Consider the following 576,716-nt stretch of genomic DNA (forward strand, 5'->3'; position numbering starts at 1 on the left):
TATTGAAATAGTCAGAACCGAAGTCTATAAATTTTGAAAACTGAAAAGATTCCACAAGACTTGGAAGTAACATTAGTCCACCCACTACACAAAAAGGGAGACAAACAAAATGTCAGCCATTACAGAGGAGTGTCACTTCTGCCAGTGGCATTCAAAATTTATCAAAAACTCTCCTCGACAGAACTGTAGAAACTTTAGACAAACAACTGGGAAAATATAAGGATGGTTTTCGAAACGGAAGACCCTGCACCGAACAGATTTTTAACTTAAAATCAATAATTTGCCCCACAACTTTAGCCAGAAAACTTTTAATAGTATGATTTATTGATTTCAAGAAAGCGTCTGTTTCGGTAGACAGAGAAACACGAGATAAAATCATTTGAGAATTTGGTGTTAAAGCTAAATTAGGAAACATATTCTTCGGAAGTCTAACAAATACGATTTCTATGGTTAAATTAATGGGAGAAAAATCTGGGCCATTTAAAAAAAAAACTTGTGTTAGACAACGGAATGGTATATTACATTTACAGTTTAATTGCGTTCTAGAAAAAACTGCAAGGATCTGGAATTTGGAGCTAAAAAATCACAAAATGGAACTGGTAATTTTAGGAAGGTAAACTAATGGAATTACGGCAAAATTCCTGTCTTTTGCAGACGATTGTGCAATATTTTCAGAAGATCTGACAGACACAGTTATTCAAATAAATCTTCTGGCAGAAATGGAAATTAGAAGAGGTCTCAAAATTCAGCCAGAAAAACAAAATTCTTGACGATTATAAAATACTCTTCACAATTCATATAGAAACACAAATAAGTAAAATAGAGAGAATAAGTAAATTTAAATATGTTTAAGAAACTTTTAACAAAATGGAATAGAAAAAGTTGCAGTAGATGTAAGAGTTAACAAAATGAAGAATACATATTATTTGACGAAGATTATTTAGAACAAGAAATGAATATCCAGGAAAACAGAGTTAAAACAGTACACGACAGTAGTGCGACAAGGATGTTTGTATGGATGCGAATGACTAACGCTGAACAATGAGCTGGACAGAACAGAGGTATCTGAAATACGGATTATTAAGAAAAAAAAAAAACAGGCACAGTTTAAGCTATAATTAGCTGGAAAGAAAGAAGTAACGAAGGGATCTACAAAAATATGGAGAAAATATCAGAAGTAACGGCTAAAAGAAGATTCATCTTTTCCGCCATCTCTACCGAACCAATGAAACCAAGCTAACAAAAGGAGAGGCCGCCCAGTGTGGCCCTGCGGTTCTAGGCGCTACAGTCTGGAACCGCGTGACCGCTTCGGTCGCAGGTTCGAATCCTGCCTCGGGCATGGATGTGTGTGATGTCCTTAGGTTAGTTAGGTTTAATTAGTTCTAAGTTCTAGGCGACTGATGACCTCAGAAGTTAAGTCGCATAGTGCTCAGAGCCATTTGAACCATTTCTAACAAAAGAGAATTTCCTTTATTTCTGGAGGAAGGAATCGATAATGGCATGGATTACAGAAATCAGGAAAGAACTCGAAAGGAACAACATCCAAGAAACCGAAATAACAGACAGAAATTTTTTAAGAATATAATACTAAATTTAAAAGTTTTCAATGCAGAAGAAATAAGAAATCTGGATCAACGTGGACGGAAGATAGGAAACGGAAACATGGGGAGAAAAAGAGGGAGTACTGGAGGAACAGGAAACAACAACAAGGAAAAAGAGGAACTCAAGTTATAACGTGATGTTAGTTGGTCAATACGAAAATTAAAAAAAGCTCATATCCTCGCGCCACGTACTCCGTCATCAGGGCAATATATTCCTGATCTACTGGGTCGGCTTAGTAAACTTCCACCCTATAGCCATTTAAGTCCCCAGTCGACTACAAAGGATTACGACTGGTTCTGAGTACGATAATTCGCATTATGTACAGTCAGTTCCACAAGAGAGTCTATGGCACAATTTTAAATGTAACGTGCTCAGCGACATCTCTGATAGTGTGTCGAATCTGTACTCAGTGTGCTTTTGCACAGTGTATATATAGGAAGTATGAAAGTTGAATGTGTTACTTTGTCAGTTGGAGTTTAAAATGAGAGCAAAATATCTGAAGCGTCACGAGGCAGTGCAAAAATGTGCAATATTTATCAAAAATGCCTTCTGAGATCCGTTAAGAATCTGTTTGGTTCGAACGAGGCAAACTGGGTGCTTGAAGAGGATAATGATCCGAAACATCGCATGCTTCTCCGCACGGCATGGAAACAAGACAAGGGGCGTCCACGATAGATTGGCCTGCAATGCCTCCGGCTGCAAATCTGATCGAAACGTTTGGTCGTATTATTACGATGAAGCTTAAAGGAAAGCCAATGTATACTTTGAAGCAGCCGTCACATACAATGAGGACGATATGGAGATCGTTACCGAGAGAAAATGCAGAAAATCTCATGAAACATGCCAAAAAGGTGGCAAGCTACCATCGATGATGGCGGCGATTGGATGAACTACTAGGTAATTGAGGAATTTGTAATAGCAATTATTTTCACGTAAACATATGTTTATAATAGTGTCTTTTATTTCATACTGATAACGGCGTACACTTCCTTGTGGAACTGGCTGTATACTACTTGCGAGAGAGGGGGCACATCGTGTACAACACTATCTGTTTGGAAGCTATATTATGCAACTGAACTTAATGTAAGACTCTCTTCACGTTTATACAGCAAGTGGAAGCGGTGTATTCACAGAGTGCGTTATGGTTCCGTTCATCTGTGTAATCGACTCGCTTACTTATTGTCTTGGTTCAAATGGCTCTGAGCACTATGGGACTTAACATCTGAGGTCATCAGTCCCCTAGAACTTAGAACTACTTAAACCTAACTAACCGAAGGACATCACACACATCCATGCCCGAGGCAGGATTCGAACCTACGACCGTAGGGGTCGCGTGGTTCCAGACTGAAGCGACTAGAACCGCTCGGCTACCACGGCCGGTGCTTACTTATTCCAGTGTGAGAATTTGTCATACAGATATGCAATAGATAGTTTCGTCTGCTGCCGGAAGGAGGCACATAAGGGACACGTGCAACACTTGAAGATAGTTTCGTGGCAGAAATTAGCTAGCAGTGACAGAATAATGCTCTTTGCAATAAAGCACTCTGGCTGTCCGCCTCATTAGCTGTGGGTTCAGCGCGACAGGTTGGTAGCCCCTGGCAGGACCGGATAATTTGTCCGGTCGTGGATTACGTGTTGTGTTGTCCTTACCTTCGCACTGTCTTAACTGAACCGAAAATGGCTTGCATGGCGTCACATCATTGGTGTAAGGATATACAACTTCGTACAAAGGTAGGGTTAGCCCTATGAGTAATCTGCAACTGTTGAAACCATTGTCGTACTTCCTAGTGTTGAGATGGCTATAGCGGCACGTCCTGAATGTCAAAATTTTGAAAAGACGAGCAGTTCACCTGGAAGACGAGGTGGTTTTATCATTTGCGTGACACCTTTGGATATAAGAAAGAGGATGGAAATAGACAGTGTAAAAGAGCTTCTGCATTTTGTGAGCAGGCATGTTTTTCAGAGGTAACGAAATTCAGTAAACTAAATACATGCGCACTTAGTTGTGAGCAGAGTGCAATCTGTTGCTTAAAATTATAGCGTTGGTCATGTGACGTCTACCGTAGCAGCTTTAGTCATATAGGGCTAGTTACGGGAGAGCAGCTGTCTGCCATTTCAAGGCGTTGCTACTGGTTACGCAACACTGGAAGTGTTACCAAGCAGACCACGACATGACTGACTTAAGAGTAATTTTGCTAATTACCTGCTTTGGATCATGTTGCTTCGTTTGTGAATACACAAGCTTCGCCTTTTCTGTAACAATTCCGAAATCCTGTTCACTAAATTTAATGTCTTGTACAGAATACGCTTAACTTATCAATGTAGAATGTTGTCGCGATGGACAGATGTGTTTGTATGTCTACTACGTTCCTAAGTAATAACCGTTCTCTTAGCTGAAATTAAATACGACGGAAATCTGGAACTTGTATTTGAACGAGCTGAAATATGTGTCTTGCAGTTTCGCTTCTCAGGTATACTTTTCCCTTTAAGGCTCCAGTGACAAAATACTCTAAAGGAGAAACGCAGGTTGTATACATAAATCTGCTACGAGCACTCTTGTTTATTAGAGAGAGAGAGAGAGAGAGAGAGAGAGAGAGAGAGAGAGAATAGGAGAGGAAATAGGTTTGCTCGTGGCTCAAGGAGGGCGGAAAGAAAGGCAGAGCAAAGCAGATTCAAATTAAAGAGGATTACTTTACGTAAATAGGTGAATCACTGACAGGTTTACGGCACTTCTGTTGATGTTACGGCTACGTGTTAAAGTGGAAGACGAGATTTACGAGAGTTAAAATCGCCACGAGCATTTGTTCGACTAATAGTGGAAGAAAGTCGTAAAAGTAGAACAACGTTTCCAGAAAGGAAAAGAAGAAAAATAGCGAGGCAAATAAAACGCAAGAAATTCCTTTCGCAATGGACTCATAAAAGTGTCACCGAAATAATTTGCTCTAAATATAGCAATCATTTTGAACATTACTCTAATTTATATTTAAGACGTGAAAAAGGCGAAAAAGATATCAATATTATAGCGGAAGCTCAGTATTTGATGCAGTTAGATCTCAGCACTCTCTAACTATACAAGAGACTTCTTTAGTCAAGGCCTCTCCAGGTACCTGGAAACAAATCAGGATATCACTAATCTGATTTCTTTCGTACTTAAATATAGAATATACAGGCGTATTTATCCGTAAAGAAAAAGTAAATTATTCTCGATAATGAAGACTTGTTATTCCCGATACGAAGACCGAAACTGTTCCGTCGCTCATCTGTAAATGTGTCCGAAATTCTACTGAAGATAAGTTTAGGTGAGCTATATTTTACCACTATATTTGGGAGCAATAGCGTTGCCGCCAACATTTCTGCAATGTGCTCCACTAGACGGCAATTTTGCAGCACACCTGAGCAATGTTGCTGATATTTTAGAGCAGTGGTCGTCAAACAGCGCCCCGTGATTCTCAGCCGCATTTTACAATAATAACCATCTAGTTGGTGGGGAGGATTGCGTGCCTCAGCGATACAGATGTCCGTACCGTAGATGCAACCACAACGGAGGGGTATCTGTTGAGAGGCCAGACAAGCGTGTGGTTCCTGAAGAGGGGCAGCAGCCTTTTCAGTAGTTGCAGGGGCAACAGTCTGGATGATTGATTGATCTGGCCTTGTAACACTAACCAAAACGGCCTTGCTGTGCTGGTACTGCGAACGGCTGAAAGTAAGGGGAAACTACAGCCGTAATTTTTCCCGAGGGCATGCAGCTTTACTGTATGGTTAAATGATGATGATGTCCTCTTGGGTAAAATATTCCGGAGGTAAAAATAGTCCTCCATTCGGATCTCCGGGCGGGGACTACTCAAGAGGACGTCGTTATCAGGAGAAAGAAAACTGGCGTTCCGCGGATCGGAGCATGGAATGTCAGATCCCGTAATAGGGCAGGTAGGTTAGAAAACTTAAAAAGGGAAATGGATGGGTTAAAGTTAGATATAGTAGGAATTAGTGAAGTTCGGTGGCAGGAGGAACAAGACTACCGGTCAGGTGAATACAAGGTTATAAATACAAAATCAAATAGAGGTAATGAAGGAATAGGATTAATAATGGATAAAAAAATAAGAGTGCGGGTAAGCTACTACAAACAATATAGTGAACGCATTATTGTACTACTACAGTAGTGCAAGTTTATATGCCAACTAGCTCTGCAGATGATGAAGAAATTGAAGAAATGCATGATGAGATAAAACAAATTATTCTGGTAGTGAAGGGAGACGAAAATTTAATAGTGATGGGTGACTGGAATTCGATAGTAGGATAAGGGAGAGAAGGAAACATAGTAGGTGAATATGATTTGGGGGTAAGAAATGAAAGAGGAAGCCGCCTGGTAGAATTTTGCACAGAGCGTAACTTAATCATAGCTAACACTTGGTTCAAGAATCATAAAAGAAGGTTGTACACATGGAAGAATCCTGGAAATACTAGAAGGTATCAGATAGATTATATAATGGTAAGACAGAGATTTAGGAACCAGGTTTTAAATAGTAAGACATTTCCAGGGGCAGATGTGGACTCTGAGCACAATCTATTGTTTATGGATTATATAATGGTAAGACAGAGATTTAGGAACCAGGTTTTAAATTGTAAGACATTTCCAGGGGCAGATGTGGACTCTGAGCACAATCTATTGTTTATGAACTGTAGATTAAAACTGAAGAAACTGCAAAAAGGTGGGAATTTAAGGAGATGGGACCTGGACAAACTGATTAAACCAGAGGTTGTACAGAGTTTCAGGGAGAGCATAAGGAAACAAATGACACAAATGGGGGAAAGAAATACACTAGAAAAAGAATGGGTAGCTCTGAGGGATGAAGTTGTGAAGGCAGCAGAGGAACAAGTTGGTAAAAAGACGAGGATTAGTAGAAATCCTTGGGTAACAGAAGAAGTATTGAATTTAATTGATGAAAGGAGAAAATATAAAAATGCTGTATGTGTCCCTTTACGTTTCCACTTTACTATCACATTACAAATAGTGCGCCTACGGATGTTTAGGAGCGTGGAAATCTCGCGTGCACACGTATGACACAAGTGACACCCAATCACCTGACCACGTTCGAAGTGTTTTGAGTTCCGCGGAGCGCCCCATTCTGCTTTCTCACGATGTCTAATGACTACTGAGTTCGCTGATATGGAGTACCTGGCAGTGAGTGGTAGCACACTGCATCTAATATGAAAAACATGTTTTTGGAGGTGCCCGGATTGATTTGATCACATAGCGTATTTAGAAACACGTAAAATATCACAGAATCGGTTACTTCCCTGTTGCTGCGGTTTCTCTGGCGGCGGCTGCTGCATTCGCTAAGTCTTTGTTCAGGAATATGAATGTGTATGTAGTCATTCGAAAGTATTATAGCCAGTCCAGTTCGATGAAACTTTGGATCTGACGTATCATCAACAAATGACCATTTCGCTCTTGTATACAACGTTCGTAATATAGGTAAATTAATAAAGTGTAACGGAATGCCAGGGGCACAAGTTGTAGAGGTAAACCAAGGCTTGAATAGAGATGCGGGTTTAAACGTACATAAGTTGCAGCAGCTATGAGAGATCGTGAAACACTCGATCTGTGTGTTTACGATGTAATATCTTGTGAACTATGTGTCCTGCAGTTCAAAAATGGCTCTGAGCACTATGGGACTCAACTGCTGAGGTCATTAGTCCCCTAGAACTTAGAACTAGTTAAACCTAACTAACCTAAGGACATCACAAACATCCATGCCCGAGGCAGGATTCGAACCTGCGACCGTAGCGGTCTTGCGGTTCCAGACTGCAGCGCCTTTAACCGCACGGCTGTCCTGCAGTGATATGATTTTGCAGGTAAACTCACTGGTACAAGAGGGCACTGCCTGCAAAATGTGTTGCGAACAGAGTTAGCGGTAAACAAGTAATTAACTAAAACATCGTTCCTGATGCAGAAGTTTTACTGCACGAACAGCGAAAACTTAGGAAGCGACAAATTTATTTCCTTTCACCATTTTCTCGAGGGGTGTCTGCGAATAATTTTCGCAAAGGTTCGAAATTATATTTATACTTTGTTGAAAATCGCTAAGTGCTCTCATTCTCATATATTGTATGAATATAATCTGGGTATTTGCGCGCAGTGAATCACGCCGCGTCAAGACATATAGGCCGTTTCTTAATTGTAGTACTGGCTTACTGTGTCCAATCTTTAAAATAAGATTGTACCTCTTAACGAATAGATTGTGAAAGCACTCCAAATTCTTAAACTCGCTCAATAAATATGCGAAATACTGATAGTAAAATTTTCGTTGCACCTCGAAACCATTAGCTCATCAACCTACAACAGGGACTGGGCGCTGTTAATCTGTTTACAGATAGCTAGCATGAAACATAAACAGTTTCATGGGTCCACCACCCTTTAGTTTGAAAACAGGGGTGTCGAAAATCCTTCGTGTAGGCCGCCGAGCTGTCGTCACAGCGAAGCGCGGGTCGCTCGTGAGAAACCGTTTGTTCTTTGTTGTGAACTTTGGCTACAATGTGATTGATGAAAGCTTAAAAACCGACAGTCGGCATAGCAGATTCAAACGTAACCGATATCAGTAACAGTACCAGTTACGATAAGGTTAAGGAAACGATAAAATTAATTTCGCTCTGTCGAACTCGAACTATTTTCATTCGGATTTATAACAAAAAGCTCTTCTCTTTCTTCTACAGGGTGAAAAGTATTTAAACCGACAAACTCTGGGAGGTTGTAGGGGACATCAAAACAAATACTTTTCCCTAATGTAATATTTTCCTATTGGGAGTATTTAAATCGGTAGAGGAAGATTTCTCTGGCGACAAATTAATTAAACCAACAAAAAAGTCCAGAGGGGACATATCTGGGGATCGAGCAGGCCATGCTACAGGCCCACCTCTGCCAGTCCACGTTTCTGGGAACTGTCGGTCCAGGAATCGACGCACACGACTGAAATGTACCGGCGCCCCGTCATGTCGGAACCACAAGCGTTGTCTTGTAGGGAGCGGGACGTTTTCCAGCAATTCTGATAATGCTCTGGTGAGAAAATTGTAATAGTACCTGCATTTTAATGGCCTAGGTAGCAGATACGGCCCAGTTAAACAGTCCCCAACAACACCGACCCACACATTAACGAAGAAACGCACTTGATGAGCGCTAGTAACTGTGGCTTGTGGGTTATCCTCACTACAAACATGCGAATTGTGCATGTTGAAGACTCCATCACGCCCGAACGTTGCTTCATCGGTAAACAACACAGAGGATGGAAATGTAGGATGCATTTCACAGTGACCCAGGTACCACTGCGAAAACTGTGCTCTGGGTGGATAATCAACTGGTTCCAGGTTGTGGACACGCTGTAAGTGAAATGGACGTAACAACAGCTCTCGAAGGACTGTTCTTACATTCGTCTGATTCGTCCCCGTGTTACGTGCAATTGCACGAGTGCTGATTGAAGGATCCCGCTCCACATGCTGCAAGACAGCTTCCTCAGGTTGCAGCGTTCTTACCGTAGGACGGCGTCTCTGTCCAGGTAATCTGCTAAATGACCCGGTCTCACGTAGACGTTGGTACACAGCAGCAAAGGTCGTATGATGCGGGATACGGCGATTAGGAGGTTGTTGTTGATAAGCCCGCTGTGCAGCTCGTCCGTTGTGGTGCGCTACGTAGTACGCACGCAACCATACCAGTGTACTCACTCCAGGTGTATCGCTCCATTTGTAAACAGAGACAATGCACTACTATACTGGTGGACAGCAGTTGCCTACAACTGAAGAGCGTAATACGCTCTGAAGATCGTAATACGGCCTTTTAACAACTGAAGAGCGTAATACGGCCTCCACCGGGTTAAATACTCCTCATAGGGAAAAATGACATTAGGGAAAAACATTTGTTTTGATGTCCCCTACAACCTCCCAGAGCTTGCCTTAAACTAATTTGATAGCTTTTAATGCGCAGTGGTACGGAGGATTTGGAAGAACAGTTTTCCCTGCACTTTTAGTCATTTCATCTATTTCATCTCCTGAGTATTCATTGTCTGTCGGTTCGTTTTCTTTAACGTTTTCTAGTAGTTTTTTCTTCAACAAACGCTCTTCAAAAGCGATATTTTTAGATTTCAGCCGTTCCGATATATCTTGCTTATTGGAGTTCGCATTAGCAGCCTTTTCTTTTCGGCGAGAATGGTGCTGCACGTTATAAAGAACAGTAACTGCTTTTCCCTTTTTTCCGGAAGCCGTGGAAGAACATAATTACACCACTTTTCCAACGTATCGGCGCAAATCTCGTCATGATAATCTTCACTGTTTCTTGGATCCCGAAACCCAGAAATAACCTTCGACGAAACTACCGAGCGAGGTGGCGCAGTGGTTAGACACTGGACTCGCATTCGGGAGGACGACGGTTCAATCCCGCGTCCGGCCATCCTGATTTAGGTTTTCCGTGATTTCCCTAAATCACTCCAGGCAAATGCCGGGATGGTTCCTCTGAAAGGGCACGGCCGAGTTCCTTCCCCATCCTTCCCTAATCCGATGAGACCGATGACCACGCTGTCTGGTCTCCTTCCCCAAAAACCAACCAACCAACCTTCGACGAAACCTGCTTTGCTCTCAGCGAGTGAGATTATGACGCGTTTATCTTTGTCCGATGGGACCTTGTTTCCGGTGGATAATCCGAAATGAAACGCTTGTTTAGATGACTTTAAGGCGTTGTCTACCCTGACATTAATTCGGATATGTCCTGCATTCAACCATGTCTGGTCCAAATAGTAAATGGGTCTTCCTTCACCTCTCAACAATTTAATGGTTCATAAATATGCCTTGCGCAGGATACGGTGTCCGATGCGCAGCGAACAGTTTTCGTTCAAAGCGCTGGGCGAGTTCATTCTAGTTCGGAAGACGAGTCCGATAAGTGTTTTCCGCCTTTCGGCCGGTCAGCGATGACAGAATCGAGGAGCGCACCCTGCCATCTTTTTCAAACGATCTTACAGAAACTATTCGGTAAAGGAAAATCATTTTTGCTTTACTATTAGCTTTGTATGTGAGGTTCATGATGATGTGCCCATCATTTCGTTAATGGTCATAGTTACTGTGATACATACGTGAAAATAAGACAGTGCGCGAAATTCGGAAGAGGACGCAATGGAGGTCGCTATTACTTTGCGCTTGGTGCGTACTACATTACATGTTGTTGCGTATGAACTTTAGCTAACATATTGAATTTTTCTTTAGACTTGGGTAGAGGCATGGAACTGTCCATCAATCTCGAGAAAACTGATGTGATGTAGGACACTCATTTGCGATCGCACCGCACCAGCGATAAAGCCAGAGCGAAATATCCACAACATTCCTCAGATTTCAAAAACGCTTTCAGATATCGAAATGGGATTTTGGCAAAAGATAGCACGCAAAAAGGAGAGTATTTTACCATACCGCTATTATGTAAAACCTCATTATCTACTGCTTAATTCCAATAACTACAAACTGTTTTGATAAAAGAATGTAATTTTTAAGGGTCATCGACAACTGATGAAACCAGAAATGCTATAGGTTTCGGAACAACACATATGAATACATTACAAGTTTTTTTGTATCAAGGATGTGTTTTTTCATAAGATACTGATTTTACTTTCCCTCAGTTCCGCACCAAATAAACTTAATAAAGCACTGTTTCACAATTCTCTCGCACCTGTGCCTGCAAAGCATGCTAGTGAGGTGAGACAGTGTAAACGTTGCTGAGTTTTGGCAAAAGAAGCAAATTTTGACATGGCAACCACAACTATGTGTAGGCTTTACTCAAAATTCACCACTCATCACGCTTCTCTGGAAGTTAAAAATTGTTAACAAGGCAGGCGAAAGTAAATCGCTGCATTTTCGGCGGAATTCTCTTTAGATATTAATGAAAGCAGAGGTGACAGTAGAAGTGCTGTATGCATAATACCGTTGTTAAAGGCAAAAATAAGCTTCTGTCCGCGAGAGCAAAGATATGTTTATGTTAGCGGTAATGTTGTGTGATGTATCTCTGACGCTTGCTTGAAATGTATATGCCAATACGGCCCTATACCGACAAAAAGCATTTGAATATAGCAGAGCACTGTAGCCAGTGATGTCGCTGGATAATGTACGTTAATTTTAAATAAATTATTACATAAACATCAATGGCGCAGTAATATTTGAACAGTGAAAACTTTGGAAAAGTAGAATTTTTAATGAGACCGTTGTTTGGTCAAATACGTTGTGTACAGTTTTACAATTGCTTTTGCGGGGAATATATACGTTACGAAACAGATCAAGATAGCGGCTGCTTTCGAAGAACTAGTTTGACTATACAATTTTGGTGTAGTTTCAGCATTAAAAGTAGCTAATTACGTACGCTTATGTATCCTGAAAACTACTTTATACAAAAGACAGTTAGGCCTACCTAAACACATAATGTGATCAAACTTTGTATTGTTCTCTTACAGTAGTTTTTTCCAGATTCAAAGGTTATTCTTATCGAGATCTGTTATCATTTACGTATTACTGACGCCACAAAATGTCTGTACAGTTCAGTATTGTTACAGGTGCTTTAACTTAGCAACTGTCACAACACAAATATGATTGCATGTGATTATTAACAAATGCACGAGATATATTCTTAATAGTAACGCCAAATAAAAAAGCGATTACTAAAGATATGGCGTTGAAGCTTATTACACAGGTAGGAAAACTCCTATCTTCTGATGTGTTACATTGCGCTAAATTGGTCCCAAATATGAATGATTTCACCTGACGAAATAAGATATTGTTACCTTTTTCCAGTAGTTAGGGGACTTAACATTTGCTGCAACGTCGACGTCAGTACAAAGATGGCTCCCAACAATAAATGTCCAACGCAGACGGCTAGAAGCGACGATTTTAAAGTGTCTGCTCCCCGGCAAACGTTCGGCGGTGCTGGGCTCCGATCTACTGCTAACTCCGTCTCGAAAGTAGTAACATGAATAACACAGGCATTGCTGTATCCTTAGCGGCTGCAGTCCAGTTGCGACGCATAAGTCTCCGAGAGAAACAGATATCCATCTAGTCCACATAACAAACAAACAAGTACAGATGGAAGGCCTAGCTGCTGTTCGATATTTTATGCTCATTGACAAACGAAAATCAATTCCTACCACCACAGTGATCCAGAGTATACTCTTTAAAAGCGTATATACAACCTGACAGTTTATCATTACTTTTCACATCCTCATTATTGAATTACTTACAATGACATAGTATAGTAACCGCGTAATCATGTGATGATTTATATATAAGTATTTGTAATATTGACATGTAGAGTGATGGATTACGTCATGTACACTATGTGATCAAAAGTATCCGGACACCCCCAAGAACATACGTTTTTCATATTAGGTGCGTTGTGCTGCCACCTACTGCCAGGTACTCCATATTAGCTACCCCAGTAGTCATTGGACCTCGTGAGAGAGCAGAATGGGGCGCTTCGCGGAATTCACGGACTTCGAACGTGGTCAGATGATTGGGTGTCACTTGGGTCATACGTCTGTACGCGAGATTTCCACACTCCTAAACATCCCTAGGTCCACTGTTTCCGATGTGATAGTGGAATGGAAACGTAAAGCACCACGTACAGCACAAAAGTGTACAGACCGACCTCGTCTGTTGGCTGACAGAGACCGCCGACAGGTGAAGAGTGTCGTGATGTGTAACAGGCAGACATCTATCCAGACCATCACACAGGAATTCCAAACTGCATCAGGATCCACTGCAAGTACTATGACAGTTAGGTGGGAGGTGAGAAAATGGATTTCATAAGACACACATCATGCCGGTAAATGCCAAACGACGCCTCTCCTGGTGTAAGTAGCGTAAACATTGGACGACTGAACCGTGGGAAAACGTTGTGTGGAGTGATGAATCACGGTACAAAATGTGACGATCCGATAGCAGGATGTGGGTATGGCGAATGCCCGGTGAGCGTCATCTGCCAGCATGTGTAGTGCCAACAGGAAATTCGGAGGCGTTGGTGTAATGGTGTGGACGTCTTTTTCATGGAGGGGGCTTGCACCCCCTGTTTTTTTTTTGTTTTTTTTTGCGTGGCACTATCACAGAACTGACCTACCTTCTCTCTTCCCACTGGTGAAGAGCAATTCGGGGATGGCGATTACATCTTTCAACACGATCGAGCACCAGTTCATAATGCACGGCCTGTGGTGTAGTGGTTACACGACAATAACATCCCTGTAATGGACTAGCCTGCACAGAGTCCTGAACTGAATCCTATAGAACACCTTTGAGATATTTTGGAACGCCGACTTCGTGCCAGGCCTCACCGACCGATATCGATACCTCTCCTCCGTGCAGCACTCGTGAAGAATGGGCTACCATTCCCCAAGAAACCTTCCAGCACCTGACTGAACGTATGCCTGCGAGAGTGGAAGCTGTCATCAAAGCTAAGAGTGGCCCAACACCATATTGAATTCCAACATTACCGATGGAGGGCGCCAGAACTTGTCATTATCAGCCAGGTGTCCGGATACTTTTGACCACATAGTGTATATAACGAAGGTTGCAGGCTAGTCTTTCTTGTGACTACGCATTATTTCTACATCTACATGGCATTATTTACTTGGTATAAGTGAGTTTCGAAGTAATAGTACTATCTCTAACCCGCATTCTTTCCCAGTAAGCATTCTTGTTTCTTGCTTCTTGTCACAATTAAATTTGTTTTCACGTTCAACGTCATCAACAGCCTCACAGATTAACCTAAGCTGAGACAAGTATTACCGAGACCTCCGTTCCATTGAAATCGATAACCAGATCACCTTTGGTGCATGTGCAGTTAGGGAGAGCTCACCTGCTTTGAGTGCCTTTTGTGTTCCAAAAAACAAGTCACTACAGAAATTCACTTCATTTTCAGGCACACTTATCTTTTGATACAACGAATGCAACGTATTTTCGATGACATAATTTTCTTACTCATTCATAGCGTATCTCAGATGCGCATTAATTTGAGGGCGCTCCTACTTATTAAATTTATTTGTCGGTTTCTAAACTTCTTTTATAGTATACTTCCTCAAAATGCAAGCGATACTATTATTCTACAGACCTAAGTAAGGGAAGTGTCTTCAGTGAAAAGCCTCATTTAAATTCGATTTTTATGAATATTCTGTTTCCATAGATTTTGCTTTTAAATTTCTATCATAGGTGTAAAAATTCATTCACAGAAGATAAATCATATACACTGTTTTTCCTAGAAGTGCCTCACTTGACTTCACACAACTAATGAATAGTTATTTCATTCGTATCCTAATATTGAAGCTCATGAAAAACGTGGTTGTCAAAGTTGTATTGTTCTGTTTCAGCCGTGAAGTATGCGTGGAGCAGGAGAGACAATTATACTACTGAGGAGCGCATAGTGACGTGCGTGAGTGGGTGCACAAATGACAAAAGACGGGACAAACAGTGACACAGAAAATAAGTGCGTTTAGATGTTGCTTTGGTACGTCGTCCCTGATCGAAAAAGAAAAAACGTACTATTGCTTCAGACTGCGTCAAAGACAGGCTACCTCGTAAGCTAAGGAAATGTGGGCCCGACATCATTCAATAAAGTAAGTAGTCTCTAATGAAATCTATCTTTAAAAAAGTAATTTAACTTGACGTACCGCTGTCAGCATTGAATGACTACATAACAACAAACTAAAATTATGGAGACCAAGGATGCACAGACCGTGGGTCACATGCTGCCCGGCTTTGATCCGATCGCGGCCCACCCGTCACCATTCGTTACTGTATTTTTTTTTTTTTTTTTGTATTGCTCAAATTTCATTCCCTCTCGAAAAAAAGAGAGCGAGGTCTTGAAGAACTTAATTCTTTCGTGCCCAGTCTAGTTAACATTGGGGCAGGGGGATTCTAAAACGGAATAATAAGTTGTGTTTTAACGTGCCGCCATTACATAGTCACAGCGAGAAATTTGCGTCCCAGGTGGTAAGACAGCTGTACACCCCTGACGTAGACCGATTTTGGTGAATATAAATCGTGGGAACGCTGCTTCTCGTGCATTGTGGCAAATGTGCGATGTGTACCGGTTCGTACAGTTTTTTTATCTATCCTCATTATGTGCAGGAGATGCCACCCTGTCATCAGGATATCTGTTCAGGCACATTTTTTGAAGATTTCGTGGATTGTCAGTTCTTATCACAGTACTCTTTTCTTGACCAAGAGCTTCGGGGACTTCCCGGACAGACTCTACAATCTCGCTTTAAAATTACCAAAAAGTGCCATGCCTGGTGAATGATCTGTTGAGCTGAGAGCTGAGGGTGAAGACAATAAAACACTTCGTAAACCTTAAAAACTATGTTTACCATAGCGATTTACATCTTTCGGCGGATTTTTTTTTTACCTGTAACTCTTTGGTAAAAGTCATTGCATGTTGCAAACTTCAAAGTGTAACGAATGTATAATTCTGCTTTTAGCCCTTGTCGACGCCAATTTGTTTCTAGCGTCAGACCATATATAATGATTGTGGCTGAAGACTCTTTGCACAAGGGCATTGCTGCATGGAACTGCTATTATCGTTTTGCTGATTTACGAATCAATAAATAAATTAGTAATATCAATGAAATTCTGGAAATAGGGAACCACTCATATTTCGGTACCGAATTCTGGACTGAAATACCGAACAGTCTAAAAAATCGAACACTTGACACTCGAGATTGGAACACACACACACACACACACACACACACACACACACACACAAGTGTAAGGGCTGATGACCACGCAGTTGAGCGACCTACAAACCGAACACAAGTGTAAAATGTGGAGAGTGCTAATTATAGCTCTTGGCTTGGAGGGACAAATATTTGATAACGATAGATTGTACATGTATTGGTACCTCCTACTCCTCGCCTTACTACATACATTTTTTATCCATACCTTCTGTTCAGCATGTGAGGACGGCGTCAGGAAAGACTATATTTCTGAATCAAAGCTGTATTATGGCATAATCACTTAAGAAAGAACGAGGAAACTATCGCGGATCGGCTCCAAGTAATAATAATTTAGTTAGCAGATCTATACCACACGGTAGGTTTTCCAGGAGTCACAGTCCACTTCGTATGCCCGAAATATCCCATAAAATATTTTGTTTACTTATATCGTTGTGATAGTTTTCTCTTGTTACAGATATTTCAATCGAACTGAAATGAAAGCTTTTTTGTAGAAATGCAAGAAAATTTCATTTATTCAGTAAGGAAAGGTGGTCTGTTTTATCTCTGTTGCTGTTGTTGTGGTCTTCAGTTCAGAGACTGGTTTGATGCAGCTCTCCATGCTACTCTATCTTATGTCAGCTCCTTCATCTCCCAGTACCTACTGCAACCTACATCCTTCTAAATCTGTTAAGTGTATTCGTCTCTTGGTCTCCTTCTACGATTTATACCCTCAACGCAGTCCTCCAATACTAAATTGGTGATACCTTGATGCATCAGAATATGCCCTACCAACCGATCCCTTCTTCTAGTCAAGTTGTGCCTCAAATTTCTCTTCTCTCCAATTAAATACTTCCTCATTAGTTATGTGATCTACCCATCTAATCTTCAGCATTCTTCTGTAGCACTACATTTCGAAAGCTTCTATTCTCTTCTTGTCTAAACTATTTATCGTCTACGTTTCACTTCCATACATGGCTACACTCCATACAAATACTTTAAGAAACGACTTCCTGACACTTTATACTCGGTGTTAACAAATTTCTCTTCTTCAGAAACGCTTTCCTTGCCATTGCCAATCTACATTTTACATCCTCTCTACTTCGACCATCATCAGTTATTTTGCTCTCCATATAGCAATACTGCTTTACTACTTTAAGCGTCTCATTTCCTAATCTAACTTCCTCAGCATCACCCGATTTAATTCGACTACATTCCATTATACTCGTTTTGCTTTTGTTCATGTTCATCTTATATCCTCGTTTGAAGACACTGTCCATTCTGTTCAGCTGCTCTTCCAGGTCCTTTGCTGTCTGACAGAATTACAGTGTCATCGGCGAACTTCAAAGTTTTTATTTCTTCTCCATGGATTTTAATTCCTACTCCGAATTTTTCTTTTGTTTCCTCTACTGCTTGCTCAATATACAGACTGAATAACATCGGGAATAGGCTACAACCATGTCTCACTTCCTTCCCAACCACTGCTTCCCTTTCATGCCCCTCGACTCTTATAACTGCCATCTGGTTTCTGTATAAATTGTAAATAGCCTTTCGCTCCCTGTGTTTTTCCCATGCCACCTTCAGAATTTGAAAGAGAGTATTCCAGTAAACATTGTCTAAAGCTTTCTCTGTCTACAAATGCTAGAAACGTAGATTTGCCTTTCCTTAATCTATTTTCTAAGATAAGTCGTAGGTTCAGTATTGCCTCACGTGTTCCAACATTTCTACGGAATCCAACTGATCTTCCCCGAGGTCGGCTTCTACCAGTTTTTCCATTAGTCTGCAAAGATTTCGTGTTAGTATTTTGCAGTAGTGGCTTATCAAACTGATAGTTCGGTAATTTTCACATCTGTCAACATCTGCTTTCTTTGGGATTGGAATTATTATAGTCTTCTTGAAGTCTGAGGGTATTTCGCCTGTCTCATACATCTTGGTAACCAGATGGTAGAGTTTTGTCAGGGCTTGCTCTCCCAATGCTATCAGTAATTCTATAGGAATGTTGTATACTCCCGGGGCCTTGTTTCGACTTAGGTCTTTCAGTGCTCTGCCAAACTCTTCATGCAGTAACATATCTCCCATTTCATCTTCATCTACATCCTGTTCCATTTCCATAATATTGTCCTCAAGGACATCGCCATTGTATAGACCCTCTATATACTCCTTCCACGCTTCTGCTTTCCCTTCTTTGCTTAGAACTGGGTTTCCATCTGAGCTCTTGATATTCATGCAAGTGGTTCTCTTTTCTCCAAAAGTCTCTTTAATTTTCCTGTATGCAGTATCTATCTTACACCTAGTATTGTACGCCTCTGCAGCCTTACATTTGTACTCTATCCATCCCTGCTTAGCCATTTTGCACTTCCTGTCGATCTCATTTTTGAGAAATTTGTATTCCTTCTTGCCTGCTTCAATTATTGAATTTTTGTATTTTCTCCTTTCATCAATTAAATTAAATACCTCTAATTACCCAAGGATTTCTGTTAGCCTTCGTCTTTTTATCTGTTTGATCCTCTGCTACTTTCACTATTTCATCTTCTTCTATTGTATTTCTTTCCCCCATTCTTGTCAATCGTTCCCTAAAGCTATCCCTGAAACTCTCTAAAACCTCTGGTTCTTCAATTTATCCAGGTCCCATTACCTTAAATTCCCACCTTTTTGCAGTTTCTTCAGTTTTAATCTACAGTTCTTAACCAATAGATTGTGGTCAGAGTCCACATCTGCCCCTGGAAATGTCTTACAATTTAAAACCTAGTTCCTAAATCTCTGTCTTACCATTATATAATCTATCTGATATCTTCCAGTATTTCCAGGCTTCTTTCATGTATACAACCATCTTTCATGATTCTTGAATCAAGTGTTAGCTATGATTTAGTTATGCAATGTGCGAAATTCTACCAGGCGGCTTCCTCTTTCATTCCTTACCAGCATTCCATATTCACCTACTACGTTTCCTTCTCTTCCTTTTCCTACTATCGAATTCCAGTCACCCATGACCATTAAATTTTCGTCTCCCTTCACTTGAATATTTTTTTTATCTCATCATACATTTCATCAATCTCTTCGTCATCTGCGGAGCTAGTTGGCATATAAACATTCGAAAGTGGCTCATAACACATCCTGCAAAAGTTATCACTCTGTAACAAGTAGCATTTTTTTTCTTTTGGTCAGCGTTTCTAAATGCTGCGAGCATGTGATCTGCGGTCACAGCAGTTGAGGCTACAGGAATCTGGCCAGTCAACATGCGTGTCTTCATTGATGCAGATTTCTTACCATCAGCACCATCTGATGAGCCTGCGGAAGACAAGAGGCCAAGTTCACCAACTTCGTCTGACACTGTCATTGAACCAGCGGTGTCTCCTCTCACTGATATTTTCCCAAAACAGACTGCGCCAGAAGACACAAGTAGGTATGTCGAAGAAAGAGCTTCGACTTCGAATGGCCATAATGGCTCTAAGCACTACGGGACTTAACATCTGAGGTCATCAATCCCCTAGACTTAGAACTACTGAAACCTAACTACTTAAACCTAACTAACCTTAGGACATCACACACATCCACGCTCGAGGCAGTATTCGAACCTGCGACTATAGCAGCAGCGCGGTTCCGGATTGAAGCACCTAGAACTGCTCGGCCACAGCTGCCGGCGCTTCCACTTCGAGTTCCACAACATTTCCCCATCTTTCTCCACAGCACGTTGCCGCCGTTACAAAAGTTGATACGAAAGTAAGCAGCTGTGGGAAGTTCTGAGAAAAAGAGGCAAGATCAGGACGAAAAGACGAAAAAGAGACAGAAAGTCATTCCTGAGAAAAGGAAAAGGAACATGCAAATTATAAGTAAGAATAAGGCAAACGCCGAAAGTGGAGGAGACGGGACTCACGCTGAGTATCTTGTGTTTCGTGTCATAAAGGGCCACACAACTCTTGCGCAGGAACTGACAGTGAAGATAAATTTGAAATCGTTTGTGAATTATGTGCCCAAAATGACTAACATTCTACCACTTGCAAACTCACAAGCCTATTGAGAAAGTACTACACCGCATTTTTTTTTTCTTCAGCAATTCTTTACTGAACATAATGAGAATTACACACACGGAAGAATGGTGTTTTATCTACACACCCTATTTTTCAACACGTAATCGCCAAACCGTTTTAAGGCCTTCCTCCAGTGCGAAACAAGGGTTTATATGCCCTGTCGGTACCAATCCTTGTCCTGGTGGCTGAGCCAGTGCTTCACTGTGTGAATCACCTCCTCATCGTCTTCAAAATGTCTTCCGCGAATCGTATCCCTTAATGGCCCAAACAAGTGGAAGACCGAGGGGCTAGGTCAGGGCTGTAGGGTGGATGGGTAACACTGTCCAACCTTGTTTTGCAATGTGTTCAGCAGTTCTCAGACTTGTGTGGGGCCGAGCTTTATCGTGTTGCAGCGAAACTGCTGTGGCGCCGAAGTCGCCGGAAGTGCGACCTCAGTTTTGTTAAAGTGTTGGTAAGTGCTTCTGAATTAATGGTACTGCCTCTTGGCATGACATCAACAAGAATCACACCTTCACAGTCCCAGAACACGGTAATCTTGACCTTACCAGCGGAAGCAGTTGCTTTGAATATTTTCTGCTGTGTGAATGGGAATGGCGCCATTCCATTGACTGTTGTTTTGATACAGGCTCAAAATGTTGAACCCAGGTTTCATCAACTGTCTCAATCCGGAACAAGAAGGCCTCTCCCTCAGCTTCAAAACGTTGCAACAAATCAAGACACATGTTTTCCCTGTGCGAATTGTTATCCACCGTTAGACACCACGGGACCCATCTTGCACACACATTCGAATATCGAAGAGTGTGGATAATTGCATTCAAACTTCCTTTGCTGATCCACAGACGAGGGGCCAACTGCGGAGTCGTAATGCGTCTGTCCTAGCGAATAACATCAGCTCGCTGCAACATGTCAGGTGTGACAGCCGTGGATGATCTACCCGACCGCTGCAAATCGTGGAGCTCCGCCGAACTGCTTTGTGATGACCTGATCCCCCGTGCCCAGCGACTAACTGTACTTCTGTCGACAGCATAAGTGTTTTTTAAAATTCCCCATTGTTTCTTTCTCTGCAGTGAGAAATTCAATGAGGGCATGTTGCTTGTAACGTATACCACCCACAGACGCTATCAAACTGTCCTGCAGCTACGCTCTGTCGGAAGTGACGGAAACTTGGCGCGCCCATTCTGGAGACTTCAGATAATACATACGTAACACGTTTCGCATTCGTAGCGTTGTTTTCGGCTGAGAAAAAAGGTGCGGTGCACTACTTTCTGCGCAGCCCTGGTAGTACGTTTTAGGAAATATGATTAGATAGTAAAGCTAAACTTATAAGGAAATAAAATTAATAATAGCCCTGACACTGTATTATAGTTTTCAATACGATTTCGTTCCGCCCCAGGCCTTGGGCACGACGGATCAATTATCAAACTTCTTAAATTTTTTGTACTGTTCGCCTGTGTGCTTTGACATCAGATTTCACTGATTCACTGTTTAATGTATATGTTATTATTACACTGCAATCGTTGTGCCTTTTTCTTTGCCATTCTAATTGAATTATTGTCATGTTAAGGGTTATCGTTCTACCCCAGGCTGTCCCATATGATCTAAATACGTATTTAGCCTTTGCAATTTGAAACCCGCTCTGGAATTGAGTCATTAGCGAACAACCTCTTTATTTGCTGTAATTTGTTTGCAAATCACGCGCTGCCCATTTGGCGAACGTTGATTGATTGCTGGTTGTTCTCCTCACTCGCCTTAAATACGGAGCACAGGTCGGTTCGTTAGTGATTAATGGCAGCGGATAGACTGGAAAACAGGCATATCGGTCACCACAAGTTCACAGAAAACAATTTGAAAGTGAACAAATAAAAGTAATAATAATTAAACTAGCCAGTTATTCACAGGACCGTCAGTTATGAAACATTCGTTTCTTATACGTATTGCACCTGTATAACAGTCACGTCCTTCTTTTCTGAAGATGATACACAGGTCACGTAGCCCCAGAAACTGTACTACCAAAATCACCCATTTCTTTGTGCACTGCTCGGTTACACCTAATAGTTTGTTCATTGCTAAATACGGTTATGACTTATATTCACTGCTATAAATAAAGCATTTAAAAAACAGGATTAATCGTCAAAAGTACCACCAATTATAATAAATGTTTTATGATAGTTTACACTTTCAGAATGGTACCACTATTGTCATTTTATGTTGTATTAACTTATCTGTGGACTTGTTACTTCTTAAATTACATGACAAAATTTGGTTATTTACAAGTCACAAATTACTGACAAACTACAAAAACATTTACCAAATTATTGGTATCACGGTAACCGATGATTTTTCGTTCTGGTTATTAGCAACCAGTGTTGAAGATAGAAAACAACCAACTTTGCGCTAGATAACCGTAAATCATTATTTACTACTTTAATTCAGTTCCTCCTTTGCGTATCGAAACTCTAATTTCAGCTAATATTGTCAATCATCTCATATATATCTATCCGTCTTTCGTAAAGGATATAAGTTTTTTATGTATCATCACCATACCGAACGTCTAGCTATTGGCAGTCTTTTAAATTTCTTTGCATTCTTTCGAACAGCATACTATTAAAAGATTAAACACATGAGATGTTAAAATGATCGTGCGGCATTCTCCAACTTAAAAATAAACTGATCGAATGACATGGTTATCAAAGCGGTGGTAGACTGAGAAAGGTGTTGGCAGTAAAGACTAATTAGGATAAATCATTCCATGTCATAATATATCGTGTGTCTAATTTTTATTAATTACGGAGATACACCTGGTTGTTTCCATTTTGTGTGTTGGTTCAAAATGTTCAAATGTGTGTGAAATCTTATGGGACTTAATTGCTAAGGTCATCAGTCCCTAAGCTCACACACTACTTAACCTAAATTATCCTAAGGACAAACACACACACCCATGCCCGAGGGAGGACTCGAACCTCTACCGGGACCAGCCGCGGTGTGTTGGTACTCCAGATGCTATGGGTTTATTTATGCCTTGTGCTTTGAGTTTTGAAGCTATTCTTGAGCTCACACAAATGCTTTTTTAAAGTGTGATTGTGAATGATAGGAAAATTCTAAAAAAAAGAAGTTTAAGCATGTGGCACGTATTTACAAAAAATGTGTATGTTGATATTATTACTGAACACGTTTTGTAATGAAAACGCTGCTAGTAAAGCATAAGATATACGATTCCTTCCAGAAGATACGTGAGAAGGATGCAGGGGCCCGCCCTCATACTTCATCTGAACGCAAAAATGAACACAGAATTGAATTAAATAGAAGACATAAATTCAGTCGGTAGAACGAAGTCATTCATCAAGCGTATGCAGAACTTCCATACATATCACGAATATGACGGAAATGAGCGCTCAGTATCTATCCATGTGATTTACGGCGGATTAAACATCTGATGGAAGGAGCTGAAGTTGACGATTGGAATGCTGTCGTTGGCTAATTACCGAGTAATCTCATTTGACGAATCCACCTTCACTTGTGACGGTAGCAATAATTCTTATAACTCACATCGGTGGTCCGACAGAAACCCACATGCTTTTGTGGAGACGCATGTTTAAAAACAATTATCTGGGCCAGTATGATGTGGTATTAGCGACAATAAGCAGATTGGACCTGTTGTGTTCACACATCGTCTTACAGGGCCGCTTTATGCAGACCAGGGTTTCCCTAGCAGTGTTCTGCGGAACACTGGGGTTCCGCAGGAAGTCAATAAGTTCTCTGCGAAAAACTATTAGTAAATTGGCGGGACTTATCGACTTTTTGAAGATAATTGTTATTTTTTAATCTTATTATGATTTTCGTGCTATTAGTTCTGATTTAAAAATTAGTTATGATTTAAAATTGAAGTAATCACTGTATAAAACAAGTATTTCTCATTTTTTAAAATTTTATTGACCTTCAAAATTAACAAGATGCTGCTCCAAATCAGACTACCAATATTCTCAAGCCCACCCGGCTAGCCACGCGGTCTAACGCGCTGCTTCCCGAACGGGAAGGTGTGTCGGTCCCTAGCACGAAACCGTCCGGCGGATTAGTGTCGAGATCCGGTGTGCCGGCCAGCCTGTGGATGGTTTTAAGGCTATTTTTCATCTGCCTCGGCGAATGCGATGTGGTTCCCCTAATTCCACCTCAGTTATACTATGTCGGCGATTGCTGTGCAAACACTGTCTCCACATACGCATACACCATTACTCTACCACGCAAACATTTGGTGTTACACTCGTGTGGTATGAGACGTTCCCAGGGGGCGTCCACTGGGGGCCGAACCGCACAATAACCCTGGGTTCGGTGTGGGACGGCGGTGGGATGAGTGGACTGCTGTAGCCTGTTGTGGGGCTGTGAACCACTGAGGGCTACGGCAGGGACGAAGCCTCTCCGTCTTTTCTATGTCCCCAGTTCAATACCCGTACGCACCAAGATTCTCAAAATGTTTCGTCATACAAAACGTTCGGGAACGACTGATCTAGACCGTCGTGAAAACAAGCTTGCAGCAATGTTCCCTTGGCTACAAGGATGAGTATGTTATTCTAGCACGATGGAGCCAGCGAATAGTTTTGTCGTCAGGTATCACATTATCTAAACCTAACATTTCACGGGAGATGGGTCGGCAGAAATGGTCACTTCACTTGGCCACCAAGCTCCTTGGACCTTACGGTTCTAGACTTTTCCTTGTGAGGATGGTCGGCAGGCGAAGTCTGCGAAGTAAACACAAGGGACGATTTAATCGTATGGATTATGAACTGTGACGAAACACCCTTGATGGACAGCCGAGGATCGTAAACTGAGTAAGATGAGAAGAGTAACTGTTTAGTACATCAGGTGGTGCGAGGTCGTGACGCACGTATTTCTAGGCTGTTACTGTGTGAAATTGACGTAGGAGATGTTACTTTGAAAAACAGTAAAAATTGGCCGATGATGTGCCCACTGTTTCAATTTACGAATGGTTACTAGATTGTTCAAGCCACTCAGAGATGAACAAGTATGTCGACAAAGAATTTTTTGCTCAGCAGACTTGAGAAAGGTGGTGTGCAATGCTGTAGTAGAAGATGTCCAGCAATAACCAGTGACCTAGGCCGTGAAATACACGATTCAAAGCACGAAATGGGGAGACTCCTGGGCGGACCAGCAGTAAGGTCTTGATTGCGTTGCGCATTATACAACAAACAGGTACATTATCTGATCAACGGTATCCGGACATCCCTATGTATTGCGGAATTACGCACGAGATGTAACTAGAGACAGTCCCACCACTATAAAATTAGACAGTAAGTATCGTGGGGTCAGTACAGATACAGTAACGGCAGAATTCGTCGGTCGGCAAAGCTCAGTGGCTGCGAACGTTGCCTGGTCGGTGGATGTCGTCTAAGTAACAAATTGATCAGTGATGTTTTAACCCCATAAAGCTGTACATGTAGCTGGTGATGTGATAGTGAAGTGGAAATGTGAAGGAACAATCACAGCTAAAATAATACCAAGCAGACCACGTGTACTGACGGACAGCAGCCGTCTGGCATTGAGCAACATGCATCGCATGAAATCAGTGGAAGGGTCGCTCGTGAGTTTCAAAGTGCTAGCACGATGTCTGTACCCAGGCAGTTAAAAAGAATGGGGTACAATTGGAGAGCAGCTCCGCACAAACCAGATTTTCTGTAGTCACTACTTAGTGTCACTTGAGGTGTTGTAAGGAGCGACGGCACTGGACAGTGGATTATTGGAAGAAAGAGTGATTCGGAGTGATGAATCACACTGGACCCTGTTCGAGTTCGATGGAAGGTTTTAGGTGTCGCGAATGCCTTTAGGACGTTACCTGCCATCATATGAAGGACCGAGTGTTTTTCGTGGTTAGGATGTGGTCATCTTACTGCACTTAAGAAAACGCTAAATGTCGAAGAACATGAAGACATTTTACAGTGTTGAATACTGCGTACAGTAGAGGAACAATTCGGAGAAAGTGACTGTTTTTGTCAGCATTAAACAGCATCTTGTCATGCAGCAGCATTTGTTGGGCCATTATTTGTGAAACGGACTCGACTGTCCAGAGACCCGATCTGAACCCAATGTAAAGCCTTTGATATGGACTGGAACTCCAGTATCGCCCCAGACCCCAGCGTCCAACTGACACCATCTTCCCTGGTTTCGTCTTTTGAGCAAGAATGGGTTGTCTTTCATCCACAGACATTCAGACATCACATTAAAAGTGTCCCCAGCAGAGCTCAAGAATAAAGCCGAAGTGTGGACACTCCCCATGTTAACGTCCACTAACAGATGTCCAGATACTTTCGATCAAATAGTTTGTATATAAGACAGTGAGACACAGTATTATGAGTTATTGTAATGCAACGATGGGATGACCGGCTTTACTTAGAATCATTGCCATAAGCTAAGTGGTTGCCAAAAGATGTGAGTTCTTGATTTCTGTTAAAAAAGTAAATAATTCCAGATTACCGAGCGAGGTGGCCCAGTGGCTAGCACACTGGACTCGCTTTCGGGAGGACGATGGTTCAATCCGCGTCCAGCAATCCTGATTTAGGTTTCCCGTGCCATCCTTAAATCTCTCCAGGCAAATGTCGGGATGGTTCCTTTGAAAAGGCACGGCCGACTTCCTTCCTCGTCCTTCCCTAATCCGATGAGAACGATGACCTCGCTGTCTGCTCTCCTCCCCCAGACAATCCAAGCCAACCCAATTCCAGATTATTATTACTTACCTCAAAGTATTCAGTTTAGATTCCATAATTTATCAATTTTGGTCCTAACTGTTTGGGACGTACTGCAGTAATCCAAAAAGGCCCGTCATAACCTTTTTTGTTGCTCTGTTACACTCGGAAATGTCGTTTAGTTAGGCATTTTCTAATTGCAGTGTGGACGCACCTAACTGCGCTGACAGCCGGCCGCGGTGGTCTCGCGGTTCTAGGCGCTCAGTCCGGAACCGCGCGACTGCTACGGTCGCAGGTTCGAATCCTGCCTCGGGCATGGATGTTTGTGATGTCCTTAGGTTACTTAGGTTTAAGTAGTTCTAAGTCCTAGGGGACTGATGACCACAGATGTTAAGTCCCATAGTGCTCAGAGCCATTTAACTGCGCTGACAGATTCCCTATCACGGGTATTCGTTACGTGATGTCGTTTCTAAAACTTGCAAAAGCTATGGAACACAGTCAACGAAAAACACTTTGTACGCCAAAGTGTTATTCCAGTGCGCTTCTTCTCATTGAAATTACAGACACGTATCACAAAAGTTAATGTATAAACACATGCTATCTTTTCTAAAGCGGTTATTATGGATCATGTGTGTCCAGTCTGTATTCAGTGTATAGAGTTATTGGAATGTGGTGATTCTTCCTCCATGAATAACATTTTGTAGAGTTAACCTGGCAGTTTCATTCCAGCGACCATACCGTCCGTCAGTTTGTAATTGAAGCACGTCTTCGACACCGATATTCTTCTAAAGCAGTTAAACGAAATCTGTGGGCGTTAATAAAGTACAACATTAAAAATTTTGAGAGACTGCTTGGAAAGTAAAAGCAATGTTGCTGTACTGGACGAAAATGAATGTTCGTAGATACACTCCTGGAAACGGAAAAAAAAACACATTGACACCGGTGTGTCAGACCCACCATACTTGCTCCGGACACTGCGAGAGGGCTGTACAAGCAATGATCACACGCACGGCACAGCGGACACACCAGGAACTGCGGTGTTGGCCGTCGAATGGCGCTAGCTACGCACCATTTGTGCACCGCCACCGTCAGTGTCAGCCAGTTTGCCGTGGCATACGGAGCTCCATCGCAGTCTTTAACACTCGTAGCGTGCCGCGACAGCGTGGACGTGAACCGTATGTGCAGTTGACGGACTTTGAGCGAGGGCGTATAGTAGGCATGCGGGAGGCCGGGTGGACGTACCGCCGAATTGCTCAACACGTGGGGCGTGAGGTCTCCACAGTAAATCGATGTTGTCGCCAGTGGTCGGCGGAAGGTGCACGTGCCCGTCGACCTGGGACCGGACCGCAGCGACGCACAGATGCACGCCAAGACCGTAGGATCCTACGCAGTGCCGTAGGGGACCGCACCGCCACTTCCCAGCAAATTAGGGACACTGTTGCTCCTGGGGTATCGGCGAGGACCATTCGCAACCGTCTCCATGAAGCTGGGCTACGGTCCCGCACACCGTTAGGCCGTCTTCCGCTCACGCCCCAACATCGTGCAGCCCGCCTCCAGTGGTGTCGCGACAGGCGTGAATGGAGGGACGAATGGAGACGTGTCGTCTTCAGCGATGAGAGTCGCTTCTGCCTTGGTGCCAATGATGCGTGTTTGGCGCCGTGCAGGTGAGCGCCACAATCAGGACTGCATACGACCGAGGCACACAGGGCCAACACCCGGCATCATGGTGTGGGGAGCGATCTCCTACACTGGCCGTACACCACTGGTGATCGTCGAGGGGACACTGAATAGTGCACGGTACATCCAAACCGTCATCGAACCCATCGTTCTACCATTCCTAGACCGGCAAGGGAACTTGCTGTTCCAACAGGACAATGCACGTCCGCATGTATCCCGTGCCACCCAACGTGCTCTAGAAGGTGTAAGTCAACTACCCTGGCCAGCAAGATCTCCGGATCTGTCCCCCATTAAGCATGTTTGGGACTGGATGAAGCGTCGTCTCACGCGGTCTGCACGTCCTGCACGAACGCTGGTCCAGCTGAGGCGCCAGGTGGAAATGGCATGGCAAGCCGTTCCACAGGACTACATCCAGCATCTCTACGATCGTCTCCATGGGAGAATAGCAGCCTGCATTGCTGCGAAAGGTGGATATACACTGTACTAGTGCCGACATTGTGCATGCTCTGTTGCCTGTGTCTATGTGCCTGTGGTTCTGTCAGTGTGATCATGTGATGTATCTGACCCCAGGAATGTGTGAATAAAGTTTCCCCTTCCTGGGACAATGAATTCACGGTGTTCTTATTTCAATTTCCAGGAGTGTAATATGGTTGGTGTGCGGAAAAATGTGCTTATTTTGTGAGCTAAGGAGAAGAAGAAATTTGTTGTGGAATCATTTTAACTTATTGCTACCCTCAGAGTACGTCCTGCTAAATTTCTGCATGTTCTTGGCAGTTAAGGATTGCCACCTATCTCGATTTATAGGGAACATCAATAATTTATAGGGAACATCCCTAATTTTCCATAATTCTCCCGTCTCTGTATGAATATGATGGGACAATGTATCAAGGTAAACTCTGTTAACTTTTCCTGTTTTAAGTTTCAAGTATGGTATTCGCAGTTTAGTTTTAAGGTGAGGATAAAAGTTTTGCATATTTATTATGCTAAGCGCCACCTTTTGTTTGAAGGGCCCCCAGTTTTGACTTGTTTAAAGCGCCAAACCAAACCCACTGGCGTTGCTATTACGTGAGTGTAAGTAAACAGTCATTAATTACAATTTGTGATTGGTTTCGATAATGGGCCAATGATCTTTGTGTTCTGAACTAAAATAAATTTAGTAACAGCTTTACTTCAGTACCTTAGTCCTGTTAGGCTGGTATTACACTATCATATTTCTTAGTCAAAGTTGATGTGTCAAATATTTGTATCAAAGAAATTTGATAGTGCAATAGGGAACTTTGTCAAGCCTCGCATGTCGTCAAATAAATATGATCAAATCTAGGGCCTCGCCGTAGATTTGATAATAAAAATCGTTCGTCTCCTGTTCACTGCAATGTGAAATGTTACCATTTGGAGCGCTGGCGTCGCTACAGCTATTTGGCGTCTCTCCAGTGAGTTTGTAAATATGGCTACAAATTTGGTGTGTTACTTGTTACTTCGACTTTTTTTTAATAAACTTGTTTCGACTAAGGTGGTGGATGAGCAAGGGGTACAGTGCATGCTAATAATTGTTTGCTGGTGGGCAGGTGGAATGTGCTGCAGGCGACTTCATGTCCACAATCACAGCTACAGCCATCCAGTTCTACATCGGGAAACATACAGGCACATTTTCAGCAAGCTGGAGTATAGGATGTGGTCACACTCTAAAATAAAAAATTCTTTCTTAGCTTTCCATGCTACTTCGTCTATTTTTTCAACTCTGGGTGCCACAAGTTAAAAAGCGCTTCATCTCTTTCGTACTTTTTATTAATTTTGTAGCTGTTGGAACACTGTTTCCATTAATTAAATTATTCAAAAGTAAAAATAGTTCTTATTGCCCATATAGTGCACTTAACGTTTATGTACCTGCATACATTCCCCCTTTAGAGCTATATAAATCGCTTCACACGTTTCTAAAATTATTTTGGTTAATATGAAATCTGATATTGGAGTGCTGTGCTGTCAACTAGAGTAGCTCTCTCCTTTATCAAGAAATCGCAGTGTCATAGTTTGCCTGTCTTCTGCACAAATAGCATTTCTCAAAAGAGTATTCTGTTCTGTAATACACTTTCATCTATTCGTAAGTTGGCTGGTTGGTTGAATTGGGTAATTTGCATATTAAGAATTGACTTCCTCCACCTGCAGCTCTCCTAACAAATTTTGCTGAACGCTTTTACTATCTCGACGTAATACTTTTGGCTTTACCCAAGTATGTTTCCTTTTTTCCGCCAGTTTTCATCAAAATACACACACAATGCAACTGTGGTACTAGCAACTGAAGAGCATAATAACAAGTTGTTGTCCGCCATCTTGAAATGTGACGAAAGTGTAATACCCTTTTTTAGCGCAACGTCAGAGATCTTTGTTATGTTGAACCTAAGCGACAATGCAGGTTGGTGTTATTTTATAGGCGTTCCGCGAGGGTGGGTCAAGTGGCTTGTCCACAGATCTTTATAGAGCCTACCCAACTAAAAATTCCCATGCTTTTCCGTAGAGCAATCGGCGAGAATAATCTCCAACAGCGGGCAGCACTGTTGCCAGCTTTCAGCTGCGAAGAACAAACAGCTACAGGCGACAACACTAGTCAGCTCTAGTGCTGCAGTAACAATGAGGTGTTGCCACAGACACGTACACAAAACGGTCTTCCGTGACTTGTTGAGATAAACGCGCAAAGCAGCCGCGCTAATCGCACTGCAGCTGTCTGGCATCTGGTCTCGCCGAGTTTACTGTAGCAATTTTTGTCCGATTCTACTAAACTGCTTATGTAACTTTGCCTAACACGGAGGGGAATTTCACTTGGCATGTCTGCACAACAATGTGCCACACTAAAGACACTTAGACCGCACTGGTTCAATCCCAGGCCGTTAAAAATCGATTATAATGGCCACTTTGAGTGTTGTTTACTGTCTTTCCACAACCTCCTAACTGAACGCTGGCTAGCATTTGGTAAATTTTTCCCAAACAATAAGGCATCAAAATAATCCATTAAATCAGTTAACATGGCTAATGAAAAGTTTCGTACGTAAAGTAAACTTTATAAACAGCAGTAAGTTAAACAAACATATTCGAAATTAATTTCCGTTTCTTCACATTGAGATTCATTAATAAGATAATTCTTGCTGATTGATACATTATAGAACGTTCGCAGTCATTCCAAGTTTTTTTCAGTTCCTCGTTTTTAATTTGCAGTGTGAACTTATAATATTGGTTCATAAAAATGAATATTTCTTGTTGATTATTTAGTATACTCGTTAAATGTCCATTATTTAATCATAATCAGGACGAAATTTCATATCACTGAATCAAAAAGGGTGGCATTCATATTCGTTTTAGTAATATAAACAAGAAAAGTACATTGCATAAACAAATAAGACATGCTTCTTGTTAGGTACAAAGTAATCAACATTCACTTAGTGGCTACTTAATCAGTCATTTGAGATATAATACTTTTTTGTGTACTTCCTGTTAAATATGGTTCTTAGGCCTTGATGCTTTCTCAGACTGCCGGAATCAGTTTTTGACAACTGTAGAATCCTGCCCCACTTAGGTAAATTAGGAAACTGATTTGTTAATTAGTGATGCAAGTGATATATGGTAAGACGGGTTACTCTACATTTAGTGGCCGGCCGGTGTGGCTGAGCGGTTCTAGGCACTTCAGTCTGGTACCGCGCGACCGCTACGGTCCCAGGTTCTAATCCTGCCTCGGCCATGGATGTGTGAGATGTCCTTAGGTTAGTTAGGTTTTAGTAGTTCTAAGTTCTAAGGGACTGATGACCTCAGATGTTAAGTCCCATGCTGCTCAGAGCCGTTTCAACCATTTGAACCATATTTAGTCTGATGGGCTCTAACCAGTAGCTTTCTTCATAAACTTCAGTAAGGTATACATAATAACATTTATAGAAGGTGCGAGGCGGTTTACAAGAAAAAATGGTTCAAATGGCTCTGAGCACTATGGTACTTAACATCTGAGGTCATCAGCCCCCTAGAACTTAGAACTACTTAAACCTAACTAACATAAGGACATCACATACATTCATGCCCGGGGCAGGATTCAAACTTGGGACCGTAGCGGTCGCGCGCTTCCAGACTGAAGCGCCTAGAACCACTCGGCCACTACGGCCGGCGGTTTACGAGATACTGATTTCGCTATTACTTATATTGTTTGTTGTTGTTGCTACCCTATCCTCTGCAGGCTTCTTCATCTCCCAGTACTTACTGCAACCCACATCCTTCTGAATCTGCTTAGTGTATTCATCTGCTTAGTGTATTCATCTCTTGGTCTCCCTCTGCGGTTTTTACTCTCGACACTGCCCTCCAATGCTAAATTTGTGATCCCTTGATGCCTCAGAACATGTCCTACTAACCGGTCCCTTCTTTGTGTCAAGTTGTGCCACATACTCCTCTTCTCCCCAATTCTATTCAATACTTCATCATTAGTTATGTGATCTACCCATCTAATCTTCAGCATTCTTCTGTAGCACCACATTTCGAAAGCTTCTATTCTCTTCTTGTCTAAACTATTTATCGTCCATGTTTCACTTCCATACATGGCTACACTCCATACATATACTTTGAGAAACGACTTCTTAACACTTAAATCAATACTCGATGTTAACAAATTTCTCTTCTTCAGAAATGCTTTCCTTCCCATTGCCAGTCTACATTTTATATCCTCTCTACTTCGACCATCATCAGTTATTTTGCTCCCCAAATAGCAAAACTCCTTTACTACTTTAAGTGTCTCATTTCCTAATCTAATACCCTCAACATCACCCGACTTAATTCGACTACATTCCATTATCCTCGTTTTGCTTTTGTTGATGTTCATCTTATATCCTCCCTTCAAGACACCATCCATTCCGTTCAACTGCTCTTCCAAGTGCTTTGCTGTCTCTGACAGAATTACAATCTCATCGGCGAACCTCAAAGTTTTTATTTCTTCTCCATGGATTTTAATACCTACTCCGAATTTTTCTTTTGTTTCCTTTACTGCTTGCTCAATGTACAGTTTGAATAACATCGGGGAGAGGCTACAACCCTGTCTCGCTCCCTTCCCAACTACTACTTCCCTTTCATGCCCCTCGACTCTTATAACTGCCATCTGGTTTCTGTACAAATTGTAAATAGCCTTTCGCTCCCTGTATTTTACCCCTGCCACCTTTAGAATTTCAAAGAGAGTATTCCAGTCAACATTGTCCAAAGCTTTCTCTAAGTCTACAAATGCTAGAAACGTAGGTTTGCCTGTCCTTAATCTTTCTTCTAAGATAAGTCGTAGGGTCAGTATTGCCTCACGTGTTCCAACATTTCTACGGAATCCAAACTGATCTTCCCCGAGGTCGGCTTCTACCAGTTTTTCCATTCGTCTGTAAAGAATTCGCGTTAGTATTTTGCAGTAGTGGCTTATTAAACTGATAGTTCGGTAATTTTCACATTTGTCAACACCTGCTTTCTTTGGGATTGGAATTATTATATTCTTCTTGAAGTCTGAGGGTATTTCGCCTGTGTCATACATCTTACTCACCAGATGGTAGAGTTTTGTCAGGAATGGCTCTCCCAAGGCCGTCACTAGTTCTAATGGAATGTTGTCTACTCCCGGGGCCTTGTTTCGATTCAGGTCTTTCAGTGCTCTGTCAAACTCTTCATGCAGTATCGTATCTTCCATTTCGTCTTCTTCTACATCCTCTTCCATTTCCATAATATTGTCCTCAAGAACATCGCCCTTGTATAGACCCTCTATATACTCATTCCAACTTTCTGCTTTCCCTTCTTTGCTTAGAACTTAGTTTCCATTTGAGCTCTTGATATTCATACAAGTGGTCCTCTTTTTTCCAAAGGTCTCTTTAATTTTCCTGTAGGCAGTATCTATCTTACCCCTAGTGAGATAAGCCTCTATATCCTTACATTTGTCCTCTAGCCATCCCTGCTTATCCATTTTGCACTTCCTGTCGATCTCATATTTGAGACGTCTGTATTCATTTTTGCCTGCTTCTTTTAATGCATTTTTATGTTTTCTCCTTTCATCAATTAACTTCAATATTTCTTCTGTTACTTAAGGATTTCTACTAGCCCACGTCTTTTTACCTACTTGATCCTCTGCTGCCTTCACCACTCCATCCCTCAGAGCTACCCATTCTTCTTCTACTGTACTTCTTTCCCGCATTCCTGTCAATTGTTCCCTTATGCTCTCCCTGAAACTTTGTACAACCTCTGATTCTTTCAGTTTATCCAGGTCCCATCTCCTTAAATTCCCACCTTTTTGCAGTTTCTTCAGTTTTAATCTACAGTTCATAACCAATAGATTGTTGTCACATCTGCCCCTGGAAATGTCTTACAATTTAAAACCTGGTTCCTAAATTTCTGTCTTACTATTATGTAATCTATCTGATACCTTCTAGTATCTGCAGGATTCTTCCATGTATACAACCTTCTTTCATGATTCTTGAACCAAGTGTTAGCTATGATTAAGTTATGCTCTGTGCAAAACTCTACCAGGCGGCTTCATCTTTCATTTCTTAGCCCCTACTATGTTTCCTTCTCTCCCTTTTCCTACTCTCGAATTCCAACCACCCATGACTATTAAATTTTCGTCTCCCTTCACTACAAGAATAATTTCTTTTATCTCATCATATATTTCTTCAATTTCTTCATCATCTGCAAAGCTAGCTGGCATGTAAACTTGTACTACTGTAGTAGGCGTGGGTTTCGTGTCTATCATGGCCACAATATTGCGTTCACTATGCTGTTTGTAGTAGCTTACCCGCATTCCTATTTTCCTATTCATTATTAAACCTACTCCTGCATTACCCCTATTTGATTTTGTGTTTACAACCCTGTATTCACCTGACCAAAAGTCTTGTTCCTCCTGCCACCGAACTTCACTAATTCCCACTATATCTAACTTTAACCTATCCATTTCCCTTTTAAAATTTTCTAATCTACCTGCCCGGTTAAGGGATCTGACATTCCATGCTCCGATCCGTAGAACGCCAGTTTCCTTTTTCCTGATAACGACGTCCTCTTGAGTAGTCTCCGCCCGGAGATCCGAATGGGGGACTATTTTACCTTCGGAATATTTTACCCAAGAGGACGCCATCATCATTTATCCATACAGTAAAGCTGCATGACCACAGGAAAAATTACGGCCGTAGTTTCCCCTTGCTTTCAGCCGTTCGCAGTACCAGCACAGCAAGGCCGTTTTGGTTAATGTTGCAAGGCCAGGTCAGTCAATCATCCAGACTGTTGCCCCTGCAACTACTGAAAAGGCTGCTGCCCCTCTTCAGTAACCACACGTTTGTCTGGCCTCTCAACAGATACCCCTCCGTTGTGGTTGCACCTACGGTACGGCGATCTGTATCGCTGAGGCACGCAAGCCTCCCCACCAACGGCAAGGTGCATGGTTCATATTGTTACCGCCTAGGTATTGTTTGACAGGACACTATGCTACTCACGACGTATCATGTAGATCAGTGGTAGTCAGTCTCGTCCCTACAACCCAACAGTCGTCGTCTCAGCTTTCATGGTGGCCGATAGGCAGTACTAGTTTCAAAGTCATTTACATTAGGTTTATTGTAAAATTTATTTGGTACATAATTGTAATTATTATATGATTTTACTTGTAGTAACTTTACTTTATACATTTCATAAAGTAAACTTACCTCCCTACCTTTTAAATCACCATACTGTGGAGATAAAAAAGTGGCGAGTGGGTAAAAACGACTGACTATCCCCGAGATAGATGACATCAGACATAAAAAGAGCAAGGGAGGTGACACTTTTCAAATTCTGAGAAAATTAAGCTTTTAATGTTTACAAATTAGAATGAATTCTGGGTAAATGCTTCATTCTACAACTTCATATTCCTATCATAACTGAGGTTTTATTTATCTTTGTCCATATACGTAACGTTATGAAACCAATGTCCGCCACGACAGATGAGTGGTCAGCGTGACAGATTGCCGTCCTACGTACCCGGGTTCGATCCCCGTCTGGTCAGAGATTTTCTCCTCTCAGGGACTGGGTGTTGTGTTGTCATTTAACCAATGGTACTGCTATTACCGGCACATTTCTGATAAGGTGCTGCAGCTAGATTTCTCATCAGAGGCTATTTACACTCAAGCTAGTCATGTCCTGTACACACGTGCAGGTGATTAGTGTCGTTGGCAATGGAATCATTGACAAATTTTGGCGTTAACGATCCATCCTGACAATTTCACTCTCGAAATCTCTATGCTGCCTGACGCTGCAATTTTCGCGTACAAGAGTGTAATTTAGCAACGCCACAAGCTGTATGACGCCATGTAGCCGATAATTAGAACAGATGGTTGTTCAGCGTCGCCTCTTTGTGTTTCGTGTTACAGTGTGATCCCGGCGTAGGCGTGGACGCGTTCTTCCACGCCCTGTACACGCAGAACTCGACTCGCACCGTCATGCTGCTGGGCTCCGCCTGCTCTGACGTCACCGAGAGCCTCGCCAAGGTCGTGCCCTACTGGAACATCGTCCAGGTACGGTAAGCGACTGATGTCTGCGCATATGTCCAGTCTCAATGCCGCACGGCTTTCGAATTGCTATCCAACAACAGAATTTGCCACCAAATACAGAGGTCTGTTTTACAAGTGGCTTAACAACTGAAAATGCTATATTCACTTTTCTGTGTGAGGTACTCGATGGATTAAGCAAAAGCAGATATGCCAACTTTCAAAAGTGAAAAATCAGGAGAATTTTAGCGGTGTACTATTGTGAATTACAACACTTCCCTGAAGATTAAAGTTGCAATAATTCAATACCTGTAAAAATTCAACTACATTTTCTTTATTATTTACATGTAAATATAAATAATGGGCATACCTGAGCCTTCGGACTGTATAGTTTATCATTCGACATGCTGAACAACATGAATGATGAGCTCTGCAGGCTTCTTTGGATTCACACACATTCAAGTGCAGCACTCTCAAGAGAACTACGAAATTACGATCCGAGAAAACAAATTAACGTCTATTAGACTTCTATTTTGACATTAGCACAATTTTTGCATGAATGAATCACTGTTAAGTGATCACACATTTTCATTTCATAATGCAGCCCATATTTGCTTGGCATCTTATAGCCGTAACACATCTTTCCCAAATTTAAATCAGCTTTATGCAGGATGTACATGTTAGGCTTATCGAATAATCTGAAAAGTTTATCCGTCTGAATTTGTCTGATTACGGTAGTTATTTATTCAGCACACCCGTAGCTGACTTAGCCTTCTTCAAAAACCCTGGACCAAATTTCTGCTCAAAGCACTTGCCTTTATGAACTGATTTTAAAATTAAAAATTTCTCCAAAGACGTTTCTGGAAGCTTGGACCTGAACTGAGTTTTGCTCTTTGTAACTGTGTTAAAAATTCTCTCACATTCCGCATTACTATGTGGAATTGATATAATAGCCAACATCACCTTTGCCAGTTTATCATACTGAAGAACCCCATCAGCCGATTTCATATGACCTACCAACGCCCAATGAACATCAATTCTCTCTGCTGCCAAGTTGGTCTCTTTCAGCTGAAAGTTACAGAACTGAGAGAGGAGAATATCAACTTCTGTATCTAAGTGTTCACGTTCGCTAGTCAGAATATTAATTAACATAGTCAAGTAGAAGCCATACCTTGTCATCCATCAATACATCGAAGGCGCAGGATTTTCAAATAGTAAGGAAAGTATTGAAACTGCTCTGAAAATCGGGTGATCGGTCTTCACAATCGGGAGATCGGGAGGAAGAAGGGAAAATCGGGAGAAACGGCACGTCTGCAAAAGGTCGCTAGGCACCGTTTTTGATTTAACTAAGGCGTTTGATTATGTTAACATAAAATACTGCTCCAGAAGATGGATTATTATGGAATATGTGGAGTAGCTCATGACTGCAACTACTGACAGCAAAAGTCATTATTCACAGTATTGAAATTGGTTATCATTTGGAGTCTGAGGGGGCACGGTTAAATGAGGGGGGCGGGGGGGGGGGGGGGGAAATGCCCCAGGGGTCAGTGCAGGAGCGACTCCTGTCCCGTATTTATATGAATGATATGCCCTCTAGTATTTCAGGTGATTCTAAAATATTCCTGTTTGCTGATGTCCGTAGCTTGGTAGTGTAGGATGTGTGCAACGTTGGCACCTGTTTCAAATAGTGCAGTTCATGACAGAAGTTCATGGCTTCTAGAAAATAAACTAATGCAAATCACAGTAAGACTCAGTTTTTACATTTTCTAACACACTATTCAACAAAATTTTGATTTCACAGAACGGGCATTTGATTAGTGAAACCGTAAAGTTCAAATTTCTAGGCGTTCAGATTGATAGTAAGCTGTCGTGGGAAGCCCACGTTCAGTATCTTGTTCAAAGACTTAATGCTGCAATTTTTACTGTTCGAACGGTATTCGAAGTAAGTGATAGTTCGACACGAAACGTAGTCTACTTTGCTTAGTTTCATTCATTTATGACGTATGGTATTATATCCTGGGGTAGCTCTTCCCGTTCTAAAAGAATATTTTTTGCTTGGAAACGGGCTGTTCGAGCAATGAGTGATGTAAGTCTTGGCGACCCCTCTTCATTAGTCAGGGTATTCTGCCATTGGCTTCTCAATGTATATATTCTTTACTGTCGTTTCTTGTTAATATTATCGGCTTATTCCCGAGAATTAGCAGTTTTCACTAAGTTAATGCTAGGCAGAAATCCAGTCTGCATTTACATCGCACTACCTTGACTTTTGTGCAGGAAGATGTGCGGTATACTGCTGCATCCATTTTCAACAAGCTACCACAAGAATTCAAAAATCTCAGCAGTAATCCAGGCGCTTTCAAGCCGAAACTGAAGAATTTCCTCAGGGGTCACTCCCTTTCTTCGGTCGAGGAGTTCCTTGAAAAATTAAGCTGAATCCTGTATTATATTGTTGATAACATTTACATAAACTTATGGCTTGTCTTTTTTGGGTTCATAAACATTTTACTTTATCTGTTATGGTACTGACATGCTTCGTTACCTTGGAGATTTGCTCCTCAATTTGGTCCTACGGAACTAGATGTGCTAAAAAAAAACCTCAATCAATAATTGAGGACCGTAGTTTCAAATCGTACTGCACGGATCATAATATTATAATTTTATAGGAAGCGGTAAAACGTTAGCTTCGTAACTAAAGGAGATAGGTCAAAATTCTCAACGGCAGGACATAAGTATTTAGATTATGTTCCAGAATTAGTCATGACTGAAATCATTTACGAATGAATGAAGGCGCCATTTTAATGTCTAAAGTACACTTAAAACGTTTTGAACCAATACGCTGAACAAAATGCGCGATGTGTTACAATCTTGCACTTAGTCCGTCTTCCTCGTGAAAGAGAAGGATCAGGTGCCAAAATCCTATTGTTCAAGAATATTGAGTTACTCAGCTCTTTGCTGCAGAATGATGATGACGTTTCAAAAACAACGTAACGGCTTAACACTTTAGTAACAGTACTACAAACAACACTGTAACCTATCTCATAAGATAGAACTATGGAATTTCGTTTGCGCTTCGCAGCTTTTCATGATTCGGGAGATATAACTTTCATTATATACGTGAGTCAGCAATCGTGCTCCACTTTCTTCGGTGCTCCGTACTCTTTATTTTTTGCTTCCGCCAGATAGAATACTGGGATGCTTGCACACTTGACTCTACCTTCTTTGTGATTACAAGGGGGCAAAACATTACTTAAATGTGGATCTCGGTTGAAGCGAAATAAGTCTTCTCAAGTCATAACTACACACAGTACGCTCAATCACAGCATTAAAACATGCAGTTATGCAATCTTTTCCACTCTAATAACACATCTCTGCGCCGAAATTAGAAATTTGACTGAAAATGGATCATTCGCAAAGTACACCACGTGTTATTAGTTACTGAGCTTCCTTCTCACGCTGTTCTTTAGTTTTCACAGCTCTAATTCTCATTCTACTTCCTTTCGATCGCTCCCATGCTGGCAAACGGCCCCCAACCCCCACTTCTCACCCGCCGCGGTGACCGAATGAGCAGTCATGCAATCAACAACACACTAAGCTGCAAGACCATAACAGTAGGAACAGCCAACAAAAGAGCGGGCTACTAACGCAGACTGGAAATATGTTTTGGACATAATACATTTTGAACTGGAAGACTCTTGAAGACAGACGTAAACTATTCCGAGAATGTCTATTAACTAAGTTTCAAGAACCGACTTTAAATGATTACTCTAGGAATATACTGCAACCCCCTACGTACCGCTCAAATAGGGATCGTGTGGATAAGATTAGAATAATTACTGCGCGCACTGAGGCATTCAGTCATTCTTCGCTCGCTCCATACGTGAATGGGATAGGAAGAAACCCTAGTAACTGGTACAATGGGACGTACCCTCAGCCATGTATGCCACGGTGGTTTGCTGTGAAAATCGTGATACGATTTTACCCGATTCATGTTTTTCAGCAATAAATTACAGTGGCAAAGGATACCCGATCTATCTCAACGGAGTTAAAGAGCATACCAGAAGTGGGGTGAAAAAACATCAAACTGAATTTTGACCTCGGCTGCACTGAATACATTTTGAAACGACGCCCTCCACAGAGGCCGCGACTTTATCTGAAGGGAAAAAGGCTGGTTCTGCAAGCCACTGAGTATTTATTATACCTATTAGCCAGAGAAGTAAGACTATAATTCAAGGCTTCTCTACGGATTACCCGAAGACGCTGGAGTTAACAGCTTAGATTCGAGGCCTTAGAGTTACATCAGGAAATCCCAGATTCTTAAAAAAATCAAAATATCCTGTATAAAACAGCTTCAAACTTCTAATTGTTCTACACACGATTTAATATGTCAAACACATGGTGTAACAGAAAGGTATGACCAACCTTTCAGGGAACATTCATCACACGGGGAAGAAGAAAATACCTATGTTGTATGGACATGGATCCTGAGACGCTTTATTTCCGTGTTAGAGCACAGTTTCTACAACTCTTCTACACATTAATCATGGGAAAGACATAGGAAAAGAGCCTGTCAACACAGTATGGAACACTTTTCTAAACGAAATTTACACCTTGTACCGGGGACCTGTACACAAAGACCTTTCAAATGACCTCACAAATGAAAGTGTATTAAGTTTAGATCGGGGAGCTTGCAGGTGAAGGAGATGGTTCACCTCTACTTATCCATCAGTCACGGAATCCGTTATTTAGAAAGCTACGACCATTACCACTGAAGTGAGGAGGGCTCCATCGAGGATGAATTGCATGTTCAGTCGCTCTAATAGAGCCACCTTTTCTAGCGAAGAGGTGGAGTATTCTCTAAGACAGGGCTTCCCAACGTGTGGTCCGCGGACCCCTTAGGGGTCCACCGGCTCTTTCTAGGGGGTCCGCGGCCACCTTTCACCAAATAGTGTAAAATAATGAGTAAAATCATTGAATAAAATGTGAAAATCAAATTCATCACTATTTTTTTTTCGTGTGAAAAACATGTGTACTTTTACTTCAGGTCGTATTCACAAGCAGCCTTTGTGGTTCGTAGGTGAGAACGCATACACAGTTTAGTGCCGGAGGATGCGGCTTCTCTGATCGACTATTTCGCAACAATACGGGGGTCGTTTGTGCGCCGGCTCACGGCGCTAGATGTGCTGAAACCTTTTACGCATGCGCGGAGCGAGCTTTGTCGACCAATCACAGCGCTCGCTGGCACGTATGCGGCCCCAGGCGTCATTAAATGTTAAATTTGCTTTGTCTGTGCGCTACCTATTTCATAAGTCGATTTTTGACCAGTTTATTTCTTTTAACATGGATCGGTGGTTGAAGTCAGGATCATTGAAGAAGGGTGCAGTTTCTCCATCGCTTTCACAACGAGGGAAGTTTCCAGTTGAAATGATGCGGAGGGAGGACGACCAAAAGAAGAACAATCACAAGAAGCTCCACAGCCGGATTTATTATGTGAAAACGCTGCAAGTACTCCATTGGTTGCAATATCCTGTGGAAGTGGAATAACCAAGAAGAGTAAGTACAACGAAAGCTATTTAGAAATGGGCTTTATGGAGACAAAGGAGAGTAAATCTCAGTGTGTAATTTGTGCGCGAGTCCTGCCGAACAGTTCAATGGTTCCAGTTATATTGCACCGTCATTTTGGAGGTACTCACCCGGATTTCAAGGCTAAAGACATCGATTTTTTCAAAAGGAAGAGTGCTGAACTAGCTGCTTCTCAGCATTGCATGAAAACTCATGCAAAAACAGTTAATGAAAATTCATTAAAAGCTTCTTTCTTGGTTAGTTATCGAGTGGCAAAACAGGCAAAGCTCATACCATTGGAGAAAATCTCATAAAGCCGTGTGTTAATGATATTGCTTCTCGCATGCTAGACGAAAAGGCAGTAAAGCTCTCGCATCCAACGCAATTCATTTTCTCTGTAGATAGATGAATCCACTGATGTTGCAGGATTAGCGACTTTATTGGCTTTTGTCCGTTATGAATATTCTGGATGTTTTGAGGAGGACCTCTTATTGTGCAGACCACTACCTGCCAACACAACAGGTGCTGAAATATTAAGTCTATTGGATGATTTTTTAAGGACTAACGAAGTTTCACGGTCTAATTGCATAGATGTGTGCACAGATGGTGCAAAAGCTATGACAGGTTCTACAGTCGGAGCAATAACGAAAATAAAACAAACCGCCAAGAACTGCAGCAGTAGTCATTGTGCTCTTCACAGATACTCTTTAGCTACGAAACAAGTGCCTGTTTCGGTCAAGAAAGTTTCAGACGAATCCATTCAAATCATTAACTACATAAAATCAAGGCCGTTGAAGTCAAGACTTTTCACAATACAGTATGACGATTTGGGAAGCCTCCATTGTTCCCTGCATCTCCATACAGAAGTGAGGTGGCTCTCACGTGGGAATGCACACTCTCGGTTGTACGAATTAAGATTGGAAGTCCTAGCTTTCCTCTTGGAGTATAACACCAAATTAGCAGACCTTATTAATGACGAAAATTGGCAGTGTATACTTGCCTACTTGTCAGATATTTTCTCCAAAATGAACGAAATGAATATTTCACTCCAAGGGCAAAGTGAAACAAAGGTCACTGCTATCGACATAGTTCGAGCAGAGGAAAATCAATTTTTGGGCAGAGAGTGTCGAGGAGGGGGAGGTCGAGTGTTTTCCTCTTCTCAAGGAGTTGCACTCTATCATTTACAAAACAATTATTAATTGAATTATGTTGGCATTGATATTTTTGTTACGAAAATTAAAATGATCTCTAAAGCTAATTTCTTTTCTTTGTAATATATTCCGTCCTCTCAGTTAAAAATGTGGCCTGCCTATACTTCAATTACAATTACTTGCTATTACTCTGACACTATATTGTGGCAACTGGTTGCGAGCGTAAACAAACGAGGGACTTTTCATGTGCCACCTTGTAAAAGGTAAACCTCCTCTGCCAGAACTGTTTCCTCTGAGAAAAAAAGTCTTACGTTATGTGAAATGCTTCGTCTTCTTATATAGAAATAAGAGAGTCTGCTTGTTTGTTTTCCTAATTTGTTTACAGTCGAGGCTGACTGCCACGATATAGTGTCCAAGTGGTAGTTGAAGTTCGTCAGCTGTGGCTAAACTGTTGCCACGCTGCCTGCCAGTTGCCAGCTACCAACTGACAGTACACTGTTGCAATGCCGCCTGCTAGCTGCCAGCTATGGACTGACAGCTGCCTTGGGACTGATGCCCTCAGCAGTTAAATCCCATAGACTTTACATACATTTGAACATTTTTATTCGGATTTCACTAAAAACCACAGACACACACATACGACTGTTACGAAATATGCATGCTCCTTACACAACAGTATCCAAACAGTGGAAGTGAACAGACCATAAGCGGCAGCTTGTCAACAGCGAACAGTTAGGACGTGATGTTGATTGCTCTTGGAGGAAGGCAGCTCCAACGTGTGAAATGTCAATTACCAAGTAATTTTAATCAGGCTATAGTGTGTTGAACGAAGGGAGTAAATCCACTAGTAAGTATCTGGGTACAGTGGGAATTTAAACTGGATCGTTAATTTCGAGTTGTTTTCATTTATCTCTAAACCAAAGACTATTGATACCTGGAGGGGGGAAGGGGGGGGGGGGGCATTGGGAACATGATACTTGCATTAAGAAGCTTTCAGTTCCCATGGGTTTCGCTCTGAAATTTAAAGTTACTGTGCTCTTGACTGACTAGGGGTCCGCCACGGATTTTCGACTGAAGAAGGGTCCGCCAGCTGAAAGAGTTGGGAATCCCTGCTCTAAGAGAACGTTTGGCCTGGATGGAGGAACGTGGGGGCCTGTCAAACAGTAACCAACAATCGCGGTCCAATAATTGACAAAAAATCTTTGTTGATGACGTGATTGCACGACTTCGTGAGGATTCGCGACTGCCTACACATGATGATTGTGAAAATTTACAGTGTGATCTCGTTGAAACGAAGCATAATCGGTGGGAAGCACATTTGCACCAAAGCGAGGATTGACAAATTGTTGACTGAACCTTTTGCAGAAGTGAAAACGTCCTGGAAAATCACCTGATAATGCCTGCACTCAGTACATGATACGTATGCAGCAGGCTCTTCACGTAGCAGTTTCGAGACAGCCATGTGTTCAACATTACTTGTTATAGTTAATCGTCTTGCGTTAACCCTCGGATTTTCGCCTTTCTAAATCTCCTTCAGTCGCGAGTAGTAATAGTTCAATGCTCCCTAAGACGACGAAGAATTGCTTTAAAAGGGCTCCTGTTCCCTTAGGAGAGCGTTTCATACCATACTGATACATTTTCCCTATGTGTTTCCCATGATAAATGTGCTGGAGACTTACAGAGTCTACTACGCTCTAACATGGAAATGACCATTTCCGGACCCACGTCCATGTAAAACATCTGTTTCCTCTACGTGTGAGGAATGCTTCCCGAAAATATGGCCATACGTTTTGGTTGCAACTTGTTTTTGACCTTGCCGCAGTGGTAGCACCGTTTCCAGCTAGAACGCCGAAGTTAAGCGCTGTCGGACTTCGCTAGCAATTGGATGGATGTCCGTCCAGGTCTGCCAAGCGCTGTTTGCAACCCGCACGCACTCAGCCTTTGTGAGGCCAGTTGAGGAGTTGCTGCTGCTGCGTGGTCTTCAGTCCTGAGACTGGTTTGATGCAGCTCTCCATGCTACTCTATCCTGTGCAAGTTTCTTCATCTCCCAGTACCCACTGCAACCTACATAATTGAGGAGTTACTTGACTGATAAGTAGCGGCTCCGGTCTCGAAATGTGACAACGGCCAGTAGAGCGGTGAGCTGACCACAAGTCCCTCCCTATCCGCATCCCGTGATGCCTATAGGCTGATGATGACACGGTGGTCGGTCGGTACGGTAGGTAATAACAATTTGTCCATTTTATTTGGACTGTAACCTAGGTCCTCCGAGGCCTGTTCGGACGGAGAGTGAGTTTGTGTTGGATCTTACGAATGTATCCGAGAAAAAGTTTGGTAAAGGTTTGAAATTACATTTAAAGTTTCTTGCAAATCGCTCTCACTGTAAAACACTGCATGAATAGTAGTCTAGGGCTATTTGTGCTCCGTTTTAAACAGAAGCTAGTTTTTCATGTATCTCAGTTTATGACGTCGTATCTCCTAAATTACGTGTCGTAGATATCATGCAGGTTTGAGGTACATTCAGTGTTATATATTGACAGTCTCTGGAAAACGTGTCGCGAATAGAGTTGGTAATAAATTAAAACGTCATGCGTGATGCGCAAGCTCTACTGCACGGACAGCGGAAATGTAGCAGTAAGCTTTTTTTCTCTGTAGCGGTTTGTGGGCGGTTCAGCGAGAAAAAGTTTCGTAAAGGCTTTAACTTGTGTGTAATATTTGTTGGAATAGAGGACAAATATAGTCTGGGTAATTTGCACGCCGTGAATTACGCAGCTCCGTGGGCTCCTCTGTCTAAAGAAATGTATACAAATTCTAAATGTAACACATGTATTACAGTGTTAAATTTCTGACACAGGATTATGCTTCTAAATGTGGAGATTATGACTGCATTACAATTTTTTTAATTCGATTAATAACTATATGAAATTTCGAAAATCAGCTTTTGTTGCCCCAGGGAGCCGTTACAAAGAGAACCTGTAAATGTGGCTGTGCACCATGAACTACGAACCAGGAGTTTCTGCTCATCAACGTACGCCAAATACACAAATGACACATAGTAATGGGGCTCTAGCAGTCGCCGATATCTGTAACTAGTTTCCACTTTCGTTGAAAGTTATGTTAGTGCAATGTCATAATAATTTAATTTATCAGAACCTTCAGCACGACTAGTAATTAGTGAAACAGAAGCTAGTCGACTATAAAGCTTATTTCAATCAAAACTCACATAAGCTGCGTATTTACTACCCTGATTAGTCTCAGCCCATAAACAGGTCTTAGTCGATGGCTTCGACAAAGCAGACCAGAAGCCAGTATCTCAATAACGCTCCTACTAGAAGAGTCGAAGCCTTATGGAAATGTTGACCTCCAGCCCGCTTTGACAAAGACATCGGCTATAGTCTGGGAGACGAGTCTTTGGTATTGACAGCTCGGTAGCGTCTTTCCGTTGCCTAGCGACCGCAGGCAGACAGCCAATGACGGCCTGACTTTAAGCGGGTAGCAAGGGCCACGTTGCCGCTCTGGAACCCGGTCGCGCGCGCTTATGAAACTTACCAGTGTCTCGCGTGCAGGCGATGCGGTCGTTCGTCGTTTGTCTGAAGTTGAATTCGCAGTTTATTTCGTTTTTGTTGTTTTTAGTGTTTCTTTGTTTATGTTTCGTTGTAAACAATGTCTACTGCGGCGGGTAGTACCAGCCCAACACAAGAAGTGAAACGGAGGAAGAAAAGTGTGCTACACACCCAGGCCCGTGAATTCGTGTGCTCTGTGAGGGATTACTTTGAGAAAGAAAAGGACAAAGGTGGGCCCTTAATTCCTGTTGTTCAGGTTGTGAAGAGAACTGCAGCAGCATTGAAAATAAGTAAGAACACTGTTGTAAAGATAAGGAAAGAACAGTATAGTGTAGATTGTGACGAGAGTGGCACAACAAAGCTGCACACACCAGGAAAGAAGCGACTGAGAAATAAGCAGGTGACAGCTTTGGACGATTTTCAGAAAGACGCTATTCGTCGTCATATATGCAGCTATTATAAGAGAAGGGAACATCCCACTCTATCTAAATTACAGGTGTCGATCCGAAAGACGACCTTTTTAAAGGGAGCAAATTTTCATTGCGTACAGTGTCGAAAAGACATAGGCTTCAGCTATTCACTGTTTAACGGACACAAAATATTAATGGAAAGGACAGATGTAGTTGCATGGCGGTGCAGATTTCTGCGCAGGATCATGGGTGTGGAATTCGAAAGTATACTGTGGTGCCAGCCATTCTTTACGTAGAGGCTGGAATGATGGAACGCCCGAGGGGGCAATGGCAGTGCCTGTTGGCAAAGGAGGGCGTATTATTGTCTTACATGCAGGAACATCGAAAGGTTTTGTGCCAAACTGCTTGAAAATGTTTCGGTAAAAAAGACGGGAGATTCCCAAGAAGAAATGAACAGTGTAGTATTTCAAGAATGGTTCGAGACATCGCTTATGACGAATCTGACAAGTCCATCAGTGATTGTTATGGGCAATGCGCCTTATCATTCCGTTGTTCACGATAAGGCACCAACCTTGGCAACAAAAAAAGACGATATCATTCAGTGGTTGAAACGGCGAAAAGTAGATTTCAGAGAAGATTTAAGGAAGGCGGAACTGCTCGAAATTGTGGCACAAAAGAAACCCCAATTTCCAACATATGTAACTGACGAAATTGCTAAAAGGCACGGGCATGAAATCGCTCGGCTTCCTCCATACCACTGTCACTTCAAGGCAATTGAAGGAGTGTGGGCGCAGATAAAAAATTACATTGCTGCAAACAATAAAAAATTCACGATCTCTGAAGTGGAAACTCTCCTTCCAGCAGCTATCAATAAAGTGACAAGCGAGACGTGGGCTAAAATTGTAAACAGCACTGCAAGTGCCATCAGACAGGCGGCCAAAACCGAAGGGGTTGTGGAAGAATGCATCGAAAATTTAATTATACATCTGGGAGAGAGCAGTGATAGTTCGAGTAGTGCTGAGGAAGACAATGTCAAATCAGATTCTGACAGTGATGTCAGTGGTGTTTTTCCATTACAGTAACTACAACGTATTCAGGAATGTAAGGAGGGAGTTTGCTATTGATCTACAACCAGATCATCATATTGTGAGTACTTTCTTCAGATTATAACTCTTAATACACTGACCAATTATTCTGTAGCTTGTAGTAGAACAAATTAATAATGCTAATACTTAACAATGGAAACCAAAACTGCTAATGTTCAAAAACTTGCGAAAATAGTTTTCATTTCAGTTGTGAAGTTTAACAAATAACTTTATTATGTTTCAGCATCTTAGATACTTGTACTAAATAGCTCTTATCAGTTTTCGAGTTAATATATTTCAAGCATCAACTTTAAATAAATTCACGCGTACCAATACGACTTGTATTTTGTCTCGCTTTTATTTCTGCTGCTAGAGAATGCGTGTAGCAGACAGGGCGCCGCGTGCTGTGAGCCACGTTCGGCAACAGCGCCGTCTGCCCGCCGGACCTGTCAGTACCAATCACTCGTCTCACGGACTATAAGAACAGTGTATCGATACCGTATGAAACAGTTTATGTAAACACTTATTGAAATCGGACCGTGCACGACACTGCACGGTACTGATACGATCCAAAACTGCTGCGCGCGAATATGGTTCTACTGAACACAGAGATAAGGGACCAAGTATTTTGGATAGCCCTTGGCCTATCGGAAGAATGGGCATGTTGTTGATGTTCTACAGTATACGGTCAAAAATTAAACACACCTCCTTCAGCCCAGGCAAACTGAGTAAATCGGCTGGTTCTTTTGCACTAGGTGCGGTCTACGGTGATATCCAGGCGGCTTGTAAGAGAATCATTTGTTAATGAGCGGTTCCTGAGAAAATCCAGACAACCCATGACTTTTGGTGCGAGAATTACCAATTATGGGGTGGCCACTTCTATAATTTCCTTTCATGGCAGACAGTCGAAAATTTAAGTTACCTCCTTTAAATGGGAGTCTCTGGGAACTTCGACACTTTTCTCTAATCTTTATCCGTTACCGAGATCCAGAGATTAGGTTATCGTGATTATACGGAAAACCACAAAAACCCTTTTTTAGACGTTTTTGCTCCGTGGGTCACAATTATCTACATAGCAAATGGCTAAAATTTTTTCTGTAAGTTCTTTAGACATTCATCTGTAAATGCCGTTTTTGTAAATCTTAATCCATTATCAACATACACCCGAAAAGCCGTGATTTTTGGATACGAAAAGTGCCTGTTGTTGGGATGCCCAACCCTATAACTTCTGTTCATGGCATATCGTCGAACGTTTTGCCACATACTCTGACGATGTTGTACATGGGGAATCTTAAAAACCCATGTGCAGTGGACTGCAAATATTCTAAGCACATTAAGCTTTGGCTTTAGTCACTGTTTCAATGTGGCGACACAAAACTACAGCACAAAATTTTCGTGTGGAGGTGGTGGAAGATATTTCATTTACTAAATGACGCAGCCGGCCGAAGTGGCCGTGCGGTTAAAGGCGCTGCAGTCTGGAACTGCAAGACCGCTGCGGTCGCAGGTTCGAATCCTGCCTCGGGCATGGATGTTTGTGATGTCCTTAGGTTAGTTAGGTTTAACTAGTTCTAAGTTCTAGGGGACTAATGACCTCAGCAGTTGATTCCCATAGTGCTCAGAGCCATTTGAACCATTTGAACTAAATGACGCAGAAGTGACTAGGACTCCAAACTGTATTACGAATAATGAAACTCATTCCTTGACAGTTACAACCATCTTTACAAATATTACTTCTTATTAAAACACTAGTAGTTAATAGAATAACAGAGGGTTGGGGGTCTACAACACCAAGCGCAAGACATATCAACGAATACTCTTAGATGACACTTTTCTATAAAGAGAAAATCATCGAAAACTGACCTTTCACAAACTCGTCACAAATTACGCGTGAGCAAGCAATGCAGCCGCAACGTTACCTGAAAATCTTCAGAGTTCTCAAATCAGTCTTCATTGAATCATTTTTTTCAAAATTCAACATCTTCTGTGTTTGTATCTCTCTGCTGTGCTGGCTGCTTCCAGATCGCTCAGTAGTGTGACCAACGCCAGACTCCTACACTTAGTTCTCGCAGAATGCTACTGGCAACGACAATGCTACTGATCACCAAAGATCACTTTGGTTGTAGTCAGAATCTCTGTGGCGTAGCATATCGACAACTGAGGATTTCTGTTTGAAAAATGTTCAGTATATGAATATGAAGCATGACACATGGAATAAAAATCGAGCTTACATCACTTTCATTGAATACCAAAAGATAAACTAGAAACCTTACTAACGCAAGCATTGTTACATTGGCTGCCGAATCATTATTTAGTGTCTGTAACAACTTTAGAAGGTTTCAACTTACATTAGCATATGAAATATCGGAAGTGACTAGGCACTGACGAAAGTGAAGAGACCTTAACGAAAGTTATTTGACGGACTGATGGCAGAAGTATGAGATCCCTTTTGTTTGTCTTGACGCGTTGTGGTGTTATTTGGTCGTGTTTACATTTTATATGTTGCTGATACCTTTCGACGGCTCCAGAAAATCAATGGGATACTTTGTCCGAAATGGGTACCAGACGTTTAGTTTCAGATACAAAGGACTGAAAAACAACCAGTGGATATAAGGAAAACTGCTGAGAAGTCAACGCTCATTTGTGAGACGTTTATGTGGAACATTGCGACAACAGAATTATACGAAGCAAATTCTCTGTCACTCGTAAGGTTAACGCTGTTCTTGTGCCTCCCTGACCCATGGTTGTCCTAACGAGCATGCAGTGTGATCTCATCTCCTAATGGTGTTTGACATTTGATTTCAAAGAGTGGCTGTTAGCACAAGGTCGTTTTTAGAAGATTGTTAGAGTTATCATGCAACTGTTACAGAAATCAAATTTTAGGTAACATGTTAATACAATTTAAGGTCTAAGCATCCAAAATTAAATACTAATCCACTTAACCTTTCATTCATTCATAATACATTGTATTGGTAAACCCTATCACCTGAGAGAGCCCTTCAGTTTCACTGCAGGTTTAGCAGCAATAAAATTAGATGAATCCCCATCCATTATCAGCTAGTAGCTGTCTAACCAACAGTGGGAAACTTCATGGCAGATTAAAACTGTGTGCCGGACCGAGACTCGGACTCGGGACCTTTGCCTTTCGCAGGGAAGGGCTCTTCCAACTGAGCTACCCAAGTACGACTCACGACCCATCCTCACAGCTTTAATTCCGTCAGTACCTCGTCTCCTAACTTCCAAGGTAGGTTTGGAAAGCAGGAGACGAGGTACTGGCGGAATGAAAGCTGTGAGGACGGGTCGTGAGCCGTGCTTGCGTAGCTCAGTTGGATACCGGCACGGTAGTTCAGCGTGTTCGGTCAGAGGGCTGCTCGTCCTCTGTAATAAAAAAACTGAGTAAAGGAATCAATGATCAACTTCAACGGATGTCTTCTGACGTCCGCCCGACCAAACGCAACGAACAATACCGAATAAAATTGAAAAAAAAAGAAAAAAGTAGGAAGAGCCCTTGCCCGTGAAGGACAAATGTCCCGATTTCGAGTCTCGGTCCAGCATCTGCCAGGAAGTTTCGTATCAGCGCACACTCCGCTGCAGACTGAAAATTTCATTCTGAGAACAGTGGGCAAGTTTGCGGCCTAAGGTTTTTAGGACGCTCACTTAATCGAAAGCTGCTCAGTGTATGTGTCACTTAGTGCTTATAGAAAGATGGATCACTTACAAAGAATATGGACTAGCAGAGATATTATGGAAATAATTAAATACATAATAAATGGATAACTATAATTAAAGGAAACACATTAAGAAATAATCCTCTAGGATAATAATGTAGCCTACAAAAATGGGTTAATCATGACAATATGTTTATACAGTCACACAAATTTGTATTCGAATGGTGGGGTCACATTGATTATTAATACAATATTATTTCAAGATAGCACTAAATAACTAATTCGTACTGAAAGCAAAGCATTCACAGTAGCAAGTGTGGACTACACTGAGGTGATGAAAGTCATGGTACGGGGACATGCACATATAGAGTTGCCTCTAAAATCTCGTACATAAGGTATAAAGGGCAGTGCAGGGGCGGAGCTATCATCTGTACTGTGATTGATATGAAAAGGTGTCCGACGTGATTATGGCCGAAAGACGGGGATTAATATACTTTGATCGATAGACGCCTGTAGCCTTCCGTTTCGGAAATCGTCAGTGAATTCAGTATTCCGAGATCCACAATGTCAAGAGTATGCCGAGAATACCGAATTTCAGGGATTACCTCCCACCACGGGTAATGCTCTTAACGACAGAGAGCAGCAGCGTTGTCGTAGAGTTGTCGGTGCTAACAGTCGACCAATACTGCTTGAAATAACCACAGGAAGAAATGCGGGGCGTTCAACGAACGTATCCGTGAAACTAGTGCGGCGAGATAATGGGTTAATGGGGTATGGCAGCACGACATCACCTGCAGCTCCTCTCCTGGGCTCGTGACCATGTCGATTGGACCATAGACAACTGGAGAACCATGGCCTGATCAGATGAGTCCCAGTTTCAGTTGGTAAGAGCTGATGGCAGGGTTCGTGTGTGGCGCAGACCCCTCGAAGCCACGGATCCAAGTTGTCAACAAGGCACTGTGCGTGGTGGTGGTGGCTCCATAATGGTGTGAGCTGTGTTTACATGGAATGGACTGGATCCTCTGATGCAACTGATCCGACCATTCACTGGAAATGTTTATGTTCGGCTGCTTGGAAACCATTTGCAAACATTCATGGACTTCACGTTCCAAAAGATGTCACTGGGCCACAATTGTTTGCGTTTGTTCGAAGAACATTCTGGACAGTTGGAGCGAATTGTTTGGCCACGCAGACCGCCCATCCCACATTTATGGGACACAAGCGAGAGGTCAATCCGTGCACAAAATCCTGCACCGGCAACACGAAAGCAATTATGAACGGCTATAAATCAGCATTGTTCAATATTTCTGCAGGAGATTTCCAACGACTTGTTGAGTCCATGCCACTTCGAGTTACTGCAATACATGAGGCAAAAGGAGGTCCGACACGCCATTAGGAGCTATCTCATGACTTTTGTCATTTCAGTGTAAATGCTCGGAGGAGGGAAACAAAATTAGTGAAACCTGCAGCGACAATCTCAATGTGCAACCACACCATATATGTCTTCAAAATAGTAACAAAAAAGTGTCACGGTCAGAAATATTCAACCACTGGTTACCAAGCTGTGACTCTAAGTTCACCAAAGTAACACACTTATGCTCAAGCGGCTGTGTAGCCGCACAATACATTCACCTTGCCAATCCAACCCCACAGAACAAAAGATCAAAGACCCCGAGCTATGGCTTACTTGCCTACTTAAAACCCCGGTCATATGAACGCCAAGTGTTCAGCCTTACCACCATTTGTGGTATTGGTTATAACATTTACACAACTTTAAACATGGTGAAGAATGTTGTACCTTTTCCACTTCTCAGATATACTCCTCTTGTCAGGCCTGAAAAGAAGTTTAATACTTTTCTTATTCTATTTAAATGATGACATTTACTCTTCATGTAGCGCAATATCTTTCTGAAATTACAAAAATTACTCTGGAAAATTAAGGTTTTTCCAAATGAGAAGTCATATTGCAAGGATCAACATGATCATATACCTAGGAAATGTAGGGTTGAAACTTAAAACCATTGTAATCAAGAAAATCTTGCATTTAATCGTTTCTGTGTGACTTTGTTACTCTACTACACACCAGTAATCAGTAAGTGAACTCAGATTATTTAGAAGTCCTAACAAAAGCGAGTTACAAGTTAAATATAGTATGAAATAGAAGTTATTGGCAACTAAAACAAATTTTCCAGGCGGGTAAAATGCTTACGGCATTAAAGGAACTCAGTCCACATATAAGTATCACGCGTTACGTAGTAAAAGCTCCTTGTTCAATTTATGTATATTGACAACATTACAGGTTCTCTTATGCTCACTTGGAACTCGTAACATACTACTTTCGCTTGTATTGAGCATTCGCTTTGCAGTAAAACTAAGTTCTAATTACCCAAACTTCATCGAGCAAATAATATGTATGTGAGGTACGTCGCCTGAGAGCGTATATAGGATATTAGCTGAAAAAATAGTACCGGACACACAGTGATCCCGTGATAATAATACAAACTTCCAGGGAAAGTTGTAAATGTATGAACCTGAGGATGGGACATTGGTCAGGAAACGACTGAGTCGGAAGTTATAAGAGCAAATAGGTCTGATACCTGTGAGAGTGGTCCTCCTCTACGGCAAGCTCTTTGCTTTTGATACGTTGGGATTTCCTGTAAACATGGTTTCTAAAGTTCATACCGTAAAAGCTATTTGCACTTGCTCAGTGGATGAGATGTGTTTCACAGTAGAAAAGATGAACAAGTGTTTTTAAGGTATGCTCTTTAAAGCCCATATTTACAGAATATTTTCTTCTTGTTTTGGTCATACTACCCCCTCCAAAAACATGGAAAGCAAAGTGTTTGCAGTAGAAGAGGTCCACTGTCAGAGGTATCCGGACAATTTGCGCTTACAGCTTTCGGCTCGGTCGGTCCTTCTCCATCATCTGTGAATGGATGTAACATCATGACGAAATCACTGTGTAGAGGAGAACGGTATTTAGCACTGAACATGTACCCTAATGTTTGCATGGTTCGTTGTATGAATAAAGAAAGTTGTATTCTAATGAGTGACTTTTTATGAATCTGTGGTGATTAATTTGCTCCGTAACGTCGTGAGTTTTGAACTTGGAACGGAGTGATGTCTACAATGATGGTTTGTAAGTATCTCAACCCGTTCTTTCGTCCTCTTGGTAAAAACGAAGGTCTCGAGTACGTGACACCTGGAAGGTGCGCGCCTCCACAGATCACCAAATGCGACATGGAACAGTGTTTTACACATTGGCGTAAAAAAATAAAATAAAAAAATAAAAATAAAAAAAATCCATTTAAGGCACTAAATCACGGAATAAAACGAAATGCTTCCTTTTGTCTCCTATGGGTGTAATGTTAGTGTCATTACCTGACGAAATCAGGAAAACATGCCATTTGAGTGAAAAATGATTAATTTTTGTCATGTAGACTAGGCACGGGTTCTTCCAGAAGAACTATAACACGAGATGATCGTAGAGTTGTTCGACTGGCTTTAACGGATAGACAGACGAAGAGAGTTGAAATCCAAGCAGAGGATGCAGGCAGAGTGCCACCAATGACCGTCGAGAACTGTTTACTGGAAGCTGGTTTGATATATCGAGTTGCCATACATCATTTACCGTTGTAACCCACCACCGAGATCTACACGGCGTAGGACCAAATTGAACTACGGCAGTATGGCAATAAGTCGCATTCTGTGTGTGTTTCTTCTATAGACGTACCTGTAAATGATTGTGGGTTTGAGATTGACATCACCGTTTTGTAGATAGAGAAAAGTGATGGGAAGGAGGGATTCTCGTGACTTATACGCCTCCTACAATCATGATACCGTGGGGTATTGGGTATGACAACAGGACTCCTTTGGTAATCGATGAAGGGATGATAGTGAAACTCAACTGCGCGGTTATCGGCGCCCGTACAAATTCCCAACCTTGTCTCAGCCCAATCTCGCCACTTTCATGAAGGAAGGTGAAATGATGAGGACAACACAAACACCCAGTCATCTCGAGGCAGGTGAAAATCCCTGACCCTGCCGGAAGTCGAACCCTGGACCCCGTGTAGATGAAGGGAGGCTGAATGTTCGCCAATACAGAGTAATAACGGTAAACACTTTTGTCATACCTTTCTTGTCTAGAGTGCCAAATGCCAAATTCCAGAAGGATACTGCGAGCCCCCAGGCTGCAATTAACACCACAAACTCCTTGAAAAATATTCAGATTCTTAATTCACATGCCCAGTACCCTAATTTCTCACCATAGAGCATTTTGGGGATTTGATGGGACGGCTTATACTTTCATGCTCATCTCCACCTAGAAATCTTGATGAAAAGATGAAGAATGTGTTTCAGACATGACAAGAAATTAGGTATCATGACATTCGTAAGCTAATTACTTCCATGCCACAGTGAGTACAACAATGTATTCACACCCATTGGAATCTCACCTCTTACTGTAGTTAATGATGGACATCGTTTAATACCCGCTATGAAACAAATAATTCCACGAAGTCTGATAAATATCTGACTGGTACTTCATTGTCTAATACTGTCCAACTCTGTTGTACTTGTTCCCGACTCTTCGCAAACTGCAGGGCTGATTAACACGTTTAATCGTTCTAGTGTCACTTCGCTTAGTGCCAAATGCGTATTTGGTACTCCATTACAAATTTACGATTTCAGGTACCTCCCTTTCGTAGACTGGAGCAGTTGTAGTCAACCCGTTCCCTACTGACTACTAATTAGAGCACCACATTCAATGGTGCGTGGTAGGCGGTAGCGATGCCAAAAGCATTTTGATAGATTTCCATAAAATTTTACATAGAGTATTTGGCAAGTAATTATTATGATAGGCTTTAACTTGCTTTATCGGTGCTTCACAAAAAAAAATAAAGTAATTTACTTCCGTACTTTAAATATTACCATTACTGTTTAACCGGTGGGAGGTGAGAAATTTTTACTACTAACAGAGGTACTAAACTGGGAGGTAGGTATAAGAGATTTACACCGCTGTATTAGAGGTTTCCAAACGCTCCCTAAGAAAACTTGAATCGATTAAAGGCTCGATATCTCCCTCATGAACTATGGACCTGCCCACTGGTGGGGAGGCTTGCGTGCCTCTGCGATACAGAGGGCCGTACCGTAGGTGCAACCACAACGGAGGGGTATCTGTTGAGAGGCCAGGCAAACGTGTGGCTCCTGAAGAGGGGCAGCAGTCTTTTCAGTAGTTGCAGGGGCAACAGTCTGGATAATTGACTGACCTGGCCTTGCAACATTAACCAAAATGGCCTTGCTGTGCTGGTACTGCGAATGGCTGAAAGCAAGGGGAAATTACGGCCGTAATTTTTCCCGAGGGCATGCAGCTTTACTGTATGGATAAATGATGATGGCGTCCTCTTGGGTAAAATATTCCGGAGGTAAAATAGTCCCCCATTCGGATCTCCGGGCGGGGACTGCTCAGGAAGACGTCGTTATCACGAAAAAGAAAACTGGCGTTCTACGGATCGGAGCGTGGAATGTCAAGATCCCTTAACCGGGCAGGTAGATTAGAAAATTTAAAATGGGAAATGGATAGGTTAAAGTTAGATAGTGGGAATTAGTGAAGTTCGGTGGCAGGAGGAACAAGACTTTTGGTCAGGTGAATACAGGGATATAAACACAAAATCAAATAGGGGTAATGCAGGACTAGGTTTAATAATGAATAAAAAATAGGAGTGCGGGTAAGCTACTACAAACAGCATAGTGAACACATTATTGTGGCCAAGATAGATACGAAGCCCACACCTACTACAGTAGTACAAGTTTACATGCCAGCTAGCTCTGCAGATGATGAAGAAATTGAAGAAATGTATGATGAGATAAAAGAAATTATTCATGTAGTGAAGGGAGACGAAAATTTAATAGTCATGGGTGATTGGAATTCGAGAGTAGGAAAAGGGAGAGAAGGAAACATAGTAGGGGCTAAGAAATGAAAGAGGAAGCCGCCTGGTAGAGTTTTGCACAGAGCATAACTTAATCATAGCTAACACTTGGTTCAAGAATCATGAACGAAGGTTGTATACATGGAAGAATCCTGCAGATACTAGAAGGTATCAGATAGATTACATAATGGTAAGACAGAAATTTAGGAACCAGGTTTTAAATTGTAAGACGTTTCCAGGGGCAGATGTGACAACAATCTATTGGTTATGAACTGTAGATTAAAACTGAAGAAACTGCAAAAAGGTGGGAATTTAAGGAGATGGGACCTGGATAAACTGAAAGAACCAGAGGTTGTACAGAGTTTCAGAGAGAGCATAAGGGAACAATTGACAGGAATGGGGGAAAGAAGTACTGTAGAAGAAGAATGGGTGGCTCTGAGGGATGAAGTAGTGAAGGCAGCAGAGGATCAAGTAGGTAAAAAGATGAGGGCTAGTAGAAATCCTTGGGTAACAGAAGAAATATTGAACTTAATTGATGAAAGGAGAAAATATGAAAATGCAGTAAATGAAGCAGGCAAAAAGGAATACAGAAATCTCAAAAATCAGATCGACAGGAAGTGCAAAATGGCTAAGCAGCGATGGCTAGAGGACAAATGTAAGGATGTAGAGGCTTATCTCACTAGGGGTAACATAGATACTGCCTACAGGAAAACTAAAGAGACCTTTGGAGAAAAGAGAACCACTTGTATGAATATCAAGAGCTCAGATGGAAACCCAGTTCTAAGCAAAGAAGGGAAGCAGAAAGGTGGAAGGAGTATATAGAGGGTCTATACAAGGGCGATGTACTTGAGGACAATATTATGGAAATGGAAGAGGATGTAGATGAAGATGAAATGGGAGATACGATACTGCGTGAAGTGTTTGACAGAGCACTGAAAGACCTGAGTCGAAACAAGGCCCCGGGAGTAGACAACATTCCAATAGAACTACTGATGGCCTTGGGAGAGACAGTTCCGACAAAACTCTACCATCTGGTGAGCAAGATGTATGAGACAGGCGAAATTCCCTCTGACTTCAAGAAGAATATAATAATTCCAATCCCAAAGAAAGCAGGTGTTGACAGATGAGAAAATTACCGAACTATCAGTTTAATAAGTCACAGCTGCAAAATACTAAAGCAAATTCTTTACAGACGAATGGAAAAACTGGTAGATGCCGACCTCGGGGAGATCAGTTTGGATTCCGTAGAAATATTGGAACACGTGAGGCAATACTGACCTTATGACTTAAGATTAAGGAAAGGCAAACCTCCGTTTCTAGCATTTGTAGACGTAGAGAAAGCTTTTGACAATGTTATTGAGCTAGCAGTAAAGAAAACAAAAGAAAAATTCGGAGTAGGTATTACAATACATGGAAAATAAATAAAAACTTTGAGGTTCGCCGATGACATTGTAATTCTATCAGAGACAGTAAAGGACTTGGAAGAGCAGTTGAACGGTATGGACAGTGTCTTGAAAGGAGGATATAAGATGAACATCAACAAAAGCAAAACGAGGATAATGGAATGTAGTCGAATTAAGTCGGGTGATGCTGAGGGAATTAGATTAGGAAATGAGACACGTAAAGTAGTAAAGAAGTTTTGCTATTTGGGGAGCAAAATAACTGATGATGGTCGAAGTAGAGAGGATATAAAATGTAGACTGGCAATGGCAAGGAAAGCGTTTCTGAAGAAGAGAAATTTGTTAACATCGAGTATAGATTTAAGTGTCAGGTAGTCGATTCTGAAAGTATTTGTATGGAGTGTAGCCATGTGTGGAAGTGAAACATGGACGATAAATAGTTTGTACAAGAAAAGAATAGAAGCTTTCGAAATGTGGTGCTACAGAAGAATGCTGAATATTAGATGGGTAGATCACGTAACTAATGATGAAGTATTGAAAAGAATTTGGGAGAAGAGGAGTATGTGGCACAACTTGACAAAAAGAAGGTACCGGTTAGTAGGACATGTTCTGAGGCATCAAGGGATCACAAATTTAGCATTGGAGGGCAGCGTGAAGGGTAAAAATTGTAGAGGGAGACCAAGAGATGAATACACTAAGCAGATTCAGAAGGATGTAGGTTGCAGTAGGTACTGGGAGATGAAGAAGCTTGCACAGGATAGGGTAGCATGGAGAGCTGCATCAAACCAGTCTCAGGACTGAAGACCACAACAACAACAATCTAAAAGTGGCAGTGAAATGAAGACGACACACACGAAAAAAGGAAATAAACTGTCTATTACTCCTAAAATAATCGCCATAATCGTTAGTAGGTTCATTTCACGGTAAGATAATACTCTCAAAGCCTTCAAGGAAAAATGTTTGCAGTGGTGTACGGAACCATTATTGCACCCAGGCGTGCATCTTTTCGTCCGAAGCAAATCGATGGCCACGAATGTCAGGGTTCCAAAATATGGAAACGACGTGGGGAGAGATCGGGAGTATATGGAGGATGCGTAAGGCCTACCCAGCGACTCTGCAAGCGCGTTGTCGAGATGACAGGCACGGCAGCTCCAGGAAAGTCGAGATCACCTTTTCCTTTGACTGCAACGGCGCGCTGCTCATTGACTGTCTGAAACACGGCGCCGAAATTCAAGCACAACGATACGTGGACACTTCGGAAAAAGTGAGGTGCACTATCAAGTCCATACGCCCACGGAATGTTTATCAGTGACAACACTGTGCTGCAGTAATGCCCGCGCACATATTTCCGAGGTTGTTCCGACGTTGCAGCAGAAGTTTCGCTGGGAAGTCCTTATACACTATGTGATCAAATGTATCCGGACACCCGGCTGAAAATGACTTACAAGTTCGTGGTGCCCTCCATCGGTAATGTTGGAATTCAATATGCTGTTGGTCCACCCTTAGCCTTGATGACACCGTCTACTCTCGCAGGCATACGTTCAATCAGGTGCTGGAAGGTTTCTTGGGGAATGGCAGCCCATTCTTCACTGAGTGCTGCACTGACGAGAGCTATCGATGTCCGTCGGTGTGGCCTGGCACCAAGTCGACGTTCCCAAACATCCTAAAGACGTTCCGTACATTCAGGTCATGACTCTGTGAAGGCAACTCCACTACAAGGATGTTATTGTCGTGTAACCACTCTGCCACAGGCCGTGCGTCATCAGCAGGTGCTCAATCGTGTTGAAAAAAGCTATCGCCATCCACGAATTGCTCTACAACAGTGGGAAGCAAGAGGATGCTTAAAACATAACTGTAGGCCTGTGCTACGCAGAAAAACAAGGGGTACAAGCTCCTTCCATGAAAAACACGACTACACCATAACACCGCCGCCTCCGAATTTTACTGTTGGCACTACACACGCTGGCAGATGACGTTCACCGGGCATTGACCATACCCACACCCTGGCACCGGATCGCCACATTGTGTGCCGTAATTCGTCACTGCACACAACGTTTTTCCACTGTTCAGTCGTCCAATCGCTCCTTACACCAAGCGAGGTGTCGTTTGGCGTTTACCGCCATGATGTGTGGCTTATGAGCAGCCGCTCGACCATGAAATACAACTTTTCTCACCTCCTGCCTAACTGTCATAGTACTTGCAGCAGATCCTGATGCAGTTGGGAATTCCTGTGTGATGGTCTGGATAGATGTCTGTTCATTACACATTACGACCCTCTTCAACTGTTGGTGATCTCTGCCAATCAACAGACGAGGTCGGCCTGTACGCTTTTGTGCTGTACTTCACTATTATATCGGAAACAGTGGACCTACGAATGTTTAGGAGTGTGGAAATCTCGAGTACAGGCGTATGACAAGAGTGACACCCAGTCACCTGACCACGTTCGAGGTCCGTGAGATCCGCGGAGCGCCCCATTCTGCTTTCTCGCGATGTCTAATGACTACCGAGGTCGCTGATACGAAGTGCCTGGCAGCAGGTGGCAGCACAATGCACCAATATGAAAAACGTATGTTTTTGGGGTGCCCGGATACTTTTGATCACAGTCCCTATCTCTCTGCACGCGATTTAGATATTTTTAGAGCACTGAAGAAAGACATTCGTGGCCACCGAATTGCTTCGGATAGGGAGATGCACGCCTGGATACAGTCATGTTTCCGTAAGCAAGCTTGAAATATTTTTCCACGAAGGCACTGACCGTCTTGTCTCACAGTGGGATCTACATCTAGATCAACATCTACATAGATACTCAGCAAGCCACTGTATGGTGCGTGATGGAGAGTACCACTCGCAAAAAGACCGAGGGAAAACGATGGTCTGTGTGTCTCCGTATGAGCCCTAATTTCTTGTATCTCATCTTCGTCGCCTTTGCGCGCAGTGTATGTTTGTGGCAGTTGAATCGTTCGGCAGTCAGCTTCAAATGTCGGTTCTCTAAATTATATCAATAGTGTTGCTCGAAATGAATCTCGCCTTCCGTCCAGGGATTTCCATTTGAGTTTCTGGAGCATCTCCGTAACACTTACGTGTTGTTAGAACCTACCAAGTTAAATCTAGAAGCCAGCCTCTGAACTGCTTCGATGTCTTCTTTCAATCAGACGTGATATGGATCCCAAACACCAGAGCAGTACTCAAGATTACGTAGAACCAGCGTTCTATATGCGGTCTCATTTACAGGTGAACCACTTGTAACGCCGGAAATGCATATCCTCCTATTTCCATCTATTGTACTATAATTTTTTTTCCTTATTTTGTTACCTGAAGATATGACGTTTCTGTGTCTTTGTATATTGTAATTGTTTTACTATTTGTATATACATGCATTTATGTCGATGTATAATTGGTTCGTTTTGTAAATACTATTTGTATTTTTACGCTGGGTCTTGCCTAGGGAAAACTATGCTATCGAACGAATACATCGATAGGTCGTGTGGAGAACCAAAGTGTTTAGGATCTTTGGTAGTGTGGACTCGGCCGCGTGGAGCGCGGGCAGAGGAGAGTCTGGTTGGAGGAGGGCAGTGGAGCAGGTGTGTTGTGTGACGCTCCCGCGAGTTGCCGCGTTTTCAGGATTTGGCAGCATGTAATTGCGCTCGACTTGCTATGTTAATTTCTGACATGGTATCGCGGACGGGAGCGTTAGCTGGCACACATCAAGAGCCCGTTTCGGCTGGAGACCGTGTCGAAAAGGAGACTCGCCAACATCCAGCCTCTGCAACAGTGACGGCCGACAATGTGTGACTGTCGCCACCTCCTCGATCGACGACTTCAAACCTTCAATCAACCAACAAGGAAGACTGGTAGCATGTAAAGTTTTAGAAATGTATGGCAGACCTCAGCTTTTCAAACTGTTAAATTTTTCTCACTAAATTACAGCAACGTAGCATGAACCTTTGTTGCTCATTGTCCCAATTGCATTACCAAGCAGGGTCCCATCCTTTTCCGGAATGCACCCGAGTGTCGTTGAAATTCAAACGCCAGCATTAAAGTAATATCATTCGATTTCACTGCATCAATTTCAAAGTTTCGTTAATGTATTCATAGCTGGCTACAATATTTAGATTACAAAAGCACAAATTAAGAGTGCGAGTTTTGCTACCGTATTTTAGCTTACCTGTGACTGCAGCTCAGCTTGGTACCTACTAAATGTTACTGTTGTTAATTGTCCAGAATCATTTAATTCAAGTTCAAAGTTAAATCTCTTATTTCTAAATTGCGTAGATTCAAGTAGTTTTTGAAATGGTTGTTGAGGTAGCCCAAGACTAACCGTACTTTACTGAATTTCGATGTGCTTCAGAAACAAAGCTCACTATTAATTTCAGTCACTAAATTAACTTTCAATTTTCCGGTTTTATTAATTCTTTTGCTAAATTAAGTCAGAGTGTAGCGAAATTTGTTACTTCTAACAAAGAATCAGTTTTCACACAACACCTGTCAACCTTCAGTTGCCACGTTTTTAGTGCTAATTATATGTGCAATAACCTTTCTTTTTCAGTCATTATAGTAGTTGTCCATAGGACTGGCGACCATAATTTCCCCCAAATCTCAAATATCTCATTAACACCAATTAATTGTTAACCTAACGACCGCACATTTACTTTCTTTATTAACGTTACCCCTTTTCAAAATTAATTTCCCCCAATTTCATTTGGATATTTCCTTTCATTAAGCTGTAACCCTTTCCGCCCTCTTTACCGACAGATTACCTTCGGTGCCGATTGCTTTTCCCAAATTTCCATTAGGTACACGCGGTTTAATTGTTCACTATCATTAAGGTCGATAAGTGAGGGGGAGGTTACACACTCTTTCCTAAAATTCACCCAATAAACCCAAGTCGACCATTTTCCTTCCCTACCACGGTTTTCGCATGCTCGTTTCACCTCATACCGCTTTGCAACCTTATGCCCAGATATTTAAACGACTTGACTGTGTCAAGCTGGACAATATTAATACTGTATCCGAACATTACAGGTATGGTCTTCCTACTCATCCACATTAACTTATAATTTTACACAATTAGAGCTAGCTACCATTCATCAGATCAACTGGAAATTTTGTCTAAATCGTCTTGTATCTTCCCAGAGTCACTCAACTTCGACACCTTACCGTACACCACGGCATCATCAGCAAACAACCACAGTATGCTGCTCACCCTGTCCGCCAAATCAACTACATATATAGAGAGCAAAACTGGTCCTATCACACTTCTCAAAAGCACTCGAGACGATACCCTCGTCTCTGATGAACACTCGTCGTCGAGGACGACATATTGGGTTCTATTATTTAAGAAGTCTTCGAGCCGTTCGCGTATCTTTGAACTTGTTCCATATGCGCGTGTCTTCGTTAACAGCCTGCAATGCGACACCGTACCGAATGCTTCCAGGAAATCTACACAAATAAAAAAAAAGTTTTGCATCACCTCGGTTCCGAGAGTTCCGGAACCTGTACAGAAAATTGGAATAGAGATCAACATAAATCATTTCCGCCCTTTTTATTGCTTATGAAAACCACACATTGCATGTTGTACCACCATACAGCGAGACTTTCAGAGGTGATGGTCCAGATTTATGTACACACCGGTACCTCTAATACCCAGTAGCACGTCCTCTTGCATTGATGCATGCCTGTATTCGTCGAGGCATACTATCCACAAGTTCATCAAGGCACTGCTGGTCCAGATTGTCCCACTCCTGAACGGCGATTCGGCGTAGATCCCTCAGAGTGGTTGGTGTGTTCCGTCGTCCATAAACAGCCCTTTTGAATCTATACCAGGCATATTCGATAGGGTCCAAGTCTGGAGAACTTGCTGGTCACGCTAGTCGAGCGATGTCGTCATCCTGAAGCAAATCATTCACAAGATGTGCAAGATGGGGGTGCGAATTGTCGTCCATGAAGACGAATGCCTTGCCAATATGCTGCTGATATTGTTGCGCTATCGTTCGGAGGATGGTATTCACGTATCATACAGCCGTTACGGCGCCTCCATGACCACAAGCAGCGTACGTCAGCCCCACATAATGCCACCCCAAAACTGCAGGGAACCTCCATCTTGCTTCACTCCCTGGACAGTGTGTCTATTGGCGTTCAGCCTGACCGTGTTGCCTCCAAACACGTCTCCGACGATTGTCTGGCTGAAGCCATATGCGACACTCATTGGTGAAGAGAACGTGATGCCAATCCTGAGCGGTCCACGCTGCATGGTGTCGTGGTTGCAACGATGGACCTCGCCATGGAAATCAGGAGTGAAGTTGCGCATCAGGCAGTTAATTGCGCACAGTTTGAGTCGTAACACGACGTCCTGTGGCTCCACGAAAAGCGTTATTCAACATGGTGGCGTTGATGTCAGGATTCCTCCGAGCGATAATCCGTAGGTAGCGGTCATCCACTGCAGTAGCCTTGGGTGGCCTGAGCAAGACATGTCATCGACAGTTCCTGTCTCTCTGTATCTCCTCCATGTCCCAACAACATCGCTTTGGTTCACTCCAAGATGCCTGGACACTTTCCTTGTTGAGAGTCCTTCCTGGCACAAAGTAACAATGGGGACGCGATTGAACCGCGATATTGACCGTCTAGGCATGGTTGAACTTCAGACAACACGAGCCGTGTACCTCGTTCCTGGTGGAATCATTGGAAATGATCGGCTGTCGGACCGCCTCCTTTTGATAGGCTCTACTCATATATGGTTGTTTACATCTTTGGGTAGGTTTGTTTCAAGTGGTTCAAATGGCTCTGAGCACTATACGACTTAACTTCTGAGGTCGTCAGTCGCCTAGAACTTAGAACTAATTAAACCTAACTAACCTAAGTACATCAGACACATCCATGCCCAAGGCAGGATTCGAACCTGCGACCGTAGCGGTCGCCCGGTTCCACACTGTAGCGCCTAGAACCACACGGCCACTCCGGCCGGCTTTAGGCGGATTTAGTGACATCTCTAAACAGTTAAAGGGACTGTGTCTGTGATACAATATCCATAGTCAGCGTCTATCTTCAGGAGTTCTGGAAACCACGGTGATGCAAAATTTTTCTTGATGTGTGTAAAAATATGAAATCTACCTGTGGTCCTACATTCACAGTTCTCAGCATATCATGTGGTAACAATTATGGCGATAACTTTTGAAATAAGTAACAGTTACTTACTTTTTTTCCAGCTGGCTCGTTTTCACTGTGTCTTATAACTAGAAAAGTCACATGACCTGCACATTCTTTGAAAGAAAAAAAGAAGAGTTGCTCAAGCTATATCGCATTTCGGCGTCTTCCATGAACCACATTTTCGTACGATAGAGCAAAGTATCTTCCTCTATTGACGCCAGTAATGAAACATTCAGGATCAAATATATCGATCCAAGTGATAGCACGTATGACAGTGTGAGATAATGATCGATAACGTCACACCAGACAATGACACAGTACTTTTGTTGCTACCTACGCACCTGTGTGTGTGTGGTGAGGGATTTTTACGTTTTCTTGTGCAGATTATGAAAATAAATTCACTGTACCTTCGCTTATAAAATAGACTGTTCTTTGAATATGCTGATCTTGCTTCAGATGACAAGTTTCACAAGTGCACTCTCTGCTTATGGATTCACAGTAACAACGCATGCGTTATCTGCATGAGAAAGTGATGGAATTGCATCTGTGCAGCGCTCTCACAACAGCGTTTCGCGATGTTCCTAATGCAGTGCTGAATGTTCTGGTGCTTATTCATGGGTCTTCTGTAGCGGTTTCCAAAAATACTTCTGCGCGCTTTATGTTGATGATCAGTCCCTGCCACGAAGTCCTAGGGTTGTCACATGTGTATCCTACTCAATGAAGCACGTTATCTCCTGATCAAAATATTGTCGCACATGGGATAACACCAGACGCACTCAGGTGGGATACACAAATTCCTTCCCGACAGTGGTGACGGGAACAGCATCTCGATATCCTCTAACGCTAACACAGGCAAATCGAGAAATTAACGTGCCAGATGCGGGATAAGGCGAGGAAAAATAAGAAGAAAACGTCCGTAGCAGCTATTGGCGTGGCGTTTAACTATTACAACGAAAAACGCAGTGCAGTTGTAAATAGGACAAGCAGGCCGGATTCTCAACCATGTTAATAAAATATCGATATATCAATGTTTCTCCAAAAAATGTGGATATACATCCGGTTCATCCCCCATACATTTCTTCCCCCGATATATTGACATCACGATCCCAACGTAGAGTGCTAATATTTTTATTTTATATTACATTTTTTTCACAATTTGTTCATCTGAAATTATAGTAGAACATAATTTTACTTTCACTGTGGGATGGAGTCTTACTTCTTTTTGAGCTTTCGTCACGTCCAATCTTTCTCGTTGATTGTGTGAGCAAGTATATGTGGCTCAATAGAAGAAGGCTGATTGCATCGGCGGATGGCGGTGTGAATGGAATAACAAGATTTCCGACGTGAAGAAATAGCACACCAGTTGCGTTAAAAAACAATTTTTAACAGAACTACTGTGCTGTTTCTTCACTTTGTCATTCTTCAAAAACAGTTGGTGAAGATGGCGAACATATATCTGAGTGACAAAATTGGTCTTTGCCGGTGGGCGGAGACGTGTGAGGGGAAATGCTGACGTAATCGACGCTTAGCACTACCAGGAGCCGCTGCAACGTTTAGCTTCGCCGCGCAGTTTCGACACACAACTAAGAGTTTACTGTCGTTGGCAGAAATGAAGAATCAGAAATGTCGACTTTCCGGACAAATCCGATCTGTAACGAAACCGAACGACGGTCCCACCTTTTATTGTGCCACTTACATGCAGTTACCATTCTTAGCAGAGTAGTTATCGTCGAACGTGAACGTGCATCCGTTTCATTTGAACTCTCGCTCTAAGGGGGATAGACAGGTTGCTAGCTTGTTGATGTACAGAAAATCTAATAATAAATCAATACTTACTACACAGCTCTAAAGCCGGCAGTATATTTACAATGTTCAGTCGATTTATCGGATTCCCGATATTTTTAAAAATATCAGCAGTCCTAGTTCGTATCGGCAAAATTAACATCCAACTCTATAGTTCCCTGAATGGCCACATCACAAAATCCTTCCTCCCCCTCAACCCCCTACCCCTCAAAAGGAACTTGCAGGATACGACGGCATTGACCAGTTTTCGTCCAAAGCGCTGGGCGAGCTCTTTCGTTTGTTCGGAACAGGAAGCCGATAACTGTTTTCTACCTTTCCACATTTCAATGGCAGAATCGAGGCCCGCACCTTGCAGTCTTTCTCAAACGATTTTACAGAAACTACTCGATTAAAAAAATCATTTTTGCATTACTTACAGCTTTGAATGTCATATTAATGATGATGTGCCCATCGTTTCGTTAATGGTCATAGTTATTGTGATACTTACCTGAAATTAAAACACTGCAAGAAACTCGGAAAAGTGTGCAATGAAGAATAGAGGTCGCTATGATTCTGCGCTTGGTGCACATTATATAATATGTTGTTGCTCAAGAAATTTAGCTAACATATTGAATTTACCTTTAGACTTGGGTAGAGGTGGCTATCATTCACCAATCTGGAGGAAACTCGTCTGAGGTAGCACACTCATTTGCGATTGCCTGGGGCAAGCGATAACGCCAGAGTGAAATATCCACAACACTCCTCATATTTCATAAAGGCTTTCAGATGTCCAAATGAGATTCTGGCAAATGATAGCAAGCAAAGAGGAGAGTATTTTACCACATCGTTATTATGTAAAACTTCATCATCTATCGCGTTATTCCAATAACTGCAGACCTTTTTGGTGAAAGAATGTAATTTTTAAGAGCCATCGACAACTGATGAAACGAGAAATGCTATGGGTTTTGGAACAACGTATGTGACGACTTAATAGGTTATTTGTATCGAGGATATGTTTTTCATAATACTGATTTTACTTTCCCTCAGTTCCACACCAAATAAACTTAAGAAACCACCGTTTCACAATCCTCTCCCACCTGTGTCAGCACAATACGATAGTGAGATGAGAAAGTGTAAACTCCGCTGTGTTTTGGAAAAAGAAGCAAATTTTGACATGGCAACCAGATAAATGTGTAGGCTTTACTCAAAATTCACCACTCAAGAGGCTTCTCTGGAAGTTACAAACTGTTAATAACACCGGAAGCAGCTACTAGGGTAGCAGAGTACGTGTGGCGTGCACACGGGGGTTTTTTAGGTTAGAGGGACCCCCCCTTGGGCGAAACGATAAAATACCTGACGGCTTACCAGAGAGGACATTATCATCGTTGATAAAGAACGTCCGTCCTCAGAGACCAAAAACAGGAAAAGTTAACGTAATATTGGTAAACTGCAGGAGTATCCAGGGCAAGGTTCCTGAATTAGTATCTCTTATTGAAGGAAATAGTGCGCATATAGTATTGGGAACGGAAAGTTGGTTAAAACCGGAAGTGAACAGTAACGAAATCCTAGACACAGAATGGAATATATACCGCAAGGATAGGATAAACGCCAATGGTGGAGGAGTATTTATAGCAGTAAAGAATTCAATAATATCCAGTGAAGTTATTAGCGAATGCGAATGTGAAATAATCTGGGTTAAGTATCAAAGGTGGGTCAGATATGATAGTCGGATGCTTCTATAGACCACCTGCATCAGCAACCGTAGTAGTTGAGCGCCTCAGAGAGAACCTGCAGAACGTCGTGAAGAAGTTTCGTGATCATCGTGATCATCCCCCCCTATTACAATAGTATGATCACGAAACTTCTTCACGACGTTCTGCAGGTTCTCTCTGAGGCGCTCAACTGCTACGGTTGCTGATGCAGGTGGTCTATAGAAGCATTCGACTATCATATCTGACCCACCTTTGATACTTAACTTAACCCAGAATATTTCACATTCGATACAATGGGATAGTCACACAATCAGAACTGGAGCCAGGGACAGAGACTCTTGTGACATTATCCTGACTGCCTTGTCCGAGAATTACTTCGAGCAGATAGTTAGAGAACCAACTCGTGAAGCTAACGTTTTAGACCTCATAGCAACAAATAGACCGGAACTTTTCGACTCCGTGAATGTAGAAGAGGGTATCAGTGATCATAAGTCAGTGGTTGCATCAATGACTACAAGTGTAATAAGAAATGCCAAGAAAGGAAGGAAAATATATTTGCTTAACAAGAGTGATAGGGCACAAATCGCAGAATATCTGAGTGACCACCATCAAACGTTCATTTCTAAGGAAGAGGATGTGGAACAAAAATGGAAAAAATTCAGAAACATCGTCCAGTACGCCTTAGATAAGTTCGTACCGACTAAGGTCCAAAGCGAGGGGAAAGATCCACCGTGGTATAACAATCATGTACGAAAGGTACTACGGAAACAAAGAAAGCTTCATCATAGGTTTAAGAGTAGTCGAATCATAGCTGATAAGGAAAAGCTGAACGAAGCGAAAAAGAGCGTAAAGAGAGCAATGAGAGAAGCATTCAACGAATTCGAACATAAAACATTGGCAAACAATCTAAACAAGAACCCTAAAAAGTTTTGGTCATATGTAAAATCGGTAAGCGGATCTAAATCCCCTATTCAGTCACTCGTTGACCACGATGGCACCGAAACAGAGGACGACCGAAGAAAGGCAGAAATACTGAATTCAGTGTTCCGAAACTGTTTCACTGCGGAAAATCGTAACACGGTCCCTGACTTCAGCCGTCGCACGGACGCCAAAATGGAAAATATTGAAATAAACGATATCGGAATTGAAAAACAACTGCTATCACTTAGTAGCGGAAAAGCATCCGGACCAGACGAGATACCCTTAAGATTCTACAGTGATTATGCTAAAGAACTTGCCCCCTTTCTATCAGCAATTTATCGTAGATCGCTGGAAGAACGTAAAGTACCTAGCGACTGGAAGAAAGCGCAGGTCGTTCCCATTTTCAAGAAGGGTCATAAATCAGATGCGAATAATTATAGGCCTATTTCGCTTACGTCAATCTGTTGTAGAATAATGGAACATGTTTTGTGTTCTCGTATTATGACGTTCTTAGATAATACAAATCTCCTTCATCATAACCAACATGGATTCCGCAAACAGAGATCATGTGAAACTCAGCTCGCCCTATTTGCCCAAGAAATTCACAGTGCCGTAGACACTGGCGAGCAGATTGATGCCGTATTCCTGGACTTCAGGAAGGCATTTGATACGGTTCCGCACTTACGTTTAGTGAAAAAAATACGAGCTTACGGAATATCGGACCAGGTTTGTGATTGGATTCAGGATTTCCTAGAAGAAAGAACACAACATGTCATTCTTAACGGTTCAAAATCTGCAGATGTAGAGGTAATTTCGGGAGTACCGCAGGGAAGCGTGATACGACCTTTATTGTTTACAATATACATAAATGACTTAGTTGACAACATCGGTAGCTCCGTGAGGCTATTTGCAGATGACACGGTTGTCTACAAGAAAGTAGCAACATCAGAAGACTCGTACGTACTCCAGGAGGACCTGCAGAGGATTAATGCATGGTGCGACAGCTGGCAGCTTTCCCTAAACGTAGATAAATGTAATATAATGCGCATACATAGGGGCAGAAATCCATTCCAGTACGATTATGCCATAGGTGGTAAATCATTGGAAGCGGTAACGACCGTAAAATACTTAGGAGTTACTATCCGGAGCGATCTGAAGTGGAATGATCACATAAAACAAATAGTGGGAAAAGCAGGCGCCAGGTTGAGATTCATAGGAAGAATTCTAAGAAAATGTGACTCATCGACGAAAGAAGTAGCTTACAAAACGCTTGTTCGTCCGATTCTTGAGTATTGCTCATCAGTATGGGACCCTTACCAGGTTGGATTAATAGAAGAGATAGACATGATCCAGCGAAAAGCAGCGCGATTCGTCATGGGGACATTTAGTCAGCGCGAGAGCGTTACGGAGATGCTGAACAAGCTCCAGTGGCGGACACTTCAAGAAAGGCGTTATGCAATACGGAGAGGTTTATTATCGAAATTACGAGAGAGCACATTCCGGGAAGAGATGGGCAACATATTACTACCGCCCACATATATCTCGCGTAATGATCACAACGAAAAGATCCGAGAAATTAGAGCAAATACGGAGACTTACAAGCAGTCGTTCTTCCCACGCACAATTCGTGAATGGAACAGGGAAGGGGGGATCAGATAGTGGTACAATAAGTACCCTCCGCCACACACCGTACGGTGGCTCGCGGAGTATAGATGTAGATGTAGAATAAGCCAGGCGAGAAATAAATCGCTGCATTTTTGGCGGAATTCGTTTTAGATACTAATAAAAACAGAGGTGACAGTAGATCTTTTTGAATGCTCACCATGCAGGTGTGGGTGTGGTAGGTCCCCACTTAATATTTACAAAAAACGTGAGTGTAGGCTCGAGATTGGAACGGCACTTCCCCTCCAGCGCTCAGCATTTCCCCTACAGCGCCTGACCACAGTCCCCACCACTACTGCTCTCCCCAGGTGTGCCCTGCCGTCTGCTCATCTGTCTACCGTAGGCTGTGCGCACTACACTTGCTGCCTCTGTGTTTTTGACGCCTCTCCTCTGGAGTCGCAGTTTTACAAGTAATCTGGCCATTAAGCAATATTTTGCAACTATGTAAAGTGCTGTATGGGCCAGAAATGTGTCATTTTATATAACGGATTTTCAGTGGTCCTTTTTGTTTTGACCCTGAATTATTTCCATGCGTTCTTCCATATGCACGAGTTCAATTTTTAAAACACTGCAGAGGACTGACAGATTGTATCTACTCGTTTTGATGTAACTGTATATCCACATTTGTCTTGTGTACACTCGTATCAGTACATTGCAATGTGTCAAAAATCGAAAGCCTGTGCACAGAAAAATACATTGAAATACTGCAGAACCCAAAACAATAATCACTGAGGATACCATAAATAAAACAAAATCAGTCAGTAACAAGCAAATCTATCTACAATCTCAATATTCATCGCCCTCTGTACGAAGAAAAAACTGGGTGAAGTATTCACTGATGAACTTGAAGGTGTATCACTTGACGTCTGTCCGGCCAGTGTGGCTGAGCGGCTCTAGGCGCTTCAGTCTGGAATCGCGCGACCGCTCTGGTCGCAGATTCGAATCCTGTCTCGGGCATGGATGTGTCTGATGTCCTTAGGTTAGTTAGGTTTAAGTAGTTCTAAGTTCTAGGGGACTGATGACCTCAGATGTTAAGTCCCATAGTGCTCAGAACCATTTGAACCATTTTTTGACGTCTGCCCAGACCAAAGGGCGAGGGAGGTTCAGGACACTCTCTTGCCCTTCAGCTGAGAACGTGCTCCTAACGGTACAAGAATGAGCAATGATCAATGGCATGAGGGTGCAGAAGGCAAATGGAAAGCGATGCATTAAAGACAGATAATGTGTGGTCTGTAATTAGGGCCAGTTCGAGAACATTTTTACAGACAAACAAGTTATCATTTGGCGCTCCTCTCCTCCCCTCCCCCCTCCCATTTCCCTTAGTTTTCACTACGAACAGTGATATGCACTACATATAAACCTTGCACTGGGGCCCCATCTCGTCTTGGCACCTCAAGCAGCAGATTACGTTGCTTGGCCTTTAATCCGGCCCTGCCTTTAATTGAAAATTAAATTCTCCATTGGCAAAAGATTCCGGACTAGTTCCCCATTCGGATCTCCTGGAGCGAACTGTCAAAGGGCAGGTGACCTTGAGAAAAAGACTGAACAACCAATGAAAGGGTAACGTTCTACAGTTTGGGGCGTTGAATATCAGAAGTTTGAACGTTGTAGGGAAACTAGCAAATCTGAAAAGGGAAATACAGAGGGTCAGTTTAGATATGCTGGGGTGAGTGAAGTGGTTTGGGAAGAAGACCATTTCTGCTCAGACGAACATACAGTAATATCAACAGCAATGGGAGTAGGATTCGTTATGAACAGGAAGATATGGCGGAGTGCCACCTACTACAAACAGTTCAGTGATGGCGTTGTTCTCATCAGAATCGACAGAAAACCAACATCAACGATGATATTCCCTATATATATGCCAACGTCGCAAATGGAAGATGAAGTGATAGGAGAAATATATGAGGATAGTGGAACGATAATTAAGTATGTAAAGTAAGCTGAAAATCTAATAGTCATGAGGGACTGGAATGCGGTTGTATGGGAAGGAGTAAAAGGGTTATGGGAGAATATGGGCTTTATACTAGGAATGTGAGAGAAGGAAGACTAATTGACTTCTGTAACAAATTTCAAGTAGTAATGGCGAATACTCTGTTCAAGAATCACAAGAGGAGGAGGTACACTACCAAAAGACTGGGAATATGGGAAGATTTCGATTATATTACATCATGGTCAGCCAGAGATTCCAAAATCACATAGTGGATTGTAAGGTGTACAAGGGGCAGGCGTAGACTCAGATCACAAATTTGTAATAATGAACAGTAAGCAGAAGTCTGAGAGGTAGCCAGGAAAAATCAATGCTCAAAGAAGTGGGATAATGAAGTATTAAAGAATCTAGATATACACTTGAAGTTCTCTGAGGCTATAGATACTGTGATAGAGAATAGCTCGGTAGGCAGTTCACTTTGAGGAGTAATGGACATCCCTAAAATGGCAATCACAGAAGTTGGAGAGAAAAATGTGGGTATAAGGAACGTAACTGTGAAGAAACCATGGATAATGGAAGAAATACTTCAGTTGTTCGACAAAAGAAGGAGATTAAAAAATGTTCAGAGAAATTCAGGAATACAGAAATACAAGTCACTTAGGAATAAAATAAATAGGAAGTGCAGAGGAGCTAAGGCGAAATGGCTGCATGAAAAATGTAAATAAATCGGAAACGAAATGATTGTCAGAAGGACTGACTCAGCATGCAAAAAAGTCAAAACAACTGTCGGTGAAATTAAGAGTGAAATGCGAATTCCACTGTTAAATGCAGAGGAGAGAGTGGATAGGTGGAATGAATACATTGAAGGTCTCTGTGAATGTGAAGACTTGCCTGACAAGGTAATACACTCCTGGAAATTGAAATAAGAACACCGTGAATTCATTGTCCCAGGAAGGGGAAACTTTATTGACACATTCCTGGGGTCAGATACATCGCATGATCACACTGACAGAACCACAGGCACATAGACACAGGCAACAGAGCATGCACAATGTCGGCACTAGTACAGTGTATATCCACCTTTCGCAGCAATGCAGGCTGCTATTCTCCCATGGAGACGATCGTAGAGATGCTGTATGTAGTCCTGTGGAACGGCTTGCCATGCCATTTCCACCTGGCGCCTCAGTTGGACCAGTGTTCGTGCTGGACGTGCAGACCGCGTGAGACGACGCTTCATCCAGTCCCAAACATGCTCAATGGGGGACAGATCCGGAGATCTTGCTGGCCAGGGTAGTTGACTTACACCTTCTAGAGCACGTTGGGTGGCACGGGATACATGCGGACGTGCACTGTCCTGCTGGAACAGCAAGTTCCCTTGCCGGTATAGGAATGGCAGAACGATGGGTTCGATGACGGTTTGGATGTACCGTGCACTATTCAGTGTCCCCTCGACGATCACCAGTGGTGTACGGCCAGTGTAGGAGATCGCTCCCCACACCATGATGCCGGGTGTTGGCACTGTGTGCCTCGGTCGTATGCAGTCCTGATTGTGGCGCTCACCTGCACGGCGCCAAACACGCATACGACCATCATTGGCACCAAAGCAGAAGCGACTCTCATCGCTGAAGACGACACGTCTCCATTCGTCCCTCCATTCACGCCTGTCGCGACACCACTGGAGGCGGGCTGCACGATGTTGGGGCGTCAGCGGAAGACGGCCTAACGGTGTGCGGGACCGTAGCCCAGCTTCATGGAGACGGTTGCGAATGGTCCTCGCCGATACCCCAGGAGCAACAGTGTCCCTAATTTGCTGGGAAGTGGCGGTGCGGTCCCCTACGGCACTGCGTAGGATCCTACGGTCTTGGCGTGCATCCGTGCGTCGCTGCGGTCCGGTTCCAGGTCGACGGGCACGTGCACCTTCCGCCGACCACTGGCGACAACATCGATGTACTGTGGAGACCTCACGCCCCACGTGTTGAGCAATTCGGCGGTACGTCCACCCGGCCTCCCGCATGCCCACTATACGCCCTCGCTCAAAGTCCGTCAACTGCACATACGGTTCACGTCCACGCTGTCGCGGCATGCTACCAGTGTTAAAGACTGCGATGGAGCTCCGTATGCCACGGCAAACTGGCTGACACTGACGGCGGCGGTGCACAAATGCTGCGCAGCTAGCGCCATTCGACGGCCAACACCGCGGTTCCTGGTGTGTCCGCTGTGCCGTGCGTGTGATCATTGCTTGTACAGCCCTCTCGCAGTGTCCGGAGCAAGTATGGTGGGTCTGACACACCGGTGTCAATGTGTTCTTTTTTCCATTTCCAGGAGTGTAGAAGAGGAAACAGGAATCTATATAGAAGAGGTAGGGGATCCAGCATTACAATCAAAATTGTAAGAGTTTGGAAGACTTAAGATCGAATAAGGCGGTAGGGATACATAACGTTATACTAGAATTTATAAAATCATATAGAAAAGTAGCAATAAAACGCCTATTCAAATTGGTGTGTAGAATATATGAGTCTGGCGGTATACCATCTGACTTTCCGAGTAACACCATCCACACAATTCCGAATACTGCAAGAGGTGTGAGAATTATCGCACAATCAGCATAACAGCTCATGCATCCAAGTTGCTGACAACGATAATATACGGAAGAATGGAAAATACAACTGAAGATGTATTAGATGACGATTGGTTTAGCTTTAGGAAAGGAAAGGCACCAGAGAGGCAGTTCTGAAGTTGCGGCTGATAATGGATGCAAGACAAAAGAAATATCAAGACATAATAATACGATTAGTCGACCTGGAAAAAGCGTTCAATAATTTAAAATGGTGCAAGACGTTTGAAATTCGAGGAAAATACAGTAAGCTATTGGGAAAGATGGGTGATATACAATATGTTCATGAGCCAAGAGGGAACAATAAAAGTGAAGACCAAGAAAGAAGTGATCGGATTAAAAAGGGTGTAAGACAAGCATGTAGTGGTTCGCCCCTACTGTTCAACAAACATCGAAGAAGCAGTGACTGAGTGGGATTTAAACTCAAGGTGGAAAGATATCAATGATACGATTTGCTATGACACTGCTATCCTCAGCGGAAGTGAAGAAGAATTACAGGAGCCGGCCGAAGTGGCCGAGCGGTTCTAGGCGCTTCAGTCGGGAACCGCGCGACCGCTACGGTCGCAGGTTCGAATCCTGCTTCGGGCATGGATGTGTGTGATGTCCTTAGGTTAGTTAAGTTTAAGTAGTTCTAAGTTCTAGGGGACTGATGACCTCAGAAGTTAAGTCCCATAGCGCTCAGAGCCATTTGAATTACAGGATCTGCTGAGTGGAATGAACAGTCCAGCGAGCATGGAATAGGAATTTAGAAGAAATGGAAGAAAGACTAAGGTAATGAGAAATAGCAGAAATGAGAATAGCGAACAAGAACGTCCCCATACCTATGGGCAAGAAGGGAGAAGGGAGTGGAGAGGGGGGGGGGGGGCTGCATGCTGTCAGGGAACGGCAAAGATATAGTGTATTCAGGTGTTATTTTTTCAAGAAAACGATTTCAATTTCAGTTTTGCACAGGCTTTTAACTGGTTGGACCTGAAAAGGTTTTATGTGTACTCACAAGTCCCGATTCGTCTTCCAAAATGTTAAAAATACGCAGTACCCCCAGGTCTAGCCCTCCCCCCCCCCCCCCCCTCTGTCCCTAATTAGGGTATAGGCGCCCTTGATAGTGAGAAGATTGAGGTCAAAACTGGGGAGCAAGAAATAGACGTATTTGGACATTGGGCTCATAATTTCATACATCATACCATACGAAAGCATTAAATACGCTAAAAATTCGTTGGACAACGCATATTAAGACAAAATTCGATGGCGAAGTGAAACGTTTTTCAGGCAAATATGTTGTTTACTTTATCTTTATTCCGGATAAATCCGATTCGGTCGTTTCGACTGCATAATGGAAGAACGTAGCAAACGCTCATTGTTTTGCTATACTGGTGAGAGACTGCTGCGAGTGAAAGGTGTTTTCGTTCATGCAAGTCTGGTACGGAACTTGCGCAGCAGTAAATACGAAATCTATGGACTGTGAGAGAAAGGTTTTTCTCCTTTTACATGGACGAATCTCGTGCTTCTTTTCATGTCAGAGGCCCCTCGCTGAGTTCACCGAACAGTGGAAGCAGCTGCACTTGATCCCCGCGTCCACCTGGCCCTGTGAAGCCAGCAACAAAGCACCACACATACGTCACGTGGCCCCCACACGTTTGAATAGTTGTCTGGGGAGCACGTGTCGGCTTATCCCCTTTGTTTCTGCGGCGCTGGGTGTGACGTATGCGATGGCGCCGCTACCTTGCGCAACCCATGTCCCCCTTTGTGTGGTCCGACACACGTCTAGCTCAGCCCTCTAGTGTTGTCATAGGTAGGCAATGAATGGGATCATTTCTCGCTAATATTTGCTCAGTTTACATCGACACAAACTGTCTGCTTGTGTTATGTCTGTTCATCATTAGTGTTAAGGAAACAAGTGCAAAAAAGATGCGAAGTTTTAGGCGGAAACTCTGCAAAACAAGGTATCAGCTTCTAACAACCCTACCACAACAAAGGTCAAAAATTAATTATGACTGTAGTGTTGCTCAAGCTGCTAAATCTTGCATTTTCGGGCAACAAAAAAGTTATATTACGTGGTAGGTGTCATTAGAGGAGAGTTAATAAAGTCATTTCTTGAAATAATGGATAAACTAGGCACTCATCTTTTCGTGTTTCCCGCGCTGGTCTCGTTGTGAACTCATGCCTCAATCGTCGAAAATCTAGGTAGTGATAATTCCAAGCTCGGATGCAAAGACGCCTAGGTGTTATTCTGCGATATTCAAAAGTTTTGTAGATGTGTTTCGTAAACCATTAAACTTTTGCAAGTTAGGACAATGGTGATGTAAAAAAGTAATCAGCACACCGAATTTAAGTTACACTTCTTTTTTATTACTTTTGTTGCATTATCACGTAACTCGTTCCAAAACATCACTTCACAATATAAAACATACTTGAAAGTATCTTCCTCACTGCTAAAGTTCACATTTCATAAACTGACTACAATTTGCGTCTTTTTAACATGACGACCAAAGCTTGACTCTCTAATAACCGCTTACGCGCCCAAAAATCAGAGTTACGAGTACGTCAATGATCATAGTGACAAATGAAAGAATACACATAAGAATAATATCATTGCAATATATACATATCGATGTATCGAAGTACCTCTACATTAATGAAATCAAATCTGAACGTTGTCACATAAATATGTTAACTATTTTACAGAAACACAGTAGAATATTGCTGGTATCGAGAGGTTGAGGTGAGGTGCCGTAATGGTTACGTAATTCAAGTACCATTACAAACTCCAGATGTGAAAATGTGTTACGGAATGCATGCACAGTGTGTTTCAAGAGATGGCCCAGCGGTTCTAGGTGCTACAGTCTGGAACCGCGCGACCGCTATGGTCGCAGGTTCGAATCCTGCCTCGAGCATGGATGTGTGTGTTGTCCTTAGTTTAGCTAGGTTTAAGTAGTTCTAAGCTCTAGGGGACTTATGACCTTAGAAGTTAAGTCCCATAGTGCTCAGAGCCATTTGAACCATTTTTTTGTTTCAAGAGAAATAATCAATATTTGGTTGGGACGTAAGTTCGTAGCTTTTTTCTCTTGCATGGTGGTGTTCTGGTTGCTATGGGTTTATTTATCGATTGCCATTTCCAATTCGTAGTTCACTGTTGCTATTTGAGTTTACATATTGTCATTCTGTCATCAGAGTGGAGCTGTGGATGCTAGAAAATGGAATGCCAAATGGAGAAATCAGAGTTCAATAGAGGGGTACAGCAGTGGAGGCAGCCAGAAACATTTGCGTCGTGTATGGGGATAATTCCACCTCACAGAGCACGGCAAGAAAATGGTGTTTTCGTTTTTTTATGGAGAATCGTTTTGACTTTAGTGACTCTCCACGTTCAGCAAGACCTTCGGGGTCTGATGAAGACTGTTTAAATGTATTAATCCACAATGATCCACGTTGGTATACTCGAGAACTGGCAGACGTGTGAACTGTGATCATTCCACCATCGTCCGACATTTTCATGCAGTGCAAAAGGATCAAAAATCGTGTGTATGGGTACAGCATGATCTAAACCAAAATCACAAAAATCTGCCATTGGTCATATGTACATTTCTGTTTGCTCGTCATCTACTGGCTCCCGATCAACACCAACCATTCCTATCCTGCATCTGTACTGGTGACGAGAAGTGTTGTCTTTATGTTAACATAAGGAGAAGAGAGGGATGGTTGAGTCCAAACAAAGCAACAATTCCCCTAACGAAGACCTACTCGCATCCATAAAAGATAAAGTTACGCATCTGGTGGAGCAGCGACGCTGTGGGGCACTACGACATTTCCTGTCAACAGCTGAGACGTCTTGCAGACGCAGTCCAAGAACAACGACCAAGAAGACTTCGTGAAGTGATTTTACTCAACGGTAATTCTTCTAGGCAGACAAAATAACACTATACGGGAGCTGGACTGGGATATCGCTCTGCACCCACTTTATGTGCCTGATCTTGCTCGCTCATATTTTCTTTTTTTCCACTCTGTATCAAACAACCTTCAAAGAACTTCCTTTCCGGATGAAAATGTGCTCCGACCATGGCTCAACGAGTTCTTCGCCTCAAAACCGTGAGATTTCTACCGTCGCGGGACCGAAAAGTCACCCCAGCGTTGGCGGACTGTTGCAAATAGTGATGGAGAACATATTATTGATGAATTATGTCGCTTGCGTGTGTCTGTTATGTTTATTAAACTTGCGGAAAAGCGTTACGAACTTATAAGCGAACCCAATATTTTAGATAGTGATGGTGTAGACTATTTGAACAAAACATTCCGTATAACACATCAATATTTATTGGTTGAAGACACACAACTGGTTACAGAAATAGGTTTTCAGTTTGCTTGTTTAAACTCCAGTTGCTGTGGGTTATTTATCGATTGCCGTTTTAATAATGAAGCTCAAGTTGTGAAATGGTGCTTGTGTTTTCAAGATTGAAGTTTTCAACTGTGATTGTATTTTGTTGAACAATTCTAAAGGATCATTTAAGCATGCTGCTCATATTTATGAATGATCAGCACGCCAATTTGATACTGTATATGGATTTTGCAGTGGAAACTCTGCCGTTGCCCACGGAGAATAAAGCAGCTGATTTCCTAACCACAGATTGCTGGATTCAAGAGAGCCGTTTCGTGTTTTCATAAAACTGCGTGAGATCGGTGTAGCGCCCAGAAGTCATGTTTCATCTGAACGTGCAGATAAACAGTGTGGATGAAGCAGAAAACTTTACTCAGTTGGCACAGTGTAATTCTCCTACAAGCACATGTAGAATTTCTACACATATTTTTATTCCACACACAAGAATATGAAGAACTTCCAATACGCACGGCCTCCATCCCTATCATTTACAACGGATCTATTACCTAAGAGAAGGAGGTCTAGATAGTTGATTGGATTTTTGTCGTTGGCTAATTGCAAATATCCGAGTAATCCCATTAATCGTTGTGGATGCGACAGCGTGCGTACCTTATATGTTACAAAACGCAGCACAGAAAAACGGGATTTTCAGGTGCTCATACCTCGGGTTCTGTTGGTGATAAAAAGGTAGGGTCAAGTGTTTTGAACAGAAAAAGTTCAAATGTGTGTGAATTCCTAAGCGACCAAACTGCTGAGGTCATCGGTCCATAGACTTACACACTAGTTAAACAAACTTAAACTAACTTGCGCTAAGAACATGAAAGTGTTGTTAATAAATCTTCTCTATTTGAACTAGACTGAACCGCATGTGACTGCTTTAGTCTTTAATAAAACTTGCATCTGACTGCGTATTTAACTGAACTGAACTTTATCTGACTGCATGAAAATATTGTTGGAAAATTAATACTCAAAATAAACATCTGACTGCCTGAAAGTTTAGTGGTAAAAATAAATGAAAGTCACCAACCTGCATCTGACTGCGTCTGTGGACTTAGCTCGTGCACTCCTTCCCGTTTAGCTGATAATAAAACATATATTCAACTCAGCCGTAGTGCAATGGCATAAAATTGTCATTCTAGATAACTTTACTCATTTTGGCCGTGTTTGTTACTTAATAAAAATTCTGTGCTGATCTGAATAATTTGCCAACTGTGCAAAGGCATATAGATTATTTTACTCTGATAAATGAAATTATTAGCTTTACTCATGGGAACTTTACTTTAATGTACCTTTTGGTTCAATGTAAGCACAGAATGCGGAGAACGACATAAGGTGTGAGATGCAACTCTAATTTTATCTAAAAAAATATTTATTGTTCAAACTTTTAAGGCACATGTGAAAAACTAAAAAAAACTTCTATAGCATGGATTTACGAGAAAGTTTCACAAAACGCTTATTGCATCAACAATGGGATTTCTATCTGGCTTTTAGACATTATTTAACCAAAGAAAACCTATTTTATTAATTAATCTTTCTAGTTTCCCCAGGTATGTGCCGAGTTTCGCTCAGTATATAGCTTATTATGTGCGTATCGCCAATTCTTACTTTGATGCTGTCACGACCCGGCTGCCTCCTGCTCCTCCGACTCGAAACACGTCTGCTGTCTCTGCGCATCTCCTCACCACCACTCAAACTTTTACCGCGTGCACCTAGCTCTGTTAGCTGTCAAAGATCTTACTACTCGAAGATGTACTACTCGTCCAACCTTGCGGTTGGGAACTATCGACATTTTTCACTGGCTCTATCCTGATCGAATCTCAGCTCATACCTTTCAAACAGCACTCACACCCACGCCCGAGGGAGGACTCGAACCTCCGGCGGGAGGGCCGCGCAGTCCGTGACACAGCGCCTCAAACCTCGCGACTTTTGTATAGATCTCGGGCTAGGGATCATATGTATATCCAACAGAAGGATCGTCTTAGTATCATAGCCCTACAGTACAGGGTCAAAGTATGAATACTACACGCTTCCTCCTGCTTAGGGAGAAAATCGGTTGTTTCATACTGCATTTGATGTGGTCTACGATGGGCATCATGGGACTTTCGGAGGCACCATTACTTCATGGTGATTTCTGGAAAAACCTCAAAGAGACGGTTTATTCACTATATTTTCGCCGTCACCAACGGACCAAAATCCAGCCCAGGATTCCAAGACAGCTGTGCACAGAAAAGGTTGGAATTTTTACGACATGTTCCTGAGGATCCCAATCCCGAATAACCTTGAAAAATTTCTTGGTATCTTTCTCCGTTTTTGAGGTACAGTCATTAAAAGTTACCCTAATTGTACCCATAAAACATGCACGTAAAATCCGGTGTGGGGCGAAAGCGAAGTTTATGAAGTGACGCAGGACGTAGAAATACGCTAGTAAGTGTCTCCGTTATCATCTGGGAAGCACATGCCAGTCCTTTTCGGATGTAAAATCCGGTCTGAAGTGTAAAATTATTAATGCGTTATTTCAATTTCACATAAGTAATATATTTAAATTTTACTGACCAACAGATTTCTTTTGATAAGATGCGCTGCTGCGGCAGCGAAAAAAAGGGAACCGAAGGAGTAATGCTCCTATTTGAGCACAAAAAATACGAATATGTTCTTGTTTACTTATAAGATTTAGACTAAAGATTGGGGTACCAGCAGAAGAGCTTCTGTAAAGTTTGGAAGGTAGGAGACGAGATACTGGCAGAAGTAAAACTGTGAGTACCGGGCGTGAGTCGTGCTTCGGTAGCTCAGTTGGTAGAGCACTTGCCCGCGAAAGGCAAAGGTCCCGAGTTCGAGTCTCGGTCGGGCACACAGTTTTAATCAGCCAGGAAGTTTCGTATTCCCTCTTTTTTATGGTGGGAGAGAAGAAGACAGTTGCAAAGAAAAGAAAAGTTAGTAAATACTGGAAGGTGGTAGACAGTGGCTGTGTTACATAAAAAGCGAGGGAGAGAACGGCAGTGTGAGAGAAAGAGAGAGGCATAGTGACAGAGGAACGTAGTTGGCAGTGAGAGAACAGTGATAGGAAGAGAGTGTAGGAGACAGTGCCAGGGGTGGAGGAGTAAGGAGAAAGAGGAAGTGAATGAGAGCAAGTGATAATGAGAGACAAAATATAAGACAATGGCAACGAGGAAGAGAAAGGTAGCGACAATGAGAATGGGCAGCAACATTAGGAAGAATGGAATGAGATGTGAACGAGAGCAACGGGTAGGCAGTGAGAGGGAGGGGAGACTGTAGTGGTACGACAGAACAAAGGGGACTATGGCTGTGACACGTGAGGCAATAACAGAGAGACACAAAGAAAAACTGTCAACGAGTTGGGCAGACTGAGTGAATGAGAAAGGGCAATTGGGAGTGGATGTGTATGAGCGACTTATAGCGATGGACTAGTGGGTGTGAGTAAATTGAGGTTACGGGACGTTGTGGGAGTCTGAGGTGAGTTGCATGTTAAAAAAAGTGCGAATATGTTCGCATGCCTAAAGTTTTGGCCAAATTTTTAAAATTGCTGTGGAATGTAGAATGAGGCACCTGACACTCCAGTTTTCAGTCAGAGTCTTTTATATAAATAGGAACATATTCGCATTTTTTGTGATCCCATCGGTGCACTTTTCACTTTTCCTCTCGCACAATAATTACCTGACACTGTCAGTGTTGTAGGAGGTGATCTTTAAATACAATGTTGTAGTCTCATATAGGAAAACATATCATTTACCAATTTTGCAAGGAAGAATACATCGATTACAAGTTACGACCAGTTAAATGGTCTTCTTGTCATCTTCAGCTCATGTGGTAGAAACCAATGTCTACATCGACTACTGAAACAAGACACTTTGTCAGAGTCACGTTTACAATACCAGCCCCACAAAGGGATTAAAAAATCTACGTATTCGATAAGCTGTGCACCATTTCGTTGTGCAACCTAGGATTCCATGGCGGCCATGCATAGCAAATGGATGAAATTTTTACAATATATTCCTTAAGATACCCATCTCGAAAAACCTTGAAAATTGTCTTGATATCTGTATCCTTTTCCAAAATACAGCGGTTAAAATTACCCTACTTGTACACTTAAAATACGGACGTAAAATACGGTGTAAGGCGAAAACGAAGTTTATAAAGTGACGTAGCACGGAGAAATATGCTGTTAACTGTCTCCGTTATCGTCTGGGAATCCCGTGTAGTGATGCTGAAGCACATGCCAAAACCTATTGCATGTAAAATCCAGTTTGAGATGTAAAATTAGTTATCCGTTATTGCAATGTCACATAAGCAAAATATCTAAATTTTACTGACCACGCTACGGTCGCAGGTTCGAATCCTGCCTCGGGCATGGATGTGTGTGACGTCCTTAGGTTAGTTAGGTTTAAGTAGTTCTAGGTTCTAGGGTACTGATGAGCTCAGAAGTTAAGTCCCATAGTGCTCAGAGCCATTTTTTTACTGACCAACACATTTCTTTTCAAATGAATTAGATGTCCTGCTGCAACAGTGAAAAGAAGGGAACTAGCGGAAGAATATTCTTACCAGAGCACAAAAAAATGCGAATTCGTCGTAGTGATGTAACAGGATAACATAAAGAGCTGTCTTGTCTGTTAACAGTATCAAATGAAACCCTTCAGCTGTAGGCAGTAGGTACTCTGCTCAACACGCCCCCAATACTATTTAGCGATGATTTCACTTCTGCTCGTCACGTTATCAATAACACCCGTAACTCATTTTGTTGTCCCAAGGCAAATCCAAATGCCTTTGTGGACACACATTTTCAGGAACACTTCTGTAAATGTTTGGTGTGGTAGGACAGAGAACCAGTTGAGCAATCCTTTTGAGTTTCAGCAACATCTCGCAGCGCCTCGTCATCAAGACTCTCTTGAAACCGAGCTCGGAGCATTATTTGAAGAGATTCTTCTGTTTGCAAGAATGGTTATGTTCTTCCAGCATGACAAGCCACCTGCGCGTGGTGGTGACAGAGAGGGCCTCTGGCCATCCTCTAACAAATGGAACATTTCCTGAACAGCATTAATGCAAACTCTACTACCAAGGTCTCCGCCATGTTATCCATCTTTGGAAAACTGTGTGGCACTGAGGGGTGAATATCACATAATTTCATCGATGCAGCTTGAATGTTTCGAGGTGACGGTCTATATTACTAAAACACTATCCTGGGCCCCGAAAAATATTGAATTTTAAATATTTCGCGTAGTTATTCACTGAGTTGAAAATGTCCGATAATCTACTCATTAAGAGATTCAGGGTGATATTTATTTAATTATATCAAAAAGACGTAAATTAGTTACAAACTGGGGCGTACACACACTTAATTCAACATGTAAATATCACTGTAGATATTCAGATTTAAGTTATGACATGTTTGGTGTGCCTGCCATCCTTGGCGATGATGTGGCACAGACGAATAGCGAATTCACGACCCGCTGAAGTGTCGGAACATCGATGCTGTCGATGGCTTCCTGAATGGCTGTTTTCAGTTCAGCAATGGTTTTGGGGCTATTGCTGTACCTTGTCTTTAACAAGGGTCCATAAAAAGGAGTCGCATGTGTTCAGATCCGGAGAATATGACGGCCCACGGTAGTGGCCTCTGGGTACCCCAGACCCAAAATGCGGTCCCCAAAGGACCCCCAGGACATCACTCTCCTGCTTGTATGGGGTCGAGTTCCGTCTTTCATGAACCACATCAGGGTCACTTTGGATAATGGAGATGAAATCATCTTCAAAACATTCACGTACCATTCGGTAGTCACTGTGTCATCAAGGCACATCGCCCCGATTATTCTCTGACTGAGGGCTGCGTAACACACAGTCACCCGTTGAAGGTGAAGAGACGCCTCGATCGCGAAATGCGGATTCCCAGTCACCCAAAGGCGCCAGTTTTGCTTATTGACGAACCCATTCAAATGAAAGTGGGCTGCGTCGCTAAACCGAACCATACATAACCATACTAATTCCCATCATACACCGCGGCCAGCTGTGCTGTTTGAACGTCCTAATGCAAACCTTGTTGTATTGGCAGAAGAGCCAACACCGTGTTACTAGAGGAGGCCGAAATGCACGCGTTTTAGCTCACGCAGGCTGGCGTGAGGAGGGAAGAACTATACTTACGTGAGGTCTGGAACATGACAAGGAATTAGAATTCAGAAAGCGGACGTATTTAGTTTTATACTTAACTTTAATACATTAATGATGAACGTCGCTCTTGACGGTACATGATTCACAATATTCTCTGTTCAGAATACATTCTTGAATATAGTTATTGAATATGGTGCCCTGCTAGGTCGTAGCGAATGACGTAGCTGAAGACTATGCTAAACTGTCGTCTCTGCAAATGAGAGCGTATGTAGTCAGTGAACCATCGATAGCAAAGTCGGCTGTACAACTGGGCGAGTGCTAGGGAGTCTTTCTAGACCTGCAGTGTGGCGGCGCTCGGTGTGCAATCACTGATAGTGGCGACACGCGGGTCCGACGTATAGTAACGGACCGCGGCCGATTTAAAAGGCTACCACCTAGCAAGTGTGGTGTTTGGCGGTGACACCACAAACTTTTCAGAAGCTATGACGATTTTATTTCATACAGTTGAATAATTGTCTCTCTGTATAATCTTATGTTAAAATGTAATATAGTAAGACAAGTGTTACTCTGAAATCTGTATGTTTATCTTGAGGCAGTGTAATTGACAGCGCGCAAATACACGGACATCATCCATCGAGTGTATGAGATAGAGAGCACTTCTCGACTTCAAAAATGCATAATTTTAAAACTTGTGAAAACATTTTCTCCCTGACAACACCGCCTCCCCAGAAAACTGTGAAAGGAAAAAAGTTTGAGGTTTATTGTTAACTATAGGGGCGGCCAAGATTTTGGCTCGCGGGCAATGCCCGAGCCCCGAGTACCAAAGTGCTCAGCCTCGTTTGACATTCTCCCCACTGCCACGCCGCACTGTCTGAGCGCGTGGAGGGGGAAGAGGGGAAAACAGCGAACGCGCCGCATTTAAATGGCAGTACAGTCGTACTGCACATAACTTGGTTTTGTATTTCATTTTTCTGAACGACATAGGTCACAAATAAAACAAGTTTCCAGTACTGATTAATTATTTTTGGCGCACTGAAGGCATAATACAATTTTTATATGGTATAGACCCCGCACTCAAGTTGCCACGTAATCATGACTTAGTTAGTTTCATAATCAAGAAAAGGCCTTTCACACAAATATATCGATCGAAATAATGTAGAGCTTTTGCATCCTCACTCTGTAGACTTGGAAAATCTACCTGAGAAATTCAGTGTTTACGTCCTGGACAGTTTTAACGTAAAAAGATTTGTAATTAAGGCTGGAATAGCCTCGCAAATTAATCAATTACATTTGCACATGCACAAGTTCGCTTTAGACTGAAAGGGCAACCGGTCTCTAAAACAGCTTGGAAACAGATCTAAGACCGACAGTGTCCTCAAAATCCTTATAAAACTATCGTTGTAATTCTTGCAACACCTCAATGAATTCTTCAAACTCCGCGCTCTCTTTAAAGCCAGTGAGCTTGGGGAACTGACTGTCTTTGTCTGAATGTGTTCCTTCTACAACGCGATTTTATTTTTAAATGCATCTCCATCAAATCAGAAAGAAAGTACCATGCACTGTCTTACTATAGTGAGTGTGCAGTGAAGTCCACTTGAAATGCGATGTGTGCAATACATTCCGGATATTCTAATTTTCGTTACTGCACTCCTTTTTCATTCACAAAGTCAACAATAGCGAGATTTAAATAGAAAAATACATTCAGGCATCCCCCTTAACTTAACCAACGCACTCTGTCGAAAAATTGAAGTCTCCATACCCTTCGTTCATTTTCACTGAAAACTGTTGCAACTGAAAACAGAATAACGGGTTAAACTTCAGAAACGTTACTTTACTATTCGTACTAGTAGTTTCTTCAAGTGCTCCATGCCTGCAAATTTAGCACAAAGTGCTTTTTGATGAACAGAACAATGAATCCAGTCTGGTGATCATTGCAATTCTTTGCTCTCTCACTATCATCTAAAAGTATAAGTTCTTTCTTCGTGGCACTATAATGGCGTTTTTCTTTTCTGTCATTCCCATTCATTTTAAAGGATTGCGATAATATGTCGCTAGACTGTCTCTTTTTGTGCTAACCTGTGAACGTCCATCACAGCACGAACAAATAGCGATGCGTATACAGCGATGACACCACGATTCTGCCAAACTCCGAGGATTGTGCCTACCGCAAAATGCCGCACTGCAACGCTAAATGAAATATCGCGCTGGTGCGGTTATTTCCGAGAAGGACCGAGCAAAGCCGAATGACAGACCCGGCTTTGGCCCTCACGCGCCACACACATGCCGCACGCGTGAAGTATGGCGCGTCATGGACGGGCCTGGCTTACTACATTTTCACTGTTCATGCAATCAAACTTCAAATCAGGAGTGACGTTTTAATTTCTTACTTCTATGCTACTAATTCGACTCGTACAAGACTTTGCACACAATACCTGCAAAATTGTATCATTGCACAATACATATGCTGGAGAGCCAAAGAAACTGATACAGGTGCCTAAAATATTTTAACCCCCCGCGAGCACTCAGAAGTGCCACAACACGATGTGGCATGGGCTCAACTAATGTCCGAAGTAGTCCTGGAAGGAAATTACACTATGAATCGGGGTAGGGCTGTCCATAAATCAATAAGAGTACCAGTGGGTGGATATTGTCTTCTGAACAACACGTTGCAAGGCATGCCAGATATGCTCAATAATGTTCGAGTCTGGGTAGTCTAGTGGACAGCGGAAGAGTTCCTGGACCCACTCTGTAGCAATTCTGGACATATAGAGTGTCGCATTGTCTTGCTGGAATTGCCCAACTCCGTCTGAATGCACAATGGACATGAATGGATGCAGGTGATCAGACAGGATGCTTACTTACGTGTCACCTGTCAGAGTCGTATCTGGACGTATCAGGGGGCCTATATCAGTCCAAATGCACATGCTCCATACCATTACAGAGCCTCCACCAGCTTGAACAGTCTCCTGCAGCGTCCTTGAATTCCTAAGATTGTCTCCATACCCGTACATGTCCATCCGCTCGATACAATTTGAAACGATACTCATCCGACAAGGCATCACGTTGCCAGTCATCAACAGTCCAATGTCGGTTCAGGTGAGGTTAAAGCTTTGAGTCATGCAGTGATCAAGCGTACATGAGTGGGCTTCGCTTCCGAAAGCCCATATCGAGGATGTTTCGTTGAATGGTTCGCACGCTGACGCTTGATGATGGCCCAGCATTGAAATCTGCAGCAATTTGCGGAACGGCTGCAACTTCTGTCACATTGAACGATTCTCTTCAGTCGTCGTTGGACTTGTTCTTGCAGGATCTTTGTATCTTTTACCGAAAGCAGCGCTGTCAGAGATTTGATGTTTTACCGGATTCCTGGTATTCACGGTAGGGGAAAATATCCACTTCCTCGCTGCCTTGGAGATGCTGCGTCCCATCGCTCGAGCGCCGACTGTAACACCACGTTCAAGCTCACTTGAATCTTGATAATGTGCTATTGTAGCAGCAGTAACCAATCTAACAACTGCACCAGACACTTGTTGTCTCTTATAAACGTTGCAGACCGCAGCGCCATATTCTACCTGTTTACATATTTCTGTATTTGAATATGTATCTGTTTCTTTGGTGCTTCACTGTAGTTCAGGATATACGAGGGCTGCTGGGAATTAAGGTTCGATCAGTCGCGAAAATGGAAACCACTGTGAAAACCATTTTTTTTTTTTTTTTTTTTGCAACGCTTAGCCACACCTTCCAGCTACTTCTCTACGTAGTCACATAGTCGCCGCTCCGACTTAGACATCGGTCGTAGTGTTGTACAAACTTTCCAACACCGTCGTCACAGAAGGCAGCCGCCTGTTTTCCGCAAATTCTGTACGCTGATCCAATGCTCGTCGACTGCGTGAAAAAGTTTTCCTGTTAGCTAGCAGTTCATGTGAGCAGAAGTAAATCTCTCAGTGAGCCAATTGCGGTCTGTATTACGGGCGATCAAACACTTCCCAGCGAAAACTCTGCAGGAGCATCTTCATTGCCCCTGCAGAATGCTGTCGATAATTTTCATGAAGAAGGAAACTCATGACAACTATGTCATGCAGGCTGCATGACATCAGGCGAAAGCTCTCACTAAGCCCGCACACGTGATGAGAGGCAATACTTTCCAGGCGTCTTTACGTGTTCACTATGCGCTCAGAACTGAAAAGAGCGACGTGACGTGATCGACGGGCATACTAGAGACACTGCCCAACACATCTATCCAAAGGTCATCGGATTTTGACTGTGGTTTAAATTCCGCGCCCGATCGGACGTTACTTTCCGAACAGCCCACGTATGAAGACTCAACCACTGAGATGTGTGAGACACTAGCTTTTGCATAAACTGTAGCGCAATTTTCTCAGTTTACGTCTACAGGGTGAAAAGTATTTAAACTGACAAACTCTGGGAGGTTGTAGGGGACATCAAAAGAAATATTTTTCCCTAATGTCATTTTTTCCTGTGAGGAATATTACAATCGGTGGAGGCCGTAGTACGCTCTTCAGTTGTTAGAGGTCGTATTACGATCTTCAGTTGTTAGAGGGCGTATTACACTCTTCAGTTGTAGGCTCTTCAGTTGTAGGCAACTGCTGTCCACCAGTGTAGTAGTGCATTGTCTCTGTTTACTAATGGAGCGATACACCTGGAGTCAGTACACTGACATGCTTGGTGCGTACTACGTAGTGCACCACAACGGACGAGCTGCACAGCGGGTTTATCAACAACAATATCCTAATCGCCGTATCCCGCATCATACGACCTTTGCTGCTGTGTGCCAACGTCTGCGTGAGACCAGGTCATTTAGCAGATTACCTGGACAGGGACGCCGTCGCACGGTAAGGACGTTGCAATTTGAGGAAGCTGTCTTGCAGCATGTGGAGCGGGATCCTTCAATCAGCAGTCGTGCAATTGCACGTAACATGGGGACGAATCAGACGAATGCAAGAACAGTCCTTCGAGAGCAATTGTTACGTCCATTTCACTTACAGCGTGACCACAACCTGGAACCAGTTGATTATCCACCCAGACCACATTTTTCGCAGTGGTACCTGGGAGACTGTGAGATGCATCCTATATTTCCATCCTCTGTGTTGTTTACCGATGAAGCAACGTTCGGACGTGATGGAGTCTTCAACATGCACAATTCGCATGTTTGGAGTGAGGGTAACCCACATGCCACAGTTACTAGCGCTCATCAAGTGCATTTCTTCGTTAATGTGTGGGTCGGTGTTGTTGGGGACTGTTTAACTGGGCCGTATCTGCTACCTAGGCCATTAAAATGCAGGTACTATTACAATTTTCTCACCAGAGCATTGTCAGAATTGCTGGAAAACGTCCCGCTCCCTACAAGACAACGCATGTGGTTCCGACATGACAGGGCGCCGGCACATTTCAGTCGTCGTGTGCGTCGATTCCTGGACCGACGGTTCCCAGGAACGTGGACTGGCAGAGGTGGGCCTGTACCATGGCCAGCTCGATCCCCAGATATGTCCCCTCTGGACTTTTTTTGTTGGTTTAATTAATTTGTCGCCGGAGAAATCTTCCTCTACCGGTTTGAGTACTCCTCATAGGAAAAAATGACATTAGGGAAAAAAATTTGTTTTGATGTCCCCTACAACCTCCCAGAGTTTGTCGGTTTAAATACTTTACACCCTGTATATTCGTCCAGCGTTTCATAATACGATCACTTAGCGATATCCATCGATCTTTAAGTATTACTTCGAACCTTTCCTAAAGTTTTCTCGCTGAGGCACGTATGATTAATGGAAAATACTTACAGATTAACTCAATTGTAATCAGATGTTTGAAGCTGTTTTTAACATGGAAGTTCAATTTTTTAAAGACTAGGGCTTTACTGGTTAGAACTATTTCATTAGCTCTCCTGTGTAGTTATCCATGTTGCTAAATAAAGAGAGGTGGAAAGCCGTCGTGGTGCAGCTGGCAGCTGTGCGTTACTCGGGGTGAGAAGCAGGTTGGCGGAACAGCGAAGGGTGGCTAGGCGGTCGCGGGGGGTGTGGGGTCGGGTCGTCCATTCTTAAAGAGGCTGTTAGCGGCGCGGCGGGGCGCGGCTGCTTTCCACCCACGCAGCGGCTGCCACTCAGCGTAGCTGTGTGGCCGCTTCTTGTGCGGCAGGAGAGCTGTGGCGTCCGTGGGGAGAGTCAGCTAAGCTACCGCTCCGAGGGGGACGGTACGTTTACTACGCCCAAACAGCAAGTATTGTAGTGGTTACATACGAGGGGTAATATTAAAGCTCTAACCATCGCTTCGAAGCAAGTTCATACTACCATCAAACTGGGTGACGGTGCTAGTCTTCCTCTGTGTATTCGTCCTTCAGTGCGGCACATTAACCCCAACGATGGATGACATTGCGACCATCTTGTTTGTAAACTGGTGTCCAAAATTAAAGCAGCAAACCGCAATTTCCTCGTCTTGTGTCTAATTCGCGGTCTAATCGAACAAAACATCAATATATGTCCGTAGAATTGTATTCTGCACGGAAAATGGCATACCGGTTAACCGACAACCACGTCAACGATGACCTCGGGGCACTTATCAAAAAGGGCAGCATTTACTTGGTAGTCCCACACCCACAATCGCTGCGCATACAGCCACAGACGATGCAGTACGGCAAAAAGAAGACGTCTACCAGACTCTCTGCGGTGGAGGGCTAAAAAGAGAATAGAAACAGGACAGTCGCAAAAACTGATGGCACCCGAAGGCTTAATGTGAATCATTCTGTCGTTTCTCGGACATGGCAACAATTTATGGAGACCAAAATAGTACCTCGAAGACCAGGGCATGGCCGCCACGTGCGATATCAAGAAGTTATTTGGTCGTAAGAATTTTGCGTATGCATCTGGTACAACATATCTGCGGAAAGCTGCGAAGGAGCTGTCAAATCGTTCCTGTACTGCTTTCCAAAGGTGAGCCAACACGCAGTTAAGAGGATAGTCATAGTGTTGTGTGTCGTAATTTTTACTTTTATATTTTACCTCTTCCAAGGTTCCTGAACTGTTGTCCTGACAGTAAAGAATCTTAGCCAAAGTTCTGTTTTCTCTGTTGTGTACCGAAATTCTTCGTTGACAGATAAAATTAATTTCCATTTTTAGAACGCAGGGTCGGCTTTATTCAGCGCGGGAAGGGAAATGTAATAAGATACGCAGAGTAATTCCGATATGTCTGTCGTCAATAAATGGCTCTGAGCACTAAGGGACGCAACATATGTGGTTATCAGTCCCCTAGAACTTAGAACTCAGTAACCTAAGGACATCACACATATCCATGCCCGAGGCAGGATTCGAACCTGCGACCGTAGCAGTCGCGCGGTTCCGGACTTGTCGTCAATAGCTTGCATTAAATCGCCATTGTGCGGCACAGAACTTCTATATACTGTGCGAAAATACTGAAGGAAATCTTTTAAGTTTGTCTTTATATATCTGGATAATTCACTCACCTTTTGTCATACGGCCAATAAAGTACTCTCGAGACTCCAGCGTACAGCATAAATTAAAATATTTGCTTCCGATAAGAAAATTGTTTTCCGTAAAATTCAATATATTCAAGTACCGAGCAATTATTTCTTTAGCTTTCAATCTTCAATGGTCCGCCCCCGGTGGCTGAGTGGTTAGCGCGACAGAATGTCAATCCTAAGGGCCCGAGTTTATATTACCGGCTGGGTCGGAGATTTTCTCCGCTCAGGGACTGGGTGTTGTGTTGCCATAATCATCATTATTTCATCCCCATGGACGTGCAAGTCACCGAAGTGGTATCAAATCGAAAGACTTGCACCCTGTGAACGGTCTACCCGACTGGAGGCCCAGTTACAAGACATTCATTTAATCTTCAATGAACATTCATCAATGTTATAAGTTTTGTACATTAAAAGCGAGCAAGCCTATTCGATACAGTGGACTCAACTCAATTCAGTTCCATTAAAATAAAATTCCGGATTACGAAAAAAGTCTCACGGAAAAGCAGAGTCAGTGTGAGAGCGTTACTCTGAGAGATGCTGAACTTCAGAGTGATACAACTTAAAAGCAAATGGTTCAAATGGCCCTAAGCGCTGTGAAACTTAACATCTGTGGTCATCAGTCCTCTGGACTTAGAACTACTTAAAGCTAACTAACCTAAGGTCTTCACAGACATCCATGCCCGATTCAGGATTCGATCCTGCGACCGTAGCAGCAGCATGGTTCCGAACTGAAGCGCCTAGAACCGCTCGGCCGCAGCGGCCGGCTGCTTGAGAGCAGATATTCGAAAGCAGCGGTCCTTCTTCAGCAACGCCTTCTCCCCGTGATCTGACCTTGAAAGAAAAGGGAGAAATACAGTTTCTGTGATCACATGACAAAAGCAGATGATACAACGTATAAATCGGCTTGTGTAGACATTGGGTAGGTGTTTACAGGTGGCGAGTGCCACCGCCAATTTTGTGATACTACAGAACATTACACTAAGGTGACAAAAGTCATGGAATACCTTCTAATACCGTGTCGGATCTCCTTCTGCGCGCTTAGTGCAGCAACTCGACGTAACATGGACTCACTAAGCGCCGGAAGTCCCCTGCAGAAATTTTGAGCCATGCTGCGTCTGTAGTCATCCATTAAAGCGAAAGTGTTGGCGCTGCAGGATTTTGTACACGAACTGACTTGTCACATAAGCGTTCCATGAGATTCATATCGGGCGATCTGTGTGGCCAAGCCATTCACTCGAATTGTCCAGAATGTTCTCCAAACCAATCGCGAACAATTGTGGGCTGGTGACATGGCGCATTGTCGTCCATAAAAACTCCAGCGTTGTGTGGCAACAAGACGTCCACGAATAACTGCAAATCGTCTCCCAGCAGCCGAACTCGCAGAGGACCCAGTCCATTCCACGTAACCGGCCGAAGTGGTCGAGCGGATCTAGGCACTTCAGTCGGGACCACGCGACCGCTACGGACGCAGGTTCGAAGCCTGCCTCGGGCATGGATGTGTGTGATGTCCTTAGGTTAGTTAGGTTTAAGTAGTTCTAAGTTCTGGGGGACTGATGACCTCAGAAGTTAAGTCCCGTAGTGCTCAGAGCCATTTGAACCATTCCAAGTAAACACAGCCCGCAGAATTACGGAGCCACCACGAGCTTCCACAGCGCCTTGTTGACAACTTGGGTCCATGGTTCAAATGGTTCAAATGGCTCTGAGCACTATGGGACTTAACTACTGTGGTCATCAGTCCCCTAGAACTTAGAACTACTTAAACTTAACTAACCTAAGGACATCACACACATCCATGCCCGAGGCAGGATTCGAACCTGCGACCGTAGCAGTCTCGCGGTTCCGGACTGCGCGCCTAGAACCGCTACACCACCGTGGCCGGCTTGGGTCCATGGCTTCGTGGGATCTGCGCCACGCTCGAACCATACCATCAGCACCTACCAATTGAAATCTGAACTTATCTGGCCAGGCCAGGGTGTTCAATTCGGCTAGGCTACAACTGGTATGTTCATGAACCCGAGGGAGGCGCTGCACGCGATGTCGTGCTGTTAGCAAAGGCACTCGCTACGGTCGTCTGCTGCCATGGCCCGTTAACGCCAAATTTCGCCGCACTGACCTAACGGATACGTTCCTCGCACATCCAACATTGATTTATGCGGTTATTTCACGCCGCAAAACCGCTGCTCTGGGTCGTTGCCTGAAGGCCGTCGGCAACTGCGTTGTCCGTGGTGACAGGTAATGCCAGAAATGTGGTGTTCTCGGCGCACTCTTCACGCTGTGGATCTCCCTAACGATTTCCGAAATGGAATGTCCCATGCGTCTAGCTCCAACTACGATTCCGTGTTCGAAGTCCGTTGATTCTCACCGTGCGGCTTAATCAGGTTGGAAACCTTTTCAAATGAATCATCTGAGCACAAATGACAGCTCCGCCACTGCCCTGACCTTTTATACCTCGTGTACACGATATTACCGTCCTCTGTATACCTACATATCGCTATACCATGACTTTCGACAATTCAGTGTACGGCGGACCATCAATATCTCCATACGCTTCATGTCCGTCTCGATCGTGTCAGCGGGATATTTGCCCGCGTGGCAAGTCACGGCGGTCTGAGGAGCTTGATATTTAACTCATATCGATGTCTTGAGCACTAAATTTGCCAAATATGAACCCGCTGGAACACATAAATGATGCTGTCTGTCGCCAGCTGCATTCCCACGATCCACCGGCCCGTAATTTAAGAGAATTGCATGAACCTTCCTTTAAAATCCGATGCCACATACCTCCGGAAAACCACTAAGGACTTGAAACTTCCTGGCAGATTAAAACTGTGTGCCTGACTGAGACTCTAACTCGGGAATTTTGCTTTTCGCGAGCAAGCGCTCTACCAACTGAACTACCCAAGCACGACTCACGATCCGCCTTCACAGCTTCAATTCCGCCAGTACCTCGTCTTCTACCTTCCGAACTTCACAGAAGTTCTTCTGCGAACCTTGCAGAACCAGCACTCCTGGAAGAAAGGATATTACGGAGCCATGGCTTAGCCACAGCCTGTGGGATGTTCCCAGAATGATGTTTGGAAGGTAGGAGACGAGGTACTGGCAGAACTGAAGCTGTGAAGGCGGTTAGTGAGTCGTACTTGGGTAGCTCAGTTGGCAGAGCACTTGACCACGAAATGCAAAGGTCCCGAGTTCGAGTCTCGGTCCAACACACAGTTTTAATCTGCCAGGAAGTTTCATAACAGTGCACACTCCGCTGCAGATCTTAAATTTCATTCTGGAAACATCCCCCAGGCTGTGGCTAAGCCATGTCTCCGCTATATCCTTTCTTCCAGGAGTGCTAGTTCTGCAAGGTTCGCAGAAGAGCTTCTGCGAAATTTGGAAGGCAGGAGACGAGATACTTGCAGAAGTAAAGCTGTGAGGACGGGGCGTGAGTCGTGCTTGGGTAGTTCAGTTCGTAGAGCACTTGCCCGTGAATGTCAAAGTTCCCGAGTTCGAGTCTCGCTCCGGCACACAGTTTTAATCTGCCAGGAAGTTTCATAACAGCGCACTCCGCTGCACAGTGAAAATTTCACTCTTCACCAAGGACATGTCGAATGTTGTCATGCAGAATCGCAGTTGTGAGCCAACACGCTATTAACCAGCTGGTCGCAATGTTTTGGCTCATCTTTGCATGTACCAATGCAATGGAAACACTTGTTTGGACTTCAGCGGTGTACGATGTGTAACATAGCAGACAAGACGAGAAGGGAATAGGAGATTTCTAAGTACAGTGTTACAGGAGAACGCGTAAGATTTGGTGCGTAGATTGGCTAACGCGAACCAACGAAGAGGTAGTGAATCCAAATAATAGCATTATGGTTCAACTTGACTAAGAGGAGGGATAGTCTGAAAGGTTCCACCTTGCTCTGGATGAATTAGCATGGAGAGCTGTATGAAACCGCCATGAAGACAACCGCAAGAACAACAATAAGGACTTAAGTTCAGAGTAATAATAATAACAGAAGTGTTAGCATTGGTCGTTCAAGAAGAAATCTTTATTTCCGTTGCAAACTGATCTCAATCACAGGGTGACCATTATCAGTTAGTATTAAAGCCCTGTGGAGTCATAAATGCAAGAAGAAAGACTGCGATATCTGCACATATAAATGAAAAGTACTTGCCAGACCGAAGGCACAATTGCGGCTGATGGCGGAGCACTGATGATGGTCACACAGTGTTTGAAATCGATTTGCGACAGAAATGAAGATTTCTACTTCAACGATCAATGTTAACCCTTCTTTTTTTTATCAACAGTAATAATATAAATGTTGTATCAGGTGCTCTATAATCTCCTTCGTACTTTACAGCTCGCTTTTTCATAGTTTGAAAACGAGCGCCATTATTTTGTGATTTTGATCCCCGAAAATTATTCCACACATAACGACAGAATGTAGACAGTAAGACTAAAATTGTGAATCAGATTAGTGATAATGTTGCTTGTACCCAATGAGTGTAGATGAAAAGATTGGCACACTAATATGGATGGCATGGAACTAGCGTCAGATTGATGGGATAACAAAAAGGTCTAGATAATAGCTACTTGTACACACCAAAACACTTGCTGTTTTGTTCTACATAAGCATTCCGATTTTTTAAATTTTTATGTAATGAGTAAGGTAAACTGTACGTCTACACCGAAGCTGCTCATCCAAAACTTCTTATGACCGTATTTCATAAATACAACATATAATCAGCAGGGTTTCACTGCGATAGACGTTGATATTGTAGACAATTTTCTGTCGAAGTTTCCAGATGGTCAATGTTTAAGCTACTGAGAATGTAATTTTAAAAGCAGTGCATATATGGTGTAGCTACCCTCTATGGAAAATTTTATTCACTTATTTTTAAGTTTAATACTAAAAGTATTCATCACGTATTTATCTGTTGACTTGTACCGAAATATGAAGATCGATCGCTGTAAAATTCTTTCTAAATATCCTTTATAAATTTCTTTGACGTTGGAGGGTAGGAAATGATGAGATTTGGAACGCACAACGGCGGTATTTCCATTTTAAACGGATTGACATGTAAAAACATGTGTTCCACTCTACCATCTCTACGTTCTGACAGAGTAACAATAACCTGCTGCCGCCAGTGTTGAACTATTCTAGATGTTGTTGTGGTCTTCAGTCCAGAGACTGGTTTGATGCAGCTCTCCATGCTACTCTATCCTGTGCAAGGTTCTTCATCTCTCAGTACCTTCTGCAACCTACATCATTCTGAATCTGCTCGGTGTATTCATCTCTTGGTCTCCCTCTACGATTTTTACCCTCCACACTGCCCTACAATACTAAACATACTAAACTGGTGATCCCATGACGCCTCAGAACATGCCCTACCAACCCATCCCTTCTTCTTGTCAAGTTGTGCCACAAATTTCTCTTCTCTCCAATTCTATTCAATACCCCCCATTACTTATGTGATCTACCCATCTAATCTTCAGCATTCTTCTGTAGCACCACATTTCGAAAGCTTCTATTGTCTTCTTGTCTAAACTACTTATCGTCCACGTTTCACTTCCATACATGGCTGCACTCCATACAAATACTTTCAGAAACGACTTCCTGGCACTTAAATCTATACTCGATTTTAACAAATTTCTCTTCTTCAGAAATGCTTTCCTTGCCATTGCCAATCTACATTTTATATCCTCCCTACTTCGACCATAATCAGTTATTTTGCTCCCCAAATAGCAAAACTCCTTTACTACTTTAAGTGTCTCATTTCCTAATCTAATTCCCTCAGCATCACCCAAGTTAACTCGACTACAACCATTATCCTTGTTTTGTTTTTGTTGATGTTCATCTTATATCCTCCTTTCAAGACACTGTCCACTCCGTTCAACTGCTCTTCCAAGTCTTTTGCTGTCTCTGACAGAATTACAATGTCATCGGCGAACCTCAAAGTTTTTATTTCTTCTCCAAGGATTTTAATTCCTACTCCGAATTTTTCTTTTGTTTTCTTTACTGCTTGCTCAATATACAGTTTGAATAACATCGGGGATAGGCTACAACCCTGTCACACTCCCTTCCCAACCAATGCATCCCTTTCATGCCCCTCGAGTCTTATAACTGCCGTCTGGTTTCTCTACCAGGTGTAAATAGCCTATCGCTCCCTTTATTTTACCCCTGCTACCTTCAGAATTCGAAAGAGAGTATTCCAAACATTATCAAAAGCTTTCTCTAAGTCTACAAATGCTAGAGACGTAGGTTTGCTTTTCCTTAATCTATCTTCTAAGATAAGTCGTAGGGTCAGTATTGCCGCACGTGTTCCAAAGTTTCTACGGAATCCAAACTGATCTTCCCCGAGGTCGTCTTCTATCTATTCTAGATATTAAATCCATATTTACTATAGTCCAATCCACCAACTATGGCGGTTCGCGCATGTCTCGGCACGGACGGGATTGCATTGTTGGCGATGGCGATTCCAAGGTAGAGTTGCGATACGCGCATGCGCCTCCTTTCCACTTGAAGAAAGCATGTATCCTGCAAATTATGTCTCTCGCTTGCTTATGCAAAATTTATCACTTACCACCACCATTAGCGATGACAACTCGCAACAGAAGGAATGGAAATTCACAATAAAATCTGCCTATGAACACGTTTAATGCTCGCAATAACTACGGCATTCACAGCAAGGTGCACAAAAACACTTCTGAACGCCCATTGGCTGTCGGAGACTGTGTGACGCAGTTGCGCAGAACAAGCCTGAACTCGACTGCCATCGTTCGTGACTCCAAATATACCTAAACCCTGCTCGAGTTTTCTGTTGCAGTGAACCGTCGACCCAAATGTTAGAATTTACTGGCAACCCCTGAAGACTGATTCGTATTGACTTCTACACTATGTGATCATAAGTATCAGGACACCTGGCTGAAAATGACTTACAAGTTCGTGACGCCCTCCATCGGTAATGCTGGAATTCCATATGGTGTTGGCCCTCCCTTCACCTTGATGACAGCCTCCACTCTCGCAGGCATACATTCAATCAGGTGCTGAACGGTTTCTTGGGGAATGGCAGCCCATTCTTCACAGAGTGCTGCACTGAGGAGAGGTATCGATGTCGGCTGGTGAGTCCTGGCACGACGTCGGCGTTCCGAAACGTCCCAAAGGTATTCTGTAGGATTCAGTTAAGGAGTCTGTGCAGGCTAGTCCATTACAGGGATGTTATTGTCATGTAACCTCTCAGCCACGGGCAGTGGATTATGAACAGGTGCTCGGTCGTGTTGAAGGATCCAATCGCCATCCCCGAATTGCCCTTCAACAATGGGAAGCAAGAAGGTGCTTAAAACACCAATGTAGACCTGTGCTGTGATAGTGCCACGCAAAACGAAAAGGGGTGCAGGCCCCCTTCATGAAAAACACGACCACACCATAACACCGCCACCTCCGAGTTTTACTGTTGGCACTACACACGCTGGTAGATGATTCTCACAGGCCATTCGCCATACCCGCACCCTGACATCGGATCGCCACATTGTGTACCGTGATTCGTCACTCCACACAACGTTTTTCCACTGTTCAGTCGTCCAATGCTTACTCTCCTTACACCAAGCGGGGTGTCGTTTGGCATTTACCGACGTGATGTGTGGCCTATGAGCAGCCGCTCGACCGTGAAATCCAAGTTTTTTTCACCTCCCGCATAATTATCATAGTACTTGCAGTGGATCCTGATGGAGTTTGGAATTCCTGTGATGGACTGGATAGATGCCTGCCTACTACACATTACGACCCCCTTAAGCTGTCGGCGGTCTCTATCAGTCAACAGACGAGGTCGGCACTTCATTATCACATCGGAAACAGTGGACCTAGGGATGTTTAGGAGGTTGGAAATCTCGCATACAGACGTGTGACGCAAGTGACATACAATCTACTATCATGTTTGAAGTCCGTAAGTTCCGTGGAGCGCCCCATTCTGCTCTCTCAAGATGTCTAATGACTACTGAGGTCGCTGATATGGAGTACCTGGCAGTAGGGGACAGCACATTGCATCTAATATGAAAAACGTATTTGTTTGGGGGTGTCCAGACACTTTTGATCACAAAGTGTTCCTCCTTCGTTTGCAAATTCACTACCATTACGCTGGTGCTCGGCGTTACGTTAAACATTGAACTGAAAAGGAGAGTTAACGACGGAGTAAGTATTGCTATGTTACAGTACTTGAGGCTTTATTAGAAGTTCATGTTGTCGAAGGTGTCGAAAAGAGAATCGTTAATAATCGGAAGTGACGGCCGATTCATTTATTCCAGTGGTACAGTTTCGATACTTTCAGCAAGTTTCATTCGGAAGTGACGGCCGATTCATTTATTCCAGTGGTACTGTTTCGATACTTTACAGCTAGTTTCATTCTACGATACAGTAAGGACCACTTCTGCTGACTTCAGAAAAAAATTAATGGTGGATAGTTCCTCGCAGACAACAGCGCGCAGTCAGCATTCGAGTTACTCACTGAACTCCGCTGACGCAGCAAAACAGAGGCAAAGTTTGTACAGGTAGTCTGCATGTAGGTGGAGGATAACCTCTGGTAGAAGCCGCGGCCCAGCATTTCCACCAGTCTTGGCGATGATTCACGGTTGAGAGAGTACAAAATGAGCAACCACAATTTTGCTTCTCTTACACTACAAAAATTTCACTGTCTTCTGTAGCAATATAATAAGTACACGTATTTGCGGGACGGAGTTTAACTATTGAAGTATTTATCTTTCCCAGAACCTCACGGATGTGCCAACACCAGCACTGTATTTTGTCGCAAAATCTGCCACAAATCATAACGTATTTCTACACCTACGTCATTACCCTGCAATTCACAGTTAAGTAGCTTGCAGGTGGTTCATCGAACCTCCTTCAAGGTACTGTATCTCTCTACAGTCTCTTTATTGGACGACGTGCGAGAAAAACTTACGCTTAAATCTTTCTGTGCCAGCTCTGATATCTCTTATTTTATCATGATGATAATTTCTCCCAACAACAACAATCAACATTATTTTCGCAATGGGAGGAGAAAGTTGGTGATTGAAAGTTCACGAGAAGATCCTGCCCTAACGAAACCTACCTTTTTTTAATGATTGCCATCTCAATTCACGTATCATGTCTGTGGCACTTTTTCCCCGTATTTCGCGACAATACAAAACGGGCTACCCTTCTTTGAACTTTTTCAGAGGCCTCCGTCAGTCCCATCTGATGCGAATCCCATACAGCACAGCCATATTACAGGAGAGGGCTGCCAGTCATGGTGTAAGCAGTCTCTTTAGTGGACCTGTTGTGCTTTCTAAGTGTTCTGTCTGTAAATCGCTGTCTTTGGTTGCTTTTTCCACAGTTTCTATGTGATCGTTCCGACTTCAATTATTCGTATGCTGCTCTATAGCCCGTCCAACGTCCCGACCTCCCTGTTTCCCGATAAGGTGTGGACGCCTAAAACTCTGTTCCCTTATCATGATCCCTGTAGATGCTCACAACAGTACCTCGCGAACTGCAGACCGTCTTCTCCGTTTCCACGATAGTCGTTGCAAGGTGCCGGGCAATAACAACCTGCCCTTTGTCAACGTCGCATACGTCGACTGATATCCCCAGCTGCGTCCAGTAACATTACTAGATGATTGCCTATTCGTCTCTTCTCATACATCTACCTTATCGCATGACGAGCCTGCAACGCTATATTGCGCGGCATTTAAACTGGCGATGGGCAGTGGTCAATATATTTTGGCTTGTCAATTTAGCTGCGGAAGGTCTACGTGTACTGCCAGAGAAGCATCCTGAGAGAAAGAAGGGACAAAGGAGGGAGAAAGGACTGGTCAGCGACGAGATCATTAAGGAGAGCATGTGTTGTGAGCATCAAGAGTAAGAAAGATACACTGTATATGCTGTGTAAGGTTTACTGCTAATTTTAGTGTTATAACGAAGTGATATTGTACCGCTTACCGCTGGTTTTTGGAATTTGCGAAGCTGAGCGTGCTTTTTGTCTGGCGCGGCAGTTGTCTTTCTTTTAACGCCGACAATGTCAAGCGCTATTACTGACGCACCGACGTAGTGTGCGGGAGCTGTTGTAATAAATGCTCAGACGAATTTTGCCGAAAATATGAATAAAAGTGGCAACTATTACGTTGCTTCATAGGATAACAGAATTTCAGTGATTCGGTTTATTCGTGAAAAAGCGAACTGAAATATTTGTTAGAGTCTTGGACGAGACACTACAGTGTTTGTTAATCAATGACTCTCATAACAGAAGGTACTGCTGTTAGTGCAGTATTGAAACAGTCTTCCGTGATCAGTGATAAACTGTTAAATTCATGTCAAAATACAATACGGCAATGATGTCTTCATTCTGTATATGAAACGTAACGGTTACAACAAGAGTGGATCTGTTAGGTGTCGTTAGGAAATGTGTTGCTTGGCAGTAGACTAATAGAACATAGCGATATTGTTTTGTCCTGTTACACTACTGGCCATTAAAATTGCTACACCAAGAAGAAATGCAGATGATGAACGGGTATTCATTCGACAAATATATTATACTAGATCTTACATGTGATTACATCTTCACGCAATTTGGGTGCATAGATCCTGAGAAATCAGTACCCAGAACAACCACCTCTGGCCGTAATAACGGCCTTGATATGCCTCGGCACTGAGTCAAAGTGGATAGCGTCTACAGGTACAGCTGCCCATGCAGCTTCAACACGATACCACAGTTCATCAAGAGTAGTGACTGGCGTATTGTGACGAGCCAGTTGCTCGGCCACCATTGACCAGACGTTTTCAAATGGTGAGAGATCTGGAAAATGTGCTGGCCAGGGCAGCAGTCGAACATTTTCTGTATCCAGAAAGGCCCGTACGGGACCTGCAACATGCGGTCGTGCATTACCCTGCTGAAATGTAGGGTTTCGCGGGGATCGAATGAAGGGTAGAACCACGGGTCGTAACACATGTGAAACGTAACGTCCACTGTTCACAGTGCCGTCAATGCGAACGAGAGATGACCGAGACGTGTAACCAATGGCACCCCGTACCATCACGCCGGGTCATACGCCAGTATGGCGATGACGAATACACGCTTCCAATTGCGTTCACCGCGATGTCGCCAAACACGGATGCGACCATCATGATGCTGCAAACAGAACCTCGACTCATCCGAAAAAATGACGTTTTGCCATTCGTGCACCCATGTTCGTCGTTGAGTACACCATCGCATGCACTCCTGTCTGTGATGCAGTGTCAAGGGTAACCGCAGCCATGGTCCGAGCTGGTAGTCCATGCTGCTGCAAACGTCGTCGAACTGTTCGTGCAGATAGTTGTTGTCTTGCAAGCGTCGCCATCTGCTGACTCAGGGATCGCGACGTGGCTGCACGATCCGTTACAGCCGTGCGGATAAGATGCCTGTCATCTCGACTGCTAGTGATACGAGGCCGTTGGGATCCAGCACGGCGTTCCGTATTACCCTCCTGAACCCATCGATTCCATGTTCTGCTAACAGTCATTGGATCTCGACCAACGCGAACAGCAATGTCGCGATACGATACACCGCAATCGCGATAGGCTACAATACGACCTTTATCAAAGTCGGAAACGTGATGGTACACATTTCTCCTCCTTACACGAGGCATCACAACAACGTTTCACCAGGCAACGCCGGTCAACTGCTGTTTGTGTATGAGAAATCGGTTGGAAACTTTCCTCGTATCAGCACGTTGTAGGTGTCGCCACCGGCACCAACCTTGTGTTAATGCTCTGAAAAGCTAACCATTTGCATATCACAGCATCTTCTTCCTGGCGATTGAATTTCGCGTATGTAGTACGTCATCTTCGTGGTGTAGCAATTTTAATGGCCAATAGTCTATTATTTCAAATTAACAGTTTTCGACTTTTAATTGAGAGACTTCAACATTTGAAAAGTACCGTCTAAGAGGCACGTATTCGTATTAGGTACAAGGACAGGTTTATTTCGTAACGATGCGTGTTCTCTGTGTAAAACTCACACACTCGAGTCCAACAGCCAAAAAATAGCTAAAGTAATAAAAAAAATGAGCTTTACATTTGTCGCTGTGACATGTAGTGGCATTTTACAGCTGTTTCTGCAGGAAAGGGATAAATTACGTACCTTGGGAAACTGCCATACTGACCCTACCCGGGCCATACACTCTTTAATGTTTAACGTGTAAGATTACGGGGTGTACAACACCTCGTTGTTTTTTTGACGTAAGAAAGACTGTGCTGCGTTGTTTATCAGGTCGTGGTGGAGGATATGGGTGACTGGGCAACATCGATCCGCATGTATGTACTATCATTCTATCAAATAAGTGTCTCGACCAATTTCATTAGGAGGGTTAATACCTTTAGGCCACACATAATTCAATATCGCCACACAAGGGTTCTCACACACGAGCGTTACAAAGCTGGTTATCCTAATTTAACGAGAGAGAGAGAGAGATAAAATAAATCACTTCTATCCTCGGATGGATGTGCGAAAACTGGTTGCTGGTTTCTATGTGTACAGGTGAATTCGAATGTAGCATGATACAGGATCTGTTCAAAAAATTCCGTAACTTTGTCCACAAAATTTTTCTTCTCTTACCTTTACTTAATCTGCCTGGTCTCCTTCGAAATACTCTCCTCCACAACTGATAACACCGCTCCCAACGCCGTTTCCCCTTCCGCAAGCAGTCTTGGTACGCGTCTTACTACTTGCAAAGCGCTGTCCTCGAATTTTCTTTTTCCTCGTCTATCGTTGCAAATCTTTGTCCTTTCACTGGGGTTTCCAACTTTGGAAATAAAAAAAAGTCCACAGGGGCCAGGTCTGGAGAGTACGGAGGATAAGGCAGCACAGTAATTTCATTTTTTGTGCAGTAGTCACGCACCAACAGGGACGAGTGTGCTCGTGACTCATGAGCCGTGGAACGAACATGACGGCAAAATGATGCATTCCATGGTGCTATTTCAAGATTGCCACGCACAATTTCGTTGATATTCCTGACGTGAGCGTCGTCAGTAGACATCGAAGGGTATCCTGATCGAGGGTCATATTTAACTTCCGTCCGACCATGTTCAAACCGTGTGAACCATTCGCAACAGCGAGTACGGCCTTAAGCACTCGCCATCGCAAGCTTTCTGCACTGTTTCGTGTGTCTCCGTAAGGGTGTACAAGCAAAATTTAATGCAGACGCGTTGCACCTCTAAATCCGCCATCTCGAAATTCGCAAACCGTGTGACACAACGTTCTACTCAAAACAGCACTGAACAATAATTAACAGACATTCAACAATGAAACATCCGGCACTTACACATTAAACACAGGCGTGTGCACGGATGCCAACCGCATTTCGCTCCAACACACAATGGGCGCGAAATTACGAATGGTCGGAAATTTTTTTAAGAGACCTCGTCAACACGAAGTTTCATTCAAAAATTGAATGGAAAACACGATTTGGCAAAGTTCGATCTAACGAAGCTTGAACGATACTTAAAATTCTAGCGACGTAAATGAAACCTTAATGCAGCTATCTCACCAAATCATTTGGAACAACATGCTGAATTCGTTTGTCAAAACACACAGCACAATGGTCTGCCTTAAACCCATTCGGCGGAGAAGCAGCAGCAAATGTCTGGAGTAGAGCTGAAGCAAGTACTTTGTTTCACAGCATGCTGCCCCCCCCCCCCCCCCCTCCAACTGAATTGTGGCGGCCAGTCTCCTGGTTGGCTGTCACATGTCAAAGCAGTGCGAGCGACAAAGAGATGCCCAGGGGTGCCGTGCAAAGACACACCACGCTGGTGGACAAATTTGCCAGCAGCTGAAATTCTATGATGAGATAAGTGACTCGCGTTTGTCGGGCGGGTGCGAGTAACAGGAAGCAGCAGTGTTTCAGTTCATTTAATTATCCTAACTTTGTAACGTGTGATGTCTTGTGGGGGTAGTTCCGTACGTTTCCAGCCAACGTTTACTCTTTCCAGTTTGAACATCAGCATACATACGTCGACTTTATACTTTGCGAGCCAGCATAGTGCATGTGACGGAGGGTCCAACGTATGAGTGTTACTTAATAGTACCACCTACTGTTCTTGTAATGAGATAAATATTCTCCCACGACAGCGAAAGAGCGAGTGACTTGAAATGAGATGCAGTAAAATAAATAATTAAGCATTCTACTTTGCACTTGTCCCTGCAATGCAACAAAACTATCTCGATTCCCTTTTTAGCGGACCTTACTAGTATGATCAGGACAACGCACCAGTATAAGCCAACTGGCAGACGATATTTTGTCTGTTGGTCGTCAAAAGATATAATATTTCATTTATTTACAAGTGGTCGATCTACAGGTGGCAAAATTTCGTACTGTGATGGCTTTTTGTCTAGCACAGTGGGGATATATTTTTGTGAATTGCTCGCCCATACATCTATTGTCAGTTAGCATATGAAGAACTTACACCATCACTCAAATGCTCTTAGTCCTTTTCCCTATTTTAATGTTTCTATCATGTAGATCTCAGTTTTTAGCAGTACACACAGCAGTTTCGACCAAACCATGACTTGGTAATATGTGGCCATCACCGTAGGATTAAGATCAACGTTACACTTCTATTTGTGAGGGTGGCAAAGAAGGTACAGACAGCATTACTTGGAAACATCTGTACCAGTTTCTCCTGAGCTTGATGTTTATGTGTGTCTCTAAATGGAAAATGATTGTTGGAGCTAGATAACCATAGAACACATATGGGTGGGATGGAAGTCTGAAGTAGGTGATACTGAAAGAAATCTAAAACTAAAAATATTAGCAACGAATACACAGCTTTTTGGGTTACTGGGCTGACAGGCGACAGTTTCAATGGAATTTAACCCATAGGTACGGAGGTGACATTAGGAAGTGGTGGGATTTAAACCATAAGCCTTGAAAACTTGTTCCTTTCTTAGCCTAACTTGATGTAGAGGGCGTTTATAAATTAGTTAGGTGGAAGTAAGCTTTAAATGTGAAAAAGGTAAATAACTTAGAGACATGTTGACACAGCATAGAATGCAGTACATTTTTAAGTTTTATTTATAAGTATATTTAAGTGTTCAGTGTGGGTACCGTTTGTAACGTAATAAATTTCCGCTCTGCAGTCAGATTCCTGCTAAATCATATGAAGCAGATCTTGATGTATAGTGGCAACTGCTTGTGTTATCCACCGTCGCAGCTCGTCAACGTTTACCGGATGCGGAGAAACAAACACGCATATTTTAATGTACCACCAGACACAGAAGTCCATTGAGGTTAAATCAGGTGATCGTGGTGGCAAAATATTATTCCATCACGTCCAATGCAAGTCGGCACATTCCTACGGGGATAGATGACAACTACTCGATGGTACTGTCGTGGCGGGGCCATTTTGCTGGAAAATAACTTCTGTGCCCATACCCTGGTGTAACTGTGGCACTACATAATGCTCAAGCTTTTTCAGGTGCAATATGTTCAGCAATTTCTCCACGGAGGTTACTGTAAATCGGCACAATGAGATTTTCTGTAAGCTATTGCCCTTTCTGCTCAACGATTGCTTGTTTAATGAGACATCCTCTTCAGGAATCTGACGCAACAGCTACTGCAAGATGATTTTGTGCAAATTGTACTGTGTTTCGGCAAAAGAAGCAAAATTAAACCTGTCAACAACAGAATTTAGACGTTACTCATAACTGATGGTGCTTCTTCAAATAAGAAAGGTTAACATTTCAGGCAAAAGTAAAACGCCAATTATTTTGAAATTTTGGTGAAATCGTGTAACCCATCATATTTTTAATAGTGAACACCTGCGATTGAAACTTAGCAAAGAATTTTCTCCCTGTTCTTCATTTGAGAAATATGAAATTAATTCACAGCAAACACTGTACCATCTTCCCGTTCGTTAGCCATTAAGAATGAAGTAGTGAACGTTTTCAGCTTTATTATCTTTTGATGTGTCAAAGGTAGATTATATCTATTTATAATTTATTTTAACCTAAATGAACTGTCTCAAGCGGTTTATGAAGGAATGACTGGCTTGTTTTCGTAACATTATTAATGACAGATAAACAGGCATCTAGTGCGTTATTTCTAATAGAACAATTTTGCATTTTTGCTGCAGACTAGAACTAGCCCAAAAAACTCTTTCGTACCTCTGATGCTGTCAGGAAACTGAGAACTTGCAGAAAATTACCAACTATTCGTCAAAGTCGCTTTCACTTACGAACTAAGAGATATTTATTGCCAGAAGATTCACTCCCTCACTGTCTGCAGTAATGGGAACAGAAATATGGTATGCCAATTGCTGTAATTGTTCATTTGTCAAAGATAACTGAACTGTAGAAAGTGTCATTGTGTACGTTTACAGGATCATACGAAATTTCATTTTTTCAAACTAGCAGATCCGCTTTTCACTAGCTGTCCATGACTCTTAAGAAATTGCAGTACTGGTTTAAAATATATAAAAGAAAAACTATAGCTTCTGTCTTATCACCGCAAAAAAAAGTTCTGTAAAATCACCATATGGCAACAGACTCTCCTCTTTTCCTGCTATCATTGACCAAAATCTCGATTCGACATCTCGAACAGTTTCAGAGGTGCGAGGGATGTTAAGAATATATCATTCACCTTCTCGTTCGATCGGAAATGAACATGCTACTGGAAACCCAATTTCTCTAAAATAGTGGCAGTGCAGATCTCCTTCCAGGTCTAAAGAAAAATTTAGTATCTCAGCTAAATTTCATTCGCAGCAACATATCGTGCAATAAGCACCAAACGCAAAACCTTAGCGTCCCTTATTTTTCATTACAACATTTTCCAAGTTGTTATTTATTTAGGAAATATTACTATAACTATGAGCATTATTTAAATGATGGTCATTTCATCATGAAGCTGACTTATAAGCTACAAGTAACGTTGAAACTGGCGTTCTACGGATCGGAACGTGGAGAGTCAGATCCCTTCATCGGGCAGGTAGGTTAGAAAATTTAAAAAGGGAAATGGATAGGTCAAAGTTAGATATAGTGGGAATTAGTGGTGGCAGGAGGAACAAGACTATTGGTCAGGTGAATACAGAGTTATAAATACAAAATCAAATAGGGGTAATGCAGGAGTAGGTTTAATAATGAATAAAAAATAGGAAGGGGGGTAAGCTACTAGAAACAGCATAGTGAACGCATTATTGTGGCCAAGATAAACACGGAGCCCACCCCTACTACAGTAGTACAAGTTTATATGCCAACTAGCTCTGCGGATGATGAAGAAATTGATGAAATGTATGATGAGATAAAAGACATTATTCAGGTAGTGAAGGGAGACGAAAATTTAATAGTCATGGAATTCGAGAGTAGGAAAAGGGAGAGAAGGAATCTTTTTTTTTTTTTTTTTTTGGTCATTAGTCTAATGACTGGTTTGATGCGGCCCGCCACGAATTTCTTTCCTGTGCTAACCTCTTCATCTCAGAGTAGCACTTGCAACCTACGTCCTCAATTATTTGCTTGACGTATTCCAATCTCTGTCTTCCTCTACAGTGTTTACGCTCTACAGCTCCCTTTCGTACCATGGAAGTCATTCTCTCATGTCTTAGCAGATGTCCTATCATCCTGTCCCTTCTCCTTATCAGTGTTTTCCGAATATTCCTTTCCTCTCCGATTCTGCGTAGAACCTCCTCATTCCTTACCTTATCAGTCCACCTAATTTTCAACATTCGTCTATAGCACCACATCTCAAATGCTTCGATTCTCTTCTGTTCCGGTTTTCCCACAGTCCATGTTTCACTACCATACAATGCTGTACTCCAGACGTACATCCTCAGAAATTTCTTCCTCAAATTAAGGCCGGTATTTGATATTAGTACACTTCTCTCGGCCAGAAATGCCTTTTTTTGCCATTGCGAGTCTGCTTTTGATGTCCTCCTTGCTCCGTCCGTCATTGGTTATTTTACTGCGTAGGTAGCAGAATTCCTTAACTTCACTGACTTCGTGACCATCAATCCTGATGTTAAGTTTCTCGCTGTTCTCATTTCTACTACTTGTCATTACCTTCGTCTTTCTCCGATTTACTCTCAAACCATACTGTGTACTCATTTGACTATTCATTCCATTCAGCAGATCATTTAATTCTTCTTCACTTTCACTCAGGATAGCAATGTCATCAGCGAATCGTATCATTGATACCCTTTCACCTTGTATTTTAATTCCACTCCTGAACCTTTCTTTTATTTCCATCATTGCTTCCTCGATGTACAGATTGAAGAGTAGGGGCGAAAGGGTACAGCCTTGTCTTACACCCTTCTTAATACGAGCCCTTCGTTCTTGATCGTCCACTCTTATTATTCCCTCTTGGTTGTTGTACATATTGTATATGACCCGTCTCTCCCTATAGCTTACCCCCACTTTTTTCAGAATCTCGAACAGCTTGCACCATTTTATATTGTCGAACGCTTTTTCCAGGTCGACAAATCCTATGAAAGTGTCTTGATTTTTCTTTAGCCTTGCTTCCATTATTAGCCGTAACGTCAGAATTGTCTCTCTCGTCCCTTTACTTTTCCTAAAGCCAAACTGATCGTCACCTAGCGCATTCTCAATTTTATTTTCCATTCTTCTGTATATTATTCTTGTAAGCAGCTTCGATGCATGAGCTGTTAAGCTGATTGTGCGATAATTCACGCACTTGTCAGCTCTTGCCGTCTTCGGAATTGTGCGGATGATGCTTTTCCGAAAGTCAGATGGTATGTCGCGAGACTCATATACTCTACACACCAACGTGAGTAGTCGTTTTGTTGCCACTTCCCCCAATGATCTTAGAAATTCTGACGGAATGTTATCTATCCCTTCTACCTTATTTGACCGTAAGTCCTCCAAAGCTCTTTTAAATTCCGATTCTAATACTAGATCCCCTATCTCTTCTAAATCGAGTCCTGTTTCTTCTTCTATCACGTCAGACAAGTCTTCACACTCATAGAGGCTTTCAATGTATTCTTTCTGTTGTGGACTGGCAAGACAGCCAATCCACAGTGACGGGTAACCGAAAGGCACGTGCTTATAGTCACGCAGGCTGGCGTGAGGTCTGAAACAGGATACGTAATGAATGCTATAAAGAAAAGTACATAGCTGCTGGAATACTTAACTTTAATCCACAATTGGTGAACATTGGTCTTGTTGATACAGTATATGCGTCATTAGATACATAGCAAAGGATAAATGGCGCCTTGCTAGGTCGTAGCAATTGACTTAGCTGAAGGCTATGCTAACTATCGTCTCGGCAATTGAGAGCGTAATTCTCAGTGAACCATGGCTAGCAACGTCGGCTGTACAACTGGGACGAGTGGTAGTAAGTCTCTCTAGACCTGCCGTGTGGCGGCGCTCGGTCTGCAATTACTGACAGTGGCGAAACGCGGGTCCGACGTATACTAGCGGACCGCGGCCGATTTAAAAGCTACCACCTAGCAAGTGTGGTGTCTGGCGGTGACACCACACTTTCCACCTATCTGCTCTCTCCTCTGCATTTAACAGTGGAATTCCCGTTGCACTCTTAATGTTACCACCGTTGCTTTTAATGTCACCAAAGGTTGTTTTGACTTTCCTGTATGCTGAGTCTGTCCTTCCGACGATCATATCTTTTTCGATGTCTTCACAATTTTCCTGCAGCCATTTCGTCTTAGCTTCCCTGCACTTCCTATTTATTTCATTCCTCAGCGACTTGTATTTCTGTATTCCTGATTTTCCCGGAACATGTTTGTACTTCCTCCTTTCATCAATCAACTTAAGTATTTCTTCTGTTACCCATGGTTTCTTCGCAGCTACCTTCTTTGTACCTATGTTTTCCTTCCCAACTTCTGTGATGGCCCTTTTTAGAGATGTCCATTCCTCTTCAACTGTACTGCCTACTGCGCTATCCCTTATTGCTGTATCTCTAGCGTTTGAGAACTTCAAACGTATCTCGTCATTCCTTAGTACTTCCGTATCCCACTTCTTTGCGTATTGATTCTTCCCGTCTAATGTCTTGAACTTCAGCCTACTCTTCATCACCACTATGTTGTGATCTGCTCCTGGGTACGCCTTAGAATCCACTATCTTATTTCGGAATCTCTGTCTGACCATGATGTAATCTAATTGAAATCTTCCCGTATCTCCCAGCCTTTTCCAAGTATACCTCCTCCTCCTGTGATTCTTGAACAGGGTATTCGCTATTACTAGCTGAAACTTGTTACAGAACTCAATTAGTCTTTCTCCTCTTTCATTCCTTGTCCCAAGCCCATATTCTCCTGTAACCTTTTCTTCTACTCCTTCCCCTACAACTGCATTCCAGTCGCCCATGATTATTAGATTTTCGTCCCCTTTTACATACTGCATTACCCTTTCAATATCCTCATACACTTTCTCTATCTGTTCATCTTCAGCTTGCGACGTCGGCACGTATACCTGAACTATCGTTGTCGGTGTTGGTCTGCTGTCGATTCTGATTAGAACAACCCGGTCACTGAACTGTCCACAGTAACACACCCTCTGCCCTACCTTCCTATTCATAACGAATCCTACACCTGTTATATCATTTTCTGCTGCTGTTGATATTACCCGATACTCATCTGACCAGAAATCCTTGTCTTCCTTCCACTTCACTTCACTGACCCCTACTATACCTAGATTGAGCCTTTGGATTTCCCTTTTCAGATTTTGTTGTTTCCCTACCACGTTCAAGCTTCTGACATTCCACGCCCCGACTCGTAGAACGTTATCCTTTCGTTGATTACTCAATCTTTTTCTCGTGGTAACCTCCCCCTTGACAGTCCCCTCCCGAAGACCCGAATGGGGAATCTTTTGCCAATGGAGAGATCATCATGACACTTCTTCAATTACAGGCCACATGTCCTGTGGATACACGTTACGTGTATTTAATGCAGTGGTTTCCATTGCCTTCTGAATCCTCATGTCGTTGATCATTGCTGATTCTTCCACCTTTAGGAGCAATTTCCCACCCCTAGGACAAGAGAGTGCCCTGAACCTCTATCCGCTCCTCCGGCCTCTTTGACAAGGCCATTGGCAGAATGAGGCTGACTTCTTATGCCGGAAGTCTTCGGCCGCCAATGCTGATTATTTATCAAAATTTAGAAAGTGGCGGGGATAGAACCCGGGACCGAAGACGTTTTAATTATGAATCAAAGACGCTACCCCTAGACCACGGGGTATGGATTGGGGCTAGGGAATGAAAGAGGACGCCACCTGGTAGAGTTTTGCATGGAGCATAACTTAATCATAGCTAACACTTGGTTCAAGAATCATGAAAGAAGGTTGTATACATGGAAGAATTCTGGAGATACTAGAAGGTATCAGATAGATTATATAATGGTAAGACAGAGATTTAGGAACGAGGTTTTAAATTGTAAGACATTTCCAGGGCAGATGTGGACTCTGACCACAATCTATTGGTAATGAACTGTAGATTAAAACTGAAGAAACTGCAAAAAGGTGGGAATGTAAGGAGATGGGACCTGGATAAACTGACTAAACCAGAGGTTGTACAGAGTTTCAGGGAGAGCATAAGGGAACTATTGACAGGAATGGGGGACGGAAGTACAGTAGAAGAAGAATGGGTAGCTTTGAGGGATGATATAGTGAAGGCAGCAGAGGATCAAGTAGGTAAAAAGACGAGGACTAGTACAAATCCGTGGGTAACAGAAGAAATATTGAATTTAATTGATGAAAGGAGAAAATATAAAAATGCAGTAAATGAAGCAGGCAAAAAGGAATACAAACGGTTCAAAAATGGGATCGACAGAAAGTGCAAAATAGCTAAGCAGGGATGGATAGAGGACAAATGTAAGGATGTAGAGGCTTATCTCACTAGGGGTAAGATAGATACTGCCTACAGTAAAATGAAAGAGACCTTTGGAGAAAAGAGCATCACTTGTATGAATATCAAGTGCTCAGATTGAAACCCAGTTCTAAGCAAAGAAGGGAAAGCAGAAAGGTGGAAGGAGTATATAGAGGGTCTATACAAGGGCGATGTACTTGAGGACAATATTATGGAAATGGAAGAAGATGTAGATGAAGATGAAATGGGAGATACGAGACTGCGTATAGAGTTTGACAGAGCACTGAAAGACCTGAGTCGAAACAAGGCCCCGGGAGTAGACAACATTCCATTAGAACTACTGACGGCCTTGGGAGAGCCAGTTCTGACAAAACTCTACCATCTGGTGAGCAAGATGTATGAGTTAAAAAAGTCACAGCTGCAAAATACTAACACGAATTCTTTGCAGAGGAATGGAAAAACTGATAGATGATGACCTCGGGGAAGATCAGTTTAGATTCCCTAGAAATATTGGAACACGTGAGGCAATACTGACCTTACGACTTATCATTGAAGAAAGATTAAGGAAAGGCAAACCTACGCTTCTAGCATTTGTATACTTAGAGAAAGCTTTTGACAATGTTGACTGGAATACTCTCTTTCAAATCCTAAAGGTGGCAGGGATAAAATACAGGGACTGAAAGGCTATTTACAATTTGTACAGAAACCAGATGGCAGATATAAGAGTCGAGGGACATGAAAGGGAAGCAGTGGTTGGGAAGGGAGTGAGACAGGGTTGTAGCCTCTCCCCGATGTTATTCAATCTGTATATTGAGCAAGCAGTAAAGGAAACAAAAGAAAAATTCGGAGTGGGTATTAAGATTCATGGAGAAGAAATAAAAACTTTGTTGATGTTCATATTATATCCTCCTTTCAAGACACTGTCCATTCCGTTAAACTGCTGTTCCAAGTCCTTTGCTGTCTCTGATAGAATTACAATGTCAAAGGCCAGCTTCAAATGAGACACTTAAAAGTAGTAAAGGAGTTTTGCTATTTTGGGAGCAAAATAACTAATGATGGTCGAAGAAGAGAGGATATAAAATGTAGACTGGCAATGGCAAGGAAAGCGTTTCTGAAGAAGAGAAATTTGTTAACATCGAGTACAGATTTAAGTGTCAGGAAGTCGATTCTGAAAGTATTTGTATGGAGTGTAGCCATGTGTGGAAGTGAAACATGGACGATAAATAGTTTGGACAAGAATAGGATAGAAGCTTTCGAAATGTGGTGCTACAAAAGAATGCTGAAGATTAGATGGGTAGATCACGTAACTAATGATGAAGTATTGAATAGAATTGGGGAGAAGAGGAGTTTGTGGCACAACTAGACTAGAAGAAGGGACCGGTTAGTAGGACATATTCTGAGGCATCAAGGGATCACAAATGTAGCATTGGAGGGCAGCGTGGAGGGTAAAAATCGTAGAGGGAGACCAAGAGATGAATACACTAAGCAGATTCAGAAGGATGTAGGTTGCAATAAGTACTGGGAGATGAAGAAGCTTGCACAGGATAGGGTAGCATGGAGAGCTGCATCAAACCACTCTCAGGACTGAAGAGCACAACAACAACAACAACGTTGAAATCAAGTATTTTTACCGAATGATTTCCGTAAAATCGTTTGAGAATGACTGCAGGGCGTGCCCCTGGATTTTGCAAGCGCAACGCCTTGCCAAAGCTGGTCCGCTCTGAGTGACGTCTCACCGGGCGCTTCGCGGCCTTCTCCATATGTGATGGTGCCTTGAGTCGCGATCCTATGTGATACACAGCCGGTTTCCGTAAAACGACTGTACAAATTAATAACAGTTTGTCTTTCAGGTGGTGGCTTACGATATTTAGGCCTGAATTTTCTCGGAACTGAAGTAGCGGATTTGGATTCATTAAACCATAAACAATTCTGTGCAAGCTCTGCGCCACAATACAGCCCCGTGATGACTGTTGGAATAATTCATTCGCGCAAGCCACTTAACGGTAACATCAGGAACTAGCAGTATTAGACGGGAAGAAATACACTCCTGGAAATGGAAAAAAGAACACATTGATACCGGTGTGTCAGACCCACCATACTTGCTCCGGACACTGCGAGAGGGCTGTACAAGCAATGATCACACGCACGGCACAGCGGACACACCAGGAACCGCGGTGTTGGCTGTCGAATGGCGCTAGCTGCGCAGCATTTGTGCACCGCCGCCGTCAGTGTCAGCCAGTTTGCCGTGGCATACGGAGCTCCATCGCAGTCTTTAACACTGGTAGCATGCCGCGACAGCGTGGACGTGAACCGTATGTGCAGTTGACGGACTTTGAGCGAGGGCGTATAGTGGGCATGCGGGAGGCCGGGTGGACGTACCGCCGAATTGCTCAACACGTGGGGCGTGAGGTCTCCACAGTACATCGATGTTGTCGCCAGTGGTCGGCGGAAGGTGCACGTGCCCGTCGACCTGGGACCGGACCGCAGCGACGCACGGATGCACGCCAAGACCGTAGGATCCTACGCAGTGCCGTAGGGGACCGCACCGCCACTTCCCAGCAAATTAGGGACACTGTTGCTCCTGGGGTATCGGAGAGGACCATTCGCAACCGTCTCCATGAAGCTGGGCTACGGTCCCGCACACCGTTAGGCCGTCTTCCGCTCACGCCCCAACATCGTGCATCCCGCCTCCAGTGGTGTCGCGACAGGCGTGAATGGAGGGACGAATGGAGACGTGTCGTCTTCAGCGATGAGAGTCGCTTCTGCCTTGGTGCCAATGATGGTCGTATGCGTGTTTGGCGTCGTGCAGGTGAGCGCCACAATCAGGACTGCATACGACCGAGGCACACAGGGCCAACACCCGGCATCATGGTGTGGGGAGCGATCTCCTACACTGGCCGTACACCACTGGTGATCGTAGAGGGGACACTGAATAGTGCACGGTACATCCAAACCGTCATCGAACCCATCGTACTACCATTCCTAGACCGGCAAGGGAACTTGCTGTTCCAACAGGACAATGCACGTCCGCATGTATTCCGTGCCACCCAACGTGCTCTAGAAGGTGTAAGTCAACTACCCTGGCCAGCAAGATCTCCGGATCTGTCCCCCATTGAGCATGTTTGGTACTGGATGAAGCGTCGTCTCACACGGTCTGCACGTCCAGCACGAACGCTGGTCCAACTGAGGCGCCAGGTGGAAATGGCATGGCAAGCCGTTCCACAGGACTACATCCAGCATCTCTACGATCGTCTCCATGGGAGAATAGCAGCCTGCATTGCTGCGAAAGGTGGATATACACTGTACTAGTGCCGACATTGTGCATGCTCTGTTGCCTGTGTCTATGTGCCTGTGGTTCTGTCAGTGTGATCATGTGATGTATCTGACCCCAGGAATGTGTCAATAAAGTTTCCCCTTTCTGGGACAATGAATTCACGGTGTTCTTATTTCAATTTCCAGGAGTGTATTTCAGTGCTGTATCAAACATTTCTGTAAGTTATATACCATTATCGCAATTAAAGGCTACTTTCTTATAACTAATTTATAAACGCCCAGAACATCAGACAAACTAGGAATAGGGCTGGGACTACGGGAGGGAAGTAGCTAACATGTAAGCAGAACTTTGGTGTACTGAATGTATATATAAGTCTTTCGATACCGTGATAGATCAAGAAAACAGCGTCAGGTTACCATCAGATTTTGTAATGTCTATCCAGCTCAGTTAGTACCACAACTTTTCGTACTTAGCGTGGGAACCGACCCACAAAAACTCTGAAGTGGCCCCAACTGCATGTAAGGAAGATGCTGGGCAAATTCACTGAAGCGTCAGTCTTATTAGGAAAAGGTGAAGCTTACTCATTGTTAACTCACTCTATATTCCACACATCTCAATTTTCGCAATTTGCAGTGAGACTTGGGTTCTCCATCATTACCAGCACATCACTTTAGAACTCTACACTGATCGAAAAAAAATGCAACACCAAGAAGGAATTGAGCGACATAAACGAAAATTGGTAGGTTTGTGTTTACATCTAAGAGATTATGTCAATTCAGATCGCTCGACTACAGTGGTCAGCGTGTTCTGCAGACATGAACCCTATCGAACATGCCTGGGACATAAGAACGTAGGCTTCCGCGGCCGGTGTCATAGTGATTAAAACTCTTCTGGGCATTATGCCGCGTCATTGCTAACAACGATAGTGCAACCATATTGGCAGCATATTCGCGAGGAATTCGTCCTCATGGACGACAATTCGTGCCCTCAAGGTGCACACCTTGTGAATGACTTTCTTCAGGATAACGACATCGCTCGACTAGAGTGGCGAGCATGTTCTCCAAACATGAATCCTATCGAAAATGCCTGGGATAGATTGAAAAGGGCTGTTTATGGACGACGTGACCCACCATCCACTTTGAGGGATCTACGCCGAATCGCCCATGAGGAGTGGGACAATCTGGACCAACAGTGCCTTGATCAACTTGTGGATAGTGTGCCCCAAGTATTTGTGGTTACATCTAAATGGCTCTATGCACTATCGGACTTAACATCTGAGGTCATAAGTCCCCTAGAACTTAGAACTACTGCAACCTAACTAACCTTAGTACATCACACACATCCATGCCCGAGGCAGGATTCGAACCTGCGACCGTAGCAGCAGCGCCTGGAACTTCTCGGCCACCGCGGCCTGCTGTGGTTACATTTAAGAGATGATGTCGCCGCGCGGGATTAGCCGAGCGGTCTGGGGGGGCTGCAGTCATGGACTGTGCGGCTGGCCCCGGCAGACGTTCGAGTCCTCCCTCGCGCCTGGGTGTGTGTGTGTAGTCCTTAGGATAATTTAGGTTAAGTAGTGTGTAAGCTTAGGGACTGATGACCTTAGCAGTTAAGTCCAATAAGATTTCACACACATTTTTAAGAGATGATGTCAATTCAGATTTAACGCCAGTCGCGTAAGTGTGGCGCTAGTAGTGCCACTATGAGGAGGCAAAACAAGTTTTCTTTATTTGCGACTTCTGTGGCGCCAAGCGAAAACTCATTCCTCCGCAGGGTGGAGGTCTGCTGTGTTTTCTGGTGGAAGCTGGTTCTACCTCGGTGCCAGTGACGGATGCATGTTGGTAAGGAGGAGGTCAGTTGAGGGCCTGCAAACAACCTGTTTCTGTGCTGGACACGCTGGACCTACATCTGCAGCTACAGTCTAGGATGCGAATTCGAATCACAGCACGAGCACTCTTGTGGCTGTCCTACGCAGCCTGACTGCAAATTTGTTTGTGAATCCGGTGTTTCGACCGGTAGTGCTGCCATTCGTGAAAAACATTCCACGGGTGCTTTCCAACAGGATAAGGTTCACCCACATATGGCTGCTGTAACTCAGCAGACTACAAAGTGCCGACGTGCTGTCTTTGCCTGATCGATCGCCAGATCTGTCTCCAATCAAACACACATGGGACATCATCGGACAACAACTCCTCTTTCGTCCACAACCAGCATTAACAGTCTCTGTATCGACCAACCTAGGGCAACAGGCATGGAACTCCATGCCACAAACTGACATCCAGAACCTGCACAACACAATGCATGTACGTTTTCATGCTTGCATTCGTCATTCTGGCGGTTACACCGGTTGTAAATGTGCCAGCATTTCAAATCTGCAGTGGCTTATTTCGCTCTTACATTAACCTGTGATCTTGCAATGTCAGTCACTTACATATGCCATATAGACGAATCTGTACTTGAAATTTCGTTACTCTACATTAATTATTTTTTGGTGTTTCGATCTTTTCCGTCAGTGTATTAAATTCTGGAACAGATCTGACATCGCCATACATCTCCTACTTTCAAATGGCTCAAATGGCTCTGAGCACTATGGGACTTAACATCTGGGAGTCATCAGTCCCTTAGAACTACTTAAACCTAACTAATCTAAGGACATCACACACATCCATGCCCGAGGCAGGATTCGAACCTACTACCGTAGCGGTCACACGGTTCCAGGCTGAAGCGCCTAGAACCGCACGGCCACACCGGCCGGCTCTCCTACTTGCAACTTTATGATTCTTACTTAAGATTAGATTCATCGATGAAATTTTTAATCTTACACCTTTAAGATAAATTAAAACTTTTGTTTCTAGCAAGGTTTCGTTTTAAATTGATGTTACAATATAGCAGTGTAGCCGTTCCTTAGCTGGAGTCCATTTCAATAAATCCTTTCAGGTACGTATTACCGCATCATCTGTGACAAAATTTCTAACGCTTCAGCGGATGTTGTAAAAAGCCTTCATTAGTACAATAAAAATGGAAACTTTGATATTTTTATCACATATTATACAGTCACTTATCCACAAATATTTTATTGGAACTACATTATAATTATTTGTAAGAGAATTTGCTTTGTAGTGTACACACAAAAAAAAAAAAATTAGCATTACCTCGGTTCCCACAGTTCCGGAACCTGTACAGAGAACTGGAATAGATGTCAACATAAACATCATTTCCACCCTTTTTATTGTTCCTGAAAAGCACACATTACATGTTGTACCACTATACAGCGAGACCTCTAGAAATGGCGGTCCAGATTGCTGTACACACCGATACCTCTAATACCCAGTAGCACGTTCTCTTGCATTGATGCATGCCTGTATTCGTCGAGGCATACTATCCACAAGTTCATCACCGCACTGTTGGTCCAGATTGTCCCATTACTCAACGGCGATTCGGCGTAGATCCCTCAGAGTGGTTGGTGGGTCATGTCGTCCATAAACAGCCCTTTTTGAATCTATCCCAGGCATGTTCGAAAGGGTTCATGTCTGGAGAACATGCTGGCCACTCTAGTCGAGCGATGCCGTCATCCTGAAGGGAGTCATTCACAAGATGTGCACGACAGGGGCGCGAATTGTCGTCCATGAAGACGAATGTCTCGCCAATATGCTGCTGATATGGTTGCACTATCGGTCGGAGGATGGCATTCACGTATCGTACAGCTGTTACGGCGGCTTGCATGATCACCAGCGGCGTATATCGGCTCCACATAATGCCACACCAGAACAGCAGGGAACCTCCACCTTGCTGCACTCGCTGGTCGGTGTATCTAAGGCGTTCATCCTCGCCGGGTTGCTCCAAACACGTCTCCGATGGTTGTCTGATTGAAGGTATACGCGACACTCATCGGCGAAGAAAACGTGATGCCAATCCTGAGTGGTCCATTCGGCATGTCGTTAGGCCCATCTGCACTGCGGTGCATGGCGTCGTGCTTGCAAAGATGGACCTCCCCATGGACGTCGGTAGTGAATTTGCGCATCACGCAGCGTATTACGCACAGTTTGAGTCGTAACACGACGTCCAGTGGCTGCACGAAAAGCATTATTCAACATGGTGGCGTTGGTGTCAGGTTTTCTCCGAGCCATAATCCGTATGTTGCGGTCATCCACTGCAGTAGTAGCCCTGAGCGAGGCATGTCGTCGACAGTTCCTGTCTCTCTGTATCTCCTCCATGTCCGAACAACATCGCTTTGGTTCACGCCGAGACGCCTGGACACTTCCCTTCCTGAGAGCTCTTACTAGCACAGAGTAACAATGCGGACGCGATTGAACAGCGGTATTGACCGTCTAGGCATGATTGAACTTCAGACAACACGAGCCATGTACCTTCTTCGTGGTGGAATGAATGGAACTGATCGGCTGTCGAACCCCCTCCGTCTAATAGAGCGCTGCTCACGCATGGCTATTTACATCTTTGGGCGGTTTTAGTGACATCTCTGAACAGTCATAGGGACTGTGAGATACAATATCCACAGTCATCGTCTATCTTCAGGAGTCCTGGGAACTGGCGTGATGCAAAACTTTTTTTGATGTATGTATATACTGTGTTTACAACTTTGAACTGCGTTAATGATCAATGTTTATTTTTAAACTGTAAATATATTTCATTCCCGTTACTAATTTAAGGTTGAAATGCAATTTCGTTAAATAAATACGCGATTGGAGAACGTGATACGAATTTTTGATGTGTTCTGCAACATTCAACAACAAACTGGTTTTGATTTACTTCATTAAAAAAGTACCGTTACCAGTTTCGTATTGATGCTGTTAGTCATCAGACAACAGGCACGCTTTCATCAAGACACATGTACTTAGATTCACATTAGAATTTCCCTATAGTCGAGTCAGTGTAAGAAGATTCCTGACAGGAACAGCGCTAATTGTTGAACGCGAAAACAATTGTCAGCTATTCAACGGCGACAGTTCTAAGGTGTTGCCATAGAGAGTTTCCAAAACCGCATTTCATGATTGTTTGAAGTAGGCGCGCAAAGTCGTGGCACGCAGCCCATCTTCTTAGAACTACACGACTGTATGATGAAAATTAATTCCTAGTTATAGAAGAGTAAAAATCATGGTATCGCTGCGGACACTTGTTTGTTCAAATGGCTCTAAGCACTGTGGGACTTAACACCTGAGGTCATCAGTCCCCTACACTTCGAGCTATTTAAACCTAATAAACCTAAGGACATCACACACATCCATGCCCGAGGCAGGATTCGAACCTGCGACCGTAGCACCAACGCGGTTCAGGACTGAAGCGCCTAGAACTGCTCGGCCACAATGGCCGGCATTTGTTTGTACAAGAAGGATTCGTATTAATATGCTTTACATTTTCAGACACACCTACACTTTGGTTTTCATTATTTTAAACATCTGTTGGGTCAAAGGAAGGCACACCAAGTCTCTTGAGTCACTTATAACAGATGTATACAAATATTCAGTGGTTGCAAATTACTAGGTTGTCAAACAGGCTGCACTACACTGATAAATCACAAAGCTGTGGCATTTCGGGAAAAGGAGGCCTGCATTATTATTATATTAAGTTGAAAACGTATTTTACGCTAAATATTGGGGTCATAGATAGAGAAACAAATGGGACTTGGTGAATTATAAGCTTATTTTACAAAACGATAAAGAAATAAATGTGGGTAAGCGAAAATGTACAGAACCTCATCTGCTGTTTCGACAGTCTCGGCACTATTTACCCTTGGGCAACTCACTCTAAACAACGTAGCATGTTTTTTGATGAAGTGATGTAGGCCATATGATGACGAATTTTTCAATTTGACATCAGTGACGTTTCTTTCCAGTAAAGTGACCCAAAACAAGAATTTACTGCATTGATTGATTGTTCCGTTGGTTCTTCGTAAAATATTTTATACATAATGAATGAAACACGCAGAACATATTCTACAATTATTTGTTAGACGAAACGATTTTTCGGCTGTTACGCCATCATTAAGAACAAAGAGAAGAATGTGGAGCACTGAAATATTGTTGGATCAAAGATTCTAAACTAGTACATGTACAGAGTATCTTCATTTCCAGAGACGAAAAATATTGATCCCTGGAAATGGAGATACTCTGTACATGCATTGTTTTAGAATCGTTGATTCAACAAAATTTCAGTGCACCACATACTTCTCTTTGTACTTCGTGATGATGTAACAGCAGAAACCCGATTCGTGTAACAAATAATAAAATTTGTTGAACATTACACCAGTGTTGTGTGTATTTCATTCATCGTACGTATATTTACCTATGGTGAGTGGAAGTGTTTGATCATATTATAAATTTTTGAAATAATTTTTACTACCTCAGTAATTGCTTACAAATATTTGTAATCATATAATGACAAGCTAGGATCTGAAAATGTAAATTTCTTCAAAATTTCTCGTATATGGAATGGTGGTGTTATTCATACAATGAAGTAACTTAAAAGAACTGTCTTAGCTTAAGCGTACAGTCAAGAAATAAGAAATTAACATTCATTTAATATGTGCCATAACATATATTAGTTTATGTATCTATTAGTTTACGGTATCCGATTGTTCTATCTCACAAGGGAAACTCCCCATTGCACCACCCTCAGATTTAGTGGTAGGTTGGCCCATTGGAAAGTCCATCAAAAACTGAACACAGATCAAGCGTGAAAACAGGAAGAAGGTTTACTGAACTGTGGAAAAAAAGAAGAAAAATAGAATCAGTGAACGGTCCAAAGTTAATATGTGCAGAAACGAAACACCAGTAACAACCGTCGTGTGTGGTTGTGTGATCCCGGTGTTGGACTGTGATGGGGGAGGTCCGGCCGGGTCTAAATGTCACTCGGACCCAACTTTTTTTTTTTTTTTTTTTTTTTTGCAAAATTACGAACTTTCCACCTGGTCATCGACGTATCTGTTCGCTGTATTCAAATCTTTGTAAGTGTCGTGGCGTAAAGTCAGTTTGCAACAGCGACGTGTAGCGAAGGGTTCTCCAGAGGTACCTCCTCTTTGTTCCACACAGATACATGGTATGGCTCTTGCGTACCGTTTTGGAAGTTTCGACTCTTGAATTCCTTAATTTTAACATAGTTCACACCCGTATATTTGTTGTTTTCGTTTCTGTGGGAGGTCTACGAGGCATTTCGCTTGCTCTCACTCACCATTCATTACAGAATATGAGTTGCAAGTAAATGTGATGAATAGTGTCAGCAAGCTGGTGCAAACTGCCTTTACGCCACCACAAATACACAAATTTGAATACTGCGAGCAGACACGTCAATGACTGGACGGAATGTTCGTAATTTTGTGAAAAAAAAAGAAAATTTGGGACCGAGTGAAAATTGAAGACGGATCCCCCCGTCACAGCCCAACACCGTGACCACACAAGCAAGAGACGATGGTAATTAATGGTATTAATTTTTGCACATATTACCTGTGGACCGTTCAGTGTTTCTATTTTTCTTCCTTTTTCGCACAGTTCAGTACACCTCCTTTCTGCTTTCGTGTTTGATCTGCGTTCAGTTTTTGACGGGCTATCCAATGGGTCAACTTACCACTAAACCAGAGGGGGATGCGATGGGGAGTTTCCTTGTCAGTATCTGAAAAGAGTATATCTTAACAGTTAAGATTCTCTGGATTCAAAACAGCTGAATTTGAAAGTTTTAAGTAACGGTGATTTATTTCGTACTGTGCTCTCTGTGCAAGGCAAATTTCCATCAAAAATGAAAGCAAATACACTAATGAAATTATTTAAGTGTACAAATCACTCGAGGTACACACTGAAATAACTCTGTCTTTCTCCCCAGAGTCAAATTTTGGTACATAATCTCACTAGCTCATCCATAAACAATACTCTCCCTACTGCAGATTAATGGTCATGTAACTGAAATGCAGCTGGTGGTGACAGCATGCTGCTAATTAATAACAGCAAAAAGTAACTGAAGCAATAAAAATTAATTCATAAGGCATAACAAATTTTTCGTTACTCCTGGGTACGACCAACAAATCTTAACCAAATAATCACGCAGTGATGGCTAATAAATTAACCTATATAGGCTAAATCAAACATTGTACCTCTTTTGTTTCCTGAGTGGCTCGAGATACCGAAGTGTGGTTTTCGGAAAATGGTACTACGCAGAGATGTTCCGGATGGATGCCGGTGTACCGAATGATAACACTTCGCCGCGTGTTGGAAACAGTACATATTACTCTCATCAAACTGATGGCCGCCGCTAATGCAAATTGACTTCTTGTCTTTGTCACAGAGACCATTACTCTGGGTCCGAAGTACAGAAGCGGAGTGTATCTTCACTGAGAGCTCTATGTTGTTACGGAGCATTTCTGCTTGACATACAGAGACGAGCAGCCCGCACCGCGCCGTACATTACGGAGAGCGCTGTGTAGACACTAGAGGCGCCGCCTTTGACGCCCTGCTGGCACGACGTGACGTGGTTGTGGTTACTGTCGCAGGTGTCGTTCGGGTCGACGTCTCCGGCGCTGAGCGACCGCAAGGAGTTTCCGCTCTTCTACCGCACCGTGGCGCCGGACTCTTCACACAACCCGGCCCGGCTGGCGTTCGTGCGCGGCTTCGGCTGGGACACGGTGGCCGCGCTCAGCCAGAACGAGGACGTCTACTCACTGGTGAGTGTGTCCCGCCTGAGGTGAGGTTTCAAGGGAAGTGCCCAGCATCTCACGGTGATTTTAAGGCAGTTTTAAGGGAGTGTGGTCGCAAGAAATTTCAAAAATGGTTCAAATGGCTCTGAGCACTATGGGACTTAACATCTGTGGTCATCAGTCCCCTAGAACTTAGAACTACTTAAACCTAACTAACCTAAGGACATCACACACATCCATGCCCGAGGCAGGATTCGAACCTGCGACCGTAGCAGTCGCGCGGTTCCGGACTGCGCGCCTAGAACCGCTAGAAAGAAATTTCAACTGCATAACTAACATCGAATTTTCTCGGAAATGGTGGCAGTGGAGATATAAATGGCCATTTTGTTGAAACGGCAGCTGTCCATCAATGAACTTACGGGTATTCTCACATTTCGTGAGTTTTCTCCGATTTTTCCATTCTAGACACAGTACTACCACTCTTAATGAGTGCAGTTGCGAATACGAACAACTATCAGCTTCAAAAGGAAATGACAACAGTGAAGATTTGTGCCAGACTAGGACTCTAATCCGGATTTCATGTATTTCATAACAGCTCTGGTCGCCGTAGTACCTATCCATTTGGATGACGGTGACGTTGGTTTGTGGGGTCTACATCTACATCTACATCCATACTCCGCAATCCACCTGACGGTGTGTGGCGGACGGTTCCTTGAGTACCTCTACCGGTTCTCCCTTCTATTCCAGTCTCGTATTGTTCGTGGAAAGAAGGATTGTCGGTATGGATCTATGTGGGCTCTAATCTCTCTGATTTTATCCTCATGGTCTCTTCGCGAGATATACGTAGGAGGGAGCAATATGCTGCTTGACTCCTCGGTGAAGGTATGCTCTCGAAACTTCAACAAAAGCCCGCACCGAGCTACTGAGCGTCTCTCTTGCAGAGTCTTCCACTGGAGTTTATCTGTCATCTCCGTAACGCTTTCACGATTACTAAATGATCCTGTAACGAAGCGCGCTGCTCTCCGTCGTATCTTCTCTATCTCTTCTATCAACCCTATCCGGTACGGATCCCACACTGCTGAGAAGTATTCAAGCAGTGGGCGAACAAGTGTACTGTAACCTACTTCCTTTGTTTTTGGACTGCATTTCCTTAGGATTCTTCCAATGAATCTCAGTCTGGCATCTGCTTTACCGACGATCAACTTTGTATGATCATTCCATTTTAAATCACTCCTAATGCGTACTCCCAGATAATTTATGGAATTGACTGCTTCCAGTTGCTGACCTGCTATATTGTAGCTAAATGATTTGGGATCTTTCTTTCTTCATATTCGCAGCACATTACACTTGTCTACATTGAGATTCAATTTCCATTCCCTACACCATGCGTCAATTCGCTGCAGATCCTCCTGTATTTCAGTACAATTTTCCATTGTTGAAACCTCTCGATATACCACAGCATCATCCGCAAAAAGTCTCAGTGAACTTCCGATGTCATTCACAAGGCCGTTAATGTATATTGTGAATAGCAACGGTCCTACGACACTCCCCTGCGGCACACTTGAAATCACTCTTACTTCGGAAGACTTCTCTCCATTGAGAATGGCATGCTGCATTCTGTTATTTAGGAACTCTTCAATCCAATCACACAATTGGTCTGATAGTCCATATGCTCTTGCTTTGTTCATTAAACGACTGTGGGGAACTGTATCGAACGCCTTGCGGAAGTCAGGAAACACGGCATCTACCTGGGAACCCGTGTCTATGGCCCTCTGAGTCTCGTGTACGAATAGCGTGAGCTGGGTTTCACACAATCGTCTTTTTCGAAACCCATGCTGGTCCCTGCAGAGTAGATTTCTAGCTTCCTGAATAGTCATTATACTCTAACATAATACGTGTTCCAAAATTCTACAACGTATCGACGTTAGAGATATAGGTCTATAGTTCTGCACATCTGTTTGACGTCCCTTCTTGAAAACGGGGTGACCTGTGCCCTTTTCCAATTCTTTGTAACGCTACGCTCTTCCTCAAGATCAAGGTCATCAGCGCCTGTACAAGATCACAATCTTTCCAGTTCCAGTCTCACCACTTCCCGAATGATGATGACGTGAGGAGGACAACACAAACACGCAGTTCCCGGGCGGAGAAAATCCCGAGCCCAGCCGGGAATCGAACCCGGGACCCCGTGATCCAGAGGTTGCAAGGCTAGCCACTAGACCACGAGCTGCGATCTGTCCATTTGGATATGCATGCATCTCCGAAAGAACTTTGCACTGTTCTTATGAGCAACTCAACCACTACAATATCATATTCATCCGGAAATACCAGGCACCGACCTACAATTAAAACGTCCTCGCCTGTGTGGAGATTACATAATGTGTGTACGAGTACAGATTGTGGCGCAGGAGTGACGACACATGGAAGTTTGGGTTTGGTGGAAGTCGTGCACGTATTGCCGAAACGTTTAAGGCGATCGCTCAGTTAAAGCGGGAAATCCGGTTTCGAGTTCCGGTCGGAAAAACGTTTTCATTGTTGTCATTCCCCTATGCACCTGATGGTTGTCTATTACGACAGCAGTCGCCGCAGTGCCTATTCCTTCAGACATGCATGCATGTCAACAGGAGCATTGCATAGTTCTTCTTAACACAGGCTCTGCAATATCGTACTCTTGGTAAGTATGGCTGACCTGAAATCTTTTATATTGAACAGAATGATGATGTTATTACGTTTCGAAAACTCCGGACTTAGGCTCTTTTAACAAATTTTCAAAAACAACAAACATGTAAATTTAAAAAAACCTTTTTATTGGATTTTTAATGCTTGTACATGACCCCACTTTTTATTATTTTCGGAAGAGAAATTAAAAAGAATAGATGTGAAACAAGTTGACTGTAGTTCCCTAATTCAGTGTTTTCTTCCACCAAAGCGTCCTTCAGAATATTCAGATGAAATTCACTGAATGGTTTTTTGAAAATCCTCCATTTATTGGTTTTTTTGTAGGCTCCTTACCGAAAGGATAGCATACGTTTCTAGGTCGTTCAACATGTTGGCTTAGGCCAACATTAAAAGTATGTTTGACATAAAAGTACGAATGGCAGTCCCAAACTATAGCCAGGGTTGTTGGAATAATAAGTAAAGTCATGTAGAGTACTTATACTAAAATGAATTCTCTCATCCCTCTGTTAGAATGACGTTTCTAGGGAGACAACTGTCCTCTTGTAGAACTGATTTAACTTTTTTTCATTTTTTGTGTCATCAGTATTCTGACTGGTTTGATGCGGCCCACCACGAATTCATATCCTGCACCAACCTCTTCATCTCAGAGTAGTACTTGCAACCTATGTCCTCAATTATTTGCTCGGTGTATTCCAACTTCTGTTTTCCTCTACAGCTTTTGCCCTTTACAGCTCCCTCTAGCACTGTGGATCTAATTCCCTGATGTCTTAACAGACGTCCTGAGGGACGAAAACACAAAATAATATGAAAGTACAAGCACTCTCTACCAATTATTTTTGAGTCTATATTCTTTGCAGAGTAGTTCTTATAAGATGCTACCCTGTCATGCTTGCTTTATTATGTTTCTCTTATAGCTGTGGGGGTGTGATTTACTTTTCGCACAAAGAACACATTCACCTTCATCTGAGGAAACCATGGTGAATAATGTTGTTTCAAACAGTAAAATTTATACACAATAATGCAGATTTTATAGTGCATTGTTGAGCATTGAACTAATGTATCGTTGTGCTTTCCACTAACAGGCGCCAAAATGCGTAGAGGACTCAATAACAATATAACATGAGGTATTTCGTTAAAAAGGAAAATATCTAGGTCATTTGACCCTTTCAGCAAAATACGAGTAAAATACAGCATTTTAAAATTCCTTGTAATTAAGATATTACTGTCCTTTTGACGTAGAATGAGAGGCCTGTCTTTAGGGTCTCATATTCACTGAAAAGTGAAAATCATAAAAAATGTGCCATCTGTCCTTTTAACAAATGACTACTCAAATATAAAATAAACTGGCATACTTTGCTTACATTTAGGCTATTATCTGATAGAGTGTTATCTACAGAGAGAGAGTTTTTAAAGTGTGAAAACATGTAATAAGACTAGTTTATGGTGTAAACTGAGAAGTGAGTATTACACATAAATGTTCTAAATATGTTTGATACTCGAGTATTATATTTTCGGACATGTTCCACATTTGCAAAGATCACCACATTTTTAGGCCGATGGAATGAAAAATGAATCTAATCTAAATAAAACAATTTGATTTCTCATGGCACATAATACACAAATCTAATCACAACACAATTTAACGGATTTAGAATTATACGTTATCTGTACCTTGCAGGAAGTTGTTTACATTTACAGATTAGAGTTATGGGAAACGTCATTCAATAACTTATTTCCACTGTTTACACTTCTGTAGCAGATATAGTATTCAGTCACGTTAATGTGGCAACCTGTGTAAAGCCTGAATAATCACCTTTTGCAGCACAGACCGCTGCGAAACACACAGGAAGAGAGTCAGTCAGGTTCTGGAATGCACCAACCGGGATGTGGTGCCGTGTTGACTCGATTGCCGTGGTCAGCTACGCTAGTTTTCGTAGTTGAGGATTCATGATGTGAACAGCGCGATTAAGGTGGTCCCACAGATTCTCAATATGGTTTAAATCCAAGGAGTTCGTGGCCAGGAGAAAACGGTGCACACGTCCTCGCTATCCTCGACACACGCGCATACACTATGAGACGTTGCATTGTCATGCTGGTAGACGCTATCGTGAAGAAGAAAAACAATCGGCATGTATCTGTGAAAATGGTCCCCCAAGGATAGATGCATTACTTTGATTGTTCTATTGTGCCTTTCAGAATGTCGGGACCACCCAAGGAATGCCATGGAAACATTCCCCAGATCATAACTTCTTCTTTTTCTTCTTTTCCTTCTGCTTTTATCCTGCATACCAACGGCCTTGCAGCAGTGGTAACACCAGTTCCCATCAGATAACCGAAGTTAGGCGCTGTCGGGCTGGACTAGCACTTGGATGAGTGACCATCTGGTCTGCCGAGCGCTGTTGGCTAGTGGGGTGCACTCAGCCCTTGTGAGGTAAACTGAGAGCTACTGGACTGAAAAGTAGCGGCTCCGGTCTCGTAATCAGACATACGGCAAGGAGAGCAGTGTGCTGACCACATGCCCCTCCATAACCACATCCAATGACGCCTGTGGACTGAGGATGACACGACGGCCGGTCGGTACCGTTGGGCCTGCCAAGGCCTGTGCACAGGGTCGACAGGGTTCAGTAAGGATTTGGCATGGTTAATCTTAAGGGGTGGCCGGATGACCTTGCTGTGGCCACGCCATAACCCCCCCCCCCCCAGATGGAATAAAGGTACCCCAGCTGTCTGTGTCTAGTGTAAATCATGAAATAATGAGAATGTGTTTCAAATGTCTGCAAGTCATGTAACTGAGGCGGGACTTGGGGACCAGCCCGGTGTTCACCTAGTGGGATGTGGAAAACCGCCTAAAAACCACATCCAGGCTGGCCAGCACACCGGTCCTGGTCGTTAATCCGCCGGGCGGATTCGATCAGGGGCCGGCGCGGCTACCTGTGTCCAGGAAGCAGTGCATTAGCGCGCTCGGCTACCCTGGCGGGTTCCCCAGACCATAACTCATGCAGGATATTTGCTTTCAGACTTCTCACGACGTACACGCCAAGGGCCATCTGACCGCTGGAGCATAAAACGTGATTCGTCTGACAATGAAAAGGCCGCCGATCACCACTCAATGAACATAGAATTTCGGTAGAACCGGGCGCCTGGTGCGGAGTCACATACGCAGCGATGCAGGGGAAGAAAATCCGTGTACATACCGGGGGGAGTCATTCCGGATGTGGAAAGGGTCCTTCCGGATGCCATGAAGGGTACAGGGTGCACCCATCTGCAGCTGGTCGCTCATGTCGGCACCAATGATGTGTGTCGCTATGGATCGGAGGAAATCCTCTCTGGCTTCCGGCGGCTATCTGATTTGGTGAAGACTGCCAGTCTCACTAGCGGGATGAAAGCACAGCTCATCAACTGCAGCATCATCGAAAGGACTGATTGCGGACTTTTCGTACAGAGCCGAGCGAAGGGTCTGAATCAGAGGCTGAGACGGTTTTGCGACCGTGTGGGCTGCAGATTCCTCGACTTGCGCCATAGGATGGTGGGGTTTCGGGTTCCGCTGGATAGGTCAGGGGTCCACTACACACAGCCGGCGGCTACACGGGTAGCAGGGGTTGTGTGGCGTGGACTGGGCGGTTTTTTAGGTTTGATGGCCTCGGGCAAGTGCAGAAAGGGCAACAGCCTCAAATGGTGCGGGGCAAAGTCAAGACATGCGGGGACCAAGCAGTAATCTGTATTGTAATTGTAAACTGTCGAAGCTGCGTTGGTAAAGTAACGGAACTTCAAGCGCTGATAGAAAGCACCGAAGCTGAAATAGTTATAGGTACGGAAAGCTGGCTGCAGCCAGAGATAAATTCTCCCGAAATTTTTACAAAGGCACAGACGGTGTTTAGAAAGGATAGATTGCATGCAACCGGTGGTGGCGTGTTTGTCGCTGTTAGTAGCAGTTTATCCTGTAGTGAAATAGAAGTGGATAGTTCCTGTGAATTATTATGGGTGGAGGTTATACTCAACAGCCGAGCTAGGTTAATAATTGGCTCCTTTTACTGACCTCCCGACTCAGCAGCATTAGTGGCAGACCAACTGAGAGAAAATCTGGAGTATATTTCACATAAATTTCCTCAGCATGTTATAGTCTTAGGTGGAGATTTCAATTTACCAGATATAGAGTGAGACACTCAGATGTTTAGGACGGGTGGTAGGGACAGAGCATCGAGTGACATTATACTGAGTGCACTATCCGAAAATTACCTCGAGCAATTAAACAGAGAACCGACTCGTGGAGATAACATCTTGGACCTACTGATAACAAACAGACCCGAACTTTTCGACTCTGTTAGCGCAGAACAGGGAATCAGTGATCATAAGGCCGTTGCAGCATCCCTGAATATGGTAGTAAATAGGAATATAAAAAAGGGAGGAAGGTTTATCTGTTTAGCAAGAGTAATAGGAGGCAGATTTCAGACTACCTAACAGATCAAAACGATAATTTCTGAAATCACTCAACAGAGGAAAGTCCGCTGGACCTGAAGGGATACCAATTCGATTCTGCACACAGTATGCGAAAGAACTTTCCCCTCTTCTAACAGCCGTGTACCGCAAGTCTCTAGAGGAACGGAAGGTTCCAAATGATTGGAAAAGGGCACAGGTAGTTCCAGTTTTCAAGAAGGGTCGTCGAGCAGATGCGCAAAACTATGGGCCTATACTCTGACATCGATCTGTTGTAGAATCTTAGAACATGTTTTTTGGTCGCGTATCATGTCATTTCTGGAAACCCAGAATCTACTCTGTAGGAATCAACATGGATTCCGGAAACAGCGATCGTGTGAGACCCAACGCGCTTTATTTGTTCATGAGACCCAGAAAATATTAGATACAGGCTCCCAGGTAAATGCCATTTTCCTTGACTTCCGGAAGGCGTTCGATACAGTTCCACACTGTCGCCTGATAAACAAAGTAAGAGCCCACGGAATGTCAGACCAGATGTGTCGCTGGATTGTAGAGTTTTTAGCAAACAGAACACAGCATGTTGTTCTCAATGAAGAGACGTCTACAGACGTTAAAGTAACCTCTGGCTTGCCACAGGGGAGTGTTATGGGACCATTACTTTTCACAATATATATAAATGACCTAGTACATAGTGTCGGATGTCCCAAGCGGCTTTTCGCGGATGATGCTGTAGTATACACAGAAGTTGCAGCATTAGAAAATTGCAGCGAAATGCAGGAAGATCTGCAGCGGATAGGCACTTGGTGCAGGGAGTGGCAACTGACCCTTAACATAGACAAATGTAATGTATTGCGAATACATATAAAGAAGGATCCTATATTGTATGTTTATATGATAGAGGAACAAACACTGGTAGCAGTTACTTCTGTAAAATATCTGGGAGTATGCGTGCGGAACGATTTGAAGTGGAATGATCACATAAAATTAATTGTTGGTAAGGCGGGTGCCAGGTTGAGTTCATTGGGAGAGTCCTTAGAAAATGTAGTCCATCAACAAGGGAGTTGGCTTGCAAAACACTCGTTCGACCTCATCAGTGTGGGATCCGTACCAGGTCGGGTTGACAGAGGAGATACAGAAGATCCGAAGAAGAGCGACGCGTTTCGTCACAGAGTTATTTGGTAAACGTGATAGCGTTACGTAGATGTTTAGCAAACTCAAGTGGCAGACTCTGCAAGAGAGGCGCTCTGTATCGCGTTGTAGCTTGCTGTCCAGGTTTCGAGAGGGTGTGTTTCTGGATGAGGTATCGAATATATTGCTTCGCCCTACTTATACCTCCCGAGGAGATCACGAATGTAAAATTAGAGAGATTCGAGCGCGCACGGAGTCTTTCCGGCAGTTGTTCTTCCCGCGAACCATACGTGACTGGAACAGGAAAGGGAGGTAATGACAGTGGCACGTAAAGTGCCCTCCACCACACACTGTTGGGTGGCTTGTGGAGTATAAATGTAGATGTAGATGTATTGGTAGCCCCTTGGTTCTTCTGGACAGTTGGTTGCTCGACAGTTACCTGTCTATTCGACCATACACACCTCCATAGCCGCCGCTGACACCTGTCGTCTTTGGCCCGTGGTGTGCGACACCTTCCTCGGGACCGGTTTAGGATAGCTCCATCTTGCCATACACGGTATAATTTATGAAGGTGGAAAGCGAACAGTTTACACACTTAGTCGTTTCTTTAGTTCTTCCACCCTTGTACCGAAGGCCAATGATCATGACTTTTGGACGTTAGCTAAGTCACTCCGTTTCCGCATTACGATAACGACTGCATTGTTTTCCGGGTCTCCTCGACACGCCTTATACACTGTCCACTGATAGTGCTGCCAACTGCCGTCTCTGAGTGGTTACTGCACGTTGATGTGAAACATAGGCAGTGGTCACATTAATGTCACTGGGACGTTCATGTTTGACTGTATGAAAAGCTATTTCTAGCTCACCTACTTTTTAATGTCCTTGTTGCCATTACCAAAATATTAATAGTACCTCACGGGAATACTATTTATAACAGTGGTTACTGACGAAATATACTGGAGAAGCAGACGGCCAATAAGGGAGCCGGGAGGATTAAAAAAATTGCTGGAATACGGGTTTCCCCGAAACACGGGAGTGTTGGTTAGCCTGGTCTGCCTTCACGTGCTTTGCGTCGACACACGTTTCTTTTACTGGTTCTGCATCTACATTCGCAGTCCTAAAAACCAGTCTGAAGTAGATGACAGAGCGTATTTATAATGGTAAGGTGTAGTTTAGCCCGATTTTATATTTTAGCGAGGTGACGTTTGACAGTCGTCAAGTACTTAAACAACTGCATTGTTAACCATCAGCTGTATAAATAAAACTTTATTCTCTACCAGTTTCAGTTTCTTAAGCCATCATCACGGGGATAAAAGCAAAAACATCAGTTAGAAAAGTAATCCATAAAGCTCGTAGATAATTCGAAAGTGCATAGCTTTGCTCAACTGAGCAAAGGAACTCAACCTTAGTTCTTCCACATCTGGTCATGTATTATTGTAAGACTAATTTGACACTGACGAAATAAATCTCGGGTGAACAGCCTGGTATGAGTGTGCATAGGACACAATATTTCGGCATTCGACCCCGTTGCCATCATCAGGTGCGCTGATGTACTGACCGGCGGTGGGACGGCGCCAAGTATGTATAGGACAATCCCCCATCAGCGCACCTGATGATGGCAACGTGGTCGATTGCCGAAATATTGTGTCCTATGGACACTCTTACCAGGCTGTTCACCCGAGATTTATTACGTCATAAAATACGCCTGGAGGAATTGAAGAATCACATAATTTGACACTGATTATGGTCCTCTTATGTGATAGATGGTCATGTATGTTTATTATAACATTGTGGACTTTCGAACGATCTAAGAAAAGCTTTTTGTTTGAATCAATTATAACAGTTTAGATCGCAAGGCACGTGTGTTACAAGGTGACAGGCCCCGATCGTCACATGATTGTCTTCAAACCCACAACCATATTGACGGACAGTGGTTGTGCTTGGAGCAGAAACTGCTGAATGACGAGAGTTAACTGATCACCTGACAACTGACTATCATCACTGAGCGATTCCTGCTCCATGTACAGCCATTGTCAGCCAATATGGTTGCAGCTCTGAATATGATCATGTGATGGTCGAAACCGGTCACCTTTTAATAAACGTGTTTTGCGGTCTAGGCTGTTATAATTAATTTCTGAGATTATATTTTGATCGTTGATTCCTCCAATAATGTTTTTAAAAATAACGCCTAAAACAAAGATGAAATGCTTTTCCATCTGATAATGATTTTCTTCCTGTTAAGATCGCCTGAGAGACCGAAACTGGTGTAGAATAAAGGTTTATTTCTGCAGCTGATGGTTAAAAATGCAGTGATTTGATTTAGTCGGAAGCTGACTATTAAATAACGGAAGGTGTCGCCTTTGAGTGATAATAGGAGCTTACAAGACGACTTTAGACAAAATTTCTAGTTGCTATGATCAACGGCAATGTCGAAAAGCGTAAGCAAATGCAGATAGGAGTGAGTAAAAAAACTGATGATGTTCGAGTACACCATTGATACTGTCCAACTTGGCACACTCATGTACATTAAGCATCTTGACGTGAAGTTGCAGTGCGACGTTAAATGTAACGAGAAGATGAAGGCAGTAGTAGGGAAAGCGAATGGTCGACTTTGGGTTATTGGGAGAATTTTTGGAAAGTGTATGTTTTCTGTAAGGGAGACAAAATATAGAACACCAGAACACTAATGCGACAAACTCTTCAGTACTGCTGGAGTATTTGGGATCCACATTAGGTCGACTTAGAGGAAGACATCGACGCAATTCAGACAAGAGCCGCTAGGTTTGTTACTGGTAGGTCAACACGCGAATGTCAGGAAGATGTTTCATGGACTCAGATGGGAATCGCTAGAGGGAGGGTGACGTTTTCTCTGCGATCCTCTATAGAGAAACTTTAGGGAATAGGTATTCGAAGCTGACTGCGGAACCATCCTGCTTTCCCCAACATACGTTTTGCGTAAGGACGACGAAGATAAGAGAAATTATGTCTCTTATGGAAGCTTACTGACTCTCTTTTCCCTCGCTCTATTTGCGAGTGGGACAGGAAAATAAATGACTGGTAGCGGTGCAAGGTATCCTTCGACATGCAACAGAAGGGCACGTGTATAGATGGTGAGTCATAAACGACTTTACAGTTTTGGAATGATACATAAATTTATTGAGATAACTCAGAGAATCGATAGATGTGTAATTTTCTAGCAAACAACCTCAAGTAGATGCACATAGTAGCCCATTCCGCCACCGGGAGCGCCAGCGCAGTGCAAAGTAAAATGGCTACTTTCACTGGTGCGTTTCATGAAACGAACTGTGCAGCAACTGTTAGGCGTAAATATCGACCGAATACGGTAAAGAACCTCCAAGCAGGCCTATGATTTACTCATGGCAGAAGAACTTTGTTGAGTCATGTTGTTCAATACGATATGGTAGGATCATCACGTCGCCAGCGTGTTTATCATTATGTCGCACAGGTTAGAGAGAGCTTTGCCCGAAGTCCACAAAAGTCTAAGCGACGTGCGTCTCGCGAGACTGGCATTCCACAAAAGACTGTTCGGCGTGTACTGCGTATTCGTTTACGCTTGAAGCCATACAGATTCACAATGGCACAGCGCGATAGTGACGCAGGTAAGACTACTCGAGTGGAACCCTCTGCGGAAGTGATGCATGGGATAGAGGAAGCCGAGACATTCCTGAACATAATAATCTTAAGCGACGAGTAAACATTTCATATCAGTGGCATGGTGAACAACACAACTGCAGAATATGGCACAGCGAAAATCCACATGCAACCCTGAAACATTCGTGACAGCCCCAAAGTTAATGTGTTTTGTGCCCTTATCAACTTGAAAGTGTACAGACCTTCCTTCTTCTTGGAGAAAACTGTCACTATTGTGTATTTGGATATGCTCGAAAAGTTTTTAATTCCACATATTGATGAAGATAACCGAGATGAGATAGTTTACTATAGTAGAAGCCATGAACGATGGCGGGCCGCGCACGTTCGCGCAGTCCATAGGCACAGACGGGGATTGCAGTGTTGCCGGTTGCAAACAACAGCTGCGGTACGTGCATAGAGATGTAGACGGCAAACAGTTCGTAAGCTTGCGTTTAAGGGGCAGCGAGCAGCAGGGAAAGTTATTCGGTGAACTTTTATACTGTTTGTTGCGATTTGTCAAAGAGTTAAACTCCCACCACTAAATGACTGCCACTGTGAGATAGTCGGACCGAAAGGAATGAGACATGCAATGTCGCCTGGCACAGCGAGCTGCCATGGTTTTTCCCAAGGGAAGTATGAATGCTTGAGTCCAATGACAAAATTAAAGTTTACAGACAATTATTGCTGTCATATACAGTGTTTAACTACTTCCAACATAGAAACAATCTACAACGAATCATATGTAATACTGTACAATAGTCTGAATGAAATAATTTTAATACCACCAAAATATTGTATGTAATATTAAAACATTTTTCGTCTTTTGCGACTGCGACAGATTTCGCTTTTTCTACAGCACTTCTATTATAAAAAATTTGATCAAGTATACAAAGTCAGTTATGGACTCATAAAAACATAAATACTAAAATTTATTGAGTGCTATATAATGAAGGTCAATGCGCCAAAAAGCAAACTTATTTGAGTGTGTCTGTCATACACAAATAGCAATTATTTGCTAAAATATAGATCAGCCGAGACAAACGTTGGATATGATATTACAAACATCGATGCACAAAACTACAACAGGTAGTAAAATGGCAGTAGAAAACCCAAAACACTGTTCACTGAAGATGCTTCAAAATAAAGCAAAAAGCGGCTGGTGCAAATAAGACTTTTATTATAGGCGCAAAAGGCAGAATGTGTCTAAATATCACTGGTAAAACTGCAGCTGCGGAAGAGAAGCCATAGAAAAAGAAAAGACCACGTGAATATTGGATGCGTGACTCACCTGTGGTTGTTTTGAACCGCTACGACCGTCGACATCTGCATCGCTGCAGTCCGTGTCTGTGTCCGACTCATGTGATCTTAAAGCGATGAGGATTGGATCGAGCATATTGTCAAAATTTCCCTCTCCATGTCCTCCTGTAGCCGTTCTACGTGTCGAACCCATTCAGCCCATGCTGAAGGTGTTATGCTGTCAAGTGTTTCGTGCAAAAGCCTCTCTGTGTCAGCAATTTTAAATGTCATGTTTCGTTCTGCGACATATCCTTTCATTTGTGCCCATGTGAGCTCTGTCGGATTGTACTGGCAATGACATAGTGGCAAAACGCAAAAATTTTTGTCCATATTCCTGTGCAACACAATCGATTTCGTACACTTCCACACAAGACTTATGAAGTCCTACAAGGTTTAACAATTCAGTCCTAGATTGACTGGCAGTGTGCGGAATCTTCTTAATTGTAAATCACTGCGTAATATCGGCTTTTTTTTTGTACTTCTTTTGGGAGCCTTGTCAGCAACTGAGTTTGCAGGCAAGAAAGGGAAAAACTGTTTCCTAAATCATAATTTATATGTCTTTGAGCTCATTTCACAGTGACAATCACCTGAATTGCCCTTTTTTTCCGGAACACTAATTTACTTTCTGGAATGAATTCGGAAGCAGAAACAGCTTGAAGCACAATTATTCGTCCCCCTTTACCAACTGGTACTTTAAAACCACCCGAACTATCACTCAGTTTCCAACACGCGTTTTCTTGTATGATGTTTCGTCCAAGTAAAAAAAAAAATGTTCCGATTGCCAGGTTCTTTTTATTTCAAGAATACTTCTTAAAAACTGTGCCCTTTACGCAGCGATATCACAACGTTCCATCAAAAATATGTGTCCGTCCTTTGTATTTATACGTTTCAACCCAACGTCTTTCAGTATCCTTTGCATTGAGATAACACTGCCTTTGAAATCTATAGTTTGACGCATTTTCAATGTAATTTTTTAACAATAGGAAATTCACCTGTCATATACACATTTAACAAAACTTGCCTTAGAACACCTCTGTTAGAATCGTCTAAATTTGTGACAGGCTTCTCACGACTGTGATGTTTTCCTGGCGAGCTGAAAACTAGGCTTCCACTTGTCTGGACAGATAAATTACCTTTACTAGCAATCCGCTGAACAGTTCTCAAGCTGACGCCACTCTCTTATGCTGTGCTTTACTGAGATCTGGCAACATCTGGGATAGGTCCACTTTTTGAAGAAAGCGTGTATACTGAAAATTGTCTCTCGCTTGCGTATGGAGAATTTGTGGCTTACCACCACCATCAGCCATGACAAGTCGCAACAAACCGAAGAAAACCTCACCGAATAACTACCACTAACGGGCTTAACACTCGCACTGACCAAGACGTTCACAGCGGAGCGCTGAGAAAGCTACTGAAAGTTCATAGGCTCTCGGAGAATGACGTCACGTCAGATGGGCAGAACGAGCCTAAACTCTACCGCCGTCGTCCATGGCTCCAATGTTATCAGCAAGACGGTGCACCACCCCATTTCCTCACGGGAGTTCCGAAGTTTCCTCAATAACCGCATCCCAGGTCGGTGGATTAGTCGTGAAGGGCCAATTGCATGGTCACCTCGCACTCCAGACTTTACACCACTGTATTTCCTTCTCTGTGGTTTCATTAAAGACCGTTTGTATGTTCCTCCTCTATCAAACAACTTGGCCGACCTGAAAATTCGAATCTACTATGCCATTGCACAACTCCCGATTTTCTGCAACGAATGTGGGAAGAAACTGATTACTGATAGGATATTTGCCACGTCACAAATGGTAGTCACATCGAACCAAAATTACACTTGATAGTTTTATGTGAAACTTGAGGTTTTTTTAAAAAAATGACACAAATGCTGATTCGTTAGTTATCTCAATAAATTTCTGTGTCATTGCGAAGTTATAAAGTCCTTTTTGACTCATCCTATAGAAGACGTACCGACGTTGTCGCGATAGCTACTGTCTGCAAGCAGCGGCCGTATAGCTCCTCTCTCAACGACTATCGAAAGTCGCCTTAAAGTCTAAGTCGTTTTTTTTTTCTTTCTGAGTCCGAAGTCCGATTTCTTGCAGCTTGCCTCCCAAGTATATAATGTGCAAGCCTCTTCATCTGCATACAACTACTGCAACCCACATACATTTGGACCTCTTACTCTATCCATCCCTTTGTCCCCTTTCCATTATTTTGAAATCCTCTCGCCTCTCCCGAAAACACACACACACACACACACACACACACACACACACACACATTCTTCCCTGGAGTAAGAAAATAACAATTCCTTGATGCCGCAGAATGTTTTCTATCAGTCGATCCCTTCATTTAGTCAAGTTTCTTTTCTCCCACTTTCCATTCAGTATCTCCGCAATAGTTACATGATATAACGTCTACCCATCTAACCTACAGTATTCTTCTACAGCAAGCGCCACATTTCAGTTGCTTACATTCTCTTACTATTGTCTGTAGCTCTTAGCATCGACGTTTCACTTCTGCACAAGCCCATACTGCACACAAATATCTTCAAAAAAATCTCTTAATACTTCCTTCATTGTTAACAAATTCCTATTTTTCTGAACTGTTTTCAGTGCTGTAACTAATCTAAGTTTTATATTTCCTCTACTTCGGCCATCGTTAGTTATTTTACTACCCAAAGAACAAATCTTACTTCCTACTTCTAGTGACTCATTTCCTAATCTAATTTCCTCAACATTGCCTGATTTAATTCGGCTACATTCCGTTACCTTGCATTAGTTCCGTTGATCTTCGTTCTATAATCTGTTATGAAAGCATTATCGATTCCATTTAGCTTCTCTTCCAAGTCCTTTTCCGTCTCTGACAGTATTACAGTGTCGTCGGCAAACATCGAAGTATTGTTTCTTGTACCTGAATTTTGATTCTCTTTTCAAATTTTTCCTTCGTTTCCCTTAATGTTTGTTCAATGTACATACTGAATAACATCTGGGACATGCTACAACCTTACCTCATTCTCATCTCAACTACTGCTTCCCTTTCATGTTTTTCGACTCTCATATCAACAGTGTGGTGTCTGTACAAGCTGTATATAACCTCTGTCACCCTGTATTTTAACCAAGCTTGATCCAGAAAAGCTCTTTCTGCAACTAAAAATCATATAAAACTCTGAAATCATATACATTATTCACTGATAAGCCCAAACATTATGACCACAGCTCACCGTGACGTTGGATGCCGCCTGGAGGCGTTGTGGACACGTGGCGCGGTAACAAAAGTATGTAAGCGGAGCAGACACGGAAGGGGGAGCAACCGAGCGAAGATATGGGCGGAAAATGGAGAAATCTGTTGAGATAAGCGACTTTGACAAAGGACAGGTTATGAAGGGTCTTTGAACGAATATGTCTAAAACGGAAAGGGGTAGAATGATTGTGGAACGCCGACTAGGCGCTAAATGGTTGGACGTCCACGACTCTTCACAACCTTGTCTGCTCTGTAATGTTGGAGAGATGGTGATCTGTGGCATCTCTGCTGAAAGAGTATACTGCTGGTGCACAGAAAAGTATTTCGAAGCACACCGTTCGTCGTACACTGTTGGACATGGAATTCCGCAGCAGACCACCTTTAAGTGCTCACATGTTGACCCGACGACTTCGTCAAATGCGACTGTAGTGGACACGGGACTATCAGGATGCGACCGTCAATCAGTGGAAACGTGTCGGCTTGTCCAGTGAATACCGTTTTTGCTACCCTAGGCTAATGGTCGTCTCCACAAACGTCGTCATCAATGGGAACCGTGGCTCGAAACGTGTAGCATGCCACAGACGCAGGCTGGTGGAGCACTATTATGCTGTGCGAGACATTATCCTGCGCTTGTATGGAAACAGGGGTAGTAATCAAAGACACAATGACAACTAAGAACCACGTTCTTCACTTCATGCTTGATGTCTTCCCCGACGGCGATGTCATCTTTCAGCAGTAATCTACACTCCTGGAAATTGAAATAAGAACACCGTGAATTCATTGTCCCAGGAAGGGGAAACTTTATTGACACATTCCTGGGGTCAGATACATCACATGATCACACTGACAGAACCACAGGCACATAGACACAGGCAACAGAGCATGCACAATGTCGGCACTAGTACAGTGTATATCCACCTTTCGCAGCAATGCAGGCTGCTATTCTCCCATGGAGACGATCGTAGAGATGCTGGATGTAGTCCTGTGGAACGGCTTGCCATGCCATTTCCACCTGGCTCCTCAGTTGGACCAGCGTTCGTGCTGGACGTGCAGACCGCGTGAGACGACGCTTCATCCAGTCCCAAACATGCTCAATGGGGGACAGATCCGGAGATCTTGCTGGCCAGGGTAGTTGACTTACACCTTCTAGAGCACGTTGGGTGGCACGGGATACATGCGGACGTGCATTGTCCTGTTGGAACAGCAAGTTCCCTTGCCGGTCTAGGAATGGTAGAACGATGGGTTCGATGACGGTTTGGATGTACCGTGCACTATTCAGTGTCCCCTCGACGATCACCAGTGGTGTACGGCCAGTGTAGGAGATCGCTCCCCACACCATGATTGTGTTGTCCTCACTTTCATTTCATCATCATCAGTGGAAGGCACCGGGCCAACACCAATGGAATCACTTCGCTAGACGCTCATGCGATAGACCTTTCTGACGAGGCTTACCCCATGACAAGACACAAAGTTTTTTTATTAATGATGTATACCATGGAATCAATGTACAGGGTGAAGAAAAGAATTCCACAATCGGATGTGGGCATGCGGTATCTCATCTAGATTGAAGACAAAAGTTTATCTGACAAAACCAGATGGGGTGGATTTCGAAAACATGTACGAAAACGAAGATCTGGCAACACCGTCACATCGTGCAGAGCATTAGAATGTACAGGGAACAGGCAAAATAATTTGAACAGTCGATGTAATGGGAAGGTTGCGTTTGACGGTCAACAACGCTGGTAAGGCACGTGTCGCGCTGGACTGTGCGTATTCAGTACGGACTAGGTATCAGTGCAGGCTATTTACGAGTAGTGCACACTTCGTATTTGCATTCAGAGGCCGAGGTCGACGTGCGATGAAGGACCTGTCAGAGATGGCTAAATGGTTCAAATGGCTCTGAGCACTATGGGACTCAACTGCTGTGGTCATAAGTCCCCTAGAACTTAGAACTACTTAAACCTAACTAACCTAAGGACAGCACGCAACACCCAGCCATCACGAGGCAGAGAAAATCCCTGTCCCCGCCGGGAATCGAACCCGGGAACCCGGGCGTGGGAAGCGAGAACGCTACCGCACGACCACGAGATGCGGGCGCCTATCAGAGATCCAAAGAGGACAGATTGTGGGGGCTCGATTAGCTGGGGCATTAGTAACCAAGACAGACAACTTACTGAATGTTTCAAGAGCAACTGTTTCAGCAGTCATGACAGCCTACACAAACCATGGAAAGACATCATCGTGTAAACGTAATAGTGGGCGCAAATCAAAACCAAATGTCAGAGATCGTCGTAATCTAACACGAATTGTGTCGAAACAACAGAAAACTACGGCGGCTGAAGTGACTGCAGAGCTCAATAGCCACCTTAGAGACCACATATTTATCAAAAATGATTCAACTGGCTCTGAGAACTATGGGACTTAACATCTGAGGTCATCAGTCCCCTAGAACTTAGAACTACTTAAACCTAACTAACCTAAGGACATCACACACATCCATGCCCGAGGCAGGATTCGAAGCTGTGACCGTAGCAGCAGTGCGGTTCCGGACTGAAGCGCCTAGAACCCCTCGGCCACAGCGGCCGGCGTCATATCATTGTCAGGGGCATAAATACTGGACGGCTCATCAGTGGAAACTCGTCATATGGTCCAACGAGTCAAAGTTTTCGTCGTTTCTAACATGAGCCTAGTTTATGTCTGGAGAACGCCAAAAGAAGCCTACAATCCCGATTGCTTGATTCGAACGGTGAAGCATGAAGGTGGAAGTGTATGGTATTTTGCTGGTCCCATTATTATTCTCAAAGGCCATCGTACAGCCAAAAATTATGTGAACCTTTTTGGTGATCAGGTGCACCCCATGATTCAAATGTTGTTACCCATCAATGATGCCATATTGCGGGACGATAATGCACCCATTCACACAGCCAGCACAGTACAATCGTGGTGTGAGGAATAAGCAACTGAACTGCAGAGTCTTCCCTGGCCTGCACAGTCCCCAGACTTGAACATGATCGAACCCTTGTGGGTGGCATTGGAACGCAGATTCCGCCTCCCGCGTCATACAGGAGTTAGAAGAGGTTCTGATCGAAGAGTGACATAACATTCCACTGGAGAAATGCAATCCTTATATGCCAGCATTCCAAGAAGAATCGCAGCTATGTTATGGGCAAATAGGGGTCCAACCTTTTAGTAATAAACCATTTCCAATTAAGTACAGGTGTTCACATTATTTTGCCTATCACCTGTACAGAGGAGATTGTATCACCCTGCACTACCATACCAGCCGCCGTAGCTCACTGAGTCGAAAGATCATCGTTTCCCTATGGCTAATTTTACGGTTTGCCAAAACACAAGAACTTGCTTCCATTACAGCGAGTGTGATAGCTACACAGACAAGAGTGCATTTCAGTTTCTGTAAGAAGAAGTACTTGATAAGTCGGGTTTTGTTACGTTTCTTGGACTACACATGGAACTATTGTCTGATCACAGACAGAGTTCATTTTCAGAAATAAATTTAATTAATTCACGAGATTCTGAATACATCTGAACGAAGCTAGCCGATGACGATACATTCTGCCAAAGAAAAAAAAAAAATACTGGTTGAGGCGTTTGATGCTAATCCAATGTGCTCTGTACGCGTGGGTACGAATACCATCCTTTTCGAAGAATTTTACGTTGGACTTCCGTTTCCGATCACTCCTCCTACATACAAAAGCGCCGCGCCACACATGCGCTTGCTACACGGTACCCTCAAAGGTGCCATCCCGATCAGGATGTTTTGCGTCGCCTAGAAAATGGTTCAAATGGCTCTAAGCACTATGGGACTTAACATCTGAGGTCTTCAGTCCCCTAGACTTAGAACTACTTAAACCTAACTAACCTAAGGACATCACACACATCCATTCCCGAGGCTGGATTCGAACCTGCGACCTTAGCTTCAGCGCAATTCCGGACTGAAGCGCCTAGCGTCCGGCTTTCGTCGCCTAGAGCAACATCTTCGGGAAACTAGCAATATTCGCCCACAAGTAAAGGACAGAGATCGTCAAAGGACTAGACTCACTCCACACACAGAAGACGTGAATCTTGAAACCGTTCACCAGTCACCTTGCTGAAGTACCCGTGATATTGCAAGGGAGCTCCAGATATCTCAGACTAGTTTTGACATGTCCCGCGATGGAGAACTGCATCCATACCATGCACGTTAACTCGACATAAGCGGCCAGAAGAATACATTCGATGAGTATAGTTTTGTGAATGGCTGTTGCACCAAGTGGAAGATAGCAAGCGTTTTATAAATAACGTGATGTGGACTGACCATTCCAGCAGCACTCGTGAAGGTATCTTCAGCCTCCACAACAGCCGATATCTTACGGAACACAACCCACATTCGTCCTTAAACGTGGGTTTCAGGCACGCTTTTTAATAAAATAAACATATAGGTTGGAATCTTGGGAGGAGTGCATCCTGTATATGATATTAAAAGGTACCAAAAATGTTCCTTAGGACACTAATGAAGTTTCTTCTACTTCTATGGATCGCTCACCATTCAATATAATGTGCTTTGTCTTCCCTACTAATTTTCTCTTCTCTTCTCTAAACATATAAATTGAAGCTCTCTGTTCGCTTCTGTCGGTACATTCGGGCTAATCTGTAGGGATTTTGGTCCACTTTGGTTAATAGACAAATGGGCTTCTCTAGGACGATAGTGTATAAACTCTAGTGACTCATCGCTGAGAGAACACGGAACAGAATGGGTCTACTGATCTTATGTACAGAAATACATGGTTTCCATGCTAGAGACCATTTATTCAATCAAATATTATTACAGAGACTACGCGTTGTACTACGTTAAAGTAAGTGTTGAAAGTGTTTTCCACGTGCCTTAACGCATGCGTATCCCCTGTAGCTCGTTCTGTCTCACACGTTCACACTGTCCAAGCTGCATCCGAACAGTGTCAACGGCAGCCTGAATACACTGCTCCAGTGTCTCCATATCTGGAATGGGCTCTGCATACACCACACTCTTCAGTTGGACCCACAATCTGAAACTGTGCAGGTCGACATCCGGTGAACGAGCAGCCCATGCAACTGGTGCCTCTCGTCCAATCCAGTGACCAGGGAAGACACGACTGAGATACGTCCGGACGCTAACGACGAAGTGGTATGTAGCACCTACATGACCCTTCGAATCATCTATGGCACTTCTTCCAGCAGGGGAGACAAAGTCATCCACAAGAAATGCCGATAGTTCCAACCTGTTAGGTGACGTTGAAGACATATGGTCGCCGGTTATCCCGGCCTACACATTCCGGCTGCACCGATGCTGATGATTCGCTGTCACAATAGCATGGGGGTTGTGCATACTGTGCCACAGATGACTATTATGAAAGCTGAAGATATCACTCCGCGCAAAGGTGACCTAATCTGTGAATAGGATGGATGACACAAATCCCGGAATCGTCGTTGCTTGGTGAAGAAAGCAAAGAAAAAATAGCTCCAAATGTGGAGAGTCTGTCGTTAGTAAGCCGCGCACACGTCGCAAGTGATAAGGTTAGTAACAACTCTCATGGGGAATGTTCCACACAGTCGTCTGGTTTACACTGTACTGGCGGGCCAACTGCCTGGTACTGACACGGCGGTCGCCTCCCACAGCGTTAACTACGTTTTCCTCCAAGTCTGGTGTCCAAACATTTCGGGTGCGTCCTTCATAATTTCCTGCTTCCTGAAACGACCCTATCTCAGACAAACGGCAAAACACGGTTGTAAACATTGAATGCTGTGGTTGTTGTCGGTGGGGATAGGTCTCCTGATACAATCTTGCTGCCCGCCGCCTGTTGCCATTTGATTTTCCGTAAGCAAACAACATGTCGGCAAGCCCTCGATTTGAATACGGAACCATTGTGTACAGCGCTGTATGAGATCCACTACAAGGTGAGTGAGCAAGAGAAGGAATCGGACACAACATTACCAATGACTATGGCGGGAGAGGGTGCTAGGGCATGACGTATGAGGAACAGTACCACCCTGTATGAGGAAACCATGCGTACTATAACTGTGACTGCCTGGTACAACACTAATTAGACCTGTAACAAAGTTTTTTTTCTTTTCTTTATTGTATTTCAATTCCCCATCGGGGCAGGCTGGCAGCAGCATATGCGCTACTCTTCAGCCGAAAGACATAAAACATGCAATAGAAGACATTTAAAAATAACATAAAGGATAAAACATGGTGTACATAGATATAAAAAATTGGGGAGCATTATGGAAGACAATATACAAAAAGGGGATACTGTAAAATGAAGATAAAAACCGTAAAAATGTAGCGCACACAAAAAAACCACACTGGGACAATTAAAAGAACACAAGGTGAAGTATGACCGGAGCACAAAAGTATCGACGGATGGACGGCGTAGGGAACACTGTGTACAAGTCTAGCATACAATTAAAATCACACCTCTCGAAGCACAGGAGAACAACACTAAACGCAACACTGACGTAGTACACTGATGACGATGAGCAAAACCGAGGATCTGCCTGGTGCAAGGAGATGAGGGAGAAGGGAGGAAGGGAGGGAGGGGTAGAGAGGGGTGAGACAGGTGGGGGCGCGCCGAAGAGAGCCGAGGAGGGAAGGATGTGGGAGGGAAAGAGGCGAGGATGGGGTGCAGGGACTCAGGGGGTCAAGGAGGAAAATCTGTTCTGGGAGAAGGAGGGGAGAGGAAAAGGGGACCCCTGGGGAGGAGGGGAACAAGGCCAGGTTACAGTTGGAAGGAAGGTTATATGTCACAGCGAATTTCAACATCTGCGAAGGGGAGGTGCTGGAAATTGCCCTGATGAAGGAGATGGAGGATGTGGAGGTGGAGAGAGGGAGGGATACAGTAATAGAGGCACGGCAACGGGCGGGGGGCAGAGAGGAAGGAGGCAACCAATGGTGTGGGGGGATGATTCCTGCAGACAGTGTAGAGGATGCGGAGATGTTGGAGGAAAAGGAGGAGGTGGGGGAAGGGGATGAGGTCGTACAGGAGCTGTGTGAGGGAAGAAAGGCAGATACAGAAGAAAAGGTGGAGCACATGGCGTTTAAGGATTTGGAGGGCCTTGTAAAAGCAGGTGGGTGCAGAGATCCAGGGAACGCTGGCATAACAGAGGATAGGATGTATGAGAGATTTGTAGGTGTGGAGGATGTGGGAAGGATGCAATCCCTATGTCTGACCAGACAGGAGTTTCAGGAGGCGGAGGCGGGAATGGGCTTTCTGCTGGATGATCAGGAGGTGATGGGTCCAGGTGAGGTGATGGTCGAGGGTGAGGCCAAGGTATCTCAGGCTGTGGGTGAGGTGGATGGGACGACCTCAAAGGGTGAGGTGGAAAGCATGGATGTGGCCTATGATGATTGCCTGGGTTTTGGAAGGGTTCTGTAACAAAGTATGATTGAATAAATGGTCTCTAGCATGGAAACCATGCATTTCTGGGCATAGGTTCATTAGACCTTTTTTATTCCGTATCCTCTCTTAGATCAATCCCTAGAGTTTGTACACGGCAGAAAAAAGTCACCTTATGTAACTTCTATGAATATTTCGCGGAATTTTGCTGAACTATGATGAATTAAAGTCCCCCGCCGTTGCGAAAACGATGACATTGCCATCTAGCGGTAAGGCTGTCGCAACAACAGTGAAACTCGGGCATAAACCGAATCGGGCCTGGTGGTCTGCCAATAGAGCGTGTGCCGGAAAACCGAAAAGTCGCGCGATCGATTTCCAGCCGCACCACTGATATCTCACTGTCTTTTAGCTAAGCAGTCAGCTCTCAATGATACAGAGATTCGCCAAAAACAAAACGTGTTTCGGATTCTACGTTAAACTGTCGCTCGTCTTTTCCCAGTTGTCTAAGGAGACACAGTTCGCCAAAGTGACGTCCGGTTCAGAAACTTACACCTTGACATTGAGAATCTGTACGCTCATTTTCCTTCTATACACTTTATAAATTAAAGTCTCACCCCTGCTTTTTCGTCTATATGCCTATACCAGCCTAATCCCAGCAACACCTTTAGGGAAGTTGTAAACAGATGCATAGATTCACGAGGAAGGTACTCGCTTTCCTATAATTTGTAAATTTTTGGTGAAAACTTGCTGAGCTACATTGAATACAGATCCCCGCTCCGTTTTTCTGTCTGTATGTGAAGGCTACTCTCAGGAAATAGTATACGGATTTTGATTCTCGCGGTGTCTGGTGCGACCTCCCCGTCCACAAAGGAGCGGCCGTCGAGCCTTTGATGTAACGGTCGCTTTGTTAGCGGATTGCGGTCGGACAGTTCGCTCCCCCCCACTCTCCCACCCCTCACCGACCCCATCCCTTAGACTGCGCCACCAAATGGCGTGTGCTCCTTAAATCATTTGACTTAAATGAAAGTGATGATGCCTCAGTTATCTAATGTATGTAGCGTTTAGTAGTTGTAACACTACGCAGTGACCCGTAAATTAAATTACCGCCACGCCATAAATGTCATATGGCCGCAGATACTTAGTCATAATGTTAAGCCCATAGTGCTCAGAGCCATTTGAACTATTTGACCTTAGTCTTACTCATCATAATCATCCTCCCTTTTTACGAACTTGATTCTAAAGAATAGAATAGGATGAGTAGAACTGAGAAAGAGCGATTATAATTTTTTCACGGGAGTAGAACAGTATCGGCGTGGAGTGTATTGGCGGCCTATCTTTAATACGACGCTATGTGTTATTAAGAATTTGGGTTTCCATATTGACTTTGTGGAAGAATGATTCTTCAAAATAATATCGGGCCTTGTGGGGCTAAAATCTAAGTGATTGCAGGTTCTAACACTGATCGTGCAATATGCAATTAAAGCTGCGACAATGACGGCTGATAAATTATATCATCATACTAAGACGACCGACGTAGAACAATTAATTTTATGAAAAAAAACATTATAAAAAGATTACGGCAAGGAATGAATCAAATGAGAAACGACTGAAGTAAACATTCGTAATATAATAATTTAAGACAATCTTCTCATCACAAAATTACATAGCCTTTTCCAACTCATCCGTTCAGAAGGAGCGCTCCCAAGCTAGAGAAAAGACTACGATTCTGAGGCACCAGTATCTGTCTTTAAAAACAAGCCTCTAACGAAAATACAGTCAGAGAACATACATAAGATTCGGGAAGCTGTGTCGATGATGATAAAATGTGGGATTGTACAGTCGCTACTTCTCCAATAAATTTCGTTTGATAACATACATAATCGTATTCCCGTTAGTAAGCGTTGTTGTGATATTAAGTGAAATGCTCCTCGAAAATCAAGAAATAACAAACTGCTTTGATCCCTGACTTTCAGACTGTCATTGAAAACGGCACAGGGTGAATCCATGCTGCCTTGAAAGAGAAAATCATTCTGTAGAAGATATCTTTAATGTGACTAGACAGCTTAAGCTTGCACTATACAACCAGCTTGCCCCCACAGCTAACATACATTTTCGATGGATTTGTTAAATATTATTACTGTTATAGTACAGTACATCGGCTGCGAAATATTTCTGTTAGATGTATCAAGACAGCACCGTATGATCTGCGATTTTGCATTGTTAACACAGTAGTGTTGGGGGATGACATAACTTCTCTTGAGAGGACAGCCGTAACCGTCTGTGGCACTCAAAGGAAAGGAGACCTTCATCTTTCTCTTTTCCACAAGAACAGATAGATGTGCCTACGATGTACTCTCTGTGCAAATGTTTGTGCAAATGGCCGTGCTGTAATTCGATTCCAGCTATGAAAGACGTCCAGCGGCCAGAGGTTGAGTGGGCGTGGGATTTAACGGACTGAGGAACTGTTTTGGTAATTGTTGTAAAGTTCTCAGCTTTGTGTAATGTTGTCTGCTACAATTCTGATTATCATTCTTCTATCATGTCCGTAAATCTCTCATTTGTTCTCGGAACTTCGGTGCAAATTATGTCCCATGCCACCCTAGTTTTTTTCATTAGTGGGCCAACAACACCAATATCGATAATACCAATACGTGATTGCAATTAAGCGAAGGTAACAGATTTTCTCTCTTCGCTCATCGATTCCAGCACTTCAGTGATCTTGTATGCAACTAGTGTTTCTTCTCAGTAACACAAATTCTTCAGCCTGATCTTAATAACTTCCCACCACTGCTGCACTAGAAACTTTTGCTCGAAGTCAGCATCGCTTTGGTAATTTCCACAGCTTCAGTAATTGACGACAGATTCTATAACTTCTCACAGCTCCGGCTGTATTTATCCTGTCCCGCTGTGGAGGCTGCGTTCAACTATGAACAAAGGAGCGGCCAATTTTGGGTGAAATCCCAGTCCTCTTCGCCTGTCGCTTCTTTATGATTGTCCAGACATGCTTATCTTCCTTTCGCTGTCAGCTTTTCAATTTTCTTTCCTTTTCCAGATGGCGAATTTTCTTTTGCCATTGTATCTTTGGAGTGACTTCTTTTAGCCACCACTCTCTATGGTTGTAGTGGAAACAGCATTTACGTCTGGAGCAGCTGTTCCCTTTGTGTCTTAAACTCTGAGGGACAGTATATCTTTTTTAACACCCTTTTTTTCCTCTTCCGCTATTTGTACATACAATTATGCAGCCTGATTCGTTACATTTCACTATTCTCTGTCTGTACATTACCTAGCTGCCGCCTCGTCACACTGTGTACACAATGTTTTCCGCCAAGACCAGAGCATTTAAGCAGTTATGATAAATCCAAAATAAAAGGCGAATCCGTCATACACTGCAGTTTCAGTAGGAACTGATGGCACAGCTGGTGATAATTTTATAGCACATTGGCTTTTGCACGGTTTGAGCGATTTCTAGCGGTGCTCATCTGGATTTTTCGTCGTCGTACGAGCCTTTTCTTTTCTGCCACGTTTCCCTTTTTAGAATTCACTTCCAATTCACTTTTCGTGTGAGGTATGTGGTGTTAAAATAATTTAGGTTTTGTTCGAAATACAATAATACAGGGTGTATCAAAAAGAACCATCCGAATTGGTATGTCTATATTTCTGAAACTAATAGACATGTACAATGAACTTTGTTTTTTGTTGAACGTTAAAGTCAAAAAGATTTTCTCACACCTTTTCATAGGTGTTCAATCTGACCCCCTTGAGATGCACGGCATAGGTCAATGCAGTATTCAAATTGTTCCTACACTGCAGCGGGTTGAGTTACAGGTTCCTCAGCTGCTGTCGTGCGATATCTCAGTTCACGGAGCTGGTAACGGAAGCACATACACAGAGTCTTTTATAAACCCCCACAAGATATAATCACATACAGTCAGGTCTGGTGACCATGGAGGGCAGTAATGTAGGGCTGAATCATTTGGTCCAATGCGATCGATGCACTGTTCCGTAATCCTTTGATTTAAAAATTCCCGCACTTCTAGATGATAGAGTGGGGGTGCCCTATTCTGTTGGTAAATGAAGTCGTTAGAATCAGCCTCCAACTGTGGCAAAAGAAAGTTCTCAGGAATATCGAGATATGTACTTCCTGTAACAGTGTTCTCGGCAAAGAAAAACGGACCATATACCTTTCCCCGTGAAACTGAATAAAACACATTAAACTTTTTAGAATCCCTCCCATGTTGTACAGCTTCATGTGGTAGTTCCGTACCCCACATTCTCACATTATGACGGTTCACCTTTCCATTTAAATGGAATGTTGCCCCGTCACTAAACACCAAGAAAAGTGTCATCCTACATCTTGCCAAGAACGAAATTACAAAACTCCACACTTTGTTGTTTGTCACCTTCACGGAAAGCTTGCACCAGTTGATTTTTTTTAGTTTTCATGTGTAAACGTCTACGCAACACTTGCCAGACGGACATCGGGGACCTGTTGAGCTGTCGAGCTGCACGGCGAACGAATTTCTGCGGACTCCTTGTGAGATTATGGCGGATGCGTTCTACGTCTGTGTCACACACTCGGGGGCGGCACGGCGATTTGCTTGTACACAAACAATCACGAAATTGTTCATGCCATCGTCTAATGGTCCGCAGCTCGTGGTCGTGCGGTGGCGTTCTCGCTTCCCGCGCCCGGGTTCCCGGGTTCCATTCCCGGCGGGGTCAGGGATTTTCTCTGCCTCGTGATGACTGGGTGTTGTGTGATGTCCTTAGGTTAGTTAGGTTTAAGTAGTTCTAAGTTCTAGGGGACTTATGACCATAGATGTTAAGTCCCATAGTGCTCAGAGCCATTAGAACCATCGTCCAATGCTCTGTGCTGCAGGAGGATCCACGCCATACCTAGTACGAACGTCATGCTGAACAGTTATTACTGACCGGCACTGCGCAAAACGTAGAACACAAAACGCTTTCTGTTGTCCCGACACCATTTGGGCGCACACTGCCGCTACCTAGCGGGAGCCAAGTGATACTCGAGAGTTAGCTCTTTCCGAAAGTACGTTGTTCATGCATATGTCTCAAATAACAGAATAGTTAACGATTTTTTAAAATCGGATGATTCCTTTTGGTACACCCTGTACATAAAACGATTAGCAAAAGAACTGCTCAAAATTGTAACTAAGCTTCTTTTTCTTCTTACGGAATTATAACCCTGTGTAGGTCTTACCAACTTCTACAAATATCCTCCGGCCTGCCCTTTCCAGTGTGGTTTTTCACTATCATCTGATAGTTTTCTCTGCTTCCGCAGCGTTTACACACTGCTTTCGTGGTCTTCCTCCCTGTCTTCTTATACAGTAGTTATCCGCCATTCATAAATTTTGCCCGTTCTTCCAACACACACCCTAAGAACATGCCCAAGCTGGTCTATTCTCCTGCTTGTTATTGGTTTGTAATTTCATCTCTTTGTATAAGACGGTCCAACTCAGCATTTGATCTAGATCTCGACGTACAATTACTGTCCTGAACTGATCCGTAGGTATTGTGCAGCACCTGCGTTGAAACATTCTGAGATGCCTCTCATCAGTATTCCTTAATGCTCATGCGTCACGACTGTACTGATCGTGACCTTGTGGATTTGCAGATTAATTTGTCTGTTTAATACCCAGGAGACCACTATCTTTTCACATGTGTGGACGCAGCAGTTCCCCTTACGAGATACGATTTTATTTCAGTTGACCTGAAATTTCCCCTCTTGATATTAAATCTTAGATATTCAAAGCTCTGCACCCGTTAAATATTGAAGCTTACTTATGATGATCAATTCAGGTTATTATTTTTTTTGTAGGTGAGCATCATGTACTTGTTTTTATTTCCTTGATAGCATGATCTCGAGATTGTTTGTTACACAATGGACATTTGCACTTGCATGATAGACTTAGTGCCTGTTTAATCAGGTATTTGAGGTTTGCGCATAGCTGCTTCAGAGTAAGCCTGGAAAGTATTACAATTAGGGCCTTCCCTTGTCTGGCAGAGTTACTAGCTCTAAGCCTAGTGCCCAGCTCTCCACCCACTTGCTCAACAGCGTTGAAACAATCAAGGGTTGAAACTTCCTGGCAGATTAAAATTGTGTGCCGGATCGAGACTCGAACTCGGGACCTTTGCCTTCGCGGGAAAGTACTCCACCACCTGAGCCACCCAAGCACGACCTACGACCCGTCTTCACAATGTTACTTCTGCCAGTACCTCGTCTCCTTCCTTCCAAACTTCACAGAAGTTCTCCTGCGAAACTTGCAGCACTAGCACTACTGGAAGAAAGGCAAAGGTCCCGAGTTCGAGTCTCGGTCCGGCCCACAGTTTTAATCTTCCAGGAAGTTTCAAATTCAGCACACACTCCGCTACAGAGTGAAAATTTCATTCTGGATCCAGGGTTCCTTGAATGATTGTGTCATAATTCCATGATATATCGAGTCATAACGTTTCATTAGCATTTCCGCCCTGTTAAAACTATCAAAGGTCTCTGCTCAAATCCTCGTGAAGATTGTATTCATGTTGTTGTTGTTGTGGTCTTCAGTCCTGAGACTGGTTTGATGCAGCTCTCCATCCTACTCTATTCTGTGCAAGCTTCTTCATCTCCTATTCATCTCTTGGTCTCCCTCTACGATTTTTACCCTCCACGCTGCCCTCCAATGCTAAATTTGTGATCCCCTTATGACTCAGAACATGTCCTACCAACCGGCCCCTTCTTCTTGTCAAGTTGTGCCGCATACTCCTCTTCTCCCCAATTCTATTCAATACCTCCTCGTTAGTTATGTGATCTACCTATCTAATCTTCAGCATTCCTCTGTAGCGCCGCATTTGGAGAGCTTCTATTCCCTTACTGTCCAACCTATTTATCGTCCATGTTTCACTTCCATACATGGCTACACTCCATACAAATACTTTCAGAAACGACTTCCTGACACTTAAATCTATACTCGATGTTAACAAATTTCTCTTCTTCAGAAACGCTTTCCTTGCCACTGCCAGTATGCATTTTATATCCTCTCTACTTCGACAAACATCAGTTATTTTGCTACCCAAATAGCAAAACTCATTTACTGCTTTAAGTGTCCCATTTCCTAATCTAATTCCCTCCGCATCACCCGACTTAATTCGACTACATTCCATTATCCTCGTTTTGCTTTTGTTGATTTTCATCTTATATCCTCCTTTCAAGGCACTGTCCATTCCATTCAACTGCTCTTCCAAGTCCTTTGCTGTCTCTGACAGAATTACAAAGTCATCGGCGAACCTCGAAGTTTTTATTCCTTCTCCATGGATTTTAACTCCTTCTCCGAATTTGTCTTTTGTTTCCTTTACTGCTTGCTCAATAAACAGATTGAATAACGTCGGGGAGAGCCTACAACCCTGTCTCACTCCCTTCCCAACCACTGCTTTCCTTTCATGTCCCTCGACTCTTATATCTGGCATCTGGTTTCTGTACATATTGTAAATGGCCTTTCGCTCCCTGTATTTTACCCCTGCCACCTTTAGAATTTGGAAGAGAGTATTCCAGTCAACACTGTCAAAAGCTTTCTCCAAGTCTACAAATGCTAGAAACGTAGGTTTGCCTTTCCTTAATCTTTCTTCTAAGGTAAATCGTAAGGTCAGTATTGCCTCACGTGTTCCAACATTTCTACGGAATCCAAACTGATCTTCCCCGAGGTTTCTACCAGTTTTTCCATTCGTCTGCAAAGGATGCGCGTTAGTATTTTGCACCTGTGACTTATTAAACTGATAGTTCGGTAATTTTCGCATCTGTCAACACCTGCTTTCTTTGGGATTGGAATTATTGTATCCATATGCCTTTCCATTTAAGTGCCTCATGACAAATGTATGATCTGTTGTTGATCTATTAGCTCGAAAGCCACACTGAATTCTCCCAAAATCTATTCTGCATATGGTTCTTGACCACTGAAGATAATAATGTACAAAATTTTACAGACTACACGAATGTTTTACAGATCAAGTAATTGCATAGAATCTGTCCCGGCAACGGTCGTCATTTCACAACCACAATGCCAACCTATTTGAGATACCCAATTTTGCTAACTTCTCTCTCTTCTTCCTTCATATCAAGCAACATGTTCTTAAGTTAAAGGCCAGTAAGGGCAACACATACTTCACGTTCTCACCTAGGATATTCCAATGGTTCTTCTTATTATAGTATTCAGGTGACAAATATTATCTCTTACAAGGCGAAGCGATGTAACAGATGACAGACGTAGCAGGGAAACGACCTCTTCCCTTTCCTCTCCTCTATTTAGTTAACAACTGATAAAAGCTGAATATCGCTTACGAAAGATCTGTCACTATGAAGATTGCCAACGAATAAAATGCTGAATTAGCGTGCTTCTTGTCTAGTGCAGTCACTGGCGTCACAAATACAAGGATAAAAAAATTAGGTAAATGAAGAATGAGTTTTCTGTCGTCGTCGTTGTGGGCCACAGCTATCGATGCTTTACTGAGATGGCAATCTTTTCTCCGAATTATTATCTTCTTTAACGATGACTCGCCCTTTCAACCGTGCTGAAATTGCACGAATAGACTTCACGATCAGTCAGTTCTCTGAAATATTTCTTCATTATTGCGATATCTCACGTCTAAACGAAAGATATGTCTACATACTAGAGGAATTTTATTTCGGTTGGGGTAATGACGAAAGGAAAATCTTTAGGATCACATCGTTCTGCGCTAAAAGTGGCGCCCGAGCATCCACGTGTAATGACGCGTTCAGACGGCGGAAGGTTCCCGTGACCGACACGTGGCCCAGAGAAAGGCCTCTGACGTCTGCGTGATGAATGATGAGTTATTAACCCATTTTGTCAGCGCGCTGAAACCATCGCTAATTAATTGAATACTGGGCCCGGCGCTCTGAACGAGGAATGAGGGCAGCAAATAATAAGGCGCAGAGTCTTCCGCGTTCCCGGTGATATGTGACCAAGAAACGTGTGTGCTCGGAGATAAGCCCAGCAGCGTGATCTCTTATAAAAGGGATAGACTTATAGCTTCAGTTATCACCTCGAGGGACAAAGATACGTAATTATTTGTTTGTTTGTTTTCAGCCACATGTCAGCAGCCATGGCACACATTGTATCCCTGTGCCACAGTACCGTAGCCCGCCGTTAGAGGAATAAAAGAATAAGACCCAGCTCAATGATATGGTGGAGATGGGTCACTCAGTTTTGCATTAGGTGGCTGTAGCGGCTTGGTAAGATAAAGTAAAGTGGGGATCTCAGTACGTGCCAGGCCTACTGACGTACCTGCACTAAAACAAAAAATAATGACATAACTCAATTTTTCGAAGTAATGATTACTCCTCTTATTTCTGGAGTAAACAGGTGCAGCCTTACATGTACTCAGAGAAAATACAAAATTTGCCAGTCTGTTTTATTCGTCAGTTCAAAGAAATGTTATGAAAGCGTAAGGAATGAAGAAGCACGAAGTGTAGCAGCCTTCAAGCATTTCCAGAGCAAACCATTTCCTTTCTGAGCAAGCACTTGGCTTTGACAGCCATGTCTCAGGACTCTGTCTCACAAGGGTAGAAAGCTGCTGCGTTACTTTGGGTCAGAGTAGAATAAATGTTGTGCAGGATTTTGTCTTACTCTTTGTGAAAGTTAAAGGCAGTTAGGATAGGCAAGACAAAACAAGACGGAAATTTAAACTAATTTCAATTCCACATATACAGAGTGCTCCGCTCGGAATACTCAATATTCAGGGATATAACAGTAACGACCATTCCAAGCAAAGAAATCCAGTAAACAACGACTCTCAATTGCATACCTTAAAAGCTATGAGAACTAATACTTCGATACTGTGAAAGAAATCTCTTCTCCTGCAAACTCTTTGCTTTCCATATTTTGGGAACGGCAGTATGGACAAAAACAAGAAACAGCAACCCAGTAAAAAGGGCTCTAAAATGAATACCTTAAGGCAGCATTCTCCTGTCAGCATAGGGCGCTGAAGACCTTGCTGTCGTGTGCCCAAAAACCGCTCTACTACTACTACTACTACCCTGTCAGCATATAAAATAAGAGACTTTTACGATTTTTTTCTTGGAAATAATAATAAAGCAATCAACGTAAATCTTTTTCGCATTATTTATTGATTCTTGGACGTAATTTTCTGAATTTTTTAACAAATTCAGCCATCATTAAGCTCCCGATCCGAGGAGTTAAAGTTGCTCTGTCCAAAATGAGATGTGTCCATGACGAAAATCTTACAGTCTGCAAGTCTTATTTGAAATCAAAAAACAAACAATGTTCTTAATCTATTAAATGTTGCGCTCACAGATTTTTCAAATTTAGGAGATTAATATAATGGTGGAAGTTTTAAACAAAGACGTAATTTTGTTGTGTGTTTTCTGTCAGGTTTTTTTTCTGATAACTAATGAATAAATTAAAATAAAATAGAATAAGCACTCCTTGGGAACATGCCCGAGTCGTAATTCAGCCAAATTTCAGGAAGATATCTTTATTGGTGTGTCTGCAATCCATTCCGTCACCTTGAGGTATTTATAGTCAGTATCGTGAATCCATAGAAGTCAATGTCTCCAGTAACAGGCATTTGACAGTTCTGCTTGTATGTAATTACGGCGGTGTTGAAAACCTAAGAACACGTACTCACGTGGTCCATTTCACTATACAGGATGTCCGAAGAGGAATAGTCGGTATTCACAGATATGACAAGAGCGATCATTCGAAGCAAAATCGTCAAATAAACCCGGGCTCTAAGATACACGCCATAACGGCTATGAGCCCATGTTCATCTTCACTAATTTCAGACGCATTTCTACCACCGAATAAGTGCTCATAGCTCTTCAGGTAGGCATTTTACCGCCCAGTTCATTTGACATTTTTTTTCTTGTTTTGGCCCGTACTACCTCCTCCCAAAATATGGAAAGCAAAGATCCTGCAATAGAAGAGTTTATTTCACAGCCTCGAGGACAAAGAAGTGCTCATAACGCTTAAGGTATGCTTTCCAATGGCCATGTTTACTAGACATTTTGGTTTCGAATGATCGTTTCTGCATGTCATTCAATACTGCAATTCCGCCTGGGACACCCAAAATAGTTGATAATTTTTGAACCCTCTAAGGCCTTAAACGTGTGTATTCAAACCAAATTTCCTTGTACTAACACTACTTACAGGTACAGATTTCTCTGGACGACTTTGCCACAAAACGATGTGAATTTTTAACAATATACTTCCTCCATGGAACACCAGTATGCCTTCTCCAGTATCGTTAAAATATTTTGTAGTCTTTCCCAGAATATTGTGGAGAGGGGAGCCTCTTCTTGCTACCTGTTCGTAATCGACATAGCACAATTAATTATCCTTGTCATCATTGTAGTGTTAATTCGGCACATCCTGGACTTCTGCTCATTAAATGCGTCAATACCTTGTCACTACAGCGCGGTGACATCCATTTTAATTCTTCCAAGTTAGCTCGTCACTGTCTCTTCTACACTATGCCACTCCTGTCTGCAGAGCCAATACCCTTAACGTACCACCCGCCATTTAAAAATTATTATCCAGTGTGACTGACGATATTTCAAACTGTCGTTACCAAAGAACTCCAGAACATAATGATTATTCCTACCAAAAAATTGCATAAACATTAAGCGAGGAACAAGTGATCAAGGGTCTTACAATTACGGCTCTGGCAGCTGTAACACCGAAGTTGAACATCTTCATTTCAGGGCAGGTGCATAGAATAATTTCAGTAAATTTCTTGGCTGTATACCAAGATTCCGTTTATGTGATTATTTAGTATTAGAAGAATGGAACGATTGACACTGGAGGAGGAACGATTGTGGTTTCCAAGGAGAACCCAAATATGATGCTGAAAGGTGCAGTTATTTAAATTAAAGATACCTAAAGGTTCATTCTATTTTATATAGATGTAAAACACAAAATCTGTACTCATTTTAAATTTAAAATAAATGTGCTGTACTTAGAGACAACCTGCCGATTAGGTTTTTATTTATGTTAAAGAACGGGGATAATTCAGTGCGAAGGAAATGCAAAATAAACAACAAAAAGCAGAAGTAAATGTTTGTGACTTCTGTGTTCTTCTGCAAAATTATACTATAAGGCCTAGAGTTCAGTAAGAATACGCTGCCGATATAATTAAGAAAGAAGTGATTTAAAACATGCGATTCAAAGAAAAAAGCGTAAGAGCCATGGACATTCCCAATGCACTCTTGCTGTAGCCTCGCTAAGAGTAGTACGTACAGTGCTAAAGCTGTCTTGCATAAAACTATTGAGAGACCTCGCTGTAAGAATAACCAGATTAACTGTGTGGTCTCGATGCTTCTATAATAACTTACTACGTTCAAGATCGCTTAAACGTTACATTGTTTATACACTACTCGCCATTAAAATTGCTACACCACGAAGATGACGTGCTACAGACGCGAAATTTAACCGACAGGAAGACGATGCTGTGATATGCAAATGATTAGCTTTTCAGAGCATTCACTCAAGGTTGGCGCCGGTGGCGACACCTAAAACGTGCTGACATGAGGAAAGTTTCCAACCGATTTCTCATACACAAACAGCAGCTGACCGGCGTTGCCTGCTGAAACGTTGTTGTGATGCCTCGTGTAAGGAGGAGTAATGCGTACCATCACGTTTCCGACTTTGATAGAGGTCGGATTGTAGCCCATCGCGATTGCGGTTTATCGTATCGCGACGTTGCTGTTCGCGTTGGTCGAGATCCAATGACTGTTAGCAGAATATGCAATCGGTGGGTTCAGGAGGGAAATACGGAACGCCGTGCTGGATCCTAACGGCCTCGTATCACTAGCAGTCGAGACGACAGGCATCTTATCCGCATGGCTGTAACGGATCGTGCAGCCACGTCTCGATCCCTGAGTCAACAGATGGGGACGTTTGCAAGACAACAACCATCTGCACGAACAGTTCGACGACGTTTGCAGCAGCATGGATTATCAGCTCGGAGACCATGGCTTCGGTTACCCTTGACGCTGCATCACAGACAGGAGCGCCTGCGATGGTGTACTCAACGACGAACCTGGGTTCACGAATGGCAAAACGTCATTTTTTCGGATGAATCCAGATTCTGTTTACAGCGTCATGATGGTCACATCCGTGTTTGGCGACATCACGGTGAACGCACATTGGAAGCGTGTATTCGTCATCGCCATACTGCCGTATGACCCGGCGTGATGGTATGGGGTGCCATTGATTAGACGCCTTGGTCACCTTCCGTTCGCATTCACGGCACTTTGAACAGTGGACGTTACATTTCAGATGCGTTATGACCCGTGGCTCTACCCTTCATTCGATCCCTACGAAACCTTACGTTTCAGCAAGATAGTGCACGACCGCATGTTGCAGGTCCTATACGGGCCTTTCTGGACACAGAAAATGTTCGACTGCTGCCCTGGCGAGCACATTCTCCAGATCTCTGACCAATTGAAAACGTCTGGTCAATGGTGGCCGAGCAACTGGCTCGTCACAATACGCCGCTCACTACTCTTGATGAACTGTGGTATCGTGTTGAAGCTACATGGGCAGCTGTATCTGCACACGCCATTCAAGCTCTATTTGACTCAATGCCCAGGCGTATCAACGCCGTTATTAGCGCCGGAGGTGGTTGTTCTGGGTACTGATTTCTCAGGATCTATGCACCCAAACTGCGTGAAAATGTAATCACATGTCAGTTCAGGTATAATATATTAGACCAATGAATACCCGTTTATCATCTGCATTTCTCCTTGGTGCAGCAATTTTAATGGCCAGTAGTGTATTAACTGTTTCATCACTTGACTGCCATTTCCGGATGTGCTTAATCCGCTCGTATCTTCTTCAGGATTTATAAAAAAAATCCAATTAAGGATTCTGAGTGGCATTAAATCTGTAAGATACATCAGTGAAGTACAGAAGCTGAACATAATTTCTAAGCTATGTTGCTCACAACAAATTATTACACAAAAATTGAGATGGTCGCGTACTCCCACTTCGGAATATGTAAATTTTTAAAAACTCGTTACCACGCTCCAAGATGCCTCTTCAACATTTCGTATTTAAACGTCCTCTAACCTCTTTTCTGCGTCATTGAAAAGTTTAGTCTCCAGCGATTGTTTTTCAGGTTAAGCATCAAAGTATAGCGTTAAGAGTTGCAATTAAAGTTCCTTATCCTTACACACGTAGTTGTATAGCTGCATTTTCCTGACTGTTAATAGTAGTAGATATATCGCGCTTTAGGGGTAAGAAACTAAACAGCCGTTGACTACTCTTTTATTTTCTGAGTTCACTGTTTACCGTGTTTTCGATGTGATGCGCAAACTCTACGATCTATTGCAAAATTTGATGAAACTTTTTCGGTGGAAACTTTCCCGTTACTAGTTGTTTATACCATCTAACGTGTATATACTATGCAATATTCCAGTCTTAACCACATTCTGATTTGTATAATGGAAACCTGTAAGATCTGTAATTAATTTATGGTCAGAAATAGCTGTTGTTCAAAAAAAAAAAAAAAAGAAATTCTCGTTGTTCTAAGGAAAGCCTGCTTTCAGAGACTATAAATTTTAGAGAAGACCTATAATTTCAGTAGGTAGCTTTCCCAGATTTAGAATCTGAATCGTCCTCCAAACGGTCGAGACGTGTGCAGGCAATCAGGACCAGTTCCAGGCTGCAGGTGTCATAGCGGTTGGCGTAGGCGTCTGCGGCAGCCTTTGATGTCACCAGAGGCAGGAAGTGGGCTCGTTTTAATCACAGCGGCTGGATTTCACCGAAGAGCGCCAATACTGGAACCGCAAAGTGGTTTCCACGTGACCTGCTGCAGCCACAGTACCAGTTCTGGTCGCTGCAGGGCAATACCACGCGTACGTACATTTTTCTGCGTTCTTTACCAGTAGACTGGTTTCCACATTTCTTCAAAAACCAAAATACTAAAATTCACTTCGTTATATGTACCGGAAGGTGAACTGCAGGCTCAGATATGCAACGATTGATTTATCGATAACCATAAGAACCCAATGCTAGGAAAATAATTTATATATTGACGTAGAACACAACTGAAATGTGCGAGGTGAGTGAAGAAGTACGATGTAGCACAGATAACGTGGATAAGGAATATACCCGCTACCAGTGAAGAATGTGCAGTGTAATTATGGTGTATAGAAGGTACATGGGAAATGAATATCACTCTAGTCGTAGATTTCCTGCCTGCCGGTGTGACCGAGCGGTCTGGAACCGCGCGACCGCTACGATCGCAGGTTCGAATCCTGCCTCGGGCATGGATGTGTGTGATGTCCTTAGGTTAGTTATGTTTAAGTAGTTCTAAGTTTTAGGGGACTGATGACCTCAGATGTTAACTCCCATAGCGCTCAGAGACATTTTTTGTAGATTTCCTCCCAATACCTTTCATGTTTGAGAAAGGTGACAGAGTCACCTATAGAAAACGAGACGGCGCTGACAAGATTCATCGATAAAACAAGTCCTCCATTGCTGAGCATTCTTGAGTGAAAGGATACAGTCGTTATACAGGGTGATGCCATGATGATGTTACGAACTTTTAGGGATGATGGAGAAGGGTAAATGTATCAATTGTGGATAAGAGACCTTGCTCCGGAAGCGATGGAGTCGAAAGTCCGATATGTAAATCGTTCTGTGACAGTGTTATACGTGTACCGGTCCTGTTCTTGCCAAGACTGTAAGGTAGGCGCTAGTGTGGACCAAAACAATTCTAGCTTATTTTGCTATCGCTATAGACGATCTGAAGATGCTTCACGAAGGCTAAACGTCTTGTTAATAAAAGACAGTTTTTATTTTAAACGAGAAAAAAATGTGGCATAAGACGGGAAATAGTTCAGTCAGATGCCCGTTCGTTCGCCAGAGATGTATGACATCGTACACAATGGTAAGGAGAGGCTGCTACTCAGTGATATGGCAGCTGCCGTCGTAGGAAAGCTATACAGGAGCAGAAATGATCAGTGAAAAAGTTAACACAACAAACATAAGATTTAAGTAATCTGTATTTCCCCAGGCAAACGAAGACATTAGAATCAATGAGACAATAAGCAGAGTTCGGCTCTCAGTTGCAACAAGGAAGTGTCTCTCTGTGGTGAAGCACAAACGATGTCGGCTTTGCCGTGCGTAGGTGGCGTCTGCATAACTTCCCACAGCGATGTGGCTCTGAGCGCGAGTGTACCGCGTCGTTGCCGCTGGTTGTCGTAAACTGCGGCGAAAGAGGGCACTTGCGGTACCGACCCACTGGAGGTGTGGCTCAGCAAACACGCACCATTGGGTCCACCAGATCGTATGAGGACGGCTATCGGCGTCAGGCGGAAGCTTGCAATTCCATTGCTATGACGTCCATGAATTTATACGCGATAAAACGAAAGAAATAGCAATGAAAGTGTTTCTCCACTACTAATAACCACAACCAAGACTACTGCCAGATCAGCAGAGGAGCCCTCGCTCAGTCCTGAGCACATGAAAAAAGTGAAAAATACGTTGAATTTCACATTACAAAGATCAACGAAAATAAACCATGTATTTTGGTAGTCGTTCTATTCTGCAAGATTGGATGTATTCCGTGCTTCATAATCAATGAATTTTTGTGGACTTTAATTAACACACAGCCGATTGTATCAGCTGTGCACGCAAAGAAAGAACCTGCCTACTCCGCAAAAAATCGACTTAACTTCGAAAATCTGTACAAACAATAATTACGCGCTGAGAGGGCAGATATTTACTGAAGATCAGTGGAAAAATAAACTTGATTCCTGCCATCGGTTGTGTGGAGTTGTGGCTGAACAAAGCCACCAAAGTTACGTCCCACAAATCATGAAAAATAAAGAATTTAACCCATGTTATGCACAATAATGGCGCAAAATCTGGGGCTGATATTTCAATTTTTATTTTTACTTTTGATTTTTATTTACTTTTTATATAATTCACTTTACTAGCCTTACTGAACACCACATGGTTTCAAACCTATGCACACATGAAGTACTTCCTACCAACATACTTATAATCAATACACGCACGAAATTATCCCTACAATAACTAAAGTGATTTCCCCCTAATATCCAAACTGCTGAATTAAATCCACAGACTGTCCGAGGGACACATGTTCTTTCCAAGACACAATGGAAGAATGCCCCAGTTTGAAGGACTAGCCATTCCAGAAACTCATCTGAGTTTACCTGATCAGACACCTGTTCTGCCACAATTAGATGCCTCTGCCTTTCCACCTACGCTACTGCTGGCTGGCAGAACTACGGTACCAGTCTACACCTGCGAGCTAACCTTACTTGACTCACATTCGCCCAATTACGCATACTGCACTAAATTAAAGGAAAACGGTGTAGGAAAGGCACAGGTTCACGAATTTCGGTGTAAAAACGTTGGTTTACTACCTGTTCATACAGATAGTGTGTGGCAAAACAACATGGAATGTATAAGATGAATCTGAGGGACCCGTCTCGACCTTTTTTTTCATTTTCCGGTTGCCTTTAGGAACGACTTGAATTATTCCATATTCCACTGATAAAGAGTCTTCATCAGGCTGTTGAGCATGGTGTGACGTCTCCCCCATGGATGTTTCGTAAATTACAGAAACACAGTGACAACTTTTATCATCACAGACGATTCGATGCCCTACAGTTGTAGGAACAAAAGGTAGGGGATACTTTGCATGAGAATGTCTCAGATTGAGAATTATCGCCAGGTGCTAACAGGAAAATTGAGGCATATGGGGAACCACCGAGATCTGTAGTCTGACAAACGACTTTTGAGTCGATTGTAATGTCGGAACTCCGACTACTTGTGGTGGAACTCGTTGATCAATATTTAATGCTTGAGGGTTATTGGGAGCTTCTATACTCTATGTTGTACGTGTGGTCTGGAGATCAAGAGTCAGAGGAAGAGCTTCCTGTGTTGAGTGTGCAATTTTAAAATTGTTAGATTATAGATGTTGACGTCTTGTTGCATCCTGTCTAACGTTTGCGTTGCACCAAGCTTTTGTCGCACTGGGAGACTTGCACATGTTTTGGCTTTAAGTGCAGGAGCGTCGCAGACGATACTTACTTTATTATAAAAACTGTTTTATTCCATGGTGGCTGACTGATACAGCAACCTCACGATATGTTGATTGTAAAAACAGTAGTAGGTTGCAGATTTGTAATTTGTTTATTACACATTTTGCCTGGCCAAGGCTTCATCAGATAATCCGGTGGGAGGGGGGGGGGGAAGTTATTCCATACTACGAATACTATTTAACAGCATAAATTCGGGAAAGAGATTAAGTATAAAATGCTGGAAACTCACGCTAAAACTGATGCCAATGACATATGTAACATAAAAATTAATACCAACGGTATATGTCACATAGAGAAAAACTCGAGAATGGAAGATTCTAGAAATGAGGAATAAATAAACGTCATTTGAGGGATGCGAAAATAGGACTGCACACGTACATATGAAGTATGAGAAAGACACCATTACTTAGTTGCAAACACAAAAGCAGTCATAGCGGTAGAAAATACGACCATGGCCACCAATACTCAAGTATATTATGATCATATGTTGTCCATTTTTTAATTAGTTGTAGTTATCCCTCTTTCACATTATATGCTTCATGAGCCTTACATATTTATACCTTAATGCTTATTAAGGTGACTTTTTTATGCCTAAACTCCAAGATGTAAGGATCACACCGACATGTAATGTTTTTATATTTAGAAATTTACACTTTTTTTCCCCGCCTTTCCGAGTCTGGTTTTTATCATCAGCGGTTCCCTTTCTTCCGATGCCATTTGTGGTGAACTGTGAATTCTTCTCTGTGCTGTCGTACATGAAATGACGAGTAGATTACTAATGAGACTGCCCCACACTAGGAGCCAACGATTGCTTGATATCAATAATCAAATGAAATCAAACACCAATGGTTCGTATTTAAGGGGTTCATGTATGAATGTACTCGTAAAAGATAGCTTATATGATCGAAACCTGAAAGAAATGTGTTTATTTTCATGTTTACACAAACCAAAACAAAATTATAAATCTCAGGGCTCATTTGACTGGGTGTGGGCACGACTCAGTTATTAAGCGGAAGGAGGAGGGGGTGGACGAATCGTCTCCCCACTGTTCGTTATCGTCCGTCGTGTACTGCTGTCAGCTGCAGGCGCTGCTTCGGTATGGCACGTCGCCTCGGGACTCATCAGCGACCGCGGCTTTGCCGCTAGGCCTGGCTACGATCTCCACGTAGTCTGCCCATTGTCGGTTGCGTGGGCGAAGTTGTGCGATCACGGTGTCGGAAGGCGGATGTTGGTGATGGGTGGAAGAGCGTCCATGTCCTCTAGCTTCCGCGGTGTCCTTACGACTCCCCCTCTCGCTTCTCCACCCATCTCTCAGCTCGTCTTCGAAATATTCTTCCTTTCGGTGTTGTCATTATCGGAAGAAATTTTCAATGCAGCCCAATGACAGATAGCCCTTTCATCACCACGTCTCTCTGTGCGGGGTGGAGATTTCCTATCTGGCGTGGGCTGGCGTGTGCCTCCTGAATTGACATCCTTCTCACGATTTCACATTCTTACGATGTTTTCCTGTATTCCGAGGCTACATAACACCTCTTTGTAACCGCTCTCTCCGCGTGGGGTCTGGACAGACTCAAGTCTGGGCTCCGTCTCAAAATCTTCCGGTGTCCGTGATTTATAAGGAATTTCCCTACTGTCGAGAAAAACATCTGAAGAACGCAGACTTCTTTCACACGCCAATTCAATGCTCTTTGTGTACGCTCCTTCCTGTGCCCATAGGGTGCTAGAATTGGTGGGACATTCTTGCTTTCTAAGGCAGGTATAATAACTGCCGCCGGGACAGAAGAACTCACTTGCTTTCACGCGTACATTCTTGGCGTTCCGTCCTAATGGTTGCAGGTGTCCATCGGTTCTCGGCACGCTTCTCTTTGTCAGACAGGCCCTTCGCTACGTGTCCCTCCTTGGGCGAGGCGAGGATGTCTGCCCGGCTTCTCGCAGCGTGCTTGCAGAATGACTCTCCTGGGGGGTATGCCCTCCTCCTCGACTGCTCGCGGTGAAACACCCCCCCCCCCCTCCCATTAAATTCCTTTTGGATTTTGTGTAATTTTTCGAAGCCGCCAAACAGTTAATTATTATGATTATATGACCGTGTGCTTAATGGATGAAAGGCTATAGGGTTTTCTGCTGTGGTTTCGGGGGTATTTCAACCTAGTGCGGCTGTTCTGAGACGGAATATCTAATGATTGAAAGTTTGTCTATTATTAAGGACCACAAAGGTTGCGATGTACAAAACTGATATATATTTCCTACTAACACACAAATTCTGAGGCAGTTGCTACCTTCGCCTTACACGTCTAATTGTGGTTATCTCTTTTTATTGATTGCTGATTTTCAGTACTTCGTCACACGCAATGCTGATGGTTAACAATCACAACAATCCTCACTGCAATCCATGGATGTTGCTGGCCGATGCGGTTGACGCGAAACACGTAATTCGGCACTTGTCACTTTCTGTTTCATATCACTCGCGAATCGGTATTAGTGAGGGTCAACCCCACGACTATCAGGGGGACGTGCTCACTCGTCATACTCCGGTGAATTTTAACTCGACCGCCATTCTTGCCCGTCTCTCCAACACTACCGCCCGCTAGACACTCTCCAGTACTACTTCGCACTCAACACTGGTCTCACTGCCTACTGCAGCGCTCGACAATCGACTCCTGCCTGCTATCGACCTGGGCGTCGGATACTAGCATCTATGTTCATGGGATCGCGGATCCCTTACAGCGGCATATTGGAGAAAGTGGTGGCGGTCGGACGTGCTGCACCTTACTTGCTTTATACTTCTTGTTCACCTCATTTTAGCGATTTTTTACTTTTTCTTGTTTATAATTTAACTCCACTATTTATTTACGTTTTTTACGTAGGCCAGCATTTACCCTTTTCCAGTTTACTGTATCTGTTCAACTAATTATTTATTTTGTATAGATTTAATACATTCATATATTTTATACACTTAGATACTCCACTTTTCTGATATTTCGATTTACACTAGTTTGATTATGTTCTTTCCCCTCTGTTCAACTTTAATTGTCTACTACGCCATGATGTGTAGCCCCTCTACTTACTTCTACGCTAACTCTCTAGCCCATGCTATATCTACGTTGTGTATGTGTCATTTACCAAAAGGGTAGAGCAGCGGCGCCGCCTGCCAAGCGATACACACATATACAGATGGCGGTAGTATCGCGTACACAAGATATAAAAAGGTTAGTGTATTGGCAGATCTGTCATCCATACTCAAGTGATCCATGTGGAAAGGTTTCGGACGTGATTATGGCCGCACTAGCGGAATTAACGGACTTTGAACGCGGAATGGTAGCTGGAGCTAGACGCATTGGGCACACCATTTCTGAAATTGCTACGGAATTCAGTATTCCGAGATCCACACTGTCAAGAGTTTGCCGAGAATAACAAATTTCAAGCGTTACCTGTCACCACGGACAATGCAGTGGCCGACTGCCTTCACTTGATGACCGAGAGCAGCGGCGTTTTTGTGAAGTTGTTAGTGCTGACAGACAAGTAACACTGCGTGAAAAAACCTCAGAAATCAATGTGGGACGTACGACGGACTACGAGGAACGTACCCATTAGGATAGTGTGGCGAGATTTGGGGTTAGTGGGATATGGCAGCAGACCACCGAAGCGAGTGCCTTTGCTAACAGCACGACATAGCTGGCAACGCCTCTGCTGGGTTGGACCCTGGAAAACCCAGTCAGATGACTCTTGATTTCAGTTTGTAAGAGTGGTGGTACCTGATCAGGTACTGATAGTACAAAGTAGAGAGGACACTAAATTTATGATGAAGACTACCTCTGTCTCCTAGCAGATTGTGAATCCAGCCCTGGCTGGTGATAAACGTTGCCGGTTATTTACGCTTCAAAATACTTTACTTTCGTATAGAGCAACAACACTACTGACTCTATTGGACTTCCAAACGATCTTTTAACAAACAAAGCGGCACGCAAACGCACTATGTGAACAAACAAGAAAGTAAGAATCTTGAAAAAATGGTTCAAATGGTTCTGAGCACTATGGGACTTAACATCTGTGGTCATCAGTCCCCTAGAACTTAGAACTACTTAAACCTAACTAACGTAAGGACATCACACACATCCATGCCCGAGGCAGGATTCGAACCTGCGACCGTAGCAGTCGCGCGGTTCCGGACTGCGCGCCTAGAACCGCTAGACCACCGCGGCCGGCAAGAATCTTGAAGAGGACACGTTCGTTCACTTCCGAATCGCTCGCGCGAAGACTTGGTTAAGACGCAGTAAGAGTGCTTTACAGTAATGTAGAACTGTCAAGAATTATTTTATAACGATTAATTTTTTTTCCAAATGTGAAGTGTCCCCACATGTATGTTGGTCCCAGCCAATGGTTAGTAATGAGGTCCGTATTTCAGGGGTAATACAGGCGAATAATTTGTGTGTGTCGCACGGTCAGCTAGCGGATGAGGTAGTCAGTCATATATTTAGTTAATGCGGTTGGCATCAGTTTCTTGTAATGGACGTCAGATCTGTGCTGGCTGGACTGCAAGAGATTCTAAATGACGGCGCAGTCAACGATGCCTTTTTTTATTATCAGATCCCGTGTGGGTACTGTTACCATTTCCTTGCACGCTATGTGGTTCGTTAGTGGATACAGATGCGAGAGAGAGATGCTGTTCATGAATATGGCTGGTTCAAATGCCTCTGAGCGCTATGGGACTTAACTTCTGAGGTCATCAGTCCAACAGAACTCAGAACGACTTAAACCTAACTAACTGAAGGACATGACACACACCCATGTCCGAGGCAGGATTCGAACCTGCAACCGTAGAGGTCGCGCGGTTCCAGACTGTAGCGCCTAGAACCGCTCGGCCACTCCAGCCGGCGTTCATGAATAGAGAATTCAGATATTAACTGATCTACATCTTATATCAAATACTAAAAATAATACATGCAGCATCAGTTGCCAACAGTAGATGAATGTAGAAGTATATAAAGATAAAAAAGATTTATACGTCTGTCAGTCTTCAATACTTCTTCCAGGCTTGGCCACTACTGAAGTCCGTAAACGTTATTCGACTGTCAAAAGAAATGGGGTCGTTCCATGAACGTTAGAACTTAAGTGCATCTGCCGCTGGAGCTCGGAGAAGGAGTGCTCATATCTTGTTGGCAGCGGCGCAATCATTCGTGGCAGGGCCCTCGTCCCACGGTGGCGGCTGTAGGAAACGCGGCGACGTAAATGGCAGCGCGCGTATTTGGAAGTGCGGCCTATACTGCAGCTACCATATTCTGATGACAGTGCCTGCTACACTTCACCCGCTGCTGCATCGTTCGTGTAACCACCTGTCATAATGCTGAATAACCACCTTCTGCGGCTCAAACCGCTGCGAGACGTGCAGGAAGAGAGTCAGTCAGCTTCTGGAAGGTACCGACAGGGATGTAGAGCCCTTCCGACTCCACTGCTGTACCAGCCGTGCTAGGTTTATCAGTTGATGATCCATAGCGCCAGCAACCCAATCGAGGTGGTCCCACAGATTCGAAATTGGACCTAAACCCGGGAGGTTTGTTGTCTTGAGAGTAATAAACTCATTCTGGTGCCCTTCGAGCCACGCTGATACACTACGAGCTATATAACATATTGCATTGCACTGGTGGTAGATGCCATCGTGCTGGGGAGAAACAAACTGTATGTACATCTACATCTACATTTATACTCTGCAAACCACCCAACGGTGTGTAGAGGAGGGCACTTTATGTGCTACGGTCATTACCTCCCTTTTCTGTTCCAGTCGCGTATGGTTCGCGGGAAGAACGACTGCCGGAAAGCCTGCGTGCACGCTTGAATCTCTCTAATTTTACATTCATGATCTCCTCGGAAGGTATAAGTAGGGGGAAGCAATATATATTCGATACCTCATCCAGAAACGCACCCTCTCGAAACCTGGACAGCAAGCTACACCGCGATGCAGAGCGCCTCTCTTGCAGAGTCTGCCACTTGAGCGTGCTAAACATCTCCGTAACACTATCACGCTTACCAAATAACCCTGTGACGAAACGCGACGCTCTTCTTTGGATCTTCTCTATCTCCTCTGTCAACCCGACCTGGTACGGATCCCACACTGATGAGCAATACTCACGTATAGGTCGAACAAGTGTTTTGTAAGCCCTTCCTTTGTTGATGGACTACATTTTCTAAGGAGTCTACCAATGATCTTAACCTGGCACCCGCCTTGCCAACAATTAATATTATATGATCATTCCACTTCAAATCGTTCCGTACGCATACTCTCAGATATTTTACAGAAGTAACTGCTACCAGTGTTTGTTCCGCTATCATATAATCATACAATAAAGGATCCTTCTTTCTATGTATTCGCAATACATTAGATTTGTCTATGTTAAGGGTCAGTTGCCACTCCCTGCACCAAGTGCCTATCCGCTGCAGATCTTCCTGCATTTCGCTGTAATTTTCTAATGCTGCAACTTCTCTGTATACTACAACATCATCCGCGAAAGCCGCCTGGAACTTCCGACACTATGTACTAGGTCATTTATATAAATTGTGAAAAGCAATGGTCCCATAACACTCCCCTGTGGCACGCCAGAGGTTGCTTTAACGTCTGTAGACCTAGGGATGGGCATGGACGCCACAGATTGATGGACACTTCTCTTGATGCTTTACGCCTTCCAGATTGACGAGATAACCCTGGGATACCACGATTACATTTCCCAGATCATAGCGCTACCTCGTCCTGTGCGCCCCTTCACACGATTATTGTAGGGGCTCTGGAACCACCTGTCGCCACTGGGTGGACGTCCAGTTGGGGTACTTACTAGCAAATTCCAGCCTTCGTCACTGATGAACAGCAGTCAGCATGGGCACCTGAAACGGGACTCTGCTGACGAGGACCATACGTTGAGTAACTGCAACGTTCGCTGAGCTGTCGTTGAGAAGAGGCTGTTGCTCCTTGGTTCATCTGAGTGCCCATTTGCCTACAGTTGCACGTTCATGCACATCTCCGCCTTTCACCCTGTCATCTAAGGCCTGTGCTGCACCACAACTGACTCCGTACCGTGTTTGGATGGCTCCGTTTTGCCACGCACGATATACTTTAATCATGACGGTAAGAAAACGTTTTAGAAACATAGCCGTGTCAGAAATGCTTCCATACTTGTCCAGGGATCGTGCCCTTCTGGACTTCAGATAAATCGCACCGTTTCCGCATTAATACAACGACTACACTGTTTCCCGTGTCCATCCTACACGCATTATTTAACCTCCTCTGCTAGTGCTGCCACCTGCAGTCTATGAGTCTACGTTGATCTATAAGATGGGCGGTGGTCACATGAATATCACTGGAGCGTATAGTCTTCAACACTTTGTTTGGGATTTATCGAGTGAGTCAAGGCACTATATAGTGGGTGTTCTTGAATCCCATTATAACTTACATGCATTTAACCTTGCGACCGCTGCTGTTGACATATTGGAAGATGTAAGTTTTCACACATGCTCGTCATGAAGAGGCAGAAGAAAAGGGAATACTTGCATATCAAGAATGTAGCGAGGTACATCCTGTGTGTGTGTGTGTTTGAGGTTTACGGGCGCTAAACAGCGTGGTCATCAGCGCCCAAACGCATAAAAACAGGAACACATGCAGTGAAGGGACTAAGACGAACAGCGAACAAGGAGAACGGCTAAAAGACACAGACCTGACGCAGTTCCAAATCCTCACATACAGAGGCAAAACAAGAGGAGAAGGAACACACTAAAAAGGAAGGGAAACAAGGAAAAGATAACAGAAACCGAAGGGAAACAAGGAGGTAATCGTGACTGGCTGTCCTCTTACCTAAAACCTGGCTGAGCCAGTCACCAGCAGCACATTAAAACCCTCTCCCTAAAATACGAGGCAACAAATTGGACAGGACACAAAACCGTAAGACCTTAAGTACAGTCGTTGCGTCATCTTGTAAAATAGAGGGCAAATCCGGTGGCAAAGAAACCACCGCCCTCTGGTCAGAGAATAAAAGACAGTCAAGTAAAATGTGGCGGACAGTAATCTGGACGCCACAAGCACTGCAGATTGGGGGGGTCCTCCCGCCGGAGTAAAAAACCATGCGTTAAGGGACTGTGCCCGATGCGGGGGCGAGTGAGGAGAATCTCATCCCGACTGCATGACTGGTAGGACGTGCGCCATGGCCGCGTGGTGGTCTTGACCAGACGCAGCTTATTTTCACTGACTGCCAGCCACTCCTCTTCCCACTGACGCAGAACGCGATAACGCAGGAGGGAGGTAACAGCATGGAGGGGGACGGCACATGCAACAACGTGAGGGCGGGAACATGCATCTTTGGCAGCCACATCCGCCAGTTCGTTTCCCCTAATACCCACGTGCCCCGGCACCCAGCAGAAGGAAACCTCCTTCCCCTGTCGTTGCAGGTGGAGTAGGGCATCATGGATGTCCTGGACGACCGTATCCGCTGGGTACAAGTGATGCATGGTCTGAAGGGCACTCAGGGAGTCAGAACAGATGAGGAACTTACGACTGGGAACACATCGCACTGCTCCAATGCCCGCAAGATCGCAAACAATTCGGCATCAAAGATGGTAAACGCCGCAGGAAGCCATAACTTGACGACTCGATCAGGGAAAACAACAGCACAACCAACAGAGTCCCCCTGTTTAGAGCCATCCGTAAATACTGGTACATGGTCGGGATGCTGGTTTAAAATATCATAAAATAAGGAGGTAAAAACAAACGCAGGAGTGCAGCTCCTCCGGTACTCCGACAAGTCTAAAATGACGCTGGGCCTCTGGAGCAACCAGGGAGGCAGGCGAGTAAAACCTTGTCGTTGGGGGGCCACACGCTCAACACCAAGGGACTGAAGCAAATGCTTGGCACGAATCCCAAATGGTCTCGTTGCCCTGGGACGACTGGAAAAGAGACGTTCCATAGGCGGTCGGGCAACGGTAGGGTACGCAGGGGAGGTAGGACAGGCAAGGAATTGACACACCCGTCGCACCATGAGGAGTTTCCGCCGGATGGCGAGCGGCGGTTCCCGTGCCTCAGCATACAGGCTGGGGATGGGACTGGTACGGAAGGCACCAGTGGCCAGCCTGATACCCTCATGGTGTACTGCGTCAAGAATCTTCAGATTCGAAGGCCTTGCTGACCCATACACGGTGCAACCATAGTCAAGACGCGATCGGACGAAAGCCCTATAAAACTGCAGCAGACGCGCCCGATCTGCTCCCCAGCACCGATGGCTCAGACACTTCAAAAGATTCAGTGCCTTCAGGGCCCGCACCTTGAGGTCTTTAACGTGAGGCAACCACGACAATTTGGAATCAAAAGTGAGGCCCAGGAACGCACAGTGTCGCTAAAAGGAAGAATGGTGTCCCTCAGACGCAGTTCAGGGGAGGTACAAAGACGTCGAGAACGATTAAAATGAACACACACATATTTGTCTGCAGTAAAGGTAAAACCCGTCTTCGCAGTCCATGCCTCTAATCGCTGTATCGTAAGCTGCAACTGCCGACTAGCAGTGACAAGACTGGAGGAAGAACAGAAAACAGCAAAATCGTCCACAAACAAGGATCATTGGGCAGGACTCCGGATAGTGGACGTGATACTGTTAATGGCGACAGCAAAGAGGGTGACACTTAAAACGCTTCCCTGAGGAACACCATTCTCCTGCACATACAAATCAGATAGCACATTACCAACCCGATATCGAATGAGGCGGTGGGAAAGAAAGGACCGAATGAAGATGGGGAGACGGCCACGAAAGCCCCACTCATGGAGTTGATTGAGGATATGGCGGCGCCTAGTAGTGTCATACGCCTTATGAATGTCAAAGAATACACCTAGACAATGCTGGTTACGCAGGAAGGCCTGTTGGATGGCCGCCTCAAGCAAGGTCAAGTTGTCTATAGTTGAACGACATCTCCGAAAGCCACACTGAGAGGGGCTAAGGAGCTGCCTGGTCTCAAGCAGCCAAACCAGGCGACGGTTGACCATGCGTTCCAACGTCTTCCCGACACAGCTCGTCAAAGCAATACTCAGATAACTACTGGGATGCGTTCGGTCCTTCTCCGGTTTGAGGAGGGGAATCAAAATCGCCTCCCACCACGAGTCAGGGTACGTGCCGGATAACCATATCATATTAAAACAATTCAGGAGAACTACTTTGGAAGGCAGTAACAAGTGCTGCAGCATGCTGTACCGGATTTGATCATGACCAGGCGCAGTATCATGAGCCACAGACAGCGCCGAATCCAGTTCCCACATTGTGAAGGGGCAGTTGTAGGGCTCAGAATTTGGAGACCGGAAGTCCAAGTGACCCCTCTCGATGGCAGTGCGGTAGCGGCAGAAATCTGGATCACAGTTAATAGTGGCGGTAGATGCCGCAAAATGCATGGCCAGTGTCTGGTCAATGTCTCTCGGCGCCGTGAGAAGACTTCCCTGATGCAGCAATGCCGTGACAGGTAGTTGGCTGCATTTCCCGGAAATCCTCCTGATGGCTTCCCATACTTTCGTAGAATTAGTGGAGCGGGAGATCGGGTTCAAGAACGATTGCCATGACCGTCGTTTGCTCTCTTTAATCACGCGCCGCGCTTTGGCCCTTGCCACCCGAAAGGCCGCAAGATTCTCAGCTGAGGGACGGCACTTGAAGCGACGCAGAGCTGCACGGCGGGCTCGGATGGCTGAGCGGCACTCAGTGGTCCACCAAGGGACAGGACGCCTCTTGGGATGACCGGATGACCGTGGGATTGACAATTCAGCAGCATGGGAGATCACAGCTGTAACATGGTCTACCCATTCGTGGACGCTGGCACGGTGTTCCAAAACAGCCAGTTGGCTGAAAAGTGTCCAGTCAGCTCGGCAGAGGTGCCACTGGGGCGGTACTGGTAATGCCATAGCCTCATCTAGGAGGCGAATCCAAAGGGGGAAGTGGTCACTAGAATGGAGGTCAGCAGCAACCTCCCACAGAGCAGAATCCGCGAGTGCTGGAGAGCAAAAGGAAAGGTCAATAGCTGTTGACGACCCAGAAGCAGTACAGAAATGAGTGGGAGCACCAGAGTTTAGGATGCACAGTTCTTCAGACATCATGAGACTTTCCAGAATGCGACCCCTGGGGCAAGTAGTCGAAGAGCCCCATAAGACATTTTGAGAATAGAAGTCCCCCAGAAGAAGAAATGGGCGGGGGAGTTGGCTAATAAGGTCTGCGAGAGCCTCAGAGTCTATCGCATCCTGAGGTGGTAAGTAAAGTGAACAGACTGTGAGCTTCCGACCCACAAGAAGGTCAACTGCAACTGCTTGCAAGTCTGTAACGAGAGGGAGCTCAGATGAGGGGTGCATGTCACAGACAAAAACCGCAACACCACCCTTTGCCCTTTCCCCCGTCAGATCATCTTTCCGATAGACGGTATAGCCCCGTAAAGAAGGAGCATCAGTGGCCCGAAAATGTGTCTCTTGGAGACATAAGCACAAAGGGCACTCTCGTACAAGGAGCTGTAATTCGGCCACATGCGTCCTGAACCCATTCAGGTTCCACTGTAATATGGGAGCCAGTGATTAGGGGGGCTGAACTCTCACCCTGCCTCTGTGCTTTGGAGGAGAGCCCGTACTGGCCGGAGATTTATTCCTGGGGCGAGAAGATCGCCCCCGGTCGACGTCAATGTCCATCAGCTCCGATGGCGACCCACGGGAGAAGTCAGACAGTACGATGGCCTCGTCATCGGACCGACCCTGACTAGTCTCAGCAGGTGGCAAAACCTTCAGCTTCGGCGTCTTTGTCTTGGGGGGCTTAGAATGCAGAGCCTTGTCAACAGGTGGAGCATTACTCGCCTCGGCAGAAGGCCCCATATGGGGAGAGGGAGGAAGTACCCCAATGTCAGCAACCACAGTCTTGTCCGACGTTGCGGGGAGAGCTGCAGGTTGCAAAACAACCACAGCAGCAGAAGTGCACTGGCAAACGCAGGTATTAGTGCTAACACTAGCAACCTTCGTTTGCGTAGCAACAGTGGCCATTTGTACTGGTTTTTTTTCAGAGTGGAAGCGAAAGATGTGGTAAACACAGGAGGTTGCATGGCCTTAAAGAGCTTCTTGGCCTCACCATAGGGGATGCGCTTAGATGTTTTAATCTCCTGTATCTTCCGTTCGTCGAGATAGATGGGGCAGACCCGGCTCCAGACAGGGTGACTCCCAGAGCAATTCACGCACTTCACAGGCGATGAACAATCAGCTCCTTCATGGGCAGGCTGACCACATTTACCACAAGTGGCTATCCCATTGCACCCCAACGTAGTATGGCCAAAGCGCTGACATTTAAAGCAGCGCATTGGGTTGGTCGAAGGGTCCATTGCGGTCCCACGAGCAGCTAGGGAACTAAAGGTCCGCTCAGACAGAGCCCCGCGTGCCTGAGTAAGCCTTATACAACTGGGGTGCAGCAGATGCCCCAGAGGTTGCCCACTTGCGACTGTTCCACCTCAACAGCCATGCATCTCATAGGCACGGAGCACACCGGAAGATTGAGGGTTTTTTATAGAGGATGGCCTTCCTCGCAATCCAGGCGGTCAAGCCAAGATTACCATTCCCCGCAGCACACAACAGTCCACCGCCGCGCCATACGGTGGTCACTGAAGCATGTCCGGGGGTTACGGTGACAGGAGACTGGCGGCGCCGACCAGTCCTCAGCTCAGGACCCCGGGGTCGCCAAGCCCGTACTCAGCAAATGAATGCTGAGCCCCTGGGGGCAGGTACATCCTGGCCCACGTCCACGGTAACCTCAATGGGTGTCATGGTATTCACAGAACCTGAACTGCACTTTCTACACACTGTGGATTCGACGTCTTACATTATTTGAAAAGAGACGAAATTGCGACGCTGCCTACACTCAGCTGCTGTCTAGTTTCCGTCCTGCGTGCCACACTGAAGACTTGCAGCATTGTACGCAGCTGTGAGCAATAGCCCTTTGCGATATACATTATGCCAATCATCTTTTGGATGCACTTCCCTTCGCAATGTTCGCTTGTAAAATGGTTCAGATGGACCTGCTAGCAGCATTTTCTGGCGAATGTGAAACCTATTGTCAGCAGAAAGTCACTGCACTCTCTGATTTAAAAAATGCTGACACCGGCATCAGCATTCCTCGAACTGATGGCATCAGCGTCAGCATTCCTGAAATCACTGACGTCAACATCCGGTACTCAGGCAACTGTACTTCCTATATATCACTGACAATGGCATCAGCATTCCTGGAATTCTAATATCGCAGTATCTGTACGATTGTATGAAGGCCACAATGTCGTCATATCACTGCCCTGTGGAGGCCACAACCACCCCCAACCTTTCGCCCCCCACAACCCTGCATGTTGTGGAACTGCTCATGGACATCATCGTTCCGTCTGCAAATCGCTGTGGAACACCGGACCACCGGTGGCTCGCAAGCTCAAACCGCCCCCCCCCCTCCCCACACACACACACACCCTCGTGTCTTTGACCAATTTTAATTTTCAGTCTGCACTTCGAGGATGAAGTTGAGCTTTTGATTTTGGGCAGTATGCTCTCCATTCCAGCTCAGGGCTCAGGTATATGGTATTATGCGAATTCCGTCATTCGCTGTAGTGAGAAGAAGACGGTATGAAACAATGACGTGAAGATTCTATATCGTCAAATATATAGAGATACATTTGCTATCATTTATAACTTTTCAGAATCAGTTTATCGAATTGCTTGATCACAGCCAGCTCTGGTGTGGCCGAAGTAAGTTTTTAACTAATTGCTGCCAGCTGACAGTCTTTTCAATAAAGTCTGATTCTTGTTGGTGGTCGCAAGCGCTGTGCAGGTGTTGGCTGCTGCAGTCTGAAGGCAGAGTTGAGTCATGCGCGGTCAGGTTGAGAGTATGAACGACGCGACACTCCCTGAATAAAATTGCTAACTTGTTTGGTATTTGAGTGTACGTATTTGCGTATCCGCGTCGCGTTATTTCATTTGAGAGTTTCATTGCGAAATGACCGATATCGTATAGTGGCACCCGGAATTTTAATTAATTGTGCATGCTGCAAAGCGTTTGCTGAGAGTCGTGTTTTTGACAATAAATTGTCCTATTCGTGATTCCCTAACAATAACTGTTCTTCGTAATCCCCGTCGTCATCCGCTTCCCGCGATTATCAGTTGTTGGATTATATCAGCCTCTCAATTGATCTTGAATACAACCGCAAACAGCTGTTAGGCGATGATTTATTCACGACTGGTTTCGCTGCGTTAAAGCTTATTCAAGTCCAGTTTACCATAAATTTAAACGTCCGTGGCAGACCATACTATAAAGTTTTGTTAGTCTCTTTATTACAGGAGTTAATAGAGGCAGCAGGATCATCGAAAAATATGGCACACATCCGACGATCGTGTTGTAACGCCCTACCGTGGTCTGCAAAATACACAAAAAAGTTTTCCATCATCCCGTTGCCCAGAACTCCTGAAGATAGACTTTGACTGTGGATATTGTGTCACAGACACAGTCCCATTGACTGGTTAGCGATGTCATTAAACCCGCCCAAAAATGTAAACAACCACGCATGAGCAGCGCCTATTAGACGGAGGGGGTCCGACATCCGATCAGTTCCAGTCATTCAGGAGGGAGGTACACGGCTCGTGTTGACGTATTGTCTGTAGTTTAACCGTGCCTACACGGTCAATACCGCGGTTCGATCCCGTTTGCATTGTTACTTTGTGCCAGGAAGGGCAATCAACAATGGAAATATCCAGGCGTCTCGGAGTGAACCAAATCGATGTTGTTCGGACATGGAGGAGATACAGAGAGTCAGGAACTGTCGATGACATGTCTTGCTCAGGCTGTCCTGGGGCTATGTAGTGTATGACCGCTACCTACAGATTATGGCTCGGAGAAACCCTGACAGCAACGCCACTATGTTGAATAATGCTTTTTGTGCATCCACAAGACGTCTTGTTACGAATCAAACTGTGCGCAATAGGCTGCTTGATGCGCAACTTCACTCCCGACGTCCATGGCGAGGTCCATCTTTGCAACCACGACATCATGCAGCACGGTACAGATGGGCTCAACAACATGCCGAATGGACCGCTCAGGATTGGCATCACGTTCTCTCAATCGATGAGTGTCGCATATGCCTTCAACCAGATAATCCTCAGAGACGTGTTTGGAGGCAACCCGATCAGGCTGAACGCCTTAGACACACTGTCCAGCGAGTGCAGCAAGGTGGAGGTTCCCTGATTTTTTGGGGTGGCATAATGTGGGGCCAACATACGCCACTGGTGGTCATGGAAAGCGCCATAACGGCTGTACGATATGTGAATGCCATCCTCCGACCGATAGTGCAACCATATTGGCAGCATATTCGCGAGGAATTCGTCCTCATGGACGACAATTCGTGCCCTCATCGTGCACATATTATGAATGACTTTCTTCAGGATAACGACATCGCTCGACTAGAGTGGACAGCATGTTCTCCAGACATGAATCCTATCGAAAATGCCTGGGATAGATTGAAAAGGGCTGTTTATGGATGACGTGACCCACCAACCACTCTGAGGGAGACACACCGAATCGCCGTTGAGGAGTGGGACAATCTGGACCAACAGTGTCTTGATAAACTTGTGGATAGTATGCCACGACGAATATAGGCATACATCAGTGCAAGAGGACGTGCTACTGGCTATTAGAGGCAGCAATCTGGACCATCATCTCTGAAGGTATCGCTGTGTGGTGCTACAACATGCAATGTGTGGTTTTCATGAGCAGTAAAAGGGCGGAAGAGATGTTTATGTTGATCTCTATTCCAATTTTCTGTACTGATTCCGGAAGTCTCGGAACCGAGGTGATGCAAAACATTTTTTGATATGTTTATTAGCTGGGGACACCAAGTCCTTGAGAGAACCTGTGACCCAAATTATTCAAAGACTATGAGGGTGTCGTACCTGTGTATACTCTGCGTATGTGGCGTATGTGGCGTAGCATATGTACGGCGTCGCGACAGCGCAACGCTGGCTTTACAGTCGTGTTACACCGGCATTACAATGGAGTCGTAAAGCCATGTTATGCCTGTTCATCATTTGCTGCTGGGACCCATAATTAATTAACATAATATAATGAAACCCCGGCAACCGTCATTTTTACTTTATTTTATTATATTGCCACCAACATTGCTGACTCAATACACCATCTTCAGCCATCGAAACTGCTTGCAGTATAATAAAGTGACATAAAAACGGTGGCTGCAGGTGCTTGAGTTCACTGCGTATGTGAACGGCCGAAGTCCCGCAGATCATCAATCACAAGGATGGATATAGAAAAATGTAATTAATTTAGTACTCAAAAGTACCTGTGTTGTTATTAGAAATGAGCTGTTGCTATCGATTCGAGGCCTGTGCTTTGTGGTGAGACCTACTCACATGGATTAACGTCATTGCTTCTATAAAGACTTGATAGGGTACCGGCGCAACTTTGTGCTGTGCTCCCATAATTGTTTTTGGAAATTAATTTATGGTAAGGACTATGGGACCAAACTTACGCTAAGGACAACACACACACCCATGCCCGAGGGGGGGGGGGGGTGGCGGGGGGGGGGGGGGCGGGGGAGCCGCGTGAACCGTGACAAGGCGCCTGAGACAGCACGTCTACCCCGTGCGTCTTAATTGGTGGTGGTGGTGGTGGTTAGTGTTTAACGTCCCGTCGACCACGAGGTCATTAGAGACGGAGCGCAAATTCGGGTTACGGTAGGATTGGGAAGGAAATCGGCCGTGCCCTTTCAAAGGTACCATCCCGGCATTTGCCTGAAACGATTTAGGGAAATCGCGGAAAACCTAAATCAGGATGGCCGGAGGCGGGACTGAACCGTCGTCCTCCCGAATGCGAGTCCAGTGTGCTAACCACTGCGCCACCTCACTCGGTGCGGCTTAATTGTTTTTGATGTAGATAAATGGTGCTTACTCTCTTTTACATCATGTATAATTTTTTTGATAGTCTTCTTTCAATGACTATGTTAGTGATATTCGTCTTATCGTCTGCACTTAAATCGAATGAGCGTATACAGTTATTTGCTGCCTGATAAAACGTTAGGTTATAGACGGACGACTGCGGCTATTTCTGACTCCGAATTTTTTTATTCTGTTGACAATATCAGTTGAGGTACTGCATGTTTGCATGTTACTCACGCGACTTCCCGCATTTCTGTTTGAAGTTGCAACCCTTTACCGCTAGCGTGCTCCAAATTGTAGCGTGTAACACGACGGTATGTAACGCAACTACTTTGGTGCGTGAGAGACCCTTAGAAATCCGAAAGTACGAATTCAAAGAATTCATTCACGCATGGAGCACCTTATCCTTCTGCGTGAAAACCACAGATCACACACGAGCGCTTCGACACCTGCAACAATTAGGCGCCTTGGGTTCAGTGCCATCAGACATCCTCCATACAGTCCTGACATCGCTTCCTTCGATTTTCATCCGTTCCAAAATTTAAGAAACACCTTCGAGAACTTCACTTTGTTAGCGATTAAGTGGTGGAAGCAGAGCTGCTGTTCTGGTCCCATCAACAAAGTCTGACATTCTGCAGTGACGCTTTCAACAAATTGGTCCCTCACTGAGAGGGAGCCACCAGGGTGACTATGTTGAGAAATTAATATGTAGATATGAAGAACAAAAATGTAGAATATTAATAACTTTTCTTTTATTTTAAAAGAATTAACAGCTTTTACATAAGAAATTCGGAAACATTACTTTTGAGCAAACCCTCGTATTTCAACAATCAGCCAACGTCTGTTTTGTATGCACGCTGCTATTTTGACGAAGCAGCAAACGTCACGGAATTAAATAAAATTAATAAAAATTTTACCAGTAGACGGCGTTGTTAAAGTCTTAACGCAAATGGGCCGCTACAAATCACAGATAAATGCTAATAACACGTCTATGATTTGCGTTGCACATTACATCATTCATACTGTTCAATGTGCATGACTACACAAGTTCGGCAGTTAACAGTTGTAGCCCTGTTGATTAGGCAAGATCGTACTACATCCGATGGGAAAATTGGGTTTTACATTGTCCTGAGGCCAAAAACCATATAAAAAGAAAAATTTTGTAGAATTCACACACATCGTAACGACGAAGTAACTCATACCATACCATTTTGCGGAATATGCTATGACATCACACACACACTGCGTTGTCAAAGTGTCTTATCTCACGAGCTTTTCCTTATCACTGCTTCTCCATAATCTCATATGGACATCAATTTTTCAGTAATCATTAACGCACAGCACTTGGGTATTGAAAATAAAAGTGCATCTGCAAGAATGGATATCTTTACACATCCCGCAGGCCCATCTCCTGGAGGGGGCTACCAAGGAGGAGGTTACCATCAGAAAAAGACCGAATATGCAACGAAAGGGTAACGTTCTACGAGTCGGGACGTGTCAGAAGTTTGAACTTGATAGGGAAGCTAGAAAATCTGGAAAGGAGAATGATAAGACTCAATCTAGATATAGCGGAGAATCACTGAAGTGAAATGGAAGGGAGACAAGAATTTCTGCCCAGATGACTGTAGGGCAACAGTAGCACAAAATGGTATGACGGAAATAGGATTCGTTATGAATCGGTAGGTAGCACAAAGAGTGAACTGTTGTGAACAGTTCAATGATACGGTTGTTCTCATAAGAATCGACAACATATCAACACAGGCAACGATAATTCGGTTATACATGCCGACAACGCAAGCCGAAGATGAAGAGATAGAGATAGTATAAGAGGATAATGAACTGGTAATTCAGTACTTAAACGGAACTGAAAATCAAATAATCTGGGGGACTAGAATTTGGCTGTAGGGAAAGGAGTAGGAGAAAGGTTTAGGGGAGAATTGGTGCTTGGTACTAGGAATAAGAGGGGACAAACATTTATCTAGTTCTGCAATAAACTTCAGATAGTAATAATGAATATTCTGTTCAGGAGTCACAAGAGGAGGAGGTATACTTGGAAAACGTCGGGAGATACGGGAAGCTCTCAGTTAGATACATTATGATCAGGCACAGATTCCGAAATAAGATACTAAATTGTAAGGCTTACCCAGGAGCAGATGTAGACACAGATCAAAATTTAATAGTAGTGAAGACTGGGCTGAAGCTTAATAGTCTCATTAGGAAGCATCAGTGCGCAAATAAATGGGATAGGGAAGTGCTGAGAAATGAAGAGATGCACTTGATGTTCTCTGAGACTGTAGATGCTGTGATAAGGAATAGTTCAGTAGGCAGTTCAATTGAAGAGGAATGGACATCGCTAATAAGAGCAGTCACAGAAGTTGGAAAGAAAACGTAGGAACACAAAAAGCATTGCGAAAAAACCTTGGGTAACGAAGAAATACTTGAGTTGATTTACTAAAGACGGAAGTACAAAAATAAACAAGGAAATTCAGGAATACAGAAATAAGTCACTTAGAAATGAAGTAAATGAGAAGTGCAAGGAAGGTAAGGCGAAATGGCGGCATCAAAACTGTGAAGAAAACTGAAAAGAAATGCTTGTCGAAAGGACTGACTCAACATACTGAAAACTCAAAACAGCCTTCGTTGAAACTAAAAGCAAGGGTAGTAACTTTAAGAGTGCAATGGGAAATCCATTGTTAAATGCAGAGAAGAGAGCAGATAGGTGGAATGAGTACACTGAAGGCGGCTGATGAGTGCTAAAGAAGGAACAGGAATCAGTATAGAAGACGTAGGGGATCCGTTAATATAATCAAAAGACTTAAGATCGAATAAGACATAACATTCCATCAGAAGCTCTAAAATCATTGTGGGCAATGACAACAACACGACTGTTCATCTTGGTATGTGTAGAATGTGTTAGTCTGGCGATATCCCGTCTGACTTTCGGTAAAACATCAACCCACACAATTCCGAAGATTACAAGAACTGATAAGTGTGAAAATTATCTCGCAATTAGCTCAACAGCTCATGCGCCGAAGTTTCTGACAAGAATAATATTCAGTAGAACTGAAACGAAAACTGAGGATGTATTAGATGACCATCAGCTTGGCTTTAGGAAAGGTAAAGGCACCAGAGAGGTAACCCTGACGTTGCGCTTGATAATGGAAGCAAGATTAAAGAAAAACCAAGACACATTCATAAGATTTGTCGACCTGGAAAAAATTCCAAATGATCAAGATGTTCGAAATTGTGAGAGAAATAGGGATAAGCTATTCGGAAAGACGTGGAATGTACAATATGTACAAGAGTCAAGAGGGAACAACAAGAGTGGAAAATGAAGAACGTAGTATTAGGATTAAAAAGGTTGTAAGCCAGGAAAGTAGTATTTCGCCCCTAATGATTAGTTTACACATAGAAGAAGCAAGTCGGAAATAAAAGGGAGGTTCAATGTGGAATTAAAGTTAAAGGCTAAAGGATATTAGTGACAAGATTCGTTGATGATATTGCTATCCTCAATGAAAGGGAATATGAATAACAGAATCTGTTGAATGAATTAAACAGTGTAATGAGTACGAAATATGGATTGAGGGTAAATCGAAGAGAGACAAAAGTCATGGGAAGTAGCAGAAAATAGTAGAGGAAACCAGGGACTAGAATACATTCAACAAATGACTCAGGATGTAGGTTACAACTGCTACTCTGAGATGAAGATGTTGCCACAGGATAGGAATTCATGCGGGCCGCATCAAACCAGTCAAACGATTGACGACTCAAAAACAAAACCATAAAGAGAATATACATTTTCGTTTGTTGTACCAATTCGCTATTTTTCGGATTTGGCTTCCTTTCAAATCATAAAGTTTTAACATATACGATGTTTGACATCCTACCAAATTGCCGGTTTTACAGCCGACTCCACCAGTTTTCGCGTCCGGTGTCACTCTCGTGAAATATGCCATGACACCACACACTGTGAACTGTCAAAGCACGTTACCTCAAAATTTGTTTCTATCTCTGCTTCTCGCTACAGCACATGTTGTCACCAATGGGTCACATGATTGACTGGTATCAGCTGCACACCATTCACGGCCTTCCTAAGCTGTCACTACGCTCTTTGAAGGAGGCGGCCAATATTTTATCTGGTAAGCTTATTTACGTAAGAGTATTATCCGACAGTCCGCCGCCAAACTCGGGTGCGCATTACGTCTACCGTACATTTATACTGCCAGTAAACGCCTATTAACTTCATGCACGGATTCCGGTACTTAACAGACGTATTTAGGGCAATATTATCGCTATTGCATTTCATCAATACCACGTTGTTTCCCAGATGTTGCTCGTGACATTCTGTTCTCTCCTCGCAGGCGGTGAACGACCTCGTGACGGAGCTGGAACAGGCCAACATCACATGCAGCGCCACCATCACCTTCGCAGAGTCCGACTTCGAGGACCAGATGCGCATGCTGCGGGTGAGTGGCTTGCTTACTGGAACTACAGGTAGTGGTAACAAAAGCTGTAAGAAGAGATATGCGTAACACCATGATTTGCGTGAAGTTAACTTCATAACATAGCATTTGGCCATTACGATCAATTTCTGAACTTTCTTCAGGTTTCAGTGGTATGATCCTGTGCATGAATCCTTCATGCCGGATTGTTGGAACTTTAGTTTTCTAAAGAGTTCGCTAGACACCGATTTTGCGGACCATATTGTCAAAAACTGCATTCTCTTGGGACTTTAGCTTGCATTTTCATCTACAACGTGTGTAGAGATACACATAGCCTCTAATTATCTGAAATTCAGTTAGTCATGCTCTAAATAAGCCAACGGCCTTTCCGCAGTGGTAAAACCGGTTCCTGTCAGATCACAGAAGTTAAGCAATGTCGGGCCCGGCTAGTAGTTGGATGGGTGACCATCCAGTTTGTCGAGCGCTCTTGGCAAGCGGGGTGCAAGCAGCCCTTGTGAAGCAAACTGAGGAGCTACTTGAGTGAGAAGTAGCAGCTCCGATCTAGTAAACTGACGGCCGGGAAAGCTGTGTGCTGACCACATGCCCCTCTATATCCGCATCCAGTGACGCCCCATTGAGCGTTCATAGCCTATTCGGGCGAAGCCTAATTTTTTATGCTTTAAGTAATATTCTAGTATCTTGGTTGTGATCGTCATATTTTTCAGTGGCCGCTTTAAGAAGTTCTTCTGCCTCCTGCTCTTTTATGCTACTGCATGGAAATACTCGCATGAAATGTTCGCCTTCTGCACCTCTCATCAAATGAATTTTGACGTCTTTCTGCCTGAGATGAGCTACATTAATACACTATCGGAAAAAATGCAACACTGTTTAGGACACGGCCATTATGTTCACAAGTGATGTGACATGCATTTCATCATTCTAGGATCATATGGTAACAAATTAATATCCATCCGAACAGTCCATGGAAGGCTAAACGGTACTGACCGACAGCCGTGTCATCCTCAGCGGATAGGCCTCACTGGATGCGGGTATGGAGGGGCAGATTGCTCTCCTGGCCATTTTCAGCTTTAGTGACCGTAGCCGCTACTTCTCAATATAATAGCTTCTCTATTGGCCTCACTAGTGCTGAATGCACCCCACTTGCCAACAATGCTGGGCAGACCTGGATGGTCAAACATCCAAGTGCTAGCCAAGCCCGACAGTGCATAACTTCCATGATCTGAGGAGGAACGGTGTTGCCACTGGGGCAAGGCCAATGGCTATATGATAACAAATTCATACCAAATACGATGCACATGTTACAGGAAAGGGTGCCCGAACTGTCGCAGCCATACACAGTATCCCGCACTCTGGTAGCTACTCTTGAGTGTATTCTTGCATGTAAACGATCGTGAAGATACCGAATGGCATCCTGCGGTTGATTGTCCCAAGTACCTTGCACCTTTTGGTTGCAATTCGGCAATGGTTCTCCCAGGCTCTGTAGAAAGAGTAAGTTCCTGTTCCACTATGTCATACACGTGTTCAGATGGAGACAGATATGGTCAGGGCAGTTGTAGTACAACATGAAGGGCACGTTACGTCAGGGCAGCCTTATGTAGATGTGCATTGTTCTGCTGAAAAATCACTTCACATTGCTGTCGAAGAAACGGCAGTAGAACGCGAATACCAACGCGTGAAATGTAGCCGGCACTGGTTACTTTCCGTCTCAGAAGCACCAAATGTGAGCGCGAGTTTTAACTGATATCCCCTCTCATCATGAAGCCGGGAGTGGAACGTTTGTGTCGTGAGCGAATACACTTCGGAATGGGCCACTCATAGGGTCTACACTGTACACTTGTACATCCATCACTCACGTGCTCACTGCTTCAATGAAGACAGAGTGCCATTCCGCTCGTACGTCGACTGTTGTGTGACACCAGTGTAGCTGTGGTCGGCAGTGTTTTGGTGTCAGTGTCAGCCTGGCCAGAGGCACACTAATTTTAGTCCTGCTGTAATCAGGCGGTTGCCTATGGTCGTTGGTGACGTCAGGTGCAACATACGAGGGTTGGAACTTAAATAGTGGCAGCTATTTATTCACAACCGATACAAAAGAGTTACATGTTTGCACCTGTTGCTGTCCAAAATAGTCACCAGCGTTGTGTAGAAAACGTTGCCAGCGATGTGGAAGGCGTAATATACCGTTAGCAGAGCCTGTTCTTTTCATGGTGCGAATGGAGCGGTCTACTGCCTGTCGAATCTCTGAAAAAGTTCTGAAGCGAATGCCACGAAGTGGTTCCTTCATCTTCGGAATCTGAAGTCTGGGGAGTATGGTGGATGGTACAGTACTTCCCAGTCCCATCGACCGAACAGAGCAGCCACAGCTCGCGCTGTATGCACCCGCACATAGTCGTGCAAAATGATGGGTGGATTGCGCAGAAAGTGCCGCCGCTTCTGTTGAAAAGCTGGTCGCAGGTAATGCTCCAAAAACGAACAGTAATATTGTGCACTGACGGTCTGCCCTGGAGGAACGTAATGCGTTAGGATAACACCGTCACAGTCGTACACGAGAAGCACCATAACCTTAGACCGCTCCATTCGCACCATCAACAGAACAGGCTCTGCTAACGGTATACTACGCCTTCCACTTTGATGGCAACGGGTTCTACACAACGATGGTGACTACTTTGAAGGACAGTAACAGGTGCAAACATGTAACTCTTTTGTATCGGTTATGAATAAATAGTTGCCGTTATTTGAGTTCCAACCCTCGTATGTCCATACTTCTTTCCTGGATGGTGTTCGGTCGGCCACTGATTCTCTCACAATGTGTCAATATTGATGTGCGTCTGTACTGTGTGGACGTCCAGAAGCTGGTCCACAGTTGTGGGAGTGTTCTACAAACCACTGCCGAGAGCAGCGCCACACCAAACTTTACGTCCAGCCAGCTTCCCGAAGAACCGTAATGCAAACCTGTTGAAATGGCTGAAGTGGTTCAATAGGAGGACATACCCGTCTTCGGAGCATGTTGTGCCCTGCAAGGAATGTGGCACGCCGTTCACCTCTTAACCCAGCACGATTACTGCAAGCAGAGTCAAATGAGAAGGAACCAGACAGGCCTCCAGAGCGCCATACGATCGCTGATCGCTGACGGCCGTGACAAATGAACCACTAACAGTTCAACCCTTGAGTATGCCCTCGTGCCAATTAAGACAGTCCTTGAGGGTGCTGTGTAGATTTAGGTTCTTTCCGTAAGTTTGTAAGAATGTATAATAAGTATGTTTCTGTAATCGTACATGAACCTCAAAAACGCGTTCTTGAAGTTCTAATCATCCCCGTGCCAACCCGTTGCATACTATCTTGCAATTTATCAAGGATGGAAGTGGCTTGTGATCAGTAACGGCGATAGAATATCTGCCAAGCAAATAGAAGCGAAACTTGTAAACTCCATACCATGGAAGGTGCTTGTCTTTCTGTGGCTGTGTTGGTCAGTGCGCAGCTTGCACAAGCGGTAGTATGGTGTTCGCTGACTCGGTTAACTTGAACCAATTAAGGCACTTCTGAACCAAAAGCATAGTCACTGCAGTCTGTACCAATGTAAAAATTTTACTTCAAATGAGGACGGTGAAATATCTGTGCCTCACGGAGTTTTTTCAACGAATTCAACCGCCTCGTGATGTTCCCGATCCCTTTTCCGTAATACATCTTTCTTTAAAAGTACCATGAGCACAGGCAAAGATAGACAGTATCCTGGAATGAATTGGCGATAGAAACCGCAAAATCGTGGGAAAGGTTTGCATTTTTACGGCAGATTGGAATGGAAAAATTTCTTACTGTTTGGATTTTCATTACATCAAGTTCAGTTCCACGTGGAGATAGTGTTTTGCCAAGAAATTCAGTCTGTGATTTTGTGAATTCTGACTTGTCCAAGCTAAGTGACTGTTGTACTAATTCTCCTAAAGGCTTCTAGCTCTCGCCGTATAAATTCTAAGAGTCTTCGCATGAGGCGGTGATAATTAGAATATTGTCTACATAGAAGCTTACATACTTAATAATTCCTCTCTCAGAACCTCATACAGTGCTCTCACAAAGGCTGCTGATGGTAGCAGCTTCTGTTCTCTAAACAGGCCGTGTACTTTTAGTTTCATCTAACAATAGTTGAGCTGAATTACCCATTAGATCGAGGATGGTTAAATATTTTACCCCTTTAAAAGTTTGTAGCAGACATTCAAAATTTTGGTTGGTCACGTTGCGGGAGAATATCATTCCCTGGGTTGTCGATGTCTACACGCATTGTACCGCCATTGTTTCTTACGGAGTGGATCACGTTAGAATGCTCACTGTCTGATAGTTTAATTAACTGACTGTCAAATTCAACACCTTTTTTTTTATTGACTGCTTCTCTCTTGGCCAGAGGTATTTGATATGATTTACTACAAAATGGTTCGTAATGCTTCAGTTTTGCAGATGAATCCATTGCTCGAATAATTCTATAACTACGTCTCGTTTAGCTTGAGGCAGGTCCACTAACGCTTTAATCTTGTTTTGAATACTAGTCAGAGCATTTTCATCATTGTTACTGTCTCATTGTTCAGTATCTTCCTATGAATTATTTGAAGCTGCAGATTCCTCTCCTCAACAACGCATTAATCTCATTTTGATGCATGAAGCGCCCATGTTAATCTTCGATGATAAATCCTTTAAAATTCACTTTCTTGTCTCTATCATTTAACTTCACATGAATAAAACTCTTTCAGAATTCAATTTATATTTCATCTCTGCAATCAGTCAACAATCAACACGCTCTGACCACACTCACGTCCCTAACTTCGCAATTTTAATAGTGCCTGGTCTTTGATGGGTTTCAAATTGTTCAAATGGCTCTGAGCACTATGGGACTTAACTTCTGAGGTCAACAGTCCCCTAGAACTTAGAACTACTTAAACCTAACTAACCTAAGGACATCACACACACCCATGCCCGAAACAGGATTCGAACCTGCGGCCGTAGCGGTCGCGCGGTTCAAGACTGTAGCGCCTAGAACCGCTCGGCCACCCGGGCCGGCTTTTATAGGTTTATTTCGATTTTCTGTATCACTGATAATATATACACCATTAACAGGAAGTGTAGAGAACGCAACCAGGTGATTCAGTTGAGAAAACAGATTTTCCAGGATAGCATTTCTCTCATTCATTGAATCCACAAAGGTGTCCGTACCTATCCCCCCGATCTCCAGTTCTACAATGGGCATTGAAATGACAGTATCAGTTTCTTGTCCCCTCTGCATAGGTCTTCCTTCACGTCTGTGGTACGTTCGCACTTGATGACACTGACCGTGATGTCCGTCCCATTTTCCATAACATTAGTTTCGGAGCGGGCCGTTTCCAAGACTCTATTTAGTTTACTGATGAATGGCCGTATGGATTACAATCACTGCTCCCTGGAGGTTCCGGCAATTGATTCACTGCTCTGCTTCCTTCATGGATTAGTCGATTTTGTTAATGATTTGGGTTAAATCCTTAGTAGGCTATATTCGTCCCTCCTTCGCAAGCCATCCTGTCATCGATCGGATCTACTTGGTCGTTCGCAATTCTGAAATCCTCTTCAAGGCGGCCAAGTATTCCGATTTTGACCATCGTCACTATTTCTTTCCCGGTTTACTCGTTCCTCTGCGAGGGCCTAAACTCGATCGATTACCTCTTCCATATTCAGATGCGGCGCAAGTGCCATTTTTTCACGTACCTCGAGTATTAACTTTAGTATTAGAATGAACATTAGTTCTTCCTCTTTAAATGGATCGCCATTCCAGTGTTGCTGCACATACTCTCGCACAGTGCCATAAACTCTTGCGTAATAACAATCGCCGCTACAGTCGCTTAGTTGTGGAAAGGCATCACGACCAGATGAGATACCTACTATAAGATTCTGCAGAGGTTGTGCAAATGAACTCATACGCCTACTAGCAGTAGTTTATCGTAGATCGCTGGAGGAATGAGAGAAACCTAGTGAATGAAAAGAAAAAGCGCAGGATATTTCCGTTTTCAAGAAGGGCCGTGGACAGATGCACACAATTAAACACCTATGCAGTTGACGTCAATCTGTTACAGAATTACGGAGCACGTTTCACGTTTAAGAAACATTACGCTGTAGGAGAACGAAAATTTACTCTGTAAAAATCAACACGGGTTCCGCAAACAGAGATCTTGTGAAACTCTGCTCGCTCTTTTCCTCCATAACTTCCATAATACATTGGACAAAGGCGCTCACGATGATGCCGTGTTCCTTGATTTCAGGAAGGCATTTGACATCGTCCCGCTCTGCCCTTAGAGGAAAAATTACGAGCTTACCGAGATTTGCGACTGGATTCAAAACTTCCTATAAGATAGTTATAGCCTAACGGTGTAATAGTCAACCAGATTAACAGACTGAAACGCCTGGTTAAATCCGCAGGACAGAACAGGTAGTTGGAATAAAGTAGTTGGAATATAACTTTATTTAGTTGCCCAAACATTACAGAGCAAATTTCCGAGCTTAACTATCGACTGAGTATGTCACACAATCTTATGGCCTAAGGGCACAACCTCTTTAATTTTTAAAACGGCTGAAGGCCCATGATTTAGAACACAACTACAATAAATTTTCAAAATGCAGAAACCGCAAGGTTTTACCCGGAAATAATATTTCAAATGAGGCCGAAGGCCCTAACAACCTAAGACTTGACAAGTAAGGAACTTTCAATTTTAAAACGGCTGAAGGACCATTATTTAAAACCCAACTAAAAACATATAAATTCAAACCATCGGCTATAAGCCATTAAAATACTCAATCAAACACCAACAAGAAAAGGCAGTACAGCAAGCGGCGCTCAGAAGTTTCTGGGGGTCAGTCTGCACTTGAAATATTAACGTTCGTTTGGGGGAGACAGGTAGTCGGCCCAACTATATGCGATCAGCCGGCAACCCAACCGATAGACCGTCAACAGACCAATGCTCGAGGTGAGTTAGGCTCCACACTTGCACCAAGGGTCCGCTCCGCACTTGCACGAAAATTCCACCGATTCTGACAGCAGAGACTGTGGAACCAAACCAAAACGGATCCCACACAACCCATAATGGCCAGCTGCGGTGGCCGAGCGGTTCTAGGCGCTTCAGTCCGGAACCTCATGACTGCTACGGTCGCACGTTCGAGTCCTGCCTCGGGCATGGATGTGTGTGATGTCCTTGGGTTAGTTAGGTTTCAGTAGTTCTACGTTCTAGGGGACTGATGACCTCCTATGTTAAGTCCCATAGTACTCAGAGCCATTTGAACCATTTGAACAAGCCATAAGGGGTGGACGACCCGAAAACCCACGTCGTTTAATCAAACGAACGACTTGTCAGTGAAAATCACATAACTACACACAGCCTCACGAACATCTGCACGAGGACTAGACGATGCCCACGGCAGTGACTGTGCAATAACAAGGACGAACCACGAGTCGGTGGACACAGCCAACCCACAAGCAATCGCCAGCCAAATACACGTCCTCTAACAGACGACCGACCGACGGTCAACCAATGTCGTCCCCACTCAAAACATGTGTGTCGGCAATCGTCGGGCAAGTGGTGGATATCCGCACCTTCCTTACGCTGCATGCCCCACTGGTGCTACGTCACGACTGCGCCAACCGACCAACTGCTATACATCAGCACGGAAACAGCACTAAAACAACTGGGCAGTCGACATCACAAGCTAGACACAATATCACAAACACTTGGACGAAGAACGCGACGAATGCTAAAAACAGTGACTATGCAGTGACGGGGACGAACCACGAGTTGAGACACACACATCCATGTGTGCGGCAACGGTCGGACGAGTCATGGCTATCCGAACCTCACTGCCACTCCAACACGACCGAGTCCTGCCGCGTCCCAAGTGTCCGACTGCCAGGTGCGAACTCCACTGCTGGCGCGTTGCATCTCACTGCCAGATACGAACGAACTTCCCAACACACGACAACCGGGAAGTAATAGTAGTCCAGCAGATATAATACGGCGGGGCATATATCGATAAGCGCTGCTACTCCCCCTCTTGGGCAGGCAAGACAGCAACTCAATAACACCAGTAACTGAATTAACAAAACGAGATGGCAGTACAGTAAAAACAGAATATAAAAAAAATATTGAGATGGCACGAACACGAGCCACGCACGGCTCACAGACATCATTGCCATTAGATTCTCACTTTCGATCGTACCAATTAATTGGGGATCGGATCGTTACGTTGCAACATTTATTTTCGGCGTATCGATTCCTTAGCGGTTTAGTTTTCCTTCTAAATTGAGGACGAATGTTGGTTCTTCCATATATCCTAAGTGTTGATCATCTTATGACCTGAGATATATGTTCACCTCAAGATGTGGTTCTTAGTCCAATAAAAAGAATTTTCATACAGCTGAAGCGGTTTTCTAGTTTCCAAGATACACTTTTGCAGCTAAGATTGCTCTGACTATATTGTCTTTAGCAGACATTATTAAATTATATGGAGATCTAAACAGATATAGGGAATGTACTGTACTCAACACTTTCTCTTAACTTTCTTGAACAACTACTTGACATTCAACACAGAGTAAGACGTTTACATATTGTTGGCCTCTGAATTTGATTTAAAAAGGAACAATGCCCTGTTTTCGCTTTCGTGTCCCTTTTATAGGGATGTAGACAGGCTGTATCCCTGCCTGATGGTCTGGATTGTGTGTAATTCTGATGATAACTATTTTCCATTGCCTGCGACGATGCTGATATTAGTATAAGGACTTGGAAGCACTCGGGTCAAGTGCCTTAACGTAGAACCATTGCCATTACGGGATCACCCGTTTCGGAAACCAGTTTATTCTTCAACTTAGTTAGAATGAAATTATGCAACGTTACGTACTAGCTGTACTTCTGTCATCGTGACTCTCAAATGATGCCATCGATCTGCCACGTTCATAATCTGAAAAGTTTACTATATCTTAAAAATGAAAACTGTAGGGCAGCCAAAAGTCGTATGTGACATTTTCTTTATTTTTACGTCTATAAGTTTCCCACTTTGTGTCTCTGTATGAAATGCAGCCAGAATTTACCTCCCACTCCATAAAAAGTCTACGTTTTACCAAAACTGTGTACCCACAGACTGTTCTCCAATTAAACTCATATGTTACCCATTGACTAAACAAAACCTAATTTGAATTGAACTGTAACTGGCCTGAGTATAACTTGTCTTCATATCGAACGCGCAACTGAAATAAAACCATTATCTGGCCCCAATAATAATTTCCACTCACCTCGCGTCTTGACAACATTGTTGCAGTTTTCTCGAAAGCACAACAGCAAACAACAAGCAGGTAGCGGCTAAGCTAGGTTTCTATTTTTAAATAAAATATCCAAACAGTATTCAAACTGTTGTTTACCACGTGGTGCAACGTGGTAATGCGTAATAATAAACCTTGTTTAAACAGTGGTATGGGGAGAATAACTACTCCTATGAAATGATATTCCAAGACAACGATTTTAGGATGAAGTATGTATTCAAAGAGACAGAGTAAAAACTTCGTATATTCTTCACACGTAACATTGGTCTGTACAATACTAGCCTTAACAAAGCGAGTAATGATTAGAAAAGGGTACAATGGTAGAGGAGAATTTCTGTAAAAACCAAATTAGGTTGTATGTTAACGCATGAGTCAGGCAAGTGAGGTAGTGTTTCTCTCAGCTCTCAGGGACAACTAGCTGCGTAGTGCTGCAGTATTATCTCTGACTTCATGTCTTTAAAAAAATCAAAATTTATATTTTTTTCGGCTTTCAATATATGCATCATATTTATCTAACGGATACAATCACAAGTTAACATAACGCTACTGAATATGTCCATCACCTACCACACTTCAGCTCTCTCTCTCTCTCTCTCTGACGTACACATCGATAACTCACTAAAATCAAAATGACATGCCCACCGTACACATACCTATTTCACTCGACTTACTCCATTTTATGTATGACTGCGGCGTAATACTCACCCTGATGTTTGTAACTTGTGGCACTAGGCTAGATAATTTCTGAAGATGGTCACGATAGTCGAGTGACACATATACAAATAAAGAAAAAGCTACATATGACTTGTGGCTGTTCTACAGTTTTAATTTCTAACAGTCGCTGTTCCCCTGCCGGTAAATGCCTGCGCCCGCTGAACTTGTCATTCTTATTATGCCTGTGACTCACCAATAACGTATTCTGCACGATTTGATCCTACTCCATAATAATATGCTAAAACCGTTTTGGTCTGAAACTTATTCCTGGTCCAGCTTTCACTATTCCAGGTCTTATACGATCTGTAGTTCCAGCCGCAAATCTTGCAGGATATCGTAAGTTTTTTTGGCATGTCTCTATCTATTACTCTGCAAATTTATTGGCAATTATAATCATTCTTCTGCTTCATCTTGTTTCTGCCACCTCGCCTCCTGCGCCTCTTCCGGTTCCTTCTACAGCGCCTCCCGCACCTCGGTATGTTTCTGCAAGTAGGTTCCCATGCACATACACTCTTTTCTTCACATCTTGCTGGCGTTTCTATTTTGCTGCTTCGTTGAGCTTACAGCTCCCACTTTCGTTCCTGAATTCTAGTTCAAATACTTTCCACAATATTTTTGTCTTTTTCCGAATCGCTCAATAGCTGACTGATAATTTCTTTTCTTTTTGTCACACATTACATTCGCTGCCAGTTAAATACATTAATTTCATTATTTCAGAGCTAATTGTACCAATTACAGTAGGTGATTTCATCAGTGCCACAAAACTTTTGTTGAGTGAAACTGCAAATCTCGTTGCCACTCCCATCTGATTCGAGATACTGTTCTGCCATAATTTGTACTTTGGTATCGTCGTATATTTCCATTGTATTTCTGTAGTGATAGCCATGTATGAGCACTCATAAACGTTCTCGTTACTAGGTTGCAGATGTTCATTGCATCTTCCAAATAAAAGAATAAAAGTTGCTACATCTACATCTACATCTACATCTACATGGATACTCTGCAAACCACATTTAAGTGCCTGTCAGAGGGTTCATCGAACCACCTTATCAATTCTCTATTATCCCAATCTCGTATAACGCACGGAAACAACGAACACCTATATCTTTCCGTACGAGCTCTGACTTCCATTATTTATATGGAAATGATAGCCGCCACTGCGGCTACTCGATCACAAAGTATGTTAACTGACAAAACCACTTTAAATGTTACTTCCCACTCACTTTCGTGCCACTACAACGACCGAACTATTGTTATTTAATTACGCTCATCGTCTCGTAGTCTGCACTGCAAAACAAAATATTCATCGAGCTGGAGAGTTGTTGTTTACAAGAGACGTACGCCGCTCTTTTCTACGCCGAAGTGCTGTATTTCACTCTTATAATATCCATCCTCATTTACACAACAAAATAATACAGGGTTTCGCAAAAGTCACTGGACTGTTGGTTAAAAGAAAACAAAAGTAACAGCAAGGCGTAGTACAGGAGAAAGTTTTAACTCCTTTAGCTGTTATTAGCAAACGGTTGTAATTACGTCTTGCCAAGTTTGTATACAATGTAATGAAACACAATGATGAAATTAGTGACTTGTTGAAAGCGTGATCTGTGAGACGTGGATGCAGCTGTAGTTTTCCGAATTGTCGCGATGTTAACGAAAGAAGAAAGGATTTTCGCGTTAAAAACATTTTAAAAATGTGGTGCTGCTGCAGTTGTTAATGAACGAGGACGACATTTCAGATCAAAACCACCGTCTAGATAAACGGTATGCGGTATACGAGATAGATTTGAAGAACCACTAAATCAACCTGGTGCGAGTGTTTGGGGGGGGGGGGGGGGGCAAGATCATCATTTGGCATACCTGGACCATATATTTTTGAAGAAACAGTGTCAGGAAATAGCTTTTTGGATATGCTTCAGCATTACTTGGTACCAAGACTTGTAACGTGTGCTGAAAACTTTCAAGGAATTTACTTACCACACGATGGTGCTTCGCCGCATTAAGCCCCTGCCGTCCGCTATTATTTAAAAGAAACTTTCCGAAGAAAAATGATTGATTGAAGGGCAGGTATTGACATGCCTCCACGATATCAGGTACATGGATTCCTTTTTCTATTGGGTGTCGTCAAGGACTGTTTATTCTCAAAAGCGTCAGGCCATTGCTATACTAGAAGACTACATACACGATGCATATCATGGTTTGGACAGTGATACCACACTACGCCATAGAATATTTAACAGTGTTCCAGAAAGACTTCAAAGATGTGTTAATGTAGACGGAAAACTGTTTTAAAATAAAAAATAATTTATGTATTATCTGTATTTGTAATGAAACCTAAATTAAATCTCCTGTTTAAATCACTGCCCAGTGTCTACTGACTTTTGCGCCACCCTATACAAATCGCGTAAGCTGTTATTTCACGAAAGATATGACCGTGATCGTGTTACTAATGCGTAGTTTGGGAAATAAGACACAAAGTTAATGATTATTCCCTTAAACACACCATAATTAGTGGATAAAACACTTCGGATAGCAAATAGTTTCTCCTAGGTGACGCAAATCTCTAATGGTGTATTGTACCAAGATAACATTATGGTCGCTATTCCCAAACGCACATACGTTTTAACGAGTATCGAAATTGCAATAATTGAACCAAAAATTTCATTATTAATTGTCTGCATTAAGTATTTCGTGAGAAAACTATTGAACCAATTTTTACGTTAAATACTGATCACGTCATATGTTTTTGGATAGGTTCCGTGGAGACTTTAATCTAGCATCCATTGACTGGGAAAATTACACGTTTATCACAGGTAGTAGAAGCAAAGATTCGTGTGAAGTGATCCTAGGAGAGCTCTCAACATACAACCTTGAGCAATTAATTAGAAAACCAACTCGACATGGGAACATATTAGATATCTTGGCGACAAACAGACCTGATCTTTTTGAGGAAGTTAATCTAGAAGAAGGTATTAGCGACCATAATGTCGTTGTGGCTTCTATGTCAGTGGAAGTTGCAAAAAGAAAAAAAAAAGCAAAGAAACAGCGCAGAGTTTTCATGCTCCAAGCATTTACCGCTGCACACAAAGATATTGAGCATCTCTGGTCGGAATTTAAAGGTATTGTTCACCATGTGCTAGAGAAGTAAGTGCCTAGCAAAAGTATAGGGGAGGGAAAGGATCCACCTTGGTACAACAAACATATTAGGAAGTTGCTGAGAAAGCAGAGTATTTTGCACAGTCGTTTTAAACGTAGTCACTGACAAACAGAAATTATGCGAGATGAAAGCAGTTGTCAGAAGGACAATGAGAGACTCTTTTAACGAATTTGAAAGCAATATTTTATCTGCAGATTCTAAAAATAACCCCAAAAAATTATCAAACAAACGAAAGGATGGCTGACATAGTGTTTAGTGTATCTGGGATTGTAAAACAGTTAAGATCCTTAGACGCCAGAAAGGCATCTGGCCTAGACGGTATCCCCGTAAGATTTTATGTTGAGTATGCTACAAATATAGCACCATTCTCCTCCGTCATCTATCAGAGATCACTGGAACGGCGGAAAGTTCCACGGGACTGGAAGAAGGCCCAGGTCATAGCAATCTATAAAAAGGGTAGAAAATCAGATGCACATAATTACCGGCCAATTTCACTGACATCGATTTGTTGTAGAATCATGGAACGTATTTTGTGTTCAGACATAATGACCTTTCTAGACTCTGAGAAGGTCATCTGCTGAAACCAGCACGGTTTTAGGAAACTGCGGTCATGCAATTCACAGATGGCTCTCTTTGTGCACGATATACATCAGGCTCTAGTTACCAGCTCCCAGGTTGATGCAATATTTCTCGACTTTCGAAAGCCGTTCGACTCAGTTCCGCACTGTCGCTTGCTACATAAAGTGCGCGCTTACTGTCTATCCAATGACATATGCGGTTGGATAGAAAGTTTTCTAACAGACATGGAGCAGTATGTCGTCCTGAACAGGGTAACTTCAACAGAAACAAGCGTAACCTCAGGTATGCCCCAGGGGAGCGTAATAGGTCCTCTGCTTTTTACGATTTACATAAACGATCTGGTTGATGGTATTGACAGCGGACTTACACTGTTTTCCGATGATGCTGTAGTCTACAAGAAAGTAGTATCACAAGGATGTTGTGAACAAATCAATGAGGATTTGCATAAAATAAATGCGTGGTGTAATGACTGGCAGTTATCTCTCAATATTAGTAAGTGTAGCCTACAGCGTATAACAAGGCGAAAATCCCCATTAATGTACGAGTACAAAATAAATGATCAGTCTTTGGAAGCGGTAACATCAGTCAAGTATCTGGGTGTGACTATTCGAAATGATCTCAAATGGAATGATCAGATTAGACAAGTAACGGGTAAAGCGAACTCTAGATTGCGGTTTATTGGTAGAATCCTGAAGCGATGTAGTCCTTCAACAAAGGAAATAGCTTACAATACGTTAGTTCGTCCAGTCTTGGAGTATTGTTCGTCTGTATGGGACCCTTACCGGTTGGGTCTGATTCAAGAGATTGAGAAGGTCCAAAGAAGAGCGGCAAGATTCGTGACTGGTACATTTAGCCATCGCGAGAGCGTTACAAATTTCATAGAAATTTTGAAGTGGGACACACTTCCAGATAGACGACGCGCTAAACAGAAGGGGCTGCTCACTAAATTCCGAAATCCAATCTTCACCGAGGATGTAGAGCATATATTATTACCACCAACCTTCAAATCGCGTAATGATCATCATTCAAAGATAAGGGAAATAAGAGCTCTTTCTGAGGCGTTCAGACAGTTGTTTTTCCCCTGCGCGATCCGCGAGTGGAACAGAGGGGGGGGGGGGGGGGGGGGGGAAATATGACTTTTGTGCGAATTGTGCCCTCCGCCACACACCGCTTGGTGGCTACTAGCTGATTATATTTGTAGATGTAGCAAAACACAATTTTGTTTTTTAACCCAAACATGTTTCACTGCAGTTGCAGCATTTTCAGTGGGCTTTTGTTTTATGGCTGATGCTGCAACTGCAGTGAAACACGTAAACACGGAAAACAGAGCTTCAACCCCAAGATAATTACTGATCGCGTCCTTTGCCGAGAGAAACTATTTAACAAGCAAATCATTCCCTCATATGAACGGTTACGAAAATTTTCTGTATGGTATGGAACAAAGCTACCTGTGAAATAACAAAGGATATTAATAGGGAGCTGTATTTTTTTTCGCGTAGATGTTCCGTAGTCATAAGCACACATAAATGAAGATACACTTGCCACAATTTGCAAACACGGAATTTCAGAATAAAAACTACTCATTTATCTTGAACTTTTGTTGAATAACACCGTCAGACTAGTATTACTTTCAGAGTAATAACTGACGTTTCTTAAAACTAAAATGGTATTACAATACTGCGTAACTGGCTGCACGACTTAACTAGAATTAACTGTTAAAATAATTTTTCAAGACACAAGCAATTTCTGACAGCCCACGTTAAGCATATAACACAGTTTTCTGTCTAAAATTTGAACGCTAATAAATAAGGTAATTTTTAGGGTATATGTCAGGAACCTACCACAAGCAGTGTGACTCGGAATAACGTGTGTGCACCCGTAAACTGAACTATGTTGATAAACGGCCACACTATTTATACTGGCCCACGTGATTTACAATGCTAAAGGAAACGCTACATTGCCTGGAGGTGATGTTGCGAAGCACTACGTCGGCGTCGTAGAATACAGAGTAGTTTCAGCCAGAGCGTTTGCAAGGCTCACACATGACTCTTCTTCTAAGTAACAATTGTTATGGAACACTGCTTAAACATCCCACACCTTTAATATCAGAACCAGCGACCTTCAGTTCGTCGACCACATACATTGACCAGAAATCCACACAGCACTTCCGCAGATGACATTACATGTAAAGAAATTTGGTTCAAAATAAGAAATGAAGACGCACAATGGCAGAATACACGTGAAATATAGGCAAAATTTTATAAATAACTGATAATGATAATGATTTAGTCTTGGTATTCGCTGACTTCGCTTGGCTTCTGTACGGTATAGTTACTTTAAAAGGCTACGTGTTATGAATGGTAACGAATAATTGACAGCTCTGACTAACATTTATCATTTCGATGTACTGCTGTTCATACGGACTTCACCTTTTCTAACCAGAAAAATAGTCGTAGGGACATAAGGAAAAGCGTCTTTATCCACACTGTGGAGTGCAAAGTATCATCACTGTATACGTGACTAATGTTCTCTAAAAACGACAAAAATGTGCGTGCATTTATCTCATAAAAGTGGAGTATGCATTAAAATTTCGGGACACGCGCCACAATAAGGCAAATATTTATTAAGAGTACAAAGGAATGAAATTCTTCGAAACTGTACCTCCGTGGAGTATCAAAGACTTAATGAGCAATTGTACCGTACGGAGGACTATTAGCCGTACCTTTAACAGTTATTTCAAATTATTTTCCAAATTGCCTGGAGAAAAAGCATTTTTTACTTTCAAAACATATTTCAAGATTCAAAAGATTCTCCACTTCACACAATATCAGGCGGCAACTGTCTCACTAGCATTAAAAGTTTCCAAATGTTTCTCTGATTTCCCCGCTAGAAACGAGTTGACATTGAGAATTAAACGTAATCTCGGATTCCTTCCTTGCGCCCTAACGAAATCGTGAATTTCCAGCGCAGACATCAAAGGAAGTCCTGTTCTCTGCAATCGTTCGATGGCGCATGCCTGATTACTGAAGTGTGATTTTATTGTTACAAGCTACAGCCGAAATTTTTCTTTGACAGACGCTTTAATTAAAATCTGCGTGCTGTAAATTCTATGGGCTTAGGGCAAGGAAAACCTTGTGACCAATGTTATAATATGATAACTATGTACTTTCGCAGTTGGTGCTGATTATTGTCGGAAATCGGTCTATATTGTCGTCATCATTACAACGTATCCAGCACAATTTAGCATGCGATTGCTCCTACAGCAGAACATAGTCGAAACCAATATAGTCACAATATTACTTTACAAGTTTCTAACTGCATTATGCTTTATTGATGTTCCAGCTCACGGACGTCTGCATCGATTAGTCAGTTTTCCGAATATCTTCTAACTTTTTTTCGTTATATGGAAAGGGCAGCGAGAGCTATTTATCTAATAACACAAGTTTATCGTCTGTCTTCATCTGACACATTGCTGCACTGTCTGTTGCATGTTTAAGTATGAATTTCTGGTAGCTTATACAAACAATTCGACATCAAAGAATACACCCAGACATCGTTGCAAGTAAAAAATAAGTCGAAAAATTTTAAGATGGGCTCAAGAGGCCATGATGCAATTCAGTTCATAACAGAGGGACGTTACGAGAAATTTAGAAGTTCGTTACGTTCTAATTAACCCAGACATTTCCGAATACGAAGTGGGAAAATCTAATGCTCATAACGCAATGGTTTTTGCCTCCACTGAAGCAGCTGGTGAAACTGTCTTGTACACTGGAAGTGTGCTCCACCTCCTGTATCTTCTACGACGGTCCGGCATGGCTGTGTGCTTCGTGCGGCTGCCTCGAGTCGAATGAACATGCTGCTGCCTCTCGACACAGTTATCAAGCACCATGACGTCAGAACTTCCGGCCCCCACTCGCGCGCACAGAGCCAGCGCGCCTTATCAGTGTTGCGCAATCTTGATTTTCCAGCAACACGGGCCTAGTATATACTAGGGCCCGTGTTGCCCGGCAGCCTGGCTCAGCGGCTAAGTCCGCTTCAAGGACTTAGCCGCTGAGCCAGGCTGCCGGGCAACGGGGGCCCTAGTATTTACTAGGCCCGTGTTGCTGGAAAATCAACTACACCCGTCAAAACTCACGTTGTACCACAATTAGCTGTTATGAAAATCTTTATTATTACTGGTAGATTTGATTGGTAATCATCAGGCACACTAAGTTTTGCAATTGTAGTAACTGCATGGATACACGTATGAAATTTCACCCCACTCTACAAAATGTCAAAAACACGAATTGAAAAGCAGATGCGTTGTACTATTATGTTATTGACACGTTGGAACATTTCAATAATACTTAAATTCTACGTATTGAATTATATTGTCCAGTTCGTGATAGGACACGTCGAGATATTCGAAAGCATGTCCGAGGGTAAAGGCTAGCATCAACTGGATCATCAACAAACATTAAAACAGCAAAAAATCGCAAAATTATAACATTGCAATAATAACATTATTACGTAGGAGTCTTCCATTGTGAACGATACTCGATTCGTTGAGGTGCAGGTGTTGACCGAGATCCACGACATGGACTAACCATGTTAACTGATTAACTTCTCATGGTCGGGGTTGACAGACATGCAGAATTTTGTAACGACATCATATTCGCAGTTGAGTGCAGAAACTATTTGTTACACAACTGCACTTTGGTCTTTGAGCTGTTGTCGATTGGTACTGCAAAATGTTTTGCTTCAGCATATGTGAGACTTTAAAATCTCCCGACGTCTACGTTTTTTTGAGGATGACGTATTTACATGTCGGAGGATTTTAATGTCTAACAAGTGCTGAAGCAAAATATATTACAGTACCACACGAAAATGGCCCAAAGGTCGAAATTGCAATTGTGTAATAAATAATTGCTACAGTCAACGACGAATATGACATCCTTCAGAGAGAAAAAAAGTTAACAGAACTGGGAATTGATCTAGTCACAATATTATTTTCTGAGTTTTTGGATGCAATGAACATTACAGTGCCAATTGTATTCGCGTCTGTTCTAACTTAACATAACACGCATAGACAAATAAGTCTAACTTGTGTCTCTGATTCTTTTCGGAACAGTTCCAACATTTCCTCCTTCAATGTGTGTTCGACATAAAAGTTGAACATCAGTATGGTAACCGCTTTGCTCAATATCTTGCGACGTCCTACCTCCCCCCCCCCCCCCCCCCCCCCCCACTCTCCCCCACTTCTCCCGTCCGGTTGTGTTCTAATTATTCCTAGTACAAATCCGACTTCTTGTAATGAAATGCGAGACGAGCAAAGACAACGTTGCTCTGGCCAATTAGATCCTGTAATTTCCAGAGAGCGCGTTGCGACATAATAGCCGAATGAAATGTCGTGTGATCAATTTGTGCTCACCGTGGTAAAATTCTTTCTCGCTCAGCAAGGCCTGGTGACTAGCGTAGCGCCCTCCTGATCACTGGGGCCTGCCCTGCACCGATACGTAGGCTCCCTGCCGGTGTAACACTTAGCCTAAAGCCATCCTGTCAAGGGACGTAAAAACGCACGTGAAACAGAAGCCGATGACGTCACAGCGTGGAATTCCAAGTAGCACTACACCGCGAAGCGTGAAATAAAGAATCTGGCGTGCTAGATTTTAGCCTCGTGGAGAGAAACGTGGCTAACGAGGACAACAACTAGAATTTTTCTCCCAGTGGCCAAAAATCTTAACATAGCTGCTCGTTTATGTCAGAAAGTAAACACAAGTTAAACACTGAAAGTATTTGCTATTACAAAACTTCATGTAAGTGTACATGATGTTACCTAAAAATTACGACAAAAAACAGTAATTTTCTTCAGAAGTGCATAATCTTGCCAAAAAATTACGAGAATACCAAGTAATTTTTAGCTTCCAATCATGACATACTGTGGAGCGGCGGGTTAATAATAATAATTAATATGTCATAAGAAAATATTAGAATATTTGAAATATAGTTCCCAGTCTTTTACGAGAGCCTAGGAACTATTTCTGTGGTCATCCAGAAAGCGATGGAGGTCATACTGACCATAGTTCTCAGTCTGCCAAGTCCACATTCTTGTCCATCCCACTGAAGGAAATGTTTCGATTCTCTATTTGTTCAGCGGGATCACGACTATGATTATAAATGAAGCTTTTGAGTTGTGATTGATATACATATTTCGTAAAGTTTCACATGCACATCATCGTTATATTCTTTATGTTAATACTAATAACAAATCTCCCAATCCTTAACACCACTATGAGCAGTTCAGAGGCGACGTCTACGGTAAGTTCCTATTAAATTGTCTTTCGCCCTATCTTTTAATAATCAAAATAATTGCTCGCCAAAAAAGTGGAAAATAATTGTCACCACTTGCCACGCGGTTTTGTTAACATTACGGGCAACACACTTATAGTTACTTCCGTGAAATCTAAGCGATCCAAGATGATGTACAGTCCTCGCGATTTCATTTCCTATTTGTTCCGAAAACATGAGTTAAGTTGCGATCTGGCTGTGACGTCATCTGAGGCAGTGCGAAATCCTGTGTTTATCTGACGCGGACAGTACGGCAGCAGGGTGCGAAGTGAAGACTTGTCAAAATCTGAACGATCCAGGACGGTTGTACATTCCTCGCGAGTTCACTTTTTATTATTCCTGAAAATACACGTTTAGTTAACATCCTATCTCTGACGTCATCCGAGGCAGCGCGTACTCCGGCGTTTAACTGGCGCGGATCCTACGGTGGCTGGGTGCGAAGTAAAGACTCTAGTCTTGCCTCTGAGGCTGTATTTATCTACGGGCGCCGCGGACGGCCAAGGGAACATCTACTGTTATCCGCTCTATGCCCACAGTAGCAGCCTCTAAACGGCCGCTTTCGCAGACGCATAACATTTCATAACTCGGTTGTGTATTAATTTTGAATTTTCGTAATTTTTTGTATGAATATAGTTAAGTTGGTTAAAATCAGAGAAAACGTTTTAGCTCGCCTGCATTTAAACTTAGCCGTCTAGAATTTTTAGAACGGAACTGATAGTAGAACACGCCCTCTGAACTACAAGTTTAGGAGACCTCGTTTTGATTGTTAATAACGTCAAGGCCTTGGAACTTGTTATAGATCTATAGGTTTCATCACGTGCTGTAACCAAAACTTTCTAGCATTAAGATAACAAATACTTAATCCACTACTAATAAGGACGTTTTTGTTCCAAATTAAGTTTTCAGCAAATTACTCGGAAACTATTAGAGGTAGCTCCCTGGGGTTACAAAAATTCAGATGTGTGTGAAATCTTATGGGACTTAGCTGCTAAGGTCATCAGTCCCTAAGCTTGCACACTACTTAACCTAAATTATCCTAAGGACAAATACATACACCCATGCCCGAGGGAGGACTCGAACTTCCGCCGGGACCAGCCGCACAGTCCATGACTGCAGCGCCGAAGACCGCTCGGCTAATCCCGTGCGGCACTGGGGTTACATAATTAATACTTTTATACTAAACTGAAGCTTCATACAAATTTTCATATTTCTAAGTCTAATATTTAGCGCCTTCAGTTTTTCTTTAAAATGTGGCTCCTGACCAAAATATTGCTTTAATCATGTTGAGACTTGTACCAGTTAATTTTGACTTACATCTGCGCCTTATGACCAATTTTTGGATTCCTAGCTTTATTATTTAGCACCAGTAATGTTTTTCTTAAAAACATGTATTTAGGGAAAAATATTTATCTGATCAGTCTGAGAATTGACAGTTTAAACATTAATATACTAAAGCACATTCTGACAAAGTTTGGAAAAGCAACTTTAACTCTTAAGTTCATTCTTAAATTGTGGTGCAATACTTGTTTGCTACACACAGACGCGTTATGGTGACACGGCGCTGGTAGCAGTGGACTGGGGTAAGTCCTTGTATAACACTTTTGCCTGCCACTGTTATACCATAACCTCAAAGCTGGAGGTAGTTCGTATAAATGAAATCATTTTTATTAAAGCAATTGCAGTATAAAGAAGCAGAGCAGTGTTACCCTCTCAAAAGAAATTAAGTTGTGTTGACCGTAATATACGTAACGGTTGTGGCTTACCGGAAGTGAAAGTTAGAATTACGTAAATATTTAAACAGTAACAATATTGTACAGAATTTGACTTGAATAGCAAGAGTAATTAAAACGTTCTATAATTAAGTAACTTTGTGCATTTGAACTACTTTCAATGGAGGGGGGGCCCTTAATCCTGACCACTGTAGCAGAGAAAACTAAACACACTTTCAATACACTAAAGAAACAAGCCCTTAACAAACATGAACATGTAACTTTCAACAGTAATAGTTCTCAACTTTTACTGCAGTAGAACACAACTTGATGTGGCTATAAGACAATAGCTCACCTTTGGGTATTTTCGACAGACTGCACTGTAATCATTTAATTTGCAAAGCTCTATAAGCCACAGTTTTGAGAACATTCACTTTAGAAGTTGGCAACAAAATATTAATAAGCAGTTTTAATAGAAAAATTATTTTAAGCAAGCATCATATACTATATTACTCATTTCTGCTACATTAACTTTAACTTAGTTTCTTCTTACTATCTTCAAGTGGCATTAATTAGTAAATCACTGAGCTTTAATGTTCTTTCAATAAAGACACTCGGTAATCACTTTAGCATGGGAAGGATCCTAAGTGGAAATGTGACAGAGGATAAATCAAGGTAAGTTTTCATAAATGTCTTTTGGTTACCTTATTATTGAAAACAACCAAATCATCCACATGAGCTGATCCTTCACTGTACATTATTATAATTCCTTGGTTCCTTTTCAGTGATTGCGCAAAGTGGTGGCGATTGCATGTTGGTAGGTGGATTTGCAGGTGGCGATTATAAATACCAATTTCAGAATAGTTCCAGCTCTTTATCCATCCATCCGAGGCATTGGAAAGCGTCAGGAAAAGCCTCTCTCGGAACCAGCACAATACACAACTTTTACATGATCAGAATGAGATTTTCACTCTGCAGCGGAGTGTGTGCTGATATGAAACTTCCTGGCAGATTAAAACTGTGTGCCGGACCGAAACTCGAACTCGTGGCCATTGCCTCTCGCGGGCAAGTGCTCTACCAACTGAGCTGCCCAAGCACGACTCACGCCCCGTCCTCACAGCTTTACTTCTGCCATTACCTCGTCTCCTACCTTCCAAACTTAACAGAAGCTCTTCTGCGAACCTTGCAGAACTAGCACTCCTGAAAGAAAGGATACTGCGGAAACATGGCTAAGTTACAGCCTGGGGGATGTTTCCAGAATGAGATTTTCACTCTGCAGCGGAGTGTGCGCTGATATGAAACTTCCTGGCAGATTAAAACTATGTGCCGGACCGAGACTCGAACTCGGGACCTTTGCCTTTCGCGGGCAAGTGCATTACCATCTCGGTCCGGCACACAGTTTTAATCTGGCAGGAAGTTTCATTTTACATGAGCTGTTGATAGTTTGGCAGCTCGTCCCCGACTGAATCTTTGTTCCACCTTTCCATACATGCCAACCACATTTTGCGTGCGCTACAAAGTTCCGTTCCCGAGGGGACCCACACCACCTTTTACATACAAAATAATTAAAAACCGTAAGTGAAGGTCAGCAGTTTACATAACAGAAACCAAACATATTAAATAAAACAGAACATTTACACATATTGACATTTCTACAAAAATATTATTCACACAGAAACTACAATTACATCAGTAAGTTTTGTTCCCTCCAAATGACACAAAGAATTGAAATGATAGATACACTACATTGCATAGAATCAAACCATGACATCACAGTTTTTACAAAGAAAGGAATATACAATTTTGTGTTATCGATTCAATCAAACAACATTTAAAGCAGCTCAACGATGGAATGTTGAACAAAACAGAAAGCAAAACGTATCAACAAAAGGTATGTAGTGTCTAATCTACGGTGTTACACTTGCACACTTTCCCGTCTCTGTATCTCTCAAATGATACAGCGCTTGTTTCGCCACAATACGGCTATTAAAATTCCCAGTTGCAAACAGGAGACATTACTTACTAGTTTAGATTAATTAAAACATGTTACGTGAAACACGCGCTAACCAGTTCACGTCACATGTAGTAATTATAATTAAAATGTCCATTAAAACTCTATGAAGGACATGTGTATGGCTGTTAAACAAAGACAAATATCGACCTGGAAGCGTAACTCCAGCAAAGGCTTATGTAATCTACTGCAGAGCACATCAAACATTGCGAGCCGATGCCATAAAAAACAGGTCATTTATGTAATATTTCTCTTTTTCTGCACCCACTTTCCGTTCTCATAAATAGTTACTACTGGTGTTGCTACCAGTATAAAAGACCTCAACAGTAATGAAGTAGCACTGGTAAATTACAATTATTTCTTTACCGTCATACTGTTTTATAGTGGTAGCAACATCGATTATTATTTCTTACAATGGCATGTCAAAGCAGAAAAATATGAGTATTACGTAACTGAGCTTTTTATTACGGCATCAGCTCACAACATATGGAGCTCTCTGCGGTACTTTACGTAAGAACTATAGCTAGACGCTGCGCGACTAGTTCATTTGCCTTTCTTCCTTTTTTCAGTTCTAATGGACATTTTAATTATAAGTACTGCATGTGGCATGAGCTTGTTAGTTCATGATTCATGTAACATGTCTTAATTAATGTGAAGAAGTGATCAATAGTTTCAGTTTGCAATTGTCAGTTTTAATTATTTTAAATTATAATTGGTTGTTGAAATTAGTGGTTTTCTTACAATATCTTAGGTAAGATCATGCACTTCTGAGGAAGATACTTCTAATAGTATCTAAATTTAGGCCATGTTTAAATTAATAGACTTCCGACAGTTGATTGACTGTTTACTTTATTAACTAAATCAAATTTATTCCATTTCACGCATACGAGAGGCAATACGTCGTTTACTCATGGTTTCCAGCTCGCCTCTGATTCAACCCCAGCCTTCCTATCTGCAGTTTTAGTTGTGAATCGTTGGGAATGGTTTTACATACGTGTACTTGTCGTAATTTAACCATATGTTTCTGTATTGCTCATCGGCATTGTTCTTCTAGGCTCCTTTTAAAATTCCTGTAATTTTGTCCTTTTAAAATTTGAATTGTCCTCCTCGCCGCTTCCACGAATCAATGAGCTCCGTCGAAATGCCCTCTACCGCCCCCCCCCCCCTCCATCTCGGTGTCCTACTGTCGGCAGAACAAATGTTGACCTCTGTTTCCTCACATTCTGCAATCTGCTGGCGTTGGAATAAATTTCAGAAAACTTATCATTATCTTCGATTTTTTATGTGAAGCACGGTAGTTACAATCTGACGCAAAACTTCCTACCGACGCCACTTGAGGGGTGGAAGAAATATGACCGTCTCGGATAGCGTGTGTGCGTAGACTTGTATCGTGTTTGTTTTGGTCATGGCAATGATAATGATGAGGAGGAGGAGGAAGACGAGATGGAGGAGAAGGAGGAGGAAGAGAGAGAGAGAAAAAGGAGCGGGAGAAACTTGCTGGCAGCGCACAGGCTGCTCATCTTGAATAGCACAAGCGCGACCTCCAACTTTCGTTCACCCTTGCGATAAATTTAGACCTTTCCTACACCCTTTTATGAGCGCAGAAAAGTACGAGTAAATTGTTGCGGTATTTTCGTTCATTCGCTTGTAGGTTATGTCGCTTTGTCCTATATTCAGATATTCATCTAGCATGTATAGCGTATGCCGAGAGAGGTTTCATTGGCGATGTTCATAAACTTTTACTCTGTCCAACATAGTACTTCCATCTTAGTGCATATCTTCAGATAAATTCGTTCACTTAGATATATCACGTTAGTATGTTCGAAGATCTAAAAAATACAAAATTGTCATTAAATTAACAACATTGATTTATCGATCTTCTGCGACTTGAGGTCATTGTTGAGGATACATTGCATTTTTTGTTACAGGATCTTGACACCAGGATCATCATCGGCAGTTTCTCGCAGCAGGTGGCTCCGAAGATTTTTTGTGAGGTATGAAACATGCTTTTCTTTTCTTTCTTATCTTACCTATCGAAAGAATCGTAAAAAATTTGACTCTCTTTGATGGTTGGTTGGTTGATTTGGGGGAAGGAATGAAACAGCGAGGTCATCGGTCCCATCGGATATGGGAATGAAGCGGACCGTGCCCTTTCAAAGGAACCATCTCGGCATCTTCTTGATGCGATTTAGGGAAATCACAGAAAACCTAGATCTGGATGGCGGGAAGCGGATTTGAACCGTCGTCCTCCCGAATGCGAATCCAGCGTGCTAGCCACTGCACCACCTCACTCGGTCTCTGTTTGTTAATTATAGAGTCATCAATAGGCGTGAATAACACAAACAAGATCCCAGCTGCTGATGGCAGCAGTATTGAAAAATGAAAGCGGCAGTTTCTCCTTCAGTGATTTGAAGGAAAAGTTTTGAGAGAAAAAAATTCAGTTACGTTTCCCAAAGTCCACCCGCCCCCCAAGCCCCCATAAGAAAGACTATGGTGGGACTATCTTATGAAATACCCTCCTGAAGTTCAGTTCGCCGCGCTGGATTAGCCGAGCGGTCTACGGCGCTGCAGTCACGGACTGTGCGGCTGGTCCCGGCGGAGGTTCGAGTCCTCCCTCGGGCATGGGTGTGTGTGTTTGTCCTTAGGATAATTTAGGTTAAGTAGTGTGTAAACTTAGGGACTGATGACCTTAGCAGTTAAGTCCCATAAGATTTCACACACATTTGAACGTTTTTTGAAGTTCAGTTCGTTGGCTGTAGCTGTGCTAAAAACACCATGTCTTTCTATAATTCGTAACTATTTAACCAGTTTATTTATATTCTTCTGTACGTTATTTTGGTGAAAAATTTACAAAAAGCAAGCTGTAAACTGATGTTTGCCTTCTCTCAGTTGCATTACGATTAGGTCTGAATTATAATCTGTTGATGAATCTCCTTTTAGCGGAAACTGGCCTGCATATCAGATTACTAACTTGTAATGATGTTTTATACACGTACAAAAGCTGGCTACGTTTAAGAACTGGAGCATGAGGAAGCCCTTAATTACAACTTAATGAAGATTAAGGGAACCAACTAGGTCATACCCCAATTCCTACTCCATATGTTCACACCACACAGCTGTTAGGATCAGTGACGTAAGAAATTTGACTAGGACCAATTATTCCCAAAAAGCCACACTGCTAACGGCGTTATTAGTTTGCTACCGTCTGAAGTACGTGTATAACGGATGACGTAATTCTTGCCGACTGCTAAATGAAAAAAAAATGATATGAGGTCTCCACTGGAACCTGATCAACATGCGGTCGGGTCGTGTTGATTCCAACCTGAGAGATCTAAAAACAGGCGTAGGCTGACAATGTTGTGACAATGGCTCGGCCGAGTCTTAGCACTTGCTGTTTACATGCTTAGTCGAACCCCTACACCATGGCAGAAAAGCGAACGTGCGAGTAGACTGGCGGATCTTCGGTATTCGCTTCAGACCCGCTAGACCTGTGTTCTCGCTTTACTTCGCGAGTTTCGACTGAGAAGAAAACAATATGGACCATAGGAACCCAGCTGCACCTCTTGACTGATATTTGGAGACAATAAATTAGAGACTTTCAAAATCTAAAGAGAGATTAGTGGATTATTCAGGGAGAAGTATATTTGGAGGAGGATCTGAAATACATTGAATACCATATACAGAAGAGCATTTGTGTGAAACAGGAGATCAAATTAAATTTTCCTTCTCCTTCTCTCCTCCTCCTCCTCCTCCTCCTCCTTCTTCTTCTTCTTCTGCACTTCAAGGCTTAGCCGCTCGTGACTGTGCCGTCTTCACTTTTCACTGCCACCCCATTCTGAGGCTTCCAGCGTCTCTTCTTCCTCTTGCCTGGTATTGCATGGACAAGGCGTGGGATTCTCTCTACACTCATTCCTGTAGGTCATGTTTTCATTATGTTTTATTTCCTTCGATCTTTTCATTAATATTATAAATATCTAGTTCATTCCTAATATCTTCATTTCTTATACAGTATTCCCTGGAAACATCTCTCACTTTCCCAAGATATTTCATTTCTGCTGCTTGTTGTTTGCTTTTACCGTGATTTTTAGGAATTCATTACTTAATTCCCAATAATAATGCAGGTATAGTCATGGTTTTATAAAATTTCAATTTTGTTTCCTTCCATATATTGTTCTGTAATGTTTATCATTCCACGTATTCACTGATTTTTGTTAATGATATTTTCTGTGTCCTTGTCCATGTCATAGCTCACATCACATCCTACAAAATTTAAGTTGGAAAGCTGTTGAACTGGTGTATTATATTATATTGGAACAAATAAGCCCTCGGTCACAAATATTAAGTCAAAATTGACCAGGTTTCGACGCTACTATGAGCGTCGTCTTCAGAATTAGACTAACTGTTCTAAAACATAATAGGTATATAGTACATTAATAAAATTAAAGTTTGTACTGACTGGAAAAGATGCAGCACTTACAAGTCACATATTAAAAAAGATCTAAGCCGTAAAGGCGACGTCACGAATAGTTGTGAGATGGCGAGCCACTAAGGGCTGCTCGTACTGTGAACAAGGGTTGCAACAAGACTGCAAACGTCGTCGAACTGCTCGTGCAGATGGTTGTTGTCTTGCAAACGTCCCCAGCTGTTGACTCAGGGATCGAGACGCGGCTGCACGATCCGTTACAGCCATGCGGATAAGATGCCTGTCATCTCGACTGCTAGTGATAGGAGGCCGTTGGGATCCAGCACGGCGTTCCGTATTACCCTCCTGAACCCACAGATTCCATATTATGCTAACAGTCATTGGATCTCGACCAACGCGAGCAGCAATGTCGCTACACGATAAACCGCAATCGCGGTAGGCTAAAATCCAACCTTTATCAAAGTCGGAAACGTGATGGTACGCATTTCTCCGCCTTACACGAGGCATCACAACAACGCTAGCGGTTCTAGGCGCTCAGTCAGGAGCCGCGCGACTGCTACGGTCGCAGGTTCGAATCCTGCCTCGGGCATGGATGTGTGTGATGTCCTTAGGTTAGTTAGGTTTAAGTAGTTCTAAGTTCTAGGGGACTGATGACCGTAGATGTTAAGTCCCATAGTGCTCAGAGCCATTTGAACCATTTTTTTTGAACCACAACAACGTTTCACCAGGCAACGCCGGTCAACTGTTCTTTGTGTATGAGAAATCGGTTGGAAGCTTTCCTCATGTCAGCACGTTGTAGGTGTCGCCACCGGCGCCATCCTTGTGTGAATGCTCTAAAAAGATAATCATTTGCTTATCACAGCATGTTCTTCCTGTCGGTTAAATGTCGCGTCTGTAGCATGTCATCTTCGTGGTGTAGCAATTTTAATGGCCAGTAGTGTAATTTCCAACATACTAGGTTAGCAAGTAAAGTACACTCAACGAAATTATGGCGCGTCGACCCGATGTGTGTCTTTCAGTGAAAGTGGTTAAAACTGGAGGGATTCGAAGAGAAACAACGACTTTGTATGTAAAATGTCGGCCGAGGGTGATAATTCCCCAAAACTGAAATTATGCTTCAAAAGAAAGGAACCAGACGATATTTAAATAACTTACTGGAGCATATACTGTATTCAGACATTATGAATCACCTCGAAGGGAACGATCTATTGATACGTAATCAGCATGGTTTCAGAAATCATAGTTCTTGTGCAACGCAGCTAGCTCTTTATTCGCACGAAATAATGGCCGCTATCGAAAGGGAATCTCAAGTTGATTTCGTATTTCTAGATTTCCGGAAAGCTTTAGACACCGTTCCTCACAAGCGACTTCTAATGAAGCTGCGGGCCTATGGGGTATCGTCTCAGTTGTGCTACTGGATTCGTGATTTCCTGTCAGGAAGGTCGCAGTTCGCAGTAACAGACGGCAAATCATCGAATGAAAGTGATATCAGGTGTTCTCCTGGGAAGCGTCCTGGGACCTCTGCTGTTCCTGATCTATATAAATGACCTGAGTGACAATCTGAGCAGTTCTATTAGGTTGTTCGCAGATGATGCTGTAATTTACCGTCTAGTAAGGTCATCCGAAGACCAGAATCAGTTGCAAAGCGATTTAGAAAAGATTGCTGTATGGTGTGGCAGGTGGCAGTTGACGCCAAACACCGAAAAGTGTGAGGTGATCCACATGAGTTCCAAAAGAAATCCGTTGGAATTCGATGACTCGATAAATAGTACGATTCTCAAGGCTGTCAATTCAACTAAGTACCTGGGTGTTAAAACTACGAACAACTTCAGCTGGAAAGACCACAAAGATAATATTGTGGGGAAAGCGAGCCAAAGGTTGCGTTTCATCGGCAGGACACTTAGAAGGTGCAACAAGTCCACTAAAGAGACAGCTTACACTACACTCGTTCGTCCTCTGTTAGAATATTGCTGCGCGGTGTGGGATCCTTACCAGGTGGGATTGACGTAGGACATCGAAAGGGTGCAAAAAAGGGCAGCTCGTTTTGTATTATCACGTAATAGGGGAGAGAGTGTGGCAGATATGATACGCGAGTTGGGATGGAAGTCATTAAAGCAAAGACGTTTTTCGCCGCGGCGAGATCTATTTACGAAATTTCAGTCACCAACTTTCTCTTCCGAATGCGAAAATATTTTGTTGAGCCCAACCTACATAGGTAGGAATGATCATCAAAATAAAATAACAGAAATCAGAGCTCGAACAGAAAGGTTTATGTGTTCGTTTTTCCCGCGCGCTGTTCGGGAGTGGAATGGTAGAGAGATAGTATGATTGTGGTTCGATGAACCCTCTGCCAGGCACTTAAATGTGAATTGCAGAGTAATCCTGTAGATATAGATGTACCAGCTTCATCTTTATAATGCAGACTTTTTCACTAAAATAACCATCAATCGCGTAGAAAGTGGCATCAGTTTGCCAGAAGCAAAGCGAAATTCTCGCTTCGGAAGAGGTTGCAGCACAGCCGACTACACTTTACACACAAGACATCGAACCAACATATGGTAATGTAATGCAAGGGATTTACATAAAGGTACCGAATTCATAAACATCACCGAGGATAGCTTAAAATTCGGAACTGAAAGAGTCAGGCAGCTAGTTTCCATATCACTAAATGTGCTGCCCTACAGGAAGTTTAATTGGGAGGAACGAGGAGAAACAGAGGTTAAAGGAACGAACACAGAAACTTCGTTTTACTAACGACGTAATACTGTTTTCTCTGATGTTGAGAATCTTCGGTCGCTAACAGAATAACTGAACAAAGCACTTTTAGAGTAAATTAAAAAAGAAAAAAAAACACTTACAGTGACCCAGAAATAATGAGAAATGGAGACATGCAAAGCAACATAGCACAAATTAATAATGATGTCCAAGATGCCGTTGCTAAGTTCTTCTATTTAGATCAGTAGAAGTCAACAACAGAAATGACAGGCAAATAACTAATCAAAGCCTATTAGTGCCTGGTGTTCTTTTGATATCTTACCGAATGCTTGCAAAACGAATTTTCTAATGTGTCTGAACCGGAAAATTTGTAATTTGTGAATAGCTTTTGCTGATGGATGTGAGACTTGGATCTACGATGGGAAAAATATTCAAGAACTGGTGACTGTTTAGCGTGCAACGAGGAATTACGCATTGGAACCACTAGGAAAGAGAAGGTGAAAAGCAAGTTTATCTGACAACCGAGTGACACATTTCTGACGAAATTAATATTGTAATGAAATTGAAATGGTGGTAGGTGGGATTGCAGCGATTTTTAAGCCTGTCACGTTGGTTGTTTGTTCCAGGAGATTGACTTGTACAACTGAATCTGTCATGCGTTCCGAAAGTGTGGCAATATCATCCCTAAATGCCTGGCAATTTATTGCGGCACCTTTGTTCGTTCTTCCTAGCACGACTGGCGAATTTGAAGTCTTTCAGTTTTTCATTCAGAATTTTTACAATTTTTCCATTACACAGGTAAAAAGAAGAAAATTACCTTGTCTGTGACCTGTAGACTTGGCGTTTAAGATTGCGCCTGTTGGAGTTCCTCGGATTCGTTTTAACAACTTAGTAATAATTCCAAATTCATAGAGTACCTTTTCTAGGGTTTCGTTTATGGACGGTGTCAGAAGCTTTGTTAAAACCAATAAATGTCACAGTGCCTTTAGAGTTTATTAATTTGTGACGAATTATGGTTTTCTGATTGAAAATCTGTTTGAGTAGGATCTTTTTCTTCTACACCCTTCTTGATACTCACCCAGTTAACAATAAAGCGTAGATCGTACTCTGCTATTATTGCTGAGAATATCTTGTAAGCAACTGGTAAAAGGGATACACATTTGTAACTGTAAACACCTTGCTTGTTACCATTCATAACCATTTTTCATTCGACTTGAATCTTTCCCATTTTCAAATTTTATTCAAAGATTATTTGTACATTCTCAATAATTTTTGCTGCAGACTGTTTTACAAGTTCAGCTGCTGTGGCGTCTTCCCCGGTAGATTTCGTTATGTTTAAGGTTACATAACTTAATCAGTAAAAGCGGAATCCTTACAGTATTACTTTGTTGTCGGTCTTTCTGTCTGTCTGGCCGTTAAAAACAGTTTCTCTCAGGAATGGACACACGTATCAAATGGAAATTTACGTCATATTCTGAAGTGTATGGTCACTTGACGGTGTAAAATATTTAAGCTTCTACGTCGATGTAATGAAAAGTTACGGACATTTATGTAACTTATTTTAATACTCGCAAACTCACTTATCAAAACACATAGGGCACTTTTCGTTGACCTAGAATCACGAAATTTTGCGAGAAGTGAAGTTTCACAATACAAATAAAGACAAAAATCCAAATTTTGCCAATTTGATATTATATCACACGAAAATAGAATTTTCATGTCATTTGTTATTCGACTTTGTGTCTGTCAGTCTGTCAAAACCTCTTATTCTCACGAGCAAGTAGACGTATCGCCTTGAAATTAGCCCCCTGATGGTGCAAAAAATTGAAGCTTCATAGTCAGTGCAACCAAAATATATGGCTGTTGGTGTTAGATTTTGATACTTGCAAACCCACTCAGCAAAATCTATAGGGTACTTCCCGTTGACCTACTGTCATTATGTTTGGTAAGAATCTAGGTTTCACAGTAAAAGTAAAGGAAAAATTCCTAAAATATTTGCACTGTAATTATATCACGTAAAAATATCTTTTCACCATTACAACTTACATTCCATTCACTATCGGCCAAAGCGTAATAGAAAAATATTACGGCAATGTGGATGTTAAATGTAAACTGTAATAATGTTTTAATAAATTTTATTTACTCTTTATAAATTTTATTTACTCTTGTCTCTCTACATGTGTAAACATGAGTCCCCGTTCGCTTCTTATTGTAACCCAGGATAGTCTCAGGAACATTGCACAGATTTTGATACAGTCTTAGAATCCCAGGATCGGTATCTTGTCAGTATAGATATCGAAAACAAGCAAAAACTGTCGAGATTCTCTATTTCTGTGATGAGTTTTCCCTTTTACTGTCAATTCATTTACAATGAGAGGAAAAACATGAAAGAGAAAAGCGGGATATTTACAATGAACATAAAACTTTTGAAAGGTAATGGGGAAGTTAAAAAGGTATGATTTCTTGCACTTGTAGTTAAAAACAGTAATAATAAAATGTAAAATGATACACAATAAGACCACATTTAAAAGCGTTTAAAACATGATGCCGGGTTAAAAGGAGCACTTTCCTGGCACTAAAACCGTTTGGGAATCTATTGTTGAAGGGGAGAGGTTCATCTATAAGGACGGTAGGATTGTGGTGTAAGGATGGAGGACTGATACATAGTATCGATGGCGTAGGAGTGAGTGTTGCGACAGAAGATGGGGTGGAATTGAGGGGGGTAGTGGTGAGGCTTGGAAAAGAAAGGCAGACATTGAAAAAAGGGGTTAAGAAAATATGGGGAGTGGAGGGAGAGGGAGCCTTGATAAGGTGGAATAGCTGAGATGGACGTAAAGCTGGTAGGTTAGGTTCAATATTGGGGTGGAGTTCCTGTTCTGGGAGGGGGAGATAGTTGGTGAGTACGTGAAGTGTGTGTATGTATTCAGTCGGTAGGATGTGTTGATAAAGGTGTGGCGGCATACCAGACTTGGAAAGTAGAGGAGAAACTAAGATTAGTGGTGTCGAGTTTCCGGATGGTGCAGGTTGTTAGAAGATAATCAGTGTGGGTGAGAGGGGACGGGAATTTGACGTGTTGCTGAATGATTATTGTGGGGAAAGGTAAACGGATGCGGTAAGCGAGGAAGAATGCGTTAGGTCCGAGGATCTAGAGGGACTTACAGAACTGGGGTGGAGCAGAGATCCATGCTACATTCTCATAGCAAAGGATGGATGAACTGTCAATACACAGAATTAAATTTGTACGGAAACCTCAGTGCACGAGTCGTACTTGCACTTGGTAACTTATTTAAAAAATGATGCTTCATGTTTTTGTCCTCAGCGTGGGACAGTGGCTGTTCACTGAATAGTACTGTACTAGCAGCCGTTATTTCGATATTCTTTTACTACACGACGAGTTTCGACGTTCCAATAACGTCATCTTCAGGCCTGTCACATGAATGGCTCTGAGCACTATGGGACTTAACTGCTGAGGTCATCAGTCCCCTAGAACTTAGAACTACTTAAACCTAACTAACCTAAGGACATCACGCACAGCCATGCCCGTGGCAGGATTCGAACCTGCGACCGTAGCAGTCGCGCGGTTCCAGACTGTAGCGCCTAGAACCGCTCGGCCACCCCGGCCGGCTGTCACATGACTGACACCAGGTATCACTCGTGCATGTCTAAGACAAGGGTTTCATTGGGTAGAGGTATTTGAGCCTCATGTGCGCTCTGTTGACAACGTATTCAACTTCATGAGGATGTGTGCTCTTCACACGTGCGATGGACAGTTGCTTCACATGTACGAAGAACACGCATGTTCATGAACCTCGGGTATCTACGCAACCATATACGATTATTATAACAGGTGGAGCCCCTCCACGCCCACATCGGCCTGATATGCAATACAAAAAGGTCTACTACCACATCTGCATAGGGATAATTTTCACTACAGTGAGGCCTGGCAGGATAGGGGTACTGCGATGTTTGCGTGCGTCTCGTTAAGGTTAATCATTAATACATGCTCATCTGGAGATAGATCAGGTTTAAAATTGAACGAACGGGTAGCGGTTTGAAGAGCACAGGAAAAAATAGTGCCAAAGCAAGAGCCGAAAGAAAAAAAACCGCTGCGATAGTTGGCTCGGGTTGAAAGAGCAGTAGCGGTTTTCTTGCTACCTGCGACAGGACGTGCAAGGAGGCTTTGTTAGTAGTGGATATCATGCTGGTCGATACCTTTGACGTTGTGCGGTGCTGTTACTCGGCGACTGCTCCTGGGTGCCGGTGTTGATTTCTCGGTCAGCGTCAGCATACCTGCAACAGGTTCATCATCGTTTTGTTTCCCAAAGGTCGTATACTAGATTCACAGCTTAGCGTAATTTTCGCGGTTGGTTTGTGCGTCAGTATGCGAGCTCGTCGGTTTCCCTGCTTTAGCCTGTTGGTCGGCCTCAATAGCAGCTGGCATATCGAGTCAACGTTGCTGTTATGCAGAAGCTTGCCGACATCGCCGCTTGCGGGTGTATGTTAGCTTGCCATAGGTAGTTATACCCCAGATAGTATAGTCTTTGGCCGTTTATGCTTTCACCTATGGTTGTATGAAGATAGTAACTGTTCTGAAAGAACAGATACCAATGATGACCATGCAACTTCTGTAGAAAGAAATGATAATTAATCTAAACCCTCAGCTACCAACAGGTGTTGTTGATATACCTCAATGGGGGCAGCTGAAAATGTGTGCCCCGACTGGGACTCGAACATGGCAGACGCTCTATCCATCTGAGCCACCGAGGGCACAGAGGACATCGCGACTGCAGGGACTTAACCCTTGCACGCTTCCCGTGAGACCCACATCCCCAACTGTCCACAACCTACATTCGTAATATCCCTAAAGGATATTTGCCCATTCACTCATTACTCGCGCCAACTAAGGTGACGATTCCCGCAAGAGTTCGGGCAGAAATGGGCAAATATCCTTTAGGAATATTACGAATGTAGGTTGCGGACGGCTGGGAATGTGGGTCTCACGGGAAGCGTGCAAGGGATAAGTCCCTGCAGTCGCGCTGTCCTCTGCGCCCTATGTGGCCCAGAGGGATAGAGCATCTGCCATGTAAGCAAAAGATCCCAGGATCGAATCCCGGTCGGAGCGCACATTGTAAGCTGTCCCCATTGAGGTATATCAATAACACCTGTTGGCAGCTGAGGGCTTCCATTAGTTTTCATTTATTTCTACCTTTGGTTGTGATCATAGTTTCCCAGAGTAAGGATGAACGGACTGTTCGAGTGTCTAGAGTTCCTGTATAGTCGTGTGGCGTCTTTTTTGTATACTTCCTTGAGGCTTTCAAGGCGATATTCATTGTGAAGATCCACAGTGCGTGTGTAGCGCAAGAGCGTTGCTAATGATGCGTCACACTTCGTTCTGTATGATCTGCAGGCGACGCAGGCGTGCAGGAGCTGCGTATCCCCATACGGGAGCTGCATACGTCATCAGAGGTCTAATCAGTGTCACTTATATGGACCTTGACACCCTCCTATTCAGTGTGCTTTCCCTGTTGAGCATTGGGTAGAGCTGTTTGAGCCTCGCGTGCGCTCTGTTGGCAACGTATTCATTGTGGTCCCCTCATGTAAGTTTCCGGTCCAGCCAGAGACCGAGATGCCTGACTTTCTCTCGGAAACGTATTGGGCGTGCATGCAGTGTTACCTGTCGACAGTATTGATGTTTGCGCAGTGGCTTCGGTCTGCGTGTTAACGGAACTGCTTCGTACTTGTCGACGTTTACTTTAATACGCCATCGTCCCAACCAAGGCTCGGCAGTTCTGAGTGCTGTTTGTATTCGTGAATTTATTTTTTATTTACTCGTTAAGTTCCGTAGGACCAAATTGACGAGCAAATCTCCAAGGTCATGGAACGCGTCAGTACATGAAGTTACAACATAAACGTAATAACAGATAAAAATAAATGTTCATGAGCCTTAAAAAAGTCAGTCCATAAGTTTAAGTAAACGCTATCAGCAGTACAATAAAAATCAGCTTAATTTTTCAAGGAACTCCTCGACAGAATAGAAGAGGTGACCCATGAGGAATCTCTTCAGTTTCGATTTAAAAGCGAGTGAATTACTGGTAAGATTTTTCAATTCGAGTGGCAGCTTATTGAAAATGGATGTAGCAGTATATTGCACACCTTTTTGCACAAGTGTTAAGGAAGTCCGATCTAAATGCAGATTTGATTTCCGCCGAGTATTAATCGAGTGAAAGCTGCTTATTCTTAGGAATAAACTAATATTGGTAACAAGAAACGACAATATGGAATATACGTTTTGAGAGGCCAATGTCAAAATACCCAGACTTGTGAACAGAGGTCGACAAGAGGTTCGTGAACTAGCACCACTTACTGACCGAACCGCCAGTTTCTGAGTAAAAAATATCCCTTTAGAATGAGAAGAGTTACCCCAAAATATAATACCATACGGCAATACCGAATGAAAATAAGCAAAGCAGACTAATTTTCGTGTCGTATGATCACTCACTTCTGATACCGTTCGAATAGTAAAAATGGCAGTATTAAGTCTCTGAACAAGATTCTGAAAGTGGGCTATCTGAACACTCAGAAATTTAAACTGTTTAGTTTCACTAATCATATGCCCATTCTGTGAATTTAAAACGTCAAGTTTTGTTGAATTGTGTGTTAGAAACTGTAAAAACTGAGTCTTACTGTGATTTAGCGTTAGTTTATTTTCTACAAGCCATGAACTGATGTCATGTACTGCACTATATGAAACTGAGCCGATGTTGCACACAACATCCTTTACTACCAAGCTAGTGTCATCAGCGAACAGAAATATTTTAGAGTTACCTGTAATAATAGAGGGCATATCATTTATATAAATAAGGAACAGGAGTGGTCCCAACACTGATCCCTGGGGCACCCCCCACTTGACAGTACCCCACTCAGACCCCACATCACAGCCGTTATCACCATTGTGAATAATGACCTTTTGCTGCCTGTTGCTAAAGTAAGAGGTGAACCTACTGTGAGCTACTCCCCGTATTCCGTAATGGTCCAACTTCTGGAGCAATATTTTGTGATCAACACAATCAAATGCCTTAGCTAAATCAAAAAATATGCGAAGTGTTCAAAACCTTTTGTTTAAACCATCCAGTACGTCAGAGAGAAAAGAGAATATAGCATTTTCAGTTGTTAAACGACTTCTAAAGCCGAACTGTACATTTGATAGCAAATCGTGTGATGTAAAATGATCAATTATCCTTACTTACATAGTCTTTTGAATAACTTTTGCAAACACTGATGGCATAGAAATAGGTCTAAAATTATCTACATTATCCCTTTCTCCCTTTTTATAAAGCGGCTTTACTACTGAGTAATCGCCCAGGAAACTGACCATTCCTAAAGGAAAATTTACAAATATGGCTAAATACAGGGCTAACATGTGCAACACAGTACTTTAATATTCTGCTAGACACTCCATCATAGCCACGAGAGTCGTTAGTCTTCAGTGATTTAATTATTGACTCAATCTCCCTCCTGTCTGTATCACAGATGAGTATTTCAGACATCAATCTCGCAAAGGCATTTGCTAAGAAAGTTATATGTTTTCCTGTAGAAGCTAAATTTTTATTTAATTCACCAGCAATGCTCAGAAAATGATTGTTCGACGGTTTCCAGTCTTCCACAAGGACGGCGGTTTCATCCTCATAAATGGCTAACGTCGTGTTTTGTGTTGCAAATAGCTTCGAATATTGGTCGCTTGTCTTACACATGCACAAGTGTGGTACTTCGTGTCATTCATGTGACAGGTCTAATACGATGGGACTGGAACATAGAAACTGGTTGCCTAATAAAACACTGGCAAAATAACGGCTGTTGTTACAGTACCAGTACAATTTATTTAGAGTTTTTATTACTTCCACTATTTCTTCAACATTAAGTGGTGTATCAGCTTTTAATCTGCTGACAGGCTTGACGTGAGTGGTGCGGTGTTGCAGGCCTACCAGCTGGGCATGTTCGGCGGCGACTACGCGTGGATCCTGCAGGGCGGGCCCGACAGCCGCTGGTGGCGCAACGCGTCGGCCCCCTGCCCGCCCACGCAGCTGGCCGCCGCCGTGGAGGGCCTGCTGCTCGTCTCCTCGCACAACCGCCTCGTCGGCAGCGCGCCCGCCATCTCGGGCATGGTGAGCGGCTGCGGTGCTCAGCCGAGCTGTCCTGTCTTCCTGGTGTTAGGGCGAATAATGACTGATCTGCCAATTTTCTTTACAGTTGAATGTGAAACTTTCAACCTTCAGCAGAGGACCAGTTGAAACTATATCATTCCAAAGGCCTTTTCAAGTCTCAAACATCTATGATGTATACATGCAAATATAGCGACTAATGAAATTTTGTATCAGGGCTGTGTTTCAAACCCGGGTCTCCTGCTCACTGGGCAGATATACACTACTGGCCATTAAAATTGCTACACCAAGAAGAAATGCAGATGATAAACGGGTATTCATTGGACAAATACTAGATCTCACATGTGATTACATTTTCACGCAGTTTGGTTGCATAGATCCTGAGAAATCAGTACCCGGAACAACCACCTCTGGCCGTAATAACGGCCTTGATATGCCTCGGCACTGAGTCAAAGTGGATAGCGTCTACAGGTACAGCTGCCCATGCAGCTTCAACACGATACCACAGTTCATCAACAGTAGTGACTGGCGTATTGTGACGAGCCACTTGCTCGGCTATCGTTGACCAGACGTTTTCAATTGGTGAGAGATCTGGAGAATGTGCTGGCCACGGCAGCAGTCGAACATTTTCTGTATCCAGAAAGGCCCGCACAGGACCTGCAACATGCGGTCGTGCATTATACTGCTGAAATATTGGGTATTCGCAGGGATCGAATGAAGGGTAGAGCCACGGGTCGTAACACATCTTAAATCTAACGTCCACTGTTCAAAGTGCCTTCAGTGAGAACAAGAGATGACCGAGACGTGTAACCAACGGCACCCCATACCATCACACCGGGTGATACGCCAGTATGGCGATGACGAATACACGCTTCCAATGTGCGTTCACCGCGATGTCGCCAAACACGGATGCGACCATCATAATGCCGTAAACAGAAACTGGATTCAACGGAAAAATGACGCTTTGCCATTCGTGCACCTATGTTCGTCATTGAGTACACCATCGCAGGCGCTCCTGTCTGCGATGCAGCGTCAAGGGTAACCGCAGCCGTGGTCTCCGAGCTGATAGTCCATGCTGCTGCATACGTCGTCGAACTGTTCGTGCAGGTGGTTGTTGTCTTGCAAACGTCCCCGCCTGTTGACTCAGGTATCGAGACGTGGCTGCACGATCTGTTACAGCCATGCGGATAAGACGCCTGTCATCTTGACTGCTAGTGATACGAGGCCGTTGGGATCCAGCACGGCGTTCCGTATTACCCTCCTGAACCCAACGATTATATATTCTGCTAACAGTCATTGGATCTAGACCAACGCGAGCAGCAATATCGCGATACGATAAACCGCAATCGCGATAGGCTACAATCCGACCTTTATCAAAGTCGGAAACGTGATGATACGCATTTCTCCTCCTTACACGAGGCATCACAACAACGTTTCACCGGGCAACGCCGGTCAACTGCTGTTTGTGTATGAGAAATCGGTTAGAAACTTTCCTTTTGTCAGCACGTTGTAGGTGTCGCCACCGGCGCCAACCTTGTGTGAATACTCTGAAAAGCTAATCATTTGCATATCACAGCATCGTCTTCCTGTCGATTAAATTTCGCGTCTGTAGCACGTCATCTTCGTGGTGTAGTAATTTTAATGGCCAGTAGAGTATTAATCACTACCCACCCTGGTTGAGAGAGACTACACTGTTGCACGGACTACCCTATAACACGCCACTCCGCGATGCAAATTCCCGTCACGCCTCAACCAACTTTGTATCCTCTCTAAACACTAGTAGCATTGCAGAGGATCTCCTAGCCACTGTGTCAGGGAGGTGTTATGGTTAGCACATCTGTCTAGAGAGCAGGAGACACACATTCTAATCCCAGCCTTAGTACAAATCTTCATTCGTTGATTCAGTGTGCATATATATCCCACAAATTTCTGAGACTTGAAACTGTCTCTGGAACCATATGGTATCATTTAATTAAAACAGCTATGACTTGGTTTCAAGCAGGATTCCCCCTTTCGTTCGATACTGAGGTGCTATGGAGGGTCTCTGTAATGCTGTTCAAGATTAGGGGAATACCAAATGAGCTGAGTCGTGAGTTAGAATTTCGACTGAGGAGAGAGTCCGTGCAGCTGTGCAAAGCTACTGTGCCAGGGTGGGGTAGTAGCTGGAGCATCTGCCTACTGAGAAGGAGACTCAGTTTCGAAACCCGGCCTTGGTACAGATTTCCATTTGTTGGTGTCGTCTGCTTATATATTTCATAGACTTTTGAGTCTTAAAAAGGTCCCTTGGAAGGGAGGCGTCCTAAGATAGTCCACGTGCAGTTGTGCAAAGCCACTGTCCAATGGTGCTCTAGTAGCTGGCGCATCTTCCTACTGTCTGACCCAGGTTCGAATCCCAGCCTTGGTATAGGTTTTCATTCCTCGATTCCGTTTGCTTGTATACATCATAGATGATTGAATCTTGGTAAAGTCACAGGAATCATGTAATTTCATTTGATCAAAGGAGGGCTGGGTGTAAGGCAGGATCGCCCATTACGATCGGTGCTGATGTGCTATTCCATTACAGTTGGAGAGCCTCTACAATGCTGTTCGAATTTAGGAGGAATACCAAATAGGGTAAGGCTTGAATGGGAATTTTGATTGACGAGGGAGGGATGCTAGGGTAGCCTGTATAGTTGTGCAAAGCTAACTTGCCAGTGTGGCGTAGTGCTTAGCGCATCTGACTAGTGAGCAGGATACCCAGGTTCGAATCCCGGCCTTTGTACAGATCGTGATTCGTCGCTTCAGTCGTCATATATACATCATACTTGTTTCAGACCTGAAAATTTCTCTGGAACCATGTAGTTTGATTTGGTTAAAGCATCTATGCCTATGTTTCAATCAGGTTCCCCCAGTTTGTTCGATGCTGAGGTGCCATTCCATTACAGCTGGAGAGCGTTTACAATGCCGCTCGAGATTAGGTGGAATATCAAGTGGGGTTAGTCGTGAATGGGTATTTGGACTGAGGAGAGAGACGTACTAGGGTAGTCTGTGTCACGATGCAAAGCCACTCTGGCAGGATGTTAGTGTGGTTAATGCATCTGCCTAGTGAGAAGGAGCATTGGTACAAAGTTTCATAAGTCACTTCATCTGCATGTATACATCATAGACGTTTAAGATTTGGAACCATCCAGTTTCATTTCCTTAGGGAACCTTACGTGAGATTCAAGCGGGAGCCGCCATTTCGATCGAAGCTGAAGTGCTACTGCAGTACAGTTGGAGGGCCTCTGAAATACTTTCGAGATTAGGGTAAATACCAAGTGGGCTGAGTCGGAAATGGAATTTGGGTTGACGAGAGAAGCGTGCTAGGATAGCCTGTGCAGTTGTACAAAGCCGTTGTGCCAGGGTAGCGTAGTGGTTAAGCGCATCTGCCTAGTGAGCTGGAGTCCTGGGTTCGAATCCCGCCCGTGGTATAAATTTTTGTTCGTCCTTTCAGTTTGCATATATAACAACTTCAGCCTAAGTATGGTACAAATGGCACTCCTTGCCAGAATTAAACCGTGGCAGGCGACATAATTTCCATAAGGTGACCAAAAGTCACGGTAGGGCGTTTTGACAGGAGTCGATGGTAGACTCCGGAAGCCTTCATCTCTATGTTCTTCAGTCCAAAAACCGGTTTGATGCAGATCTCCACATTACTTTATTCTGTGCAAGAAACTTCATTTCTGCATAACTATTGCTACCTACATCCATTTGTATCTGTTTACTGCAGTCGTGCGTTGGTCTGTCTCTTCAGTTTTTACCCCCCTCTCATCACGCATCCTCCTCACTTCCCTCCCTTACCAAATTTATGAATGCTTGATAAGTACTTGATGTGAGCTATCAACAGCTCCCTTTTTTTGGTCGTGCCATAAAGCTCATCTATTTCCATTTGATTCAGTACGTCTTCAGTAGCTATCGGTTCTACCCATACAATCCTCATTGCTAATCCAATTTCCTCAACATAAGTTGATTTGATTAGAATACATCCCCATTGCCCTTGTTTTACTTTTTTGGTATTCATGATATAATCGTTTTGAAATTTCTACCCACTCCGTTCAACTGATCTCCCAAGTCTTTTGCCGCGTCTGCCAGAATTTCTATGTAATAGGCAAATGTAAAAGTTTTTATTCCTTCTCCCTGCACTCCAGTTTCAAAAAAAAATGGCTCTGAGCACTATGGGACTTAACATCTATGGTCATCAGTCCCCTAGAACTTAGAACTACTTAAACCTAACTAACCTAAGGACGTCACACAACACCCAGCCATCACGAGGCAGAGAAAATCCCTGACCCCGGCACTCCAGTTTCCTTTCCTAATCTCTCCTGGGGTTCATTTACTGCTTGCGCATTGTGTATATCCATCAGAGATAGGCTACAGACCTGCTTCAATCCCTTTTGAACCACTACTTTCAGTTTGTGTATAAGTTGGACATAAACTTTCTTTCTCTGTACTTCATATCTGCTACCTTCAGAATATGAAAGAGTGGTTTCTCTAAGTCTACAAGTGCTATAAACGCATGTCTGTCGTTGTTCATGCTGTGTTCTGACATAAGTTGTTCAGTCACCTGTGAGCATCATTGGAGGCTGTTTTCACGCGTGGAAACGCTGTCTTTGAGAAAATGAGGAGTCATCTTAAACAATGTTGACTTCGTTAACCAGGTTGCTTGTGCAAATGCGCTAAGAACCCTACGTCTTGTAGTATCATCCCACTTTCGAAGCTGGAAACTCATGACGTACTGTCACGTTCATGCCACATCCACCTGTAAGTGACTGTTCAGATAATGTATCTACCCTCGCGCCGTACGCTGCTTCCAGCTGTAACAATCGGGGGACTCATATGTTATATCTTGAAATCATTAACTTACAGATCATCAAGGGGGACACAACCTTACAAGAATACCCAGCAACGATATTTTAACACGTTTTATGCTGTAACAAGGGAAGTTCGTTACTTCGAACCCTCACAACTGCCTGAAATTATGCTTAGAATATAAATCACTCACCCCAAAAGAACGTGGTATTAGCCATTTGCATGCAACACTGCGCTTCTTATCAAGAGAAGTACTTGCGTAATCAACTATTCATGGTCTAAGAGAGAAGAGCTTTGGTAGCCCGAAGAAAATATATCGATATAAACACCAAAAACATACATACGAATGGCGTTCAATAAGTAATGCAACACATTTATTTCTCAGCGATTTTCGTTTAAAAAATGCGACTTTATTGTGGGACATAGTGGAACATTCCCGCTGCAGCCTCTGTAGTTCCACCAAGTTCCGATACCTGGCGGCGCTGTACGTAGCCTTTAAAATGGCGTCTGTATCTGAGGTGCATCCCAAGCAGAGCACTGCCATTGAGTTTCTTCTGGCCGAAAGCCAGAGCATCGCAGATATTCATAGGCGCCTGCAAATTGACTTCAGAGACCTGGCAGAGAACAAAAGCACGAGGAATCGTTGGGCGAGGAGTCTGTTATCATCGCAACATTATCTTCGCAACAAGGTCGCGCAAACCTGTCCGATCTCCCGCTTAACGGCCGGCCGCACGCGGCTGTGATTCCTGCGACGTTGGAAACGTTTGTGTTCGTCGCCACAAAAATGCAATCGAACTTCTCCATGATAACGCAAGGCCTCGCACAAGTCTGCGCACCCGAGAGGAGCCACAGACTTCATTGGACTGTTCTTCGTCAACCGCCTTACAGCCCGAGTCTCGCACCTTCCGACTTCATCCGTTTGGGCCAGTGAAGAGAGCACTCCGAGGGAAGCAGTACAAGGATAGTAGTGAGGTTACTGATACAGCAGGACGTTGGGTCGAACGTCGACCAGGATAGTGGTACCATGCAGACATTCACGCCCTCTCAATAAAGTGGCTTAAGCCCGTCGCACTGGAAGGAGATTATGTTGAAAAATTGGGTTTTGAGCCAAAAGAGTTGGGAATAATGTGGTGCATTGGAATGCTGACTAAAACCAACCTCCTTTCAGAAGAAAAATGTCTTACGTTACTTGTTGAACGCCCCTTGTATTTCAATGTCGTGCATTATTCCCGTATTTTTCCTATGCTTAAATTAATTACACTATCTGACCAACAAACATTTTCCAGTATCAACGGCACATTATTTACATTTTCAGACGATGATATTGGAACGTCAATAATACTTTTGCGAAAACCTGGGGTATAATAGTTACATTATAAATTTGATTTTATGCTCATAAGCTGCCTTTTACCAAGTAGGTTATAACATAAGCTTATACGTCGCTGTAGAAAGGTGACTGTATAGCAAAAAGTGAAGTCTGATGAAATGTTGAGCGTATAACTTAACAAGTGCTTATTCGTGTCGTAGTCTCACAATATCAACAATTCTTCTCATGAAGAGCTAAAATTTTCTAAAGAAGTAGACATGAAGAGCTTGGAAAACTTTGTTGTCGTCGATGTATGCTAGTCCTATTTTACCGATATTTTGTTTCATTGCGTTGCCTAAGTTCCTCCGTTACACCTTCAATAGGTGATCATGCTAGTGTATCTCGTGGTAAGACGCACAGTTTTACATGCAAACGGTTCATTCCTCTGTTCTAGGGATGGGCGACTTATATCCTAAGCACATTTTCATGAGATTCTGAGCGTTCAAGGTTACGCACTTCCCTTATAAATACGTGAATTTGCGGTGACTGCGAATATTGTTGTACATCGTGCTATTGTTCTCCTGTTGCATTTCCCAGGTGCGTTGCGTTACATGTTTGTAGGCGCCTGAAAGTGACCGAAACTGCGAATCACAAAAAAAAAAAAAAGAAATTTACACCCAAAAGCGGAAAGTGACCTCGTTTATGGAAGTTACGTCGTTCCCTTCAAATACAATAAACGAATTACCACACGATACTCCACTTTATCAGTGGAATGAACTAATTTACTTTGGCTCTTCTCGCGGCGTGCTACGGTATTGTGGTGCGGGGATTACAGTGAGCAACAGGAATGCAGACTTGTACCTACAACAGACAAGTTAATTATGTAAATTTGTTTTTTCGGTGTGATAATTAGTACCTTAGGACTACCCTTCCTACGCCCATAGGCGCTTTAAAAAGTAAATTACGCGTGTCATCCTACAATGAGACCACTGCGCAACAATAGTGGTACATTGTAAGAAGAGACTACATGTTCTAACTTTTCTGCACACACAGTTCTACTGTCCGACGGGTAACAGGTGTATCACACTGTGCGAGTAAAGTGAAGCGACAACTGGAAACACACACCAAAGCCGAAATACGCCGAAGAGTACGATTTTTGTGAGCAAAACGTCTGAATTTTACACAGATTCACCGTGATGTTCTGACGTGGTGTGGACCAAAATCACAGTCGCGTCCAGTTGTAGTGAAACGGTGCCAATAGTTAAAGCAAGGCCGCATGGACTTCGGTGATGCAGAGAGGGAACGAAGGCCAAAGACATCGACCACAGACGGCAATGTCCAGAAAATCGAGAAACTGATTCTCAGCAATCGCAGGGTGACTATCGCTAATACTGCTCACTAGATGCGCATCTCAATAAGCAGCTCATATTCTTTCAAGATCGTCTTAGAACATTAGAAACTACGATTACACTGGGTCCGCAATCACTGCCATCTGCAAACAAAGGCGCAGGGCTTATGGCCATAAAGAAGAATTAAGCAGAGGCGTAGTTCTCCTACACTACACTTCAGCACCTTCGGATCAAAATCAGTAAAGCTTACAAACTGCCTAAAAGTGCTTCAGTTTTCACGGCGGAGACAGTGGCAATTTTTGAAGCAATTATGTTTGTACCTTCAACTTTCTTCTTAAAGCTATTAATCCTGTCCGACACCAACAGTGTTCTTAAAGATATTCAAGACCGAAGATGGAATTAAGGAACGAACTGTTATATTTTGGATGTGATACTGGAATATATTCGCTATAAGCAGGCAATCATTCTGCTCTGGGTGCAGTCCCATGCTGGCATCCGATATAATGAGGAAGTTGACGTTTTAGCGAGGCAAGCTGTATCTACAGGAACTGTTCTCGATTTGAAATTACTTTATACAGATTAACACGTGAAGTCAAGAGCCACAGAGGAGAGCAATGGCAGGCGATGTGGCATGCGTCCCAACAAACGGAAGGTGGATATCATGAGGTATTACAACCTCAAATTACTACAAGGCAGTGGTTTGCGAGGACTCATTCTGACCGATCTACGATCTTCACTATCTTTCTACACCGCTTTATCCCTGCCTCGTTTCCTACACATCTGTAAAGAATCAATATTTACGCTTCCCCTTCATGTGAGGGTGATTCAGATTCAGAAGCTGATATAAACCACGTCTTGCCTTCGTGTTCCAAATTTGACAATGGACGATTGGAATTTATGAAAAGTTTGATGAGTATGGGTTACCTCCTCCATCAGTCAGCGTCTTCTCTTTGGTTTCTAAAGACATTCACCTGTATAAAGTGATTGTCAGTTTTCTTAAGAGTATAGGGAAAATTCTTTAGTACTCATATTTTCGTTTATCTGTATGACTTCTTTATTAAATTTGAGAAGTAGTGTGAACTGATGACGTAAATACGTGTAGTTCACTTACCATTCGATTTGTTAAACATTTGTGGAAAGTTGATGGTTTGAGCTTTCGATTCTGTTAATATGCATTCACGTATTTTTCTGTACAATTATATAGTGTATATACACATGCGTTCCCGATAGCTAAACAAACTGCAAACTTTCGAGGCCAAATGAAACAAACAACAACGATCAGCACCTTCCATCTCAAACAACATACGCTTGGCTTCAACATTTCCGTTGCAAGGTTTGGAATCATTCGCCACAAATTCCAGATCCTGCACCATGCAGTTACCATCATTTCGGTAAGCTGAACGAACTTCTGCGGGGGAGAGATTTTTTCCAACGGAAGTAACGTTCACACAGCTGTTCACAAATGGTTCTGTGACGAACAAGTGATTTCCTATCGACGAGGAATTGCAGGGGCGGTAGAATATTCCGCCATCGTCTATAAGAAGTTGGTAACACTCTGAAAAAGCATGTCGCCTATCTTTGTCACTCTGAAGTGACATTCAATAAAAATTACTTGGCCTGACATAATGATCCGTGTGCGTGCGACAGGATGCGTAGCTAATACACTACTGGCCATTAAAATTGCTACACCAAGAAGAAATGCAGATGATAAACGGGTATTCATTCGGCAAATATATTATACTAGATCTGACATGTGATTACATCTCCACGCAATCTGGGTGCATAGATCCTGAGAAATCAGTACCCAGAACAACCACCTCTGGCCGTAATAACGGCCCTGATACGCCTGGGCATTGAGTCAAACAGAGCTTGAATGACGTGTACAGGTACAGCTGCCCATGCAGCTTCAACACGATACCACAGTTCATCAAGAGTAGTGACTGGCGTATTGTGACGAGCCAGTTGCTCGGCCACCATTGACCAGACGTTTTCAAATGGTGAGAGATCTGGAAAATGTGCTGGCCAGGGCAGCAGTCGAACATTTTCTGTATCCAGAAAGGCCCGTACGGGAACTGCAACATGCGGTCGTGCATTATCCTGCTGAAATGTAGGGTTTCGCAGGGATCGAATGAAGGGTAGAGCCACGGGTCGTAACACATCTTAAATGTAACGTCCACTGTTCAAAGTGCCGTCAATGCGAACAAGAGGTGACTGAGACGTGTAGCCAATGGCACCCCATACCATCACACCGGGTGATACGCCAGTAAGGCAATGACGAATACACGCTTCCAATGTGCGTTCACTGCGAGGTCGCCAAACACGGATGCGACCATCATGATGCTGTAAACAGAACCTGGATTCATCCGAAAAAATGACGTTTTGCTATTTGTGCACCCAGGTTCGTCGTTGAGTACACCATCGCAGGCGCTCCTGTCTGTGATGCAGCGTCAACGGTAACCGCAGCCATGGCCACCGAGCTGATAGCCCATGCTGCTGCAAACGTCGTCGAACTGTTCTTGCAGATGGTTGCCGTCTTGCAAACATTCCCGTCTGTTGACTCAGGCATCGAGACGTGGCTGCACGATCCGTTACAGCCATGCGGATAAGATGCCTGTCATCTCGACTGATAGTGATACGAGGCTGTTGAGATCCAGCACGGCATTCCGTATTACCCTCCCGAATCCACCGATTCCATATTCTGGTAACAGTCATTGGATCTCGACCAACGCGAGCAGCAATGTCGCGATACGATAAACCGCAATCGCGATAGGCTACAATCCGACCTTTATCAAAGTCGGAAACGTGATGGTCCGCATCTCTCCTCCTTACACGAGGCATCACAACAACGCTTCACCAGGCAACGCCGGTCAACTGCTGTTTGTGTAGGAGAAATCTTTTGGAAATTTTCCTCATGTCAGCACATTGTAGGTGTCGCCACCGGCGCAAACCTTGTGTGAAAGCTCTGAAAAGCTAATTATTTGCATATCACAGCACCTTCTTCCTGTCAATTTCTCGTCTGTAGCACGTCAGCTTCGTGGTGTACCAATTTTAATGGCCAGTGGCGTATGTCCCAAAACGCCGTGCGTAAGAACGGGATATTCCGGTGCTCATACCACGAATTCTGTTGGTGATAAAAAGGTAGGGTCAGTGTTTTGGATAGCCCCTGGAATAGGGACGAATTGTGTACCCAACAGAAGTCCATCTGGGTGTCATTACTACAGTACAGGATCAAAGTACGAGTATTAGACGCTTCTTTCTGCTTAGGCAAATGAAGCAAATCGGTTAGTTATATTTGCAATCGATTTTGTGTATGGTGGACTTGATGGGACTTACAGAGCCACTATTAGCTATTGAATAGTTCCTCGGACAATCCCCCCAAAAATTTTTTTGCTATATTTTCACTGTGACCAGCGGACTATATTTGAGCCAGGCATTCGAAGACGGTTGTGCACAGCAACTGGCTGATATTTTTGCGATATATTTCTAAGATCCCGATCTCGAATGAACTTGAAAATTTTCTTGATATCCTTATCCGTTTCCAAGATACAGAGATTCAAAGTTACAATACTTGTACACGTAAAATACTTACGTAAAATCCGCTGTGAGACGAAAACGTAGTTTATCAAGTGACGTAGCACTGAAAAATATGCTCAACAATGTCTCCATTATCGTCTGACATCCCCATGTTGCGGTGCTGCAGCACATGCAGATTTTTTCGCACGTAAAATCCAGTCTGAGGTTTAAAATTAGCTTTGCGTTGTTTCAGTTTCACATAAGCAAACTATCTAAATTTTACTGACCAATACATATTTTCTTTTCAGATGAGTTATATGTCCTGCGACAGCAAGGACAAACAAGCAACCAGCGGAAAAATGCTTCTATCGGAGCACAAAAATGAATATACGTTCCTGTTTATTTAAAAGACTCTGAATTAAAAGGGGGGTACCAGTGCCTCATTCTATCTGCCCCACCCCGTTTAAAATTTTTCCAAAAAATTTAGGTATTACAATACATGCGCGGTTTTTAATGCTTAAAAGAGAAGAAAACAGTGGCAGTGGCAAAGAGACGGAAAAATTAATGAATACTAGAAGGTAGCAGACAATGGTTGCTTTATAGAAATGACGAAGGACGCAGTGACAGTGTGAGAGAATGAGAGGGACACAATGGCGGTGGAACGTAGCTGACAGTGAGAGAACAGTGATAAGAAAACAGTGAAGGAGACAGTGCCAGAGGCGGGGGCGAGGTGGATGAATAAAGACAAAGAGCAAGTGCGTGAGAGCCAGTGACAATGAGAGACAAAATATAAGACAACGACAACGAGGAAGGGAGAGATAGTGATAGTTTTAAGAGATAGCAGCATTAGCAAGGTAGGAATGACATGTTAAGAATAAGAGAGAGCAAAAGATAGACAGTGACAGTTCGAATATAATGAATTTCCTTGAGACAGAAAAGTTGCTGTCCACGCATCAGCACGGCTTTAGAAAGCATCGCTCCTGCGAAACGCAACTCGCCCTTTTTTCACATGATATCTTGCGAAACATGGATGAAGGGTATCAGACGGATGTCATATTCCTTGACTTCCGGAAAGCGTTTGACTCGGTGCCCCACTGCAGATTCCTAACTAAGGTACAAGCATATGGGATTGGTTCTCAAGTATGTGAGTGGCTCGAAGACTTCTTAAGTAATAGAACCCAGTACGTTGTCCTCGATGGTGAGTGTTCATCGGAGGTGAGGGTATCATCTGGAGTGCCCCAGGGAAGTGAGGTAGGTCCGCTGTTGTTTTCTATCTACATAAATGATCTTTTGGATAGGGTGGATAGCAATGTGCGGCTGTTGCTTGATGATGCTGTGGTGTACGGGAAGGTGTCGTCGTTGAGTGCCTCTAGGTGGATACAAGATTACTTGGACAGGATTTGTGATTGGTGTAAAGAATGGCAGCTAACTCTAAATATAGATAAATGTAAATTAATGCAGATGAATAGAAAAAAGATTCCTGTAATGTTTGAATACTCCGTTAGTAGTGTAGCGCTTGACACAGCACGTCGATTAAATATTTGGGCGTAACATTGGAGAGCGATATGAAGTGGGACAAGCATGTAATGGCAGTTGTGTGGAAGGCGGATATTCGTCCTCGGTTCATTGGTAGAATTTTGGGACGATGTGGTTCATCTGTAAAGGGGACCGCTTATAAAACACTAATACGACCTATTCTTGAGTACTGCTCGAGCGTTTGGGATCCCTATGAGGTCGGATTGAGGGAGGACATAGAAGGAATTCATAGGCTGGCCGCTAGATTTGTTACTGGCAGGTTTGATCATCACGCGAGTGTTACGGAAATGCTTCAGGAACTCGGGTGGGAGTCTCTAGAGGAAAGGAGGCGTTCTTTTCGTGAATCGCTACTGAGGAAATTTAGAGAACCAGAATTTGAGGCTGACTGCAGTACAATTTTACTGCCTCCAACTTACATTTCGCGGAAAGACCACAAAGATAAGGTAAGAGAGATTAGGGCTCGTCCCTCGTTCTGTTTGGGAGTGGAACAGGGAGAGAAGATGCTACTTGTGGTACGAGGTACCCTCCGCCATGCTCCGTATGGTGGATTGCGGAGTATGTATGTAGATGTAGATGTAGATGTAGACTGCATTAATAGGGCAATATGAAGGAGATTGTGGCTGTGACAGAAGAGACAATGACAGAGAGTAACAAACAGATAATGACAATGAGTTGGGCTGAATGGCTAAGTGAGAAAGGGGTAGCGGGAATGGATATGTCTGAGGGACTTAAGCGATTGACTAGTGGGTGTGAGTTACAGTTAGGGTTGCTTGTGGGAATTTGAGGTGAGCTGTTTATTGAAAATGCTCTAATTTGTTCGCATCCCCAAATTTTTGGGAAAATTTTGAAAAGGTAGAATGAAGCAGCTGTTGTATTGGGCTCCGTCCCCGCCGCAGCCGCAGTGGTCTACAGCCCCACAACGACCACCGCAGTCCACTTAACCCCTTCACCACCCCACACCGAACCCAGGGTTATTGTGCGGTTCGGCCCCCGATAGACCCCGTAGGGAACGTCTCACACCAGACAAGTGTTACCCCTATGTTTGCGTGGTAGAGCAATGGTGGTGTACGCGTACTTGCAGAACTTGTTCGCGCAGGAATCGCCGACATAGTGTAACTGAGGCGGAATAAGGGGAACCAGCCCGCATTCACTGAGGCAGATGGAAAACCGCCTAAAAACCATCCACAGAGTGGCCGGTTCACCGGACCTCGACACAAATCCTCACGGCGGATTCGTGCCGGGGACCAGGCGCTCCTCCCTGCCCCTAATTTTTGAAAAGGTAGAATGAAGCAGCTGTTCTATTGGGCTCCGTCCGGCCAACCGGACGGGCAAGTAGCTATTACTCCGCTTTTCAGTCAATCTTTTAAATAAACAGGAACATATTCACATTGTTTTGTCCTCCGATAGGAGCACTTTCCCGCTGATGTGTGAGATACTTTTTGAAGTACCCTGACAGGTACAGGAGTTAAAGGGCTAACGGCCAGCGCGTGGTGTCCGCCTGCCGGCAGACGAACGCGCACTTCGTGGAGGAGTTCTCTCGGCGCGCGCTGCCCGTGTCGCCGTACGCGCCGCAGACGTACGACGCGGTGTGGGCCATCGCCCTGACGCTGCGCGCCGCACACCGCCGCTGGGCCGGCGCCACCACGGTGCGCCACTTCGACTACTCGCGCCGCGACATGGCCCAGGAGTTCCTGCGCCAGATGGGCCGCCTCAGCTTCCTCGGAGTCTCGGTAAGCTCGCCGCCCGCATTAGGCAATCGCTGACGTACCGCACCTAGTACCGACTGGCCAAAACAAAACTTGTTCGGAAAGTGCACAACAAATACCGACCTCAAAGTTATGTACGAGGGTCACTCCAAAAGATATGCTCACTATTTTTGTAAAAATACAGTTTTCACTGTGCATGTGTGAAAGTGTTACAGTGTGTAGATACATCCTTCCCGCTTGTTTTCAAACTTAATTCAACCTGTTCCCGTGAGTGGCGCCGTCACAGCATGTCTTGAAGATGTCTGCTACACTTGACGTTCGTCCTTCGATCGTAAATATAATAGACTGTCCCTGACGTAATTTTCGTGGCTCCAACCTCCCTGGGCTGAAGTCACGTGGATGTTGGCAAAACATGGTTGTTTCGTGTTGCGTTTATGGCTGTGCTCAGCGTTTTGTCGGGGGAAATGGCATTACATTTCACGTGTAAGTGTTTCTATGACAGTGCAGATGCGTTTATAGAAATCTGCTGAAGTGACTTTTATATGTTTTTTACACTTGAAATAGAGTGTCACGTAAATTAAAGTGTTGAAAGTGATGCCTGTAAAGTCAGACTCATATTACATTTTGGAAAGTATCTATGGTAATTCGGTTACAGAAGTAAGTATAACTGTTTCTCATTCCTACTGTGTCTTTTAGCCGTTCTCCTTGTTCGCTGTCCGTCTTCGTCCCTTCACCGCATGTGTTCCTGTTTCTATGCGTTTGGGCGCTGATGACCATGCTGTTTAGCGCCCGAAAACCTCAAACCACACACACACTACTCATAGTTTCCCTAATGATGAAAACCGAAGGCAGCTTTGGATACAGGCCCTGAAACAGAACAACTTTAAGCCATCAGCACATACGCGCCTTTGCTCGAAGCACTTCGAGGAGAAGTGTTTTGATAGGTTAGTTATTATTTACAATGTATATTTATAATTTATATTTACAGTGTGTGTCAGTTTTAATCCTGATGTTTTTATAGGGCTAAGACTGGAGGGAATTGGCTAAGTAGTGATGCTATCCCGACACTTTTTGATTTTCCGGAGCATATGAAATCGAAGAGGCCTAAGCTCAATAAATCACACACTAGAAGGCGTTCGTTAGATGATGCCTCGTCTTCTGAAATGTGTGCTTCCAATGCCTGTAAGACTGAATGTTGTTAGAATGTGTGTGATAACTGCGAGTTAGTAAAATATTAGAATAGAACTGTAGCACATTACTTTTTTTAACTGATAGTTATCATGGAACAAGAGATAGCTCAGACAAACACCGTTATCATACATTTTCTTTTCGCTTTCCCGACTGAAGACACGGAATCGTCATCTGTGGCTGCTGAGAATAATTCTTATGGAACCAACTTGCCTGGCTCTTCTTGAAATTCTGAATCTTGCACTAATCTGTCGAATTGTAGTATAACCTGTAGGGTCATATGTGTAACCTTCAGTGTACTAACGTAGACTGAGTCAGTGGGCTGTTTCTCAAGACCTGTTGTCCGCAGATTCTGTTGAAACTACCCAAAACCGTTCACAGCATCTGCAAATTCCCAAGCGCTGGTTAATACAGAGGTCGAAAAATGTTGCATATTACTGAAACTTTAATATTAAACATTTTGGTCCAGAAATACGTAATGATATTAGTACCACGGTTTGTTTGTAACGTAATTCTAGAGGAAACAGTCAATGTATCTATCGTTTGGGGGCATTATGTACACTCCATGGCAACCAGGACACCTCTAAACATTGCAGTATTCATGCTGTGTGTCATTACGAGAACTTCAGGATTTTTGGAACTCCAGTCCTCGTAACGTATGATCAGACACTCCGTAAAGTCATTCTAATTTAGCAGGGAACGAGACAAGTCGACGTGTCAGCGAATGTCGCTTCAAAGTGATGTCTCTGGGATATGGAACAAGTTTCTAGCGACAGGATCAGAAAAAAATATTCAATTATGTGGGAATACCTAAGGGACCAAACTGCTGAGGTCATCGGTCCCTAGACTTTCCCTCTACTTAAACTAACTTATACTAAGAACAATACACACACCCACACCCATGCTCGAGGGAGGACTCGAACCTCCGACGGAAGGGGCCGCGCGATCCGTGACATGGCGCCTCAAACCGCGCGGCCACTCCTTATGGCAACACAGGGTCAGTTGAGGATCGTCACAGAAGTGGCCACAGAAGAAAAACATGTGTGCAGCATTCATATTTGCGTGTAACAACAAGCTGACATCCTCAACACAATGCTACACGTCCACGATGGAAGTTCTAACAGTTACAAGAGTGGAAGTGTCGAAACAAACGACACGAAATGGGTTTCATTAGCAGAGATTACGTGCCAGAAGATCTCTTGAGGCTTTTCCTCTAAATTGGGTTCGGGGAGGGGCTCATGTTGCATGGGCTCGGAGCCACTCTTTGTGGATTAGACAGCAATGGGACACAACGCTCTTTTCTGGTGAGGCCTGAATCAGCATCCATGCTAGAAATACTCCTATTCATGTGTGGAGGTAACTAGGACAATGTTTGCGCTGCAACTGTGTTGCAGGTGGCCACACTTATTAAGGTGGTTCAGTCATGTTTGGGGTACAAGCATGTATGGCCACGTGACATCCCTTATGCCGATAGATGGAAGGATGGTTGGTGTGAAGAATCGGGACGACATCCTTGCACTCATTGTGGCTCCAGTTGGTGAACACATTGGAACGGGTTTCACGCTGATGGACGACAGTACATGCCCGCATTGTCACAAACTTGTGAACATTTTCCTAATGTAGCGTAGAATCCAACAGACAGAGTGGCCTGCATATTCTCCAGATCTCATTTGCTTTGAGGATGCATGGGCCATGCTAAGAAGACAAGCTTTCAATCGCCCTGTTGCGCCAGACACACTGCACAGCATAATGGACGCCCCTCTGGAGGAATGGGACAGTATACGAAAGTCTTATCTGGACAATCTGGTAAGGAGTGTACCTAACCCCACTCAAAGGTGCCTCCTCTCTAACTGAGCAATACGTTACTCTTGTATATAAAAATGCTGCCCCTCTCTCTATGAAGCTCAGACCTCGAATGAAGAGGCCCATATACAGTTTATACATAATGTGTTATGCAAGATGAAAGTGAGAAGAAACTTTAAGGTTTGGGATTAAATCTTAGGTAAAGATTTATTTTGCTGTTCTATATTTTTAAGCTTTTATTTGTGTACGTGACAGAAGAAAGCCAGTGTTGTTTCCTATTCTGTCCAGTACTGATATTAAAGCACTGTGCAACTTTTATTTTGATCGCTGTACTTCCATAGTTTAACCTTTTACCTACCGCTGGGACGTACATGTGCCACTGTAGGTTATTAAAGTATCAGTGGGAATAAGCTACCAATGACGCACGGGTGAAACGAGGCCTGCTGATGGTTTGCAGAATTGTGGTAGTTATAGATTGCATCTATAGGTTGCGCTGTCGTCAAGTCTTATTGTTAACCATCTGCCCACTAGACGTCTCGCCACGAAAACAATGCCGTCGATTGATTTTCTTATACCACTTACAGAGGAAATGATTAAATTAGGAAAGAAAAACGCAATTGTCAAAGGAAAGAGAACTATTAGACGCCTAAGCGCTGCGTCCAAATCTGTGGTGACTGTTGGAGGACTATCAACTAGCTGAAGGTTAAAACAAGAAGAAGGTGCGCGGAATTTGGCAAGGAAAAGAAAGAAACTACCATTGTCATATTGCTTTGTACAAAACTGTCTCACGCAATATCATCAGTAGGAGGAGCAATGTGATTGTCACATGAGACACTCGAATTTGCGCGTCATGGTAAAGAGATTGCCACCTGGAATAATCTACTGATATGTCAAATGTTTATAATCTCTACTACCATGTAAAGACAGGTCATAGTTTAATGTTGTTACCAAAAATCTTGCAAACCTCTTGATAAATATATTTCATATTCTTACACGATAATCTAATAAACCTTGGGACGGACGTACGCTACACATTTTCTTTTAAATATACAAATATGTGGTGTATAAACATGTATCTAGTGCATAAAGGGAAATGTTGTGGCCGAAATTCTCGAAATGTTTTTGACCGATTTACTTTTTAGACACAACACTCCAACAAAAGCTCTGACGGACAAAACCCACACTTTTTAAATGTATATAAAACAAAAAAGTAGAAAGATTGATAACAAAAATTTCGAAAAGTTCTTGACTGATTTATTTCAAGTTTTCATTTTTTGCACGATATTCTAATAAGAATAAGAATAAGAAGCCCACACCTACTACAGTAGTACAAGTTTATATGCCAACTAGCTCTGCAGATGACGAAGAAATTGAAGAAATGTATGATGAAATAAAAGAAATTATTCAGGTAGTGAAGGGAGACGAAAATTTAATAGTCATGGGTGACTGGAATTCGAGTGCAGGAAAAGGGAGAGAAGGAAACATAGTAGGTGAATATGGATTGGGGCTAAGAAATGAAAGAGGAAGCCGCCTGGTAGAATTTTGCACAGAGCACAACATAATCATAACTAACTCTTGGCTTAAGAATCATGAAAGAAGGTTGTATACATGGAAGAACCCTGGAGATACTAAAAGGTATCAGATAGATTATATAATGGTAAGACAGAGATTTAGGAACCAGGTTTTAAATTGTAAGACATTTCCAGGGGCAGATGTGGACTCTGACCACAATCTATTGGTTATGACCTGTAGATTAAAACTGAAGAAACTGCAAAAAGGTGGGAATTTAAGGAGATGGGACCTGGATAAACCGAAAGAACCAGAAGTTGTACAGAGATTCAGGGAGAGCATAAGGGAGCAATTGACAGGATTGGGGGAAATAAATACAGTAGAAGAAGAATGGGTAGCATTGAGGGATGAAGTAGTGAAGGCAGCAGACGATCAAGTAGGTAAAAAGACGAGGGCTAGTAGAAATCCTTGGGTAACAGAAGAAATATTGAATTTAATTGATGAAAGGAGAAAATATAAAAATGCAGTAAGTGAAGCAGGCAAAAAGGAATACAAACGTCTCAAAAATGAGATCGACAGGAAGTGCAAAATGGCTAAGCAGGGATGGCTAGAGGACAAATGTAAGGATGTAGAGGCCTATCTCACTACGGGTAAGGTAGATACCGCCTACAGGAAAATTAAAGAGACCTTTGGAGATAAGAGAACGACTTGTATGAATATCAAGAGCTCAGATGGAAACCCAGTTCTAAGCAAAGAAGGGAAAGCAGAAAGGCGGAAGGAGTATATAGAGGGTCTATACAAGGGCGATGTACTTGAGGACAATATTATGGAAATGGAAGAGGATGTAGATGAAGATGAAATGGGAGATATGATACTGCGTGAAGAGTTTGACAGAGCACTGAAACACCTGAGTCGAAACAAGGCCCCCGGAGTAGACAATATTCCATTGGAACTACTGACGGCCGTGGGAGAGCCAGTCCTGACAAAACTCTACCATCTGGTGAGCAAGATGTATGAAACAGGCGAAATACCCTCAGACTTCAAGAAGAATATAATAATTCCAATCCCAAAGAAAGCAGGTGTTGACAGATGTGAAAATTACCGAACTATCAGTTTAATAAGTCACAGCTGCAAAATGCTAACACGAATTCTTTACAGACGAATGGAAAAACTAGTAGAAGCCAACCTCGGGGAAGATCAGTTTGGATTCCGTAGAAACACTGGAACACGTGAGGCAATACTGACCTTACGACTTATCTTAGAAGAAAGATTAAGGAAAGGCAAACCTACGTTTCTAGCATTTGTAGACCTAGAGAAAGCTTTTGACAATGTTGACTGGAATACTCTCTTTCAAATTCTGAAGGTGGCAGGGGTAAAATACAGGGAGCGAAAGGCTATTTACAATTTGTACAGAAACCAGATGGCAGTTATAAGAGTCGAGGGACATGAATGGGAAGCAGTGGTTGGGAAGGGAGTAAGACAGGGTTGTAGCCGCTCCCCGATGTTGTTCAATCTGTATACTGAGCAAGCAGTAAGGGAAACAAAAGAAAAATTCGGAGTAGGTATTAAAATTCATGGAGAAGAAATAAAAACTTTGAGGTTCGCCGATGACATTGTAATTCTGTCAGAGAGAGCAAAGGACTTGGAAGAGAAGTTGAATGGAATGGACAGTGTCTTGAAAGGAGGATATAAGATGAACATCAACAAAAGCAAAACAAGGATAATGGAATGTAAACTAATTAAGTCGGGTGATGCTGAGGGAATTAGATTAGGAAATGAGGCACTTAAAAGTAGTGAAGGAGTTTTGCTATTTGGGGAGCAGAATAACTGATGATGGTCGAAGTAGAGAGGATATAAAATGTAGGCTGGCAATGGCAAGGAAAGCGTTTCTGAAGAAGAGAAATTTGTTAACATGTAGTATTGATTTAAGTGTCAGGAAGTCATTTCTGAAAGTATTCGTATGGAGTGTAGCCATGTATGGGAGTGAAACATGGACGATAAATAGTTTGGGCAAGAAGAGAATAGAAGCTTTCGAAATGTGGTGCTACAGAAGAATGCTGAAGATTAGATGGGTAGATCACATAACTAATGAGGAAGTAATGAATAGGATTGGGGAGAAGAGAAGTTTGTGGCACAACTTGACCAGAAGAAGGGATCGGTTGGTAGGACATGTTGTGAGGCATCAAGGGATCACCAATTTAGTATTGGAGGGCAGCGTGGAGGGTAAAAATTGTAGAGGGAGACCAAGAGATGAATACACTAAGCAGATTCAGAAGGATGTAGGTTGCAGTAGGTACTGGGAGATGAAAAAACTTGCACGGGATAGAGTAGCATGGAGAGCTGCATCAAACCAGTCTCAGGACTGAAGACCACAACAACAACAACAACATTCTAATAAAGTTTCGGAGGGACACAGGCTACATATACTTTAAAGAATCCCTTCGCGTTCGTACTTTTCAAACATGACATGAAGGACATTGAATGACTTGAAAAACGTTAGGACCAAAAGAGCAATAAAGCCAAACTCAAACAACAAGAAGTTGAATCATTGACAGCCCAGGTTATAAGTACGATCTAGGAGATCGCAAAGCTAAGCCAAAGATCATATAGCTAAAGACAAACTAAGATTATAGTGAAGTACAACGCCACATTATAACAGAATGGTATAGAACAGTTGGAAAATGAGCTATTGATCGAACAAAGATTGTAATTCTGTACAGCTTCTTTATGCAATTTTTTACAGCTTAAAGAAGTACAATAAATATAATTTTTAAAAATAAAATTTTTTGTGCCATAACGACAATAAGAATTACTCAACATAAATCACTGGAAAATAGTGTCAGCCACATCTATTAAAATAAAAAATACTTTTGCATTTAAGCCTACGTAATATCACATCATATTAAAATCTTATCAAAGAATTAAACAATGATTCACGTAGTGTAAAAACTAAATGGTGAAGCATGTATGTTATTATGTCCCTGCATGTAACAGTTAGACTGTACAGAAAAGGTCGTGAAGATTATATAACAAACATGGCACAAATGTCTTGTCTAAGTACAAACCTGAGGATAAGAGGAACCAAGAGAAACAAGGTTTATATCCCGTATGAGTGTAGCGTACAATGATGTGGAACCAGAACCAGATTTTACGTCATGGCTGATAGTAAATATTTCCGTCATTTTTCTTCAGTAAGTCTTACTGATGAAATGTCCTTCACGCCATGTTTGAAAATCATGAATGAAATGGGGTCTTTCCTTTGTAAAAGATATTTTTTGTAAGTATTTAAAATTTTCATTTACTATTTTCCATGTAAATTATATTGCGATTTCAAAGTTCATTATGTTGTGTTGGTTTTATCTGCACAACACTGTGAAAATACTTATGACAGAAACCGATCGTGAATAAATTGACTTAAGACAGCATTATGTTCATCATACATTTTTTGCATGTTAGATGGTTTTCATTCATACCGTTAATTTCTCTCTTTCTCATGGAATTACATTATTTGTGTATAGTCTATGTCATTAAGAATATGTGTTATTTCTTCTTTCAGACTCTTCACAGTAGATTACTTCTCCACCGAACGTAACTGGTATTCCACGATTCATGCATCATTTTACTCTCAAGCCGACCTTCTTTACTCAGTGAATTTCGTGCAGAATATCTTAATTTTTGCCCACTTTCTTCTACTTTAGATACACCAACTCATCATAAAAATTCGAAATTATAATTTTAGTTTTGGTTATTACGCTTTGGTGAGTAAAATACTTGTGTGTCACTGTCAACGTATATACACTCCTGGAAATTGAAATAAGAACACCGTGAATTCATTGTCCCAGGAAGGGGAAACTTTATTGACACATTCCTGGGGTCAGATACATCACATGATCACACTGACAGAACCACAGGCACATAGACACAGGCAACAGAGCATGCACAATGTCGGCACTAGTACAGTGTATATCCACCTTTCGCAGCAATGCAGGCTGCTATTCTCCCATGGAGACGATCGTAGAGATGCTGGATGTAGTCCTGTGGAACGGCTTGCCATGCCATTTCCACCTGGCGCCTCAGTTGGACCAGCGTTCGTGCTGGATGTGCAGACCGCGTGAGACGACGCTTCATCCAGTCCCAAACATGCTCAATGGGGGACAGATCCGGAGATCTTGCTGGCCAGGGTAGTTGACTTACACCTTCTAGAGCACGTTGGGTGGCACGGGATACATGCGGACGTGCATTGTGCTGTTGGAACAGCAAGTTCCCTTGCCGGTCTAGGAATGGTAGAACGATGGGTTCGATGACGGTTTGGATGTACCGTGCACTATTCAGTGTCCCCTCGACGATCACCAGTGGTGTACGGCCAGTGTAGGAGATCGCTCCCCACACCATGATGCCGGGTGTTGGCCCTGTGTGCCTCGGTCGTATGCAGTCCTGATTGTGGCGCTCACCTGCACGGCGCCAAACACGCATACGACCATCTTTGGCACCAAGGCAGAAGCGACTCTCATCGCTGAAGACGACACGTCTCCATTCGTCCCTCCATTCACGCCTGTCGCGACACCACTGGAGGCGGGCTGCACGATGTTGGGGCGTGAGCGGAAGACGGCCTAACGGTGTGCGGGACCGTAGCCCAGCTTCATGGAGACGGTTGCGAATGGTCCTCGCCGATACCCCAGGAGCAACAGTGTCCCTAATTTGCTGGGAAGTGGCGGTGCGGTCCCCTACGGCACTGCGTAGGATCCTACGGTCTTGGCGTGCATCCGTGCGTCGCTGCGGTCCGGTCCCAGGTCGACGGGCACGCGCACCTTCCGCCGACCACTGGAGACAACATCGATGTACTGTGGAGACCTCACGCCTCACGTGTTGAGCAATTCGGCGGTACGTCCACCCGGCCTCCCGCATGCCCACTATACGCCCTCGCTCAAAGTCCGTCAGTTGCACATACGGTTCACGTCCACGCTGTCGCGGCATGCTACCAGTGTTAAAGACTGCGATGGAGCTCCGTATGCCACGGCAAACTGGCTGACACTGACGGCGGCGGTGCACAAATGCTGCGCAGCTAGCGCCATTCGACGGCCAACACCGCGGTTCCTGGTGTGTCCGCTGTGCCGTGCGTGTGATCATTGCTTGTACAGCCCTCTCGCAGTGTCCGGAGCAAGTATGGTGGGTCTGACACACCGGTGTCAATGTGTTCTTTTTTCCATTTCCAGGAGTGTATTTTTATGTCTACTTCACAATATATTATAGTCTAATGTGGTCAGGTTGGAGACACGTAATCTATGAAAATGTTAAACGTTAAAATGTTTTTTCTATACAATACTTTTAGAACTCCAGAAAACTATATTTTTTTTACAGTCATTGTTTACTATTTTCGAGTAAGATATTCACAATCGTCAGATCAATTAATTAAATCAGTGCAGTGCCTTATAACAAGATAGGATGAAGACACATTGTCATCAGAGTAACATAAGTATTGAGATTTACGCTGTTAAAGGATTTTATACAAAAATCTTCAACGTTTAACAGTTTACAGTCAGTGTTGAAGGGTCCTTGTTACTGCAACACACACTTCTTTCTCCACGCAAAAATCGTAATAGTAAGAATAAAATTTGCTTATGTTACTAACCATTTTACTAACTTTATTAGTCTTTTATACTGATGTTATATAATAAATTGATAACGAAGGTGAGAAATACATAGTCTTATTTGTAGACATCTTCTCCGTATATCTACGAGTAAATGACCCATAGATACCTTTCCTGCTACGGATTTTCGTTAAGTACTCATGTTGCAAAATCACGCTAATTCGAGCTGTTCAAATGGTTCAAATGGCTCTGAGCACTATGGGACTTAACATCTGAGGTCATCAGTCCCCTAGAATGTAGAACTACTTAAAACTAACTAACCTAAGGACATCACATACATCCATGCCCGAGGCAGGATTCGAACCTGCGACCGTAGCAGTCGCGCGGTTCCGGACTGAAGCGCCTAGAACCGCTCCTACACCGCGGCCGGCATTCGAGCTGTCCAGCACTGATTGCTACATCTATATCTACATCGATACTCCGCAAGCCACCGTACGATGCGTGGCAGAGGCTACCCTGTACCACTGCTAGTCGTTTCCTATCCAGTTCCGCTCGCAAATAGAGCGAGGGAAAAACAACTGTCTACATGCCACCTTATGAGCTCTAATTTCTCGAATCTTATCTTCGTGGTCCTTACTCGCAATGTACACTACGGGCCATTAAAATTGCTACACCAAGAAGAAATGCAGATGATAAACGGATATTCAGTGGACAAATATATTACACTAGAACTGATATGTGATTACATTTTCACCCAATTTGGGTGCATAGATCCTGAGAAATCAGTACCCAGAACAACCACCTCTGGCTGTAATAACCGCCTTGATACGACTGGGCATTAAGTCAAACAGAGCTTGGATGGCGTGTACAGGTACAGCTGCCCACGCAGCTTCAACACGATACCACAGTTCATCAAGAGTAGTGACTGGCGTATTGTGACAAGCCAGTTGCTCGGCCACCATTGACCAGCCGTATTCCGTTGGTAAGAGATCTGGAGAATGTGCTGGCCAGGGCAGCAGTCGAACATTTTCTTTATCCAGAAAGGCCCGTACAGGACCTGCAATAAGCGATCGTGCATTATCCTGCTGAAATGTAGGGTTTCACAGGGATCCAATGAAGGGTAGAGCCAAGGGTCGTAACACATCTGAAATGTAACGTCTACTGTTCGAAGTGCCGTCAGTGCGAACAAGAGGTGACCGAGACGTGTAACCAGTGTCACCCCATACCACCACGCCGGGTGATACGCCAGTATGGCGATGACGAATAAACGCTTCCAATGTGCGTTCACCGTGATGTCGTCAAACACGGGTGCGGACATCATGATGCTGCAATAGAACCTGGATTCATCCGAAAAATGACGTTTTGCCATCCGCGCACCCCGGTTTGTCGTTAAGTACACCATCGCAGGCACTCCTGTCTGTGATGCAGCGTCAAGGGTAACCGCAGCCATGGTCTCCGAGCTGATATTCCATGCTGCTGCAGACGTTGTCTGACTGTTCGTGCAGATGGTTGTTGTCTTGCAAACGTCCCCATCTTCTGACTCAGGGATCGAGACGTGGTTGCACGATCCGTTACAGCCATGCGGATAAGATGGCTGTCATCTCGACTGCTGGTGATACGAGGCCGTTGCGATGCAGCACGGCGTTCCGTATTACTCTCCTGAACCAACCGATTGCATATTCTGCTAACAGGCATTGGATCTCGACCTACGCGAGCAGCAATGTCGCGATACGATAAACCGCAATCGCGATAGGCTACAATCCGACCTTTATCAAAGTCGGAAACGTGATGGTACGCATTTCTCCTCCTTACACGAGGCATCACAACAACGTTTCACCAGGCAACGCTGGTCAACTGCTGTTTGTGTATGAGAAATCTGTTGGAAACGACCCTACTGGTAATAAATCTAGCAGCTCGCCTCAGAACTGCTTCGGTGTATTCCCTCAATCCGACCTAGTACGGATCCCAAACACTCGAGTAGTGGTCGAGAATAGCCGCACCAGTGTCCTATATGTGGTCTCCTTCACAGGTGAACCACTCTTTCCTAGATTTCTTCCAATAAACCTAAGCCGACCATACGCCTTCCGTTCCACAGTTCTCACATGCTCGTTCCATTTCATATGGCTTTGCAACGTTACGCCCAGATATTTAAACGACATGACTGTGTCAAGCAGGACACCAGTAATACTGCATTCGAACGTTACAGGTTAGTTCTTCCTACTCATCCGCATTAGCTTACATTTTACCTACTACAAATTTTATCTGAGCCGTCTTGTATCTTCCTACAGTCGTTCAACTTCGACACCTTACCGTACTCCAGAGCTGCATCAGCAAACAACAACAGGTAGCGGCCCTCCCTTCCAACAAATTGTTTATGTACACAGAGAGTAACGGCTGTCCTATCACACTTCCGTGGAGCACTCCTGACGATGCCGTTGCCTCTGATGAACATTTGCCATCGAGGACAAACATACTGGCTTCTGTTGCTTAAGAGGTCTCCTACTCATTCAAATTTGTGTGAACGTATTCCATATGCTCGTATCTTCGTTAACAGCCTGCAAGTGGGCACCGCGTCAAATGTTTCCCGGATATCTGTAGATACGGACTCTGCCTGTTGGCATTCATCCATACTTCGCAGTATATTATGTGAGAAGGGGGCGGGCAAGCTTAGTTTCGCGTGAGCCAGGTTTTCTACAACCATGCTGATTCGTGGACTTAAGCTTCTCATCCTCAAGAAAGTTTGCTTTATTCGAGGTGAGAATATGTTCAAGGATTCTGCATCAAACACGAAGTTATGGATACTGGTCTGTAATTTTGCGGCTCCGTCCTCTTACTCTTTTTATATATTGGAATCACTTGCGCTTTTTGCAGTTTCTTGGGAACTTGTACTGGGCCAGAGATTCACGATAAATGCAAGATAGATAAGTGGCTAATACTATGAAGGTACGTTTGTTTCTTGAACGTGAAGTTTAAAACTTTGGCTTTCCGTTTTCCTATCTTCAACTGCCGCACTGTACTGGTCAACAATGGTCTGAATGGGGGCCTTAGACCCGCTTAGCAATTTTACTTATGACCTGAATTTTCTCGGGTTCTCTGCTACATCTTTTGCTAAGACGTGACGGTGGTAGCTGTTTTATGTTTCGCGCAAGCATGAATCTTTTCACAGACGCGCGAATCTCTACTGATCTTTTAGATTGTCGGCATTTGTATGTTCTCTTTTCAACCGAGAGTGCAACAGTCTCTGCATCCTCAGCATCTTCCGAATTTACTTGTTAAATCGTGATGGGTCTTTTCCATCCTTAATCAACTTACTAGGCACATAGCTCTCCAGACCACGATTTGCAGCCTGCTTAAACTTTGCCCACAATTCCTCTATGTTCATCTTACTGGAACTAAGTGATGTCAGTTCACTGTCTAAGTGAGATGCTAACAGACTGCTTATGTGCTTTATCTAGCAGAAACACTTCACCATCCTTCTTGGCTGTTTTATTAATTTTCTTAACCTAGTTGCTGTAATGACATCATGGTCACTAATCCCTATTTCTGTACTAAGGCCCGGCCTATTTGTAGCTACAGGATGTAAGATATTTTCATTGCTTGTGGGCTGCAGAGCTAGCTGCCCAAGACAGTTATCAGAAAACGTTTTCGGATGTATTTGTATGACTGTCTGTCTCTACCCCTCGCAGTCAATCCATAGACATTCCAGTCTATATAGTCGATAGGTTAAAGTTGCCTCCTACTAGCACTGCATGATCTGGGCATTTCCGCGCTACTAACCGTAGACTTCATTTGAATAACTCTGCAACTGTCACAGCGGAGTCGGATACCGGTAAAACAACCAACAGTTAACAAGGTTTTACGTACACCTGTTATACGCTACAAGATAACTTCGCTGTCACACTCAACTTCGATCTCAATAGATAACAATACTTTTGTCAACTGCAATGAACTCTCCCCCTCTTGCAGCCACCAGTCTGTCTTTCCGATATACGTTCCACGGCCCGATAAATATCTCAGAGCTTTCCACAACTTGCCGCTCAGTAGACGCACACCAGCCGAGAGCTGGAGCCTAACTGTTCATTACAGTTTTCTAATAATCTTCTACCGTATTGAGTCATACAGCTTTCTGACGTCACCAGTGGTGGTTAGTCATCGTACAAATATTCCCTAGATCTTGTAAGGCTAATAGCACGTAATATAAATCCTTAATAGTTTTTTCTTTCTTTTTTAGTGAATTACTGGCTATAGACAGCCCTCACTATCTGTAATTTCATGATATTGTGTCTGAATCTCAGACCGTAGACCATGTAACAAGGTAAAACGTTTATGAATATCGCGTAGTTATCGACACGTATGGGTTTTTATTTGCTTCACTAACACAATGTGCGCTATGGGGAACAACGTTTTCGGACACCTTTCTCTTTCGTCCCAAACAGACCACTGAGAATGCTGCTGCATTTTGGTCCACCTATAATTTTTCCCACAGTGATTAATATGCAGTGAAGTTACGAGTTCCTAAAAGGTGGAATCTCTTGTGTCCAATCAGCCACTCATTGTTTTTACGACTGCAGACAAGCTTCAATGGCGTGCGACGTCACGTATTCTTATGCTATTACACGCAAGGTTTTCCGTTACAATCCCTGCTATAAAAGAGCTGCCTGAATAGTGCTTCAATTTTCAACCTGAGCCTTTATAAACATTTTGTGCAAAGTGTTTCCTTAATATTCTAGAGGAAAGATATCTCGTCAAATTTTGTACATTGTGCTTTCTAGTACATATTTTGACGAGATATTTTATGTTGGTTATTTCTCTATTTCCGAATTTGCAGATAGAAGTCCGCCGAAATGCTTTTTAATCATTGACGCGGAAGACTTATGTACTGTGTAAGTAACTGTTAGTTGTGGAACTGTATCATAATCGCTGATTTCTTACAAGGTATTACAAGCATCGTGAAACGAATTACAAAAGCCTGTCGACCAGGAAATGATTTCGAATCTACAGTATACATAATTATAAATAACACTACATAAAACAGTTCACTAACTCAAAACCAATACGCGAAATCCGTTAGGAACTCATCGAGGATGTGATTCGTGCCTTAATTCCAACTGTGGTTCAAATGGCTCTGAACACTATGGGACTTAACATCTAAGGTCATCAGTCCCATAGAACTTAGAACTACTTAAAGCTAATTAACCTAAGGACATCACACACATCCATGCCCGAGGCAGGATTTGAAGCTCCGACCGTAGCAGTCGCGCAGTTCCGGACTGAAGCGCCTAGAACCGCTCGGCCACACCGGCCGGCTCCAACTGTGGTCCTTGGGTCTGACAAGTGTAATCTAACCGGCACAGTACTAGGGTGAGGTATGAAAAACTAGTGAGTAGAGAGCTCTCTTTGACGTAGCACTCATACTCAGAGGTCAACGTCATCTTTTCGTCTGGCAGGGATACAAGATCCCGTTTCCCTTCTAACTGGCTCATAAAGGAGATGACCACCAAGTCTACTAAAGGACTGCCAGAACGGTAGACGTAGTTGGGGATATTCCTGCCAAAGTGACATACTCCAAGTCGTTGTGGACCTGCAGTTGCTGTCTGGGTGTGGAAGCTGCCTGATTACACCGACGACGTGCGGACCTCGGCTGCCGCGCAAGACAGATAGTGTGAGTTTGTGTTTGATGGCAGTAGCTCTTTTTCCATCGGACCTCACCATGCCCTTAGGCCAGGTTGGAATTTCGGCTTAGTTTGGGGATGCATATCGTAGTTTGCTGCGATTCTGTCGGGAATGACTGATCATGCTGATCGGCCATCTCGTGCTGGGGTTTCGGAAGAGGCGACGGAAGGCCACTGTATTTTTGCAGCAGCTATTCCGTTAGTTAAATACGTGTCTGCCCACGATCTAGACGAACACTTGCCAGTCTTAGCATTTAGGTAATGGTGGCAAGTCTCCAGCATAGCGAATGTCTGTCTGAGACCTGCAGCCATGCCGGAACTATGGACGCTGCCGGAAGTCTGGAGCATGTAGCGCTGATCGGAGTTTGGTTGGTCGGTTGGTTAATTCAAATGGCTCTAATCACTATGGGACTTGACGCCTGAGGTCATCAGTCCCCTAGACTTAGAACTACTTAAACCTAACGAACCTAAGGACACCACACGCATCCATGCCCGAGGCAGGATTCGAACTTGCGACTGTAGCAGCAGCGCGGTTCCGGACTGAAGCGCCTAGAGCCGCTCGACCACGGCTGCCGGCGGTGGGTTGATTTGGGTGAGGTGACAAAACAGCATCGGTCCCATCGTATTAGGAAAGGATGGGGAAGGAAGTCGGCAGTGCCCTTTCAGAGGAACCATCCCCACATTTGCGTGCAGCGATTTAGGGAAATCATGGAGGTTTGAACCGTCGTCCACCTGAACGCGAGTCCAGTGTGGTAAAAAAATCGTCACCTAACTCGGTGCTAATAGGAGGAGGCTCAGCAGTGTGTATTCAGTAGTTCCGTCCAAGAAGGACGTCCACTGGGCTGGAGGTAGACCTCAAAACATTCATAAACATCTTCAGTGCGAGTACCTTGGAGGGTGAGGCTAGAGTTTTCTTCCTTTTGAAGGTGAAAATTCGAACCATGAGGTCTACTTCTCAGTTTGTGAAATGTAACGATGAAGACTGCTGGTGGATTATTCTGTTCCTCCGACCAAACTAAATAAAAGCACTTGCAATTGAAAGCGCTTAGTTGAGTGTTACTATCGCTTGTAGTGGTCCTCATTAATAAAATCTTCCCCAAGGTCGGCTTCTACCAGATTTTCCATTCGTCTGTAAGGAATTTGTGTTAGTATTTTGCAGCCATGACTTATTAAAGTGATAGTTCGGTAATTTTCACACCTGTCAACACCTGCTCTCTTTGGAATTGGAATTATTACATCCTTCTTGAAGTCTGAGGGTATTCCGCCTGTCTCACACATCTTACTCACCAGGTGATAGAGGTTTGTCAGGGCTGGCTCTCCCAAGGCTATCAGTAGTTCTAATGGAATGTTGTCTACTCCCGGGGCCTTGTTTCAACTGAGGTCTTTCAGTGCTCTGTCAAACTCTTCACGCAGTATCATATCTCCCATTTCATCTTAATCTATGTCATCTTCCATCTCCATAATATTGCCCTAAAGTACATCGCCCTAGCATAGACCCTCTATATACTCCTTCCATCTTTCTGCTTTCCCTTCCTTGCTTAGTACTGGTTCTCCATTTGAGCTCTTGATATTCATACAAGTGGTTCTCTTTTCTCCAAAGGTCTCTTTAATTTTGATATAGGCAGTATCTATGTTACCACTAGTGATATATGCATCTAAATCCTTCCATTTATCCTCTAGCCATCCCTGCTTAGCCATTTTGCACTTCCTGTATATCTCATTTTTGAGACGTTTATATTTCTTTTTGCCTACTTTATTTGCTGCATTTTTACATTTTCTCCTTTCATGAATTAAATTCAGTATCTCTTCTGTTACCCATGGCTTTCTACTAGCCCTCGTCTTTTTACCTAGTTGATCCTCTGCTGCCTTCACATTGCAGCTCTCAATGCTACCCATCCTTCTTCTACTGTATTTCTTTCCCCCGTTCTTGTCAATCGTTCCCTAAAGTTCACTCTGGTTCTTTCAGTTTATCCAGGACCAATCCTCATAAATTCCCACCTTTTTGCAGTTTCTTCAGTTTTAATTTACAGTTCGTAACCAATAGATTGTGGTCAGTGTCCACATCTGCCCCTGGAAATGTCTTACAATTTAAAACCTGGTTCCTAAATCTCAGTCTTACCATTAAATAATCTGTCTGAAGCCTTCCAGTGTGTTCAGTACTCTTCCATGGACACAACCTTCTTTCTTGATTCATAAGCCATGTGTTAGCTATGACTAAGTTATGCTCAATGCAAAATTCTACCAGGAGGCTTCCTCTTTCATTCCTTATCCCCATTCCATATTAGCCTACTACTTTCCTTCTCTTCCTGTTCCTACTATCGAATTCCAGTTCCCCATGACTCTTCAATTTTACTCTCCCTTCACTATCTGAATAATTTCTTTTATCTCGTCATAAATTTCTTCAATCTCTTCGTCATCTGCGGAGCTAGTTGGCATACATACTTGTACAACAATGGTAGGCATGGGCTTCGTGTCTATCTTGGCTAGAATGATGCGTTCACTATGCTGTTCTTAGTAGCTTACCCGCGCTCCTATTTTTTATTCATTATTAAATCTACTCCTGCATTACTCCTATTTGATTTTGTATTTATAGCCCTGTATACACCTGACCAGAAGTCCTGTTCCTCCTGCCACCGAACTTCACTAATTTACACTGTATCTAACTTTAATCTAACTGTTTCCCTTTTTAAATTTTCTAACCTTCCTACCCGATTAAGGAATCTGACATTCCACGCTGCTATCCGCAGATCGCCAGTTTTGCTTCTACCTACACCTCAGGATACGCTAATGCTGCCGCCTTTCTGCTGGCTCAACACAGCACGTTGTCTTGTTACCTCGTTTCATTTACGCTATAATCTCGCTGCTCGCTGCTGGTCAGGAGTAATTACCCTGCAGCTGTTCACATAGCTAGCACAGTCAAACACGGCGCTGCTGGAGTGACGCTGAAGTATCCAATCACTTTTCAAGTTTCAGGAAATGGGGCAATGATCGCGGCGCGAAACACAAATGAGCTTGTTATCATCGCCTGGTGATCAACTTAGTGAGCAGCGACGTTGCAGCTTAAATGGATCTTTAAGACTCAGTGGGCTTGGCTTGATTCCATCATCACTGTGTCATTCCAGCAAGCAGCAAAGTGACACCATTAATGCACTCTTAGGTACCCGTGGTTCGAATCTCGTCCCGGCGAACAGCTTTAATCCGCCAGGAAGTCTCAGATCAGCGCATACTCCGTTATAGAATCAAAATTCCATCTGAAGCGTGTCAATTGTCCCCTGATCGTGCGGTCACACTGATTCTGCTGGCAAACTTTTCTATTGTTCGGCTCGTGTCTTGACTGAACGATAAGCTACCCTAGCAGACGGAGATGTGCGTTCAGATTTCTTGAGACAGACAAGTGCCTACCGACGTGCGATTGAATACGAGGTATCAAATGTGTCTGACAGCAGATGACTTTCAGTGTGTATGAACGGGTGATATGAACGGGTGATAGGCAGCTGAAAATGTAGCGTAACTGTCGACAAAATAATTTTCTGATGTCCGTAGGTTTTCATATGATATTGCAGTGCCTGAGTTATTCTGATGACAATGAACTGCGGCGACCACAACCGTTACGAAACACATCAGATGAATTCGCAATTGCGAATAATTACGCCCATAGGCTGTAGAATGGAATGACGCCAATCATCAGAATAACACAGGAACTGCAATATCATATTTATGCGACTGATCTGGACGGGAATACACATAATGGATATGTGGCTCTATATCTTAGACGTATGGTTGGCGACTTATGGAACTTTGTGTCTGGCCGTGAGTCGTGCACGGATAGCCAAATGGTCAGTCGGCTTACGGCCGTGATCACGTGCGGACAAGTTCCGCGCGCCGGACAGCGCACCGCAGTTGTTTACTTCCGCGTCCCGGTATTTCGTGTTGTGTTGCGTCTGTTACTATTGCACTTCATGGCGCACTGTTACCGCCGAGCGACTCTTAAAGTAACATTCCAATCCGAACATGCACGACAACGCGCTTATGAAACTGAACAATTCATTTGCGAAGAGCTACGTCTGAACCCGCAGGAAGTGATAGGTAGTCACTCTTCTATCACTGGCAGTATTGTTTATATTAAGATGACGACGGAGCAAGCATGTGCTGAGGTAGTTCGACAACACGCACACGAGCTAGAGTTCAAGCATTCTGACGGGCATATTGGAAAGGTAACGGGAGATCCCGCTGGTTTCGGCCTTCGAACAACTCGGTTCAAAAAATGGTTCAAATGGCTCTGATCACTATGCGACTTAACTTCTGAGGTCATCAGTCGCCTAGGACTTAGAACTAATTAAACCTAACTAACGTAAGGACATCACACACGTCCATGCCCGAGGCAGGATTCGAACCTGCGACCGTAGCGGTCGCTCGGTTCCAGACTGTAGCGCCTAGAACCGCACGGCCACTCCGGCCGGCCGAACAACTCGGGTCTTTGAGCTCTCCTTCGAAGAGCCACAAGACGTGGTCGTCGAAGCTTCCGACCCTACGGCAAAGTTGTGGGACACATTGCAGAAAAATGCAGACGTTCACTACATACCACTTGTTGAATAGTGACCGGCAAATCAAAATAGAACCCTCCAAACATGTACCATCCTATCTGCTGATAGGTGGCGTGCGAGCCATCGTTATGTATGATGGCCAGCCGCGGACGTGTCCGGTTGCGGACAAGAGGGCCATGTTCGGTCAGACTGTCTCCGCCGCCCTTTGCTCCAGGTCCTGATCGGTGACGCAGCTCCCTAAGCAACGGTCATTTCTTTAATAGACAACTACGCCACAGCCGTACTCAGACCAGATGCGTCACTTGAGGAAGCGCATGTTCTCCCCGTGGCACTCTCCACTGGAAATGACGGTGGTGCCACGGCCTCACCAGCACCATCTCCTCCGACGGCAACTCTCCAGAGCTCGATGACCAGCCCGTCCGTCTCGATGGACATTGATGTGAGTGTGGCGCCTACTTCTGCTTTTCTTCAGATGGGCGCAACCTCGGACATTGAACGTTCACTTTCTGATACAGAAAATCACCTCCGAAAGCAGTGGTCGCCTCGAAAACGGTAGAAGTCAAACGCCATCCGACGACACACTTCTTCATGTGGCATCACAGACAGTGGAGCGGATACAAGTCAGTGATCTCCCTTCGAGCGCCCTGGTGACAGGAGTGGCCGCTCCTGATGTACCATCTGAGGAACGATCCCAACAGACAAGGATAGATTCCATGGAGGAGGAAGAGTCCCTGGACCCTGCCACAGCAGCGTCACCACAACACGTCCTCGATGAGTGCGACAGTAGATTATCACCTGTTCCAGTCTGGGCTGATGTCAAGGATGGAGCAGATCGCGATGGTGGCCCCCCCGTCAAGCAGTGCCCCTTGGAGGTGCCTGACCTACCCTCCACCAGCTAATTTCGGCCACAGTGACTGCACCGGATGTTCCACGCCAGCCGGACATCTCTGCCGGAACATCTGTGCCAAAGGCGGGAGCACGCCCACAACAACGATGAATCTGGTCACCACTCGGGCTTCCCACAAACCGGCAATGTTCCGAGAGACCATTTATGCTGCTGATGTCGACATTACCCTGTTCCAAGAAGTGATCGTCGCTGATATCCACGCTCGCACTGGCTACACAGCACATATCTCCCAGTGGTAGTGGAGTCGCCATCCTCCTCCATTCTTGACACCCTGCTGAAGATGTAGTGTACCTTCCTAATGCTAGAGGCATGGCTCCCACTGTTCGGCGTCCGCATCCTCAATGTTTATGGGCCGTCCGGCTTCAGTCGACGTCGTGACCTTCTTTGCTGACCAGGAAACGCCGCTTTTTGAGACTCCCCTGGATGAAATGGTCCTCGGCGCCGATTTTAACTCCACACAATGGCCTGCTGACCAACTTCCACGTCATTCCCCGTGTGCAATCGTCTCTGTCATCATCGACAGACTTCAGTTTGTTGACAGATGGACAAAGGTTCATGGAACCCTTGCAGGTTTCACATACTATACGGCGCATTCGTCAAGTCTCCTCGACTGTATATACCTCACACGTTCCCTTGTTGCCAACACTCGACATGCCGAAGTATGGCCTCTGGCGTTCTCTGACCACGACGCCTACATCTGCGACGTCGTCCTCGCCCGCCAACAGGTGTAGCACAGCCGCGGCCTGAGGTCATTAAACGTTTCCCAACCGACTGTCCCTGATTGCCAACGGATCGTTGAGAATAAGGAGGTGGGGGTCTCTGTCATCGTCGTCGCCCCGCGTACACATACACCTTATCCTGGTGGCTATCCTGCTCTAAACCAACTCTACGCAGGGCACTGATGGGATATGACGAAGGCTTCAAAGCTTGGCAAGCGAGCACCATGGACTTTTTTTATGCGATGCTTCGTGACTGCACTTCGATGGTAATCTCTCTTGTTCGTCAGAGGATAGTGCGTCGTTCTAAAGCGCAGATCACTTCACTCATGCGACTACGCTTTGAAGGGACCCTTGTCAGATCCTGCACGCGGTAGCTTATGCCTCGATGTACCACCTCTTCATGGAGGACGATGCTGAAGATCTAGTCCTCTGCCTCCGCAATGAAGACGATGTTCACGCGGCTCTTATTTGGGTGGTGACATATGGGGAGGCATTGAGCAGCTCAGATTTCCAAATCGAAGGTTCTGCTCATTGGTGGGGGTATACCTGAGAGATATGTCGCTCCTAAGTGTGGCCACCAGCGTCCGCTGTTTGAGCATTGATTTTATGAATGATCTCCGTCGATCTGCGGCAAACAACAGTAGATGTGTCCTCCAAACGATCAAGGCACTCCTTGTGGACCACCGGCTTAGATCCCTCGACATTGTACAGCGTGCGCAATACGTGAATGTTTACCACGCCTCACGCATCCCCCATGTGGCACAAGTGTTCCCGGTTCCGATTACCCTCGCGCGTCGTATATTGATGGCAATGGGATCCTATTTCTGTTATTTAAAATTCAGTACTCCTCCCTTGCCCTGCCACGAGAGCGTGGTAGAGTGGGCTTATTCCATGTGCCAGACAGAGTTACGGCACTCTTTGTTAGCTCCCAGCTGAAAGTCTGACGTCGCTGCCCGACGAGCCTGACCAGACTGCTTTAGCATGAACACTCGCCAGTCTCCATGTCAGCCCCAGTCATGTTGTCAGACATTCCACCCTCCTTTTGCCACTTTCGGCGCTTCTTTCTTGAATCACCAGTATTGTGAAGCCTAATACTGGATTGGCTCAGGTGACTGTTAACATATGGGGGTTATGTAGGGATTTTACTAAAGAGGATCAGATAGTGATTGTGGGTGGGGCTGGTAACAGTATCGATAGGGATGGGGAGTATGACATAGATGGTGACGTGGAAAAGATAGCCACTCAGACTGGCAACACGAATGTGCATTTCGTGGAACTGTTTCAGCGTCACGATCGGCCTCATCTTAATACAGCCGTCAGGTGTAATAACATGAGACTTGGGGGTGCGCTGATGACAGAAAGCGTGGGTCACATTTCAGTGGTGTCGGTGGAGTCTATCAGCAGGACGGGTTTCACTAGACATGGCCTGCACCTCAACAGGTATGGAAGGGGAGGCTGGCAAAGCTTATAGGTGACAGCATAGGTGGGGATGGTGGGATCACTCATGGGAAAATTCCTGCAGTAGTGGATGTTAGAGCTGCACCTTTTTTAGATTGAAGTCAGCTGACAGGTATTCCTGCTTAAGGGAAGTCTCTCTAACAAAGGAACCACTTTTGCAAAGCTTAGGTATCCGAGTAATGAGGGAATTAGTATATTTCATCAAAATATACAAGGCATTAAAGATAAAGTTAGTGAACTGCTTATAGATGTTGACTCTGAAATTATTGGTATATCTGAACACTTCTTAAATAAGTAGATAATTCAGACGCTTTCTTTACCAGGATACAGGTTGTCTGGCAGCTTTTCGAGGAGCTCTTTGCGGTGTGGGGGAGTAGCCATGTATGTGAAAAACGGCATCCCATTTGAGTCAATTGATGTTTTAAAGTACTGCACTGAAAAGGTGTTTGAATGTTGTGCAGGTGTGGTTAAATTTAACGGAGCCAAACTTCTACTGTTGTTATTTATAGATCCCCAGACTCCGATTTCACAACATTTTTGCTAAAGCTAGAGGAGGTTCTTGGTTCACTTTATAGGAAATACAAAAAGTTAGTTATATGTGGTGACTTCAATATTAATTGTATAAGTGATTGTGCAAGGAAGAGGATGCTGGTAGACCTCCTTAATTCATATAATCTTATGCAAACCGTATTCTTTCCAACGAGAGTGCAAGGGAACAGTAGAACAACCATAGACAACATTTTTGTTCATTCCTCATTACTAGAAGGGCATTCTGTTAGCAAAAAGGTGAATGGCCTTTCAGAACATGATGCACAAATTTTAACTCTAAAAGATTTTTGTGCTGCAACACGTGTTAAATATAGTCATCAGCTGTTTAGGAAAGCTGAACCAGTTGCTGTAGAGACCTTTGTAAACCTTATCAAGGAACAAGAGTGGCAAGATGTTTATAGCGCTCATACAGTAGACGATAAATATAATGCTTTTCTCAAGACTTTTCTCGTGCTCTTTGAAAGTTGCTTTCCATTAGAACGTTCAAAACAGGGTACTAGCACAAACAAGAAGCCTGGGTGGCTGATTAGAGGGATAAGAATGTCTTGTAGAACAAAGTGGCAATTATATCAAAACGTTAGAAACAGTCAAAATCTAAATGCAGCAGCCCATTTCAAACAGTATTGTAAGGTGCTTAAAAATGTTATTAGGAAGGCAGAAAGTATGTGGTATGCAGATAGAATAGCTAAGTCTCAGGATAAAATTAAAACCACATGGTCAGTCGTAAAGGAAGTGGCTGGTCTGCAGAGACAGGTCGAGGATGTAGAATCAGTGCGTTGTGGGAATGTCCGTGTTACTGATAAGTCACGTATATGTTCAGTATTTAATAATCACTTTCTGAATATAGCAGGCGAACTAAATAGAAACCTAGTCCCAACAGGGAATCATATAGCGCTCTTAGAAAAAAGTGTTCCGAGACTGTTACCTGAAATGCTCCTCTATGATACTGACAAGGGGAAGACTGAGTTAATAATTAAATCACTAAAGACCAAGAACTCTCATGGATATGACGGGGCATCTAGCAGAATACTGAAGTATTGTTCTATGTATGTTAGCCCAGTACTTAGCCATATCTGTAACTTTTCCTTTAGGAGTGGTCGGTTTCCTGACCGATTAAAGTACTCGGTAGTGAAGCCACTTTATAAAAAGGGAGACAGGGATAATGTTGACAATTTTAGACCTATTTCTATGCCATCGGTGTTTCCTAAAGTTATCGAAAAGGTTGTATATACAAGGTTACTGGAGCATTTAAATTCACATAATTTGCTGTCAAATGTTCAGTTTGGTTTTAGAAATGGTTTAACAACTGAAAATGCTATATTCTCTTTTCTCTGTGAAGTTTTGGACGGATTAAATAAAAGGTTGCGAACGCTATGTGTTTTCTTTGATTTAACGAAGGCTTTTGACTGTGTTGACCACAAAATGTTACTGCAGAAGTTGGACCATTATGGAGTAAGGGGAGTAGCTTACAATTGGTTCGCCTCTTACTTTAAGAATAGAAAGCAGAAGGTAATTCTCCACAATATTGAGAGTGGTAGTGATGTTCAGTCCCAATGGGGCACTGTTAAGTGGGGCGTTCCCCAAGGGTCGGTGCTGGGGCCACTGCTGTTCCTTATTTGTATAAATGATATGCCTTCTAGTATTACAGGTGATTCAAAAATATTTCTGTTTGCTGATGACACCAGCTTGATAGTGAAGGATCTTGTGTGTAATATTGAAACAGTATCAAATAACGTAGTTCATGAAATAAGTTCATGGCTTGTGGAAAATAATTTGATGCTAAATCACAGTAAGACTCATTTTTTACAGTTTCTAACTCACAATTCAACAAGAACCGATATTTTTTTCAGACAGAATGGGCAGATTGTAAGCGAGACGGAACAGTTCAAGTTCGTAGGCGTTCGGATAGATACTAAGCTGTTGTGGAAAGCCCATGTTCAGGACTTTGTTCAGAAACTAAATGCTGCTTTATTTACCATTAGAACAGTATCTGAAATAAGTGACACTTCAACACGAAAAGTAGTCTACTTCGCATATTTTCATACGCTTATGTCGTATGGTATTACTTTTTGGGGTAATTCTTCTGATTCAAAAAGGGTATTTTTGGCTCAAAAACGGGCTGTTCGAGCTATATGTGGTGTAAGTACGAGAACCTCTTGTCGACCCCTATTCAATAGTCTGGGAATTCTGACATTGCCCTCACAGTATATATTTTCTTTAATGTCGTTTATTGTTAGCAATATTAGCCTATTCCCAAGAGTTAGCACCTTTCACTCAGTTAATACTAGGCAGAAATCCAATCTGCATGTGGAATGCACTTCCTTGACTCTTGTGCAGAAAGGAGTGCAGTATTCTGCTGCATCCGTTTTCAATAAGCTACCACAAGAACTCAAAAAATCTTAGCAGTAGCCCAAACTCTTTTAAGTCTAAACTGAAGAGTTTCCTCATGGATCACTCCTTCTATTCTGTCGAGGAGCCCCTGGAAGAGCTAAAAAATTAAGCAAATTCCAGTGTTACATTGTTGATTTTCTTTATTTAAATTTACGACTTGTCACCTGAATATGTTTTTTTATATTTCATTTTATCTGTTTGTAATATCGTGTTATAATTTCATGTATTGACTCGTTCCATGACCATGGAGACTTCTCTTTAATTTGATCCCACGGAACAATAAATAAATAAATAAAATAAATAAATAAAGTTACATCCTGCGTTCCCTACCCCTTCCACGTATACTCCAGACAAAGGCTGTACACGACACATTACAAATGTGTCAAATCCCCAACCCCATCGAACACAAGTTCCCCAGATCATATGGCGTCGTGAGTGGAAAGCTGTGCATGCTGGTTAACTCGAAACCAGCGTTCAGTCAACCTGGTATATCACCGTCAGTGGCAAACAGGTCAACCAGTCTCGTTTGCACCGCATCCGCCTCGCAGACACACCTCTCTGTGTTCACTGTGGTGTAGAGGATACAGACGTTCATCGATTCTCATGTGGTCCGTCGTCTGACGTCTGAAGGCTCGTTCAGTGTATCTTGGCTTTCCTTACCGGACAGACACCTGCTCAGATCACTTTCCTGACGCTTTTATTCCCGGATGTGATTCATTATCCCGCAAGAAAAACTAACGCTTTGAATTGGATACGCCGTCATACGGTGCGCTACCTGTTTGGCCCCGACGAGAAATCAGAACGAAGTTGTTGGATGTACCTTAACGATCGACACTGTGCACTTGTTCGCAACCCCAGATACAACAGTTCTTTTCCAATTTTCTACGGAGCGCCTTTCATGGCCTGCTTTCTAGCTCGAACGTCCAAGCCATGTGATGCTGATGCTTTCTTGCTGACGTGATGTTCTGAACGCACTACAAATAGAAACACCGTTAAAATTTCGAGAAGACACGTTTGTATGTTGCGCCAATCGGAAGGCGCTAGCGACTCCTGAAATTCTGGGACATAGACTAAAATAATGAAATTTTTTTATAAATAAACAGAATAAAAAACAAAAAATATAAAAACAAATTAAAAATGGTAAGGCGACCGCTCGCGATAAGCGGGAAATCCGAGTTCGAGTCCCGGTCCGGCACAAATTTTCATTGTCGTCATTCCATTCTACAGCCGACGGTCGTTATTATTCGCAATTGCAAATTCATCTGATGTGTAGATTTGCGTTGTTCGCGCTTGCGATATGGCTGACTCAGTACTTACTGCGGCTTATTGATAGACTAGTTGCTCTCCTAGCTCTTAAGCTAATGCGTCGTTGTTTTGTTGCAGGGTCCAGTGTCTTTCAGTGGCGCCGACCGCGTCGGCATCTCAGCGTTCTACCAGGTACAAGGTAAAGTAGCAGCGCTCATCACGGCTGCTTACTCTGTTTTTATATCTACTGGTGTTTCGGAATTCGCCGGCCGGGGTGGCCGAGCGGTTCTAGGCGCTACAGTCTGGAGCCGAGCGACCGCTACGGCCGCAGGTTCGAATCCTGCCTCGGGCATGGATGTGTGTGATGTCCTTAGGTTAGTTAGGTCTAAGTAGTTGTAAGTTCTAGGCGACTGATGACCTCAGAAGTTAAGTTGCATAGTGCTCAGAGCCATTTGAACTTTTTTTTCGGAATTCGGCAACTTTGCGTTCGAAGGCCGTACAGCCCAGAGTCTGTATGCCAATCAGGGAAATCGCCGTGAGCATTGGGACAATAATGCCACCAACGCGCCAGATTGAAGATAACTGGTAAAACATCGGCACCTGCTGCGCGAAGAAGGCCGTAACTCCCGACTACAGATCATCCTCCGCCAGGAATCGTCGACCCTTCAAGCCCGTTTTGAAGGGACTAAATGTGTGACAATCATAAGAGAGGGCCGGGGGGGGGGGGGTCCTCAGGACGATAGGACGGGTCCTCGAGTCCCCCTTCAGTTGACATAGCTTTTGCGTTGTAGCATTTGCGATATGTGGACGTGCGTTATCATGAAGCAACAGTATCCAGCACAGAACTTGATGCACCGTTCCACAACATTAAATTTCGACAGACATGGTGCCCCATACACATTCTTGATTTTCTGATGGTTGTCTGCAGGTGTTTGTCCATCGGCAGCAGAGAAAAGAGTAACTGCATGTCTGTTTGGACATGTTTGATGGTAACATCGCCACAGTTCACGTTTCCGCATTTACCGTACGCACGCCAGAAAGACACGAATCTCACACTAATCCCCTGCCTACGTGTCGGCGCTTACAAACCCGCATAGGAGTCGCGCTACGTTGCATATACGCTACAGCAACGCCATCAAACGGGAAATGTTTGATCGCCCCTTATACACTCCTGGAAATGGAAAAAAGAACACATTGAGACCGGTGTGTCAGACCCACCATACTTGCTCCGGACACTGCGAGAGGGCTGTACAAGCAATGATCACACGCACGGCACAGCGGACACACCAGGAACCGCGGTGTTGGCCGTCGAATGGCGCTAGCTGCGCAGCATTTGTGCACCGCCGCCGTCAGTGTCAGCCAGTTTGCCGTGGCATACGGAGCTCCATCGCAGTCTTTAACACTGCTAGCATGCCGCGACAGCGTGGACGTGAACCGTATGTGCAATTGACGAACTTTGAGCGAGGGCGTATAGTGGGCATGCGGGAGGCCGGGTGGACGTACCGCCGAATTGCTCAACACGTGGGGCGTGAGGTCTCCACAGTACATCGATGTTGTCGCCAGTGGTCGGCGGAAGGTGCACGTGCCCGTCGACCTGGGACCGGACCGCAGCTACGCACGGATGCACGCCAAGACCGTAGGATCCTACGCAGTGCCGTAGGGGACCGCACCGCCACTTCCCAGCAAATTAGGGACACTGTTGCTCCTGGGGTATCGGCGAGGACCATTCGCAACCGTCTCCATGAAGCTGGGCTACGGTCCCGCACACCGTTAGGCCGTCTTCCGCTCACGCCCCAACATCGTGCAGCCCGCTTCCAGTGGTGTCGCGACAGGCGTGAATGGAGGGACGAATGGAGACGTGTCGTCTTCAGCGATGAGAGTCGCTTCTGCCTTGGTGCCAATGATGGTCGTATGCGTGTTTGGCGCCGTGCAGGTGAGCGCCACAATCAGGACTGCATACGACCGAGGCACACAGGGCCAACACCCGGCATCATGGTGTGGGGAGCGATCTCCTACACTGGCCGTACACCACTGGTGATCGTCGAGAGGACACTGAATAGTGCACGGTACATCCAAACTGTCATCGAACCCATCGTTCTACCATTCCTAGACCGGCAAGGGAACTTGCTGTTCCAACAGGACAATGCACGTCCGCATGTATCCCGTGCCACCTAACGTGCTCTAGAAGGTGTAAGTCAACTACCCTGGCCAGCAAGATCTCCGGATCTGTCCCCCATTGAGCATGTTTGGGACTGGATGAAGCGTCGTCTCACGCGGTCTGCACGTCCAGCACGAACGCTGGTCCAACTGAGGCGCCAGGTGGAAATGGCATGGCAAGCCGTTCCACAGGACTACATCCAGCATCTCTACGATCGTCTCCATGGGAGAATAGCAGCCTGCATTGCTGCGAAAGGTGGATATACACTGTACTAGTGCCGACATTGTGCATGCTCTGTTGCCTGTGTCTATGTGCCTGTGGTTCTGTCAGTGTGATCATGTGATGTATCTGACCCCAGGAATGTGTCAATAAAGTTTCCCCTTCCTGGGACAATGAATTCACGGTGTTCTTATTTCAATTTCCAGGAGTGTATTTGAGACTTTTCCGAGAAGCGACAGTGTGTTGAGCTCATTTTACGTATCTATCTCATTTTCAGCAAGCAGACAAACTTGCACGTCTAGTCACTTATATTCACTAGGTTTAGGATGGGATGCACGTCACAGAATGTAAGGCAAATAAATAAATAAATGTTAAAAATTTAAAGGCGGAATAAAAGAGAGTACAATACCGCGACTCAGCTGTTCTGGCTCCAATTATCATCTCCTCTTTTGACATTCGCAAGTACTCCTTTTGCTTAATGGCTCTTACATTAAAAAAGGTAAACTGTCAACAAGTCGGAGGTTGTTTTGAACACCACATTGCTTTACTAGGTAGGATTCTGTCAGGGATGGTGTGCCGTTGCCTACGAACTTTGAACTGACTTTCACGGGCAGTTGTAGGAGGAGCTACAGTTTAATTTGGTCTCCGAATCAGGATGTTATTACGGTACATTCGGTACTCTGCGATTTTGCATTCTGTAAACATGCTCGTTCCAGAGTATTTTGAACTTTAGTAGGGCGGAGACTCGATAGCTTGAGTGTCCGTTGATTTAACGACCTTCACCGCTGTTTGTGAAGTTATTTTCATGCAGTAATACTTAGCTGTTTCCAATAATATTATCTTCATCCCACGCTGTAATATATGAGTTCTCAGATTTTACGTCCTACGCTTTTTCAGCTACGCTAATTGCCGCAACAGTTACTGCATTGCTATCTCCGTCCTTGATAATTCAATACTTTCTGTCGCATTCAAGGGACAATACATTACACTAAAGAAAACACGAAACAAATTCTAATAGTTTTCAGTTTTTGTATCGTTCATTTCAGCTGCTCTGTTTTCCATTGCTTTGTAGATTCATGACATTTTTACTTACTTTAGTAATTTCTCAAGCTCACTGCTAAGGCAGCCGTGGGAACGAAACAGCGATTAATTGTTTCCAAATTGAATTTCCTTTCTGCAGCGGAGTGTGCACTGATATAAATCTTCGTGGTAGATTAAAACTGCGTGCCTGGCTGGAATTTGAACCTGAGAGATAAGGTACTGGCGAAAGTAAAGCTGTGAGGACGGTTTATGAGTCGTGCTTGGATAGCTCAGTTGGTAGGGCACTTGCCCGCGAAGGGCAAAGGTCCCAGGTTCGAGTTTTAATCTGCCAGGAAGATCTGAATTATTAATTACAATAGCGAAACTCTGAATAGTAAAAGCTATAAATGACAATAACTGAAGTATTCAGGATGACGAATAAATACTATTACAAAACAGTTTTTTGTATATGGAGTATGTCTCTCGAGGCACTGAATTATGTGTCGAAGTGTATCGAGAGCGTTCGTGGGTTTCGTATTGTCATAAACGTGGCAAGCGCACCTCTCGATCATTCCAAAGTGCGGTTTTATGTGGGAGCGCGTTTCGTTACCTCCATCACGTGCCAAAACTACCGTCTTTGCGACATAGTTACCGTCTTTAGGACGATAGCTTACGTAATAACACACAGGAGTGGTGCACAAAGGGAACGACGGAAAGTACTGTTGCTGGGAACCATCATAAACGCCTTACAGTGGCTGGCTGTTAGGTGGAATTCACATATAATTCGACTGAAATCATGTTCACGCGTTGACATGAGCTGCTGAAATATGAGGCGTGTGTTTGAAGTAAATAGCGTTTTGAAATAAAAACAAAACAAGTAGACTTTTCTCGGTAGTTCCACTTTTACATGAAAGCCTGCACTTTATTCTACTTTTCTGCGAAACTCGCACCAATATTAAGGCATTTATTGTACCGTACAACCAGCTTTGAATATCATCTTCGTATGAATCTGCTGCCTGAGTACAATTTTCGATAATTTAAAGGTTCTGTAACAATTGCATAAAGCACATTTCTTGACTCTTCCGACCGATGAGATGGTACCGAAATGGGTGAGAGCTTTAAAAGGTAACTTATGAATGTGCATGAAGAGGAACGAAGTCAGCCATTTTCAATCATTACTGATGATCTGGTGCAGAAATTTGATGAAAAAATGAGAGAGAACAGATTCTTCACGGTTTCGGCGTTACGTGATGAGTTTCCTCAGGTGCCAAGAATTGTGCTTATCCAGTTGCTACTGAACTTTTAAATTGTCGAAAATTATGCTCAGGCGGAAGATTTCCAAGAGGATTGTATTCAAAGCTGGCTGTACGACACGATAAGTGCCTTAATATTGGTGGGAATTATGTAGAAAAGTAGATTAATGTACAGCCTTTCACGTAAAAGCAAAATTGCTAGGAAAAGTCTACCTGTTTCATTTTTATTTCTAAACGTTACTTCTCAAGAAACACACCTCACATTAACTGGAATATTTATAGTTTATGGACAGCCTAGAAATAGCTTTTTCAGTACAAGTAAATTTAATGTCAGGACTCTGTACAAAAATGTTTCTAACACAACTTGTTCGGAAGCCCATTCTTAATTCACCGTATGCGAAAGTGCATTAATCGCTAGCTCATCTTTTCGATGTCATGATGAAAGGAACTGATCATGACATAGACTTCACGGATTGGCAGCCTGAGACTGCCGTCTACGAACGCCGAAACAGTCACGACCAACGTCGTTCTAAGGCTGCTACTTTTTTACAAATCAGTATGGCAGAGTTTTAGAGGACTTAAGATCAAATGAGACAGAAAGGATAGACCACTTTCCGCCAGAATTTCTAAAATCATTGGGGGAAGTGGCAACAAAACCACCATTCACGTTGGTGTGTAGAATGCGTGAATCTGGCGATGTACTACCTGACTTTCGGAAAAATATCATCCACACATTTCCGAAGACTGCAAGAGTTAAAAAGTGCGACAATTATCGCACAATCAGCTTAACAGGTCATGCATCCTACTTGCCGACGAGAAAAACATACAGCAGAATAGAAAAGAACATTGAGGATGTGTTAGATGACAATCAGTAAAGGCACCAGAGGGGTAGTTCTGACGTTATGGTTGATAATGGTGCAAGATATTCTAAATTCTGAGGAAAATAGGGTTAAGTTATAGGGACAGAATGGTAATATACAACTTGTACAAGAACCAAGAGGGAGTAGTTAGAGTGGAAGACGAAGAACGGTTCAAATGGCTCTGAGCACTATGGGACTCAACTGCTGAGGTCATTAGTCCCCTAGAACTTAGAACTAGTTAAACCTAACTAACCTAAGGACTTTACAAACATCCATGCCCGAGGCAGGATTCGTACCTGCGACCGTAGCGGTCTTGCGGTTCCAGACTGCAGCGCCTTTAACCGCACGGCCACTTCGGCCGGCGAAGACGAAGAATGAAGTGCTCGGATTAAAGGGGTTGTAAGATAGAGATGTAGTCTTTCGTCCCTATTGCTCAATTTATACAGCGAATAAGCAGTGTTGGAAATAAAAGAGAGCTTCAGGAGTAGAATTAAAATTCAAGATGAAAAAATATCAGCGATAAGATTCACCGATGACATTGCTATCTTCAGTGATCTGCTGAACGAAATGTACAGTCTAATGACTACAGAATATGGACCGAGAATAAATCGGAAAAAGACGAAAGTAATGAGAAGTAGCAGAAGTGAGAACTGTGAGAAACTTATCATCAGGATTGATGGTCATGAAGTAGATGAAGTTAAGGAATTCTGCGATCTACGGAGCAAAATAACCCATGACGGACGGAGCAAGGAGGACATAAAAAGCGGGCTAGCACTCGCAAAAAGGGCATTCCAGGTCAAGAGAAGTCCACTGGTATCAGACATGGACCTTAATCTGAGGAATAAATTTCTGAGAATGTACGTTTCTAGCGCAGCATAGTATGGCAGTGAAGCATGGACTGTGGGAAAGCCGCCTGAACTCCCTGCGGGAGTGGAACTTAGTACGGATAATTCCTTAGCGTGTTTGTACCTACGTGTAACTTTGGAAGGAGCTACTTTCCCTTCTGAAATTTTCCCGAAGTCGTCTACTACTAGTAGGACGCTGATCTATCAACCCTCTAATTTTCCTATGATGTACAAAATGGCAGCTTATAGGACACTGTTATGCCGCTTACACAGCGTACCGCTTAGAAAGGAAGCATTTCAACGAGAATAACGCACTATTCACTATACAGGGAGCTTCTTATTAACGCTTAAGAAGTGGCGTAGATGACGCTGAGACAAGTAATTTCGTACCAGACACATGCAGTCGCAAATGTCGGGACATACACCAAAAATGGATGAGAAATGTTGACCGTGTGACGTCACCAAACGATATACCTCACCAACAGTTGTGAAATGGTGTCTCTATTGCTGTTCCAGGCTGTCGCAGATGCAGATGGCAGTCACATTGAATAACGTTTATAAAATGGAACGAAAAAAACATGGCGTGCAATTAACAAAAAAAAAAAAAAATGGCTCTGAGCACTATGGGACTAAACTTCTGAGGTCATCAGTCCCCTAGAACTTAGAACTACTTAAACCTGACTAACCTAATGACATCACACACATCCATGCCCGAGGCAGGATTCGAACCTGCGACCGTAGCGGTCGCGCGGTTCCAGACTTTAGCGCCTAGAACCGCTCGGCCAATGCGGCCGGCCTGCAATAAACAAATGTTCCCTTCTCATGTGGAAATTAAAATGTGTTTCTTTAATGGTTTGTACGTTATTTCTCTTCCTAATGTCCTTAAAAACGTTTCGCCAAAGTTTCAATGTCCTGATATCACTAGTTTTTGATGGATGTCACCTCAACTAGCGAAAGACTAATTATAACCAACCTGTATCTGGCACTAGATGTCTATGCTCGATCAAGCATTTCCCGTAAATTACTGGCCGGTGGTTTACGGAGGTGGTGTTGGAACCCGATGACGTCCTACATGTGTTCCACCGGCTTCATATCAGGTGAAATTTTAGTCAAGATATCAACGTAAGTTCATTATCTTGCTCATGAAACCGATGTACCACGACTCTGGTCTCGTGACACGGACAGTTATACTGCTGGAAGACGACATCATATTTGGGTGGAACATCAACCAAGAAGGGATGCAGCTAGTCCGCAACAATGTTCACGTAGTCCTCAGCTGTTACCGCAAGGTTCATGGAAGACCAAGTGCCATCCCCCACAGTATTAGTATTACAACGATCTGCGTCCATCAGGCCGTGTACGTTTGAAGCATGTGTTCCCCCACGTGCGATCGTCGACCTGGTGTAACAAGAAACGTGATCTATCAGACTAGACTACACGTTTTCATTGATCATCGGTCCACTCTCTGTGATCCCGCGCCCCTTGCTACCGTAGTTGACGATGCCTTTAGGTCAACAAGAGAATACGTTGGCTGAATGCTGTGGAGACACATGTTCGACGCATGGACGACATCGTAATAAGCATCCCTGGCGTAGAGAAACAACTGAAGGAGAAGAAAACCAATAAGTCACCAGGTCCGGACGGAATCCCAGTTCGGTTTCCCAAAGAATGCTCTACAGCACTGGTCCTTTACTTTGCTTGCATTTATCGTGAATATGTTGCTACTGTCCAGTGCAAAGCGCTAAGCGACTGGAACAAAGTGCAGGTGACACTATCTATAAGAAGGGCGAAAGAACGGACCCGCAAAATTACAGACCAATGTCCCTAATATCCGTTTGTTGCGGAATCCGTGAACATATTCTCGGTTCGATTATAATAAATTTTGTTGAGACCGAAATGCTTGTGTCCACGAATCAGCATGGTTTTAGAATGCATCGCTCATGCTAAACTAGGATTGCCTTTTTTCACGTGACAAACAGCAAACTATGGATGAAGGACAAAAGGCAGGTTCTATATTACTAGATTTCCGCAAAACATTAGACGCGGTGCCCAACTACAGGTTGTTAAAGAAGGTACGAGCTTATGGATGACATTCACAGATATGTGAGTGGCTCTGAAGTTATGGGACCCAGTATATTGTCCTTGATGGCATGTGTTCAACAGGGACAACGGTATCATCCGGAGTGCCGCAGGGAAGTGTGATAGCACTGCTATTATTCTCTATATAAGTAAATAATTTGGTCGACAGGGTGGGCAGCAATCTTCGACGGTTTGCGGGTGATGCTGTCGAGTACGGCAAAGTGTCGAAGCTGAATAACTGTAGGGAAGCACAAGATCACTTAGACAAAATTTCTAGTTGGTGTGATGAATGGCAGCTAGCTCTAAATGCAGAAAAGTGTAGGCTAATGTGGATGAGTAGGAAGAACAAACCTGTAATGTTCCGACACAGCGTTAGAAGTGTCGTGTTTGACATAGTCACCTCGTTTAAATATCTGGACGTAACGTTGCAAAGCAATATGAAATGAAACTAGCATGTGGCGACTGTGGGAGGGAAGGCGAATGATCGACTTCGGTTTATTGGGAGAATTATAGGAAAGTGGAGTTCATCTGTAAAGGAGGCCGCATATAGGACGCTAGTGCGACCTATTCTTGAGTACTGCTATAGTGTTTGGGATCCGTATCAGGTCAGGTTAAAGGAAGACATTGGATGCAGTTCAGAGGGAAGGTGCTAGATTGGATACTGGTAGGTTACTGAGATGTTGCAGGAATCGCTGGAGGGAAGGCGACTTTCTCTCCGTGAAACACTATTCAAAAAATTGGAGAACCGGCATTTGATGATGAGTAAAGGGCGATTCTACATCTGCTGAAATACGTTGAGTCGTAAGGTGGATTGCGGAATAGCGATGTAGATGTAGATATTGAGTAAACTGTGTGCTCTGAAACACATGTGCCAGCACCAGCAGTGATCTCTGATGTCAGAGCTCCTGCTGGCATCCGCCCGTGCAGAGCAGGCAAGTCACCGTCTTCCACGTACTGTGATGAGATGTGGACGTCCAACATCTTGTCGCCTACTCACGGCTTCACCGTACTACAGCCGTTTCGCACGGATGCTCACTACAGTAGCACGAGTAGAGTCGACCAGCTTTGCCGTTTCCTGTACGGCCCTTCCCAACACTATCTGCCCCTTTGACAAAAGTCGATTTGTCAATGGATTTCACCATTCGTGTTCTGTATCGTCACTAGAAGGATTCCCCAGTCCTCTACTTATAAACTTTCCTTTCTCGTCAAGTGCCCTCAACGCCGAAATAACGTATGCAGTTAAAACAGTGATGTAGCGATGCAAGCAGAGGTAAGGTTATGACCCATCAACAATGTCAAACATTCTACAGCAATAGTGTCAACAAATGGGTTTCTCGTTGGGACAAATGTCTTTGTCACCAGGGTGACTTACGTTGAGAAACAAATATGTAGAATAAAGATGTACAATGTTAATGAAGTTTGCTTTATTTAAAAAGCTTCAAAAATTTTCATATACAAAGTTCGGAGGCATTACTTTTCAGTACTCCCTCCTATGTCCAAATGCGAGAACGGTTTCTAAATCTTTCCGTAGTGTGTGCCTGCGGCGCGGCGTTGGTAACCATCCAGTATTTATCTACTTTGCGTAAAAAACATTTTCAGACTGGCAAGTTCACCAGCCTTCGTCGTTAATCCACGAGGCGGGTTCTATCCTTGGCAGGCTCACCTCCCCAAAACCCAGAAGCGGTGCATTAACGTGCTCGGCTATATCGGCTGGTCATAACTCTACATATAGGGTCATTCGTTGACGATTTTACAAACCTTTATGGATTAACGGAGAAGGCTAAATGTATCGATTTATAGGTGAAGAACACTGATCCAGAAACGTTTGTGTCGAAAGTTTAGCGAAAATCGTCCTACTATATTCTACAGTGCAATCTATGTACCGCTGCTCCTGTCGCTAAGATCGTAGAGTAGGCAACCTTAGAAGTTGGTAAAACTGAACATAACTCCGGCCGAACAGGCCATGAAGCCCTCACGAACCGACCGGTCGCCGTGTCATCCTCAGCCCACAGGCGTCACTGGATGCAGATATGGAGGGGCATGTTTTCAGCACACCGCTCTCCCCGCCGTATGTCAGTTTAAGAGACCGCAGGCTCTTCTTCTCAATCAAGTAGATCCTCAGTCTGCATCAGATGGGCTGAGTGCACCCCGCTTCCCAGCAGTGATCATTGGACCAGATGGTCACCCATCCAAGTGCTAGCCCAGCCCGACAGCGCTTAACTTCGCTGATCTGACGGAAACTTGTCTTTTAGAAGTTGATAGCATAGACCAAAAAAAGAAAAAAGTCTACTAAACGTAGGCTCTAAAATAAACACATTATGGTCTATGAACACTTGTTCATCTTCGATACGATGAAGCACATCTCCTCTACTGAAAAATCTTTGGTTTCCATAACTCTGGAGGAGGAGATATAGGCCAAACAATATACACCAAATATCCAGTAAATATGAGCTCTAAAATGCATGCCTAAAGAACTAGGGACCTTGTGAATATTCGTAGCACCGGACGAAAATACACTTGAGACATTCGCTTCGACACTGTAGTGCGTTCTTGCAAACCGAAATTTATTTATGGATGCGGTCGAATGGATACCACAACCCGCACAAAATATTGAATCACTTTCTTAAAACATGAACAATCTGAAATACTGAACTTGCAAAGAATCGATGTCCACTGGAACGACATGTGTATTTGTTACTGTCTCTAAACACTGTCACTAAACACTTGGTATAATACTGAATGATAGTCTCATCTCAGTGTTCAGTTGACTATAACCGTCGATATACACTTTTCGATTCTAATGCGACTCGCGTTGCTGGATGTGAAGTAGGACGGTGGTATCCTCGTAGGCGATGATCAGTGAATGGGTGAGCGGGACTGTGCTGTCATGTAAGTAAACTTCCGGCTGTGGCTGCATATGAAATTTCTTGAAGGCATGTCAACGCCGATGTCTCTCAGTCGTTGCTGCCTGAGGAGCGACTCTCCTTAAATGTGGTTCCATCATGAGGTACCAACTTTGACGTGGGACGTCTGTCTTCGGACAAGACAGGCTGAAACACATCTCTTTTATTGAAAGAGGGTCCCACAGCACTTAAAGTATGCGCTTTAGAAGTCTTGTTTACTTGACATTTTGTTTCTGTGGTCCATACTACTTCGTCTATTACCATAGGGTGTCTTAGAATCAAGTTTATATTTGAAGAGCTCTCTGCACATGCACAGCAAATCTGAGGAGAGTGGGAGGGAGAGGAGGGGGAGTTATGTTCATTGCTTGTTTGGTCTTTAGGAATTCGGTCGATATGAAGCACTTCTCGGGAGCGTACCGCTCGTTCTTTATGCAAGAATTTTACACCACTGGCCATTAAAATTCCTACACCAAGAGGAAATGCAGATGATAAACGGATATTCATTGGACAAATATATTATACTAGAACTGACATTGATTAAATTTTCACGCAGTTTGGGTGCACAGATCCTGAGAAATCAGTACCCAGAACAACCACCTCTCGCCGTAATAACGGCCTTGATATGCCTGGGCATTGAGTCAAACAGAGCATGAATGGCGTGTGCAGGTACAGCTACCCGTGCAGCTTCAACACGATACCACAGTTCATCAAGAGTAGTGACTGCCATATTGTGACGAGCCAGTTGCTCGGCCACCATTGACCATAAGTTTTCAATTGGTGAGAGATCTGGAGAAAGTGCTGGCCAGGGCAGCAGTCGAACATTTTCTGTATCCAGAAAGGCCTGTACAGGACCTGCAACATGCGGTCGTGCATTATCCTGCTGAAATGTAGGGTTTCGCAGGGATCGAGTGAAGGGTACAGCCACGGGTCGTAACTCATCGGAAATGTAACGTCTACTGTTCAAAGTGCCGTAAATGCGAACAACAGGTTACCGAGACGTGTAACCAATGGCACCCCATACCATCACGCCGGGTGATACGCCAGTATGGAGATGACGAATACACGCTTCCAATGTGCGTTCACCGCGATGTCGCCAAACACGGATGCGACCATCATGATGCTGTAAACAGAACCTGGATTCATCCGACAAAATGACGTTTTGCCATTCGTGCACCCAGGTTCGTCGTTGAGTACACCATCGCAAGCGCTCCTGTCTGTGATGCAGCGTCAAGGGTAACCGCAGCAATGGTCTCCGAGCTGATAGTCCACGCTGCTGCAAACGTCGTCGAACAGTTCGTGCAGATGGTTGTTGTCTTGCAAACGTCCCCATCTGTTGACTCAGGGATCGGGACGTGGCTGCACGATCCGTTACAGCCATGGGGATAAGATGCCTGTCATCTCGAGTGCTTGTGATACGAGGCCGTTGGGATCCATCACGGCGTTCCGTATTACCCTCTTGAACCCACCCATTCCATATTCTGCTAAAAGTCATTGGATCTCGACCAACGCGAGCAGCAGTGTCGTGATACGGTAAACAGCAATCGCAATAGGCTACAATCCGTCCGTTATCAAAGTCGGAAACTTGATGGTACTCATTTCTCCTCCTTACATGAGGCATCACAACAATGTTTCACCAGGCAACACCGGTCAACCGCTGTTTGTGAATGAGAAATCGGTTGGAAACTTTCCTCATGTCAGCACGTTGTAGGTGTCGCCGCCGGCGCCAACCTTGTGTGACTGCTCTGAAAAGCTAATCATTTTGCATATCACAGCATCTTCTTCCTGTCGGTTAAATTTCGCGTCTGTAGCACGTCATCTTCGTAGTGTAGCAATTTTAATGGCCAGTAGTGTACAAAAACGGTGATTCGGCGACTGTGCGACGGAGGAAGTTTTGCAGTGATCGTGGATTGCGTAATGTAAATGATGCTTCAAGTGTTCCTCTTATCCGGAAATGAATCAAAACGTTTGAGTAGACCGGTTCTACACTGGCCAAACCGAAATCTGCGCGGTCAAGGCCATCGAGAACTGGCGAATCCGTGGAGAGTGTAAATCGGCTTGTTCGTGGTTATCCTAACTTCTCCTTTTGTAAGAGTGCAAGTATTTTAAATGTGCGTAGATCATTACTGCACCGAATTCCACGGAAAAAACTTAAACTGCACCATTACAAAATCCAGTTGGTGCAAGAATTAAATTCTCAAGATGCCGGACATAGGCTGCAGTTCTTTAACAGCATCTTGTTTTCTCATTTTCGCCTGTGTGGTCAGCTCAATAGGTAAAATTAACGCTACTGGAGTGCAACGACATCTATAAAGAATCAAGAGAAACTTTCGCCAAAAGTTACTCTATGGGTTGTTATGTCAGTTCGAGGAATAATTGGTCCGTAGTTTTTCAAGGAGGAGAGCGGTCGTGCAGTTACAGTGAATTTGGACCATTATTTGACGGTATCAAGGAATTTTTTCGTGCCTGAACTGCAAAACTGTCCTGGTTATAACCAAAGAACGTGGTTTGAGCACGACGAGGGTACAGCACACACACTCATGAAATTTTCCCTGGCAAATTGATTTACAGCAGGGGTGACATAAACTGGTCCCAACGCAGTCGACATTTGGGCCCCATGGATTTTTTCTTATGGGGATAAGTCAAATCTAAAGTGTATGTTGATAACCCGACTTCTCTGTAGCAATTGAGAAAGATATTTGTAGTCAAAGTGGCGGCTATGCTACTTCTTCATCGTCTAAATGAGTGTCGTAGGTGTGCTGAATTTCTTTTAACCCCCTAATGCCGAGTGTCGCGAATCCGCATCTTATCAACGCTGCGCTAGTAACTGGTTAACTGTTTTTGAATGCCGTTGCCGGTAGATGCTGATTCTTCATGGAGCTACCAGAACTTCTGACAAGCGCTGCATTCTCCTGAGTATTTCGAGTACATCTAAAGCTCACAAAAATCTCATGACACTGAACGGCATTAACTAGCTTTTATTAGTACTATCAGTTTTGGGCGTAAACCATCACCTGGTACGAAAATATTACTTAAAATATTTCATTTGTCATTAATATTGAAACAGAAAGCATTGAATATTTTATTTCACATGAAACGTGTAATAAGAAACTCATTCGTAGAATTTAGAAGTGCAGCAATTGTCTTAGTCATATGAGATGACAACAACATATCTCGTATGAATAGGACGACTGCGGCACTTGTAAATGCTATGAAAGAGTTCCATGTTACAAGTTTCATTTGGATTAAAATATTCAATGCCAATGCTTTGTGTTTCAGTTCTTATGACAAATGAAATGTTTTAACTGATTTTCATACCAGATGACAGCTTACGGCTGAAACCATTAGTACTAATAAAATTCAGTTGATGCAATTCAGTATCATGAGTTTTTTGAAACATATATCGACTGCTGAAAATTGCCTGAAAAAAAAAACTACCTCTAAAGCAACATGATTTTGGATTTTTATGTTTAATCTAGAAATTTGATGAGGCCTTAAGGGGTCAAATGACACTATTTTAAGAAGTAGGTTCGTAAACTGTATTTCAATAATAAATAAAAATTTTACCGATATACTCCAACCCCTGTTTTCTTTTGAGACACCCTATATTTAAAGCAAAGTGAGACACCCCGCTTAACCAAATGGCTCTGAGCACTATGGGACTTAACATCTATGGCCATCAGTCCCCTAGAACTTAGAACTACTTAAACCTAACTAACCTAAGGACGTCACACAACACCCAGCCATCACGAGGCAGAGAAAATCCCTGACTCCGCCGGGAATCGAACCCGGGAACCCGGGCGTGGAATGCGAGAACGCTACCGCACGACCACGAGATGCGGGCCCGCTTAACCCGCAGGACAGGACAGATAGTATAAGTTGTGGAAAGGGGCCAAAATAATGGGCTGTCAGTTACACTCGAACATACAATTTTATTATTTCATCAAACATTACAAGATCCCAAAACAATTTTTTAAAACACACAGCTTTAAACTTTGGGACATAATTACCGGCTGAAAGCCACCTTGATTTAAAAACGTCTGAAGGGCAATAACTAAAAACGGAAACATAATCAGAAATTTAAAAGGCAAGCCTCATCTTAAAAGAGTTCTTTAGTTAGGCTGAAGTAACAAGTTAAATTCAAATCGGCTGAAGGCCTAACACTTAAACTGATTTTTTAAAATACCAAGGCCTTACGTGAAACTGTTCTCTAAGTTAGGTTGAAGGCCTTAGAGACAAGTGAAACTCAAAATCGGTTGAAAGCCAACAAGCCAGCACTTAAAATTCAACAACATTAAAACCTTTAAAAAGCCAGCGTCTTACGTGATACAGTTCTTTAAACTAGGCTGAAGGCCCTAAGAGCAAAACAATGCTAATTAAAAAAATCGGCTAGAAGCCATACAAGTACAAACAACAAGAAGAAATTTAAAAAAAGGGGAAGTACGCCCAAGGGCGCTCAGATGTTTGAGGGTCGGACTGGAATTCGAGCACTAACGCTCGCTTAGGTGAGACAGGCAGTCGGCCCAAACAGTTTCAATCCGCTGGGAACTCAACCGACAGACAGTCAACAGACCAATGATCAAGATCAGTTCCGCTCCACACTTGCACCAAAACTCAAGCGATGCTAACAGCGGAGATTGCAACTACAACCAGAACGGATCACAGACAACCCATAAGCGGTGGACGACCCAAATGCGCGTGGTCTAATCAGATGACTGACCAAACGGCCAAGCAAGGTCGTTGCCACTCAAGCGTTTGTGTCGGCAGTCGTCGGGCGAGTGATGGTTATCCTGTCCTTCCTCCCTATTCCACCCCAACCGACCAATTCAGAGCCAGTACGCCGACAACCTTAAATAACTTGTCAGTCAAACCAGATAAACTACACACAGTTTCACGAACACCTTCACGAAAAACTAGTCAATGCTGACGGCAGTGACTGAGCAAAAAAGGAAGAAATCATGAGTTGGCAGACACAGCCACCCATAAGCGTTTGCCGGCCAAATATGTCCGACAAGACGACCGACCGACGATCAACCAAAGTCGTCCCCACTCAAATCAAGTGTGTCGAAAATCATCGGCGAGTGGTGGCTGTCCGCGGCTCCCTTGCGCTGCATGCCCCACTAGTGCTACAACGCGACTGCGCCAACCGACCAACTGCTACACATCAGCACGGAGCCAGCACTAAAATAACTGGGCAGTGAATATCAGAGGCTACACAAAATTTGACAAACACTTGGACGAAGAACGCGACCAATGCTAAAACTAGTGAGTGTGCAACCACCAGGACGAACCACGAGTTGAGACACACACTGCCAACCCGTAAGCGATCGGCGAGCAAATACACGTCGTCCAGTAAGACAACCAACCGACGGTCAATCAAGACCGTCCAGAGCCGTGTTTGCCGGCAACGGTCGGGCGAGTCATGGATATCCGAACCTCACTGCCGCTCCAACCCGACCGAACTTCTGCCGAGTCCGAACTGTCCGACTGCCAGGTTCGAACTCCACTGGTGGCGCGTTCCGACTAACTTCATTGCCCGGTCCGAAATGGACTGCTGGTGCGTTCCAACTCGTTGGACGACACACGACGACCAGGAAGTAATAGAACTCCAGCAAAGATAATACGGCGGGGCCTACATCTACATACATACTCCGCAATCCACGATACGGTGCGTGGCGGAGGGTACCTCGTACCGCAACTAGCATCTTCTCTCCCTGTTCCACTCCCAAACAGGACGAGGGAAATGACTGCCTATATGCCTCTGTACGAGCCCTAATCTGTCTTATCTTATATTTGTGCTGTTTCCGCGAAATGTAAGTTGGCGGCAGTAAAACTGTACTGCAGTCAGCCTCAAATGCTGGTTCTCTAAATTTGCTCAGTAACGATTCACGAAAAGAGCGCCTCCATTCCTCCAGAGACTCCCACCCGAGTTCCTGAAGCATTTCCGTAACACTCGCGTGATGATCAAACCTACCAGTAACAAATCTAGCAGCCCGCCTCTGAATTTCTTCTATGTCTTCCCTCAATCTGACCTGATAGGGATACCAAACGCTCGAGCAGTACTCAAGAATAGGTCGTATTAGTGTTTTGTAAGCGGTCTCCTTCACAGATGAACCACATCTTCCCAAACTTCTACCAATGCCTGTTCGTGGCTATCCTTGATGCTTTACTGGATTTGGAAATGGTTTACACCAATGACTCCATGGTCAACAGATGAACCAATGTTGTCAACACACATGCAAGGTGCAGTGAACTATGGTCCCTGCCGAACGGATGCAGTGTATTCACTGCAGAATTAGTGACCTCTCAGTCACTTTAATTCTAGCGTCAGTGAGGTGTTCTTAATTGCCAGGGACTCCCTGATTAGTCTTGAGGCTATTGATCAATGCTAACTTCAACATGTATTAGTTATGACTATCCAGAATCTCCTTCCCCACAACTGCCATTACATGCTTGTCCCACTTCATATCTCTCTGCAATGTTACGCCCAAATATTTGATCGATGTGACTGTGTCAAGCGCTACACTAGTAATGGATTATTCAATATCAATAAGCGCTGCTGCTGCCGCTCACGTGCCGGCAAGGCAGCAACTCAGTGACACCAGTAATAGAAAATTAATAAAACGAGGCGGCAGTACGCTAAAAACAAAGTGTTAATTAAGAGGTGGCACGAACACAAGCCACGCCCGGCTCACAAAGGGCTTACAGTAGAAGAAATGTGTTTCACAGTGTCGCAGATGAACAACAGCCTAAAGCTATTAAGGTATGCAGTTTAGAGCGCAGGTGTACTAGACATTTCTGCGTTATTTTCACCCGTACGGTCTCCCTGACGGTTGCCCGCAATACATACTACAAGTACCAAAATGATTTTCACTTGTAACTTAGGACCTGGTCGTTTCCGGCTCATGATCCCTCATCTCAAATCGATACGTTTATCCCATGTCCATCATCCCTGAGCAGTGACAACACTTGCAAACTTTCTGGCAGATTAAAACTGTGTGCCGGACCGAGACTCGAACTCGGGACCTTTGCCTTCCTGAAAGAAAGGATATTGCTGAGACATGGCTTAGCCACGGCCCAGGGGATGTTTCCAGAATGAAATTTTCACTCTGCAGCGGAGTGTGCGCTGATGTGAAACTTCCTGGCAGATTAAAACAAGTAGAGTCTGGAAGGTAGGAGACGAGGTAGTGGCAGAAGTAAAGCTGTGAGGACGGGGCGTGAGTCGTGCTTGGGTAGCTCAGTCGATGGAGCACTTGCCCGCGAAAGGCAAACAGTTTTAATCTGCCAGGAAGTTTCACATCAGCGCACACTCCTCTGCAGAGTGAATCTCGTTCAGGAGTGACAACACTTGTTCACCCTGTATTACGTGTTACGCCGCACGGCCTCTGGGCTGGCACTGGCAGCGAGTGTTCCGAGGCGCTCTCCTGCGGCAGGTGGCGAGGTGGTGACGGTGGCGCTGTTCGACCCCGCGACGGGCGCGCTCGACTTCGGCTGCCCCGGGTGCGGCGCGCTGGCGTGGCAGGGCGGCCAGGTGCCGGTGGCGCGGCGCGAGTTCCGGCTGCGCGTCGTCACCATCGAGCCGGCCGCCTTCCTCAGCGTCGCCTGCCTCGCCGTCGTCGGCATCTCGCTCGCCGTCGCCTTCCTCGCCTTCAACCTGCACTTCCGCAAACTCAAGTACGCCCCGCCTGCCGTAGCTCTGCCGCAGTCTCCACCAGTAGTGCTGTCGCCTAAATAAACCGTGCCACAACTGTCGAGCCAGCAATGGCAAGAGTTTACTCTAGTAGCCAGACACTGTGTAACAGCTCAAACGTCCCCTTAGAAAAATTATACATGACTGTGCTTAAACTGACACACAATATTTTTTAACGCAACGCAATCTGACTTTCAATAATCCCTACAAGAGAATGGCCCTGACTAAATTAACCTATACGTTTCACAAATCACTTACCTCACAAAAATCTTCATAGCTCGAACTACTGCAATGCAGCAAGCGCCACTACTGCCAGGTAAATAAAAGATTCAAACTACTGAAGGCACTAACTACTGACAGGCATAGTTAGCAAAAGAAAGATTTTGATAGAGAACAAACAATGTATTTACCTTAATAGTGTTCAAAAGTCATAATATATATATACAAGGTGTTACAAAAACGTAGGGCCAAACTTTCAGAAAACATTCCTCACACACATATAAAGAAAAGATGTTATGTGGACATGTGTCCGGAAACGCTTAATTTCTATGTTAGAGCTCATTTTAGTTTCGTCAGTATGTACTGTGCTTCCTCGATTCACCGCCATGATTTCATACGGGATACTCTACCTGTGCTGCTGGAACATGTGCCATTACAAGTACGACACAACATGTGGTTCATGCACGATGGAGCTCCTGCACATTTCAGTCGAAGTGCTCGTACGCTTCTCAACAACAGATTCGGTGACCGATGGATTAGTAGAGGCGGACCAATTCCATGGCCTCCACGCTCTCCTGACCTCAACCCTCTTGACTTTCGTTTATAGGGGCATTTGAAAGCTCTTGTCTGCGCAACCCCGGTATCAAATGTAGAGACTCTTTGTGCTCGTATTGTGGACGGCTGTGATACAATACGCCATTCTCCAGGGCTGCATCAGCGCATCGGGGATTCCATGCGACGGAGGGTGGATGCATGTATCCTCGCTAACGGAGGACATTTTGAACATTTCCTGTAACAAAGTGTTTGAAGTCACGCTGGTACGTTCTGTTGCTGTGTGTTTCCATTCCATGATTAATGTGATTTGAACAGAAGTAATGAAATGAGCTCTAAGATGGAAAGTAAGCGTTTCCGGACACATGTCCACATAACATATTTTCTTTCTTTGTGTGTGAGGTATGTTTCCTGAAAGTTTGGCCGTACCTTTTTGTAACACCCTGTATATATCAGTCCATGATATCCAATATTACAAATTTACTGTCTCTGTCCAAAACTCCGCCATCTCACTCCCCACATCCACCACTGCTGGCGGCTCACCTCCAACTGCGCAACGCTATGCGCTGTTAACAGCCAACTGCCCAATTCTACAATAGCAAATTCCAACAATGCCACCCAGCCACAGACTGCACGCAGCACAGTCAGTGATTTTCATAAAGAGCCCTACGTGGCGTTGGCGTTACCAATATAAGAACCGAAACAGCCTACTTACATAGCACCCATGCTCTCCACACAAAATTTTACAAATTGTTTTGGGCACTGGCCAATACATATTTGTTAAAATTTTTCTCGCAATTACAATAACAAAGAAATCGAATGCACACACTTATTGATACAATGTTGGTCAAAAGCTAAAGTTTTCTCACTGTCCATAAAGACAGTCCTGATCGTTCATCATAGTAAAGTTGCAGTGTTTTTCTCAGAGTCTAGCAGTAAAATAAAATGCACACGGAAGTAGTGGATTTCCACAGCCAACTGCCCAACACTACAATAGCAAATTCCAACAATGCCACCCAGCCACAGACTGCACACAGCACAGCCAGTTATTTTCATACAGAGTGCTACGTGGCGGTGGCGTTACCAATAAAAGACCCTAAACAGCCTGCTTACATATGTCGCCTAAATAAACCATGCCACAACTGTCGAGCCAGCAATGGCAAGAGCTTATTCCAGTAGCAAGAGAGTGTGTAACAGCGTCAAAATGCTCGCTGTTATTTCGTAATCTACGCACAGATAACTTCTCAGTCTACGTTACACAGTTTTTTATTTGCTTCATTCTTCCGTGTCCATAAAGGTGCGAGGGGCGCTAAATAAGTAAAGAAACAAATATTTTCTAGACCTGTTTCGGTTGAGGGACGGCCTGGCATGTTTCCACTTCAGGCCTTATAGTTGAAACGCCCGCTAAACCCGCTGGGCACAACAGGTGATTAGGGTTGTGGAAAGGTCCAAACAAAGTGTCGGTCAGGTTCACATAAAATTGTAATTTATTGTAATTTAATAACACCTTTAAATCAAAACGGCACATAGCGAACCTTTAGAACTATGAGTTTCAAAAGGCAATTACTTCACGGCTGAAGGCGTCCAAACAAGGAATCTTAAAGCAACAACATAAATCTCAAGTGGTAACAACATGCAGTTAAAGCTGCAAATAAAATAATGAACATACATATATACACAGCGAGGCTGAGAGCCTCACGGCAAGGGTGAATTAACAAACATAAACAAGAGGCAATACAAACGGCTGAACGCCCACAATAAAATTTCCAAGATTTTGAAATAAATTATCATAACATTTCAAAGGCAGAAGACCGAAATTTTTACTAGAATAAGGATTTAAGTGGCTGATGGCCCACAATTGATTCTCCAAAATTCAAAAATACATAAAATCCAGGAAAGACAACCATTTTTTAAATCACTGGCTATGATAGATTACTGTCCCGCCGTTGGATGAGCTTAAATCGTTGATCTGTTCGACAGTTTCATTGTTCATTCGCTTTATCCCTCTACTGTGGGCTGTGACCATTTTGAGAGCATTGTGATGTCGTTTCAAAGACTGCTTGCACAGGACGAATTTATTTGTGGATCCTGCAGCATCAGTTCTCAATCGTTTTCGTGACAGAGACATTGTCGGCTATTTTTGAAGCAAGGATCAATGACGAGTGGACATTGTGTTTGTATTCAAATTTTTTTATAGTGCACTAAAATAAACAAAATCTGTTTTTGTGTTCATTCTTCTGTTGTAATCATTTAATGAAAATCATACGAAAATTGGTACATTATATCCGACTGACTTCTACAACAATATCCGTTCTAAAATGATTAAATTATTTACATGTAATGGGAGGTATGGAGTTGTTTCTTATTTTTTACCAACTTTTTAATGTCAGGCTTGACGGAAAAAAAGTTGACAACGCATGTGTGGTGTGCGTACTGTAAGACCTTCGGTACACACACACCATCAGATTATTTGACTTGTCGCTCTAACGAAGTAGACGAGTGTCAGCAATATGTCTCGTGGTCTTATCGTGGCGTGTTTATCTTCTGCCGTTAGGTCAGACGATAGAAATGCCACTTGCACGCTTAGAGTAGCAGATTGACAGTGACCAACATTAAACAGAACTTGATTAATTTTCACACACATTTACTAAAATAATAAAAATCATAAACCTTACTTAACTTGATTCTAGATGCTGTTTACAATTGACAATCTGAAGTTGCTTTGGTCTTGGCACGTTAATCTTATTCTCACATATCTCTGATACTTCACAAAGTGTCTATACATTTCTCTTCATGGCTATGTACAGGAATATGATAATCTTATTAGGTGCAGACTGAAGCTTGACTACAGACTAATGCAGACTGACTAATCGGAGGTCTGTACACACGTTATAATACCTCGAGCGTTCAGGTATCATTGCGCGAGTGTGATCCGTGAGGAGAAAAGGTTCTACGTTAGCAGCAATCTCATTGGCTGCGTTACATATTAATACGCGGATCGGCGGAAGCAGAATTTGGTCCGTCTCTAAGACAGCGCCATCTCGTAGTGCGGAGACGGACGAGCGCTGCGCCTGCGCTGTTGTGTTTAGCAGGGCTCGCTCTAGTGGGAAAGTTTTGTACGCGCTGACTTCGCGGAACTATGTACACAACACTTACAAACAGACAATTAAACACCGGTGAGAAGGACAATAAAGGAAACGGCACTCAGAAGCCACCAGGGAGGTCGGTCTGCCCTCGTTCACTTAGGTGAGACAGGTGGCGAGACCAACTACACTTGATCCGTTGCAACCCAACCAGGGGACAGCCACGGGCCGACCGACAAAACGACGTGCTTGCCACCAATCGATACCTGAGAACTCAAACACCAAAAGTCGCGAACGTGATTATCCACAATGAAATGGGTATTAAGCTGTCAAAACTACACACCATGTTGGACAGCGACAACAGGTGAGGAAAGGACGCTGCCTGATATTACGTTAGTGGCCAGGGCAGATAACCGGAAGACTAACGGCCACACGGCAGAAAACTCCGCTGGTGCACTTGATTTTAGTCAACCAATATAATTAATTGCACCGCATGCCGGCTAAATTTCAGCAATAGAAACACTCGGTGTTGCTCACAGGAAAACCTTCCCAACAGCCACCCACCGAAACGAACCACACAATATGAACGGGCGTGGATTGGGTGGTTGAAACCACTACTCAACTTTGACGTCCTGGGTCGGTGAACCACGAAGCTCGTAGCGATCGTACAGCTCCACACACGGTCCGACACTGTGCAGGGACCGCCAGTGGACCCAGCCGCCTGCAGCGCGCGGAGATAACTTCCCTGGTCCGCAGCAACCGACCGCCTCCTCTCAGAATGCCGACAACTTCTAAAATAGTCGTCAGCTCAGATAACATCAATTACACACACACAACCTGAAAAACACTCGCAAAAAGACCTGAACGATACCCAACAGTGACTAAGCACGTACGAAGACATATCGGGGGTCGATGCACACACACACAGCCGACTCATGAACGATCGTCGAATCAAGACGCGTCGTCCAGTAGGACGACCGACCGACGATCCACCAAGACCGTGGCCCGGCTCAAGTGATGCGTGGCGGCAGTGGTCGGGCGAGCCATTTCGACGGAGACCTCACTGCTGCTCAACCCGACTACACTAGTGCCGCATTGCAACTCCCCGACTGGCATGTCCGGACTACACTCCAGACGCGTTCCAACTGCCTGGCAGCCCGAACTCGCGACCCGAACTCACTTACGACCGAAAACGACCGGGAAGTAATAGCAAAACAATGGTTCAAATGGCTCTGAGCACTATGGGACTAGAACCGCTCGGCCACACTGGCCGGCGAAAGTAATAGCAGTCGAGCAAAGATACTACGAGAGGGGATATATCGATGCGCACTGTTAAAGCCGCTCACGGTCAGGCAAAGCAGCAACTCAGTGACAGTAGTAATTTAAATTAACGTAGTAAGGTGGGAGTACGTTAAAAACAGGGTGTAAAATAATGATGGCAGGAAAACGAACCCCGCACGGCTCAATAGTTTCATGAAGCTCCGATAGGGGGTGGTTCTGTACTTAACCTTCAGAATGGTGTCTGTAAATGAGGTGTGCTCTAAGTGGGGAGCTGTCATTGAGTGTCTTTTGAAAGAAAACCAGAGCAACACAGATATTCTTGGCCACTTGCAGAATGTCTACCGACATGTGGCAATGGAGAATATCACAGTGACTCATAGGGCGAGGCATCTGTTATCATCGCAACAAGGTACTGCAAACCGTCTGATCTCTTGCGTGTCAGTTTGCTATACAGAACTGTGTTTCCAGAAATGCTGGAACGTGCGGACGCTCTCATTCGAGGTGATCGACGGATCGTAATGAAACAACTCACTGCTCAACTGGTCGTCTCTGTTGGTAATGCTGACACACTCCTCCACCAGTTGGAGTAGTCAAATGCGTGCATAACAGAAAATCATAAAAGAAACTTGTGCATTACGGCGCCGCTAGTGACAAGTTTTGTCGTACATCGTCGCAGGTGATGAAAGTGTGGGTTCATCTCTTCCAACTGGAAACAAAACGGCCATCCATGGAGTGGCACCACACTTCCTGTCCTCCTAAGGAAAAATTGAAAGCCACACCCTCACCCATCGATGATGTTCTAGGAGGGGTTATTCTATTAGGTGTCCTCCCTCATAGTGCAATGATCAACTCTGAAGTGCACAGTTCTGTCCTCAGGAAAATGAAGAAACGGCTTCAGCGTGTCCATCACCACAAAAATGCAAATGTACTTCTCCTTCTCCATGACAACGTAAGGACTCACACAATTCTGCTCACACGAGGTGAACTCTCAAACTTCGTTGGACTGTTCTTCCTCATCCGCCCTACAGCTCGAATCTCGCACCTTCCGACTTCCATTTAGTTGGCCTGATGAAGGATGCACTCTGCTGGAAGCAGTATGTGGAAGATGGGAACGTTGTTGATGTAGCAAGATGTCTCCGAAATTGCCCTGTAGAGTGATACCATGCAAGCATACAGGCCATTCCAGTAAGGTGGCGTAAGGCCATCCCATGGAAAGGACATTATGTTGAAAAATAGATTTTTATGCTTAAAATAGTGGGGAATAATATGGTGTATAAGAATTCCGAATACAACCAATCTGCTTTCATAAAAGATGTGTTACATTGCTTATTTTATGCGCATCGTGATTGTTCCCAAAGAATTGCTGCCAATATGACCTGGTTCTTCTTCATTTATCTTGTGCCCCGGTCTCACACCGGAGCAAGATCAGCATGGTTATAGACGGATTTGACGTGGTTTATTTAATGGGTCATAAGATGCCCTTCCGGTCACCACCCCATTACCTCGCCCCCTATTTCAACTGTCTAAATGTAGCGTTATTCCTTTGACAGTGCGGGGAAAGTTTTTCTAAATATTTGCTAATCGCGTAATTGAGGTGGAACTTGAGTAGTGGTTCGGTATTCAGCTAGTGAGATGTAGAGAACAGCCTAAAAATCACATCCAGAGGGCCTAAAAACCGACCCTCGTCGTTAATCCGCCTGGCGGATTCGATCCGCAGCCGGAGCACCTCCCCGTCCTGGAAGCAGCGTTTTAACGTGCACGAATATCCGTGCGGTTGCCGACATGGCTTGATTATTAGCTTTAAAATGATCTTGTGATGTGCAAAGTTTATCCAGCATGCGGAAATGCAGCATGTGGTGTGGATGTTGCAGCTCGTCACACTTGCAAGGAAGACGTGGACAACCAGGTGGAGGTTCCACTTCGGCTCGCTGATCTTGCAGTGCAACAATACCACACCCATCCCATTCAAAGTTGGCCACTCTAGATTGGAAGCTCGTCCTCCTTAATTATTATAACGTTGCAGTTCATAACAGACCATGGCTCTGCGTCATGACCTGAAATGTTATGTCTTCATATGACAGGATGACGTGCACTACGTCAGACGGTCACGTGATATCTCTTCAATGTTGACGCTGACGATGAAGTTGGCGAAAAGGGTATGCGATAGAGTCGGACGTTGTGGATAACGATCTTGATAAAGACGACGAGCAGCTCTTCCATTACAGTAAGCTTCTCCATAAAGAAGGACCATGTCCGTGTATTCTGCAAACGTGTACTCAAGTACGTTGCTTTAACTCTCACAGATGCGTGAATGCTGTTCGAACTAGGTCAGAGAACTAGGCTGCCCATCAAATGCCATTAGCCGATCCGACGTAAACGCCCCCCCCCCCCCTCCCCCAACATGACGACTTGGTTGCATACCTACTTAGCAGACATGTTTTCAGACGACTGTAGGACGCGAAAAGTACGCTCCCGAACATAGGTTCCTATTCAAAATATTGTGTACTAACGTCCCCCTACAAATCCTAGAAGTTTGTAACGGGAATTTCCGAATATCCTGTGTTACTATTTTCTTGTCTTTCCGTTAACGTTTTTATATTTCCTTCTTTCGTCGATCTATTGAACTGTTTCACCTAATACCCAGGGTTTCTTCGGAGTTACCTTCCTTCTACTTATCTTTGTCTTTCTATGATTACCTTTTTCTGGAAATGTCCACTCCTCTTCACCCGAAATGCCTACTGTGTTATTCCTTATCGGAATATCGTCATTTTAGCGAACTTCAAAAATGTTTCATCATTCGTCAGTTCTTTACTGTCCCACTTCTTTCCATACTGGTAGTTCCGTACAATACTCTTAAGCGTGAACAGTGTATATGCTATTACTATTTTTAATTTATTGTAGAACTCAATTGTGCTTTCTCGTCTCCTATTTCTGCTACCATGCCCATATTCTCCAGTAACTCTTTCTTCTATTTCCTCCAATCTGCTATGGTTATTAGATTTTCATTTCCTTTCACATATTGAATTACCCTTTGAATATCGTCAAATACTTTCCTTACCTCTTCATCATCAGCTTTCGAGGTCGGCATGTATTACTGAAATATTGTTGTCGGTATTCGTTTGGTATCATTTCTCAGGAGAAATACCCTGTCTCTGAACTGCTCGCAGTAATTAATACTCATAACGAAAATATGGTTCAAATGGCTCTGAGCACTATGGGACTTAACATCTGAGGTCATCAGTCCCCTAGAACTTAGAACTACTTAAACTTAGCTAACCTTAGGACATCGCACACATCCATGCCCGAGGCAGGATTCGAACCTGCGACCGTAGCAGTCGCGCGTTTCCAGGCTGAAGCGCCTAGAACCGTTCGATCACGCCGGCCGGCAACTCATAACGAATCCTACACAAGTCTTACTGTTTTCAGCCGTGGTTAATATGACCCTATATTCATGAGACCAGGGATCCTTTTCTTCTTTCTGTTCCACTTCACTGACTCTAACATTGTTCAGACTGAGTAACTGAATTTCTTTGCCAGGTTTTCTAGATTCCTTACCACGTTCAAACTTCTGACATTGCATGCTCCAACTCGTAGAATATTACTTATTTATTGTTTATAACTTCTTTTCCTCGTGGTCACATCCCCATTGGCAGCCCCCCCCCCCCCCCCCAGCCCCCGGAGGTCCAAGCTGGGGGACTAATCCGGACTCTTTTTGCCTATGGAGAGATGAACACTTCACTTTTTCAATTACAAGCCACATGTCCTTTCTATTGAACACTAGCTATACCTTGTGGTGGTTCTTCGTATGTTATGTATTTTGGTTTTTATATGTTATGACAAGTTGGATCTAATATTATTCTGCCTGCTTCACAGCTGGAAAATTATTTACATCATTGACTCAGTTATGGTACTTCTCACAGTTAGTTTCCCCGACACGCTGTTTTAATGTTAAAAGACACCACCAGTATACAGTATTCCAGATATGCAGCTGCATTATTAATTACCTTTGAGAGTCTCACTGCTTCCATTAAGCAGGGATCAAAAAACCTTTTGAAATCACGTTATACAAATACGATTGAATATTGGAAAAACTGATTACTTTTACTGTTTCGAAAGAAGAACAGCTAATCAAGAGAAATCTCCTTTATTTACATTTATTTTTTGTCAAAATTAGCAAACATTAAGACATTTATTATGACTATGGCCCGTTATTATTTAGAACAATGGCGTCGACCTCTGCGCCAATGTTCTCCTATAAAATTTGCATAAATCGTTGACAAATATCACTACATGAATATAGGAGTTGATTCTAATTAGTCTAATATGGAAGTTAAACGTTTTCGTGCATCGTCACACAGTGACTTCTTACATTACCAAGAAACAAAAGGAAAGTGTGTGCGGTCGTTTTCCAAAAGGAACAGAAATTACTTCAACATTCGCAGATCATATTAGTTTATTACATAGTATTCGTGATTTTTCTGCGTTTTGTCGTCAGTTTTGGTGTATTTGCGGAATTCAACCTGGCCACTCTTTTCTGTGGCTCTGTGCTTAAATGGAAAAGAAAGAAAACAGAAAACGTATGGGAATTGTATACACGTCGTAATCTGTTTCTCTCCCCTGCTTCTGTCCCCTCCCTCCTCTCTCTGTCCATCTCGTCCTCCATTCCACTCCCTCTGTCCGTCAACTCATCTCCCTCTCTATGTCCATCTTCTCCTCCGCCCTCTCTCCCCATCTTCTCCTGCACATTCTCTCTACCTCTGTCTGTGTCCATCCCTCCTCTCTTCTCCTCCACCTTCGTCTCCATGTCTTCTTATTCCCTCTCTCTGTCCATCTCCTCCTTCCATCTTCAATGTCCATTTCCTTCCACTCCTCTGTCCATTTGCTCTTCCGGCGTCTCTGTGACCTTGAGCCTTGTTTATTGTTATTGAAAATGCATATTCCTTAGCAGTATTCTAATCATAAACCAATAAGTCATAAATACAACTTTCCTGTGTGCTAATAACGTATCACTATTCTAAGAAGGTACCTAAGTACCTAAATACACGCCCGTATTATAATTCAACGTTGTTTCAAAATTTCAAAGCAGTCGGTCAAGTGCTTTTGGAGATACACGATTTTGAACAAACGAACATTTATATTTTTCTTTACATAGATTTAATCAATGGCTAGGTTTCAATTCTGCACACAGGGCGTAGTTTCATTTCTAGTCAAAGACGCTATCCCTGGACCGCGGGTTGCATAAAGCCGTTATTAAAACGGCAAAAATTTATTGTCAACAAAATACATCGACATTCAGGCAGCCAGCGTTGGCTGTGATGTTCTGCCGCGGAATGCGCCGGTCATCAAGCGGCTTGCAGTCGGGCAGCACATTTTGTCAGCTACAGCGAGGGCTATCGCTCAGCTGCGTCCGCACACAGCTTCAGGGAGATGGTAACCACGGATCCCATGACACCATCGTAGATTGCACGCGGGAAGGGTGTGCACCCGTTCTGCTCGGAGTGCATGAAGTGGTGCACAGAATTTCTGTGACGTCCCGATAGTAGAGACTTCGTTATCATCGAAGCTTGCCACAGGAACGGACGTGGGTGGAAGCAGCGGCCCCCCCCCCCCCCCCTTTCACCACTACTACAGCGATCTGCTCCCAGATCCTGCTAGTTTCTTTGACTCATCAGCCTCCTAACTGGTTTGGTGCGGCCTGTCATGCATTTCTCTCCTGTCTGTCCTGCCTCTTCATCTGAGTAGCACTTGCAACCTAAGTCATCAAATATTTTCTGCTTGTATGCAAATCTCTGTCTTCCTCTACAGTTTTTACCGTCTACAACTCCCTCTAGTACCATGGAAGTTATTTTCTAATGTCTTAACAGACGTCCTATCATCCTGTTCCTTCTTCTCATCAGTGTTTTCCCATATATTCCTTTCCTCGCCGATTCTCTGGAGAACCTCCTCAGCCCTTACCTTATGAGTGAGTTGTGCTGCCGCTCGTGTTGTTGCTGTTTGTAGGTTTCCGCCCTCTGTTGGAGGCCAGACGGTATCGTTTAGTTGGCATGGTTGTGGTTGTTTGTCTTCTTCTCGTGTTGACTGGCGCCACTCGGTTTCGCAAGTGTTGCCTGTCCACTAGTGGCAGCAGCGGCGATTATCGATAACTGTTGCCCTGTCTTTGGGGCGACGTCGCTGTTTTTCCGGGTGGTGTGAGTGGGCCAGTTCGGTTGGGGACTCAGGTCAGCTCAGTGCGAGAACACGCTGGGACTGCTGGCGGCACACATGGACTGCCGGATGGAAGGGCTGTGGTCACGTGGGTGCACGACCTCGTCGTAAACCGGATCCAGCAAGCTTTAAGGGGAGTGCATTTCAATCCAAGTAGAGAAACCTCCACCATTGCGATATCTCGCGATTCTCCAGTGACTTGGGTTCGTCTTGCTGCTCGTAGTGTCGCCGAGGCGAAGAACAGGGGTGATTCTTCTACTCTGCTGGTAGTGGTTCCTTTCTCGTTTCGGGTGCTCTAAACACAGTATTCTGGGGACGTAGGGCAGACCACCGATTCCAGATTTGCCTTGTTTTTCCATCGTTGCATTTGGTTCTTGGTTCACCGGACGTCAGGTAGCTTCAGAAATATTATCATTAGTCATTCGTTAGGATATCACTAGTCAGAGTTACCATCTTGTGAAGTGAATGCAACTCTTGGCTGTCTATCTAATTACCCGCGAAAGTGTTTGTTGCCGGACTTTCTCAGTGGTCGATTCCTGGAGCACCGTCTGGATCAGTTGCTTTTTTTTAATTAACTTTTGCTATTGTAATTGCTGTTTTACAATTGATTTGAAATTTTTTTATATTATTGCCGTTTCTGGCCTTCAGCCACGATTGTGGTCATTTGCTTTAAAATTCTAATTTGGTATTTTTATTTTAGCAATAAGCCTTAAAACCTTTTTTAGTGCCATTCCTGGCGTCAGATGCCTTCTGCTGTGATTGTAGTGACTTGCCTTTAATATTTCAATTCCTGTAATTTGTAAGCTGTAGCGAGTTTTAAGCAATTCTTAATTTATTGCCTTTCCGGGCGTGCAAGGCCTTCTGCCCAGATCACAGTGGCTTCCTTTTAAAACGTTATCGGTTGTATCTGTATTTAATGGTGATTTGATAAATTGTAACTCACTGAAAACACTATTATTTACACTGTTGTTTATTCCTTCATTAATGAATTGTGGTATTTTTTATTTATTGCTGAGTCTGGAATTACTGGTTTAAAATAAATTTTGTGTAACTGTAAAAGGCAAACAGTAGTAACTGATTACGGCCCCGTCTACAATCGTAACCGAATCCTGCCTTCCCGTGACTACCTGGTTTCAATCTGTCTACCCAATTTTCAACATTCTTCTGCAGCACCACGTCTCAAACGCTTTGATTTTCTTCTATTCCGATTTTACCACACTCCATGTTTCACTACCGTAGAACGCTCTGCTTCAAACATACATTCTCAGAAATTTCTTCCTCAAATTAAGGGCTATGTTTGATACTAGTAGACTTCTCTTGGACAGGAATGACATTGTTGCCTGTGCTAGCCTGCTTTTTTATGTCTTCCTTTCTCCGTAAGTCATGCGTTATCTTTCTGTCTAGGTAGCAGGATTCGTTAACTTTATTAAATTCGATGTTAAAGTTTCTCGCTCTTCTCATTTCTGCTACTTCTCATACGTTTTGTCTTTCTTCGGTGTATTCTCAACCCGTATTCTTCATTCGGTAGATTGTTCATTCCATTTAACAGATCTTGTAATTCTTTTTCAATTTCACTGAGGATAGCAATGTCATCAGCGAATTTTACTATTGATATCCTTTCACCTTTAATTTTAATTCCACTCCTAAACCTTTCATTTGTTTCCGTCATTGCTTTTTCGACGTATAGAGCGAACAGTCTGACACCCTTTTTTATCCGATCATTTCCTTCTTGATCATACAGTGTTACTGTTCCCTCTTGGCATTTGTACGTTTTCCATGTTACCTGTCTTCCCCTATAGCTTACCTCCGTTTTTCTCATCGTTTCGAACATCTTGCACCATTGGACATTGACGCACGGTTCTTCAAGGTCTACATATCCTATGAACGTGTCATCATTTTTCTTCAGTCCTGCTCCCATTATCAACATCAAAACTGCCTCTGTGGAGCCTTTACCTTTCCTAAATCCAAACTGATCATCATCTATCACATCATCAGTTTTATTTTCCATTCTTGTGTACATTATTCTTCCGAACAATTTGGATGCATGAGCTACTAAGATGACTGCGCGATAATTCTCGTACTTGTCGGCTGTTGTTAGTCAATAATCGAGAAGGCCTGCCGGATGGTGGCGGCCGCAGCTCCCCATCGGTGTTCATTCGGCAGTGGGCAGTGCAGCTCACAGCTTCTTAGTCCTTCCAGACAGGACTTTCTCTTCCATAGGAGATCGACGACGACCAGACAAGTAGAGCCTCAACCAACATTGGCCTCCTCTCCCGGCTGGACGGCTGTAAACTGAAATCAATCCAACCAGAACAGAAGTAGTATTAATACAGAACGGTCTCGGGCAGTTGCTATTTTCAGAGATGGAGAATGTTGACAAACACATCAGAAGCAAAATACGGGATTGGTTCAAATGGCTCTGAGCACTATGGGACTTAACAGCTATGGTCATCAGTGCCCTAGAACTTTGAACTACTTAAACCTAACTAACCTAAGGACAGCACACAACACCCAGTCATCACGAAAATACGGGATTTCATTGTGCTTTCGCGATCACTGACCGACAGTTATTTATATTTTTCAAGTTTCCTATTAAAAACCTTATTCTTGTTGCATCTTTTCATTATGCCGCTGGTAATTGCACATTTTATTTCATTCTATGTCACTCAGGCCCCACTTACAGCAGTTATAATCATCTTTTAAGTCCCATGGCTATAGACGGTGAGGCGGCTCAATATTAGATTTGATAAACTGTTTGCTTCATTTTTTGTGATTCACTAATTTACTTTTTCCGATCGACCTACTTACCTCTGCCTTCCAAAAGCGATATTATATAGTAAGATGCATCCTCCCACTTGCCTGTCAGTGTCTTCCTTGACAAACCACAGCGATTTAATGTAGATTACCACCGGTCAAGTTGCACGTATTAGCACGTAGCTGTAGCAACTTCACGGAAGCTTCAAAACTCTGTGCTGCAACACGCTTCTACTTAATATTTTAGTAACGTAGCATTTTAATCAATATTCAGCGAGTCAGTGACGAAAGACACACGCAAATCAAACGGACTGTTTGATTGACAGTGGGTAAAAAAAAAAAAGTGTGTGAATTCCTAAGGGACCAAACTGCTTAGGTCATCGGTCCCTAGACTTTCACTCTACTTAAACTAACTTACGCTAGCAACAAGACGCATACCCATGCCCGAGGGAGGACTCGAACCTCCGTCGGGAGGGGCCGCGCAGTCCGTGACATGACGCCTCAAACCGCGCGGCTTGAAAGTGGGGTGCTGACGAATCTTTGCACCTGTGTATATGAATAGCTTACTAAAAGTTTTCCAAAATTCTTCTGAGCAACAGCTTTTCTACTCCACGTAAATGATCCAGGATGTCCAATAAAGGAATGCCTGATTTTAAAAATAAATAGATGAAAACAAAGGTCGAAAGAAGAAAATAACAAACGACACATTTACTGTGAAACCTCTGAGAATTTGATACAGGTTTCGAAGTAGTAGTTACAGAAGCTGCTAACAGATGCCGCTCTAAGCGCAATATGAGGTGTCTATAAACAGTTTCCCGAATCCTATAGCGATCAGTTTCAACATTGAGATATGAAAGGAAGTTGACCTTAACGAAGAAGGACATTTAAATAATGTATTCCATTAAAGAGGGTGTGTTTCTCGTTATGGAATTTCATAGTTTAGAGCATAGTTTTGCGGCAGAAAAATGTGTTTTTCAAAAAATGGTTCGAATAGCTCCGAGCACTATGGGACTTAATATCTGAAGTAATCAGTCCCCTAGAACTTAGAACTACTTCAACCGAACTAACCTAAGGACATCACACACATCCACGCCCGAGGCAGGTTTCGAGCCTGCGACCGTAGCAGTCGCGCGGTTCCAGACTAAAGCGCCTAGAACCACTCGGCCACAGCAGCCGTCAATGTGTTTTTCTAACAGTCCCGCGTGACTGCTACGGTCGCAGGTTCGAATCCTGCCTCAGGCATGGATGTGTGTGATGTCCTTAGGTTAGTTAGGTTTAAGTAGTTCTAAGTTCTAGGGGACTGATGACCACAGTAGTTAAGTCCCATAGTGCTCAGAGCCATTTGAACCATTTTTCTAACAGTCTTTAATGTTTCCGATGCGAAAACCATTCGCAAGTTCTTCCCCAAGTTCGGACAGCCAGTGTCGTTGATGATATAGTGAAGAATGTTGACCCCATGACAAGTGTAGGTATCTATAAAAATGTCGCCAGCAATTCTGGTCTTATTCAACAATATACCACGAAATCTGTTCAAGAAATTACTGGGGAGACTGGCTACAGCATTCCAATATGCGTAAACAATGTCAAAGAATCAAGACATGTTTCCGTTCAAAATATGGCACCAGACGATATTGCACTTTCTATGCGACAAAGGGTTGATTTTACGAACTAGATTACCACAGTTCAAAATGTGCAAATGTGTGTGAAATCTTATGGGACTTAACTGTTAAGGTCATCAGTCCCTAAGCTTACACACTACTTAACCTAAATTATCCTAAGGACAAACACACACACCCATGCCCGAGGGAGGACTTGAACCTCCGCCGGGACCAGCCTCACAGTCCATGACTGCAGCGCCCCAGACCGCTCGGCTAATCCCGCGCGATTACCACAGTAACTGACATCGAAGGCTGTGATGTTGGCTGACAAATGAAGCACACTTTCACCTAAATGGGTTCGTGAATATATTCATTCCTCCGAAGTTGCTGTTTGGGTTGCGGTATGCTGCAGAGACTTTGTCGGCCATTTTTCAAGCGAGGATCAGTGACTAGTGAACGTTATGGCAGGAGCTGGAGGATCGATCAGGCACGAGTAGTGTACAGAAGATGTAGCCCGAGCACACGACTCTGAACAGGCATTCGGCGTTCTATATGAATATTTAGGGAGTGGAGGAACTCCGTTGAATTCTCATAAAATAACTGCCACAGTCATGGACTGGCTTCCTTATTCACCCGGACGGATGCGTTAAGACTAATTTCCGTAGGTCGCATTGAAAGACGCTGTCTGCCGTAACTATCCCACCGTTTGATCAGCTAAAATCGTCGATCTGTTCGACAGTTTCGTTGTTCGTTCGCGCAACCCTCTACTGTGGGCTGTGGCCATTTTGAGAGCATTATGATGTCGTTTCAAAGACTGCTTGCACAGGACGAATTCATTTATGGATCCTGATACGAGCTGTATAGCGTACAGCATCAGTTCTCAATCTTTTTCGCTACAGAGACATTGTCGGCTATTTTTCAGGCGAGTATCAATGATTAGTGGACATTGTGTTTGAAATACTAATTTTTTTGTAGTGCACTAAAATAAGCAAAATCTGTTTTTGTGTGCATTCTTCTGTTATAATCATTTAATGAAAATCAAATAGGTACATTGTATCCGACTGACATCTACAACAATATCTGTTCTAAAATTGTTTTCATTTAATGGGAGGTATGGAGTTTTTTTTATTTTTTACCAACTTTTTAATGTCAGGCTTGACAGAAAAAAAGCTGAAAACGTATGTGAGGTTGAGCATACAGTATACTGCGTTATTTTGTCTTTGTAGCGGCATATGCTGAGAACAGCGTTACACACAACTATGTTGTTAGGAACGGGCGGAGAGAAGCCAGTCTCTGTGGCAAGCTGTGGATATTCATCAGGACCGCTGCAACAAATTCGAGTGACATAGTTTCGAACAATAATTCCATGCTTGAATATTGTGGCTTCTGAAAATTCGGTACAAAAGGATTGTGAACCCATGAGTTCATTTTCAGTTTCGTATTCTGCTCTTTAGGAAAATAACTCTCGAAAGAAACGGGCGTCTCATGGAGTCTCTGGACCAATACTTCACATATTTCATTCGGTAATTCTGCCGTCTCATCAACGTCCACGTTCAGTTCTAAAATGCTTTCTATTTCTCTTTTGGCAACATACCCAATGCGAAAATGTAATTTTTTTGAATGCGGTTATTTTGTTATTAGCACTGAAACCCTTTTTATGGGTTCACTGTAAATATAGATTTAGTTCATTAATTTTTCCAAATATATTTGCGAAAAAAAGTCAATCTGAACAACTGAACAACCAAGTCACATAACTCGAACGGTCTTTTAATTTAAAAGAAATGTTACTCATAAAAGCTTTAAGTCAGCTCTTAGTTCGAACAATATTATTAAGTTCTTAACCTGAGGTTACCATCTAACATCAGTGGGGAGCAACGGTGTTTTATGTCTGTCCCTAAATCTTCACACAGTGCTAGAAAGAATTGCCACTGTAGAAGGCGTGATTTAACTTAACTCATTATTTTTATTGCTCCATTAAGAACCAGTTTAGGATTTGGCGGCACATTCTGTATCACTTGTACTTGTGTGTGCAGAACCTAATGGCTGGAACTTCAGTTTGGCGCTTTACTTTTTATTAGTGATGTCCTATTGAATAATCAGTCATTCCCTCTCGGTTCCACCCGTACACATATTGACACAATTACTCCAACCGGGATGGTTTATTTAAGAAAAACTGTTAATCAGTTGGCAGCGATGTGTACATAAGCAAGTCTTGTTTACGTCGATATCGTATAATTATCAGCCACCTAGCCAGTTGACTCATGCTATTGCTGACGTCGACAGACTAGTTCTTGTATGATAAAGCCTGCGATATGGTTAACTGGACACAAAGCAGTGTCGTCCAAAAGCGGCACTGAAGAAAGATGCTTAGCAGGTTTTTCATGGAGCATACGTTGTGTTATGTCTGCCACTCATGTTTCCTTCTTTTAAATTCTCAGCGATAGTGTGCACTTCGCCCGCTTGTGCAGTGCGGTATCTGTCAAAATACGATGTCTCTGTAGCGTTTCCATAAACAGTTTGGGTCTCATCCTTCACAGATTTTTGACTTTTTAATAGTTGTTCTTTCTTACGTATAAAAAATTCTTCGTTCTTTTCTTTGTAAGTAGTGTGTATAGTTTCTAAATGCCAATGCATCTTAGCAGGTAGCATGGAACTATTTGAAGGCATCTTGCTGCATAAAATGCAGAGAGGTGAGTCTTTAGAACCGACAAATCCAAGATTGATGTAAGATTCATCGTACTTTCTTTTTTCACCCTCAGTGAATCATTCCATATCTTACTGCTGGAAGCTATGAAGCGTGAAGTCGTTACGTCACCTTCTTGTATGTCTTAGACTTGATCGGGAATATTTGCTCCTTTCTAGTTTTTAATATTAAGAGCTTAATTTTAGAACGTGACAAACATAGAATAAAATCGCCACATGATACTGAATTTTACATCTGCAATCAATAACACACACCAATGAAATATACTGCAGGCCGAGAGCGGTGCGCGGATTTGCGATGCCATACTGGACTGCGCATTGCATTTCAAACTCAAGTAGGAACTGTGTACTCTGTGTTGCACGGCGCGGTTTTATATAGCGTTGGGCGGTTAAACATAGACTGCAAAGCGACGAAATCCTTCTAGGTGCTTCTAGATGGTTCTGAATGAAAGAGCACGGCGTGTACATACGAGACCAGCGAGCCAGCGAGCGAGCGAGAGAGAGAGAGAGAGAGAGAGGGATAGAGAGAGAGAGAGAGAGAGAGAGAGAGAGAGAGAGCCTGAAGGAGAAAGCGTCAGCACGGCCGCTGCGTGCTTGCGTAGTGACGAGTATCGAGTCGCCACATACCTACTCGTACGAGCCAAATTCTTTTATTTGCGGTTCTTATCGTAGCATTATTGTAGATTTAATTTGGTTTTTGTCACGTCACTTTCGGCAATACGTACTAAGAGGACAAAAGTAACACTTATATCAAACTAACATTGATATGGTATTTTTAGGATTTGTCTTTTTCAGTGTGCGACAAGTTTTCATATTCTTTGTTCTTTAGGATGATATTATTTTGGCGCAGACCTCACAGAGGCCTTGTGATGTCCTGGACCTCCGAGGAGCACGTTTTGAGTATCGCTGGTGTACAATACCATATGTTAGCAGCTTTTGTAAATAGTGTTTCGAAACAATTTCGTATGAAATTCTTACAGATTCCACAATATACATACGATTTGTTGCATTCTTCTAGTGATCTTTGTTTTCCTGTGATTTAATTTTAAGAGACGTGAGTCCTTTTTGGGCACCGTCTAGCAATGTGTAGTGTCTCCAGGAGTACAGTGGTGAAAATGAACGTTGCATATTGCTTTATTGTCGATATTGAACATAGTAGGAAACAAAACTGGTTTCTTTCTGTCACGTACAATCACAAGAAAATAAAAATATAGAAGATGAACACATTTACACTCCATAAATACAAACAAAAACAAAAACAATACCTGACCAAAGGGAACCAACTGGTGACACTTTTGAATGCGGCTAGGCATACTCCTTAGCAAATTATCGAAATAAAACTGTGGGATATTGTTCCATTCCTTCACAGTGACAGCTGTGATGGCCTGTAAGGTCTCTGACAGGACAAGACCATTGCAAATCGGTCGTTTTAGCATGGTCCATCCATTCTCAAAGCAGCTGGGATCTCTAGAATATGGAGGCCGTTTCATCCGATTGAATATGTGCTCCATTAGACAGGTGTTAATAAAATTGTGATAATAGGGACGAGCGTTGTCATCCATTAGCATGAATACCACTCCAATATACTCCAATATATTCACCAAATGCACTCATAGTGCGTGTAGGGATGTCGGCTGGATAGTTCACACCATTCATTATCCCAAGTATGGGCACAAAGGTTGCTCTACCGCAATAAGTGATGCCACCCCAAAACGCTACGTTCTTGTACGTCCATCCTTCTGCTCCGGGGTTCGAGGGACTAGGGCCATTCAATTATGTCATTAAATGGAACATTTACATCCGACCTTACGTCGTTATTTATCATACGGCTATCAGTTTCGGTGCTTCATCGGTGGCCAACATCTGAGAAATGGTTTTCGCAGACTACGTGTAACAACGACGTTGGAGAGACAACAGCACTGTGACACAATATTGTTGTCACACATAGTTTGCGCAAACCAGTTCATAGATGTTGGCCACTGGAGAATGGCGTATACGACTGGAATTATGGCTCTCAACATCAATTAAGACTTGAAGATGGTGTACTGAACCACCGAAACTGGCAGTTATATAATAAATAACATCGTAAGGACGACTGTAGGTGTTCCATTTCAGGTTATTCCATGTTATTGTGTAAAAGTTTTCCTCGTTGCCTCCAGAAACGAATCACGATGAAGACTGAGTGTCAACAGAAAAGAGCGTTGTGTCCCACTGCTGCCTAGTCCACAAAGGGTGGTTTCATGTTCATGTGATATGAGCCCCTCTCTGAACCCGATTTAGAGGAGGAGCCTTGAGTGGTATTCTGACACGTAATCTCTCCCCATGGAGCCTCTTTCATATCGTTTGTGTCGACACCTACACTCCTGTAGCTGTTTGGAACTACCGCTTAGTCGCATAGCATTTTGTTGACGGTTTCTGCTTGCTGTTATACGCAGATACCACTCTTTCACAGCTGTTGGTTTTCTTCTGCGGCCACCTTTATGACGATCCTCAACTTATCCTATCGCTAGAAACTTATTCGAGATTGTAGAGACATCACTTCGACTCACAGCTACATTCGATGCGACGTCCACTCGTCTCATTACCTGCTCCATTAGAGTGACTAACGGAGCCTCTTACTTACTTCCAAAAATCAGCGGCCAATATGGCCTTGTCATTTGCCTCCCGTAAGTCATTCATTGTGCAAGGCTGGTCCAAATATGGACAGATAAGCAGGCGTTGAGGATCCTGGACAGAAACACACAGACAGAGAGTGTTCTCATTCTCTTTTAGGAAACCCCATTGCTGCAGGTTTGTCTTGCTCTTTGGCACTTCTACCCTCATACGGTTTCGGGTTCTCCAGACTGAGTATGGTAGGTCTCCACCAGGCGCCAGTTCTTCTTTTACATCTTTATGGGGGTTTCCCAGGTCGATTTCCCACCTCTTCAGACGATTCTCTACAGCCGACCCTTCCAGGGCTCGGGTACGTGAGAGGAAACTCTTCCTCTAACAAAGCCGTCGGTCAGCAGGCTGGTGTCTATATAAATAGTTTGTAAGTTATTGTTGTCTGAACCATCCTAAAGTAACACAACCTTGGTAATGACACGCTGCATAAGTGTTGCAATGTCTACATAGTCATAGACCGGACAAACTGACCCATCACGGTAGAAATATGGACTCTTTCTGCCAGAATTACAAGAAAACTAATGTATTAATATCATAATGTGGTTCTGGGTCACAATGTTTAATATTAAAGTTTCAGCAATATGCAAAATTTATTTTTACCACTATATGTGTCTTGACAGGTCTTAAGAGCCCGGTGACTCATTTCATGATACATAGGGGCATGATGAAATTAATTTTGTACTTTTTCGAAAGGAATACTATGTACTGTAAGTGCTTACTCTGAAACTGTGGCTTACCATGTATGTATCTGGTTAATGTGCACTGCCCTCTGTGCCTCTGGTAGACACTAGCTAGCACGAAGCATCGCTTTGTCCTCTGTTGTCGTGCACTCGCACTTGACAGCTCGCCCGCCGGCAGGTACATCAAGCTGTCGAGCCCGCGCCTCAACAACATGGCGGTGGTGGGCTGCATCCTGGTGTACACGGCCGTCATCCTGCTGGGCCTGGACCACGCCACGCTGCCCGCCAGCACGCACTTCCCCGCCGTCTGCACGGTAGGCAGCCCGCCGCACGCAGCGCCGCTGCACGCACGCTGACACGTCAGGCGCTGCGCTGGCCGCACTGCGCTTGTAGCAAGTTCAGGCAACACCGACTCAAAGGAAGGCCTCGGCGCTTGTTGGTGACGTCACGGCAGCTAGGCACAGTGAACGCCAGGTCTGTTGCAGGTAGAAACGCCTGGGCGTGCTTATCACTATAAATCTCTTACTTTTGAGAAGATGTTTGGTATTGTTTTGGATTCTGCAGTTTTATTTAGATGAAAGATTTTCTTACTATCGTAAAGCTACAAATGAAGATCATAGTTCTGTATTACTGAATCCTGTCGAAACAAACGTAGATCAACATGAGAAGATGCTTTGCCCCTTTGCAAGCTTCGGAAATTTTACATTTAAGTAACTATATTTACTTAATCCATTTTGTTATCGAAACTTACCCCAACCCCCTTACAATTAACTCGTTTCTTTTATTTATTTATTTATTTCAGTTTGACATCGTCACTGGAAATGTAAACTAATTTACATGTGTAAATGTCCAACTGTTGCCAGTCGTTAGATTACAGTCGTTTTCAACAAAAGGAATTCTAAACAGGAAACAAAATAGCTTCATACATCGAAAATACTGCTGAGCTTAAACTTTTTTAAACATGCACATTAGAAAAGATAAACATTCCCCTCTTGCAACTGAAATGAGAAACTTTATAACATTAAAAAATTTATTTGATAAAACAAGTATCTCTCTTTTGCCTCCTCTTCTGTCCCCCACCCCCTCCCCCAAAGTGTACAATCGCAAGATATTTCATTAACATTCAGTGCCCCTCACCCCATAGTTAAGATACCTACAGAAGAGCACCAATATGTTCACAGTTTCTTGTAAAAGCAACCCAGTACAAATGTAACTTCCTCAGATTTACAAATAACGTGAAGAACCACGAATTTTGTTGTTGCTGGACCATGAAGTTGTTTTTGTATGTCAATCCTTAAAACGGGTGGAAATTTAAGTTCAGGAGTACACTATTTGTTAAGAACTGTAATGAATTGCACAATTAATTTATTGCAGAAATCTCTCAGAACAATGTGTGTTAGTCAACTATCGCCAATAGTTTCACATTTTCCTGTGTCAGAGAGGGAGACACCACCATTAGAGTATCCCTGCAACAGACCTGGCGTTCGCCTAGCTGACGTGGCGTCACGAACAAGCGCCAAGGCCTTCCTTTGAGTCGGTGTTGGTCCAGGGCGGTTATAATTAAAAAGCGGTTACTCACGGAGGTCCATTGTGAGCTTTAATTATCGTACGGCATAGAAACTTGGTAGATGTGTTAATACGTTCATGATAAACCGCTTTACGCTGTAAAAAAATTAGTTCCAATTCTGGCCACCAGGTGCAAATTTGGCTTTGTACAGCATCTCGTCGACGTCATTGGTGCTGATATTGGGGAAAACGCAAAAGTGACATTTAATAATAAAATCACCAATAGGCGTTACTCATTTGTTTGACTGTTTATGACTATGTCCTGTTCGTAAACCATTACATGTGAAAACATTTCTGTACCTCTATATTGCATTTACAGTACCAGATCTGACCCTAGTGTCACAAATTTGGACAAATTTTTTCCATCGTAAATCGGTTCCACATTAATGCATTACAATATCCACCACGTTTCGCTGCAGTACGATGATTACAGCCCACACCAGACGACTATGAGTAGCTATACTTTATAATTATAGCCACCTGGTACAAGTCAGAGCATGTCTCCATAAACTCGTCAACTTCTAGACGCTTTTTCTCAGCACGAGACGCTCGCCTCTTATTTCGCTGCTAGGAGGTATACTGAGAATTAAGATAGTTTTTCATTCCAATCTGTAGGGCAATGGATCCAGTCTGAAACAAACGCTTGGATCTCTATATAGTGCCAATAGCATGTGCACACACTAGTAGAAGGTATGAAACGGCACGCAATGCACTTCATTACAGCCTTGTGGTCGGTTGATGTGAGTAAGAGGATATTTCAGTATTGAACAGTACTTCTGCATCTTGATAGCAACACTGCCTGACACGAAATGTAAAGCACCTATAAATGGAGGAGAAAACGAAATGAAACTTCACCAGCTGAGATGTTCTGTCATGTTACAGCTGTGATTAAAAAATCGGGTCAAACTTACCAAGACCTTGACAGTATGGGTTCTCTTACCAGTAAGACATTGGACACCCTCTGGCGCAGATGCACTCAGTGATTAGGCAGGTTGCCATAAAGCCGTTGTGTCCTCCCCTGAGACAACTCGCCCACAGCTATTGTAACTGAGCCTGAATTTCCTCGATATTGGCGTTGGGGCAGAGTCGACGCCCGAGATGGCCCCAGACATCTATCACGAACAGATATTGGGATCTTGCTTGGCAGAGGAGTACCGCAATATCACGGAGACAGTTCACAGAGACACGTGCCGTGTGAGGACGTGCATTGTCCTGCTGAAAAATGGGACTTCAATGCTGTCGCATGAAGTAACTCATGAAGACCCAAGCTGTCTGTGACGTACCATTGTACCGATTCTCTAATCGAATCAGCCGTCACCTGCAGCTATTACCGGTGACTCCCGACACGACAATGTCAGGAATAGCCGGTCAGAGTGGCCGAGCGGTTCTAGGCGCTATAGTCTGGAACCGCGCGCTCGCTACGGTCGTAGGTTCGAATCCTGCCTCAGGCATGGATGTGTGTGATGTACTTTGGTTAGTTAGGTTTAAGTAGTTCTAAGTTCTAGGGGACTGACGACCTCAGAAATTAAGTCCCATAGTGCTCAGAGCCATTTGTCAGGAATAACACCGCTGTGACTCTCCAAAATACTTGAAGAAAGGGTCTTATCCCAAGGTCGCTGCCACACTAGCTGATGATGGTCATGTGGGGTAGAGCAGAACCGCGATTCAACGCTGATTACAGAGTGAAGCCATTCATCAGCAGTCCATGCAATCTGGGCATGGTACCATTTCAAATACAGTCTTTCGTGTTGTGGTGTTAATGGTAGCTTACGCATGGGGCGGTGATTTTAAAGACCAGCTGCAGTAACTCTCCAACCAATTGCTCGAGATGGCTCAGAATGTTGTAGGGAGTACCTTACTTGTTCTCGGAAGTGAGAGAAAGTTACAGAATTTTTGGTGCACAATATGGCAATCGTGCCTTATGGTGGTCAAACTTGGTAGACCAGAACCTTGACCACGAGTAGGTCTCACGTCACATCATCAGGTACTGTCACAATCGAATGGTCCACAAAGTTTGGTGTTGCACGATTCGATCATCCGGCCAAATGGAGACTCACAATCAGACTCATTTCAAACTAAGTAAGGTACTGACAACGAAGTCTCACATGAATACACAGAACCTCCGTGTCCTTCACTATTCACGACCCTGGCATACCGTACCAGGCCTAGAAACAATATCAATCATGATCAACACTTATGCTCTCTGCTGACATTTTTACATGTGACAAAGGATTGCAACTCTGATTGTTTAGCCTCCTTCCGATGGTGCGCACGAGTGCGCGGATGTGTACTGAAATCCGACCACGTCTTGGATGCTTTACTGACTTTGTCAGGCTGTGTATTTGTACTTTCAACTAATTGCAAAAGCCAAGTATCCGTGCCATATCAAACTGAAACGACTAATCGTTTATTATACCTTACACACCTACATAATTGTGGAGATGTTGATTGCGCCGTTTCACACACGGCTCCAAATTGTCCCAGACATGTTCTATGAGAGTAACAACAGATGGTTTAGTGGGCCAAATGAGGTTCGGTAAGGTTCCAGAGTGGTCGTCAAACCAGAGATAGACGCATGCAGCCCTGTGAGCACGGAGTTTGTCATCTTGGAAAATGGAAGCATTCACAACATGCAAATCATGATGAGAATCGTACAGACATGTCATCATTTGATCATCAGACACATTCCCGTATGTGCTAGACAGTAACAAGCGTAATTGGCGTAGAGAAGGAACTGAAAGACTAGAAAGCAAATAAACCACCAGGTCCAGATGGAATCCCAGTTAGATTTTACAAAGAGTGTTCTGTGGCATTGGCTCCTAACCGAGCTTGCATTCATCGTGAACCTCTCGCCCAGCCCAAAGTCCCAAGCGACTGGAAAAAAGCGCATCCGAGTCCGTATATAAGAAGGGTAAAAGAACGCACCCGCAAAATTATAGACCAATATCGCTAACTTCTGTTTTCTGTAGAATCCTTGAACATATTATCAAAAAAGGTTCAAATGGCTCTAAGCACTATGGGACTTAACTGCTGTGGTCATCAGTCCCCTAGAACTTAGAACTACTTAAACCTAACTAACCTAAGGACATCACACACATCCATGCCCGAGGCAGGATTCGAACCTGCGACCGTAGCGGTCACGCGGCTCCAGACTGTAGCGCCTAGAACCGCACGGCCACTCCGGCCGGCGAACATATTCTCAGTTATGATATAATAAACTACCTTGAGACTGAGAAGCTTATGTCCACGAATCAGCATGGTTTTAGAAAGCATTGCTCATGCGAAAGCTTGCCCTTTTCTCACATAATATACTGAGAAAATTGGATGAGGGGCAACAGGCAAATTCCATATTTTTAGATTTCCAGAAAGAAGTTGACACGGTGCCCCATAGCAGGCTGTTAACACAGGTACGAGCATATGGAATAAGTTCACAGATATGTGATTGTCTCGAAGACTTCTTAAATAATAGAAACCAGTACGCTGTCCTCGACGGCGAGTGTTCATCGGAGACATGGTTATCGTCAGGAGTGCCCGTTGGAAGTGTGATAGGACGGCTATTGTTCTATATATACATAAATGATTTGGCGGACTGAGTGGGCAGCTATCTGTGGTTGTTTGCTGATGATACCGTGGTGTACGGTGAGGTTTCGTAGTTGCGTGACTGTAGGAAGACACAAGATGACTTATACAAAAAAAAGTGATAAATGGCAGCTAGCCGTAAATGTGGAAAAATGTGAGTTATTGCGGATGAGCCGGAACATCAATGTTCAGATACAGTATTACTATTGTCCTGCTTGACACGTCAAGCCGTTTAAATATCTGGGCCTGAAACTGAAAAGCGGTATGAGGTGGAACGAGCATGTGTGAGTCGTGGTATGGAAGGCGAATCGTCGACTTCGGTTTATTTTGAGAATTTTAGGAAAGAGCGGTTCACCTGTAAAGGAGACTGCAAATAGGACGCTGGTGCGATTTATCCTTGAGTACTGTTCGTGTGTTTGGGATCCGTACCAGGTCGTATTGAAGGAAGACATCGAAGCAATTCAGAGGTGGGCTACTAGATTTGTTACCGTTAGGTTCTAACAACACGCAAGTGCTGCGGAGATGCTACGGGAACTCAGATGAGGATTCCGGGAGGGAAGGCGACGTTCGAGAAACACTGTTGAGAGAATGTAGAGAACCGCCATATGAAGCTGAGTGCCAAACGATTCTACTGCCGCCAACATACATTGAGCGTAAGGACCACGAAGATAAGATACAAGAAATTAGGGTCATACGGTGGCTTATACTCAGTCGTTATTTCCTCGCTCTGTTTGCTAGTGGAACACGAAAGGAAATGGCGAACGCAATGTGTGATGGCTAGGGGTGTATCTATGTAGATGTAGCTGTAGAAGTAGAAAAAAGAGTAAGAACTGAAGGATGTTGAAATACATATTCTGGTTCGTGTTCGCGTGGATCTGAATGAGTGAGCCCCACTCCTGCTATGTAAAACTAATGCAAACCATTACAGACTCACCTCCACCTGTACTACGCTGTACGCACACAGCGAGTGAAACGCCTCATTGGATCGTCTGTGCACTGGACACCTCGCGTTATTTCAAAAGAGACAAAAACTCAATTAGTCGGATCACACTACATACCTCCAGTCAGATACTGAGAGGGCTTTGCATTCTTTGGTCAACTGAAGCCGTTCACGGTTATATTCCGCTGTAAGCAATTAGCTTCTGCAAGGTACCCGACTCTAAAACGTCATGGTACACGGTTTCCTTCGTAATGTTCGCTCTGAAACTGGTTGGGATGGATATGCGTTCGTTCACTGTCATCAGGCCTTTTTGTGGGATATTTTTACCATAAATGCTCTCACGCAGTGCTCCACGGCTGCGACCACGGTTTCTTGTAGACATTTTGGGCAATATGTGTCAATATACCAACGAATAGAGAAACTTCATTTACGATGTGGTCATGGGCACGTTCTTATCGCTTAGCTCATTTCAGCCATTCCGTCACGACTCCCTTTCGACTGCACTGATTCGATGCAGCCGACTTGCACATGCACACGATTTCACTGGCATGACGTAGTTAGGCGATCGAGAGTCACGTGACTCCCTTAACATCAGTTCTGTACCACTTACAAAACTTAAAAACTAGCAGTGAGCTCTATTAAGGTGCTGACTTGTAACACGGTTGACCTCCTGTCGGTTATTTTATGAAAATGATTTATCAATTTAACTCTGGTACAGAGAAGTACATCGGTTTACACCAAGAGGAAGAGTCAGTCCAATATTCATTTGTGGAATTTAGACAGCCAACAACTCGCATCTGACGGTTAGCGGATATCTAAAACGTGGCAGGGCTTAATTTCGACATGGACGACATTCTTCCTTGAAGTCCAACTGCAGAATCTCGACCAGTTAAAACCACCTGTCCTGACCTACGATGTAGTTGTGATTACGCTGCACTCCCAGCTATCCTCCTTGCTCAACCATGGATGACTACAATAACACTATGAAATAGGTCAGAACACCATTACAGAAAAAGTAAAGTAATGCGGTAAAATCAACAATATTGTCGAGGCCCTTTGTCCTCCAGTGAAGTTGTTGTACAAAATTTACAACATTTAAGTGAAGTTGACAATAGCACTCATCAGAACCCAGAGAGTTTGCGAGACTGATACTAGTTCCTATGGACAAAACAATTCCACCACACCGAATCTAGCCACTTGCACATAACATTACCATCACTTTCTTGCTCTGCCACGTGGATCTTAGGCACGAGCAGCCAGGACAGTTTCGGAATATGCCGGTAATAACACACACGATTTATTCAGAACACCCAATTCTCGACCATATGGCCATCTTCAACATCCCACAGCAACTGATAATCACTGTCGTCCCAATTATCGACGGTTGGTCGAGTTATGGAGTATGATGCGCCATAAACTGTTTCCGGCTGAGTCTGCAGATTTTGTCTCCAGCAAAAATTTCATTTGAAGCAGCTGTTAAAAGCACTGCGTATGCGACTGTAAGTGTTGTTTGGACTGCCATCTGACATAGGGCCGAACTCAGTCATGCCCTGGTGCGTTCTCCTCAACATTAATGCTCTGCCGGTCCTGTTTATAACTTTTGAGTCTGCTGCGACGACAGGCAAGCCACATTATCAATTATTTTTCTATCAAAATTATAGGGTCCTACATCGGTTCCTCCAGCGGACAATCTTTAGGGACACTCTGTGGAATCACTGTCGCCTCATTCTTGTAAAATACGTTTTTCGGGTGAACTTTTTTTTCTTTTCTCCGTCGTCCCTTCCTTGTACCCATAAGATTTCACATACATTTGAACAATTTTTTGCAACAATGATTAAAGTGTTACTCACACCACACGCGTTTCGCTGTATTTCGAAGCAAACCAAATACTGTGTTTTATTGGCAGGACACTTATAAAATGTAACAGACCTCCTAAGGAGACTGCCTACACTACGCTTGTCCGTCCTCTTTTAGAATACAGCTGCGCGGTGTGGGATCCTTACCAGATAGGACTGGCGGAGTACATCGAAAAAGTTCGAAGAAAGGCAGCACGTTTTGTATTATGGCGAAATATGGGAGAGAGTGTGACAGAAATGATACAGGATTTGGACTGGACATCATTGAAAGAAAGGCGTTTTTCGTTGCGACGGAATCTTCTCACGAAATTCCAATATCCAACTTTCTCCTCCGAATGCGAAAATATTTTGTTGACACCGACCTACATAGGGAGGAACGATCATCACGATAAAATAAGGGAAATCAGAGCTCGTACGGAAAGATATAGGTGTTCATTCTTTCCGCGCGCTATACGAGATTGGAATAACAGAGAATTGAAGGTGGTTCGATGAACCCTGTGCCAGGCACTTAAATATGATTTGCAGAGTATCCATGTAGATGTAGGTCTTCCATGATCACTCTACCTAGGTGGTTCTTTTTAGAAATAGAGTTATTACTCATGATTTGGTACTCCTTTCCTAATGTTCACTTACACACGGGCGTTGAATTTTTAGCACACAAAAATACACCGTATGTGTATAGGGCATGTGTGACGCCAGATACAAGTTTGGACACACATAAACACACACACACACACACACACACACACACACACACACACACACACACACACACTGCATCTGCAGCAGCATCCTGAGCAGCAGTTGGCACCACAATGACACAACGAAGTGCTACATATCGGCTACTTCAAGGACAGCTGCGAGCCAGACGCCATATAGCTTCCGTTCCACCGACCCTAAACCATTGACATTTTCCACTTCATTGGCGTCAAGAGAGAGCTCATTGGACGGCAGGGTGGGATTCTGTTTTTTCTGATGAAAGCTGGTTCTGTCTCGGTGCCAGTGATGGCCGAGTGCTGTTCGGGCGGCCAGTTAAAGGCTTGCAACCAACTAGTATTGGTGCTAGACACACTGGACGCACACCTGGAGATACGGTCTTGGGTACTATTCAGTATGACAGCAGGAACACTCTCATCGTTATCTCGTGCATCTTGCATCGTGCATCGTGCATCTTGCCTGCAAATCTATTGATTAATGAGCAACATTCCAGGGGGTATTTTCCAAAAGAATAACGCATTGTCGACTTGTCGTTTGGCCAACTCGATCGACAGATCTGTCACCAATCGAGCACATATCAAACTTCATCGGAGGACAACTCCAGTGTCATCCACAAACAATATTAACTATCCTTGTATTGACCTACGAGGTGTAACAGGCATTGAACTCCATCCCACGAACTGACGTCCGGCACCTGTACAAGATACATGCACGTTTGCATGCTTGAATTCAACAATCTGGCGTTACACCGATTATTAATGTCACAGCGTTTCACATTTGAAATGGTTTAACTTACTTTTACATTAACCTGCGATCTTGTAGCGTTAATCACTTAAATTGCATTCCTCTACATTAATTATTTTTTGTTGTGGCAACTTTTTCTGTCAGTGTATTACTGATGGAAAACGTACGTAAAAGCAAAAAGACATCATGTGTTATTAAAGCAGTAAAAACATGCACAATGCAGAACAGGATAAAGTGTATTTCTACTTTCTTTTTGAAGCAACTTGTAGCCGGGAATTTACATGTGGAGTAACTTTAGTATAGTAATCTAATATACATGGTGTGGTTTAAATATTCACAGTTCCGTTCTCTTCACGTTACAGGCACGGGTTTACCTGCTGTCAGCTGGATTCTCCTTGGCTTTCGGCTCCATGTTCACGAAGACGTATCGCGTGCACAGGATCTTCACCAGAAGTCGCAGCGGAGTCGTAAAGAATAAGGTAACATATGATCTCTTGACGGACAGCAATAGTTAATCACTAGCTATGATAAAAGAAATATACTTCCGTTAAGTACTGTATAAAACGTAGGAAGTCAAAAAGCTTAATCGACAGATATCATTGAGCATTAATGCTGCTTACTGCGGACATATACGGCGGAACTGCGGCATGTGACGAAACTAATTACTTTGGATTTACAGCTGTTCTAAGTCTCCTCATATCTTCCGATATCCCAATTTTTCGCTGACATTAAGAGAACAGTTAATGTTTTCTCATTACTTTTTAAATGCTATTCGTTGCTGTATAACCAAGTAAGTCGTTAGGTGGAACTATTATTGTTATCATGATTTCACTGTTTTAGTTTGTGGAATTGCAAGGGTCAGATGAAATCTCCTTTGGCTCTAAATTAATTTATTTTTAGATGTAGTCCCATTTTATGCCAATATATGTGGTCCAACATTTTTACAGTGAATAGACAAGCATAAATACGACGGACTACGTAACATTGTAGCTACTGCTACTCTGTTAGTCTCACACGGTTACAATCTCAGTGTAAGTTAGGTCACGCTCTGTCAGGGGGTACACGATAATTCGACGCACACAGTTTTCACAACGGAAAGAGCAACATCTAAGTGAGATGTAGCACTTTTATCGTAACCACTTTCCATAGCTTTCAGCAACGTACTTACGACTATTAGGCCAATCATTACAGCCTGAGATTGTTGAACATATACTTCTCTCTCCTACACGGCACATAGCTCAACATGTAGCTTATAGAGGGGTTCCTCTATCCTAAAAAATTAGCGTTTGCACACCACTTGTCCTCTGTCAACCGAATAGCTGCTTCCTGTAGTACACAGCTGTTCCTATGTGTAGGTGCACTACAAATTTTTGGCAGATAATAGAATTTATAGCGTCCAAGATCCCCACAGAATCGTCTGAGCTCCTGTGTTACCGCCCCTATGGGTTCTAGTCCAAAGGTGCAGGTGATTCTAGGATCGGTGTTGCAAGTAGACAATTTCAAATGAGGGCTTCAATAGTACAATGCGATGAAACTGAAGGCTTGATTATTTTCCAAGGGAGAAACGCTTAAATATGATGAACTGGAGTAGGTGATTAAGTAACTGAAGGTAGTGCACGCTGTGGTCAGCGTTGGTGACCCGTTCTATAGTAATGCGGAAGCTCCTTCTCATACATTATGCTGTAGAGGAAAGTGTTGCACCATGAACATTGTAATCGAACGTTACCAAACTCATCCTTTAGAGGCATGTTGATCAAAATTTCTTCTTTACGGGAGATTATTTTCATTATTCCTACTGCAGAAAAAGTCAGTTGGCACGGGTGAAAAAGGTATGAGTACACGATGTCTACTTAGTGTGTCTAGCGCTACTGGAACTTTTCATCCACTTCGCGTCGCTTCATGCCTAGAGGACGTATTCGTGCAGTTTATGGCGATGTTCCGCAGTTTGAGATAGCTCGAATCATTGACATGAGGGGCGTGGGAACACTGACCTCTCGATTATGTATCATAAATGTTCTACTGAATTCATGTCGGGTGGCAAAATTATTCGATCGAATTGTCCCGAATCTTCTTCAAACCGACCGCGAACAGTTGCGGTCCGGTGACAGGGTGCATTGTCATCCATAAATCATGATTTCGATGACTGGCTGAAAATGGTCTCCATGTAGCCAAACATGACTGAAAATGTCAATGATAGATTCAATTCAACCAGAGGACCCAGCTATTTCATGTAAACACGGCCCACACCATTACGGAGCCACCACCAGGTTGCACAGTGTCTAGTTGGCAACCTGGGTCCTAGGCTTCGCGGGACCTGCGCCACACCCAAACGCTACCACAGCTCTTACGAACTGAAATCAGGACTCATGTGCCCAGATCACTATTTTTCAGTCATCTAGAGTCCAACCGATGTGCTCACGATCCTAGGAGAGGTGCTGCAGGCGATGTCGTGCTGTTAGCAAAGGCACTGGCGTCGGTCGTCTGCTGCCATGACCCACTAACGGGAAATTTCGCCGCACTGCTCTAACGGATACGTTCGTTCCACGTTGATTTCAGTGATTATTTCACGCAGTGCTGCTTGTCTATTACCACTGACAAATCTACGCAAAGGTCGCTGCTCTCGGACATTAAGTGAAGGCCGTAGGTACTGAGTTGCCGTCTCACCAATACCTGAAATTTGGCAGTCTCGATGCACTCTTGACACAATGAATCTCGGAATATTGAAATCCCTAAAAATTTTCGAAATAGAATGTCCCTTGCGTCTAGTTCCAACTACCACTCCGTGTTCAAAGTCCGTTCATTTCCGTCGTGTGGCCATAATCACACCTGAAATCTTTTCGCATGAATCACTTGAGCACAAATGACAGCTCCGGCAATGCACTGCTCTTTTATACCTTGTGTACACAATGCTACTACCGTGTGTATATGTGCATATCGCTATCCCATGACCCGTCACTTCAGTGTAGTGTTGATAACGGACTATATTTACAAAAGGATTAAAAGTTTAATAATACACTACTGGCCATTAAAATTGCTACACCACGAAGAAGTGCAGATGATAAACGGGTATTCAATGGACTAATATATTATACTAGAAATGAAATGTCATTACATTTTCACGCAATTTGGGTCCATAGATACTGAGAAACCAGCACCCATAACAACGACCTCTGGCCGTAATAACGGCCTTGATACGCCTGGGCATTGAGTCAAACAGAGCTTGGATGGCGTGTACAGGTACAACTGCCCATGCAGTTTCAACACGATACCACAGTTCATCAAGAGTAGTAACTGGCGTATTGTGACGAGCCAGTTGCTCGGCCACCATTGATAAGACGTTTCCAATAGGTGAGAGATCTCGAGAATGTGCTGGTCAGGGCAGGAGTCGAACATTTTCTGTATCCAGAAAGGCCCGTACAGGACCTGCAACATGCAGTCGTGCATTATCCTGCTGAAATGTAGGGTTTCGGAGGGATCGAATGAATGGTAGAGCCACGGGTCGTAACACGTCTGAAATGTAACATCCACTGTTCAAAGTGCCGTCAATGCGAAGAGCCACGGGTCGTAACACATCTGAAATGTAACATCCACTGTTCAAAGTGCCGTCAATGTGAACAAGAGGTGACCGAGACGTGTAACCAATGGCACCCCATACCATCACGCCGGGCGATACGCCAGTATAGCGATGACGAATACACGCTTCAAATGTGCGTTCACCGCGATGTCTCCAAAGACGGATGCGACCGTCATGACGCTGTAAACAGAACCTGGATTCATCCGAAAAATTGACCATTCGTGCACCCAGGTTCGTCGTCGAGTTCAACATCGCAGGCGCTGCTGTCTGTGATGCAGCGTCAAGGGCAACCGCAGCCACGGTCTCCGAGGTGATAGTGCATGCTGCTGCAAACGCTGTCGAACTGTTCGTGCAGATGGTTGTTGTCTTGTAAACGTCCCCATCTGTTGACTCAGGAGTCGAGACGTGGCTGCACGATCCGTTACAGCCATGCGGATACGATGCCTGTCATCTCGACTGCTAGTGATACGAGGCCGTTGGGATCCAGCACGGCGTTCCGTATTACCCTCCTGAACCCACAGATTGCATATTCTGCTAACAGTCATTGGATCTCGACCGACGCGAGCAGCAATGTCGTGATACGAAAAACCGCAATCGCGATAGGCTACAAACCGTCCTTTATCAGAGTCGGAAACGTGATGGTACGCATTTCTCCTCCTTACACGAGGCATCACAACAACGTTTCACGAGGCAACGCCGGTCAACTACTGTTTGTGTATGAGAAATCGGTTGGAAACTTTCCTTATGTCAGCACGTTGTAGGTGTCGCCACCGGCGCCAACCTTGTGTGAATGCTCTGAAAAGCTAATCATTTGTATATCACAACATCTTCTTCCTGTCGGTTAAATTTCGCGTCTGTAGCACTTCATCTTCGTAGTGTAGCAATTTTAATAGCCAGTAGTGTGGAATATCGTTACGTGATAAACATTTCAACAAGATAGACAATTATCTGACTCGTCCTGCAGGGCGTAACCGTCTCCGTTTCCATTAGTCCCTTTTAGGAACATATTGCAACGAAATTAAGCTGACAAACTTTTTTTTGCGTATTTTTCCTCGTTATCTGTTAAGTTCCATATCCAATGCACACGTGTAGCTGCTGTGCGTCATTTAGTGGCAGAGCTCCGCTCTGTATGTACCTCTCTGGTGGTGTCAGCACACTAAGCGTACTCTGTGTGTTTTGGCAGCTGCTGCAGGACACGCAGCTAATATCGCTGATCTGTGTGCTGCTGTTGATCGACGGTCTGATCGTGACGCTGTGGGTGATCGTGGACCCCATCCAGCGCCACCTGCGCAACCTCACGCTCGAGATCAGCGCGTCCGACCGCAGCGTCGTGTACCAGCCACAGGTGAGTCTCCCGCTTCCCCCACTCCCGCACGGCACGCACAGTGATCTGGTCGTGGTCTCCCCACCCTCATTAGCTGGCGCTGTAGAATTATTGGAAGGATGTCTCAGGGTTAATCTTCTTTCTACTACAGCTGACTTTGATTGTAAAAGTCTTTTTTTCTCGGAGACTTAGGACTGAAGTTTCGAAGCGATTATTGACACTGCGGGAGAAAGACCTGACGTTCTGTGAGGGACGGGAAAAACCTACCATGGTTCAACAACAAAGTTAGGGTGGTTCAAATGGCTCTGAGCTCGCGTAGAACTTAGATCTAATTAAACCTAACCAACCTAAGGACATCACACACATCCATGCCCGAGGCAGGATTCGAACCTGCGATCGTAGCGGTCACTCAGTTCCAGACTGTAGCGCCTACAACCGCACGGCCACTCCGGCCGGCTCAACAAAGTTAGGACACTACTGCGAAAGCAAAGAGAGCTTCACTGCAAATTTAAACGCAGCCAAACCCTCCCAGACAAACAGAAGTTAAACGATATCAAACTTTGCGTAAGGAGGGCTATGCGTGAAGCGTTCAGTGAATTCGAAAGTAAAATTCTATGTACCGACTTGACAGAAAATCCTAGGAAGTTCTGGTTTTACGTTAAAACAGTTAGTGGATCGAAAAAGCGTATCCAGACACTCTGGGATGATAATGGCATTGAAACATCGGATGACACGCGTAAAGCTGAAATACTAAACACCTTTTTCCAAAGCTGTTCCTTCTCTAAATCCTCGCACGAACAAAAAAATGGCTGACATCGAAATAAGTGTTCAAGGAATAGAAAAGCAACTGAAACCACTCGACAGAGGAAAGTCCACTGGACCTCACGGGATACCAATTAAATTCTACACAGAGTACGCGAAAGAACTTGCCCCCTCCTCTAACAGCCGTGAACCGTAAGTCTCTAGAGGAACGGAAGGTTCCAACTGATCGGAAAACAACACAGGTAGTTCCATTTCTTAAGAAGGGCGGTCGAGCAGATGCGCAAAACTATAGGCCTTTATCTCTGACATCGACCTGTTGTAGAATTTTAGAACATGTTTTTTGCTCGCGTATCATGTCATTTCTGGAAACCGAAAATCTACTCTGTAGGAATCAACATGGATTCCGGAAACAGCGATCGTGTGAGACCCAACTCGCTTCATTTGTTCATGAGACCGAGAAAATTTTAGATACAGGCTCCCAGGTAGATGGCATTTTCCTTGATTTCCGGAAGGCGTTCGATACAGTTCCGCACTGTCGCCTGATAAACAAAGTAAGAGCCTACGGAATAACTGACTAGCTGTATGGCTGGATTGAAGAGTTATTAGCAAACAGATCACAGCATGTTGTTCTCGATGGAGAGACGTCTACAGACGTTAAAGTAACCTCTGGCGTGCCACAGGGGAGTGTTATGGGACCATTGCTTTTCACAATATATATAAAAGACCTAGTAGATAGTGTCGGAAGTCCCATGTGGCTTTTCGCGGATGATGCTGTAGTATACAGAGAAGCTGCGGCATTAGAAAATTGCAGCGAAATGCAGGAAGATCTGCAGCGGATAGGCACTTGGTGCAGGGAGTGGCAACTGACCCTTAACATAGACAAAAGTAATGTATTGCGAATACATAGAAAGAAGGATCCTTTATTGTATGATTACATGTTAGCGGAACAGACACTGGTAGCAGTTACTTCTGTAAAATATCTGGGAGTATGCGTACGGAACGATTTGAAGTGGAATGATCATATAAAATTAATTGTTGGTAAGGCGGGTGCCGGGTTGAGATTCATTGGGAGAGTCCTCAGAAAATGTAATCCATCAACAAAGGAGGTGGCTTACAAAACACTCGTTCGACCTATAATTGAGTATTGCTCATCAGTGTGGGTTCCGTACCAGGTCGGGTTGACTGAGGAGATAGAGAAGATCCTAAGAAGAGCGGCGCGTTTCGTCACAGGGTTATTTGGTAAGCGTGATAGCGTTACGGGGATGTTTAGCAAACTCAAGTGGCAGGCTCTGCAAGAGAGGCGCTCTGCATCGCGATGTAGCTTGCTGTCCAGGTTTCTAGAGGGTGCGTTTCTGGATGAGGTATCGAATATATTGCTTCCCCCTACTTATACCTCCCGAGGAGATCACGAATGTAAAATTAGAGAGATTCGAGCGCGCACGGAGGCTTTCCAGCAGTCGTTCTACCCGCGAACCATATGCGACTGGAACAGGAAAGGGACGTAATGACAGTGGCACTTAAAGTGCCCTCCGCCACACACCATTGGGTGACTTGTGGAGTATAAATGTAGATGTAGATGTAGATGTAGGTTCCGCACTGATTCTTGAGCCATTTGAGGCATGGGTACGACGGTTACTTTAGGCCGCGAGACTTGCCCTAGTAAAGCTCAGAAACCACGTATGTCCTAAGAAACGACATGAAAAGAATGTGCTCGTTTTGCGATTACAGTTTCTTAGGAGAACAGAGTTAATAATCATCTTGGGGTGAGTAATCTAGCTGAAACCTTCCAGTGTCTCCAGGCCTCTTCCACGTGTACAATCTTCTTTCATGATTCTCAAACCAAGTGTTAGCTATGATTAAGTTGTACTCTGTGTAGAATTCTACCAGGCTGCTTCCTCTTTTATTCCTTACCCCAATTCCATATTCACCTACGACTTTTCCTTCTCTTCCTTTTCCTACTATCGAATTACAGTCACCTATGCCTATTAAATTTTCGTCTCCTTTCACTATCTGAATAATTTCATTTACTTCATGATACATTTCTTCAATCTCTTCGTCGTCTGCGGAGCTAGTTGGCATATATACTGTGGTAGGCGTGGGATTCTGTCTATCTTGGCTACAAGCCAGAACAGAGTTAAATGAAGCGACGGACTTATGATGGTGAATGTGGTTTCAGCAGCGAACGTAATGGATGTACAAATTTATTTTGTTGTGCAATATAAGATGACGAGAGTGAAGGAGCCTATGACGGCTGTGAACAGACAATTCAGTGCGTAAATGGAGATGTGAATGTCATAATCATGGGAAGTTCAAATGGCTCAAATGGCTCTGAGCACTATGGGACTCAACTGCTGAGGTCATTAGTCCCCTAGAACTTAGAACTAGTTAAACCTAAGTAACCTAAGGACATCACAAACATCCATGCCCGAGGCAGGATTCGAACCTGCGACCGTAGCGGTCTTGCGGTTCCAGACTGCAGCGCCTTTAACCGCACGGCCACTTCGGCCGGCTAATCATGGGAGGATTCTTGCCGTACAAAGGGGGATGAGTGGCAGGGGGAGGGGGGGGGGGGGAGGAACACAGTGCACGCTTACAAGGGAATACGGGCTCGGGAACAGGAATGAAAGAGAAGATAGACACTCCGCAATTTAAGCTCTTAGAATCAAAGCTACTGCTTGAAAGTAACGAGAGGAGGCAGTATACTTTAAACAGAATAGGAGATACAGGAGAAAAATAACTGTATTACATGATGGTGAAACGGTGAACTAAGTTGCGCTTTCAAATCGAAATTGAAGAGTTTCCTCATGCGTCACTCCTTCTGTTCTGTGGAGGAGTTCCTTGAAAAATTAAGCTGATTCTTGTTGTATAGTTGACTGCGTTTATTTAAACTTACGGCTTGACTTTTTTCGGGTTCATAAACATTTTATTCTTATCTGTTATTACTTTCATGTTGTAATTTCATGTACTGACACGTTCCATGACCTTCTTGATTTGCTCCATAATTAGGTCCTACGAAACTTGGTGTGTCAATAAATAAACAATAAATAAAAGATAGTAATTTGAAGCTTAAGAAACTAGTCAGTAAGAATCATCGTCTAGGAAGTTCGATAGTGAAGTACTGCTGAGAAAACGCGCGATCCACAGAAGCGCGACCACATCCTTTTCCACAAAGCCTCAAGTTCTTGTAGGTAAACTCTCCTTTCCTGATAAGTCTGTAAACCATTTCAGTTACAGAATTAATATTGTTGTTGTGGTCATCAGGCCAAAGACTGGTTTGATACAAGTCCACATGCAATGGTATCCTGCGCAAGCCTCTTCATATCCGCGTTGCTCCTGCGACCTACAGCCTCTTGATGCTGCTTATTGTAGTGAAATTACATTGAATTAACTATTCCTTGATGCCTGAGGATGTGTCCTGTCAGATGATTCATTCTTTCAGTCAATTTGTAGCACGTGACGTCACCGCATACGAATATGGAGCTGCGTGGGGTCGGCACACCGTTCTTCCGGCCCTTCTCAGATTTCGTGTGGTGACCTGGAGTCTCTGCTTCTCAAATCGGTAGTTCCTGAATTCACCTCAGAAAGCTTGAGTGAAACCCGCTCGCCAACAGCGCACGGCAAACACTGACGGCCACCTATGCAGGTGCTGACCACTAAGCGCCGCTTAAATTCGGTGATCTAACGGAATTGGTGTATCCACCGCGACGGGGCTGTTGGCACTACATCAGCTACAAGAACTATTAATCTAATCTCCAGCATTCCTCTGAAGAACCACAGCTCGGAAGCTTCTAATTTCTTGTCTGTAATGCATATCGTCTATGTTTCACTTCCGTATAATACGAGGGTAATCCCAAAAGTAAGGTCTCCTACTTTTTTATAAGTACAGAACACTCTTTGTGTGACAGTTGGTCACACTGTTATGAAGAGTGCTTCACGCGCTGTGTGTAAACATGCGCACGCCGCGCTGAGACGCTCAGTCTTGGCTTGGCAGCCGTTGAGAATGGAGTTCCCGTTGGATACTACCGCCAAGTGCGAATTGCACCCAGTTATTCTGTTTTTGAACGCTAAGGGCACTGCGACGATTGAAATCCGTCGCATATTGACGGAAGTGTATGGTGAGTCGTGCATGGATGTCAGTTTGCAGCTGGTTGGACCGAAATTCACGACGAACAAAGGAACGGGAGACCGTCAATTTCTGAGGAGACAAAGGTTGAGCAAAGCATACGTGAAGGTCCGTGGATCCCCCTGGATGATCTCTGCACGTTGGTTCCTGAGGTTTCCCGAAGCACCGCTCACAGAATTTTAACGGAAACATTGAACTGCCGGAAGGTGTGCGCAAGATGGGTGCCACGCATGCTGAGGACCACATGCGACAACGAGTTGATTCTTCCCGCGCATTTCTTCACCGCCTTGCAGCCGAACAGGACAGCTTTCTGGACTCAATTGTCACGGGTGACGAAACTTGGGCATACCACTTTCCACCTGAGACCATACAACAGCTGGCCGGAGTGGCCGTGCGGTTCTAGGCGCTACAGTCTGGAACCGAGCGACCGTTACGGTCGCAGGTTCGAATCCTGCCTCGGGCATGGATGTGTGTGATGTCCTTAGTTAGGTTTAATTAGTTCTAAGTTCTAGGCGAGTGATGACCTCAGAAGATAAGTCGCATAGTGCTCAGAGCCATTTGAACCATTTTTGAGCCACCAAACAACAATCACGCCAGTGGCGGCATCCTTCTTCGCCAAAGCCGCGGAAATTCAAACAAATATAGTCTGCCGGTAAAGTCATGACAACCGTTTTTTGGGATCTGAAAGGGGTATTGTTTTTCGACTTTATATCCACTGGGACCACAATTAACGCTGACAGGTACTGTGAGACTCAGACGGGCAATTCAGAAACGGAGAAGAGGAATGTTAAGCAAGGGCGTACACATTCTCCATGACAACGGTCGCCCACACATCGCTAGGAAAACCGTTGCTCTCCTGCAACAGTTTCAGTGGAATATAACCACCCACCTACCCTACAGTCTTGACTTGGCGCCCAATGACTAACACCTGTTCCCTAAGTTAAAAATCATTTGGCCGGAAAGCGATTCAGCTCCGACGACGAAGTGAAAGAAGAGGTTCATAACTTTCTAAACTGTATGGCGGCGAGCTGGTATGACATGGGCATACAAAAACTGTGACAGCGCCTACAAAAATGCATCGACAGAAATGATGAGCTAAATGTTCAAGCTGTAAAATGGTGTAAACCATTGTAGAAATAAACAGGTCTATGTACTTATAGAAAAATAGGAGACCTTACTTTTGGGATTACCCACGTACTACAACCTAGACAAATACTTTCAGAAATTACTTCCAAACGCTTAAGTTTATCTTAGATGTTAGCAATCTTTTTCAGAAGTGCTTTTCTTCATACAGAAACCGCGTTTTGTATTCTCTCTACATCAACCCTATGGCCTTGGGGTAGTGGGTAAATCATAGAATCTCACCCTGAAGATCCCGGGTTCAGTCTTCAGTGAGAGTGATGAATTTTCCTCGCTCTAGTTCCGCCAAAGACGGTCCTAGATTCACTCTGCGTGCTGTCAAAATGAGTACTGGGGATCTTTCCCGTGGGTGAAAGTTGACCAGAGCTACCGGATCGCTACGACTCCTGCTCCTAAAGCCGCGGCGAATAAAATGGCTGCACGCTACCTGGAGTCAGGCTGATAAAACGACCATGGGCATGCGCCACAGCCTTTACCTATATATTTCACCTACAACGGCCACCATCAAGCAAAGCTCTTACATTAATATTAATGTTTCATTTCCTAATCTAAATCCCCCACCATCACCTGAATAAATTTTAGCACACTCCACTCCATTAAGCTTATTTTACTTTTGTTGGTGTTCGCTCTGCTACGGTCACTCGGTCACTTAAACGTTCGCCTACATTCACGAAAAATACAGGAGATATATTATTAATTTCACTTTCATATGCAAGTCTGTGGCGCATGCTCGTGGACGGTTTATCAACCTACCTTGTAATCAGTTTCATGGAATTAATCTAGTTTTCTTACTTAAGGTCATTTCGGGAAAATCTTTATCACCTAAAGGACGGTATCTGTGTATTTTCGTAAACAGTCCTACGTACACTACTGGCCATTAAAATTGCTGCACCAAGAAGAAATGCAGACGATAAACGGGTATTCATTGGACAAATATATTATACTAGAACTGACATGTGATTAAATTTTCACGCAATTTGGGTGCATAGATCCTTAGGAATCAGTACCCAGAACAACCAACTCTGGCCGTAATAACGGCCTTGATACGCTTGGGCATTGAGTCAAACAGAGCTAAGATGGCGTGCAACTTCAACGCGATACCACAGTTCATCAAGAGTAGTGACTGGCGTATTGCGACGAGCCAGTTGCTCGGCCACCATTGACCAGACGTTTTCAATTGGTGAGAGATCTGGGGAATGTGCTGGCCAGGGCAGCAGTCGAACATTTTCTGTATCCAGAAAGGCCCGTACAGAACCTGCAACATGCGGTCGTGCATTATCGCAGGGATCGAATGAAGCGTAGAGCCACGGGTCCTAACACATCTGAAATGTAACGTCCACTGGTCAAAGTGCCGTCAATGCGAACAAGAGGTGACCGACACGTGTAACCAATGGCATCCCATACCATCACGCCCGGTGATACGCCAGCATGACGATGACGAATACACGCTTCCAATGTGCGTTCACCGCGATGTCGCCAAACACGGATGCGACCATTACGATGCTGTAAACAGAACCTGGACTAATCCGAAAAAATGACGTTTTGCAATTCGTGCACCCAGGTTCGTCGTTGAGTGCACCATCGCAGGCGCTCCTGCCTGTGATGCAGCGTCAAGGGTATCCGCAGCCATGGTTTCCGAGCTGATCGTCCATGCCGCTGCAAACGTCGTCGAACTGTGCGGGCAGAGGGTTGTTGTCTTGCATACGTCCCCATCTCATGACTCAGGGATCGAGACGTGGCTGCACGATCCGTTACAGCCATGGGGATAAGATGCCTGTCATCTCGACTGCTAGTAATACGAGGCCGTTGAAATCCAGCACGGCGTTCCGTATTACCCTTCTGAACCCGTCGATTCCATATTGTGCTAACGGTCATTGGATCTCTATCAACGCGAGCAGCAGTGTCGCGATACGATAAACCGCAATCGCGATAGGCTACAATCCGACCTTTATCAAAGTCGGAAACGTGATGGTACTCATTTCTCCTTCTTACACGAGGCATCACAACAACGTTTCACCATGTAACGCCGGTCAACTGCTGTTTGTGTACGAGAAATCGGTTGGAAACTTTCCTCATGTCAGCACGTTGTAGGTGTCACCACCGGCAGCAACCTTGTGTGAATGCTCTGAAAAGCTAATCATTTGCGTATAACAGCGTCTTATTCCTGTCGGTTAAATTTCGCGTCTGTAGAACGTCATCTTCGTGGTGTAGCAGTTAACGGCCAGTAGTGTATGTGCATATGAAAGTAACCTCTGCCCCAGCAGGCGATACTATATTCCACTGTACTGAATATAAAGATTCGTTCAGCCGTAGAGCCCTTTACACAGTTCCGACTCTTTGGCTGGTGTTCGCCGCTGTTTCAGGTGGAGGTGTGCCGGTCGCAGTACACGCACTCGTGGCTGGGCGCGCTGTACGCCTACAAGGGCCTGCTGCTCGTCGTGGGGGTCTACATGGCCTGGGAGACGCGGTAAGCCAACGACCTCATCATCACAGTGTTCAGTTCTGCCTCTATATGATCACGGAAACTACGTCTACAGTAGTAATGCAGCTCAATCAGCTTCTGTACCTTGTGTATATATTCGTGAAAATGGGTAAATACTGTTAAAAGAACCATGATATGCACTGTCGCTGTGTGTCACAAGATTACAACCGACCAGTTTCAGTCGGACAACAGCCCGTGTTCAGGTACCTATATACACTCCTGGAAATTGAAATAAGAACACCGTGAATTCATTGTCCCAGGAAGGGGGAACTTTATTGACACATTCCTGGGGTCAGATACATCACATGATCACACTGACAGAACCACATGCACATAGACACAGGCAACAGAGCATGCACAATGTCGGCACTAGTACAGTGTATATCCACCTTTCGCAGCAATGCAGGCTGCTATTCTCCCATGGAGACGATCGTAGAGATGCTGGATGTAGTCCTGTGGAACGGCTTGCCATGCCATTTCCACCTGGCGCCTCAGTTGGACCAGCGTTCGTGCTGGACGTGCAGACCGCGTGAGACGACGCTTCATCCAGTCCCAAACATGCTCAATGGGGGACAGATCCGGAGATCTTGCTGGCCAGGGTAGTTGACTTACACCTTCTAGAGCACGTTGGGTGGCACGGGATACATGCGGACGTGCATTGTCCTGTTGGAACAGCAAGTTCCCTTGCCGGTCTAGGAATGGTAGAACGATGGGTTCGATGACGGTTTGGATGTACCGTGCACTATTCAGTGTCCCCTCGACGATCACCAGTGGTGTACGGCCAGTGTAGGAGATCGCTCCCCACACCATGATGCCGGGTGTTGGCCCTGTGTGCCTCGGTCGTATGCAGTCCTGATTGTGGCGCTCACCTGCACGGCGCCAAACACGCATACGACCATCATTGGCACCAAGGCAGAAGCGACTCTCATCGCTGAAGACGACACGTCTCCATTCGTCCCTGCATTCACGCCTGTCGCGACACCACTGGAGGCGGGCTGCACGATGTTGGGGCGTGAGCGGAAGACGGCCTAACGGTGTGCGGGACCGTAGCTCATCTTCATGGAGACGGTTGCGAATGGTCCTCGCCGATACCCCAGGAGCAACAGTGTCCCTAATTTGCTGGGAAGTGGCGGTGTGGTCCCCTACGGCACTGCGTAGGATCCTACGGTCTTGGCGTGCATCCGTGCGTCGCTGCGGTCCGGTCCCAGGTCGACGGGCACGTGCACCTTCCGCCGACCACTGGCGACAACATCGATGTACTGTGGAGACCTCACGCCCCACGTGTTGAGCAATTGGGCGGTACGTCCACCCGGCCTCCCGCATGCCCACTATACGCCCTCGCTCAAAGTCCGTCAACTGCACATACGGTTCACGTCCACGCTGTCGCGGCATGCTACCAGTGTTAAAGACTGCGATGGAGCTCCGTATGCCACGGCAAATTGGCTGACACTGACGGCGGCGGTGCACAAATGCTGCGCAGCTAGCGCCATTCGACGGCCAACACCGCGGTTCCTGGTGTGTCCGCTGTGCCGTGCGTGTGATCATTGCTTGTACAGCCCTCTCGCAGTGTCCGGAGCAAGTATGGTGGGTCTGACACACCGGTGTCAATGTGTTCTTTTTTCCATTTCCAGGAGTGTATAATGAAAAAACATCATAAGTAGGTACAGTGATCACAAATAAAAACAATTAGCATAAATTTCGAAAATATTCGTTACACGATGCACAGCATGACCACAAAATTAAAGCAACCAGAAGACATAGCCGGATGCCAATTCAGCTTGTACACGTACACACCACTGGCGAGTATACGAGTCTAAATGATTAAGACTCGCAGTTCTCCATAACAGGTAGAAGGCCTAGCAGAGAACATCTGTGCTGCTCGAGTTGAGTGTTGTATGGTATATAAGAGGCGTGAACAACGTCAGATCTTCAGTGATCACTGTGTAGGGCATGGAGAATAGCGCTATTAGCAACTAGCAGAGTTTGAAACGGGCTTTATTGTGGGGTCAACATTCGGCTGGCTGATCGAATAGTGCACTATCAAGGTTATTCCGACATTCACATGTGACTGCTTGGTGGCCGAGCGGTTCTATGCGCTACAGTCTGAAACCCCGCGACCGCTACGGTCGCAGGTTCGAATCCTGCCTCGGGCATGGATGTGTGTGATGTCCATAGGTTCGTTAGGTTTAAGTAGTTCTAAGTTCTAGGGGACTGATGACCTCAGCAGTTAAGTCCCATAGTGCTCAGAGCCATTTGAACAATTTGGGACTGCTTGGGAACTTGGGAGCAACCACAATCGTCAAGTTTCCGGTCGTTCGCATCTGACCACCAAAAGACAGTATCATCATTTTGTCCACCAAGCTCATTGTAACCGGTTCACATTTGCTCCTGCCGCCCGTGAAGAAATAAAGAACTCCTGTGAGGACTGGTAGTAGCTGGAGTAGGGGATTACCGTCCCTTGCGTAGGCTGCCGTTAAAACCACAACACAAACGGCTGAGTTTGGAGGGTGCGCTGACCGAGACGTATGGAATGCCGAAGAATGGCACCACATTATGTGCAGTGTTGAATCGCAGAACTGTACGGCCCAGGATGGCCATCTTCTGCTAGTACGGCGGTGACCTGGATAAAGGCGCCATCTTCCCAACGTTTTGTCTCTGCCGCAGTGGTGTCTCTGTTGACCTCATGATGTGGAGAGCCATGATGTATGCCATTACGTCAGCGCTGGATGTCACGAGGGAACTCTGATGGCACAATGGTACATCATGGACATCCTGTAGCGTCATGTTCCCATCTGATGTGACACTGTAGGAGTGCTATTTTTCAACACCACAAGCACCTAAGATTCTCTCTCTATTAACTGTGTGCGTAATTTTGAGGTGCTCCCGTGTCCAGGAAGAACCAGAAATTTGTTGTAAGTTCCTATGGGACCAAACTGCTGAGGCCATCGGTTCCTACACTTACACACTACTTGATCTAACTTAAACTAACTTACGCTAAGGGCAACACACACACGCAAAAGAGAGGGAGGACTCAAACCTCCGATGGGGTGGGGGGGGGGGGGAGGGGGGGGGGCGCGCGATCCGTGGTGAGGCGCCTAAGACCACGCGGCTTCCCCGCGTGGCGAAGAACCAGAGATCTGTCCCCGATGTCGCATTCGTGGGAAAGCTCGGACAGTCTGAGTATCCAGGAATGAAAGACCAGTTCTGCCTCACAAAAAAATATGTACTTTAAAGAAACAGTAGAAAGAGTAGATTAGATTAGATTAATACTAGTTCCATGGATCATGAATACGATATTTCGTAATGATGTGGAACGAGTCAAATTTTCCAATACATGACATAATTAGGTTAATTTAACAACATACTTAAGTTAATATAACAACTTTATTTTTTGTGTTTTTTGTTTTTCTTTATTTTTTATTTTTATTTTTTTTATTTTTTTAATATATTTTTTCTTTTTTTTCTTAATTTATATCTAAAAATTCCTCCTTCAAATATCGTTTTAAATGACAAAAAACAAGTCCAGCAAGAACCAGGCACTCAAAATTCTAAAACCCGTGGTTTCTCAATTCATGATTTAGTTGAAACCATTCAGAAAAGTGTCTGGGAAAAGATTGCTTACGAAATTCGTTGTCTCAAACTGCAGCCAGCTTTCAGGCGTACAAGACATCTATAGCAAAACGTAGATCTCAGAAGACGCCAAACTGAGACACGACAACACAATCATCAGACCATAGTGTCTTTATAGGTCTGAGACACTCACTTTAAATGGAAACAGCCACAGTAAAGAAATTCGAAGGAGAGAACGTTAAGTAGTTCGGAAAAATTTTAGATAAATTATACTGAAAAAGTAACCTACGGACTAAGAGTAAGAGCAAATAAAGAAGTTGTTAAGTGTTCCAGCATGTATTCGGACACGTAAAAACGCTACCTAAAATTCTGTGGGCATATTAAAACACGGCAACTAACCAGATTAACTAGACAGGTCGTGGAATTGTACGAAACTCTCAGTAAAGGAAAAGTTGCTATAATAGAATGGATCTGTGCCGTTAAGGAATAACTAATAGAAAAAGAAATTAGAAACTATGTATAAACGACAGGGGAATATGTAGGCAGAACATTCCCGACTGAGCAGTTGGCTTGGCAGAAAAACGCAAGCACATAGGAACAGCTCAATCTGACGAGGGGCCGACCCCTTTCTGAGACGATGAAAATAACATGGGCACAATAGAAAGCTAAAATAAAACTCTGAAAATGCCCCGTTTTGTACATCGCGTAGTCAAGGAGGAGCTAAACCTAAAACTTCGTTTCGAACATAGATCACAAATCTGGACTTGGGCAGGGTAAGGTATCTCGCAAATTACCAATGCACTTGCAACACTAATTTAACCAATTCATATTTATTAGAAAATTATCATTTGGATGAAAGAAATTTCCTGTATCGAGTTATTTCGCTCTTGTACATCGACTATGATACTTCAGAATACTATTGAAACAAACTGATGAAACTTAAGCTATGCTCTCATGTCATGCTTTGGAGGATTAGTGCATAGAAGATCCCCTGAAGCAAAAATGTTAATAATGCTGGGCACGTATTCCAAAACAAAGCAAGTACGAAAATATGAATCTCGGAAAGAAAGCTGATAAATTAGATACAAGTAAAAATATCGTTACAGCATGAGACGAATTGTTTCATACAATTTTGTAGTGCATACTTTTATTATGCGAAAATTTAGATTATGATGAAAAAAGCGCGTTTTTTGCAATAACTTGGTCAGGAATAGGTGGAGTGCATGCAACTGGTCCTGATTAACGAAAAGAGCGGGGAATGCAATAGAATGATATCACAGAAGCAGTAGGCCATGTTTACTTACCACCTGTATTGATGGTGTGGCACAGAGATTAAGACACTAGACACGTATCAGGTGAAAAAGAGGGAATCATAATGGCAAGTTCATCACGAGTTTGGATACAATTCACGTGACTTCGTCGAACTGTCCATATATTTTTGTACAATCCTTCTAAGGGTCAGTGATACTGCATTCTAATGATACGCTAAATGCTAACATTCTTCCTCCCTTTCCAGGTCTTCTTCTTCTTCTTCTTCTTCGTCTTCACTTCATGTATAAGAAAAATTGCCTGCTACGCTATTCAATGTCTTGTAAGGCCTTCTCACACTTCTTCTTCCAGTGCATTTATAACTGAGAACCTTTGTCGAGAATCTTTCTCCACTCATGTGGGCTATATGTTCTTTTCATTTTCTCCCATTTTATTTTATTTTTTGTGGTTAGGTTATACAAAGTGATTTGCTGATGATGTTTCAAAGGCGGTAGATAACGGTAAATGAATCAGCAGGAGGTAAGGGACCGTGGTCCAGAAACAACCGAGTCAAAAGTTATAAGCGAAGGTGAGCATGGGCTTTAATGTGCTTACCTTAAGAGCTATGAGTACTTTTTCACCTTTGCTACTGTGAAGAACATTTAGTCCACTAACCAAGTTGTTACTTCCACAGTTTTGTAAAACTTCAGCTGGGTTTCTTTCCTCGTTCTCTTCTTGAGATTATTCACACTAGTTCCACATGAGAAAGTAAATTTATTGAATTTTTGGCCGCCACAAGGTTGTACTCACAGGTGACGTTGCATCTTAGATATTTAGAATATTTGATTTGCTTCAAGATTTTATTATTCAGTACTATTTTTGATCTTATTAGTTGTATGCCCTGAAATGCCACCACTTCCTTTCTGTTGTTGTGGTCTTCAGTCCAGAGACTGGTTTGATGCAGCTCTCCATGCTGCTCTAACTTGTGCAAGCTTCTTCATCTCCCAGTACCTACTGCAACCTACATCCTTCAGAATCTGTTTAGTGTATTCATCTCTTGCTACACTCCATACAAATACTTTCAGAAACGACTTCCTGACACTTAAATCTATACTCGATGTTAACAAATTTCCCTTCTTTAGAAACGCTTTCCTTGCCATTGCCAGTCTACATTTTATATCCTCTCTACTTCGACCATCATCAGTTATTTTTCTCCCCAAGTAGCAAAACTCATTTACTACTTTAAGCGTCTCATTTCCTAATCTAATTCCCGCAGCGTCACCCGATATAATTCGACTACATTCCATTATCCTCGTTTTGCTTTTGTCGATGTTCATCTTATATCCTCCTTTCAAGACACTGCCAGTTCCGTTCAGCTGCTCTTCCAGGTCCTTTGCTGTCTCTGACAGAATTACAATGTCATCGGCGAACCTCAAAGATTTTTTTTTCTTTTCCATGGATTTTAATTCCTACTCCGAAATTTTCTTTTGTTTTCTTTACTGCTTGCTCAATATACATATTGAATAACATCGGGGATAGGCTACAACCCTGTGTCACTCCCTTCCCGACCACTGCTTCCCTTTCATGCCCCTCGACTCTTATAACTGCCATCTGATTTCTGTACAAATGATAAATAGCTTTTCGCTCCCTGAGTATTCCAGTCAAGATTGACGAAAGATTTCTCTAAGTCTACAAATGCTAGAAACGTAGATTTGCCTTTCCTTAATCTATTTTCTAAGATAAGTCGTAGGGTCAGTATTGCCTCGCGTGTTCCAACATTTCTACTGAATCCAAACTGATCTTCCCTGAGATCGGCTTCTACCAGTTTTTCCATTCGTCTGTAAAGAATTCGTGGAAGTATTTTGCAGCCGTGGCTTATTAAACTGATATTTCGGTAATTTTCACATCTTTCAACACCTGCTTTCTTTGGGATTGGAATTATTATGTTCTTCTTGAAGTCTGAGGGTATATCGCCTGTTTCATACATGTTGCTCACTAGATGGTAGTGTTTTGCTAGGCCTGGCTCTCCCAAGGCTGTCAGTAGTTCTAATGGAATGTTGTCTACTCCCGGGACCTTGTTTCGACTTAGGTCTTTCAGTGCTCTGTCAAACTCTTAATGCAGTATCATATCTCCTATTTCATCTTCATCTACATTCTCTTCCATTTCTATAATATTGTCACTTCCTTTCTATCTGTAGAAAATTTTAGGTGTGCTCTTAGGTTACGTGCAACAACTTACACACTCTCATCTATCTAGCTCTCCATCCTCTCTGCACGTGCCATTACCAAGGTACCTGTTCCCACATACTTTCAGCACATCCCCACTAACCGACCCCTTCTTTGGTAGTCATTTTCTACAATTTTTTTCTCGCTTATTCCGAAATAAAATGTAATATTAGGATTCTCCCTTCAGCGATGTGGTTATTAGAATCCGAGTGCAAGGAAGGATGGGAAAGGATGTCAGTCCTTTACAAGACAAATAATTCAGCTTAAGCTGTTTAGAAAACCACAATACACCAACATCCGGATAGTTGGAAGGGATTTCGAACTATGGTCCTCATAATTCAAGGCCTGTGTCTCATCCACTGCACCACATGGCTCGGTAATTTTTCTGCCTGGAAGCTCTGGGCTTTTCTGCCTGTGGTGTGAGGCAGCTGCTTAGCAATTACAGGAGGCGCTTCCCCACGCAGGCACGTGAAGATCCCGGCGCTGAACGACTCGCAGTACATCGGCATGAGCGTGTACAGCGTGGTGATCACCAGCGGCATCGTGGTGGTGCTGGCCAACCTCATCTCGGAGCGCGCGACGCTCGCCTTCGTCACCATCACGGCGCTGATCCTGACGTCGACGACGGCTACGCTGTGCCTGCTCTTCCTTCCCAAGATGCTGGCCATCCTGGGTCGCGCCGCGCACGCCGACCCCATCGTCGAGAGCATGGGCCTCAAGATAGAGTGCAACACCCGCAGGTAATGCCTCCTACACTCTACCCTACTCCAGCCTCTTACCGTCGTGTTGAGCAATACGCGGCTCTAGGTGTTACTGCTGGAGAACGCATCAACGCAGGTTAGACAGTGAGACGAATATTTGGTGTCGACACTTCATGCCGCCTACATTAGATTAGATTCAGATTTCGTTCCATAGACCCAACAAAAGAGATGATTCTCGTGGGTGTGGAACATGTCAGAAACTATAAATATAACACCCACTACCCTGATCATTTTCCAGGAGATTGTCAAAACAGGTGAATATATTACAGTAAACTGGAACTGCTAATATTTACAGAATTAATACGCTGTCAGAATGAAACATAATTACGCACTTTTAATAAATTTATCATACAGAAAATACCTAATCTTGACTGTTGGGACCAAGTGCTGTCAAAGCTGAGATGTAACAGACGTATTTACTTAAGCCGGTGTAACAGTCTCAGTTAAGATATTGATCTATAGAGTGGAAGGAGTCGCCTATCAGAAAGTCTTTCAAACTCTGTTTAAACCGTGCTTTATCTGAAACCACTTCAGTGTCACTGTTACTGAATGCAGTGCACGGTGCACCGGTCACTACTACCCGGGTACTCTACCGGCAAAATCAAAATATACGACAACATGCAGGTGTGGCTGTATCCGTAATTTTATTTATCATTACTAGTTCTGATATAAGAACCTGACAATCTGCACGTAACTGTTTAGTACCTACTATCCTAAATCGTAAACATTATTTAAATAAAAACTGTTTTTGTGTACACGTATTTAAAACGGACTAAAAAGTATAAAATAATTTATTCTCTCCTCAGACGGATTCCTAATTTGAGCTCCTGAATTTTCAATAGCTATGAAAATACTTGTAGAATTTAAAACGATAAACGTGGAAGCGTGCTGTAGATAATAGTGAGAAGGTGAACTATTCATGTATCCTCTTCTTCCTCTTCTTATTGTTCCTTCTCTCCTGGGCCTGCAGTTTACATAAGGTCATAATACATCTTTTTTATACTTTTACAAAATTAGATGGTAATACTTTATTTCTCACTGTTCTTACAAAGACACAAGGCAAACTTGTTTCTGCACCTGTCCAATTTTCAAGAGTTCCTGCTGACTTCACATTTGTAAATGCAGCGTCATAAGGAACGCTGGAAAATGGTACAAATCCCGAGACAAGTTTGTCTAGTACCTTTGTAATAACAGCAAGATATAAAATACTTGCATCCAATTTTGTAAAAGTATAAATAATATATTCGTGTATCAGTTATGTATTCATGGACCCCACGCTTTTCGTTTTAAATTCTAAATCTATTTTCACAGCTGTTAAGTATTCACAATCACAAATTTTCTGGAGTATATGTATAGGGTTAGAAATCTGTATGAGGCTAGAAGAACTCATTTTATACCTTTTAGTGCGTTTTGAAAAAAAAACATGTTATATTAAAAAGTTTTTTGTTTAAATAATTATTTTCTGCTCTTTAAGCATATTTGTCCGTGTCTGTGTGTGTGTGTGTGTGTGTCTGTGTGTGTGTGTGTCTGCTTGTAATTTTTCAATCGACTTTTGATGAGATTAGAACAGAGACATGTGGTAAATCTGAAGACTATTTCAATTTCTCTTGTCCGGAGTCAACCAATAAATTGCTTCCTCCTACTATTATCTCAGGAAAGGATCTTCGAAGGAAAAATTACAGAGGATTGAGCTCACAAGGGAACTTATTATAAACCGCTCTTACCACGAAACTTTCGCAAGCGGAACAGGAAATGTAGTAACGAGCAGTAGTGTTACAAGTACCCTCCGCTACACACCAGACACGAAAGCGGTTTAATATTGCATTGTTATCGAGTTTCAGCTATACTGAAAGTATGAAATATGTAGCTCAGCGGGAAGTTCATTTAAAATTCATTGCAATATTTGCACCGAACAAACAGCCAAAAAAGCGACCTATTAAAAACGTGAAAAAAGCTATTTGCTAACGTTTCGCAATGTAAATACAAACTACTTTCGTAATATAGTAGATTAATAGCAGTTTTTGTTTATGGTGTTAATTATTTTCATTATCAACTATAAACGGGCGACAGAAGAATTTATCCAGCATATTGATAGTTATTGGTTAAGTCTTAAATTTTTAACATAAAAGATATTTCTGGTGTATTTTTGGATGCTGATTTCCAGTAAAGTGCGTAAAACGATCAATCACATGCAGTTTTGACACAAATTGAGTATTTCGCTGAGGTATTCAAAATGTACCCCTGTGATCATCATAAAAGCAATATTGTTTCATGATTTTTGCAGTTTTACCTGCGAGGTGAAGTTGTTTTATTTCATCGTTTGTGCTACAGTTACATCCCTATGTGACAGCCGTGCAAAAGACGAGTAAATCTGGCATAGTAGAACGCATGAAGCTGGAGGGAAAAACGTAGTATTCGATTCTTTGGGGGCACAAGAAGTACCCTGCCTCTACTTCACGTAACATTTGAATTTACGAAGCAATTCATTGAAGTACTAACGAAAGATAGTAATACTTTGAAGTATGTGGGAAGCAGGGTTGCGAGGCTACCAGATGCCAAGCTGAAAAAGGGAATTTTTGTCGGTACTGGCTTTCGGAAACTAAAGAACAATGAAACATTTGAAGATCAAAAGCATTCAAAGATCAGCTTCGATATTTATTAAAGAAGTTATCTAGAAGATTCTCGGTAACTACAAAGACAGTGGTTACAAAAATATAGTATAAAAATGAACTTTCTGTATAACTTCAAAGCATTCCCTCAGTGAGCTGGTACCTGCACTTCTTGCGCTCCCACGCCAGCTATTCTGCAGAAAATCTAGGTGGTGTGAGTGGAAACAGCAAGATACGTTACATCAAGAAATTAATGAAATGGAACGAAGGTGCGATGGTTGCATGATAGCTGACTATCCCTGGACACTTCACAGGGAGTGCACTCGAGAAAAACCCCGAAATGGAGTTCTGAAAGGAAAAAGAGGAGACACTAAGATTTATGCCTTTGTATTCCACTGAAGAGCCAAAGAAACTGGTACACCTGCCTAACATCGCGTAGAGCCCCCGTGGACACGCAGAAGTGCCGCAACACAAAATGGCATGGACTCGACTAATGTCTGAAGTAGTGCTGGGGTAAACTGACACCATGAATCCTGCAGGGCTCACCATAAATCCGTAAGAGTACGGGGGAGGAGATCTCTTCTGAACAGCACCTTGCAAGGCATCCCAGATATGCTCAGTAATGTTCATGCCTGCGGAGTTTGAGGGCCAGCGGAAGTGCTTAAACTCAGAAGAGGGTTCCTGGAGCCACTCTGTAACAATTCTAGATGTGTTGGGTGTCGCATTATCCTGCTGGAATCGCCAGTCCGTTGGAATGCATAGTTGACGTGAATGGATGCAGGTGATCAGACTGGATTCTTACGTACGTGTCACTTGTCAGGGTCGTATCTAGATGTATCAGGAGTCCCACACTACTCCAACTGCACATGCCCCACACCATTACAGAGCCTCCACCAGCCTTAACAGACCCCTACTGACATGCAGGATCTATGAATTCATGAGGCTGTCTCTTTGCCCGTACACGTCAATCCGCTGGATGCAATTTGAAATGAGACTCTTCCGAGCAGCCTACATGTTTCCAGTCCAGTGTCAGTGTTGACGGGCCCAGGTGAGGCCTAAAGCATTGTGTCGTCCAGTCATAAAGGGTGCACGAGTGCGTCTTCATCTGCGAACGCCCTTATCGGTGATATTTCGTTGAATAGTTCGCACGCCGACACTTGTCGATGGCCCAGCATTGAAATCTTCAGCAATTTGCGAAAGGGTTGCACTTCTGTCATGTTGAACGATTCTCTTCAGTCGTCGTTGGTTCCGTTGATGCAGAATCTTTCTCCGGCCGCAACGATGTCGGAGATTTGATGTTTTACCAGATTCCTGATATTCAAGGTACACTCGTGATATGGTCGTACGGGAGAATCCCCACTACATCGCTACCTCGGAGATGCTGTGTCCCATCGTGTGCCGACTATAACACCACGCCCAAACTCACTTAAATCTTGATAACCTGCCATTGCAGCAGCAGTAACCGATCTAATAACAGCGTCAGACATTTGTTGTGTTATATAGGCGGTGCCGACCGCAGTGCTGTACTCTGCCCATTTACATGTCTCTCTATCTGAATACGCGTGCTTATACCAGTTCATTTGGCGCTTCAGAGTAATACTGAAGAGTGTAATACTTCAATATAATGTAAGGACTGCCTTACTTTGCCACATATTTTTCAATAAAGGTATTTTTTTCAATTACACTGATCATCCTAAACATTATGACCTACTAACAGCCGGTACGTCCACCTTTAGCACGGAAAACAGCGGCGACGCGTCATAGAATGGAGGGAATGAGCCCTTGGAAGGTCACTGGAGGGTGTTTGCATCATATTTGCACGCACAAATCACCTAACACCCGTAAACTCTGGGAAGGGGGGCGATGAATTCTTACGCCACGTTCAATCACATCCAAGATAAGTCCGATAGAGTTCAGATTCGGTGAGTTGTGTGTCAGCACATCAAATGGAACTCGCCGCTGTTTTCCTCGAACCACTCCATCACACTCCTGGACTTGTGACACGACGCATTATCTTGTTGAAAAATGCCACTGCCGTCAGTAAACATGATCGTCATGAAGGGATGATGTTAGTACCGCCACAGTTCGCCGTCTGTCCTGTTTTACCAGTCTGCCCAGCCTACGACGTCCGACATCTGTAATGAGCGATCGCCGTTCGTCCCCGCGGCGTCTAGACGTGGTTTCACCACGTGTTGAAGACACTCACCGCAGCACTCCTCCAACATCTGACAAGTCGTGCACTTTGCGAAATGCTCGTGCCGAGCCTCCGGGCCATCACAGTCTGCCCTCGGTAAAACACAAACACAAATAGGTCGCGCATCTACCCATTGTGTACACACGAACAGCTCGCTCGCTGGTATTACATACACCGTGCGTGTGTCTGAGCAGCAGTCATTTCTCGTCAGGTGGCGCTGCCATCGCTTGGACGCGTTTATATCGATAGTAGGTCGGTGCTCGTAATGTTCTGGCTGATTAGTGTATGTGATCAGTATTGATTTTCCGAATTTCATCATTACATTGTCAAAAATCCTTACGTGTTAGACAGAAACTCTTGGCATTTCTCAATTTAGCATACGGAAAACATGAGGATCACCTAAAATGATTAAAAAACTGCAAAGTATAAACGTATAGACGTGCGTAATCTGACAAAAATATTAAAATTTAAAGAAAAATAACAAAGTCTTTTAATGCCTAGATAAAATTGACATGAAACAATGTTTTCAGGTCTAGCTAGCATTTACATCAAACAATAACATACTGACCGCTTACTACATTCTTGACAACGACAGGCGTTACTAAAAATACTTACACTGTGAAGCTCTCGCTGTGATACCATCTCCTTTCAAATTCCTGCCTGTGTCTGCGTTTCTGGTAATGGGAAAACTTCGCTCGCATCGCTGTCGGCATCAGATTGCGTATCGGTTTTTTCTCGTAGGTAGAGCAGGTTGCAGACTACGGTTTATTGGTAGGATACTGGAAAAATGCAGTCAATCTCCAAAGGAGATTACTTGCGAAGCACCCGTGTAAATCACCCTACAATATTGCTCAAGTGTATGGCATCTGTATCACGTAGCGATAACGAAGATATCAGACAAAGGCAGCAAAAATGCAACAAAAGGATCACAGACACGTTCAATAAACTGAACTGGCGGTCGCTTGGAGACACAAACTGGTTACAAAGTTTCAAGAACCAGGCTTTAGTAACGAATCTAGAAATATACTGCACCGCCCTAATATATCTCCTGCAGGGATTGCGGAGGCGTTCAGTCAATCGTTCTCCCCGCACTCCACGCGTGGCTGAAACGAGAAATGGTTGGCTCTGAGCACTATGGGACTTAACATCTGAGGTCATCAGTCCCCTAGAACTTAGAACTACTTAAACCCAACTAACTAAGGACATCACACACATCCATGCGCGAGGCAGGATTCGAACATGCGACCGTAGCGGTCACGCGGTCCCAGACTGAAGCGCCTAGAACCGCTCGGCCACACCGGTCGGCCGAAACGAGAATCAGCTGGAATAACTGGTACAGTAGGAAGTACCCTCTGCCACGCACTTCACAGTGGTGCACAGAGTATGGATTTAGATGTAGAAGTAGATGCACTTTTCTAACTGTCGTCGCTTTGACCCCTCCCTTTATATAGATCGTCCTTCTGAAGCGACACTAGCAGTTTGCTAAGTGTCGGGTGCTCCTTTCTACGTATAATTCTAATTATACAGAGTATATGACGACGAATGGCGTTAATTTGGAAGCGTTACGACGTGACTCTTCCTCGTCCTCTTTATTTCTTGGTGCCTGAAACTAAGAAGTGCGTCTCGTCCCAACCTACTTGGTTTTCAAAGCTGATGTAGTGCTTTTACGGACTGTATTACAGAAAATGAGGACTCACATTTCCACCCTCAACGCATATATTCCTAGCTGGTGTAGCATGCTTTTCTTCCTCCGATTCGTTTCATGTATTGTGACTGCACTCGCTCTTCGTGCTGGACATGGTCTGACTTCGATTAAACATTAGTAATATCAAAAAAAAGTTACTAACGAGATTTCAGTTGAGGCAAAGTGAAACGACAGCATCAGTTACATGGAAAAACCCACTGTTACATTTAAAACCTGCGCGCTTTTGTTTTTCTTGCGGCAACGAAGCTTCTGCTAGCTGTTCAGGCATCGTCCATCATTGGCTGGCTTTTTGTGGTCGCTAGGCAATGAAACAATGTTACCGAGCAGTCATTAGCAGAGACTAGTTTCCCAGACTAAAGGATGATTTTCCCTAGCTGTTAACCACCTCCTCTCTCCAGTTAAGCCTACACACTGCTACATTTAAATGGGAAATTTACCTTACTGAAACTGTGGAATATACGTATATTGTAGCAGGTGTCGAACTCTTTCTGTGTTCTTCGTGCCATGACAACAGACTGCATGAATTGAAACGCCTGTCTCATCATGTTTGTCATATAACTACTTTTGTTCGACAATTGTACACATAACTATCACATTTTACAGAAGCGCATAACTCTTCAATATTCCGACACTGGTGTGAATATAAAGTCACTATGTATCTATTGCTTGATAATTTTTTACCTAACTGCTTTGTCGCTATGCTATAGCAACAGAGCTGACTCTAGGGGCACACAATTGTAAGGAATCACAAAATAAAAGTATGGTAGGCAGCTTAACCTTACATTTTGGGACCAGTTGTTATGTAGATTAGCACAAGGTAGGAAAAGACAGAGAACGGATAAATTTCATTAGTTCTCGTTAAATTCGTGATATGTCATTAATTTACAGACAAAATATTGCAAAACAAATTTGTTTACCAATGTCTTACTCGTGACTATTTATGGGCTATTACCAGATTCTGATCTCGACTATTCTGTTTCTTTGGTGCCCCTGCAACCACTGCCAATGTATTGTTCCCCACTGTTCCTCTAGAAGAAGTTCTTTCATTAAAAATTTACAGATTTTGGTAAACTATTGGTCCCTCAGTTATGTTGTTACATTATTTCTTTCCTGTAGGATTAATCAACTTAAGCAAAGGATGCGTAGGTTTGTGTACGTGGACTTCGATCGACTTTATTTCACAATCTGTTATTGGCATACACTGTCGCCATATTGTTTTGGTGAAATTAAGTCGACATGTGGAAGCCTTGAATACTATGATAACCTACAACTTCTAACTCCGTTTTCTGATTCTTGTGCTTTTGAATACATTAACAATGCATGGGATGTACTTGTAAGGCAAGACACACAAATCAATATAAATTTGTGATTCATGCACAAGATTCACTCAGTGCTTATTTCCATGTGAAAACATTTTTGAACCGTCTACAGTTTCATAATCAGTTTCATAACGCTCTGCCGTATCATAAATTTAAATAATATTTATGCCATCTTTCTGTGTGACAAGTTGTTTCTACGTTTTGTATAGCAAAGCTGTTATAAGGCGTTTGCACTTGCATGAAAACTACATACACGATGGTTATTGTTAAACTTTCGTTACATGAGAGGGCCGCTTTGAAAAACGAGTGGTCGTAAGACAATGAAACTTTGTGGAAACCTTTGTAAGGACGTACGGGTGAGAGATGACGAATAAACCAGTGAAAGGAACACATTTTAATTTCCACGTGAGAGCGACACGTTTGGTAACTTCGTACAATGTTTACTTCCTAGTGACAAAACTTACTAAATGTGACGATCATCTGCATCGACAACAGCATGAAACAGCACTAGAGATACCATTTCGCAACTGATCGCAGCACTTTTCGAACGGTGGATCATAGAATGTTGAGCTGTCGTATACTGCTTGAAGACCGCACACTGCGTCCAGCATTCTCAGCCATGGCAACAGCAACGTCAACAGCTTGTCGTGCAATTGGCAACTGGGCCTCTCCAGGAGAATTTCCCAAATCTCCAGTTATTTTGAACTTCCGAATCCTGTTCTTCAAGGCCGATGCGGAACGAGCAGTTCTCCGTATCCCTTGAATGCATTGAAACTCGTGAAGTGAAACAGAACTGTTACTGTTGTTTTTATAAAACAGCTTTAAGAGTAAAGCCCTGTTCACATTTTACAGAACAATGTTGAATGTCTACAAGTGCAATGCACACTGCTGACGTGTTTCAACCGTGCATTGCCCTATCAGTACCAGCACCATACCCGTCTGCCCATCCGTAAGGAAGTGCGTATTTTTGTCACTAAACCCATTTAGTTGTGTCGATGCAAAACATGGTCAATGACGCGTAATGAAACGAATTTAGAATCTCACTTGCTTTCTATATCTAAAAACATTTCGTCACAAAAGACGTTGATTTTACATATGGTATTTTGCGTCCGATTTTTGCTCACATTACGAAGTGTCGTCTCTTTGCATGTTTTTGAGATATTCCCTCGTTTGGTACTGCTGTGTGTAGGGCTTTGCAGCGGATTAGGTAATGCTTCCTTGCAACCACTGTTGATGTTTTATATCAATAAAATTTGGTGACAAAAGTCCGCACGTCTTATAATTGCTCAGATGATTTTAAAGTACTTTCAATACATTTGCCATGGGAAATGTTTCGTATTTGTATGTTAGAATTAATCAACATCGTTCAGTTAGAGAATGCCGTTTCCAAAATAACTTATAAAACATTCTCGGTATCGTTTCGCAAATGATATTAGCGTCCAATCATTATGCGACCAGTATGTAGAGTAGGCTGGGTTGGGCATCCTTCAGAAACAGTGCTACCTGAGGACTCCCGCGTCGTCTTTCAGCTGTCCATTACATTCTGAGGTATTTGTGATTACTGAACAGCGATAGCTGACACAATTGCTAGCGTGTCGTTAGTACATCCAGCAGCAAAAGCCGTCGAACATTTAATAAAGACACGTCCACGCCTGTAGACGTGCAGTAAGAACGAGCCATTACTGAGTGAGGTTCAGTCAGACCTGGTGGACAATATGGAAGACGCTTGTCGCTGTTCAGGATCCAAATCTGTCCTCTAGTTGCTTGTATATTATCTGATCAAAAGTATCAGGAAACCTTTAGGAAATTAATATGGAATTACTATGAAATGAGTACCCCTAGCTGCATACAGGCGTTGATATAAGTCAACGGGGATAGTTGAAAATGTGTGACTCGCCTAGGCCTCGAACCCGGGATCTCCTGCTTACATGGACACGCTCTATCTTTCGGAAAGAACAGATACCATCTTTATATATATATATATATATATATATATATGTATATGTATAGCTAAGGCTCACCGGCCATTTGACCATCTTCTTCTGTGCGGATGCACAAACAGTACCCGAACTCTTACGGGAATCGACAGTAAAGCCGCGTGTAACGAGTATGATGGGCAGGGGCACTATGAATATAGTGCGGGGCAATAAGTTGCGAATGTGGGTCTCACGGGAGGCGTGCCAGAGATAAGTCACTGCAGTCGCACTATCCTCTGTATCCTCAGTGGCTCAGATGGACAGAGCGTCTACCATGTAAGCAGGAGATCCCGGGTTCGAGTGCCGGTCGGGGTACACATTTTCGACTGTCCCCGTTGACTTATATCAACGCCTGTATGCAGCTAGGGGTATTCATTTCATTGTAATTTCATTCTAATGAGCTGTATGGTCACCGATGGTATCTGTTCTTTCGGACATATCCACAAAGAACAGATACTATCTACACATATAAATTAATATGGTGTGTGTCTCAATCCGCCAACTTCTTCGGGTGTTGAACTTTGATGGGACACTTTCAGTGAGGTATCTGAAAGTCTATGGAGAAACGGCGGCCGGCCGGTGTGGCCGTGCGGTTCTAAGCGCGTCAGTTTGGAACCGCGTGACCGCTAAGGTCGCAGGTTCGAATCCTGCCTCGGGCATGGATGTGTGTGATGTCCCTAGGTTAGTTAGGTTTAAGTAGTTCTAAGTTCTAGGGGACTGATGACCTCAGTAGTTGAGTCCCATAGTGCTCAGAGCCATTTGAGAAACGGCAGCCCATTCGTTCTCAGCTGCTGAAACCAGTGAAGGTAGTGTGATGCTGGACACTGAGGTGTAGACTGAAGTCGACGCTCTGTTCCAGACGGCTTCTGCTGGGTTCGTATACGAAAGTTATTGTCCACAAACCATTGCCTCAAAGATGCAGCTTTATGACTGAGTCCATTGTGGTGTTGCTACGCATAATCATTGTCCCCATCGCCTACGAAATGTTTCCTGCCGTAGACAGTGAACAACATGTGCAAAATGTGTTCATATCCTTGCGTATTTAGTGCTTTCTTATGCTCAATAACGGGACCATACCGTACTCATGAAAAACTCCCCCATGCGGTAACATCACCTCCTCGATACTTCACTGTTGGCACTAGCCATGATTGCAGGTAACGCTCTCCAGGCGTTCGCAGAACCCAAACACTTCAGTCGGATTTCTGCAGGTTATAGCGTGGTTCATCACTCGTTTCCAGTCATTCATTGTCCATTGGTGTCCGTCTTTACACAATATCAAGCGTCGCTTAGCATTCACAACAGAAGTGTTTAACTTGAGAGGATCTGGTCGACTACTGTCTTTCTTAATTCCCTAAACACAGCCATTGAGCTAGTTGGATTGCAGATAGCATTTTGGAACTCACTCTACCGATTTTGTGCGAATTTTTCAACGACCCTCCGTAATATTCCACGGGCTCTATCCATCAGTACATGAGATCTGCTTGGTCTTGGTTGAGCTGTGGCTGTTACTTCTTGATTTCACTTCACAAACACGTCAACAGTCAAACTGGGCCACTTTAGGAGATTTGAAATGTGTCTGGTGGATTTGTTACGAAGGTGATATCCAGTGACGAGTGTAAGTTCGAAGTAACTCAGGACTCCTGACGGGCCTGCGCTGCGGTTACTGCATCACTGCTGACAGCACAGCGCACCCCACCTCCGTTTATGCAGGCGAATCTGCCTCTCGCGACATCTGGTGTGAAACTCCGCTTTACGTCAGATCTGGTAATATACCTATCCCTATCGTATCAGCATGTCCTCGGAAGTCACGATCTGAAAATCTGTTTCCTGGAGACGTGTATGCTCGGCCCCTTGTGAATTCACCCACTCGCTAATATTGAACTCTTTGATGTGAACGTCGCGTACTTCACTTCCTTTGCCGTTTCCACCTCTTGTTACTCGTCGCCAGTGACACTTTGGCTTAGCACTAACCTTCTTAGTTCTGATTCTACAGAGAACGCCTCGGCGTGTCACATAGTTCTCCGCACTTTAAACAATTTAGTCGTTGGTATACTGTTGTACATTTTCTTGAGTATGGATTCAGTAGGGCCAGAAAAATATGTTAAACTCAGTTGAGAAAAAAAGATTTAAGTTGTATACTTTCATCTCAGAAGCCTTGTGCTATTCTGGAAAAGAGTGGTCCATGATAGATACCCAGAACTGATGTTTAATTACTAAGCCATTAAGGTTAACTAGTGAAGGAGACCACAGAAAAGAGGGAAAGACCAGGATCCTTGAAGGGGAAACACATGATGTGAAAGAGTGTTTGTGTTTTTGACCTCGATGGTAAACAGAGTTGGGGAAGAGACTGTGGAGTGGTATTTCCAGCTTGTGAGTTCTTGCTGGTGTGTGGACGTCAGGTTTTCCTTGTGGCAGGTTCGTGACGGACGACCGGCGGGAACTGTACTACCGCGTGGAGGTGCAGAACCGGGTGTACCGGCGGGAGATGGCCGCGCTCGACCTGGAGATCGGCCGCCTCAAGCGGCAGCTGTTCGACTCCCCTGCGGCCTCCTCTGCCGGCTCCACCTCCTCCGTGGGCACCAAGCGGGTGAGTCGCGGCGGCGCTGCCCTCTGCATAAGACCGCTCACTCCCTTAAAACTACCGCCGAAAAATACCCAAAGTACCTTGGTGTCACATGAGAACGCTGACATACCATAAACATAATGTGTTTCTATTTCAGCCAGAAAGGTGTAAACACAAATGAACGTAGTGAGGAAGCTGGCGGGTAGTGCCCAGGGAGCCCATACGTCTGTTATTGAGGAGCATCGTTTACGTTGGTGCACTTTGCAGCAGAATATTTCTCACCAGTTTGACTCCGCAGCGACCATGTGAAAAAACTGACATTCATTTGAATGAAACTGATGGGAACCATTAGTGGTACACTCAGATCTAGACATTCATGCTGGCTACCAATACTATGGAACATTTGTACAGCTCACCTTCGTCGAAAGGCGGCTCCCCACAACACTCGCCAGCAAGTTTCTAAAAATGAATTACTCCCTGTTCACGAAGATTTACCCTTTCTGCCTAGGAAATGTCCCAAATCCGTACGTCAAACAGATGAAGGATGATTCCAGATATTCTCCAGCGGGTTCAACAGGGATGCTGAATGAAAAAGTGAGTGGCAAGCCACAAAGCCCGGGACTATGAATTTATTGACAATGTTTAGCATTTTATCCATTCTTAGCAACTGCAGTCTTATATAATGAATTAATAAGCAACCAGCTGCATAAGAGAGATTTAATTTCTTATCGGTTTCAGGCACTTAGTGTTCTTCTTTAGAAGGCTATTGTTATAGCACTATTTGGAAGTGTCAACGATAAGAAGCATACAGCAAAATCCCAGGGTCCAAAAAATATGCAGGAGCAGTAAGTAATACAATACTGAAACCCTTCTTATTTCTTAGGGCCATGGAATTGTGATGTATGCATCTCACTGTTGACACTTGCAGACAATGCGACAGGTATAATCTTCTGAAGAAGAGTATAAAGTATCCGAAACTGGTAAATAAATTAAATTTCTTTCATGCAACAGGTTGCTTATTGTTTCATTACATTATGGACAACCCATCTTTAACGTTCCTGGCTTCCATATCCTAGAGAGCTGTGGTTACAGCTTAATAGATTCCGGAGTTGGTAACGTATGTGGTGATACACAGTTAACACTTTCCAGCCGCTGTGGCCGCGCGGTTCTAGGCGCTTCAGTCCGGAACCTCGCTACTGCTACGTTCGCAGGTTCGAATCCTGCCTCGGGCATGGTTGTGTGTGATGTCCTTAGGTTAGTTAGGATTAAGTAGTTCTAAGTCTAGGGGACTGATGACCTCAGATGTTAAGTCCCATATTGCTTGAAGTTAACATTTCTCCACTATCAGATTAGATAGTCCAAAAGTTTTTCTGCCTGGATACCAATAAAGTCAGCTTAAATTCTGATGCGTACTTGCGGAGGTGTTGTAAAGGCATGTGGTGAAATGGAAAATCTGTGTCTGAGGTAAGAGATGGGAAAAGCCCCAGAAGAGACCTGTTCCAGTCTCTCTGAGTATTAACGGTGATTCATAAATACGTCACAATTGCCAAGAAGATTGAGGATGTCTTTAAATTAAACATTTACTCTTGAAAATGTCCACCAGCAATTAGCATGCTACTGCGAATTCCATGAAAGTTCATCTAAAAATAATATTCTGATGGAAGGAGAGCGAAAAAAATTATAATTTCACAGTTATACCCACTACGTAAGAGAAGAACGTTAAAATATGAATCTTTTAGGCTGGGGTGTTGTTCGTATGATACCTCGTCTTCCAATCAGTCATATCTATCGCTGTATGCTACACGATCATTTTCCACATTTTATCTATTTTTTTGTTTTTGGGCAATCTAGCTACACAGGTGAGTTACGTAACTACGTGTAGAGTCGCGAGTAACGGCTATGTGTATTACGGGCTGCTGTACTGAGCACACACAAAAATAATTATATCAGTTCTACAAATGTGGCATACACAACTAGTCAGTGATGGTTCTGAGTAAAAGTTGACAACATTTATTACTGAATAAAGTTTATACAGTACTTCACACAGGCATTAAGCACAATAGCCGCGCGTGGTAGCCACGCGGTCTAGGGCGCCTTGTCACGGTCCGCGCGGCTCCCTCCTCGGAGGTTCGAGTCTTCCCTCGGGCATGGGTGTGTGTGTTGTCCTTAGCGTAAGTTAGTTTAAGTTAGGTCAATAAGTGTGTAAGCTTAGGGACCGATGACCTCGGTAGTTTGGTCCCATAAGACCTTACCACAAATTTCCAATTTCCAATAAGCACAATATTTAATCAGTAAAAAAAGCCGTTATCAGGTTAGTTTATACTTCAAAGAAGTCTTAAGGCTGTTCACGGAGCGGTGAATTGGTGGGCGAATGGCACCCATTAAAGGCGGCTGTGGTTCGCTGACGCTCGTCGTACTAGCTGGCATTATGTCGACTCCGGAAGTAGACGCACTGACTCTCCACTTGAACTGCAGTTGACTCTCCACTTCTGTCTCCTGTTGTCATGTCGTGTAGCCCCCTAAATACCCAGTTAGCCGAAGCATACGGAGCAACTCGCGAATTGCGAATACGTGACAGGCGCTAGAAAATAAATGCGGCAAAGGTAACGCCCGACTGGAACTACAGTCTCGTCTCACCGCTTAACGCCTGCTATTCAGGCAACCCTGCTGATTCTGCTGTACCGCGTTGATCGTCTTCGCCCTTTGGGTACAGTGTGGGTGGTCCAGATTCTCACAAAGCTATATAGCCGATAGAGGATCGTAAGTTGACTGTTTCGAGAGCCTCTGTTTGTAAGCCCCTATTACATTTAGTATGGTGACGTTTCCTTGAAAATCACTACATAGTCTTATAAGATTTGTCCAAGAAGGAGTTTAGTAATTAAATGAAATGAGTGTATGGCATCGTTGGCTGGGAGGCCCCACCCAGGGAAGTTCAGCTGCCAAGTGCAAGTCTTATTTCAGTCGATGCCACATTGGGCGACTTGCACGCCGGTGATGAGGATGAAATGATGATGAGGACAACACAACACCCTGTCCCCCAGCGCAGAAAATCTCCAATCCAGCTGGGAATCGAACTCTGGCCCGCTTCCATGGGAGGCTAGCACGTTACCACCCAGCTAAGCAGGCGGACAGTTTACTAATATTTACTGTAAACGGCAGTGGTCAACTCCACAACATTTCAAATCACAGAAACTCGTAATTGTTTAATGCATGTTGTAGCGGGATGAAGTGCCCGGAAAGCTTAAAGAGTGTACATAGAATTGTATCGAAACAAGTGGCACCCTGGAAGACACTTTTCACAATGAAAAGAAACTGGGGCGTTCAGTCTCAGAGCTGAGTAAGATAATAAAAAAGAATAGTTCGAACAGCTGAATTATAGAACATGGTATTTAATCTCTTGGTGGAGGGTTTATCAGTAAGCACCAGTCAAAATTAACTTGCGTTCCCTCGGGGCATGACAGGCTAGCGTGACCAAAATTTTCGTTGACTGCTATTTACCTGAAAAATCCTGGCCGCAAATGCTATGATGCCACAGGCAAGTGTGAAGGCTCACGCTTCATATGAAATATGTTCGATTTTGAGTCATTAGTCTCTGGTATGTCAACAGCATGTTTTGTGATACAATTACGAGAGGATAGCACTCAGTGGTTTCTGGATTTATATTGAGATAACCATTGTTTTATATAAATTTTGGGACAGGGAAAACAAATTCCAGACATTTCACAGAGTGACCTGAGGCTAAATAGTTCAGTCTCCAGAAATTTTGTTTTCGGAAACACTGCCACTCTCACTTCAATATCTAATGCGGATATCAGCTGGCACACTAACCAGCGCTTGATTTGTACACTGGCCACGACCTGCGTTGTAGAATGACCTATCGCCACTGGAGGTGACGGCAAGGCATGGCTGACTATCGAGGAGTTGGTGTCCAACCCAGCAGTCAGCCGGGGTGGGCAATGGCTGCCGCTGCTGCTACGGTTGGCATCCATACCAGCACCTGCGACACATGCTAATGGGCGAGCTGTTGCCACTGAAGGGATGGGACAGGTGCAGCTGAGGATGAAGGAGACGATGCACAATTCAGCAGCAGCGGTGGTCGTTAGGCTGCCAGTAATGTTAGAGTTGGCACACTTGGCAGCACCTGCGACGTTCAATAATTGTTTATGCCCGATGTTGCAGGGAGAATTCCCGATGATGGGGCGACGGCATAATTGAGCATCGACGAGGTGATGATGACAAACCTAGCGGCTGAGGTGTGTGTTGAGCTGCTGATACTATTACAGTTGGTACACCAGCCAGCATCTGTGACACAAACTGTCTACTCCCGATGTTATAGGGCGAGCTGGCACCGCTGGAGGCGACAGTGCTGGCGCAGCTGAGGATCAAGGAGTTGATGCTCAACCCAGCGTATGGGGTGGTCTTAGGGCTGCCGCTGATGCTACAGTTGGAACACTTGCCAGCACCTGTGACACACATGAACTCTTTACTCTCGAAGTTGCAGGCAGAATTGTCGATACAGAAGGAGACAGTGCTGACATGGCTGAACATCAACGAGATGTGATTCTTGAAGTTTTCCCGGCGTACTGAATGTTCTATGAGATTTCGGGTTTGCAGGCGGATCACCTTTACATGTTGCCACGATGCCACTTCTTGTGATCCGGCTGCAATCCCGATATCTCATCGAACATTCAGTACGTCGGGAAAACTTCAAGAATCACATCAGACACCACTTCTGGGAGGTGATGGCATTACAAATCCGGAGGTTGGACAAGCTACGCTATAAGTGAGCGAGACTTAACTTCTCTGTGTTTTTTACTGAAGAATCGGGACAATGGCCTTATCCCGAAGTTTGCCAGTGTGAGACATTTTATCGAGACCGCCGCTGCAAAATTCATTACACGAAAGGCAAGCTTAGAACTAGTGGAGGAGAGGATTCGGTTTACTCGCCGTGAACTGGGCGTCATATAGAAACAGCTGTTTCATCTGCGTATGGAGATTGCATCCAGACTGCCATCACTTTCCTGGGCATGGGTCGAGGGCGTGACCTGGGCAAAATCAGACTGTGTCCATAAAGAGAAATCGGAAGATTGACAAAGACCCCGCAGCGAAAGTGGAAAGGAAACCATCAGCAATGCTGAACTCTTCTTCAAGACAGGTTTCGAAGTTCGCCCAGCCGTCAGCAGCGTTACCGCAAGTTAGATGCCTTTCGACGTTCCGTGGTCAGTTTCACGGATAAAGTTTTGGACAACGTAACAATGTCTGTGCTTGGGAAAGGCTTGACCTTCGTCCCTACACCGAGAACCCTGCCTCTGACTGATTTTTATTAGTGCTGTTGAGGAAGCTGTTAGACCTCCTCCTAGTGATCCTGCAGAAGAAATAAGACGTGAAACTTGCTGTGCACTCACGACAGCTTCACGTCAAAAGAGAAACATTTCTGCCATGGAAAGGGCCGCACTACGAAAGCTACGAGAAGATCCTCACACGGTGGTCTTACCAGCGGATAAGGGAAACGCTATAGATCTGTTACCATGTGAGGTTTATAATCAGAAGATTTATAACTAGCTGAGTGAACCAATGTGTCGGAAGATTGACAAAGACCCCGCAGCGAAAGTGGAAAGGAGAACATCAGCAATGCTGAACTCTTCTTCTATTCCGCAAGAAGTGGCGAAAAGTCTAAGACCTCATAGTTCTGTGCCACCCAGGTTATACGGTCTTCCGAAGATCCATAAAAAGAGGTTACGTTACGGCCGATCGTCTGTAGTATCGACGCGCCCACGAATGATTTGGCGACACATCTCGCCTCTCTACTGAGACCTTTTTTTAGGGACGTGCGCGCATCATGTTCACAACTCGGCTGACTTTATCAATAGACTGAAGTCACTTCACCCAGTGAAACTGACTTACAAGTCAGCTTCGATTCATCTGACTTTTTACTAAGGTTCCTCTCATAGGTTCTTTGTCGCTCATCAGCAATAAGTTCACGGACGACATAACAGCACTTTTCCATCACGTCCTTTCCTCAACCTACTTTTTACTTAAGAACGAATATTTTGAGCAGACTGATGGTGTTGCTATGGGCAGACCTCTCTCGCCTTTGGTAGCAAGCTTTTTCATGGAAGACTTTGAGGAAAGGGCATTAGATTCGACAGAACTTAAACCGAGAGTTTTCTGGCGATACGTAGATGACACTTTTTTTTTTGGCCCCAAGGTGAAGAAGAACTGTCACGTTTCTTGCAAAATCTGAATGCAGTCGACAAGAACATCCAGTTTACGATGGAAATAGAGAAGGATGGTTGCTTGCCACTTTTTGGACTTCTTGGCTACTGGGAGAGTGGATGGGTCATAAGGGCATTCTGTCTACCGTAAGCCAACACATACGGACCTTTACCTGCAAGCGTCGAGTAGTCATCATCCTTCACAAACTACCGACGTCCTTAGAACGGTGGTGCAACTGGCTCGTGCTGTTTCTGGTGAAGACAGCCTTACAAAGGAGCTGGAACATTTAGAGTCTGTGTCAGAGGTAATGGTTACTCTCCACATCAGATTATAACAGCGCTAAGAAGGAAGAAACGTGACCACTCACAACATCAAGAAGATAAGTAGCTATTCAAGTCCAGGGCGTTCCTTCCATACGCCCACAACCTATCATCTAAAATAGGCAGGATCCTAAGGTTACACCAAGTTAAAGTAATCTTCCGGCCACGGCGAGGATTAGTGACCTTCTCGGTTCAGTAAAGGAGGATCTGGTTCTGCAGAAGGCCGGATCTATAAAATTCCTTGCCAGTGTGGCAAAGCTTACATCGGTCAGACGACACGCACAGTACATGAAAGGTGCGTTGAACACGAACGCCACACTCGCCTTTCGCAGCCTATTAAGTCGGCCGTAGCTGAGCACTTTATTACCTCAGGACACGGTATGAGTTTTTCTGCCACGAAAATATTGGCCCCCAGCGAAAACTTTTTGGGATTCAGCAATTAAAGAGTCTGTGGAGATATGCCTAGCCCAAAATCTTACAAATCGTGATAGCGGTTTTCCACTGGACAAGGCTTGCGACTCCGTGATATCTCTAATTTCCTCTGAGAGAAGATAGTTTATTCATAATGACACGTCTGGCGACATCTGATGTCTGCTTTTAGCGACGCGGGCGCGCATTCCGACAGAGGGCGAACATGTAGTTTTCACCTTTATGCATGCACCTGCTCTCCACAGATAGAACAGTAGCCCTAGAGGGCGCGGATTTCGATAGAGGACGTTCCTGTGACGGAGGCCAATGCGCACGCGTTTTCGCGCCAATTTTTTGCTATAAAGTTGACGCCGGGAATTTGCAGTCTCCGCCAAGGCACGCTCCCGCCTTTGCCTCCTCAAGCTCCTTTCTGGCCGTACATGGGGTCTGGGCCCCTCCACCATCCTCCACACCTATAAATCGCTCATCTGCCCTATCCTCTGCAACGCCCACCCTGCATGGGTCTCCGCCCCTCCTACCTTTTACAAATCCCTTCAAATTATAGAACGCCATGCGCTCCTCCTCGCCTATTGCATCCGTCTCCCCTCCCCCACGCGCATACTATATGACCTTATTCCGTTGCCACACCTCCTCCTTTTGCTCGAACAGATACGGATCCTCTACACCTCCTGTAAACTTGATCCCCCTCACCCGCTTGTCTCTCCCATCCTCTCCCACCCCCGTCTGCTGGCGCGCCTGTATTCCCACGTCCCACCTGGTCTCCATCACTCCATCCTCCATACCCTCACCCAAGGTGGCTTCCACCAACTCCCCCTCCCTGATGATGCCCTCATCCCCTCCATATACCCCTCCTATCAACTTTGCTCCTCCCCTTCCATACCCTGTGTTTCCTTAGGGCACCTTCTCTCCTTTCTCTCCCTCCCTCCTCCCCCCAAGCTTACCCCACCCCCATACCTACTTTCCACCCCCTCCCATCTCCACTGCCACTGGCATCTACACTCTCCCCTCTCCCTCCTCCCCCACCTTTTCCCCTTTTGGCAGGTCCCCAGACTCGCAGACATCAAGTGAACATTTGCGCGTCGGAGATCATCGCCATTGGTTCTTTGTGTGTACCGCTGTATTAGTGCTTTAGTGTTTTCACCGCCAACGCTCTATCGTTCACGTGTGTCGTTTCAGTCATCAGTGTCCGTGTGCAAGTGCTGAATGTTATTTTTTTATTATGCTCCACTGTGAACGGCTCCATGTTGTTTACTCAAATGTCTACTGTTTTTTTTCCCACCATTGTGTTTTGTTTTTGTGTGTCTTCCATTTGTCTATTTGTTCTACCTGTGGCCGAAGAGCGGCGTAATATTGCCGCTGCCGGCCCACCTTTTGTGTAAGGTATTGAAATAACAATAAAGAAGAAAAAAAAGCACTTGCAGTCTCCAGTGACAGACACTCACCTGAAGATGTCTGGACGATTGCCAGCCGAAATATCGTGGCAAGAAGTCGACGTGATCTGGCTGCAATCCCGAAATCTCATCGAACATCAACGAGATGATGATGGCCAACCTAGCGGCTGGGTTGTGTGCTGGGCTGCTGCTGCTTTTACAGATGGCACACTTGGCAACACTTACGACAAAAACTATCTGTTTACTCGCGGTGTTACAAGGCAAGTAGGCACCGCTGGAGGCGACAGCGCTGTCACGCCATCAACGATTTGAAAAACAATAAGGCCACTGACCTCGACGATCTGAGATCTGAGCAAATTAAACATTTAGGACCGAGAGTACAAGCATGGATCCTAGAACTAATGAATAGCTGTATTATAACAATGCAAAGTCCTAAACTGTGGAGGAAAGCTTGGTTGTTGCGTTACTAAAACCAGGGAAAGACCCAGCTGAAGCTAAAAATTTCGGGCCTGCCTCACTGCTTTGTCATCTATTTAAAGTTCTGGAGCGTATGATCTTCAAACGCATAGCTGATTATGTGGACAAAGCCCTCATTAACGAGCAAGCTGGATTTCGACCAGGAAAATCATGCTGTGACCAAATCCTTAACCTCACACAGTACATAGAAGACGGCTATCAGAGACGAGAAGTAACTGGGGTCGTATTCCTGGATCTCAGTGCCGCATATGACACAGTTAACCATAAGTTGCTTACCCAGAAAGTGTATAATGTCAGTAACGACTACACCCTTTCTATGTTCGTGCAATGCAGCTACAGAACAGACGCTACTATGTAACCTTACAATCTAAAAACAGCCGATGGAGGACACAGAAAAATGGACTTGCACAGGGTAGTGTCTTGGCTCCAATATTATTTAACATCTTTACGAATGACCTTCCCATTAGACACCAGACACGAATGTTCATTTATGCCGATGATGCAGCAGTGGCCACACAGGATAAAACCTTTGAACAAGTGGAGGAGAATCTCACAGGAGCCTTAACAGAACTTGCTACCTATTACGAAAGCAATAATCTCAAACCAAACCCTAATAAATCTCAAGTATCCGCCTTCCATCTTCAGAACTAACAAGCCAAACGGAAACTCCGAGTCATGTGGCAAGGGGAAGAGCTGAAGCATACAAACAGCCCAAAATACCTGGGAGTAACATTGGACAGAGCACTTACTTTTAAGCAGCACTGTCACAACACTTAAAAAAAGGTCTGTGCCAGGAACAACATACTGCAGAAGCTAACAGGTTCATCGTGGGAGCTCAACCACACGTTTTGCGCAGCACGGGTCTGGCGCTGAGTATCTCAGCAGTGGAATACGTGGCGCCAGTTTGGAGGAACTCTGCTCACACTAAGCAAGTTGACGTCGCCGTTAACGAAACTGTACGTATTGCCACAGGGTGCCTCAAACCAACTCCCAAAGACAAAATTTATCCCATCATAGGCATAGCACCACCCACTATCCGCAGACAAATAGCCGCCGAGATCGAAAGATCAAAACAAAAGAATGATCCTCGATACCCGATGCATATGCATCGAAAACAACGTGTCCGGCTGAAATCCCGCAGGAGTTTCATTGAAACTTCTGAAGAGCTCGCCACCAAGCCCGTCGCAAGGTGGCTATCTCTTTGGGAAGAAATGGTGCCACACTCCACAATGGAACTACTTGAGGAGGGATCTGCATAATTTCAACTACCTTTTACAACTTGGAGGTCATTAAACCGGCTGCGGACTGGAGTAACTGGGTGCAAATCAAACCTATTTAAATCGGGCTGCAGTGACAGCGATAGGTGTGAATGCGGAGCAATACAGGACTTGGACCACCCATTGATTTGCCCAGATATGTCTATAACATGCACAAAAGACGATATTTTGAAAGTCAGTGACAAAGCAACCTACGTTGCTAGTTACTGGGAAGGGAAGATATAATTGGTGCATCCGGATATGGAAGAAGAAGCTGAGGATGAAGGAAGTGATGCTCAACCAGCGGGTAGGATGGGCGTTGAGCTTCCACTGATGGCACAGTTGGCACCTTGCCAGCACCTGCGACAGACACTAGCTATTTACTCTCGATGTTACAGGGAGAACCGTCGCCGTTGGGGGCGCCAGCGCTGACACGTCTGAGCGTCGACCGACGCCCAACTCAGCGGCTGGGGTGTACGTTGGGCTTCTGCTCGTTACAGTAGGCACCTGCGACACACACCAACCGTTTACTCCCGGTGTTACAGGGCGAGCTGTCGCCGCTGGAGGCGACGGCACTGGCGCGGTTGAGCATCGACGAGGCGATGCCCAACCCGGCGGCCGGCGTGGGCGGCGGGCTGCCGCTGCTGCTGCTGTCGGTGCTGCCGCCGGTGATCCCGCGCGCCAGCTGGCCCTCGGCCGACCGCGGCCAGCTGCCCATGCGCCGCCAGGTCACCTTCAGCTCCGAGCCCAAGCTGGACGACAACGTCGCCTCCGCCGTCTGCTCCCAGCCCGCGCCCTCCGCCCACGGCGACTACGACGACGTCGCCAGCTTCGACCACGACGGTGACGTCGACCCGGATGTGGAGGGACTGCACGGCGCCAATCGGAAGCAGGGAGTCTTTGGCCGCATCTGGAGCTTTTTGGGGAGCAGTCGCCCTTCCAGTCGCAAGGTAAGCTACTGGCACAATTAACCACGATATACTGATGTCCTGCTGTCCTGAACTTTCCTCTTGGATCTACCAATTTATCTTTGTAGACATCCAGTGAACAGAAGTAACAGTGAACCGAAGTAACACATAGTTTCTTGATCCTATAGTATGATCATCAACAGAACACGCCGTTACTTGTTTCCAAACGTAAGGCCTCAGTGGTAACCAGGCTCTATCAGACTGATGGTATCTATGCACTCACGTGAAGATTGTAACGTTCAGGATTATAAAACGCACTGATTGCTACATAGTGTGTATTTAAAGAAGATCTTTGTGTTCTCTTGACCAAAGCGTAATTACTGAGTCCACAGAGACCAGAGACATATTCGACAACTAAAGGATGGCAAGTACCACTCACTGTGTTTTATTTGTTTTCTTTGGGTCATTGCGACTCATTTTATGTGGCCCGCCACGAATTTCTCTCATGTGCCAAACGCTCTATCTAAGAGTAAACTTTGCACCGAACGACCCTATTACCTTATGGATATGTTTCAACCTCCGTCTCCTCCTATAGTTTACATCCTCAACAGCTCTCTCAAGCACCACGTAAATTATTCTTTGATGTCTTAAAACATATCCTGTTATCCTCTCCCCTCCTCTTGTCAATATTGTGAGTTAACGAGCATTGCACTCTTATTTAAATATATGGCCGAAAGAGTCAGCCTACAGGACCTGTCGTCGAGGACAGTGTGCCACAAGGGGCGCAGATTCACCACGAGATGGAGACACTCACAGACGTCTATTGAGGCCTAAGCGCTGTAGTGTGCGAGTGAGACAGACAAGAACCTACGTCATAGGGAAACCCAGCAGGAGCCGTTTGTGGCCATCGAGACGTAGCAGTGTTAAATATGGCGGACCTAAGATCGGCCATAAAGGGAAACATTTATGGAAACTATTTAATTCTGTAGTAAAGCAGGGAATGAAGCCACAGTAATTTTATTCTGCCATCCTCAATGAATTTTCATGGTGATCTATGATATCTACAATAGTTTAAGATTTATTGTTAATGTGAAATTAACAAGTTTTGTAACAAAGACCTGAATGCTAAAATCTGAACGCTTTGGTCGATCTTAACGATCGACATTTCATATAAAAGCGCATAATTAAAATGACGAAAGTTGTAAATATCAACTCTGTAACTTTATTTGTTTAAAAGACATAGAAAATTTAAATTATCAGTATTTTCAGTTAAGCATCAGATAATCATTTCCTCCACACAAAACATATTGAACGATGACGGCATGACACCTTATTGAATCATTAGGTAATAGAATATTTGTTGTAAAATTTAGGGCATAATAGTTACTTTTGCTCTTTATTTATTTATCAGAAAGCACATTGGTGCAAGGCTACTGGCTGTGACATTCAGGGTTAGGAAGGAAATTTTATTGGTTTTATGTAAAAGAATTTAACGTTTATTACGTAATGGATGTTCTTGTTGCTTTATTTAGAACGTGAAAGTGGTCAGGCTTTGATTATTTAAATATGTTAAAATGTAAAGTAATGTAGAATAAGCTGTAGCCAATCAGATGGACAGCTTCAAGAAAGGGAACTGCGCTATTCAGTCGAGCCAAGATGTTCGGCGTGCGGGAAACGCGGTCGGAGACGGGCTGAGGGCAGTTCTGATCGAGACACCAAAGGGGACAGTTCGGATGTAGACACGAAAGCGAACAGTTCTGCTGGAGATACCAAAGGGTACAGTTCGAACTAAGACGTGTAAGCGGACAGTCGGTCTTTAGCCAGCTAGGAAGCGAAACAGAAAATTTCGCGTTGTGTGGTATCGCGGGACTTAGTTTCTGAGCTGTGAGCAGCCGCAGCGCCTGGTGTGAATTCTAACTTTTCGCGTGGTTAAGGAGGTGGACTTGAATTTCGCGATGATATTGTAAATGATCGAACTGTGTCAAATGTATATAACCTCGAGTGTAACAGTTACTCTAAATACGGCCAGTTTCGCTTTTAGTTTGCTTTCTGAATAAACATTATTCTAACCAAATCGCAGCTGTGTGGCCTACATCATTTATGGGTCGTTAATTTAGTTCCCGGTATTAGTATTACTGTTATTATACGTCATATTAACTTCAGACAATTTAACCAAAGGGTCAGAAGTGTCAAATTTAGGGCGTGTAATGCGACACGTGCGGTTCAACCCATAGACGAGTTTGAGCCAAGACATTTCTGCTACTAGGAACCGCATGTGAGCCCGAATATCTTTGGGATGTTAGCTCGCAATAGTTTCCAAATATTCCTGCCTTCGCCGCTTCTGGGGAGAACCTAAATTGACAGCTTTCAGTACACGAAATTTTTCAACATCTTTCTGTAATACCACATCTCAAATCCTTGCATTCCAGTCTCTTCCGGCCTGTCTACTGGTACATTAAGAGCAGTTGAAATAGACAGATCTCTGGATGCATGTTGCACTTGATACCAAGCTGATGATGGCGCCAGATTTCATGCTGCGAACCCAGAGAGCAACAAGAGGCGTTCTAAAGCCATCCAGATCCATGGACGTCTAAAAGCTCGCCAAAACTTATTCTGGGACTGACTGGAGTTGAGTGATTCGCTTGTGACACAATTTGGTGCATGTCTTCCTGAGGGTACAGGTCCCTTTGAATTGCTGCTGGAGAAGAAACGGGTACTGATATTTAGACAATAGCTTCCTATATCAAGTCAGGGAGAGAGAGAGAGAGAGAGAGAGGGAGAGAGAGAGAGAGAGAGATAGAGAGAGAGAGAGAGAGAGAGAGAGAGAGAGAGAGAGAGAGAGAGAAGGGGGGGGAGGCAGAGAGATAGACACGATTTCTTTAGCCTGTCCAATTTAACCTCATGAAAATTACCAAACTGATCTGATGGTAAGAGGAGTGCATAGCCTCCTATGATTTCCGTGGTACTCCACGTAGCGTGTACCAATGTGTTCTGCGAGTGGTGTCACTCACTATCCTAAGCGTACTCTACAGCAAATTAGTTACTCCTGGGAGACACCACGTTAATGTCGTGTAACGCCGCATCCACCGTGGATGATGGCCTCAATTTGATGAGGAAGAGAACCTATAAGTTTCTTCAGGTATACCATATCCAGCAAAGACCACTTGTTGATTATTTGATCCTCCAGATATATAACATTAGGCAGATGTTGATTTCTACGAATATGATTCACCTGGTGTTCCAAATAAGTTCAGTCGTTTTGTTTGGAAAATAATTTTGATCATGTTGAGCAACTGAATTGACAGTAATTTTAAGGCGTGAAAAAAGAGAAATTTCGACTTCAGTGGCAATCGGCCATTGAAATGAATCCAATGCCGGCAAGCGAAAATCTGTGCTGGACCGGGACACGAACGCGGCTTTCCTGCATAGCGCGAGCGGTCACCTTAACCACTGGCCCGTCCGAACCAAATTCCCATACGTCGCACACTACATACATTGTGTCCCATGTCTATTAGCCTCATTGCTAGCAGCCTCACTTGATTCCCACAAGAGTTCGAGCGAAGAGTGCTTCCGCTCTGAAGGTATGACTATTTGCCATCAAGATGCATATATTTATACACTCCTGGAAATGGAAAAAAGAACACATTGACACCGGTGTGTCAGACCCACCATACTTGCTCCGGAAACTGCGAGAGGACTGTACAAGCAATGATCACACGCACGGCACAGCGGACACACCAGGAACCGCGGTGTTGGCCGTCGAATGGCGCTAGCTGCGCAGCATTTGTGCACCGCCGCCGTCAGTGTCAGCCAGTTTGCCGTGGCATACGGAGCTCCATCGCAGTCTTTAACACTGGTAGCATGCCGCGACAGCGTGGACGTGAACCGTATGTGCAGTTGACGGACTTTGAGCGACGGCATATAGTGGGCATGCGGGAGGCCGGGTGGACGTACCGCCGAATTGCTCAACACGTGGGGCATGAGGTCTCCACAGTACATCGATGTTGTCGCCAGTTGTCGGCGGAAGGTGCACGTGCCCGTCGACCTGGGACCGGACCGCAGCGACGCACGGATGCACGTAGGATCCTACGCAGTGCCGTAGGGGACCGCACCGCCACTTCCCAGCAAATTAGGGACACTGTTGCTCCTGGGGTATCGGCGAGGACCATTCGCAACCGTCTCCATGAAGCTGGGCTACGGTCCCGCACACCGTTAGGCCGTCTTCCGCTCACGCCCCAACATCGTGCAGCCTGCCTCCAGTGGTGTCGCGACAGGCGTGAATGGAGGGACGAATGGAGACGTGTCGTCTTCAGCGATGAGAGTCGCTTCTGCCTTGGTGCCAATGATGGTCGTATGCGTGTTTGGCGCCGTGCAGGTGAGCGCCACAATCAGGACTGCATACGACCGAGGCACACAGGGCCAACACCCGGCATCATGGTGTGGGGAGCGATCTCCTACACTGGCCGTACACCACTGGTGATCGTCGAGGGGACACTGAATAGTGCACGGTACATCCAAACCGTCATCGAACCCATCGTTCTACCATTCCTAGACCGGCAAGGGAACTTGCTGTTCCAACAGGACAATGCACGTCCGCATGTATCCCGTGCCACCCAACGTGCTCTAGAAGGTGTAAGTCAACTACCCTGGCCAGCAAGATCTCCGGATCTGTCCCCCATTGAGCATGTTTGGGACTGGATGAAGCGTCGTCTCACGCGGTCTGCACGTCCAGCACGAACGCTGGTCCAACTGAGGCGCCAGGTGGAAATGGCATGGCAAGCCGTTCCACAGGACTACATCCAGCATCTCTACGATCGTCTCCATGGGAGAATAGCAGCCTGCATTGCTGCGAAAGGTGGATATACACTGTACTAGTGGCGACATTGTGCATGCTCTGTTGCCTGTGTCTATGTGCCTGTGGTTCTGTCAGTGTGATCATGTGATGTATCTGACCCCATGAATGTGTCAATAAAGTTTCCCCTTCCTGGGACAATGAAATCACGGTGTTCTTATTTCAATTTCCAGGAGTGTATGTGTGGTGTCTGTGCTTTCAGACACGTACAAAAGAACGAACAACACACTTACACCTTCAGTTCAGATGCATTCTTTATTCAACGAACATGTCGGAAGGAAGAGTCCCCACACATATAAACTAATTTTAGTGATTTATGAGAACCACGCCAGCTGTATTATTGTATTGGCTGTATTTACGTGTTACGACCAAATTCCTTCTTAGAACATCTTCAGGTTGCCTGCAGTTAAAAAAAAATTGGCTACAGCTGTAGCATCACAACGAATAAAACAAGTAACTCACACTGTCAACAATCTTATACACTGAAGCGCCAAAGAATCTGGTATAAGCATGCGTATTCAAATACAGAGAGATATAAACAGGCAGAATAGGGCGCTGTGATTGGCAAAGCGTCTGGCGCCTGGCGCAGTTGTTAGATCGATTACTGCTGCTACAATGGCAAATTTGAACGTGGTGTTATGGTCGGCGCTCGAGCGATGGGACACAGCATCTTCCAGGTAGCGTTGAAGTCGGGATTTTTCCGTACGACCATATCACGAGTGTACCGTGAATATCATGAATCCGGTAAAACATCAAAACTCGACATCGCCGCCGCCGGAACAAGATCCTGCAAGAACGGAATCAACAGTGATTGAAGAGAATCGTTCAATGTGACGGAAGTGCAACCCTTCCGTAAATTGCTGCAGATTTCAATGTGCAGATTTCAGTGCGGTGGCGTGATTCCTTTCTGGGATTAAAACAACACCTACTTGTGAACTCGCGTGCGAACCATCCAACGAAACGTTATCGATATGGACTTTCGGAGCTGATGTCCCACTGGTGTGCCCTTGACGACTGCGCGACACAAAGTTTACCTCTGTCACGGAACGGTCCTGTCTTGACAGTCCAGTCCAGTGTACGCAGAATGCCGTGTACGCTCGCCACAGTTCCGCCAGGCGGTCGGCAGAGTCTTTGTGATCATCGTTTCTGGATTTTCTCTTTAACATTACATACTATAACCAGACCATTTATATAGTGACTTAAACTCAACTCGATGAGGGTTTTCTACACTGAAGAGCCAAAGAAACTGGTACACCTGCCTAATATCATGTAGGGCCCCCGCGAGCACGCAGAAGTGCCGCAACACAACATGTATGGACTTGACTAATGTCTGAAGTAGTGCTGGAGGGAACTGATACCATGAAACCTGCCTGGTTGTCCATAAATCCGTAACATTACGAGGGAGTGGATATCTCTTCTGAACAGCACGTTGCAAGGCATTCCACATATCTCAATAATGTTCATGTTTGCGTAGTTTGGTGGCCAGCGGAAGTGTGAACTCGTCGCAGCAGATCGCCAGTAGAAAAGCCGAGCAGAAACCTACCGTACTGCGACTAGCACCAGGCTGCATACAACGTAACTATTCTAAAAATAGTGAAAACGTCTTAATTTTGAACGAAAGGTGGAAATACTGGCAAAAATTCGGTATATTCTGAATTTTACAATTACAAATTCACTGCCAAGCCCGTGCTAATCCTAACACAGTCACTCGCAGACCCTTTCTTTCACGTTGGCAATTTTATGGTAAAGTAGCTCCCGAAATCTGAACAGCTACTAAGCACGGATTGTTCTTAAAGGAAAATGCTCGCCACAATATTAAGTTTATCGGTGTGTAATGCACTCGAGTTTTTGGTCACCGATCTGCTCAATATGCCACGCGGAATTTCTCATACACAAAATTACTTAAAAAATCCGTACTTTCTAAAAAACTCACCAGAATAAATTTGCCTTCACTTTAAAACGCTTTTGAGGCATATAGCATAACTAAAACCGAAAAACTATAACTTCCTTCAGAGCTCGTACTACATACGACCATACCATTGAAAGGCTGGGCTCCGGCTCTTTTGATGGCTGTAAGCATTCTCTATCTCCAGGAGAAAAGACGCGCGAAGAATAATACATTCTGATTGGTCAGTTTTCTTTAAGGCCAATAGAAAAATATTAATCTCCCGATTTTGTTCGCACTTTTCATGATTAACCAATCAACAAACAACACACTTTCGAATTGTACTTTTTCCCAAAATAAATATTTAACATTCTTATATTTTATTTATACTTTACGTTATTAACTATTTTCATTTGCACTCGAATTAGCTTTCCTTTTACCATAAACTCACTTAACATATTATGATACAAAATTCCCAATCGTCTACATCCACACTCTCTTCAAAATTTCTCAGGCTAATTCGTACAGCGTTTGACAATACCAAAAAGATCTACATATTTACTTTAGACCACATTCACGCATCATTCATACCACTAAAACATGTAAAAAACTGTACAAACGCAAATAAACAAAAAAGTCTTCAAGAAATAAACAGAACAATTCACAAAAACATTCTCTTGACCTGTTTCCTGAAAGTCTCTGTCCGCTACTGTGCTCTGGTGGATGAAAATTAGAACTACGTTCTCAACTGAACCCGCTTCAGACCATGTCACTGTGCAGGCATGAGTCTTTCACCCGATACACAGGCTCCAGACAGGAGCGATATAAAGTCGTCACGCCTCAAGAATCATATCTACACGTATCAGGGGTCCCACATCGCTCCAACTGCACACACGCCTCACACAATTACAGAGCTTCCACCGGCTTCAACAGTCCCCTGCTGACATGCAAGGTCCATGGATTCATGAGGTGATCTCCATACCCGTACCCGTCCATCCGCTCGATACAATTTTAAACGAGGCTCGTCCGACAAGGCAACATGATTCCAGTAATCAACATACCAGTGTCAGTGTTGACGGGCCCAGGCGAGGCGTAAAGCTCTGTGTCGTGCAGTCATCAAGTGTACACGAGTGGGCCCGCGGCTCCAAAAACCCTATCGATCTTGTGTCGTTGAATGATTCGCATACTGACACTTGATGATGGCTCAGCTTTGTAATCTGCAGCAATTTGCGGAAGGGTTGCTCTTCTGTTACGTTGAACGATTCTCTTTCGTCGTCTTTGGTCCTGTTCTTGCAGGATCATTTTCGGGCCGCAGTTATGTCGGAGATTTGGTGATTTACCGAATTCATGATATTAACAGTGCACTTGTGGAATGGTCGTACGGGAAATTCCCCACTTCATCGCTGTCTCGGAGATGTTATGTCCCATCGCTTGTGCACCGACTTTAATACGACGTTCAGACTCAGTTAAATCTTGATAACCTGCCATTTTAGCAGCAATAACCGATCTAAGAACTGTGCCAGACACATGTTGTCTTCTATAGGCATTGCCAGCCACAGCGCCGCACTCTGCCTGTTTTCATATCTCTGTATTTGAATACGCTTGCCTATACCAGTTCTTTCGGCGTTTCGGTTACTGGTGATGTCCCTGCTAACATCTTTGCCTCATGGTTGCTACACACAGGGTCCCATAGAGGGCATCATACATATCCTTATTGGTTAACAACTTGCTTTCTTTCCTTTTACTCAATGTTAAGTTTTATATTATGGTTTGATGAAGCTTATCTGTATTTTCGATATGCCTGTGGTCTGGAAGTGCATATTGTAGACAAATAATTGTGTTTAGGCTTTATTTAACATGTCTTATGTGCATTGACCGACAGTGATGTAGTATGGAAGACAATGGGTAGACGGTCCGCAATTTAAGCGATGTAAATTTCATGTCATGCACGGCCATCCTATCAGCCTCACCCCCACTGTTAAGTACTGTGGTGTCACCCTTGACCGTCGCCTCTCCTGGACCCCCATCTCCAGATGATCCAAGCCAAGGCACGCTCCCGACTCCACCTCCTCAAGCTCCTTTCTGGCCGCACATGGGGTGTGGACCCCCTCCACCGTCCTCCACACCTATAAATCCCTCATCCGCCCTATCCTCTGCTATGCCCATCCTGCCTGGATCGCCGCCCCTCCTATCTTCTACAAATCGCATCCACCTCCCCTCCCACACGCGGATCGTCTATGGCTTAATTTCGTTCCCACACCTTTTCCTCGAATGGATACAGATCCTTTACACCTCCCACAAACTTGATCCCCCTCACCCGCTTGTCTCTGCCATCTTTTCCCGCGCCTGAACTCCCACATCCAACCCGTCTCCATCTCTCCACACTCAATAACCTTGCCCAAGGTGGCTTCCGCCAACTCCCCCTCCCTGATGATGCCCTCATCCATTCCATGTACCCCTCCTACCAACTTTGATCCTCCCCTTCCCCCCCCTGTGTTTTTCCTCCAGGGCATCCTCTTTCCCTTCTCTCCCTCCTCTCTTCTTACCTCCCTCCCCTCCCCCCGGGCTTCCACAATCCCCCCTACCCTCTCCCCTCCCCTTCCCTTCTCCCCACCCACTGGCGCCAACACCCTCTCCCTCGCCCTCCTACCCGCACCTCATCCCTTTGGCAGGTTCCTGGCTTTGTGCGTGAGCAGTACATCTTCGTGCACCGGAGGTCGTCGCCAGTGCTCATGTGTGTCTTCGTGTCAGTGCTTCAGAAGCTCTCTGTTTGTGCTCCTCCGTTCACATGTGTAAATTCTGTATTCTGCGCTTGTGTACTGTGATGAACGTTTTTTATCCAATCAAGTGCACCCGTGAATGGCTTAATTTATTTTTACTATGCCTGTCTCCCGTTTTTGTCCACCATGGTGGTTTGTTTTCCTGTCTTTCTCTTTCCTGTGTGTGTTCACTTTGGCTGAAGAGCGGCGTAGATAAGCCGCTGCCATTCTACCTTTGTTGTAAAGGTATTCAAATAACAATAAAGAAAAAAAATTTAATGCAGCAGTGCATATATGTCTCCTAGAGCGGCGCTTGGTCCTCGCCAGTTTCAGCAGACCCCCATGGGTTTCAGCTTTCATTATTTTACGTATTCGTTGATGTTCCACATTTCTTTTTGTGCTTGTAGTTTATTTTCCTCTAATTATTTCCTCGAATTACGTATTAGTACTCTCTTCACAGAGTAAACGGTTGATGACGACAAGAATAGTGGTCGAGACTGGTCACCAGTAAATAAATAAACATCTTTATGAGGTTAAGACTGTTATATTACAAAAAAAATTAACATTTGTTATAACCGCTTATTTTCCTACAGAAACAAGGTGAAATGTTTCAAAAGTTTTGTTTATATGAGAGGCAATCAGAGTTTCAGTTAGAAGGCCGTACATTCCACAATGTGTATGGCAATCAGGTAAAATTAACTTCAGCATTGAGAAAATAATCTCATCGATGGGCCAGGTTGACGATACCCGTTTGGTAAAAGACCGTGTCCCGCTGCGTGAAGAAGTCCGTAATTGCCTGTTGCACATCTTTGTCCGACAGCAATCGTCGATTCTTCAAAGCCTTGTTCAATGGACCGAAGGTGTGATAATCTCATGGCGAAGCATCAGTACTATTGGGCGAGTGTTCCAGTGCCTCCCACTTGAGTTGTAACTTCTACACTACAACACTCGCGACATGGGGACACAGCTGCATCCCCTGTCACAGTTATTCCAGACAACTGTGGTTTTAAAAGGACATACTGCGCCATACATATTGAAAAGATGCCGACTTTTAAAGTGCAAATATAAATCTGACATATTCACAACATAAAACTGATTGTCAGATTCTCATTTATCCAAGTGAAAACTGGTAAAACATTACCCAACTACTGGTATAGGCACGCTAGATGTACACTAGAGGCGGCCTAAATGACGCCCTCTTATAGACGCGATTCGTAAGTGGTAAACGGGCCAGCGGAGTCCGTAAGTGTAAACTAAAGAGCGAGAATGGGACTTCTGTTAAATCAAGCTGCTATCAGAGAAGTTAGAGCCTGCGGAAAAGGAACCCTCAACAAAGGGAAGAGAAAAAAAACAAAAAAAAACATGGAAAAGAGGCATCATAGCGGATCAGAAAATCCTTCGAAACAGGTTCTGTTACGAAAATAGATTTGTTCATTTAACAACTGATGTGGGCAGTGTTTTAATTAGTAAATATTTTGAGCTCTTAAAGTTTATCCAGGTTATATCCTTAAGGAACACCATGGAAAATTATTAAACGTGGTCGGTTATTGTTTAATGCCGCTAAAAATATCAAGATATTGACCTAATTGTACCACTGTCCTACGCATTTATTTTAAAAGGAGCACCAATAGGTGTTTTATTAATTACCACGTTACAGTGGCCCCTAAAGCTCACATCAAAAGATCTATCCATTTGCCGTACGTAAAATTTCAGACAGTCGCCAGATTTTATCTCATACTCGATCACTGTATTCCAGTAAGTCAATGTGCCAAGGTTGTTTATTTATTGTATACTCGTGTTATGAAAGCTTGTGGCTCGTTGCGGTCGTATAAGAATTATAATGAAGTATAATTTGGTTTTATCTCAGTATATGGCCTTCCAGATTTTGTTTCATTCGTTGAAAGTAATCGTCATTGACTTTGAAAGTTAAGATTACTTACATATAAAATCCATTATTACAATTTAGACAATTTAGCCATTTACAGATGGAACACAGTTAAAATTTCGTGCGTAAGTACATTTCAAAATGTTATCTGTCATCGTGTGAAATATAGGCTGATCATTTCACATTATTATTATTTCTGGCACAAGTAAAACGAATGATCGTGTTCACAGTTGGATGGCAAGTGAAGCTATTTTTACCATCAGTTTTTTTTTTTTTTTTTTTTTTTTGTAGGAGTTCCCTTCCAATCCTTACTTTTTTACGATTGTCCCAGAATCCATGTGTTTGTGATGTTTGATATGCATCTAGTTTTTCCTTTTATTGCCCAGCAGTCGCTCTTGTAGTCATTAGAACCAAAAATTTTGTCAGGAGTTCATTTTGTGTTTCTTTCAAATGTTAGGCAAATATTTTTACGTGAGAGCCACTGTAAAGCGTTGCGTGCGTCTCCCTCAGTAAGCAACCGCCATAGCCATCTCCACCATACGCTGAATCACAATAACTTTTAATTAAATTAGAACACGATGGAGTAAGAGGAAACACCGAAAATCTCTTCAGATCGTATCTCTGTTACAGAAAACAAAAGTTGTCAATAGGAAAGTGTCCTGTATCGAACGATCAATCAGTATCCAAGTTCGAAATGACTATTTAGTGTCCCACAAGGTTCCATCCTATGGCCCTTCCATCAGCAACATTACAAAATGCCAAGTTTGTATTGTTTCGAGATCGCACAAACATTGCAATGAATAGAAAATTCTCCTTCGTTGGGAAAGATCTGTTACCGAAATTTTCATGGCTACGTGCATTCCAGAACTTTAAGCAGGTTTTTTTCCAGTATGAGACATCCAGGTAGAAGTGGTTGACATTGCAAAATTCTTGAAAAATTAAGTTCAAAGTATGTCAATTACAAGGCCTGTAGAGGCTAATCAAATATGTACGAACTTCCAGCATGCTGGAGTAACTTGTGTCGGCTACTTCTGTTAATAAATGCAACGAAAAACCAGTACAAGTCGCAAATATTTTATTTTTTAATTCGATGACGAGTGTCCGGCCGCAGTTATCAGTATGCACTGTAAATGTAAATTACACCTTTTTTGACATCTTCGGAAATGCCATTTTCGACTTTGTTATGTTTATTTGAAAACGGGTCTCGGGCCAAAACTAGTCATCGAATGGAAAATTAAATATTTACTGCTTGGACTGGTTTCTTGTTCTATTGATAAGCAAATATGTGTTTCCAATGTTGGTGTTGTCACAGGTAGGTGACACAGAAACCTAAAAGCTAACATACTTTGATACTGTCATTTCATGATGCCAAGTGGATTAATTTTTTTTTTGGGTGATTCGTCAAGACAATCTAAACTTTACCAAGTGCAAAAGTGTTCATTACTTGTGATGTCAACAAAAGGATCTCCTCCAGTGACCCCTTTAGAGTACTGGGATACTGACTAATTCATCTCAATCTACAGGGTGGTCCATTGATCGTGACCGGGCCAAATATCTCACGAAATAAGCGTCAAACGAAAAAACTACAAAGAACGAAACTTGTCTAGCTTGAAGGGGGAAACCAGATGGCGCTATGGTTGCCCCGCTAGATGGCGCTGCCATAGGTCAAACGGATATCAACAGCGATTTTTTAAATAGGAACCCCATTTTTTATTACATATTCGTGTAGTACGTAAAGAAATGTGAATGTTTTAGTTGGACCACTTTTTGCGCTCTGTGATAGATGGTGCTGTAATAGTCGCAAACATATGGCTCACAATTTTAGACGAACAGTTGGTAACAGGAATGTTTTTTAAATGAAAATACAAAACGTAGGTACGTTTGAACATTTTATTTCGGTTGTTCCAATGTGATACATTTACCTTTGTGTACTTATCATTTCTGAGAACGCATGCTGTTACAGCGTGATCGCCTGTAAGTACCACATTAATGCAATAAATGCTCAAAATGATGTCCGTCAACCTCAAAGCAATACGTGTAACGACATGCCTCTCAACTGCGAGTAGTTCGTCTTCCGTAATGTTCGCACATGCATTGACAATGCGCTGACGCATGTTGCCAGGCGTTGTCGGTGTATCACGATAGCAAATATCCTTCAACTTTCCCCACAGAAAGAAATCCGGGGACGTCGGATCCGGTGAACGTGCGGTCCATGGTATGGTGCTTTGACGTCCAATCCACCTGTCACGAAATATGCTATTCAGTAACGCTTCAACTGCACGCGAGCAATGTGCCGGACATCCATCATGTTGGAAGTACATCGCCATTCTGTCATGCAGTGAAACATCTTAGTAACATCGGTAGAGCATTACGTAGGCAATCAGCATACATTGCACCATTTAGATTTCCATTGATAAAATGGGGGCCAATTATCCTTCCTCCCATAATGCCACACCATACATTAACCCGCCAAGGTCGCTGATGTTCCACTTGTCGCAGATATCATGAATTTTCCGTTGCCCAATAGTGCATATTATGCCGTTTTACATTACCGCTGTTGGTGAATGACGCTTCGTCGCTAAATAGAACGCGTGCAGAAAATCTGTCATCGTCCCGTAATTTCTCTTGTGCCCAGTGGCAGAACTGTACACGACGTTCAAAGTCGTCACCATGTAATTACTGGTGCATAGAAATATCGTACGGGTGCAATCGATGTTGATGTAGCATTCTCAACACCGACATTTTTGAGATTCCCGATTCTCCCGCAATTTTCCTGCTAGTGATATGCAGATTAGTCGCGACAGCCGCTGAAACACCTACTTAGGCATCATCATTTGTTGCAGGTCGTATTTGACGTTTCCCATGTGGCTGAACACTCCCTGTTTCCTTAAATAACGTAACTATGCTGCGAACGGTCCGGACACTTGGATGATGTCCAGGGTACCGAGCAGGATACAAAGCACACGCCCATTGGGCATTTTGATCACCATAGCCATACATCAAGACGATATCGACCTTTTACGCAATTCGTAAACGGTCCATTTTAACACGGGTAATGTATCACAAAGCAAATGCCGTCCGCACTGGCAGAATGTTACGTGATGCCACGCACCTATACGTTTGTGACTATTACGGCGCCATCTGTCACAAAGCGAAAAAAGTGGTCCAACTAAAACATTCATATTTCTTTACGTACTACACGAATATGTAATAAAAATAGAGGTTCCTATTTAAAAAACGCAGTTGATATCCGTTTGACCTATGGTAGCGCCATTTAGCGGGCCAACCATAATGCCATCTGGTTTCCCCCTTCAAGCGAGACAAGTTTCGTTCTTTGTAGATTTTTCGTTTGATGCTTATTTCGTGAAATATTTGGCCCGGTCACTATCAATGGACCACTCTGTAGTTATACCTTAATAAATATCTCTTCTTCAGTCCACGAATTCATGTTCATTGTTAGGTGCCAGCTGAGGCACTTGTTTCTTTCAGTGTCCTTTCAGAGCCTGCTTTGATGATTTACTTTTTTGCGATTGCCCTGGAGTCCATCAGTTCATGGTGCCAAATTCATAAACGTTTTATCCGTCGTTGCCCACTATCAGTTTTATCGAGCATGTTATTCGAGGTAGGAAGTTAAAAGCGGTGTTTTTAGTCCGTTAATGTCAGAGCAGATTTCTGTGAGCGTCCGCCGTCAGACCCACTGTGCAAACGTCGTGCGCGCCTCCGTCAGTGGAGTCACAGCCCGCTTGGTTACGCGGCCTGTCGGCGCGGCCTGGCCTCCATGCTTAACAGCCGCGGGTAATTACAGTAATGGGACCCTTTGTGCGTGTTTCTGTCGAGGAAACTCGTGGCTCCCAAATTAATTAAAACCGTTTAATCGTTGCCGGGCCACTGGCTGAAACAGACCTGCGTACAACGCGTAAGTTCACTAAAGGTACAAATTACGAACGGTTTTCTACTCAATGGGGCGGTATGTTCGCTGATTAAACATTCCTCGAGATTGTCGATACGTGAAAAGGGCGACGAGTCTGCAGTTGAAAAAACATTGTTTCTGAATAAACAATTAATGCGTGATCATCGAATGATCAGATAACAGAAATATTAGAAACATCGTTTGTAATTCACAAAAGCCAGTTTTTAATGAAGGACATAGAAAAACATTACCCAATATCAAAAAAGCTACAATATTCCTCGCAACAATACAAGGTGACCTAATGGGCTATATGTTACTGTGATGCATTACTTATTTTATAATTTAGTCCGTGTCAGGCCAGTCTGCGGGTTAAATAAAAGGAATCCAGTGCAAGAGCCTGTTCATGTCCTAATAACGACGACTTATATGAATCTGAAGCTACTTACCGTATTCATCCGTTGGTCTCCCTCTACAATTTTTAGCCCCCACTTCTGGCGTTAGGAACTCGCTTATTCTGTATAAGAAATAATAGTAAACAATAATGGTGATGCTGTAACTGTTGGTTGGTAATATTTACTGACAAAATGCAACCTAACCGTAGATTGCGTACGTACGGATATCCTGTGTGGCCGTTTTTTAGTATGAATTAAAAAGAGACAGAGATTATTAACTGACCTCCGATGCGTCGGTTCTCGATTATGTTCAGGAGACGTACGGATTGATTCCGCGAAGGGGTTTTCTTAATTGACCTTTTGACCCGGATTGCCTTCACGCAATCAGAATCTTCGATGAAAATACCTAAGGGCCTATTTGAATATAAAAATGGAAATGAAAGCAAATTAGTGGAATTTCGTAAGAGAAAGATTAACGGATCGGAAGTTGAACACATTAGTGGTTTCCCAAATATAATCTAGACACCGCGATAAAGAGCGAACCTGTAACAAAGCTAATATACAATTTGAAAATCATTTCTGGTTAGTGACAGAAAAGAATAAGAAGAAAATTACTGCATCGTAAAATATTATATACTTTGAACAAATTGGCTTTAAACTTCTAGAATTTGATAAATACACAATAAACGCATGACTTACAACTGATATTTCTTTTCTACATGGCGCAGTCCAATAATCGCTGCTTTGTCAGTCCGTTCCTTCTAAAAATTAAATGTCCTTGCGTGTGCGTAAGTACATTGCATCCACACCCGAATTACCGAAATGTTTGTTCGTCGTTTCACATAGTTTTTACACAAAATAAAAATACAACTTGTAGGAATGCTATGTAGTACGTCTTAACATGTCAGCGACCAAACGTATAAGGGATAATGAAGTCTGTAGAATAATTCTTAGCAAAAGATAGATTGTTCTTTCTTCTGTTTCGCAGCTCCTTGCCATCAAGCGCTGCGGCAATGATTTTAAATATTGCGCCCAGCGGGTCATAGTGTTTCTTTAGAGTGTTTAAACGCTGGACGCGCGTCTTGGTATCGGCGCACATTAAAAGAAAATATTTCGTATCTTTACTCTCGCGCTGTGATGCTCAGCATGTTTACGAACTACAGCTTGTTGGCTGTCCTTTTCTTTTATGACAAATATGTCATATGCAAAGTATCTGAAATCGAATAATATGACACACTCTTCCCTTCTTCACTAAATCCTTCATACCTCAAATGACTCGTCAAAAGATCCTTCCGTTTAGTCAAATTATGCCACAAATTTATTTTCTCTCCAATTAGTTGCCCGATCTAACCATCTAATCTTCAGCACTCTTCTGTAGCAACGTATTTCGAAAGCTTCTATTCTCCTCTTGTCTGAGCTACTTCTAGTCCACATTTCGCTACCGTTCATGTCTACGTTCCAGAAAAATGCAGGGTGAAACAATCAAACGGTGAGTTGACCGGCTTACAACAGAGTCAAAAGGCTCTGTAAACTGATTTAGATCTGAAGATGATCATTACTGACTGAAACCGGTCGTAGTCGAAGTACTTTATATTGAGATCAAAGACTGTAATGAAAAACATTTGACAGTACCTGGATCTCTGTTCGTATTCATGACTATTTCGCGCCGGCCGAAGTGGCCGTGCGGTTAAAGGCGCTGCAGTCTGGAACCGCAAGACCGCTACGGTCCCAGGTTCGAATCCTGCCTCGGGCATGGATGTTTGTGATGTCCTTAGGTTAGTTAGGTTTAACTAGTTCTAAGTTATAGGGGACTAATGACCTCAGCAGTTGAGTCCCATAGTGCTCAGAGCCATTTTTTTGACTATTTCGCAGCTTGTCAAACGGTAAGTTTATAAAAATTCGACCAAATTGGCCATTGGCCATTTAAACTAATTTTAGTTTTTTAAGACGAATCTAGAGTACGTGAGTACGTGAGTGTAAATTAATAGCTGAACATGAAAATATCTGTTTTTATAGATGGTATCACTGAGATGGCATCCTTGACTTCACACACATTGTCAGACTCTGAGGGTGAAACCGCACATGACATTGCGTAGCGTCTCCAAGGGAATGTTGTTCATTTCTTGGCAAATTCAAGTCCTCAGATCGTCTCTTTTTTCTGGACTGTTTCTTGGCGAATTCATGTATTCAATCCACCTCGGTTTCTTGAATGGTTTTCGTGGAAATATCTAGAGTCTAGGTGGCCCCAAAGGAAAAAGTCTAGAGCCGATAAATCTGATGAACGGGAAGGCCATGAAACATGGCCAATTTGTTGACGAGACGACCAGGCAATGCGAGTCTAAGTAAATCAACTGATGCTAAAGCAATATGGCTTATTGCACCAGCCTGCAAGAGGAATATTTCTTCATCTCGATAATAGGCATCGAGTTTGGCAGAGGAATGATAACATATGACCATAACGTTTAAGCTTTAAGGCCACCATGTTACCATCTTCATCTTTAAAAAGGTCGGGTCCTGTTACTGCCCGAGATGACATTGTGCACCAAACTGTTTCATTTTGTGAATGGAGAGGGGTTTCTTGCAAACGATGTGGATTTCTGTTAGACCAATTGAGAAAGATCTGCTTTTCGACAAAACCTCTAAGGTGAAACTGGGTTTCATCGGTCATCCACTACTGTCAACTTTCTCTTCATTTTCCCTGATAACATTTAACATCGCTTGGCAAAAGCGTATGTGCTTGGTCTAATCTTGAGGTTGGTGGGCTTGCTCACCCTACTCTTGGAGGGATGATGTTGGACATTATTTTTCAAGATCGTTCGTACTGACCCATCATTTTCCGCATTGTACCATTCAGCTTATTTGCGCGGACTTCGTAAAGCTATAAGAACGCTATCAGTATTCTCTTGGGTCCAACTTGTTTTTTCACTGCCACGTCTTTTCTGCCAGCGGCTTCTATGTTTTTCACGCAGAGGGTGATGGCATTGGACGATAACACGGGAGCTGTGGGGGTAAATTAAACTCTAGGCGCATATCGCGTTGAGCTCCAACATAATTATACGAGTTTTTCTATTACCCCTTTACAGCAAACGCACGTTTCGTACTTTATCAAAGATCCACGGCTACTAAAACTTCAAACTGCCTAGACGCCCATAACCCTGTACCACGGCAGTCAAGAAGTCCTTAAACCTCCCCATTTGATTATCTCACCATGTACCCTCAGAAATGACTTTCTAACACTTAAATTTACATTAGATGTTAACAAATTCCCCTTTTTCAGAAATGCTTTTCTTGTTACAGCCAGTCTACATTCTATATCCTCCCCGCTCTCCCCATCCTCAGTTACTTTGCTGCCCAAGCAACAAAACACATCGATTACATTCTCATTTCCTTATCTAATTTTTTCAGCATGACCTGACTCTTGCTTTACTTTTATTAATGTGCATCTTATAACTTCTTTGCAAACGCTATCCAGTACATACGATTGCTCTTCCATGTCCCTTGCTGTCTCTGAGAGAATTCCAGTGTCACCAGTAAACTGAAAAGTTTATATTTCTCCTTCCAGAACTTCAATTCCCCTTTCTAAATTTCTCCTTCTCCTCGGTTTCCTTTACTGCTTGATCAGTGTACAGTATTTAATAACATCGCCAATACCCTACAATCCTTAATCACTCCCTGTTCTACCACGACTTACCTTTCATGTCCTACGACTCTTACAAATGCCATCTGGTTTATGTCCAAGTTGTAAATAACCGTTTGCTCCCTGTATTTTACCACTGCCATCTTCAGAGACTCAAATGGTGTATTCCAGATAACACTATCAGAAGCTGGTTTGCCTTACCTTAACCTGTCTTCTAAGATACACTATGTTATCAAAAGTATCCGGACACCCCAAAACATGCGTTTTTCATATTAGGTGCATTGCTGACACCTACAGCCTGGTACTCCATATCAATGACCTCAGTAGTAATTAGATATCGTGAGAGAGCAGAATGGGGCGCTCCGTGGAAAAAATGGTTCAAATGGCTCTGAGCTCTATGGGACTTAACATCTATGGTCATCAGTCCCCTAGAACTTGGAACTACTTAAACCTAACTAACTTAAGGACATCACACAACACCCAGTCATCACGAAGCAGGGAAAATCCCTGAGCCCCGCCGAGAATCGAACCCGGGAACCCGGGCGCAGGAAGCGAGAACGCTACCGCACGACCACGAGCTGCGGACCGCTCCGTGGAACTCACGGACTTCGAACTTGGTCACGTGATAGGGTGCACTTGTGTCATACGTCTGTACGCGAGGTTTCCATGTTCCTAAACATCCCTAGGTCCACTGTTTCCGATGTGAGAGTAAAATGGAAACGTGAAGGGACATATACAGCACAAAAGCCTACAGGCCGAACTCGTGTGTTGAGTGACAGATACCGCCGACACTTGAACGTGTAATAGGCAGACATCTATCCAGACCATACTTAGGAATTCCAAACTGCATCAGAATCCACTGCAAGTACTATGACAGTTAGGCAGGAGATGAGAAAACTTGTATTTCATGGTCAAGCGGCTGCTCACAAGCCACACATCACGCCGGTAAATGCCAAACGGCGCCTCGCTTTGTGTAAGGAGCGTAAACGTTGCACTACTGAACAGTGGAAAAACGTTGTGTGGAGTGACGAATCACGGTACACAATGTAGCGATCTGATGTCAGGGTGTGGGTATGGCGAATGGCCGGTGAACGTCATCTGCCAGTGTGTGTAGTACCAACAGTAAAATTCGGAGGCGGTGTTGTTACGGTGTTGTCGTGTTTTTCATGGAGGGGCCTTGAGCTCCTTGTTGTTTGGCGTGGCACTATCACAGCACAGGTCTACATCGATGTTTTAAGCACCTTTTTGCTTCTCGCTGTTGAAGAGCAATTGGGGGATGGTGATTGCATCTTTCAAAACGATCGAGCGGCTATGATAATGCACGGCCTGTGGCGTGGTGGTTACACGACAACAACATCCCTGTAATGGACTGGCCTACACAGAGTCCTGACCTGAATCCTGTAGAACACCTTTGGGACGTTTTGGAACACCGACGTCGTGCCAGGCCTCATCGACCGACATCTATACCTCTCCTCAGTGCAGCACTCCGTGAAGAATGGGCTGTCATTCCCCAAGAAACCTTCCAGGACCTGATTAAACGTATGGCTGCGAGAGTGGAAGCTGTCATCAAGGCTGAGGCTGGACACACACCATATTGAATTCCAGCATTACCGATGGTGGTTGCCAGATCTTGTAAGTCATTTTCACCCAAGTGTCGGGATACTTTTGATCACATAGTGTATGTCTTAGGGTTAGTATTGCCTCACGTGTTCCAACATTTCTCCAGAACGCAAACTGATCTTCAGTGTTGGTTTCTGCCAGTTACTCCATTTTACATAAATGACTCGTGTTAGTATTTAGTAACCGTGACTTGTTAAACAGATAGTTCGATAATATTCACACCTGTCAGCAGCTGCTTTCTTTTGAACTCGAATTACTACATTATTCTTGAAGTCTGAGGGTATTAACCTGTGTCACATATTTTACATACCAGATGCAATAGTTTATCATGGTTGGCCCTCCCACGGGTGTCAATAATTGTTGGGGGAATTTCGTTTAATTCAGAAGCCTTGTTTCGACTTAGATCTTTCAGAACTCGTCGAATTCTTCACGCTGTATTATATCCCCTAACTCATAACTTACTTCTTCTTTCACTTCAATAATATTGCCTTCGTATTCATTTCCCTTATACAACCCTCCTAAATATACCTTCGACCAGCCTGATGGCTTCTCTCCCGGGTTCTTCGTCCGACATTCGTCTGATGATTTTTCTGACGTTTCACCAGCACAAGTGGCTGGCATTGTCAAAGCTTCACCTTCCATATCTGGTGATGGAGGGTGAAGCTCTGATAAGCCAGCCACTCGTGCTGGCGAAACGCCAGAATAATCATCAGACGAACGTCGGCCAAAGTACCCGAGACAGAAGCCAATAGGCAGTTTGTCAACAAGTGGCCACAAAAGCCTTAACAGTTTTGTTCTGGACTACCATCTCACCTCTTGATATTCATACAGCTTCTTTTCTTCGGAAGTGTCTTTAATTTGAATGCAGGTGACATGTATCTTCCCTTTAGTTTGGATGCTTCTACATCCTTCCATTTCTTTTCTAGCCATTTTACCATTTTACACTTTCTGTATATCTCATTATTTAGTCGTCAGCATTACCTTTCGACAGCTTCATGTTTATATTTTCTAATTTCGTTAGTCACATGCAATATCTTTTGTGTTATTCAAGGATTTCTTCTGTTCTTCGTCTTATTGCCTATTGGCTTCTCTGATGGTGTCACTATTTCATCTCCCATACGTTTTGTATTGTGCCCCGGCCCCATGTTTCAGTTAATAGTTGTCTAATGCTCCCTTTGAAACTCTCGACACTAAGAAAGGTGATAATATGTAGACAGTTCGCATCTGAGAATAAATGCCAAGTAATGGTATGGTGAAGTAGACACACACACACACACACACACACACACACACAGTAACCTTACAACTTTACTCTGAACAATGGTCACAGCCATTCTTGTCCAAATGGAATCTGTACCTTGAGGATGGAGCCCTCCGTTAGTTCGTTGGTAAGTTATTTAAAATAAATAGGGAGGGAGGCTGTCCGTAAAATTAATTTACTACCAAACACCACCAGTGCACATAAAATCCGTTTTCGTATTTGGAATGTGAGCTTACTTGTTATTTGTAAGTTACTATTTCAAACCAAAATTAGGTTTTGCATGTACCTATACATCCATTATGCTTAAGCCACCTTACGGTGAGTGGCGGAGGTAACTTCCGGAACCGCTATTATGTCCTTACATTTTTGATCCATTCGCGAATGGTTCGGGGTAAAAACGGTTATCGATAAATCTTCATATGAGCTCTACTTATTCTCAATTTGTTTTAGTTTCATTTCACGAGACATATGTGCAAGGAAGATTCGTCTTCGAACGTACGCTCTAGGAATTTAGACAGTAAACTTAACCATGATACAAATGTCCTGTGTTGTTGTGTCTGGACTTTGGAGTTTCTTCAGCATTTCCTCAACGCTGTCACGCCGACTACACGATCACAAACTCATTCGCCAGCAAGCATGCAACATATATCGGAAATTTGCTTCCATTTCAGGGACTTCTAATGGCAACGAGCAGTGCAAATAACGTGTCCACAAATAAACACTCTACTGGAATTTGTATCTTCAAATGTAGAAACGTTATTCTCGTCACTACTTAATTTTCAAATTATCTTTTAAATGAGAAACTTAAGCTAACAGCTTGATACCGAAAGACACTGACTGCCAACTGCTGAATCTACGAGCAAAGATGTTACAGTTTTCAGCTGTCAACTCACAAGGGTTGGGTGAGAGACGAATGGTGGGAGTGGAGTACCGAAATAGGCCGCTCACAGTTTCTTCAGTACATCAGAGCCATGGTGGGGTTACTGGCTTTTCCTGGGAACCTGTAACCTGTATGCCCCTCCAATTTTAACCTCCTTTATTACCCTGCTGGCATACTCCTCCCATTCCCAGCTCTCCAGCGTGCGAAGTAATTATGGACCAGTTACAAGCTAACTGATGATTCAGGGACATAACATATCCAAACTATAGCGCAGGAATGTCACCAACTGACTTCATTACTGTGAAAAGAGTTAAAGAATATTTCGATGACTTTCATGTCCAAATCCGATAAGTGCAGGTGCACGTCTGTTGACGTAAATTATGATTCGTTATGAATGAAAAATGTATTTTTTATTGCTTTAAGATCAGATAATGTCAACAAAAGCTTTTGGCTAAAATTTGCGTAAGACACTCGCATTCGTACAGGCTACTTCAATAACTAAATATCTATATGGTCAAAAATCCTATAAATAATTTATATAGGGGAACTCGGGGCAGAACGGGATAGCGGGGCACAATGGGAAATTGCTCTTTTCTAGATTGGACAGTGGTGCAACCTATTGTGTGGGCATGTAACTATTTCTCCGAATGGAAGTGAGGGCAGCCATTCTGATTTAGTTTGAAGTGCGAAATCTAAGCGAATTGTTGTCCGTCACGTTACCGCTTGCGTTGTTCTAACGTTTGGTGAATTTCAACACCAGGTAAGCTGTTAATTGTTAATTCTATACCCTAGAATGACACATTCCCTTAAAGTGCATGGCATTTGTTATACTTTAGTTATTTAATGCGTTTAATTACGTCAGTTATTACACTCCATGAAAGTTGTTAACCTCAAAAGTGCTCTTGGGGCGGGGCAGAATGGGATAGTGTCCCGTTCTGCCCCGTCATATTTTGATGCAAGTAGAAAGCAAACCCAGCCTGGATGTTCATGGATGCCAGACTCTCCCAGCCAGCTATGTTCGCCGAACAACTCAGCTTTCCAGATATCGCCCGAGGCTGTCATTCCAATCCCACTAATCTGTCAAAATACTCGGCGGACTACAAGACGAAAAGGAAAAACCGTCGTATTAACAGATTCTCCTTATAAGAAGGAACTTCAGAATGCTGTCGCACGTAAAGTAGGCCTACAGAAAAGAGGAGGGTGCACAAAAATAAACAATGTCAGGACAAAGACGTCAGGAGCAGTGCAACGTAAGGCAAAAATATTAAACTGTACACCCAAAAAAACCAAAACAGAGGACATCAAAGTGCTTACGAATAATAAAAGGAAGAAGATGATGGAGAAGAGAGAATCAGAGAGAGAGGATGCTGAGTGTCTCTACTGTGGGGGTTTCTACTCCGTTTGTAATGCCAGAGGTGTTTCAAGTGGGCACACAATTCAAGTACTGGCATAGACAGTGAATATGAAGAGGAAATACTGATTTGTGACTGTTGTCGAAAGGACTAGTAGTTAGTAGTTTGGGGGTTATTAAGCAGTGTACATTTTTCAGAATGACATTAAAAAGTTTTCTTATTTTGAAGAATGACTTTTTAATTGTTTTTATTACACATTGCTTAGACTGAATTGCCTGTTATACAACATTTTGCAATAGTTTAATACGATATTCGTAACTCAAATTCAACGTTTATGCAATAATTTAACAAAAAATAGCCTTATCCCATTCTGCCCCGTGGGTGGGGCGGAACGGGAAATATGCAAGACTTTCTTTGAAAAATTGTAAAAAATGCCAAATGTATTGTTTTAAGTGATTTTAAAATAAGGTACATTAGGTTACGCTACAAGATGTTTTTTTATCACTTTAAGAAGTGTTTCCTTGTGTTCCCTTATTTTATAGAAATTGTTAAACATTAGGTATCCCGTTCCGCCCCGAGTTCCCCTATATATCATCAGCTTTTTGCTATATTAGCAGGTCTTTTGCCTCTCCATTTTCTGTGATCCATTGCTTCCTTCTTAAGGCTGCTGTATGTTGTACCGTCCATCACGTCATCCATATCTGAAATCTAATAATTATTAAGGAAAAAATTCTGTACTTTCTGCCGTTTCCGAGTTAATCAACTGCAATTGTCAAATTAATAATTTCTGCAGTCAACGACGAATTTAATGTCCTTTAAAAAGCATCGAATTTTTTTCTTAACAATTATTTCTACAACTCCCATACAAGCTTTTCAGACTTTTTCTGACCATCCAGTACCCACAGCTAAACCTAGTGAGTAGCACTAACCTTGCATGGAATATACTGTGAAGTTCCTGGGACTCATCTGTCGTATATCAAAATGTCAATAATAGTCACGTCCTGTCCAGCTGTTTTCAGCAGTCTGGCGTCCAAATTGTACGCAATTCCTGAACTTCAAAATGAGCCTATAGGTGAATACGAAATAGCCCACCAGAAACAGAGCTTCTTCCCCTTGTGACAAAACAATAATATATTTTAATTTTTTACTCGAGATGTACGTCCCCCTTCATTAGGAATCATTATCTTTTATTCTTTTTATTCATTAAGCGAGATCGGTGACTCTGCTAATTACTTGTAGTCATAGAACGCGCGGTTACTCACCGCGGGTGGCACCACAACTACAACGTCCGTTTCAACATCTCCCTCCTCTCGATGGTTTGTGGGTGGGAGAGATTGGCAATTTATTCAGCAACGGTTGTTTCGCGAAAGGTATCTCTCGAAGACGACACCTTTGGTGTTGGCCGGAAACTGATTCCACCAAACTGGCGGCGTGGACGCTGACGCTGTAAAGACGAGCCTATCGGACAAAATTTGTCATTCCTGCGGATCCTGTAAAAGAGAGAAAGGTATATTACCACTCTTGTTGATTTGTCCTAGCTGGTGTAACCTCAAAAAGAGATAGACACACTCTGGTGGGGTATTAGCAAAACTTAATCCCTCAGCAGGTCAGGCCAATGCGTGGTTGGCCTTTGAGAAAACTGGCGGCGTGGCTGGCTGGATATACATATACATGCCACACACACACGCACACACACACACACACACACACACACACACACACACACCACGCGATCTCGTTATCTTTCTCCATGACGTCTGGATGTTAAATCACTACAGCTCGCTGTCACAATGAAACAAAACTAATGTTCATGACGGAAGAGAAAATACGACATCAGCTGCAGCCGGACATTGAAATAAACCCATTGGCGACAAGTGATAATTTGTGGTCGACTGGAACTCTAACCTGGATTTCCCACTTTTCGTGAGCGGCTGCCTTAATCCCTTCGACTATGTGATCACGCTTCCCGTCCAACCCAAAATCCCATACCTCGCACATTTCATACAGTACTGGCCATTAAAATTGCTACACTACGAAGATGACGTGCTACAGACGCAAAATTTAACCGACAGGAAAAAGATTCTATGATATGCAAATGATAAGCTTTTCAGAGCATTCACACAAGGTTGGCGCCGGTGGCGACACCTACAACGTGCTGACATGAGGAAAGTTTCCAACCCATTTCTCATACACAAACCGCAATTTACCGGCGTTGCCTGGTGAAACGTTGTTGTGATGGCTCGTGTAAGGAGGAGAAATGGGAACCATCACGTTTCCGACTTTGATAAAGGTCAGATTGTAGCCTAATCGCGATTGCGGTTTATCGTATAGCGACATTGCTGCTCGCGTTGGTCGAGATCCAATGACTGTTAGCAGAATATAGAACCGGTGGGTTCAGGAGGGTAATACGGAACGCCGTGCTCGATCCCAACGGCCTCGTATCAGTAGCAGTCGAGATGACAGGCATCTTATCCGCATGGCTGTAACGGATCGTGCAGCCACGTCTCGATCCCTGAGTCAACAGGTGGGGACGTTTACAAGACAACAACCATCTGCACGAACAGTTCGACGAAGTTTTCCGCAGCATGGACTATCAGATCGGAGACCATGGCTGCGGTTACCCTTGACGCTGCATCACCGACAGGAGCGCCCGCGATGGTGTACTCAACGACGAAGCTGGGTGCACGAATGGCAAAACGTCATTTTTTTCGGATGAATCCAGGTTCTGTTTACACCATCACGATGGTCGCATCCGTGTTTGGCGGCATCGCGATGAACGCACATTGGAAGCGTGTCTTCGTCATCACCATACTGGCGTTTCACCCGGCATGATGCTATGGGGTGCCATTGGTTACACGTCTCGCTCACTTCTTGTTCGCATTGATGGCACTTTGAACAGTGGACATTACATTTCAGATGTGTTACGACCCATGCGTCTACCCTTCATTCAGTCCCTGCGAAACCCTACATTGCAGCAGGATAATGCACGACCGCATGTTGCAGGTCCTATACGGGCCTTTCTGGATACAGAAAATGTTCTACTGCTGCCCTGGCCAGCACATTCGCCAGAGCTCTCATCAATAGAAAACGTCTAGTCAATGGTGGCCGAGCAGCTGGCTGGTCACAATACGCCAGTCACTACTCTTGATGAACTGTGGTACCGTGTTGAAGCTGCATGGGCAGCTGTACCTGTACACGCCATCCGAGCTCTGTTTGACTCAATGCTCAGGCGTATCAAGGCCGTTATTACGGCCAGAGGTGGTTGTTCTGGGTACTGATTTCTCAAGATCTACGCACCCAAATTGCATGAAAATGTAATCACATGTCAGTTCTAGTATAATATGTTTGTCCAATGAATACCCGTTTATCATCTGCACTTCTTCTTGGTGTAGCAATTTTAATGGCCAGTAGTGTATATATACTCCCCCCTCCCCATCCCCCCTCCCCACGCACACACACCACGATCTCATCATCTTGCTGCATGATGTCTGGATGTTAAATCACTACAGCTCGTTGTCACAATGAAACTAAACTAATGTTCATGACGGAAGAGAAAATACGACATCAGCTGCAGATGGATACTGAAATAAATCCATTGGCGACAAGAGAAAATTTGTGCTCGACTGGGACTCTAACCTGGATTTCCCACTTTTCGCGAGCGGCTGCCTTAATCACTTCGGCTATCTGATCTCGCTTCCCGTCCAACCCAAAATCCCATACCTCGCACATTACATACGTAGTGCCCCTGTCCATTACTCCCATGACTCACAGCGTTACCTGATTGCCGCAAGAGGTCGAATGAAGAATGTATAAGAGCTGAAGGTATCATTATTTGCCGCCAAGGCGGATATATTTATACGTGTGGTGTCGGATCTTTCGGACGTAGCTGAAAGAACAGACACCGCACATATAAAAATTCTAATGTTCATCGGAGACTTGTGGGCCTCGTGCCTGACAGTGGTGCGTGCCTTTTCTGTGCAGGCGTCGGCGACGTCGTTCAGCGGCGGCGGCGGCGGCGCTGGGATCGCGTCTGCGCTGCGGCTCCACATGGGCTACTTGTCCGGCCTGGTGGCGGGGGCGGGACCCGGGGCCCACCATGGCGGCTCCGGCGCGTCCACACTCAGCCACAGCCAGTGCGCGCTCGGAACAGCGGTCAGCCTCCACTCTGCTTATAAATGACCTAGTAGATAGTGTCGCAAGTTCCATGCGGCTTTTTGCGGATGGTGCTGTAGTATACAGAGAAGCTGCAGCATTAGAAAATTGCAGCGAAATGCAGGAAGATCTGCAGCGGATAGGCACTTGGTGCAGGAAGTGGCACCTGACCCTTAACATAGACAAATGTAACGTATTGCGAATACATAGAAAGAAGGATCCTTTATTGTGTGATTATATGATGGCGGAACAAACACTGGTAGCAGTCACTTCTGTAAATTATCTGGGAGTGTGTGTACGGAACGATTTGAAGTAGAATGATCATACGAAATTAATCGTTGGTAAGGCGAGTGCCAGGTTGAGATTCATTCGGAGAGCCCTTAGAAAATGTAGTTCATCAACAAAGGAGGTGGCTTACAAAGCACTCCTTCGACCTATACTTGAGTACTGCTCATCAGTGTGGGATCCTTACCAGGTCGGGTTGACGGAGGAGATAGAGAAGATCTAAAGAAGAGCGGCGCGTTCCGTCACAGGGTTATTTGGTAAGCGTGATAGCGTTACGGAGATGTTTAGCAAACTCAAGTGGCAGACTCTGCAAGAAAGGCGCTCTGCATCGCGGTGTAGCTTGCTGTCCAGGTTTCGAGAGGGTGCGTTTCTGGATGAGGTATCGAATATATTGCTTACCCCTACTTATACCTACCGGCAGGGGTGGCCGAGCGGGTCTAGGCGCTACAGTCTGGAACCGCGCGACCGCTACGGTCGCAGGTTCGAATCCTGCCTCGGGCATGGATATGTGTGATGTCCTTAGGTTAGTTAGGCTTGAGTAGTTCTAAGTTCCAGGGGACTGATGACCTCAGCATTTAAGTCCCATAGTGCTCAGAGCCATTTGAACCATTGTTGAACCTACTTATACCTCCCGAGGAGATCACGAATGTAAAATTAGTGAGATTCGAGCGCGCACGGAGGCTTTCGGGCAGTCGTTCTTCCCGCGAACCATACGCGACTGCAACGGGAAAGGGAGGTAAGGAGGTAATGACAGTGGGACGTAAAGTGCCCTCTGCCACACACCGTTGGGTGGCTTGCGGAATATGCGCGCACGGAGGCTTTCGGGCAGTCGTTCTTCCCGCGAACCATACGCGACTGCAACAGGAAAGGGAGGTAAGGAGGTAATGACAATGGCACGTAAAGTGCCCTCCGCCACACACCGTTGGGTGGCTTGCGGAGTGTAAATGTAAATGTAGATGCTTCTGCTGCAGCTTCTGTTGTCCTTGATCCATTGCTGCACTCGTGAAGGCTCAGAAATCATAAGGAATTATGATGTTTCACAAGAGGAAAAGAATGGACATTCCATCTGAAAGAAATCTTCCACAGTACAGCTCTCCCGCTGTAGAGTATTAAAGGGCTTGTCGCTAGCACCTATGTACACCACTACCAAAGATCCATGGAAGGGGGGGGGGGAGGAGGGGGAAGATCTTGTGTTTGCAAGCGGCCAAGCAGAAATGTGGGTGAATAGACTCTTGCACACACCCATTACAAGCTCATTACGTTGACCACGTAGGAGAGTATATTTGCTTAGCAAGAACCACAGGATATTAACTGCAGAATGAGTAGTCAGCATCAGATATTCAGTGATGAGGACGAAGATGTGGAGCACAAATGGAAAATTTTAAAACCGTCGTTCAGTATGCCTTGGACAACAACCTTCCGAGCAAGGTCTTAATGCTAAGGAACGACACGTCACGGTTAAACAGCAGTGTTACAAAACTGCCACGTAAACAAAGAGAGCTTCATCACAGATTCAAGAGAAGTTAAAACCCAGCTTAATACAAAAGCAGAACGATGCGAAAATGAACATAAGTAGAGCAGTGAGAGAAGCGTTAAATGACTTTGGAAATATAATTTTGTACACAAAATCTTAAGAGGTTTCAGTCTTACGTAAAATCAATAAGTGATTCCAAATCGTCTCTATTCATTCACTCATTGACCATGCTGGTACCGAAACACGATATAACAGAGGCCAAAATACTAAATTCGGTCTTTAGAAATTGTTTCATCGTGGAAGCCAGTACACGGTCCCTCCTTCTAATTGTAGCACGAATGTCGAAATGACAGATATTGAGATAACCGATCGCGGATCAGAAAAGCTACTACAATCGCTTAACAGTGGAAATACATCAGGACCAGATGAAATGAGATTCTACAAAGATTATGGGAAGAAAAATTGCTCGCTGTCTAGCAGCAGTTTACCGTAGGCCGCTGGAGCAAAGAAGGATACCTAGAGACTGGAAAAATCCGCAAGTCATTTCCGTTTTCAAGAAGGATTGTAGGACATGCATATAATTATAGGCTTGTATTGTTACATCTATCTGTTGTACAATTATGTAACATGTATTCTGCTCAAGAATTATGACGTTATGGCTAACGATAATTTTCTCTATAAAAATCTGTTTCGGGAACTGAGAACGTCCTAAACTCAGGTCGATCAGTTCCTCCATGAGATCCATAGAGCCGTAGGCAACGGCGCACAGTTGGTGCCGTGTTTCTTGACTTCATAAAAGCATTTGGGACCGTAAAAAATACAAACTTACCGAGTATCGGAACTACTAGATTCAATGCTTCCTTGCCGACAGAACCCATCACGTCACTGTTAACGGAAAAAAATCGACAGATGTAAAAGTAATTTTCGGAGTACCCCAAGAAATCGTGATAGGACAGTTAGTGTTTACAATGTATCGGTATGCAAGCGATAGATTTTTAAAATATATTTTTGCTGTCACCAGCAGACCAAAATTCAACCGAGGATTCCGATGTGACTATGCAGAACAAACGGCTGAAATTATTGCTATATATTCGTAAGATCCTGGTCTCGAACAGGTCTCCAAACAAGATACAGAGGTTCAAAGCTACTCTAACTCTACACTTAAAATCCAGTATGAGGCGAAATCTAAATCATAAATAACCGCAGAAAATTTCATAAATTTCAACACAATATTCTGCAAGCATTTTTCCAGAAGGGCCATCTCTTCGTTATCAAAAATCTTTATCCGTTATCGCGAAAAAAAAAAAACATTTCAACCCCCCGGTTTCGACCTTATAAGCAAGTAAAAGCGCTCTATTTGTAGACTTCCGTCTTAAGTTGTTGTTCTGTGATGTCAGATATCATCTGGTGGACTGAAATTCAAAACTGGGCATAAATTGGGAGAGATAAAAGCAGCTTAACAACACTTCAGGTGGTCGTCGACTTTAGTAGCAAGGCGACTCGATCTGCAGCTTCGCTCCTCTAGAGTATCGTACCACGCATCGAATCGGTCTCGGTCGTTGCGACGTCATTGATATTAACAGTTGTGATTGTGGAAAATGTTTAGAATATGCCTAAAGGTAACAAACTGAAAATGTAAATTTAGAGAAAATTACCTAAATGAATTTCCGTTTCTACGAGAAGGAATAACTGTATATGAGTAAGAAAGAATGAAGTGCAGTAAGTCTCAATCATAGATAAATGTAATTATGTGGAAGAAAAGTAAGTGCAGACCCTGCAGCTTTGTGTCTTGTGTCCATGCGTGGCCGGTAGTCTGTATCTTATAGTTTACTAGTATCGTTTCAAGTTTATTTACTTACATCTGTTTCTTCCCTCTCTCTCATATTATGGATCATGTTAATACTAAAAAGCTCAAAGAAGTGTGGATGCACAAAGCACATCACCGAGCGAGGTGGCGCAGTGGCTAACGCACTGTACTCGCATTCGGGAGGACGACGGTTCAATCCTGCGTCCGGCCATCCTGATTTAGGTTTTCCGTGATTTCCCTAACTCGCTCCAGGCAAATGCCGGGAAGGTTCCTTTGAAAGGGCACGGCCGACTTCCTTCCCCATCCTTCCCTAATCCGATGAGACCGATGACTTTGCTGTCTGGTCTCCTTCCCCGAACAACCCAATAACCCCCCCCCCCCCCCCCCAACACAAAGCACATCGCGAAGAATCGCCTGAGTTCTTCCCGCAACCCTGCAGCAAAAGTGATATGAAGATAGCAGCAGTTGAGACAGCATATGAATTTCTCGCCGTAAAACATCATCAGAGTCTTAGCTCGACGGATTGTACCAATAGACCGGAAGGAAAGGCTTTCGATGACTCCAAAATTGTGGTAAGTGATTACATTAGCAAATTAGTCATTACATTAATAAATGGATGAGGCTGAACTAAGTTGGTTAACTCCTAGCAAAGGACTTGATTGGGACAATGTAGGAAATGTTGTAACTTATTTCAGAAACAGAAATTTTCTTGTAGTTGACAGTGAATTGTTAGATGAAGTACATGGCCTAAAAATATTTCTAACTGGACAGCTCAAATCGCAATCAAGATCAACATTTTTAGAGAAAACTGCAACTGGCAAGTGGTGTAATTTCATGAACAATCGTTTTGAAAACGAATATTCGTAACTTTTGGAATGTGTGCAATATTTTTTGCAATCCCTGCTGACCAGGCAGTTGTGAAAAGGACATTTTCCTTATTGGATATACAATGGACTGATGAAAGAAGCAGACTTTCTGTACAATGTGCAAAGAATTTGTTCATTGTCTGTTTTAAGGACCTTATTTGTTCTCATCACTATGATAACATAAAATCCAAGAAAGAGATACTCACGAGGAGTCTTGGAAGCAAGAAATACGTTTTTTGTAAAAAAGTAAGCTATTGGGTCTCACATTAACACTGTTTCTAACCCCCCCCCCCCCCCCCCCCCCCGATTTTCCCGTTTAGATATATGGCTACCCTCGATTGACATCCCTACTTTGACGCTGATAAAAAGCATTGTTGTTTTTATTGCATAGTTTTTTCCAGTATGGTATTGTTTCAGTTGTGAAGCTATTTCAGATGTGAGCGGACAGAGTTACGGTGTTGAGGAACTTCCAGAAGCATGTGAGTCGGTGCATCGACGCCCACAGACGTGAAAAACGATGTCGGAGGTAGTGATTGCGCACAGAGATGGGTTTTGCAAGGCCACATTTCGTAAAGTAAACTTGATTCATTGGAAGGACCGTGCTCTTGTGTCTCGCAGTATCAAAGGGAGATCATGTCGTGGATCCAGCAGTAGATGTTTGTTGCCGTCACTCAATCAGCTTAGCAATCTCCAATGAAACCCATTCTCAAAAATTCAGCTAAACTTTAATTACCGCTCTCCATAATGCATGACCAAAGTAAAAAAGACCTGAAAATTAAATGTTTAGGCCAATGTCTGTAAATAAATTGCTTGGCAACGACGTGGAGAATCTAGCTGCAGCCTGCCGTGCTTCGATGCCGGAATTTCGATGTGACGCGTCTCGCCGTATTACTTTATGACGATCTTGTCATACATAGTAGTTCACACAAGGAATGCGGATTACTGGTCTAATTAAACTCCCATTATGTGCAAGAGTTGGAAACGAAGCAGCCTTAATTTATGTGCGTCAGGCTGTCGTCACGATATCTGTTTGTACTGTATCTTTAAGAGTACGTGGATGGAAATTATTTGTACATGCTCTAAACCTGGTTAATATCTGAACTCTAAGACAATGGAATTATAGATCATGTGTGGCTACAGCTGTGTCGCAGCTCCCTCGTGCTTTGCTAGTCAGGCACGAGAATTCCTCGATGAACAGTTTCGAGGTTGCCGAATTCGACATGTTTCAACGACATCTCCAGCCGCGTTGCTGACTACTACGAAGCCTTACAATGCTAGACAACCCCTTGTGTGAATTAATCAATCCCCATGTGGCTCAGCGTCGGTACAAGACTAATAAAAATTGTGCAAAACTGTTTGAGATGCCTTTCGAAGATCAACATCTGGAATGCTCCGCAAGATGTCAAGAAGGACAGGAAGATGCGTAGAACACCGTGTAAGGTACGGTGGTTCACATACCGATCTGCTGGCTACAAAGTTTATCTCTGTAAGTATTGTAGTATCTGTACATGCCATAAAGTTAAGGGCACCGCCGTGTTTTTTGTGTGTATGTGAAGCCTAATCTCAGGAACTACTATAGTGACCTTGATAAGGTATTCACTAATAGGTAGACTGACAGTCAGGTTTGTGTATGTAATTTGTAAGTATAGTGACGATGAGTGTGCAGTATACGTATTGTTCTCAGTGCCACATATAATTGGCGTTGGGAGTGACATTTAGTTTCAGTCTTGGGAGCTACGTGCTGTTCAACTCCAGAGGAGCCGGTATGTAGCGAGATATGCAGCGAACAGCCACTGTAACCCAATACAGCAGTGAAGCTCGCAATAATTCACACGTATCTGTGTCTATATACAGAGCGGCCAGAAACAGCCGGAAAAGCTTGCAAGTGTGTTGAAGGGTAGGCTGTGCTGACAAATATTTGTTAAGAAAAAAATTCGATACGTTCTATCGTTTCCGAGCTAATTAGCATTCGAGGTAGGCAATTAGGCCGTTGCGCACAGAAATTCAAGCGGCCTACCAGAGACGGTGTCACCAAACGTATCCTTCGTTTGATTTTGTAAAAACCGAGCACGAGAGCGATACAAAAATTGGACATAGGACAATTGTAAAGAGCAAAATCCAAAGGCCGAGCAGTTGCTGTGGGGTGGGTAATAAAAGTTTTAAATGTTCGTCCTACTGTTCACTGCAAAAGTTCCACCTACCTCAGTACGGCAGCAGATCATCAGCCCGTTTCTCTACATACGTATGCACTGCGCTTACGGCGTAAAAGCAGCGTTGAAGAAAACGCCGTCAATACTTACGCTGCGAAGTCCGCGTGAACTCTGGCAACAAGCTATCCTGTAAACTCTTATAATACTTTCCGGGTGGAAAGTGGTTGCTTCGTCTCTCAGTAGTATGTCAAAATTCTGTAACGAGTCTTTTATTACATATCAGTTAAAAAAAAAAAAAGCTGCCATCAGCCCACATGTAATTAGCGAGCAACATCACTGTCCTGAGTTCACAGTTCATGCAACACAGTACACACACAAGGCAGCCAGAGATATACTCAAGTCCAACACCAAAAATTAGGCGATTTCACAGTCAATACTCCGCTACTATATCTGAGTTTCACATTCAGTCATTTTCAATGGATTTCTGTTAAAGAAATTGCTCGCCAAATATTCCATATATGGACACGAAACACGCCACGTGGAATTTTACAAAGGCCGAAATTTCTCACACATTCATCTTTCCAACAAAACAATTCTAGAACTTCCAAACTTCGCAAAACTGTCCGTAAATGCCACCGTTTTTACGGCAACACAAACTGGACGAAAAAAAAACAATAACTTCTTCATTTTACACATTACGCAGACGGACACATTCAACATGACCTGCACGTTCAACAGCTAACCAGCGACTCCTCAGTGCTACTCCTTCCGCAGCCTGTAACTACTACCTGGTATTGCGCGGGAACTGCTAAAGTCTGATTGGTTGGTCAAACTGACCAGCCAATCAGAACAATCGTTCGACATCATTCTCGGGCCAAAACTGTCCAACGCAAATCACTATTCCCAGTTTCATTCGCGTCATTTCAGTATGCAAATACTTATATAAGATTTAATAAAACCAATAAAAAGAAAACTAATCTTGCAATAAATTTAGAAATCGATTTTACTTTATACCGATATTCTGGCTGCCTCCTTACAAAAGCAAGTACACTTAACCATACGTCAAGTGGGCACAAATATCTTACCCACGCTATGATTACGTAAAGTATTATGTAAAATTAATCTTGAAATTTAACATATGTCCCACATACACACTCTCACTCACTCTCGTTTATTCCCACAACAAATAAAATTTTGTCTGTGTTTTATTTTACGTAAATGAAAAATAAGTAACTTTTTTAATATGAAAATCCAAATAAATTGAGCTGACATTTTGTGAACTCCAGTAATGATAACAAATGATACTAAAAGACAAACTGTTATTATTCCTAGCTGAGTTTTTTAGTCTAAGTGTCGGTTTGGGGTGTTTTAGGTAATTTCCTGTAACTCCGAAACTATGACAGATAAGAGGCTGAAATTATAGCATATTGACTCGCGACATTACACGGTCTCGTGCACTGTCATCTACGCTATGGGAACATCTGGCACTAATTGTATCGGCGGTCCCCTTCAGTTTGCGAGCAATGTCCTGATTAGTTCAGTTCATTGCTAGTTAACTTGGGACGGTGCATCATATCGAATTCTTTTCTTAACAATTATTTCTCAGAGCAACCTACATTGCAACACACTTACAGGCTCTTCACACAGTTTCTGATCGCTAGGTGCTGGATGGCTATAATTAAAGCTCAACTACCCACAGAGGCCCAATGCGAGCAGTAATTATCGTATGGTAGCGAAACTTAAAAGATAAGCTATTGTGTTAATGCGGAAGCGATTTACTCTGAAAAAAAAATCGTCACAGTTTTGGCAACCAGGTGCAAATCTGGCGCAGCGAATGCAAGAAAGACGTATGTAAATGTTTCCATATGTAATGGATTAGGAATGAGACGTGGGCAGGAAACATCCAAACAAGTGAGAAAGGCATAATGTTTATGTTATTATTAACCGCCTCTTATACAGTTTGTTCAATATGAGTGTCGAATGCGTCGACGACGTACTGCATCCGCAAAGCGAAGTAATGAACAGCTGCTCGTAGGTGTTGTGGAATCTGAGCAACGTTTCTTGTACAGCGACCTTCAGATCAGATAGACATGAAACTTGTGCCTTGTAAACACGTTCTTTTAGATATCCCCAGAGCCAAAAGTCACATGATTTCATATCAGGTGAACTTGCAGGCCATGCATCTGCAAAACCTTTGGAGATAACATGTTCGTGGAAGGTTTCATTAAGCAGATCTTTTACTGGGTGAGCGACGTGAGGTGTTGCTCCATCTTGCATGAAAAAAGTGGTTTCCCACAACTGCGCTCTTCCAAAGCAGGGATGAGATGCTGTACTAGCAGGTCTCGATAACGCGCATAAGTCAGGCTACACCTGAGAGGTCCTCTGGGCGAGTGCAATTGCTCTTCGTGCACAAAACGTGGTTTAACAGTGCTCCAGAAACGGCAATTCTGTGTAGCCTGTAGCGTAAATGGTGCTTCGTCTGTCCACAGAGCCCAGCCACTTGTCATCAACTTTGATCCGTGCCAGAAACCGAAGAGCATATTCAGAACATTGCTGTGGATCATGAGGTTTCAGTTGCTGCACTGTCTGTGTCTCATACCGTTACCAGTGTTTTCGATAGCCATACTGTTTACTCACGTTATACAGAATCCAGCCCTAGTGGCCAAAATTGGAACTAATTTTTTCCAGCGTAAATCCGTTCCACATTAACGCACTAGCATATCTACCAAGTTTCGCTGCCATCCACACTGGACGACCGTCAGTAGCTTCACTTCAATTATAACCACCCGCTACATACACACATAAAAATTTTTTTTTGCATCACCCGTGTTCCGAGAACTCCTGAAGATAGACTATGGATATAGTCCCTTTGACTGTTCAGAGATGCCACTAAACCCTCCCAAAGATGTAAACACCCATGCATGAGCAACGCCTATTAGGCGCAGGTGGTCCGACAGCCGATCAGTTCCAGTCCATTCCACCAGGAAGGAGGTACACGGCTTATGTTGTCTGTAGTTCAACCATACCAAGACGGTCAATACCGCGGTTCGACCGCGTCCGCATTGTTACTTTGTGCCTGGAAGGACTCTCAATATGGGAAACGTCCAGACGTCTCGGAGTGAACCAAAGCGATATTGTTCGGACATGGAGGAGATACAGAGAGACAGGAAATGTCGATGACATGCCTCGCTCAGTTCGCCCAAGGGCTACTACTGCAGTTGATGACCGCTACCTATGGATTATGGCTCGCAGGAACCCTGACAGCAACGCCACCATGTTTAATAATGATATTCGTACAGCCACAGGACGTGTTGTTACGACTCAAATTGTGCGCGATAGGCTGTATGATCCGCAACTTCACTCCCGACGTCTATGGCGAGGACCATCTTTGCAACCACGACACCATGCAGCGCGGTAAAGATGGGCCCAACAAAACGCCGAATGGACCACTCAGGATTGGCCTCACGTTCTCTTCACCGATGAGTGTCGCATATGCCTTCAGTTAGACAATCGTTGGAAACGTATTTGGAGGCAACCCGGTCAGGTTGATCGCCTTAAAAACAATGTCCAGCGAGTGCAGCAAGGTGGAGGTTCCCTGCTATTTTGGGGTAGCATTATGTGGGGCCGACGATCGCCGCAGGTGGTCATGGAAGCGCCGTAACGGCTGTACGATACGTGAATGCCATCCTCCGACAGATAGTGCAATCATATCGGCAGCATATTGGCGAGGTATTTGTCTTCATGGACGAAAATTCGCATGCACATCTTGTGAATGACTTCCTTCAGGATAACGGCATCGCTCGACTAGAGTGGCCAGCATGTTCTCCAGACATGAACCCTGTCGAACACGCCTGGGATAGATAGAAAAGCGCTGTTTACGAACGACATGACACACCAACCACTCTGAGGGATCTGAGCTGAATCGCCATTGAAGAGTGGGACAATTGGACCAACAGTGGCTTGATGAACCTGTGGATTGTATGCCAAGACGAATACAGGCATGCATCTACGCAAGAGGACGTGCTGCTGGGTATTAGAAGTACCGGTGTGTACAGAAATTTTCACCACCACCTCTGATGGTCTCACTGTATAGTGGTACAACATGCAATGTTTGGTTTTCATGAACAATAAAAAGGGTGAAAATGTTGTTTCTGTGGATCTCTATTCCAAATTTCTGTTGTTTACAGTTGTTAGTTCCAGTTGCCACTATAGTTACCGTGCTGACATCGCTTATACGTCAGGAACAAAATCAGTCTCGGAACTTTCTGGACGGGCGGTGTATAATTACACACATATCCCGGTTTTGACACTGCCATTATTTCAGGGTCCTCATGCCATAGCAAGATGTATTTCTTTGAAATGCTTTGTGTTCGCTAGCACCAGAATTCAGGAGTGTGTTGTTGTTGTGGTCTTCAGTCCAGAGACTTGTTTGATGCAGCTCTCCATACTACTCTATCCTGTGCAAGCTTCTTCATCTCCCAGTACGTACTGCAACCTACATCCACCTGAATCTCCTCACTATACTCATCTCTTAGTCTCCATCTACGATTTTTACCCTCCACGGTGCCCTTGATGCCTCGGAACATGACCTACCAGGCGATTCCTTCTTCTAGTCGAGTTGTGCTACAGATTTCTCTTCTCCCCAATTCTACTCAGTACTTCCTCATTACTTACGTGATCTACCTCAGTATTCTTCTGAAGCATTTAGAAAGCTTTTATTCTCTTCTTGTCTAAACTATTTGTAGTCCATGTTAATTTCCATACATGGCTACACTCCATACAAATATTTCAGAAACGACTTCCTGATACTTCAATCTACACTCGATGTTAACAAAATTCTCTTCCTCACAAACGCTTTCCTTGCCATTGCCAATCTACATTTTATATCCCCTCTACTTCGACCATCATCAGTTATTTTGCTCCCCAAATAGCAAAACTCATCCACTACTTTAATTCGACAACATCTCATTACCCAAGTCTTGCTTTTATTGATGTTCATCTTATGTCCTCATTTCAGGACACTGTCCATTCCGTTCAACTACTCTTCCAGGTTATTTGCTGTCTCTGACACAATTAAAGTGTCATCGGCAAACCTCAAAGTTCTTATTTCTTCCCCATGCTTTTTAATTCCTACTCCGAATTTTTCTTTTGTTTCCTTTTCTGCTTGCTCATTATACAGATTGAATAACATCGGGGATAGGTTACAACCCTGTCTCACTCCCTTCTCAATCACTGTTTTCCTTTCATGCCCCTCGACTCTTATAACTGCCATCTGGTTTCTGTACAAATTGTAAATAGCCTTATGCTCCCTGTATTTTACCCCTGACACTTTCAGAATTTGAAAGAGAGTATTCCAGTCAATATTGTCAAAAGTTTTCTGTAAGTCTACAAATTCTAGAAACGTAGGTTGGCCTTTCCTTAATCTATCTTCTAAAATAAGTCGTAGGGTCAGTATTGCCTCGCGTATTCCAACATTTCTACAGAATCCAAACTGATTTCCCCGAGGTCGGCTTCTACCAGTTTTCCCACTCGTCTGTAAATAATTCGCGTTAGTATTTTGCAGCCGTGACTTATTAAACTGATAGTAAGGTAATTTTCACATCTTTCAACACCTGCTTTTTTGGGATTCGAATTATTATATTCTTCTTGAAGTCTTAGGGTATTTCGCCTGTCTTATATGTCTTGCTCACCAGATGATAGAGTTTTGTCAGGACTGGCTCTCCCTAGGCTATCAGTATTTCTAATGGAATGTTGTCTACTCCCGGGGCTTTGTTTCGACTTAGGTCTTTCAGTGCTCTGTCAAACTCCTCACGTAGTATCATATCTCCCATTTCTTCTTCATCTACGTCCTCTTCCATTTCCATAAAATTGTCCTCACGTGCATCGCCCTAGTATAGACCCTCTATATACTCGTTCCACCTTTCTGCTTTCCCTCCTTTGCTTAGAACTGGGTTTCCAACTGCGCTCTTGATATTCATACAAATGGTTCTCTTTTCTCCAAAGGTCTCTCTAACCCCGAGTGATATATGCCTCTACATCCTTACATTTGTCCTCTAGCCATCCCTGCTTAGCCATTTTCACCTCCTGTCGATCTCATTTTTGTATTCCTTTTTGCCTGCTTCATTTACAGTGTTTTTATATTTTCTCCTTTCATCATTTAAATTCAATACATGTTCTGTTACCCAAGAATTTCTACTAGCCCTCGTTTTTCTACCTACTTGATCCTCTGCTGCCTTCACTATTTCATCTCTCAAAGCTACCCATTCTTCTTCTACTGTATATCCTTCCCTCCTCCTTGTCAATCGTTCCCTAATGCTCTCTCTGAAACTCTCTAAGACCTCTCATTCTGCCAGTTTATCCAGGTCCCATCTCCTTAAATTCCCACCTTTTTGCAGTTTCTTCAGTTTTAATCTGCAGTTCATAACCAATAGATTGTGGTCAGAGTCCATATCTGCTCTGACCACAATCTACCCCTGGAAATGTCTTACAATTTAAAATCTGGTTCCTAAATCTCCGTCTTACCATTATATAATCTATCTGAAACGTTCCAGTGCCTCCAGACCTCCTCCATGTATACAACCTTCTTTCATGATTCTTGAACCGAGTGTTACCTATAATTAAGATATGCTGTGTGCGAAATTCTACCAGACGGCCTCCCATTTCATTACTTACCCCCACTCCATATTCAGCTACTAGTTTTTCTTCTCTTTCTTTTCTTATATCGAATGCCAGTTACCCATGACTATAAATTTTCGTCTCTCTTCACTATCTGAATCATTTCTTTTATATCATACATTTCTTGAATCTATTCGTCATCTGCAGAGCTAGTTGGCATATAAACTTGTACTACTGTGGTAGGCGTGGGGTTCGTGTCTATCTTTGCTACAATAATTCGTTGACTAGGTTACCCGCGCTCCTATTTTTTTTTATTTATTATTAAACCTACTACTGCAGTACCGCTATTTGATTCTGTACTTATAACTCTGTATTCAACTGACCAAAAGTCGTGTTCCTCCTGCCACCGAACTTCATTAATTCCCACTATATCTAACTTTGTCCTATCCATTTGCCTTTTTAAATTTTCTTTCCTGCCTGCCCGATTAAGGGTTCTGACATTCCACGCTCCGATACGTAGAACGCCAGCTCTGTTTCTCCTGATGACGACGTCCTCCTGAGTAGTCCCCGCCCGGAGATCCGAATGGGGGACTATTTTACCTCCGGAATATTTTATCCGACAGGAGACTATCATTATTTAACCATACAGTAAAGCTGCATGACCTCGAGAAAAATTACGACTGTGGTTTCCCCTTGCTTTCAGCCGTTGTAGTGTAACGACGTAAGTTTTGTATAAATGATTTTCTTTTGATATATGACCATGTGCAGACTTCGTCACCTACGTCAGTTACAACACACTTCAAAATTATTTAAATTCTTTTTAAAATTGTCTCTGAATGGTTCTTGAACGAAACTATAATTAAAACATCATCATTTGAGTCGTATGCGCAGAATTACGTCACTCAGCCCAATTGGTTTGCGTAAACTTTTTTCAATTCAGATGTCGTTTGTTTCTCCTCAGAAATTATATTAGTGCAAGTTATCTGCTTTAATAGATATTAGAACCACATTGAATAAACTTTCAAGATTCCAACTCGTGATGAACGTTGTCAAAAATTAATAATCTTGTCAAATAAATTACGTAACATAATTCTTCATAAATAAACTCTCGGAACACGTATTTAAACTTTAGTAGCATCCACTAGTTTATCATCTTCCTACATATAGACGTGAACCTGAGCCTTGACAAGATAGAACTGAACATTTACAACAAGATTAAACTTTCTATGACGTCATTGTTGTACAAAACATTACAAATTCCTATTTTTTCGATTTTTAGAAGCACGACGCAACAACTCGGTTTCAGGATCTTCTGTTGCTCTTTGGCTGTCGATCCGCGACGTATAGTGGCCAAAAGTTTTCTCTCTGGTCCCGGCAGCGAAGATGCTGTCTCCGTTCGTTGCGCCGCCCTCTCCGTACATGAAACGTAAAAAATAAATACAAACTTTAGACAATTCACAACCATTACAAATATTACAAAAAATACATAAACAAAACTAAATTAAACTTATAGTCACCTGCAAACTGGGCTGACAGTGGTGGATGGGTGACGCTTCAATTTCGCGGCCCACTACACCGTTCGCAATACCAGCACAGCAAGGCCGTTTTGATTAATGTTACAAGGCCAGATCTGTCAATCATCCAGACTGTTGTCCCTGCAACTACTGAAAAGGCTGCTGCCCCTCCTCAGGAACCACACGTTTGTCTGGCCTCTCAACAGATACCCCTCCGTTGTGGTTGTACCTACGGTACGGCTATCTGTATCGCTGAGGGACGCAAGCCCCACACCATCGGCAAGGTCCTTGGTTTATAGTCTGCTTACAGTGTTAGCTCACGATGGCTGCAAACATAGTGTTATGTTTTTACTTATTTCAGTTGTCCACTTAAACCTGATCAATGGGTTTCTACACTTCGTACTTATCAGCAGTTTTTACTACTCTCAGTTCTTCGGCTCTGGTTGAGTAGTTGATTACGTGCAACAAGGACAGCAAGGAATAAGCTCTCATTCCGTGTAATGTTTTTAGTATCCAAATTATATACACCGTAAGGCTTCTTTAACCGAGTGTTCTGAGATAAAGAGCCAGTGGCCGATTTTTTGCAACGGTTTTAAATGGACAATGCACGTGAGGCAAAGGTTTGTAAATTGCTTATGTTACAAAACAATCTACTATCTACTACATCGCAGATGACGACTGTCTTCGAAAAGTTATGTACAGTGGTCTTTGATATATCCATCGCCGTGGAACTGGGACAGTGTGTAGCTTATGACTGTTATCAAACACGGGGCGTCGTTACTGGAACTTCAGGCTTGCATTTAATAAGGAGCACAGCAGGGTGTGGAACCCGATAAGCCGAAGTCTCCTAACAGGTGTCATCCTTTTTTGAAGAAATTTATCACCGTAAATAGAAACTTTCAAGAGACTGTGACTTTCAGGTTATAAGGGCTTCGTTATAGGTCCCGACAAAAAGTTGCTCGCACTGTAGAGTTTGAGGAGACAGTACCGCTTCGTGTGGGAGAATATGCATCACGAAACATCCGCGAACGTGCTTTTGGAAAGTGAACTACTCAGGATATTGCTTGAAAATTACTGGTGCACCACCTATCTTGTATAATGTGAGCCTCCAACGGTGCAAAATGAATTTGAACCCAGACTTCAAGCCTGTTAATCGATTACGCTACGTACTGGATGAGAGCCCAGCTTCATAATGTTTGCTTTGCTCTGAAAGCTTGCATGTTACCATCTAATGGCTTCCACGGGCCACAAAATTTTTGTTTTCAGTATTTTACATAATTATTGACGGAATTTAAAACTTTGTCATAATTTACAATGAGACAAGTAGTAGAGTTAGAAATTTTTTATATCTCTTGAAGCAGTGTAACTCCCGGCGCGCAAGATATACTGATCGTATTCAAAAAATAGCTCTGAGCACTATGGGACTCAACATCAGAGGTCATCAGTCCCCTATAACTTAGAACTACTTAAACCTAAGGACATCACACACATCCATACCCGAGGCAGGATTCGAACCTGCGACCGAGACCGTATTCATCCAGTATCTGATAATGAAAGCACTTAGCGACATCAAACCAACTTGACACATAATTTCAAACTGCGGTGAGTTCTTTCTCGCTGACACCCCCCACAATACACGGTGTTTGCGTAAGAGCGTGCAAAAATGTAACAGGACACAGATAATGCTCCACTGAGCAGTTTAAGGTAGGCACCTGGGGTGGGACTAGCCAGGGTAAGGAGATATGGTGGTAAACCTGTCTACTGCTTTGTCTAGCATTTCTGTTTTCCAGATTATTTACAACTGACATGCGCACAAGTTTATGCGTATTGTGATGTTTATTTACATGTACATTCTTTATATCCTGCAATGGAACAAGGAGGACGAGCCTGAATACTAGGCAGTCATGATGCAGGTTTTGTTTACTTTACTTGTGACTCTGTTGTATAGTATTTACATTGCCTCATGACAGAACGTGCAACGAAGCAACGACAGAACCATTTCTCAATCAGTGCGGTTCAGAGACATACAGTACAATACGATGGGGCAGTACCGGTACAGTATTTCCTAGTCGCTGGATTCGAAGGGAATGGTTCAAATGGCTCTGAGTACTATGGGACTTAACGTCTGAGGTCATCAGTCCCCTAGAACTTAGAACTACTTAAACCTAACTAACGTAAGGACATCACACACATCCATGCCCGAGGCAGGATTGGAACCTGCGACCGTAGTGGTCGCGCGGTTCCAGACTGTAGCGCCTAGAACCGCTCGGCCACCCCGGCCGGCATTCGAAAGGGGGGGGGGGATTCCTATTCCATGGCCTACGAGGTACCTGGCCTGAATCCCCCTTGGTTATTTCATTTGAGGTTATCTAAAGTCACTTGTGTATGAGACCACAGTGGATACGAAGATGGAATTCGTTGCCAGAATTGTAGCTGCCTGTGATGTGGTTCGAAACACACCAGGGATATTTGTCAGGATGCATAGGTGTCTTGTTCTCCAGTATCATGCTTGCATTGAGCTTTACGGCTGTCAGTTTCAGAACATTTTGTAAGATACAGTACAAAAAAAAAATGGTTCAAATGGCTCTGAGCACTATGGGACTCAACTGCTGAGGTCATTAGTCCCCTAGAACTTAGAACTAGTTAAACCTAACTAACCTAAGGACATCACACACATCCATGCCCGAGGCAGGATTCGAACCTGCGACCGTAGCGGTCTCACGGTGCCAGACTGCAGCGCCAGATACAGTACAAATGGTATATTCACTGTGTCAGTGATGGTATTTGCAGTTACCTCTACCCTATGTGAATAAAAAAGTAGGCCGTAATGTGATTTAACGTTATTTTAATGTGCTTTTATTCCTCACGTTCCCTACCTCAAACTGTTCAGTGGATCATTTTCTACATCCTGTTAAATTTTTGCACGCTCTTACGGAAACACCCTTTTCATAAAGAAAGGAAAAGCAATTGATGCCTTACTAAATTTTCGCTGTTCGTACAGTAAAACTTCAGCGTCAGACGTAACGACAGCGTTTTTATTTATCAACTCTTCATTCCTAACTCAATTGGCAACTCATTTTGCAGACAGTATCGACATGTACCAGTTAATGTAAGAGCAAATTTAAAAGACGAGATCAAAAAGTTTCCCTTAGAAGACCGTACAGCCCAGAATCGGTATGCTAATCAGGCAAAATCGTAGTGGTCATTGTGCAATCATTCCACCGACGCACCGGGCTGAAAATATCAGTTTGTGTCCCGCTGCGTGGGGAAGTCCATAACTGCCTGCCGCACATACTCGTCCGACAGGAGTCGTCGAACCTTCAACGCCAATTTTAAGGGGCCGAAGTTGTAGTATTCGCATGGGGAGGCCTCAGGTCTATGAGGCTGGTGCTCGAGTCTCCCAGCTGAGGTTGGCCTACCAGACCGGCAGAGGGTTGCGTCGAATCCCGACCAGCAAGGAACTATGCACACCATTCCACAATGGTCGTTTTCGACATACGTGCTGCCCCATAAACGTTCTACATTCTCCGATGGATGTGTGCGATTTTTGTCCTTCTGCAACCAAGAAAAGAATAACAGCACTTTGGCCCTGTTTAGGCGCATTTAGTAATAACATAGTCATAGTTCACGTTTTCGAATTTACCACACACACTTCGGAAAAACACGAATGCCACACTAATCCCTTTTTTACATGTCGGTGCTTGTACAAAGTGAATCATCAGAAGTCGACCGCAAATATTGAGAAAATGGAAAGAGCTATTGATGAGCAGTTTTCGGGAAATAGATTGGTAGTCAGGGTCTCGTATTGTTAGTCAATCAACAGATTGTAATAATAGTTAGAAAGTGTATTTTTGTGCACATTTACGCTTTCTTACGTACCTGTTGACATTAACAGTGTAAAAGTAGAGTAAATTAGAATGCCAAAGGTGTTTGTTGCAGGATTCTAGGGCGCGTCCCTTACGAGATATCGCGTTGTTAATAGTTTCCACACTCAACATACGTAGTTGCTAGGTATGATGTTGCTAGGTTTGCTTACAGTATGATTGTGTTGTCTTTTAATGCACAGCGACTTCACAGTCTGTTAGCGTGTGATGGCCCAAGGAATAGGTCGTGAGTGGACGATGAGATTCACCAATGCAGAAAAGCCGACATGCTCATGGTGTATGGAGAGTGTAGGAAGAATGCAGTTCGTTCTTGTACGGTATATGTGGCAAGATATTCCAATAGACGTCAGTCATCTCGGCAGTTATTAATCATCCCCTTCAACTAGGTTCGTGAAAGTGGTAGTGTAACACCTAGAAGGAACAGCAGAAGGAAACAAGTGGCAGCAGAAGAGGGGAAAATTAACGATCTTGCTGCTGTTGCAGTTGATCTGCACGTTAGCTCCTGCACTATTGCACGGGCAAGTGGCATGAGTCAGCGACTTTCCTACGCATTCTCCATGGACATGAGTTCCATCCTCATCAACTCTCTATCAATCGAGAGCTGCATAGGAACTATTATGAGAAACGTGTCAATTTCTGTACATGTGCATTAAGACAGGATACTCCACATGTATGATACATCTTGTGTAGTATAGAAGCCACATTTACCAAACAGGTAGAACGCAGAAACATGCGCTATTGGTTTGCTGACAATCCCCGCTGGCTTCTTCATCTGGAACATTAGCGTCCATGGAATGTGATCGTGTGGTGTGGGATAGTGATCCATCAATTCACAGTCAGGTTTTTCACAGACGGAACACTGAAAGACCACAGGTATCGCAGCCTCCTAACATGCAATCTTCCGTAGATGGTAGAAGACTTTCCTTTGTAGAGTATGAGGAACCTGTGGTACCAACGTGATGGCTATCCAGTCCATAGTGCACAAATTACTGCAGCATGTATTCACGAATTCTTTCCAAATCGCTGGAATGGACGCAAAGGACCCTTACCTTGGGCGGCCAGTTCCCCGGATTTGACTCTGTAGAATCTTTTCTGTAAGGAAAGGCTCTGAGCACTATGGGACATCTGTGGTCATCAGTCCCCTAGAACTTAGAACTACTTAAACCTAACTAACCTAAGGACATCACACACATCCATACCCGCGGCAGGATTCAAACCTGCGACCGTAGCGGTCACGCGGTTCCAGACTAAAGCGCCTAGAACCGCACGGCCACACCGGCCAGCTGTAAGGAAAGCTGAAAGATGCTGTCTACAGGAACATGTACACCCAGTGATATGAAACTACGTATTACTGCAAAGCCTGCATGAACATCTCCGCAGAAATGCTAGTATGTATGCAGCAGTCTTCCGTAACAGACTGGAAGCATGTGTTATTGCTGCCGATGGTCATCATACAACGTGTGAAGGTCAATTGCCTCGCCACTGCTAAGAAGCCACAGATCTAGTGCTGTTCTTTAGTGTGTGCTACCACAAATTTTGTACAAGTGTCGTGTGGGAGCTCTTCAAAATACGATATCTCGTAAACGACTCACACTAGAATCCTGCAACAAATACCACCGCCATTCTGATTTACTCTGCTTTTAGTTTGTTAAAGGTAACAGCATTGTTCCATTTAAAAAGTGTATGTTTGCAGAAAAAATCACTTTCTAAGTTTCATTACAATCTGTTGATTGGCTAACAGTATGAGCCCCTGACCACCAATCACTTCTGTGAGAACCACACATCGATAGCAGTTTCCATTTCTGCAATATTTGCTGTGCAAGGTTGGGGTGATTCACCATGTATATCCGCGTCAGGTTGGCGCTGTGTTGCATACACTGATCAGCCAGAACGTTATGACCACCGACCTATTGTCGATATAAACCCGTCCAGGTGACAGCAGCGTCACTGGCGAGGAATGACTGGTGATCAGACACAGGCACGGTGCATGCAGCAAGAGAGCGGGCTGTACGTGTGTAGAATGGGTAGACGCGCGACCTATTTGACCGAGGACAGTTTGTGATGGACTGGAGGTTCGGCACGAGCATTTCGGAAACTCCACGACTTGACGGGTGATCGAGGGGTGCTATGGTGTGTGTCTTCAATACGTGGCGAAATCAGGATGAAACCACGTCCATACGTCGTTGGGCTGGGTGACCACCCCTCATTACAGATATCGGATGTGGTAGGCTGAGCAGACTGGTAAAACAGGAAGGGCGGTGATGTGTGGTGGAAATAGCATCAGGCGTTAACTCTGGGTAGAGTACAAGTGTGTCTGAACACACAGTGCACCAAACGCTCGTAACGATGGACCTCCGCAGCCGACAAGTCATGCATGTGCCAATGTTAACAGCACGACATCGTCAATTACTGCTGAAGTGGGCGCGTGACTATTGGCACTGGACGTTGGCGCAGTGGCACAGCGTTTCGTGGTCTGATGAATCCCGATACCTTCTTCATCATGCCGATGGGAAGACGCGAATCCGTCGTCTTCTAGAGGAGAAACTCCTTCATGCCTTTACTGCGGGACAGATATAAGCTGGCGGTGGCTCTGTCATGCTCTGGGGAATGTTTATGAGGGCATCCGTGGGTCCAGTGGAGCTCGTGCAAGGCACCAAGATGGCCTAGGAGTATCGTATACTGCCTACTGACCACTTACATCCCTTCATGACAACCATGTTTTCCGACGGCAGTGACATTTTTATTTTTCAGCAAGATAATGTGCCATGTCACAAAGCCAGGAGTGTGATGGACTGATTCGAGGAAGACAATGGCGAGTTCCAGTTGACGTGCTGGTCGCCAACTCGCCAGATCTGAACCCGATCGAACACATCTAGGATGTGATTGATCGTAGCGTCAGGGCTCATGGCCCCCTTCCCCGGAATTTACGGGTATTAGGTGGTGTGTGTGTGTGTGTGTGTGTGTGTGTGTGTGTGTGTGTGTGCTGATGTGGCGTCATCTCCCTCCAGCGACATACCAAGGCACCATTGCTTTCATGCCACAACGTTTCTCCGCTGTGACCCGTGCCAAAGGTGGATATACCGGCCATTAGGTAGGTGGTCACAATGTTCTGTCTGATCAGTATATACCCCGCAGCAACGCCCTCAGACGGGAAGTTTTTGACGGCCTATTATACAGGATGTTTTCGTAACGGCGTGCAAAAGTGTAACAGGACGCAGAGAATGCTCCACTGAACACTTTGAGGCAGGGAACCTGGGGTCGTAGAAGCCAGCTTAAGGAGACATGGAAGTAAACTTGTCTACCGGTCTGTCTACCATTGCTGTTGCTCAGCTTATTTGCAACTAACATGCGTCCAAGCTTAGAAGTACTGTGCTGTTAATTTTACATGTACATTCTTCATTTCCTGCAAGTAAACAAAGAGGACGAACGTGATTACTAGGAAGTCGTGATGCAGGTTTTGTTTACTTTATTTGTCCATAAGGTGGCTCTGTTGTATCGTTTTTACACTGTCACGTGCTATGAATCAACTACAGTGCTATTCAGAGACGTACAGTACATTACAATGTATCAGTACCAGTACCTAATTGACTGACATGCACATTGAGTATGGGGGAGTATGTTGAAATGTTCTCTTTGTTGGAAGGCTGCACAGGGAACGGTTTCCGTCACGACGAGTTTTTAATTCTCTCGATCGACGGATGCGCGGGACTGGTTCGTTGGAAAGAAGAAACGAATTAGCTGCCAGCATGAGTACCACTCGCACACCAAATTTTGAAGAGGAGATGATGGAACGTGTTACAGCGGACCCCTCCCAGTACTAATTCTAATGTGTGTGACATATTATGGGACTTAACTGCTAAAGTCATCAGTCCCTAAGCTTACACACTACTTAACCTAAATTACCCTAAGGACAAACACACACACCCATGCCCGAATGAGGATTCGAACCTCCACTGGGATCAGCCGCACAGTCCATGACTGCAGCGCCTAAGACCGCTCGGCTAATCCCGCGCGGCTCTACCAGTACTCGTCGTACTGCACATGTAATGGCCGCTACACATACTAGCGTTTGGCGAGTAGTCCACGAACAGCAATTCAACCCACAACGAGTCCATGCAGTGCTTGTGACTGACTTTGCACCAAGGATCGCCTTGTGTGTGGGTGTTCCGACAATGGATTGCTCGACCAGATATCCTATTCGCTGTTTGCTGATAAGGCCTCATTTGATCATGATGGTATTTCGATCATCGGGAATAGCCACGTGTGGGATGAGGGAAACCCTCACGCTGTAGTAGAGCCACACCATAAAGTACGTTTTGCTATGAATATCTGGGCCGGCATTATAGGCGGCAGTCTCATTGGGCCAAATGTCCTACCTGCCCGTCTGAGTGGCCACCTGTACTTTAGGTTCAAAAAATTGTTCAAATGGCTCTGAGCACCATGGGACTTAAATGCTGAGGTCATCAGTCCCCTAGAACTTAGAACTACTTAAACCTAACTAACCTGAGGACATCACACACATCCATGCCCGAGGCAGGATTCGAACCTGCGACCGTAACAGTCGCGCGGTTCCGGACTGAAGCGCCTACAACCGCTCGGCCACCACGGCCGGCGTACTTTAGGTACCTACAAAGAGTTTTACCTGGCTTGTTGGAGGACGTACCCTTGGCTGTTTGTGAGAGGATGGGTAGACAACATGACAGTGCAGAGCTTCTCTTCAGTGTGGATGTCCACAGCCACCTCAGTGCTGTATTTCCTGGTCTGTGAACTGTAAGAGAAGGTCCTACGAAGCCTGTCTAAAAAGTATCCGACCTTTGGCCGGAAAAGGTATTTCGAATACCTGACGGGTTTGGGACCCTAATCCCCTTCAAAGTAGGCCCCTTGTGTTTGCGCACACGTAGCCCACCGATCTTTCAACTGCCGAAAACACCACTGCAAGTCTTCTTTTGGAATTGTGTTCAGCTCCGTCGTCGCGTTCTGCATTATCTCTTCTCTACTCACAAAACGGGATCCTTTCAGTGGCATCTTCAGTTTTGGAAACAACCAGAAATCGCAAGGAGCCATGTCTGGAGAGTAGGGAGGTTGGCGAACGGCTGTAATTCCATGTTTGGCCAAGAAATTTTGGATCAAGTGGGGTGAATGGGCGGAAGCGTTGTCGTTAAGCAATTGCCAGTTTTTCGTCGTCTACATGCTGGTTTTTTGCGCCGAACTGTGTCACGAAGTTGCCATAGAACATCTTGATACCACTCCTTTGTCACTGTTTGTCCTTCCGGTGCGTATTCGTGATGCACAATTCCACGGACATCAAATAAGACAGTGAGCATCACCTTGATTTTGCTTCGCACCTCTGGCACTCTCTTCGGCCTTGGAGATTCGGGATGCTTCCACTGCGACGACTGTCTTTTTCTTTCGGGGACGTACCCGTACACCCATGACTCATCTCTAGTTATCACGGTGTTCAGAAACCTAGGACCAGTGTTGGTGGTGTCTAGAAGGTCCTGTGCAATGTCAAAATGTAGGTCTTTTTGTTCCGGCGACAACAACTTGGGCACGAATTTCGCAGCTACTCGGTGCGTGCTCAAATCATCACACAAAATTTAATGTGCAAAATCTTCTCTCACTCCAACGTCTTGGGCAATTTTCCGCACGCTCAAACGACGATCTGCCATGACCAAATGTTGCACCCTCTCAACAACAGCTACACTCCGAGCAGTTTTGGGCCTGCCAGAACGCTGGTCACTCTCCACTGATATGCGGCCATTTTTGAATCGGTTGAACCACTCCTTAATTTGTGTTACACCCATCGCATCTTCTCCAAATACCTGCTGAATCTTACGAATTGTTTCGCTTTTGAGAATCACCAAGCTTTTTACAAAACTTAATGCAGTATCTTTGCTCTACACGTTCAGTCATCTTGAGAGAATCGGCAATCCGACGAACACGCTGTGTGGCAAGTACCTCACTCAACGATCGACAGGCAGCGTCTGACGCACTGGAAGGGGGAGACAAAATTCACGCATGCGCATTAAGGTCTCTTCCTTTACTGTGTACAGTGGCCCCGCGCTATCGTTTCTATTCTGTGCGGGAAAATCAGAGGTCGGATACTTTTTAAACAGACCACGTATTCCATGGCCTGCGAGATCATCTGACCTGAATCCCCTTGATTATTTCCCATGGGAATATCTAAATCCACTTGTGCATGAGACCCCAGCGGATATGGAGATGCAATTAGTTGCCAGAATTGTACCTGCCTGTGCTATGATTCGAAAAACACCAGGGATATTTGTCAGGGCTCATCAGAATCTTGCATTGTGGTTGATGGCCGTCAGTTGCGTCACATTTTGAAAGATACAGTACAAATAGTAGTTCATTGTATCAATGATAGTATTTGCTGTTAACTGTAACTAATGTAAACAAAAAGTACACAGTAATGTGATTTTGTTCCTATTGTCTCCTTAAGGTCGCTACTCCCAGGTTCCGTACCTCAAATTGTTCAGTGGAGCATCCTATACATGCTGTTAAATATTTGCACGCACTTACGGAAACAACCCTGCATACAGAGTGGTCCATTGATCGTGAGTGGGCCAAATATTTTACGAAATAAGCGTCAAACGAAAAAACTGCAAACAACGAAACTTGTCTAGCTTGAAGGGGGAAACCAGATGGCACTATGGTTTTCCCGCTAGATGGCCCTGCCATAGGTCAAACGGATTTCAACTGCGTTTTTTAAAAATAGGAACCCACATTTTTATTACATATTCGTGTAGTACGTAAAGAAATATGAATGTTTTAGTTGGACCACTTTTTTCGCTTTGTGACAGATGGTGCTGTAATAGTCACAAACATATGGCTCACAATTTTAGACGAACAGATGGCAACAGGTAGGTTTTTAAATTAAAATACACAACGTAGGTACGTTAAACATTTTATTTCGGTTGTTCGAATGTGATACATATGTACCTTTGTGAACTTATCATTTCTGAGAACGCATTCTGTTGCTGATTACCTGTAAATACCACATTAATGCAATAAATGCTCAAAACGAGGTCCGTCAACCTCAATGCATTTGGCAATACAAGTAACGACATTCCTCTCAACAGCGAGTATTTCGCCTTCCGTAATGTTCGAACATGCATTGACAATGCGCTGACGCATGTTGTCAGGCGTTGTCGGTGGATCACCATAGCAAATATCCTTCAACTTTCCCCACATAAAGATATCCGGGGACGTCAGATGCGGTGAACGTGCGCGCCATGGTACGGTGCTTCGACGAGCAATCCACGTGTCACGAAATACGCTATTCAATACCGCTTCAACCACACGCGAGCTACGTGTCGGACATCCATCATGTTGGAAGTATGGCTGGTTCAAATGGCTCTGAGCACTATGGGACTCAACAGCTTAGGTCATAAGTCCCCTAGAACTTAGAACTACTTAAACCTAACTAACCTAAGGACATCACACACACCCATGCCCGAAGCAGAATTCGAAACTGCGACCGTAGCAGTCCCGCGGTTCCGGACTGCAGCGCCAGAACCGCTAGACCACCGCTGTTGGAAGTAGATCGCCATTCTGTCATGCAGTGAAACATCTTGTAGTAACATCGGTAGAACATTACGTAGGAAATCAGCATACATTGCACCATTTAGATTGCCATCGATAAAATGGGGGCCAATTATCCTTCCTCCCATAATGCTGCACCATACATTACCCCGCCAACTTAACTTGTCGCAGCCATCGTTGCCCAATAGTTCATATTATGCCGATTTACGTTACCGCTGTTAGTGAATGACGCTTCGTTGCTAAATAGAACGCGTGCAAAAAATCTGTCATCGTCCGGTAATTTCTCTTGTGCCCAGTGGCAGAACTGTACACGACGTTAAAGTGTCGTCTGGTGTATAGAAATATGGTACGGGTGCTATCGATGTTGATGTAGCATTCTCAACACCGACGTTTTTGAGATTCCCGATTCTCGCGCAATTTGTCTGCTACTGGTGCGGATTAGCTGCGATAGCAGCTAAAACACCAACTTGTGCATTATCATTTGTTGAAAGGTCGTGGTTAACGTTGACATGTATCACAACACTTCCTGTTTCCTTAAAAAAAGTAACTATTCAGCGACCGGTCCGAACACTTCGATGATGTCATCCAGGATACCGAGCAGCATACATACCACACGCCCATTGGGCATTTTTATCACAATAGCCTTTTCCGCAATTGGTAAACGGTTCACTTTAACACGGGTAATGTATCACGAAGCAAATACCGTTCGCACTGGAGGAATGTTACGTGATACCACGTACTTATACGTTTGTGACTATTACAGCGCCATCTATTACAAAGCGAAAAGGTGGTCCAACTAAAACATTCATATTTCTTTACGTACTACACGAATATGTAATATAAAATGGGGGTTGCTATTTAAAAAAACGCAGTTGATATTCGTTTGACGTATGGCAGCGCCATCTAGCGGGCCAACCATAGCGCCATCTGGTTTCCCCCTTTCAGCTAGACCAGTTTCGTTCTTTGTAGTTTTTTCGTTTGATGCTTATTTCGTGAGATATTTGGCCCGGTCACTATCAATGGACCACCCGGTATAAATGGACGAACGTAGTTCCTTAGATAAGACGTCATAAACCTTGTGATGCGTGAAATAATGGCTTCTCTAAAAACGGAGCTGTTTTATACAAGAGAGTCCACATCTTCGAGGAATCGGGGTTGGAGGAGAGGGTAACTACTGGTATATAACTGAATGTTTAATTGCTCCAATTAGTTCATTATTTGAATGCACTCTGTTTAATCCTCTTACTTCTGCACAGTTTTGTCTCTAGTTTCTGTATCTTTATAAATCGTTTCTATGTCGTTATATATGCGTTTCGCTGGACACTGTACTTACCGCTGGCAGCTCACACCACGGCAGGACTGGTCGCGGTTGCAGATGGTGCCGGCGTCATCGCGCGAGCTGCACCCCCTGAAGAAGCTGAGCAGCGCCGGCATAGCCACGGGCGGCAGCGGGCCCATCATCAGCGTCACCTCCAACGACGACGCCGACGCCGACGCCGACGCCGACGCAGGTCGCCGCAAGTTCTCGCTCGGCATGTGTCTCTCCAGGGACCTGGACGGCGGCCCCGTAGGTGCGTGCCGTGCTGCCCCGCTCCAAAACCTTGCACCGTGTACTCGCAGCAGAAAGCAAAACAGCAGCAGCTACTCAGACATTTTTTGTATGCTTTCGGGTCTTCTACAGAGTTCAAGACCCCGATTTTCAGCACGATATTCCGAGGACAGAACCAGTCGTCTTATCAAGGAGCTGCGAGATGACTTAGCATGAGCACTCACTGCCTGGTGGAGTCCAGGTAGTGAGTGAGCTTAATAATTCAACTCACAGCGCCTTGAGAGGACAATTGGGTCGGTCGACGGAATATCGTGCTGAAAATCGGGACTATCAACTAAGCTGATCATCAGAACCAAACCTTTCATCTCTAAATGCACTAAAACCCGAAATACCGCAGGAACACGTTAGGTTTTCCTTGCGTTTACTGATGACATACCAACTGGTATTGAATTATGATAACTATTAGTGTGCTGGTTCGAAGAATACTGGTAATCGTGTGTTACGATACCAGCAGGTCAAACTTCACTGAACTGAAATGGGTACAATCATTCGGGGTGAAATCACAGAAGTGCAGAGGCATTAAATGATACCTGTGACACGTCTGCAGCTCGTGGTCGTGCGGTAGCTTTCTCGCTTCCCGCGCCCGCGTTCCCGGGTTCGATTCCCGGGGGGGGGGGGGGGGGGGAGGAGGGGGCAGGGATTTTCTCTGCCTTGTGATGACTGGGTGTTGTGTGATGTCCTTAGGTTAGTCAGGTTTAAGTAGTTCTAAGTTCTATGGGACTAATGACCATATATGTTAAGTCCCATAGTGCTCAGAGCCATTTGAACCATGGTCCCTTAAACTGGAATCTCGCTGCCACTTCTTGACCGTGCGCCCTGTCCACACCATTTACCTGATACTCACGCGGTGGTCGTATTGTTCTGCTCCAAACTGCTGCTGGCTTGCCTGAAATTTTGTGTCTAAATATGCAAGCGGATTTAGTGGAGCCACTCAACATTAAACATAACACTGTCCTACGGGTGCTATTAACAACTATATTCGGAGACGATAAGAAAATCACAGGTTGCACTGTTTACACTATAAGTTATAAGTCTTTATGCCAATTAACATATCGGTGATCATCCATCCACAGTATCACTTGGACGAGCGTACGCGTAACCGGCACGACGTGGGCGATTGTTGAAGAAGCGGAGGCCGAATGATCGAACAAAAGTTCTTACACTCGTCACGCATACACAGATATCTGGCACCAGTCCTCCTTGTGTCTAGTAATAATACAACAATGTTCATAAAAATAAAATTTTCAGTTCTCAGTCCACTTTTACGAGCGTGCGCGTAACCATCGCAGCACGGCTGATGGTTGATGATGCGGAACGCGATGACTGAACGAATGTTCTCACACTCTCTACAAGACACTGGTACTTAAATGCTCTCTTTTTTGGTAGATAGTATTACTGATTCACATTAGTTCATCTGGGAGACCGAACACGGCGCGGATGATTGATGCTGTACGGTACGACACGCTACGAATGGATGCTCAAATAAGTTATCGGCGCCAATGCTAATATTTACGTACTTCTTTGCGACCCTTTTCGTTGAATTCACCTCATTACTTCACTGTAATAGCACTTGTAGCAACACTTGAACCTACATAACAATGCCTTTTACTTGTAGAGCTACCGGCAGCACAGCATAACAGTCCGTGTCCCATGATCGACTCTGCAAAACGCAGCCGCTCGCAAAGATACTCAGCAACCAAGACAGTGATTTGACAATATGCTTACACCCTTTCTGAAATACTGAAACGTGCAATGTAAAAAACGTATCGTGATAAATGGAAATTTTGTGGCTGCCCGCTAGGGTCACTTGATTTTTTAATCTTAATGTATTTTGAAATTTTTTTCATATTTTATGGTGTCTATACTGACGGCAAAATTTTGTATATTTCGTTTACTAGCTTAGGAAGGCACACATATCCGATGTTCATCATATGGATCGAAACACGTCATAAAATTAAAAAAAAAAAAAAATTGTAATCGGAGACTGTTCTGAATTCCACAGATTTTGTCTCAAATCCTGTGAGCTCATATTCACTCATATCCTTACTTCCTTCTCTTAACTACATCTGCGCATTCCTCATTAATCTATCTTTTCCCTGTTTTTTCTCCCTATCCGACACTTTATTCGCTGCTCTGTCACGGCTGTCTTCACAGTGTGCCACACTTACTCCATGTCTCCATCATCTGTTGACCGTATTTTTCACAAACTCGTGGACTCTCATCCATCCTTCAACAATAGAGAAATGTATACGAAAAAGAACTGAAGCTCCTCGTTGAACGGCAAAGAGTGCTCACTGAACTTCCCATTTGGCACTGGATCTAGCCCACGCAAGTATCTGTTGTGTGTCGTGTGGTATTAGTGATGCAAGACGCATGACAGCTTCATATCTAAACGCATTTCCCAAAGGATCGTGGTGACAGTCTGACTGCAACCTCCAACAGTATTTCAGCTTTCGCCATCTGTGTATTCGTTAGAGCGAGTCGACCAACCCTGTAATTTTCACATGGTGTAGTCAATGTAATATGCGTGGCTGTTTTTCGATTCTGGTCACAGCGCTTACGCTGTGACAAATTTCATGGAAATCGATGGAATCAATGACAGTGCACGAGCCACAGATGTGTTCTCATACTTCACTGGGAAACGTCATGTACGCGTCATCATAATACAATTTGAAGCTCTGCTTCCACACTTGCAGAAAATAGTAACGAATTGAATAGGCTCTGAGCACTATGGGACTCAACTGCTGTGGTCATAAGTCGCCTAGAACTTAGAACTACTTAAACCTAACTAACCTAAGGACAGCACACAACACCCAGCCATCACGAGGCAGAGAAAATCCCTGACCCCGCCGGGTATCGAACCCGGGAACCCGGGCGTGGGAAGCGAGAACGCTACCGCACGACCACGAGATGCGGGCAATTGAATAGGATTCGCCTTCTTGCAAGATCACAGTTTTTTGTTTTGTTTAATCTCCAAACATGATTTACCACAGCTAAGGCATTACCAGTGTGTTTCTTTTCTTTTATTGTTTCTAAATGCATTCATACAAAATTTATATACGTTAAGAAAATTTTGACGCCAGATGTCGTTGTTGTTTGGTTTACATACACATTTTCTTTACATTATGTCTATCCTTCTGGCAGCCAAAGGATACACATAATGTCAAGTTAAGACATCAGAAAGGTATAGTTCGTATGTCATCCAAACAACAACGAAATATAGTGTCAAGATATTTCTAATCTACACAAAATTTGTATGTATGCAGGGTGTAGACGATTATTGTTTACAACGTGCGACAATGTTGTAGGAGAAGTCCAGACGAACAATTTGATACAAGACACTTGTGATCTATCAAGCTGTGAAACAGCCTCATATCGACCTACAAAATCCACCCAAAGCTACATGGCGCAACTATAATTGTAAAGGTTAAATGTAAATCGAATTGGAAATGTAAGTAGTTTTAGATTAATATGACGAAAAGTCTTTTTCATTCATTACCCTTACAGGAAAGATCAACTTATTAATGATAACTACTGTTAAAGAAAGCCGGTGGCATTCGAGGGCGAGATGAGATTAAAAGTTCAGTGAGGTGTCATCTTGAGATAGTTTCCCGACGAAACAGACCTCAAGTATCTTATATCAAATTCTTCATCTCGACTTCCGCTATGTCATTAAAAAAAATCCACTGCAGATGCTACAACTGTGGTGAAACGTGTGCCTTCTATTGGTCTAAATGCATTTGTGTGTTATTTCCGGAGAGACGGAGAGACGGCACTGGGGCTCTTCTGCGTTAGCCTTCCACTGAAACCAGAGTTCTGTAGTAAATTGCTCATCTACTGCCACTGGGCTGATCTACGAGTGGTGTTCTGTATTGATTTACATTTTATTTTTTCCCATGACTGATCATTTTCCATTTGACTAATCATTACTGTTGCAAGTATATGGCACTTCAGTCTAACCATAGATGGCAGGACAATCAGTGGAACTGGACAGTACATAAAATTTTCCCAATCGCTGTCATTACATCACTGGACAACATAGAGTGTGACCATCAAGGACAGTGCCGAAAGGCGCAGTTTCTTTGAAAGGAGTGTGTAAACACTGCCGTTGTTCGCAGGGAATCTGTAGCAATGTGTAGAAGTTGCGAACCACCACGAAAAATGCTGTTGCAACGCCACATCACTCGTCCCAATACGAACCGGAAAGCCACAACTACCATCAGTGAAATGGTGTTCCAGGTACTGCCACACCCACCTCATTCCCCCTGTCTTGGCCCCTTAATCTTCTTCAGTCCCTCTTCGAACCACTTTTCTGGAGTCTGCCATACTCACTGCAGGGCGGTTGACTGCAGTTCCTGGAAGTCCACAAAATAATGTACTGGGTGATCAAAAAGTCAGTATAAATTTGAAAACTTAATAAACCACAGAATAATGTAGATAGAGAGGTAAAAATTGACACATATGCCTGGAATGACATCGGGCTTCTTTTTTTTTTTTTTTTTTGGTCATCAGCCTACTGACTGGTTTGATGCGGCTCGCCACGAATTGCTTTCCTGTGCTAACCTCTTCATCTCAGAGTAGCACTTGCAACCTACGTCCTCAATTATTTGCTTGACGTATTCCAATCTCTGTCTTCCTCTGCAGTTTTTGCCCTCTACCGCTGCCTCTAGTACCATGGAAGTCATTCCCTCATGTCTTAGCAAATGTCCTATCATCCTATCCCGTCTCCTTGTCAGTGTTTTCCACATATTCCTTTCCTCTCCGATTCTGCGTAGAACCTCCTCATTCCTTACCTTATCAGTCCACCTAATTTTCAACATTCATCTATAGCACCACATCTCAAATGCTTCGATTCTCTTCTGTTCCGGTTTTTCCACAGTCCATGTTTCACTACCGTACAATGCTGTACTCCAGACGTACATCCTGAGAAATTTCTTCCTCAAATTAAGGCCGGTATTTGATATTAGTAGACTTCTCTTGGCCAGAAATGCCTTTTTTGCCATAGCGAGTCTGCTTTTGATGTCCTCCTTGCTCCGTCCGTCATTGGTAATTTTACTGCCTAGGTAGCAGAATTCCTTAACTTCATTGACTTCGTGACCATCAATCCTGATGTTAAGTTTCTCGCTGTTGTCATTTCTACTACTTCTCATTACCTTCGTCGTTTTGTTGCCACTTCCCCAAATGATTTTAGAAATTCTGATGGAATGTTATCTATCCCTTCTGCCTTATTTGACAGTAAGTCCTCCAAAGCTCTTTTAAATTCCGATTCTAATACTGGATCCCCTATCTCTTCTAAATCAACTCCTGTTTCTTCTTCTATCACATCAGACAAATCTTCACCCTTATAGAGGCTTTCAATGTATTCTTTCCACCTATCTGCTCTCTCCTTTGCATTTAACAGTGGAATTCCCGTTGCACTCTTAATGTTACCACCGTTGCTTTTAATGTCACCAAAGATTGTTTTGACTTTCCTGTATGCTGAGTCTGTCCTTCCGACAATCATATCTTTATCGATGTCTTCACAGTTTTCCTGCAGCCATTTCGTCTTAGCTTCCCTGCACTTCCTATTTATTTCATTCCTCAGCGACTTGTATTTCTGTATTCCAGATTTTCCCGGAACATTTTTGTACTTGCTCCTTTCATCAATCAACTGAAGTATTTCTTCTGTTACCCATGGTTTCTTCGCAGCTACCTTCTGCATACTGCATTACCCTTTCAATATCCTCATACACTTTCTCTATCTGTTCATCTTCAGCTTGCGACGTCGGCATGTATACATGAACTATCGTTGTCGGTGTTGGTCTGCTGTCGATTCTGATTAGAACAACCCGGTCACTGAACTGTTCACAGTAACACACCATCGGCCCTACCTTCCTATTCATAACGAATCCTACACCTGTTATGCCATTTTCTGCTGCTGTTGATATTATCCGATACTCATCTGACCAGAAATCCTTGTCTTCCTTCCACTTCACTTCACTGACCCCTACTATATCTAGATTGAGCCTTTGCATTTCCCTTTTCAGATTTTCTAGTTTCCCTACCACGTTCAAGCTTCTGACATTCCACGCCCCGACTCGTAGAACGTTATCCTTTCGTTGATTATTCGATCTTTTTCTCATGGTAACCTCCCCCTTGGCAGTCCCCTCCCGGAGATCCGAATGGGGGACTATTCCGGAATCTTTTGCCAATGGACAGATCATCAAGACACTTCTTCAATTACAGGCCACATGTCCTGTGGATACACGTTACGTGTCTTTAATGCAGTGGTTTCCATTGCCTTCTGCATCCTCATGTCGTTGATCATTGCTGATTCTTCCGCCTTTAGGGGCAATTTCCCAACCCTAGGACAAGAGAGTGCCCTGAACCTCTATCCGCTCCTCCGCCCTCTTTGACAAGGCCGTTGGCAGAATGAGGCTGACTTCTTATGCCGGAAGTCTCCGGCCGCCAGTGCTGATTATTTATCAAAATTTAGGCAGTGGCGGGGATCGAACCCGGGACCGAAGACGTTTTGATTATGAATCAAAGACGCTACCCCTAGAACAAAAAAAAAAAAAAAAAGTTCACAAAATGTCCGACAGATGGCGCTGGACACCAAAACGTCAGTGACTGCGCATGACAATCGTGTATAAAAGGAGCTGTAACGAGAGAGAGAATCAGATGCACCAGCAGTCGCAGCATGTTGACGTTATCCGAAAAGGTGCTTTTAGTGAAGCTGTATTATCAGAATGGGGAATGTGCTAGTACAGCGTTACGCCATATGAAGAGGAATCGAACGGGTAAAGATCCGTTGACAATTGCAGCTGCGGCGAGAATGATTTCGAAGTTCGAAGCCACAGGTTGTTTAGACGATAGACCCCGTAGTGGTCGACCGAGCACAAGGCGTAATGCTGCTGAGACAGTTCAGGAGGAAATGGAGACGGTAGCGGGTTCGTCTATGCACGGGGAAGTCAGCGCTCGTGCAGTCGTACGTCGCACCGGCATTCCATACACTACTGTTTGGTTGGCACATAGGCGTACCCTCCGATGCTATCCGTACAAAATCCATCGGCATCATGACCTGTTACCTGGCGATTTAGTGAAGCGCAGGGCATTTGCGGTGTGGGCGTTTCAAAAGACGGCGGAAGATGACGATTGGTTGAGTAACGTGTTGTGGACCGACGATGCTCATTTCACGCTCCAAGGGTCTGTCAACGCCCACATTTTCAGAATTTGGGCTACCGAAAATCCTAGAACTGTCGTGGAAACTCCGTTGGACGACAGAAAGTGACGGTATGGGTTGGATTTACCATATCTACCGTTATCGGGCCTATTTTCTTCGAGAAAATGCGTGATTCTGGTTTTGTAACTGCTACCGTGATGGGTGAGAGGTACACCGGTATGTTACAGAATCGCATCATCCCTAGCCTGGCTGATAAACACCTGCTGGAACGTACGATGTGTATGTAGGATAGCGCTCCACCCCATATTGCTAGACGCGTGAAAGATCTCTTGCCCGCGTCGTTTGGTGATGATCATGTGCTCAGCCGCCACTTTCGTCATGCTTGGCCTCCCAGGTCTCCAGACCTCAGTCCGAGCGATTACTGGCTTTGGGGTTATCTGAAGTCGCAAGTGTATCGTGACCGACCGACATCTCTAGGGAGGATGAAAGGAAACATCCGACGCCAATGCCACACCACTCCGGACATGCTTTACTGTGCTGTTCACATTATTCCTCGACTACAGCTATTGTTGAGGAATGATGGTGGATATATTGAGCATTTCCTGTAAAGAACATCATCTTTGCTTTGTCTTACTTTGTTATGCTAATTATTGCTATTCTGAACAGATGAAGCGTCATCTTTCGGACATTTTTTGAACTTTTGTATTTTTTTGGTTCTAATAAAACCCCATGTCATTCCAAGCATGAGTGTCAATTTGTACCTCTTTATCTACATTATTCTCTGGTTTATTCAGTTTTCAAATTTATACTGACTTTTTGATCACCCCTTATGTGCAGAGGTTTCTTCATAGCCCCAAATCAGCAGAGGCCAAGTAAAGAATATACAATGGGTGTGGCAGTACCCGAACTCCATTTCAGCGACGGCAGTCATTGTTTTCCTGCTCGTATGGGGGACGAGAGTAGTCATGTTGCAAGTGCCACCAATTGACTGTGAATACTCACAGTGTTTACACTCTTCTTCTGCAGAAACAACCATGTCCAGCGCTATCTTTGGTAGTCACGCTCCATGTTGTCTTCTCACGCAATGACAGCACTCCGTCTTCAGGCCACGAGTGACCTTCCGGGACCATCCGACCGCCGTGTCATCCTCACTGGAGGATGCGGATAGGAGGGGCATGAGGTCAACACACCACTCTCCCGGTCGTTATGATGGTATTCTTGATCGAAGCCGCTACTATTCGGTCGAGTAGCTCCTCAATTGGCATCACGAGGCGGAGTGCACCACGAAAAATGGCAACAGCGCATGGTGTCTAGATGCTCACCCATCCAAGCGCCGACCACACCCGACAGCGCTTAACTTAGGTGTAGCACTAGAACCGGTGTATCCACAGCGGCAATGCCGTTGCCCACGTAATGACAGCAGTTGAGAAAATTGGCTATACTGTGCGGAGATTATACTTCTAGTGACTGGCCAGCCTCCTGCCTTTAGACGTAGCTCCTACTTACTGGCAACTGTAATGAGGAGTCTAATGCCGCACCAAGAAGTGGATTGACGGGTCTGCGAGGAATGGATTTTAAGCGCGAGTGGCGGTACCCCACCTTGAGTGACCCACCCTGCCCGCAGGCAGCCCGTGCGTGCTGTCCAAGGAGGCGCTGCGGCGCGCCAGCGCGGGGGCGTCGCCGCGTCCGCGCGCCGGCATCCACCACCAGCACTCGCAGCCCAACCTGCCGTTCCGCGAGCGCGCCAAGGGGTCGCCGCGCTTCCCGCACCGCGTCGTGCCCACCTGCAGCCTGACGGCGCTCGACAGCCGGCGCAAGAGCAGCGCCAGCTTCGCGCAGCTGCTGCAGCAGCAGTACCAGCTGCAGGTGCAGCGCCGCCGCAGCAGCCACCACCACCACCTGCACGTGCGGCATGGCCACCAGCGCGCCGACCTGCTCGACAAGTGCCGCTCGCTCGAGGACGCCCGCTCCTTCCACTGCGGGTCGGCCGCTGCGCACGCTGCAGTCCACCAGGTACACCTGCCGCCGCCTGACTGGCCTCCGAACACGCCTTTCTACGACATCTTGAGGTATCGGGTATTCTGAGAGATATCAGCGTCGTTTTGCACGATAGTTCGATAGCCGGCCGATGTGGCCGTGCGGTTCTAGGCGCTACAGTCAGGAACCGCGTGACCGCTACGGTCGCATGTTCGAATCCTGCCTCGGGCATGGATGTGTGTGATGTCCTTAGGTTAGTTAGGTTTAAGTAGTTCTAAGTTCTAGGGGACTGATGACCTCAGATGTTAAGTCCCATAGTGCTCAGAGCCATTTGAACCATTTGATAGTTCGATAACATGCGTCGTTCTCTTCCTCAGCGGTTACGTCGTTGAAATATCATGCAAGAACAGCGCTGAAATCAGACTTAATACCCGAGACCTCAAGACGTCAACAGGTCGATGGTCAAATCTTAAGAATTATGCTGGTATCCAAAATTAAGCAACAAACAGAAATTTCGCAAGGTTGCCTTCCTTTTGCCCCAAAACAATGCAAGCATGTCACAGTAAAGTAGAAACACTGTAAAGAATCACAATCAGTTATCCGCTATATTAGCAGGTCCTTTGCCTCTCCATTTTCTGCGATCCATTGCTTCCTTCTTAAGGCTGCTGTATGTTGTACCGTCTATCATGTCATCCAGTATCTGGAATCTCTTCCTTCCTCGCTTCCTTTTTCTGCTACATAACCTTCTAAAACTGTTTTTATCAGTCCGTCATTACTTCTTAACATATGCCCAATCCAATTTCTTTTTCTTCTCTTTATTTCATCTAGTAACTGTCTTTTCTCTCCCACTCTTCTCAGTACCTCTTCATTTTTTACTCTGTCCATCCAACTTATTCTTTCCATCTTCCGCCACGTCCAAATCTCAGAAGCCTCCAGCCTTTCTCTGTCTTTCTTCCTCATAGTCCATGTTTCAGCGCCATAAAGCAGAACATTCCAGACAAGACATTTTATGGGGCTCTTCCTTTGTTCTCTGTCCAGACCACTGCAGAAAATTCTCCTTTTCTTATAAAACGCCTCTTTTGCCATTGCTATCCTTGTTTTAATTTCTGTTGTGCACTTCCAGTCGGTGTATACCCTGCCTCTAACATACTTAAAATTTTGCACCTGTACTACTATTTCTCCATTCAGCATAATTTTTATTTCCTAATTTCCTCCTAGTGTCAACACTTTTTTTGTGTTAATTTTCACTCCATATTTTTTTCCGTTAGTTTCAATGGTGTCCACCAAATCCTGTAATTCTTTTTTCCCCTGTGGCTAGAAGGATCATCTCATCAGAAAATCTCAAACACCTTACTCTTCTTCCTCCAATTTCTACTCCTTTGTCATCTAATGATCATTGGTCAATCATATTTTCCAAGTAGAGGTTGAAAAGAGTGATGTAAAGAATACAGAACGGAAACAACTGCAGCATGCATAACGGTAGACAAAAATGTTCTTCATTTTCTTCCAACTTAACGGATCTGCACACACACATTTCAACAACTGGTTAATGTGCTCAGTGTGGGGTTCACCACCTCTGGCAGCAATACATCACTTACAACGACGGGACAAGCTTTGATTGATGTTATCAACCTCAGGTTGAGACAATAACTCCTATTCTACGTGCAGAGCTGCTCGCAAGTCTTAGAGAGTGGTTGATGCATGCTGACGTGATGAAACCCGTGTCCCTAATGTATCCCTAATTTTCTCTATGGGTTTCAAATCAGGAGAGCGAGCAGGCCACGCCATGCGTGCAAATTCTTCCGTTTCCAAGAAAACAGCAACCACCTGTGCTCTATGAGATCGAGCATTATCGTCCATCAATACGAAGTCTGGGCCCATAGCACCTCACAACAGCGCTCCATGAGCCCTCACGCTCTCGACACGATACGTGAAAGGATTTAAACCTCGACGAATCAATTTCATGAAGAGGTGTTTGAGTGATCCACATAATCCATGCCCACACCATCAGAGGCCTCCTCGATATCGATCTCTTTCCACAATGTTTGGCTCCCGAAACTGTGTTCCATGTTCCCTCCAGATGCGAACCCGTCGGAACTCACTCTTCAGACCAAATCTGGATTCATCTGAGAAAAGAAAACTGGCCCACTGTTCGACCGTCCCAGTGGCATGTTGGCAGCTCCACCATTGAGGATAAGTCAGAGGTAGACATACAGCAGGTCTCCGACAATAAAGGCCACTCTGCCGAAGCCTTCTGTACACTGTTTGCCTCCATAAAAAACGTCCGGTGAAAGCGCCAGGTCAGATACCAGCTGCCGTGCAGTACTAAAGCCGTCGGCACTCGGACCTCGCACCAGAACGTTGAGCGTTGAGCGTTGAGCGTGCGAGTTTCTCACTTCATAGCGTGGAACAGCACGTTCGGGAGTCTTCCCGAATGTGCAGGGCAATATCTAGCAGGTCAGATATTCTGAGCGTGCGTCTGAGCGTTGACCAATGAGATGGCACAACGCCACCTACGTCACATCCACGCCATCTCCCTTCAGCACAGAGTTGTGAGGCGCCATATTGGCATTCATCTCAAACCTATACGTATATATGCCGTTTGTGAGCACCAGCAAATCGAGAATCACTCGAAAACCCGTTGTTAACTGTGTGATTCGCTGCAAAAAAATGAGAAACATCTTATTCGTGGCGAAAGTACCCTGCGTTTATGAGACTACGCCATTTGAAGGCAACGACACACTGAGGATCCACCAAAAACGCATTTTTCTGGGTACAATTTGTTATAATAAAATTTCAATTAGTAACGTAGCTACTATTAAGGCTTTTAACAACTGGGAATCCACTAGGTATGACTATCTGAGGTTTGTTGTCATTTTTTAGCACAGTGAGTAGCGTTACCGACTTCTACCGAAATGCTCGTAATGCCAATGGTGCCCGTCTCGTCCGATCTAATTCCCCCCCCCCCCCTAACATTTGCGTAGTAGGTTCTGACGCATTATTAGTTTAATATAAGTATATACTATAGTAATTGATGTTACATAAATATAAGTTCACCTCTTTATGAGGAGTGAGTTTGTTCAATTGGTTTAATCTACAGGACTGCTTGCGCTACTTGTATAACGGTATTTTCCTCCTTTTTCTTTTACGTTTCTTAATTCACACGTTGCAAAAATTCTGCTACTGGATAGGAACAGTGATGAAGTATGAATGACCTTAGGGTTTTACTAAAATGTGGGAATGTTGAAATAATGCTTATCTTATGTGGAGAACTATTGCAAATTTGTATCTACATCTACATCTACATCCATACTCCGCAAGCCACCTGACGGTGTGTGGAGGAGGGTACCTTGAGTACCTCTATCGGTTCTCCCTTCTATTCCAGTCTCGTATTGTTCGTGGAAAGAAGGATTGTCGGTATGGTTCTGTGTGGGCTCTAATCTCTCTGATTTCATCCTCATGGTCTCTTCGCGAGATATACGTAGGAGGGAGCAATATATAGATTGACTCTTCGGTGAGGGTATGGTCTTGAAACTTTAACAAAAGCCCGTACCGAGCTACTGAGCGTCTCTCCTGCAGAGTCCTCCACTGGAGTTTATCTATCATCTCCGTAACACTCTCGCGCTTACCAAATGATCCTGAAACGAAGCGCGCTGCTCTCAATTGGATCTTCTCTATCTCTTCTATCAACCCTATCTGGTACGGATCCCACACTGCTGAGCAGTATTCAAGCAGTGGGCAAACAAGCGTACTGTAACCTACTTTCTTTGTTTTCGGACTGCATTTCCTTAGGATTCTTCCAATGAATCTCAGTCTAGCATCTGCTTTACTGACGATCAACTTTATATGATCATTCCATTTTAAATCACTCCTAATGCGTACTCCCAGATAATTTATGGAATTAACTGCTTCCAGTTGTTGACATGCTATTTTGTAGTTAAATGATAAGGGATCTATCTTTCTATGTATTCGCAGCACATTACACTTGTCTACATTGAGATTCAATTGCCATTCCCTGCACCATGCGTAGTTCGCTGCAGATCCTCCTGCATTTCAGTACAATTTTCCATTGTTACAACCTCTCGATACACCACAGCATCATCTGCAAAAAGCCTCAGTGAACTTCCGATGTCATCCACAAGGTCATTTATGTATATTGTGAATAGCAACGGTCCTATGACACTCCTCTGCGGCACACCTGAAATCACTCTTACTTCGGAAGACTTCTCTCCATTGAGAATGACATGCTGCGTTCTGTTATCTAGGAACTCTTCAATCCAATCACACAATTGGTCTGATAGTTCATATGCTCTTACTTTGTTTATTAAACGACTGTGGGGAACTGTATCGAACGCCTTGCGGGAGTCAAGAAACACGGCATCTACCTGGGAACCCGTGTCTATGGCCCTCTGAATCTCGTGGGCAAATAGCGCGAGCTGGGTTTCACATGACCATTTTTTTCGAAACCCATGCTGATTCCGCACTGTTTGTAATAGAAATTTTATAATCCTGTGTCCTTACTTATTGGATATGGTACTTTCCTTTTCGTCTTAAAATATGTACATGGATGTTGAAGTTTTTATTTGTGTATATTACATATAGAACAACGTGACTAGCCTATGGGCAATGGAGGAAATGTGCATTTTGATAGAGTTAATGTGAAAATCTTACACGCACCCGTTGAGTAAACAGTGTGATTTACGAGCTAGAAACATCCAGCAACTGTAGCCGGAGTGCGTTTTGATCGCTTATACCACACTGGGGCCCACGTACCGTATGCACAAGTCGCATCGTTCCTGAGCGTTCAGCAGCACGTTGAACTCAGCACGCTCAACGTTGACGTTCGACAGCACGGTCCGTGTGCCGACGACTTAAGACAGTATCATCGTGCTCTTACAGCCAGGTAACGGTCCTCTCTTTCTGATGTTACATGTGGTCGCCCTGCCCTGGGCTTCGCGATACAGTTTCGTTCTATATAAACTGTCGCCACATCCGAAAAACAAGAGAACGATTCACGTTAAGCCATCGTGCCACATCAGTTTGCGAATATCCTGCTTCCATTCTTCCTATGGCCGTCCACCGCAGAGAGTTTGTAGGCGTCTTGTCTGCGCCATACTGCACCGTCTATGACTGTGTACACGGTGATTGTGGACGTGGGACTACTCATCAAACGCTACCACGATTGATCATACAATGTAGGCTTTCACGGCCGGTATTTTCTTCACTTAAAAATTCCAGGCTGATAGGCCGTGGTCGATGTATAAAGCTCTTCCCTATCGAGATTGACAAACGTCGTAATAATTTTAACAGGAAAGACGAAGGTGTTAAACTGGATAAAATTTGGATGTCAGCGTTGCACCGCAAGCTTGACGATCGATTACTTTCAATCGCGAATGTTGGCATTACCAGAGACTGTCTCATAGCCGACGCCACATGATCGACAGTGGCGCCCTCTGTACTGCCTATATAATCAGCGCTTCCTCGAGTTCTCCTTGTAGTTCGCCGCTTTACCTCGGAGGATGTCTCCCGCATTCGGAGACGAAACGTCAGGGGAGAGTTTTATACGACCACGGCCTATCAGCCCGGAGGTTTTAAGTGAAGATTACCACGATTGATAGGTGCCCTGACGCCATCATTAGCATGGTTGTCAGTTGAACCGGAATGCCATCTTCCGTGGAGAACACGATCGTACGGACATACGTTGACAGTTTGTATGATTATATTGTGAATTAGCCACATGACGGGGAAATAGCGATATGTTGCTCTAATTTTGGACACCAGTGTGCATACCATTTTATGTTTTTCGGACTAACATGAAGTTTTCTTAAAATTCTATGCCACTGCAGTGAAGCATGCACAGTTCAAGTTATTCGTACTGGCGACAAGTCGGTGGAACCTTGCCGCAAATCAATATTACAAAGCTTGAAAGAGCTACGCTGAAGCATACACGCTTTTTCAAATGCCTTGGGGATCAAGATGCGGTTTCAACTGTATTCAATCATTCTTTTTGTTATCAGATCGCAAACGGCTTAGTGCCACTGAAAACCACATCCTCAGGTAACATCTACGAGGGCAGTTCAATAAGTAATGCAACACATTTTTTTTCTGAAACAGGGGTTGTTTTATTCAGCATTGAAATACACCAGGTTATTCCCCAATCTTTTAGCTACACAACACTATTTTTCAACGTAATCTCCATTCAATGCTACGGCCTTACGCCACCTTGAAATGAGGGCCTGTATGCCTGCACGGTACCATTCCACTGGTCGATGTCGGAGCCAACGTCGTACTGCATCAATAACTTCTTCATCATCCGCGTAGTGCGTCCCACGGATTGCGTCCTTCATTGGGCCAAACATATGGAAATCCGACGGTGCGAGATCGGGGCTGTAGGGTGCATGAGGAAGAACAGTCCACTGAAGTTTTGTGAGCTCCTCTCGGGTGCGAAGACTTGTGTGAGGTCTTGCGTTGTCATGAAGAAGGAGAAGTTCGTTCTGAATTTTGTGCCTACGAACACGCTGAAGTCGTTTCTTCAATTTCTGAAGAGTAGCACAATACACTTCAGAGTTGATCGTTTGACCATGGGGAGGGACATCGAACAGAATAACCCCTTCAGCGTCCCAGAAGACTGTAACCATGACTTTACCGGCTGAGGGTATGGCTTTAAACTTTTTCTTGGTGGGGGAGTGGGTGTGGCGCCACTCTATTGATTGCCGTTTTGTTTCAGGTTCGAAGTGATGAACCCATGTTTCATCGCCTGTAACAATCTTTGACAAGAAATTGTCACCCTCAGCCACATGGCGAGCAAGCAATTCCGCACAGATGGTTCTCCTTTGCTCTTTATGGTGTTCGGTTAGACAACGAGGGACCCAGCGGGAACAAACCTTTGAATATCCCAACTGTTGAACAATTGTGACAGCACTACCAACAGAGATGTCAAGTTGAGCACTGAGCTGTTTGATGGTGATCCGTCGATCATCTCGAACGAGTGTGTTCGCACGCTCCGCCATTGCAGGAGTCACAACTGTGTACGGCCGGCCCGCACGCGGGAGATCAGACAGTCTTGCTTGACCTTGCGGCGATGATGACACACGCTTTGCCCAACGACTCACCGTGCTTTTGTCCACTGCCAGATCACCGTAGACATTCTGCAAGCGCCTATGAATATCTGAGATGCCCTGGTTTTCCGCCAAAAGAAACTCGATCACTGCCCGTTGTTTGCAACGCACATCCGTTACAGACGCCATTTTAACAGCTCCGTACAGCGCTGCCACCTGTCGAAAGTCAATGAAACTATACGAGACGAAGTGGGAATGTTTGAAAATATTCCACAAGAAATTTCCGGTTTTTTCAACCAAAATTGGCCGAGAAAAAAAATGTGTTGCATTACTTATTGAACTGCCCTCGTACATAGCAACGAATTAAGAAAAAGTAACAGACGCTAAAATATCCAACAATACGAAAAAATTTAAAAAAAAACAAAAAAAACAAAAAACAGACGAAACTGTGCTCACCTCATTACGTTATAACAGTTAAGTAGCCCGGAACGTGGAACCCAGACCAAGCTAATAAACCGCTTAATGGCGGTATGTCAATGAATCAAGATCATCTGGACATAGGAATTCAAGCCCACAACGGTCTGTAGGCCCTCAACAAATTAAATTACTGAAATCCACTGGTAACACGAAGATACATAAAAAACGATATAAGGATGTGATGAGCGGCTCTTTTAAAGAACAGAGAGGGTACTTGCAGTGCAGTCTCGAGGTAGCCCAAAAAGTTGGACCACGTGTATCGAGCAAGAAGCTTATTAACGAAGAAGGTGATGTAAAGAAAATGAACACCTAGCACAACTGCATTTTGTGCTCATTCCCGGAGCACGGTACTTGATCTTCTCATTCCCTGTTAGTTAGCCTCTTGTTTGATAAACATGGTGCACTCTAATTTTGGGAAAATTGCGCAACTTCTCTCCCCCTCTGTGCTTTAAACCAGCCGCTCTTCAAGCTTCTATAAAGTTTTTAAATGTGTGTTCGTGTTAGCAGTCTACTGCCTTTACGATGGTAACATCAGGAGCGCCCTAGGGAAGTGTGATAGGACCGTTGCCGCTTTCTATACAGGGTGAAAAGTATTTAAACCGACAAACTCTGGGAGGTTGTAGGGGACATCAAAACAAATATTTTTCCCTAATGTCATTTTTTACTATGAGGAGTATTTAAACCGGCGGAGGCCGTATTACGCTCTTCAGTTGTTAGAGGCTGTATTACGAAATTCAGTTGTAGGCAACTGCTGTCCACCAGTATAGTAGTGCATTGTCTCTGGTTACTAATGGAGCGATACACCTGGAGTAAGTACACTGAATGGTTGGTGCATACTGCGTAGCGCACCACAACGGACGAGCTACACAGCGGGTTTATCAACAACAATATCCTAATCGCCGCATCATACGACCTTTGCTGCTGTGTACCAACGTCTGCGTGAGACCGGGTCATTTAGCAGAATACCTGGACAGGAATTCCGTCGCACGGTACGAACGCTGCAATTTGTGGAAGTTGTCTTTCAGCGTGTGGAGCGGGATCCCCCAGTCAGCACTCGTGCAATTGCACGTAACATGGGGACGAATCAGACGAATGTAAGAACAGTCCTTCGACAGCAGTTGTTACGTCCATTTCACTTACAGCGTGTCCACAACCTGGAACCAGTTGATTATCCACCCAGAGCACAGTTTTCGCTGTGGTACCTGGCACAGTGTGAAATGCATCCTACATTTCCATCCTCTGTGTTGTTTACCGATGAAGCAATGTTCGGCCATGATGGAGTCTTCAACATGCACAATTCGTATGTTTGGAGTGAGGATAACCCACATGCCACAGTTACAAGCGCTCATTAAGTGCCGTTCTTTGTTAATGTGTGGGTCGGTGTTGTTGGTGACTGTTTAATTGGGCCTTATCTGCTACCTAGGCCATTAAATGGCAGGCACTATTACAATTTTCTCGCCACAGCATTGCCAGAATTGCTGGAAGACGTCACGATCCCTACAAGACAACGCATGTGGTTCCAACATGAAGGGGCGCCGGCAGATTTCAGTCGTCGTGTGCGTCGATTTCTGGACCGATGGTTCCCAGAAACGTGGATTGGCACATGTGGTCCTGTACGATGTCCTGCTCGATCCCCAGACATGTCCCCTCTGGACATTTTTGTGTGGGGAGAGATGCGCAACCTTGAAACTTCCTGGCAGATTAAAACTGTGTGCCCGACCGAGACTCGAACTCGGGACCTTTGCCTTTCGCGGGCAAGTGCTCCACCATCTGAGCTACCGAAGCACGAGTCACGCCCGGTACTCACAGCTTTACTTCTGCCAGTACCCCGTCTCCTACCTGGATGCGCAACCTTGTTTACGCAACTCCTGTTGCATCAGAAGAGGATCTGGTTGCGCGGATAGTAGGAGCAGCAGGAACAATTCAAGATACTCCTGGGGTTTCTGCCCGTGTCAGACAGAACATTATCCGACGGTGTAACCTTTGTTTACGAGTCAATGGAGGAATTTTTGAAAATCTATTGTAATTGAAATTGGGTTGTGTTAATGTGTTGTCTCTTGGACATAAAAAATGGAAAAGTGATGTTGGTTTAATTAATTTGCCGCCAGAGAAATCTTCCTCTACCGGTTTGAATAGTCCTCATAGGTAAAAATGATATTAGGGAAAAATATTTGCTTTAATGTCCCCTACAATCTCCCAGAGTTTTTCAGTTTAAATACTTTTCACCATGTATACATAAATGATCTGGCAGACAGCCTGGGCAGCAATCTGCGGTTGTTCGCTTATCATGCAGTGATTTACAGGAAGGCGTGGAAGATAAGTGACTGTAGGTTGATACAGGATGACCTAGACAGAATTTCCAGTTGTTGTGATGAATGGCAGCTAGCTCTTAATGAGGGAATGAGGATGAGTAGGAAAAAGAAACCTGTAATTTTCGGATACAGTATTAGCAGTGTCCTGCTTGCAGCAGTCACGTTGTCGCGTCCCAAGCGTGGGTATTGCGAGGGATTGAGCGACACGGTTCGTGAAAGGGATTTAGCCGGTTGACCTTAGTGAGAGGGAGACCTTTTGATCTGGCTAAGATATAGAAATCCCTGGTGTGAAGGTACAAGGCTAGGAAGCGGATAGAATTAAAGTCTTGCTAACTTTAACAAATTGCAGTTTATTCTGAATGAATACAGATCACCCTATCTGCGTGGTGATTGTATTCACAGGGAGGCCAAGTCTAATACAGAGACGGTGACTGACTCCACCGTTCCGACTGCCTACTAGAAGCTCTACAATATTTAATAGCACCCTACGTTAGAGTCTCGCGGCTACGCCCTAACGATCTCCAGCGACCATCTCCGGCTGCCTGCCTACAGCCCGTTCCTCAGCCCAAGTTGGCTGCTGCTATCACTCTAACTACTCGACAAGAAGACCCCCAGAGCGGCGTGCTCTCGGGTTTTGTTAGCGTTCCCCCTTCGACCCCGACAGCGCTTGGCATGACGTAGCGTGGAAGGCAACTTGTCCTTATTTGGTATCGTTAAAGCATTGTTGTTGCTATTGTTCTTCAGAGGCTGAGTGGAGGGATAGAGGCGCCTCTCCCTATATGGTCACGCACAGCGTCCTGAGCCCTTCATTGGCTCCTCATGACGTAGCGCTGTCCCCACCAAGGGCCCTCTTTCTTCACTCCCAGACCTCTCTCTCTAGCCAGGAATGCTTTCTGTTGATATTCTTAATTGATTGCTTATCATGAGTCCCTACACAGACCTTCGTTTGTATCTGCTGGGTGTTTGCTTTCTTATCAAGCGCCGCTGCCCAACAGTTTGACTTCCGCCTCGGCTGACCCTTCGGCCACGCCTGGCGTCCAGCGCTACAGCCTTAACTTCTTCCTACGTACTATTCTCAAGGTACTGCCTGAAACGATTGTAATTATACTTGAATTATTCCTGCGGTTACAACAACGTCCTTTAAATATCTGGGCCTAACTTTGCGAAGCGATGTGAAATGGAAAGAGCATATGAGTATTGTGGTAGGGAAGGCTAATGGTTCACTTTGGTTTGTTGGGAAAATTTTAGGAAGGTATGGTTCTTCAGTAAAGGAGATCGCATATAGGACGCTAGTGCGGCCTATTTTGATTACTGCTCGATTGCTTGGGATCCGCATCAGGTCGGATTGAAAGAAGACACCGAAGCAATTCAGAAGCGAGCTGCTAGATTTGTTACGGTAGGTTCGATAAGCATGAAAATGTTATGGATATGCTTCGGGAGCTCAAGTGGGAAAATCTGGAAGGAAGAAGACTTTAGTTTCGAAGAAAACTACTGAGGAAGTTTAGAGAACCGGCGTCTGAAGCTGACTGCAGAACGATCCTACTGCCGCCAACATACATTTCATGTAGAGATCACGAAGACAAGATACGAGAAATTAGGGCTGATACGGAAGCGTATAGACAGCCGTTTTTCCCTCGCTCTGTCTGCATGTGGAACACGAAAGGAAACTACTAGTTGTGGTTCAGGTTACCCTCCGCCACGCACCGTACAGTAGCTGTCGGAGTATGTATTAGGTCTACAACTTTGCTTCCGCCGTTTTGCAATAGACGGCAGTAGTGGAAAGTAGTGGTGCAAGTCGTTCCTCGTAAGTGTCATAGAGTAAGCTTAGGTATTTGAGAACATAACGCCATCAAAATATCAGTCGATTTCTGATTGCATCATGAAGTTATTCTAGACTGAATACAACTTATGAGCCCATTTCTCGTCATCTGCGGGAGGTTTCAATTTTCTGCCTTGATATGAAGAAATCTGAGGCTGAGGTTTATAAAAAGCTGGGTAACACCTATGAAAAGATGCTTGTTAGTGACAGAACTTCGCAGAAAATGGTTTCCATGCTTCAAGAATGATGATTTTGACGAAGATGGTTCAAAATGGCTCTGAGCACTATGGGACTCAACTGCTGAGGTCATTAGTCCCCTAGAACTTAGAACTAGTTAAACCTAACTAACCTAAGGACATCACAAACATCCATGCCCGAGGCAGGATTCGAACCTGCGACCGTAGCGGTCTTGCGGTTCCAGACTGCAGCGCCTTTAACCGCACGGCCACTTCGGCCGGCTGACGAAGATGACTGGCATGGTTGTGAAAGAGAGAAAGCTTACGATGCTGCTGCAGCCGACGGGAACAATCACAGGAGATCGTTATCGAAAGCAATTGATGTGTTTGAGCCGAGCACTGAAAGACAAACGGCCACGCTACAGCGAAAGACATGGAAAAATGATTTTTCAGCATGACAGTGCACGACCCCATGTCGAAAATCCCGTCAAAACATACTTGGAAACGTTGAAATGGGATGTTCTACCCCACCCCCTGTATTCCCTAGATATTCCACCCCTGACTGCCACTTTTCTCTATCTATGGGACACGACCTAGCTGACTAGCACTTGCGGTCATATGAACAAGTGCAAAATTGGATCGATTCATGGCTCCCCTCAAGGCTCCAGTTTATGCACGGCGGGATTCGTATGCTGCCCTAAAGCTAGGAGAAAGCAGTGGCCAACGATGGCCACTACTTTGAATCGTAAATTTTCTGTAAGTTTTTCACAATAAAGTCCTGAACTTAGTGAAAAAACGGCGGAAGCAAAGTTGTAGAACTAGTACATAGATGTAGATGTAATATGTTTAGTCCCCACCGACAGTTGTGGACTTGGATCCATACGTCCCAATGATTTTTATTCATAAAATAACGCTATTTAGCGGTTTTCTTAGCATGGTCTAACAACGAATGTGTGGTTCCATGTTCCGGCCTACTTAGCTGTTATGACTTAGTTATGTGAGTACAGATTTGTCTATTTTACATGTTTTTAACACATTATAAAAATTAAATTTTTTAAAATATTTTCATTCTTGTGTGTATTTTAGGGCCTGTTACTCTTTCATGATTAATTAATTATTATGCATATGTCACTTGAGGGTGTGTTTTTCCAGTGTGATCTGATAATTAAAAACAGACTAAATTCAGCTGTACCGGCTTCTTAATCGTCAAGATGATTGCTCACAGCTCTCATTGCCCTGTCTAAAATGTTTTTTTTAGTTACGTTGATGACACATTTTTGGTCTGGACACACGGGAGTGAAAGGCTTCAGGACTTTCTCTGGCATTTTAAATCTCTGCGCCCAGCATCAAATTTACTGTTGGCGGAAGCGAATGACGAACTCCACATTTCGGACGTCCTAGCCAAGAGCGAAGCTGACGGCACTACACAAGGTAGGCAGGAAAGCCACCCACATTGATTTGTGTCTCCACGCCTCAAGCTTCCATCATCCTCCATAGAATGAGGGTGTGCTGAGTACACTGCTCCTCAGGATCTGTGCATTATCAGATTTTGAAGGCCCTCCACGCAAGCTCAACCGCCTTAAGGACGTATTCAAGAAGAAAGTATATTGCATACAGCGCGCCAACTCGTTTCAGTACCTGGACAGAACAGAAACAGAAAAAGATGAACGTTCGGATTTTAGCCTCGCGAAATCGTTTGTAGACTTCACTCGTGCATACTTGGCAATTGACGGAGTGACTTTCTAGTCGCAAGTCGATACGATAAGTACCGTGACATTTCCCGATAAACAGTGAACAGGATAACGACGCGTTTTTCGGATATTGTTTGTGTGGCATAAGTAACATTTGGCAGCGATCCTACCCAGCTGTCAGGATAAAATAAGATTGGCAGCAATCAAGAAGGTACGTTTATGACATTTTTAGCTGGCATAATTATGTATATCGACTTGAAACTTAACTGCTTTCGCTATTATCCGTAACCGTTGGTTACAAATTCTTTTCTCTATCGCTCCACTTTCGTAAATGGTTCTCATACTATCTTGATAGTGCAATTCCGGAGTTCAAAAGTATTTGGGTGAGCATATTTGCGCGATTTCAGTTGACGTTCATTTTCCTACCGTGTAGCAGTACGACAATGTAGTTAATTATTGTGCAATAGTGCACTATATTCTGCAATAATACCCGATGCCGTCAGTCTACGTAGTTTTTTTAATTCGCTTTCGGAGGGTGCCCATCAACATATCTCCAGTATGTAACATCAGTATGACGATACGGACATAAGAGCAACAAAACAACCGGTCCCCGAGCGGAGAGAATCTCCGACCACGCCGGGAATCGAACCCTGGCCCCTTCGCTTAGCAATGAGTCGCGTTGATCGCGCAGTTACGTAGGCGGACAATCCACGTAGTTTTGAAGCACGTAGAAAATGTTGTGGCGGAAGGCTAACCAAAGACTGTGTTTTATTGCCTGGACACTTAGAAAATGTAACATATCTACTAAAGAGACTGCTACACTATGCTTGCCCGTCCTCTTTTAGAATACTGCTGTGCGATGTGGGATCCATACCAGATAGGACTGACGGAGTACATCGAGAGAGTTCAAAGAAGGGCAGCACGTCTTTTAACATCGTGAAATAGTGAAGGAGTGTCACTGAAATGATACAAATTTGGGGTGGACATCATTAAAACGAAGGCGTTTTTCGTTGCGGCGGTACTTCTCACTAAATTTCATTCACCAACTTTCTCCTCCCGTCGACCTACATACGGAGAAAAGATCACCATAGTAAAATAAGGGAGATCAGAGCTTGCATGGAGAGATGTAGGTGCTGTTTTTCTTTTAAAAAAATAAATAAATAAAAGAGAAATACGAAGATGGTTCGATGAACCCTCTGCCAGACACTCAGATGTGATTTGCAGAGTATCCATGTACATGTAGATGTAGATATGCCCTAATTGAAGTTGCTCCATTGACGAGAGACATAACACGGAAATACTTCACTGACAAAACTGTGAATAGCTTGTTCCATCAGCTTCTAGAAATATTCGGATCCACTCATCTCGAAATTCCAGAAAATGACAATTGAAGATGATAAACAAAACCCACCTGAGATAAAAGGTATGAGTTTCGAACTATCTACCAGTGAATAACCCGAGGGCGCCATTTCCGAAGCAGATTACGTCGATTAAAAAATGTGTACTATCGAATAAAACATTTCGGTAAGGCAATTTCGACTTCTAAGTCGTTGTCAGTGACCTCAAAATACTGTACACCTGCAGTTTAACTCTGCTAAATTTGTAGTTTGTGGTCCGCCAAATAGAATCCGCCATTTGAAATTTTGGAATTCCGACACTGGATTCGTAATCAGTGAATCAAAAAATCTAAAAAGAACAGTTTTTTAGGATTATATATTAGTTTTTTATTATGTGCCGGTGTTGAAACGAGTAGGCCAATTTGCAACAGGAGAAAAATACTTCGTGCTTTCTGGTAGAACATACAGGCCGAGCAAGCAAAACACAACGAGGAGCATAAGACAAAATCATATCTGCCGGACGCCGGTAAAATATTGAACAAATTCGGCAGAATCTTAGCTTGATGTACCGCTTCATGTGTTTTCCATCCACTTCCGAATCACTTCCGAAAACTTGTGCACTATTAGGCATGGTGAAAGATGGCTAGGGGTTAAAAGTCCATTGAGACGAAGTAATAAAATTCACTGAACGTGATACTGATAAAAGCAGCAACTTTGGTGATTTATGTATTAACAAATACCGTGTCAAACACATATATTAAATCTATAGGAAACACACTACAACTGATGTTACTATCATCAGCACTTCATGTGATCCAGAGTAATGTAAAACAGCTTTTTAAAATCAATGCTCGATGATGAGAATTCCGTTACATGCCAAAGATTAACTTTAACAACTAACACAGTTAAACTGATGCCACACAATAATGTGTGTAATATTACCATAATCACTAAATTTCACAGCGTCATTAAAAATTGCAATAACAAAAATAGGTGCACGTCTACAACAAACAACGCTTCCCCAGTTCCGATCCCCCGCCAACTCTGTCAAATACACTCCTGGAAATTGAAATAAGAACACCGTGAATTCATTGTCCCAGGAAGGGGAAACTTTATTGACACATTCCTGGGGTCAGATACATCACATGATCACACTGACAGAACCACAGGCACATAGACACAGGCAACAGAGCATGCACAATCTCGGCACTAGTACAGTGTATATCCACCTTTCGCAGCAATGCAGGCTGCTATTCTCCCATGGAGACGATCGTAGAGATGCTGGATGTAGTCCTGTGGAACGGCTTGCCATGCCATTTCCACCTGGCACCTCAGTTGGACCAGCGTTCGTGCTGGACGTGCAAACCGCGTGAGACGACGCTTCATCCAGTCCCAAACATGCTCAATGGGGGACAGATCCGGAGATCTTGCTGGCCAGGGTAGCTGACTTACACCTTCCAGAGCACGTTGGGTGGCACGGGATACATGCGGACGTGCATTGTCCTGTTGGAACAGCAAGTTCCCTTGCCGGTCTAGGAATGGTAGAACGATGGGTTCGATGACGGTTTGGATATACCGTGCACTATTCAGTGTCCCCTCGACGATCACCAGTGGTGTACGGCCAGTGTAGGAGATCGCTCCCCACACCATGATGCCGGGTGTTGGCCCTGTGTGCCTCGGTCGTATGCAGTCCTGATTGTGGCGCTCACCTGCACGGCGCCAAACACGCATACGACCATCATTGGCACCAAGGCAGAAGCGACTCTCGTCGCTGAAGACGACACGTCTCCATTCGTCCCTCCATTCACGCCTGTCGCGACACCACTGGAGGCGGGCTGCACGATGTTGGGGCGTGAGCGGAAGACGGCCTAACGGTGTGCGGGACCGTAGCCCAGCTTCATGGAGACGGTTGCGAATGGTCCTCGCCGATACCCCAGGAGCAACAGTGTCCCTAATTTGCTGGGAAGTGGCGGTGCGGTCCCCTACGGCATTGCGTAGGATCCTACGGTCTTGGCGTGCATCCGTGCGTCGCTGCGGTCCGGTCCCAGGTCGACGGGCACGTGCACCTTCCGCCGACCACTGGCGACAACATCGATGTACTGTGGAGACCTCACGCCCCACGTGTTGAGCAATTCGGCGGTACGTCCACCCGGCCTCCCGCATGCCCACTATACGCCCTCGCTCAAAGTCCGTCAACTGCACATACGGTTCACGTCCACGCTGTCGCGGCATGCTACCAGTGTTAAAGACTGCGATGGAGCTCCGTATGCCACGGCAAACTGGCTGACACTGACGGCGGCGGTGCACAAATGCTGCGCAGCTAGCGCCATTCGACGGCCAAGACCGCGGTTCCTGGTGTGTCCGCTGTGCCGTGCGTGTGATCATTGCTTGTACAGCCCTCTCGCAGTGTCCGGAGCAAGTATGGTGGGTCTGACACACCGGTTTCAATGTGTTCTTTTTTCCATTTCCAGGAGTGTATGTCTCCGTTTTGGCCACATGTCCTATCAGATTCCAAACACATTACGTGCTAAAACATACAGATTGTTTTTTCATAAATAATAAACTAACTCATAACTTACATTTAAAGAATGAAGTAAATCATGTAACCGACATTTATAAGCCGAATTGTTCTTGTGCCATAAATTTTCTGCTTGTATCACAGGGAAGATGCCACATGAGAACCGTCTAAGCGCTGTTTGCTACAGACGCAGATCTCAACACATTCTTATAAATGTATTTAAAGTATCTGTGCACTGATCAAGGAGTAGCGGAAATAAAAAAAATTGGAGTAGGACTTAAAGTTCAAGGAGATATTGTAATTCTGTCAGAGACACCAAGGGAGTTGGAAGAGCAGTTGAACGGAATGGACAGTGTCTTGAAAGACGGATATAAGACAGACATAAGCGAAAACTAAACATGGAAAACGGAATGTAGTCGAATTCAAACACGTGATGAGTTTCGCCATTTGGCAAGTAAAGTAACTGATGATTGCGCAGAAGAGAGGACGTAAAATGTAGACTGGCAATGGCGAGAAAACCATTTCTGAAGAAGAGACAATTGTTAAGATCGAATATAGATTTAAGGGTTAGGAAGTCTTTTCTGACGATATTTGTCTGGAGTGTAGCTAAGTATGGATGTGAAACATGGACGATAAACAGTCAAGACAAAAGGAGGACAGAAGCTTTCGTAATGTAGTCGTACAGAAAAATATTGAAGATTAGAGGGGTCGATCACGTAACTAATGAGGAGGTACTGAATAGAATTGGAGAGACAAGAAATTTGTGGCACTATTTGACCAAAAGAAAGGATCGGTTAATGGGATACATTCTGAGACACCAAGGGATCACCAATTTAGTGTTTGAGGGAAGTCTGGAGGATAAAAATCGTAGAGGGAAACCAAGAGATGAATATAGTAAACGTACTGAGAAGGATGTAGTTTGCAGGAATTATTTGGAGATGAAGAGGTTTGCAGAGGATAGAGTAACATTGAGAGCTACATCAAACTAGTCTTCGGACTGAAGACCACGGCAACAAGAACTTTTAAAAGACAAGATTTGGCCTCACATACTCCGGAGCTCTTCTCCACATAACACGTACTGCTTGTTTGTCACTCCTGACCATTCGCAAAGTATTTTGCTAACCCTACAAATCGTATTAATTATTACTTGGTGTTTAGGACTAGCGATTTCAGCTGTATGTGTAAAATGTCTGTAAAAAAAGGCTTAACACTCAGTACCACATACGAGGGGCGTTTGAAAAATCCGTGCAAACTCAGAAAGATGGCATCACCGGCGCGTATCGAGGTCATGTTTAGTTAGTAGCAACTTTGGAAAGAACGCACACCACGTTTCAGCCATATTGGTGTATTTCTTTGTGTTTGGCGTTCGTGTGAATCAAAGAAGTCGAGTTATTGTCAAAAAATAGACGAAAAAGATTTTAAAGTGGAGATTAAGCATTACTTTAGGAAAAAATGTCTTGTCACGAGGGCCTCCCGTCGGGTAGACCACTCGGCAAAACGCCTATGGAGACTAAAGAGAAGCTTGATAAACATTACGGTGACTCTGCACCTTCGATTAGAACAGTTTATAAGTGGTTTCAAAATCTTCTGGGTGGCCTTATGGGCACAAGTGATTCTGAACGTTCTTGACACCCTGTGGAGGTTACGACTCCAGAAATCATGGATAAAATCCATAATATGGTGATGGATGACAGAAGAGTTAAGGTGCGTGAGATTTTTAGTGCTGTGTGCATCTCGAATGAACGGGTACATAATATTTTGCATAAACATTTGGACATGAGAAAGCTATCCGCAAGATGGGTTCCGCGATTGCTCAAGCTTCACCAAAAATGGAATCGCGTGAAGTGTTGCAAGGATAGTTTGGAGCTGTTCAGGAAGAATCTGCAGGACTTTAAGCGTCGTTTCGTAACTGTGGATGAAACATGGATACATTACTAGGCTCCTGAGACCAAAGAACAATCTAAACAATGGGTTACCAAGGGAAAATTTGCACCAAAAAGGCGAAGACCATTCCTTCGGCCGGAAGGTTATGGCGACTTTATTTTGGGATTCGCAAGGGATAATCCTCATAGACTATCTGGAAAAGGGTAAAACCATTACAGGTTCATATTATTCATCGTTATTGGACCGTTTGAAAACCGAGCTGCAAGAAAAACGCAGGCGATTGGACCGCAAAAAAGTCCTTTTCCATCACGACAATGCACCAGCACACACCTCAGCAGCTGTGGTCGCAAAATTAATAGAAATAGAATTCCAACTCGTTTCACATCCCCCCTGTTCTCAAGACTTGGCTCCCTTGGATAACTATTTGCTCCCCAATTTGAAGAAATGGCTGGTGGGACAAAGATTTTATTCAAACGAGGAGGTGGTTGCAGCAACTAATAGCTATTTTGCAGACTTGGACCATTCCTATTATTCGGAAGCAATCAACAAATTAGAACATTGGACGAAGTGTATAAGTCTAAAAGGAGACTATGTCGAAAAATAAAAATGGTTTACCGCAAACATCTAAGTAATTTTTATTTTTGCACGGACTTTTCAAACGCCCCTCATAAATGCATCCAGTGGTTCTTGGTACGGAAGCTCTTTTACCAACAGTAAATTTATGAAACCCAGTCATACGTTTGTGTCAACTAACCTTTTTGCTTCCATTTCGTGATTGCAGGTGTCTGGGTCCAACTGGAAACCCCGTGCTGCCAGTTACAGTCCCAACTGTGACGTTTGGGGGACGGCGGAGTTCGGCATCCCTCTGAGTGAACTGGCCAACAGCAACCGCGGGCGAGACCGCGACAGCGCTCCCAACGTGAAGGACTAGAAACAGCACCACCTGAAGAGGTGCAGCTGCTACGAACCACCTGCGTCTGCCACGTCTGGTCGCTCGGCTCCATCTGTTACCACTGCTTTGTCTAACGAGGTTCTTGGTTACCACGTCTTATAATCGAAGTACTTCTACTTGTCCAACTCTGAGGCCAATGTGGTCGCAACAGCCCGTCGTCGTCCCATCGGCCACACTCTGGCTGCACAGGAGAAATGCAGTTTGATGCTCCCATGAAGCTACAGTCCCCATCCACAATCCGTTGTTAGTGGCTGATTCGATCAAAAAGTGTCATGAACACGTCTAGAACCCAAATAAATGTTTCTCGTATGTCTCTTGAAACTGCCCTAATTATCTTCTCATCTCAATTCCTGTCACAGCTGCTACAACAGCATACTTAGATTACGAGCTTAGAGTATTTATTCATCATCAAATTAACGGAACGTAGCTACAGATATACTGAGTCAATACGACGAAGTGGAGATCATCTGTCAAACAACTGGGCTCTGTCGGAAAAACGTCCAACACTTCATGTAATGCGGCATGTCACTGGACAATCTCAGTTCGAGGATCACATCCTACATAATAATAAACTCCTGGAAGGAGATTAAGAGAGGAATTGTTGGATGAAACAAGCAATACCCAAGAAGAACACTAGTTATGCAACCAAGTTTTCTCAGCTAGAATAATGTTAACAGATCTCATCGGCGTCGAAAGCTACATCCTGAAATTTTTAATTCAAATTTCCACGTGTAGTCTCCCTCTCCAGTCGTCTTCCGCGTAACATCATGTGTTGTGGAATTTATTTATAACGTCTTATTGCGTTTCACACTCTACTAAACTCACGTGTGGTGATTATATTTTTATTTCTTTGAAAGAGAAAGTGAAGCCTCATCCTCCACACGGACCATTTTCCACTTAACCATTCTATATTTCTGCCTGCGGAGCGAAAATACGTAAAGGAAGTCAACGGGCATAGTGTAATTCCAAGAAGTCGGAAATTCTTGGTTTGCCGCTGGTATCATTGCTTCTCCCCTAACACCTTAAAGTTCAACACAACGGTTGTAATTTGCTAATTAATTGTATACATATTGTGCTATGCTACGCTACTTGCACGCTCTGGTTAAAGAGTAAATTCGTACCAACACAAAATTGTGCGTACATAATTGAAATGACGCTTTCAACCGTATCAAACGCAAGCGTTGCGCTACATTTGGCCAATAACTGCTTTCGGTAAATCTTCTGAAGGATTCCCACACCAGCAAATGACTTTTCCTGTGCTGACTGACCGAAAACCAGTTACCACGACAGAAGGTGAGAATAGAACTGAAGCAGAGGAAATAATTTGATTTGGAAATGAAGTTAACTTAAATTTCATTCACTCTAAATGCACAACTGGACTATGACTCGTTACAATGGTAGATAAGATTATTACTATGAACCCTGTAAGTTTTCACAGCATCCTTTCTTACTTTGCATGTTCTTACAATAATATCCTGTAGCACTGACACGCGCTAGTTTATGTTGCGTGGGCGAACATAGCAGTAGGTTTTTAACTGTACGTTCTCAATGATTGCGTCCCGGAGAACGATACGTGTTTCTTTCTCACTCAGTACTAGTAATAGCTCACGGACATTATAAACATCACAAAACTTAAAATTAGCAAAATAAGTACTGCTTTTCTGGAGCAACTAAAACAAAGAAAATTGACTCTTCCTTGTTATGTAATATGTCAGACCGATTATTGAAACACTATTTCATGCAGAGTAGTACATCTGTATAAAACTAGAGACATTTTAATTATTTGTTTTTGTTATGTCATACAGTCAGTGTCTTCTACAGACGCGTGAGCGGTATGGTCTTCCTGAATATCCAGTCAGTAAAGCAATCTATTCTGTTTAAACATCATTACACTACAGTAAACAAAACAGAAACTTTCTGCTAGCGGGCAAGTAAACTTTGTCGAAGTGTCATCGCAGGAATGATCAAGGTAAATCTTCACATTGAGAAAATTCACATGTTACGATGCTGTTACAAGAATCGTCCTTAATAACCATGGAACTCTGAAGACGCCAATGTATTTCCAATATAACGTCATTTAACGAGACAATTACTGAAATTACTCTGTAATAAATAGTTTATAATTAGTCTGTCTATAACAAAAGAAAATTGGATTATAACATATGAATTTGTTGTGCAAATTCATTGACAAAATGTCGTTCAAAAGTTAGATGGAAGAAAGGAGACAAACAAAAAGTCCAACCACATTAATTTTATTCGTTTATCATCTGGAAGAAGATGTTTTGTATTTATAACATTTCTTCTAACCAACATATTGTTTTTGGCGATATTTTTTTGCGTAAAACTGAAAAGAATGAAACAGTTTTTCTTTAAGGGATGCTATTTAATTATATATTTATTGTGAGCCTTTACTTTACATTTTAATCAAATTAAAGATAAATTTTTGTTTTGTTATCAATAATCTGAGCCTATTAATTCTTTCGTAGGAATATATCTTTCCACCTTAGAGAACATTTAGCATGAAATCTGTGTTTGTACATCCTTGTAGCAACTTTTGGATGATTCTTTCAAGCCATTATTACACCACGCATATCTTTCAATAAAGTTATATTTTGTGACAGTGACATTCATGATATCATGCATAAATGATATTTTGTATACTAATGTATATCTTTCGTTGTGCGAAAGTAAATGAACGATGGTTATGGTAGAAATATATTTTAAGTTTAAAAATATCTGATGTCACCCACAAGAAAATTTCTTCCACGGTTTCTACGACTTTATTTTGTAAAATGTTTCTCGGTGAGATAGTTCTTAAGCGATCCATGCTCATAATACCGGTACTCTTAATGAAAATTAGTAAGTCTCATGACGAATGTTTTCTCTAAGCCGCATCCAATGAAATACTTGATCTATTTTCGGAGATATTTTACATGTGTTGTAGTGAAATAATGGCTTATCCTTCTACATTCAAAGTCCTTGTTGTTTAGATCTGTATAAAACGTTAGAACTACCTTTAATTTTAATCCCTCGCCGAAGGTAATAATGTGTCAAAAGACTCTACATGTAACTCGAAGATGAGCAATAAACTTTCAATTTTCATTGTGCAATTAATGTATAAACTGAAAGGCAATCATATTTCATGTGATCTATATGAATGTTAAACGCTTCTTCTCTCTTGGCACTATTGTTTCTGTAGACCTAAGTGAACTGATGTCAATATATTTTCCACTTTATAACATGTGGGAAGCATTTCTCTCAAGTGCCAAGCAGTAAAAATATTACTATTTTTTGTTCTGTAGAACGTAACTAAGTCTATTGCTGTTGATTGATGAATAGATTATTAAAAGGAACATCGTTTTTGTAGCTCTGTGTTCGTCATTTTACACCTGATTCCTATTATGTGACTTAGGCCTTAGTGAGGTGTTAATCTGATGGAGATGCAGATGTAAGAGCTGGAAGATAACTTCCATAACGCGATCTCTGATTTAGTATTACTCACCCTCTGTTTACAAGAGAAGTTACTAAGTAGCTGCAGTGATACTGCTAAAGGAAAGCTATCAAAATCGTTGTGTTTAAGTAATGGAACTGCAGTAGCGGAATAGGTATTACCACTATTTTGTTATTTTTATTATTACTAAGCAGAAGAACATCGATTGATATTTAGCAAATCTATCAGTTCGCTAAAACACTGCCTAATGATCTAAAGTTCACTCGACATTAGCGTGAATTCTTAAGTGTCAGATGCCACAAAATATTGAAAGTCCTGACTGGTTTAAACAAATTTAAAAGTCCAGTGGCACTGTTCCAGAATGAATCACCCGAAGGTGGTGAAAAAAAATCAGAATCCAACCCGACCATATCAGAAACTAAGTCCTGTTGGTATCCAAGAACACAGGTCGGAATGCTCAAAATGGTTCAAATGGCTCTAAGCACTGTCGGACTTAACTTCTGAGGTCATCAGTCCCCTAGAACCTAGAATACTTAAACCGAACTAACCTAAGGACATCACACACATCCATGCCCGAGGCAGGATCCGAACCTGCGACCGTAGCGGTGGCACGGTTCCAGACTGTAGCGCCTAGAACCGCTGGGCCACCCCGGCCGGCAATGCTCAAAAACAAACAGAGTCGCATAGTAGGGCTTTAGTGGCTTATTCTGGCAGCAGTCGAATGGAAACAGAATTCTACAGCTACAGCTTGGTTACAGAAACAATCACCAAAAGACACAACGCGTGAAAAACACAATTCCGTACGTGTTCCACACCGAAAATATCCCAATTCCGGCTTCTTCGCGAAAAATTCTGTCTTCATTTTGCGCACAGACGCAAAATTCGGCTACGTTCAACAGTTCTGAAACCGCAAAAACTATCATCGAAGAGCCGCTTCCAGCGACACAGGCCTGCTGTGGGAAAGGCATACGGAACTCTGTCCCCGAGTTTATATCCCATTAAATACCCTCGTCTCATAACTGATTTCCATTGATCACCACTTCTTTGCATAACATTTTACATAGAAGAGTAGTCTTAATTCTGTTTCCACCATTATATGCGCTCCCAAATTCTCATAAGAAAAACATAAAATATACAATTTCTTAGCTGCAGTAGTTTGCACAGAATTAGTGTTTAAATGTTTTTCAATTGTCTTAGCAGAAAGGAAAAATAGTTTTTGTCCGTTTGTGCCACTAAATAACATTACAGTGCTTTATAAGGCACCAGTTTTCATAGTGATTTGAAGCACTCAGTCTGATACTCCGATCAGAATTTACGTATATACGAAGGTTAAAAAAATATGGAAAAAACTATGCAAAAATTATTAATAGAGAAAGGTAGCATAACGTAATAATTACAAGTATCACAAACTAAGCAATTTGAAATGTGTATAACGCCATCCGCTATCATACGTTGCCTTGCTATTCGTATATCTGTCGTATTATTTGCTTTAATTAATTATTGACAACAGATTAATAGAGTTGCCGTTTTAACAGTGAAATATTAACGCTACAAGACAAGAACGTTAATTCAGGATATATTAAAACTCGGCTGAAGGCCACACATTAACCAAAATACTAAATTTCAAGCAGGGACGTTACTATGTAACAGACACGGAACGGCGCTCACAAGTTTCCAAGGGTCGGCCTGGGATAGTAACACTAACTTGGTCTACATTCGCAAGTTAGCGGACATTTCCCCGATACTCGTCTAATTTGTGAAAAAGACGACTTGCCTGGTCTTTTACCTTCTCAGCGACGGATTTTTCTCCAGTCAGGTCGTGTATTTTTCTCATACTAGCCCACCTTGGGGCGTCTAGGCTCCACTTCAAAAACCTGTTTTGTAGTAGTTGCAAACTGTATGTATTACATGTACATGTTGTTCTCCAAGACGTCGAGGCGTACAGCAGGGAGGGCTGTACAGTTGCTCTATAAAGTCTTAATTTCGTTGATGGGTTTAGATTCCCTCTCGAGAAAAACGGCGCGAGTGCTCGGATCATCTTCATAGTATTCAATTTTCTATCTTGTTAGTGTTAGGCCACATATCAACAAAATATGTTTAACTGCTTAAGGCCTAGAAAGGAGTTTCAATTTAAAAGGCAGAAAGCCTTATCTTAAAACATCTCATAAAAAAATTCGGCTGAAAGCCCCGTATAGACGATAACAACCTCATGCCTTAAGGGCAAAACAAGAACATTAATTCAGGATATATTAAAACTCGGCTGAAGGCCACACATTAACCAAAATACTAAATCTCAAGCAGGGACGTTACTATGTAACAGACACGGAACGGCGCTCAGAAGTTTCCAAGGGTCGGCCTGGGATAGTAACAGTAACGCCCGTTTAGGAGAGACAGGCAGCCTGACCAACAATCTCTAAATGTGGAGGCAACCCAACCGACAGACAGCCGACCGATCAATCAACCAAATCAGTTCCACTCCACGCAATCAGCAAAATGACCACAAGATTTGAATACAACCACACACAGAAAATTGCCGCCGACAACGACGAACAACACCTCAGCTTTCGAACTACATGCCGTGCTGGACAGCAACAACACGACGAGGAAAAGACACTGCGTAAAATAACGTCAACGACCAGGGAAGGTAACCGGAGCGTCAAGGGCCACAAGGCAGGAGATACCGCTGGTGAAGTTCAATAACAGGGAATAAATCAAGTTAAATTCCACAGGAAGACGGCTGGAATCCTAGCCGACTTAAAGACACTCAAGTTGGTGCTCGCGGGAATGTCCCAAAGCGACAACCAGGATCAAACAAAGAAATGTAAACAGTTGAGGGTGGACAGTAAGTTAAGTGAAGACTCAACTTTCATGTCCAAGATCGGTGGAGGACAAACTTCGTACCACTCGCAAGCAGCACCTCACACTCCAACCGCGCGTGCACGCCGCCAGCGTCTCCAGCCGAACTCCGCGCGGCGGGGGGTTGCTTGCTGCTGCACGCCAACCGACCGACTGGACTGCTGGTCCGTCCGCGACTGCTGCTCCGTGCCCGACTGCACCACTGGTGCGTCTCCAACTCACTGACTTTCTTCAGACGGACGACGTCCCGAAGACACTGGCTCGGCCCCAACCATGCAGAGACAACACAACCGACATCTCTGTACAGGAAGGAACCGACCCAAATACATGTCGTCGATGAGACGACCGACCTAACGACCAACCAACGGTCGTCCCCACTGGTAGTGGCTGTGCGGACCTCACTGGGGCTCCGTGCCCGACTGCACCAGTGCTGCGTCGCGATCGACCGCCCTGCTGGTCCTACTCCGACTGATTTTCAGACACACGACGATCCGGAAATACTATCGGTCGCCCAGAGATACTACCACGGTGCACTTATCGATATGCGCTGCTGCTGCCGCTCATGGGCAGGCAAGACAGCAATTCAGTGACACCAGTAATTGAAATTTAAAATGACGAGGCGGTCGTACGGTAAAACAAGATATTACATAATATATGGCATGAACATGAACCACGCACGGTTCAGAGGAACCCTTCCGCAAATTGCTGCAGGTATCAATGCTGGGCCATCAAAAAATGTCAGCGTGCGAACTATTCAACGAAACATTGATTTGGGTTTACATATATCTGTATTTGAATGCGTATACCAGTTTCTTTGGCTCGTCAGTGTAGTTATGATACAGGATACCCTCCGCCACGCACCGTACGATGGCTAGCGGAGTAACTATGTAGATGTTGATGTAATGCGATGTAGGAAAATCGTTGTCATTCACAACAGTTTCCAGCCCACCTGTAATGCGTAAATGAAGGTACTGTTTGGTTTTAAAGTGAATGTTGTATCAATCTTTCTGCAAAATAGTGGCAAGTTCACGTAAGGATGATGGAGAGCGATCACACACCATTCCCTCCAAAGTAGACCATAAAGACTCAGTCATACTGAGATCCGCTGATTGTTTCGGCCGTGGAAGATGCGACAGTTTATCCTCGTGCTCACAAAACCATTCCCCAATGAAGTGAGCTGTGTTAATAGGAACACACCATCACTACTGGGGGCCAAACATTGTACCATTGGGTAGTAGTGCGACTTTGCAGATTTTCCGTGGGACCCAGGAATACCACGATACGATATGGTTACCCAAATCATCACCGACCCCTCCCCATGTTTCACTTTTGGGACCTTTTTTTTTGGCTGTGTTCGCGAGTGCGACATTCAGTTCTGCATTGACTCCTGCTGTCGTCGTCCGTCGTTCTCCTATTTTTCGTTGGCAGATGATATTTTTCGCTTTTGGTTACGAAAGCACACGCACGATACGATAACCAACAATTTTCCCACGTTCGATTTCAACTACATTCGACATAACGCTATAACTACACAGAACGCTGCTCTGACTACGACTGACAGTTGCAACGTACTGAGGAGAGTGCACAGGTGCCTTCCGTGATCAGACAGAACAGCGCAACCTGCAGGCTTGACTAGAGCCTGCATACATGTGCAAACATGCATTCTTCGGTGTGTTTCCGTATTTTTGTCTGGCCCTTATACAGGGTGTTTCAAAAATGACCGGTATATTTGAAACGGCAATAAAAACTAAACGAGCAGCGATAGAAATACACCGTTTGTTGCAATATGCTTGGGACAAAAGTACATTTTCAGGCAGACAAACTTTCGAAATTAATAGAAGACAACGCAGTCTGTGGGTGCGCCATTCTGTACGTCGTCTTTCTGCTGTAAGCGTGTGCTGTTCACAACGTTCAAGTGTGCTGTAGACAACATGGTTTATTCCTTAGAACAGAGGATTTTTCCGATGTTGGAATTCCACCTCCTAGAACACAGTGTTGTTGCAACAAGACGAAGTTTTCAACGGAGGTTTAATGTAACCAAAGGACCGAAAAGCGATACAATAAAGGATCTGTTTGAAAAATTTCAACGGTCTGGGAACGTGACGGATGAACGTGCTGGAAAGGTAGGGCGACCGCGTACGGCAACCACAGAGGGCAACGTGCAGCTAGTGCAGCAGGTGATCCAACAGCGGCCTCGGGTTTCCGTTCGCCGTGTTGCAGCTGCGGTCCAAATGACGCCAACGTCCACGTATCGTCTCATGCGCCAGAGTTTACACCTCTATCCATACAAAATTCAAACACGGCCACCCCTCAGCGCCGCTACCATTGCTGCACGAGAGACATTCGCTAACGATATAGTGCACAGGATTGATGACGGCGATATGCATGTGGGCAGCATTTGGTTTACTGACGAAGCTTATTTTTACCTGGACGGCTTCGTCAATAAACAGAACTGGCGCATATGGGGAACCGAAAAGCCCCATGTTGCAGTCCCATCGTCCCTGCATCCTCAAAAAGTACTGGTCTGGGCCGCCATTTCTTCCAAAGGAATCATTGGCCCATTTTTCAGATCCGAAACGGTTACTGCATCACGCTATCTGGACATTCTTCGTGAATTTGTGGCGGTACAAACTGCCTTAGATGACACTGCGAACACCTCGTGGTTTATGCAAGATGGTGCCCGGCCACATCGCACGGCCGACGTCTTTAATTTCCTGAATGAATATTTCGATGATCGTGTGATTGCTTTGGGCTATCCGATACATACAGGAGGCGGCGTGGATTGGCCTCCCTATTCGCCAGACATGAACCCCTGTGACTTCTTTCTGTGGGGACACTTGAAAGCCCAGGTGTACCGCCAGAATCGAGAAACAATTGAACAGCTGAAGCAGTACATCTCATCTGCATGTGAAGCCATTCCGCCAGACACGTTGTCAAAGGTTTCGGGTAATTTCATTCAGAGACTACACCACATTATTGCTACGCATGGTGGATATGTGGAAAATATCGTACTATAGAGTTTCCCAGACCGCAGCGCCATCTGTTGTTGAAAATTGTAACTACTGTAATTTCGAAAGTTTGTCTGCCTGAAAATGTACTGTTGTTCCAAGCATATTGCAACAAACGGTGTATTTCTATCGCTGCTCGTTTAGTTTTTATTGCCGTTTCAAATATACCGGTCATTTTTGAAACACCCTGTATAAACTATTCATCATCCAGGCTCACACGCTCAGCAGCACTAACAGTTTGTTCACTGACATGTCTGTTGTGAAGAAACTTGGTAATATGTAAGGCGGAGAAATTAGCTAAAGTCTAACAATAAAATAAAATGTTTACTTAAACTAAAAAAATTCACATATTATTTGATTCCTGTCAACAAATTTCCAGACAGCATAATATTTGACACAATAATACTTGATCAACGGCTTTCGGGCCTAGGATGTAAGTATTTCCAAAATGGTTGAGTATGTAAACAAGAACCTTATTGTGGTTTACAATTGAAAGATAAGTGAATATCACCAGGAAATACGAAAAAAGTGAAGTAAAAAGTTTTATGACCGGTGAAATGTCTTAAAAACAATGATGAACGCAGATACAGTAAATATACCAGAAATACTGTGTACTTTGATGGAAAGATAAAGTACAGTGTCAAGATATGTCGGACGTTCACCACAGGAAACATGCAGCAGATAACGCCGAATTGCCCAAAAAGAGTGCGTGCCTGATGGTTGCCGGTACCGGGGAAGTTTGCGCAGATCTTTATGTGCATCGATAATGAAATACAGCTTAGCGTGCAGAATTGTTAGTGATGATACAAGCGGAAGTGGCTGTCGGTGTCTCACACAGAGGGTTCAGATGTTTCCTTCGCGGAACAAATAATACTGACGCAGTACATCATGGTTATTACTTAATATTCTAGAGCTGTAAAATCATCGAAGGATGACACTACAGCTCGAACAGTTGTATGGAAAATTTCGAAGCGTTCTTGTGTCCTTTAAAACTGCCATTGGCAGTAAATATACTGCATCGGCAAAATGGATCTAGAAAAGGGGAGAAGATATTGGGAAAGAGAGAAAGAAGTGAAATTGTATACTTTTAAGTACACTTAAGAGCCAAAGAAACTGTTACACCTTCCTAATATCGTATAGGGCCCCTGCGAGTGCCGCACCACGACGTGGCATGGACTCGACTAATGTCTGAAGTATTTCTGGAGGGAAGTCCAGGGCTGCCCATAAATCCGAAACAGTACGGGCGGGGCTGGGGGCTTGGGGTGGAGGAGGAGCACAGTACGTTGCAAGGCATCCCAGATATTCTCAATAATGTTCTTTTCTGCGGGGTTTGGTGGCCAGCGGAAGTGTTTAAACTCAGAAGAGTGTTGCTGGAGCCACTCCGTAGCAATTCTGGACGTGTGGGGTATCGGATTGTGAGGACTGGATTTGCCAAAGTCCGTCGGAATGCACAATGGACATGAATGGCTGCAGGTGATCAGACAGGATGCTTACGTACGTATCACCTGTCAGAATAGTATGTAGACGTATCAGGCGTCCCATGTCACTACAACTGCACACGCCCCACGCCATTATAGAGCCTCCACCAGCTTAAGCAGTCCGCTTCTGACGTGCAGGGTCCATGGATTCATGAGGTTATGTCCATACCCGTGCACGTCCATCCGCTCGATGCAATTTGAAACGAGACTCGTCAGACCATGCAACATGTTTCCAGTCATGAACAATACCATGTCGTTGTTGACGGGCCCAGGCTAGGCATAAAGCTTTGTGTCGTGCACTCATCAAGGGTACACGAGTGGGCATTCGGCTCCGAAATCTCATATCGATGACATTCGTTCACACATCCACACATGGAGCACCGTCTCCTTCACCATGGCCATGCACTACCACACGCGAGCGCTGCGACATCTGCAGCGATTCGATTCGCTGGGTTCACTGTCATCGATCATCCTCCATACACTACCGACATGGCCCCATGCGCTTTTTATTTTTCCAGGATTTAAAGAACGTCTTTGAGGTCTTAATCTCGATAGTGATGAAGCAGGGAAAGCAGAGGTGAGGTCGTGGTCCATCAAAAAGTGAAACATTCTACAGTGATGGTATCACTGAAGTGACGTCTCGTTGTGAGACATGGTTTCTTCGCCAGAGTGACTATGTTGAGAAATAAATATGTAGACATGAAGAATAATGATATATAATGTTAAGAACTCTTGTGTTATTTAAAAATGTTTCACAATTTTCACATAAAAAATTCGGAGGCATTAATTCTCAGCCGTCTCTCGCATACAATGGAACATTAGAAAAAAATTGAAATTTTTAAGTTCTGTTTCACAAATACGAATGGAAATGGCAAGTACAATTGGCGACGGTCTTGTTCACAGTATTAAGAGCTACTCTAAGTGAAAAATTTAGTACTAAACTATTGAAATACCGTACAGTGTAATTGTCCTTGGGTATCCATGACATCATATCTGTGCATGTACTAAGTCTTCGTCAGTGAGGTAGGAATAACGGATTGGAAACGGAATTAAAAGTGACAAATGTTTCATTACATTAATATACATGTGACTTAGTCTTAGTCTAATAGTAACAACTCCGTTTCTCGTGGTTGCCGAGAGGCGAAACCAAGGATGACATGTAACTTGTTACGGAATCGCCCAGTACCACGTCCTTTTGATTTTTAACCAAGAAAAATCATCAAAAAGCAGTTTTCTTTCAGACATTGTTTTTCTTTCATGTGATCAGTTTCGGCATCTCATTAATGCCATCTTCGTCCCCTGCCCCTCAGCAAAGGCTGACTTATTTTCCATCTTTGCCCAGCTGAGCTTCTTGTTCGTCTCCAAAGATCTTATTGAGATATCGACGTGATGTTGAAACCGAGATCGTTACTTTTGTATCAATCTCAACTTAGGCATGCACATTACTTCTACATCTACGAGGGGAAGTCACAGAGTAAAAGCAATTTTTTACAAAGAAGGAATTTGTTTATTAGCAAAACAACATTATAAAAAACATCATTTTTCCATAGACTCTCCGTCGACCTCTACCCACTTTGTACATCTTTTTACAATTTCCCTAATTTCATCTTGGAGGAAGCTTTGTGACATCGTGTACATGTACACTTTCGACAGCCTCCACAACCTCTTCATCCAAAGAACGCTTTCTTTCACAGAGAGGCAACTTCATTGGACCAAAAGCTACAAATACATATGCAGATCAAGTCAGGACTGTATCGTGGATCCAACAGCAGCTCTAAATCAAGATCTTTTGATTGCCCTACATTATTTTCCCAGATGTATGACAGCTTGGGATAAGGAACGAGAGAGGAGAAAGACTATTTGAGTTCTGTAATAAATTTCAGCTATTAATAGCGAATACTCTTTTCCAGAATCACAAGAGGAGCGGGTATACTTGGAACACGTCGGATGGAACAGGAATATTTCAGTTACATTACATCTTGGTCAGACAGAGATTCCGAAATCAGATACTGGACTACAACGCTTACCTAGGAGCACATACAGACTCAGATCACAGTCTAGTAGTGATGAAGAGTTGGCTGAAGTTTAAGAGATTAGTCAGGAAGAATAAATACGCAAAGAAGTGGGATACGGACGTATTAAGGAATGACGAGATATGCTTGAAGTCTAATGCTATAGACACAGAAATAACGAGTAGCTCAGTAGCCAGTACAGTTGAAGTGGAATGGGCATCTCTAAAAAGGTCAATCACAAAAATTGGAAAGAAAAACATAGATACAATAAGGTAACTGCGAAGACACCATGGCTAACAGAAGAGATACTTCAGTTGATCGATGAAAGAAGGAAGTACAAAAATGTACAGGGAATTCAGGAATAGAGAAATACAAGTCACTAAGGAATGAAATAAATAGGAAGTGCAGGGAAGCTACGACGAAATGGCTGCATGAAACATGTGAAGAAATCGAAAAAGATATGATAGTCTGAGAACTGACTCAGTATGTAGGACATTCAAAACAACCTTCGGTAAAATAAAAAGCAAGAATGGTAACATTAAAGGTGCCACGAGAATTTCATTGTTAAATGCAAAGGAGAGAGCAGATAGGTGGAAAGTGTACATTGAAGTCCCCTTGAGGGGAAAGATTTGTCTGATGTGATAGAAGAAGAAATAGCAGTTGATTTGGAAGAGATATGAGATCCAGTATTAGAATGAGAATTTAAGAGAGCTTTGGAGCATTTAAGATCAAATAAGGCAGATGGAATGGATAACATTCCAACAGAATTACTAAAATAATTGGGGGAAATGGCAACAAAACGACTATTCACGTTGGTGTGTAGAACGCATGAGTCTGGCTACAGACCACGTGACTTTCGGAAAAATAACATCCACACATTTCAGAAGATTGCAAGAGCCGGCACTGGGGGTCGAACCGCACAATAACCCTGGGTTCGGCGTGGGGCGTCGGTGAGGTAATTGTTGTGGTGTGGCCTGTTGTGGGGTTGTGAACCACCGAGGGCTACTGCGGGACGAAGCCTCTCCGTCATTTCTAGGTCCCCGGCTTAATACACAATACACAATACATACACACAGATAAAATTTAAACGTCACAGTTTGATTAATTTCCTTCAATTTATGCAAGTTCTCGACTCCTTGTGTGTATCCCTATAAGATATCACCGTAACATAATTAATTGGAAGAGATTATACAATATAAAACAATGCAATAGAAAATGTAAAAAAAAAATTCGGCCGCCACTTCATTTATTACTCCATAATTTCAGCATTCGTGTTTTATTTTTTATTATTTCATGTATGGTGTGTAACTTTACTTTGTAGTGAGATAGCGAAAAACGTTGTAAATATTTTACTTGTTTACAAAAAGCAGAAGGGTAAATAAAGAAAAATTGAGAATAAACCTGGACAACCAGGTGGTGCAAATCGCTTACCGTATTTACAGTCACAGTTTCGTAGTTCTAAATGCGTTGTGTTTTCGTGACTTTTCGGCACTGTCTACAGTGTCATTGCAACGTAATTAATTGGAACAGAGATTCGACAATATGAATAAGTGTAATGGAAAACGAAAAACCATGTTGCTGACTGTCACTTCTTATCCTGTCGCCGAAAAATCGTAAAAACATGAAAACCAGCTATGATATTGTGGCTAGAAAGCGTAGTACCTTTGCCCTTCACATTTTTAAGCCAACTTCGGTTCCTGGTGTCAGACTGTTCAGATGTCTGTAAAATCCGTGTACAAAGCTTCATTGTACTTCCGAAGATGATCATCCGTAGTGGGGAAGTAATAACGCTCAAAATACACTAAACGCATTTAACGTTAAAATGCACCGTCCCAAAAATCACGTGCATTGAGCTACAGGGGATGTTGCTGACAGAATTCTCGTTCTACGCATCCGAATGCTCACTTCATAGATAGTTTTACCCTACGGCTGTAACTGCTGAGGAGGGTGAAGTAATCGCTTTGACTACGGATGTAAGCCGATGCGGTGTCTAGAGGGAAGACACATGGCGTTTGGCTCAGGCTGTGTTCTGCGTGTGACAACAGGCTCAGCGAGCGAGGGTTAACACCGATCGCCAACTGGAAAGAGACTGTCAGACCCCAAGTCTCTATCCCTCCTTCTCTCTCTCTCTCTCTTCGTCTCTCAGCTGTGTACGGATGTCAGTGCTGCAGTGGGATCCGCAGACGCTACGTCGTGTTAACCCAGTTACTCAAGTGAATGTGTCCTCCTAGTGGTGCTGTCGACTGTGGTTTCAGCCACTAGTATCGTGCGAGACAGAAGTCTGTTCGCTGCCCTTTGATTGCCGTCGACTGTTGTATTGTGACCAGCAAAAGGTATTTAAGTGATGTTCTCTGAATCCGAACTCTGCTGGAGTCATCGCAATGGTTTTCTCGCTACGTTCAATTGGCGTCGCCGTTACCCAGTCTCCTCCTCTTTTCACGGTGTTGTCAGTTGGTTGTTTGTTTTCCGGCCACTGGTGAGTTATTTATTTTCTGGTACGTGTTAGCCTCGTAGGATAATAAGTGTATAACTTATGTATCTTTTAATCTGGTCGTTAAGGCAGAGGTCGAAAATACCGCTCCACTTGTGACGCAGCTTTCTTACCCAGAAACTTTTGCCGCAGACAGATACCCGGTGCATTTAAAGCGATTTATAAACTCGTAAATTTGTCGTTCGCTTACACAGCCATCAACATTCTGTAGTTGCATAGAGGGAAAAATCTCTGCACTTTAAATACTTTCATAGGGCAGACTATTAATCACTCCCCTCATTTATTCCTTTGTGGGTCCACACAATGAGACGGGACGCTCGTTATAAAATAATGTTAAATCGCTACGAATGGAGCAATTTATTGAGCCAACACAGATAACGCACAAGAACATCAGTCAGTTTAAGGCATTGCGCTGTTGAGAAAGTACTGTCAGAAGAAAAGCCCTGATTATATACTAGCCAATACACACCTATATTTGTTGTGTGATGTCCTTAGGTTAGTTAGGTTTAAGTAGATCTAAGTTCTAGAGGACTGTTGAGCATAGATGTTAAGTCCCATAGTGCTCAGAGCCATTTGAACCATTTTTTGAACACCTATATTCCGAAAGTGACCATACGGTGTGTACTGGAGAAAACTTTGTGCACAAGGAACATTTTCCTCTCTTCCTGTTTCATTGCTGGATGCTGGATGGTACACGAGGATAGCTACACCGACTGATGAAAAGTATCCAGACATCCGTTAGTGGACATCAATATGGGATGTGTCCACCATTAACCTTTATGACGGCCTAAAGTCAGCTGGTGACATTTTCAATGAGGTGTCTCAATGTCTGTGAAAGAACGGTAGATTATTCTTCCAGAAGAGCCGAAACCAAGAAGTGACCCTGGATGCTGGGGCTGGAGCAATGTCGGTATAGTACCTGGTCCCAAAGGTATTCCATCGTGTTCGGGCAGGGACTCTGGGCAGGGTAGTCCATGTCAGGAATGTTATTTCCCACAAACAGTTACCTCACTGATGTTACTTCATGGCAAAGTGCGTTGTCATGCTGATACAATCATCGTCTATGAAATTCTCCTTCACTGTATTGCGTACAATGTGGCAAAGTGTGTTTACATCCTTCCGCAGTTAGCGCTCTCTTAAGCGCAATGCGGATGTCACATCCTAACCGTCCCCCCCCCCCCCCCCTTTCCGTAACACCAACATCCACTATCTCTGCCCTTCACTGTTGTCGCTATACATTGTAATGGGTTTTGTTCTGTTTGTTTAAAGTCGTTGTGGTTGTGTGTACGTGTTATTGTAAAACGTATGAAAATGTAGCAGCAAGAATAACATTATTTAAAAGAAATAAATAACCTCTGATAATACTTATTTATGTGCTGTTGAGCCCGACTATAATGAAAAAAATGGTTCAAATGGCTCTTAGCACTATGGGACTCAACTGCTGAGGTCATTAGTCCCCTAGAACTTAGAACTAGTTAAACCTAACTAACCTAAGGACATCACAAACATCCATGCCCGAGGCAGGATTCGAACCTGCGACCGTTGCGGTCTTGCGGTTCCAGGACTATAATGAATTGTCATACCTTATCAGTATAAATAAATATTCAAATGCTCTTGCATTAATCCAGTAACTGACATTAAAATGTATGCACCAAATAATTAATATATTACACCACAACCTCTTCCCATAACAACACTGGTGTCGTAAATATTTTTTTTTTTTTTTGAGTCACTGATGAATTACTCTGAGCCAAAAAAATTATTTCATTTACGTTAAGTCTGAGATTGTTGTACTGAATGTTATTTTCACTTTTAGAACAGAAAAATAATAAATCGCTGTGGGTTCTTGTCCTCAGAGTTCCAATATTGTAATATCGATCGAAAGTACTAATATTGCCGCTCCATACGCTCACGTAATGGCGGCAGACAAAACACAGTCTGGACTAGGTATTCTTACAAACGTAATTTTTCGTAGAAAATCAATAATTTCAACCTTTCCCTTTATGCTGGATTAAATGTCAGAAACCTACACCGTTCCGACTGTTCACGATATCAGTATTATTCATCAGTTACCAATAATTCAGTATCGCCGGACCAGGCGCTAATGGTCGCTTTCCATTTGCTGCGGAAACAAAACTTAAAACATTCATAGTAGGTTATACAGTCACAAATAAAAGTCCGTACACTAGAATTCCGTTTAGTAAATTGTATGCTATATTTTAGATTACTTGCACCTCACCCAACACGATTATTTTTTACAATATTTGAAAGAACAGATCTCAGCTTTATCTTTGATCTCAGTCGCTTCATACATCATAGAGAACAATAGAAGGAAAAAAATTTCACAGACAATACAATGTCAATACATTATTTTAGCGGTATTATCTTTTGTTATATGATTATTCTTTGTGGAAAACTATTTATAGAAATAATACCAAATATTGTTGTTGGAAATTATATTTCACAATATAACAGTAAGTCCTATCTTTATCAGTTTCAACATGTGGGGTTAAAAGTCATTTCTGCAAAAATATTCAATACTTCGTAAAACTCGAGCACAGTCGCATGCGCTGTTGACAAAAATAGAGACATTACAGCATGATGGGGAGGTATTCGCCTAACTCAAAATCTTCCAGCCGCTTGCCTCAGGGTACAGCGTAATCCATCACTCCAAATCACTCATTTCCAGTCATCCGTACACCAGTGGCGTAGGTTTTTACACCATCTCAAGTGTTGTTTAGCACTGAATATATAAATTAGTAGCTTGTGAGGAACTGTTCGACAATCGTATCCCATTCTTTTTAATTCAGTACGAAACGACGGAACTCTTACGAGTGATTGCTGCCGCTGATTTTATGAGATTTTTTGAACTATCCTCCGCAATGTGCGACGGTCTCTGTCCATCAGTACGAGTATATGAGATCTGGCAGGTCTTGATTTAGCTGTGTTTGTTCCTTTGCATTTCCACTTTACAATTAGATCACCAACAGTCGACTTCGGTAGCTATATAGGGGTTGAAATGTCCCTGGTGGACTTTTTTTTTATTCAGGTGACATCCAGTGACTGGTCCAAGTTCGATGTCAGTGAGATCTCCTGATCGACTCATTCCTCTATTAACTGTGGCAACACATGAGGCGGTGCCCCCTTTATACTGGCTGGTCCGCCTCTCCTGACATCTAGCGCTCAATTCCGCATTACGCAGGTGTGTCCCTACACTTTTGATCAGATAATTTATCGCCGCAGTTACGCATACGACAATATCTTTTTAATTTTGGCCCAGTGAGCAACACACCAGAGAAATAGCAGTGGGTAGTATATTTGTTGATCGGAAACGGAGCGCGGATGCTACGAATATAGAGAGCAAAACTGTACGCGTGGTGACATCGCATTATTTGTAGCGCTTCTCACAGGCTCTTATTTCTGTAACACTCGCGTGCGAGTTATACAAACCTTTTAATCGGCTCTCCCTACCGTTAAGAATTCCAAGCACACAAACGCCACTCATGTAGTCGAACAATGGTCTTTCAAGTGAACCCCTTCGTGAGTGAAATACAGTTCCATAGCTATCTGTTTTCTTTTGTGAAGCCACAGTGCCACAGTATTCTTCCTATAAATCTTAAACTGTTGTCTGACTCACAACGGCAACATTTGTCGCTCCATCTCAAACGGTTCCAAAGATCCTCGTCGAAAATGGGCGCTTCTGAATGACTGAAATGACTTGGTGATTCATTACCTGGTCAAATGGTGTCTGCAACATATCCTACAGTATCTGCTAGATAGTGTCTCACTCTCCTGGAGCATGCAGGATGTTAAATGTTCAACGATTAGACAGTGTAGGATAAGGGTCACTTGAAAGAGTAAAGAAGGGAACAATCTCACTGAAAGGTCGGTGCTAGTGGTCTTATCGTAAGGCTCGTGTCTGGAACCCAAACGGTGCAGGATCGACCCCAATATTCTCAGTCTACTTTTGATCCACGTTTATAAACGCTGTAAATATTCGCCAGGAACCATATTTCGCCCCGACCTTTTGTCCTCTTTGACCCGTATTATCAGTAGGATGGGTTAGCGACACGCAAATCTCCCAAAAGCCGTTCAACTGAAAGACTTGCACTGGGCCGTTGTGTTATTATGATTATCCATGCAATATTCATACCAGCAACACGTGATTCTTAGTGCAACAGAAACTGAAGTATTCAGGAGCGGCAGAGGGGAACATTGTCCATCTAAGAATGACGTTGTGTAAAATGTACTTTCGTAGATGATGTATGTAGCAGGTACAAAGAGAAAATAGGATCATCACAGGATAGGTGGACTCCGGCAGTGGCATCCTATGTGTTTAATTATTCATGAAAACAAATAGAAGTATATCACCGGTGTAGAAAATGAAGAATCAGCTGACTAGGACAGGCATTTTTAAGGAGCTCATTATAATTGTTTTCTGTGCTTTTAAATGAAACAGCTGTATAGTACCTCTGTCTTAAGACCTTTTTCCTCGGATTCTGTAAATCTACAATAATTATAATGTCTTCCATCATCGGAAATACCGTAAGTTCGTGAATACCGTGTCGTTTACCGTAACCACTCAGAAGAATGTTATAAACATTTTAGACGTATACGCCAAGCATAAAATTTTCCAACTGTCATGATGTGGTTGTTCGACAATTAAATGTTTAACTTAGCAGTCGACCGATGGAAAACCCACTGCACTTTTTTAGACGATGTGCAAGATAATCCCATGGAAGAGCAAAAGCAAGGTACAGCAGGTCATTCCACGAAACAGAGGAGTTTGTCCAAAGGTCGTTTCGGAGGCAAAGTTCCCGTAAGGTAACATGGCAAGCATCGCCCAACAGGATGTGCCTCAGGCTGTTCAAAAATGCATATTCATCGAACTTATTATTCATCAAACCGCGGTAACTGTTGCGCAGTGCTGGAGCTCTGGAGATTTTGAACGCCTGGATCCTTTGGCTCCATGAATATTCACAACTAAGTTCCTCATTAAGAAGTTTCTAACGCTGTGTGAGTAGACTACAAGTCTCTGATGACAGCGATAACGCTTCACGTGAGCTACAGTATCACGCCCGCATCAGCACACGCTTATAAATCACATGCACACTCTACCAGTACCTAATATGGTTGTGTTACACTCCACTGACAAAGCATGGAAACCATTAGAGCTGAGCCGGCCGTTGTGGCCGAGCGGTTCTAGGCCCATCAGTCCGGATCCGGGCTGCTGCTACGGTCGCAGGTTCGAATTCTGCCTCGGGCATTGATGTGTGTGATGTCCTTATGTTAGTTAGGTTTAAGTAGTTCTAAGTCTAGGGGACTGATGACCTCAGATGTTAAGTCCCATAGTGCTCAGAGCCATTTGAACCATTAGAGCTGAACGCTTTTTTGGATCAGACAAAATTTCTTATTCTGTTGTTGTCTCTTTGAAAGGAAAAAAAAAAAAAAAGACAAGCACTCTGAAGATTTGGGTGAACGTCAATATTAACTTCGTACGCCTACACACCATCGATAAGTACGTGAATTATTGGCGTTGCGATCCTCTGTGACAGAAAGGCCGCATGACTGCTTTAGTGTTGTTCGTGTTTAACGCTTTTAGCAGGTCTGATATATAAGGGTCGTGAACAGCGTCAGATTTTCAGTGAACACTGTCAACAACACGGAGATGTCAAGCACTCATGTGAGACAGTGTTGTCAGCACCCGGTAGTGCTCCACTTTTACTCATTTGATGACGAGTTTCGGGTCGGGACCCATTTTCAAATCATCCAGAGAGTGAAAATGGTATCCGATTGATTCGAAAACGAGTTCCGACCCGAAACTAGTCATCAAGTAAAAAAAAGTGAAATTTGCAACTTTGGCCATTGTTCCGTTGTACTGATTACCACCAGCTGCTGCCTCCAGCATGCTAGGTTAATTGAAGGGCAGAAGCTGTCGCCTTGTTGATGAAACTAGTTATCTGTATCGATGAACATTATCCTTGTACATCGACAGTAACACCCCAAGAACTTAAGATGTGTTTTTTTAAGAAAGTGTCTAGTTGGGCAGGGTTCCCCTACGACGCTTGTAGCATTTATATCACGGAAGCTTTCCTATGAAGTCGATGCATATAAGAGTGATTCTAACTTCTAATAAATGTTAATAATGTCTTCGATAATTGCATAACAGAGAACCAAATGCGAAAACTTGAAATACACGATGGAAGCGTGTAAAGTTAATATGAGTAAAAACATTGATATGAAAATGGTGGAATGTTTTCGAGCAATTTTATGTTGTAGCCGGATGTGCCAGTATGCTACATCAAAACTAGTTATTACAAAGTCATAATGTAGGTTATGACGCAACAAAGAGCCTTCCATCTGAATCAATCCACTCGATTTATTTAAGTCAAATGCTTGATTTCGACCTTAGATTCCTGAAAATAACGGAGAATTTAATATAATTATGTCACGAGCTGACGTCTGGAAGAAGGCGTAGCGTTAGCTGAGTCACATTAAAGTGACCACCGTCTTTGTTCAACGTCAAAGTGCAGTAGTCACCCACAGATGGCAGGTGCAGCGCTAGCAGTGGAGAGTGCGTTATCGGGCGATAGGAAGAACAGTGCAGTCGTTGCCGTACTGCGGAAACTAAGCGATTTTTCTGGCGTACAGGAGGGGCCAAGAGTGGAAGCACTTCCGAAGCGGCTAAGTTTGTGAACAGTTCGCGTGCCTCCGTGTTTAAAGTAAACTGTACATAGCAAAATGGCGCTATCCAAAATCGGGTCCAAGGGCTTAAAATGACAGGGGTGAACGACGGCTCGGGGATGTGTACGGGCAAATAGTCGTGCTACTGTCGAGGTACCTTAGTATCATTTTCACCTCTACCGTGCGCCGCTGCGCCGCTATCAACTTTCGGTGTGCAAATTATCCGCACGGTGGTGCGACAAAATCTCCTCCGCCGACTCGATTCTTTATAACGTGTCCAATACCTCAATCAACATGTGACCTCCAGAATGGTCCACATCGCACAGCTCCTCCCGCTGCCATCAACTATTGGACGCAGCCTCCAGGCTGTTTTCGGATACCTTCTTACGGCCGGTACGCTCTTTAAGGTGCGCTGCGAAGCGCTCACCCTTTCCCCGCGAGCGGGAGGCCTCGGCCTTGTCAACGTGCGACTCCGAGCGGCGTCCTTGTACATGTCCACTATGCACAAGTCGTGGAACGGAGGCACCTCCCTTACGCGCATATTGCTGGAATTCTTATGCCAGCCGCCATAACGCCACCAGTACTAGTCGGACACATCAAGCACCGTCTGACGCCCATTTCTGATTACATCGACGACTTCAGTTATGCTTAGACCCACTTACCGAACACGCATTCTCCTCGAACTAAAGATTTTTACATCTTACTGCTTCATTACATATCCAGCAACAACATCCATCTAAGCAGTGGCCTACGGTTTGGCGTCATATCCACCAACCTTCCCTTCCCTCCAACGTCCGGGTAACACGGAACCACGTCGCAGGTGGAAAATTCGCCACAAATCAACGTCTTCACGTCGTCGGACCAACGGACTCTCCGCTATAATCCATTTACTACTTCATGGGTAACACCCAGATGAACCAAGGGGCTAGCAACAACCTCTCCTCAACGACCGGTTAGCAAACGTTGCTGTCAACAGCCCTTTGTAGAAGGCACCTGGTCCATGCATCCTTGCTGCCATCGGCGACAGAGGCTGGTATCTGCTCGCCAGCACCGCAACACGGCGTGGTGACAGGTGTCCAGATGAATCACGTCTTATGCTCCGTCGGACAGATAGCCGTTGACGTGTACGGCGTGATACATTTGAAGAAAATACCCTGCAACAATCACCGGTCTGGAAATGTTTCCATGATGATCCCTAGACGATCTCTTCATTCAGTAAGGCACAATGGTTCAATACAAGCATGTATCTTACCTTGCGGATCATGCCCACCCCTACACATAGTCCGTTTTTCCTCGGCACGACAGCATCTACCAGCAGCACACCAAGTGTCTCACAGCTCGCAGTTTTCAAGAGTGGTTTTCGAAGGGCACACGACGAGTGTACCGTACTCCCTTGGCCACTGATTTAAAACCAATTGACAACCTATGGGCTCAACTCGATCAGGCTGTTCGCGACATGGATCCTCAACCTAGAATTGCTAGCGCACCTGGACACAGCACTGGAGTCGGCATGACTCCACATCCCTGGCGGTATCTTCCAGAATGGTCAGTGAATCTCTTCCTGCATGTCTCGCCGCAGTTCTCGCTGCAAAAGGTGGTTTTTCAGGCTTTTCACAACTGGTCACATTAAAGTGACTGGAGAGTGTAGTAACAGCAACAGCTTCTCACGGGTGGCGCTAAATATCTATGATGATGATGGTTTGTGGGGCACTCAACGTCGAGGTCATCGGCGCCCGGCCAAGTTTTCCATCATTCCAGTTCCAATCTCGGCAGTTTCCGAAAGATGATGAGGACAACACAAACACGCAGTTCCTGCGCGGAAAAAGGCACCAACCCGGCCGGGAATCGAACCCGGGACCCCGTGATCCAGAGGTAGCAGCGCTAGCCACTTTTTTTCTGATCTCATTTTGTTCCTAATTGGCCGTTGGATATGTTCGGGGCGGACGTCCCATGACACCCCTTGAAGTTCATCCAACGACGAACTTTAAGGGGTGTCATGCGACGTCCGCCCCGAACATATCCAACGAACAATGTTCACTCAGTTTTACCACAAGCTGCGGACTAAATATCTATCATCTGGCGTGGCGGTAATGTGCGCTCGGAAAGCTGCTGTGCACTGGACTATGACTACAGATGTAGATTACCATGGAAGTTGAAAACAAATTTGGCAGAACACAAGTTGACACAACTGTTTTTAATAGATGCACGATAGTTTTTTAACTCTATATACTCTTGATTAACATTTCACTGTTTGGTTCACTTGATGAGAGATAATGAACGCAATGTGTAGTGTTTTAATGTTCAGTTTGTCTTTAAATTACGGTGCTTTGAAGTGTTGAATGTATTTTTCTTGTTGAACCTACGCTTGGACCAGGTGATAAGTAGACGGATTTAGTGCAGGAGGCATTGCTGAAAAATTCCCGAAACACCAGTACCCTAAACTAATGCTGTTCGTCGACTTATTGAGAAATTGCGAGATATAGACTCAGTGTTACATGCGGAACGAACTGGAAGACCACCTAAACTAATCAAACAGAAGTTGCTGGATACTCCTGATCTGTGCGGCAGAGTCTAGCAAAATTACTGGCTAAAATGGCACAAAAAAAAGATTTACAGCGTGAAAACTCGCACACAACGGTAACACAAACATTTAAATTGTTCGCGAGTGACAGCACTGCAAGAATTGAAAGATACGGATCATAAAAAGTGAATCCGTTACGTTATTGAGAAGATTACCATTGATATTCTTGATGTCACCTCCTACAGAGTGTTCCAGGAGGAATGGTCAATATTCAGCGACAGAAGTGACAGGAATGATCATTCGAAACAAAAAGTCAACTAAACATGGGCTTTAAAACGCTTACCTTAAGAGCTATGAGCAATTCTTGAACTGAGGTACTGTGAAACAAATCTCTTCTATAGTAAACTCTTTGCTTTCCATATTTTAGGAAGTCGTATCATGGACCAAAACAAGAAAAAAAGTCCAGTAAACATGCGCTCTAAAATGCGTACCTAAAAAGTTATGAGCACTTGTTTATTAGAAGATTTGTGTTTCAAAGTACCGAAGATGAACAAGGGCTCATAGCTCTTAAAGTACGCATTTTACGGCCCTTGTTTACTAAACACTTTTCTCTTGTTTTCGTCCATACTGCCACATTTCAAAATACGCAAAGGAAAGAGCTTCCAGTAGAAGAGTTTTGTTTCACACTATCGAAGATAGGGGAAGTGCTCATATCTCTCAAAATATGCGTTTAACAGCCCATGGTTACTTGACTTTTTTGTTTCGAACGATCACTCCGGTCACATCGCTGAATATTGACATCCTGTAGACAGAAAGGGCCTGGTTGCACCTCTCTGGTCATGTTAAAACACAAAACATTCTCTGTTCTTGGAACGCCATTGCATGTTCACTAAACTGGTGTGGTGGTTAACAACATACAGGCGGCGTATTATTAGACGTTTAATTGTTGAAGAAACCGTGAATAGCTAACATTATCGTTTAACGAGTCACTATCTCATTCATCAGATAAATGACGACAAAATCAAATATTCATGGTTTCAACACGATTCTACTACTGCGCACATAGCTGACAATACTATGCGTGTTCTGGAACAGTTATTTTGGAGAACGTGTCACATCAGAAAATCTATAGGTATGGCCCCATCGGCCCCAAACATTTTTCTTTGCGGAACATCAAAATCTGTTGCGTATCGCTATCGTCCACACACGCTTTCTGGCTTAAAAAATTGAAGTAACTCCATACGTGAGAAGCGAATCACAATCAGGCTTGCAGAAAGCGGATCCAGTCTTGTACAGCACCCGTGAACGTCATTTCCAACATACTTAGTAACTGTACAGCAACTTTTCGAAAATCCTGTACATTATATCCACAAACCTTTTCGTAAATCACTCTCTCTGTTAGTGAAAACAGTACCAAACTCTCTACAGTAGTTCCCGATAGTAGCCTTCAAGTACAGTTCCTGTTAAACAAAGCTGCAGCGACTGTTAAATTATCCTTTCCACTTGACACTTGCCCGTGCGCACTGTATTCAGCTGGTATCGCGCCGTGTTTGTTCTCGCTGTTATATGTCGAGAGCTTCTGACAAACCACAACATTTGTTTTTTACATAATATGTGTTGTTCAAATGTGTGTGAAATCTTATGGGACATAACTGCAAAGGTCATCAGTTCCTAAGCTTACACACTACTTAACCTAAATTGTCCTAAGGACAAACACACACACCCATGCCCGAGGGAGGACTCGAACCTCCGCCGGGACCACAAAGGATGGGGCCCCTCCACGCCCGCACCAACGTGGTGACCAACACAAAAGTTCTACTGTCACCTCCGTATGCATGTTAGTTTTGAATCAGGCGTCACAGGATGCAGGCTGTGATGTTATCCATGCGTCTGGGTAAGACTACTCATTAACATGGTCCATCAGGAGATAGAAGTGGTCGAAAGCGATCGAAGGGTAGCGGTTGTAAGAGCAGAGGAAAAAAAGTGCCAAGGCCAGCGCCAAGGGAAAAAAAAACCTCTGCGACAGTAGGACGGGTAGTAAGGGCAGTAGCGGCTTGCTATTTGCGACAGTGCATGCAAGGTGTGGTTGTGTTAGTCCGAGGTATCGTGCATCGTTACCTTTGTCGTTGTTGGAGCTTGTTGCGGCGCTTGCTGGAGTTGCTGCGTCCCTGCAACAGTTCAAGGTCGTTGTGGATTAGTGGGCGATCGGTCATAGATCGGCTCACGGACTGTGTAGGGAGGTGTGTGTGACTGGTTTGCGTGCTGTGTACAGTACGGTTTCCCTGCGGTTGCCTGTTTTTGGGCTAGTCGCACATCTGGGTTTCCAGTAATAACTGTGTTGCAGGGGCTTGCCAGTACTGTCGTGTTAGCGTTCTATAGACCATAGATGTTCAGTTCCTAGCCAGTAATGTCTTTGGTCTGTTATGCTTCCATCTATGGTTGTGGTCGTAGTTACCCAGAGAAAGGATAAACGGGTTGCGCGAGTGTCTCGTGTTATTGTACAGTCGTGTGGAGAGTTTTTGGAATACCTGCAAGATAGTATCTAGCCGGTATTCCCGGTGAAGGTCCGCGATGCGTGTGTAGCGCGGAGCGTTGCTTATGATTTTGAGTACTTTGTTCTGTATGAGCTGCAGACGGCGCAGGCGAGTTGGCGCAGCGTATCCCCAGACAGGGGCTGCGTACGTCATCAGGGGTCTAATAAGTGTCATGTACATGGACCTAGACACCCTCCTGTTTAGTGTGCTACGCCTGTTAAGCATAGGGTAGAGTTGTTTGAGCCTCGCGTTAGCTTTGTTGGTCACGTGTTGAATGTGGTCCCCCCAGAGTAGTTTCCTGTCCAGCCAGACACCGAGGCATTTGACCTTCTCGCGGAAACGTATTGGGCGTGTGTGTAGTGTTATTGGGTTGCAGTGCTGATGTTTGCGCAGTTGCTTCGGTTCCGCCGGGACCAAGTGCACAGTGCATGACTGCAGTGCCCAAGCCAGCTCGGCTAATCCCGCGCGGCTACATAATAAAATTCAGTCGTCAGTTGCAAATACCGGTATGGCGTTACAAGAATATATTTGCAACTGGTGACTGAATTTTATTGCGAAAAATATGTACTATGGTTGCGGAAAATTAAGAGCCATGAATAAGATAATACATTTATTTAATTTGTCTATTTGTTTTGTTTTCCCTGCCACTCAAGCCGTCTTATTTTTCTTAGTGGGTTAATGTATTTCACTTCAATTTACACGATTGTAGTATTTTATAGTGCTCTCTATTTCATAGCCCATCCCGATAATATGACTATTTTGTCGTTGGTGGGTACGATACAACAGACTTTTTTGAGTTATATCCATTCCTTGGTTGAGTTGACATGTTCTTACTGTATTACCTCATATTTCTTTCTAGAAAGTGAGACATTTACCATGCCCATCTTCTTCATTCCGCACTCGCATGTTGAACACAGTTTCTTTTACCGGTGTTCTTAACACAGCTTGACCGAGACTGTTGGGGGTGTCCAATAATCTCTGTTTCACTGTAAATGGTTTCAAGGTGAGTATTCTGCTTATTGTGTGCCATGTGCTGATTCCTGCTGAATCTCTTCTCATAATAATAATAATAATAATAATAGGCCCGGGAAATACCCGCGGAGGCCCGGGGTAAAGAATAGGCCTCCGGTATGTTCTGCCAGTCGTAAAAAGCGACGAAAAGAACAAACCACTAATAGGGCTAACCCCCCTTTTAGTGTGATTAGTTTGTTCAGGACAGAACTAATGAAGCCTCTGACAAGCGCTGTCATGGTCGGGGACGACGCTTGAACCCTATGCCCATCCACAATGGTAACGACACTGCTGGCCACACGAAAAATGATTTAAATCCAAATAGAGGTGTTTTGCAGGATATGCTTCCTGCAACCTCGCTAGAAGGAAAACAAAGACAGGATGAGATGGTCAGATGAAGTTAACCGACACCTCATGTTCTGTTATTACCAAGCAACAAATTTAGGAACAAACACAATTGAATACAGATCACAAGTATACACAACATTTATTACCAGATACCCAGAATTAAAATTTTTAACAGAACAACGATTAGCTGATCAGATCCGTGTAATAATCAAAAATAACAGGATACCCCAGTCAGAATTAGAAAACATCAAACAACAAGTACAACAAATACTAGAGCAAAATAATGTGCAATCAGAAGAAGAAGAAAATACAGGAATGGACTCCCAGAGCAACAAACAAAGAACAACACACATCAATTAAACAATCAGAGGAAAACGAAATCTTAAGACAGCCACCAGAACAGGCACAAATAGAACACGAAGTGACACACATGTTAGATATAGAAGAAAAATTTCAGATGACATACACTCCTGGAAATGGAAAAAAGAACACATTGACACCGGTGTGTCAGACCCACCATACTTGCTCCGGACACTGCGAGAGGGCTGTACAAGCAATGATCACACGCATGGCACAGCGGACACACCAGGAACCGCGGTGTTGGCCGTCGAATGGCACTAGCTGCGCAGCATTTATGCACCGCCGCCGTCAGTGTCAGCCAGTTTACCGTGGCATACGGAGCTCCATCGCAGTCTTTAACACTGGTAGCATGCCGCGACAGCGTGGACGTGAACCGTATGTGCAGTTGACGGACTTTGAGCGAGGGCGTATAGTGGGCATGCGGGAGGCCGGGTGGACGTACCGCCGAATTGCTCAACACGTGGGGCGTGAGGTCTCCACAGTACATCGATGTTGTCGCCAGTGGTCGGCGGAAGGTGCACGTGCCCGTCGACCTGGGACCGGACCGCAGCGACGCACGGATGCACGCCAAGACCGTAGGATCCTACGCAGTGCCGTAGGGGACCGCACCGCCACTTCCCAGCAAATTAGGGACACTGTTGCTCCTGGGGTATCGGCGATGACCATTCGCAACCGTCTCCATGAAGCTGGGCTACGGTCCCGCACACCGTTAGGCCGTCTTCCGCTCACGCCCCAACATCGTGCGGCCCACCTCCAGTGGTGTCGCGACAGGCGTGAATGGAGGGACGAATGGAGACGTGTCGTCTTCAGCGATGAGAGTCGCTTCTGCCTTGGTGCCAATGATGGTCGTATGCGTGTTTGGCGCCGTGCAGGTGAGCGCCACAATCAGGACTGCATACGACCGAGGCACACAGGGCCAACACCCGGCATCATGGTGTGGGGAGCGATCTCCTACACTGGCCGTAGACCACTGGTGATCGTCGAGGGGACACTGAATAGTGCACGGTACATCCAAACCGTCATCGAACCCATCGTTCTACCATTCCTAGACCGGCAAGGGAACTTGCTGTTCCAACAGGACAATGCACGTCCGCATGTATCCCGTGCCACCCAACGTGCTCTAGAAGGTGTACGTCAACTACCCTGACCAGCAAGATCCCCGGATCTGTCCCCCATTGAGCATGTTTGGGACTGGATGAAGCGTCGTCTCACGCGGTCTGCACGTCCAGCACGAACGCTGGTCCAACTGAGGCGCCAGGTGGAAATGGCATGGCAAGCCGTTCCACAGGACTACATCCAGCATCTCTACGATCGTCTCCATGGGAGAATAGCAGCCTGCATTGCTGCGAAAGGTGGATATACACTGTACTAGTGCCGACATTGTGCATGCTCTGTTGCCTGTGTCTATGTGCCTGTGGTTCTGTCAGTGTGATCATGTGATGTATCTGACCCTAGGAATGTGTCAATAAAGTTTCCCCTTCCTGGGACAATGAATTCACGGTGTTCTTATTTCAATTTCCAGGAGTGTATATAGAATACAAAGACACTAATACAGGTATTAGACCATTCTTGCATAGACCACCAAACAATCCACAAGTCGAAACAACACTAACAACTATCAACACAATCATACACAACAAAATAAATGAAAATACAACTATGGAAGAGTTACAATTACTGATTTATATAGGAGCACTCACTACACTAAATATACACACTAGGCAGAGATCAGAACCAAACAACACACAGAAGAAACCCACAAAACCAGCATGGCAACACAGGCTACAGATCAGAATAGAAAAACTGAGAAAAGACTTCGGACAGCTAACACAATTTATAAGAAATGAAATATCAGACAAAAAACGAAAAAGGTTAGGTAAGATCTCACAACAAGAAGCGATAAAGCAATTAGATGAAAAGAAGCAGAAATTACAAGCATTGGCCAAACGACTTAGAAAATACAAAAAAAGTGAAAATAGAAGGAAACAAAACCAAACATTCAACACAAACCATAAGACATTTTACCAGACAATAGATAACACACACTTTAAAATAGACAATCCACCAAATGTAACAGACATGGAACGTTTCTGGAGCAACATATGGTCAAACCCGGTAAGCATAACAGGCATGGACGGTGGATACAAGCAGAAACGGACACATACAAGATGATACCACAAATGCCTGAAGTGATAATTTCGCAACATGAAGTCACCCAAGCAATTAATTCTACTCACAATTGGAAAGCCCCTGGAAAAGATAAAATAGCAAACTTCTGGCTAAAGAAGTTCACCTCAACACATTCACATCTATCTAAATTATTTAACAGTTACATTGCAGAGCCATACACATTCCCTGATACACTTACAGATGGAATAACTCATCTGAAACCTAAAGATCAAGCAAACACAGCAAACACAGCTAAATATCGCCCCATAACATGCCTACCAACAATACACAAAATATTAACTTCGGTCATTACACAGAAATTAATGACACATACAACACAGAACAAAATTATAAATGAAGAACAAAAAGGCTGTTGCAATGCAGCACAAGGATGTAAAGAGCAACATAATAATAGATGCAGAGGTGACATACCAAGCTAAAACTAAACAATGTATGCTACACTATGCATACATTGATTATCAAAAAGCTTTTGATAGTGTACCCCACTCATGGTTACTACAAATATTGGAAATATACAAAGAAGATCCTAAATTGATACAGTTCCTAAACATAGTAATGAAAAATTGGAAAACCACACTCAATATCCAAACAAGTTGAAATAATATCACATCACAGCCAATACAGATTAATCATGGTATATACCAAGGAGACTCATTAAGTCCTTTCTGGTTCTGCCTTGCTCTGAACCCACTATCCAACATGCTAAATAATACAAATTATGGATACAATATTACTGGAACATACCAACACAAAATCACACATTTGCTATACATGGATGATCTAAAACTACTGGCAGGAACAAATCAACAACTCAACCAATTACTAAAGATAACAGAAGTATTCAGAAATGATATAAATATGGCTTTTGGAACAGAGAAATGTAAGAAAAATAGCATAGTCAAGGGAAAATACACTAAAGAAGAAGATTACATATTGGATAACCACAGTGACTGCATAGAAGCGATAGAAAAAACAGATGCCTATAAATATCTAGGATACAGACAAAAAATAGGAATAGATAATACAAATATTAAAGAAGAACTAAAAGAAAAATATAGACAAAGACTAACAAAAATACTGAAAACAGAATTGACAGCAAGAAACAAGACAAAAGCTATAAATAGTTATGCTATACCAATATTGACCTACTCATTTGGAGTAGTGAAATGGAGTAACACAGACCTAGAAGCACTCAATACACTTACACGATCACAATGCCACAAATATAGACTACATCACATACATTCTGCAGCAGAGAGATTGACATTGAGCAGAAAGGAAGGAGGAAGGGAATTTATTGACATAAAAAACCTACATTATGGGCAGGTAGACAATTTAAGAAAACTTTTTATAGAACGAGCAGAAACTAGCAAAATACACAAAGCAATCACTTATATTAATACATCGGCTACACCACTACAATTTCATAACCACCTCTATAAACCTCTAGTCCACATACCATCAACAGATATGCAGAAAGTTACTTGGAAAAAGGAAACACTACATGGCAAGCACCCATATTATCTAACACAGCCACACATAGATCAAGACGCATCCATCACATGGCTAAGAAAAGGCAATATATACAGTGAGACAGAAGGATTCATGATTGCAATACTGGATCAAACAATAAACACCATATATTACAGCAAGAATATTATTAAAGATACCAATACCACAACAGATAAATGCAGACTTTGCAAACAACAAATAGAAACAGTACATCACATCACAAGCGGATGTACAATACTAGCAAATACAGAATACCCCAGAAGACATGACAATGTAGCAAAAATAATACATCAACAACTTGCCATATAACATAAACTAATAAAACAACACGTTCCCACATACAAGTATGCACCACAAAATGTACTGGAGAATGATGAATACAAATTATACTGGAACAGAACAATTATAACACACAAAACAACACCACATAACAAACATGACATCATACTCACCATAAAAAGAAGAAATTAACACAACTAATCGAATTATCCATACCCAATATAACAAATATACAGAAGAAAATATGAGAAAAAATTGAAAAATACATCCAACTGGCTGAGGAAGTCAAAGACATGTGGCATCAGGATAAAGTTGACATTATACCGTCTATACTGTCAACTACAGGAGTCATACCACACAATATCCACCAGTACAACGCAATACAGCTACATCCAGACTTATATATACAACTAAGAAATCTGTAATTATTGATACTTGTTCAATTACCCGAAAGTTCCTAAATGCAGTGTAACATATACCGTACAGTTAAAAGGAAGTCACGCTTGAACAAGGTCCGCGTCACTTTACATTTTTAACCAGACATAACGTCTGAGAAAGAAAAGAAATGATAATAATAATTTTTCCACCAATCTCTGATACTTTTTTTAGTACAGGTTGTACTAATTAATGATCATTCAACAGCTACTACAGTTTTGTTTAACAACAATTTATCCTTACATTTGTGGTGGCTCATAGTATAAAGTGTGTTGCTTCACATATGGTCAGAAAAACGCAGTAAGGAGGACTTCAGTTCATTAGGAGTTCCTCCAATTTACACAAAATATTTATAAATAATACACACAAATCTACATCGTAAATCAGTCTATCTGTTAGTGAAAACCGTATTAAAATTTCCACAGTACTTCCTGAGAGTAGCATGCATGTACAGACAGGAAAACGTGGTAGAGGCTTTAATTTAACATAGCTCAGTTAATCTGGATAAAATATGAAACAAAACTGTTTCGTGAACCAGCCTGTCAGTTAGTTAAAACAATATCAAAATCCATACAGTAGTTGTTGAGATTAGTGCTCATTTAAGACGAAAAAAAGCTGTGCCATTTTGCATGGAATATTTATAAACTATCCTCTTCCAGGCTCTTCGCCCACATATGTGACAGACAGATATATTGAACACACCTTCTTCTTCTTCCTCTACCTCGTCCTCTTCCTCTTCCTCTCATCTTTTCTTCCCTCAGTCTGCCAACTTCATCCTCCCACTTCTGTATGTAACCTCCTTCCCGTTATCTTAGTCTCTTCATCTCCTTCTCCCCTTCTCTATTTCCTCCATCCCTTCTCCCTGGCCATATCTTCATCACCTGTGACCATGTCCTCCTCTCCTCTTTCTTTCCATCTTCACTTCCAGCTCCACCTTTCCCCCTCAATTTTCCACCTGACCACTACCCATCTACACCTTCCATATGTCTCATATATCTCCCCTGCCAATTATATTTCATCCTCCCCCTAATTATCTCCACCACCAGCTCTATCCATCTTAACCTGTCCCCAGTCATGCTCATCAACACATGTAGCCCCTGCAATACAGTTCAGTAAGGCAAGGTGTACTACTGCCATAACATGCCTGTATTGCAGGACAGACTACATATCGCAAAATAGAATATGTCCCTGACATGTTGGTTGCCATGCAAATCAGGTAGATTTGGCAGGAAGTTACTGTTCCCATAGAACACGCTTGTTGTGCGGCCTGTATACTAGACGCTTGAAAAACACATTTTCACCAATTTCTCCACTCAGTTCATAGCTAGGAAGTTATAAGCCCTTCAGTGCTGATGCTCGTGAGCCCTGAGGTTTCTGTGCCAAATTTCGCTGGAAACCATCAAGGGTTTTGGAGAAAGTCATAGACATACACAGATACTCACATAAACTGTGATGTATGTATAATGTTTGCCCAGAAAGTAATGCACCGCATTTTTTTTCAGCTACTTTTTATAGGACATAATGAAAATTATACATACGAAGCAATGGTGTCTTATCTACACAGCGTATTTTTCCATGTAATCTCCATCCCATTCTATGGCCTTTCTCCAAAGCGAAACAAGGGCGTCTATCTCTTCTCGGTACCATTCCTTTTCCTGTGGCGGAGCCAGTGCTTCACTGTGTGAATCATCTCATCATCGTCCTCAAAATGTCGTCCACGAATGGCATCCTTTAATGGCACAAACAAGTGGAAGTCCGATGGGGCTAGGTCAGCACTTTAGGGTCGATGAGGTAACACTGCCTAACCCTGTTTTGTGATGTTTACAGCAGTCCTCAGACTTGGGTGAGGCCGAGGCTTATCATACTGCAGCAAAACATCTCCTGGGTTGCTGTGGCACTGAAATCGCCAGAAGCGCTTCTTGAGTTTTGTTCATTTGTTAACATATGCTTCTGAATTAATGTTACCACTTCTTGACATTACATCAATGAGCATCAAACATTGACAGTTCCAGAACATGTTGAACATGATCTTACCGGAGGAAGCAGTTGCTTTCAATTTTTTGTTCTGTTCAAATGGTTCAAATGGCTCTGAGCACTATGGGACTCAACTTCCGAGGTCATCAGTCCCCCAGAACTTAGAACTACTTAAACCTAACTAATCTAAGGACAGCACAGACATCCATGCCCGAGGCAGAATTCGAACCTGTGACCGTAGCGGTGGCGTGGTGCCAGACTGTAGCACCTAGAACAGCTCGGCCAACCCGGCCGGCTTTCGTTCTGTGGGGAGTGGAAATGGCGCCATAGCATCGACTGCCGTATTGTTTCGGGCTCAATATGGTGAACCCAGGTTTCATCATCTGCCACAATCCAGCACAAGATGGCCTCCCATTCACCTTCAAAACGTTGCTACAAATCAAGACAACTGTTTTTCCTGTGCGGTTTGTGATCCACCGTTAGACACCGCGGGACCCTCTTGCACAAACTTTTGAATATCCAGCAGTCCAGATAATTGCACCCACACTTCCTTTGATGATTGACAGATGCAGCACCAATTACCGAGTCGTAATGCGTCAGTCCTCGCGAATGACAACATCAGCTCGCTGCAACATGTCAGGTGTGACAGCCGTGGATGGTCCCCTCGACCGCTGCAAATCGTGGAGCTCCACCGAACTGTCTTCTGATGACCTCGCTCTCCCTGTCCAGGGACGAACTATACTTGTGTCGACAGCAGATGCTCCATAGACTTCGCACAAGCGTTTGTGAATATTCCAACAGTTTCTTTCTCTACAGTGAGAAACTGAATGACGGCACCTTCCTTGTGAGGTACGGCACCTACAGACGCCATTTTGAAACTGTCCTGCAGGAAACTTGGCGCGCTCATTCAGGAGCCTTGAAATAATACATGCATAACGTTTCGCATTCATATCATTGTTTGCAGCTGAGAAAAAAAGTGCGGTGCATTACTTTCTGGCCAACTCTCGTACATAACAGACAGGAAAACAAGTTTTTGGCATGAACCAGTCTATCTACACTACTGGCCATTGAAATTGCTACACCACGAAGATGACGTGCTACAGACGCGAAACTTAACCGACAGCAAGAAGATGCTGTGATATACAAATGATTAGCTTTTCAGAGCAATCACGCAAGGTTGGCGCCGGTGGCGACACCTACAACTTGCTGACATGAGGACAGTTTCCAACAGATTTCTCATACACAAAAAGCAGTTGACCGGCGTTGCCTGGTGAGACGTTGTTGTGATGCCTCGTGTAAGGAGAAGAAATGCGTACCATCACGTTTCCGACTGTGATAAAGGTCGAATTGTATCCTATCGCGATTCTGGTTTATCGTATCGCGACATTGCTGCTCGCGTTGGTCGAGATCCAATGATTGTTAACAGAATATTGAATCGGTGGGTTCACGAGGGTAATACGAAACTCCGTGCTGGATCCCAACGCCCTAGCATCACTAGCAGTCGAGATGACAGGCATCTTATCCGTATGGCTGTAACGGATCGTGCAGCCACCTCTGGATCCCTGAGTCAACAGATGGGGAATTTTGAAAGACAACAACCATCTGCACGAACAGTTCGACGACGTTTGCAGCAGCATGGACTATCGGCTCGGAGACCATGGCAGCGGCTACCCTTGACGCTGCATCACAGACAGGAGCGCCTAGATGGTGTACTCAACGACGAACCTGAGTGCACGAATGGCGAAACGTCATTTTTTCGGATGAATCCAGGTTCTGTTTACAGCATCACCATGGTCGCATCCGTGTTTGGCGACATCGCGGTGAACGCAAATTGGAAGCATGTACTCGTCATCGCCATACTGGCATTTCACCCGGCGTGATGGTTTGTGGTGCCACTGGTTACACGTCTCGGTCACCTCTTGTTCACATTGACGGCACTTTGAACAGTTGACGTTACATTTCAGATGTGTTACGACCCGTGGCTCTACCCTTCATTCGATCCCAGCGAAACCCTACATTTCAGCAGGATAATGCACGACCGCATGTTGGAGGTGCTGTACGGGCCTTTCTGGATACAGAAAATATTCAACTGCTGACCTGACCAGCACTTTCTCCAGATGTCTCACCAACTGAAAATGTCTAGTCAATGGTGGCCGAGCAACTAGCTCGTCACAATACGCCAGTCACTACTCTTGATGAACTGCGTTGAAGCTGCATGGGCAGCAGTACCGGTACACGCGATCCAAGCTCTGCTTGACTCAATGCCCAGGCGCATCAAGGCCGTTATTGCGGCCAGAGGTGGTTGTTCTGGGTACTGCTTTCTCAGGATCTATGCAGCCAAATTGCGTGAAAATGTAATCACATGTCAGTTCTAGTATAATATATTTGTCCAATGAATATCCGTTTATCATCTTAATTTCTTCTCGGTGTAGCAGTTTTTATGGTCAGTAGTGTATGTGAATAATTGGCCACCAATGCTGTACAATCGCAATAAAGTCATGAGATGTTCAATTGACTCTTTTATTATAACATGATACGCGTTTCGGGATTACACCTATCATCAGACATCACAATCTCCTTCCTAAACAACCAGGCGCACAGCCTTGACAACTGAAAGAAAATGTCCAATAACATGTGACTATAACTGCGACACAAGCAGTCTTGAAGCAGAGCGTATTTTAGTGATATGTCTAGATTGCTAGACGGACATACAGGCAGAGGGCCACCTGCCTCAGGGATGGACCGCGCTAACTGTCTGGGGACAGGAGGACAGGCGGATGTTCCGCAGTTTGCAGAGGCCTCCGCAACACGCGGGAGGCCGCAAAACACGGACCGCAATTAACCGCACGGCTGGCGGCCCCAGAGTGGGTCGCCCGTAGCGACCTGTAATTGACTTTGGTCTCCGCCCCTTAACAAACTCCAGCCCCTCTAGCCTCACCTCCTCAACGGGCCAGCGACGACCGCCCCTGATCCGCGTGGCGAGCAGAATTCGAATTAATCCCTCTCTCTCTCCCTCAGTTTCTCTCTGTCGGGCTGTGTTTACTTACTACCACATCGACGTCCACTAGCAGCAGAGAATTGGTGAGCCCGCAGCAGCAGCGGTGGTTTTACTACTCCGAGTTAGCGAGTCGGTAGAACTCCTTCTTTCCTCTGTTCCGACCGCATTTGCAGTCCAGCCCTCTGTAGAGAGTGAAAACGAAAGGAGGCTTCCACTCGCTGTTGGGAGTTGTGCGGCCACACCCATTTGGCAGTTACTGAACTACTGGCGAGATGACCCATCACATTTACACAGATGCGGCATTTTGTAGCAAATTGTACACTATGGCTAATTAACCTGAGGTTTCCACTATGTTACACAGTTTGACCTATGGCAGTGGTTCCGAACATGGAGGCAGAAATTAAAAAAGTTTGACTGTGTCTCAGTAATGAAAGTGAATTTTTTTCAGAAAATCATTACTAGAATCATACTTTTGTAAGACTCTTAACACTGATTGCATTATTTAATAATAATTACTTTTTTTTAAGTACTAGGAAAAAGGAGTGACACAATGATTGTGGATATGTGAACCATGTCTTCTTTACATAGTCCCTCTGCTACACATTAACTTTGGGCAGTGTACCATTGCATCAGTATCTAAATGACACATACAGTGTGTTGGCGATAGAGGAGCAGATACTCTGATCATTGGTCCGTATGTGCCCACTCCAATGTGTTAATTGTTTTCTCTGTATCTAACAGTCCTTTTGCAAACACATTGCATAATTTATTAACTGACCTGATTACGAAGGCTTTCCCGGCGTAATAATAGATAATATTCTTCTCGTGTGTGCAGCCGCATCATAACGTCATCTTAACACAATATTTCTGCGGTCCAACTGGCCGCCATGTTCAGGTGAGAGTGCTGGTACACGATCTCGCCGGAACTGACTTCTCAGCGCAAACGGCGGCCCCTATATAGGCCGCAGAAGGCCCACAACGCGTGCGTGAGAAGGTGCCGCAACTGCCCTCTAGAGCAAGTAAACATACCGCGCCGCCCATGGTGGAAACAGGCGAAATCGAGATATCGCTATCAAAAATTAAAAATTATTCCGGCGATCGAAACACAGACAGTTGTTTTTTAATGTCTGATAACACCGGGTTCCAAGTCTTACTTAAAAGGTAACCCTTGTCTCTATTAATAAGATTATCAGATAAATTGATCTCTATGGAGTCTTTTAAAACACAGTCCCAATAGCGAGTTGCAGAGGCAACCATTTGTGTCTCGTCATACAGCATTCTATGTCCCTTGGTGAGACAGTGCTCCGCCACTGCAGACTTCTCAGGCTGAAGCAACCGTGTGTGCCGCTGGTGCTCAACACATCGGTCCTGAATGGTCCGGATTGTCTGACCAATATAAGCCTTGCCACAGTGGCAATGGATCTTGTACACACCGGGCTTCCTCAAACCCAAGTCATTCTTAACAGAGCCAAGAAGCGCTCTAATCTTGGCTGGCGGACGAAAAATACTTTTGATATGATATCTTTTTAGAATTCTTCCTATCTTCGACAAAATGCTCCCAGCAAAAGGTAGAAAAGCCATCCATTTGCAGGTATCTTCTGGTGGTTCAGGCGAAGGTCCAAACTGGAAAGCACGACGGATCTGTCTATCTGTATAGCCATTCTGCTTGAACACAACCTTAAGATGGTCCAATTCTTGCGTCAAGATTTCTCCACCTGAAATGGCATAAGCTCTTCTTGCCAACGTCCGCAGGACCCCCGTACGCTGGAACGATGGATGACAGCTAGAAGTATGCAGGTAACGGTCCGTGTGCGTAGGCTTTCGAAAAAACACTGTGTCCCAGTGGCCCAATATCCTTTCTGTACACCAGAACATCCAGAAACGGAAGCTTTCCATCACTTTCCACCTCCATGGTAAACTCGTTGCTAGGATGAAGAGAATTAAAATGATCTAGGAAGCGGTCATCTCTCCCATGAGGCCACACCATAAACGTATCGTCGACGTACCTCCAGAAACAGGTTGGTTTTAAAGACGTCGTCTTCAGCGCCATGTCCTCAAAATCCTCCATAAAAAGATTGGCGACTGTTGGGTACAATGGACTCCCCATAGCCACTCCGTCAGTCTGTCCAAAATATTTGTCATTGAAAAAAAAAAGTACGTCGACGTCAGCACTCTCACCTGAAGATGGTGGCCAATTGGACCGCGGTGTGTCAAGATGACGTTATGGTCCGGCTGCACACCCGAGAAGAATATTATCTATTAACTGACTTCTGCGCACGGTCGTAGCTACGCCATGAAGTGGACTGTGCCTGTTGGTGTAGACTTTCCATTTTGCGTCCTCGAGTCTCCACTTCAATACCTGACGGGCTAGCCAGAGGAAACTAAGCATTAACGGCCTGCTCATGCTATACGTACTTGAAGCCACAAACCAACCTATAAACATAAAACTTGTAATAGCTATATTTATTACTCTTCAGGTGAAGTAAATACTGATGTAATGTTGTTCGGTAGACTGCTCTCAGTCATGAATAGAAATATCTGCATTTGTAATCCTAACACACTGTATATGTAACAAATGGTACATATCTCATGGAAATTTATTCTGCGACCTATATAGGCGTAAAAATAGCAATAGCAATGCAATAGCAATGAAAATAAATACAAAGAAGTGGAGCATCACTTACGATGCACGCTAACGGAGAACAAACTAAATGTGAGATAAATCGTCAGAAATAAACAGTATCTTGTTGACTCATTAGTTCTTGCTTTCATAAAACGCATAGAGAAACAAAATATTTTTCATTTTTCGTTATTTTAAAAATGAGTGTTCAAATAAATTTCTTGTTCCCTTCTAAAGCTCAGTTAGGTACTAATGTTGATGACGAGCGGGTGGTAGGGCAAGGAAAGGGGTATTAGCAGCACTGATTGTACTCAGGGGTAATATTCTCTGAATGATTGGCAACCACTGGTCTCAATGGAAAACTGCGAGAAGTATTCAGAATATTTTCAGCCGTTCTTCTTATGTTGTCACTTGAATTATTTTTATCGAGTAATTAAGAGTAAATGTAATTCGTCTTTTGCGATGTCTATTTGTTGTCTGAATGTTCATTTTGTTTTCTTGGATGCAAGTTTCGCCAATGCGTATTCAGTATATAAGCTGTCTGTGTGTGAGATCTTGTTTTACTAAAAAAGCTTTCCTGCCGCCATATTTAGGTTACTTTTTTTTTGAGCCATCTATCTTGCAAGTGGATTGATGCGGTCCATCACGAATTTCTCTTCTGTGCCAAGCTTCTCATCTCAGAATAGCAATTACAAACATGGAAGTTATTCTCTGATGTCTTAACAGAAGTTCTATCATCCTGCCCTTTTTTCCGTATGTTACTTTGCTTGGCAATTCTGCGGAGAACCTCCTCATTCCCTACTTTATCAGTCCTGCTGACTTCCAATATTCTTCTGTTGTACGACATTTCAGATGCTTCTATTCTTTTATGTTTTGGTTATCCCGCAGTCTATGTTTCACTGACAGATAATGCTGTGCTGCAAACGTACACTCTGAGACATTTTTATCTCATTGTTTAGAATTATAGGATTTTGATTTAAAACTTTTTTCCCATTCTTTTTGTTTGCTCGATGGTTCTTGCATGGATATTAAATGACAGCATACAGGTTTCAAACTGATTGTAAGTCACCCCTTAAGCATTTCAATCGTCATAAAAATTACTTGCTGCTCACAGCAAATGCCCTGCTGAAGAGTTGCCTGAAGGATCGTGGGAGCTGCATAAAATGGCAGTGGATGGGGATGTTGGGGTGGAGAGTGAGAGTGTGTGAATGTTGTGTGGGTGCCATCACATTCTGTCAGGGAACGTGTGTGCTTGTGTGTGTGTGTGTGTGTGTGTGTGTGTGTGTGTGTGTGTGTGTGTGGGAGAGAGAGAGAGAGAGAGAGAGTGATTGTTAGAGAGATATCTTTTTAATGGCTATTGATTATTAATATTATTACTTATAATCTATAGTAATGTTTTTGGTAAGCTGTGAATTAGTTGAAATATTGTCATTCTGTTCTCTGTCTCTCTCTCTGTCTCTCTCTCTCTCTCTCTCTCTCTCTCTCTCTCCCTCCCCCCTCCCCCTCCCCCCCCCCCACACACAGTCGTGTGTGTGTGAGTGCGCAAGCGCGCAGCGGGAGAGAGAGAGAGAGAGAGAGAGAGAGAGAGAGAGAGAGAGAGAGAAATTGAGAGAGGGCTTATTAGTTGGTAGTATACTGCATTATGTACTCGTAATCACTGGTGTAAGTGTACTCTACATTGAGCACATCGTAATTTGATATAATCCGACGAAACTGCTGCATGAGGGCTTGCAACCGGCTGTAATTAATAATATTTATTTGATCAGAAGTGTTTTTAATTGTAGAATTAATGAACAGATTACATTATTCAATGAAGCTGTTCATAGAATAGGTCACATGAACGAAATAAATTAGTTTGTAGAGTACACGGATCCACTGGTATGAGGAAGGTTACTTGACGGTGAGCGTGATCCCACCCTTCGACACCAGTGACGAGCTAACGCTATAGGTTGATATCCAAGAAGCATATTATGTGAATTTACGCCACAATTGCTTTTAAAATCTGCGAAACTTGTTTTGGCTTTTCTCTATCCTGAATCTAAACTCCGACGACCATTTCCTTGTCAATTTTTTCACTGCGGCCCTATAGTCACTTTCTTCTTCTGTCTCTACCATGGATGTATGTCACCTAGGGGTAATCACATCCCCTGTTAGCTGCTGTGATCTGGTCGAAGGTATATTCTGCAAGTTTTACTTTCTTCTTACTCCACGTGTCTCCCTGTTTCTAAATGTGTGTCTTTGGTTACGTACATTTTCTAAATATATTAGAGTAATGATGAGATGTAGGATCCCTAGTGCAGTCGCATGATTATAAATAGAATAAATGAATGACATTTATTACTAACCAACCTAATTAATTACAAAAAAATGGTTCAAATGGCTCTGAGCACTACGGGACTCAACTTCCGAGTCCCCTAGAACTTAGAACTACTTAAATCTAACTAACCTAAGGACATCACACACATCCATGCCCGAGGCAGGATTCGAAGCTGCGACCGTAGCGGTCTCGCGGTTCCAGACTGTAGCGCCTAGAACCGCACGGCCACTCCGGCCGGCTAAGTAATTACACATCAGACCCTAAGACCCACTTACATACCTCAATTCTGGAAAATGCGACGGGGAAAATAAAGAAAGTAACAATAGATGAGAATCCTTAAAGAAGCTATGAAAACTTGATTGGAAAGGGGCAAGAAAACACTAACAAAGGAAATTAGTGGCTCCAGACACCTCGAAAAATACGTATGCGAACTGTAATTTAATAGCTTATGGAAGTAATACACGTGAGTAACGAAGAGTGAGGAATGGAGGGGACTGGAGGTGTATTATGTAGTGTTGAAGGTGAGTAAGATATATGAAATATTTTCTAAGTCTTCCAGTCATATAGTCTGACAACAGAGAAAATTCTAGAAGCCAAGCAATGTAATGTACTTTCTCGGACTATTCGACACTACAGGCATTAATTTAGCTGTGTAAGCAATGCAGCCATTTGAATGTGAGAGCTTTCTCAGTTTTTTGAATTTTTTTTCGATAATGCTCGATATGATAAATTTGCTTGCCCCATTTGCGGAGATCTTTTGCGTTTTTTGCGTTGGAAGCAGTAGCAGCCAGTTTGGCCAGAGCAAGCTGAAAATTTCTTTTCTCGCCTCAGTAAAGTTTGCTGCAAGTTCCGCTAGCAAAAACTTGCCTTGTAGTGAAGTTTTTCATTGCGTTATTCACCTGGAAAAATATTCTAATTTAAGTTATTCAGCTATGCGTGCATAAGGTAGACGATCAAAATCAAAGATAGAAGGTTAATTAAAAAGAGTCTCGAGCTATATCATTCAGCAAAAAACCTGCACGATGTAGTTTGTTTTGTAGTGAAAGTTGCTACGTCAACTGAAATTACGTATTCAACTACAATGGCGTTCTAGCATACGAATAGCATCTAAAGCAACAGTTTTGTGCAAATACACGTCCTTAATACTTGTTATGGGTTGGTATCTCCAAACTGAAGCTGTCCATTTGAAAATAAATAGAAAAATAAGCAGATCTATAAGAATCTGCTGTCTAACACACATGAAATCGGTCTAAGCTATTAGAGCAGGGATGATACTGGACGCTACTCACAGTACTTATGTGCTGCGGTAAGTTATGGATCCTAGGGTCAGTAATGTAGCTGATTTTTTTCTGCCAACTACACCAGTGTACTGACTTTGCGTACGTGCAACAAAATTGCACATTGCGGTTGTGCTGTGGAATTATTGCTGAATATCTAATGCCACTATACAACGATTGATGAGGAGCAATCTGTAGCTGTGGTTCAAAAGTAAAATTTACTTCCCAGACCAATCACAAGCGTTGGCTCAAATCTACTGAGCGTGTTGGTTTTAGAATACAAATGACTGTCTCATATTACAACATAGTTATGTTATGTTATTTTATGTTAACCGGGGACCTAGAAACGACGGAGAGGCTCCGTCCCGGCCGCAGCCGCAGTGGTCGACAACCCCACGACGACTATCGCAGTCCACTTCACCCCTCCGCTGCCCCACACTGAACCCAGGGTTATTGTGCGGTTCGGCCCCCGGTGGACCCCCCAGGGAACGTCTCACACCAGACGAGTGTAACCCCAATGTTTGCGTGGTAGAGTAATTATGGTGTAAGCGTACGTGGAGAACTTGTTTGCGCAGCAATCGCCGACACAGTGTAGCTGAGGCGGAATAAGGGGAACCAGCCCGCATTCGCCGAGGCAGATGGAAAACCGCCTAAAAACCATCCACAGACTGGCCGGTACACCGGTCCTCGACACAAATCCTCCGCGCGGGTTCGTGCCGGGGACCGGCGCTCCTTCCCGCCCGGAAAGCAATGCGTTGGAGCGCACGCCAACCGGTCGGGCTACTGTAACTTAGTACTCACTAATATGGGAAGCGGAATTGGCCAATAGACACTAGGAGAGGCGGACCCACTAATATATAAGTAGGAGAGCATTGTGTTGTCAGTAGAGAGCCAGTAACAACAGAATGGATCTGAACTCAATGACTTGGAACGTAGATTAGTGTTTGCATGTCAGCTGAGAAACAGATCCATCAACGACAGTTCAGCCCTTCTGGGACTGTCCACGTCATCTCTTACTAATGTAACAGTGAAGTGGCGTGTGGGAAATAATTAACGTCAAGTGTCAAGGACGTTGTCCTAAAGGGAGGTAAGAGGAGGTCATAGCCATTCTTGTCAGTCAAATATTGTGGCACTTTGTATTTACAATTGCTTTAACGTCATATGATATTAAAACTCGCTCCTCCGACCCTGTCGCCCATTTCACATTGACGGACTGGTGTCAAAGTGCCTGACAGTCACAACAAGGAGTTGAATTCTCACGCAGAGAGAGAGAGACAAGGACGAACTATTCCACGTGTCAGTCAGGACCGCTGATCCACTCCCCTAACTGTGCCAGTATGCAGATGTGAAGTACGAAATAGTTAAGAGACAAATTCTTCTAAATTATAACCCAGGTCCCATCTGCAGCACCAGATAAACTATGAAAACAAAGGAAATCAAGTAAATACCAAGACATACGAGTCTTTACCAATAGAGCCAAAGAAAAATTGCGTGAAACTGCGCTTTCAAGAGGAAGAGGGAAATGATATTTCGGTTTTATCCAACTGCTAAGTCACAAGTCAAAAATACTACTTGGGTGTGGGCAGATACTGGGCCTAAATAGCCCGTTCCTGGCACACGTTATCTGTTCAGCACATATACTGTATGTTCAAACGTATCTGGACACTCATTAGTGGGCATTAATATAGGATGTTGTCTACCCTTCCAGTTTATGGCTGTTAGATATCTGCTAGGGACTATTTCTGTGCTGGCATACGTCTTCGCCATCACACCGGTCGGCACTAGGAAACATTGTATAGCAGGCGCTGAACCAAGCGCGCCTATGACCAGAGGACACTAAGACAAGCCAGCAGGCTACCCGCCGATAACGCCCCCTGGGCAGAGTGTATATAGGTGGGCGCCACCGCCGACCGAGCTGGCTCACTCGCTCAGTCTCAGTACCTCAATACGTCACGTCGGCACTCAGTTCGTATTGCACAATACGTCGCACTTTGCTCTAGTCTTCCACAACAACAGTCGTCACCACGCACCTTAGCTAGCTGTGAGAGAATAGTCGTTGTATATAGTTGTGATATAAACACGGACAAGATTCAAGAATCAGTAGACTTTATTTGATTGCTGTTAAGCACAGAACTTCATATTGGACATCACTGAAGTTAAGCATTCAATTTGTTCCAATAATAAAGTGTATTTTAACCCCATGTGCAACCTACACTATGTGATCAAAAGTATCCGGACACAGGGCTGAAAATGACTTACACGTTCGTGGCGCCCTCCATCAGTAATGCTGGAATTCAATTTGTTGTTGTCCCACCCTTAGCCTTGATGACAGCTTCCACTCTCGCAGGCACACATTCAGTCAGCTGCTGGAAGCTTTCTTGGTGAATGGCAGCCCATTCTTCACGGAGTGCTGCACTGAGGAGGGGTATCGATACCGGTCGGTCAGGCCTGGCACGAATTCGGCGTTCCAAAACGTCCCAAAGGCGTTCTACAGGATTGAGGTCAGAACTCTGTGCAGACCAGTCCGTTACAGGGATGTAACTGTCGTGTAACCACTCCGCCACAGGCCGTGCATTCTCAACAGGTACTCGATCGTGTTGAAAGATGCAATGGCCATCCCCGATTTGCTCTTCAGCAGTGGGGAGCAAGAAGGTGCTTAAAACATCATCAATGTAGGCCCTGTGCTGTGATAGTGCTACGCAAAACAAGTGGTGCAAGCCCCTTCCATGAAAAACACGACCACACCATAACAACACCGCCTCCGAATTTTGCTGTTGGCACTACACACGCTGGCAGATGACTTTCACCGGGCATTCGCCATACCCTCACCCTGTCATCGGATCGCCACATTGTGTAACGTGATTCGTCATTCCAAACAACGTTTTTCTACTATTCAATCGTCCAATGTTAACGCTCCTTACACCAAACGAGGCGTCGTTTGTCATTTACCGGCGTGATGTGTGGCTTATGAGCCACCGCTCGACCATTAAATCCAAGTTTTCTCACCTCCAGTCTGTCATAGCACTTGCAGTGGTTCCTGGTGCAGTTTGGAATTCCTGTGTGACGATCTGGATAGATGTCTGCCTATTACACAGTACGACCCTCTTCAATTGTCGGCGGTCTCTGTCAGTCAGCAGACGAGGTCAGCCTGTACGTGTCCCTTTACGTTTCCACTTCACTATCACATAGCAAACAGTGGACCTAGGGATGTTTAAGAGTGTGAGAAACTCGCGTACAGACCCATGACACAAGTGACATCCAGTCACCTGACTACGTTCGAAGACCGTGAGTTCCTTGGAGCGCCACATTTTGCTCTTTCACGATGTCTAATGACTACTGAGGTCGTTGATATGGAGTACCTTGCGGTAGGTGCAGCAATGCACCTAATATGAAAAACGCATGTTTTTGGGGTGCCCGGATACTTTTGATCACATAGTGTATCATACCACCATCTCCTCATCGAGGCCGGCCTGAGTGGCCGTGCGGTTCTAGGCGCTACAGTATGGAACCGAGCGACCGCTACGGTCGCAGGTTCGAATCCTGCCTCGGGCATGGATGTGTGTGATGTCCTTAGGTTAGTTAGGTTTAATTAGTTCTAAGTTCTAGGCGACTGATGATCTCAGAAGTTAAGTCGCATAGTGCTCAGAGCCATTTGAACCATTTCCTCATCGACTTAGGAACCACAAGACATTACAGGGGGGCACAGCCACAACAATTTCAGTGAGATGTCTGAATGTCTTTGGACAAATGGCAATCCATTCTTCATCAAGAACCAAAATCAGAGGAAGTAGTGACGTCATACGGTATTGTCTTGAGCGTATTCGTTTTAACGTTTCTCAAAGGTGCTGAACTGGTTTCACGTCTGGACTTTGTACAGGCCAGTCCATTTCATGCGATTTTTACAGCCATTCACTGCCATGCTCGATTATCTCTGTCCGTCAGGACATGAGATCAGCCTGGAATTGCTTAAGCTGTGGTGGAAACATCACTGTAGCAATAACGTGGGATGATAACAGAGGCAAAAATAAGCAACTTCAGTACACAATGCTACACACATAATAATGCTTTATTACGTAATGCTGAATAAATCGACACAGATGAATCCCACCGGAACTGGGGCAATAATGATCAGGAACCTAACCATTCACACACCTGCATCATCACATTCATACGCAGAATCATTAAACGAAAGTGAATCACAAAAATGTATCTTTGACTTAGATATGGGTGTTAAATGAGTTCATGTTCGAAGAGGGCGGCTACTTGATTCAGTCTTTGCGAACATAATACTGTATTTGATTACATTAAATAAAGTTACTTGTGAAAATAGCAGTGCTGTAATATTTATATTTCAAAGTTTGAAATGAATTTGAGAACGACAGCCATTTTTAATTACTTCATTCAAATAGATGACTCTGGGCAAACAGTAGGAGAGTTTTTGTAATCAAACGGAAAATTAATTAGTACGACTGAGTAAGGTGGCGCAGTGGTTAGCACACTGGACTCGCATTCAGGAGGACGACGGTTCAAATGCCATCCTACCATCCATATTTAGGTTTACCGTGATTCTCCCAAATTGTTTAAGGCAAATGCTAGGATGGCTTCTTTGAAAGGCCACGGACGATTTCCTTCTCCACTCTTCCTTAACCTGAGTTTTTAGTCTGACACTGATGACCTCGTTTTCGATTGGACGTTGAACAGTAATCTTCCTAATATTCCTTCCTTCGAATCATCAGTAAAAGAACGCTGATTTTCTCACAGCTGAATTTTTGTATAATTTTTAGGCAGTGTATTCCTTTTTTCTAACGTTTAGTTCCTGCTCTCCGTATCTTACTGTAAGCTTATTTGGTATCATATTAGATTTCTTTAACGACCAATGAGTTCAGGTGCTATAACGGTCGTAGCTTTCCCATCGCGACTAAGTGCGCAAGTGCGAACTACTTTGTGGTTAGCAAAGTGTGCCAAGAACTCGGCCATAGTAGACTGTTCTAATGATACCCTTTAATCACAACGACAACAAAATAATACCAATCCGACCAGTCACTTCAGGAGACTGTGCAGTTATTGTTACAAATGGGTAGTGCTTTTGAACTGCAAATGTCACTCTTCGCTTTATTGTCTTTTTCGCAGAATAGCACTTTATTGTTGCGTTTTGGATGCAGCAGGCACAAGTGCTGTAAATGTAGTGGAATACAACAAAATATTTGTATTTATGTATCCAAAAATCAAAGATAAAATATGTAATATGTTTAGGCATACCCTGATGACCCCAAACACTGTAAATTTCGAGACTGAAGACATCTAGTGGGGCACTGCCGGCACATGAGATGGTGAAGGGAAAGTATATAAGCAGAATAGAGATGAATGGGGAATCATACTAGTAATGATACAGGCTGCAACTGACGAAATCCACCGACATTAACGTCTTTGACAAAGGGCACATTACAATGGCCTGGTGCCTGCGAACGAGCACCTTGGAACAGGGAAGCTGGTTTGCTGTTCTCGTGCTATTCTCATGAGAATTTATGTATGTGGTTGAAGGGCAGTAAAACCGCGAGTGGTGACAAGATGTTGGAAGTCCACATTTCACCTCAGAACATGGAGGTTGGGAGGGTTGCCCATTCTATAAACCAGGATAAGCTACGATCAGTGACAGACAAGACAACAGATTATGGTGCTAGTGCAGGGACAAGTGTACAGCCCACATTGCTCAATGTGTCGCTCTATTTCAGATGTCCCCAGCATTCTCCCATTGTTTTCTGCAATGCATTGCTCAGTGATTTGATAACCTCTATGCCCAGCTAAAATAGACTCATTGGCCTGCCGTAACACTTCATCATTTAAACTATCCAGGATCACCATATATCTTCTGCACTTTGTTTGTATCATATTCCAACATCAGCTCAGAACTGTGCTTACATCACAAACTATTGACAGTCCAGGTCAGTGGCTCGAGCCTTACATCTTTTGTCTGCGTAAATATGAACACATTCCACCACACTTACTTTGTGACTTAATCCTTTGGCATCGCCATGTGTTTTTCAGAGTATTGTACTGCTTCCAGATCAAATTCCGAAGCTGTAAATCCCATCTGGTTAAGTTGCTAGGAAGGTTAGTCGAAAGCCCTTCATTACTTTTAATGTTTTGTGACATATTTCGACTTTGAAATGCCTACCATAAAGGTAGCAACAAATATTTGTGATATCATAAACCAGTCCAAGCACCTACAGTAACTAATGTTTCTCTGATCATTTCCTGAGTTCACCTACACCCTTAGATGCGGTTGATGGCATCACCAGACGGTATGAACAGTTTTTGATAATCTGGGGAAGCAAGGATAGAGCTGGAGGCCAATAGGTCCTTTAAATGCAAAAACGCCTGCTCACAATCCGGAGTCCATAAAAACATTATTCCCTACATTAACAGATGTGTAAAAGGTCTAGCTACTTCTGCAAAATACAGCACAAAATTCCTGTAATAATTAGTGAAACCAAAAAAGGAATAAAGTTTTCTTTTCAGCCTGAGTAGAGAATACCTCACAACTTGTATGAGTGAAGGGTCTGTTTGCACTTCATCCTGGTCTTTATCATGGCACAATTCGCGAACTTCCTTCAGTATAGGAGGATACTTTTCTAAATCACATGTTACTTGTTCTACTCACAGTTGACTAAAGACGTCCTGCAAATGTGCCACATGTTCTTGGATGTCTGTAGAAAACACTATGATAGTGACTAAGTACACCACACACTGTTTTGGTTCTAGGCCTCGTAATACCCCAACTAGTAGGCATTGGAATGTTGGCAGCGCATGCTTCAACCAGAACGGCATTGACTGACATCGGTAACAAGTGGTTGCAACTTCAAATGTGGTATTAGGCTGTCCTCTGGTACTATCTCCATCTGATGGTACCCACGTTGCAAATCCATAGTTGGAAAATAAGGGCCTAGCCCCAAGTTATCCAAGATATTTGTGGTGTTTATTATTGGACATGTGTCTGTGACCATACACGGTTTCAGATTTTCTTCTGTTATTACATCAAAGAGATGTTTCTTTATAAAGTTCTCCGCCATCAGTTTGAGGTGATTTGGAACACCGAATGGTTTCCTGTGAAGCAACAATTCATTCCCAGTGGGAATACCATACTGTGTTATTGACATAGCTGGCATTGGACCAGGAAGATTGAATAATACCATGCATTCCACTAACAACTATTTCATTACTTTCCTATCACTGCCTTGCAAATTCAATACATTCGTTCAGATTGTGGCTAAATTGATAGACTGTCCTGGCTTTGAACACTTTGCACTGAAATCTCTATCCATCTGTTCTTCCTCCAACGCTTCCAGGTTGGCTCTCAGTGCACCTTGTGATAGCTCCACTGCTATTGACAAAAAATAATCTACACTCATCGGCACTATCCAGCTTCCATATAGTGGTAAAACGGTTTTCTTGATCGTTTAATGCTAGTGGGTGAGTTCTAATATGTGGACACCTTCCCTCTGCCGGTATAAATCCACGCAGACGTTCTCACTCTGATTGTATCACTCTGTTACACCTCCATCAGTGAGTTTTCCTGCAAATTCCGCGGAATGTTGCTGTACTGACCACATCGAGAGGACACGACTTCTGCGTTTTGTTTTCCTTAGTCCTGGTCACCTTATATACCTCTGCTAATGCTATTGCAGGATGCATTCGTGTATGTGATGTTATTTTTATGTATTTGACGATGCTGGTGCTGATTGCGCATTTAACATTTGACGATGCCAGAATGGCTGCAGTACATTAGGTCTTTGTTTTTATGAAACAGATCTGATGATAGTCATTAAAGACCGAAACCGGGATTCTGTTAACAAAAAGCTTGTAACCATAGACGTAAATTAAAGGAAACTTATTACATATACGGGTCACTGTTTCTCGAGACGATATCGCAGCTTGCGAAAGGCAATATTAATACACGGCTGAAGGCCTGGCGCAATACCTGCAACCAAATAAAATGACAAACACAACCAATAAACAGTGGTGCTCAGAAGTGTTCCAAGGGTCGGTCTGGTGAGGAAACTCTAACCACAGATTAGGTGAGATAGGAGCCAAGCGTAACACTAAATCAGGTGGCAACACGTCCTGGGGACGGCTGAAGAACCAACCAACAGCCTAGTCAATACCTTTCCACCCGACACACTCGCTGCTCTATTTCAATCGACCCACTGACTACTGCAGTACGCAGACAGCATTCATCTGCTCAGTGGAAATCACAGAAGCTACACGTGGTTCCACGTAAACACACTTACACAAGAACTCGAACAATCGTAAAAGCAATCACTGTGGGACAACAAGGACGAATTAATTCGACACACAGAAAGTTTCCGCAAGCGATCGGAGACCAAATACGCGTCGTCCAATGAGACGACCGACCGAACGACCAACCCCGGTCGTTCCCACTGAAGTTACGAGTATAGGCTACGGTCAGGCGAGTCTTGGCTGTCCGAAGCTGACTGAAGCTCCAACCCGACTCAACTCGATGTCCGTTCGGAATTCGGAGACACGGCGACCCGGGCACACTGGCTCAGACCCAACCTTGCAGAGGTATTGTGGGGCGGCGGGTGGAGTAATTGTTAGGAAAAGTAGAACGTAATGTAGAAAAGATGCATTTCCCGGCCGATTAGCAACATATGTGGGGCGGCGGGTGGAATTATTGTAGGATAATATGCGTTTTGTTTGTTTTTCCCGGCCGATGCACCATATGTGGGGCGGGGGGTGGAATAATTGTTACATAAAATGCTCCTATTATTTATTTAATGCTGTTGTTTGCCGTTCTCAAAATGGTTCAAATGGCTCTGAGCACTATGGGACTCAACTGCTGTGGTCATTAGTCCCCTAGAACTTAGAACTACTTAAACCTAACTAACCTAAGGACAACACACACATCCATGCCCGAGGCAGGATTCGAACCTGCGGCTGCCATTCTCAACACTGGCTCTCTAACTACAATATTGGCAACCAGAAAGTGATTAGCAAAACGTGAAGCCTGTAATTAGAATTCCTAGTGCCCACTTCATCTGAGAAATACACTTATAGCTACACCTTATAGCTCTGAGGAATTAGGAGATTGTCTGGGATTCATAATCAAAAACGATCCTCTCTAAAATGTTCACTATATTCTGAAAGTCACAGACCAAAAAAGAATCCACACAATCCAACTATCAGAGCAGTTCAGAGTCCAATGCGCTGATGCAACTATAACTGATCAAATTAAAGGTTTAAGTGAATGCTCGCCATAATTTGATGATAATGTTCATCAAACGCCACGCTAAATAATGGTAGAACGTCTGTCCCGCGGCGGTACGTGAAAATACGACATATGCAAATTGAAGATAGATCATTAAAGTCATCCCAGAATTAACACTTCACTCGGAAACGATTTCATGGTTACGCGTATCTCGAGTAACATTTTATGGCATCCAAGGCTCTTTATAGCAATGATACCGATGCGACACGACTCCCGGCACAGATGGTGCGCTAATCAGCGTCTGGAGAGAACTGGGGCCTTTTTCTCTTGTGCAGCCTTCTTATATATAAAGCCGCGGTGCGGACGGCTAAGGGAACGCCTGATCAAATTGGCTCTCCCGACTAGCCGCTGGGCTAGTAATGCACCACTTTAAGTTATCGAATAAATCATTGCTTCCTTTGCTGATGGCCGATGAAGCTCTCAATTTAAATGTGCAATCAGCACACAGGTAAGTAATCATAATAAAAGTCTGATGTGGCTAAGTAAAATATTTTAGGCGAGAGAATTAATTTAATTATGCTACACGCAGTAGACGAGCTCTGAACTTGCCCTTTGGAGATACGCTATCACTATAGTTTTATAGTTATTCAGTTGAAACTTCTCACATCTTTATGATTATAGCGGATCTCCCTTTTACTTAAATTTAAACATCCTAGCCTTATTTTTTCGCCTACTTGATCTATCTTGCTTCCTTAATTTTTAAAACAAAAACCAGAAAATCATTCATTTCAACTAAAATTTTAATTTGTGAGATCCATAATACTGTGTCTACTAAATTATTATGGAAAAGGAATCTAAATATAAATTGTAAAGTTTCTAGCTCTTTTCTGTTGCGCCAATGATTTTTACAGAAAAACATCCAAATTTCGAAAATGGTTAAAGTTATTGAACTGATATTCAACACATATTGATTTAGTATTACTCCTGACATGCTAGAAACGTTTCGGGTTATTTACTTGATTTTTAAAGTATTACGCAACATTTATGACGTCAGAGCTAGTAACAGCTGACTGTCTGGCACACAATGGAAAGACTGATGTGAAGTTTATACGGAGTGAGTAGGCTGCTTCCCTACAGTATTACTTCCCCATTGGCAACCCGACATCTCTGCACAAGGAAGGAACCGATTGACGAGGCCCAGAAACTGTCAAAAGACCAAATACACGTCGCCCAATGAGACGACCGACTGAACGACCAACCAACGGTCGTTCCCTCTCCAGTCTCCTTCCGTCGGACAGCGCACGTGTGTCACCAGCTGTCGGCGAATACTGGTTGTCCTGACCTCACTGCTGCTGCGGCCCACTTCCTTGGGACGGGCGACGTCCCGGAGACACTGGCTCGGACCCAAGCATGCAGAGGGGACACTTGCCCATTGGCGACGACATTTCTGCACGAGGGAGGAACTGACCCACATCCGGCAAGATGACCAACTGCCGAGACCCAGAAGCGATTAAAAGACCAAACACACGTAGTCCAATGAGACGACCAACCAAACGACCTGCCAACGGTCATCCCGCTCCAATCTCCTTCCGTCGGACAGATTATGTGTGTCGCCAGCGGTCGGCGAGCACTGGCTGTCCGCACCTCACTGGCGCTCCGTCCCCGACTTCACTGCTGCTGCGTCCCGACTCCACTCCCGACAGACGCCGACCCGGAAATGCTATCAGTCGCTCCAGAGATAGTGAGAGAGAGTACGTATAGGTAAGGGCTGCTGCTGCCATTCACGGACAGGTAAGACAGGAAGTTACTGACGCCAGTAAATGGAAAAAGGAAACAAGGTGGAAGTACGGTAAGAGAAGATTACAAAAAATAAACGGAATGAACAGGCAGCACATTAGATTCAGTTGCCAGTATGACCTATAAATTCGCAGTCAGGGTGCGTGGGTAACTTAAGACAGTGTACCAGCCCCGCAGACCATACCTCCAAGTGTAAGTCTAGCGTATCTAGTATGCAGACAGGTTGGTGCAGGCCCACATTTGGTCTCCTTCTAACGAACACACGGCCATCACTAACACCGAGGTAAAACCAGCCTCCACCGGAAAACACAACATTCCTCTACCTTGTCCTCTGATGAGCTCTCGTTTGACACCACTGAAGTCGGAATTGGTGACGGTTTGGGGTCAGTGCAGCTCACGCTGCAGGGCGTCTGGCTCGGAGCTGTCCTTCAAGTGACCGGTTTTTAACAGTTCGTTTGTCACTCTGGTGTCAACTGCTGCTCAAATTGCTGCTGCAGCTCGGTGCGCCAGAGCAATACGCCGAATGCGATGGTCTTCCCTCTCGGTAGTGTCACGTGACAGTCCGGAGCCCGATTTCCTTGCGACCGTACGTTCTCAATTCACTATCTTTAGATAAGTAAGAATGTTCTGATACCAAGAATTTGTGACCAATGGCTGATAGATCACGCTCGGATCTCGATATAAATTCATAGAGACAGTGACATTTTAATGTTCGTGTACAAGATTTTATTGTATGTAGAAGTTGCACACCTTTACAGATCTCACTCTATTTGTTAAGAAATATTTGAAGCTAATGACTTGAGGTTTCCTGGAACCAACTCTTTTCTGGTACCTCATAATCAGATCTCACTGAACAAGTCTCTGAAGATACGCATTTTTCCAACTGTAATCACAAAATTTCCAGAACGAATGAATGTTTTTTCCTGTCTTCTTCTTTAAGTTGACTGTGGCATTGCAACTTGCAGCAAGGGATGTTGACAGCAAGTTTTTTAGCCGGTACAGTTACGCCATTACTTGTGGTACACTCCTACCCATAATCCCACCGTTTTTTGCTAATACATCTCTGCCACTTCTCAGGATGTCGAGAACGTCTTCTAGCTCTGTTCACTGCTCCATCTTGATTTCAGACATTATTGCCAGCTGTTGCAGAAGTACCACCTTCCTCAACAGCTGTATTAACTATATTAGCTGAACTGAGCTAGAACACTGATATTGTGATGCTTTGTCTTCCATATCTTCAAACGAATCACTCATAATCGCCAGTGGGCTTTAATTAGAGCACAAACACACCAACAAAACAAACCATACGAACTGTGACAGTGGACATGTTCCCACTGCACTCTAAATAAATGACAGCTTCCTTATGTGCTCAAAGATGTGGCCAATTCTGCAGCAGTGATATATTTGTACATATATATTTTATGGCCTGAAAGCAGCTCCATAAATAGTACTTTAAAGAGAAATAAGCCCAAATATAAATATTAAAAAATGGACTTGATTTCCTTTTGCACTTAACGGCCATTCATAAACGCTGACGTGAATAAGAGGCATCTGCACTCGCTCAAAATTTCAACATTTATTCCAATGCAAGGTCTCCTACCTGAACTTTTCACCGCCTACGTCTCTGTAACCACAACAGACATTAACAAATGGCTTTCACCGGTATGAATGTACGGCAGAGACTCAAGAAAATAAATACTATGAGACATTCTAAACCATGTGTAAATATTGGCTTCAACACAACCTTTTTTTAATGGGCACCCCGTATTATTCCACACGTAATGATAAACATAAGAAATCACAATAATAATGGCGTTGAGTGCACCGCAGTACGTCGATTATATCCCGAGAAATTAGAACGTTAAGTTGACGAGTGAAATGAAGGAAACGCGCCGCTGTTGGACTTCCCGCGATGCTAGCGCCATCCACACGTTGCACGTAATCGCGATGCGATTGACGTACAATGATGCGACAAACGCTGTACATATTGCTATGTACACTGTTAGTACGTGGCCTGGGAAATATACGGATGTCCAGCCACCCACAATGAAAACAAGGACACGGTTTACTCGTACGTGCTTTATAGATGATGATGTTTGGTTTGTGGGGCGCTCAACTGGGTGGTCATCAGCGCCCGTACAAAGTCCCAGGTTTTTCAAAGTCAAATTTTTTTTTACACAGTCCAACCTGTTCACTGTCACGAACAATGTTGATGAGGATGATAATATGTTGAGGACAACACAAACACCCAGTCCCCAGGCAGAGAAAATTCCCAACCCGGTCAGGAATGAAAGCTGGGACTCCCTGATCCAGAGGCAGCAAAGCTAGCCACTAGACCACGAGCTGTGGACTGCTTTATAGAACTTTCCGAGAGTACCGCAATGGTCATAAGAGTAACGAAATAGCCATAATCACCGGCCACCGCCGGCCGCTGTGGCCGAGTTGTTCTAGGCGCTTCAGTCCGGAACCGCGCTGTTGCTACGATTGCAGTTTCCAATCCTACCTCGGGCATGGATGTGTGTGATGTCCTTAGGTTAGTGAGGTTTAACTAGTTATAAGTCTAGGGGACTGATGACCTGAGATGTTAAGTCCCATAGTGCTCAGAGCCATTTGAACCATCACCGGCCACAATAAAGAAAATTAAAGGATGTCAAAGGGTTGCACAGAGGTATGCCTGCTATTCTACACAACTGAAAAGGTTGCAAATACTGCAACGCATACATAAACGTAAGTAGTACCAATAAAACAGAGTAAAGACTATGACATGAGAACAAAACAGAGCAGGAAGTGCTACTATGGAAATTTTGAGTAAAGACGGAGAGGTAGTGTATAAAGATCGTGACGATGTCCTCCAGAGATGGGAAGAATATATAAAAGAGCTATATGACACAAATAGCAAACCAGAAACTCTGGAACTTGAATCACACAACAGTGTAAGTGATGAAGAGAAAGGACCAACCATCATAATGGAAGAAGTAAAGTCTGCTATTGCTGCAATGAAAAATGGCAAAGCAGTAGGTACAGATACAATACCGGGAGAAATACTAAAATGCTTGAACCACAATGGAATAAGAGAAATATTGAGGTTATGTAATAAAATATATGACAGTGGTGAATGGCCTGAGGACTTTTTGACAACAGTAATGATTCCATTGCCGAAAAAACAAGGAACCAAGAAATGCAGCGAGCACAGGACAATCAGCCTCATTTCACATGCAGCCAAAGTGATGTTAAGAATAATTAATAAAAGACTTGAAAAAGTAATAGAGGAGAATCTCGGCGAGGAGCAGTTTGGCTTTAGACGGAATACGGGCACCAGAGATGCAATAGGGCTCCTACGAATCTTAGGAGAAAGGGTTATTGAAAAAGGAAGAGACCTATATATGTGCTTCATCGATTTAGAAAAGGCATTTGACAATCTGGTTTGGGACAAGCTGGCGACTATTATGAGGGAAAAGAGAGTGGACTGGAAAACCAGAAGACTTATAAACTCATTGTACCTTAATCAAAAAGTTTCAGTTAAAGTGAGAGGAGAAAGTACAAACTGGATCAGACTAGGGAAAGGAGTAAGACAAGGATGCTGTTTATCACCTACTCTTTTCAACCTGTACTTGGAAAATATGATTGACCAATGCTCATTAGATGACAAAGGAGTAGAAATTGGAGGAAGAAGAGTAGGGTGCTTGAGATTTGCTGATGACATGGTCCTTCTAGCCACAGGGGAAAAAGAATTACAGGATTTGGTGGACACCATTGCAACTAACGGAAAAAAATATGGAATGAAAATTAACACAAATAAAACAAAAGTATTGGCAATAGGAGGAAATAAGGAACTAAAAATTGTGCTGAATGGAGAAAAACTAGAACAGGTGCAAAATTTTAAGTATCTTGGCAGCAGGATAGACACCGACTGGAAGTGCACCACAGAAATTAAAACAAGGATAGCAATGGCAAAAGAGGCGTTTTATAAGAAAAGGAGAATCATCTGCAGCGGTATGGACAGAGAACTCAGAAAGAGACTCATAAAATGTCTTGTATGGAGTGTTCTTCTATATGGCGCTGAAACATGGACTATGAGGAAAAAAGACAGAGAAAGGCTGGAGGCTTTTGAGATCTGGACATGGCGGAAGATGGAAGGAATAAGTTGGATGGACAGAGTAAAAAATGAAGAGGTACTGAGAAGAGTGGGAGAGAAAAGGCAGTTACTAGATGTAATAAAGAGAAGAAAAAGAAATTGGATGGGGCTTATATTAAGAAAGAATGACGGACTGATAAAAACAGTTTTAGAAGGTTATGTAGAAGGGAAAAGGAAGCGAGGAAGGAAGAGACTCCAGATACTGGATGACATGATGGACGGTACAACATACAGCAGCCTTAAGAAGGAAGCAATGGATCGCAGAAAATGGAGAGGCAAAGGACCTGCTAATATAGCAGATAACTGATGATGATGACCAATAAAACAAAAATAAGTCTCCTCCATAATACCCTAAATGTACTCCGGTGGGCAATCACATGTCTCACAGCCGAAAAACGAGGCCATCTGCTTGGAAAGACCACTGTGCGCGCTCCATCACGGATTCACTCACGGCCGTCAGCCTATATTAGTGCATATCGTTTAAGTTGATGTTCCCATCGTTTGTAATTGTGTTCTTACCTGTAAACAGTACCCTATGCATAAAGTAATGGCCTGGGCGCAGAACCCACTGACAGTTTTCCAGGCGATTGTGAACGTCGTTGCCATGGATTTCTTGATGTACCGCCACGTGGTATAGGTGGTGTCTGTGCCTGTGCAGAATACGCACCATGCGTGTTCGAGGGATTCTCATCTGTTTCTCTATCTGACGAACACTTGTGTGAGGGTTTATTGCAGCGGCCGCCAGAACATCTACCTCTGCTGCTTTAAGGGTTTACGTCTCTGTTCTGGATCCGCGTTTATGGAGACGACCGCCCTATCGCGCAAAGCCTTCTGACAATATTCATGAAGGTAGGGCGGACCGGATGACGCGTATTTGGGTACCGCTGGGCACGCAGCTGCGCCACACGTCTCCCCTTTGGTGACATTCTCCGCACAGTAATATCAGGACAACCATTTCCTCATTTGTGAGTACCATGTCGAATACCTAGATCTGATGGACAGGTAAATTAATATCACTATTACAACTGTGACACCAGTTACTGTGTACAGTACACCGGTGCCATGTACCTGTTCGTTCTTCCACACAGAACAACATGCTTCTTACTGAGCCGTTTCCACACACAGAGCCTATTGCAGCCCTTTCCTGCAGAGGCGGAGGGTTGACCTGGGCGGTGTAACGGGGTGGCGCGCATCCGGACGGTACTGTTCCGTACATAGGTAATTACAACACGAACGAGGGACACAGTTATGTACATATCAGTGTTCGTGGCAGGAACTCTTGTTATTACTTTCGGCCCTCACGTTAACAGTGAAAGTGAGATACGAAAGTAGATCACATAACGATGACGAGCAATCTGTGGGTCACGCTTGCACCGCGGGAAGTGCAATAACGGGGCGTTTCGTTCATTTCATGCATCAACTTCACGTTCCAGTTTCTCGGGATATAACTGACGTATTGCGATGCAAGCAACGACATTATTATTGCGATTTCTCACGTCATTGATTGCATGTGGAATAGTACGGGATGTCCATTTAAAAAAAAGTTTGCGTTGAGACCAATATTTGCACATTGTTTACAATGCCTCGTAGTAATTACTTTCGTGAGTTCCTGCCGATCCATATCCGTGAAAGCGTTTGTCAGTGTCTGTTGCCGCTCCAGGGATACTGGCGGTCAAAAGTTTAGGTGGGAAAACCTGTATGAGTGACTGAGGTGTAAACTTTGTTGGATATGCTCGCAATCAGAACAAAATTTATGCATTGTGACTAGTAACGAGATACAAGATCACCATGAGTAATTTACATGGAGCAAAGGGCGACAAAGCACAAACTTAACTTTGATGAGGTCGACCCTTGGCGAATGGCGCTCAGCCACCAGCTACACGGTAGGAAGTCACATAGCCGGCCGGGGTGGCCGAGCGGTTCTAGGCGCTACAGTCTGGAGCCGCGCACCCGCTACGGTCGCAGATTCGAATACTGCCTCGGGCATGGATGCGTGTGATGCCCTTAGGTTAGTTTAAGTAGTTCTAAGTTCTAGGGGACTGATGACCTTAGAAGTTAAGTCCCATAGTGCTCAGAGCCATTTGAACCATTTTTGAAATCCCATCTTCGAAGTCGCCACACATTCTCTAGCGTTCGCCTGGATGGGGAAAGAATACAATTTTTGTAGAAACAGAATAAACACACACCGTAACACATAACACATCTTATTAAATCGTAGTTGTACGTAGATTGGACGGGCGACTACAGTCAACGAATGCCACTAATAATCTCGCGACACTATGGGATGAACAAAAAGGAAGAAATAAGATTAGGGTTTAACGACCCGTCGACAAGCAGGTCGTTAGAGACGGAATGCAAGCCGGCCGGTGTGACAGTGCGGTTCTAAGTGATTCAGTCTGGAACCGCATGACCGCTGCGGTCTTAGGTTCGAATCCTGCCTCGGGCATGGATGTGTGTGATGTCATTAGGTTAGTTAGGATTAAGAAGTTCTAAGTTCTAGGGAACTGATGATCACAGGTGTTAAGTCCTATAGTGCTCAGAGCCATTTTGAACGGAATGCAAGCTCGAAATGGTTCAGAAACGGAGGTGGGAAACCGCCGTACTCTTTCACAGGTACCATCCAGACATTTGCCTGGAGCGACGTAGGAAAATCACGGAAAACCTAAATCTAGATGGCCAGAGGCTGATTTGAACTGTCGTCCTCCTGAATGCAATTCCAATGTGCTAACTACGGCTATAGGATGGATAGGTTGTAGGAGGAGAAGAAGAACAATCAACGCATGGAAGTACTCGTCTGCTACTGATGTCGTAACAAGAAAGAAATGGAGACTGAGAAGATATCACGTTTTCATACCATTGCTTTTCACAATTTACAAAATGTGCTTTTTACCCTCTAGAAAAAAAAAACTGATGCGCTGTCTACTTTGTAACCAATTTAAATGCATTACATTATGAATATTATATCTCCCGTCTCTAGTGACCTCGATGTCGACGGGGTGATAAATCCTAATCTTTCTTTCTCATTATTTCATACCTAAATTATTATATGTACGTCCGCTGCTTTTGTTTTCCATATTCACGTTGATGTGTTTCTTTTACATTTGAAATTTATCAGCGAGTCGTTCACTGGGAGAGTTCATGTATTGGTGGCTTGTCGTCTGGACAGTATAAATGAAATTGAAATATCAAGCAAAACTTCCAACAGAAGTTCGCAGGGAATTGAAACTTATCAAATTTGACAGATGAATGAAACGCATTAAACTGGTTAAGAAATAACATAAGTCGGAAGCAAACGTAGGCGAGAACCAGAGAAAGTGGCTGTTTCCTGTGCCGCTCCTCGGAATTATAATAATTTTTGGGGGTCTTAGTTATCCTGATGTAAGATAAGTGGTCAGTTCATTTATTTATTGTGGAGAGGGGATTTATTGGGTTGATATTATCATATCTTGACTCCATAATCCTACTTTAGTTACTGAAACTTTATCGTGGTATTAGAGGCATTACTACTTTCGTGTAATGGCATCATTTGGGGACAAAATGTCCATCTCAGTTGTGGCTTCTGGCGTCTGTGTAGGATGAAAACCGAACCGCATCGGCTGAAAGAATGGCTTCAAGGTGATACTCACAACAAGCTCTTGCAAGAGTGACCTAGTAACGGCAAATACAGAAAGAGAAGAAACAGAAAGTAAGCAGAAGGAAAAACAGAAAGCCACCGAATAGAAGAAAGAAGGAAAAGGGAGGGTAAAAAGAAGAGCAGTAAACTGCACAACAGAAGGGCTCTTTTTGACGACAATAATAAAGAGACAGAGTGCATGTACTGCGAAGAATAATTTTGAAATTCAAGGCCAGAAGAGCAGTGGATTTAGTGGTAATTGCTCTCCCTCAGGGCCAACGAGCTCTGTACAGTTTGACTTTTATTTGTGAAAAGTATAAATAATTCTAATCTTTTTTGACAAAAAAATATATTTACATATTTATTAAAACAGTTTCTTATCCCTTATTTTCGAGTTTAAAACCAAGTGACCACATTTCCTTCTCTTATCGGGCAAAGCAGCCATTTTACCACTTTGTGAAGATTGGACAGCAATTTGATGCTAAAGTAATCAAATTTATCGATATTGTACTTGAATAGTGGCAGATTATAATCACTAATTTCTGCGCGTTTCTGTTTATTGGTAATTGTTGTGTACATAGTTCCGCGTAGTCAGCGCGTACACAACTTTCCCACTAGAGTGCGTCCCGCTAAGCACAACAGCCCAGGCGCAGCGCTCGTCCGTCTCCACACTACGAGATGGCGCTGCCATAAAGACGGACCAAATTCTGCTTCCGCCGATCCGCGTATTAATATGTAACGCAGCCAATGAGAGTGCTAGTAACGTAGAACCTTTTCTCCTCGCGAATCACAATCGCGCAGTGATACATGAACGCGCGAGGTATTATAACGAGTGTACAGACCTCCGATTAGTCAGTCTGCACCAGTCTGCATTAGTCTGCATTTGTCTGTACCAGTCTACAGTCAAGTTGCAGTCTGCGCGTAATAAGATTATCATATTCCTGTGCACAGCCATGAAGATAAATGTATGTGAGAATAAGATTAACGTACCAAGACCAAAGGAACTTCAGATTGTCAATTGTAATTAGCATCCAGAATCAAGTTAAGTAAGGTTTATGATTTTTATAATTTTAATAAATGTGTGTGAAAATTAATGAAGTTCTGTTTGAAGTTGGTCACCGTCAATCTGCTACTCTAAGCGTGCAAGTGACATTTCTATCGTCTGACCTAACGGCAGAAGATAAACACGCCACGATAAGACCACGAGACATATTGCTGACACTCGCCTACTTCGTTAGAGCGACATGTCAAATAATCTGATGGTGTGTGTACCGAAGGTCTTACAGTACGCACACCACAGTAATCAGCTGGAAAAGTACGAATACATTATCCTGGCCACTTTTCCGGCTCTCCCGTAAAATGGGTATGCCCAAAATAAAATATAAAATTCGAAACGATTTTTTAACTGTGCTATACTCCAAAGGAAAGAAAATCAGATGAACGAAAGATGGAAAACAAGTGCCATAACGTATATGGAGAACAGAAGAAATGAAATGTATGAGAGGAAGTACTGTAACAGCCTGATGTAAATAAATTACTTCCAGTTCAACGAATGTAGATAAATTGCGGTGCCGGGGATCCTGAGACTCGACTGGGCGGTCCGAGGCAGCTACAGCTGCGGGGGCGTAATCGCGCGGACAGCTGTAAACAAGGAAGGGGGAGCTTGAGCCCGCTTGTAGCGCGGGTGGCCTATTTCGGTGGTCGCGGGGGGCGCCGCGAGCCACTCGTGGGCAGCAGCATGCGGGGGCGGGGTGGGCGGTAAGGCGGCCCGGCGCTCTTTCAGCGCGCACGTCCGGCCTCGTCAGCACCGCCATTGTGTTTCCCGCGACCCCCCCCCCCCCCTCTCTCACCACGCACCGCGTACCGCGCCACCCCGCGGCTCCTTTGCATGGCGTTGGTGAAGGTGCGCACCGCTCGCACTGACTGCTTTTCTTGTACGAACAGGCTGTGTCTCTATAGATATTTTGCATTATAATTGGAATGGACGTCGCACTGTCGCGTAACTAAAGGAGTATCTGGCTCAACCACACGTCCTTGGTGATGAATCACGTGTTATACGTCGTGCCTCGAGAATCAAGGACGCATTCTCAGTGTAGATGTATAAGAACCTTCAGGACATTACACTGCTATCATTACAAATTCAACACCAAAAACAACAGAAAATTAACAAGTTTTACTTTTTGTGGCCGAAAGGTATAATACTAAGCTTCTTGTTGTTGTGGTCTTTAGTCCTGAGACTGGTTTGATGCACCTCTCCATACTACTCTATCCTGTGCAAGCTTCAACATCTCCCAGTACCTACTGCAGCCTACATCCTTCTGAATCTGCTTAGTGTATTCATCTCTTGGTCTCCCTCTACGATTTTTACCCTCCACGCTGCCCTCCAATACTAAATTGGTGATACCTCGATGTCTCACAACATGTCCTACCAACCGATCCCTTCTTCTAGTCAAGTTGTGCCACAAGCTCCTCTTCTCCCCAATTCTGTTCAATACCTCCTCATTAGTTATGTGATCTACCCATCTAGTCTTCAGCATTCTTCTGTAGCACCACATTTCGAAAGCTTCTATTCTCTTCTTGTCCAAGCTATTTATCGTCCATGTTTCACTTCCATACATGGCTACACTCCATACAAATACTTTCTGAAACGTCTTCCTGACATTTAAATCAATACTCGATGTTAACAAATTTTTCTTCTTCAGAAACGCTTTCCTTGCCATTGCCAGTCTACATTTTATATCCTCTCTACTTCGACCATCATGAGTTATTTTACTCCCCTAATAGCAAAACTCCTTTCTACTTTAAGTGTATCATTTCCTAACCTTCTCCCTCAGCATCACCCGACTTAATTCGACTACATTCCATTATCCTCGTTTTGTTTTGTTGATGTTCATCTTATACCCTCTTTTAAGACACTGTCCATTCCGTTCAACTGCTCTTCCAAGTCCTTTGCTGTCTCTGACAGAATTACAATGTCATCGGCGAACCTCAAAGTTTTTATTTCTTCTCCATGGATTTTAATACCTACTCCGAACTAATCTAACATGATTATATTTGTGGGTGATTTGGTAGTGTACAGGACGCAAAATATACACTGCTCAAAAAAGTGCAGCTCCCAAAACAGGAGGAGGAAACGAAATGAAAGTTCACGGGTTACAGGTTAAGAGGATTTGTGATGTTACACTACTGGCCACTAAAATTGCTACACCAAGAAGATGACGTGTTACAGACGCGAAATTTAACCCACAGGAAGAAGATGCTGTGATATGCAAATGATTAGCTTTGTAGAGCATTCACACAAGGTTGGTGCCGGTGGCGACACCTACAACGTGCTCACATGAGGAAAGTTCCCAACCGATTTCTCACACACGAACAGCAGTTGACCGGCGTTGCCTGGTGAAACGTTGTTGTGATGCCTCGTGTAAGGAGGAGAAATGCGTACCATCACGTTTCCGACTGTGATAAAGGTCGGATTGTAGCCTATCGCGATTGCGGCTTATCGTATCGTGACATTGCTGCTCGCTTTAGTCGAGATCCAATGACTGTTAGCAGAATATGGAGTCGGTGGGTTCAGGAGGGTTATACGGAACGCCGTGCTGGATCCCAACGGCCTCGTATGACTAGCAGTCGACATGAAAGGCATCTTATCTGCATGGCTGTAACGGATCGTGCAGCCACGTCTCGATCCCTGAGTCATCAGATGGGGACGTTTGCAAGACACAACAAACATCTGCACGAACAGTTCGACGACGTTTGCAGCAGCATGGACTATCAGCCCGGAGACTATGGCTGCGGTTACCCTTGACGCTGCATCACAGACAGGAGCGCTTGCGATGGCGTACTCAACGACGAACCTGAATCATCGAATGGCAAAACGTCACTTTCTCGGATGAATCAAGGTTCTGTTTACAGTATCATGATGGTCGCATCCGTGTTTGGCGACATCGCGGTGAACGTACATTGGAAGTGTGTATTCGTCATCGCCATAGTGGCGTATCACCCGGCGTGATGGTATGGGGTGCCATTGGTTACACGTCTCTGTCACCTGTTGTTCGAATTGATGGCTCTTTGAACAGTGGACGTTACATTTCAGATGTGTTACGACCCGTGGCTCTACCCTTCATTGGATCCTTGCGAAACCCTACATTTTAGCAGGATAATGCACGATCGTATGTTGCAGGTCCTGTACGGGCCTTTCTGGAAACAGAAAATGTTCGACTGCTGCCCTGGCCAGCACATTTCCAGATCTCTCAGCAACTGAAAACGTCTGGTCAATGGTGGCCGAGCAACTGGCACGTCGCAATACGCCAGTCACTACTCTTGATGAACTATGGTATCTTGTTGAAGCTGCATGGGCAGCTGTACCTGTACACGCCATCCAAGCTCTGTTGACTCAGTGCCCAGGCGTATCAAGGCCGTTATTACGGCCAGAGGTGGCTGTTCTGGGTACTGACTTCTCAGGATCTATGCACCCAAATTGCGTTAAAATGTAATCCCATGTCAGTTCTAGTATAATATATTTGTCGAATGAATACCCGTTTATCATCTGCATTTATTCTTGGTGTAGCAATTTTAATGACCAGTACTGTATTTCAATGATTACAAAAATTGGTTCAAATGGCTCTGAGCACTATGGGACTTAACTGCTGTGGTCATCAGTCCCCTAGGACTTAGAACTAACCTAACTAACCTAAGGACATCACACACATCCATGCCCGGGGCAAGATTCGAACCTGCGACTGTAGCGGTCGCGCGGTTCCAGACTCCAGTGATTACAAAGTACAGTCAAATTTACGAAGAACTTATAGTAAATCACACTTATCACAATGATGCTCCATCCCGTATGACCTAGCTGCATGCACTGATACGGTTGAAATATGTGCAAAAAACCAATGTATCCTCTCGTGAGGTAAGGTCGTCCACAACTGTTGTATCTTTCTGTAATTCCTCTCTTAGAAATAGAAGAATGAGACGGTGACTGCTTGATGACTTGCAGAAAATAGATATATAACAGCGGTAGATTAATGGAGTACTTTTACTAGGCTACCAGTTTCGATGGCTCATTTCTATCATGTTCAAGCCCCTATACACTAAACGAGATAAGACATTCTGTCGTTTGCGCTTACTAAAGGAAGACATCTATGGAAACAAGCTCGGTATAGTGGTTTCTTTAGTAAGCAGAAAATACTGGATGGCTTATCTCGTTTCGTATATAGGGACCTGAAGATGGGGCCAATGATGTACCGAAACTGGTGGCGTAATAAAATTATTCCATAAATTTACGGCTGTTGGCTAACTATTTTCTGCAAAACTGTTGTAAATTGCCCTTGATGTCCCAGATGCTGACACTGGGATGGAACTGTGTCTATTGGTCCATTGTCGGACGTTTAATAACTCAACACAACTATTGAATGTAGGAGTGTTCAAGTTAACGTACCAAATCAATCCTTTGTTGACTGCGAATATAGTATCGCATTACCACTGCAAGGAAGCTCAATAATCATTAATCTTCCCCATCTCAGTTCGCAATTATGAGACATCTCCCAACTGACATTGTCCAAAACCAAAACAGTGCTATTCGCCTGATAGTTACTGTAACAAGAGATAAAACTACTCGTATACCGGGACATCTCTGTCTTGCTGCACTGGACTCCATCACTTGACTTCACACTGCCTGCGCACTACTTCCCTCAACGACTATCGACGGTGCCACCAGCACAGGTCGAGCGGATAATTCGCAGATGTGCCACGTTTTGGCAAATAATGATAATGATAATAACAGTAATTGTGACTGCGGCAAGTGCAAGGAGTATTGTTGTGCCACAACTATTTTACTTGGAATGGTTGAATAAAATAGATACGTAACCATTGTTAATGCAAGAGCCTCTTGGTCACAGGGAGACAAGAGCCAGCCTGGGAAAATTACATCAGGAGCAATCTGCTGGTGCAAAAGTTCTGTCACGTGATGTCTGGCAGTTACCACACCACCTGGAGCAGCAGGGAGACCAGAGACATAAAATCGTTGACGCAGCAGAAAGGCAAATCGAACAAACTGTCTCTGCATGATTTTTTGTGGTGCTCCAGACGTCGCTGAATTGTTTGTGTGGCTGCTCTGATTGTTAGACGACCGAACCGTGGCTCTGTTATGGCTTGTGAGATGGGAATCGATGCCTTGGCCAAACAGCGTTGAGCCAACCACCTATAAATACTCATCATTCTTAGACAGACTTTTGCAGTTTGACAGTAGCCAGCTTCTAGAGAAGATTCACAATGGTCTCAGGGTCGTTGTGAGTCAACAAGCTGGTGCCACCAGACTTAGTCTCCTCTAGCCGCAGGCCTACCATCCGCCTGATACTGGTGACCTAGTGCCCTCCAACTGGCGTGCCCCTTGTGGGCCTACATACCAGCCCCAATTAGCATGGCGCCCTCTAGTCTGTATGGCAGTTGTTGAGGGCTGCGATCCGCAACTGGAGTCAGCGTCCTTGCCGAGTAACTGCCGTCATTGCTTCATCTGTTGAGTGGTGCTGCAAGGCGCTAGTGAAAAAGGGCTGCTTGTGGAGGGTAGCACTTCCTCTGCGTCATCACGTCTGTTGTAGTTGGCGGGGCAATAAAATTAATGTTTAAAAACGCGATTTTTCACAGGGATCAACAAGCAGGCATCTAACACCTCGCTCCCCAGCTGCCTTGTCCAGGGTGGTGACCTACTGGCTTCATGACAACTGACAGCTCATTTCCACCACCAACGGTAGAGGTCAACCACTCCCGACGTCTTCAGTATTTTTAGGTGTACAAAAGCGATGGCTTTTGTTACAGCAAGTTCTGGTGGAGGGAAATTTAGACAGAGGAGGAGGATCAAGTTGCAAAGAGCGATGTGACAGGAAAAAAGGTAGATGTTATTGTTGCCTCAGTAGGCATTTCATTAACAGTCTTTTGAAGTTGAAAATGTTATTAAGTTCTCAATTAAAAATGGAGAGTTCATTCCAGAGTCGGGTCTCTGCTACTAAAAAAGACGTTGAGAAAGCGACTGAGTGATGTAGTGGAACAGAAATCATTATGCTATGATAGGAACGAGTATTTCTGCCATGTTGGTCAGACAAGGATGTTAAGGGCAAGGAGAGATATGAGAGACAGTGTACGTCAATAAAACAGTAGACGAGACAGAGCGTATCAAAATCTGTGCACTTGTTTGCACGTAGCCAGGATGTCTCCACATAATATGATAAAATATGATTGAAGAGCCGCGCTTCACAGATACAACGAACACAGGTGTTCGTTACCAGCTTCAGGCGCCGCGAGCTTTCCTGAAAAGGCCTAGCGCGGTAAGGTCGTTGCAGTTAGCTGTTGGAGGTATAAGCGTTTGTACAAATTTCTTTCTCAGGTAGAAAGGGACAGGCTTTTTATATTATTGCAGGTCATTGAGAGACGCTCGTGCCTTCTTGCGCATTACAGCTCTGTACTTAATCCAATTTTAGATTTTCATCTGTTACTGCTCCTAGGCGGTTTTCTATATGAGAGAAGTGTGGCATTTAATCTCCTGTCTGCTTGCGCAAGAACTCTACGGTTACGTCAGTACAGGGCTGAAGTGACAGATTTATGACCGACGTGGATAGCGCGCACGAGGGCTGATTTTAATCTAAGGTAAAGGCACTTTATTCTTTTTAGTGTCTAACGCATGTTAGATACTACACTTCTTGTCAGTTAAAGTTGCAATACAACGAAGGTGGCATGCAACAAACGTCAAAATGACGATATGCTTCGATATTAAAATAATTGGCATTTCAGCACAGCCGCACATATTATTTGGGAATCACGTCATCTACGTTCGATATATAAGGGAAGATTATGCAGTGGGTTTCTGATTCAGAAATCGCATTTAATGTTGCTTGTTTGTGAGAAGCAAAAAGACATTGTCGGATGTCGGTAACTTTCTACACGTACACATCATCGATGGGCATGTAAATGGTAACCATTGCCTTTCTTTGTGACAGGTTGAAGAGCCACCAGATTGCACTAGTGTTGTGTATTGGGCATAGAGGAGGTACCCAAAAAAATACCGGAGTAACATTGCCGTGAGCGGAGTTGTGTAGTAGGCATTTCTGTCGCTGGGGCCGGCCGCGGTGGTCTCGCGGTTCTAGGCGCGCAGTCCGGAACCGCGCGACTGCTACGGTCGCAGGTTCGAATCCTGCCTCGGGCATGGATGTGTGTGATGTCCTTAGGTTAGTTAGGTTTAAGTAGTTCTAAGTTCTAGGGGACTGATGACCACAGCTGTTAAGTCCCATAGTGCTCAGAGCCATTTGAACCATTTCTGTCGCTGGGAATGTATGGGGGAACTCATTGGCAGTTCATTGCCGCGTGTGCAGTCGACCCCCCTTGTTCTGTTCATTTGCAGTGATTGCTTTTGCTATTAATGTTATGTTCTAGTTTCGTTTTTTATTATGGCAGCTTTAAGTGAGCAACGTGCAGCTGTCAAATTTTGTTTTCTGTTCGGTTAAAATGCTGCTGAAGCTGTTTTAATGTTGAAAACAGCTAACCAGGATAACGCTATAGAAAAAACTCAAGAGGTCGAGTGATTTGCTCGATTTAAAAATGACGTCATGCCGACTGATGACAAATCTTGCTCTGGACGTCCATCAACTGCCCGAATCGACGAAAATATAAAAAAGACTAGAGAGCTTGTCCTTACAGACAGTCGACAGACAATTGATCAACTGTCAGAAATTAGTGCCTTATCTTGGAGCTCGGTGTTCGCCAAAAAACCATATTTGTGGTAGACAGGAGACTGATTCTTCCACCACAACAACGCACCTGTACACACAACCATTTCTGTTAGACAGTTTTTGGCTAAAAATGGCGTGGGTCCGGTGCCCCATGCACCATACTGGCCTGAGCTGGTTCTGTGTGACTTATTCTTATTGCCACACATAAAAAGAGGCATTAAAGGACACCAATTTGACAATATTCAAGAAGTCAGGATGTGGTGTGTGTACTGTAAGATCTTCAGTACACACACCATCAGATTATTTGACTTGTCGCTCTAACGATGTAGGCGAGTGTCAGCAACATGTCTCGTGGTCTTATCGTGGCGGGTTTATCTCCTGCCGTTAGGTCAGACGATAGAAATGCCACTTGCACGCTTAGAGTAGCAGATTGACGGTGACCAACTTCAAACAGCAGCAGCAGCACTCCGTCTTCAGGCCACAAGTGGCCCATCGGGACCATCCGACCGCCGTATCATCCCCAGGTGAGGGTGCGGATAGGAGGGGCGTGTGGTCAGCACACCGCTCTCCCTGTCGTTATGATGGTTTTCTTTGACCGGAGCCGCTACTAGTCGGTCGAGTAGCTCCTCAGTTGGCATCACGAGGCTGAGTGCACCCCGAAAAATGGCAACAGCGCATGGCAGCTGGATGGTCACCCATCCAAGTGCCGACCACGCCCGACAGTGCTTAACTTCGGTGATCTCACGGGAACCGGTGTATCCACTGCGGCAAGGCCGTTGCCTCGAACTTTAAACAGAACTTGATTAATTTTCACGCACATTTATTAAAATAATAACAAGCATAAAAATTACTTAACTTGGTACTGGATGCTATTTACAATCGACAATCTGAAGTTCCTTTGGTATTAGTACGTTAATCTTATTCTCACATATATCTCTGATACTTGACAAAAGTGTCTATACATTTATCTTCATGGTTATGTATAGGAATATGGTAATGTTATTAGGCGCAGACTGAAACTTGACTATAGACTGGTACAGACAAATGTAGAACTCGTACAGACTGGTACAGACTAATGCATACAAATGCAGACTGACTAAACGGGAAAAAAATGGTTGAACTGGCTATGAGCACTATGGGACTTAACACCTATGGTAATCAGTCCCTTAGAACTACTTAAACCTAACTAATCTAAGGACATCACACAACACCCAGTCATCACGAGGCAGAGAAAATCCCTGACCCCGCCGGGAATAGAACCCCGGAACCCGTGCGCGGGAAGCGAGAACGCTAGCGCACGACCACGGGCTGCGGACGACTGATCGGAGGTCTGTACACTCGTTATAATACCTCGCGCGTTCGTGTATCACTACGCTTGTGTGATCCGCGAGAAGAAAACGTTCTACTTTAGCAGCAATCTCATTGACTGCGTTACATATTAATACGCGGATCGGCGGAAGGGGTATTTGGTCCGTCTCTATGACAGCGCTATCTCGTAGTGCGGAGACGGAAGAGCGCTGCGCCTGCGCTGCTGTGCTTAGCGGGGCGCGCTCTAGTGGGAAAGCTGTGTAGGCGCCGACTACGCGGAACTATGTAACAACACAAGAAAAAACGAGGGAGAAGGTGACACCCATTTCTAAAGGTGACAAGAAATGTTTCGAACAGCAGAAGGACCGGCAGGACAAATGTATTAGTTGACAATATTTTCAAGGGAATAAGATTGTTTCGTAAATAATTTGAAAATATATAGCTTTTAAAAGTGATTCTGATTTTATTGGTATGCCTCGTATAAGTCGCGTCACCAGCATTTGATGTTACGCGATCACTGAGAAGCACTCAGATGTGCGACGTACTCACATAAGAATGCGTTATCAGCACCTAACAGGGTTTAAAATGGATCAGCTCATGGTGGGTCTCCATTTCACTGGTTATTCTAATCATGCGGTATCCATATTTGAGGGGCATTTGGGTGCGGCAGTGGCCCGACGTTGGAGTTCATGAGACCGAGAGGGCAGGCATACACAGCAACTCCTTCACATCAGCGCCTGCCATCCGAGAACAACTAATGGAGCCAGTGCAATATTCTGTGTTCCTCCTCACCATTGGTCAGAGACTAGCAACAGCCGCACTAGGGAATTACAGTCCCATCCGTAGGCTGCGTTAACGTAACAATGCAAATGGCCGCGTACGGAATGGTCCCGTGACTGGAAAGCACTGACTGCTTATTGTGTTCAGAGATGAATCACTGTTCTGCACTACCTTGTACGAGAATCGTCGGTGAGTATGGCAGCGACTTGGGAGAGGTCCCATTCTTCCAATGAAGTTGGAGAGACACCGCAGTGTAACTCTCTGCATCACTGTGTGGGGAACCATCAGTTGTGACTGCAGGTCACATTGATAGTGACTGTGCGAGCTCTGACGACACAAAGGTACGTCATGGACGTTCTGCGTCCTCATGTGCTACCGTTAATGCGACAGCAACGTGGTGTCATTTCTCATCATATTGATGTTCGCATATACATGAAACATGTCTCTGTGAACTGTCTGCATGATGTTGAGACACAGCTATGGCTACCAAAGTCCTCAGAAATGTCCTCGATAGAACACGTAATAGTCCGGCATGTACAAGTGCACAAGTTACTCACATCAGAATGAAATTTTGAGAAACCGTAAAATTACATTCCGATAAAGCGATGGTCAGAATTAAGAGCAGATATACTAAAGTAAAAAGAAAAAAACACATTCCAGCCTTTGGCACGTGTCTCATTTTTATTTTGTCTTGAGTATATCTGCTCTTAACTTTGACCACTGCTTTGTCGCAAATTAATTTTACGGTTTCTCAAAATTTCATTCCGATAAGGACATCCTTAGACGTGTCGAAACCAATATCGATGTACCAAACAGTTATTTGCAACCGGTTGGCAGTATAATTCCTACGGTGTATAGAACTTCACGTTTTTTACAACACAGTTGATCTACAAAATATAATATGACCTACAATAGAATAACAGCAGACTTTTCAATTGGCTCTTTGGTGTTACAAAGGGAAATGGTAATTTTACTATATATTTTTCGAATAAAGTATAGGAAAATTACAGTCTAAATTGTAAACTATTTCATTAAAATATTGACTAGGATCTGACAGAACAACAATCATTTTTCAAATGTGAATATACTGCTTCCAGAAAATTATGAACAGACTAACTGGTAGAGCACTTTTTGAAAAACACAAGCTGGGCTGACTGATACTACGCCGCGACAGTACTACACACATCAAAAAAAGTTTTGCTTCACCTCGGTTCCAAGAGTTCCCGAACCTGTACAGAAAATTGGAATACAGATCAACATAAACATCATTTGCGCCCTTTTTATTGCACACTAAAACCACACATTACATGTTGTACCATCATACAGCGACACCTTCAGAGGTGGTGGTCCAGATTCCTATACACACCAGTACCTCTAATACGCAGTAGCACGTCCTCTTGCATTGATACATGCCTCTATTCGTCGCAGCATACTATCCACAATTCCATCAAGGCACTGTTGGTCCAGATTGCCCACTCCTCAACGGCAATTCTGCGTAGATCCCTCAGAGTGGTTGGTGGGTCACGTCGTCCGTAAACAGCCCTTTTTAATCCATCCCAGGCGTGTTCGATACGGTTCAGTCTGGAGAACATGCTGGCCACTCTAGTCGAGCGATATCGTTAACCTGAAGGTCGCCATTCACAAGATGTGCACAATAGGGGCACGAATTAGCGTCCATGAAGACGAATGCCTCGCCAATATGCTGCCGATATGGTTGATCTATCGGTTGGAGGATGGGATTCACGTATCGTACAGCCGTTAAGGCGCCTTCCATGACTACCAGCGCGTTACGTCGACCCCAATAAGGCCATCCTAAAACAGCGGGGAACCTCCCCCTTGCTGCACTCGCTGGAGAGTGTATCCGAGGCGTTCAGCCTGACCTGGTTGCCTCCAAACACGTCTACGGTGAATGTATGGTTGAAGGCATGTCCGACACTCATCGGTGAAGAGAATGTGATGCCGATGCTGAGCGATCCATTCGGCATGTTGTTGGGCCCGTATGTACCGGGCTGCATGGTGTCGTGGTTGCAAAGATGGATCTCACCATGGACGTCGGGAGTGATGTTGCGCATCATGCAGCCTATTGCACACAGTTTGAGTCGTAACACGACGTCCCGTGGCTGCACGAAAAGCATTATTCAACATGGTGGCGTTGCTGACAGGGTTCCTCGAGCCATAATCTACATCTACATCCATACTCCGAAAGCGGAGGGTACTTTGAGTACCTCTATCGGTTCTCCCTTCTATTCCAGTCTCCTATTGTTCATGGAAAGAAAGAATGTCGGTATGCCTCTGTGTGTGCTCTAATCTCTCTGATTTTATCCTCATGGTCTCTTCGCGAGGTATACGTATGAGGGATTAATATACTGCTTCACTGCTCCGTGAAGGTATGTTCTCGAAACTTCAACAAAAGCCCGTACCGAGCTACTGAGCGTCTCTCTTGCAGAATCTTCCACTGTTTATCTATCATCTCCGTAACGCTTTCGTGATTACTGAATGATCCTGTAACGAAGCACGCTGCTCTCCGTTGGATCTTCTCTATCCCTTCTGTAAACCCAATCTGGTACGGATCCGACACCGGTGAGCAGTTTCAAGCAGTGGGCGAACAAGTGTACTGTAACCTAGTTCCTTTGTTTTCGGACTGCATTTCCTTAGGATTCTTCCAATGAATCTCAGTCTGGCATCTGCTTTACCGACGATTAATTTTGTACGGTCATTACATTTTAAATCACTCCTAATGCCTACTCCCAGATAATTTATGGAATTAACTGCTTCCAGCTGCTGATCCGCTATATTGCACCTCAATGATAAAGGATATTTCTTTCTATGTATTCGCAGCACATTACACTTGTCTACATTGAGATTCAATTGCCATTTCCTGCACCACGCGTCAATTCGTTGGAGATCCTCCTGTATTTCGGTACAAATTTCCATTGTTACAACCTCTCGACATACTACAGCATCATCCGCAAAAAGCCTCAGTGAACTTCCGATGTTATCCACAAGGTCATTTATATATGTTGTGAACAGCAACTGTCCTGCGACACTCCCCTGCGGCACAACTGAAATCGCTCTTACTTCAGGAGACTTCTCTCCATTGAGAATGAAATTTGCGTTCTGTTATCTAGGAACTCTTCGATCCAATCACACACTTGGTCTGATAGTCCATATACTCTTACTTTGTTCATTAAACGACTGTGGGGAACTGTATCAAACGCCTTGCAGAAGTCCAGAAACACGGCATCTACCTAGGAATCCGTGTCTATGGCCCTCTGAGTCTCGTGGACGAATAGCGCGAGCTGGGTTTCACACGATTCTTTTTCGAAACCCATGCTGATTCCTACAGAGTAGATTTCTAGTCTCCAGAAAAGTCATTATACTCGAACATAATACTTGTTCCAAAATTCTACAACTGATCGACGTTAGAGATATAGGTCTATAGTTCTGCACATCTGTTCGACGTCCCTTCTTGAAAACGGGGATGACCTGTGCCCTTTTCCAATCTTTTGGAGCGCCACGCTCTTCTAGAGACCTACGGTACACCGCTCCAAGAAGGGTAGCGGTCATCCACTGCATTAGTAGCCGTTGGGAGGCCTGAGCGAGGCGTGTCATCGACAGTTCCTGTCTCTCTGTATCTCCTCCATGTCCGAACAACATCGCTTTGGTTCACTCGGAGTCGCCCAGACACTTCCCTTGTTGAGAGCCCTTCCTAGCACGAAGTAACACTGCGGACGCGAACGAACCGCGGTGTTGACAGTCTAGGTATTGTTGAACTATAGACAACACAGTAGTAAGTGGGCCCATAGAGCAGTCGCAGGTAATTTAGTGATGTTATTCATATTCTTACAAAATCTTACTTTCTTACAAACTATTATTTTCTTATAAACTCTTATTTTCTCACAAACTTTTGTTATAAACTGCTAGGCTGCACACACTAGCCATTTACTTATTAAACGATTGCAAGCCAAAAAAGTAAAAATTTTTAAAAATTTTCAATCAAATTTCTATGCTGTGAATCATGTCAAATTCTTTTTACCATAGATTACTACATACATAAATGTATCTTTCGGAATTTTATCATTAAAATTTCCACACAGCTGCATTGTAGTTTTCTGGATAGCTAACACATTCATTCTTCTAGACATATTTATAAAATAGACAGGATAATTTTCAAAAAAGTAATATATATATTCTGTAACTTAACATGATCGTATAAGGAACTGATTATTTTTAAAAATTCTGCAGCTACACAACAATCTCCAGATCATGATATTTGTTGTCGTTACTTTTAGTTCTCTTCATTGCTTTATATTTTAGTTTAATGTCACCATCTTTAAGAAATTGGAATTACCAGTAATCTATTATTTTACTGAAGCTTTCTGGAAAAATAATTTTAAATTTACTATCGAGCTCAGGACAAATTTTATCACCATATCTAGTTTTTAAATGTTCACCATTAGTAACGTAATAACGCTCATTTACATCAAGCTCACTAATCTTTTTAAACAGATTAGAATTGCTTGTATTATTGGCTTCTTCAGTAGAGTGTCCATTTATATAGAACATAATTTTAATAATCTTTTAAAGTTTTAATCTTTATAAATATGACTAATGTATGGGATGAATTTCAATTTGACATCTATGTCGAAAGAAGTAATAATCCAAGAGAGAAACAAGTTGAGTGTAATACTTGCAAAGAATATTTTAAACCATCATTAATTATAGAACACTTAAGAAGTCAGGATCATACTAAACATGTAAATCATTAAAGAGAATTTATGGAGAAGAACATGAAAAGTACTTTGATAACTATGAGGAAACAGATATGGAATTATGGGAGGAAATAGAATATTTGGTTTCTCTCTTTTCTATGACCTTAAAGCACATAGTGAATTCTAATTTGCCAATTAATAATTTACCTACAAGATCACAAAATTACATTAAAGCCTATTCGTTATTTTTAAAAGTTTATCACTCTATAACCAAAAAGTTTGATGACATAGAATAAACCAAAATGCAACCAACTAATTTATTCTATTTGTATAAGGAATGTGGTATGAATTTTTGCTTTATATTAGAAGATATAGATAATTTTTAATATCCATAAGGCACTCTATCATAGTTATCTAGAACAATTCTTTTATTGTACTGAAATGAAAATTCTTTCTTAACCTGTTTGTTGACCAGATTTTTAGTATCAACATCTCTGGTTACCTATTGTATTCTAACTGCATCTTTTCTTTACCTTCACTTTCTATTAACCTTATCATCGATTCACCATTCAAGTTTTGAATATTCTTGTAATGTAATGTGAATCCTTTCACCTTCATTTCTGTCTTTTCATAATTTATCTCATATTAGTAACTTTTTAGTCCTGTTGAAGCCCAATCTGTAATCCAGTTATTTCCCAATTTGTCTGTCCATTCACCTAGCATACAACCTATTTCCACAGTATTTTTCCCACCATCAATATATACTACAGAATCAGTATCAAAATATGTAACAGATTCTTCTAATTTATCTAACATATCATACAATCTAAGTCTTGCATTTGATGTAGTGAATGCAGCTATGAAAATATTTGTAGCTGCATTGTTTTCCATGTAGTGATCCTTGAAATTGTACCTCATCTGAACCATCTGCTCTGTAATAAAATTTACATCTAAGTTATCTAATCGATCATCCAACAGTATGTCATAAAATCGTTGCAAATCTGTCACATACACAGTTTGACTCATATTTTGCCTTTGTCCAAATTTGCCCCATAATGAATTAAGACATATTTTAGCCACAGCTCGTTTTCCAGGAGTTTCCTTTATTTTATCATGATCTAAGTGAATGTCCAATTTCTCTTTAACTATTTTGATGTATTCTTCATCACTTTCGAAATTATGTGAACTAGTTTCTAATTTTATTTTCATAAAGTCTTTCATAATTTTTAAACAGCATATTTTTTTATATTTTGAAAATCCCATACTTCATAAACTTCTAAAACTTTTAATCCTTTTTCTACAGCTTTCTTTACTTCATCAGTTGTCAAAGTTCCAATAAAACTTCTTTCTCCATCACTGTGATTGCATTTACTTATTTGTTCTTCTGCACATTTGACACACAAAGAAAACAATAGTTTTTCATTTTTATCGATTTGCATGCGTACAGATAAAACAGGATGATACAATCCATTAGGAGCCGATACTTTACATTAAGCCATACCAATTTTTAGAATAGTATCTTGGTCTACATATTTTTCTTGGATGTTGTTCAGGATAATAATCATAATATTGCACAGTAGGATAATGACTACATACATCAATATATTTTATTTTACCTGCTTTAGCTCTTAATATTATTGCATTTGTTCATCCACTATAAAATGCATATCTTGGATTCAATGGTTCAACAATTTCAGGTAACTGCTTTAATTTCTTAAGCATTTTATACTCTGTTGAGTTCAACCAATCACATTCCCACATTTCCACTAAATTATGTGCAGCATTTCGTATTTCTACACTTCTTGTTGATGTCTTTTGATAAAGATTGTCCATCATTTCGTTATTTTTATTGTTAATTGTTTCACTTTTGAAACACTTTTTACATCCATGCCAATAACAACCATGGTATTGATAAACAGTATTAGTTTCTTTATCAAATCCATCTACTTTTGCACCAGCTATTCTAACTTCACCACCATTAAGAGCATGTTGAATGTTGCTATTATTTAAATTATAGATAGTTTACTATAATCCTCTTCTGTTCTTTATCCAATACTGCAATTGTATTTTCCAATAAATGTTTAGATCTGAAAATTGCCATACAAACGCCAGCCATAGTTAAATAACAGAATGGATGAATGTTTTCTTAATTCCAAGCAACCTCTTCTTAATATATCTACATCAGAATTACAGTATTCGTTAATTTCTTTCTTCATATTGAACACACAATTTTCTTTAAGTCTGAAGCTGTGCCATTTAAGTAATACTTCTCTTTTTTTTGGCTTCATGGTGTCAACACAGTAATATTCAGTACAAGGAATTGGTCCTATGTAGTTTCCATTTTCTGGCTCATTGAATAAATGTGGGAAGTAACCTTTCTTCAATTCCTTCAAATCAAAAGTTTTTGGAAAACTACTAAGTGAACCTTGTACAAACTTACTACTATCTATAATTTTTATTCCTCACTGTTTGATCTCCAGTAACATTAGTTTAGTTCCCATATAGATGGTATATGGCCTTATTGTATTTTCAACACACTACTTCAAAATGAACTGGGAATCGTAACCTTTTGCATAGTGAGATATGAATGTGTGATAACTGTTTTTTCCAGGTATCATCCACTTACAGAATTCATCTTTTCCCTTAAATTTATAAACAGTATCACCTTTAAAATTGTGTACAATTATAAGATATGGAATATGTGTTCCAGTTTCTTGAGTTGCTTCATAATCGAACCAAATGTATCTTTCAGTATAGGTACATTTCACTTTCTTTGTAAAGCCTTTCTTACAACATTAAAAAACCCTTTACCACCAACTATTTTATTACACATGAAGCACTGGTAAATATAAAAATCTTTGAATTCTCCATTAATGTAGCAACCTTCTTTATTACTATTTGGGCTACTTTGCACTATATATTGACCAAATTTTCTTTCACAAATACCACCTCTTTGCAATATAGGTTGCATATAACATTTGTGATTTCGAATTTCCACTACTTGGTTACAATTTATACAAAAACCGCATTAATGTTTTTTATATCTTAAACAAATCTTTTTACATCCTTCACACTTGTAATCTGTATCACAGACTTCTTGGTCCAGTTATCGCACATCTAACAGAATTTGGTGAAAGTTTACCATGTTTGTTTTTCGACTCCTTTTCTGGAACTCTTATTTTTAGTTCGCAATCTGTTTCGATCACTTATTAATAAAAAAATTTTAATTGTAAATGAGTTGATTATTTCAATTAAATGGTAAGACATCTCTTTTCAGAAAATGATTAACTGGTCCAACATAGGACAGTTTTAGTAGCGTTTATTAGTTGGTATTTATTCAACTTCCCTAACTCCAAATATGACATCGAAAAATAATAAAGTTTATTGTGATGGAGAAACAATAGAAATTCCTGTAGTGTGGGGCGGCGAATAATTTGTAAAAAATCTAATTTGCTGTATAAATGCTTGCATGTTGAATCAGTTTCAGGCCTTTAGAATGTTGTTAATGCTGTCTTTCGCCGTTCTCAACACTGGCTCTCTATTTACTTTTTAGCACCCAGAAAGTGATTTAACAAAACGTGGAGCCAGTAATTAGAGATCCTAGTGCCCACCTCATCTGAGATTACCATTATAGCTGCAGCTTATAGCTCTGAGGAATTAGGAGATTGTCCGGGATTTCTAATCAAAAACGGTTTTCCAAAATAGTTGAGTATATTCTGAAATTCACTGATAAAAAACACAAGTATCCCTACAACCTAACTAACAGAGCAGTTCAGAGTCTAATGCGCTGATGCAACTATAAATGTCCGAATTAAATGTTAAAAAGAATGCTCGCCATAATTTGATGAGATTATTTCATCAAACGCCACGCTAAATAATTGGTAGAATGTCTGTCCCGCGACGGCACGTGAAAATACGACAATACGCAAACTGAAGCTAGATAATGAAAATCATCCCAGAATTAACACTTCACTTGAAATGTTTTCATGGTTCCGCGTATCTCTAGTAACTTAATACGGCACCTGAGGCTGTTTGTAGCAGTGATACTGATGCGACGCGACTCCCGACACAGATGGCGTGTCATTCAGCGTCTGGAGAGAGCTGGGGCCTTCCTTCCTCGCGCAGCGTTCTTATATATAAAGCCGCAGTGCGGACGACTAAGGGAACGCCTGATCAAATCGGCTCTCCCGACTAGCCGCTGGGCTAGTAATGCACCACTTCCAGTTACATAATAATTTTTAGCTTCTTTTGCTGATGGCCGATGAAGCTCTTAATTTAAACGTGCATTCAGCACGCAGGTAAGTATTGATAATAAAATTTTGACGTGGCGAAGTTAAATATTTTGGGCGAGAGAATTAATTTAATTACACTGCACGCAGTAGATGAGCTCTGAACTGGTCCTTTTGAGATCCGCTATCGCTATAATTTTATAGGTATTAAAAAGAAACTTTACACATCTTCATAGTCATAGCGGACCTCCAACCTATTTAAATCTAAACATCCTAGCCTTATTTATTAGCCTACTTAATCTATCTTGCTTCCTTCAGTTTTGAGATGAAAACCAGAAAATCATGAATTTCCACTAAAATCTTAATTTGTGAAATCCAAAGTACTGTTTTTATTAAATCATTATGAAAGATGAATCTAAATATAAATTTTGAAGTCTCTAACTCTTTTCTGTTGTGCCAATGATTTTTTCAGAAAAACGTCCAAATTTCGAAAATGGCTGAAGTTATCGAACTGATATTTAACACACATTAATTTAGTATTATTCCTGACATTCTAGAAAAGTTTTAGGTCATTTGCTTGATTTTTAAGGTATTGCGCAACATTTATGACGTCAGAGCTAGTTACAGCAGACTGGCTGGCACACAATGGAAACTGATGTGAATTTACTACAGCGTGAGTAGGCTGCTTCCCTACAGTAGGTCAGTATGGATTGAAAAATTTTGAAAAATTTATTCATTCAGAAAAGCCCAATATACACATTAAAGTGCATGAAATTTTAAAAAGAATTGTTATTGAAAGTGTTGCAAAATTGTACATGGATATAAACGAGAATTAGAAGTGTGCTTGGATTTAGTATCCAAACTGTTGAAGCTAAAGAAATGACTGTTGCTAAAAATGTTCCTAAAATTATTCCATTTGAATGAATTAATATAAATTTCAATCTTGACAATGGAACGTTTGTAAAGCATAATGATAATTTTCACAGAGAAACTAACATTATTGGTTCATTCAAGCCTAATGCAGAATTTGGTGGACCAATAATTCATGAACCAAATTATCCTGTAAATATTTCAGTTTTTGATCCAATTCAGGACTTAGAAGTTACTATAACTGACAAAAGATTCATTTGATTGATTTTAATGGTGCTTGTGTAACAGTTACTTTAGAAATTTCCTAATATTTTTTGTTCTTAAATAAATCATGAACAGAGTCGAAAGTTATCAGTTTCATTCATTCCCTGTGAATGCAAAGACTAAAAATAATTTGAATCTCCCCAACAAGGACACAGAGATTAATATAAATATTGGTGATGGTTGGGTTCATCCAAATCATGCTCTTTTGCACATGAATTTCAGTATTATTGGAAATGATGGTTCAGATTATCCCACTTACGACAGAAAATCCAATATGAAATTAACCTATAATCATGTAGCAAAACGTTTCCGTGTTATCACCATAAAGAAAGGTAACAATATTTTGTCTTGAATGGAATTTCCATTTATTTCTTCATCGGCTCTTATTCGATTGACTTCGACTATAGCCAATGAGTTAACCGTGGAAGGCCATATTCTTGGTAATGTAAAGAGAAAAAGTAAGAAAAATGAAGTACTTTATCCATTAGAATTATTTGGTGGATTTTTTTAAAGATTATAAAGAAACAATATGGGAAGGAGATTTAACAGTTATTTTTACATGGTCATCGAGTGCTGGAAATGTAATTCTAAAATGGTCTGATACAAATGATGCTGGTGTTGAAATAAAAGATACACTCCCAAAAGAATGTAAGATTGTTGTAGAATCAATGGAAATTCGTGTTCCTGTTGTTAAATTTGAACCAGAAAAAAATCCAAAAATTCCCATATCTTTCTTTGAACCACAGACTGTAGAGATTGCTGGATTAGATGAAAAAAGAAATTTTGAGTTAGATATTACAAATTTCTGTAACTCTGCAGAATTTGATTTGCCTTTTTTCATCTTCGTTGTTTTCCAGACAAAAAGGAAAAATAATCAGTTAGTTGTCTCTTCCTTATTTGATCATGTTAAATTACAGAATATCTATATTAAAAATGGAAAAAAACGAGATTTTTCCACAAGAAATGTGGATTCTAGATCCGCCAAACAATTATTTAAGAGCTTATGATGCTTTCTTAGATCTTAAGAGAACTACGAAATTGAATGGTGATATTAATGTGAGTCCACTCAGCTTCATTGAAAATTATCCTGTCTATGTTATAAATATGTCTAGAAGAATGAATGTGTTAGGTACACAGAAAACTGCAATGAAGCTGTATGGAAATTTTAATGGTACAATTCCGAAAGATACACTTACGTATGTAGTAATGTAGGGTAAAAAGAATTTGACATATGATTCACAGCACAGAATTTTGACTGAAGATTTTTAAAATTTTTTCTTATTGTGGCTTGCTTTCGTTTAGTAAGTAAATGGCTAGTGTGTGCAGCCTAGTAGTTTACAAGAAAAGTTCGTGAGAAAATAAGTGTTTATAAGAAAACAATAGTTTATAAGAAAGTAAGATTTTGTACGAAGATGAAGGAGATCACTAAATTATCTACGACTGCACTCAACGGGCCCACTTACTACTCAATAGGAGCTGTGTACCTTCTTCCTGGTGGAATGAGTGGAACTGATCGGCTGTCGGACTCCCTTCGTCTAATAGGCGCTACTCGTGCATGGTTGTTTACATCTTTGGGCGGGTATAGTGACATCTCTGAACAGTCAAGGGGACTGTGTCTGTGATGCAATATCTACAGTCGACGTCTATCTTCAGGAGTTCTGGGAACCGGGGTGATGCAAACTTTTTTTTGGTGTACGTAAATAAAGAGACCGATACCACGTGCCTCTAAAACTTACACTTTGAACCGATACAGCCGATAACTTCATACTGCTACAGACTACTCACTACGTTACCAACGTAATGAGGAATTGCACATGAGGTGCTAGGCCAGAACCACGCTCCCGTCTTACACCGAGATGCGGCTGTAATTATCCTAGAACTCCCAGATGACGGGCAGTGTCGGCTGAGTGGCGAGACACCAGCTGCATCGCCCTGTCTGCGGTCTCAGGACAGATATTTAATTAGTATCGGAACTGCCGGACGCATTAGCGTAATCGGCTTATAAGTGGCGGCTAAGTTGGCTCCAAGGAGGCGGAAAGTTAGCCCGTAAACAGCCGGACGTCGTGCCGCAGAAGCATCAGGGGCGGATCAGCGAAGCCCGCGCCCTCATTGTGGCTTGTACTCTCCAGGGTGTCTCAAGCTACGGCCGTGCCAGACCACCACGTCGTTTAGCTTAATTAATTTGACCATTATTATTTCAGTATGGCATTCATTCTGAGGGATTTTGACCAAAACGACGTGCGAAAGTATACAGCTAGTGGCCAGAACATTTTATTAAACTGAATTAGAGAAGACATAGTTTAAGATATCTCAACTATAGAATTCAGTTCAGATTGATGAGCAGCGACTGTGTTCCAAAATTATTCGTATTTCGATAAAATACTGGTAAGGAAACGAGAGAATGCAGTAAAAGTTGTGAATTGGACAAATTGTTCTGAAACCAATTAGTTATTATTGCAATTATGTTTACGTTTTTTATGTTTATGCTCGCTTTGATTATGTCGGTCAACACTCACGTGGAAGCATATTTTGTACTTAGGGGATTTCAGAATTTAGACCAGTCAAAATTAAGAAATACGTAATGTGGTGATTAATAGAATACTAATGGGATGAATAAATGCGGTACGCAACATGGTGATAACGTGGCTGCGTAACCTCACTGTACCTCTTTCTATCATAAATTTTAACATATAAAAAATTCAAATACCAAAAATTATCTACAACAATCTTTCAGTGAAATATTAACACCTTTAGATAGCAACAAAACATTTTTTCAATGTTGAAAATTCAATAGTCAAGACAGCGGTACAAACAGAGTGAGGATAACAAATTAATATAATTAAATAAATAAAAAAATTTCTGAAATACACGACAGTATGTTCCTTCCAACATTTCTTGAAAATATTAATTTCACAAATGCGCATATTCTTGTTATTCATATTTTGATTGGGATTTCAATTACATGACCACAATATGAATACTATAGTTAGAAATATTTTAGATCTTCTTTCACTCAACATTATTATTTATGTCATTAATCTAAATAACTGTTTGTGAAATGACAATCGTAATGCAGTACAGAAGAACGTGGATCCGGTTGCAGGTAATTATGACTTAAGAAAACTGTCAAAATGAACATTCTATACAAAAACCGTATTGTTCAAGCAATGAAAAACACTGGAAAGTCTCTTACAATACTAAACGTCTGCAGTAACTTTATCTTACACTTCTAACTACATCCCGGATTTTTAAGTACTATCAGTACGAAAATATAAGGACAGCAACTCATTAAATATTTAAGATAAGATAATAAAGTATCCTGAAGTCAACTTTTGAATTACACTGTAGTCTATACTACCTTAATATGCACAAACGTCCCACAAAAACGAAATGTATATTGGGAAGGTTATTTTACACAACTTAATTTTTTATTTAGAAAGCATATACTGAGATAATAAAATAAAATTATATGAGGTCATATCTCTTTACTGAAATGCCCATCTTCGCTAACAATACTAATGTACTATACTTTGTTTTTCATTTTGAAGCGTAATGAATCACCAGGTACATATTCAAATTCTCTGCAGGCTTAGAACGTTGCCAATCAATAAAAATATTTTTTGAGGACACTGTACGTGGATTGTGCAGCTTTTAGCAGGTGAAATATTCCTGGAGAGGTGTCTGCTAGAGTCTCTTTTCCCCCCTCCCCCCCCATTAGGATATTGCAGATATTAGCAAAAGTCAGGAAGCCTGGATTTCTTGTCAAAACAACGTCCCACTTTTTCACAACCCTCTCACCTTGAATGTCAAACGCATTTGGCGTAGCTTATTTAGTTATTTCTATCTCTACAAAGGCAGCCCGATGGATTCTAATGCATTAATGCTGCTGGGAAGAAAGTCAAAGTTGCAATGAATGCACCCAAGAGCACTTTGAAATCTAGGTTCAGTAAAAGCAGTTTCTGCCTCTTTTTCTACCTATCAGTGAATCTTCTTAAATGGTTTGTGACTTGTATTGAACGTGATTTGCTTGATTTCATTATGTATTGGAACTAGGCGCATCGCATGTTTCTTGGGCAACAGTAATATACTCGTTACCATGATTTACTTACTTTTCTGAAAATTATCGGTGTTTACTTTCAAATACACTTTAAATTCAATTTTCCTAGCCGGTCAAGGCGTTCATTAAGTAATAGAACACATTTTATCTGAAAGCAGATTGGTTTCATTCAGGACCCAAATACACTATATAATTCCTCTTTGGACCACAAAACCCTGTTTTTCAACATAATCTCCGTTGAATGCGAATCCCTTACACCACTTTACTGGGAGGGCCTGTATGCCTGCATGCACCACTCTACTTATCGACGTCTGAGCCAACGTCTTGCTGCATCAACAACCCCCCCCCCCCATTTCATTCACGTACTGCTTCCTGCAGAGTACATCCTAAATTGGGTCCAAGGCGGAAGGTGCGAGATCGGATCTGTTCGGTGGATGAGGAGGAACAGTCCAGTGAGGTTTTGAGAGATCCTCTCGGATACGTAGACTTGTGTGAGGCCTTGTGTTGTCATGGAGAAGAAAAAGTTCGTTTGCATTTTTGTGGCATGAACACTCCGAAGTCGTTTCTTCAGAATACATTTCAGATTTGATCGTTGCTCCATGAGAGAGATCAAACGGAATAACCCCTTCAGATTTCCAGAAGACCACCGTTAAAACTATCGTTTGGTTAAAAACTGAAGTAAAATCACTTTCAAAAAGAAGGATTTTCTCAATCCACAGCCGTAGAATATGCATCTAGAGCTAAACCACAAACTTATTGCTCATGTGTTCATCCTTGTTTAGACTATGCCAGTTTATATGTCAACAAAGAACGTACTATCATCTCACTTACACATGAGAAAAAGATAAGTGCCCTGATCTCAGAGAATGCAGTGAAGTCCTCCAGAATATGTCCTCAAATAGAATATTAGGTTTTTGATAACAACTACAAAACATGCTTCAGCAGTAATGAACTGCAGTCATCAAACGAATTTCTTAAGCACAATATTGCCTCCACACTAAACAAAAACAATATTGAAGCAAAAATCACAGTTTTAATCTGCCAGGAAGTTTCATATCAGCGCACACTCCGCTGCAGAGTGAAAATCTCATTCTGGAAATATTGAAGCAGTGAGCACAAAAATTGCATGCACAACTGCTACACTGAAACACAATGAACAAAATACTATAACCCTTAAGGCAAACAACATTATTATGAGAAGTACTAAGCAGAACAAAAATTGCAATAGAGTGAATAATGAATAGAGGGATTATGAGATGTAAACAAGAAATTTTCAACTGATGATGTCCTCATTGTCAGAGGAGACAAGGGCAGCAGATCACAGTTGTTGTCTTATATGAATCGGATTGTATTAACAAAACTGATGAATTCTTCGGAAATAATAACATAAAAGAAATAGAATATGACCCTACTCCCAAATTCAAATAGAAAATACAAAATTACTTAAAAACTGCAACTTCCTGTTGATAACCTTAGAAGCAAAGACATGTATAGTGATGAACCCATCAGCACCAAAATTGAAATCAGAACCTAGGGTCCATGAACCAGAATATCCATTAATAGTCCAAGCTGTAAAATGACAAGGAAACTTATGACATTTTCTGCAAGGCATATGTATTTGAAAATAGCTTCTCTGTCAAAATAATTTACGAGCTCATCAGTAGCACAAAAGATATCTCCATCCCATCCACACCTAGACTTGCATCTCTTGATATAGTCACCTTATATACAAACATACCTGTCAAGGAAACAATTACTAGTAGTATGATAAGAAATGACATAATCAGACATGGAACAATGGGTAGAGATGAAATCTAAAATCTCACAGAGCTTCTGGATCTTATTTTATCACACAAATTGTTTCTGTTCAACAACAAGTTTTTCGCTCAGAAAGACAGATTGCAAGTCGTGGTAGTCTTACAGGCTTGGTAACAGACATCTTGAAAACAAGTTTTTAGATCCAAGAACCCAGCTGGAAGATAAGTTACCTACTTACAAAAGCTATTTTGATAACACACTCGTTCTGTTCAGTGGAACAATAAAAGATGTAGAACATCTTACCAAAGAACTTAATAAATTACGCCAAAAATTCAATTCACTGTAAAATATGAAACACCAGAAGGCCTTAAATAGCTTGAATTAAAAATCTAAACTAAAAATCAAAAGCATAACTTCCAAATTTTCAGGAAGCCAACAACCACTAGTATTACCATACATAAATCTTCTTGCCGTCCAGACCAACGTAAAAACACTATCTTCCAGACAGTCACACGCTTCAGATCCCTACGGACACAAGTGAACGACGAAAGAAATAGAAATTATTTAATCAGCTACATCCAGCAGTCCTGTTTTAATAGATAAAATAATCCATACAACAAAATGAAGCCAACCAATTGCTGAAAAATCACCAAAAACAGGAAGACCACGTTTGTAACCTCCTTTTCTAGGCAAGATTTCTCACCAAATTGCATCTTCAAGACATGCAACAAAATTGTAATGGTCTTTACCGTCAGTAAAATACAGAATAAAATTATACACAGTACCAAAAGCACTGTACAACAGCATCAAAAGTCAGGTGTATATAAAATTATCTGCAACTCATGTCGAAGCTTCTACGCTGGACAGACTGGTAGAAGCTTCACGAAATTTAAAGAGCACATGGATGCACTCCATCTTGACAACCTGAAGAAATCCAGCTTTGACACACATCTTGCCCAACAAATTCATTCTGCAAACAACATAGAACAGAACCTCCAAATGCATCATCTTGCAAACAAAGTCATGATACTTGACCTTCTTGCAGAAACTGAATTCTTTATCAACACAAAGACAACTCCTTACAACCTACTCAATGGTCAGACTGAACGGAGAAAAAATCTGTCCTTCAAAATTTCGGAGAGTTATAGTTCAAAACAATTAATCAGTCAATCACTCCTGTAAATAGGATGTAAAGAGAGGGGTAGAAAGGTGGTTGTTGAGGAAGGGGGCAGTTTGGATGGGGGTCGAACACCATCCTCTCCCCCAATGCTCCCCTCTGTTACTTTCTTTACATAACTACATTGATGTCAACGTAAATATCCTGCCACAGAATAAATCCTGCACTATATGTCTATAATGTCCAAGCCCTCTACTGTTAAAATAAATCAGTACTTTCATATATATTATGTTTAGCTGAAATAAAAAGAATCCTTCATTAATTTTCTAGATCGTGTTAATGCAAGAGTAGAAACAATTGAGCAGTTGATTTTAAGTTTTATTCTTATTGTTTTTTAAATATAATGTTCATGGTCATACAAACAGCTGCAGTTCACTGGAAATACTGTAAAGCTTGTATTATTTTATTACTGGTCGTTCATGTTAATGACGGTCTTGATTAAAGTATTTGCCCATAAATTACTGTGTTGTACGTGAATAGAACGAAGACACCAGGTCATCTAAAGTTCGTTCTTGCTGTGATTTATTCACATAAACAACAGTTCTGATTATTTGCCCAAATAAAAATACATACAACCAAAAAAAAAAAAAACATTTTTGAGCAAAGCAGGCCTATGGCATATCGCTGTGTGAAGAGCTCTTCAACAAGTAACAGTTGTGCAGCACAAACTGTATGCTGGCAAAGTTTCTTTATTACAGTGTGTATGCAAACACATTTTGTAAAAGTGAGTGATGTAGTATCAACTGTCGATCGCATGGAAGCAGGCAGATGGCTATTACCGGCAAAAAGTCCACCCATACAGTCACAGTAAGTACAAAATTAAATTTTGGATCCAAATCGACATGTAAGCAATTCTCATGGCGATGTATTAACGAGTTTTCCATCAGAGCCAGCGCCTAGCATTAAGCTCTGAAACGCTTATGTAACTTCCTATACACTATATGAAGACGAGTCGGAAAAGGTTCGAAATCCGGTTTGTGGAATAAATAACCATTACGGAAAAGTGACTGGTTGCAGTTTTCTGTATTTACACTGCTGTTATGTTTTCGGTAGGAAGTGATCACCTATGTTTCGTCGCCTGTGATGATCTTAGGAAGATGTTGTCACGATCAACCTCGTAGCGCGCAAGCCATTCTAGTTAGATAATAGTCTTCCGTTGCTTTTTATGGTCTTCTATTTGGCGGTGAGGAGCCCAGTGGGAGCACATTTTTGAGTACCCCAACTGGTGGATGACTGTGTCTGCACTGCCAACAGAGGCTTCCAGCTGTGCAGCGAGGTGTTTGGTTGTGATCCGCAAGGTGGAAACTGCAGGAGTCATAGCTATGTTCGGCCGACCGGCATGCAGGAGATCGTACAGGTTAGCTCGACGTTGTTGCGATGATGACAGATGCCTCGTCCACCGACTAACAGTGCTTTTGTTCACTGGTACGTCTCCGTTGACGTTCTGCACTCGCCTATGAATATCTGCGATGTCCGGTTTTCTGACAAAAGAAACGTAATAACAGCCCTCTGCTTGGAATGCATCTCTGTTACAGACGCCATTTTGAAGGCTACGTATAGCACCGCAGTCCATCGGAACTTCATGAAACTGTAGGGGCTGAAGCGGAAATATTGCACGATGTTCCACAACAAATTTTGCAACTAGCCTAACGTAATGTACGTCGGCATGTGTACCTGAACTACAAATGTTGGTATTGGTTTGCTGTCGATTCTGACGAGAACAACAAACCATTTCACAAACTCACAAACTTGGCCTTCTATAACAAAAGTGGCAGCTTGGACCTCCACAGCGAAGTTCTACATGCTGTGCTGTTGATGGTTGCTAACAAATTGCCCTCTTGCTGTACTTGGAGTTGTCACCTGTACAGAAAAGTCTACATTGCTGGTGACAGGGCGAAAACAGAACATTTAGATGGCGATTTTATATCATAATAATGATGTTCTTGCCATTTGTGACCTTTTCAATAGGAAAGGTAGCTTCTGGTGCTCACGCAGATGGGGAGACGTTGTGCTTTGCTCTACGGAAAGTGTGTTTATTCGAAGCCTTGGGTATTACAGTATCAAAAGTGTTTCATATGCCCATTAGCACTGCAATTGACTACAAACAACGTTGCTTAAACACTTTTCAACGGTCGGTGAGAGGTTTGATATGTTTGCTCAGGTTCACTTACATTTAGTTTTCCTCTGCTATGCCCACTTAAATCGTTGCGCTAAATGGAGTAAGTGTTGACTGCCTAGGTAATTTTCTACAAGTCCTCTGATATCAGATCGCATTATTAAATTTGGTACATGAGTCGAAAATTTGTGCATGAGAGGGCAGTTTTGTTAAAGTAGGCAATATCCGGAATCACATCCTTAGGTAACAAATATCCTAAAATTTAGCAGTAATCTTACAAACGGAGGGCGTATCATGAAAAAATTCATTTGTGTAGTTTGGAGTCTCCTGAATCTGGGTCAATAACTTTTACTTCTTAGACGATTGCTATGCCTTGTTCTTTGTGCACGCGTAACTAGGTGTACATTGTTATTTGGGACTTCAAAGAACAGTCGATCTGCTTACTGCATGCTCGAAATAGAAAGTGTTCATCAGTAGTGAAAGAGTCCTCAGGCGTATCCCTAGATCTTAATTTAAACGACAATTCTTCTTCAACAGGAGGCATCACGAACACAAACAGTCGTGAACTATTGTGAAGCACTATTTGGCGAACTTCTCTTGGCACACGTACTCAATAGAGCTGGAACGCCAGAAGTCGCTACTAGTCGGACATCTACGGAAAATTATCGGTCGGCAGAGATTTGTCTGTCCAACTACCAAATTGACAGCACGCGAAGCCAATCACTACACACGCTAGTGCATACTACGGTGCTGCACGCCGTGTTGTTATTTTATCAGTTTTGGTTTTGAGAGCTGAGATTACGAATATTACAAAATTAAGCAGAAGCATACCCTTTATTATCCAACTCGAAATGCAAGTAACCACAGTCAATTGCACGTGATGTTCATAGATGACTTACTTCTTGTCTTCAGCTTTTGCAGTAGGTCGGCTTTCAGATGTTCTGCTAAGGGAGTGGTCTGCTGAAGGAGCAAGCTATAGTGTAATACGAATGAGTCTAAAATAGCAACAACGTGTAATTTGATGTAGCATAAAGTTAGAATACGCAAAACGTGTAATTACAGGAGAAAATGTAAAATATCAACGCTTTCAACTTAATTCTTGAACATTTACACTTTTCACGCGCTTAGGGTAAAAGGGGAAAAATATTTAGTTCGATAAAAATCCGGAATCTAATTGTGAGAGCAGCAAGCGATCACTATTAGCACGATGGCATCGCCGTTACACGCTTCCGTAATATAGTAGTGCCCTACCTGATGCTAACACTTCTGGTACTTGCAATGATCAAGTAATACGCTTTTCCTCGGCAGTACTCATCGTTCCCGTCATCTCCGATCTGCAAAACTTCCGGCCAATATACGTACTGTCAGAACACTAATTTCTTGATCTTTCGGAATTTTCTCCTTCGGTACCTGTAAATGTTGTATTTTACTCGTCTTTCCCTATACCTGACCCCTATTTTTCGCAGAATTATGAACATCTTTCACCATGCGACTCTGTCGAACGCTTCTTTCAGGTCGACAAATCCTATGAACGTGTCTTGATTATTCTTCTGTCTTACTTCCATTATCAACCACACCATCAGAATTGCCTCTATGGTGCCTTTACCTATCCTAAAGCCACGCTGATCGTCATCTAACTGATCTTCAATTTTCTTTTCCTTTCTCCTGTATATTATTCTTGTCAGCAATTTCGATGCGTGAGATGTTAAGCTGATTGAGCGATAATTCTCGGACTTACCGGCTACTTTTCGGAACTGTGTGGATGACGATATTCTGAATGTCTGATGATATATCGCCAGTGTTACGCAGTCTAGACATCAAGGTGAACAGTCATTTTGTAGCCAATTCCCCCAACGATTTTTTGGAATTCCGATGGAATGTTATATACCTCTTCTGTCTTATTTGCTCTTGAGTCGACAAAAGCTCTTTTAAATTCTGATACTAATACTGGATCCTCTATCTCTTCCCTATCGTCTTCTGTTTCTTCAATCTTCACGTCATTAGACAAGTCCTTCCCTCATACAGGCCTTCAATGTACTATTTCCTTCTACCTGCTCTCTCGTCTGCCTTTAACAGTGTAATTCCCATTGCCTCTTAGTGTTACTGCCATTGCTTTTAAATTCACCGAAGGTTATTTTGACTTTTCTAGATCCTTAATCAGGCCTTCGGACAAGCATTTCATTTCGATTTCTGAGCAGTTTTCATGCAATCATTTCACCTTATTTGCCCTGCATGTCATCACTAAGCGACATGTATTTCTGTATTCCCCAATTTCCTTGAACATTTTACTACTTCCTTCTTTTGTCGATCAACTCAAGTATTTTATCTGTTACCCATAGTTTCTTCAAAGTTACGCTCCTTGTAACTATTTTTTTTCTTTCCAACTTCTGTACTTGCCCTTTTAGAACGTCCATTCTTCTTCAGCTGAACTTTCTACTGAATTATTTATTATCGGAGTTTCTATCCCTCAGAGGACTTCAAGCATTCCTTACTATTTAGTACTATCCTATACCTGATATCATAATCTCTCCCTGACCATGATGTAATCTAACTGGAAAGTTTCCATATTTCTCGGCCTTATCCAAGTATACCTCCTCCACTTGGGAATCTTGAACAAAGTATTAGCAATTACTAACTGAAGTTTATTGCAGAACTCTGTTAGTCTTTCTTGTCTGTCAGACCTGCTACCAAGCCCGTATTCTCCCGTAACTTCCCTTACAACCACATTCCAATCCCCCAGGACTATTAGATTTTTATCTTCATTTACGTACCTAATTACCCGTTCAATATCCTCATATGCTTCCTCTATCCACTCATATTCTGCCTGCGACGTCTTCTTGTATACCTGAAATACTGTTGTCGGTGTTGGTTTGCTGTCGATTCTGATGAGAAAACCCATATCACTGAACTACTCACAGTAACTCACTCTCTATCCCACATCCCTATTCATAAAGAATCCTACTCCAGTCATACCACTTTCAGCTGCTGGTCATATTAATCTATACTCGTGTGACCGGAAATTTGTTTTCTTTCCATTTCTCTTCACTGACCCCAATTATATCTAGACTGAGTCTTAGCATTTTCCTTTTGAGATTCTTTATCTTCCTTACATCGTTCAAACCTTTGACATTGCAAGTACCGATTCTCAGGAAGCTACCCTTTCGTTAGTTATTCAATCTTTTTCTCATGGTCACATCTTCCTTCCCAGTCCCGTCCCGGGGATCCAAATGGGGGACTAGTCCGGAATCTTTTGCCAATAGAACGACCATCATGGAACTTTTTCAATTACAGGGCACATGTTCTGAGGATACAAATAGCGTGTCTTTAATGATGTGGTTTCTATCGCCTTCTGCATCCTCATGTCACTGATCGTTGCTGATGCTTTCGCATTTTAGGGGTAGTTTCCCACCCCAAGGGCAATAGAGGGACTTGAACCTCTGTCCGCTCCTCTGCCTACTTTGAGAAGGCCGTTGGCAGAACGAGGGTTATTTCTTGCGTCGGAAGTCTTCGGGCGCGATTGCTGATGGTTATTATTCAACACTAAAGCAGTGTCGTGGTTCTAACCGGGACGAAAGACGTTTTGATTACTAGTCAAAGACGCTACCCCTATTTTTCATTTTTCTCGTTATTGTTCTCCTCTTTTGGTCTGGTCGGACTTCATAGGGCACCTCTTCAAGTTCATTCTTGAATATTACACTCAGTTTTTTAAATTATTATTATTATTATTATTATTACAGAGGGCAGCCAGCTTTCTGATAGAACACGGTAAGCTACCGTGCCAGCACCAAGGTCGTAATAACTTCATAATTAGTGGCCAATATACTGCACTACAGCTCTTGAATCTAGCAGTGCAACTAGCAACCACAAGAGCTTGCTGCTTTTGACTCCGCCGCTCCAGAAAAACCGACCGCATATTCCCGTCTGTTCTCTCGCGCTACTGCTGTGTCTACACCCTGCCATTTGACGTTTCCAACTATTTTTACAGTGACTACAACATCGGTTTGCAAAAAGGTTCTCGCTTTTCAGCATATGTATGTGGACAGTTTAACAATACATTGGCCAGCCGAGAAAAATGAGCGCCAGTAAAGAAGTGCTATTACCTAAGATGCAGAGATTGGGACGCGGGCGGGCAGCTGACACATGTTATTAAAGATTACTGGAAGGAAGGAAGGAAGAAAAAAGGACGACTGGAAAAGAAATAGAATTCATCTGCTCCATACGGAGGATACAGAAGATAGACACCGACGACTACCGAAGCATATCTCTATTTCCAGTCACCTAAACGAGACTGAAGACAAAGCACAACACAGAACTGATGAGTATCAACCGGGGCCCAGAACAAGTAGGTTGTGCCCCAGAGCAAATTTTTAACTTGAAAACAATTCTTAGGACCAGAACAATATGGAACCTTAAAACAGTCACTACTTCCATTGGCTTCAAAAACGCCTACGATTCTGCAGACAGACAGACAGTATTCCTAACACTGGAACAAACAACTATCACAAAACAACCACACAGTTAGTGGAACAGACACTCACGGCCACTAATTCGAAAACTGCATTCCTAGGGAACGTTTCAGAACCCTTCTACATCTACATAGATACTCCGCTAGCCACCATACGATGCGTGGTGAAGGGTACCCTTATCACTACTTGTGATATCCCCTCCTGTTCCACTCGCAAATAGAGAGAGGGAACAATGACTGTCTCTACGCCTTATCAGCCCTAATTTCTCGTGTCTTATCTTCGTGGTCCTTACGCGCGATTTATGTTGGCGACAGTCCAATCGTTCGGTAGTCACCTTCAAATGCTGGTTCTCTAAACTGTGTCAGTAGCGTTTCTCGGGAAGAGCGTAGCCTTCCCTCCAGGGATTCTCATCTGAGTTACCGGAGCATCTGCGTAACACTTACGTGTTGTTAGAACATACCGGTAACAAATCTAGCCGCCCGCCTCTGAATTGATTCGATGTCTTCCTTCAATCCGACGTGGTACGAAACACAAACACTCGATCAGTACCCAAGACTAGGTCGCACCAGCATCCTATACGCGATCTGCTATACAAATGAATCATTCTTTCCCAAAATTCTCCTAATAAACAGAAGTCGACCATTTGCCTTCCCTACCACAGCTTTCAAATGCTCGTTCCACCTCATATCGCTTTGCAACGTTATGTCCAGATATTTAAATGACTTGACTGTATCAAGCAGGAGACTAATAATAATGTATCCGAACATTAGAGGTTTGATCTTCCTACTCATTCGCATTAACTTACATGTTTCCATATTTAGGGCTAGCTACCATTCATCACACCAACTGGATATTTTGTCTAAGTCGTCTTGTGTCTTCCTACAGTCACTCAACTTCGACACCTTACCGTACACCACACGTCATCAGCAAACAACCGCAGGTTGCCCCTCACCCTGCCAGCCAAATCATTTACGCATACAGAGAACAACAGCAGTCCTATCACACTTCCCTGGGGCACTGCTGACGATAGCCTCTGATGAACACTCGCCGTCGAGGACAACATACTGGGTTCTATTTTTTAAGAAGTTTACGAGCCACTCACACATCTGTGAACTTATTCCATATGTTAGTACATTCGTTAACAGCCTACAGTAGGGCACCGTGTCAACTTCTTTCTGGAAATCTAGAAATAAGGAATTTGCCTGTTGCCCTCATCCAATGTTCTCAGTACCTCGTATGAGAAAAGTGAAAGCCGAGTTTCGCACGATCAATGCTTTCTAAAACCATGCCGATTCGTGGAAATGAGCTTCTTAGCCTCATGACGGTTCATTATATTCGATCTGAGAATATTTTCAGAAGTCAGGGATATTGGTCTATAATTTTGCGGGTCCGTTACTTTACGTTTCTTTTGTAGTGGAGCCACCTGCGCTTTTCCCAGGCGCTTGGGACTCCGTGCTGGGCAAGGCATTCACGATAAAAGCAAGCTAGGTAAAGGGGTCAATGACGTAGAGTACTCTTTGTAACAATCGAACAGGGATTCGATCCGGACACGGTGATTTATTTGTTTTCAAATCTCTCTGTTGTTTCCTACGCCACGAATGCTTATTTCTGTGTCGTCCATACGAGAGTCTGCCCGATGGTCAAATGACAGAATCTTTGTGCAGTTTTCCTGTGCCGATTTTTTGAACCTGAAATTTAGAACTTCGGCTTTCGTCTTGCTATCTTCAGCTGCCAGACAAGACTGGTCAAATTGGGACTGAATGGAAGCCTTAGACCCACTTAGCAATTTCAAATACGACTAGAATTTTATCCGGTTCCGTGCCAGATCTTTTGCTAAGGTCTGACGGAGGTAGTTGCCGTATGCTTCACACATACGCCTTTTCACAGACACATGAATCTCTACTAACCTTCGCTTGTCGTCATTTTTGCGTCCCCTAGAGTGCAACAGCATCTGCTTCCTCAGCATCCGCCGAATTTCGTTATTAAACCATGGTGGGTGTTTTCCACCCTTTATCCACTTACTACGCACGTAACTTTCCAGATCACGATTTAGAATCTGCTTAAACTTTTTCCATAATTCCTGTATATCGATCTTACTTCCACTTCAGAATTAATGCAGGAGTCCGGCAGTGCGATGGGCTCTCACCGATTCTCTTCAGTTGGGTATTTTACAACTTCGTGAGAGAAAGGGATAAAGAAATATGAAACAAAAACATAGAAGGCACCAACCTAGGACAAGGAAGAGGGAGATTCGAGGTGAAATATCTCGTCTTTTGTTGATGATATTGCAATAATTTCTAAGGACAAAACAGAAGAAAAGTTAATGACAGAAACACTTCCCAGAATTGCAACTAAAACTAGATGACAAATATCGTAGGAGAAAGAGGAAGATATTGAACATAAGCACAACAGAGAGAAATGTATGCCCCAAGAAGGAAAAAAAAAAACGATTCACTGCGAGGGAATTACCCAAACTGGGCGGCCAATTTTAGAAAAAATGGATGAGTTATACATGAGAAACAGCTTCACAATTTGAGCAAGTCAGTAACGAGTTGGGTCACCTTCGGCCCTTATGCAAGCAGTTTCTCGCCGTGGTATTGATTTATCCGTCGACCTCGCTGGCCGAGGTAGGGTTTTGCAAGGACGAAGGCAAGCGGTAGAAACTCCCGCCCTATGGGGCGGGCGTTATCTTGCTGCAATAGAAGCCGAGGATGTCTCGCCATGAACGGCAGCAAAACAGTCCGTAGAATATCGCCGGCCTAACGTTCAGCTGTAAGGCTGCCGCGGATGACAACCACAGCATGAAAAGAAATGGCACCCACAGCATCGACCTTTGTTGTCAGGCTATTTGGCGAACAACAGTCAGATAGGTATCCCACTGCTGCCCGATGTATCTCCAGACATATCTTCGGCCTGCAATCTCATTGACTGAAGTAGAAGAGTCTTCAGTGATGACTCCCGCTTCGAAATGAGCCCCGAAGCTAAGACGTGTCTGGAAACGCCACGGACAACATTGATTGTTGTCCGCCAAACGGCCCGACGACTAGAATCGATGATCTGGCTTGCCGTTTCTGATTATAAAAGGAGCCCTTTGGTTGTCATCCACGTCACCCTTATATCACAGCGGCAAGTCGACGATATTCTAAGTGCCGTTTGTTGCTCTTCATGGTAAACCATTAGTAGAAGCATTAAAAATTAGCTTGCTTTCCGTATCTACACCCTTTCATGTCATACGCAATAAATTTCTGTGTCGGTCTTCAGCATATGCATGGAGTACTCACTGCACAGAAACTTGCTGTGTCTGCCCTCGAACTTCACGTAGGTAAATGTTTAAGAAATTAAGCATTCTAAACAAAGCCTCAAAATAAATTTTCGCAAATATGAGGTCTGTTGCGAAGACTCAGGCACAAATTAAAAATAATATTACCACTTATAACAACAATAATAGCCTCCCTTCTCCACAACTTAACATTTCTCTTGCATAGTAAGGAGCAAAATATGCAGCCACAATCATATTTGTTAGTTAGAAGGATCGGTAGACAACGTAAACATAAAAAATTGAAATCATTTCTCCTTGACAACTTCTTCTACTACACAGTTGAATTTTTAAATAGGTATAATGTATCTGGCTGTGATTAAGATCTTTTTAAAAAACCTCAGCTATGTAAATGGCCAACACGTAGCCATGCTTCACAGAGAAAAGGTATCTTGTTTGTAAACCAACTGACACGGCCCGCATCATAATCCCTGGAACATGCAAAAACTAAAGACCTGTAAACAAATGAAGTGGCGTACTTAGTCAATGTAAAGGCTTTCTCTAATTTTCACTGTATACTTCCGAGAGCAATCTCCATATTCAGGTGATTTTCAATCACTTCACTTGCACTGTACTCTGTCATGTTTGTTCAGTACAAGTTCGGCATTGTGACCAGGCCTTACGATTAGATCTAGCATGACAACTTAATTTTAGTTTGGGAAGTGACAGTGTGCATCATGACATTCCAATCTAAATGTAGCCGACAAATTGTATCCTTTAAGGAAGCAAGGTTATATTCAGTGAGTTATCTTTCCTTTTTAACAGCTTAGTGAAAATGTTCATTTCCTCATACAGCATGAGACGACTAAGACAATAACCTCAATTACAAAGTAGGTATAGAACGGATACCTGTAATACATAAAATTATAAATCAACGATGCACACTGTGGAGTGTAGGAAAAGTTAGATATCGATGGCTGTTTCATTAATTATGAACTCGGTCGTTCGATCACATAATCTTCACATTCAATATCGCGGAACCGCGCGCCGCATAGAAACAAGAGCTGGCATAGTTACCTCGATCGTTTCTGCTGCAGTAAATGTCTTCCCCCGGCCCATTATTTAAGAATTTTTGCTGGTGTAACTATACTATCTCCATATCATTGTCTGTTATCATCTCTTTCTTTCCATAGCTCATCCGTTATCAAACTCACAGGTAAGATGTTCAACATTCTTTAAAACGCATTAATGTAACGACGTATTTGTCTAACCATTCCTGCACTCTTAAACTGTCGGCATGAAATTCGCCAATACTTCGTGGCCCAGTACCTCCAGGCAGTTTGCAAACTTTCGTATCAAATCTCTCTCTCTCTCTTTCTCTCTCTTTCCTCAAACACAGTTCTCTGAGTTACTCGTTTCGTCTTCTCTAAAAAACACGTACAAGGTCTGCAGCTGAAGTTCAGAGATTTGCTTGGAGTTTCGACCAGACCAGATGATTTCAAATGGGAAATATTCTCTCTTGTAGAGATACATTATTAAAAAACTTCCGAGGAATGGGAACTTGAAATAAACTGTGTTGAAAGACTGGCAAAAGATAACCTCCGATAAGAAGACAGACACCGCTAGGCTCAGGAATGAAAAAATCATGGTTGCAGTTTTTAAAGTAAAGCATAAAATATTACTCTCATTTAATGGATTTATTTGACGAGAGAATAACTGCCTTTTATGTTGTGTATCACATCTATTACGTAAATTGACAAATATACTCGTCAAGGTTAGTAAAATGTATTTTTTTAACGCGCACATTACAGGAAATAGCCATAGATTCACTACGCGTAATCTGTATCACACAAAACTGAAAGGAGAAAGAAGGAAGTTCAAAGACTCACTCCTGCTAAGCGAGGTGATTACAGATAGGGTCACCAATTTAACTGGAAAAGGACGGAGAACTGACCGTCTCTTCTTCAAAGGCAATTCTCAACGTTGTGTTGAAGCTAGGTCAAAAACCTGTGGAAAACCTGATAGCTGCAATGGAAACCTATCAGCTTTTCGACTTACAGCCAAAATCGTAACTACCACTTCATCCAGTCTAGTGGTGTCATAATTCAATGTACTAGAGAAAAATACACCCATGTAGGGAACTGGTATTCATACTTCGCTTTGGGATCGTTACTGTTTTACGTCTCAGAGATTTGAGATAAACAGAAAATACGGATTAATCAGAAGACGACTCCACTGTATCTCTCTCTCTGTCTCTGTCTGTCTCTCTCTCTCTCTCACACACACACACATACACACACACACACACACACACACACTCGTGCACGCGAGCGCATACCAACACACGCATACAAAGCAGTGCTCTCTTAATGAGAGAAGAAAGAAAAAGTTTATTTCATTTTGCTTACTTCAGACAAGATAAATAGGTGTCTTTTGTCAAGAGAGGTCGTCAAATAACACTCGTTTACGAGTGTATGTACTGTCCATCTTCTTACAGTGATATCGGTTTATGTATACACCGCCTCACGAAAACAGTGAAGTGAAGCACCCAGATGAAGATGAGGAAACGGGGTAAGACTTCAAGGGTTGATAATGTATGTGATGTGCTTACATTGACTACAAAATTGAATGAAATTTACAAAGAACTAGGCCGTGTGAATTCACTTACCACCATGACATTGCACGTCCTCTGGCCAGAATGCATGAACTGATTCAACTGGGAAGGGAGTCACAAGGCCATTATATCCCTGCCCGTGGTTCAAATGGTTCAAATGGCTCTAAGCACCATGGGACTTAACATCCGAGGTCATCAGTCCCCTAGACTTAGAACTACTTAAACCTGACTAACCTAAGGACATCACAAACATCCATGCCCGAGGCAGGATTCGAACCTGCGACCGTAGCAGCAGCGCGGTTCCGGATGGAAGCACCTAGAACCGCGTGGCCATAGAGGCCTGTCTTTCTCGTGGCAAACTGACACACAGCTGTTGTAACCGGTCTTTCATATCGTGGATAATGGCACTATGACGGACTTGTTCACAGAGCTGGTCACATATACATTGAAGCACCAAAGAAACTGGTATAGGCATGCGTAATCAAATATGTAAACATGCAGAATACGGCACTGCGGTCGGCAACGCTTACATAGGACAAGTGTCTGAAGCAAGTGTTAAATCAGTTACTGCTGCTACAATGGAAGGTTATCAAGATTGAAGTGAGTTTGGAATGGTGTTACAATCGGCGCACGAGCAGTGGGGGACAGCATCTCCGAGGCAGCGATGAAGTTGGGATTTTCCCGTACGACCAGTTCACGAGTATACCGTGAATATCAGGAATCCGGTAAAACATCAAATCTCCGACATCGCTGCGGCTGGAAAAATCTCCTGCAAAAACAAGACCGGCGACGACTGAAGAGAATCGTTTAGCGTGACAGAAGTGCAAATTTCTGCAGATTTCAAAGCCGGGCCCTCAAGAAGTGTCAGCGTACGAACCATTCAACGAAAAATCATCGATATGAACTTTCGGAGCCGAAGGTCCACTCGTGTACCCTTGATGGCTGCACGACGCAAAGCTTTACGCCTCACCTGGGCCCGTCAACACCAACAATGGACTGTTGATGACTAAAAATATGTTAGCTGCTCATACAAGTCTCATTTCAAATTGTATCGAGCGGACGGAGGTGTACGGGTATGGACACAGCCACATGAATCCATGGACCCTGCCTGTCAGCAGGGGACTGTTCAAGCTGGTGGTGGCTCTGTGTTGGTGTAGGAGGTATGCAGTTGTAGTGATATGGGACCTTGATACGTACCTAAGCATCCTGTGTGAACACCTGCATCCATTCACGTCCATTGTGCATTCCGACGGACTTGGGCAATTCTCGCAGGACAACGCGACACCCCACAAGTCCAGAACTGCTACAGAGTTTCTGAGTTTAAACAACACCGCGGACCGCAAAACTCTCCAAACATGAACATTGTTAAGCATGTCTGGGACGCCTGTTCAAAAGAGATCTCTACCCCCTCGTACTGTAACGGATTTATGGACAGCCCTGCAGGATCCATACAGTCAATTCGCTGCAGTACTACTACAGACATTAGTCGAGTCCATGCCACGTCGTGATGCGGTACCCCTGCCTGCTCTCAGGGGCCCTACACGATGTTAGGCAGGTGTACCAGTTTCTTTGGCTCTTCATTGTGTATTCTGTCAGAGAAGTACCTGGGGTTCTTGCTGACAGCAAACGGGACATGGATACATGTATCATGTGTGGACGAACATTGTCCTGGTACGAAATGGCAGAACGACTCTGTCACAAGAGAGGTAACACGTGAGAAAGAAGAGTGTCCATCAGGTGCTGTTGTGTCATCAGAGTTCACTCAGTCACTACCAAACAAGATCTGAAGTCATACAAGTCATACACGATAGCTCCCCGCGTCAGGGTATCACTGCCGCGCCTCTCAAAAACACTGGAAGATTGGGACCTCCCACCCTCCCCCCAGGTCACGGCTATACTGAGCTGTGATGGTGATGTGGGATAGTGAGAACTCTTAATTCATCACTGAACACAATGAGACTTCATTCACCAGCAGTTCATGCTCACAGTCACTGCACCACTCCGAACTCAACCGTTTGTGTTGTGGTGTTAATGGGAGGCTACACATATGACGGCAATTCTCTAGTTAGTTTTTGTCTGCTCTACCACCAATGGTGTCAGCTTACACTCTGCGTTGCAGGGAGTCCATAACTTGTGCTAGGATGACAAGTGAATATGTGAAGAGGTTCCGATATGCCTGGTGCACAATACGGCGACTCTCCCCTTTCGTGGTCTGACTTGGTCATCCGGAGCCGTGATGACTACCCCTGTCCTGAGGTACCCACGCAGTCCAACATTGGGCCACTTTTACATCTGAATGCCCCACATATCTGGATACAACACGATTCCACCAGCTGGCCAAATGGAAACCTACATTGAACCCTGATTCAAACACTGTCGGTGCTGATAATGCTGTAACGCGAGTACGCGCCTCCGTGTCCTTCGCAAAGATCACTCGACATCTGTTGATGTTTATGACCCTTATATGCCCTGCCAGACCTGATAGCTACACTACAGTCGAGCAATACTAACGCACTTCGTCGGTGTCAATGAAATTCACCAACAGCTGTGTAACTTAAGATGTTATTTTATTTGATTTTGAAGGCTACCAGTTTCAGTATTTCACTATGCCATCTTCAGGTCTTATATGCATCTCTCCAAATAAACTCGTAGCCTTCAAAATAAAATAAAATAATATCTTAAGTTACACGGCTGATGGTGAATTTCACTGACATTGATAATTACTTAAAGAGCCGATATACCCAGTATATGACGGACAAACAGAGATTTAACAAACATTGGTACTGTTCTACCTGTCACAGAGTACTGGAACTCTATAATCATTTACTTACCCGTCCACGGTATGCATGTGTTTGAAATTACATTGACATCTGACCGTGTCTCCTGGGTGATTTACTACTTTTTGTCAGGTAACGACTGTCATACGTGACTTAATATAACCTCGTTTTCGACTGTTCTAGGTATCGTCTTCAGGTATAAAGTAGACATGTAAAATATTGAGTATTTCCTAAAATGTGTTGAAATACGTGTTCTGATTAAACTCGCACTGTTTCTCTAAAGTCTGCTCCGGAAAGCACATTTTGCTACTGAAGATTTCAGTTTCCTTTAGCACATAGAGAAGTCTTCCTCATGTTGCTGTATGTAGCACTTTCATGCAACAATTTATGTTTTTTCTACGGTGTTTATTTTCGAAAATGCGTATACCCAAAGCTGTTTTATTTTGAGAATACATGTGCTCTTTGAAACGTGTTTTAAACCACCAGCCTGTCTCACCTACGTAAAACTGAATACAGTCATTGTCGTTCATTTTGTACATAACTAAATTGGGAAATTCGTCACATTTAGATCCAATTTTATGCCGGAAATGTAACCTCAATCGTTGTCTCTCTGAAAACCTACTGTAACATTTGATTATTTAAAACATTACTCCTTCAGTCCGTAGCCGCGCTGCTACTATGGTCGCTGGTTCGAACCCTGCCTCGGGCATGGATGTGTGTGATGTCCTTTGGTTAGTTAGGTTTAACTAGTTCTAAGCCTAGGGGACTGATGACCTTAGATGTTAAGTCCCATAGTGCTTAGAACCATTTAAAACATTACTCCATTCTATATTCTATACGTTATAAAATATGCAACAAAAAGTATCAGTTATGACCAAAGATGAAAAATTAATAGTATAAATTTTTTACTCACAGATACAGTAAAAGTGGCTTCTGTAGGAATGAACTCATGGATTCTAGAATTGAGATGCCTAATTAAAATCCACAAGCAGGAGAAAACTATTCGCCCTTAAGTGAGTGAAATCACATGTCCAACTCATAAACTTCAAAGGTTTTGAGTAATAAGCTAAAAAATGTCTGCACATACCAGCAACCATTCAGCATAAAAAGCTACGAATTTTTAAGGCAATAAAGAACATAAAAATTGCAATGATATAATGTCAGCATCGTAAGACAGCAAATTTAGAGATTAATGAGCCAGTGAAAGAAACCATTCAGATCATAAAAAAGAATTTATTAAGACACAAATAGATGCGTGCTACAGAAATAAATTGATTAGGTAAGCTTTCAGAACTGGTTTTATCGTCTAATTGTTTACTCTTCAGTGGTACTATCTGTCTTCAGAAAGATGATCTTGCGATGGGCGACAGCTTAGGCGGCACATTTGCTGGAATGTTCGTCAACCATCTGAAGAACTAGTTTTTTGATAAATGTGATCACCTAAAATAAAAAATCGTGTATTACAAGTGGTATGTTGACGATACAAATCGCCTCTTTACAGTAAGTAAGGCACAAATATGAGTTCCACGCAGCGAAAAATCAGCTTCACTCTTGAATTAGAGCATGATAACTACATCAACCTCCCGGTCTCATTTGTAATCAGAAAACAAGATAAACATGTTTTCTGATTTTATAGAGCACTAAGTTGAACCAGCTTGGTGATAAACGCCAATTCATCTCAGACTCAACGTTGTAAAAGAGCTTTTTTGAAGTCTGCGGTTCCCTTCTTGGACGTCTACATTGTACAGAAGTGAAATAAATGTAGAACTCAGTATATAACTGAAACAGATTGCTGTAGCAAACGTTTATAATACCACCATTGTTACCAACACTTATAGAAAAACAAGAAGCGATATGATTCACATCTACGTAATTCAGTCACGAACAGCGCCCAGGAAAGTAATACTAAATACAGTGACGGAGAGGAATCGCAACACCAAGGAGTTGAGCGACATAAACGAAAGTTTGGTGGCGCGTTCTTTTATCTGATAAATGATGTCTACTCTAATTCCGCACCAGTCGCATAAGAGTGGCGCTAGCAGCGCCAATATGAGGATTGAAAATCAGGTTTGTTTTCGATACACGATGTAAAGATCGTGAGCGTCAGTTACATTTGAGACTGGACGGGTGAGTTGATGTCTGTCAAGAACGCCTTTAACGCGACAAAGACACCATTATCAACAACTCACTGAGTCTGAACAAGTTCGAGTAATCCGTCTACGGGATGCTGCATGTTCCTTCTACATTGCAGAAAGACTTGGCAGGATTGTAGCCACTGCAGGTGTTTGCTAGCAGCGGTGGTCACGAGAATGTAGGGTAGCAAGAACACCGGACTTCGTACGGCCACGTGACAGTACTGAGAGGGAAGATCATCGTGTTCAGCGTATGGCTCTGGCACATACTACTACATCTGCAACAGCAATTTGAGCAGCAGTTGGTACCACAATAACATAACGGACTGTTACAAATCGGTTACTTCAAGGACCGCCCCGAGCCAGACGCCCTGTAGCGTACGTACATTCCACTGACCCAAACCACCGCCATTTCCTCCTTCCGTGGTGTCAAGAGAGAGCTGATTGAGGTCTCGGTGGAGGTCTGTTGTGTTTTCTGATGAAAGTTGATTCTGCTTCGTTGTTTGTTAGGAGGACCTAGTTGAGGACCTGCAACGAAACTGTTTGCTTGCTAGACACACTGGACCTAAACCTGGAGTTATGGTGTAGGGTGTGACTTCATCAGGAGCACTCTCGTGGTTTTCTCACGCTTCCTGGCTGCAAATTTGCATGTCGAACTGGTGATTCGACCTGTTCGTGAAAAACATTCCAGGAGGTGCTTTCCAACACAATAACACTCGCCCACATAACGCTATTGTAGGCCAACAAGTTCTACAGAGTATCGACATGTCGCTTTGGCCTGCTTGGTCACCAGATCTGTCTGCATGTATGGGATATCATCGGACGCCATTTCCAGCGTCATCTACGACCAACATTAACCGTCCCTGTATTGACCAACCAAGTGCAACAGGCATGGAACTCCATTCCACGAACTGACATTCAGCACCTGTACAACACAATGCATGCACGACTGCATGTCTGCATTCAACATTCTGGCGGTTACACCGGTTACGAATGTACCAGCATTTCACATTTGCACTGGTTTATATCGCGCTTACATTAGCCTGTGATCTAGCAGTGTTAATCACTTAAATATGTTACCTTGACAAATGTATTCCCGAAATTTCGTTACTCAACCTTAATTATTTCTTAGTGTTGCGGTTTTCTTTCCGTCAGTGTGTATTACTATGACATAACGGCAAAATATCAGAAAATTACAAAACTGTTCTAAAATTCAATTAATTAATGGCGTGTGACGAGGACCTCCCGTCTGGTAGATCGCTCGCTCGTCTGGTCCAAGTCTTTCGATTTGACGCCACTTCGGCGACTCGCACGTCGATGGAGATGAAATGACGACGATTAGGACAGCACATCACTCAGTCCCTGAGCGGAGAAAATCTACGACCCACTCTGGAATCGAAACCGCGCCCTTAGGATTGACAGTCTGTCGCGCTGACCACTCAGCTACCGGGGGCGGACGTTCTAAAAATGAAACGTTGCAGTACGTTTTCAGAGAAACGGTACTTTGAGGTTACGTCTGGCATAAAATTGGAGCTAAACGTGACAGATTTCCGAATTCATTTGTGTACAAAATGGACTGCAGTGATTGTGATCAGTTTTACATAGGTGAGACAGGATATTCTCTTACAGCACTTTTTAAAGAGCACACGTTTCCTATGTTGAGCAGCTTTAGGCAGACACGCTGTTGAAAAAACACACTCTTCAATAAGCATAGAACGTAACACGAAAGTGCTACATACAGCAACTTAAGGAAGGTTACTCGATCCGCAAGAGCAAACTAAAATTTGTAGTAGCAAAAAGCGCTCTCCGAACAGACCTTAGAGGAACACTGCAAGTTTAATCAGGACGAGTATCGTGACATTTTTGAGGAGCTGGCCTAGTGATCTTATGCTGTGAGGTCGTGTGTTTAAATGTGGTACAATGATATGCAGAAGCAAGAGTAATTATGACGCTTACTGCTCGTATGATGAGACGAGACTGCTTCAGCATGGTCCGTTCTGCACTCGTCCACAGAACTTCGGCGGCTGTAGGGAGACAACAAGACACAGCACGCCAGAACGATGCGACGCCTGACGGCTGCAATGAAATGAGGCGTTGCCACAACATTTCCTCTCAGTCCTTTTGTATTTTGCATTTTATTTCTTAAATTATTTTGTAATTTACATATGTGAAATAAACTTTTATTTTTAAATTACTTCTTATCTACTAAGAGGCACCTTCCATTTTCTAGTAGCAGTCAGGTCATTGGATTTATCGTCTTGTATACTTTCCCCAGATTTTATTATTTTCAGTTGTTGAACTCTTTCACTACCATAAGTTAACCTTCAAACATTATTTAGTGAACTATTTAACTTTCTATAAATATGATAAACTCTGTTCCGTAAATTGTGCATAGAGTAGTGCTCTCTGGTAAATTCATGTTTGTTTTTATTTTAAATATCAACACCAAAAAACGCACTAGTTTTCTCTGATTCAGAACTCGATTGTACAAAATGTGGTATGTTACACTCTTTGACGACATTTTATGGTATTTTCTTTATCACTTCCTTTTCTTTCATATTGTGCGTAGATCATTTTATGAACAACATTTTAAATGTTTACTTTAGATACGAAGAAACTCGCGATCTAGACAAATAAAGGTTATATTGAAAATTAATATAGATTTTCCTCATTCTTGACCATGTCAGTCTTTACCTTGTGAATATCCAAAAATAAGCTGGCAAAATTGTTTGTATTTTAATTTGGTGGAGTGATATCCTTCCTGACACCACTGTGTCAGTTTATCTAACTAGGAAATCGTACGAACTTTTTTTCACCGGATCACTTATATTTATAGAGTGAGAAGGGACTGACTAGAACTTCAACAAATGGAAACAGAAACAAGGAAATTTCAACATTTTTCGAGATAAATCGACCTTGAAATACACTCCTGGAAATGGAAAAAAGAACACATTGACACCGGTGTGTCAGACCCACCATACTTGCTCCGGACACTGCGAGAGGGCTGTAAAAGCAATGATCACACGCACGGCACAGCGGACACACCAGGAACCGCGATGTTGGCCGTCGAATGGCGTTAGCTGCGCAGCATTTGTGCACCGCCGCCGTCAGTGTCAGCCAGTTTGCCGTGGCATACGGAGCTCCATCGCAGTCTTTAACACTGGTAGCATGCCGCGACAGCGTGGACGTGAACCGTATGTGCAGTTGACGGACTTTGAGCGAGGGCGTATAGTGGGCATGCGGGAGGCCGGGTGGACGTACCGCCGAATTGCTCAACACGTGGGGCGTGAGGTCTCCACAGTACATCGATATTGTCGCCAGTGGTCGGCGGAAGGTGCACGTGCCCGTCGACCTGGGACCGGACCGCAGCGACGCACGGATGCACGCCAAGACCGTAGGATCCTACGCAGTGCCGTAGGGGACCGCACCGCCACTTCCCAGCAAATTAGGGACACTGTTGCTCCTGGGGTATCGGCGAGGACCATTCGCAACCGTCTCCATGAAGCTGGGCTACGGTCCCGCACACCGTTAGGCCGTCTTCCGCTCACGCCCCAACATCGTGCAGCCCGCCTCCAGTGGTGTCGCGACAGGCGTGAATGGAGGGACGAATGGAGACGTGTCGTCTTCAGCGATGAGAGTCGCTTCTGCCTTGGTGCCAATGATGGTCGTATGCGTATTTGGCGCCGTGCAGGTGAGCGCCACAATCAGGACTGCATACGACCGAGGCACACAGGGCCAACACCCGGCATCATGGTGTGGGGAGCGATCTCCTACACTGGCCGTACACCACTGGTGATCGTCGAGGGGACACTGAATAGTGCACGGTACATCCAAACCGTCATCGAACCCATCGTTCTACCATTCCTAGACCGGCAAGAGAACTTGCTGTTCCAACAGAACAATGCACGTCCGCATGTATCCCGTGCCACTCAACGTGCTCTAGAAGGTGTAAGTCAACTACCCTGGCCAGCAAGATCTCCGGATCTGTCCCCCATTGAGCATGTTTGGGACTGGATGAAGCGTCGTCTCACGCGGTCTGCACGTCCAGCACGAACGCTGGTCCAACTGAGGCGCCAGGTGGAAATGGCATGGCAAGCCGTTCCACAGGACTACATCCAGCATCTCTACGATCGTCTCCATGGGAGAATAGCAGCCTGCATTGCTGCGAAAGGTGGATATACACTGTACTAGTGCCGACATTGTGCATGCTCTGTTGCCTGTGTCTATGTGCCTGTGGTTCTGTCAGTGTGATCATGTGATGTATCTGACCCCAGGAATGTGTCAATAAAGTTTCCCCTTCCTGGGACAATGAATTCACGGTGTTCTTATTTCAATTTCCAGGAGTGTACTTCAGTTGATCGATGAAAGAAGGATGTACAGAAATGGTTAGGTAAATTCAGGAATATCTAAATACAAGTTGCTGAGGAATGAATAAATAGAAAGTGCAGGGAAGCTAAGACGAAATGGCTGCATGAAAAATGCGAAGAAACCGAAAAAGAAATGATTTTCGGAAGCGCTAACTCAGCGTAAAGGACAAGTCAAAATAACCTCCAGCGAAATTAGAAGCGAGGGTGGTAACATCAAGACTCCAACGGGAATTCAACTGTTAAACGCAGAGGAGAGAGCGGACAGGTGGAAAGAGTACATTGAAGGGCTCTATAAGGAGGAAGATAGAAGAAGAAAAATGAGTCGATTTAGAAGAGATAGGGGATCCAGAGTTAGAATCAGAGTTTAAGAGAGCTTTCGAGGAGTAAAGATCAAATAAGGCAATAGGTATGGACAAAATTCCATCTGAGCTTCTAAAATCATTTGGGGAAGTGGCAACAAAACGACTATTCACGTTTGTGTGTAGAATGTTTGCAATTGTTGACATATCATCCGACTTCCGGAAAAGTATCGACACAATCCCGAAGACTGCGAGAGCTGACAAGTGCGAGAATTATCGCACAATCAGCCAACAGTTCACGTATCTAAGTTTTTGACGAGAATAGTATAGAGAAGAATGGAAAAGAAAATTGAGGATGTGTTATGTAACGATCAGTTTGGGTTTAGGAGAGGTAAAGGCACCAGAGGGGCAACTCTGACGTTGGGGTTGATAATCGAAGCAAGAGTAAAGAAAAAGCAAGGCGCGTTCATAGGATTTGTCGACCTGGAAAAAGCGTTCGACAATGTAAAATGGTGCAAGATGCTCGAAATTCTGAGAAAAATAGGGGTAAGCTATAGGGAGAGACGGGTAGTATACGATATGTACAAGAGGCAATAGGGAGTAATAAGAGCGGACGATCATGAACGAAGTGCTCGGCTTAAAAAGGGTTTAAGAAAGGGATGTAGTCTTTCGCATCTACATCGAATAAGCTATGATGGAAATAAAAGAAAGGTTCGGAGTGGAATTAATATTCAAGGTGAAAGGATATCAATGATACGATTCATTGATGACACTGTCATACTGAGTGAAAGTGAAGAAGAATTACATGATCTGCTGAATGTAAAGAACAGTCCATTCAGTAGAGAATATCGATTGAAAGTAAAGCGAAGAAAGACGAAAGTAATGAGAAGTAGAGCAAATGAGAACAGCGAGGAACTTAATGTCAGGGTTGATGGTCACGCGGTTGGTGAAGTTAAGGAATTCTACCACCTAGGCAGCAAAACAACCAATGACGGATGGAGCAAGGAAGACATCAAAAGCAGACTAGAACTGGCAAAAGGGGCATTCCTGTCAAAGAGAAGTCTATTGGTATCAAACAAAGGCATTAATTTGAGGAAGAAACTTCTGAGAATGTACGTTTGGAGCCCAACGTTGTACGGTAGTGAAACATGGACTGTGGGAAAACCAGAAGAGAATCGAAGCATTTGAGATGTGGTGCTACAGGTGAATGTTGAAAATCAGGTGTACTGTTAAGGTAAAGAATGAGCAGGTTCTGCGCAGAATTGGAGAAGAAAGGAATATGTGAGAAAGAACTGACAAGGTTAAGAGGCTGAGCAATAGGACATTTGTTAAGACATCAGGGAATGACTTCCACGGTAGCAGAGGGAGCTGTGAAGGGAAAAAACTGTGTAGGAAGACCGAGACTGGAATACACCCAGCAAATAATTGAGGACGCAGGTTGAAAATGCTACTCTGAGGTGACGCCAGAGAGGAGTTCGTGGCGCGTTGCATCAAAGCAGTCAGGAGACTTATGACTTAAAAAAAAAAATAATTTTAAGCGGATGTTGGTGAACAGCCGTGCGTTGACATGAACTAGATTGCAAAACAGTCTGAAAATCACACGCAGGCTGATCGGTGCACCACATCAACTGTCCTTAACCGACCGCGAGATTTGATCCTGGCCTCCCTCACTTCGCAGTTTTGTAAGCAACCAGACTGCACGTCAAGCTATACGAAGAGGTATTTGGGTGCAGTACACGGTAACATGCGGTGCACTAAGTGGTAGGATGTAGAAGTGGTTGATTTTGGAATAGCTTCGATATTTGTCTCTTGATGTCATCATGTCTGCCACGTTCATCATCACACGCAGGAATACCCGTACAGAATATTTCGCGCTGCATTTATTCTTAAAACTGTCGATTGATTTGGATCCGCTAGATGCCGCGTTTAAATTGCTCGTTGAAACGTGTCATTGGGGTTCCAGCAGGTTTCGAACCTCTGTGTCATTAACTGTAAATAAAGCTGACGGAAGTCTTGAATCACATGCAATGGACATTTCATAACCGTCTTCGCTAATGATTATGTGTTCTATGCTGTTGACGCGTGATTCATGTTAGTGAGTAATACCCCATTTTGATCCTCGGAATTCACGTGACCTATGGCTGGCGGAAGGGCTTTAGAGTTGTTACATCACCGTCCGGGCAGAAATAATAACACCTTAAGTTTGGATAGAAAAATTTCTCGAAAACTAAAGACAAATTGCGAATTTTAGCTACGTAACACGAAATATGTGGTTTTTACGAACTGTTACGAAATTTGTCATTTTTCCCTTTCTTGTTAAAATATCGTAAATCTAAGGGCGTCAAGTAACTAATGTTGGTAACTTATAGTTAGTGAATGTTGAAACTGGATTTTGACTTTTTCCGAAGTTTCAGAGTTGCACATTATCTTTAAATTTTTCCCGATTATAGAACTATGGCTCTACATATGAGGTGAAACGAGCTACATTCCAGTCATAGTTTCAATTCCAAAGGTGACATTTCACGATATTTTTGCACAACTTATCGTACAAAAAGTGACCCTATATTGAGAGATCTTCAGTACTGTGCATCACCTAAGTTAGATATTATCAAAGGTCTAAAGTATAAATATGAAGAGCGCCAAATACGTCACAATAGTTCCGTAGTTCTGTAGATACCCGTGGTCTAGGGGTAGCTTCTTTGATTCATAATCAAAGCGTCTTCGATCCTCGCCACTGCCTAAATTTTGATAAATAATCAGCATTGGCGGCCGAAGACTTCCGGCATAAGAAGTCAGCCTCATTCTGCCAACGGCCTTGGCAAAGAGGGCGGAGGAGCGGATAGAGGTTCAGGGCACTCTCTTGTCCTAGGGGTGGGAAATTGCCCCTAAAGGCGGAAGAATCAGCAATGATCAACGACATGAGGATGCAGAAGGCAATGGAAACCACTGCATTAAAGACTCGTAACGTGTATCCACAGGACATGTGGCCTGTAATTGAAGAAGTGTCATGATGATCTCTCCATTGGCAAAAGATTCCGGAATAGTCCCCCATTCGGATATCCGGGAGGGGACTGCCAAGGGGGAGGTTACCATGAGAAAAAGATTGAATAATCAACGAAAGGATAACGTTCTACGAGTCGGGGCGTGGAAGTTCAGAAGCTTGAACGTGGTAGGGAAACTAGAAAATTTGAAAAGGGAAATGCAAAGGCTCAACCTAGATATAGTAGGGGTCAGTGAAGTGAAGTGGAAGGAAGACAAGGATTTCTGGTCAGATGAGTATCGGGTAATATCAACAGCAGCAGAAAATGATATAACAGGTGTAGGATTCGTTATGAATAGGAAGGTAGGGCAGAGGGTGTGTTACTGTGAACAGTTCAGTGACCGGGTTGTTCTAATCAGAATCGACAGCAGACCAACACCGACAACGATAGTTCAGTTATACATGCCGACGTCGCAAGCTGAACAGATAGAGAAAGTGTATGAGGATATTGAAAGGGTAATGCAGTATGTAAAGGAGGACGAAAATCTAATAGTCATGGGCGACTGGAATGCAGTTGTAGGGGAAGGAGTGAAAGAAAAGGTTACAGGAGAATATGGGCTTGGGACAAGGAATGAAACAGGAGAAAGACTAATTGAGTTCTGTAACAAGTTTCAGTTAGTAATAGCGAATACCCTGTTCAAGAATCACAAGGGGAGGAGGTATACTTGGAAAAGGCCTGGAGATACGGGAAGATTTCAGTTAGATTACATCACTGTCAGACAGAGATTCCGAAATCAGATACTGGATTGTAAGGCGTACCCAGGAGCAGATATAGACTCAGATCACAATATAGTAGTGATGAAGAGTAGGCTGAAGTTCAAGACATTAGTCAGGAAGAATCAATACGCAAAGAAGTGGGATACGGAAGTACTAAGGAATGACGAGATACGTTTGAAGTTCGCTAACGCTATAGATACAGCAATAAGGAATAGCGCAGTAGGCAGTACAGTTGAAGAGGAATGGACATCTCTAAAAAGGGCCATCAAAGAAGTTGGGAAGGAAAAGATAAGTACAAAGAAGGTAGCTGCGAAGAAACCATGGGTAACAGAAGAAATACTTCAGTTGATTGATGAAAGGAGGAAGTACAAACATGTTCCGGGAAAATCAGGAATACAGAAGTACAAGTCGCTGAGGAATGAAATAAATAGGAAGTGCAGGGAAGCTAAGACGAAATGGCTTCAGGAAAAATGTGAAGACATCGAAAAAGATATGATTGTCGGAAGGACAGACTCAGCATACAGGAAAGTCAAAACAACCTTTGGTGACATTAAAAGCAACGGTGGTAAAATTAAGAGTGCAACGGAAATTCCACTGTTAAATGCAGAGGAGAGAGCAGATAGGTGGAAAGAATACATTGAAAGCCTCTATGAGGGTGAAGATTTGTCTGATGTGATAGAAGAAGAAACAGGAGTCGATTTAGAAGAGATAGGGGATCCAGTATTAGAATCGGAATTTAAAAGAGCTTTGGAGGACTTACGGTCAAATAAGGCAGAAGGGATAGATAACATTCCATCAGAATTTCTAAAATCATTGGGGGAAGTGGCAACAAAACGACTATTCACGTTGGTGTGTAGAATATATGAGTCTGGCGATATACCATCTGACTTTCGGAAAAGCATCATCCACACAATTCCAAAGACGGAAAGAGCTGACAAGTGGGAGAATTATCGCACAATAAGCTTAACAGCTCATGCATCGAAGCTGCTTACAAGAATAATATACAGAAGAATGGAAAAGAAAATTGAGAATGCGCTAGGTGACAATCAGTTTGGCTTTAGGAAAAGTGAAGGGACGAGAGAGGCAATTCTGACGTTACGGCTATTAATGGAAGCAAGGCTAAAGAAAAATCAAGACACTTTCATAGGATTTGTCGACCTGGAAAAAGCGCTCGACAATATAAAATGGTGCAAGCTGTTCGAGATTCTGAAAAAAGTAGGGGTAAGCTATAGGGAGAGACGGGTCATATACAATACGTACAACAACCAAGAGGGAATAATAAGAGTGGACGATCAAGAACGAAGTGCTCGTATTAAGAAGGGTAAAAGACAAGGCTGTAGCCTTTCGCCCCTACTCTTCAATCTGTACATTGAGGAAGCAATGATGGAAATAAATGAAAGGTTCAGGAGTGGAATTAAAATACAAGGTGAAAGGATATCAATGATACGATTCGCTGATGACATTGCTATCCTGAGTGAAAGTGAAGAAGAATTAAATGATCTGCTGAACGGAATGAACAGTTTAATGAGTACACAGTATGGTTTGAGAGTAAATCGGAGAAAGACGAAGGTAATGAGAAGTAGTAGAAATGAGAACAGCGAGAAACTTAACATCAGGATTGATGGTCACGAAGTCAATGAAGTTAAGGAATTCTGCTACCTAGGCAGTAAAATAACCAATGACGGACGGAGCAAGGAGGAAATCAAAAGCAGACTCGCTATGGCAAAAAAGGCATTTCTGGCCAAGAGAAGTCTACTAATATCAAATACCGGCCTTAATTTGAGGAAGAAATTTCTGAGGATGTACGTCTGGAGTACAGCATTGTATGGTAGTGAAACATGGACTGTGGGAAAACCGGAACAGAAGAGAATCGAAGCATTTGAGATGTGGTGCTATAGACGAATGTTGAAAATCGGGTGGACTGATAAGGTAAGGAATAAGGAGGTTCTACGCAGAATCGGAGAGGAAAGGAATATGTGGAAAACACTGATAAGGAGAAGGGACAGGATGATAGGACATCTGCTAAGACATGAGGGAATGACTTCCATGGTACTAGAGGGAGCTGTAGAGGGCAAAAATTGTAGAGGAAGACAGAGATTGGAATACGTCAAGCAAATAATTGAGGACGTAGGTTGCAAGTGCTACTCTGAGATGAAGAGGTTAGCACAGGAAAGGAATTTGTGGCGGGCCGCATCAAACCAGTCAGTAGACTGATGACGAAAAAAAAAAAAAAAAGATATATAAATCAAACTGGCGTGTGATACCTTTCAACTAGACATAGGCCCCACCAACGCAACAGATCGTGCTGTCACCACGAACTTCATTCTTTAAGTGATAAGTATAATGCTCTGCCGTTCTACCCTCAGACGAGTGGTAACCTCCCCCTTCAAATCGGCCCAGTGGATTGCGACATAACTGACTGTGATCGCGAATACCTAATGAAATTTTACAGCGACTATGGCTATCGTTACCGAAGGAAAATAATACCGGTTAGTAGGAGGAAAGTGTACAACATACCCTACTGAAGGAAGAATCTATTCTAAACCTAACCTAAATACTGATGATAACTTTGAAATGCGTGGAAATTTGGTGCATCGCTCACGAATGACACAGGTTGGAGAAAGGGTAGCACGTAATATTTAATACAAAGGAAATACCGATTAGCAAAAAAAGGATAAGTAAACGGCCGCCAGCCGACTAGGGCAGTTAATGCCCAAAGCCCTAAGAAAGATAATGGTAAAGAAAATTAAGTCAATAATCTCTGGCGTGGCAGTGGATGATTGTCACGCTTCTCCACAACACAACAGTTCATGAGAAAATAAATGAATCAGAAAGCACTGAGTTTGTAGTTGCTTATTCTGAAATACTAAATTTTGAAAGCAAAGTTAAATGAAGTTGTTGGTTAAATAAATGAGTGGCTGTAACTGAAACTTTGTTATGTAATAAACTTAAGTGAAGTTACTTTAAGTGAGTGAAGTTAATACTCAAAATTGCGAATTAGTTAAGACTTTGTAATGCAATACAAAAATGAACAGTTATTGAGGGAGGAAAATTTAGACTGAAACTGGGCATTAGCAAGCAAACAAAACTGAAAGTAAATAGGTAACCAATTTTCATATTTTTACGACACCCGGTGACTGCATGGAAAGGAAAGGGACCCCGCTTGGTAATAATGTCTGAGGACAATGACAACACAGGAACCCTACAAGATTTAACTATTGCACGTAATGATTCAACAAAGCTAAACTTTGTGAAAGAAATGCCACGGGGGTGGGGGTAATGCCTGTACAATATTAGTTAACAGTGTTACCATTGTAATATATTGACTATTCGTTGCTACTGTAGTGTTATCTTTAAGCTGTGAGAAAGGAGGACAGGCGTTACAAGGCGCTGAAGCAGAGACGATGCTGAGGGCAGACGAAACTAGGAGAGATATTGTTGCATGAAGTAAACCGTAAGGGGAGAGCCTTGCGAAAATGCAGACGCTCCCAGAAGCGGTCCCAGGGCGTTAGTTACTCTTCAAGGAATTAACATGTAACTTCATATGTCGTCTATACGCTGTAGTAGGTTGTCACCGTAGAACTTTGTAACCAACAGGCATGTACTAGCGTATAAAACCAGCTTGATACCAGCCCTGAGAACAGCGACCTCAGTAGGCTCACAAGGGTTAGAAAGAGAGCGAAAACGCCAAAAACTGTTGACCTAGCAGTCTCTACTCCGGGGAGCCAGAGGGGCGGGGCTAAATGACGTATAATAATAATGTTGCAAGCCCTATTTGGCAGAGCAGTTACGTTTAGCTGTCAGCTGAACAATGTTGATACCAAATACGGACTTAGTTAGTGCAACTGCATTAACAAAAAATGGTTCAAATGGCTCTGAGCACTATGGGACTCAACATCTTAGGTCATAAGTCCCCTAGAACTTAGAACTACTTAAACCTAACTAACCTAAGGACATCACACACACCCATGCCCGAGGCAGGATTCGAACATGCGACCGTAGCAGTCCCGCGGTTCCGGACTGCAGCGCCAGAACCGCTAGACCACCGCGGCCGGCAACTGCATTAACATCCCCGCCTTAGATGCAGTAGAGGGGACCTAACTAAACCGTGATGCGCAGACACCTGCAAGAGACCTACAGGACCGGCTGGGTAGCTTTAAGTGAGAAAAACAGTGCCCCCACGCGACTCTTTAAAACCCCTAGATTCCGCATTTTGGCAGAGTTCTCAGTGAGACGATCTGGGCGCCGAATCCATGTCCGTCGACTTCAGCCTCGGTCCAGCTCCGTGTAAGTCTGCTCTCTCTCTCTCTTGGAGTGCCTCAGTGAACAGTGTCACATTCAGTATGTTTTGTTTTTCAACTAAGTTGTTGCCTCAAGATGCTGCTAGTGTTTGCTACTCTGGTTAGCATCCACTCCTGGGACTTCTGTACTGGCTACTGTTGTAACAGTGTTATGCATGCTTTTTCTAACCCTAGAACTAGCCTCCAGTGTATTAGTTAGTCCTGTCTGGAATAAACAACTATTTTAAAACCCTATTTGTCCAAGAGTCTCCACAACGAGAGTTCCCTACAGAGTCTCACCACCTGCATTTCTAGTAAATGCCTGTACCAGCGTTGGCTCAGATAGAAGAAAACAATCAAATATGTTCACTGTGAATTTTCCTTCTGCCTTCTGCTCTGCACCGCTCAGGAGCGCAGACTGACCAGCAACCCTTTTTTCCCTCTCCCACCTATGTCAGGACACGACACCACGTGGTAGCCGTGCGGATGACGAACAATGCGGCCGACGGCAATGCTGAGCTGCTGGTTGATAATCATTTGTCGTTCCCAGAGCCACGGATAATTATGGGACAGGCAGTAGTTAGAATTGCCGCCTTCCTCGGTCTGTCCACTCCTACAGTGCCCTCATTACTTGCGGGTTAACGAATTAGACGCGCCTACACCGTCACGAGCACAGCTGCACACCGCGTCTGCGGGAGCGCCCAACAAACACGTCCAAACTCTTTCATCACTCGTGATGCTCTGCTCCCTCCCTGCTCGCAGCGCGACAGAGACTCCCCATACTCAAAGATAAACAACAGAACTGCCACTGCCATTTCGTCGTTGCGACCGATACATCAAAATAAAGTTCCCTTGGCTATTATCCAGCGATTTTCGATATTTACATTATAATTACAATCAATTATGTATAGTCTAAATAAATACTCAATTACATACATTACATATTAAATATAGTTTCTGTAATAAAGCTTGCATATACAGAATCAGAATTACTGCACAAGGTATCAACGGATATTGAACGGCGAAAAAATTTGGATGGTGCAGATGATACTTTACCTGCATTTTCGGTGTTACAGGGTCACTCGAGACCGACTGACCGACCGCATTGTCATCCTCACCCATAAATTGGATGCATGGAGGGACGTGGGGTCAGGACACCGCTCTCCTGGCTGTTGCCGGCTTTGCAGACCTTCGAACCGCTACTCCTCACTCAGCCCGAGGCTGACTGCACCCCGTTGCACTCCTCCCAATTAGGAAAAACGCTTGGCAGCACCGGGAAATGAACCCATGTCCTCCATGTGGCAGTTGTGCTCACAACTCAGCTGCGCTGGCAGACAGTGAAAACAACAGTGAATATACATTTTAAAAAATATCACCGGTGTTCTGTTTTGCCACAAAATCTTTGTACCAAGATGTCACGTGTCCTGTCCTGTAATTATCTGATAGAAACTAATGGAGCGGGCGCGATGTTGATTTACATGTTAGTGAAGCTACAGTGCCGTGTTTGGTGACGTACATTTAGGTATCTGAAAACCACAAAAGTACGCAGTTGAACTG

The 576,716-nt window shown here is 43.5% G+C and overlaps 1 protein-coding gene, 1 non-coding gene and 1 pseudogene across 2 annotated transcripts; 2 read left to right on the forward strand and 1 right to left on the reverse strand.

Annotated features, from left to right (window-relative positions):
- Nucleotides 1-19,552: 19,552 nt before the first annotated feature.
- LOC124620054 (gamma-aminobutyric acid type B receptor subunit 2) lies at nucleotides 19,553-454,099 on the forward strand. Its single transcript, XM_047146721.1, has 22 exons — nucleotides 19,553-19,719; nucleotides 36,832-36,868; nucleotides 37,089-37,232; nucleotides 129,275-129,445; nucleotides 192,632-192,736; nucleotides 218,466-218,531; nucleotides 231,652-231,837; nucleotides 245,874-246,095; nucleotides 273,783-273,843; nucleotides 292,412-292,652; nucleotides 314,585-314,720; nucleotides 324,171-324,287; nucleotides 328,566-328,727; nucleotides 337,095-337,198; nucleotides 344,722-344,997; nucleotides 357,237-357,408; nucleotides 368,019-368,423; nucleotides 396,796-396,966; nucleotides 424,500-424,695; nucleotides 433,520-433,719; nucleotides 433,819-433,971; nucleotides 453,926-454,099. The coding sequence occupies exons 1-22, from the start codon at nucleotides 19,553-19,555 to the stop codon at nucleotides 454,073-454,075; spliced, it is 3,642 nt and encodes a 1,213-aa protein (XP_047002677.1). The 3' UTR covers nucleotides 454,076-454,099.
- On the forward strand, nucleotides 235,211-235,283 carry Trnat-agu. The gene has a single exon. It is a non-coding gene; the product is annotated as a tRNA-Thr (tRNA).
- A 72,505-nt stretch (nucleotides 454,100-526,604) lies between the features above and the next one.
- On the reverse strand, nucleotides 526,605-526,721 carry LOC124620521 (annotated as a pseudogene).
- Nucleotides 526,722-576,716: the final 49,995 nt, after the last annotated feature.

The sequence above is a fragment of the Schistocerca americana genome, chromosome 6 (genome assembly GCF_021461395.2).
Source record: "Schistocerca americana isolate TAMUIC-IGC-003095 chromosome 6, iqSchAmer2.1, whole genome shotgun sequence".
Classification (NCBI taxonomy): Eukaryota; Metazoa; Arthropoda; class Insecta; order Orthoptera; family Acrididae; genus Schistocerca; species Schistocerca americana.

Coding starts and splice junctions, on each gene's coding strand:
- LOC124620054 (XM_047146721.1), top strand. CDS start 19,553: ATGCGTGTCTTCATTGATGCAGATTTCTTACCATCAGCACCATCTGAT. Junction 231,838..245,873: donor CGCCCGCCATCTCGGGCATG/GTGAGCGGCTGC, acceptor GCCTGCCGGCAG/ACGAACGCGCACTTCGTGGA. Junction 396,967..424,499: donor AGTGCGCGCTCGGAACAGCG/GTCAGCCTCCAC, acceptor TCGCGGTTGCAG/ATGGTGCCGGCGTCATCGCG.